The following is a 576,716-nucleotide window of genomic DNA, read 5'->3' on the forward strand; positions in this document are numbered from 1 at the left end:
TGTGACTGTGCCCTGGCCCTTCCCTCTTGAAGTAAAGTATTTAAGTTAATTTTGATTTTTTATGAGAGTTGACAGTAGAGAGATTTTGAACTTTTAAAAGGGATTTTGGATTTTTAGTGGGACTGGATATTTTAAAGAGACTGAATTTTTAGTATTTTTGGATTTGTAAAGACTGTGGGACTTTTAAAGCTATTTATGTTTTTTATGTGAGATCTTGAGGATGAATGGGAAAGGAAAGTTTTCAGCTTACTTATGATATCTTTGTGTGTCAAGTTGAAAAGAGGCTAATTTGTCCTGGATAGTCTATGTCAACTGGACAGAAGCTAAAGTCATCTCAGAGGAGGGGATTTCAATTAAGAAAATGCTTCCATCAGATCAGGTTGTAGTCAAGTCTGTGGAATATTTTCTTAATTAGTGATTGACCAGAGAGGTCCCACCCATTGTGGGTGGTTCCATCTCTGGGCTACTGGTCCTAGGTTCTATAAGAAAGCAGGCTGAGCAAGCTATGATGAGGAAGCCAGTAGGCAGCATCCCTCCATGGCCCCTGCATCAGCTCCTGCCTCCAGATTCCAACTCTGACTACAGTCCACAATGTGGAAGTGTAAGTCAGATAAGCCCTTTCCTCTGTAAGTTGCTTTTGGTCATGGTGTTTCATCACAGCAATAGTAGCCCTAGCTTAGACACGGTGTGAGAAGGGAATTAGGGAAAGATGCAGTGAGAGGATGAGAAATAAAGCTAAGTAGAGATATGAGAAAGGGCTTTGAGACAAGAGTGTGAGAAGATGTGGAAATAGGCTGTGTGGGGAAAACTTGAGAAAAAATACAGAGACGATATGAAGAGGAGAGGCTAAACGGATGTGAGAAGAGGTCATGAGGAGATATGAAGAGAATATGAGGAGAGGTCATAAGGGGAATGCATTAGGTGATGGCTGTTTAAAGTAGATCCAGTCATTCCATCATTCCTTGCTTTTGTACAGTAAAGTACTAACTGGTGTCCACATATGGATGTAATTTTTACTCATCATTGTATCTTAATAGAAATGAGAGGGGAAAATGGCAGCCTATAGTTCAGAGGAAAAGATAACATTTTCTAACATTCACTCTGCCTCCTTCATAGGGGCCTCTCTAAGGTAAGCATCATGTTCTTAGGCACTCTCTGTTGGCCTCCAGGTAACACTGACAAGATTTGTCGGGGAGACACAACACACATGTCTACTCATCCCCGATAGGGAACTGGTGACAGACCAAAGTCCAACCCAATAAACCAATGATTGTATTGGGGTTACTTTTAGGAACATGGGTGAAGAGTTAATTAGAGGAACAGAAGTGATTCAAAGACAGCTGCACCACCAAAGCTCATCCCAGCATGGATGACAGCTCATAAAACTGGGAACCTGGAGCACACTGCACAGCCTACAGGTATCTCAAATGAGGATGTCTTTTTCAGGTGCCTCAACTGATCTCGACCTCTTCTAGGCAGCTGGGCTGGTCTCAGTCTTCTTTGCATCTTGGCTTCTCTAAACAGGACTCAGCTTTTATTGTTTACACTGACCGGGAGGAGCCTAATGAATCTTTCCCATTTCAGTGATAGTGGGTTTGGAGACGTTGCTGGTGAGCTTGAAATGCATCCTGAGTGAGACACTTTAGTCACCCTTACAGACAGGGATGTAGTTTATCCACTTTACAGGGAGAAAGACTCTGGTACCTCAGGGATAAGCAGTAAGGTTCAGGTTGCCATTGCCACTGAGGACCAGCAGAACACACAATCCTGGGTGATTCATATCTTCTCTTTCATATGATACTTTTATGAATTCTATTTATTGTTTTATAACTTCTCATATGTATACATATGTGTTTTTACCAAAGTACCCCATTATCCTTTTTCCCATACCACTCCCCTCTAAATCTCCTCTTCCAAAGTCTGCCTCCTACTTTGTGTGCACGTGTGTGTATGTGTGTGGGGTGTGTGTGTGTCCCCAGTTGCATCAGCTCAGAAAAGTTTGAACGTTAAAGGGGTTGGGTTTTAGTAAGTTTCTTCATTCTCTGAATATCACACTTCTTTCTATGTCAGGTCACAAATTGTCCTCTATGATGTGGCACCTTCTTTCTGGCCAGCCAGGACACACAAGAACTTGGCAGAAACATGATGCTAAGCAAACATAGAATGGAGCCAACTCCAATTGGGAGCTTGAGTGGGCATCACAGCACAGAGTGCATTTATATGGAGGGTGACCAAGTCCCAGAAAACTAATCAAGGTTCACATTTCAGAAGACCACAAAGAAAGCACCCAACTGTGCACAACCTGCTTTCGCACCTGAAAAAGGAAAATGGCCAGGTTGTAAAACTTTTTATTTTCCACTTTTCTAAGAGAAATCTATTGTGAAATGTGTAAATAATGGGAGGTCATTATTGGGCTGTGTGGCAGACAGACAGCTTTTCCTAGCAAGGCCTGGCAGTACCTTGTTCCCATGACTTCAGCTCAGGTGTGTTGGGTCACTTATAGACCCTCATGCACTGTGATGTATTCCCCTTGGGATGTCCTGCTTAACAAAGTCAGGGGCTCAAAAACCAGAAAAACAAAGACTTAGAAAGTAGGTGTGGCCAATTGTGGATCTTCTGTTTCATCTGAAGTCACTTTATTATAATTTTCCCATTCTCTAGCCCCACATTTCCCATTAACAGGGCCATCTCTGACAAGCACTCCAGGCTGTATCTGCATCTTCTGGTTCTATGTTGTAGCATCCTACGGAGTGACAGCATTGGACTTGGGAAGGCCTGCCTGAGGAGAGGCTGGGGTATTTATGGTAGATTCCACAGCAGGATGCTGAATACCTGATTATCTCTCTGCCACTTCAGTTCCAGAATGAGAGCACTTAGAGCTATGGCGGTCACACTGGTGGTGATGGGAACTGGCGTTTTCCTCCCTTTCATCTTGAGAAGCAGAGAAGTCTTGTGGAGTAAGTAACAAACAACACATGATCCTTTTAGTCTTGTAAAGTTGTTTTTCACACTCGGCAAACTGAACATGTTACAGCAGTTGTTGAGAACTGGTTAAGAGCCTTTTGTGCTTTTCAAAGAGAATAGTGTAATTCTTCAGTTTAGAAGGATAAAAATGTAATTCATACTTTAAAAGAACTGATTTTTTTTCATGATTGCAGAATAAATCATTTCCATTTTTACCCATACATATATATCAGAAAGAAAACTTCTGAGTATTTTTGTTCCTTTGTTATAAAATCATCTTTCATTAAATGTCTCTGATATAGTTTCTGGAATTAGTCAGTTGTATGGGAAATTATGGTAAGAAAGCTACTGAGATGTCATGGTTAACATAATCATCTTTGCTATAGAGAAGAAAAAGGAAGGAAGGAGAGGAGGAAGGGGATGGGTAGGGGAGAGGAGAGGAGGGAAGTAAAGAAGAAAGGATTTGGAGTGGGAGAAAAGGATTAGCTATCAACTTGGACCAAGCTTCCTGGTGGCAGAATGCTGGAAGGGCACTTGCTGTCCTTCCCCCCTCCCCCCTCCATCTTTCAGCCCTTGGGCCTCAGCATCCTCATTTACACCCAAGACTGCTTCCTGCTAGGAGCTCTGTTCTGCCTATTTTTTTCCCTGAATGCCTGGACATTGTGACTGTGCTGAAGTTGCCTTGCTGCCTTCCCAGGCTTGGGAGATCTTGGAGAAAGCCTTCCTCTTCCCTTCCTTCTAGGTGTGTACGCTGGTTATACTGGGATCTTCAAAGCACACCTTCTGATAGGCTTGCCATTCCCCTTCCAAGTCTGGGTCTTCAACTGACCACCACAGGCATTCCTGGTCAGCCTTAACTTAGGAAGTGTGTTCCCACTGACAGCTAGAGAAAAAAAAAAGGGGGTACTCATTTTAGATCTTACTCCTCTATACCAACCCTTCTAACATCTGGAACATAACAGGTGTTCAGCACACAGACAGGGGGTAAATCACTTTATTCTTCTATTTAATAGTTATTAAGGCCCTAGAGGAATAAATCAAGACTGGAAAGGTGGAGGTAAAAAGGCTAGTTAAGAGCAAGCTGTTGTACCCATGAGCTGTTCATAAAAACATCTGCACACCATGGCTTTAAATTTTGGAAATTATATTATTTTCAAAAAACAGGATATGAGGTAAGTTTAACTCCACATACAGATTGTTTTGTTTCTTGAGACAGGGTTTCAGTATGTAGCCCCCATCAACCTGGAACTCACTATGTAGAACACACAGAGATCTGCCTGCCTCTACCTCTGCCTCCAGAATGCTGGTATGAGACATGATTTACAAATGTATTTCACTCTTTTGCTTACTTTTTTAATAATATATAAAACAACTTTTTATAATGATAGTGCACTTTCATTGTGACATTCTGAAGCTGGCTTATTAGCCATCTATTCTATAGATTTCTTATTTAGAAAATATGCCAGCAGTAATGCCACATGGTAACACCATGTGTAATGCCACTAAAAATGATGAAACAAGATAGACACAATGTTAAGGCCAGTGGGGAAATGTCCTTCTTATGCTGTGAATGTATGTTTCTCTTATTGGTTGATGAATAAATCTGTTTCAGACAATGGTCAGGCAGAATGTCTGCTGAGATGCTAATGTGATAAGGTGTGGCAGTGGCTTGCTCCTTCTCTCTGATCTCTGCATTTTCCTCCATATTTGACTCTGGGTTTTTTATTATTTAGACCAATTAAGAATTCCTTTTTGTAGGTCAGCTTTGGCTATACCTTTGGTCTGGTATATACCAGCAGAGGAGCACTTGTCTTAGCATGTATGAGGCCCTGGGATTGATATGAAATTTTAAAAATCATTAAAATCACTGATAGTGCTTTTAAGTTCTGCTTGGTGTGGCAGCACACCTGTAATTCCATCTGAGACAGACAGATCAAGAATTCAAGGCTAGCATCAGATATAGAGCATGTTTAAGTGAACCTGGCCTGGATTTCATAAGACCCTGTCACAGAAGAACAAAAAGGCAAGCAAAAAGTATTTGCTTCACATTGGTTCAACTTTACATTCTTTAAGGTATTCACATTATTTAGTTAGCTGAAAACAACACACACACACACACACACACACACACACACACACACACACACACACACACTATCACTGTACAGAGCCAAAGGCAGATGGGATGGCTCAAAGCACAGAGGAAAAGAAACCTCAACACCTAAAAATTCGGTAATAAAGTACTGAAAATAAAAAAAGGTTTTAGTTTTTCCTGAAGTATACCCAGGACTATTATAAAATCTAAGAAAACTGCTCAGAGCGTCTCTTGTCAGCCCTTGGTAGCACATGCTTCATGCAGACCTATGTATTTTCCTCTGTACAGACTGAGACTGGCTTCCAGTGTTGGTGTGAAATTAAAATCCATGTGAAATTATCTTTATGGTGAACTCAGCGCTAGTTGTGGCTGTGAAAAGAAAATAAGATACAAATGAACAGCGTGAGCAGGAAAGCAGCCTGCAAATCCTGAGACTGGGAAGCCAGCCTAGTGGGGGAGTTTCTTTAAAAGGGTAGCTGGCGAGCTCTGTTCCAGTTCACCAGATTTCTGAAAACAGAGATTGTCAAAACAGGATCCACACATGGCTCTGAGCAAAACTGAGTGATCTGAGTTAGCCAAGGGCAGCACTTGGGAGCCTGGGGTCTCTGTGGCTCTGGAGAGGAAAATATTGGCTTTCTTTGCTATTTCATTTCAGTCCGTTTTGCCTCATATTAGTGAACATGTTTGGAACAATGCAGCCTGTTTCCTTATCCCTTCTTGTATAATGGCTCCTTGCATTCCAGTTATGAATATGCATAAGTGTGGGATTCTAGAGGCCAGTGTGCCTCCCAGAGCAGACACTTACTTTCAGGAGGTACACCTGGAAATCCAGATCACACATGATATCTCCTGGACAGGGACTGAATCAAGTTACTTCCTAAAATTTGAATTTTTCTTATAGAAAAACAGAAGAGGCCAAGTTGAAATTCTCAGGGTCATTGACCTAGCCTCAACCACAAGTGAGAAGTAATCAGTGTACCTGCTGGGTGGATCCTGAAGTGCAGAGAAGGCCATGGGTCATAGAGAGGCACTCTGTCTCCCCCAGCTGGTGAGGAAATCCATTTGCAAAGGGTCTCACCCCTCCCTGCGGGGAAGAAAGGAAGGCTCCAGGTCTCCAGCCATGCACTGACATCCAGGAACCCACCATCACAAACCAGCTGCCTAGAGGCATTCCTCATTTACCTGCCTCCTCACAGCCACAGCTTGTTTCCTAACCACCTCTTCCCTGTTCCTCCCTCTCTCCATTTCTCTCTCATCCCTTCCCTTCCTCTTTTCTTCCCTCTTTCTTTTCTTTCTTTCCCTGAGAATGCCATCTAGACAACTTCCCAGCTCAGCTGTCAGTTAGCTCTGGCAATTCTCATGGGATGTCAGCACACAGACCAAGGCTTTCTGGCTGCCAGGTTTTTCTCTTGTTTATCTGTTTAATTTATGTGGCCCCAGAACGTTAACCTAAGATGGACAGAGGGGAAGATTTTCTCTTCTGTTATAGATGAATAAGACATTTCTGTTCATCCAAAACATGATTAACTTAAAATCCATCCAGTTCCATGGGGATTTTAGTAGACCACAGATGAGAAGTATTTCTGCAGAAAATTTTCCAATACAAAAATCTTTGGTTTAAATATAAAATTTGAAATAACAAACCTTTCTTTAAAATTTGGTAGATTTTTTTGCAATCTTTGATTTAAATATCATTTTAATAGGGGTAAATAACAGGAATGTCACTGGCAGCTACTATTCCCCCAGAATAGTAAGTACACACACACACACACACACACACACACACACACACACACACACACACACACCAAGCGCTTTTTCTTCATAGTTAATTCTTCTGTTTAATTATTTATGTCTCACACAGGACAAGTATCTACTAAGAAAAAGCTCCAGCTGGGTAGAGGCCATGTGACCTAGCCTAGCCCTCTTTGGTCACAGTATACAGGATACAAAGTGATGAACTGGTCATTTTCTTCTGCTGCATTCACTCAGAGGGTCAATATATTGTTAAGGAAGAGAAAATAAGTTGGATATTTTAATACCTGCGTATTTAGACAGGTATACAAAGGTATTTGTGCCCATGTGTATGTGTATAGAGGCCAGAAGAGGGCATCATGAGTCCTATCATTATTTTACCCTAAGGCAGTTTCTCTCACTGAAGTAGACCAGCAGCCAGCAAGCCTTGGTGATCTTCCTGTCCCTGTGTAGCATTTCAGTAAAATGTTCATGAAGTCATGCCAAACTCTTTCAATACAATTGAGATCTGAACTGAGGTCCTAATGCTGTGTAGTAAATGTTCTTATTCACTAAGCCATTTCTCTGTTACCAGAGGATGAAAGTAAGGGGAAAATCAGGCTATCACAGGCAGAGCTTTGAAACAGTAAACCTCATCCTTGTAGGTTGTGAGGGTCCTGAACTCCACAGAAAGCAGTCTGGATGTTACTCAGTGGACAGCCGGGTCTTTGTGCAGTCTAGCAGGTAGATATTCTAAAAGGCGCCCAACTGACAACAGGAACAAAAAAAAAAAAAAAAAAAGGGGGGGGAGATGTCTTAGCCATAACTTTCCCACTCAGTGACCGGTATGTAGGGGAAGACAGTTGTGAGGTACAGAACTTCCCAAAAGACATTGATGAAGTGAAAGGAGAAGAGACAAACTATCAGATGCTGTCTTGGTCAGTGTTCTGTTGCTGTGAAGATACTGTGACCAAGGCAATACTTATAAAAAGGAAAGCATTAAGTTGGGGTTTTAAAAGGGTTAAGTCCAACACCATGGTGAGGGAAGCAGACAGACATGGCACTGTCTAGAGGAAGAGAGCTTTTCCCAGCTAGTAAGCTCAGGACCATCGCTAACTTAAGAAATGGAAATGAGAATTGGGTAGAGCAAGGTAGATTTAGAAGGAAATGATGAGTTTGGACACTGTGGTCCAAACTGAGGACCAGTGTGATCTTGGCGACTTGTGATCACAAGCGTCTGAGATTCTCCAGAAGTTTCCCATCATATTGCTTCTTCTTGCAACAAATGTCAAAGGCAGATGCCATCATGTGCTGAATGCTACAAGGCTCTCTCATTCATGCAGTGTCTAAAATATAGTCACTTAGTTTACCTTTTCACAATGTGTTTCTTTTTTCTATAGATGCTAATTCTCAAGAACAGTTAAAGAGTCCCACTCATTTCCAGAGACCCCGTGACTGTCACCATCCATCTGTACTTGAGGAAGAAAGCTAAAGCTGGCAGAGTTGCTGCACTATAGATCTGTTTCATTGGTGACATGTTTTATATCCTAGGGAAGACTATGATGTCCCATGTTATGAGCGTTGTGGAAGCGAGCCAGCTCATGGTGGACAATGCAGTCTACAACACCATGAAAAGGTAAGGGACAGTGTTTACTGTTACCACCTCTTGAAATGAGGCACTGCAATTTATGTGAGACAGTTTATGTTCCAGTGTTGTTGGCAGCAATGAAGAAACAATGCTCCATCTCAAAACATTTTGGTCAAGAGCCCGGGATCTAATCATGGTTCAGGATGTCATGATGACAGAGCCTGAAACCTCGTCAGGAATAACATTAGGACACACGATGGAGGAAAGGGTGCTGTAGGCCTCAGGCTTGGTGCCTAGCCACTGTGGTGTCACAGTAACACTACCTCAAGCACAGAATCAAAGCTGCCCATCATTTTTTTTTCTGAAATAAATGACATCATACACTCTTTAACTTTTTAAAAAATGTTCTATAATCTTATTGTGTGGGGGTGTTTTGTTCACATGCGTATCTAAGTACCAAGTGTGTGCCTTGTGCCTGCAGTGGCCAGATGATGGCATCAGATCTACTGGAACTGAATTTACAGGCAATAATAAACCATAGTGTGCACTGTAGCTGGAGTTTCCAGCCTGGCCCCACAACCTCTTTGCCCCAAATAAACACACAAAGACTTATATTATAAGTATAAAATGTTTGGCTGATGGCTCAGGCTTCTTATTGGCTATCTCTATCTTAATTATTAACTCATTTCTATTAATCTATGTATTGCCATGAGGTTGTGGCTTACCTGTAAGCCAGCATGCTGCTCCTTAAGCAACATGGCACCTCTTCACATCCTCTCTCTGCCTCCCCCTCTCCAGCCTTCCCCTGGTCTCATAGCCCTGTCTATCCTTCCTGCCTGGTTATTGGCCAAACAGTGTTTTATTCATCAACTAGTAAGACAAACATATATTATACACAAGGACATCCCCCATCAGTGCATGCTGGGAATCCACCCTGTGTCCCCCAGCCCCTGACACCATGCTTTTAAAAATGTGACAGATGCCAGTGCCAATGGTATGGTATGTCATTAGTTGTTCAGAAAACATCAAAAAACATAATTAGCTTTTATCTTCACAAGCTTATCATTTTGTTGGAAGTTGGTGAAAAGTTATTCCCTCTCAAGGAACAAATTATTGCCTGACATCTGTTTGACTTCAAATTTCTATTATTCCAGGTAGACAATTTTAATTATCCCACATTGGCTACAGATTATCCCAATTGTTAATTGACTATTCCAAAAAAAAATGAAGGTGGAAAAAGGAGGAAACAATATTCTCTAGCAGGTGAACTAATGGGAATCATCAGGAAAGATAGGAAGTTTTGTATTGTGGGATGCTTTTGGGAATCTTAGAGCCAGAAGAGTTACCCACTGGAAGTGGGAAAGATAGCAGAGATTTCATAAATCTAAAAACGTTTCATGGTGTTGACCTCTGTGTAGGAACTGTAGCTGATGAGATAGGACCCCGTGGCTGCACCATTTGGGGAGGAAGGGGCATGAGGTTGTACTGGCAGTATGGCAGCTTCGGCTCTGATTGGCAGCCTGTGCTTATGCAGCAGGAAGTAGAGCCAGGTCTACAATCTAGCAAATTTAAAATCTTGCTGCCTGCAAGACCCACTCCTGGAGCAATAAACATGTTCCCTTTCAGCATTCAGAGTGAATTTCTGGCTCACAGCTGTCCATGAGCTCCAGGATACACTCAGCTGGATTATCTGGGCTCGGGTCAGTGACATCATCTTAGTCTGCTGATGCGGAAATATTCCAGGTTCTGCCCAGCAGCAGATTGAGAAGCAAAGGGCACAAGGTGGCTTAATGAGAACATCACTGTTGGGCAGCATTCTCCACTTCTCAAACACCCAGGGGACTAAAGAGAACATAAATCTAACACACGGCTGTCTTCAGCTTTTCACACAAGGAATGCTGAGCCAGCTAAACACTGAGTTCCCGAAATGTAAGTGTAAAATTAATATCATTCTGCAAATATAAGTACACACACCCATTGTTTAACATCCTCCCAGTCTCTGCAGCTGGAGTGTTAATGAGCCCTGCGCAATGGCCAGAGACCTGCACTATGATTGGAGGCTTAACACATGGTGCTGCCGATTTGGCACCTCCCCAGGGGGAGCAGCAGATGGACAGCTGACTGGGCAATTGATACAAACACTTCATCAAGTCCCCAAGATCAGAATGCAGAGCAGGCTGGGTATAGAAGGGAGGGAATCTACCAGAGAGGACCAGTCCTCTCAAAGGGATATGAAATAGCTAAGGGGACAAGCCAAAGGAATATGTAGGCTCCGGTACATGGTAATCATCAGCAAGCTGTGAGGACTAGAATGCCCAGCCCAGGGGTCAAGGTACCAGGAAAGCCTGTCTCCAGTGACTGTCTACCCCCAGCACAGGGCAGGGCACTGGCATCACCAATAAGCCAGTGGAGGGTTCTTTTGCTTTGCCTAGATAAGCATTCAAGACAGGCAAAGACAAGCTCCCCAAATGCTGACCTCTGATAGCTTTCATTTCCCTGTTTGGTAGCAGTGAGCAACACCAGTAGAAACATCAGCAAGTGGCCCCCTCCAGTGTCATCATGGTCCCTGTGAGTCTTGGGTATTAGGGTCCTTAACCTTACAAGTGTAACAGTACCCACCAGGCCTGTTAAAAAGAACCAAGATCATACAGATATGGATATTTTCTTTAAGAGAAAACATTGGCCATTTTCTTCAGCAGCCAATATTGACCCTCTATATTTACATTCTATCCCTTTTAGTGACTCCCAGCAATCCTGTGGTTCAGAACTATCTAGGCTTTTTCTTTATATACCCCATGGTGCATTGTCTGATGTGTGCAGTCACTCGATTAATATCCTGTTTATTGGGTGTATATGTGTTAGTGATAGGGGAACCTGTGTGCAGGTTGATATTCATACATGTCCATGAGGAGGCCAGAAGTCAGACTTGAGATGCTTATACATTATATTTTGATATCTGACCTCTCAATGGAATATGGGGCTCACCAGTTAGGCTAGGTTCCCCCAGCCCTGGGGTTACGGGTATGCATTACATTACTATGCCCAGATTTTTTTCATAGGTTCTGGAGATTGAATCTGAATACTCATAAGTTTGTTCATCACATGCTCTTGCCAGCTGAGCTGCCTCTCCAGCCCCAACTAATTTAAGTCTCTTTATGCTGTAGAAACCTCAAGAGAAGGGAAGTTCTTTCCCCAGCCCAGCTCCTTTCCTTCTCCAAGCTGCCAGAGTCCACCAGTGGGGCTATTTCCCGAGCAGCAGAGATCATGGAAACATCAATACAGGCCCTGAAACATAAGAAGTCACAGTTCTTCACAGGTAAGTGGCCTCTGCCTCTGCTTCTGCTTAAACCCACACACAATTTCTTATTTGTTATTCTGGGAAATACAGTTCCTCTGGTATTTGAATCTTATTTAGAGAAACAGGCCTTTTATGGTCTGACATAAATTGGGAATTGTCCTGGCACCTTCCCACCTAGTGAAACTCAGGGACCACATTCATTCCTGGGAACTGTCTGAGGAAGCGCTCATTCAGGTAGTATCTTGTCACAGCAAGCAGAGGGCTGGACAGGAGCTTCAGCTTCCCAGGTAGTAGCCAGGGCCTTCTGACTTAGTTACTCAGGGAATGTGATGGCTGCATGGGCTTTCCAAAATTGAGGTGAGTCTGCTGTCTCTGGCTGTTCACAGGGTGGCTGCACTGGCCCACACTGCAAGAAAGCATGAACCACCTCAGATCAAAACCTCATGGACCTGAGATACTGAAGCAAACATGGGCACAGCCCAGAGATGCCTCATAAGTTCTATGGTGCCATGCTCAAAAATCAGCTTTCTCTTAACAAACTCAGTGAGATTTATTTCCGATGCAATGTTATGAGCTACTTGATCTCTGATTTATGTTAATCTAGTGCTGATTTCCCTCATGAGATGAACTCATTTTAAACCAGGATTAACCACAATTCTCAGCTCCTACCCTGAATAGTTAAGTTTAATTGATTTTTATAGCAACCAAAAAGTCATCTTAAAAGGGTTTTGTTTCAGATCACATATTTGAAAAACCTTTTTAAGGACATTGGTCCCTATCCAGTAGTGACATCAGCTCAGACAGCAATAGAAGTGATATGGGTGACCTGCCCTGAGGATGAGAGTCTACTGGCTCCTGCTTCCTTTATGCAAGGCTCTCAGCCCAGGCAAGAGTGAGAGAATGTTGGGAAGATAGGCCATAATGTGAAATTGAATAATTCTATCCTAAAGGATATTGTAAAGTCACTTATGTTATAGACTCAGCCACTCCAGAACATTTAAGACATAATAAAGAAGGTGAACCAATCCAAATAGACTTCTTGCCACAAAAGCATAAATAAATAGTAAGTGCACTGGGTAGAGGGACCAGGTTGTTTCTGAAAATAGGATTGTTGACCAACAAAAGTTAGATCATGTGAGTCTTTTACCAAGACTGCATTTGCTGCCGTCTGTTAAATAGAGAATACATGACCCTCACAAAGCTCTAAGCAAACCTTCCTGTTCAGTTTGCTACTGTTCCTTGAGGCTTGGTATGGAATATTCACTGTTTAGATGCTTGCTCTGTTTCTCTTCTATTTGAAAATAGGGTGCATTCCTGTTGGATTTTCTTTCTAGTGCAGTGGTTCTCAGCCTTCCTGATGCTGCAACACTTTAACACACTTCTTCATGTTTTGGTGACCCCTAACCATAAAATTATTTTCATTGCTACTTCGAAACTGTAATTTTTCTACTGTTATGAATTGTAATGTAAGTATCTGATATACAGGATATCTGATATGTGACCCCTGTGAAAGGTATCGTGACCCACAAGTTGAGAACCACTGTTCAATTTCATTAGTATAGTCATCAAAATTTTGTAGGGTTGTTTTCAAGCTTTAAAGCCTTGATTTGTTGAATAACAAACAGTGACAGAATTGGTAAGAAAAACAGTTAAACATAAACAAAAAAGACTGCATTCAAAGACTCTAATTAGAGGAGTTTATAAGAGAAAAAATCAATAGGAGAAAAAATAAAGGCTTTTATAGAGGAAGGAATGAATACTATTAGCAAGCTAAACCAGGGCAGGTTTCTACAGGAAGATACACATCCAGTCTTAGTGCTCTCCTGAAGCATAGGATAATTGTGAGATAGGAATGTTTTGTTGTACAAATATAATGAATTGGCCCCACCAATATGTTTGTCCTAGGAAATGAGTGACAACTATAAGAAGTAGTCTACTGGCTTGTCTTCCTGGAGCCTCATAACTCCTAAATTGTATTTTCTGAATTTTCACAAAGCACAAAATTAGACAAAGCCCCCACACTCCTAGCAAAGAAAGTACTCAATGGGTGTATATGACAGAGAAGGTGTATGTGACAGAGAAAAAGATGGCAGGAAGTCTTGAAGCAGATGTTGAGACTGTGGCTGATACACCATTGGAAAGGTACTTTTTCTGGCACTGATGCCACCCACAGTCTGGTCTGTCTTGTTATGCAGATACCCTATCGGCAGACCTTGTAGGCACAATCGCCAACCTGTCAGGATGCTTGCCTTTCATGCTGCCACCAAGATGTCCTGATACCTGCCTGGCAAATAAGTACCGACTCATCACAGGGGCTTGCAACAACAGGTACTGTGTGAAGAACCTTTACCAGTCGTGGGTGCTTCAATGACAAGCCATGATGAAGAAGTAAGCTCTAAATCCATGAATTGTGACCATCTACCCATCTCTGTGCTCCATTCTCCCACACTCCAGCTACTTGGCACTGTCACCCTCATGCTGCCCTGCACTATGGATACAGACAGCAGAGGAGAGCTCTTTTTCTCTCTCATCCTTCTCTTTTAAAATCACAGAATGGACTACCCTCACCTAATGTCTCAAGCCAGATACTTAGACAGCATCCTTGACTTCTCCAAATCTCCTACCTGTCTCTAGTGTGTCACCAGGACTTTCTGCTTCCTCCCACCAACCTGGACTGAAGGAAGAGTTTGGCCATCTACCACAAGGCATCAGCTCCTGTGGAATGTAGCTCTTGCTTTCTTCAGTGATCCTACCAATGTCAGACACAAACCATCACAATGCCCTCCACCCCCGGCCCTCTTCTTGATCTCACTTGGCTTCAGATCAAGATCCCAGCTCAATATATTTTGGGGGGGCATCCCACCAATCCAGCCAGTCACTTGCTCACATCAATACTTTGATTATCATGTTCATCAAGTTTAACCCTTTCCTTTACTCTCATCTGGTCCTGCACCCCTATACTGTAGGGTCCATATTCCTGCCTTAATTCTACACAGTGCTGCATATCAGGAGAGCTAGATGAAAATCCAAGAAGTGTGTGGAGTGAATATGGGTAAAGAAAACTATCTGCAGGAAAACCCTTGAGGGAGACACTCCATACATCCTAACAAATCTTTTGGGTTGTTTCTGCACAACTGCCAGAAAACATCAGCCCTTTATTGGGTTCTCTCAACCCTCAGTATGGACTGATGTTGAGTAGTTTCCACTGGTTATTATTCCACATGGGCTGGATGATCTTGCTTCCCCAACTTGAATTTCTATGTCCAGGGTATTAATGTGACCACACCCCACACTATCACCTAACTTTTCAGCTGGGCAGGTTCCTCTTCCCCTGAGTCTAGCTGCCTCTGTTGGACTCCCTTTCTACAGTCACCATGTAGTTTCATATCAAGCCACTTCTCTTGTCCTGATTTTAGCACATCTACCCTGAGTTTTTCTTAGTTCCCTGATCACCACTTGCCCAGGCAATAGCAGAGTGTTTCCCTCTTGGACTGTTTCCACCAGATTCCCAGTGAGTCTCAGCCTCAGGCATATTTTAGCCTCTGTCTCCAGGGCCTGTGCTGATCTTATGTCTCTCTGCTATATATCCAGCCCTTGATCACATTTCTAGAGCCTGTTTTTTTTTTTTCAAGCTCAGAGCTCCACCATGTGTATAGCTGAAAGATTCCTCTGGAAATTGCCCCTAGATTGGCCCAAACTTCATGGTCCTGCCTCTGGAGAATTCACCTAGTATATCCTCTCATTTTTCAGCTCTTGTTAGAATAGACATGATTGCTTACTGTCCTTTTTCTTTCGGTGGGTCATAGGGAGTTTGTCTTACTTTTCTTTTCCTGTTGTTATGATAAATTACCCTGACAAAAACAATGGAAGGGGGAAATGGTTTATTCTGACTTACATTTCTGGGCTACAGCATTGTGGGGAAGTCAGTGTGTTGACTTGAAGCAGCTGCTCACAACATAACCACAGTCATGAAAGAGAGAACACTGATCATTTGCTGCTTGACTGGCTTTCTCTGCTTTATTTACTCCAGGATCCCTTGCCTAGGTAATGGTATCACACACTATTAAGATGGGACTTCCCACATCAGTAGAGTTTCCCACAGGCATGCTCAGAGGCTTGTCTACCAGATGATGCTAAATTCTGTCATGTTGATGATCAACAGTAACTATCAGAGGGGGCTTCTAATCCATTATCTTACCTGTAAGTCCCTCATTTGGCAAATTATATGATATTTGTATAGGGACAGAGGATAACTTTGTGTGTGTCAATATAAATGATGCTAAATATATTCTGAACATTATTGTTTACATGGTGAATTCCATTAGTGCCTTATCATGAACTAAGGAGCCTCATATATGAGAGCTTATTGCTGGACTCTGGTAAATAGGGGAAGAGGATACACACCTGATCACAGAGGTCTTACCTTTACTAGAAAAATGAACAGAATCCAACAGAAACAAAGATCTTAGTCACACAAGGAGCCAGTGTATCTCACCACAAAGAATAGCAGCCATGTGGACACTGGGTCTTTTAACTCAAGGAGCTAAGGTCAGGAGGCTGTGAGGAATGGGATGAAGCAAAACCCCTTCCCCAATCACTATTTACCAGTGAGCATGACTTTGTAGACTAATTTTGACTATGGGTAAGTTCTCACTGGTCTGACTGCTGCTGATCCTTAGAAAACTCCAGTTGCCTACCCCACTGCTAGAAGGTCAACACCTTCCATAACAGAGATGCCTCAGTTATAACCACTTGGCTGCAGCAGCATTTCCCCCTCTGTGGCCACTGTCCTCTTGCCTGAAAACGCAAGCCTTAGATGCTGCTTATAGGGGATCTTATACAACAGGCATGTATCCTAAGGAACTGAAAACTGTGCCTTGGCTGCAGGGATTCTAAGACACAAGGCTGGACCTACCCTCCAGCAACTTCCCTGTGGGTAGATGCCAGAGACCTAGAACTGCCTACTTAGAGGGTTCCTGAGTCTAAAGAAGGTAGTTAAACCCTCAACCCTTCAATCCAATGGTTACCTTACAGAATTGTTTCTCAGACCTGGGTGTGTTCTGCCCATCCATGTAGGCTTTACCTCTCACCCTTGCTGTCAATTTATTACTGAGCCTTTCCCTCTGCTAGGGTGCATTAGCAGGAGCCTTCAGCTTTATTCATGAAGCCCCAAGGAAGTGATGACTGTTCTTGATCCCTAGGATTCATAGAACCATATCTACTTTCTGCCCCTAACCCCATTCTGCTCAGAACCCATCAGAAACATGAATGGTTTTTCATCTTTTTAAAAACAGTCTCCAAGAGAGTATCTAGAAAAGGGAGAGCAAGCTACCTAAAATCTAGCCAAATACAGAAGCCTTTGATGTACTTCAATAGGCAAAGGGCTCACACTGAAGGGTAGAGAGAAGGAAGTATTCTTCCAGGCAGTAGCAGAACAGGCATAGATGCTGAATAGCCATTGGTCAACACAACCTGTTCATACATGTTGGGTGCTGCTGAGGGATCCCAAGCATAATACAGTTCAGAACCATGCCTCTGTCCTGATGACACAAATACCATGTTATAAGTATTGTGTTAAACAAGTGCCTCCCAGAATATAGAGAAAGGATAAGAGCCCCCAAAGAGTTGAAAGGAGACCAGCCAGCCCTTCTAGCAAAAATAGATTATATAACAATCCATGTTCATGGTAGCATGATGGCTTTCTCTGCTTTTGTAAAACATGATCCCCTGACTAGGAAATGATAGTTCCTTCTGAGTAGTCCCTGGGAATAGAGATGTCTATACCTACTTTGAGGTGCAGCCTTCGCCTTAAATTGGAAAGAAGGGACATGTGGAGCTCTAAGAGAAGTGAAGGCATGACAGGAGTTGGGCCTTCCCCTGCAGGTGGATGCAGATATGTGTAGCACTTCTTAAAGCACAGCCTGAGACCCAAAGCTTGGTCCTTGAGGAGACAATATAACCCATCCAACAAGGGTGGTACCAGATGAGGACAGGGCACAGCAGAGCATGAATCCAATCCTGTGATATTATGCCCAAAGCTTGGCCTCTGAAAAAAGACATGGATGAGAATGTGCCCCACTCTACCAATCATACATGTCCTCGGGATCCCAGTGACAATTACTATGACTGTCACCCTGAAGTGACTCTTTAGCATCTAACCTTCTTGGCCCCCAGGCTTGAACCTCAAATTGTCCCAGTGTAACTCAGCATGCTTTTCCAAGGAAAGCTGTCCTGGAAGGTTGCCACAGTAAGTGGTTGACTTCACTGACCTCAGGCTACTATGCCATCTTAGGATTTTAGCCTCTGGAAAGCACATGATGAGCCCTGATGACCTGGCCCCTTGTGGATTCATCACTCTTTCACCAGAGTTGACTTGAGGAGTTTAACCTTTGCATAGTTGGCAGGCTTGCCAACTGTGTCTTCTACTCAAAGACACATGCCATAGTCTACAGAACCCTACTGAGGGTCAGCATGTCAGCTTCCACACAGTGCTGATCTGTACTCCTCTTCGTGGGGGACATTTTCTGTTCAGTATAGCCCAAAGACTCAGAAATAGTTCTTGAGGGAAATAACAAACTCTGAAAAGAAAATTGGATTGATGGGTCTCTTACCAGAGAAACTCCCAACCCCACCTTCACATAGAAAGTAATTCATTGTACAACTTTCTATAATTCCCTAATAGTTAAATTAAACTTTGAGTTTGCTTTCCAGATACATTGTGAAATAACCTAACTCCTGATAACTGACAGCTTCAATTAGGGTCATTCCAGAAGGACTAGCTAGCAATAAGTGTGATGTTCTAGAGAGGCCTGATGACGTCTGTGTGTCTACATGCACAGTGAGTCCTTTCTCTAGATGTGTGTCTTGTGGGCACATGGTCACAAGCACCTTTAATTCTGACTTTGTTCATTTATGTTTTAATCTAACTCATGAAATTGTGATGCTTTTTAGAATTTCCTGGGAGGAATTAACACAATCAACCCCTCTTGGGAAAGTTTATGCATTGATAGTTAAGCTGCTTTAAGCAACAATTGCTATAAACTTGAGCCTGTGCAGAGTCTAAATCACATTTTAAAATTCAAAGAGGAAGATAACACTTAATAATGTGAACTAGATATTGGAATTCTAAGGGACTCCTCATGATGAGATGGGTGATACCAGTGTGCTGTAGGACTCTCAGAGCATCACATGGATACCAATGGCTACAGAAGATAGATTTCCAAAATTCTTGAAGAAGGTCACATTCATACTGGTTATAGAAAAGCACATTCCTCAATCTGAGAGATCCCAATGTGCTTCACTGACCATAGCAATGATAAGTCCACCCCAGGATGGTTTAACTGTTTCCAGTAAAGCAGCTTTTGACAGAGATCACCCTAATCTGAGTTTCCTCACTCCTTAAGACTAGCTTTCAAAGTGTAGTGAACTCCATGGACCACCCTAGGACTGCATGACTGCTAAGGTGTGCTGAATTACTTGGTGTGTACCTGACCCAGCAGTCACCATTCTTATTTCATGTCAATCCACCTTACATGTAACATGCATGTAGAAGTGAACAAAAAAACTAATCTCATATATGACCCAGGGCTATTTTGCTGCTTTCCCCTGTGTGTTGGGGCTGGGTAGGTGGCTAGAAAAGCAAACAAAATGGCGCTTGCCAGCATGTTCCCTGTTCAGCTGGAGGTATAGGGCTTCTTCCTTATTAGAATGTGGAACACTGAGAAGACTGCAGTGCCTGGGGCCTGAGCCTAAGCCCTAGTCACTGGAGCTATGAAGGAAGTAAGGCGCCACTCTCCTGAAAGCACTTTCAGAAACATTTCTGCTTCTTGCTGCTGTCAGCACGTTTGCACCGCCATCATTAGTCCAAGCTTCCTAAGGGAGAACTAAAGATAAATGCATTGTGATACATTGAATCCACTGTGGTTGGAGGTTCTTCCCACACCAGCTGACAGGTGTCTCTCTGTGGTCTCTCACTGCCCAAGGACTCCAGAGCAGCAAGAGGCACTCAGCACTGTCCATCCGGAGTCCTATTAAACAGCTGACCCCAATTGTACAGGTCCAGGGACACACTGTGTGTCCACAGCACCGACCCAGTGTTACTGAGCACCTAAGACCTCCTAGTGAACTGCTGAAACATAAAAGCTAACCGGGAAAGAAAGAAATCACAGTGAGGCTGTGTAAACAGGTTAGTTTTGACTGGGTGAAATAGGGCCTCCCTGAGAGCTGTACTTCATGGAGCTCTGGTAAGGAACAGCTGACTGTAACAAATCAGTGTGAAGGGCTGGCTTCCTTCATGTTGCTAATTAAAAGCACTACTCCAACACCCACCTTTGTAAATTGAGCCAGCGGGTGGGCTAGATGTCAATGAAGTATTAATAATAGAATGGTTTTCCACTTACTGTTTCTCAAGACAAATAAGTCATCAAGCGTCCTTGAAGCATCATGGTTTGTTGCTAACTAGTCCTTCTGGAATGAAGTGGGTAAAACAACAGACATGTAACTGATGATGCCTTTCCCCTCTAGGGGGTTATTTCAAGTAGTTCTTTGTAATACATAACTGCTACCCCCTCCTCTGCAGAGCATATCAGTCAGTCACACAAAGGAAAGGTTACAGTATCTATCTGCAAGCATGTACATAAGGAAAATCAGTATTGAAACATCCCAAAAGATTTTTAAATCACTTGCCTGGGGTAGGGAGATGGCTTAGCTTATGAGGTACTTGCCATACCTGATAATCCCCTTGGTCTGTAAATGCCAGATGAGTATGACAACTCATGTATAACCCCAAGCTCAAGGAGGCAGAGACAAGGGAATCTCTAGAGTGAACTGGCAAACTGGATAGTTGGCCAAACTACCCAAAATAGTGGAGCACTGGTTTGAAAAGAGTCCCTGCTAAACATATGAGATGGAGAGGAATGGAAGTGAATATCTGACAGAAACCTCTGTCCACACATGCATATGCATGTGTACCCACACACGAGCACATACTTACACATATGCAAAAAAATCACTCACCTCACTACAAATCTGTATTCTAAGATATAGATAGATAGATAGATATAGATAGATAGAACAATCACCCCATTTATTGAAAATAGATTCTTTGCTCATATAATATTACAGTTTCCCCTTCTTCTATTCCTCCAAGTCCCTCCCCACCTCCTCTCCTGTCTAGATCTACTCACTTTCCGGCTCTCATTAGAAAAGAACAGGCTTCTGAGAGATAACAACCAATCATAACAAAATAAAATATATGATAAAAAAATAACCATCACATCAAAGTTGGATAAGGCAAACCAACAAAAATAAAAGAGCAACAAGAGAAGGCACACGGATCCAGAGAGACCCACATGTTCACACACTCTAAGTCCTATAAAATACTACATTGAATGCTATAATATATATCCTGGTGCAGACTCATGTGGGCCCTGCTTGCGCTTGCTGCTCCAGTGTCTGTGTGTTCATTTGAGCTTTGCTCAGTGGATTTAGAGGGCTTTGTTCTCCTGGCATCCTCCATCCCTTGTGGCTCTGACACACTTTCCCTCTCCTCTCCTGTGGGGTTCCCCAATCTCTGAAGGGGATTTGGTAGAGACATCCCATTTAGATAGAAGTGTTCCAAGGTCCCTTTTGGCATAGTGTCTAGCTGTGGGTCTCTGTGTTTGTTCCCATCCTACTGCTGGAGGAAATTTCTCTGATGATGGCTCAAGGATATTGATGTATGACTATAGCAACTACTTTTTTTTTTTTTTTTTAAGACTAATGGTATTTGGTTTTACCCTAAAGCTCTATCTAGTATGTGGTTCCTGGTCACCAAAGCAGTGTCAGGTTTGGGTTCCATCTCTTGGCATGGGTCTTAAATCAAATCAGACATCAATTGGTTGGTTCCTCCCACAAGCTTTGTGCCACCAATGCCCTGGCATATTTTGCATCACACAGATTATAGATCAAAGGTTTTGTGCTGGGTTGGGTGTTTATTTTTCTCTTCTGATAGGCTACAGAGGTCCTTTTCACAGAAAAGACAGAAGAACTTTGGGGTGAAGGTTCTATGTAGACACCAGCTCGACCTCTCCATGTTCAGTGAGTTGTGTGTTGTCTTCAGCAAGAAGGTCTTGCTGTGAGTTTGTGGAGCTGAATCTATTGTCTTGGCAATAGCCTGGGTGTTTGGGGATTTCCATGGGACCCTTTGGCAAACAACTCAATTCGATATAACCTAGCCACCACACTAAAAGCTTTGTTTGAAGACAAGAGATGGCCAGTGTGGGATTCCATCCCCCTCATCATTTGGAGACTTCTTTAGGATCACCTTCATGCATTTTTAGGAAGTTTCCATTGCATTAGGTTTCCATACTTCCTCAAATGCCCCTCAATTCTAGCTGTCTCTGCCCACATTTCCTCCCTCAACTCAATCTCCCCTCTTCTTACCCCCCATTCTCCTGTTCCTAACCTCCCATTCCCCTGTTCCTAACCTCCCCACACCCATTCCATTCACAAAATTTTATTCATTTTCCTTTCTCAGGAAGATACATGTGTTCCCCCTACCCATCCCTTTCTCTATACCTTACCTCTGTGGTTCTACAGATTGTAGCTTATTTGTCATTTATTTAATGGCTAGTAGCCACTTACAAGTGAATAGATATAATTATCTTTCTGGGTCTGGTTTATCTTTCTCAAGATGACTTTTTTCCTCGTTCATCATTTTTCATTTTATATTTTATTTATTTTGGTTTGGTTTGTGTTTTTCGAGACAGGGTTTCTCTGTGGTTTTAGAGGCTGTTCTGGACCTAGCTCTTGTAGACCAGGCTTACAGAGATCCACCTACCTCTGCCTCCAGAGTGCTGGGATTAAAGGTTTGAGCCACTACCACCCAGCAATGATGTCATTTTTAACAACTGAATAATACTCCATTGTGTAAATGTACTGTATTTTCTTTAAGCATTCTTTTGTTGATGGGCACTTAGGTGGTTACCAATTTTTGCTATTATGCATGGAGCAGCAGAGAACATGACTGAACAAATGGCCTTGTGGTAGGATGAAGCATCATTTGGGTATATGTCCAAGAGTGGTATATCACAATCTTGAAATAGATATTCACATCTTTCTAAGGAACTGCCATACTGATTTCCTAGTGGTTGTTACAGGTGTGCACTACCACCAGCAATGGATGAGTGTTTGCTCTTGCTTCACATCCTTGCCAGGATTAGCTGTCACTTGTGTTAATGATTTTAGCCATTTTGACAGGTGTACGATGAAATCTCAAAGCAGTTTTATTTGCATCCCTGATGGCTAAGGATTTTGAACCTTCAAGTTTTTCTCTGAAATTTGAGTTTCCTCTATTGAGAGTTTTCTGTTTAGGTTTGGTATTTTTACTTGGATTATTTGGGGTTTTCTTATTTCATTTTCTTAAGTTCTTAATATAATTTGGGTATTAGTCCTTCATTGGATGTGAAGTTGGTAAAAAAAAAATTCTTTCCCATTCTGCTTTGTCTAAATGGAGGTGTCCTTTGTCTTACAGAAGTTTTTTCAGTTTCATGAATTCCCATTTATTAATTGTTGATCTTATTGTCTGGGATATAGGTGTTGTGTTCAGAAAATTTCCTATGTTAATGAATTCAAGGCTTTAATTATATCAGGTTCAGTGTATCTGGTTTACTTTGAAGTCTTTAACCATTTTGGAGTTTAGTTTTGTGCAGGATGATAAGTACAGATCTATTTTCATTCTCCTATGTATAGACATATAATTTGATCAGCACCATTTATTGAAGATGCTTTGTTTTTCCAGTGTATATTCCTCTGTAGCTTCTTTTTCAAAAATTAGGTATCTATAGCTAAGTGAATTTATGTTTGGGTATTCAGTTCTATTCCACTGGTCAATGTGTCTGTTTTTATGCAAATACCATGCTGGTTTTATTAGTATAGCTTTGTAGTACATCTTGAAATCCCAAATTGTGAAACCTCTACCAATTCTTTTATTATTCAGGATTGTTTTAGCTATCCTGTTGGGGAATATTACTTTCAGCTGTGTTGCATTGTTTTCTTACTGCTTTAGTTAAGGATTCAAAGATGTGATTAGTGAAATAAAATTAACCTGTGAGCAGGAGGCTGAGTCAGCAAGTAGCTAACAGGAAGTGATAAGGAGGAACCATGTAAAGTAGAGAGAAGGATGCTGGGTTGTTGGAAGACACCAGCAAAGGGAGACGATTAGTTACTTGTTATTCAGCATCTCTGAGTGAGCAGAATTCCACTTCTAACTTTGAATTGTGAGTTCTTTAGATTTAGTTTCTCTTAACTTTGAAAGAGTCAGAGCTTAAGGGAACATAATCCCCTCAGGCTACTGGACTTGCAGCCTAAACTGTTACTTAAGGGGCAGCCATTGTATGTAGTTAATATATCCACAATCCTGAGTTTTTGTGTCTCCATATGAAGCTGAGAATTATATCCTCTCAAGATCTGTGGGAAAATGTGTTAGAATTTTGATGGGGATTGCATTGATTCTGTGGATTGTTTTTGGTAGGATGGTCATTTTTACTATGTTAAACCTACCAATCCACAAGCATGGGATATCTACTTCGATTTCTTCAGGGACTTGAAGTTTTATCATACAAGTCATTCTATCTTTGAAAGTCTGGTAGAATTCTGCAGTAAAACCATCTGGCCTTAGGCTTCTTTGAGGGGCGAGAATTTTAATGACTGCTTCTATTTCACTAGGGCTTATAAGTCTGTTTAAATCATTTATCTGATCTTGATTTAATTTTGGCAAGTGGTGCATATCAAGACAATTATCCATTTCTTTCATATTTTCAAATTTGATGGACTTTCTGATTTTAAAATATGTCTTTATGATGCCCTCGATTTACTTGGTGTCTGTTGTTATTTTTTTTTTCCATTTCATTTCTGATTTTGTTAATTTGGATATATTCTCTGCCTTTTAGTTAATTTGGCTAAGGGTTTGTCATTCTTTGACTTTCTCAAAGAACCAGTTATTTGTTTCATTGATGCTTTGTATTGTTCTTTCTTTCTGCTTTATTGACTTTAGCCCTGAGTATGATTATTTCGTGAGATCTACTCCTTCTGGGTGTGCTTGCTTCTTTATGTTCTAGAGCTTTCAGGTGTGCTGTTAAGTTGCTAATATGTGATCTCTCCAGTTTTGTTATGTATAAACTTACCTCTTAGAACCATGTTCAGTGTATCCCATAGATTTTATATGTTGTACATAAATTTTCACTCGGTTGTAGAAAAGCTTCTTTCTGTCTTGACCTATTTTTCATTCAGTAGAGTGTTGTCTGGTTTCTATGAGTTTGTAGGCTTTCTGTTGCTTCTGTTGTTATCCAGCTTTAATCTGTGCTGACCTGGCCGGATGCGGGACTTATTTCAATTTTCTTCTATCTGTTGAGACTTGGCTTTGTGTCTGAGTATGTGGTCAATTCTGGAGAAAGTTTCATGAGGTGCAGAGAAAAAGTGATAGTCTCTAGTGTTTCGTTGAATGTTCTGTAAATATTTGTTATGTCCATTTGGTTTATAGTCTGTTCTTGCCAGCATTTCTGTTTACTTTTTGTCTGAATGATTTTCTATTAGCGAGATTGGGGTATTGAAGTATCCCAATATCAGTGCGTGAGGGTCAATACGTTATTGAAGCTGTGGTAGTGTTTTTTTGTTTTTTGTTTTTGTTTTGTTTTTTTTTTTTTACAAACTCAGGTACCCTTGTATTTATGGTATAAATGTTAACAATTGAAATATTATCTTGGTGGATTTTTCCTTTGAGTATGTAGTGTCCTTACCTACCTCTTCTGATTAGTTTTGGTTTGAAGTCTCACTTGATAGAAATTAAAATGGCTATACCATCTTGCTTTATAAGTCTATATGTTTGGAATATTTTCCCACCCTATCATTGATATTGACGTGTACTTTTTTTTGATATAGCAGAGGGACAGATCCTGTTTTCACATCTATTCTGTGTCTTTTTACTGGGGGATTGAATCCATGATATTGAGAGGTATCAATGACAATGAGTTTTGGTTCCTGGTATTTTGTTTTTGGTGGTGATTGTGGTGGTGGTGATACTGCTGCTGCATGTGTCCCTTCTTTTGATTTTACAGGTCTCAGATTATTTATTCCCGGTGTTTTCATAGTTGTAGGTAACCTCCTTAGAGTTTTCCTTCTAACATCATCTGTAGGGCTCATTCTATAAATAATTATTGCTTAAATTTGGCTTTACCAAGAAATGCCTTATTTTCTTCATCTATGGTGATTGAAAGTTTTGCTGGGTATATTAGCCTGGGCTAGCATCTGTGGTTTCTTAGAGTCTATAGCACATCTTACCAGGCTTTTCTGGCTTTTCAAGTCCCCATTGAGAAATCAGCTATAATTCCAGTAGGTCTACTTTTATACATTACATGGTCTTTTTCCACTGCAGCTTTTAATATTTCTTCTTTGGTCTTTATGCTTTGTGTTTTTATTATTATGTGCCAAGGGGACATTCTTTTCTGGTCCAATCTAGTTGGTGTTCTGTATGTTTCTTACACTTTTATAGGCTGGTGTGTTCCTGGGGAATGCCTGCTGGAGCTGGAGGCTTAGATAAAGCCATGATTGGAGAAAGGGAGATCAGGAGAGAAAGGCCTGTGGGATCCACAGGATATGTGGGCAGGGGGCAGGAAGAGCTGCAGCAGGTGTTCTGTTGCAGAGTTCAGGATTAGACTGAGAAGCTGGATTTGGAGCTGGGGAGGGAATAGTGAAGGTCTTCAGTTAGCTCACCTGTTCTGGCCTGCTCAGCTGCTGTGTTCCCAGGGAATGCCTGCTGGTGCTGGAGGCTGGGATAATGTGATGATTTGGGGAAAGGAGGAGAAGGTTTTCCTGATTTGTTGGGGATGGGATCAGAGAGGAAAGGGAGACTGCAGAAGGCATTCTGCTACAGAGCTGGTGGGGGGTGGTGAGACTGGGGGGGTTAGATCTGGCAGAGCAGAGGGAGAGGTGAAGTCTGGCTATCAGCCTCCCTGCTTCCCTGAAAGGAGTGCAGATAACACTTTTCAAAGTGACCTCATGGGCCCTGAACAATTGTCACCTACCCACCCCTCACTCTGAGATGTTGCTCATCCATACCTCTCTAATCTATGGCTTGCACTGAGTCACTGATCACATTCCCCTCTTATGGGGCATGAGGTGGACAGACAGTGACCACATTTTCCCTCTTCAATGAAGGGGGCTTGTTCACGTGAACTAGTCATCAACAGAAGTTTATTATGAAAATTGAATCTGGGTTTCAAAATTCTTTCTGAGATATGCAAGAAAAGGAACATACAAATGAGCTTTCATTAGAATGACTTATTGAGGCTGGGGAGGTAGCTGCAGAGTGCTTTTGTAGCATGTGCAAAGCCCTGGGTTCAAGTATCAACACCACATACATTATACACAGTAATACATGCATGTTATCCTAGCACTGGGCAGGAGGATCAGAAGTTTGGGGTCATCAAAGCCAGGCTGGGCTACATGATACAATCTCAAAACAAAAATATAAACAAAACAAAACATATATTGGTTTATCATAAATCAACAAGAACCAGGTGGTTGTTCTACTTAAACAAAACTTGGAAAGCATCTGTTTTTCACTAGGATTAGTAGCCAGTTATCAACATTTCAGTTTCTCAGCTTCTGGAGAAGGTACCAAAACGTGTCAATGTTTAATTACACCCTTTCCCCTTTGGCTTAGAGATGCTGTTCCTTGCCTACTCAGATGCAGCTTGGGAAATCAGTATTGATCAGCACACCTTTGCCTTACATGGACCTTAAATATATTTTTCCAAGCTTTGACCATAGAATAAAATCACAGATTAGTTTGGGTATAGAAAACATCCCCCTTTTCCCTGGGTGGTAGGGTTCATTCTTACTTTAAAGCAATTAACTCAGAAAAGGTCTGATTTTATTTTGATTCAAATGTACATTTTAATATATGTTCCCTAAGCAGCCCTCTCACTTCTGAATTTAGAATGCTGTGGTGATTTCCTGGGTACCTTTATTTCTAGTATAAATATCCTGATCAGCACAAGGGTCTTGGATATGTCTTGATTAAGGTGCTTAAATATGACAATGTTTCAAATAGTCCCTTTGAATGCCCCAAATATCTGTCCCATGGGTAGGAACCCATAGTAAATTCTGGAAAGATGAATGCCTATCTTTGGAGAGAAGCTGAGGGTGCCACCAGGGAAGGAGCAGTGTAAAGAGGCTACCAGTAGACAGAGATCCTCAAGGCAGGGTGACCAGTTAGGACTGTTATAGACTGAGGCCCTAGAAGTCAGGAAGACCATACGGAGGACATGCTGAAGGGTCTACCTGGAGACATAGAGATGCCATCTTGATGTATTATCTTGAGTGAGTTATGCTGTATTGAGACCCCAATGTTTCTTTATTCACTTCCATCTCAGATGCACCTCCTCATTTGTTTCCACAGAGATCACCCCAGATGGGGAGCCTCCAACACAGCCCTAGCAAGATGGCTGCCTCCTGTCTATGAAGATGGCTTCAGTCAGCCCAGAGGCTGGAACCCTGACTTCTTATACCATGGCTTCCCATTGCCTCCGGTTGGTACTCATTTTGAACCTATTTCAACATGACAGGAACAGGTTTCTATAATGCTAACATACTCACCACAGCTTTGAAGAGTGATAGGCAGCTACTGGGATGATTTAGTGTCCTTAGGGATTTACACAACCCCTTGAGTTCCCAAACTTCCTAAGAACTTGGAGCCCTGAGGTGTAGGACCTATCAATGAGGCTCTGAAGGTTAGCCATAGTCAGCTAGGGCAGAGAACAACTGAGATTTAAAGTTACCATCATCTAATTTGATACCTTTCCTGTTGATAAGCACTTTAATATTCTCAAAAAATTTCTGTTCATCAATAGAAGATAAGATTCAGCCAAAGACACACATTTGTTAATGAGTTCACTCATGTATACTATATATGTGCAGATGTTGGCTACTGGTTTACTATCAGAGGCACACTTGTTTAGGAAATATATCCATTTCCTACTGATCTTTTGATCTAGTATGTGCCATTGGGTCCATCAAAACATGGTCCACTTTGGCCCTAGTGTCATGTCAATGGATAAGTCAACATTTCATGATAAAATTCTCAAAATGTATGATAGAAAGTACTCAGCCCAGCATAGGGAAGATCAGTACCAGAAGGAAGAGGCTGGCCTGTCAGCTGTGGACTGACACCTGTACCATCATAAAGGTCTCCAAGGGGTTTTAAGTTTTTTCAGGTGTCCTTTTATTGAGAGGGCCAAGTGTTCCTAGCAGTTGGTGGGGGCCAGTAGATAGAATTGAGTACAAAGGTTCACTGAGAAAGCTTGGTATTATGTCTGCACTTGCCTATCATGTGTTTGGCATTGGACCAGTTCAAAATCCTGAGGTCTTCTAAGCTCTGTACTGATACTAAGATTCTACAAATCCATGTTTGTTTATATATATTATTATTATTATTTATAAGAATCATCACTCACATGTGTTTATGTATAGCCTGTTTGTTTCTTGGTTTTATTATAACAGAGTAATCCAAGTTTACTGACTCATACTAATACAATTTTAACTCCAGTTCTATAGGCCAAAAGCCTAAAGTTAAGGTGTTTTGTGACTGTGTCTTTTTAGAGATCCATGATGGATAATCCATGTCCTCGACTTTTCCAAATTTGTTTGTGGATGGGTTACTGAGGTTCAAGACCTACTGTTTGCACATACAAGGCTTTTACCAGGAAGCCATCTCTTGAGCCTCATCTTTTCTAACTTCTAAGGCTACACACGCTCTTACCTGTAATATAGTATCTGTACCATGTCTACCACACTGTAACATAGTATCTCTCCATGTCTTCAACTCCAAGTCACAACTCTTTGATAACAGACAAAAAAAACCCAAAACGTAAATACTCATGTGATCACATTGAATATTCTTGGAATCCTGGAATAATCTCTATATCCCAAGGTCTTTGATTTAATCACACATGAAGGTTATATGTAATAAAAACAGACATATTTGGATGTGTTATTCTGTCAATCATAATCTACATTCTGATCCCCAAAGATTCACATATATCCATTCATGTTCACTCACACCATAGGTCCCACTTCTGTCACAGCAATCAAGGTTTACTGTCCCACCCAAATCTTACCATTGTCACTGAAGGCATATCGGGAGAGGTGGCAAACTTGTTCACCTGGAGAAAGGGCTTGCCATGCAAACTTGAGTTTAGTTCCTTAGACCCACAGTGGAAGGAGAGAATCAACCTGTGAAATAAGGAAAGCTGCTTTCTGTTCCCAAACCACATCTTCCCAACAGTCCTGGTAATAGACGGCACTATCCTAAAACAGGGAGGAAGAAAAGGAACAAAGAGGGAGTGGCTGTTCCCAAACAGTGGGGAGATCAGTCAGAAGACTCTTTAGGTACCAAGACCTTGGTCAGAACCCTGAAATTCAGGACTGAGTCATGGACTATCCATGTTCTTCATGTACTTCCCACAATGACTTTGGGAACTGATAACTTTTGTCCACTGACAGCTTTTATGTGCATTTCCGAAGACTCTGAGAAGTGTCCTGAAAGGCCACAGACATCACAAGTCAAGGGCAGGTTTCCAAGCCCAAATGTGTCTATCTTCCATCTTGGCTCTTCCCATTGTGTCCACTGTGACAGGTCTTCCCAGGGCTCTTGAGATGGGAACAAGATCCTCACTGTGAATTTAAGACCCTACGGTCTCTATTTTTGGCCACAGTGCAGTCTATCTACATCATTGTAGTCTGTTCTCTTCATCCAGGTACGGGAGGTGACAAGGCACCTCATTCAAGTTTCAAATGAGGCTGTGACAGAAGACGACCAGTACTCTGATTTCCTGACAGTATGGGGACAGTACATCGATCATGACATTGCTCTCACACCACAGAGCACCAGCACAACAGCCTTCTGGGAAGGTGTCGACTGCCAGCTGACCTGTGAGAACCAAAATCCCTGCTTCCCCATACAGGTGATTTCCCTAAACTCTTTATTAATTTTGAAACAACATGTGTCTATTTAAAAATTAAACAGAAAAAAACAAAACCTGAAATGAAATGCAAAGTCTCCTTCCTATGTCCTTTCTCCAGGAAGTTCCTACAAATGCTCCTTGGATATTCAATGCACTCCTGTGTACAACACTCTTTTGTGTGTACAAATAATCCCACAATTCCTAGGCCATGCCCTGTGCATGTTCTGAATCAGGGATGGTCACTCAACAATAATTATTACCCCTTATCCATATCATTTAATCAACACAAAATTATTTTATGATTTATGATTCTAAAGGGGCCCAAGAGCCCTAGGTGATATCTAGTCTCCCCTTTGCCACAGCTTCCCTCAAATTCCTCAGGGACCACTACATGCCTGCCCTTCTACCGCTCCTTGGCTGCCTGTGGCAGTGGGGACCAGGGTGCTCTCTTTGGCAACTTGTCTGCTGCCAATCCGAGGCAGCAGATGAATAGCTTGACCTCCTTCCTCGATGCATCCACTGTGTATGGCAGCTCCCCTGGCACTGAGAAGCAGCTGCGTAACTGGAGCAGCCCAGCAGGGCTGTTGCGAGTCAACACTCACCACCTAGACACAGGTGGAGCCTATCTGCCTTTCGCATCCACTGCCTGCGCTCCAGAACCTGGTGCCCCACGTGCCACCCGCACGCCCTGCTTCCTGGCTGGTGATGGCCGCGCAAGTGAGGTCCCGGCCCTAGCAGCAGTGCACACCCTGTGGCTGCGAGAGCACAACCGCCTGGCTGCTACCTTCAAGGCCATCAACACGCATTGGAGTGCTGAAACTGCCTATCAGGAGGCTCGCAAGGTCGTGGGCGCACTGCACCAGGTGTGTGCCTCGGTATGGGCATGGGAGAGGGAGTGGTACAGACAGAACTAGTGGGTGCCCCTAAGGCGTGTCTACGAGGGTATTGTGAGCACTCTAGTGGTGTTGGGCAGGGTCACTGCAGGCTTATCAGTGGCTTCCGCAGGACCACCATGGTCTGTCAGTGTTTCTGGCAGGATCACCTTGGGATACTCAAGTAGGAACCTCTAAGGGACAAGTGTGTGCAAGCAAAATACTCCTAGTACCAGGGGACTCTTCTTGCCTCTGTTGTCCCAGCATTGGATGATCCAGAGTAACCGTAGGGCCACAACCTCCTACCACTGTGCCCAGCAGCAAGCCCCTTCATTGGCTGCTGCCTGGTGACTGTAACTCACGGAGCCCCAATAATCCTTATAGCATCCCTATGAGGTGGGTGCACAGTTGGAGTCTGGAATGTTTGTGTTTTAGTAGTAATGGAGATCCTAAACATTCTGTCAAGTTAAATTATGAATCAGTTTTTAATACTCTATTTTATGATTGTTTTTCAAAGTTAGGGGATGTTAAATGGAGATTATTTTTGGTCATTTATCAGTTGTGTGACAGAGAATATCATACTTTTAAAAAGAAAAAGAAGAAAAAAAAAGCAGTACTGACTGCACAATCTTCCTGGGTTGTTATGGAGGAATGAGTTGTTTTACTTTATACCAGTGTTCCTCAACCTGTACATCCTGACCCCTTAGGGAGCCATATATCAGCTATTTACATTATGATTCATAAGAGTAGCAAAGTAAGAGTTATAAAATAGCAATGAAATAATTTTATGGTTGGGGTTACCACATGAGGAACTGTACTAAAGGGTCAAAGTGTTAGGAAGTTTGCTCTATACTAACCTTCAAGTTAGAACACGCTTTGTTAGAACAGGCACTTTGTATCACCCATGTCCTCATAGAAGCCCTGTGGGGAAGTGTATGGGATGGTTTTGTGAGTCATCAGAAGAAGGAGCCTCAGCTGAGGAATTGCCTCCTTGAGATCTTAGCTGTGAGGCATTTTCTCAATTAGTGATCAATGAGGGAAGGCCCAGGTGTGGTGGATGGTGCCATTCCTGAGCTGTTGGCCCTGGGATCTATAGGAAAGCAGGCTGAGCAAGACATAGGAAGCAAGCCAGTAGGCGGCATACCTTCATGGCCTCTACATTAGGTCCTGTCTCCAGGATCCTGCCCTGTTTGAGTTCCTGTCCTGACTTTCTTCAGTGAAGTGTAAGCCAAAGAAACCCTTTCCTCCCCAGCTTCCTTTCTGGTTATGCTGTTTCATGGCAGAAATAGAAACCCTAACAAAGGCAGGAAGATAACCTCAATCTCACCTAACAAATAAGGAAGGGAGTTTGTCCTCCTGTGCATAGTTGCAAGGAGCAGTGGGGTGATGTCTTTCTTTCACAAATAAAGCTTGTCTGGGGGTCAGAGAGTGGAGCTTGCCACTAGCTAACCATAGAGGTCTGGAGATCTGTACAGACAGACAGGAGGTGACATCACTGGGTAGAAACAGGATCTGAGTAGGGAGAAATAGGAAACTGTTCTCTTCTCTGCTGAGATGCTTAGGAGGTAAGGTGTGCTGTGGCTTGGTCCTTCTCTCTGATCTCAGCATTTCCCTGTATATCTGACTCTGGCCTTTTACTATCTAGACCAATTAGGAACTCCATTTACAGGGCAGCCCAGGAGCAGATGTTCTACCATGGCCTCAGCCTCCCTCTATTATATCTCTTTTCTTGTTCTTTTCTATTCTTCCCCTGACTCAATTTTCCTGCTCCCTCATGTTCTTCCTTTCCCTCCTCTTCTACCCTTCTCTTTCTCCTAACTTCTGCCTGCTCCTTATTTGCTCAGGAGATCTTGTCCCTTTCCCCTTCTGTGAGGGACCATGTATTTTTCTTTTAGGGTCCTCCCTGTTTCCTAGCTTCTCTGGCAGTGTGAATTATAGACTAGTGATCCTTTAGTCTAGGTCTAAAATCCATATATGAGTGAGTACATACCACATTCATCTTTTTGTTACTGGGTTACCTCACTCAGGATGGTTTCTTCTAGTTCCATCCATTTGCCTGCAAATTTCAAGATTCCATTGCCCTCGCCCTCCCCCCTACTGAGTAGTACTCCATTGTGTAAATGTACCACAATTTCTTTATCCCTTCCTCAGTCAAGGGACATCTATGTTGCTTCCAGGTTCTGGCTATTACAAATAATGCTGATATGAACATAGTTGAACAGATGTCTTTGTTGCATGAATGTGCATCTTTTGAGTATATGCCTGAGAGTGGAATTGCTGGATCTTGTAGTAGACTGATTCCCATTTTCTTGAGGAACCACTATACTTATTTCCAAAGTGGCTGTACTCCCACCAGCACAATCTCTCCAGTATAAACTGACATTGGTGTTTTGGTTTTTTTTTTTTTTTTTTTTTTTTTGGACATTCTGACAGAAGTAAGATTATAATCTCACAGTTGTTTTGATTTGCATTTCTCTGATGGCTAAGGATGTTGAGCACTTTTTTAAGTGTCTTTCAGCCATTTTAGATTCCTCTATTGAGAATTCTCTGTTTAGTTTTGTACCCCACTTTTAATTGATTATTTGGTGTTTAGGTGATTGGCTTCTTGAGTTCTTTGTATATTTTGGAGCTCAGCCCTCTGTCAGATGTGGGTTTGGTGAATATTTTCCCATTCTGTGGGCTGTGCTTTTGTCTTCTTGATGGTGTCCTTTGCCTTAAAGAAGCTTCTCAGTTTCAGGAGGTTCCATTTGTTAATTGTTGATCTCAGTGTCTGTGCTACTGGAGTTATGTTCAGGAAGTGGTCTCCTGTGCCAGTTCATTCAAGGGTACCTCCCACTCTTCTCTTCTAAGAGACTCAGTGTGGTTGGATTTATGTTGAGGTCTTTGATCCATTTGGATTTAAGTTTTGTGCATGGTGGTAGATATGGATCTATCTGCAGCATTCTACACACCATCATCCAGTTATGCCAGCACCATTTGTTGAAGATGCTTCCTTTTTTTCTATTGTATAATTTTAGCTGCTTTGTTAAAACTCAGGAGTTCATAGGTGTGTGAATTAATATCAGGGTTTTCGATTAATTCCATTGGTCTACCTGTCTATCTTTGTGCCAATACCTAGCTGTTTTCAGGAGTGTAGCTCTATAGTAGAGCTTGAAGTGAGGGATGATGATGTCCTGAAGTTCCTTTATTATATAGGGTTGTTTTGGCAATCCTGGATCTTTGTTTTTCTATATAAAGTTGAGTATTGGTCTTTCAAAGTCTGTGAAGAATTGTGCTGGGATTTTGATAGGGATTGCATTGAATCTATAGATTGCCATTTTTACTATTTTTATCCTGTCTATCTATGACCATAGGAGATCTTTCCATTTTCTGGGATCTTCTTTAATTTCTTTCTGGAGAGACTCAAAGTTCTTGCTATACAGGTCTTTCACTTGTTTGGTTAGTGTTACCCCAAGATATTTTATGTGGCTATTATAAAGGGTGAAATTCTCTGATTTTTTTCGCAGCCCCTTTATCTTTCTATAGTAGGGCTACTGACTTTTTTTCTTTAAGTTAATCTTGTATTCCTGTATTCCACCTGAAGGTGTTTATCAGCTGTGGGAGTTCCTTGGTAGAGTTTTCCAGGTCACTGCCAATAGTGAAAGTTTGAGTTCTTACTTTCCAATTTATATCCCCTTGATCTCCTTTTGTTGTCTCATTGCTCTAGCTATAAATTCAAGTACAATATTGAAGAGATATGGAGAGAGTGGGCAGCCTTGTCTTGTTCCTGATTTTAGAGGAATTACATTGAGTTTCTCTCCATTTAGTTTGATGTTGGCTGTTGGTTTACTGTATAATGCTTTTATATTGTTTGGGCGTGTTCCTGTTATCCCTGATCTCTCCAGGACCTTTATCATGAAGGGGTGCTGGATTTTGGCAAAGGCTTTTTCAGGATCCAGTGGGATGATCATATGTTGGGGTGTTCTTTTTTCAGTTTGTTTATATGGTGGATTACATTGAAAGATTTTTGTATATTGAACCATCCCTGCATCCCTGTGATGAAGCCTACTTGGTCATGGTGGATGATTTCTCTGATGTATTCTTGGATTTGATTTGAGAGTATTTTATTGAGTATTTTTGCATCAATGTTCATGAGGGATATTGATCTGTAGTTCTCTTTCTTAGTTGTGTCTTTGTGTGGCATGGGTACCAAGGTAATTGTAGTCTCATAAAAAGAGTTTGGCAGTGAACCTTCTGCTTCAATTGTGTGAAACAATTTGAGGAGTATTGGTATTAGCTCTTCTTTGAATTTCTGGTAGAATTCTGCACTGAAGCCATCTGGCCCTGGGATTTTTTGCTTGGGAGGCTTTTTGATGACTACTTCTATTTCATTAGGGGTTATAAGTCTATTTAAGTTGCTTATCTGTTCTTGATTTAATTTTGGTTAGTGATATCTATCCAGAAATTTGTTCATTTTCTTTGAATTTTCGATTTTGTGAAGTACAGGTTTTCAAAGTATGGCCTGAAGAGTCTCTGGATTTCCTCAGTGTCCATTGTATGTCCCCCTTTTCATTTTTGATTTTGCTAATTTGCATGTTCTCGCTCTGCTTTTTGCTTAGTTTGATAAATGATTGTCTATCTTGTTGGATCTTCTCAAAGACCCAACTCTTTATTACATTGATTCCTTGTATTCTTTTCTTTGTTCCTATTTATTAATTTAACCCCTCAAAGTGATTACTTCCCAAGGTCTTCTTCTCCAGGGTAAGTTTGCTTCTTTTTGTTCTAGAGCTTTCAGTTGTGCTGTTAATTCTCTAATGTGACTATCCTCCATTTTCTTCATATGGCCACTCTTAGTACAATGAACTTTCCTCATAGCACTGCTTTCAAAGTGTCCCATGAGTTTAGGTATGTTTTGTCTTCATTCTCATTGAATTCTAGGAAGTCTTTAATTTCTTTATTTCTTCCTTGACCCAGAAATGGTGCAATTGCACACCTTTCAGTTTCTATGAGTTTGTAGGGTTTCTGCAATTTATGTTGTTGTTGAAGTCTTATTTTAAAGCATAGTGATCTGATAAGATACAGGGGCCTATTTCAATTTTTTTTTCTTTTTCTTTCTCTTTGTTTTTTTTTTGTTTGTTTGTTTATTTGTTTTGTTTGTTTTTGTATCTGTTGAGGTTTGTTATGTTACTGAGTATGTGGTTGACCTTAGAGAAGGTACTATGTGGAGCTGAGAAGAAGGTATAGTCTTTTGTGTTTGGATGGAATGTTCTATATATAGACATCTATCTATAGAACCCAATTGGATCATAACTTCTGTTAGATACTTTACTTCTTTGTTAAGTTACTTCTGCCTGGTTGTCCTGTTTAGAGGTGAGAGTGGGGTGTTGAAGTCTCCCACTATAAGTGTGTGAGGTTTTATATGAGATTTGAGTTTTAGTAATGTTTCTTTTACGAACGTGGGTGCCTTTGTATTGGGGCATAGATGTTCAGATTTGAGACTTTGTACTGATGGATTTCTTCTGTGATGAATATGAAATGACCTTCTTCATTTCTTTTGATTGATTTTACTTTGAAGTCTAATTTGTTAGATATTAGGATAGCTATATCCGCTTGTTTCTTGGGTCCATTTGATTGGAAAATCTTTTCCGAACCCTTTACTCTAAGGTAGTTTCTGTCATTGAAGTTGAGGTATATTTCTGGAATGCAGCAGAAGGATGTATTTTGTCTTTGTATCCATTCTGCTTACCTGTGTCTCTTTATTGTCCAGTTAAAACCATTAATACTGAAGGGAATTAAAGACCATTGATGGTTAATTCTTGTTTGTTTTGGATTTGTTGCTGGTGGTGTTATTGTAAGTAGATTTGTCCCACTTTTTCTTTTGGCTGTTGATAAAGTAGGATTATCTTTTACCTGTGTTTTTGTGAATGTAGTTAACATCCTTGGAGTTTTCCTTCCAGAACTTTCTGTAAGTCTGGATTTGTGGATATGTATTGTTTAAATCTGGTTTTGTCATGGACTATCTTGTTTTCTCTATATTGATTGAGAGTTTTGCTGGGTATAATAGTCTGGGCTGGCATCAGTGGTCTCTTAGTGGTTATAGAATATCTATCCAGGACCTTCTGGCTTTCAGAGTTTCCATGGAGAATTCAGGTGTAATTCTGATAGGTTTGCATTTATATGTTACCTGGACTTTTTTCTTTGCTGCTCTTAATATTCTTTCTTCATTCTGTATGTTTGGTATTTTGATTATTATGTGGCAAGGGGAATTTTTTTTTTTGGTCCAGTGTATTTGGTGTTTGGTACACTTCTTGTACTTTCATGGGTTCATGGGCATGTCCTCCTTCAGATTGGGAAAGTTTTCTTCAATGATTTTGTTGAATGTGTTTTCTGCATCTTTGAGCTGGGCCTCTTCACCTTCCTCTATGCCTATTATTCTTAAGTTTGGACTTTTACAGTGTTCCACATTTCCTGGATGTTTTGTGTTAAGGATTTGTTGGATTTACGATTTTCTAGTTTATCTTCAGTGCCTGAGATTGTCTTGTCTCTATTTCAGTTTTCAGGTCTTGAACTGTTTGAATTGTTTCCTTCATCTGTGTTTTTTTTTTTTTTTTTTTTTTTCTTGGCTTTCCTTGTTTTGTTTAAAAGATTTGTAGATTTCTTGCGAGTTTTTTTTTTTTTGGTTAGTCTTTTCTCTATTTCTTCCCATTTTTGTTTGTTTTTTCTTCCATTTCTTTAAAGGATTTTCTCATATTCTCTTTGAATAACTCTATCATTTTCATGAAGTTGGTTTTTAGGTCATTCTTTTCTCCTCCTCCTCTTCCTCTTTCCCCTCCTCCTCCTTCATCTTCATCTGCTTTGGTGTGTTCAGTTCTTGGTGTAGACACCCTAGATTCTGGTGGTGTCATACTGGTCTTTCTATTGTTGAATGTGTTCTTGTACTGCCATCTTCCCATGCCTTCTTCTAGTGGGTGCTGGTCAGGTCTCTCTCTCTCTCTCTCTCTCTCTCTCTCTCTCTCTCTCTCTCTCTCTCTCTCTCTCCTCTCATGGTGAGTGTAGGTGGCTTACGACTTCTATGTCAATAACTCTAGATGACCTGAGCTCTCTTAGAATTTTCTCAAGCGGAGAGTACAGCAGGGCCAAGGATGAGAGAGGGCAGGCTCCAGATAGTCTGGCATGCCCGGGCCACATGTGTCCAATTCTTTTTTTTTTTTTTTTTTCATATGTCTGTGTATGCCTGTGTTGTTCTGGCTTAGATAAGAAAGTAGACATGAGATATACAAAACATTTAAACTGAGGCTGATAATAAAGTGAGTGGAGCATTCTTCACTGAGTAGCTGTAACCTTGCTTGACAGGCATATGTAGACACTTCTTTATTAATCACTGTGGATACCCCCAGCAGAACCTCATACCAGTATCTGTGAGGACAGAAACAAACCAATTTTATATAGAAGCTTTAGGACAAGACAGTAGCTTCAAAGTCCTTCTGTTTTCAGGAAGATGGCCAGACATTATGACTTCTTTGTACAAAGTAGGTTGTCATTCAATTGGCAACAGGAGCCCCCACCCCCAAAGCTGGCTACCTACTCATTTTCCTGGGAGATAAATCTATGTTGATTCTCTCCCTGATTATGACTTCCAAGCCCAGCCAATGTGGATATCAGTTTGTAAACTTCACAGGGACAGGGGTTGAGGCCTGGTTGTTTTTATTTTTCTTTCCAAGCAGCTAGAATGTATTGGAAAGTGTAGGTGCCTCATGCATATGTATTGAGTTTCTACAGAGATGAAAGTCCCAGGAATAATCCCAGGAGGAGTCTCAACATAGAGGGCTTAGTTCTGCATATCTGAGAATCTTGGTATAGAAAGTGCAGTTCTGCATATCTGAGAATCTCAGCATAGAGGGTGTAGTTCTGCATATCTGAGGATCTCAGCTGACCTGAACATTAATCATCCAGTGACCTAATCTCAATAGGAAAGTGATAACTGTCTCCATGAACAGGAAAGATGCTCTCAGATTTCTGTATTACCCCCACCAATCTAATGTTTGTTCTCTACTTTTTTTTAAACATTCCTATGGGTTGTGCCTTTACCTGATGGGTATGTTCCCTCTCACACCTCTGCCTGAATTTGCGAGCCGTGTCCTCCTTTGGAAGCTCACCAGTCCTATAATATTCTGTCACAAGGATACCTAGGTAGTTTTTCTCCCCGTTGCTTTATTTTTAATCTCCAGTTGACCTGCAGGCATCCTTGGGCTTTGCTGAAAACCTTCCCTGCTCAGAGAACACCTGTCTCCCTCTCTATAGATCATCACCATGAGGGATTATATCCCCAAGATCCTTGGTCCTGATGCCTTCAGGCAGTATGTGGGTCCCTATGAAGGGTATGACCCCACTGTGAACCCTACTGTTTCCAACATCTTCTCTACTGCTGCCTTCCGCTTTGGCCATGCCACAGTCCATCCAATGGTGCGACGGCTAGATACTGACTTCCAGGACCACACAGACTTCCCCAGGCTGCATCTGCATGATGTCTTCTTCAGGCCCTGGAGGCTCATCCAGGAAGGTATGCACATCATCCTGACTTGATCCTATATCTAAGCACAGCCAGGGTAGCCCAGCATGCACCTTTACCTTCCATGCTGGTTGGTTAAGCTAATGCTATCTAATTTTTCAGTATTTAGAGGGCACAAATATATTCCAAGTCTTTTTTCACATATGTACCTATGAGGCATGTTTCTGTGTGTTCAGGTGCATGTGTGTGTTTAAATATAGGCTGGACAACAACCTCCAGTGTCATCCTTAGGAAAACAATCCACTTCCTTTGAGAAAGGATAATAGGGGATGTCCTTCTTTATATATGTTTCTCTTATTGGTTGATGAATAAAACACTAATTGGCCAGTAGAGGCAGAAAGGTAGGCAGGGCTAGGAGATGAGAAGAATGCTGGGGAGAGAGGCAGAGAGGCACAGCGAGGAGATGCCATGTAGAGATCAGGAAGATGGGACATGCCAGACATTCTCTGGTAAGTCCATATAGAAATACATAGATTAGTTGTTATGGGCTAATAATTAAGAGAAAGCTAGCCAGTAAAAAACCCTAGCCATCGGCCAACAGTTTATAAATTAATGTAAGTCTTTGTGTGTTTATTTGTGGCTAATCAGCTGGAAAGAAACTCCAGCAACAAAATGGTCTCTCATTGACCTGAAGTACACCAATTAAGCTAGACTAGCTGAACAGGAAGCCACGGGAATCACCCTGTCTCTGCCCCCACAACACCAGAATTACAAACACTCACCATCACACCCTAAAATTATTCCCCTGAGTTCTGAGAAGCAAATTGAGATTCTTGTGCTTGCCTTGCATCATGCTTTATTGACTGAGCCATTCCCCCAGTGCAGTGTTCAAAGTTTTTTAAAAGGTGAAATTTCCTGAGAAATGCCTTGACTCACATCTGGAACTCTTTAGTACTCAGGATAAATTATCCCGGTATAGCCCTCTCTCTCTCTCTCTCTCTCTCTCTCTCTCTCTCTCTCTCTCTCTCTCTCTCTCTCTCTCCCTCCATTATCTCTTGGCAGACAGATAAGTAGAAGTGTCCTGGAGGTGATGCCATTTCTTCATCATCAAGCACTGTACCTGTTCTCTGATGAGACCAGCACTGTGCACTGCAGGATGTTAGCATTTGAAACAAACAAACCTCAAGTTCTCTGACTGTACTTTGGAGGACTCTTTCCCTGCTTCACCACATTTTTTTCTTTCTACTCTTGTTCCCATGTTCTTTCTTTCCCTCTAATAATTTCCAAGCTGTCTCAAAGTAAGTGCAGGGTGCCGATGGCAGCTGACAGTATGTGTCTTCACTGATAGTCAAGTTGCTATCATGCAAAACATGAAGAGAGAGGTTTGGGGTCTTCCCAAGTCACCCTACCCAGTTCAAAATATATTATAAATTTGTCTTTGGTGGGCACCTAAAGTAACTGGCCTCTTAGTTGATGCTATTGTATGTAATTCTGGATTCATATAGCAAAAGGTGGACAAGATCTGGGAACTGGATGGTTTGTTTCCTTTGAGACCTGTGAGGATGATCCAGACTTTAGTGGGTAGCAGAGCAAGGTCCTTGAGAAACTGTGAGTTTGTGGAGTCCAGAGACCATTTCCCTGGACTCTAAATCAATGATTCTCAACCTGTGTATTGTGACCCCTTTGGGGATCAAAAGACAATTTCACCAGGGGTCTCACCTAAAACCTTTGGAAAACACAGATGTTATAATGCATAACAGTAGCAAAATTAAGTTACAAAGTGATAATGAAAATAAATTTATGGTTGGGGGGTCACCACAACACGAGCTGTATTACTAAAGGGTTGCAGCATATGAAGTGTTGAGAACCACTTCTCTCAACATTCTGCTGCTGAAAAGTAAGTAATGATGAATTTCAGTAAAGTGTCCTGACTATGTCTAGTCCCCTAGGTGTTGCAGGTGCATCCTCGGCACACAGTTGCCAATAACTGCAGTGTCCCAAGGAACCTGGAAAACATTTTGGGGTTGCAAAAGGTAATTCGGGGAAGCTGTACAGATGTTTGTTAAGAATAAACATGCTTTATAACTGAGAATCTACCCTTTGTCCCCAGAACTCAGCAGGGACCTAGGGACCTCTCTGACCTGTGTATGGTGTTTTTCAGGTGGTTTGGATCCAATAGTGAGAGGCCTCCTGGCAAGACCAGCCAAGCTGCAGGTACAGGAGCAGCTGATGAATGAGGAGCTGACTGAGAAGCTCTTTGTGTTGTCTAACGTGGGCACCTTGGATCTGGCATCGCTAAACTTACAGAGGGGCCGTGACCATGGCTTACCAGGTTTGTCAGGTGTCTAGATGGTATTCCTCCATATGGGCATTAAGAAAAGGTTAATAAGGCATTCTGCAATCTGTCTTTGGAGGTCTTAGCTCCTACCCTTTCAAAGTGGGATTAGATCTCTCAACAACTGCTTGTTCAGTAGGATAGTGTGGTATACCTGTAAAAATATTTTATGTTATAATATTTAAAAAACCATTTCATGTTACTAGAGTTGTATACTGGAACATCGTTAGTTTTAATTTGTGCAGGTATACCCATGACAGCCATTACTTCTAATATGTGTGTAATTGCACAATCAGTCCTTTCAGAGCTCAAAGTTGTTGCCCCTTGAAATCCTGAAAATGTGTCTATTGTATGGTGTACATATTTTAATTTTCCAAATTCTGAAAAATGAAACACATGCATTTGCCAAATTTTATTTCTTTGCATATCTTCAGGGTTACTTCCTGCAGGTAGAGGAGTTTGGTTATAGAAGGAACAAGTAGAACAATTTTTTTATGATTTCCTTGGCTTGCTGCCAAGTGATGGAGAAATCCTTTTTTAAACCTCTACTATTGAAATGGTGTTTTAAAATGAAATTCTGAGGCCTCCAGAACATTTTCTATTAATAGCCAATCAATTTCATCATTTCCTTGTGCTAGAGGGCCCAAGTAGCTCAGTCAGTAGAGCATGAGACTTTTAATCTCAGGACCATGGGCACCAAATGAGGATGTATCGAGGGAGTCCACAAGAGCCCTGAATAAAGGGAAGTCAGGTATTTATTGGGGAATCACTCAGACAATGAAGGTAAAGCCTCCAGCTCAGTCTTCTGCCCCTGGAGGTGCAGGAAACTGTGTCCTGATCCACAACTACTACCCAAGAGCCTGGGAAAGCTCACAGGTTGTTATCTGAGACCCATGCCCCAAAGGGGCAGGTATCTCAAAACCTATTGGTTGAATGAGTTCCCACAAAATGTGCTGAGGGAAGGAATATCTGATCCAGAGTCTGGTATGAAGTGAAATACACCACAAATTTCTTGCACTGCCAGCTTCAGTGGAATAGATTTGTGGGGTTTTTTGTTGTTGTTGTTGTTTGATTGATTGGTTGGTTGGTTGGTTGGTTGACTGGTTTTTGTGCTTAAGATGAGGTTTTGCTATGTTGCTCAGGCTAGCTTCAAACTCATGATCCTATGCTTCAGCCTCCTAAGTAATTGGAATTATAGGCATGTACCAGGCCTGTAAGTAACTACTTATCTGCATACAAACTGACTCCCCTGCACCCTTTGAGCTCCACAGAAGAGTCTGTGTCCCTTTCTGTGATTTGCACTTGAGATGTCTTTTCTGATAGGTTTCCTTGTATGCTCTGGGGACAAGTCCCAGTCTTCAAAGGGCATTCAACTACATAACTGCAGTCTCTTCCAGGACCCCGATGGAGTCCCTACCAGAGAAGTCTGAGCACCAGGGTTCCTCAGGAACCACTACATTGATGCTTTGTCTAACCCAATCACTCACAGGGCCAGTGCCTGGTATCCTCTACCCTATGTATACACAGCAGAAAAAGCCCTAGATGTAGGTGTTATTACTGTGGCTGCTATTCTGAAGCTGTGATTGCAGAGTAAAGTTGGTGCATCCTTCTGTATCATCCCTCACCACAGCCTTCAAAAGGATTGTAGCCACTTGGATGTGAAGAGCAAGTATATACTTGGAAGATATAGAAAAGGGTCCTTTCTGCTTGTGTTGGAAAACCACACACTTTCTGTGTTTCACCCTGAACTCTAGGTGCCCTTACTTCTCTTAGCTGTGGAAACATGTGTCTGCTGCTCATGACCCCTGAAAACTTTCTCTCCCAATTTCTGAGTATAATTCACTCACTCTTTGTGCTTCAATTATCCTGAATGTAATTGATCCTTCAGATTTAGTGAAGTAACTTCTATATTCCCAAACCTCTGTGGCAAGCAGTGGGAATATATGTTTTATATAAATCAAATTTACTGATTTTATTTTACTTGTCATGAGATTACAGAATCTGGGAGGTCTGTCCTAAAGCAGACTTTGATGAAGTGGGAATGTCATGGGAACTGGAGAGGCAGGAAAGGAGGAGGCTGTCATCTTGCCAGATGGCTGCTGAAAAAGATAACTGAGGTGACCCATCTGGAATTAGAGAACTAGGAGGGGACTTGCCAATTATTTATCACTCACCTGGTCCAGCTGTGTACAGCAGACTTTGAGTTGAGGTAGAACAGTCTTGTTGGCCAGGAAGCTCAGGAGTCATGGCTCTGAGAAAGGTAGTATGATGCTTATTTGCATCAAAGTGCACACACACACTTACACACATACACACAAACACACACACACACACACACACAGAGAGAGAGAGAGAGAGAGAGAGAGACTACATTAATCAGACACCAGCCTTACCTGAATCAGAATGGAGGCAGTGCTGCCATCATTGAGGATTGACTACCATTGGATGGCAGCATTCACAAACCAGCTTTTAAATTCTCACTGGTGATTTCTCTTAACTTTGTCTTTTATTACTGTAAACTGCTGCCTCCATGTTGCTCCCTGTAGCAGCTCCCAATACCCATTCCATAGCTCAGCAAGGCTCTTTTCCCTCTATTATCCCTTCTTAGACTACCCAGAAGATACAAGATCATTTCTTCAGATTCTACTTTATCCACACATGGGGTTCACTATGAGTTCCCAGAGTTTTTATCCCATTAATGACTTGGTTACCTCTGTCGAAACCTGGCCTGGTCCTTGGGGTATTTCTTGTGTGTGTTTATGCAATATCTGTTGAAGGTCAAGATGTGGAAGGCCGTGGAGATAAAACAAGGCAGACCCCAATGGGATGCAGATGACAGAATGGACAGGCAAAGGGAATGACAAGGAACTGCACTGCCTGCTGAGTCCCATCAGTGTCAGGAAAAAGAGAGACTTATGGAGGAAGTCCAGAAGAGGAATATCGCTGTTTAATAAGGATCAGGATAAACAATTAAGAACAGATGTTTATTCAGGGAGAAATAACTCACAACATAGACAGGTGAACACCAACAGGTTCCTGCTTCCAAGAATTCCTCTGGAAGTCCTCCTGCCCCCATGTGGCTGGCCAGAGAGCACTCTCCTGCACCTCCTCCAACCTAGTTCCCCAGGTCACTTCCGCCCCTGGCTCCACCCCCCCAATGTGTGTGGTCAGTGCCACAGAAGGAGACAAAGTAAATATCCCACTACAATTCCCCTTTTAGTCTAAAGAAAAGATTTAGGCTTTATACAAAACTATACAAAACAGTGAATAACAAGGGTGCTCTAAGGAAAGGAAAATCGAGAACAAAACGACCTACATATCTAGTCCTAGGGTGAAGGCAAAACGGAGTTTACAATAGAGTTGTCCTAAGCTGGAAAACTTAAGTCTAGTACCTAATATACCTAACTAGAAAGAGAGAATAATTGTTGTGATAGTTTAATCTCCAACCTCTTCAAGACCTGAGAAGGAAAATAACTATACTAGGGTAGACAGGAAGTGTGGCTAGGCAACTTCCAAAAGGTGCAGCGAGGAAAGAAACAGCAGGCTACCTGGACAGTCACCCAAGATCTCACAGCAACGCTGGTACATCCAGTTTTGGCTAAGGCCAAGAGTACTTGACCACAACAACAGCAGGGAAATAGAAAAGCTGTCTTACCCTGACTTGACAAGGTCCAGCAGTCTCCTATATTTGTCTCCTGCAAGCAAATAGGACTGCATGTTCAAATCCTTACTCTTTACAGAGGAAGATGAGGGCAAAGGTAGTATCCACAAGGAGGATATTGTAAGATCAGATGATGTGTCCACTGGATAAAGCAGCCCAGCACTGCCAGAGTGTGGCATCTAGACACAATGAGATAGTGAGACATGTTAGTGCCATGAGGCCAGGGCAGGGCTTTGCCATGGAAGAATCTACAATATTAGAAACAGTCAGACAAGGGAAGATAGGCATGTACATATACATATTCCATGTGTGTGGTGTATGTAAGAGAGTGTCTGAGTGTGTATAAGAGTGTCTATGTGTGTTCATGTATAAGTGTAAGAGAGTGTGTGTGTAAGAGTACATGTGTGTGAGTAAGAGTATGTGTGTGAGTGTAAGAGTATGTGTGTGCACATGTGTACTCTTGTTCTCCATGAGCTCTCAGTGTCCTTCTGGAGCATCAATAGCTCTGAAGAGGCTGTGATTTGTCACCTTAATTAACTAGAAGCCTAAGTCAGTAATAGTATGAATCCACTAAAGTTTCTTAATTTGATACCCTTTCTATCCTAATTCACCCCAAAATAAGGTCTTTATAAGAACTCCAAATCTATGCTTCATTGATGGGAGATGTCATTCTGTATATGTTTCTCATACTGGTTAATGAATAAAGCACTGTTGGCCAATAGGAAAGGAAGATAGGAGGGACTAGGAGACAAGGAGGAAAGAGGAAGTAGTAAGGAGGGTCAACATGGAGAGTCTGGAGAGACTAGAACCACCAGCTGCCTCTTGCTGGTAAGACCACGTGGAAATACATAGAAATGGGTTAATAATTAACACAGAGCTAGCCGATAAGAAACTAGTAACTGGCCAACAGGACTATATCATATACAGAGTCTCTGTTATGACTGCCATTCCTCCGCTCTCGGTAAGACCATGTGGAAATACATAGAAATGGGTTAATAATTAAGATAGAGCTAGCCGATAAGAAACAAGTAACTGGCCAACAGGATTATATCAAATACAGAGTCTCTGTGTGTTAATTGGGGCTGGTGTGGCTGTGGGACAAGACTGGCTGTGGGAGGAAAAGCCATACTCCTTACACTTCATGTTTTGTACTGTTGAATTCCACAATGACACAATGGTCACTCCTCAGCAGGGAATGACAGACAGGCCTGTATCTCTGCAGCTCCAGCTTCCAGGGGTCAGCAGACTGGTAAACATTAAGTCCCTGTAAAAACAGACCTATCCTCATTTTCTTGGGCAGGCTACAATGAATGGAGAGAGTTCTGTGACTTGTCACGCCTGGAAACACCAACTGAACTGAACAGGGCCATTACCAACAGAAGCGTGGTCAATAAGATAATGGACTTGTACAAGCACACAGACAACATTGACGTCTGGTTGGGAGGCCTAGCTGAAGACTTCCTACCAGGGGCCCGTACTGGTCCTCTGTTTGCATGCATCATTGGGAAACAAATGAAAGCCCTGAGGGATGGAGACAGGTAAGTACCTCTGGAAAGTCTCTCTGTGTTCTGCCCCGACCCGCGAGGCAGTCAACAATGAACCAGGGAACTCCTAGAAGAATATGGAATGTGAAGAATGGACAGCAAGACAATAATATGATCAAGCTGACAAATTTCCTCAGGGGAGGCTTATATAGGACTGTGGGCAGGATGTGAGTGGGGGCTTGCATGTAACCAGTGCATGGGCACTGGCACGTAGGCAGAATAAGAAGGTCAGTAGAAGGAATGCCCTAAGTTGTTTAGCTAACCTGTAATTGGCTGTTAATTGGGCAGGAGAGATAGCCCTAAGCTATTCTTTAGCTGGCTGTGAAACAGCAAGCCTGTGCCTTGGAATGTTCTGCTGAACATACTGTTTATTTCTTTAAGAGGAAGTAATCTTCTCTGTCAGATACCTGAGGTTGTGAGGATGGTGATGGTCCCCAACAGTGTTCTACATAAGGTTTCTATGGTTCAGCTGGATCTGGGCTTAAGTGCTTATGTGACCCTGGGCAGGTTGACTGTCAAACATAACATTCCTGACTCTAAAACAATGCTGACACCAAACAAAAGGATCATAAGACATACATAAGATTCTGTTCACTTAGAAATATTACTGTCATTTTCCCATATTTCTAGTCATGTGGATGAGAAGGCACATAACAAAATGCAAACTGTAACAAGCTATAGTTTCCATCTTTGGCCATTCGCTAACACGGTTGACACTGGACATGTATACCAGCCTTGATGTAAATGTGGGTCCTAGCTGATACCCAGCTGGCCTGTGGCTAAACAGACTCATTTCCAATACCCACTATGCCTCCACACAGTTATCTGAGGCTCCTGCCTGACCTTGCAAGTGCTCCTACTTCCATTTCCGTCTAGAATTTTGAACTCCCTCGAAGGGGTTAGAGAAGCAGGTGCATTATCTGTGCACCTCATGAGCTGACACCAGATAGTGATCAGAGAAATGTGAAGTGAAACATTAGAATTATGGAAACATGAAGAAAAAAAAAACAAGTAAGCATTTATTTTGTTTTGTTTTTTAATCTACCCATAGTAGATTCTCTTTCTGCCTGCCTCCATCCATCCCTCTCTCCCTATAAGATTGCTTTTCAAAGGTGCCTCAGCTTTTAGACACAGCCTTAGGATTCTCTCCTTACCTTTGCTAGAAATGTTGCCATTAATTTCAGGGACACAGCATTTCACAGAGATGAGACAACTGGAAGAAATCCTGGGGAATTTTTTTATCTCCCTTGAGATTATCTCTTTATAAAAAACCATGTGGCTTGACATAACGAGGGAATGAAAAGACACAAGCTTTGGAGGCAAGTCATTTCCTGTACTCCCTTGAGTATGACATGGTCTCGGACAGCAAAGTCCAAGACCCTGTGGCAGATGCTGGAGTGATGCAATGGTTCTTCACTCTAATGTTTATGACTGAATGTCTCCAACACTTCAGTCAGCCAACTGATATAGAGGAGACCCCTTCTTGTGCTGCCCAAGTCCTTTTGCAGATTTCAGTTCCTTCTCACAACCTAAGGAAATGTGTTCCCAAGTAGGAAGGGAGATGGTAAAGGGCTGTGGGAAATTGGGTCTTTGTCCATGATATGCATAATCTTGGAACAACTAACATCATTTTCCCTCTTTGCTGACCCTGGCCTGGAGGTAAGGACAACACTTGGACTGAATGGCACCTCTTCCTGTGGCTGACTTTGTGGTTGTACTGCCTGTACCACCCATAAAGGCACAGTGTAACCATTCCTCTACAAGTTGGTCAGCTCATGCTGCCCTGCAGATAGCCCATCCCACAGACTGGCTCCTCCTCCTCCTTTTCTCCTACAATACCTTATTCTCACAGGCCCTGGATGCTGTGGTCAACCTCAAACAGGTTTCTGCATGGTAATGTTGGGTGTATCAGGAAACAGAAGTAGCACTAGATCCTACTCATGTCCCTCTCCTATGCAGGTTTTGGTGGGAAAACAGCCATGTCTTCACGGATGCTCAGAGGCAGGAACTGGAAAAGCATTCACTACCACGGATCATCTGTGACAATACTGGCCTCACCAGGGTACCTGTGGATGCCTTCCGTACTGGAAAATTCCCTCAGGACTTTGAGTCCTGTGAAGATATCCCTAGCATGGACCTTGAAGTGTGGAAGGAGACCTTCCCACGAGGTAACTCTGAGCCTCTTGTCATTTTACCATGACACTCAAGTCAGTTCAACCTTTCAAAAAGGCAGAATTCAACCCTGTGTTCCTGAGAGAGTACTGGTGAGACTGAGCCTTGTCTTCTCTTGTGGTATGGTAGCACCCCAGGGAGAACTAAGAGTTGGACCAGAGGTCTGCAACAGTTGACAGACCTGCACTCCCTGCTGAGCCTTGGCACTGGCAACCCCAGATTATCCTTCTCTGTCATGGGCTCTGTACCCATGAGATTCCAACAGCACTATGGAGCTCTGGCCACCATAGGTGCTTACAGAGTCTCCTGGGATCCTGCTGACTCCATCCTCCTGGCTGACAAGCAGCAGACGAGCTCTCATTTAAGTAGTGATTGACACTTGACTGTGTAAAAGATGTAAGATTGATCAGGGACCTACAGCTTCCTGAGATTTAATTAGCAAGGTAAATGCTCTCACCTTGGCTTTAATCCTATACTTAGGACAGACTAAATAATACCTCATGAATTACCACTGACACAAAACATTCTTTTTGCATGTATGCACATTTATGTGTATGCATGCATTCATGCTTGCATGTATTTGGGCACACATTTGTGCACACATGTGTCTGGAGGCCTGAAGTTGACATTGAGTGTCCTTGATCTCTTCATACATTTTTGAGGCAGGGTCTCCCACTGATTCTAGAACTGGCTGGTCTGGCTAGCCAGGTTGCTCTAGGAATTCCTCGTTTTTGCCTCCTGTGTTCTGGTCAGAGTGCCATGCCCATTCAGCCTTTATGTGTGGGTTCTGGGCATCTAAATTCTGGTCCTCACAATTACATAGCAAGCAGTTTACCATCCGAGGAATTTTTTCAACTGCACAAAGTATTTATTCTTTCATCTATATGATATCAGCTTTGTGCCATGTATGTCTTGGCTTAAAGTAGGAGCTAAAGAATTAGCTCCATGGCAGGTACTTCTCCAGGGCCTGGACCCATTTGCCAGAAGAAACATAGGGACACATGTTGTACATGCTCACAGGGGCTCGGAGGTGATGGGAAGTAAAGATTTAATTGAAGGGTACAGCTCAACCCACAGCAGGACTGGTAATCTCAAGTCTTTATTGTGGCTTCGCTGAATTTTGACCTTCCAACATTCCACAGATGACAAGTGTGTCTTCCCAGACAAGGTGGACAATGGGAACTTTGTGCACTGTGAAGAATCCGGGAAGCTGGTACTGGTATATTCCTGTCTCCATGGATACAAGCTGCAAGGCAAGGAGCAGGTCACATGCACCCGGGATGGATGGGACTCTGAGCCTCCTGTCTGTAAAGGTCAGTGGTGCCACATAGTGTGGAGGTTAACAGCAATTACAAAACAATCTGTGTTTCCCCAAAGGGGATCAAATTCTTCACCAAAACATTTTTCTGAGCACAGGTGTATCCCTAGAGCTGTTCTGGCACAGCAGGAGAAGACACCCCCTCTGGTGGCCACAATCCATAGCTTTCTTCAGATGGCAAAACGTGGAGACAGTCCCTTCAAATCTGGCTTGTGGTGATTTTGGCAAGGTGAAAAGAAAAGGAGCAGTTAGTTCTAGACAAGGTTATGGGACTGAGAGAACCCATTTGCCGGTTCTAACTCCAGGCAGCCATAGAAAGACTCAGAACTGGGACCCCCTTTGAGCATCACCTTCTCAGCTGTGTTCTTAGTCTCCTCATGCTCAGGGAATCACTTCCCAATCCTTCCCACATCCAGTAATAGGAGAGCAGAAAGAAATGGACACTTTTAGGCCCTGCTGTAAGGACTCTCCTGGCTTCCACTTCCATCTTGTGACTGTGCAAAGCAGGTTATTTTGCCCAAGATGCTAGGAAAGTTAGCAAGAGTGTCTGGCTCTGGTGGAAGAGCCTGTGTTCTGGGTTTTACCTGCAAAGAGACAAGTCTGTGAGAAAGAATAAGACTGGGCTCTAGTCCCCCTGCTAATGAGACTTAGTGATACAGTAGCTATTTTACATAAAATCATCCTTCTGTAGGTAATTCTTCTGAAAGGGGCAGGGGGCAGTGGGAAAAGACCCAGGAGGCCTGCTTTTAGGAAGATGTGTTACTGGACTCAATATCCAGCGGTCACATGAATAATAGACTCCTGGATGAAAGACCTACCCTGCATACTAAGTAGTCCCAGAGCCAGCCATGGCCTCTTTGCTGTGGCATACATTTAGCAAAAGTCTGAATGCAGAGATGATGTCATGAAAAAACTTGACTGGTGTGCAAGCAGAGATAAAAATCCAAAGGTTTTTGTTTGATTGTGTTTTGAGCAGTGAAAAGGTGGTATGACTCTGTATAGCATTTTTAATCTGACAGACACCTCTGAGCTTCCCATGCCCAGTGTCAGAGGGTGACCTTTAGTTTTACATCTTCTTTGCCACAAGGATGAACATTTCATTTCAACATTGGAATCCAAAATGCTTCATTCTTCAAGGGTTGCAATGATCTATACTTCTAAACCCTGAGCAGTAAAGGGGCAGAAGGCCAAGTCTCAGCCATAGCCATGGCTGACTCCTGTCACATTGGGTCCACCCCATCCCCCTGTGCATAGCTGCAGCCTGAGACAGAAGAATAAGGAAGAGAACTAGGAAAATAGCTGGCAGCAAGTGAGCCACCCAGAATCAACAGGTGCAAAGGCTGCTACTGATGGAAGCGATGGAGGCTATTGTCATAAAACACCCACCTGGGCTGGAAACCTGGTTGTAAACCCACAGTCCCACTCTCCCAGACTAGTAGCAGTAGAAAGTGGGCTGTGAAGGCCCAGAGCCCAGGCTCCCCAGTTCTCTTCTGGGTCTAATCATGAGCAATAGTGTGCCAGGGAACAAGGCAAAGGACTTTCTTTGTCACTGATGAGTCCATCAGAGATTCTCTGCCACAAGATAGAATACCCACAGAATGAGTGACAGGAGCCCAGCTGTTCTATGAAGTGGCGACATAGATGTGCATGCATTGTTTCTGACAACTGCTACTTAGATCACTCTGAGCTATCACATCCTGTAGTTAATCTTCATTAACATTATGACAAATCCGGAAGCCTCCATGCTGTTAGGTTTAGAAATCAAACAAACAACAAATGCTTACTTCACCAGGGTTACTATTTCTCTCTCCTGGAGTGAGCCTTAGGTTCTGACACAATGGTGTTCCACAGCTGTCCAGCCCTGGTGTGGTGAGCTCTGAGCTTGTATACCTTACTTCGTGTAGTCTAAAAACCTAATCTTCTATATACATTCGGGCTGTTTGTTTTAGGATTTACAGCTGCAAAGGAAAGCTTTGCTAAGGGAAATTCTACATGTCCTCACTCTACTTGAGCTAATCACTGACTTAACAGGGCTCCTCTCCACCGAACTCTTGAGAGCAGCATGCCCCTTCTGCTTCCACTCGACAGTTTTATGTCATAGAAATCATTTTCCTGTCCCCAGACCACACCCTCCAGCTGTTTTTATCCTGACTTTCCACTTTAGCAGTCCCTGGCTCCCTAAAGGTAAGGAAATTGTAGGTACAGTGATAAACAGGTACCAAAGACTTAGTGGCCATCTGCTTAATTTCTGAGCTGCCCAGATATGGTAAGGACATCAAGTGGCATGGCCTCAACACACAGTGAGCTCATAATGTATACTCTATGACCACAAGAAATGACATCCTCTTTGCAGGCCAGCAGCCTTTTTAGGGCCAACAGCTCTGAAACTGACTTGGTACTGTCCATAAGACACTGCAAAGCCACATGTGTTAAGGGTGAGGCACCCACTGAGGGGCACTGACCATGTCCTCTTCCCTTGGTACAGTAACTCTGCAGCTTCATACCAGAATAGCTAATTGCTATGCCCGTTGAGGTCACTCAGCTTACTCCTGCCTCCAACCCTTCCAATGGACAGTGGGAATGGTCATGTGATGCAACTCATTGGCTGCCCATTTAAATAAATGAATGTACAACATTAAGAACAAGGCCTAGTACCCTTACAACAGTGAATGTAGGCACACCATGAAATACCATGCTGAATATATTAGGGAGCATTTGCTAGTACTATATAAAAGCAAGTCACCTAAGAAACACCACTGAACAACTGACAGGGTGGCATGCTTGATGAGAATCCATTCTAGTTGCATGTGTTACATAGATGAAAGTCTTCATGAGCTCGAAAAAAGTGTGGCAGGCCCGAGACTTCATAAATGCAGCTGTATCTGCAGAGCAAGATGCAAGAGGGAAGGGAGACTGCTCATTTGATGATTACAAATCCACTTTTTCTGCCTTGTTTTTATAATATTCTCATATGCAAATCATGAAGGTGCATCAAGGAAATCTAGGTACAGATGTGTTTATATATACAGATGTCTTCACTAACTCTTACCTCTAACTACAAAGAAGGAATCACAAGGAAACAAAATATATCTTCAAAGAATGATAGAGACTAAATATTTTTGTTGTAAATTGGCATGAATGTGTATCTAACTGAGCTCCAGCCAGTGTGCGTATTCAGGTGATTTCACCATAGAAGGAAGGACTACAAGCTTAACTATTTAACATAGGGAATCAAAGAGATGACTTTACCTTCTCTGTTCAAATCCCATTTAGTACCTAGAATCTATCTTGGGTACTGAGCGAGTTAAAACCTATACTCCCAGGCATTTGAGTATTTGGTCCCCAGTTGGCCGTGCCATTCAGGGAAAATTAGGAGATGTGGCTTTGGTGGAAGAATGTCAACAGGCACAAGCTTTTAGAGTTCCAAATCTTGTGACATTCCAAGTTTGCTCTCTGTTTGATGCTTGTGGCTCAAGATGTAAGCTCTCAGCTCTTCCAGCATCCATGTCTGCCTGCTGCTATGCCAGCCACCCTGCCATGATGAACTATTCCATCTGGAATCAATCCAACTAAACCCTTTTCTATAGGTTGCCTTGACTGATATTTTATTACAGTAGTATGAGTAATGAATATACATGTTAAAACTAGGAAGTGGGTTATTGCTGTGACAGACATGATCATGTTGGCTTTTGGAGGAATGCAGAAAATTCTGGAACTTTGGACTAGAAAAGTGTTTTAATACTGCAGTAGAGCCTAATGACCTTCCTAGTAGGCCATTGGAAGTTAATAGTGATGAAAGCTATGTGAACTTTGGGGGCCCATCTCAATAGATTCTAGATGAAAATGATATTGTTGTGAGATTTTGGCAAAATTGTGGCTGGGTTCTGCTGTTGTCTTACAAACTTGCCTCTGGCTAAATTTAAAAGCAATGGTTTAATTCATTTGTCGACAAATTTAAGACATCCTAGTACTGACTCTCTTAAATGATGATTAGTAATCACTCTCATGCATGTCTACAATGAAAATGAGAAAGTAAGACAAAGCAGAATGCAAAATAGTTTGAAGAGATAAAGAGCACCAGAAAACTTAATGTTGCAACCCAGACTCGTGATGAAAGGGACAGGAAGACAAGGAGAGGTCTTAAGGGAAGGACTGTGAAAGGAAGTGGCCTGGGAAGAAACAACAAACAAAAGCTGCTACATATGTGACTAAAGGTTCTAGGGTTCATCCCAGGTTGGTAGCCAGACTTGGCAGTGTCACCCACATGGTGCTAGATTTAGAGTAGTGAAAGGAGTAAATAGGTCATGGAACCTTCCTCCACAGTCTCAGAGCTGCTGAGCTCAGGCAATGTGTGGCAGAGGAGCCCCAGCAAGAAGGTCCCTGAGAAAGCAAGAGGCCCTGAGAGGTCATAGTATGAAGCTGTAAAGATGCAGCTTGTATTTCAGTGGTGGCACCAAGATGTTTCAGATGTCAGAGCCATGATGATTTGCCAAAGAGAGCTGCATTGAGGAAGTAGAAACAGCCGGGGTTGGGGGTGAAGCAAATTTTGCAGGCCCCAAAGTTGGAAGGACAAAGCTTCTTGACATCAAACATGGAGCTACAGGATTTGGTATTTTCCATGTTGGGTTTTTGTTTTGCTTTGGTCTATTATTTTCACACCACATTCCCATTCTTTCCATTTGCAATGGCAATGTATATTCTGTGCCAGCATGTGTTGGAAGCATGCAATTTGCATTTTGAGTTGGCAGGGGCTACAATCTTATTGCTTTGAGTCTCAGAAGAGACCCAAACATTTGACTTTTAAACCATGTTAAGACTCAAAGATTATGGAGACTTTTGGAGTTGGACTAAATCATTCTGTGTTATGATATGGGCATGACCCTATGGGAGCCATGGAGTGGAATGTACTGGTTTGAGTGAGATGTCTCCCATAGTATTAGGCATTTGAGGACTTGGTCTGCAGTTGGTTTCACTATTTGGGGAGGCCCATGAGATGTGGTCTTGTTGGAATATGTCACTGTGGGTGAGCTTTGAGAGTTCAAAGCCTCACACCATTCCAAGTTGTCGTCTGTTTGGTGGCTTGTGTTATGAGATGTGAGCTCTCAATTGTTCCAGCCATCATGCCTGTCTACTGCCATACTTCCCTACCACACTGGATGGTGATAGACTCTTATCCCTCTAGAATGATAAGATAATAAGCCCCCCCAAAGAAAACCTCCCTTCTTTAAGTAGCTTTGGTTACAGTGTTTCATCATGGCAATGGAAAAGTACTCAAACCCCATCCATGTAAAACAGATAGTGTGATGAGTAAAACAGTGTGTGTGATAAGTCTTGTTCAAGCTGTGGGTTCCAGAGGAGAGAAGCTGCCTGTCTGTGGCTTTTCATAATTGTTACACAGCATGTGTATAAGGGATGAGTGCATATATGTCTAGGTCTGCTTCCAGGGACAGACAGAGCAGTGGATGTGAGGACACAAGCTGCTACTCTTGACAAATATCAAAATCTTATCAGACATACAACAGCCTCGTCCTCCGTGCAGGCTGCACTGGAGTTCTAATGAGGTGGCCAACCTGAATATGTTTTTTCTTACGCTTTGTAGGAAGTACCAGTCTTCTCTCAGGTCACACACTCCTCAGGGTTAATCCTCTGCAGGGAAGCAAGCCCAGAGTGTACATGGGTCCCAAACTCACTGGTCCTCTAGTGTGACTTGTGTTTAGAACAAACTGATGATGTTGAGTCTGAGGTTGACTGTTGTTGTTCCAAAGAAAGATATATTCAAGTCCTAATCATCAGTATCTCAGGTTGTGGCCCTATGTAAAAACAATCTTGACAGATTGTTCTGGAAAGGGAAAAGGAAGAGCCTGTGGAGGGGCATTGTGTTCTGACACCTTCGTTATGCTTTTGGCCTCCAAAACAGAAAGGAAACTAGGTTCTATTCTGAGGTTCTTGGCTTGTGGTGATTCCTTGTGGCAGCTATGGAAAATGTATGTGGGAAAAGTAAGAGTAAGAACCCCAGGGTTCAATGAGAAGTAGAGAAGGGCATAGCATCTGTCATCCATTACCTTCCACAAGCACAGTTTGCCCTGCACACTGTGACAGAGCTGGGCCCATAGTAACAATGAGGCAGGAAAGGCTATGGCGGAGGCTAGGTAGAAGCATGAATGACAGAGTAAACAGGACATAGACAGCAAGAGCCAAAGGGATACAGCTGAACCCTGAGCCACAGGAGCTGGTGAGCTGGGCCTGGCCACAGAACCAGTGCTGGGGTGCTTTGGAGGGGACTTACAAGCACAGAGGAGGGGATAATACAGCTGGGAAGGCTGAACACAAGGGGTAGTTGTCCTGGAAAAGGAGAGTCTGCTGCATGGGGCTGGGGACATAGGCTCTTTTTCCCCTACTCCTGACTGCATTGTTCCTGCAGATGTTAATGAGTGTACAGATTTGACACACCCACCTTGCCACCCCTCTGCAAAGTGCAAGAACACCAAGGGAAGCTTCCAGTGTGTGTGCACAGACCCCTATGTGCTGGCTGAGGATGAGAGGACCTGCATAGGTGAGTGACTTTCTTGAAAGGTCTTTAGCCAGTTTCTTTAAAATAAGAAAAATACTGTATTTGAGGTTATCAAACGTTCATTATGTTCCTAGAGGGTGCTCTAGACCTTCCCAGGTGCCAAACCGAGGCTCACCCCACCTAGTGGTGAGTAGACAAGGAGAAACTCAGGGAATGGTACCCCGTCAGCTTTCAACAGTATGTCTGAAACACCTTTTAGATAAAAAGTGTGCTACAGAAATGTGTACAGCAGAATTTGCAGCTGCTTCTGTCTGCATTTTACCTTTATAAAGCCAAGATAGTTAATTCAGAAAGAAATCAACCACAGTGAACCATGAGACAGCTTCAAGGACCCAGAATACAACTCCTGATGCTGTCAGTCAGCTAAAGGGCACCTGTCCACAATTGTGATGTTTGTTTGGCCCAGGTTGTCTTCAGCATTCCCCTCTGAATGTTTAGCACTAAAGCCAGAATTTCTTCAATTGATATGTTAATACCAAAAAGCACACATTCCAGAAACATGCATGATGGACAATGGCCCTTGCAAGTTTGAAACCAGGGCTGAAAATGATCTTTATGTAATTCTGGAGTGGGAAATGTGTGGAGGTTTCACACCCTGCACAAAGGATTCATAGAGCTAAGCAGGGTGCACAACCCAAGTCTGATGTGCAGGCAGAGGCACAGTGGGTAGCCTAATGGGATGCCAACCAAGTCCAAGCTGGGGAAGGGTAGAGAGGGCTCGGTAAGGCAATTCCTAGGAAACAAACACAGAGGCTATCTAGATAGTTTTCGCTTGATAAACTGCCAAATGTAAACCCCAGTGGTCAGCTATAAAAAGTACCAATGCCTCTAGCTTTCAAGAAGGTCAAACCTTGAGAGATGTTTAAATCTCATATAGAGAGAACAGCTGGGGTGTAGGTCCCTGTTGTTTCCAGTACAAGATGTCAGGCCTCAATGGTTCTTCTCTTACCCAGAATTATCCCTAGCCAGCACTGGCCTAACCCTCCTGCAGCCTCTTGCTGGGACTAGTCCTCATAGCTCTAGAGGCATGGCACCTTTTACAGTGATAGACACAGTATGTGACATTTAAAACACAGTTCTCTGCTGGAGGATTTCTAACAGTTCCAGGGAGCTTGTGATAAGGGGCTGGCAGAAGAGTCAATAACAAGGCTGTGATACTGGAGACGTGAAGAAAAGGCCACTGGCCACAGACTGACAGCTCCTTGCAAGAAGTCAGTGGGTTCAGAACTTGGCAGGAACACAGAAGGTGTGAGAGCAGCACCTGCTCAGACTCCAGTACCAGATGTCTTTGGCCCCTGACTAGACTGGTCCAAGGGTTCTGCCCTTCACTCTCTAATTCCCAGTGAATGGTTCAATTTATCTCTATGTTGGAAAGATCACTGGGAAATTTGTCATCTGTCCCTAGATTCCCCCAAAAGTTCTAACTGCAGAGCTTCAGTCTGCCTCCCTAGACCTTAGCTGAGTCTCACTATCTTTGCAAATCCCAAATGCATATGAATACAGTTCTAGTGCTGTGCCATGTTCTTCAGGTGTACCCATTGTCCTGTCCCATCTGATTCCTTTAGGAACCTTAAGCAGCTCACTCAGAAAGCTCACAATGTCTGTCATCCAAGATGAGAAAGGAAGGACATCCCCAGAACTGTAGCAGTCACTAGACCTGAACTTCTCTCCCAGTTAAAGAACCAGGCCCCGCCAGCTCTCCCCACCTCTGATTCATCCAGGGAAGAACATATCTAAAAATCTTTCTTTCCCTCCATGAATTGTGCTAGGAGCCAGGCAGGTGGAGAGCTATAGCCATGCTAGCCAGATCTGCTGACTATGTCCTCCTCTACAGATTCTGGCAGACTACCTCGGGCATCCTGGATCTCAATTGCACTGGGTGCACTCCTCATTGGTGGTTTGGCCAGTCTCACATGGACTGTAATTTGCAGATGGTAAGTCCCTCCTGCTGCCCATTTCCTGTACAGGGCATTTCCTCTCCTCTGGGTGTGGCTCTTCCCAAAGCTCCATTATTATGAGGGCAGTTGAGAGCCCAATCCTACTTATCACAGACCACTATAAATCACACTAGACTACCAGGTGTGATTTAGGTAATAAAGGTGGGTCAGGCAATGCAGAGCCAGGAAAGAGCTGGCCTTATTCAGTGGGCAAGTCCCAGGCCACAGACATAAATGGTGTATGGCCAGCTGAGGAAGTTACTACCCACCAAATACTATGGAGTATCGTGGAAACCAGTCAGGAAGCAGCTGTGATGTCTGAGTAAGCAAGATTAGCACCCCCCAATAATAGGACAGGGTGGGGGACAGACACACACCCATACTGTGTAGAGCATCACATAAGTGTTCTCGGGAAACTAAGGCATTATGGAAAGATCCTTCACTAAGCAACTCACAAGTATCCCACCATGGTGCCCACCAGCTTTTCTATGTCCAGCTTGAATTAGATCAAGTGTCAGGTTTTCACTTCTGCTCTTCCATTCCCCATCCCCCTCCTCCCCTGCTGTCTCTACAAGAAAGACTTATAGCATTCTTTCCCAAGCACACATACTATTAACACATCCTGCTTCCCTCTGGTGACTTGGTACGGAGTCCAGGACTACTTCCTACTTTAATTTCTTTAAACCAGTCACTAGTCTCCCAGAAACCTATTATTTTCGTTGCAAGAGACCTAGAGGGATTGTGCACGTGACCAGATTTCTACTGGAAAGAGATGTACAAACAGAGGCATCCCAAGGTCCACGGGTAGAAGAAAACATGGCTTTCTTTCAAGCAGCACCTAACCAATTCATGCACATGGGAGTGGGGAGCCCTAGGGTGGATAAGCTGTGTGACAGTAATGTAGCCTTGCATGTCCACAGAACAGCTTATATGCAGCAAACATGGCAGGCCATTAAAAAGAGTGTGTACCAAATGTCTCCATACAGGCATTGCAATTTGATTAACACATTTTTTTAAATAATTAAAAGCATGAGCTGGGTGGTAGTGGAGCATGACTTCAATCCAGTCTGGACTACAGAGAGAGTTCCAGGACAGCCAGGTCCACACAGTAAAACCTGGTCTCAAAAAAAAAAAAATTAAAAGCATAATAAATTAAATGAGGCAGGTCAGGCATGGATGCCACTTTCACAAGCTATGAGGAATGCTTTTTTAGCCACTGTGCCCTGGGACGCCTCCTGACCCTGACTCCTGGAGCTGTATGCTACCGGTTAATGACTTCAGCCATGAAGACATTCTCTGTGGTCCCCTGAGTGATTTCCCTAACTTTAAGTCCAGAGACATGGTTACTGTTTCCACAACTGTTTGCAGTAGGATATACTCAGGCCCTGACTAGATATGTGCTTATCTACAGGACACATTCTGATAGGAAATCCACATTGCTGATCACAGAGGGAAATGCAAGAGTGACCACCCAGCCAGGATTAAAAAACAGTCAGGAGGAAGGGATTTCACCACACAAGCCTACAGCTGAAGACACCAGACAGGTAGTGTATGTTTGTCTCCCCAATCCCAGGGATGTCACTAAGGCGATGTCACTAAGGTTCTTGCAGCTGTGCACAGGTGCTTTCCACGCAGCTATTTAATGTGGACCTCTGTCTATTCCATACTTCCCTCATGCTGGGTTTCTTTCTTTCTGGAACTATTTATAAAAGACTGATAATTTACCAGAAGTTGAACCTAGTTTTTAAAAACAAATTGAGACAAGTGGCTAACTGTGATGCCTATTAACATACCAAAGTGCATGGTCCCCTCCATCATAGCAAGTATCCACTGCAGAGTCCATGCTGGCATCCTAGCTCTTCACAGCTCATGGGCTTCTCTTCCTCCCAGCTTCTCCTTCCTATATAACCCTGTCACTTCAGCCATGTGCCCTCTGGGTCTTCTCTCTCTTGGTCCTCCTCTCTTCCAGATGCCTCTATCTGTACCCTCCCTCTTATTTACAGTTAAGAAAAAGTCCCTCAACCATACCTGGGAGTGGTCATGTCCTCATGTTATACATCTCATGCTGAAACCCAGGAGAGAGACATAGATAAGCCCTTCCAAGTGGCTCAGCCACAATACCTTTTTGATTCTCCTAAAATATATGTGAATCACTTGTTTCTGCAGGTTTATGTCCCCCACCATATTTGACTCCAAATTCTAGAGTCTGCCTCTTCAGATGATTCTTCCCTCTACCTACTTTAACCATTTGTCTCTTCTTGCCCAATCAGTAAGTATCCTCGTGGTCCCTCTGGCTCCTGGAGCCTGCTTCACACTCTTGGGTGCCTTCCATGTGAGCATCTCTCTGCTAAGACAACTTACCCATCTCACTCAATTAGGAAGGTTGAACCTTCCTAAAGCTGTAATCCTTTAATATAGTTCCTTGTGTTGTGATGATGCTCCCCCCATAAAATTCATTATTATTTCGTAACTGTAATTTGCTATGATGAATTGTAAATATCTGATATGTGACCTCCAATGGGGTTACAATCGGGTTACAATCTAAAGGTTAAGAACTACTGCTCTACTGGAATCCTCCCTTTTCCTAAAAACTTGTCCTCTTCAGCTGTCTCCTCTTCTACCTGCTCTAACCACTAATCTCTCCTCTACTGGGTAAGTATCAGCCCAGAGCTGTCAGCTTTGTCTATATTATTGTGAAAACCATACCGATGCTCTTCTTGACTCACACTGAAACAAGTTTCAGTGTAACTTTTTATTACTGCTTTTAAAGAAAGTGGCTTTTGCAAGGACGGTTCTTAGTAATCAGCCACCTGCATCTCATGGTAAATGACTGGATGGAATGAAAAGGTTTGAAATTTACATAAGTTGTGAAGGTCTAAAGAAAGTGATTTTAGGGGATGTGAAAATTGAGAATGCTTTAAATTCTATTCCCTCTCTCTGTTATATGGCAGACTTACAATAAAAGTTCAGAGTTTTAACATTAATCATTTAAATTCTGATAAGCTGTTAATCTCGCTCTGGTAAATCACTGACCACTGTTATCAAAATTTCAAATTTCCCTTGGTTGTATAGACTTAAAGAAGCTTCTCATCATGCTAAACACAGCTCTATTGAATCTGTATGCCCTGTCCTATTGACAGAGGAGTGTTCATTACTTAAACCCCAAACCATAGCATCTGCTATGACTCAAAGACATGAGTCTATTCCAGCTGTTTACAGACACTTACAGTGTAGATTCAAACAATCATAATGATAATGTATCTAAAACTTTGACCTCTTTTGTAATCTCAATAGACTACAGGGAGTCTGCTTGACATGTGACCACAATGGGTAAGCTAGGCTTCCAACCTCCCTCTCCACTCCTCTCCACTCTTTCTCCTAACTCTCTACCTCCTCTTGTCATTTGCTCTCCTAACGCTCTCCACTCTGTTTCTCCCTGCATGTGGGGAATACTGTAAAGAAACCAAAGTATCCACTCAGTAAGAACAAGAGGGAAACTGCTCACCAAGTCTTCTCTCCAGCAGGAGCATGGCTATGGATCCCGGGTCCTCCTATAGAAGTCCTCGCTGCTTTGGAGCCAGGCATTGAGAAATGCAGGTCTCAAGCTGCATGGAAAAGACATGACACACGGTGGAGTCAGAGGCTTGAGGAAGCAGGATGGCCAGGATAACTTCTATTGCACATTTTTCCATGGAAGCAGGCCAGACCTTGCTAATTTCTCTCCTACACATCCAAGCTAATGGCTGAGTGGGCAGAAGGCTAAAGAGAATTCACACATGGCTGAAAGGCTGGATTGAAAGAAGCTGGTATAGACTCCAGATCCTTCAAGACAATTTTATGTTCATTCAGAATCACCAAGACTTGCCTCCAAATACATTCAGTTCTCTCATTAAGTTCCAGTCACCACAAAGCACAGATGAATAACTACTACAGCCTTATCCTGGTCTGGCACAGACATCTCCCTCCCCTAGGCTTGCATTAGAAACATTTATAGATTACATATATTTATAAGCCATGAGAACATTATTTCACCTTAACCATCTTGGCTTTTTCAGTAACACTCATTCTCCATCTGTCTTCTGTTAGTCTGCCATGCATTGATGTAACAGACACCTGGCATGATAAAGTCATAGAGAGAGAAGCTCTGTTTTTGCTCATGATTCTGGAGGTTTTGGCCCATGGCTGATAGAACACTACGATGAAGTCACATTGTATGGCAAAGCTAAAACAAAGGCAAGCGCTAAAGACCCACAGTCCACTTTAAGGGCCTGTCCCAATGATCTTCCCATTAGACCTCGCTCTTAAGGGTTCTACCACCTAACTATAAAGTGGGTGCAGCCTCTATTGATAGTACTCTCCAAAATCTACAACTAGAATTACATTATGACCCAGCCATACCACTCCTGAGCATGTATCTGAAGGACTCTTAAGTCAGAATACCCCAAAGACACCTGCACAGCCATGTGTATTGTTACTGTTGCCCGTTTCCCAAGAGCTCAGAAATGGAAACAGCCTACGCATCATTAGCAGACAAAGAAAATGTGGTACATGTACACAATAAAATTTTATCCAGACTTAAAGAAAACAAATTCTGACCTTTGTATATGAAAAGGGATAGAATTTGAAATTATTGCATTAACCAAAATAAGCCAGATTGAGCGACAGCAGATGTCTTCTCTCATAACTGTATGTATGGGGAGAGGGGGATTAGGTCCTGAAACTACAAAGGGAGTCATGGGGGGGAGATCTGTAGAGGAAGAGAAAGGGGCAGTAGGAGGGCAGAGGAGAGATTAGAAAACCTATGAAGCAAGCTGATGAAACCATTTTAATATCTAACAAAATGGACTTCAAACAAAAACTAATCAGAAGAGTCAAAGGAAAAATCCACCAAGATGACACTTCATTGTTAACATCTATGCCCCAAACACAAGGGAATGCAGTTTCATAAAAAGAAAAAAATTAAATCACATATTGATCCTCACACACTGATAGTAAGAGACTTCAATACCCCAACCTCATCAATAGACAGATCATTCACACAAAAACTAAACAGAAATGCTGGCACTAACTGGCATTTAAACTAAATGGACCTAATAGATATTTATACAACATTTCACCCAAACTCAAAATAGCATGCCACCTTCTATGTACCTTATCTACCTTTCTCAAAAATTGACCATATACTCAGACACAAACCAAGTCTCAATAGATGTAAGAAAATTGAGGTAACTTCCTATGTCCTAACAAACCACAACAGATTAAAGCTGGTTATCAACAACAGAACTGAACACTTCCCTACTGAATGAAAAATAGGTCAAGGTAGAAATTAAGGCCTTCTTAGAATTGCATGAAAATGAATATACAACATACAAAACAAAAACTTGAGGGATGCCCTGAAAGCTGTACAAGAAGCAAGTTCATAGCACTAAACACCAATATTAATTTAAAAATACTGGAGAGATCTTATATTAGCAACTTAACAGTACATCTAAAAGCTCTAGAACCAAAAGAAATAATCACAACCCAAAGGAGTAGATGGCTATAAAGAAACTCAGGACTGAAGTCAATAAAATAGAAACAGTTGGTTCTTTGAGAAAATCAACAAGATAGACAAACCCTTATCCAAACTTACTAAAAGGCACAAAGACTATCCAAATTAACAAAATCAGAAATGAGAAGGGGGACATAACAACAGACACAGAGGGAATATAGAGAATCATATGGATATACTTTAAAAGCATGTACTCCACCATTTTGGAAAATCTCAAAGAGATGGATAATTATCTTGATGGGTACCACTTGCCAAAGTTAAATCAAGATCAGATAAGCAACTTAAATAGAACTATAACCCCTAGAATAGCCAAGAAGCCATTAAAATTCTCCCATCCAAAAAATAGCCCAGGACCAGATGGTTTTAGTGTAGAATTCTACCAGACTTTGAAAGAAGAGTTAATACTAATACTCCTCAAATTATCTCACAAGAGGGGTTGAGATGCTCTCTTACCCTTTTCCCCTTACTGCCTATAATAGAAGAGAGAGCTGACCCTCTCCCTTACCAAGCTGCAGCCCTCAGGAAAGTGGCCAGCCCTGCCCTTTGCCTAGGCAGCACAGCAGAGCTGGCCTGGTGGTCTGCAGTGAGGGTGACCCAGCCCCTGTGTTGTGAGTTGTCTCTATTACTCATCGGGGCCAGAAGCAAGATGTGCCCCCATGCCCACCAATGCCTAAGACAGGTGGAGGAGCTGGCCCTGGGGCCATAAGAAAGGAAGGGCTGTCCCTGCCCCCTCACCTGGGCAACACAGTAGAGCTGGCCCTGATGGTGTAGGTGTGGGAGAGCTGACCCGAGGCCATGAAAGCAAGAGAACTGGCCCTGCTCCTTGTTCAAGTGCTGCAAGAGGTATATGAGCAGGGCAATGCTGGAAGAGTTCATCCTGGTAACAAGGACAGGGGAGAACTAGTGGGTGGACCAACCCTGCAGCTGCCCAGACTGCAGATCCAGGGTTATGACATGGCCTGACCCAACATCCACCTCACCTATGATCTGCTGGAGCACGTGAAGGGACTTGATCCACAAACCCAAAGCTTCAGGACCTCCAAAACACAGGGCAACAACAGACTATCCAAGGACAGTCCTAGTGAGGACACAGCATCACCAGTGCAGTAGAAACCAGAGGCCTCAAACTAGACCAATGAATGACTCCTGTGAAGAACACTTGCAAGTAAAGATACATGAATAAAGGGGTTTACTGGGTGACTCACTGTGTCATGTGTCACACTACAGCTTCCACAATGAGATTTTTAATTTTTTCCTTTTTTTTTTTCTCTTGAATTTTTATTTTGGGAGGGGAGTGGAGGATGAATGCAAAGGCATAGGGAAATGAATGGGATCGAATACAAGATGTAGAAAACATATAGAATAAATGAAAAGTGGAAAAAATTATCCCACAAAATAAAAACAGAAGGAACATTGCCCAGTTAATTTTATGAGACTACTGTTACATTGATACCCAAACCACATAAAGATTCAACAAGAGAACTACAGACTAATTTCTCTCATGAACACTGACACAAAAATACTTAATGAAACTCTTTAAAAATGAATCAAAGAACACATCAAAAAGATCATCAATCATGATCAAGTAGGCTCTATCCCAGAGATGCGGGAATGGTTCAATATACAAAAATCAATAAATGTAATCCACTATGTAAACAAACTGAAAGAAAAAAATCCCACATGATCATCTAATTAAATGCAGAAAAGACCTTTGACAAAAATCCAACACTTATTCAGATAAAAATCCTGGAGAGCTTAGGGATACAAGGGACATACTTCAATATAATAAAGTCAGTTTACAGCAAGCCCATAGCCAACATCAACTTAAATAGACAGAAACTCTAAACAATTCCACTAAAATCAGGAACAAGACAAGGCTGTCCACTCTCTCCATACCTGTTCAATATAGTACCTGAAGTCTTAGCTAGAGCAACAAGACAACTGAAGGAGATCAAGGGAATACAAAGTGGAAAGGAAGAAGTCAAAGTATTTTCATTTGCAGATGATATGATAGCATATTTACATGACCTTAAAAAAATCCACTGGGAAACTCCTACAGCTGATAAACACATTCAGCAAAGTAGCTGGATACAAGATTAACTCACAGAAATCGGAAGCCCTCTTATATACAAATAACAAAGACTGAGAAAGAATTCAGGAAAACGACACCTTTCATAATAAACCACAAATAATCCAAAATATTTTGGGGTAACTCTAACGAAGTACATGAAAGACTTGTATGATAAAACTTCAAGTCTTTGAATAAAGAAATGCAAGCTGTCTGAAGATGGAAAGATCTCCCACGCCCATGTTTCAGTAGGATTAATATAGTAAAAGTGGCCGTCCTACCAAAATGAATCTACAAATTCAATGCAAGTATCCTCAAAATCCCAACATAATTTTACACAGATCTTGAAAGGACAATTCTCAGCTTCATATGGGAAAACAAAACAGAACAGATAGCTAAAGCAGTCCTGAATAATAAAAAGAAATGCAAGAGATATCACTACACCAGATATCAAGTTGTACTACAAAGCTATAGTGATAAAAATATCATGGTATTGAAACAGGTACATTGATCAGTGAGATTCAACTGAAGACCCACACATAAATTCACATATCTATGAACACATGATCTTTGAAAAGGAAACAAATACACACTGGAAAAAAGAAAGCATCTTCAACAAATGGTGCTGGCCAAACTAGATGTCTGAATGCAGAGAATCCAAACAGATCCAAACAAATCATCTTGCATAAAAATCCAACTTGAAATGGATCAAAGACCTCAAAATAAAACCAGATACACTGAACCTGACAGAAGAGAAAGGGGTATGGCATTGAACTCACTGGTATAGGAGAAGATTTCCTGAACAGAAGACCATTAGTGCAGGCACTAAGATCAATAATTAATAAATGGATACTCATGAAACTGAAAAGTTTCTGTAAGGCAAAGGACACTGTCATTCAGACAAAGCAGGGGGCCATAATATGTGAAAACATTTTTTCCAACTCCAAAATACATAAAGAAATCGAGAAAGTAGATATAAAAAATAATGCAATTTTAAAATGGGGTACAGGTCTAAACAGAGAATTCCAAATAGAGGAAACTTAAATGTTCAACATCCTTAGCCATCAGGGAAATGCAAACTAAAACTACTTTGAGATGCCATCTTATGAGCTGGAGAGATGGCTCAGTGGTCAAAAGAGTCTATCTTACACCTGTTAGAGTGGCTAAGATCAGTAACACAAGTGACAGCTTATGCTCCCACATATGTGGAATAAGTGGAACACTCATCCATTGCTGGTGGGAGTGCACACTTGCACAGGCACTCTGTGATGGGAGATGTCATTCTGTATATGTTTCTCATACTGGTTAATAATAAAGTACTGTTGGCCAATAGGAAAGGAAGATAGGAGGGACTAGGAGACAAGGAGGAAATAGGAAGTAGTAAGGAGGAGTCAAGATGGAGAGTCTGGAGAGAGCTGGACACCAGCCGCCTCCCCGGTAAGAGAAGTCCATGTGAAAATACATAGATCAGCAGAAATGGGTTAATAATTAAAGACAGAGCTAGCCGATAAGAAAAAAGTAACCGGGCCAACAGTACTGTACCAAATACAGAGTCTCTGTGTATTTGGGGCTGGCGCGGTAGCAGGACAAGACCGGGCGGCGGGCGGAAAAACCATACTCGTTACAACTCTGAAAATCAGTATCGTGGTTCCTCAGAAAGATGGGAATCTATCTACCTCAAGATTTCAGCTATACCACTCTTGGGCATATACCCAAATGACAATTCATCCTACCACAAGGACATCTGCTCAACCATGTTCCCAGAAGCTCTATTCATAATAGCCAGAAATTGGAAATAACCTACATGTCCCTCAACAAAAGAAGGGATAAAGAAAATATGGAACATTTACACAATAGAGTGTTACTCAGTTGTTTAAAAAAAAAAATGACATCGTGAGATTTGCAGGCAAATGGAAGGGATTAGAAAAAAAAAATCATCCTGAGTGAAGTAACCCAAGACCCAGAAAGATAAATATGGTATGTATTTATTTATATGTGGATATTAGTCATTAAATGATAACCAACCTACAATCAGTAGATCCAGAGAAGTTAGGTACAAATGAAGGGACTGGGGGAGGGGCACAGGTATTTTCCTTGGAGGAGGAAGTAGAATAGATTAGAATATATTACAGTAGCAAGCACAGGGCCAACATAGGTTTGCACAAGGTTTTCAGCGTAGTATTTTATGGGACTCCTGAGTGTATGGATGAGTAGGTCTCTATCATGCTATCTCCAGGGCCTCTTTTCCTTCCGTTGGTTGCCTTGCCTAACACTGGTATAATGGTTTCTGTTTTATTTCATTGTTTTGTTTTTATCTCTTAGGAACCTGTTCTTTTCTAAAGGGAGAGCAAATGGGAGTGGATCCAAATGGGAAGGGAGGTGGTTATGAACGGGGAGGAAAAGGAGGAGGGGAAAGTGTAATCAGGACATATTGTATGGGAGACAATCTATTTTTAGTAAGAGGAGGACAAGTATTAGAAATGCACTTACGTTGTGAGCTGATTTCAAAACTCAGACAAGGCAGTGCTGCCTCCCTTTCACCTGGTCTTTGGGTACACATCCACTTCAGACAATGACACATTCCTTACCCACTGAGATTCGCCCAGTGGCCTCACTGTCATAGGTTGCTTTTAATTTCATCGCCTCATGCTGATGACACTACCAGGCTGCTCCTATCCCAACATGGGCATAGAACTCCTAGCTTCCTACAGGGTCAAAAGGTGAAGGATTGTGAATCTGGGGGAAAGGAACAAAAACGGTAAAGAAGTAGACCCCATCACCCGAGTTTTCAGTGGTGACTATTGCTCTATCCATTGTCCCACAGTGCCACCTTCTGGCATACATAGACAACTCTTACAGTTGCTGAATTTTCTTGCCTTTGCATTGGATCTGCTGGGAAATATTTACTTGGTCTGTTCAATTCCAATGTGTTGTTTGAGACTCACAGATAGAAGCCTATTCATTTCATCCATGTGGTTCTCTCTCTCCCTCTCTTCTCCCTCTCCTCTCCCTCTCCCCCTCTCCTGTCTCTCTCTCTTTCTTCTCTCTCTCCCCTCTCCTCTCCTCTCCCTTTCCTCTCCCTCTGTCCTCTGTCCTCTCTCTCCTCCCCTCTCCCTCCTCTCCCTCCTCCCCTTCTTCCCCTCTCCTCTCCCTCACCTCTCTCCTCTCTCTCTCTCTCCCTCTCTCCCTCTCTCCCTCTCTCCCTCTCTCTCCCTCTCTCCCTCTCTCCCTCTCTCCCTCTCTCCCTCCCTCCCTCCCTCCCCCCCCTCTCTCTCTCTCTCTCTCTCTCTGTATGTGTATGTTCCTTGGCTGAGAAGCTAAAGACCTTGGCTATCAGCAAACTCTTGAGTATGATATGCAGCCTAGTCTTAGCTGTACTGATGGTTTCCCCAGAGCCACATCCATACATGCTAAGAGCACACACCTGTCCATTCCTTCCTACTACATCACCTGCCATGCACCTCCAGGGGCAGACTAGCTGTAGGATTGACAAAAATGTTCTCTGTCATGGATGGCAGCTTCTTCCTCACACTAGACTCCAACCTCCAAAAAATATCCTAAAGTGTTTCTAGCCCAAAGCTGTAAGCTCTGGGCTTTCTTCCCTTGACTCCAGCACAGGTTTCCTAGTTCACTGTCCAAAGTGATTCTCCACTCACCTTCAGCAGTGACCTCATGGCTCCAGGAAGTCCCGCTTCCCTAGAATAGAAGCCCTTGATAAATGCATGGCCTTCCTGTGCATCGTAGAAGCTCAGGGGCCCTGGATGGGTTTCTACTATCCAATCAGATGGATGGAAATAAACTATTAAGAACTACAGGAAGAAAACCCAGCATGGAGTCAGAAAGTGTGTCAGCTCTGTTCAGGAAAATGCAAAGAAATCACATGATAGCAAGAAGAACCACCCTGGACTTTGTGGCCAAGAGGAAGGGAGGGAGTAAAATAAAAGGGGGCCAAGAACCCAAGACTGAAATCATTCTACCACACATCTGTGAAGCAGCTGCCTCAGGAGTAATGTCACATGCATTGTCATCACCACCTGTTCCTATGGGCTCAGTGCAGACCTCCAGTGTGTTCCACTTAACCTGTGAGTGTTGTGAGTTGCAGGGACCGGAGGACACAGTGCAGACTCTTTCCTCTTGTCTATTTCTCCCAGAGGCAGTCAAAGCAGCTTGAATCCTCAGTCTAGCCAGCCTTCGATCCTAGGAAATTTGCCCCTAACTTCCTCCCTCAAGGCTGCCCTGTGACAAGCATGTCCTCACCTTGTCTAACCATTAGCCTAGCCCATGCAGGTTCATCACCAGCAGTGTACCCCAGGCCTTCAGTCATGCTTCTCCACAATTCATTTCTTCCCTCGGGCTCAGCACAAAAGTGCGGCACTCCTGAATCTTCTATGCTCATTTTTTACAGTCTCTTATCTCCTGCCCACCCCTTACCCCATAGATGATTGCACTTTTTTTTTTTTAACTAACATGTCTCCAAGTATAAAATTGGCGGCAGTCATGAGTCTGGAAACATGGGAAGGAGAGGAATAAACAGTCCCCTTCTCCCCCACATGTCCAAACCCAATGCAGAGGGGGTTTCTTCTCCCTTTGCCCTTCCTTTCTTCCCCACAGAAGCAGCACAGGACCCAAAGGGGTTGAACTGGAGATGATCCCACTCCTTCTCTTGCCTGGCACCAACACCAGTGGCCAATGCTGCCTTTTATGTTCCAGAGCTAGAGCCTACAAGTGCCATTACACTCAGCTCAGTTAGGCCAGGTAGAGTCAATCTTCCCTTAGGAGCTAGAGGGCATCCCACACTGGAGCATAAAGGAACTAAGAAAGAGGTCTAGTTCCCAGGGAGGGTGAGGCCTCCCGTGGAGGATCATCAAAATCTGTCACATCATTTGGGTCAGGGACTAGGTGCTCCCTCATGTATCTAGACTGAGAGAGTATCCCTCCATAGGGAATGGGCTCCCAAAGATCCATGCACTAGGGATAAATACTGGTTCCACTGCCAGAGGCCCCATAGACTGTTCTGGCCTCCCAACTGACACCCACATTCAGGGGGCCTGGTTTGGCCTGGGATGGGGGTTGGCGGGGGGGCATGGGAGAATTGGGAGGGAGAGGGAACTGAGATTGCTATGTAAAATAAGATTGTTTTAAATAAAAAAATAAAAATAAATTCAGAAAGACAGAAGGAGAAGCTGCCCTTCCTGGAAAACATTAGCCATAGGCCCTTGGGCAGGAAAGGGACTGGATAGGCAAACCTGGGTGGAGCAGAATCCCTGAAGTTTCTAGGAGTAGGATCCTCAAGAAGGGATGTAGATGTCTTAATCCCAGAGCCCTGGTTTTTCTAAACAGTAATTCCAGTCAGAACAGGGCTGTCACGTTAACCTTGGGGTAGATGGGAAGACAAGGAGGTGGGACCCTTCCTTCTGATGACTCAGCAGAGTAGGACACACTCTTCTTAGCTCTCAGAAGTCCTTAGATATTTGGTTCCTGCAAGCTTGTATCAGCAATAGCAAAGAAGAACCATAGCATCACAGGGTGGAAAGAAAGCGCAGTTCCTGGCTTGGTGGGACAGCTTAGGAGCCAATGGCTGCCATTTATCTCAAGACACTGCAGAAGGCTCATCCCGTGACACCTGATTACTGCCCTTCCTAGATGGAAAACTGAGGACAAGAGCCAGCAGCATTCCCCGAGGCAAGCTCATAGCAACCTCAGAATAGGCAGCCCCTTACCTGGAAAGAACAACCTCGGCCAACTGTTGTGCTGGCTGGGGCTGAGCAGCCATCCATGAGGAAGGAGGATCCTGCCTGCACAAGCAGCTCCAGCCAACAAAACATTAGACATGGGGGAAAAAGAAAGGTCTCTGTCATTACTTGGCTTTAGAAAATTTTTGCTATATCTTACATGCTCTATAATTATTTTGAGATGCCACTTGGAACCTTAACTGCCACTTAGCTGCTGGATGTTACTGTAAATATTTTATATTTAAATGTTTTTGTTTTAATTTAGAGAAAGAACATTCTGTATCTGTCTATACAGTGACAAAAAGGGGCTCTGTTAAATTGTATGATTTACCACAACTGAATACATCTATTTTCTGTAAAGATTCACTTCATACAAAAGAGGAAAAGACACACACACACACACACACACACACACACACACTTCTGGGTTGACAAAGATGAGTCTCTATAGGTAACTGTTTCAACTGACTATGTAATTGTCATTGGTGTTATGCAAATGTCAGAGAAAGCAATAGGTGGACCCTGTGTCCACTTAGGCGCCACCTGAGCAGAAATCATGTAAGAGAACAACAGGCAAGACCACCCTTCCTCTAACTCAGTTTCCTGCAAAACACAAATACCCTACCCCCTTAGTCCATAGGCACATCAAACGGAAATTTGAAACACTCTCAGATGCCTGTATGGCTTTGACAAACCATCATGACAGTAATAACTCGTCAAGAAGTCCAGTGTAAGGGCCCCTCACACAGCAATAGCCACGAAGACTTCCTGGTTCTGGCTGAACCCCCCAGCCAGCTTCAAGAGCTTTCAGAGAGAATCTGCTTTGAGGTGGAAGTGTGCAGCCATCTGAGTTCATCTGAAGTGGCATAGAAAGGCAGCCAACTGTAGTCACAATGCAGGTACACATTATGCTTATTTTTTTTTTTCTCCTCTCTAGGAGAGTCCCCTCAAAACTGACTGCTGAAGCTGATAAAGTTTGTTCCTCATATGTCACTGAAAACAATGCAGACACACACTGTGGGCTCTTTAGACTCCCCAACCATTACTATGTCCACATGTGATCAAAGAGGTCAGGTGACGATAGGTATCTGTTGTAAAGTCATTCACTTCTACACCTCGGTGGCACTGGCACATTAGTGAGTTATACTTCAAAACTTCATCAAGTGGTGGACAGGAAAGGATACAGGCTTCAAACTATTTTCTGGAAGAAAAGTCTACCAACATTGTACCAGAAGGATGAATCTATGTCTGTCACTATGATGAGGAGGCCCAGGGTCAGCAAGGGGCATTGTGCCATGTGTGTGCTGAGGGCATGTGACTGAGTAGAGTATGAAACAGCTAGAAACTTGTACAACAGGAAGTGGTGAAAAATCAGAATTCAGTTCTCATCTGCATGACTGATGCCAGTGGGAGAAACTAAATGCAGTGACACATGGACTTGACTACATTAACTGCTTACAAACAGTGAATGTACTGAGTGGCCTGCACTGCCACAGGGGCCATTGTGACATCCAGGCTCAGGTTACAGCTGAGTGTCATATTTTGGTCCATGGCCCTACCACAGCCAGGGTCTGTGTTCGTATCTGTGGTTCCTGACACCATCGAAGAACATTTCCCCCAATAGAATCAGGCCAACATAGCCTCTACCACCACTACACTGAGATCTCTCCAGTATTAGCTGGTGGGAACTTCAACAGTGACTTGATCTCTTGGTCCTTACAGATTTATCTGTTTGCTGAGGGAGCCAAGCCCTAAAGCCCTAAAAGACATTTCATGTACAAAGTCAGAACCCTGTAGTTCTACAGCAAGCCTAGGGGCTCTAAACTCTTTAGCATCTTCATTCTTACAAATTTCTTCACTCCTAGGAATGTCTTCATTGTTAACAACACTGAAAACAGTTGGAGAGAGCCTTTCCCTGCCATCTCATCCATCTGCTCCCCTAGTTCCCAGAGGACCCATGGAGGCATCTGCTAACAACTCCTAAATGCTCATGGTTGGGCCTGAAGACCTCAAACCAAGAAGTTTTCAGGCTCACTTGTCACCATCAGTAAAGCTGTTAGCATGCAGGGATGAACATGTCTGCTCTGTGAGGTTGGAGACACTAACTCTTGTTAACGCAGGTGGTCTAGAAGTCACCACTGAAAAAGGGATAGACGTGGATGTGGTCATGGTCTAATCTGACCTTTCATGATAAACAAAAATTTTACTTGTGAACTGGGCTTTTTCTAAAACCTTCAGTATTAGCTGTGACTATAAATTTCTTTAGTGGCACTATGGAAACATTCTCTGCTTGGTCCTACTTAGCCTTTCTTCTTCTCTCCTACATTTCCTTCCTCCCCTCCATCTTTCCTGACTGTCATTCAGCTTCTTTCGTTACTGACATACAATGAGGAGCTGGGCAGAGGCCTCTGACCATACACTGTGGAGAGTTGAGGAAATAGACTTTGATTAAAGTCACCCAGCTAGTGGGCCTTGTGCTGAGTGAGGCCTGACTGGACAGTGGGGAGTCAGCCTGCACCTCCTCCCTGGAGCAGGGCCCTGGGGCATGGGGCATGGGGCACAGTGAGGCCATGACAACAGCACTGGGTACTCTGGAAGAGGAAGCAGGGAGGGGGGCTGTCTGGAGGACAGATGGTGATTGGTCAGAACATAATTCAAAACAGTGCCTTGGTCTGACCTGCTATCCCTCCTTAACTGAATTCTTCCCAGCTCAGAAAGCCATTGTTTCCCCCAAGGAGCAGGAAAAGGTGATTTGCTAAGTAACCATCACATGTCACAACTTCCTCTGCACACAACACCTCGCTGAGTGTCTTCCCTTATCTGAGGCATTCAACAAACACCTTGAGTTGTAGCCAGTATGCTGAATCTTCAGGTATGGTATGGAGACAGACAGACAGACACACACACACACACACACACACACACACACACACACACACACACACACACAGAGCCCAGGCTTGTATCATGATGAGCAAGTAAGGGTCTGTGGTGGCTAGAGCAGGGAGTAGACAGGCTACAAATGGACAAGGACAAGGGTTGCTCCTGGGACCATGAAAATATCAGCAAAAAGAGGAGAGAGGAAAAGGGAGAAGAGAGGAGGGTATGGGCCTCCTTCTTTCTTGGGGATCAATGGCCATGGGTCCATGAGGGAGGAAGGAGCAGAAATGGGGAACAGTTCAGATGGCTTTGAGTGTGATGGACATAGTTTCTGGGAGACAGTTTCAGTGTCACAGATCAGCTTTATTCCAGAATGAGGGGAAATATATAGGATGGAGACAGCGGCTGGGGCATCACCTAATTTGTTTTTGGCAGCACAGCATGGTCCTACCATATAGCTGAAGCAGAATACCTAATTATCATATGGACAGCAGAGGGGAGAGCATCTGCAGGAATCTGTGTCAAAAGTCATACTTGAGATAGGTTAGGCATCCACGCTCAGGAACAGCTTCCAAGATAAAGTCAGGAGGCAGAGAGAAGGAGAAAACAGAGAGCTTTCTGTAACACTTGTCACAGAATTCAGCTCAGCCTAACAGGTATATGCCTGAATGAGCTACAGCTGGCACAGCCATCATTGCCATAGAAGCACCACAGAGTAAGCTGACAGATAACGAGAGCCAAGAGCCCTGTGTAGAAATCAGCCATGGTGATCAGACAGAAACATATGCTGCTAGAGCTCTTTCTCCTTGAGGATACAGAGAATGCCACAAAAATTTCCCATAAACTCAAGGAAATCCTTTCTTTCCCATTTCTGGAAGTCATTTCAGGGCATGCCAGGAAACTGTGTGTCTTTTTCAGCAGCTCACTCGCTGGAGATGCAATGTGGACCAACTCAAGATGTGGTGTTGGTAGCTGTGTTGGTTGCCCCACACAGGCTGGATAGTAGGGAGGGGCTGTTTCTCAGAAGGGAAAGCTGAGCCAGAGCCAATTGATTGTGCTGAAAAGAAGTGAGGGTTTCTAGTCATTGGAGACAAGAGCCCTCCAACTTCTCCCTGATGCAGGCAAGGAGCATTCATGAACAAGTGCCTTTGGAAATCACTGTCCCTGCCTGTGAACTCTTCCAGACATGGTCCTTCTGAATACCACAGGGGGTCATCTTCACTATCACAAGCCAAGGGCTCGCACAGGGGCTCTGTCAGAAACCTACCTTTGTAGCCATCTTCCCTCACAGTAGTTTTCCCCTCTCCACATTAACCCATCTTGGAGTAAGGAGGCACCTCCCTCCCACAGGTGGTCTTTCCCAGGAGACATGCTCAAGTCAATGAATATATGAGTAGCTAATCATCAGAAAAATAACTGTGGAGGGAAAAATCTTCCTTAAAGACAGTTTCTAGTACAGACCTTTGAAATCAAGAGGGATTGCATGACTAAGTGAACATAGACAGCTAAACAACATCATCAACAACAAACAGCTCAGGCAAACTCGAGGACGGAAACCTTCAGTTTAGTGACAGTCCATGACAGTGACAGAAGCAATTGACAAAAAGGTATTATCATATGCACCAGCCAGAATTGAACATCTTTGGCAACGATGTTAGTCTTGTTTTATAGAACCATTAAGGGTTGAGTGGGTCAATTAAATTTTTCAGCGTTGTTACTTAATCTTATGAGGACAACTCTGGATTATGGCATTCTAGAATATTTCCCTTGGCACCACTGATCATTGAACACTCCTTAATTACCTGCGACCCTGTGCTTCCCACAGATACAGCCACTTGGTGCCTGAAGTGCCATAGGAGTGCCTGGGGTGTGTTGGCCTGTTATACATGCACTGAGGGGTCTGACTGGAAATGACACCAAAGGAAGAGAACTCTAAGTTACTTGTGGTGGTTTATGACTCTGTGGTAGCTCCAAGAGTTTGCTCCAAACCTACATTATGTCAGAATTGTGATTCTGTTGTCTAAATTTCCTGTGCCTCTTTGCTGATGCCCTGGCTCCTATTGTCCTGGAGCCCATGGGTTCTGTAAGAGCACCTATAAGCAGAGGTCCCCATCTGATCCACTGCTGGCTCCAGCCAGTTCCTCCTCAAGAGCTCCCACTAGTTTTCCCCCCCCCCCATATCCCCAGGTGCCACACCCAAGAAAGTATGGTAGTAAGAAGCTGGTTACAAACATGCCATAGCTGTCCACAATCATCCACAGCCTTCTCCTCAGAGTGAAAGCACAAAGGGGCAGGAGCAGGGGGGAGTAGTGGATGAGGAAGAAGTGCCCACATGGTTCCAAGGCTTCCTCCCTCCAACCTAAATAGATCTTTAGGACAATCTTCAAACTCTTCAGGGTGACAGCTGCAAGCCATTCTTTCCTTCTGACACTATGATGGTATGCTCTCTGGTTAAGTGAGTATGTGGCATTATTACAGATGTGGCCTCTGTTCAAATGAGGATGTGACATCACAGCAGGTACCCACTCTGAATGAATATGACATCATGATAGGTGTGCCTTCTGATTAAAGATATGATGTTATGATAGCCATTCCTTCTGGTTAATGGAGTATGTGGCATTATGATAGATCTATACTCTGGTTAAGTGAGTATGCACAGAGCAACACATTTTCTGATCACTGTGGGCTGAAGGGGACCCCATCTCATGCCAAGGACATGTGATACAGGCTAGCTACTCTCCAGCTCATGCATCTTCCCACATCTCCTCTGCAGGGATCATATACACCCACATGTTCTGGTTGGGCATAACATGTGCTAACACCAGGGTCAGCTCCCTCCATGTGACCTGGAAGGGGTCACAGTTTCAGGCAGATGGCATTGATAAAGAAAAAATGAAAATTGCAGGTAAGTGGATAGAACTCAAAATGACTATACTGAGCATATTAACCCAGACTAACATAGCTCTCTCATGGTTACTAGCTTCAAGTCTTCAGATGTGACTATATAATCTGGAGTAACTACAGAAACCACCAAAGTAAAAGTGAATAATGGTGGAGAGGAGCAATCAAGAGTGGACTAGCAGGGTACATGTGATTTGAAAGGAGGAAATAGAAAATCAGGTGATTAATTAGGGGGGGGGCAGATAAATACAGACAAAGGAGAGAGGGTAAATGACAGTAAAGTTGTCTGAAAAAGTCATAAGGAGTCATTATCTATCTATATAAAATTACATACACCTTATTATGAATTATTATTATTGGTAGTAGTAGTCAACATTGTCATTCACATCTGGGTTGACAATGCTCCCCACAAAGAGCCACATACTAAAACAACAACAAAAACAATAGACATGAGAAGCACCTACATAGATCTTTAGGACAATCCTGAATTCTTCAGGGTAACAGCTGTAAACCATTCTTTCCTTCTGGAACTTCTCAAGGTTTTCCATAGTTAATTCATCCAACAAACAAGAACACTTTCATTGGCTAAAAAATGGTGGGGGAGGAGTAGTATAATGTAAAATTAAAACCAGTCCATGTATCCTCAGAAAAACTAGCTTTGGCCCAGAGCATGGCCAGCTGTTCACGTTGTCTGTAATGATACTGTCTATTTCCATTCCACTATTTTGTTCTGCTCCTACTACTTGGTGGAAAACAGTGACTACTGGAATCTTCAGCGAAGAGTGTGGCTTCCTGTGGGAGAAACAAGTTTAGAGGCAAAACTTCAGGAAGACAAGGCTGTGGCTCTGAGAGCAGCCTTCCTGCCTTCCAGGCTAGTCTGGGAGTTCTCATCACAGAGAAACAGAACCTTTGAGAAGAGACTGGCCTCCTCAGCTTCACACGCAGGAGCAGCCCCTCCAATTTCCTTGAGACACCAGCCAGGTATTGTCTCCATGGTGAGATTCCTGCCATGCTGAGGCTCCTCCCTCCTTGGAGTCCAACACCCTTGTCTCCAAGGGGAAACTGAAGCATCTCAGCCAGTGTGTAAGCTGACATGAGTGTCAACTTGACATGAACATGTAATAAGAGCATTCCCAACATAAACACCCCTTTTCATGCTGTCCTCCTCTGGACCTTGGTATAAAGAAGCAAATTCCAGCACAGTGTTGGTGGTCGCCTATAAGGGTCAGGTGTGGCCTGGCAGGGTGCCTGACATTGTAATATCAAGTCACTCTATACAGAAGAGTTTCAGCCCTGCAGGAACAGTCTAAGATAGCTTTCTCAGTTCCTATGGCACAGCGTCAGATGCTCTGCTTGCAAAGGGTTCCTTGCTTCCAGCTAGCCGCCTGCTCTGTTCACTGTGTTCAGTGGCATACAGCAGGCATTCACTTAGGGTCTGTGAACAAACCAGGTCCTTTTTCCAGAGTTTGGCAGCTCAGGTCCAAGAGATCAAATTGCCAACTGGAGGGAAAGGGGAACCCTGGCACCTACAATGGAGCCTTGGTGCTCAGTAGAGCATTGACCTGAGTTCTGAGCAAGGACGGGTAAGAAGATGCCCCCCACCCCGAAGATACTCTTCTTAAGTTTTCCCTTTATTTCTAGTGTGTGTGTGTGTGTGTGTGTGTGTGTGTGTGTGTGTGTGTGTGTGTACATATATGCACATACATTTTACATGTATAAATGTTTTGCCTGCATGTATATCTGTGCACCATGTGCATGCCTGCTCAGGAAAGGGAGTCAGATTCCCTAGGACAGGAGTGACAGATGATTGTGAGTCCTCATGTAGGAGCTGACAATAGAACCTGGGACCTCTGGAAGAGTAGCTAGTGCTCTCAACCACTAAACCATATGGCCAGTCCCCCAAAATGGCTGCAACTGGAAATAATCATATAAAAATGAATCAAGTCAGTCTTAAGAAGAAAACTATTACATGTTTCCTCTCATTTGTGGGTTTTAGGCTTATAAATTCATAAAAACACATGTGTAAAGATGATGTAAAAATTATAGGGGATCAGAGGGAATTAATGGGGGAGGCTGATCAAGGAGTTTAGAAGAATGCCAGAGGGATATGCTCAAAGTACATTACACACTTGCCTTATGTAACCCAGTATCATAATAAAAATTAAAGGAACTCTTAGCAACTACATAGGGTATGCTCAGCATCCAACATGCCCTCACTCTTACAGTGCCCTCCCACAAAGCCAGGAGCTCATTCACAACCTTTGCTTCTTAGGGAGTCAGACTCCTAGCATAACACACTGGTATACCACAGAGCAACTCCCATGTCCATCCTGAGGACCACAAGTGGGCTCCAGAGGCCTTCATGCTGTGTTGAAGGCAACTTTCCCCATGAATTGGATCTTTCAGAAAGAAGATTCCTCTGACATGTGAGAAGGACATTTCTCACCCTCTGCTTTACAAGAATTGATCTGGAGAGGCTATGCATTCCAATGGTCCTGCCTGCAACACTAACCAAGCTTGAGATACTACAAAAGCCTTAAATGCTCATGAAAAGCAAATTGTACACAGACTTTATGTATCAAGGAGACCCTTATTTCCTTTTATCCATAACCTTAATAGAGGATACTAAAACCATGGCAGGTGGCCTCACCTCAATGCTGTGTATGACAGCCTTGCTGGTTTCTGCAGAGGAGGAGAGACAACTGTCTGGATCCTTGTAGCACATCTCTAGCTCTGGACTCTGACCACAACCACCTCCTACTATGTGCTGAGCATGTCTAGGATGGATGTCTTTGGGCATTTATTCAAAGGCCCTGTGTGATCCCTAGAGGGGTTCTGAACCAGCTGTAGGTTTAGGTACATCAGGCATATAGCAGCCAAAGACACAGCTGTGTTTAACCTGGTCCCTCCAAATGCCCACTTTATATGCTTAGCTGCTTCTCAAACCATATTTCCTTATCTCGATCCTTTTCATTTCTTTCCTATCTCTTTTTTAAACAACTTCTCCCAAGTCCCTCTGAGTTCCCATTTAGTGGGATAGGATAGCCCTGTTACTTCCCAAGAGAGCACTCCCCAGCTTAACTTCATCCAAACCCTATAAATCAAGAGGTCCATTTTGACAAAATGTTTTGCAGCTCATTGGAACACACTGAGAGATTCGTAACCTTACAAACTCAGCTCTTCTTTTAAATGGATCCTGGCCTGCTGCCACAGTTTGATGAGTCCAGACTTTATTCTAGAGTCATATACTCTTCTATTCCTGTTTATAAGGCTAGGCAGACCAGAATGCCTTCTGTCACAGTACACTCAGTTCTGGTAGACTTTCTTTCACTTTTAAGAGGATGTTGGCCTGCACATCAGAAATTCCCTACAGAAGAGGGTTTTCATGATTCCTCAGCTCTTCAGACACAGGAAGCATCACATTACTGCACAGTTTTCAGATCAGTTTTCCTTCCCAGGCCTGACTACTGAAATGCAGCTGTAAAATATCAGGGTTTCCTCCCACTGTTAGAGAAAACTCCAGGCTCTTCATCAGTGGCCAGCCCTCCAAGTCCCTCCTGCAACAGCAAGGCATGCTATGGTAGCACAGGAGTGGCACCATCTTACCAGGTAGGACCCTGGGAGCAGGCTCCAATCCTAGTAACAGAGATCTGTATAGGACAGAAATGACTGAATGTGTCAGCTCCCTCACACATGACTACAGCCAAGGTTTTCTCCAGCTGGGAGTCACCCTGTTGTTGGACCCCCTAGATCTGTATCCTGTCCCGCTCTACCCTGAGAGCTAGAGATAATTATTTGGGACTCTTGCCCTCTGTCAAGGGCTTCCTTGATGTTGGAACAGCGGGGGATGAAGTTAGGGAGAGACTGGGATTTCTTGTATCCTGATGTGAACATTGTTGAAGACCTCCCTGCTACCCTATCCCCATTGTCACCCTTCTTAGAATATCTACAATTTCATTAGCTCCTGGAGCTTTACCCACACAACTTCTTTCTGAGCCCAGGTAGCACATAGATGATCCTGACCAAGGCCAGGCCTGCTCAACTGTGCCCCTGACTTAGCTCTGCTGTCCCTCCACCCCTGTGTCTGTCCCACAGAACAACTATGAAAAGAAACCACTGGCTTCTTTTTGTCTCTTTTGAAAATGTCATCTTTTCCTCCCTCTTTTCCAGGTCTGTAGATGTAAACTCTGGTGCAGGTAATGGGCAGCAAATGTATGCTTAGAGAACATGGTTCCTCATGCTTCCAGGCCTATTTCACAGCTAGCGAGAAACACTTCAATAATCTTTCAGGGATAGGCTACCACTTTCTATACATCTCTGTCACAGCTCTGTTATTTCCTTGCCAACTTCCAAAGCTATACACCCTGGATACACGTCCTGGGGACTGCCCTAGCACCTGGGACAGACCCAAGTAACAAAGACATTGAAGAAACTGAGCCCCAGGACACTTGCTTCTGACAAACTGCAACCCAGGCTGAGAAAAAGAAAACCACTCTACAAATAGATTTCCTTGTTGGCCAGCCTCTGTCTTAGGATTACTATGACTACACCATGACCAAAGCAGGTTGGGATGGAAAGGGTTTGTTCAGCTTACACTGCCATATCATAGTTCATCATCAAAGGAAGTCAGAACAGGAACTCAAGCAGGAAAGGAATCTGGAGCCAGGAGCTGAAGCAGAGGATATGGAGGGGTGCTGCTCACTGACTTGCCCACCATGGCTTATTCATTCTGCTCTCTCACAGAACCCAGGACCACCAGCCCAGGGATGGCACCATCTCCAACAGCCTGGGCCTTGCCCCATCGATCACTAAGAAAAGTGCCTTAGAGGCTTCCTACAACCTAATCTAATGAGAAATTTTCTTAATTGAGGCTTCTTCCTCTTTGATGACTCTAGCTTGCACAAGTTGACATAAAACTACTCAGCACAGCTGTTTGACCTATAAAGTCTCTCTTTAGCGCAGATCTGGGGCTTGAGCCACCCATGGATGTCCTTGTAATCCTGTGGATTTGAGTAAACAATAGAAAATGTTTCTATTCTGGAACTCTGACCCTTGCTCTGCAGAGCTTCTGGTACCTCTTGACTTCAGCAGGCCTCTGGTTGTCTGGCCACGGCCACTCCTACTAACAGGAATCCCTGTGTCAACAGAAAGGTGCCTATTTGTTCCTGGGTGCAATAGCAAGTCTAGCAGAAAGAACCATGAAGCTGCCAGCCTGAGGGTTTCCATTCTTGGTAGGTACACTATGCATAGCCCAAAGCTGTGGCTAAGAAGCTATTTAGCATTCAGTTTTGGCCATGGGAGCTTTCCTCATGACTCTAAGGTTCAACAAGACAATACTGGGAACAACATTTCAAATCTTCAAGTAAATACACACTTCACACAAGAGGCAAATATTTTGAATCAATATGAAAACAACTTATCGAGTATCTTCAGCTAACCACCAAAAGGGCAGCATACCTCCCAGGACCAAGTAATAGGAGGAAATTACACCTAAAGTGTTGTGGAACAGACAGACCATCATGGCTTTTCTCCTCCCTGTCTCTCAGAATCTCTACCATACTAACCTCCATGGGAAAGCTGTGCTTGGGTGGCCAGGCTAGGAGGTTCCTGGACATCAAAACATGCGTGTGATGAGTGTAATGGAAACCACCATAGTGAGAAAGACATTCCTCTAGGTAAATTAGTACAGTCTTCAAGGCTTGAAGCAGCACTCATCCCAGGGATGCTCACTTCTTCTGGACCTGCACTCACTTTGGAGTTTCTATGTGTCTTTTGAATTTTCAAGAGGCCATTTCTCAGGGAGTGACCATCCCAGGCCTTGTTGCTGCAGAGACATGGAACATGCTCAGCCCTCCCTGGCTCCAGGCCCCGCTTAGTGGGCAAAAAAGGTGCTAGGTGCTTAAGTAATCCCAGCTAGCCCAGGAAACCAAGCATATAGATTGCCTTGGAAAGTGAAGACAGGCTATTGACACCTGTGAGGGGCTTGTTTCTGCCTCCCTGCCTTCAATGGGTGCAGGTGTTCTACTAAATGCCTCACATAACTCCACTAGCAAATTCGGAAAGGATCCTAGATCCTCCCAAATTAGCTGGGAGTCTCATTAATGCCCACCCCCATGCTTACTACCCCATTATTGTTCAGGGTTACCCACTTCATCTGTGGGACAGCTGTGACCACAGTATCCCAGCCTTCTTTGGTTCTTCTCCCTGGAAACTACCACAGCTGAGACTTTGGCCCTCTAGTCCCACATGGCTCAGGGGCTTGGAGAGGCAAACAAGAACCTTTTGTTGGAAGGAGGCTTTCGGAGATCAGGGACCTCCCTGGCTCTGTGTTCTGGCTGCCCTGCCAGGCCACCCTAAGCTGGCTGGTCACACACTTCCCACGCCTCATGGCCTCTGTGGATGCTGCACTTGGAAGAAGGGTGTTGAGGTTACCCCAAATCACTGAGTCATTCTCTAAAGATACATTTTCTGCCCAAACAGGGCTGCCCCCCCACTGTATACAGACCCAGAGAGACACATACTCATGTACACACACACAAAGCACATACACAAATTCACACAGAGACATAGGGCTGTCAGCCTATACACAGAGATGCATACATGCCCACTCACATACAAACATACTACATATACATATATACCATATGCATACAACTGAACACAGGCCCACTTACATATACACCACAAATCAAATTAACCCACACACCATACATATACAGATGCTCACAGACATTCATACACTCACAAATATATACCCAGAAACACAGTCATAAACATACAGGTCACATACACACACCCCACATACATTAAAACCTCTCTCTCTCTCTCTCTCACACACACACACACACACACACACACACACACACACACACACACACACACGACTAATGGAGATTTTCAATTTCTCTGACCTTAGGCCATCAAGGCTGTTTCACTGTATATATGGAGTTTCTCACAGGAACATACATTTCTATACAACAGGAGGCTCAACTCCAATTCTGGATCAGAGCAAAACCCCTTCTCTCAAGAGACAATTTATTCTTTTCCTAAGCCTCAGAGGCTCTAGCTGGTCCTAGGATGAATCAGGGACCCATGTTTTCCAGTATTCATGAGTCCCTGGGAAACATTCTCTCACCTACCTGGCTGCTATTAAAAGCCACTGAAGTCGCTGGACTGTGCCTTTGTACATAGAGTCATTTGGATACATCCACATGACCATCTAGACCACCTTGCTCATACCCAAACATACAAGTGGGGAAACTGAGGAAATCAAAGTCTGCCTGTCTTGTCTATCACCTTCTGTGACTCAGTAGAGGAAGACTATAAACCCACTCAAAGCTGGATGTCAGCATGGGAAGTCAGAAGGGTAAGAATGAAGCTAAGCCAGGGAGAGGCCAGGCCAGAGGTTGGCTAAGTCAGGGAAACATGGCTGGGCCACAATGATGGCTCAAGTGGGGAGGTTAGCTGGGAGTAGAGGGGAGGTTGGGCTGGTGAGCAGCTGAGCAAAGAGGTAGCAGGGTAAAGTTGCCAGAACTCAGTTCTAGATAGAATGCCCCTCTCTTGCTCCAGGTACAGACAACAAACTCAGTTCATCAGCTCCAGCCTTGCCAATGTTAAGGTCTGTATTGTGTCCCCGAATTCCTAAGTTGGGATCTCAGACCCAGGACCCAAGGGTGTAACTATCCTTGGAATTAGGAGTTTATAGATATGGTTATGTTGAAATGAGGTCATTGTGGCATCCAGGCACCAGGAAACTGGAGTTCTAAGAGATCAAGATACAAACACAGAGGGGCAACCTTGTGAGAACACAGGGAGAAGATGTCCTGCACAGGCCAGCAAGAGAGCCTCAGAAGACCAGAAGCTGCCAACATCTTTAGAACATCTGTGTTGTTTGAGCTGCCTGTCTGTGTTGCTTGGTTATGACAGTTTGTGCTGAGTTGGAGGGAGTTGTGTGGGTATCTCAAATCTTCCTGTGTTGAAATTAATCCCTCTGTGAGATGTAAAGAGTGAGAAAATCAACCCAACTATAGGGTTTAATAATTGGGCCTGTGGGAAGTGTTTGCAGTTTAATAAGGTCACCAGGATAGCTTAATAGGAAGAAGGAGAGTCCAGGGAACACACGGACACACACACACACACACACACACACCTGCACTGCCCTCCCTCCAGCACCTGATACCTTGTGACTTCCCATAACTGCCAGCAAGAAACGATCACCAGATGCAACCCCTCATTCTTGAGCCTAGGACCACGGGACAAAATAAAGCTTTTTTTTTTTTTTTTCCTTTGTAACTCACCCATCTGTGGTACTGTGTGACTGGAAATGGAAATCAGATGATTGCCCAGCCCACATGGTTGAATGCAAACGTCTTTTAAAATGCTAACATACTGTGAGGCTGGGGCACAGCCATACTTTGGTGAGAGGTCTGGGAAAATCTGGACAGTGAAGCTTTCTCTCCAGAACTCTCAGTGGCTGGTTGATCCCCATCTAGGCTTCGGGAAACCCTCTCCCACCACCTGCAAGCATCAGGTCAGTCTCCAGTGCTCAGAGATTAAAGGGGCCATTACCATGTCTCTAACTGGAGCTGCAATATGAGTAAGTGGAAATCGGAGCCCCTCATCTGCCCTGTGCACAGAAGACAATGAAACTAGGTCTGGATCCTGAGTGAGGGAAACCACAGAGGTGGACCAAAAACGAGACCCTAATAAAGGTTTCCTGGGAGTCAGTACTCAGGGCACAGGGCTCAGGGCCAAAAGTTCAGAACAGAACTAACTCAGACTTCCTTCTGAAAGCTTGCATTCAGACAGAAATGCAGACACATTTGTGGCAGCTTTCCCTTTTCTTTCTGGCAGAAACTGGATTTCCAGTCTCACAGGCAGCATCTGCAAACTTGTATTTCTTAGAGACAGCATAGATCTCTGTGCCTCAGATCTGGACAGAGATGAGAAAGAGAGGTTTTTGGTAGGATTGTGTATGGAGGTTGGTAACTCCATACCCAAGTAACTCCATCTTGCAACAAGCCACCATTTAACTATTCTAGTTTCCAGACTACAGGAGAACACACAGTCCTTCCTTCCATGACAGTGTGTCAACTTGACTATACCTGAAATCATCTAAAACCCAAGTAGTTGAACACACATGTCAGGGGGTTTTCTTGATTGGATCATTTGAGGTTTGAAGACCCACCCTAAATCTGGGCAACATGTTATAATGGTAGTCTGTATAAAAGGACTTCTTTTACTTTTTACCTGCTTGCCCTCACTCTTGCTGGCAAGTTAATCTATTACTGCTGCTGAGGCATTCCTTCAATGGTATTAGAATCCCCTTCTTTGGAGTTCCAATATATAGTAAAGACCAGCTGAGATATCTAGCCTCATAGACTGAACAACTATTGGATTTTTGAATTTTCTCTGCAACTGGAATTACAGTCAGTTGTGAGCTGTCATGTGAGTGCTGGGAATTGAAACTGGGTACTCTGGAAGAGCAACCAGTGCTCTTAACCTCTGAGCCATACCTCCAGTCCCCTGGATTCTTGAACTTTCTATTAGGAGACAGCCAAAATTTAACTAGCCAGACAACAACCTGTAAGCTGATAAATTCTGTGGTGTGTGTGTGTGTGTCTGTCTGTCTGTGTGTGTATTAATCCTATCAGTTCTGTTCCTCTAGGGAAGCTCCCTAGGACCAAACAATGTTTGCCAAGACAGCAGAAGAACAAGGAATCTGATTTAGTGTGTGCCTGGCTCTCTAAGACTACAGTTTCATGGCTACCTTCATTCTAGGTGGCTGGAAGGCTAGATTTGCCTCAGTTTTGCTATTATTAGGAGCCATAATCTCAGGCCATCCTAAGTAAGTAGTGGCCCTGTGCCTTAGATCCTCCCAGAAGTGAAGTGGGAGCTAGGTAGGAGTGCTGTGGACACGTGGAGTGAATGCAGTCATCTGTAGTCCTCCATCACTTGCAAGCAATAATCACCTAATAGACTGCATTTATTACATCAAGCTGGATAGCTGTGGGTTTTTTCTGGACGGTTAGTGTCTTACCACTTCAGAAACAGATGCTTCATTCACAATAGATTTCTACAGATCTCCTATATAGAAGGCAAACCCAGTAATCTCTACATTGTATTTGGCTCTTGTCTCTTCCTACTGTTTGAAACAAACAAATAATGGCAGGAGCCTCTGTAGCTGTCATAGCATGAGCAAGGGTCCACTGTTATGGTGATGGATCAGCTGCCATGTCATTCTAAAGCCCTGCTACTTGTGTCCAGATTCTTGAGGGAAAAGTGCATTCCTGTCTTACTACTCAGCTGAGACAACCCAGCCTTATGAGGGGACTTGGCAACCAAATGAAGTGAACACATCAATCAAAAGTAAAGGATTTCAGCATAGAGGCAATGTTGTAAACTACTGAGACCAGGTGACACACTGGAAGGAGGGTGCTCTTCTAGTGGTCTGTGAGGTCTTCAAAGGAAGCAAAGGCATAATGCCAGGGTCATGGATATGATGTGCACATTTTAACATATAATATAAAGAACTCACCAGCCCACCACAGGCCCTCTCAGTAAGGATAGCAAACCCAGAGTTGTTCATCTATTCAAAGAATGAGCCTCCCTTCCAGGGGATAGGGTTGTGAGACAAGGTTTTGAGTAGAACCATATGACATGTTGACTATATAAAATAACTCATTGTCGTCTAAGCGCAGGAGTACCAAAGGGCTTCAAGAGAGTCAGAAAATCTTGTTCTCCATTCTGTACACTAATACTCCTTGCATGGTACACATTTCAGCTCTGGTCTCCACCTCTTGCCCTGGAGGTGGTAATCACCATAAGTGACCCCAGGTATTTCAGTATTTCAATAACATCAACTCTAGGTGAGAAACACTGTACTGACTGTTACTCAGGAAGAGCCAGTGAGTGGTGGTCGTCCAGGTGAGAGGCAGGACCAGCTACATCAAAGCAGGCAATACCATAAGTGGACCCATGTTATATATTCTGAACAATAACCTTCCAGAACTGAATGGTCTATGAACGGTGGAGGATGGAGAGGAACAAGGAAACAGAGGCTTGGCTTATTGGTTCCACCAGTACATAGTCCCTGTATTCATAGATCACATCCTAGTGAAGGACATCCTTGTGCACAAAGAAACACAAAAGTGCTGCCATGTGAGAGCAGGAAGACAACCCTGGAGGCCACAGAGCCTCTGGTAGCAGCAAGGCTTTTTGTATATCAGGGAGCATAGCTCACTATCCTGCCTGGGATCTGATGATGGAAGGACCAACAGATGGCTGAGATGCGAAGTGTGGAAGGGGCAATGTGAGGAGAATACAGACATCTGTCCTGGATATAGTGAGCCAGACATTTAAGTGGAGGAAGCAGCTGGGCCACAGTGAATGGGACACTCACAGGATGCTGAGACTGGGCTGGGTAACACTTTAAAAAAAGAAAAAGTTTCCACCCTGCTGCAGCCAGGCACAGTGATACATACTTCATCTGCCTTTGGTCTCTCCTAACTCTATTGAGTTAGATGAATACAACCTAGCAGCATAAGGCCTAGAGCTCCTGTCATGGAGTCCACATTTTCTACACTGCCAGCGTAGCAGAAGGGGAACACGACCGAAGGATGGGCAGAAGTCAGTTATCCTGGTGCATGTAATGTGTGACGCCTCCTTCATGGATAGGAAGTGTGCTTAGGTGGGTCTCCCTTGTGGAAAAGCCATTTCAACCACAGTTACTAGGGGAGGGGAAAGCCCTCCAGGTTAAGAAACAGAAGCATTTGGAGGAAATAATACTCCAGCAGTGCCAGTGATTCAGCTTAATGTAGGTACAAATTGCTCACACTCCTAAGATCTCAGCTCCAGGGCATGCTAGGTCCTTTGAGAAAATGATGGGGTGTCCTTTTGTTTCCGTCCTATGTAAATTATGCACTTGATCGAACTCAGAACTTCACCCTTGCTACGCAAAAACACTACCACTGGGCTACACACACTTCTAGTTCCTTTTCCTGATTTTCATTTTGATGCAAGACCTTCCTAAGTTGCCTAGGATGGCCTTAAACTTGTGATCTGTCTGTCTCATCTTTTTTTCAGTAGCAGAGATGACAAATCTAGACCACGAGGCTCTGCTTTTATTCTTATTTAAAAAGAGTTATCACCAGTAGATTTATTCAGTGCCTCTCAAACCCCATTAAGCACTGGAATCATATCTGTTGCACACACACCCACAGCCTATGTCCAGAGTTTCTTTCCAGAGGTCAGTGTGACCTGGACCCTACATCTCAGACAAATGCTCAGGTGGTGCTGCTAGTTTTGGAAGGAGCCTTGAGAAGCCCTAGCCTAAACAGAGGCCTGTCTCAGTTACAAATAAACATTCCTAATGGGGACAATTAGCAGTATTTGTTGGTTAAACAATTGGGGGAAGAAAGCCCTTCTGAGCAGATTGGATTCACCCCAGATGGGCAGGGTGATGCCAGAGCACTTGTGTTCCAGAACCAGGCAACATTATTCACATCAAGCCAAACTGTAGATGATTCAATATGCTCCTTCTTTGCCATGCTTTCGGAGACAATGTGACCCCATACAAGAGCCAGTGCTACAAGAGCCAGGCTCAGACTTTGTTTACCAGATCTAAACACAGCACCGGGGAAACCAGTCAGTAATACAAGCACACTATCCTCCCACCCACCACCCTTCCTGTTCAACCATGCATTCAAACGTTCCTCAAGAATTCTCAGACACTGAACACAGCACAGCCCCACTCAGGGACCTTCATTATCAGTGGTGTATACCCACCTACCTCTTAACCTGCTTCTGCCTTGTTACAGTTTTGTCATGAGACATGGGAAAAAACTACAAAAACAGAGATGACTATGACACATAAATAAGCGCCTGTAAATATATACTATACACTGTTAGGGCTTATTGCATCACTGGCGGTTCATCCTCTCAGCACCCGTGTTGAGAGGAGGGAGCTTTAAGAGAATCTGTCATCAGTGATGGATCAAGATCTTATGAAGGAATATTAAGGACTCCCTCTTGCTTTCTCATGCGCTTTCTCTTCTACTCTTTGCTGAGATGGTGTAGTGAGAAGGCCCCTTCCCAGCTGGAGCTTTGGACTTCCCAGTCTCCAGAATGATCAGAAACAAATCTCTATGAGTAAAAATAGATCTTTGTAAATTTACTCAATCTCAATCCCTGTTATAGCTGCACAAATACAAATCAAAACTCTATGTAAACATATGGGCAAAATAACTACCTATGTGGGCGTTTATGTATCTAGCCAAAGTTTCACAAATGAGCATCCTCCATAGTACATAAACACATCTCTTTCCAACCCTCTGAAGAAAGATCGGTCTGTTTTGACCTCACAGAGCTTGTCTTCTCCAGACCAGGCAACAACGGGCATCCTGAAGAAATTGCGTTCTGCATGAAGACCAAGGTCTTGCCACATCTTTGTAATATGTAGCCCTCAGCATTTTTTCCCTTATATGACAGAACAGTTTGGCGACTTGATTAGCAGCTGCTAGACTCCCTGTGTACCTGTTTTTCCATAGCAGCTCCCATGGAAGAAACTCAACAGTTTCCTGTGATATAAAATTTGGTCAGGAGCCATTGTTGTCCTTCCAAAGTTTCCCACTGTGGGGCTGTGAAGGAAATTGCAGGGTTGGAGATAGCAAAAGCAGCTTGAGCCCTACCATTTTCAGAAACCTGGGGAGCTGTTAATCACATAGCCACTCCTTTAGTATTTGATGCCAGACAGAGCTGGACAAAGTGAGTCAGGGGCCTGAGTGTGGCACCTTCAGAAGCTTCCTGATCACAGACCAGTCTCATTATTATAAAGAAGACTGGCAGGCAATATAACTACTTATTAGAACATAGGAATGAGCATAGGAGCAATGCTAGGGAGGTTGGTCTCAGACTGCTGCCCAGAGAGTAAGTGGAACAATTTTTACAGTTCATAGTGTATATGTCCTGCCATGATGGGGGAGGAGCATCTCCAAAAGCACACTGAAGAATGTTATGATGAAGTCCAGAGCAGCTGTGCATGGAGTTTTATGAAGTGGCTGCAAGCGGGGTCATCTAAGGATCTTTTGGTCTGTCCCAGAAAGACTGAAGCTCCGCAATACAACAGCATGCAGGGATAGTGGCCATAATAGCTGCATTCATTCCCCTAACTTCAATGAACTTCCTTGGAGGTGTCTATAGCGGGCTGGAAGTCTCCTCAAGGTGTGGGTAGCTGGATCAGATTCTCCCTCGGAAACTAGGAATGTAGAAAGCAGCCAACTGACAGTTTAAAGAACTGCTAAGGAGTGGCCATATCACTGACAGCTGTCCTGGCATCTGGAAATGGGCTGAGGCTACCTTTGCTACCTACAACACAAGTGGTCTTGCAGCTCCATTCACAGCACCCCCCTGGCTTGGGAACTTTGGAATGACAGCAATGGCTCTTGACCAGTGTCCACATCTGAGAGTTGAGTTTTACCCCTTGGAAGCTACCCTGGGGGAAGAGTACTCAGGGAGTCTGACAGCTATTAATCAAGGAGCCAAACCATGCTGTCATATAAGAGGAAAATTACCGAGGGGTGTTTATCAGGACTTCTTATTGTTTTCAGTGATTTCTAATAATGCCCACCTCTAGCCAGGAGCATGGGGAGGGCTGGGTCCCTGAGACCTGTCTGAGGATCTTGAGGTGGGAGTCTTTGCTCTGTCACATGCTCCTAGGCCCAAAGCTACAGAGCAGTCAAGCCAGAAACTCAAAACCTGTGAGCCAAAATAAACCGTGTGTCTTTGTAAGCTGAGTACCTTGGGGATTTGCTGTAATGACAGAAAGCTGGCTGACACAGTCTAATTTCCTCGTGCTTCTATCACTTGGCTTTTATCTTCCTCTGACATTTTTCTCCTCCTAAGCTTCTCTAATGCTTACGTAGTTCTTTGGAGAAATTTTATGCAATCAAAAAACAAACCAACTACCACCAACACCACCAAAACCATAACCTTGTGGCTTATTTGGTAAAGCATTTGCTATGCAAACATGAGTACCTGAGGTAGACCTCTGGATTCCATATAGAAAAAAGATGGGCATGGTGGCACATGTTTGTCACAGAATTCAAACACTGAAGGGTGGACAAAGGCAGGGGAATTCATGGGACTTACTGGCTTGCCAGCCTACCCTATTTGGCAAGTTTCAGGTAAAAAGTGAGAGACCCTGCCTCAAGAAACAAGGTGGTGGGATGCCTACGAAAATGACACCCAATATGCCTACACACACACACACACACACACACACACACACACACACACACCTCACACCTCTCTTACATGTGCACTCATGTACACATAAACACATACACGCACATGCACAAAATGAGATTAGTAGGTAGCATGAATCACCTGCTCACTGATAAAGAAGAGAAATGGAAAAGTATGTCCATGACAAAATGATAGTGATGAAACAATAATTTACAGGCATTTTCATTATGTCCTGAAAATGATCCTCGACCTAGAGCCTAATTTTCATTATTTTACAGATCACCAAGGTTCAGAGATGTTGAGCAGCACACAAGTGTCACAGAACAGCTAAGAGGCAAGTGTGGCATCCACAACCTGGCTTTCCGGCCATTGGGAACCACGTGGCTGTGCAGCCTCAAGTGCCCTCCTCTTCTTGCCAGCCCCAGAGTCTCTGGTGGGTTTGTCTTTCCAAGTTTCCTCGCAATGACCTCACTTCCATCTTGAGGTTCTTCCTGAGGGTAATACTGTTGTTGATACAAAAAATGTAAACAAAAGATTGTTTTCAAAATTAGAACCAGATCTTAAGGAAGAGAGTGAATCTCTCACACCAAAGTCTAGTAGGATATAACTACATTTAGTGCAGCTGTTCTCTGTAGCTGCCGTGCTTCGGGAACCAAGGTTCCTTGCTGCAGAGAATCCAGGTGCTCCAGATTTGGTGCGAGGACTTCTTACACCTGGTATACATTGGGAAACTTTCACCTGCCTGGCTACATGTGCCTGGGGCCCGCTAAATGATCAACTAAATCCAAAGTATAGAACCTGGCCAAAGACACACTGTGGCAGCCTCTACGACTCCTGCACCTACTGACAATGCACCGGATATGCTTCCATTCATTCATTTATTCATCCATCCATCCATTCACTCATCAAAGAGAAGCTAAACTCAAGTGAGCACTTAAGATCAAGGCCAGCCTGGGCTACATAATAGTTCCAAGCCATCCTAGATTTCAAGCTTGAAACATTATCTCACAAAACAAACCATGAAAAATAGGATTCCATTAATGAAGATTCTGACCCATTTTCTTTTCACCTTCCACATGGACCCACCTCTCAAAGGTCCTACCAACTCTCGATATACACCTGTGACAGAGCTACTAGAACATGAAAGTTCAAGGGGGAAAAACATGTATCATTTACCTACCACAGATTTTGAATAAACATGGAATAGGGGGTCAATTGGACAACCCAAAGTCCCCCTAGGACTGCATATAGTGAGGCAGCGTTCATAACTGTTTAACAACCAGCTCTCGGGGAAAGCTCTGAGTTTACCACATAACAGTGTCAAGTTCAATTATTTCACAAGAAATCCATGCTACCAAGTTGTCACTAGTCAGAGCCCTAGAAATGTACAGGGTGTAGTGAGATATCCCCTTGAGCAGAAGCCCAGCTCAGCACCAAAGCCATTAGCAGTAAATTATGACTAGAATCCATCTGGCTTGTAGACAAGGAATGAGGGGTCACAGGGAAGTTTTGTTGAGGTTGTAGCTCACAATGCTTCTCCATACTCAACATGGAAGCAGAGCAGAGGGCTATGTCCTCACCAGGCCAAATGGAGCTGGGCATAGGCTCTAAGATCTCTATGAGCAGATTCCTTTGTTGGGAAGCTGTTCCAATTGTAGATAAATGATGAGACAATTGGTAGGAAGTACTAAGCAAGGTTTTTAGTAGGTACTTTGGAGGCCAGAGGGTTTTAACCACTCACCTACTCCCCCTCTTCTTAATGTAAATCAGATGCCCGAATAATGTATCAATTTTAGGATCCAGATGATTTCTAAGCACACTAAAGCATAAAAAGCTCTGATTTCAAATACCCACCTGAGTCACATCTGTTAGAAGCACAACGATGAGGGGCTGATTTGAAGCCATCTCCAGGAGGAATAAGGGAGCTTTCTTCCGAAGGGTGTAGGCTAAGTTTTTCTGTGTCCTTGTAGTTACTTCCAAATAACCACACAGAAACTTACTATTAATTATAAATGTTCAGCCATTAGCTTAGGATGGCTGAAGCCAGCTCTTAAAACTTAAATTAACCCATTTCTATTAATCTATGTGCTACCCTGAGGGCTCTTTATCTCATCTATGAACTTCCCAGGTTGCTTCTTTCGAGTAGCTCAGGACTCTTTAGACCCCACCTTCTTCTTCCCAGCATTCTCTCTGCCCAGAAAATCCCACCTAACTTTTGGCCAATCAGCTTTTTATTAACAACGAGAGCAACACATTTTCACAATGTATAGAAGGATTACTCCACAGCACAAGGGTATAGCATAACCCTGGAAGGTAATACTCAAGAGTGCACTGGCACATCTTACCTGCCTTTACCCTTGAGATACTGTCCCATTTCTTGGTACTCTTCAGCTGTGGGACTCCAGGTCAGAGTTTTACATCCTTCACAAGGATGCAGATGGATGCACGTATGCATGCATGCATGCCTCATCTGACCACTGAGAAGAGCAAAGCAACTCTGCCTAATGGCCCAGCTCATCCCAGCTGATTTCCTTTCCAGGAGAAGCAAATGTTCTCTCCCAACCCTCCCGAGAAATTACAAAGGCACCTGCTCACTCCCATCCTCACACCTGTCTGTTCTTTCTCCTTAACTGAATGACACACCTACCCTTGTCAAATGCCCATGTGCCCTTGAAGGCAATGCAGACTAAATAACTGTTGAGTGTGGTATTCTACAAGTAGCAATTGCTACTTGGAAATTGCTAGTGTTTGACAGTCTCTATTTTCTCCCCCTCCCCACGTCTATTAATGACAACAGGTGCGGAGTGTTAAAATGCCCTGCTTTGTGATAGTTCTATTTTTATATTTCACTCTCTCCATTTCTGTGCTGTATGGTGAAAAATGTATACTGTTAATTATGATAATTTCCTGAGAAACTTCTTACTATGGACTCTCTCTCTTTTGACACTGGCAGTGATTGTTGTTAAATTTATTTTATCTGGCACCAAAACAGACACTCCAGCTATCTATGTTCAGGGTTCATCACATCTTTTTTCATCCATTAACATTCCACCCATGTGGATCTGTGAAATGTGGGTCTGGGAAATGGCATATAGTTGAAACTTCTTCCTTGCCTATTCACCCAGGCTTCTAAATGGTGAATTTAAACCATTAATGTATAATATCATCACCAACTAGTTGGGTTTTTCCTATTTCCTACTGTCTCTTAGCTTTTAAAACTATAGTTAGCATTTCATTTCAAGTCATATGTTAGTATTTTCTATACCTCGTGGGGTTATTTTTCAACAGCTACTCCAATGCTCACAATAGAATATGCAACATTTCCCAGTCTGCATTGAAACAATAGGGTTCTATTCTGTATATACAAAGAAGTGTTGTTGCTGGACACTGTGGGTATGGATTTGCTTCCCACACTCAACACAAATATAGGTCCCCAGGATGAAAAAAAGCAGTATTTGATAATTGCCCAAGTATTTATCAGTTCTATTTTGCTTTTTACAATCCGGAAGGACAGTCTCCACCAGCATTCTCTTATGTCCTCAAGAACTATCAACATTGTAGTTGTGCCCAGTCTTCCGGTGACAAAGTCACTATAACTTTCCTTTTTACTTGGTCACTATTCCTGGTGGATAATTTTGCTTTTTTGGTTTTGTTCTTTTCTCTTATTCACTTTAAACTGTGCTGTTTTCTGGGAAAATTCTCGGGAAATACCTAATCATTTAAACATCTAGTGTGTTTTTCTCCAGCTTGTTTTCAGAACTACAGTTTAAAGGGTGACTTGAGTACAGAGTATTTTGATAACCACAGAACTTTCTCACTTCATACTTTCAATCTTGCTTGCCTTCCCTAACCTGTGAGAGGCAAGGGCTTCCATGTTTCACAGCTTCTCCACCTCACAATTGAAAACAACGAAATCCAAGGAGACTGGGGCTGTTTTGGGCTCTGGCTTAAAAACTGCATCAAGTAAATAAAAATCACATGTTGTGCTGTGAGAAAGGAGAACAATGAGGACCAGCAGTGACTCACCCCAATAGCTGCATTGGCTGAACAAGACCTACACAAGGGGCAGACAGTAAACCCCCAAGAGATCCCTGGAAAAGCCAAATAAAGACTAAAGGAGGCTGTGCTTAAAAAGCCATCTTGGCTGCAAATATCTCAACAAAGCTGGCCTATGGATAGCAATCTTGGCTCTGTAACCAAGGGAACCTTCAAATACATAGACTGCTCCATTCTAGGTCAGAAAGACTGAACTTGAGACTGAGGCCCTCATACCCAGGCGAGTTGAACACCCGTCACCCAAAAGCTCTTGCAAATGAAAATTGCCCAAAGGTATTTTTTGGCTGTGTATCTCAAATGATTATGTTTTAAAAGAAGTGTTTGTCCTCAGTATATTTCTTCTTTTATTTTTGAGATTACAATATAATTACACAATTTCCCCCTCCCTTTCCTTTGCTCCCATATACCCTCTTTACTGCTCTCTTTCAAATTCATGACCTCTTTTTCACTAAGTATTGATACATGCATATATGAATATACACAAATAAATATACATTCCTAATTACCACCTGTCAGTCTGTATGTTATTTTTATGTATGTTTTTAGGGCTGATCATTTGGATACTGGATAACTAATTGGTATGCTCTGCCCTAGGGAAGACAGTTTCTCAAGTTACTCCTTCATTGCTTGTAGTTCTTTGTTTAAAATTGGAGACTTGTGTTTGTTTCTCCATTTAGTATATTTTTGAAATGTCAAATTTATGCCCATCTTATAACATAGATCTTTGGAAAGAAGATTACTGACCTCAGACAATTTTAATAAAAGAAAATGTGTTTTCTGAAGCTTAGGAAGTATAAAAACATTTTTAACTACTCTTGAGGGAATGGTAAACAAAATAAAGCAAAAGCCTTGTATGTCCCAATTACCAGTGACATTAGTGCAATGGAATTTGAACTTTGACACAATGTGCCAAGGATTTCAGCCAAGGATTTTACCATGCCTTTCAGCTGTAATTAGTGTTGCCCTGCTGAGGACTGAGAAGAAGAAGAGGAGAAAAAAACAAAACAAAAACAAAAAACAAGGAGGGAGAGAGAGAGAGAAGATAGGAGGAAGGGAGGAAGTGAAAGACAGATCAATTTTAGGGATTAACTCAGTATGGAAAATCCTACTAAAGGCTCCCCTTTTCCTCCTGGAGCAGGGTACGGGTCCTCTGGGAAGCACATGTTTAACTTCCCAAGAAACTGCACTATTTCCATAAAAGACACTGGTTCTGCATTCTCACCAGCATGGATGAGATTCTCCTTCCTCTACCACACCTTTTGGCATCTATTGTGCCAATAGTTTTCCTTCTAACCATCAACTCAATTTACCTTCCCACTGGTTAATGGAGCTAACAATCTGTTGATATGATTATTGCCTTCCTTCTTTATAACTCTCAAAATGGGCTAGAGAACTGAACAGAGAATTCTTAGAAGATGGCTAATAAACACCATGAAATGTAAATAAATACCTTGAGACATTGTCAAATGACAACGAATGTTGGTGAGGATGTGTGGAAAGAATATTTACTCATGGTAGGAGAGAAAACTGGTGCATCAACTATGGAATTCAATGTGGAGACTAAAAAGAAAAACCAACCAAACACCACCAAACAAGAAATGGAGCTTCATATGACCTACCTACCTTTGTTAAATGCTCTTCGACATGTTAGAAGAGCTCGGTTAGAACAGCTAGGTTGTTTCCTGCTGTTGAGTTTTAACAGTTCTTATTCTAGTTGAAGGCTCACATTAAATGTGATTTACAGACATTTTCCATCCATTCTGTAGTTCACAGAGATCCTCCTCTCTCTTGCACACCAGTACTACTTCAGTGCTAGGATTAAAGGTGTGCACTACCATGCCTGGCCCACTCTGTTTTTTCCTACAGTCTCATGTCCTACACATAGATTTGTTCTCCCAAGATCATGTAAGAAGCCTATGCATGTGACTCTGCCTCTTTTGGGTCTAAGCACATAATCTCTGCCCTATTTGCTTGTTCCTGTCAAATAGATGGCAAGGCTGCTGTCTCAGTACAAGGACCTAATATACTCCCAGGAAGATAGACCATTGTGTAGATCCCCAACTGGATTCCAAATCTTCCATTCCTGTGTGTCACCATCCTCTACTGCTGCTCAACTCAGAAACAAAGACAATGTCAAGTATCTGGGTGATGGTTTCTGCAAGTGTTTCACTTGGGATGTTCTAGCCAAGGTGTACAGGTTCAGGGGCAAAGGCCATGGCTATTTCTCCCTCCTTTCTGCAAAGAAGCTATAGAACTGACTACACAGGACCAGACATGTATCTGCAAGTCAGGAAGCATCTCCAGGGGAGACCAGCTCTGAAGATTGCATGACCCTTACCTCAAATGCCCTACCTTTCACCCAACAGGGCATCTGTTCCCTCAACTGCTTTTGGCGCCTTCTCAGGGTTCCTTGATGTTCTGTGCTCCATCTGAACACAGAGATACATGCACCTGCCAAGGCACTCTCAGATCTCCATGCCAGAGAACATTGTTAACAGCTCTGTTCCTTGTCTGAATAGCTTAGAGCTATAGGTAACACACTTCTGCCACTGTTTCTTTTGCTGATGATGTCTTGCTCAGACAGTACTTCTCTCTATCCTTCGTCCTTCCTGGACTATACCAGACACTGCCATGTCATCCTAACTGCTCTTCTTGCTACCACAGTGGGCAGCATTGCATTATTTCCCTGAGGCAAGCCTTCTGAGGTGTCCACCAGGGACCCAGAACAGTCAACTCTTTGAGGAAACCTCAAACTGCCAACCTGCTGCTGGCCTACCTTGGGGCTCCCCGCCTGGGATGGAGATAACCACCTCTATTGCTACCACAGCCCTTCCTTCTGCTTTTCACTAGCAGGAAGTTCTTTGACTTCGAAGGTAAACTCCTAGGAGGTCCCACCCCTTGCCTCACAGTTCAGCTTCCATGGTTTGCTCTTCACCATCTTCATCCATGGTGCCAAGAGGGCAAACAAGTCAGTCAAGTCTTTTTTTCTAGTTTGTATCTGTTCTATAGTCAGTCTACACATAGGGTGTTTATATCAAACCCAGACTGGTAATCTGTCTAGCCTATATTCAGTCTGTGTGTTTCATCTTTACCTACAGTATGCCCAGTAATATCTATATAGAGCAGTCAATAGGTAATTCACATTCAGCCTCTAGACTGTTTCTAAAACATTTAGTTTATATGTGGTAGTTTTTCCTGGGACATGTCTATTTAGGTATATCTGCTCACATGTAGAGTCTAGCATGAACCCTTGGCTATGAGTGAGCAAGTAAAGGCCAGCCAGTCATTCCTAACTTAGAACATGCTTTCAGTCCATCTCCAAACTCTGCTTTCTGTTCATGCTGATAGTCCAAATCCAGGAGGAGCAGGTACATAGGTCCAGGATTCAGTTCCCTCTACAGAAGAACAAGGACACCTTTATCCAGAGTTCACAGGATGGAGAATTTTTATCTAAAGGACTAGATTTCTAATTAACATTACAGAGAGTACCACTTGACACTCAGAACCCCCAAAGCACACGGGATACAGACGACTACAGGGATATTTAAGACACTGTCTTTGGCAGTAAACATACTCACACTCCTTTATTTCCCACTAGATTTATCCTGCTTAATTAAAAGGAAATCTTACATGTTAGATAATTATAGATGAAGAAATTGAGGCTCCAGTTATAGTCTGAGCTCCAATGGAAATTAACAGAGATGGAACTCATCCAAACCTCAAGTCTTTAGACATGGGGGGGGGGGAGGAGAGAAAGGTCTCTGCTAAGATCAGCCCACAAGTGAAAGCACTGAGCTTTTAAAGTACACCTACTACAACCAGTAGATTCTTTTTCTTATTCTCTCATACAGTACAATCCAACTCCAGCCTCTGCTCCTTCCCTTTCTTCTAATCCCCTTCCCATCTCTCCTCTCCCCGAGATCCACCAATCCTCCATTTCCCTTCAGAAAAGAGCAGGCTTCCCAGTGATGTCAACTGGACAGGGCATAACAAGATGCAATAAAATGAGTGTTTTGGGAGACTATGGGATGTATCACACAAGAAGAGGGGAATCTGGTGAAGTATGCCTGGGCTTGGATTCAGGGTGTAGCCTCTGAGGAACAGTGCTGGCCTCTGTGGGACTTGGGACATCACAAGCTGCTCTGGGTGAGACAGGGTAGTTTTAGTTTTGTTTTTGTTGTTGTATTGTTTTTGTATGACTTCATAGCCTTTGAGCACTCGAGGGAACAGAGAGCATCAACATTCCCCAAGATCCCAGATTTGTCCTTTTACACCTGAAGCATGCCAGGCAAACTCTGCAAGTCCATCTGGACCCACAGTTTGCATAGCATGCACAAAGAACCAGTCTTTCTCAAACATGGATGTGCTATTTCTCTAAACCTGACGAAATGAAGTGGGAATTGGTTTCAGGGCCTGGAGGTAGACCCAAGTCTCCATTTCAGTACTCCTGACTTACAGAAGAGTTCTGCTCCACCAGGCAGCAGGAGAGGAGGCAGAGTCCTATGACAGCAGCACTGGGAATTCTGTGAAAACCTAATGGCCAGGCTGCACAGCACCCTTGGAGACCACAGGCACCACATCCTGTTCCCTCCTCCCCTGGTGAGCTCTGAGTCACAGTTACAAGCAATGATGACCAGCAGCTTCATCTGAGATGATTCCCGATGTGGTCATTTTTAAGGAACACAAACATGTTTTCCAGGGATCTCCTCTGAAACAGCTGCAGGCTTCTCCAGTTAATGTGCGTACTCTGCCTGGTTTGGTTAAGAACAGACAAAACAATAAAACACTAAGATGCAGACCGTTTAGAAGACACGCAACGATGATGTCAAAGGTTATTTCTCTTAGTGGGGGGAGGTCTTTTAACTGTGGGCTAGCTAAAATAATGTTGGCTTTATGTAAGGCACATGGAAAAATAAATCTTGCCATAGTACTTACATTCAACATCCTAGAGTAAGAAAATATGATGATATGACTTCTGTCCCTTACCTTCTCCCAACATCTGCAAGTCAATTTATAGTAGGCATTAAACAGTCATAATGGGATGAAGATGCTCAAAACCCACACCTCTCCTCAGCAACACAGCCACGGGTAATGCGGCTGTACCTGCCACATAGCTTCCTGCAGTCCTAGGGTATCACGGGGTGCAGTCAGAACAAAAGGGGAAAGCAGCTTCAGAGACTTTTGGGGTGTGATGGGGATAGATCATGGAAAGGATTCTGGGGCTTCCAACTTCAGTTTCCTTCTTCTGGAGTCCCACTTGTCTGAAGAAAGAAAGCCAGATATTACAGCAACAGATACACACAGAGTTGCTTTTAACAAATTGTCCAAACGGAAAACCAGCGATGATAGTGCTTTGGCAAACTTTGAATTCATGTCTGCTGCCCCCCCCCCCGCCCCAAAGTCTCTGGTCTGGGTCTAAGAAGTTAGTGGGTGTATGGGGTGGTAAAGGTGTCGGTCAGAGGACTTGTGAAAGTCAGTTCTCTCCTTCCATCATGTAGTTCCCAAGAGTCAATGATCAAACTCATCAGGATTGGAGGGAAGTGCCTTTACACCTTGAGTCATTGCACTAGGAAAATAACTATAATATAATGTGAACATAGATGATGGGATGCTTTTAGTCAAAAAGCAAAAAAAAAAAAAAAGTAGAAGTGGAGCAATTGTTCAGGGCCCCTGTTGGTCAGCAGGGTATTAAAGAAAAATTTGGGATTGGCTGGCCAGCCACCACATGGACCAGGTCTTCCTTTGCCCACAGACTCCGCTGGCACTAGGCTAAGATCTGTCTGCCTTGTTTGTAGTTCATCAGTCTTGGCAAAAAGATTAAGCAGAATGGAAGTCTAGTTGTACTGCGTCTGTCATTTCTAGTGGGGGAAAGGAGCAGCTTGAATTTTCATGTGATTTGGGGTGGCTACAAAAGCCAGTTTTAAGCTTATGGCTTCATGTGAAGAGTCTGTCACAGACTGTGGTTTAGGTGCGGGGAAGCTGTCTCACCTGAATAGTGCAGCAGAGAATCCCACACATCCTCTTCCATAGCAAGGCACATTTGTGGAAGTACTCAAGTTTCTATTTAATTTCTGAAATAATCTGCCAACTTAAGATGCTTAGTGCAAAGTGTTAGGAGATGGCTCAAAGTGCTTGCCACATGAAGCATGATAACCTGAGTTCTGATCTCCAGCACCCATGAAAAATCTAGAAGTAGTGTTATGTGGAGATAGGAGGATCCTGGAGCTTGTTGGCTGGCCAGTCTAGCCTAATTAGTGAGCTCTGTGCCCCATGAGAAAAACCCTGTATCAAAAAACAAGGCAGCTAGTGATCAAGGAAGACACCTTTCTTTGACATCTGGTCTCTATACATATGAATAAGCACACACACGCAAGCACACATACAAACACACACACACAATCATACACAAATTGAATGCATTTGAGTTCCCTTAATATCACATCTTCCTTTGTATGAGAGTTGCATGAATGCAAGAATCTTCTCCAGGCTAGATAAAAAGGATGTCAACTTTCTGCTTCTTTCAGAACAGTATCCTATCTGCCACCCAGGTCACCTTGGTTAGAATGAAGGCCACACACAAGCACAAACACAAAGATGGAAAAACATTCAACATTGATGGAACTTTATGACCACCTTGATCTTTATTCCTGTCCTGGGAAGAACAGAACTATCCACCCACCCTGTTCCCTCAGAGAGCTTAGAGCACTGGGTATTTCCTGAAAAAGGAACATACTGGTCCAGATGGAAACTCAGGCAGCTTGTGTCAGGGTCAGGACAATATGACATCAGCCTGGCTAAGGTGCCCTCCCTAACTCAGAAGGAAGAATCTCTCTCTTAACCATACCTCCCCACCCCCTTTCCTTTCCTTTTCGTGGTTCATAGCATAGTTCTGGGTTTTTTGTGTAGGACTGGGTCCCTTCCTCACACTTCCAAATCATTCAAAGTTATTGTTTGCATCAGAGTAAAAAAAACAGGTTCTCCTCTTGACAACGTGGCCCTTTTATTTGAACTGAAAGGGTGTCATTACAAAGTGCAACACCTCTTTGGTAATGCATTGAATACAAGGAACATAAAATGGCATTTGGCTGTCGGCAACAGTCAGAAAAGTAAATAAATATGTACACTGCTTTGTATTGCAGAAGCCCAGTGCAGTGGCTAATCAGAAAGGGTGTCTGGGCAGTGCCCACTGCCTGGCCAGTGACGCTGTAACATCAAAATGGAGATCTGAGACATCTTGGTTTGAATTCCAGAAATTAATGTAAATCATAGCCAGCTTCCTTCATGGGATTAGAGAACAAAATCCCCGTCTAAGCACCACATACATTTGTATCTCTTGGCATAAGACATACCCCCAGGGCTCATGTGAAATACCAGCTACCCAGGGTCTCCTGCATTGCTATGCCTGAGCAATCACACAGCCATCAGATTTCAGATGGCACGGTTATGTCTCCTACTTCACAGAAGTCTATTCTGAGATTGCATCACTAAGTTCAACTTAATATTTCACAAATGCCCACCCCTGCTGGACCACTGGCTTCTGAATACCATTAGCAATAGGAGAGTAAGGCACAGTGACCACGTTTACATACACAATGTGGTGAATCCACGGTGAACATGCCCATGCTGGGATGCTGTCTTTGCTCAGCAGCCTTACATGTATGGTTTTGTGTCTATCTCTGGGAAGGTATTCGTGTCAGCATAAGGATCACACATAGACTGTATCAAAATGGCCTTACTGTTCAACACAAGCCAGGGGCTGCAAGGAGCTGAACATCATTCTACCTGACCGTGGTCCCCCTAAAATGACACCTATTTTGCCCTTATCAAACTCACACTGACTCTTCTGTGCCCTTCAGGTCTTCCTCCCTAGATCTTGGGCAGGTGACACTCTTGATGTACCCAAATGGTTGGCATACAGTGCTGGGCACATCAGTGAATATAGAGTGAGACCTGCTTGTCCAGGGGAGAGTCCTCGGAACCTTGTGAGAATAGAATGGAACATTTTGGTTAATTAAAAACAAGAAACTATGAGGTATAATAGTTGCTTTTCACTGAATTAAAAAAAATCTTTTGCATAGTGGAAATAATTTTGCTAACATCTAAAATGGGAAAAATTTATAAAACATCATGCAATAAAAAAATGAGGTATAGGGATTTTTTTTCCTTTAAAGGATTCACACAATGTGATTTTAGACATTCAGGCTCTGCCTAGCTGTCACCTATTTCCTGTCACCTAGAAAATGAATCACTCTCCCTACACTATGGACAGGAACGAAGGCAGGTGGTGGCTGTGAGACCATCCTGCCAACGCGAGGGGCTGTTCAGGTCACTGGATGGCATGGGACCAAAGGATTTCTTTCACATTCAGTTTACAGAAAGGCAGTATTTACACACCTTCTAAATTGAAACAAGGTAATTTCTAAATGTGGCCTCATAATGTGACAGTAAAGAAGGGCTGACCTGGTCCCAGGATGCAGGGTTGTATGGGTATTGTATTCATATGTTGAAGAGCCAGCTCTAAAGGGGAAGGTGAAGATAGCAGACATGAAGGAGTGTTAGGAGGAAGCCCTAGTGTTCCTGTGGGGATTGTGGCCCAGGACATTATATAAAAGAAGAAGAAGAAAAAAAAAAAATACTGTTCTGTTTGCCAAATACTTCTGCATAAATGAGGCCTTGCCAAAGACCTCCTGCCTCATATAAACAGAAGTGGCATCATCGGGCAGAAGCAATTTAGGACCCCACATGTCTTAACTGTGTGATTCGATAGTAGCACCAATTTTTCATTTAAAAATAATTAAATAATAACCTGAGAAGTCTAACATGAAGTGAGGACCAGAGCCACTCCTGCACACTCAGTTTCCTTCTACAAACACAGCCAGGGCTGCATCAGTGACGACCCAGTGGAGGTCCTGAAATGTCTGGGATTCCAACTTGTCCTGTGATCTGAAGCGCCTCATGTTGCCATCTAAGCTCACAAGGATTCTGTGGAACAGCTTCGAGGTGCTCAGCTCAGGGACACTAAGGCTTTTCCTCTGCTGTGTCCCTTAAGCAGACGGGACAGCAAGCACCTTCCAGTTTCACAGGCTCTGGGCAGGCTGCAGGCTGGCAAGCTTCCACAAAGCAGGTGACCTGACCTTTCTGAAGGAGGAAGAAACATTCTTGTCATTTGGGGATCCTCTGCTGGGCATGATCCACACAACCTCTGCCCCAGTACGGTGTCTCATGTTTCTTGTCCTCACTCCCACCATGCTTGGCTCTGCTCTCCCGGGACTGTGACCCAAGACAACATTTGGAGCTTTTGAGCTATAAATACATCCCGTAGGGGATCCCATTGCACACCTCCTTGTCCTTTTCCCATTGTCCTCTAACCCACACCATGGGGCCCAGTATCAAAGAACTGAGCTGTCCCATCTCCAATCTCCCGCTACATCATGCCAGGAAGGAGAAAGAGACCAGGGAGAAATGGTCTTCTTTGCAAAGAATCCTCCCTCCCCAGCTTAGTCTTCACTAAGGCTAAGGGATGTTTGGAGTACCCTGCACTGTTCCTGCAAAGGGACAAACCCTGTCTGCTGCTAGACAAAAAGTGTTCTGGATTGGCCCTCATCCCTGCTGTCCTGCCTTCTGGCTCTGTCCCAAATGTACTCCTCCCAGGGCTGCAGGGGAACCTCTGTTTATAACAAAGGTACATCCTCTTCCCGAAAATGGACCATATCCCTTTAGTATTCTCTGTAACTAATATCCCAGGCTAGACCAGGACAGACACAGCGAGGATAAGGGAGTGAATGTTACAGCCAGCTCTGAAAGGAAGGGTCATGAGCTGTGGCATTTTCAGGTTCCCAGGTTTGTATATGCTTCCTGTACAACATTAGAAGCTAGGGTGGTTCACACAAATGTCCCCGTGTGTTCTCTCTACCATATGAAGGGAAAGCACGGCTGAGGATCAGGGCCAGCAGAACCTCACTCTGACACCTGGACCACCTGCTTCCCAGGCGTTATGTGCATGAGCACAGAACCCACCCCATACTCACTTTGCACTCACAAACTGTGCACGAGTCCTTTTTCCACTTTGTGTTGTTGCTGTGGGATTCCCCACTGTCATCCACACACTCTGTGGTGCTGAGCCGAGACTCCAGGCTGGTTATCTGCAGCAAGGCACAGAGCAGTGCAAGTTGATGGAATAAATCTCAACAACCATGCTGAGCTAATGAGAGGCTTCTAGCATTACAAGAGGTGATAGGAGGCACAGCATTTTAAATCAGTCTGCCTACTATGTGGGTTTCAACCACAGCCCCTGAATTTCCCTATCCTACATACTGAGCACAATGTGGTTCCCAGTTCACACTGGATCAGAGCACAGAACCTTGTGCAACTCTGTGAGGCCTTTGGCACCAAGATCACCCCGTTGTCTTTGTATTAGGATGACTTTACTCCCAACAGCCTAAATCCCAAGGAATTTAGTTAGCCAATAAGACATGTTTCAGCGTTTCCAAGAAAAAAACAAAGCAAACTCACTAGCATATCTTATGTTTTAGTTAACCTTCAACATTCCTACTTGAGCCATGAAGAAAACTAAAGGATGGACAAGTATCCTTAGGAATCAGAGAGTAACCTGGGCATCAATGGCTGACTCTGAGTTCCTCAAAACCCAGATAAGCAAAGGACAAAAGTGGCTACGATCTAGATGGCTGTCTACACCGATGAACTATAGACAGCTGCACAGATAGGTCATGCAGGGATGACAGGGAAGTGCCAAAGCTGCCTGAACTTTCTATGCAAAGGTCATTCTGCATTATCTGCTCTGCTGGCACCTCAAGCCAAAAATTCCTGCCCCTGTGACTACAGGTAGAATGTAAATGATGATACCATGGACACTAAGTCTATGTGGCCCACTTAGACCAACAACAGATCTGAAGGACACCTGCTCTCATTAGTATACCTGGGTCAGTCTCAGCTTCTCCTGAGCCAGGAGTCACAAGCACCACCCACTCTGGTGCTTTAGAACAGAACAAGTTGGGTGATGGAAAGCACAAAGAAGGAGCCTTATGCCTGGAGAGCCAGGATCAAGCAGGAGCAGATGCCACAGGAATGCCTTCCTTATCCAGAAAGGAATTTGGGTTACATGAATTTCCTCTGAGTCTGTCACCCGAGTAGCCTTGGAATAGGAACAGAGCCAGACTCAAAATACCACAAACCAGTCACCCATGTTAGACACACTCCACACACCCGGGACACTTTTCAACTATGTTCTTTACTATCGAGTGAACCTCTTGTGCCTAGCCTGAGGCTCCAGCCTCTACTCTCTTTGAAACAAGGCTTTTAATAACTGAACACAGAGCCTTGGAGAGGCAGAACAAAGCTCCTTACATAGAAGGAGAGGACGTTATTTATCTACAGATGCTCAGCCAGGGATGCAATGTAGCCCTGGTGCCCTGCCTTGCCGCCTTAGTGAGCCTACCATCACTGACTAGACTCCTAGAGCAGTCACTTCCAAACCGTTCCTGAAGATGTGGCCTACCAGCAGGAATTCAGGTTTGTCTTTTCCCACACCTCTTCCTCTGGCTATGCCTGAGTTCTCTGTTCTCTGGGATTTTGTGTTTATCTACTCCCGCTGTATCCTCTCACACACATTCCCTGGGAGGGAGCCCCAAATTTAGAGACATCAACTGTCGAGGGTTTGAATGAGATGTTCCCTAATAGTTTTGGGCATTTGGGAAATTGTTCCCTAATTGTGTGGGGAGGCTTAGGAGAAGAAGTATATTACTAGGGGTGGAGTTTGAGGTTTCAAAGCCTTGCACCATTGCTGGTTTCCTCTCTCTGATTCATGTTTTAGGTTCAAGATGTGAGCCCTCAGCTTTCTACTCCTACTGCCATGCCTTCACCCACAACCATGGACTCTAACTGTCTGAAGCTGTAAGCACAAAGAAACTCTTTTGTAAGTTGTCTTGGTCATGGTGTTTAATTACAGCAATAAAAAAAAGGGACCTAATAGAGAAACATAAGGACAAGAGTCCTGGTAAGAAGCAAGCTAGAGAAAAGCAAGCTACACAAATGGCCAGTCCCCAGCAGGTGAGGGCAAAGTCAACACTTTCACAATCATCCAGAAATGCAAGGCCTCTTGGAACTCAGCAGGGAGGAGCTATGCTAGCGAAAGGTCCAAGGATGTGAAGACAACAGTGGCTCAAACCAGCCTTACCTGTTTCCTGAGGTCTGTGATGACTGTTTGCATTTCCATAATAAACTTCTTTAAATCATTTGTTGCTGGTCCTTCCAAGTGCTTATGGGTGGGTGATGTGGCATTGCTAGGGTGTTTGCCATATTTCACACTAGGGGGTAAGGAGAAGACTCACAGTGTCAATGTGCAGGCTGAAGCCAACATTCCTAAGTGCATCTATCCCTTCTGTGGCATGCCCAGCACAGCACTCTACAGCCAGCACTGTCAAGCAGGACACAGGCCTTGTACACTCTACTCTGGGACACCTCTGCTTCAGCTGACCCAGGTTATAACTGAGCTCAATGACCTCAGACTGTATGGGAAACCCACAATAGCCAGGACACCTCCCAGATATCACCAAAACTCACTTTAGTGCCTTCTGCCGCCTTGCTCTCTTAGAGGGCTTGTCCTCCTCATAGCTGAATTCTAGAGACCGTCTGCCTCGGAAATGGTAGGAGAAGGCATTGAACTGTCCCCTGGTCCTGCAGTCTGGTGAAAAAGCAAAAAGGGGGCAATCAGTTACAGACGACGCTAGGATAAATTTACATCTTGCTGAGCAGTAGCTATTTTTAATCACACATCATCTCCCTCCCCTTGCCCCTTCAATTAGGACATATTTTATGCCAGGCAGTGCCTAAAAGACTCATGGAGCTAACAGTGAGTCTGTTAGTGCTCTGTGACTCCAGGTTCAATTCTTAAACCTGGCAACAGCTGCAGGAAGTCTCTGGACCAGAGCACTCCAGGTGACCACTGTGCCCTCCTGTAGCCCACACTTGGAGATTGTGAGCACTCTACCATCATGATCTAAGTCTGCACTAAGTCCTCCTACCCTTGTGAAGTGGTACCCTGCCCCCAAGACCACATGAGCAGCCCAAACCAACCTGCAATAAGTCCAGGTAATTTCCAAACATGTCCTTGCCCTGGTTGCATGCAGCCTCACCCCAAGCTCCAGATGTCGGGAGGAATCCTATTCTCACCTAAGTCCTCACTACATTATTCATTAAAGCCTCCCATTTTTACACATATCTTATGTCTCTTTTCTCCCCTAAGAATAGCCTGGCCCAGAAGAAAGCAAAGGCCAAAGACACTTTTTACTAAATTCTAAATTTCTGTGAGCCTACTGAAGCAGAGGCCATGTGGCTACCCACCTCTGGATAAGAGTATCTAGGCTAGGAATGGAAGAAAGTGTTCCAGCTGAATCAAGCCTTCAATTCTGACCACATAAATCCCTAAGTGGCCTGAACTTGTTTTATCACAGGTCATTATGTGACTTGAGTTAAGCTGGAAGTGTTAAATTTGCCCTGTCCACCAATCAGAATAGATAATGCGGCTTCTCAGATGGCCCCAAGGACATAAACCAGATTCACAGAAGCTTGGCTTTCCATAGCTATGTCTACTCCCTGTATTTCCCCATCTTCACTGGAGCCCCTTCCTTCAAGTTTTCCTGAAAACTGAAGCCAGGCCAGACAAGGCTGAATATTCTGGGAAAGGGCAAAGGTGATTCTCCCTCACAAAGTCTTGCCCTAGATTATTTGAGAACAGCAACAAGTCAAGATAGGCCTCATGTGAATGGGCTGTGCCCAGTGGCCCTGACTTGAGAACTACACATAGTTGGGTTATGGGAACCCAGGGCCACTGTATTTACCATGGATGTTCCATCTCTCCCTCAGGCACAGAGCAGAGCTGGGCTACACTTCTCTGTCTGGCCTGTGCCAGCTGCATGCACCTTGTTTCTACTGCAACCCCACACCCAGTGCTGCTGCTGCTATGGAAGTAGCCATGTTCACTGTGCACAGGTACCCAAACCACAGTGATACCTGGAAAGTTCTATGTGGACAGGAGACCCATGCTCCAAATCTGACCCTCACTGGAACACCTGTTTTACCTAGGAATGGTTCTTCACCCAGAGTTTTGCCCAAAAGGAGGAAGAGCTTGGTGCAGAGGAGAATTCTAATGGAAATCACACATTTGTAACCCTCCTCACACTCACCAAAGTGTCCAGCCAAATGCTTTAAATAAGTAACTTGGATCATTGTCACTGGTCACAGGACAAACTTATGCCCTGTGCTTCCTGCTATGGTGCACCAAGAGGAACACAGCCCTTCGTGCCTCCTCTATGCTGATGCTGCAGTGCTGTACTTAACCTTTAGTAAAAGGTCAGACAAACTCACATGGAGGGATACCTACCTAAAGGACCCAGATGGAGACCGACCTGCTAAGAACACTTCTTGGATACAGGAGTCAGGGAACATTCAGGTAAAATTAATTGAGGTGGAACCTGCCATGAACTAACATCTTTGGGAAAATAGAATTTAAACAGGATCTGAAAATTGGGGAAGAATTTTATTTATGCTAAACTTTCCAATTTTGATTATACTTAGGTAGATTATTTAGGAGTATGCTATCAGGAAAGCTGCAACTTCCCGGGCTCACTTAGAAAGACTTTTGTGTTTTATATATACAATACGTATTTGTATACTAATAAAAGTATAAATAAATATGTAGAAAATGTTAACACAGTTGGTGAATCTGGGTGAAATATTTGGATTCTTTTTAATATTTCAACCATGACTGCAGTATTTCAAATTGCATAGGTGGGGGTATACACATGTGTGCATTTGTGCAATCCCCTAATACTCAAGATGCTGCAATTCCTGCATTGAGTAAAAGGAAATGGACACTGCCCCGCCCCAGAAGCAGCTGCCTCAGGCTCTGGGGTGCATGAGTGCTGATCTTGTTGCTGTGAACCAGGTGCAACTCCCAGAAGTGATGTCATGAGCTTTCTTCGAAGCTGAGCTGAAAGAACAGGGTCTGGGGAGATGGTTCAGTAAGTTAGGCGGTTACTGAGCAAGTAAGAAGGAGTGGAGTTTGAGTCCCTAGAACACGCTGGCCAGCTAGACAAGCTGAATTGTCAAGCTGTGGATTTACTGAAAAACCCAAGACACTAGATGCCAATCTCTGCTCTCTACACGCCAACTGTATCCTTAGGCATGTGCACCTGAACACATGCAAACATATACATACTATGCAAGCACACACCACACATACACATAAAGAAAAGAAAGAAAGAAAAATGAGTTAACAGCAACCAGCATTTCTCCCCCTGTAGGATTGAGCTAAAACAGAAACCAGTAAATTTAGAATCTTGAAGCTCTTCTGGGGTTGAAGCAAGCCTGCTTTTTTAAGAGGCACAGTATCTGGAAGAAGCAGTGTCACCAAGAACTTTGGGCACTGAGCATCTGCAGCAGCTGGAACAATGGCACAGAATGGGGGCACATGCCAAGACAAGGCCTGCCTCAGACATGACCTCTTCCAGAACTATGGATATTTTTAAGCAAAACAGTGAAGGTTGGCTCTGCTCTGTAGCAGAAGGGGACCTGGTCCTGCTGCCAGAAAATAGAACCTCTGTATCTGCAAATAAGAATTGGCCTTGCACAGTATTTTCAAGACATGTTCCTACAAACAGAAAAGAATTCTCTGCCATCCCTGTAGGAAAGTATTTAAGCTGGAAAAACCTGTGAGCATTTAAAACAAAAAGAAGCAAAAACAGATGCAAGTTCCCACTGTATGATCACAAGAACATCAATAATTTAGGACTAGGTGCACAGCAAGCACAATGTCCTTTATGTGAATTCTTATAACTCTCTCTCACTTATACATGCACAAACGCACGCATGTATGCACACATGCACACACACACACACACACACACACACACACACAGAACATTGCTGTGGAATATACTTTTATACTGTGTGAATATATATCACTGCAATAAAGAAGCTGACTGGCCAATAGCTGAACAGATTAAGGTTGGGCAGGAGAGCCACTCTAGGAAAAAGGATGGGAGAAGGGTAGAGTCTGGAGTCACCATCCAGACAAGAGGGAGCAGGAGATGTTAATAAAGGTACTGCCTGCCACCTGGCAGAGCATTAACTTAAAATGTAAGAGATAGTAACAAGCCAGAGCTATTGGCTGAGCATTTGTAATTAATATATGCTTCAGTGTGTTTATTTAAGAGTGACTGTGGAATAGGAAAAGTGCCTACAGATCACGATATGTACATAAATACATGCATATATACATATATTAGGGAGAAGCACACACACAAAAATATCAGACTGGACAAACCACATGATCACACACATTTACATACGAATGTACCCCCACTACACATACTCTTAGACATTAATTGCAGCTTCAAAGGTCAACCTGATTTCAATACTTATTAAATATCTTAACCACTTTCAGAGGAAAATGAGAGAGATAACCATAGTCTTGAACTCTGTGTGCCTCTTTTTAAGCCTCATGTGGCCCACTTTCATCGGGGTCTCTAAGGAGGGGTAGGGCAGGGCCAAGGATCAAGTGTGCCACTCAGTGTGTGGCTGGAGCATCCATCCTCTTGAGCCCTGTTCTCACCACAAACATATGCCACTCAACTTAGGCTATAAATGTCCCCAGCTTTATATTTATGGGGTTCTGATCATAGTTTGAATAAAGCCAAAACTACACTCAAATTAGAAACTGGAAACTGAGGTTAACCAAGAAGAATGCACAGTGGGAAAGACACCACAGAACAGTCACCACAGGAAGCCAGTGGCTGCTAGTGCTGTGACGGCAGCCCTGTGTGAGGTGGACAGACACTGCAGTAAGTAGGCTGCCTCGGGCTGACTGGGATGTGCTACACAGACCTCATTATGAGGCTGTCCAGCCCTAACATCAAGATGTTTCACACCTGAAGGCTACTCTCTATCTCCTCAAGAATAGAGTTAAAACAGGTTATCAGCATAACATGATATGATTGTTATGTTTCCTGGAGGAAATATTTCTCATATTTGTAGCTGAGAGTTATAAGATGTCGCTGTACCATAGGTTAAATATTAGATATGCAATGGGATGCACTAAAGTTTTGTTACCTTTCACTTAGCATTTTGGTTATCAGAATATGGTGCAGTCTCAGATAATAATGAAGCTGCAAACTTCTAGTGACATCAACACAGGCATCTGTGGTGACAATGCCATCGATAAATGTAATGCATTTGCAGGAGGATGAAATATGACATTAAATGCATGCTATTTATGATCACACACAGCTGAGTGGCCAGTATGTGCATCTACTGAACCTTCATCGGCAGTTTAGTGTACGGCCATTTAAGGTTGGAAAGAGACTCTATCTAGCCTTGGGTGCTTCCTTGTCTTCTAAGTTTATGCAGAGGCAGTGTGGGTGGAGTTACTGCCTTCATACAGCCTGGGCTCAATGACATATTGTGCTTTAATGATAAGACTCCTTGATATTTATCTCTCAGACCACTCATTAAGCAAAGTAACCACAAATAATTACCATACCAAGGGCCAGAGGCTGCTCTCCTATTCCCACACAAAGCAGCAGCAACAGGGAGACAGTGAGGGCAGGGGCCTGGCACCACGTACCTTCACAGCAGTCCTGCCACACTCGCAGGTCCACTCTGGGGATGTCCTCACAGTTGCTATAGCCATGTGGGAACTCTGCCACCCTGAACACGTCCTGCTGCACACGGGTGATATTGTCTGAGTTGTCACATAGGATCCTAGCCAAGGATGTCTGCTTGAGCTGCGTCAGCTGGGCAGGGGAGAACACACCTGGGTTCTCATACCACAACCTGTACTCCAGAGATGACAACAACAGGGTCAGTGCTGGCAGAAAGAGACTGCTGGCCACAAGGACCTAAGGTGAGAATGTTATTCCAACAAGGAAATTCCTGGATTCCATGAACAGAACATTTTAAAAATTGACCCAGATGTTGTTCGAATTCTCACCCAATAAATGTGAGGAAAGCAAAAAGCCACAGCATATAAGAGATAGTGCAGTAGCCAATCTGAAAAAAGATGGATGGGTAAACGTCTGACTAAACTCTCAGCTATAGGTCTGCCCAACTTTTTCCACTCACTAAAGTAAACTAATATTGTTAGAATGAAAAGAACTCTTACTTAAAGCCCCAGGCTTCAATTAAGCATTGTGGTATACATCTGAGGCAGAAGGCTTGCCATGAGTGAGGCCAGACTGAGCTACACACTGATACCCTATCTCAAAAATGCAAACAAAACAAACAATGTTCTAGTCTTCTGTGTGCCAACATGAAGTCAAAAGGCTCCTGGAAACATTCATGTTCTTATTGGATTCAGAGACCACAGCACCTGGAACTCGGATGTACCAGCCCAGGCAGCCTACAGGAGGTACAGAGCTGTTGGAAGGGCAGTAAGCAGAGAGAGGTCCTCACTGGCATCTGTCCCTGGTCCAGAACCATGTAAGTACAGCAAGGTTCTCCAGCACCCACCTGTCACCATCCCGCAGTCGTCGGAACTGTGTGCTGAGCAGGCACATGAGTGTGGGCCCCAAGCGGCTGCCAGGGACCAGATCTTCCACCATGAGGGCCGGGAACAGATCAATGTTGAGAGTAGAGCCATACAGCCTGCAACAGACAAGGAGGAAGTCAGGTCTGCCCAGTATAGTGGCCTGGGATATGAAACACAGCAAGTATGAAAAAGGTCCTACACATTGTCCAGACTTTTGCTGAACAAAGAAAGCTTATCAGTATTTCTTTAAAGCATATTTACTCATATTTTAAAAGATTTTCCTCTTTTTTTTTGCTACACACATACACACACACACACACACACACACACACACACACACACACTTACAAATGATCTGAAAAGCCAAAAATAGGTAAGAAAATTAAAACATTCTTTCTTGTGCTCCAGGGAGAACCGTCTAAATCCACAAGGCATGCCCATCCATTTTCAACAAGTGTCTTCTTCCTTAAGTATGTGAACAATGAATAGTCGTATTTGAAAATAATGGAATTAGAACTTCCTATATATTGAAATGTTCTTGTCAATGGAAATGCTGGTTAATTAGATAGGGTAGATATCTAACATGAGGATTAAACATTTGAAAATGATTAACAAGCATTCTCATCAAGTCCTCCACGCTCCTACACATGCTCCTACACAAAGAAACAGCAATGTCTACAGATATTTCTTTCCTAACCCTGTTCCATTTCCCAAGAGCTTACAAGACAGCAGGTGCTCTTGGTTCCAACTGCTGCTGGAGACTCTGCTAGAGCGTGAAATAGCATCTTCCACACCCCTGGCTCCATTCCCCACCAGGCTTGGAATGACAGCAGAACACCCTATCATCTAGCTATGACATGTTATTGAAAAGACATTCATTCATCTTACGAGTGGAATATGTGTGCTCTCACTTAAGCTGGCACTCAGCCTTTCCAAGTACAAATGGTGCTCACTGTCCAATGTTTAGGGAAAAGCATGCTGGACTAAAGCCTCCAAAGCCTTACCAGAAGCCACCTGGCATGGGATCCTGGAGGGCTGCTGGTCTTGCTATACAGGCACCAGATGCCAGTGCCTCCCCAGGGTACCTACTCTTTGTACTCCACCCTCTCACTCATAAAGGGATGGCTGTTTGCTTCAGGCCTGCTGGGGATGGTCTCCATGACACTGTACAGTTTTCTGACTCAGGGGCCTGGAGACCCCGACAGTGCAGCTTACAGGGCACACACCAGGGAGAGAAGTCCAGATTCAGTTCAACTCTTCATCTCCAGGCTGCTCTGAAAAGCAAAACTTCAACAGGCTGCCAGGACAGTAGACGGCAGCTGTGTTCCCCAAGGCCTGCTGAAAATCCTGACAGCCCTGGATTTCATTGCCATTCAACTCTCCTCCTGTTTATGTCTCATTTTTCCTCTTGGTAATGTGTTCAAGAAAAACAAAAATCAAATGAGTAACTCTGTGTGTGTGTGTGGGGGGGGGTGGAGTGTAAGCATTGTCTTTGCCAGGGGTCTATTCCTTGCAGCCGGGCCAGGTTCACCATCTTCAGCAGCAGTGGCAGGATTACTAGAAACTAAGTAGTTCTGAAATATTTTGGCAATCAAAAGATGACTGGGAAAGTCATCGGTGGCCGTCTGGATAGGAACGCAGGGGGACACTGAAGCACATGAAGTACAGTCAGTGAGCATAAATCCCAATTAAGCATGACGGTGACAAAATAATGCACTGTTCCTGCAGAGAATTCATATGCTTCCCTTGCCAGTAAACGAATACTGTTATGTAAATGAACTGGAGCACAGGGCGCAGAGCAGCGCTCATGCAGAAACCCAGGATCTCACAGGAGAGGGTCCTGTGAGAGGTCTGCAGACCTTCAGGTCTAAATGGCTCCCCGGAGGCAGGTCTGAGAAGAAGCCTGGCCCTAGGTGAGATGACTCAATCCTGAGCATGCCTGGGCCTATCCTCTGAGGGGTGGGATATCCATCTCCCATGAAACCTGCCTGTTGGTTGTCTATCTCTCCTCTTCTATGAACAATGGCCACTCAAGTGTGACTCCACTATAGGTGAGGTCCAAGGCTTGAGTAAGCACAGGGGGCTACAGACCAAACCAGATCCAGGACTCTTATCTGTCCTAGCTAGTTAAGTACAAGTCTTTCCTCAACAGAAAACTTCTTGCAGCTTACAAAGTTCACCACCTGAGCATTGACAGGCTGGCAAACATGCCTCTATCCAACACTAGGCTCACTGCAGCATCCCAGACAGCACACCACTAGCTGTCTAATCTCAGCCTCCACAGATTTCTCTCACCTAATCTTGAGTCACCACAGAAACTTGAACCCAGAGACGGTAACACCACAGTTCACTGCCAAAATTAGCTGGCATCCACACAGCTTTAAAAGTGCCCCTGTGATGGTGGATGTCATATATATATGTCTCTCTTATTGGTTGATGAATAAAACATTGTTGGCCAATAGAGGCAGGAAAATAGGCAAGACAAGGAGGCAGAATTCTGGGAAAGGTAGACAGAGAGAGACCGCAGGGATACGCCATGTAGTCGAGGAAGGAGTAACAGGTCTGGACCCTTCTCTGGTAAGATAAGGCACATAGAAATACTTAGATTTATAGAAATGGGTTAATAATTAAGAGAGAGCTAGCCAGTAAGAAGCCCTAGCCATTGGCCAACAGCTTTATAATTAATATAATGTCTGTGTGTTTATTTGAGGCTAAAGGGTAGCAGGACCTGGCTGGGCAAGAAACTCCAGCAACACCCCCAGTTTACCAACTCACCTCTGTAGCTTCTCCCGGATCACGGGGCTCTTGATCTCATTTTTCAGGTCCTCAAAGGTGTAAGCAGCTGACAAGTTGCAGTAGACCCTGTAGTCATGGTAGGGTGGGATGCCATGGTCCCGGCCTCGCTGTATATTGATGGCAGCCAGGTCTAGGGCCACTGTGTGAGCCATGGAGAATAGCCTCTCTGTGAGCTCTGTGTTCAACAATTGGGAGGGAATGCGCATCTTGCCTGCCACTCCAAACAGCCCTCGGAGAAGTGGGTCGATGCCCCCCTCGTTGACAATCCGGAATGGTGAGAAGAAGGCCTTGTGGAGGGGCACATGGCCCTGGGGGATGGGCTCAAAGTTCTCATCCAGCCGGTAAAGCAGAGGATTGATCAGAGTATGGCCAAACCTGAAGGCCGCAGTGGCAAAGGCATTAAAGATGCCAGCATTGACACTGGGATCATATCCCCGGTACTCGCCGAGCATCTTCATGCCCACCTCCCCCAGGATCTTGGGTAGCCAGTGCCGGTAGGTGATGTGCTGTATCTCTGCCCCCACTATCTTACGAGTCTCATGGTAGACAGTGTCCCCATCCCAGTGTGGGTTTAGCTTCAGGAGCTCTGCTGCAATGCGATTGTGCTCCCGGAACCACAGTGTGTGCATGCTGGTCAGGCCCAGCTGCTCATTAGCACGGTGATCACCAGCCAGAAAGCACGGTATCGGGCTCTCATTCTCGTCCCGTGTGCACTCAGTGGGTGGCCCTGTGGCAAAGGGGAGCAGAGGCTTGCCAGACCTCTGCACGATGCCCTGGCGCAGCAGGCCTCTGTGGCTAGCCAGGTCCCGGATGCTGCGGGCTTCGTGGTCTGTGCTGCCATACACATTGGATGCATCAATGTAGGAGGTGAGCTGGTTGATCTGCTCTCGGGGGTACACAGAGTTCATGAGCAGGGATGTCATGCCGCTGCCACACACGGGGCTTGATCGCACAAAGAACATGCAGCGGGCCCCACTGCGTACACGGGGGTCGTTAGGGGGGATCATGACAGAGAAACAGGGAGGGTCATTGCTGCACACATTGCTACAATGCTGCCCATCAGAGAATCGAGCCTGGCTCAGGGCCACCACTGTGGAGTCCAGGTCATGGTCAAGGAACTGGCCCCACTGCATCAACATGTGTGTAAACTGTTCATCAGGGGTGATCACCTCTGTCCCAATCAGGGTGGTAGACACCAGGCGGGGCATGGGAAGCACGTGCCCATTGTACTGACGCTGGGAGTTGATGCCACGGGGAGTGTTGAAACCGTTCTCATACACAGCCTTCAGCAAGCGCTCAAAGGCAGTCAATGAGGCACCCCACATTGGGTGCTGCAGGTTGTTGCATGTGCCATCATGCGTCCTATACTTCTGGTGGAAGCACATGTCTGAGCAGTTGTTCACACGGCGGTGTGCAGTGCAGCCTGACAGGTTGGCGATAAGACTCAGGTACTGCGGGGACACCAGATCATTGTAGTGGTAACCTGCAATGCAAGCAGGGTGACAATGACTTCCACCGGCAATGGTGCCTTCAGTGTGTCAGCTGGTGCCTAAAAATGCTATGGCATCTCACCTGGTAGAGCGTGTCCTTCTTCCCAGCTCACTGTTGGCTAATAGTTTCAATACCCTAACATCAGGCCTATATACCACTGGCTCTGTAAGAAGCCTGTCATATTCACAGGTCCAAAACTGAGGACTGTCAGCCTCACCTCACAGTGCATCATGGAAGAGGCAAAGCATGTACCTCTACACCAGAGGTCCTGTGGAACAGCTTCCCTATACCCATCACTGTACACTGCACTGACTACTATATTCAAGCAGCTTTTTTTCAGGGTCCAAACGTATAGCTCACCTGCATTGATAAGGCCTCCTTCAGGTCTCTCAGACTACTGCCATCCTCTATACTTACCACCCCAGGACACTGTCCATGACATTGGTCTTGAATTTCACAAAATCCATCACAAAACAAACACTCCAACCTGTCTAGCCAAGGGTAGGCTCCTACCAGGTTGACTTTCTGATCAAGAACCTCAGACTGTCCACCAGCTACAGGAGAACTGCAGGCCTTGTTGGTCAACAGCATGCCTCTACGGTATGTACGTAACCTTCCTAAAGTCATCAAGCATAGCCACACAGTGACCCCAGGGTCCCATGCTCAGGGCTCAGTTTCATCAAAAGCTGCTGGTAGACATTAGCACAGCCAAGGTGCTGTGAATTGTACTAATGTTAATAAAACACTAATTGATAGCCAGGCAAAAGAATAGACGGGGCAATCAGACTGAGGGTGCTGGGGGGAAAAAAGAGCAGAGTGAAACAGAAATGCCAGCCAGCTACCCAGAAAGAAAGACATGGTAGAGGACAGGTAAAGCTGCAAGCCACATGACTCATGGATTAATAGAAATGGGATAATTTAAATGTAAGAACTAGTTAGTAATAAGCATGAGTTATCGGCAGAACATTTACAATTAATATAAGCCTATGTACGGTAATTTGGAAGTTACTCCCAGGATGAGAAAACTCTGCCTACACCAAGGCCTATACCTTCCTCACTATCCCTCCCCTACAGAATATTCTGGAGTCTTCTGAAAAGTCATCTGTACACATACACACACATATGAGGACATGGTCACACACCAACACTCATGTGTGCACTCATATGTGAACCCTCATAACTACACACATATGCACACACATACACTCACAATGCTGCCTGCACACTCATATGATGACATGCCTCTATGCAAGATATGCTCACAGGTGGCTGCTCACATATAAGCACATTCACACATGTGCACATATTAAGATACTTAAGACCTATACACATGCATGCACATTCTCTCTTTCCCTTTCTCTCTCTGCTGGTCAAATGAATCTTTTCATTAAAGTATATCTAGCCTATGTCTGGCCCTGGAGGCAAAGTCTGCACATATTAAAAGCTGTAAGAGAGACTCTTCTTACAGACAATAATCTTCATAATATCCATACAAAAATCCAAGAAAGCAAGTGGGCATAAAGAATTCAAGGCTGGGAGAAACAATCAAAAACATCAGCTACTTCGAGATTGTCCTATGAAGGTTTCCCTTCACCCAAGGACTAAACCTATAGGAAGGAGAACACACAGCAAGCTCAGCACAGACACAGATAAATAAGCCACAGCCTAGCTAATCAGGTCCTACATTGCCCAAAGTTCCCAGTTGACCCAAAGAGACACCAGGATCTAGCAAGGTCAGGAAGAAGTGGTTTCAGATACTAATGTAGGCATGGTCAGCGCCTCTCCCATAACACACACAAAATGAGTAAGAAGGTGGAAGAACATGGTACTGACTTGTTCCGTTCAAGTCTACCATCAAGCCATGCTGAACATGCTCCTGGATCAGCTGCAGGGTCCGCTCGAATATCTCTCCTGCTCGGGCTTGTCCCACTGTGTATGGGTCCCGTGGGTACCGGAACAGAGCCAGTAGGTCGTTTGGAGAATGAGGACGGCTGGCAGGAGGGAGGGAGGAAGGGAGAGAATCAATGAGATATATCACTGGGGACAAAATCCAGAAACTAAAAGTATTCTGATATTTCTAAATTTCTATCGCTACTTTCGACAACGTGGTGCACTGTACCTTACTCATCCCAGGTGGAAGGCGACAGAGCAACAAACAGACAAACAAGAACCAAAGACACTGAAAACAAACCATTAATAAGTCAAGAGAGAGAGTCACAGGCATTGCATTTCAGCTAAGGTGCAGAGAGTCTGTAGCAACTGCCAACATGGAGGGATTCCACTGGCCACCTCAGTAACATTTTGTTTTTGCCAATTTGTTTCTAATGAGCCAAAAGAATGAGGCAGGTCTTCTAAGAATGTTTTGATTGTGAATCACAGTCCAGAGCCTGTGAAGAAGGTACACCTTCTGCTAGCACTCTAACCCCAGAGAAGCCACAGTCAGCTGATGCTCCTTATGGCTTTCATATGAAAGGTCTTAGGACTTAAGTAAAGTTTGGGGAGTAAGTAATACAGGTAAAAGACCCATGCACTAGGAACATATGTATTCCACCCCACACCACCAGCTTCCCTATCCAAGGCCAGCACCACAGCCCTGCCCAACATACCTGTCAAATAAGTGTGACCGTGTAGAGTTGATGGCTCTATCAACGGTGGCAATGGCTTCAACGATAGAGGTAGCAACATATGGATCACCATTTCGACTTACATCAGGAACTAGGAAAACATGAATGCGCAATTAGTAGGAAAAAATAAACACTACATTCTTACTCATACAACGCTGTCTAGACACGACATCATTTAGACATAAGTCATGCTTTCATCCCAAAGATATTTATTTGCTGAACCAATGCTCAAGTTTAGTCATCAATTCTACTAGAAGCTGTTTTTAAACAGTATGGAAATCATGTACTCTTTAATCCTGAAAAATTACATGATATCCCTGTAAAAGTGGCAAAACTGTAACACAAAGCATGCAAGTGCTCACACCCAACATGGTGCCTGTGGAGAGCTGAGGCTCCTCAGGTCCATGTGGTGGACAGTAACAAAAGGGGAGGTGCCTTCATTCTAGAAGTCTCTGTTCTTCTAAAAGAACAGCCATCCCCAATGCTGAACTCTGCTGTCCTTACTTCCCCCTCTATTGCCAGTCTCTTACATAGTCATCATCAAAGCAGACAGACAGACAGACACACACACACAGAGGGAGACAGAGAGAGAAAATCAGCACTTAGATACCTAGATACCCAGATGGCCTGCACAAACCACATACAAATAATACTCATACCACAGTACACAGAATAAACATGCCACACAACACACTGTAGAACACACATCACACCGTGTTACACCATCATAGCACACAGAACAAGCCTACACCATAATACACATCACACAGATATACACACAATACACAGCAAATGTAACACAACACAACCTATAACAACAAAGCTTGATACTTTCTGTTTTTATTTTTTATTTTTGAGGCAAGTCTCTCTGTCTGTCTATCTATTTATCAATCATAGATAGTTAGACAGATAGATAGAAAGAATGAAAGAAAGAAAAATAGATAGATAGATAGATAGATAGATAGATAGATAGATAGATAGATAGGCCATACCCTGGCAGAAGGAGAACTCACTATGTAGAGCAAACTGACTTGAACTGAGAGCTCTACCAATTTCATCCAAATGCTGGCAATAAAGGCATGCACCACTAAGTCCAGTGTGACTCTCAATTCCTGTTCCTTTCTCACCTCCTAAGAACTGGTCAGTAATCATCTTTGCCAAGCACAAATAACCCATCATAACTAATCTTTCACCCTCAGCCAGGGAAGCAGCTCTTGCCTCACCACTTCCATCTCATGCCAATTTTCTTTTCCTTTATATCCTCATAGGCCTGGACCAGCCAAAGAGATCTTACTGAAATGATCCTTCACTTGGATGCTGTGGTGGGCCTACTTCCCCTGGGACAGAGAAGGTATGCTTGGGATAGACTCCTCTGCTCAGGCAGACCTCCACAGCCTGGGATACACTGGGAACTGCCCACTTGGACCAGTCTCTGGTGCATTTGTGCATATTGCCTTCTTGTTCACACTCACCATCTTTCTTTCTCTTCTCCCCTACTCTGACTCTTTCTCACACTGATTGGCAGGTGTAGAGTCTATTTTGCTCTCTGACCCCATCTCCTCACTGGTCATTTGGAGAATGTTCTTTTGTTGTTGTTGTTGTTGTTGACTTTTCCTTTTTTTTTTTAGCTGGTTTAAATGCTGGATACCTCAGGGCAGAATGGCAGAATGACCATTCTTGTTCTTAGACAGGTTCTCCTGGATGACCTCATCTAGTCCCCTGGCTCCTCCCTGGAGTTCCAGACCCAGACGCCCCTCATCAATTTCTCCCCTTTGCAGTGTCAGAGCAGAGTTCTTGGTTCTCTTCCCAAAAGCTGAGAGAGACAGGCAGAGAGCAGAATAAACATGGGGCGGGGATGGGAGGTGCAGAGATGAAGTCTTGACACTCTGGCTAATTATGGTCCATGCACATGAGGAACATCCCAGGCTACGTATAGCTTTAACTAACTAGAAGGCATGGGATGCCTCCAGGGGTCATTGTAAACTGTACCACTGGGTATGAAAAGAGCTGTTGAAGACTGTAAAAAACAAAACAAAACAAACAAACAAACAAAAAAACTACAGGAATGGGAAGATACTCCAGGGAAGCTCAGCCATTGGCCAAGGTAGGGCCAAACATTCTGTCTTCTGGATCATTCTAACACCATATTTTCATTTGATTTCTGGTGCTGTAACAAATATCCTGGCCAAGAGCAAACTGAGGAAGAAAAAGATATGTTTGCCTTACAGTTCACTATGGAGAAAGTCAGACAGGAACTTAAATGTACCAAGTCCAGTCAAAAGCAAAGAAATAATAAATATATCCTTCCTCCTCTCTTATGCTATTCAAGACCACTTGCCCAGGGGATGCTGCTGCTGACAGTGAGCTTAGCCTTTTTACATTAATTACCAACCAAGATATCCCACAGATACGTCAACAAGCCAACCCTATCTAGATAATTCCTAAATAACTTTTCCTAGGTGGCTCCAGATTATGTCACATTGACATTTAAAACTAAACCAGCACACACCCTAAATGGACACTCACAGGATGAAGACACAACCCTGATATTGTATCTCCCAAACCCTTTGAGACAATGCTTTGTGCTGGGCATATATATCTTACCATTCACACTGAGTACCATACTGACAGAGGCATATCCAATTGTGTTCCGAGCTACACACTCATAGCGACCTGCATCCGCAGTGCCAACATCGTTGATGGTCAAGAATCCTTCGGGGCTGATGTGAAATTTTCCACTTTCTGTTACCTGAACACCATCCTGGAAGAAAATGATATTGAGAAAATAGAAGTTGCTTCTCTGAGAGAAAAGAATGTCCATTCACTGTTAAAGACTCAAATGGAAATCAAATCTCTGAGGCTATGTTTATATCTGTCCTAATCTTCCCAGGAAAGGATACGTACTATTCTCCCAAGTCATCTTATCAATGAGATAAGCACTTCCATACACCTATCCTATGCTGAGAACAGAGCTACGTGCAAAAAATGAACCCCCCTATATTGGGAACTCCTCTGGTAACTCCTAGAGGCGGCCATGAGCTATGGTGGAAAGGGCTCCGAGAAAGAGGCCTCTATGAAAGAGGGCAATTCAGAGACAGAACTGGTAAGCCATATGCAGCCCACAGCTGTGCCACTCTGGAGAAGGTGTGCGGCAGCTGGAGAGCCTTGAGAACAGGCACTCTGTGAGAACCCTAGTGAGGTTCTATATCACCTCAGCAAGCTCCTCCGTGTACAGTGTGTGCAAACTGCCTAACAGTGGGCTAAATATGAAGAGCATCGAAACACAAAAGTGACAAAAATTTGACTTCAGTCCTTGAAGCTGTAGATCTACAGAGGACTTTTTTGCTTCTGAGATTGGAGTGTATTTATTTTTTCATTGTCTTTATGATTAAGGCTGCCTTCGCAGCACTTTAAACACATACTTCCTGCATCACACTTAACGGCATTAGAGAGAACCGGGGTGGAGGTGTCAGCTCTTACCTTGTTCCAGGTGATGGCTGGCTCCGGTTCCCCCTGGGAGCTACAGGGCAGCTGTACGTTGGTGCCCACCTCTACAGTCATGTCACTCGGAATGCTGGCAAACACCGGGGTGACTAGAAGGCAAGTGTGGAGAATGAGGCAGCGCCCGATTCAAACCACAAAGCTTCACAACAGCAGAGCCCACACAGGCTAACCCAGAGCCCTGCAAGTCAACTGCACCAAGGTCTTGTATGCTAAGTTGAAAAACTGTGGCTTAGTTGGCAAGCCAGGCTGCCTGCACTCTTCAACTCACACCTACTACCAGGAGGCAGCAGCATGCAGTATGGTGTGGCAAAACAATGATCTTGATATTCAAAAGACCCATCAGGCATGAGAGGGAGCTTGACAGGCACCACTGTGGGATCCCACCATGGGGAACTGCACCTGAGCACACCTAGTTTGCCCAGCAAGTGAGGAGGGGAAGTCCACAAACCCACAATGGATATTATGGGTCTAAGAGACAATACAAGGTTCATTCAGCTGCCTGCCCTAGTACGCTCACTAACAAAGTCAGTCTCTTTGACACCAGCATGAGATAAATAAATGCCTTTATAACAAAAGAAATAAAGATAGAAGTCCCTGTGAATCCTTCATGAACACAAATACCAAACCCTCATGAACGTTAAGTACCATGCTTCTAAACAGAGCACACTGGCCAGAAGAACTAGAACTAGAATATCGATGCTTATGTCACTGAAGACAGACATGCACAAATCTACCCAGTCAATTGCACCTACCTCTGGGCTGTACAGTCAAGTGGGCCACGACCTTCTGAGAGCCAATGATGTTGACAGCCTGGCACTCATACTGGCCCTGATCATGCAGGGCTACCCCAGAGATCCTGAGTGTGCCTGAGGACAGCACCAGGTGCCGCCTGTCCACTGAGAGCTGGCTCCCTACAAAATGGAGCAAGACATCAGTCACTCTGGATGCAGAGGATTTCCGGGTGATTTAGAGAGAATGATATTTCTGAAGATGGCAGGGTCACTGGGCTGAACTTCTTGCATCAGGTGCCAAATGCCTACTCCTGTTCCAATGAACAGGTAGATACATATTCAACATCTACACATGTGTGTTCCTACAGCGGCTGGTCATCCGTAAAGAAGGAGCCAAAGAATATCATATCCAAGGAATATCACATAAAGGGACAAAGAACAGAGCCTAAAGGAAAAATTAGGTGTGAGGACAAGACAAGGACTCAGGGTGCCTGTAGGGCCAACCCCAAGCTATTTCCAAGGAAACAAGACAGAAAAGGAGCCTGGGCCCAGACTGCACAGAAATCAAGGGGTTAGAGGGGAGAATACTGGCACAAGTTTTTGTGGATCAGCCTTTCCACCAGGTAGCTTTTCTAGCCATTCAAGAGGAAGTGTGCAGTTGGCTTCTACCATGAGCAGGGCTCTCCAGTGGAAGGATGCAGGAGCCTTTTGGTTGAAGCCAAAGTGGCAGGTCATCTCCAAGGTCCCTGCCTAGGCTGCAAGGCAGCAACACTGGAGATCTACAGAGATTTCCTCAGTGAACTTAGTACCTGCCTTTGCCATGATCTGATGAACTTTCTTCAGACCACAGGAGACATGAACTAAGCGACACCAAGTACAACAATGGGGGAATAACTTTGGGAATCAGGGGATAAACCTTGTTTTAGTGGGATCTAAGGGGACCCTGAAAAGTTTATCCCACATATTGTGAACCCACTGCATAGATGTACCAACAGATACCCGAGTCCCTCTGCAAAGACGGATTCAATCCCTGATGCCTACAGTGACCACCACACTGCACTGCAAGGCAGCCTCTATGTAATCCTCATCCTCTTCCAATGCCACAGCACACCCCTTTGGGAACAATATTGGTTCTGCCTGACCCAAGGACAACAGCTTGTGTCCTAGATGAATGAGAAAGCCCAGGGTAACTAACATCTTACCTCCCTTGGTCCAGGCGATGACTGGCTGAGGGTAGCCCTTAGCTTCACACTGGAAATCCACAGTCTGCCCTTCGATGACCACTCTGCTCTGAGGGGTCACAGTGAACTGAGGAAGGGCTGCAGGGAAAGAACATTTAAAATGTGACACTGAGAGACAAGACCCTGTCACGTGACTGTGTAAAATGGCAGCACTGCAAAAGGACTTTGCCAAGGGTATCGTGTATTTTAGCAGTTCCTTCCACCTTGAAGGGAAACTTAAGATATAAGATGTGGAAAGGAAGGTGAAACAGCAGGATGTTCTAAGGGGAAGGGAAATAATGGCAGGAAAGTTCGTTAAGGCAAAAGTAAATAACTCAAAAGCACTTCAGGAAGTCCCCCAAACTGCCCGGATCTCACTAGACCTCTTCCTTCTCAAGAGTATATAAACAATAACAATGCTAACCGAAGACTCTCAAGACAGTCCCAGCCACCTGGAAGAAGCAGACACCAGCCAAACAGCAGAGACCAGTCAAGCTGACAAGAAAAAACAAAAACAGTTGAGCTGCCTGGATCAGGCTTGGACCAGCTGAGCCAACTAAAAAGGATACCCTGCAACCTGCAGCTGTGCAGTGTGCTCCAGGTTCCCAGATTTTGTGAGCTGTTACCCATGCTTGGATGGGCATTAGGATACAGCTGAGTTTTGAGTCATTTATGCTCACCTATATTCCTGTAAATAACGGCAATAAAACTCATCGGTTTACTAAGTTGGACTTGGTATTATCTGTACTTTGGTCTGCCTTCACATCTATGTGCAAGGTGCACATGGCATGACAATCTAAGAAAAGTCACAGTACTCACACTGGCTCATGACCGCAGTGCCCTTGGTAGTTAATACTGTATACACACTACTGTAATGTCAGTACATTCAAAACTGTATGAAAGGTACACACACTGACTCACTACCACTGTGAACTCAGGGTGAACTTATAGCTGTCTGCATCATACACACACACATACACAGAGAGAGAGAGAGAGAGAGAGAGAGAGAGAGAGAGAGAGAGAGAGAGAGATTGATTGATTGATTGATTGATTGATTGATTCACTTTCAATGCCCAGGTATTCAATGTCCACATTCACAGATCCCAGTATCCCAGTACCTGGGTGATCTGGACATTGCAACCTCAAAGACCGATCCTCCTAGAGAAAGCTGTCTAAGCACAAAATCATGTGTAATAATTCAAATGGAATGGATGTTTATAGATCTTTAAAAGCAAGGCAGAGCTGGAAAAGTGGCTCGATCCCTAGAAGCCACATAAAACAAAGTTAGGCATAGGGCTAGGGAGGTGGGTCCATGAAGCTTCCCGGCCAGGCTAGGCTAACCTACTTGGTGATTTCCAGGACAGTGAGTGAGAAGCTCAATCTTAAACAAAATAACCCTAAACCTCAAAAACAAGGACCGTACCTGACATTGTCCTCTGGTTTATAGATGCATACCCACACACATACAAATATAAATATGCAAGTACATGTTCACACCAGGATACATCCATATACATATCAAAATAGCTAGGCATGGTGATTCACATCTTAATCCTAGCACTTGAGTGGAAAATCACAAGTTCAAGGCCAGGCTAGGCTAGAAAGACCTTGTCTCAAAAAACAAAGAAAAGCAAAAGAGTAAGTTGTGTGGCACAGACAGGGTGTGGTATTGTGCAGGTAGTGCAAATCCAAGGGGGCTGTTGGAGCTATGCAAAGACAAGAGTCTAATGGCACACAAGGATGCTCACCTTGTACAATGATGAAGGCTGTGGCATGGATGCTGTCCACACTGTTGGATGCAAAGCATGTGTACTCCCCACTGTCGCTCTGGTCTACGTTCTGTATATATAGTCCTCCAGAGGGAGTGATATTCACTCGAGGGTCAACTGGCAAGGGTGTCCGGTCACCTCTTGTCCAGGTGATCTGTGGCAGAGGGTGGCCTGTGGCACTGCACTCCAAAGTGACACTCTCGCCCACCAGTACTTCTGTGTTCTGCGGCTGGATTACAAAAGTGGGTCGGGCTGTCACAAACAGAAATTCTCAATTAATTTCTTACAGCTTTGCAAGATTTCTACTTGGTAGTTTTAACGTCCGTGCTGTCCATTCATCCTAGTGGCTTTCAAAATAAGCACAACCAACAACATTTAATTATGTAATTTCTTTTTGTCTCATCTTTCCAAATAAATGTGCAGATGGGGCTGAGGAAATGGCTCATGAGGCAATAAGGCACTTGCCAAGTGAACAAGGGGCCTCAGTTTAAATCCCCAGCACACTCAACCTCAGATGTGTTTAAATCTGTAATCCCAGCAGGCATAATTTGAGAGGGGAGACAGAACGAGGATCCTCAGAGATAGGTGACCAGCTAGTATGTTGTTCACAGTGGTAACCAACAAGAGACCCTATCTCACACAAGGTGCAAGGCCTGCGTGGATCAACAGCCAAAACTGCCCTCTGATCTCCACACTGTGGCACACACGTATCCACAATCACACATGAACACATGGATTAATGGGGGGAAATGCAGAAAATAAAATGGTGCCCACACTCAGATCAACTAAAGGCAGGTAACCTGTGGACCGAGACCGCTTTAGGAAGAGCTGTATTTCTTCCCCCAGACAGACTCTTAAGTTCTCTCAAGAACCTTTACTTTTGTTTATTATAAATGCACTGGCAATCTGGTTAAAACTCTGTGCTAGTCCCTATTGGCACAAGGAATCACGGGGTATATTTAAGCCATATAAAAATACCACTTTCATCCACAAAAAGGGAAACGCAAGTGAAAGAATAGTGTCAGCTTTAAATCTAGAGGGAGGAATCCACACATTTGCTAGTATGTTTCATGGGAAGGTTTTCACACACAGAGGAGCCACAGCAGACACACACAGCCTACCTGGAGAGAAGTAGCCATGGATATAAGGATGGAAGCTCCATGCACCCTTGTGTAGGAAATTACCCTCCTTGAAACTCAACTTACACATGATTTCTTAGTCTGTATACAACTTATGTACAGGATTTTTATTTAAACCCCTGTGTTGTTTCTTTTGTGTCCACAACCCTTATCCACAAACATGGAATCCAAAAAGCTCCAAAAAAAAACAAGATTAAAAAAAAATGTTTTACAAAATTTGACATAAGTAAGAAAGGTATTTCTAGTCTCCACTTAGACTCTACATACAGCTTTCCTTGTGGGCATTAGCACCTAGATTGTGCTATATCATCCTAGATTATAAGTTAGTAAATAGATTATGTTCTATGTTGCCTTTCTTAAAAAAAAAAAAATCCCCAAAGGAGTCATGACCCACAGGTTGAGAACTGGAGGGTTATGGTGTTCCATTGTCTGGAGCAACAGGAAACACAGGCCATGGACAGAGCATGGAGACCAGAACAGGGCTTGTGCCTATGTAGCAGAGGTATAAAAGCCACAGCTGTGTTTCCTCTGGTTTGTACAGACTTTTTGTACTTTCAATACTACATGCAAGCACCGTAAGCATAGATATGCTAAATAAAAATTAATATTTTAATTTTATTTAGAAATAATCAAAGCCCTTGACAAACAGAGACCTTAAGGCCAAGAAGCAGGCATTTGATGGGACTGTGCAGGTACCCTGCAGTGAGGCATGGCCAGTCTCTCCAGGTCCCATGACCATGTGGTAGTAACTCCAAGCTTCTGTGTATGCCCCTGCAGCAGGGGGCAGCCAAGGGCCTGAGGCAGGTTATAATAACCTATGACCCTATGCTTCAGAAATCTTGTGAGTCACTTGGCATGGAAACTTTACCATCTCAGACTTCACTGAATTGGATACAAAGAAAGAAGGAAGTGGGTGGTTAGCGTAACCCTCACATGCAATATCCTCCACTTACCTGGAGACCCCAAGTACCTGAGGGTCACTTCATGTGTTTTTGCCTCTCCAGCCACATTTTTTGCCATGCACTGGTAGACACCCTCATCTGCCTCCTGTGTGTTCTGGATCATCAGCGTGCCATCATCCAGCAAGTTTAAGCGTGAATCTGTCTTCATGCTCAGCTCATTACTACAGAGATAGAAACCAGTACACTCACAGATCAAGCAGATCTTGCACCCGTCCCAAGGGTCAGTCCTACAGTGGGCTTTAATGCTCTGGAATGCAGGCAACACATGCCAGGCTCAAATTCAAAAGCAAGAGCCTTCCAGATATGTCCCCTCAGCAACTATGACTTAGCAGCCATGTCTAGGAGAGTACAAATATGTGTTCACTATTACATACTCAATCTAAATGCTTTAATGTGGTCCTAATCCTAAACAAGAAAGACATTAAACTAATGAGAAATGCAAATAAAACTTTAAAATGTAGGAATGTAGTTTTTTATAATTAAAAGCAACAAGCTAGGTATGGTCCCCACACCTATAATCCTAGTACTTGAGAGGCAGAGGCAGAAGGATCAGAATTTCAAGGTCATCCCCTACTATGTAGCAAGTTAAGCCAAAATGGGATGTATGAAATCCCATCTCAAACAAACAAAACAACCTCTAGTCCCCCTCTCTTAGCTTCTTCATCTGTGCATGCTTCTCACTTCTTCTGGAAGGCAGCAACTCATGGGTGCATATGGGTCAGCAGCAGGAATGTCAGGGAACCTCAGTCAGTGACAAGCAGAACTGGCACCAGAGGGCAGGCCTCGGACTTTTATTCAAGGTCTGTCCTATTTATTTTTGTAGTTTTAACTTAGGCATCAACTCTTGCATTTATAAACTAAAGGTATGAAGGTCTTGAGCCATATAGATCTCCTTTACTGTGCAATACAACCTTCTAACACTTCAGAATACCTCTCATAGTCCGTCCTGGATTTTAACTCTCATCAGGCCCAGAGCAACTGGGACATGGAGGTTTTTAAAGGGTTGAATGCATCTCACATTTTTCCCCAAGGTCAATGTGACCAACTCAAGACCTGGCACAATCCTGAGCTCTTAATGACTCTGCTGCGTCTTTCCAATGTGCCCCTGAACTCTCTCAAACGTTGCGTGGTCACTTTCCTATTTGTTTAATCTATAAACAGAGCTTTACTTAAGAGAGGTTCCTGTTTGCTCTGGAATCTGAGTCTCTGCTGGAACAAGGCTAACTTGACAGTCAGTGTCTGAACCTTCTGTTCCTAAACTCAACTAGTGACTTTCTCAAGGAGGCCTCTCTGCTTCCCAAAGACTGGACACAGCCAGTGAGCTTGGCATGAGCACACTAGAAGCCAGACCATGAGTGCAATCCTTATTCTGGGCAGATGCCTCTTGGTACAAATGGATATAAGAAGCAATTATATAATGGCTTTGTGGTCAGGATTTTCCTCTAAGGATCCCACCTTCAAAATATAAGTTTAAAAATACTTCATGTCACCACAGACCAGGGTCCTATTCCAGGGCACCTTGACCTCATTCTAGACTAGGTCTTTGCATCCACGTTGTGGTCATCATTGCCTGCCCCAACCCTACCCATGTGTGTCCCTCTCCCCCACTCTCCATGTCTACTCCCTTCCCACACTACACCCAACACCCAGCTCTTCAGATCCAGCTGGAGGGATACTGCCACAGCTGGGCCAGGGTGCTAGCAAGCAGACAACCCCTTCTCCCATTCATGAACAACTGCTGTGAGGTATGAGGCAGTGACAACCACATTTGTGGAATGATCAGAAGACCATTTACTCAGAACAAAACTCCAGAAGCCAAAGGGGCCTGTGTACACTCATCATCTTCCCGACACTCAGGCCACAAAGAAGAAATGGACCAAATATGTCAGGGGGCTCCAACCCCAGGAAGTCCATCATCATGGCTCAGGCCCAAAACTTACTAACATCTTGTCAAATACCGGAGGCTCTGGCCAGAGAACACATGGGTAGAAGTAGACCTACAGCACTTCCCCAGCTCCCACTTGATGAGGCAACAAAGTTCCATAGTGCTGCCAGATCAGTGGCTGACCAGGGAAAAGGGACCTGTGGCCTAGGTGGAATGAGTCCCAGTGGGAAGAAAGCCCTTCTTCCAGTAACCGAGGCTCAAATGTGTCTCCCAGGCAGCTGCTATGTGGAAGAGGGAAGGTATTTCACTACATCGTAGGGGAAGATGTCTGTTAAGGCTAGAAAACCCTTTGGGAGTACATGGGGCTCCTGTTGTGGTCCCCAGGCTTCAGTGACATTTCTCCTCTACACACAACTCACTTGTTTCGAAGCCAGATGATCTCAGGTTTGGGGTTGCCCTCAGCCCTGCAGGTGAAGTACACTGTGTTCCCTGATGTGACATCTGCATCCTGTGGCTCTGATGTGATCCGGGGCCGTTCTACATGTAATGAGAAAACACCATGGAGAAATATGAGGCTCACATAGGTGGGAACCCAAATCAGAATCCTCATGGCTGGATGATACTGCAAAGTCCAAAGACACATCTCGGCACAGACACCCCCACAAAAATGACATACTGCCTTGCCAGCATTTCAGCTGTCCATGACAGAAAACAAGCCAGTCCCTCTGCAATGTTAACTGGGAATGATCCCAAACTCCTGAGGTCTCCAGGACACACTCACCACAGTTCAGCTCTTCTGGGGTGATGGTAGCCACTGAGCGTCCTTGGATGCGTCTAGGATACTCGCAGGTGGCTGCCGCCTGTGCATTCCCAGACTGTGCATAGGTCTTCAGAAGATCTGCCAACCACAGTATTTCACAGTCACAGTGAAGTGCATTTGAGTCCAATCGCCTATGGAAAGAAGGCATCAAGATATCCAGGAGTTAAGGAGACAATGACCCATCCTGGCTAGATCAGCCTCCAGGTTCTGGAGCCTCAAGGGATGACAAGGATGATGAGCATCCCAGGGACATTAATCATGTAAGGAATTAGCTTTTATAGGAAAGAATCTGAAGAGATGGTGGCAGTGGCTATCTACAGAAAACCTGAGAGTCTAAAGCCCTGAGAAGGCTCTGGGTAGAGAAATAAAGACAACCAATGACAAATACTTAGCTTTAAACCCAGGAATGGATATAATCCAATAGCAAAACATCTTTCTTGCATGCCAGAAGCCCTAGGTCCAATCCAAACACAGCAAAAACAAAACAAACAAACAACAAAAACATGACAAGTACAGGCTAGACAAGTCACAGACTTTGCTGAGAGTCAGGGACAGGTCATAACAGCACTCCACTCTGTGGCATTCCAGAGTAGCTCAATGTCCCCATGTCTGTGGGAGCATCAAACAGCAGAGTTGCATCTCATGACTGAGGCAGCTCCACGGTAATGGCACTGTGGGGACAAGCTCTGCCTCCATAGCAGAAAATCTTTCTGCACAAAAGTAAGGTCTTTGGGGTTCAGATGGCAACACTTGCCACATGATAGGACATGAGGGGCACAGCCTGAGGAGTATCAAACGTAAAGAGGTAAGCCATTCCCACTCAAAGAGTGACATAAATGGGGACAGAAACCTGCTGGGGAGCATGACCAATCGGGGATTAAATTCTGGATAACAACACTAACTAGGTACACACTCCACAACCAGGTACCCTGGGGGAAGACCAATATCTAATCCACATGTGTCCAGGGCATTTGTTCAGAGGAAACTGAGAACCAGAACTGGTACCATTACATAAATCAATATCCCCTGGCAGAAATATGGCAAACAAGATACAGCACTCCATAATCAAGTAAGAAATGGGTACTGGGTTGGATAAGAGCCATTGCTTACTGGGACACCTAGTCTGTAATCCACTTCTGAACAGCAAGGCCCTATAGTCAAAACAGGACAGGGGCAGTGGGTGAGCCTGGATGGGCAGTTCAGCATGACACACCTATGTAGTCCACTCCAGCCAGCTGAGTATGCGGGAAGAAGGCTACACACCATCTTGACTGCTCCTTAGAAGAGGGCATTTCAGTGAGGCCATTGAGGGGCAAGATCAATTCTGATGGGTTTAACCTTTATCTCCATATGTAGGGTGTTCATATTTGAGCAATGTAAAGCCAGCAGAAGAATGGTACTGGGTTAGAAGAACTGGCATTCCTCTGAAAGACAGTGTGTCCCTCTGAGACTAAAATAGGGAAATTCATCTGCAGGCTAGTCCACGAGTGGCCCCATCCTTCACCTTGGGCCCTCCTGACATTTACTGGCAATGTCTTCCTCCCCTATTATCCACCAAAGATAAGAGTTTTCATCCTATCTACCCACCCCAAATGTGGATTCACCTTGCCTGATAGCTTCTTTTCTGAAGAAAGAGTCTTTGTCTCATGGGACGATAAAGTACCAGCTTACTCAGAGATGAAGCAGGACCCATGAGCATTGGAGTCCATCATAGACACCACACATTGCTGTAACATCTTAACTGGGCAAGTGCTCTTGAGACCACAAGACAACATCCAAGGCTGTTAAATGACTCCATTAGCACTAAAATACCTTAATTCTGTTATAATAATAATTATGCAAAGACTATTTCAGGATGCAAAAAAAAAAAAAAAAAAAAAAAAAAAAAAGGCAGGCCTCAGTGTGCTTGTAAGGTAAACGGATTTAATGGAAAGGAACTGGAGACATACGTATGAAGATGGTTCCAGACTGGCTCTCATCTCACCAGTAAAATATGTACCTTTCAATTAAAACTTAATTGGGGGAATTTAAACATAATTTTAAAAACTGTCTCCAAATCCTTATTAAAACACCAGCCTGCTGCCACATGAGTCATCTGCTCGCCTCTGCACACTGAAATAGATTTGACAGGCCTGCCTTCCTGGCAAACAGATGTCTCTGCAGGCTTTTCTGAAGCTGGAGATTCTTGGCCAGTCCACAAAAGGTCCAGATGAAAGAGCTAGGAAAGAAGGTGTCCCACAGACACTGCAGGCAGCAGACCCCCGAATGCACACTTACAGTCGTTTCATGGACTCCAAATGGCTGAAAGTCCCAGGAACTAAGTGTGTGATACGGTTGTTATGTAAAAATCTGTGGAAAGAGAAAACAGAACAAAGCTGCATTTAAAAAAAAAGAAAAAGAAAAAACTCCAAAACAAAAAACAAAACAAACAAAAAAAAAAACTTCCCAACCATGTGAAAAAAAAAAAAAAAGGAGCCCAAGGGGGTCACACATCTTATAGATTGTGTTTATTTAATATGAGTTCATTTGATAACTATATGCTTCAGTTCAAGAAATACCTGGATTTCTTTCCTATTTTATTACCAGACATGAATTCAGAGCCCCACTTCTGATTATCAGTCAAGAGATGGATTTTGCACCAAAGCATCAGAGAAGTGTTAAGCAGATGTTGACCATTCATACAGTATGAGCTGAGACCTGACTACAAATGAAAGAAGGGAGCTGGACTCACAGTCTCTCCAGTTTTGGCAGGTGCTGGAAGGATTCTGGGTCCAGAGTTTCTATCTGATTGAAGTGCAGGTACCTAGGGGATTAGAAGGACAGCACAATGTGAATGACTTACCGACCCTTTCAACCCAGATTTTTGGCTCCAAAATTCATATCCATATGTCACTAGGTACTTCCCTGTGCTCTACACAGTGTGGAGACAAGAAGACACAAGTGAGAGCAGGCAGGCTATCTTGTAGTTGGTTGACCCAGAGACGACACCTCAGGACTTAGCAAGCCCTGGGTCTCCATGAACCCAAGTGGTTGTGATCATGACCCAGCCACTTTACATGAATTTATAAAATATCCAGCTATAGATAACAAGGAAGAACGAAAAGTAACCCAGCAGACAGGACCACTGTCCGTGTGCACATACAGGACCCCTGCACTCTAAACTGTCAATGTTCCCATGTGGCAGTAAGAACAGTGTAGTTCCAGAACTAGGCACCCAGACAGGAGATAATATGAGGTGGTGGATTTCCCCAAGGCCCCTGGCCATAATCAGTGTCCATCTTCCTTCCTACTTAAGATGTCTTCTTAGTTCAAACAATTTTGATTTAGGATATAACTAGCTTTGTTCTCCTGAATGCTAGTTTGCTCAATTTGAAAGATGGTTGGGCTTTTTTGCTCAATGAAACATCAGCCACCTTTCTTACCCAGACGTCATTGGACTAGGGAAATGCCTTCATGCAGGTAGCCATGGTAACAGACACTTCCGTTCAATGACGAGCCAGAGACAGAAACAAGCAGTTGGGCCAACATGCAGCCTTCTTCACCACAACTCCACATAAAGCCTTGTTCTCCAAACCCATTTCCAGTAGCTGTGAGATTGGTGTTACTTTGGGTCCCCAGACAGGCTTCTTTACCTATCGACTCCCCAGACAGAAATAATCCAGAGCCTTCTAAACTCTAAGGGCCACTGTCCACAGTTCACCTGTCCTTCTGTGGGCACAAGACACCATGGCTTCTCTGGCCCTCCTCAGGTACAGGCATCTACCCCTCGGTCCCCATATAACATATGTGTTGGCAAACAAGAAAGAGAAAGGATATCGGGGCCAGTGGTTGTTTCAACAGCATCTGATCCAAGCATAACAAAGGAGACAGGACCAAAGAGAAAGCCTCAGGTCCCATCATGTGAACCCGGTGTGTGCTAGGAAGCTGGGACCAATATGTACATAGTCCCCAAGCCCCTGCGGCTCACACAAACCACCAACACTGGGGAACTGGCTAAACCTATGAGTCCTGAAAGAACAAGGGGGGGGAAAAGCAAGGTATTCAAGACTCCCACAAGGGCAGATAGCATGGGTTGTGTTCAAAGTCCTTCAGCCTGCAGTGAAATGTGAACAGGAGGGCCTTAGACATCCTGCCCTAAGAAGCATCAAGGACAGCAGCTTTCAGAGTTTGCAAAACTCTGCACTGCTGGGACTCCAGGTAGATTCTGGGCACCATCCTTCTTTGGATGGCTAAGAAGATGGAGGACAGGGAGTGACTCCTCATGTAAACACAGCACCATTGTTGAATCAGCCAGCGATCAACTCTGGTCCAGTGAGTGTGGCCAGTGAGAGGATGACAAGGCCCCCTGAAGAGCTATCTGAAACTGCACAGCAGATCCCCTCCCAGGCTTTCACAGCTTCCCACTGTCCCTGCTGAGTGGCAAGGACCTGCACCTTCTGCAGGTGAGGGAAGCCAGTCTGAGTCTGAGGTAGAGAGAGGCAGGCACTCTCTTCCCAGTCACAGACTCTGCACAAACATCAGACAGAGCCTGAGGCCTGAATCCCTTCTGACACACCTGCCAGGGGTCCTTTGTCCCCCAATCTCATTACAGCATTCAGTTCTCAGAAAGAAAGCCATACCCCAGCAACAGCAACCTGTCTCCCCTAGTCTGGGATTTTCTAAAATCCCGGGTGACTCATGATGCTGCCCACCCCTCACCAGAAAGCCTCACTGGCTACATCATGGAAGCCACTCAAGTCCTCTTGCTTTTTATTCCCCCCTGGCTGGGCTCCTTCACTGGACTCACTGCTAGGTTCCCACCAGGATGACTTTGTGTAAACAGAATGTGTCCCTTTGTAAACTCCTACATCTGTAAAGTCTCTAGATACTTCCAAAAGTTTTTGCAGTAACATGGATTCCTTGTTTCATCTGTCTGGGAGCAATTTATGCAAGGCCTTACAAATAACCTCTTCTGAATATGCTTATGCCCCTGACTAGGCTCCTTCCTAGACCTGCCTACTGAATAATTGAGCTTTTATGTGGATATAGGTGTATCCTATATCCCTGCCTGTTGCTGCCCAGACCCAGCTGCACCAGCCCTCCAGTGTAAAAGGGCTAGAGTGCAAGTCTACTCCTGCAGTACATCCAACAGCTGTTTTCAGTCCATGGAATTACAAACCCAAGATAGCCTGAAATCCCACAAGGATTGCTTCAACTTACTGAGTAAAAAGTCACTAGCCAGACCCATAAACCAGAAAATCCTTCCTAACTGTTCTGCAAATTTATGCCGAGGAAAAAGAAATGACTGATATTATAACAATTTCAAGTTCATATATGGATAAAGAAACAGAGGGCACTTTGGCACACTCAATACCCACTAAGTAAAACTACAAAACGGTAAGACTTGTGTTCTCCAAAACACTGCCACCATGATTGAAACCCTACGTGGCCATGAACACAGATCCTGTGCCATGCTGGACACTCCTACCACAACAGCCAATCCAGCTCGGGCTTATTTGCATATCTGTGTGTCTACCACTGTGTGAACACCAAGTTTCTTACGGTTAGACAAGAAAGCCAGTTACGTTCCTGTCCCTGCAGTGGTGAAGGCAGGCAGGGCCAGGCTCTGAGGCACAGAAGAAACATGGCAATGTCTGCTCTCAGGTGGGCGCAAGGGAGCAAGGTGGGAGAGGTGGGTGAAAAACGCCCACTGCTGCTTCACCTCATGCACGTCCTCCCTGCACCCCGGGAAGTACAGACATGCATCATGCAATCAGTCATCTCTCCCTATGGGAGGCAATAAAGCAGATGGCATGAAGGACACTTACAGTTGCTCTAGAGAGGCAAGTCCCTTAAATGCTTGCCTGTCAATTGACTGGATCTCATTCTTGTACAAATAGCTGAAACAAGAAACACGGAGGAGTATTAGCATACACATGAGCTCTCAACTCCAGGTGGGAAGAACCGAGTTGACACATGGAGAACAGTTTAAAATCAATGACTGCATGAGGGTACAAACAAAACATTACACTGTAGGTAAAAGGCCACTCTCAATAGTCACCTCTCTTAAACGTCAAGGATCAAAAGCAAGTGGTACACAGATTCTCCTACTGTGTCTACTGAAGTCCTGACATCTGCTTCAAAGCCTGGGGGGGGGGGGAGGTAAAATGATTTCCCTACACATGTAAAAGAGGCATGACTGTCAGAGCATAACCAAAACATTCTACTAAATAGAACACCAGCACAGTTCTGGAAAAAACAGGGTGTCTGAAGGTAGCTTGAATTTCTGTCCCACCTAGAGTCCCATTATTATATAGCCAATGCAATCCTTCCCAAGAGCCATGTGTACTAAAGGGTCTGTTTTGGAATGGCCTACAATCTAAGGAAGGTCTCTACATTTTTAAATGGTCGAAATTAAAACAAATGATTATATTTTGTGACACAGGAACATTGCATGATGTTCCTAACTCAAGGTCCCTCAACAGTCTGTGGGGGCATAATATAACTATTCTTCCAAAGATCCCCTTGTCTGTCTTCGTGCTACATGAAGAGTGATCAAACACAAACCCTTGATCGTCTACAGGAAACCCAAACCTGACTCCGCATGGGTGAGGACTGCTTCTGTGAAGTGGCAGAAGGAGTCACCCAGCACATGTGACATCTCAACATGAGCACATGCCAGGCCTGCACTGCCTCTCATCACCCAATCCTCGGCAGCAACCTGGAGGCTCTGGAGAGTACGGTGAGTAAGAGATGTCTCCCTGTCTTCTGGGACTGGTGGGTCTGCCATGTCTTTCATTATAACTGGCTTGTCTTCATCATAACATAGGCAGAGGACACATCAAAGGCAAATTTCTCCCACATTTCCCTGTCAGGTGAAACTTACATTTCAAGTTGATGGCTCAGCATCTAGTATTACTACCTGTCTCCATGAACACATAGCAAGCATGTGTCTGTCTGTGTGTGTGTGTGTGTGTGTGTGTGTGTGTGTGTGTGTGTGTGTGTGTGTGGTATGATGAAACTGGAAAGGATATCATGAGGAGAGAATGACACCTTAAGGGAGGTGGAAGTACAGGGGGTAATGAATACAGGTAATAACAAATAATAACAATAATAACAATAAGTCAGGGTTGAGGGAAACAGCTGGAGAGGGGGCACACTGAGGGCAATGGTGTCTGGGAACAAGTGAGAATGTATAATGACTCATATGTATGAAGATGTCATAATAAAGCCCAGCCCTTTGTGTACTACCATTAATAAACATAAAAAAAATTAAAAATGAAAAACATGAATAGCAACTAAAAAAAAGAAACTTGAATAAAAAAAAAGAAACATGAATAGCAACTAAGAAAAAAGGAAGTAAAGTAAAATAAAATAAAAAGAACAGACAGCATTCTTTGCCTTAATTCTTGTGGTATGACATGTCCAGGATCAGATCAGTCACTGTATTCATTGTTATCTATGTAAGACCCCACTTCATGGGACTGGGCCTTCTTAAAAGGTCTCACATCTTCTCTCTGTGAAAATCACTAAAGTGGTCCCCAAAGAACCACAAACTAACAAAAACCATCCAGGATCTACCTGTCCCTATCAATATCCCAACACCCACATCAAAAGCCACATCAGGAATTGGTCCTCCAGGCTCTTTGAAACCATGTACCTATAATAAAGATTCAATCTTTCTGCATCCCAGTTTCTTAAATGGACAGAATGACTGAGTTAAATAATTATCTACCAGGTTTTTAGGAAATGCCTGGTACATGTCAACTTCTCAGGCCTGAGTTACCACTGTCTCCTGTATCCACTTTTAAAAGCAAAATACCAAAGGATATTGCCTTCTACTAATGTAGACAGACAGAGTCCTTCTGAAGAGTATATAAAATAATTAAATCCAACTAATATATATAAATGTGTCTTTATAAAGACACTGATGAGGCTGGAGAGATAGCTCTGAGGTTAAGAGTACTGACTGCTCTTCCAGAGGTCCTGAGTTCAATTCCCAGCAACTACATGGTGACTCACAACATTCTATCTGATGCCTTCTTCTGGCATGCAAGCAAATCTCAGGATTACCATGCCCAATATCACAAAACAAAGCATTTAAAAATAAAATTAAAGACACTGGAACAAAACAAATTTCTTTTCTTTAAGAATTAAAAAAAAAAAAAGACTGGTGTCCTAATAACTAGTTGAATATTAATTAATTGTAATTTCTTATTACACATGTCTGACCCTTGTACTGTGAACTCTGTCTCAAGCACCCATCTCATCATGGGGAAATAATGAAATGAAGTAGATGCCCAGTGCCTAAACAGAAGTAATGGAGGTCCAGGAAATAAGGACTATCCAAATTAAAGGGGAAAAATAAATGTTTTGAGCAAATATCCACAAGGCTGAAATAATTTTAAACATAGTCTTAGACACTTAAAATTAGTGATTATCAAAGTGCTCTCCCAGTGAGATCCCAGGAGGAAGGCAGTGGGGACCTGTACAAATCTGCAGCAAGCAGGCCTTAGGCTGCAGTCCTAGCTGCCTGTCTCCCGGTGTGACCCAAATGCCTACCGTCCTGACCCCTCCCCCACTAAGCTGTGGGAGGGAGAGGACAAGCCAGAGCATGGCTGCTTGGAAGGGAAGCAGTCAGAGGGTAAAGCCAGGGAGTGTGATTGTGAAAAAACCCAAACTTCCTGAGACTGAGTGTATCCTCAGAGGGAAAATAAAGATTAAAAAATCTAGATGCACACACGGCCATGCTGGCATCAGCTGATATCAGCCACTTTCCAGGAAATCAAACATCCCTGGTAGAACTTGGGTAGCAGCAGCAAGGAGGTCAATGACAAAGTTCAAGAGCAGAGGCCTGCCATCCTGGTTTCAAGAGTTGGTGCCCAAGTTGGTGTTCTTTGCCAAAGAAGCTGGAGGTGGAGGAGAGGGTGTGTACAGCACTTGTACTGAGGAAAATATATTTAAAAATATATTTAAATATATTTAAAAATATATTTAAAACCATTTGGTTTTTAAAATCAGCTCAAATAAAAGGTGTTTGCATGCAGCCAAATAAAAGGTATGGATTTCCCAGACAAAAATAACTGACAAAATGGCTCACAATTGGAAGTCATCTAAACCCTCCTACATTTGCATTTTGGGCACAACCCATAGGAACACCATGCTTTCCTCAAACCTTCCTTCCCATTTACAATAAGTGCCTGGGCAGGGTGCTAAGCTAGTGCAAGACAGGATATTCCCATGTGACCCCAGGCTACCCTTAAACTCCAGGTGGTCCTCTTGCCTCAACTTCTCAAATGCTAGAATCAGAAACACCACTCCTGGCTTTTTAACATTGATTTTTTAAAGAGTGATGATTTTCTAAACTTCAGAGCTGACTTCAACAAGAAAGAGATAATTCAAATTATAAAAGTAAATAGTCAAATATATAAAAACAAAACAAAAGGAAAACACTTAACTAGATAAAAATAAGACCAGGCAGAATCAGGAAGATAAAAACATTACCAGGGATTAGTAACACTCCGAAGAAATTAGTAATTCATGGTCATAACCCACCTACAGCTGGAAAAGCAGCTGAATCCTTATTATCTACAAATTGTACTTCTCTGTGCATATACTCCAAGAGGTTATGCCTGGCCCAAGCAAGCTGTGTGCACTGCCCCTCCCACCCTGGAAGTCATAGTGCCCAGACCACAGCTGCCAAAGGCAGGCCATTTGTGACCTTCCCTCCCTCCGCCCACTTCACCTATCCTTTATACGGATGACGACATGTTTTAGAATTTCTTTTTTTTGTTTGTTCTGTTTTGTTTTAGAATTTCACTCACCTAAAAATAAAACCCTTTGGGACACTGTTTTTATACTGACTCACAAACAGGACAAACCTCAGTCCTATGTTTAAATGCTCTAAAGACAGACAGTGTGTTTGTGTGGTAGAAAGCTGCCCCACAACTTACAGGTATTTTAGGTTCTCCAGGTCCTCAAATGCACTGCTGGGAATCCTCTTGATCTGGTTATTGTTGAGAAGCCTATGGGAGAAAACACCAACAGACATTTGTAAAACAAACAAAAATGCTTCCAAATTTACTAAGGAAAATCATTTCTGTACCCTTGGAAGGGTCAGAAAATGAAATACAGACCTTGCTGCCAGCAATAATTAAATTCCAGCTCTGGCACCAGCTCAAATTACTACGGCTACCAGATTATCTCTCTGGGCCACTGTCACATACATTCAAGAAGTAAATCCTCTCTCCTTGACATAAGAGTATTCGGTTTTAGCTAACTACCTTTCAGAAGTGCAAAACTAAGGGCCAGTTTAACACACTGAATGTATAGGATGTATATCTCTGAGATTTGCACTCTTCCATTCTTCCATGGGATGAAGAGCTCTCCACACCCCTAGCATCGATGCTCTGTGACATAACTCAGTGGTTCCAAAGCCATGTCTACAGCCAGTCCAAGCTCCGATGATTGCCTTCCTCAGCCATACAGGGGAATGGTAAAGGCAAGTATCCACTGAGGCCAACCCAGCCAGCAAAGGGAGGTGTGAAGCTAGAGTGAGTCCTACAGGAAGCCCAGGTGTACTGGTTAACTGTCAGAGGGCAGGTAGGTCTCTGCTATCCTGGCTTCTCTCAATCACCCTCTCCAACTGTGGCAATCATAAGATGGTCATAGCATTTGATATCTACCTATGGGTACATAGCACAACCGTCTTTCTTTTTCCTATCACTGGCTACCACCAACTAAGTGTTCTAACTTACAGTGTGTTCAAGTTCCTCAGCCTCCTGAATGCCCCAGGTTGGATCTCTCTGATTCTGTTGAACCGAAGATCCCTGCAAAGAGATGGAAAAATGCATTTTAATGATAGGAAATGCACAGTCACTCTCCTTAAATAAATTACTTCAAGATGAAAAAGCATTTTAAAAATTACATCACATAGGCCCCCATTTCTGGGTGAACTCTCTCATTGTAGGGATATTTTTCTGAGTGAAGAGACAACATTACACACAAGAAATCTGTTTAACCAGTTTGAGTGAGTAGGTAAAAAACAAAACAAAACAAAACAAAAAAAGCTTAAAAAAATGACAGGAATGAGTACCCTACACATTCCATGCTTGGCCAAGCCCTCTGAACTCTACTCCCAGAAAGTATCAGGATAACACACACAGGTAGATCTGTATAGATTCAAGATGTTGCACCCGGTGTGAACACAGAAACGCTTTAGCATTTACCAGCAAGGACATGGGCTAAAACACATACAACTGAGGGACAGTGTTATCTCCATGAATTTAACTGTGTTGTCCCAAAGCACAAAGTCATCTCAATGGTGCAACTGGGAAAGAGAGCCATCCTGTGCACAGACTGCAGATTGGCATTTCCAAACAAGTATAGAAGCAGAGTTCTGCTTAGAGGATTAAAACTGATTCTCATTCTCCCCGGGGAGAGGCACATGGGGACTAAAGAGCACTTTGGGATGGTCAAGCATAACAGGGGCTCTGAACCGGAAGGAGCTGAGCTCAGAACAAGTATGGGAAGATTCAGACCACTCACACAGTGTCACAAGCCCACAGACAGGACAGAGACAGGCTGAAGGCCTTTGGGTAGCTAGGTAGTGACAATATGTGGATATTTGTCTCACTCCTCTCAGGAAGCTCATCTCTAGCTTGAGCTGGAAAGTAAATGCATAGGCTAGTGAGATGGCTCAAGGGTAAAGACACTTACCACCAATCCTGACAACCAGGGTTTGTTCACTGGGACCCACATGGTTGAGGGTGAGAAGTGACTCCCACAAGCTGTCCTCTAACTTCCACAAATACAAGTGACACACACACACACACACACAGAGAGAGAGAGAGAGAGAGAGAGAGAGAGAGAGAGAGAGAGAGACCCACATCTGTAATAGGTCATCTTAGAAAATTAAAAATTACTCTTCCTCCTACTTCAATAGGGATTTTGTTGTAGGTCAAACTGTGTATTCCCAGAATTAATACATGTAAATCCTAACCCCAGTGCCTCAGGGTATGGCTGTGTATGAAGATGAGGACTTTCCATAGGAGATCAAATTAAAAGGTAGGTCCCAGCTTGACACAACTGGTGTCCTTGTAAGAAGGGATACAAGGATGAGGGGCAGTTAGTGAAGGTCACAAGTCTACTGGGAAGGAAGAGGTCAAGTGAGGGGAAGGGGGGGGCTCCCTGATTAGGGTTCTGACCTCCACCTGCAGCTGTGCACATCTGGTTAGGCCACCCAGTTATAGTATTCTGCTGTCCGCCCTGGGACAGACAGACAAGTCAAAGCCAGAGCAATGAGAGGTTGTTTCTCCTAGGATGTCCTCTGACTTGAAATGCTCACTGTCTCTTAAGGATCTAATTTCTTTGAGCAGATTCAACAGATGCCAGTTACCAAGAGAATCAGTTCCAGTTTGTGGTTCAAAAAGACTTTACAATGTGTCTCTGGGTCACTACAGTGAACTGTTTAGCTGAGGAGCCAGCAAAGGCATGCAGTCCTTATTGATATGGTCACATGTTCCAGGAGCTGAGGGGTAAGTCAAGGTTGCTTCCCTTTCTGCTCCCAGAGTAGCACAGCTTCATTCCAGTCTCCAAACCATGCCCTTCTCTAATTCACTTTCTCCTCTGTGATTTTACTGTGGGCGTTCTTGTCCTGGCTAGCCCTCCTTGGTGCTGACATAGATGTTTCCATTTAAGTGATATTTTGCTTCATGGTGCATCCAGTGGGACATGTGGACAGTTAAGTGAGGAGGGGCCACAGGTGAAAGATCTGTGAAAGGAATAGGGCCAAACGGACCAACTGTTGTTAAGAAATGAAATCTGGACAGGCAGGCTTAACATGATCTCAAACACAGGGCAGAAGCTCTGAGCTGACACAAGTGTCAGACACATGATATATCATGGAAGATGTGCTGCACATCACTACTTATAGTCAAGAAAACACACTCAGCTTGTGAAATCTGACACACACTATCTCAATAACTCATCACTATAACTTCAAAGGACAATGTGTATGAATCTCTTGGCAGCCAGAAAGAAACTAATGAGGGCCAGAGGGTTGGTCAGTTAAGATGAATTCTAAGCACGATAAAGAGAAAGCTACAAAAGGCATCCTTCCCAGCCTAGAGTTGGGGCCACCAATCCTCTGGTCCTAGGGACTGGCTCTGAGCACTCAATCCATAGGCAGCACTGTCTGTGGCGTAACCACACACCAGTGACCACATACTGAAATCTAAGAACTTGACAAGCAGAGTTGGATACATGCAATCCGAGTGGCTTCTTGTTTTTCAATGTGACTGCACCTTAGTCACAGTGCACTCCTACTAGACAAAGCTGGTGCAAGTTCAAAGGCTTTTTCACAAGTTGTACATAAGCAGCCCAGGGCTGCCAATCTCAGGCTGATGCTAACAGGGTCACAGGGTCCCCTCTGAAACCAAAAAGGGGGGTCCATAACTACCAAACTGAAACCTTGATGAACCAAAGTGAAACTCTAGAACTGGGAAAAGGTAGCTGAGATGAAAAGCTTACTCCGCATACCTTGCAACACACTTGATATTGCAGAAATGGGACCTTGAAAGCCAAGCTGGATATTGGAAAGCCAACTGGAAACTCCGATATTTATCCTTATACACTTGTATAGTTTTTCTGTCTGATGGCCACAGCACAAGAAGAGCTGAAATGGGCATGACCAAGGGGAGGGGGCATGCTGATAATTCAGTCTACATACCCTCTGTCATCTTTGTCACAGGCTGGGTACGATTCAGTTGACACTGTAATTCTTATTTTTAAAGTCATAATAAATAGTTCTACCAAAAACTCTGACCAGAGAGAGAGAGAGAGAGAGAGAGAGAGAGAGAGAGAGAGAGAGAGAGAGAGGGACAGAGAAAGGAAAAGAGAGAAAGGAAAGAGAGAGGGAGGGAGAGAAAGAGAGAGAGAGAGCACTTCAAAGTACTTCCTGGCTCTCAGTTCTCAGGAGTGGGGTTCAGGAGGGAGGGCCAGGAGGGAGAGGCCAGGAGTGGGATAAGTGTGCCAGTAGCCATGGAGTCACTGCTCCCCGCCCATTTGCTAATGATCAGGCCATCTGGCGCCCACCCTCGAGGTTTGGGGCAAAAAACCACTTCCCTGGCAAATGATGAATGTCTGAACTTCCCCCATGAAGTTGGCATGAAGTAGGAATGGAGGTGGACTCTAGAAAGTTCTGGAAAAGCCATAAACAGAATGACTACACTAAAAACATCCTTGAGTGTGAACCTCAGAGAGTAACTATGAGTGTTCTGCTGTTACCAGGACCCTAGAAAAATCCATACAGCAGCTCTTCATGATAAAGAATACCAATCTGTTTGTTTTTTCTAAACTTTGGACACTAGGTCATAAATACCAATAGAAGTGAGACCAAAGAGCGTGCCATGAAAGACACAGACCCCTTGTGAGCAGCCTTTTCAGACAGGAGTATCACCTGTACCCCACAGAGCTCAGGGATTTACCCAGTGACATCACAGACCAGATGTCAATCTCTCTGTTAGGGAGGTTTCATATTTGAGTCTCCCCAGAATGCATAGGCAATCACCCAAAGGCTCCCCAATGGTGATTTGGAGGCAAGATCATGGCTTGCCTCACAGCTGAACTGAATGCATGTATATATGATGTAGTTTTATTGCTACTTTCTCTACACCGTCTGGGGGTTTTAAAAGTGACTTTCCATATCTTTACATGTTATGGAAGGTGTCTGAGTTCACTGGTATCACAATGTCAAAAGTCACTGAGTACAAGGGCAGTGAATCTTGCTTTTCTGCTTCCTATGCACAGAACTTGAGTGTGGGTGCGACCTAGAGTTGTGGATGCTAACTTGATAAACACTCATCCAGGAATGTAGGCTCCATACCACCCACCTAAAGGATTTAATGTCTCCTACCCTAAAGGAGATGTGTCAAATACATTCTAGTTTTTAAAATCAGAATTATGACAGGACAGGTTCAAGCCCTCTCTCCTAGCATGACCCTGAGTACACTGTCACCAGTCCCAGACACACCTCATCATGAAATACTGAACAGCTACTTAGTGGCAACTGGAGGAGAGGTGAAACACAACCTAAAACTAGACCTATGTTTTCAGCAATATTTGGCTGCACTAAAAGAATTTTGAACCCTTGTCCTTGTGAATGAATACCTGTTAATGAAAAAGAAAAAGCTAAAATCTGGTGCTTGGAGGGTTAAAGACAGCGTCAATCCCCATAGTGGAATGAACAGGGAAATCAGTTTAGTGTCTGTTAGGATGTCTTCTGACACAGTCTTCCACTTATTTACTTTACCTTAGTCCCATACACAGTTTGCAGATGAGAGGAGAGCAGCATTTTCAAATGGACCACTGTAGGACAGCAGGGGTGAGAGAGCATACAGAAAGCAAGGGCCTGGGAACAAGGTGGTCTTCAGACTACTGATGGGAGGAGGAACCATAGGAGGGAACTACAGGGATGGTGGGTGCTTGCATATTAGGATGAGGAAAAGCAGGGTTACTGATGGAGAGCAGTGTGCTGAGGGAACTGTGGACACTCCTTTCTTTTCTCAACTACCGGGGATAGTTGAACCCTGCTGAGGATAGAGGTCCACAGCTTGAGATGTTAATAGCAAAAGGAGCTTTGGGGAGTTAAAGCATTACAAACCACTGAACCCATGTCTGCAGCCAATAGGAATTCTTGTGGTGTAAATTAGCAAACTGTTTACCCAAGGTTGGAATGACTCTTGTAGAAACTAATAAGAGGGGAGGGGCAGGGCAGGGCAAGGCTGAATATGTGCTACAGAAAATGCAAGTTCAAAAGGAGAACCCAGGGTCTGAGGGAAAGTGTGCTCCTGTCCTGCGTGAATGAAGGGTAGGAGACAAACACAGAATTCTGTAGGCTGGACCCAGCAGTTTCCTGAAAGTCTGGCTATTGCCACCTACCCATCTGTCCTTAAGGATGTGCTTAAACTTAATGGCCATGGCCATTCACAACCTTTCCACTATGAATATGTGCGTGCGTGCGTGCGTGTACACATGGAAAGGTCTGAGGACAACTTTGTGGATAGAGTAGGTTCTCTCCTACTTTTACCTGGGTTCCCAAGATCAAATTTGGGTCTGCTAGACAACTCCTGGAAGCTTTGAACATGTAGCTGTCAAATGTCTTTTCTGTACTCACTAAATTGTGTTTGAGGGTGACATGGGGCATTTTCTGCTTGAAATGATTCACCTTCAATGATCTGTGGAGGGGTAGCATAGGGAATACACAGTAGATTTTGCAGCTACACTCTGCCTGTGGGTCCCCCAACAGGAAAATGGGTCTTCAAGAGCGGGAGGATAAATGGCCTCAACCATAATGCTGAACTTCCTTGCTTCAGTAGTGTGGGTTGAAATCATGCATTTTGCTGAGGCCTGTAACACCCAACTCCAGCTTGCTTAAACACGCCCCTTCTTCTACTCAAAGGGTAAGAGCTCTTTGAGATAGAGTGTTCAGGAAAAAATCCTTTCAAATGATTTAAGAAGAATGTTTAATATTGTGGCTGACAATCCTCCCCACCCTCAAGATACATTCTGTCCTATTGGCTCAGCATGAGAAACTCAGAAGGAGCTGCTCTGGCCTTCCAACATCATTACAGGAAGGTGGAACTAGACTTCACATCTAATTCATCTCCTGCACCATACGTTCCCCCATCTCCAACTCCAACTACCATCCCCTAGTATGACTTCATTCCCAGGCCTAGTGAAGTCAGTATCACTGTTGCAATTAATGCATGACTTCCAGGACTATGGCTAAGAAGACAAACAACAAGGCCCTCCCACCTTCCTCTTTTCTCAGCCTCCACACCCAGCCTTAGCCCTCTCCATACTGCACATAGGTCTCCTCCATCCATCAATCACACATAATAACACCTGGTTCCAGGGCCTATCACATGATGCCCTCTTGACCCAGAAGCATTCCTCACTATGCACCCTGTGAACTCCTTGTAACCACATTAGTTCAGGAAAGCTGGATCCAGTCTGGAAGACCGTGACAAAACCCATGTAAAGCCTAGTGTGGTGTGGTGGTGCATGCTTTATTCCCAGCACCATGGAGTCAGGCAGGCAAAGGTAGACTGATCTCTGTAAACTGGCAGCTGTGGTGGTTTGAAAGAAAACACCCCCAAAGGGAGTGGTGCTATTAGGGGGTGTGGCCATGTTGGAGGAAATGGGTCACTGTGAGGATGGATTTTGAAGTCTCTTGTGCTCAAGCTTCCCTAAGTATGACACTGAGTGCACTTCCTGTTGCATTCAGATCAAGATGTTGCCAGTACCACGCTGCTATGCTCCCTGTCATGATGATAATGTAGTGAACCTGTGAAACTGTAAGCAAACCCCAATTTTCCTTATAAGTGTTGCCATGGTTATGGTGTCTCTTCACTAACTAAGGCAGCAACCATGTTGGTTTTGTATCAAGTTCCAGGCCAGCTAGAGTTATCATAGTAAAGCTCTCGATCTCAAATAAAAGAAGAAAAGGAAAAAGAAAAATCCTCTTAGGGTCCTGGATGGATCCCATTGTGACTTTACATATACTTCTGGGGTCCTGGAGCAGAGTGAGCCTGAGTTGGCTAGCTCCCCACAAGCCTAACAAAACTTCCATGTGAGCAAGCAATGTGAAGAGACCCTACCAATGTGTTCAGGCATGTTAAGAATTTGAAGCCACAAGGCGCAACTCTAAACTCTATGCTGAACAAGCTTCTTAAAAACACAAAGTCAGGCTAGTGAGAGGACGCAGCTGGTAAAACAGACAACCTAAGTTCAATCCCCCTTTCCACACAGTGACACACATATACACACAGACATACACATGTGTACACATACAGTAAATAACAAACAAACAATGGAATCAACATCTCTTCTTAAAAACAAAACAAAACTTAACAAAATTTTTAAAGGTTTAAAATCTGGACAAGCATGAAAGCAGCTTGTAGATCAAACCCTGCTTACACGAGCTATTTGTTTCTGGGTTTGGATCCCAGTGATGGCTTTTTAACAACCAACATTTTTTTGAATTGTATTTAAGCTCCCAGTGCCAACTGTCTCCAGGCAGGGGTTTCCATCCAAGCCTTCAACCCCAGGTTCTCAGCAGCCCCTGAGTCCAGTTAGGCTACAGTCCCAGCAATGCTAGCCTTCTATCTATCATGTCCTAGCAAGTCCTTCAGCAAACATGTTAAAGGGGAACTGTGCAAATCACAGCCCCTCAGGCACTGCCAAGTTACTCCTAACTTTTCTGATCCATTAAACAGATAAATCCAATTAAGGTGTCCTTTTTTTTTTTTTTTTTTCCTGATAGTAAACCATAAGATTTATTTTTTTTTTAAAAAAAAAATTATTTGGCATACATATAATGTTACTGTTTATTAAAGACAAAAGTAAAACTGCATGTGAATGAAACAAAGGTGTTTCTGTATTTTCATTATTTCATGTTATACAGTTACACAAGGGCATTGATACACATGAGTACAATGTACTTTGCACATATTTCCACTGTACTTCTCTACGAGTCCCCCTTTCCCTCTCCCTGCCCCATCAGTCCCTTTTGTCAACCTAAACAGTTCACTTCTCTTTTTGTGCCACCTGTACATTTTATAAATGAGAAAACATGCAATGGTCTTCCTGGGGCTGACTTAATTCACTCAATGACTAACTCCAGTTGTAGCCATTTCCCTGCAAAGGACAGAACTCCATTCCTTGGGGCTGAAATTTTTCCACAGATGCATTTTTTAAACAACACCACCTGTATTAGCCAAGTCTTTCAAAATTAAGTTGCCAAATATAAGCAACCAAAATGCAATTCTACTTTAACTGCAGGCTCCTCTGCCTTCTTTTGAGACAGCACATCACACACCCAGCTCTCTCCAGACTTTGTCTACTGACAGCAATGCCAGCCTTCCAGGGTGGAACAAGAGTAAGCTCCACACCCATAGAGAGCACCTCTGCATCAGACCAGGATACCTGCATATGGGAAGGGAAGGCTGTATCATACACAGCAGAGAAACCAGAGATTTGTGCCCTTGTCAAAATTCCAAGGAAGAGAATTGTGTCCATGTGCCCAAAGCAGCTATCTGTCAGTTCATCCCCAAGAATATCATAGGCAATTAATACAAAGAACAAGAAGCCCTCATTGCTTAAGAATAAGCAGTGCCTTTGTCTAAGTGCCAGAGACAATTCCTAGGACTGCTGAAGCGCCCACAAAGCCTGGGGATGGAAATGACCCAGGAACCCTAATCAGAACCCTGCCCCAACCAGAACAATGAGCCTTGTCCTGGGAACATAGGGGCACGCCCAGCCCTGCAGGCTGGGAAGAATGGCCCTTCTTAAATTATCTTCCCATCTCTGCTATGTGTAAACCCAGTAGCTAATATTTGCTTTGGATTCTCTGTCCTGCTGAGAACTTCCAAGGCCTGGACTATTTCACAAAAGTCTCATCCTCTGTCTCTACATGGTTCCAATCAGAGAGCTCAGTGGGAGAAAACTGTGTCTTGTTTCCTTACAAAGTGTAAGACTCACAAAGCTAGGGTGATGGGAGAGTTCCTCACCATCCTCTCAGCTGCATAGACCTCATCTCTGACTTGCCAGTCCATTGGAGGACTTCATCTCCAAGCTCCAATGACCTCTGCCCTCTCCCAATCCCACCAGGTGCCAAACCTCCCAACTATCTCTGTCTGCTGACTGAAGTGATAAAGTCCTTAGGATCCCAAAGGATCTTCAATCTACCTTTGCATGGGTAGGATGGACTTTACAAGGTTCCATTTCTCAGCTAGGATGGAGCAGGACACACATACTGAGATCAGGTTGTGTCCTGATCTAAAATGACTCCATATGTTGTAAGACAATGGCTGCAGGCAATGGGCTGCCTTGGGTGAGTGACTACTTCACAAAGTAGCAGTTAGCTCCATTTTGAAAGAAAATGCACAGGTCAGGTGAAGGCACTTGTGTGTGTAGACACCACTCATCACCACCCAGGAAGCAAAGATAAATAACTTTTTCAAGTAAAAAGCTACCAACCACCTGTAAGCTTTGATCAAAGTCGACTAAGAACATATAGACACGTGGGCATATCCAAAGTCTACTGTCATAAAAAAAAAAAAGTAGGCCCCCAAACCTACTACACACACAAGATATAACCTCTTCACCTTAAGACTACTAGAGGAGTAGCACACCAAGACTGAATCCCTAGTAGGACTACCCACCACCTGGTCAGTTGCCTTGAGTCTTATTCTGAGAAAGTATTAAAGCACCAGACATCTGCCTCTGTTTTTCCTGCCCATGATATTCAATCCACTTCAAGCTTGCTCTTGAATCAGTTGTTACCATGACCTGAATTTGACAACTGTGCACTTGCACTGTTGTGAGCCCTGAAGTTCCATTCATAAAAACCCCAAATCTGGTCCCTTATAGACTCCTCCTTGAGTCTGTGTTAGCTCTCCATCTCTGCCTTCAATGTAGCTTCTTTAACCTGTCTGTAGCCATCATGTAACTTAACTATAAAGGTGTGAAGTATAATGTGTGTTCAGAGAGTTAATTTGATTATAGTAATTAAGAATGGAATAAAAAAAATCTGGATTCTATGACTGACAATGGCACGATTATCAAGTGAAATCAGAATTACATGGTGAATTAATGAACACATATGCACATACATCCTCAGCTTCCATGCAACATGGGCCCCATGTGGGATTAGGGAGGAAGAACCCCAGAGTGCTTGCTTCTGCCTTCTACACCATGAAAGACACAGTAAAAAGTCTAGCTGCATGGTCCTGACAACAGCAAGTCCAGGGTTCCCACTCATCTGAGACATCCCTCTGAGCTGCACTTCCAATGTACAGCCCTGAGGGATGAGGCAGTATCATCTCCCTGCCCAAGAGCAGACTGTCTACCATTCTCCATGGAAATAGTGATGTCCCAAGTTTCCTCAGTGTTCCTCTCCCATAACCAGCTGTATCTGCCAGCATAACCACAAGAGATACAGGTAAGGGAACCAATGCTATGTGAGGCTAAGTGATGTTAAAAGACAGTAACACCCTGTGTCTCTAGCCCAGAGCTCTCACATCTCAGCCAGCATCCATGAGGTAAAAACAAAACAAACAAACAAACAAAAAGACATGCATTCACCTTGACCTGAAAATAGTTCTTTCCATAAATAATAGATAGCAACCAGGCCAAGCTTTGTGGCAGCCACAGCTGGTTATGCTAGGTTTGATTTAACAATACTCTTGACTTACCCATACGAATAGCTGTGAACCAACCCCCACAGTCTGACTCCCCAAAGCCTCACATTTTGGACACTTGTTCCTGGGATGATGGAGTTATTTTAGAAGGTCCTGGGACCTTAAAGAGTTGGAAGCAGTAGACTGCCAGAGACAAGAGCATAGAGCCCATTTCTGGTTCTAAAGCCTTTGCTGTTTTCTGGTCCACACAATGTGGGGAACCTCTGCAACATGGCCCTGCTGCCATGCCCTCCCTGCAATGATGGACTAAACTACTCTGAGACTGTGAGCCTAGTCCTCCTTGCCAGGGTGGCCTGCACCCTCTGAGACCACGATGTATGCCCTTCCTGGAATGATGGACTGCACCCTCTGACACCATGATCTAAGACCTCCTGCCATGAAGGACTGTTCCTTCTGACACCATGAACCAGGGATCCCTGCTATAATGGACCATACCCTCTTAGACACTGAGTCTAAATAATCCTTTCCTCTCTTGTGATGTTTGTTATACCATTTTGCCATATTTTGCCAAAACAACACAAAAGTAACTAATAAAACCCAACTTGGTAGGTATGTAACTTATATTAAAAGTATACAAAGCTGGGGAGATGGATCTATTATTGATAAAGAAATTGTGAAGACCCAAGTTCTAGCCTCAGAACCATGTAAAAAGCCAAGTACAAGGGAGGGGGCGGGGTAGTTATAATTCTAGTATACTTGGAAAAGTTCCAGATCACAGAGAGACCCTGTATTTAAACAAAAAGTGGAAGGCACCTGGGGACCAACACCTGAGGTTATCCTCTAGCGTGAAAAGAAAATGCACACAACATGTGTACCTACACACATACATACAGGTTTAAAAATACATGCATACACACAGGTTTAAAAATAAAACTACAGTGGTTTTATATATTATGTGAAAATGAAATTCATTATGACATATCCCAACTGCAATAATGAAAAAAGTGGAAAATAGAAGCTGTTCAGCACCCCAGCATCTTCTGGGCAGTTCTAAGGGAATAGCCATACTGATACTACACAATGGCTAGCACAGTCACATGGTGATTTCACAGCAGGCTGTACACTGATTAACACCCTTGTGTTTGAGATTCTCATGTTCCTTTCACAGATAATTAGGGCAGTATGCAGCATACACACAAAAGCCAGGCCACACTCATTGATGCAGAGGGTAGTCTTACCATGCTTGTCCCAGCAGGCAACACAGAAAGGGAACCTGCTCAAGGACAAAAACCGATGGATCCAGGGCAACACTGAACTAACTGTTTAGGAGAATTAAAATGCTGCTAAGATTGAGGTAACAGCAAAAACAATTTTCACATGAATCATAGATAACTTAGAAGATGAGCAGAATAACAGCAAGCTGTATTTGCTTCTCTGACCTCCCTGTAGCCCATGGCACAACTTTAATGCACTACTCAATAAGAACAATTAATGAACTTTACCCTACTTCTCTTAGTTCATGCTTTCAGTCTGCAGAGGCCTTTGTGGACCCTGCTCAGCATTCAAGTATCCACAGATCCTCTCAGGCACACGTTCCTTGCCATACACAGATACACTCTCCTTTATCAGAGTTTCTAAAATTAAAACAGGCACAGGTCAGTAAGAACAAAGGACAAACTCAGGAGAAGCATGAAGCTGTGGTCCTGGCCTGTGTCTACACTGGTTCCCTGTTGACAAACTAGCTCTGCACATGGACAGTTATAGAAACCCCACAAGTGCCATGAGATGGGTTCTCAGGCCTTGCTCGCTAGCTGCATGGGACTCCAAACAGGATTGTAATCTCAGAGAAGGACATTGGCCAGGGAAGAATGCACAAGACCAAGAGGGAAGCCTCTAGGCTCCTCTAAGCTGTCCCATGATGATCTCAAACTCTATTTTCTTGACCACAAAAGTCCCAAAAAGCCAGTTCAACTTCCAGTGATGTTAAATGGTTGCCAAGTGCCAGATAGGAATCTGTAGGCATCTTATCTGCACAAACAACTCTGTGAGATCTCATCAAATGTCATGAATGAATACTAGGCTCAGAGGGCTGGGGCTAAAGGTTCTCCCGGTGACCAAAAGGAAATAGTCTTGCCTACACTGAGCCTCAGGGAAGCTGAACAGAAGCTTAGCACTTACATGCATGCACACCATGAAATGTCACCCAGATAAGTCACCCTCATGCATGTTTTATTCTCAGATGGTTTTCCAATATAAACTATGATATAGGGTATGTATGGACTACATGATGTAGGTTCCTTGAGACTCTTTTTGTTTGTTTGTTTGGTTGGTTGGTTTTTTTTTCCATCAAATAGAAAGGCCTCCAGACCTCCCTCAAGTTCTCTGACTTCTTCATTCACAAAGATTGATGAGTCATCTCCACATGGTAGTAGAGAGAAGGGAATGGATTCAGGAAGTACCACAAAGGGATCTACTACAATTTAGGGCCTAAGAAGGAAGGCCCAAGAGAGTTGTGCACCACTATCTGTCTGTCTATCTCCTCCTCACTTAAAAAACAAAGAAAATGACAGGCACAAGGACAACTTGACTTATAATGATGGGGGTGGGAGATGGTTGAAGAAAAATAATTGTTTCAGAGTTTCAAAGGGCTATTTCCTGGGATGGTAACAGTGGCTTTTAACAAGCAAGAGATCCTTCCTATAGCACCAAACAGGAGGGGTGACAGACATCCCCATGTCCTATCCAATCTGCCCTTCCTGTGCAATCATGCGTGAATGTACTGAGTCAGCAGCTGAGCCCTGCTCATTACGGGAAAGAGTCAGTGTGCTAAGTTTGCTCAACCCTAACCTGTCTGGAGTCCGACACTTCTATAAAACACAGCACTGCCTGAACAACACACGTGTCAAGGTGCTATGTGCATTGCTTCTGGGAAAAGGTGACCAGGGTACAAGATGAAGAGGTACCCAACAGGAATTGTGCATGATAATGCTGCACTGATCACTGAAGAGGAAGAGAACATCATTGAAGCTGCAAAAACAGCCGTGTGGTGGGTGAGGCTCTCACATGACTGGTTAACTAAGCAACTCCCCCAAGAGATGGGTAACTAGATGAGAAAGGCTGTAGTCACAGTAGAAACCAGGCCTGTGAAAGCCAAGGCTGTAAGGAGAGAGCCGCAGAGAGCTTGCTTGCATGGTCCACAGAGAGGGCCCCTGGCCCACATGTGCTCCATAGGCAGAGAACTCGGGTTTGGATACTTAGGTTTAATTGTCTATTTGATACAACCTAAAATCACCTTCAAAGATGTGGAGCTGTCTATATCAGATTGTCCTGCAAGCATCTGGGGGAGGGGGAGGCGGTGTTGTGATTACATGAATTGTTATAGGAAACTCCAGACCAAAATGCAATGCATTATTCTATGTGCTGACTGTATAAAATAGCAAATGAGCCTAGCATGATCCCTTCTCTTTCTGCACTTGACTGTCCTGCTGCCTTGATTGCCCTGAAATTGTGGAAGAGCTTTAGGCTGTTGAGAGTCTTGTGGCCAGTGGCTGCACACTGTGTTGTTCTCTACCCGGGTCTGCAATTCACTAACCAATGGACTTAACACCCACCACAATGGATGTCAATTTCATAAAACTCTTGCCTAATTTTCAGTCACTTAAAAGTGTGAAATGCTTAGTTAGACAAAATCAGACTGTAACCATCCCTAGGTCCCAGAGACTTAGGAAGGATAGAATGCACAATTTGCATACTGAAGGCCCATCCAACTCCTGGGCCCCAGAAGTGCAGGAGCTTCTGGCATGTCTTTACTATAGCACTGTTCTTCAGGCCACTTGCAAACACAAGCAATCACTGTAAAGCCCCCCACTGTGCCTTATGAATAAACAATGCAAATGCCCTAGTCCATGCATACTGTTTCCCTGGGAATGAACCCCAAATATTTCCCATGGATGCTGATAAATGAAGTCAGGAATCTCCCAGTTTCCTAAGTAATTGGCAAGAACCCTATACTGTCAAGGGCATTTCATTATGTCCTAGAAAGCTCCTCATTTTGGGGTCAACAGTGAGAACAGCAACCCAATAAATAGAAGATCTCAAGCTCTTATTCTAAGCAAACAAGGAGATCGGAAAAAACAACAGCACAATAGAGCGTGACACTCATTATTTCCAAGCAAGTGTGTTGGTGAAAACATAACCAGACAGACATCTTTCTAATCAGAACCAGCCAAGAAAATAACAGTAGAGGAGCCATTCCCAGCAGTCACGCAGACACAGTTCCAGCACTGGGAAGGGGATCCTGAGCTGGTGCTGGAGGAGGACTGTATGAGTCTTCCTGTTATGAAAACAGGACACAGGTGCTGAGTGGCTGCATCTTCTAATTCAAAGAACAGGCCTTGGTGTGGGGCCTGTGTCTTCCCCTCCCGGGACATGGGGGTGACTCCCGCCTCACTGTTTGGGGTATGAGATTTCAGAGGACCCTGGTTCTCTAGTACTCTGTGGCAAGGCGGCTTTCCAGCTCTGGTCTGTGTGGCAGACATCTCACGTCTGTCCCACACAATCCTCAATGTTCAGAAACCCTGTCCCCCCTTTAGTTGCTTATGGATCTAGAAAGTAAGTCTAAATCAATGCTTCCCATGGGCTGTTATGGACTTTCCCAAGGCTCAACAAGATAACAGACACCCTCAGTTGAGCAAGAAAGAGGTTCATGGACCCCAAAGGGGTCCCCAAAGGGCTCCCTGGCTGACAACTAGACCTCTGTGCATTCACAGAGGCACACAGAGCAAAACATACATGTAGAAAGCACAGACACAAAGGAGCACACACACAGGCACACATGGTGTATACACACACACATACAGATATGCAGGGGAAAGAGTTCTCATTCCTTATGGATTAGAGGCCCCATGGTTATCAAGTGTTCTTAACTAAGGTGATTTTACAACCTTCTAGCAAGTGCCTTACTATATAATAAGAAAGAGCTCTCCTTCCTTCTTCTGTCCGTCCTTCCTTTTTCAATCAAGCAATCTGCCAGAAAGTCAACTCTTTGTACAACTCCTGGTGCTGAATAGGGACAGAGGAGGCTGCCAGTTGGCTCCTCTTAGGAAGCTCCCCAGCTGGCTAATCTTCTGGGGTCCCACCCTCCACTCCCAGGAGAACTTTCTTATTTGCCCTTCTGGACTCCACTGACACAACTTGGTCTTTGGATCTTGCTACAGGCTGCCATTTCCTCTTTCAAAAAATTAAATATAGGTTTTTTAATTATAGGTTTTGTTATAGCATCTTTATAATCTGTTGGTCCCATCTGCTGTCCCCTTTCTCTCCCCAAGCCCTCCTTCTGCTTTAGTGGTGTGTGTGTGTGTGTGTGTGTGTGTGTGTCCCGCCATCTTTGATGATTCTTTCCCTCTATACTTCCTGGTTGAAGTTCTGAGGAGACAGCATAGTTTATGATATGCTTGACAGTAAGTGATGAGTGCACTAGCTTAGAGTAGTTCTCAACCAGTCCAATCACCACTGATCTAGAAGAATTGTAGTAATGCAGCAGACAGCAGGGACAGTTAGTCAGGGATCTCAAGAGGATGTTATGGATGTAGAGGAGAAGGAATCCAAAAGTCTGAAGGTGGGCAAGCAGGTCAGCCCCAAAGAGAAGCTCTGTGAACATGAATTAAGCTCACACACTAGCAGTTGGCAGAAACCTTTCCTGCTCAGGGGAGAACTGTTTCTGCTCCATTAAGGAATTGATTACACAAAGCCCATACATTTTGGGGGGGGGGGAGGGCAAATATGCCTTAGTCACAGGATGCTGATTTAATCTCAGTCTCATCTAAACACCTTAAGAGAAATATTCTGAATATATGAGCACATGTTTGGGAACTGTGACCTAGATGCACTGACACACGACCCCCACCCCCCAATCATGAAGAGATAGGCTAGCAGAAAGGTGAAGGGTCACCCTTCCTCAAACACACTGGACATGGTAGACGTACCAAAAACATCATTATCTAAACAACTAAGCATGTGAATTAAAGTTGTTCTGCACAGAGACCAGAACACACTGAGTTCATCCAAACTGATGGATAAATCATGTTATCCCACTGGGCAGCCATCCAGGAGTCAGTCAGCCGCCTGGCCAGCAGAAGGCCACGGGCCAGCAAGCACCCTTGTCAAGGAGGACCTGACCCCAGGCTTCCTGATCCCAACTGATCTTTGCTGCTTTCCTAGGGTTCAATCACACTGATTGTGGAGGAAGCAATAGTAAAGCAGAATCCACAAACAACATACCAGGTAGAAGTGCTTAAGAGATTCTGTGTACCAAAGGGCCTACCTGTACCCTCAGCACTCACTCAGGAAGAAAAGGCAGCCTCAGACTGGTACCCAGTGAGACAGCATTTTAAAGGACTCAGTAGGCACTTCCATCAACTCCAAAGCACCACAGGATAAAGACAGTATTCAAAGCATGTGGGTAACTAGCCACCCCAGAGAAACTCATGAGGGACAAATGGGAGATGGCTTACAAAGAGACTCTGGGAGCACCAAATGAAATGGACCCTTGCTAAGAGAACAAGAGCAACTCTTAGCCAAGGAAGTCTCTCTGAAGTGTAATGAGGACTTCCTCATATCCCTTCCTGGGGTTCCCTTGCTGTCATCCTTAGTCACCCTCTACTGCCCTACCCCAGTATCATTCAGCATCCAGGTACAGGACTGCTCTTCCCTGAGCACCTGAAAAGTATCACCTTGGTGTGTGAGGAATTCTCTTTCCTCCAGATGGTGGCCAGAGATAATGGTGGGAAGCTAGGGGAATAATCATGGCCTATAGTGAACCTGGGCACAGAACTCTGGGGAGCCTCACAGCTCTCTAAGGCAGAGCAGAGGAGGGAAGGAGCCATCTGCTAGGCTCCTCCTGCAGCTTGCTCTTCTGTAACAAGGTGGCTGGGTGTCAGCCCTGTACTTAAACCAGGGGTTAGGTAGTAACTAGATAACACACCTACATCTTCCATTACTATTGGATATGCCTCATGCCTTGAGCCCTTACCCTACAGCAAGTGCCTGACCACAGGACATATACACATTACCACTTGACACACAAGGACTCACTCCATTTGTGAGTCACTATAGGATGGAGAGCTGATGAATGTTTCAACAGACAAACTGGTAGAAAGGCATATGGATGGATGGGAAGAGAAACACGTGGATGGGGGGGGTTAAATGGGTAAGTGTATGGATGGACAGGTGGGTAGGAGGCTAGATGAGGGTGTAAGTAGATGAGGCTGGATGAGTGAGTGACTAAGTAGCTGGACAGATAGGTGGATGGATAGATCAGTGGGTGACACCTTGGATTTGTAGATAGATAGGTGGATAGACAGGTGGTTAAGAGGATGGACAGATGAGTTGGTGGGACAGTGGATGGGTAAGTGGATGAGTAGATGAAGGGCACTGATTTTAGAAGAGTGTATAATGAAAAACATAAGAAAACAAATGTTTAAGGTTAATACTCATCAACTTGTTGCCATGCCAACTCAAACATCCTGCACATTTGAAAAAATAACAATGGTGACCATTAATCTACTTAATTGCTATTTTTAAAAGTTAAAAGTGTAGCTAAATGGTTATAGATCTTTAAAAACATTTGTTTCACTCCAGGAAGCAACAAACCTAATCTTACTCCCTAAAGGAAGGCCAGGGATGACTAGGAGGAGGCCATGACTTTAGTGACAAGGACTTCCGACATGATGGTGCTCTTGTTTTCCCCTGCAGAAACACAATACTGTCTCTCACATTATATCCAAAAGGCATGTTTCTTCCCTAAGATATGTTTTGTTTTGTGTTAAGATAGGGTCAAGGGTAACTCAGATTGGTCTTGAACTTTCAACACAGCCATGGATACACTTGATTGCCAGATCCTACTGAGTTCTGGGGTTACATTCATATAGCACCATGCCATTTTATACAGCACAGCTGGGGACTGAACTCGGGACTTCTTGCATTTAAGGTAGGTACTTTTCCCAACAGTGCTATATCCTCAACCCTCCTACATTTCTATGTAGGGAAAAAAAAACCTTCCTGAGTATTAGTGGTCTTATTTTTCCCCCTAAGAAAGAGACAATATTAGCCTGACCTCAAATCATTACTAGACTAAAAATATTCTACCTCTATTGACAGCCTTCTTCATAGAAAGTCTGAATTTCTATCTTTTGTTGTTCTCTCTCCTTAGTGAGTGACATCAGGTCTGTAGTGTCTTAGAAAAAATAAGTTGTTTCTGAACTTAAAGAAGTGGCTTTGATGACTACACCCACAATCTCAGAGTATTTCCATGTTCCACCCTCAAAGGAAAAAACTTGATGTTTCCTAAACATCTGTTTTGGCCCATTAGGGAAACTGGGGGAAGCATGCATGGAAAATTTACACTCACGCAACTTCCTGTCTGCATTAAAATCTGTGTCCACTAAAGTCAACATGTGAAACAGAGAGAAGAGGAGTGAGCCCTGCAAGCTCGTAGCCTATGCACCAACAGAATTGCCAGCACACTCTGATGGGGCCTCCTTGAACCTATAACCTTGTGAGTCTGGCTCCAATGTCCAGGTCTTCACCTCTCACATGATCTAGCCCTACCCCATAACATGAGTGTTACATGGAGGGGGTCTTTGCTCCCTGCCCAACCACTTTAACACCAACTCACCCTTGCACCCCACACTTCTTACAGTGCACTTCCCCTCTGTGTGTTCTCTGTAAGAGTTGGGAAACTGAACAACCTTGAGATGGTTGTATCCTCAAAGACTGAGATATGATCTTCCCTCAGAAACTGTTAAGCTAACTATTACTTTGCATAGGGCTGTCATGCCCTCAACTGATAGATTCCCAGGGTGTTCCCAGGATCATGCAGGCCTGTTGTGACTACTGGGAGTAACTGTAGGCAGAGCCACCTTCTGGACCAGCAGTCCTTGAGCTCCAGTAGCACCCCACTTTGGGCCAGTGTCTCACTTTAGGTCAGGAGCCCCTGAGTTTGGGACAATGTCCCTTCCTGGAATTCATGGAGATAGCTATTTGCAGATTCTATCTCTATGAAACATTACCCCAAAGCCAATATTTGGAGTTCAGCCATCAGCTGTAGACAGGTGCAGAATGGTGGAAAACTCTGAGGTACCAGACACATTTGTTTCAAGTGAGGATCATGGACAGGTGGCCTTCTTGCTCCAGCCCTTATGATATCAACAGGCCTCAGGCCCTTATGAGGCCTGTTTAGTGCCACACTTTGGTGGTTCTATACTCTCTGTTGTTGATTTTGCTATTAAAACATCTGCAGCTGAGCATGATGCTGGCACGTGCTTTAAACAGGCAGCAGCGATGGGTCTTGCAGACAAACAGTTGGGTCAGTACCACCAAGAATAGGTTGCAGGACTATTGGCACAAGTTCATTGTTAATAGACGAATTACATGCTCATACTAGGCATTTTCAAGCTGAAACACACAAAGAAGCAATGTTATCTGTGGATCTATTGGTGTGACAACATTGTGACTGGTGACTGCAGAAATTTCACCCTGTCTTTTATAGGATTATAGAACCACACCCTAGAAATTATCCAGACAGATACACACAGAAAATATACACTGTGCATTTTAGAACTATTGTTTAGGTTTGCTAAAAAGTAAAAACAAAGCAATAGTCTATAATAAGAATTTGGTTAAATAAACTTGGCAATTTAATAGAAATAAATACTGTCTGTGTTCATTAACAATGACAAGGCAGGACTGAGGGTGTGGTCTGGTGCAGCTTAAGGTCCTGGATTCCATTCCCAAATTATGCACACAAATGTGCGAGTACATTGCATATGTGTGTATATGTGCACATGTGTATTAGTTACTTTCCTGCTGCTGTGATAAACTACCATGTCCAAAACAATCCGTGAAAGAGTTTCATCGGGTTTGTGGTTCCATAGGGTTATAATCTATAAGGGAGGGCAACTGGAGCAGCAGCTGAGAGCTCAAGTCTTGGTCCACAAGCAGGAGCCAAAGAGCATCCTGGAAATGGCGGAGGTCTTTGAAGCCCTGAAACTTGCCCCTAGTGACACACTTCCAACACTCCTAATCCTTCCCAAGCAACTGTGAACCAAGTATTCAAATAAAAGCCAGTGGATGCCATTCTTATTTAAACCACAACTATTATCTATCTATCTATCTATCTATCTATCTATCTATCTATCATCTATCTGACTTCTGTCTACTTATATATCTACCTAACATCTATCTACCTACAAACAATAACTTTTGATTACCCAGTAAACTCACGATTAAAACAAGTATGTGGGGCTGGGAAGATGGGTCACTGGCTGAAGTACTTGGCATGTAAGCATGAAGACCTGCATTTGAATTTGCAGCAGCAGGCATCGCACTGGACATCATTAATTTCAGCAGCATTGGGAGACAGAGAAAGATGGATCCCTACAGCTCAAAGGCTAGCCAGCCTAACCAACCAGTGAGCTTAAGATTCAATGAAAGACCCTGTTTAAAAAGATACAAGGAAATCAACCAAGAAAGCACTTCACATCAATCTCTGGCCTTCATGCACACACCCATATAACATACAACACACAGACACACACACACATGCACTCACATATGCATGCGCACACAAAAGTAAGGTATGTGGTCAAATGCTAAAGTACACAAGTACATTGAAGAACAGAACATGTATCATGCCCCAGTTTTTGAAAAGACATGATAGGTATGTCAACATTGACATGTCTAGGCATACACACAGATGTTTGTATAAATGTGCACCTGATGTAATGATAGACTGTAAGCAATCTGTTTTGCTTTATCTATATTTAAAGTATTTTAACATAAACATGTATTATTTGCAATTTTTTTTCAAAAACATGTAAAAGAAAAACAAAATGGCCGATCAGTGGCTGAGGGGCAGGTTTCACAACTCCTAGTACAACCCGTGAATACTGCTGCTCAGAGCTCTCCAGCAGGAAAGAACAATCTAGCATGTTTGTTTATTGAACCAAACTCCTTGCAGAGATGAACAGTTCAGAGACCCTAAGGGAGACATCAAGGGGTGAATTCCCAAAGACCTTGCAAGTTTATGTGAAGGGTTAGAGCTCAGGAGATAACCAGGAAGAGCTGTGTGTCCTCCAGTCAGGGGACAGGAACCTGAATTGCGGCATCCCATCTTTGGAACACAGTGGGCAGATGCACAGTCATACCAGAAGCAAAACTTGTTAAGAAATGCAATTGGTTCCTGGTCCCAGAGGCTAATGGTCTGATCCTGATGATGAAAGATTTCCTGTGTTTCTCTCTTCTAATCCTTCACCATGTCCCCCATCATTTTAACTATCACCTGAAGCTTGAAGCTGTCAGGATGGGGACCCACTGGTATAATCACTTGGGAGAACTCCCATTATGCAAACGCCTGGGCAATCATCCTAGGAAGTACACATGACAATGATTTTCATGAGGAAATGGTCTTAAGACTACCTTGCTCTATAGTAGTATTTCCTACCCTCCTCTTGGGAGTGAAGGTAAAAGTAACACTAAGTACAGTACATGGAAATGTAGAGACACATAAACCATGACATCTAGTGAACCTCTCTTCCCTAAGTCACAGTACATGGAAACACAGGGACACATACACCCTGACATCTAGTGAACCTCTTTAAGAAGAGGCCAGTGTTCAGAACCCTTCTATTCAGCAAGGACACAGAACAGAAAAATCAGTCAGTGAAAGGAAATCTAAAGATGCCACAGATAGAGATGAACTGTTTGAAGCCACTTCCTTATAGGAATATATTTGATCCACTGTCCTGGATCCCCAAAGCAGGGTAAGACATGTGACCAGAACTAGCCAATACAGTGTGAGCAGTGGTGGAGCATCACTTCATGAAGCTCAGCACCACCCCCCTCTCTCTGCATCTATCAAGACAGACCGAAAACATCCTTGAGTCTACACCCAACAGGATGCAAGCAAAGAGGCCAGGTGGTAAATATTCTATTTGGTTTATATAAACATTGTCTGTTTGTATAAATACCTACCCCATCCTGTCTGTCTGTCTGTACAAATACCTACTCCATTCTGCCTTTGCGGTTAGCAGGCAACCACAGACAAAATGTGAATGAGCCCCCGTCCTGGCTTGTCCCAATACCTCATGCTTTAACAGGCAGGCTACCCACAGCTGTTGTTGTAACCCCTGGCTTTAAGCAGAACTTCCAACAGAAAGCTGTCCAGCCAAGAACATCTGTGTGGGAATTCATATGGTGTAACACACCCGGACCCTGCCACTGCTTGTCAGAATAGTTCATGCTAAATGGCCCAAAGACAAATGGAAACATCATGGTTATTTGAAATTTTTCTCAAGGTTCTGAACCTGAGAATGTTAACTCAGCATTTTATTCTGAGTATTACTTCTTTTTTACCACACCTTTCTGAAAAAGAATTTAAAGAAGGAAAAAAAAAATTAAGGCAAGTAGGGCTGTTCATTCTCAAATAAGATGGAGCCACAGGCAAGCCCCTCCCATCATAAATAACCCAAAACAGATAATGTATAGGCAACTATCTTCATGGATATTGTGCCTCAGTCAAAACTGGAGATGAACCCAGAGAGATGGAAAATGAACATAATGAACATACAGCTAGTCTAACAAACTGCCTGAGAGAGAAGATTACACCTGGAGTAGGGAGAGACTGAGATAGCCAAAACTCTCAGGAGAGATGCCAGAAACACCACCACACCCCAGGAAGAGAGGAAGAAGACTCCATGGAGCTATAAAGTGTGGAGTAGACCCTGACATCTCACATTCACCAACTGCAGGGAGCTGCAGTGTGTGTAGCACAGCCTGACATCTCACATCCACAACACAGACAGAAGCACCCACATGGCTCAAAGGCAACACTCACATTGGACCACGGTGAATAATGCCCATCTGCATCCATCACACAACAAAGGGCACTGCTGTGGTGTTGAAGAGTCTCACCCTGAAAGGTTAATAGTAACTGGTCTATGCAGGAGCCCTGCCTCTAGTCCCGCCTCAGCAATCTTAATAGTAAGACTTGGAGTTTGGCTAGGAGGGCACTGAATTTCTTGACTTCCTGTGGCCTCTCTAAAGCTGGGGTTGACTACCGTCCTCAAAAAGGTGAAGTTCAATATGTCTGGGATCTATTTAAAAACATACCATGGTGCTAGAGAGAAGCTCAGTTGATAAACTGCTGGCAAAGCATGAATGAGGACCTAAGTTCAGATCCCTAACACCCACATAAAAAGTCAGGCATAGCAGTCCACACCTGCAATCCCAGACGGAAATATCCTGGGGCTTTCTGGCCAGGCAATGTAGCTAATCAGTGAGCTCTAGGTTCAGTGGGAGAGTCTGCCTCAAAACATTAGATTGAGGAAGACTATTCAGCATAGACCTCCAGCATCCACAGGCACATACAAAAACACATACACACAAATAAACAAATAAGTAAACAAGAGTTTTCTAGATATTCAGAAAAGAATCATCAGCCGGGCTAATCGACAAGGAAATATCTCACAGCAGAAAAAATGTTGGAGTGGGAGTGCCTTGGAAGGGATGGAAATGGTTTTCTGCTTAATCAAACCTTCAAATGTGTTAATTAAGTGTGGTGGTATTTATAATTAATGAGAATTAATTATAAATTTATAATTATAAATATAAATATACTTTAAAATCCTAGAGAATTCTACCACAGAATTCAGGCTGGGAAAAAAAATGGAAGCAAACTTTTGTAAAGTTCTCATGTTATATGTTCGGTGGTACAATTTAAATATAAGTTGTAATAATACATAATATAGTATAATTACTAAAATAACAAATATATTCACAGTAAAAAAACCAATAAAACACAAAATGGAAAAATTGAAATGAATTAATTCTATTCAAAAGATAGAATTAACAAAAGATAGAAAGAACATACAGGGAAAATAACAAGATAATGTAATTTCACTCATGTCAATTATCACATTAAATATAATGGTCTAAATATCACAATGAAAATGCAAGGTCCACCTATGTACTGCCTACAAGAAACACGCTCTGAACATAACATTTTTAAGTAGGATAGAAACACACATAATCCTAAGTATCTTAGTTGCGGTTTCTATTACTGCATTAATAAAACTATCACAGCCAAAAGCAACTTGTGATAAAAAGGGTGCATTGCCCTTTTCAACTCTCTAGTCACATTTCATCACTGAGAAGCATTCGGGCAGGAATCTAGAGGCAGGACCTAGAGGCAGGAACCCAGAAGCAGAGGCCATGGAGGAATCCTGCTACCTGGCTTGTTCCTCGTGGCTTGCTCAGGAGCCTTCTTATACTACTCAGGACCACCAGCTCAGGGATGGCACTGCCCACAGTGATTGGACACTCCCACATCAATCATGGATCAAGAAAAATGCCCCACAGGCCAATCTAGTAGGGGCATTCTCTCAAATGAAGTTCCCAAATGGGGGTAATCTGTGTCAAGTTAACATAAAACTAGCCAGGATAGAAAGCTAGTTAAGCATAGCCTGCCTGCCATCTAGTAACCAACATCTCTGGTTCTTAGTGTACTTCTTTGCCCATGAAGTGAATTACCTAAGATAATGCTGTATGGAAGGAACAGCAAGGAGACCTATCATCCAACCCTAGAGTTTCTGCCTTGACTTTCCTCACAGAAGGCCTGTGGCCTGTAATTGTAAGCTGAATAAGCCACTTTGCCCTCAGAGTTGCTTTTGATCAGGGTATTTGTCAGGGGACCAGAAATGAAATTAGAACATCAAGAGATAAGGAGACAGGGGTTGGAAATGGTACAGGGCTTCTGGTTTTTGTTTGTTTTCAAAACAAACACCAAGACAAAGAAACCATAAAATAATGGAATTATCAACTTTGAAATATGTTAAGCCATCACCGGTGTCACTCCTAGCAATATAAAAGCATCCCCACACACTGTTGGAATAGCTGGTGTGTCAGGTGCGCATATGGTAGGTATATGGCATTCAGAGTTTGGTAAATAAAACAGCCCCATCCTGATGCCAAGGACTCTTGGCTCACTGACATGCACTGTCCCAAGAAAGAGTCAGCAGTGGTTTGACTAAAAAATGTCCCCTGTAAGCTCCAGTATTTGATTTCTTGGTCTACAGTTGGTAGAACTGTTGGGAGAAGTTTGGGAGGTGTGGCCTTGCAGGAAGTATGTCACTGAGTGTGGGCTTTGCCTACTTCCCGTTTTCTCTTTCAGCTTCCTGCTTCTGCTGTCTCCCTGACATGATAGATTCCTACCCTCTGGAGCCACGAGCCCAAATAAACTCTTTCATAAATCGCCTTGGTTATGATGTTTTACCAGAGCAACAGAAAAGTAATTAACACAGGGTCCCAGCTACTTAAGTACCACATTAAAGTTAAACAGCTCTTAAACTGAATTCATTAAACCAATGAAAATTTTTTAAATGTAATTTTCTTCTGCACCTCACAGCCCCACAAAGCCATCATTGTGAAAACAAGTGGTTGTGCTGGAAATTGTGAAGTCAAGTGCCCTATGTGGCACTAAAGGTCAGCGGCCTGCAGACGCCTCTTCATTTCCTTAATTTCCTGATTCCTAAGCAGTCTCCAGCTCCAGGCCTGGAGTCCTGACCTCCTAACTCCATAATAGCCTTAGCTTACTTTACCTGTTTGAATCTGTTTTCCTTTCTCCTTATTGCCAAGTGCAAAGGAAAAGGCCAATTTACACAGTGGCTCTCCAACTCTCAGTTTTAGAGTTATAGAGAGATGTACTTTGGGCATGTGCCCTAATGGTGTGCCTCTGATCTGTGCAGACAGCACCTCTTATCCAGCCTGTCCAACACCCCAAACTTCAGATAAAACTCCCTAGACTCCTCCTCCTCAACTTCTGGTCTTCGTTGTGAGGAACACAGACTCAGATGTGGAGTGAGTGAAATAGAGCTGGCCCAAGGCTCTTACCCCAACCCTGCTCCACACTCAAGCCCTGTCCTCCCAAGGGAAGGGTGGAACTCAGTTACCACCAACTGAGTCTATTAACATATGAGAAAGCAAGAAATACAGGAGAAAACTTCAGGAATGGCTTCATTAGAATCACCAACCTCCTAGTCAGACAGAGCTGCCTGGTCCAGGGTGCCAGGTGAATGGACTATCTTCATACCACAAGCATTCAGAGGCCAAGGTAGTGATGTCCCAGCAGAATAGACCCTTAGAGCACCTCAATATTCTCAATGCATGCCACCTTAGACACAGGTCCTACTGAGGCCTGGATGGATGCTCCTCTTTGGCAAGCACCCCAAGAACCCAGAATGAACATAGCAACCCCTTATCTTGGCTGAGGACTGGAACAAAATAGTGAGTTCATGCATCTGCTCATCCCTCAGCCCTGAGGCCAGGGACATGAACTCTCATGTTATGCTCACTTTGAAGAGAGCACATCTTAGTAGACCAGAGCCAAGGGTGTCCCCAGAGGACATGGGCAGGAGCCAGGGAACTTCCTGAGAACTCAACACACTACTGACAATTCCAAGAATGGAGAAGTCTGGTGAACACCACCCCTCAGGCCCTTCTCCCATCTTCTGGCAAGGATGATTGCGCTTCCTGTGGGAAGGTGACTGATTCTTCAAGGGCAGCTGTAGGAAGCTGTTCTCTCCTCCCTGCCTCATTTGGATGACAAGCTGTGAGTGAGCAGCTATGACAAATGGGACAAGCATGCAGAACAACAGAATCCAGCTCCATACCTAAGAGCCCAAGAGACTTCAGCATTTGGGAATTTTGCCCATGTGGACTAGCCAAGTGTGCATCCACTCCACCAGAGCCCTGCAGCCTCCTCTATCCCACACAGGCACAACTAACAGGTCATTATCCACCAGGAAAGCTGATATCCCTCAAGGCTGATTTACAGGGAATGTGCCTTCATTAAAGTAGCTAGTCTAGAATATATCACAAGTCCAAACACAGAAGAGGCAATCAGAAAACTAAGAACGAGCACCAGACTGACAGAGGCCAAAGGGGCCAGGCCATGACTGCTCATTGGCTGATGCATGTTACCCAGAGTTGTCCCAAACTGGTATCTTCTATCATTCTTGTACCAGGGCTTCTGCCACACCACCAGTTTGGAACAACTGCCTGGCACTGGAGTGGCCTGGAATGCCTGGTGGATGTTAAGTTTTCAGGCTCAGTTCCCACGACCTCAGCAGTGGAGACTTCAGGGGTCAGAAAAGGATATGAAAGGAGCAGGGTGTGAGGTAAGAGGCCCTATGCTTACAGGAACCAGTGCTGGGTTGTTTTTGTTGGTTTTGTTTGTTTGTTTGTTTTTCGTTTTCGAGACAGGGTTTCTCTGTATTGCTTTGAAGCCTGTCTTCAAACTAGCTCTACAAACCAGGCTGGCCTTGAACTCACAGAGATAACAGCTACCTCTGCCTCCCAAGAGGTATGTGCCACCAACTCCTGGCTCCCAGTGCTGGTTTTTAAAGGCCACTTCCCCAAGGCGGCCAGGGTGAATAGGTGCCCAAGATGGAACAGCTGTTATGGAGTGCTTTATTCAGTACACTATGCAAAAACCAGGCAGGCATTCCTACCAGTTTTCCAAGCCACACCGAGGCAGATACTTCTAAAGAGGCTCAAGGCATTGAGCACAGAGAGGTGCAGGGTACCCTTGAACATTCAAATGCCAGGAAGCAGAACCAGTCTCAACCTGTAGCATAAAGGGGCTTTGAGAAGATTTTGAAGCCCCCCAGAACCTGGCATTCTCCCTGGTCAACACATCAGGAAAGGAAAGAACCTGATTAATCTTTGGAAAATATGAGAGGGGATGGGGCTTTTAGGCAGCAAGCAGCAGGCAGTGTAACAATGGGATGGTTCCATTGACTTTGGAGGTGGGGTTTTCTGCAAGTTCATATCTTTTTATGTCCAATTTCTGCACAAACATGGTTCTTTTGTTTCATTTCTCAGCACTAGAGCTATAATTCTAGGCCTCACATGCTAAGGCAAGCTCTCTACCACTGAGCTATACCTCTGCCTCCAATGTAGAAAATTATAGAAAGCATCAGCATCTACATGAGGACAGGAATTGGGCAAAGAAGCTTTTATGTGTGACTATTCCATCAGGCCACTCACCCACATCAGCCTAGACCCAGACACAGAATGGGGCTAACTTAACATATGTTTTCTCAAGTACTTGCCTGGAAGAATCAATGGTACCTTGTTACATAATTTTCAGGAAACTTCAGACATCTATAAAAGTGCAAGGTTTGAATTTCTGCAAACATACCTTCAGGGGAAATCTTCCAAACACTGTCTCTAGTGTTTCTCTGGACACCTTACACACAACCTCTGCTACATTTAAACTGTTTTAATTGTTTAAAAAGTTCATTCCTTTAATAGGGGTGGTGGGCATGTGGCATGCACTTGATCAAAGGACAACTTGTAAGAGTCAGCTCTCTCTCCATCACATGGGTTCTGAGAATTCAATTCAGGTGGTCAAAGCTTGGCTGCAAAGGTCTTTAACCATTGAGCTACATTTTTGTGTAGCATGGTAGCATGCAAAACAGAGCGGAGGAGGGTTTCAGTTCTGTTCTACAACTCACTTTAGAACACTATTGAAAAAAGCAATTAAGATCTGGGAACACAGAGTCTTGAGTATCTGACTTTGCCCAGATGTGAAACATGGCTTCAGGGTCCAAGTTTTGGCCATTGACTCACTAGAGAAATTCTTTGCATTTGGAGACATTCCACCCCTGCCTGTTTTAAAAGTTGATTTCTTTACAGCATGATGTCTGTCCTCTCAGATACTGCCTTGGCTGACCATCCACATCCTCTGGAATGGAAGCCTTATTTAGCTCTTCAGAGGACTCTGCTAGGCACTCCCAGCCTAGCCTGGCCCTGCTGCCCGAACAATCTCCCCCAGAGGAAGCAGAACACCCATGCACTTTTAGAAGTGCGAACACTGACCGCCCACTCTTTGAATAATTCCCTCAGATTATTATAACTTTCACAGACTCCACGGAGATGCCAAAGTCCTCCAGCCCAGCCACAAAAAGTGAAAACTCTCCTTGGAATGCAAGAAGTGCAGCTGCAGGACCCTGAATTACAGTTGGCCCCTGAAGCGCATGCCTGCCTTCACAAAACCAAATCTCAGAGCACACAGAGGTCCGCAGCCAACTCTGGCCTCTCCCCGAGGACTGGGATTTCTTCTGATCTGAGGGCTTGTGAGAGGCAGAAGTGCACAGTTCCAGGTGAAAGGCAAGTGTCCAGGAAGTGGGGGACTTCTGCGAAACAGAGTAGAAACAACAGCAAGAGGAGTCCCATGGGCTACCCAGAACTTGTTCACCCTCACAGTGGTGGGCCCTCCATTGCAACTTGGTTGTCAGGCTCCCTTTGGACAAAAAAAAAAAAAAAAACCTACAAGTGTTGTGCCCTACAGGGTCCCCAGGACATCCAACAAACTTGAAAGCTCTGGCTCAGAAGCTGAGGGTAGTATAAACTTGGCGATGGTGATGAACTTGGCAATGGTGGCGCCGCGGGGCGCAGAATCTATGAGAGAGATTTCCTTGGCACAGGGTGGTTTGGGGTGGGCCTTGCTTCAGAAGGCGGGGGAAGGGGGGCAGGTAGACTGCTGGAGGAAGAGGTCGGAGGAGGGGCGAACCACCCCCAAGGCCTGAGATTCAGAAGAGAGGGAGATGGAAGGGGAGGGTGAAGAGGAAGAGAGAGGGGGAGAGGGAGAGAAAGAGGGGGGGAAAGGGAGAGTGGGAGAGGAAAGGGGGAGGGAGGAAAAAGAGAGGGGGAAAGGAAGGAGGAAAGGGGGAGGGAAGGAGGGAGAGCGATTGAGTGAAAGTTGAGAACACACCGGAGGGAGGCCAGTTGGGGAGACGCATGGGGCTTTCCCTGGAGACTCCCTACCACTTCCCGGTCCAGCGGGAGATTCTGAGTTTGAACAAAGGCAGCTCCTAAGGCCGCGCGCTCTGCGCTGAGGTCCGCCCCTGGCGTCCCAGTCAGGACGGACAAAGGCCCAGCACGCCCTGCACTGGACGCCGGGATTCCCCACTTCGCTAAACCAATAACTCTGTCCCCCAGGCTACTCACGCCCCTAGATCCCCCTGAATCACACGTCCGGCGCCCCTGAGATGCACTCACAGGATGGAAGTCTGGGGCGACACGGCGGGTACGGCCTCCAGCAACAGATGCATGCAGCGCACGGTGGTACGGAAACACAGGCAGCGGCTTGGACAGCCTGCTCCTGGCTTCGAGGCGACCACCGCCATAGCCCCCAAGGCAAACCATAGCACCAGCGCCTGTAGGCAGCGGCGCGTGGGGCGCGCGGCCATGGTAGATGGCGCGGATAGGCGCTGGGACGCGTGGACCGCAACGGAGACCTCGGCGGGCGCGTCCACCGCCGGCTCCCAACTGAGTCCTCAGGTCCCGGGCCCACGTCCCAGCTGTGCGCGGGGGGCGGGGGGCGCCAGCTGTGCACATGCGCGTGGCTCCTCCCCTCTCGGCCTCGCAGAAGGCGGGGGCTGGACCAGCACCAGGGCCTTGGTGAAGAATCCCCGCCACCCTTCCCGGGAGGGCATCTGGGCCTCCCTGTGGACAGCATGACCAGTGCTCACACACTCCACCGTGGGGGCGCCTGGAAAAGCAGAGGCGAGAGCTGGGACCCGGTTTGGATCGCTGATTCTTCTTTTAAAACTGCAGAGCCACAATTAAGACACCCCACATCCCAACCCACACTTTGTGCCTGTATGCAAGGGTTTTGTTGCTGGCGATGCCTTGTTTTGAACACTTAAAGGTCGTTGGGCATTCTAGGAAGTGAATTTTCACACTCTTTTCCCTCAGTGCCCCACCCTTGCTCCCACACAAAAGAATCTACCTCTGATTTAAGTTTTCTTCATTCCTAATGGAGAAACCGAGCGCCCCTACCCTACCCCACCCCACCCCCGTGGCGCATAGCTTGTAGGAAGGCTGTATTGCAGAATTAGAAGTTCCCTGGGGAGAGTTCCCCTAAGGAGGCTTCCAACACTTGCTACCTATGAAGAGCCCCTGCCCACCTGGTGCTTTCCCTCCTAGGAAAGATGGAGAACACCTGTGGCCACCTCAGACTGATTTCGCACGGACAGCATAAAACAATGGAAGCTCCGAGATTACCATGAGCTAGCTAGTGCTGTGAACGAGCGAATGCTGAGGCTTTATACACTTCTCCGAGTCTCCCTGGGGTTCCAGCCTCTCAATTCTTCAGGACTGGAGATCCAGCTTAGACCATACAGCCAAAGGAACTGAGTTCTTAGGCTTCAGATTTGGAAGTGGAGTACAGGTGTGACAACTGATCTTGATTCCCGACTTGACTGAACTGAGAACCCTTAAGAGACTGTAAAACTGGTTGTGTCTAAGAGAGATTTACAAAAAAGTTAACTAAAAAGGGAAGACTCACTAGGAAGCAGAGTGACACACAGAGGCTATAATAGCACAGATGTAAGAAATAAATCCATCTACCCAGGTGTTTTCTCTGTGATTTCTAGCTACTTGAAGGGAGCTGCCCAGCTCTGCCAGGTCCTTCTGGACAGACTGATATCTCTGAAACTTAAGTTGTTTTGCCACTTTGATGGAAAACCGACACACGGGATATGCTTGACCTGCAGACTACTCTGCTTCCACTGTTACCTGGAGGGGGAGGGGTGTTTCTGGGAGTACAGAGCATCAGGGAACTGCTGAGGGATGGGGGTCACACTCAGGCACTGTCACAAGGTTTCAGCTGCACTACTGGCAGGCTTTACCAGCAAGGAACTGAAGACTCTTGGAGGAGTCTCCAGTTCCCTAATCACTGGGACCTCTCCATGGCTGGCACACCGCCAACCATCTGCAGCTTGTATTCCAGGGGAAGAACAGGATAAAGGCCTTCCTGCTAAGCCTGAGCATGCCATGACTTTCCAGGACTCCTGCTGCACTTCCTTGAATAGCTCAGGAGAGTGAGAATGACTGAGCCACAAAGCCTCAAGTGAGGCTGCCCCACCCCAGGAGACATTCACTTTGCCCTGAGCTCCTGCAGAACCAGAGCTGAGTTCCCATGAATTTCCAGGTATGCATTGTAGTGGGGGTGGGCACCAGACAAGACAGGACAGTCTAGCCTGTATACTCTGGTAGAGACCAGACATAATCTCCTGTAGTTAGTACAAGTCAAGAGTCTGATGAACCATCCCCAGTACACACAGCCAGCCTTGCCTTCAACAGCAACTGCAAGTTCAGGATCCTTCAGCCACTTATGTCTCACCAGAAACCAAAAACATCTTTCTCCCACAAAACTGCATTTTCCCATTTAACACTTATTTGCCCGCCCCCCCCCACACACACAAACACCATGAATTTTTCTATAGGCAACAATCTGGAAATTGTCCTCACTGCAAGCACGTCCTCACCTCGTACTTATCTTAAGGTCTTAGCAGGCATAGCTGTCCATTTTCCCCCCAGCACCAATCAAAGGCAGTGGTCCAAGCCCTCACATAATAAACATGCCCAGCCCAGCCTTCCCAGCCTGTAGTACCCACAGCAGGTGTCACATTCCCATGTATCACAGAGCTATTACTCTTTCTTTTTAGTACAGCTGCCATTTCTTAAACCATCTGTAATATTTGGTTTTATGTATCCATTTGGCTAGATAAAAGCATCCTATGACTTTTTAAGAACAGATATTCTGGGCTGGAGAGATGGCTCAGAGGTTAAGATCACTGCCTGTTCTTCCAAAGGTCCTGAGTTCAATTCCCAGCAACCATATAGTGGCTCACAACTATCTGTAATGAGATCTGGTGCCCTCCTCTGCCCTGCAGGCATACATGCAGACAGAACACTGTACACATAATAAATAAATAAATCTTAAAAAAAACAAAAACAAAAACAAAAAACAGATATTCCCCTGGAGGTGCTCTCTAGATGTGGTTAAAATTCACTAGTAGACTTTGATAAGGGAGATCTCATTATTATGTTTGCTCTTACAAAATCACCTGAGAATCTTGGGAGTAAAAACGTGAATTTCCCAAAAAAGAAATTCTGCTACAAGGGAGACAGCTTGGTCAGGAAAATAGCTGATGTACAAGCAGAAGGATCTGAGTTTGGCCCTCAAACATTCATGTGTAAAAGCCTGGTATTGTGGCAGAAATCTGTAACATTAGCACGTGGGGTTTGGTTGGAGTGGAGGGAGTCAGGTGGCTCTCTGGAACTTGCTGGCTAGACTAGTCTAGCCAGTCTAATTGTTTGAAAAAAGTTAAGATGGAGAATGATAAAGACCAGACATCAACCTGTAGCCTCCACATGCTTACACAGGTACACAAATAGTGTGTGTGTGCGCACGCGCACACACACACACACACACACACACACACACACACACACAGAGAGAGAGAGAGAGAGAGAGAGAGAGAGAGAGAGAGAGGAAGCTCTTCTGCACAATCACTCTGCCTCCATGTTCAGCTTCTTACTTTTCCAGAGACCACACTAACCATTTTCTTAAAACAGTTCTGCCCATCCATCTATCCGTCCACCTATCTAGGCACCTTCCCTTCCTCTGTTCTTTCAATGTCCCCTTCTATCCACTTCTTCATCCACTCAGTCCATCCATCCACCTCTCTATCCACCCACACATTCTTACCCAATCCACTCGCCCATTTTTCTTTCCAATTCATTGAAGACCCATCCATACCACTCATCTTCCTATCCACTAATTCAACCATTGATCTGTCCGTTCGTCTGTCCGTCCATCCATCCATCCATCCATCCATCCATCCATCCATACTCCTGTTGTTGTTTCTGTGTCTCAGAGGATGCCTTATAGGCAGAGCAGCCATCTGTACTGCTCTTAAACAATGAAGTACAGTGGGGACTAGGAGCCAGAACCATGACTAAGGACTGAAAGAATGTGTGTTTTCCAGATGAAGTTATTACACTGAGCCAAATGTCCTTCCCATGTTGCTTGCTCATTGGGCCTCCCTCATGCGCCCTCTAGAGGCTCTTGGAAGACTCACACCTCCATACTGAGCTCTGGGTGAGTTTTCAAGTCCTTCCATCTGCTCTGTTTATTGTCCCACAGCAAACATTTCTTTCAGGTGCTAACTGTGCCCATACAAAGAGAAATACTCGGTAATGGTACTGAATGAGACAATGTGATGGTGGCTGTTCCACCACCTGCTTCCCTCGCAGCTATTCCTGGCCCATGGCATGCATTTATCTTGTGATTCCCCCAACTATACAGGTGTTTCCATTTTGGAGCCAACAAATGACAACCTCTGAGGCCAATGTTGTTGTCAGAGAGGTTGGGTCTTCAACCCTGGCAGCCCCAACAGGATAGGCTCAGCCATGGGTCCTCAATATGCCAATTAAATAGATGGGACTTCATTATATTAAATGGGAAAAGGAAAAAAAAAAAAAGTAAGTGGGCCCAGTTACCCCCCCCCACACACACACACACACACAAGTCCATCTTCATGGTCCTGATGAGAAGTTTAGGCTTAAATAGAGAATCAGAGGTAATATAACTAAGTGGTCCTAGTCAAAGTGTGGTGTCCCTGCCCCACCCCATCCCTGATCCAGCTCTGGTTTCTCTTGCAAACTGACAATTTGTCAGAACTGTGTGACATATCCTACCTGGAAACCAGCCCCCCTCCTCCCTGCTGGCAGGGAATGGGCTTTAGCTTTTCCCCTCCCTCAGCATGAGATTCCTGGGAAATTCCAAATCCTGGGGTCATTGTTTTAATAGTCTCAGTGCCAAAGGGAGGGACTCCCATCCCTCTCTGGATTACTGTGATCCACATTCGTCCTGTCCCTTTTGTGGAGGAGAGGACTAACGCTTAGAGCACCCCCTGTCCCCTACTGCACCATGCTCTAGTCTCTCACCTTCCCCTGGAGACTGCACCTTCAATTTCCAGCCTCAGTCTGGCACCACCATCCTTTCCTTAGCTCCTCCAAACTGAGCCTGGGCTCACAGGGATGCAGCCTTATTGCCACAGCTTCCAATGTGGTGACTCCTCAGCCTTCTTCCTTTCTCTAGGCTTCAGTCTCTCAGTGGGTATAAAGCAAGGTCAGCTGCTACCCACACTCAGTGAGGGCTGGGTGAGCAAATGTGAGGCTCTTGTCTAGATTATCCTGGGTCAGCGTGGGCTGCATGAGTAAGGCAGTGAGCCATGAACATGCTTTTCCTAGGAGTTTTCTGGTGTAGGCTGCACCTGGTGTGGGAACACTTGAGAATCTTCCCTAAGTCAGCCCCACCTCACCTGCTGCCCTGACTCCTCTGCTTGACTCCCAGGCTAAGTTAACCACCAACCATACACACATACAGTCCACTGGGAAAGCAGAGGTCACTTTAAGGTGCCCACGACTGAGATGCTAGAAGCTCAACTCTCAGCATCCAAGAAATTCAAACATCAGAAATGTTCCTTCCTGTAGTCCTAAGCCACAAGGAAGGCTGGTTCTCTCTTGAGATTACCCCTGGGGAAGTTCTACCTTCTATCCCACTCCTGGTATCCTGTGTCTGAACATGGCCACACATTCTCCTTGGTAAGGACAGTGTTCAGGCTGCACTCCAGGCCCAGCAGGAAGTGAGGTACAACAGGGAATCTAGACAAGGAAAGTTCTGCAGAGTCTCCATTGTCAGCAGAGACAGGAAGTACTCAAATCCTCCACTCCATAACCCTATCCCAGGGGTCATATTTAACCTGATCCTGGCCAGACTTACCTATGATGGAGTCCAATTGGGGTGTACCCATCAAATGGATATTCTGCTACTGCCCAATCCTGGTTTACAGGAAACGGGAAAGGGGAGGGGACACTGGATGGCACTGAACAAGCAGTCAGTTGATTATGGGCTCCGCCATGTCATGTTAGTCCCAAATACAGGACAGGCAAGGCAGGGAAGAAATTGGAACCAGATGGTAAAAGACTGCAGTCACTAAGAACCCTTTCAGCTTCCTAGGAGGTGAACTACAGCTAGCTCCAATGCCAAAGTCCTATCCCCTGAGGAACAACATAGTCCTAAAGATAAGCAGACTCAGCTAGCTGTTAGTCTTAGTGTGTGCCTATCTTCCCAGACACGCAGAAGGCTAAAGCAGAAAGATTGCTTGACACCAGGAGTTTGAGGCTAGCTAGACAGTACAGTAGGGCCTGGTTTTTAAGAGAAACAAAACACCACTTGAGTGCAAGGTGACCAGCAAGTAGGTGGACCCAGCCCGTGGCTGGCTCTGGCCCCTTTGCAGTCACAACAAGAAGCCTGTGCGTGAGCCCCAGTGTTGGTGTCAACACATGCCTAGCTGTAGGCTATGGCTTTGAAAAGCATCATCCATGCGTGCAGAGACATCAGGAAAAGACCAGGGGCCTCAGCGTTGAGTTTGCAACTTTCCGTGAATGTTATCATTATTCTAAAATAAAGCTTATTAGAACCTTGGAAATAGTAAATTATTAAGGATCATCGTCTCAATCTGAACTTTAAACTGTAAAAAGGAACTTTGTTTGTAGGTGAGAACCATACTGCATGGACAAAGTAGTCCCTGAGACAATGAAAATGGAATAAAATGGAATGGAAGCAGGATAGAAAGGGGAAAATTATGGAGATAAAGAGAGAGAGGCCTCTCACCCTGGAGTCTAGCTGAGACTTAAGAATTCCCACACAATTGGTAACATTTGCTGTGAAGGTTTCCTTATAGAGACACTATTTCATACAGAGCTATTTAAAATAATGTTAAAACAGCTGCAGACAGTACTCAATGGGTAAGTGTATAAGGGTTTGTCCTTTTCTGACCATAAACCTGAAATTTCCTAGGAATCATACCAGAAACCCCACTTGCAGTCAGTAAAAAGATATGCTCTAATTCCCTGGGTGGCCCATGGCTAATGATTTTATCCTATCAGGTTGTAATTGTATCCAAAGGACATACAGAGCCTCTGGATAATCTCATTTACCAAAAAGGCAAAAAAAAAAAAAAAAATCTTAGCAACCCAGCAAGATAAATAACTTAAGGCCAGGTGGTGGTGGCCCATGCACTTGGGAGTCAGGCAGGCTGATCTCTGTGAGTTCAAGGCCAGCCTGGTCTACAGAGTGAGTTCCAGGACAGCCAGATCAGATCTGAGTTTGGAGGGCATCCATCCACTTCAATTTTCAGGTTTTATGTCTTAGATAGAGACATGTGGATACTAACAGAAAGGTAACTAATTCATTAAAAAAGAGAACATTTCTAAGCTTGAAAACTGATAAAGCTTTGTACCTGAGTAGAGAAGGGAACTCCTCAGACTGCTAACACTGGGGCTGTCTCCTGCTACACCACTGCAGACATGTTCACAAGGTAAACTGAGGTCCTGAGAAACATTGAAAAGCCCACATCTCTGGATTAGTTATTTTCAGAAAATGAAAAAGGGCCTTGAGTAGACTGCTGGGCCAGCAGAGAGTGTTGTCCTAACAGTGAGGGACAAGCTAGAGTGCCCCACTTTCCATTCCCAGACAGGCTGACTCTCCAGCCAAAGTATTCAGAGTGTCACTAATGAACCTGTAATCTGCTGGCTGGCAAAGTACCCTACAGGAGTGGCAGCAGCCACTCCCTGCTGTAGCAAAGCCCTTATTGACTTGGGAGTGCCACGGGAACCCCTGGAGGCATGTTTCTAACTTGTCTTGAGCTTCTGTCAATGTGTCCCAAGCTACCTGGCAGCTTTTACCTCCCAGCTGACACCAAGCAGCCAAGGAATGCCAAGCTAAGCCAAGACTTCAGCTCAGATGCTGGTGCATCTTCCAGACAGAGAATGAATGAGGTTGTCTTATGAGAAAATTCTGGGACCCTTCTTTGTAAGTCAACACACATTCAGGGAGTATTCTTGATAGTCCCACAGCATATAGCAACTTAGGATTTTTGAGCACTAGGCTTCAAGGCTCTGCTCAGCTAGGAATAAAACCCAAGCTTCCTGCTCTGTGGCTACCAAAAGTCGTTGCACAGTGGTGGGTAAAAAATGAGGTCTACCTGAGTTTAGAACCAAAGACAGCTCCAGTATGGCCAGCCTCCTAGCTTTGGACAAACTGACCCCTAGAACTTCAGAATTATTTCGGATATGATAAAAGAAGAGTTTGCCTTGCGACTGATAAGAAACTGAGAACCAATTGGCAGGTATTTTGTTTGGAAATACAGGGAGAGTGAGCCTCTATATCAGTCTGCAGTTTTCTAAGATACCCACTCTCTTCATCAATAATGATACAAGGGATATAGACCATTTGGGAAAGGTTTTATTTCCCTTTCCCCTTTCTCCTCCCTCCCTTCCTTCCTTCCTCACTTCCTCCCTTCCTTTCTTTCATTTCCTTCCCTTCTCTTTCTACAGTCTTTGACAGGTCTCTTGGTCATACTGACCTCACATCCACATTGTAGCTAAGGATGATCTTAACTTCTCATCCTCTTGCACCAGCCAGTGCTGGGGGGAAGCTGGGGCTCAACTGGGTCAAGCCACTAGTTACCAAGTGGAGGAGCTTTACAGTCAAATGAGCTGCACTTGTTTATCCACGGCCCTGATGCAGCATGTTTGTCCCTTTCAGAATTGTCCCACCATGAGGTGGTACAGCACAGCTCCTTCTTTTCTTACAGATTAAAGGATCAGAGACATTATTCCCACCATGGACTTAGGCTGATAAGGTGAGAATCCAGTGAGTGCCTTCAACCTTCTAGGGACACTGTTTTCCTAGCAGAATGAAGATGGGCAGTGTCCAGCTACCCAGGTCTGGGATGACTTCTATGCCCAATGCAGTGTATGAAGCCAGAGACTATTGGACTGTAAAGAACTACTTTGAAATTATTTCAAAATACACTCTATCATCTAGCTAGCTAGCTAACTAGCTATCATCTATCTGTCTACAACACACACACACACACACACACACACACACACACACACACACATACACACACACCTTTGACTTCTACCCCCAACTTCCTTCATAGACTTGGTGTCACAATCTTCTGGATTCAATCCAGGCAATCCTCTGCCAGAACCAAGGTGTTACCTGCATCTTTGTCTTCCTGCAGTGTTGTATGTTGGCTTGGCCATGTGCCCTGAGGGCAGATCTGTGTACCTCTTTCCACTGACTGAAGGTCTCTGCTAGCTCCCCACTAGCGATGTGTCCACCCGTCTATAACCACCACTATTGCCCTAACCCAGGCTCCACTCTCACTAGCTGTCCACAATCTCCAGCTCATGGCTCCCATCCCTGCATCCTCTGGAGAGTATTTCTCAAACATGCACAGTGGTAAACAGTGATACTTACCTGATGTGCTGGTTAAAGTTACTTCCTCCCTGAAGAATGAGAGTCAACGGGTTTGGGGTAGATGAGAACCTTTGGTGTTAAACCGCCTCATACTCTCCCTCTTACCCATAGGACAATCACTGTCTCCCCTTTTCCAAAGCCAGACAAGACTCACTGCAGCTCAGAGTCCCAGCCAGTTCCCTGCTCACACTGCCTGCCTCCTAGCTTTGTTCCTATCTGTCTCCTCCAGCACCTTCTGCAGGCAGCTGTCAATTACAAGCACCTACTGTGCTTCAATGGCAGAGGCAGCTCCCTGCTGTCCCCTGGAGCAGCCCAAGGACTTCTTTCACACCAGATTTTTTTTCTTTTTTATTTCTGTTTTTTTTTTAATTTTATTTTTTGCTTTTACTTTTTCTTTTTAGAAAGAGCCAGCATGACATAGAATCAGAATTTATTAGGAAGATATTTTAACATATATTTAGCATAGGCATTAACAGAAAGAATGGTCCTTAGGGAGAAGATGAGACACACCCAAGTATGATGTACAATGGTGGGCTTCTTAAGAAAGCAACACTTAAGAGTCTTAGTAGTAGCCATAAGTGTAGTTTTGGTGTGTTCTACAGTTATACTATGGGCTTTAAGGCCCCAACTAACCTCTTCCCTTTTCTCTCTTCCTTGCCTCCCTTTCCCTCCCCTCCCTTTTCTCCCCTCCCTTTTCCATCCCTCCATCCAATCTCTAGCTCAAACTGGTCTTGAACTCACTATATACCTAAAGAACGACCTTTAACTAATGAACTTCTTCCCTCTAGGTCCTGAGTTCTGGGATTATAGGCATGCACCAGAACGTCTGGTTTATATATTGCTGGAGAAGGAACCCAGGGCCATTCCTAGCTTCCCTAGGCTAACAGGTCATCCAGCTCATCTGAAACCTTCCCTTCCTGAAAACATCTCCACTATTGACCTGCCTGGATCCTTCTGAAGCAGTGATGGTTGTCAGACCCAGGATCCGATTCTTCTGATCACGAAGCCTTTGATTGTTCCTATCCCAAGTCTTCACTAATTTCCACTTTGGAGCTTCTCAAATCACTTGGGAAAAATTACCTTCCCAATCCACCAGGGCTTGAAACCCTGAATGTGGTTTGTGTTCAGGACAGGGCTGGGAGCTGTTGAAGTACAGGGTCTCCTTTGGGTGCTGTTGGAAGCCCAAGTTTGAGCAATTGCTTTGGGTTTTTCCTGAATGAAGTGTGTTAGCTATTCTCCATGCTAAGGTGGACCTGGAGTAAGGCTGCCCTTACTCTTTGCTGAAAGGTAGGTCCTCGCCTGTGTTTAAGATGCATTTAGTTAGATTTCAGTATTTTGGGCTGTGTTTCTGTCAGAGGTCCTCCCAGTGGAGGAGGAAGTAAGGAAGCAGTAATTGCTTCACCCTGGCATAGGTAGACATCTGCTCTATTCTGTGAAAGTGTAGAAGGAGGAACATGGTCCCTTGCCCAGGGTTCTCTCTTGGGATATTTCCTAAGCTGCAGGCTGATATCTGATGGGCCTGTCCTAACCTGATATTTGGGGTAGCTGCTGCTCTGGGGTCTAGAGGACACTACTCTGAAGTGATTGGAAAGACCCAACTTAGGTTGTTGACTGGGGAAGTTAGTAAGGTCCTTTTTTTTTTTTTCAGACTACTCCCTACATGGTATTAGATATGGCTTTTGTACTCCCAGATGTTAGATGAAAAAATTATTTTAGCATCAATTGCCTCTATCTCACATATGACATGAAATGAAAAATTTATTCTGAACCCAAGACAAACAAACAGTTGCTGAAACTTCAGTTTGCTTCCTGGCTGTAGCTGTTATCAGCACCTGAAAGATCATCCTTGTTTCTCATGATTTCTGCTGACTACCCTGGGAGGGAAGACTGCCTCTTGGGGGAAACAATGTTGGGGCTCAACATGACAGATCACAGTAACATGATGTCAGGATGAACCCAGACCCTGCGTTAATTGTTTCTTTGTTGCTGTGATAAAACACCATGACCAAAGGCACCTCATGAAAAAAAGAATATATTTGGACTTACTGGTTCCAGAAGCAGAGTCCATCATGGCCAGGGTTTAGGGTTAGGTGAGCAGGCAGCAGGCAGCAAAAGTGAGAAACTCAGAGATCACATCTCCAACTGAAAACATGAAGCAGAGAGAACAAACTGGAAGTGGGGTGAGGCTACAAATACTCAAGTTCCACCTGAAGAAACGCACTTCCTCTGGCAATACTCCATCTGCCAAAGGTTTCACAGCCTCCCCAAACAGCTCCACCACCTGGAGCCACATGTTCAAGTACAGGAGCCTGTGCAGATACATCCCTCCTCACAACCACCGCAGGCCCCTAGCAGGATGAAGAAGACAGCTGTGACTTACCTGAGACTGTGTCACTTCTTATGCCTTGGGAAGTGACTGGTTTGTGATCCCATGCCCCATCTCCTCCCTCCTGTTTCTTTCCATCTACATATTTCCTCCATTGTTAAGCCTAGCCCGTGTAAGTATAATATGCTGGTTTTGTTGGTACTCATTTATTCTTTGTTTTCTTTTCTTGTCCTGCCTGAGAAAAATGACCCGAGGCAACATGTATGATAGAAGCAATATGAAAGTGGGAAGTGGATCCCTTATAGTATGGAGAAGAGAAGGGAGAAAACCTTTGAAGTAAGGATGGTTCAGAATCCAATGGGCCCAATGGCACTAGGTTTGTCCTTTTTGTGTCTACTATGTACTGGATGTACTTGATCTTTGCCCTTTCCCCACTTTGCTCAGAGTTGCCTTGGTGACTCTCTCTCTCTCCCTCTTCCCCCCCCTCTCTCTCGTGTGTATGTGTGTGTGTGTGTGTGTGTGTGTGTGTGTGTGTGTATGTGACAGCAATTGAAATGGAAAGACAAAGTGTACTGCTTAAATGTTTCCTTGGCACATAGTTAAATTACCTATTGGATAAGACCCTGGCTCCTCTGTGTAATCTTACTGGGTTCAAGTACACAGTGTCAGTCTGAACATCGACTGGGAAGAGGCAGCAAGAGGTGTGTATGCTTCCAGAGAATCAAGTCAATGTGTGTAGAAAAGAAGCCCAGTCCTGGTTGTGCTGTGGAAGGGCAGGGAGAGGGTGCTGCCCCTCCCAGTGATGAAACCAGCCAGGAGGTGTGGCTAAGCACTCAGCAGGAACCCCTGTGGATGGCTGGTCACTGTCTATTGCCCATGGCCTAAGGGCAGCTATGCCATTTTTTGCTGTCACCTGGTCTCCCCGGCCCTGCACCCTGTGTGCTTGCCAAGCTGTTTCATTGCCCATGGAGGAAGGGACACTACAAAGTTGTTCTTTTAAAGGTGCTCTAGGTATCTGCTGTCTTCTTCCCTCATCTGCCCCAGCTCTTGAACTTGGTTATTATGGTTATAAAAATCAAATTTTCAAGCTGAGTGGTGGTCGTGAATACCTTCAATCCCAACACTCCTGGGAGGTAGAGGCAGGTGGATCTTCCCGAGTTCAAGGCCAGTCCGATCTACAGAACAAGTTCCAGGGAAGTTAGAGCTATACAGGGAAACCCTGTCTCAAAAAAAAAAAAAAAAAAAAAAAAAAAAAAATCAATCAATCAATCAATCAATCAATCATCAAATTTTTTATCCATGGTGAGAAATATATGACCAGGCCCTTCTCCTTGAGACTGGTAAATCTGGGAAGACTGGAAAGTCTCAGACTAAGGTCTCTTGGACACAAGTATGGGATGTCACTCGGTCTATTGTTTGTCCTGTCTGTGCTGTCTTACACAGAGGTGCTGTTCTGGGAGCCATGATCCTCCAAGGGCCCCTCTTCCTCTGACTTTCTTGGGGCAGTGGCCTGGGAGTATTTTTCCTGTCCTATTTCTCCAGTTCTGTTCTTGCTGAACCTACACCAGTGCTGTGATTTGCCTCTGGGTTACATGTGAACACTGTGTGTACACAGCCTACTTTGACACTGGCCCCTGCGTTATGGCCACTTACTCTTGACTGAATGCCATCACAGTTCGTGGTAATTCTCTGATGCTCTGCAAAGCACACCTCTCAGATTTATTCACCCATTCCTCTATCATAAGATTTTGGGACTATTTATTTTGTATTTATTCTCAACTGTTTCTATATTTTCAGGACAAATGCTGGGAAGCAGCAGATTTATTTATGTATTTATTTTAAATTTCTAAGATTCTGAACATTATTTAAATTGCTTTAAATAATGACCTTACTTCTAGGGTTGCTCCTAGGCTGGCTGACCTGAGACACTGACAACTGCCCCTTCATTAGCTTTATTTGATCCAAAAGATGGGATTTAACAGAACCCCAAAGACAGGTCTGAGGCAGAAATGACGGCACCAGGGTAGAGTTGCCACTTACCTGCTGGAACCGAGAGAGCTGAACAGTGGCTCCAAGCACCTTCTTGCTGCTGCCAGCTCTCCAAGAAACAGTCTGCTAGAACTGGGTTTGAGGAGCTCACTTGACCCCAAGTGTTCAGCAGTAGAAGGTACCACTGGGAGTGAGGTTCCAGTTTAACCAACATTTCAGGGGCTGCTTCCTTAGCCTCTATGTATTAGGGGGACTGTGCATGCTAAAGGAGGATATTGCTGGGCTAAAGGAGGATATTGCTGGATTTTAAACTTTTACTAATAGGATGATCTGTTGTATTTGAGAGGCCATAGGTGACTTTGCCGCTCAGTTCCCTGCTCACAGCCTGGTGATGTTACATGCTCTGCTATGTACAAGAACAAAGCACCCCATTAAAATGAATCGGCCACAAGGTTGCAATCACAAAAGCCAATGTGGGACATTTTGTGAAGTAACCACATCGATCGTCCTTCTGGGAAGCACAGTGAGCAGGATGCATGAGGACTCATATTCATCCACAAATGCCCCAAGTTCCAGCCCAACCCCACAGTGCTATGCCAAAGGCAAGGGACCAGGGACATGGTTTCTAGGAGCCCAGATGGCACTCCAGGCTCCAGTGAAGACTCGGACCCAATAGAGATCCTTCGTGCTACAAACGTGGCAACACCTTTTTATTCAGAGTAAGATGTGTTCACATCAGCATGACAAAGTTTGTACAAAGTTCACAATTTAAAAATGAAGTATCACAGCAACTTGTGATTCCACACATTTATAGCAAAATTAAAGTGTCAACAAACCCATGCCGTGTAGTACAAAAATAAATCAAACTTCAGTTCCACAGAGAGCACAATAAATAGTTTATACAAAATTCTGTCTTAATAAATGATTACTTAAATTAACTTAGAAATGAATATGAACAATAAGTTATAATAAATATGCTCTGATGACTCACAATAACCCCATGTGGAAGGTCAGCATTCTAACATGTGACACTGTGTGATCCCTATATATAGTCACAGATAACTTTTGATTTGATATTATGTACCAACGTTACATGAGCAGCAGGTTTGTGCTTAGAACCCCTCTCCATTGTACATAGGTGATAACAATAAGAATCCAAACTGATACTACCTATTACTCTACTAAAAGCATTACTACATTGGCCAGGAAGCTGCAGACAAGACGCAGTGGGGAAATGCATGTGCCGCCGCTATGAACAGAGCCCCCCCTTCCCCCTCTAGGGTGGGGGCCTGGGACCATGTGTATGGCGTCAGGTGACAGTAAGCACCTTGCTTCAGCTCTCAAAAAGGCAATTAATTCTGAGCATGGCAGCTACAACTAATCGCACAACAGAAAGGGGGCGTCGGACAGAGAAGGTCCTGCAGTGCCCCAAGTAATTACATAATCTTTTCCCCAGCTAGGTATTAAAGTCCTTGTGGAAAACTGTAAGCTTTTGTACAGTGAACAGTATAAAGTGCAGCTGGGATATTCTTATATTTATACATATACATACATATATATATATACCGAGGTTGAGTATTGTATCAGAATATTTGTTGTGAGATCCCTGTAGTCTCCCTTAGTAACCGTATTGGGTCAGCCTTGAGGGCCTCCTCTATAACTCATCCACTTCAGTGTCACAAGGCGACTGACACAGGATTGCACACCTCCGTACGGATATATAGGACAAGGCGAGTGCAAAGAGCCGACTGGCACATTGTGGGGACAATGACCCTGTAAGTCCTGTTCTGCTAAAAATATTTTTTTTTATTTTTACAAAACCCATCTTTTTTTTTATTTCATAACAAAATTTTAAAGTACTTTTGTACTTCCTGCATAACATCAAGACATGGAAGAGAGAGATGCTACTAAAAGGAAATCAAGTCGACATTGGGGAACACAACACATCGTCAAAGACTACTCAGAAGGGGGCGCAGCAATCAAAAGTGGCCGTATGCATACATATAGTGCAGTCATTTGGGATGAAACCATCAAATTTCAAAGGTATCAACAAGTCTAAGATGATCTAGTTTAAAGCAAAAAAGTGCTGAAGTATATTTAGTAACTTTAAAATCTGATTGCATTCCTTTTCAGGTTACATCACCATAAACCAAACAAGGCTGTGCAGACGCTAGAGTCAGCTGGACCCAGCGAGGGCAGAACGTGAACATCCTTGGCCTTGGTGTCCAGAGTGTTCTGAATAGGACCAAGGCTTATTCAAAGTCAGAGTTGGGGCAGGTAGGGGGAGGGAAGGGTAGAGCTGCTTTCCCACCCTCCCAGCAGAGAATCCCATCCAGTAACTGGGGCAATCACGGCCGTTAGCCTTCATCCTCAGATGTGAAACAAGAATAACAAATGATGATGATTTTTGAGAGTGAAAAGGGGAGATAAATGCTTAAATTACCTTTGTTTTGTTCCTCAAATTGAAAGACAATCAACTTCTGCTAGGTAAGCTATATTGTGGTAACAGTTCAGAGGGGCATAGGGCTCTAGGAGAAATAAGAGAAGGGTGCTCCAAAGGTTACTGAAAATGCAAAGGAAATCTTCATGTTGTCCACCTCTGACAAGCTCCTGTGTTAACGGAGTTTCCACAGTCCCACCATGTAATGTCTAGGAGTTAATTAAAAGTGCTGTTTAAGCTGCTTTGAATCTTCTGCCAAGTTTCCATGGCTTGATGTTGTCTTACAATAAATTACTTATTTCATTTCTTATAGTTAATCCATATGCCATTTCCTTGGAATGCAAAAAACCTCATTTATTGCCCCCACCATACACCATCCTCCTAAAACAAACAAACAAAAAAGTCACATAATATTTCCAAGCATTGTTCAAAAATAAAGCATTTTTTTGCAACCAATTCTTGCTATGAAACAATATGCACACAAAATGTATTTCTTAAATTCCACAAAGTCCTCCAACCTGAGGCAAAACGATAGTGTCTAAAAGTGGCCATGAGGCCACAAAGTGATCATTCAAACCTGCTTTTTTTTTTTCCTTTTTCTTTTTTCCTTTTTGTCCATTTCAGTTCAAAATACTAAAACATTTAATCACTAAAGCATTAAAAAGAATTTACACTCTGTTTTGATCAGCTTACCTCTTCAGAAATATAGAGACCCCCAAATGTGCAGACAGCAGCAGCTATAAACATTACATGGCAAATCACACTATGTCAGCTTATATGAAAACGTACAAAATGTGAATGTATCCAAAACTAGTCTGCAGGTACTATCTCGAGAGCACACAAAACCGTTATGAAGTCTTGTAGCATAACACTGTTCCAACAGAAATAAATATATAACACTTTCTGGTAAGTTACAGCAGCAAGAAACAAGAGGCATCCTTTTTAAGCATGAGTCAGTACTAGAGCAGCTGTTCAGACCTGAATTCCTCTCACAGCCTGCTTTATATTTTCCAGTAGGGCTTTATTTTCTGGACTCTGATAACGATCTTGATTTGTATACATTTCCGTCAAAGTAGTCACGTAAGCATCAAAATTTTGTTCATTGATTGGATCCTACGAGATATTAAATAGTAGGTTCATATACAAATTTTATTTTCTGAATAGTATATTCACAAAAGCATAAAACAGCATCATAGCATAGAGCCACTGTTTCCATAATATTTAACAGGCCTACTCAGAGCACACTTAATGTTATACGATCAGCCCCACCAATGTTTCTAGCGGTTAACAGTATGGTTTCAGGGTGGTGACCAAAAAAACAACCAAAAGCTGAAGGACCATGGACAATGAAACAGACATCTACTCAGTGAGGTGGACTGTGGAGGCTCCGAGGTGCTCACCTGGGCTCAGTCACTTACCATGTGAGGCAGCTGGATGTTGGCGAGGCTGTGGATCAGGGACTGGCTCAGGTTGGCCAGCTCATGCAGGAGCGACTCGTTCTGCTGCTCGATGACTTTGTTCTCCTCTTCAATCGTCTTTAGGTTGCTCTCCATTGTGGTGATCTGAAATCACACATTTGGATGACATGTAACATAAGGCAGGCTGCAGAGAGTGTGCATGCTGGCTGTGAGGGACCAGGGTATAGGAGGACAGAAGCTTTCTGCTCAAGCACAGAGGCTGCATCTAGGGAACCTGGACTTGTGTCTTCAATTCTTGAACACAAAGTGCTGGTCACAGCAACCATGGAGGTGTCCTCACTGTCAACTTGCTCTCCCATCACTGATTGTTCTCACTGGGTCTTGCCTGCCCATCTGTCTCCGCTATCTTGTGGGAACTGCGTGAATCTATAGGATTGATGCTAATTTCCTTTTGTGGTATTACTGTCTGCTCTGATGGGTGCTCTGTGTCTATGTGGGTGGCTAGTGTGTGTATGCAGGTGGAGGTCTCTTGGTTTGGCCTCCTTCTTATAAGACAATGGTTCTCAACCTTCCTAATACCTTTAATACAATTCTTCATGTTGTGGTGACCCAAACAAAAATTTCATGCCTATTTCATAACTGTAATTTTGCTACTGTTATGAACCATAATGTAAATATCTGTGTCTTTCAATGATCTTAGGTGACCCCCAAAGGGGATGTGACCCACAGGTTGAGAATCACCATTTTAAGAGTTCTAAGAGAAATGGAGACTTGCCAAGGTCAAGGATTTGAGTGGTAGCATCAAGGGGGAATCCTCCTCCACCTCACATGGATGGGAAACTAAGATGTGCCATGCTCAGGGTTTGCCATGTGTTCCCCTACACCGAGGTCCTCCCTCATGAGTGTCTCTATCCCTCTTTCCCTTAGTTTTTCCTTTTTCCACTTTCTTGTCATCCTTTAACTGCACTTGGCTTAAGTTCTAGGCTCTCACCTATAGCCAGGGCCTACGAAATTCTGAGATACTCAGCATTATGTGAGAGACAGAGCAGCAGTGTTTATTAGCAGGACTTCTCCATGGAAGAAACACCTTCTCTTTCTCCTATGGAGTGGTGGGGGGACCCTTGAAGCCATATGCTTTTCTCCCCTGACACCCTGGTCAACTTTCTGGCATTTTTTCTGTCCATCTGTGGTGGTTTGAATAAGAATGCCCCCCTATCCACAGTAGGCTCATATATTTGAAAGCTTAATCCCCAGGGACTTGACAGGGATTAGGAGGTTTGGTCTTGTTGGAGTAGGTGTGGCCTTGTTGGAGGAAGTGTATCACTGAGAGTGAGCTTTGGGGTTTCAAAAACCTATACTAGGCCCAGCCCCTCCTTCCCCACCCCCTCTGCCTGTGTATCAGGATGTAGCTCTCAACTACTTCTCCAGCACGATGCCTGCCATATCTGATGCCGCTCCCCATCATGATGACAATGAACTTAAATCTCTAAAATTGTACACAAGCATCCAATTAAATGCTTTCCTTTAAAAGAGTTGCTGTGGTTATGGTGTCTCTTCATAGCAATAGAACAATTACTAAGACACCATTGCAGAGATACCTCCCAGGCCCAGAAATGGATGGATGAGCAGTCACTAGGAAGGAGGCGCTAGGGGCAGCTATCTTTGGGGCTATGGCTGAAAATGTGTTCTTCTAGACAGCTTGATTCTTTAGAGCCAGTGTTGGCTGGTGGGTTAGCACAGAGGACATCAATTTGTGCAGGGTCCTTTTGGGTGACTGCCTAGGCAGCCAGATATAGCTGTCATTTCTAGAGTTTTGGAAGTTGCTCATGATGCACTTCCCATTTACTTAGGCAATATTATATCCTCCTGGGGTCTTTGATGGAGTTGAAGACAGATAGTTTTCCTTAGTTATGATAAAAGATAAGCTAAATAAAAAAACTTTAAACTCACAAAGATAGGATAGATGATTGGAGTATTTCCTTTAATTTTGCCAAATACAAATAGACTAAATATTGTAACTGTAATTCTTGCTTATAACTGTTTGGGTATATATAATTTTATTACATTAAAGCTAAAACCTTCCTTTCTAATATATGGAAAAGGGAAGATGATGTGGGAGGTCCTTCTGTATGTTGTGCTCCTTTTATTTGTTGATGAATATAGATGTTTTGGCCAATGGCCAAGCAGAATATAGCTAGCAGGAAATTCAAAAAGAGTTATGGAGAGAAAGAAGGCAGGGTCAGGGAGACACCATCCATTCACCCAAGGAACAACATGTATGCAGACTGGTAAAAGCCATGACCCACATGTCAATACATAGATTAATAAAAAATGGGTTAATTTAAGTTGTAAGAGTAACGAGTAAGAAGCCTTGCCATGTAGCTGAGGACAACCTTGAACTTCTGATTTTCTTGCTTTCTGCTTCCAAGTGCTGCTACTATAATCAGATGTAGCTATACCCAGTTAATGTGGTGCTAGGTCTGGAATCCAAGACTTCCTGTGTTCTAGACAACTGGGATCAAAATACATTTCAAAGAGGTGGCAGGATGACCGGGGGGGGGGGGAGGAAGAGTGGGGACAGTAATCCTGGTAGCTCCTTGAATGAGTACCATCTTTTCTGTCAGCTTTAACTATTGGTCACATAGGTCCCCAGGATCCAACCCTTCCCATTTGTGAAGGGCCTTGTACCCTCCATGATCCTCCACCTCAGGAAACCTCTGCAGGGCTCTCACCCCACTTCTCTGTGTGTTAGCTTTCTGTTTGCTGTACCAATCAGCCTGAGTTCATGGGAATGAATGGTCAGAGCAACCTGAGTGGGTCAATTCTCAGGCTATGCGTTGATATATCCACCAGCATTCGTAGGGCTATTTCAGATAATTTCCCCTGTAACGCGCATTTCCCACTTATGTGTCTGAAGGAAGGCAAAGTGTAGACACCACACCATTTCCTAGAGCACCCCCACGAGAGGATAGAGACTTGAGCTGCATTGTTCTCAACATAAACAAATGTCATGTGTAGATGCCACCAAGCCATGGAGGAAACTTTGGAGACTGTGGGAATGACTAGTACAAGTCCCAATCAGAAAGGGAATTCAGGCTATAACTGTGGACTGTAAATTTCAAAAAAATTTCAATCTATATGAGTAGACTAACCCTGCCAGTCCCGGGTTGTTTAGATGTACACCAGCCCATGTGTGGGGTACCCGAACCATTCAGAATAGTGGGTGGGCCATTCAGATGGGTGTCTGGATACCCAGCAGAATTGTAGGCACCTCCAAGTGTCACAACCTGGCCTCCTTCCTCTCAACTATCTGGCTTCCCAACTTTCAAGTGGGTCTTGAACTCACTTTCTCTGTGGACTCAGATCTACATGGCTACAGCCTATGTTAAGTTACTGTGACCCTGGAGTCCACTCAGACTATTAATCCTGCCTTCCCTAGTTATTTTCCCCTTATTTTTCTCGTTTCCTTGTTCTTTGGATAAGCAGGAACCTCTATGTATACTGGCAGCAAGATATCTGTTTTCCTGGGGTGCTTAATTCCACCGAAGGTATCAAAGCTATGAAACACAGTGGTCACTCTCACAGTCAGAGTGCTATGGTAAGTGTATATGGGGGCATCTCTTTCCCCCACCCCAGGCTCTCCCAAAAGTACTGATCCCCCACAGTGGTATGTGAAGAGCCTGGTGAGATGAGGGCTGGGTTAGAATATGTGATTTGAACCTCAGGGAAGAACACCGACTCTTCACTCAGGTAGCATGTATGGATCTGATCTCTGGGACTCTTATGTCCTCTGTGATCATGACAGGAGGTTATGAGGATCAGGGTGTCTTTAAGCCAACATGGAAGCCTGCAAAGGGCAATCACACACTACAGATTTATTCCTCCTGAGCAAGTCCCATGTCTACCTGCCTTCCTGGTTCTATCTGCCTCTGGGCCTAAGTGTTTTCCAGAATGGCTCTGTCAGAAGGAGTTACTAGAGATGAAACACAGCTCAAGGCCCATTCTTGAGAGATGTATGAGCCTCTTTTGCTTCTTTCAGTGACTATTGTAAACCCAACAGAATGACATCATTTTGTGACGCATTCAGGTTGTTTTACTCATGCACTGTATAGAGCTGTATGGCAGCAGCCAGGAGCCTGAAACAGAACTATTATGACAAAGGCTGTGGGGTCCAGAAGCCAACACATTTGCTCTATGGTTCCTGGCTGGTAGGAACCAAGGCTAATGTGACATATTCCACAGACATGTGCAGAAGATGCACAGATCCATAGAGGTGTTTAAGGTTTAGGCTGGGACTGAAATGCACAGAGAATTTCAGATCACAGAGCAAACAAGCCACAATCTGAAGACCAGCCACAGAACTGACATTGGCCAACTTGGCACACAGCTAGAAAGGACAGAGCCAGATTTCTCATTAGCAATCTTGTCTGAGATACAATTTCTCTTTCATGTTCTAGCATCTCTTTCTCTTCTCCCTCCCCAATAAAACTGCTGAGCCGGACTGAGAACCACAGGGCACAGGCTCTTTACAGGCTTCCAATCTGAACTCTTTTCCTTCTGCTTATATTTTTTCTGTGCTAGAATGTTCCCTTCCTGCCACCCATGGCATACTCCCTTCCTCCTGGGCCATTTCGCAGCCCCCCAGGGGTAACTTACATCCCACCTTACTGCCCCTGCCCTGGCTTGTTTCATGAGTTTTAGTCTCCTCTTTCTTGTTCTTTATCAGGCATATATTCAATGTCTGTTTTTCTTGGTCCAGAGTGTGCTCAGCTTACTTTTGAGCTCTCTGGTTGAGCCCCTGTAAAATTTATATACAGTGGGTGAAAACTGAGTTGGGCTGGATGAGATGTGTTATACTTACCTTGTTGAATTGAGGTCTGGGAGTGCTCAGCTATGTGCCTAACACACCTTGAGTCCCATTACCCGTGCAACACTACTCGAGAAATCTTAGGAGAATCCACCATCACTGCTGATGGCATAAAATGATCAAATAATACTGAGGCCTAAAAGACCTTGAGATAAAACCCTCATCATTCATAGAGCAGGTCACACTCTAGGACTGGCTACTCACAAATGGATCTGGCTGAACAGAGAAGCACATACAGGTAGGTGGACAATAAATGGCCTCAGCATTACAAACAATATTGCCATGCAATGATTCTACAGAAGGTAAAGTTATCTGCTGGGGGAAAATTGAGAAGAAATGGGAAAGCAAAGAAACCTCACTTCTCCCAGGAGGTGCTTTCCCTCCTTCTATAAGCAACAGCATACATTACCACAGAACAGAGGCTTTCTGTCAAAACTGGCATTGAGGCTCCAGGCTAGACCTAGAGTTGAAGCTGAACTGCTAAAATCAGGACTGAGGTGTCAACACAGGACTAGAACTCAGGTTTGACATAGGTAAAAGGATCACAACTCTGAGAATTAGAATTAAAAGTTTCACATTACAGCTAGAAGTAGAGCCAGGGATGCTGGCATATGTCTCTAAGTCCAATGCTCTGAAAGTGGATGCAGGAGGGTCACAGGAGTTGTAGGCCAGCTTGGGCACATAGTAACACAAAGGAACAAGAAGCAGGGCTCCATGCTGGAGCTAGAATTGCGGCTTCACAAACTGTTACCTGAGTTCTGAGTTTGATCATGTCAGCCTCCATTTGGGAATTGGATTCGTTAAGCTCCTTTATCTCTTCATCTAACTGCTTGATTTCTTCATCGTTTTCTATACCTGGAATGGCAAAGTCATCATTTTAGGGCTATAGTGCTTGGAAACATTGCAGCAGAAGTACATTGTTTTCTCTGTTTTTTTTTTTTTTTTTTTTTTTTTTTTGTTTTGTTTTGTTTTTTGTTTTTTGTTTTTCAATTTGGAATTGAATTTTCTTGGGAAATTATCATTGAATTCACAGTGTGTATGACTTTATTTCCCCACCCCAGCCTGCCTTATGACCAAGGCACTTAGAGAGAATGAAGACCTTCTAGAAAGAACCTTGGTCCTGATAGGTAAGATTCCAGTTGAATGCCCAAAGTCTCAAGATCTGGGGCCCTTTGACTCTGGGCAGAAGTTGCTTTGCTGACCCTTGATTTTCCTAGATGTACTCCTCATCCATCACCTTTTATACTCAGCATCCATCCTGCCACGCTCAGTTTTGATTCAGTAATCCTGGGCACACCAAGCTTCCATAATGAGCCCTAAAAGAATCTGACCCCAGACTTTTTTATAAGTTGGGAAGGGTGTGAACCTAACTGTCTTGGGCTGAGCAGTCCAGTCCAGCAAATGCCAATGTGCAAGAGCCTAGGTATCTCCTTTGGCCAGTTCTGCAAACCCAGGCACATGACTAACTGCCTGTGCTTACAAATAGGTATTTTCAACATCTGGTCTGCTTTGTTCTGCTGCTGACAACTTTTCATCATCAGCATCAATATTACAGGGATTCTCTTGTTCAGGACATTGTGGTTTTACATGATTGAGGATATACAAAGTACAGAAGAATTACAGATGTCATTATCCTCAAACATGACAGTCCTGGGCTTGTGGTATCAATGGTCACCTGCCCCACCTGCAGACCAATGGGCAAGTACGCAATAAGGCTAGGCCATGTAGAATCTGTTTTTAAGATTTGCAACAGAAGGGCCCAGAATGGAGGCCAGAGAACCCCCAAAGCACTGTGAAGCCTGGCTGAAGGGAAGTAGTGTTTGTTCAAGAGCTCTAGCAAAGAAGAGAAAGAGACAAGTATGTGGTGCTTGAGCCTTAGGGGTTACTTTTAGAGGGTAGAAAACAAAACAAAACAAAAATGTTTTTACCATAAGATAGAGGGTTAAAAACAACAAACAAGTAAACAAAACAAAACAAACAAACAAACAAAAAACAGGGCTGATGACAAAGGAATGAAAGTTTGAAGCTGAGAGCTGGCTGCCCATGCTGTCTGGATAGGGTTGTTCAGTGTGAGCTGTCCCTCCTCTAGGACATGCATGCTGTCCCTCGAGCTTCTTCCTTCTCTTCTCCTTTGAAATGATCCTTGTCCAATGGCTACTTCCTTTACTGATGAGTATCAGTGGGCACAGACTTACAGCAGCAACTCCTATGAGATGTTTGCCTTAGCACCAGGGCTAGTCTGTAAGATGCAGTGTCTTGCCAGTGCCTGCTGCCTGGCTGGCGTTCAGTACTTTTTTTTTTTTTTTTTTTTTTTTTTTTTTGCTGGCAAAGAACTTGATTTCTTAGTGAGCGAGAGAGTGGTGGACATTGCCTGCAGGTGTCTCAATGCTGATTGTTTGGGGTTCTAAGGATATAGAGCATGCAGATGGGCCCCAGACCTTCTGGAAAGCAGAAATTTTAGTTAACCTCTATTTCCCTGGCCTTAGTGTTGGGCAGAAGGGACACTGGCTCACAGCACCTCAAGTCCCTAAGGTTGCACCACATATGTGGCTATGTCTCTGGAGAATGATGGCCTACATGTTGGTATTTACACCTGTCACTGGCAGAGAAAAGGTTTCTGTAGGCAGACATACTGCACTTTCTTTAGACATCAAATAATAAGAAACAACAGACAGAATGGGCATGACTTGAGCCCATGTACCTGCACACTACAATTGGCCTTCATCTGGGGCTAGGGAAGACAGCCATTGACCAGACACATAACATAAGGTCTAGGGTCTGAACTGGGATGTTTACTGTGGAACCAGCTTGATGTGAGGATGTCTCAGCCCTGGCTATTGTATTTGTAGTGCATACAGAGCTCTGAGTTAGACTGTGTCATGTAAAAGGGGCCAGGGTGGATTTTGCAGGTAATTCAAGACAATTAGTTATTGAATGTGCTGAGAAAGAGGAGAGGACCAGAAGGAGGCTGCTACTGTTTAGTGTCCTTGGTGCTCTAATGCTGCTCCTGGGTTACAGGCTCAGGAATGGGGGCCCAAGGAAAAAAGGAAAGGTGTGACCAGGCTGTTGGTGAGAAAGCTGACCTGGTGCTGGAGACACTGGGTCATGGCACGTAGGCAGAATCTAATGATCACTGCTTCTGTGGTCTAAGAACAGTGGGCTAAGTCACTGATGCAGAGATGCCATGCAGTGACATCCCACCTCTCTAAACAGCAGGAATGCTGGGGACCCCAGGGTATGGTTACCATTGCTGGCTCGCTGCTTAATAGTCAACATCTGTTCTCCAGACAGCTTTGCTTTCTTCATTGCTGATGTGGCTCTTGGACATCCTGACAAGCTGTTGATAAGACAAGAGATGGCTGTTAGCCATGGGCTTCAGCAAAGCCCAAGCCGTGCAGTGACAGGTGTAGTAACTCAGTGTTTCTTTATCAGGTCAAGTGCCATCACAGGGATGCTGAAACATACAGATCAATGGTGCTGTGTTCCAGCACATAAATAAAAGGGTAATATGGTCTCTATGTACATGAGCACGTTCGTTCATGGGCTAATTGTGGGTGCATGGTTAGTATGGCCTCTGGAGTGGATCTTCAGAAAAGGCATATGAGGTGATGGGACACATCTCCTCCCAATGTAACTCACAGAGCTTTGGCAGCTTCTGTGGGGTAGGGATTATATTCCTACCTTTAAAACTTGCTTCTTATGAATAGCATCAAACTTACATAACAACCAGATTCATCCCAATCTCAAACACATAAAAATGAAGTAGTGTAAGAATGTTCCACCCAGCTTTGGTTACCACAACCCACAGCAAGCTCTCTTCACCTCGTCCACCCAGAAACTGCTTGGGATGAAAGCAGGTGTGAAGTTGACTACAATATTGTCACAAGGTTTCTGAAACCAGACTTGTTATTCAGCCAGCTGTGCAGCCTGGTTTTCAGGTGGCCCCTGCTGTCATGGCTTTAATGGCATTGTCACTGCCATTAGATTTGGATTGCCTAGGAGTCACACCTCTGGCTGTGGAATACCTTCAAAGGAAGGCATTTCCAAAGAGGTTAACTGGGGAGGGAAGAGCCATCCCAGATATTGGTAATATCATTCCATGTACCAGGATTCTAGACTAAATAGAAAGGATTTTAAAAGGAAACAAGATGAATGCATTCCCCTTTCTCTGCACCATAATGTACCCAGATGTGAGCAGGTTCTCACCTCCACAGCCTTGAGCAGCTGCTCCCACCATGCCTTCCCTGCCATAATGGATTGCCTCCCCTGGACCATGAGCCAAAGTAAATCATTCCTTCCATCAGTTGCTTTTGGCCACAGTAATAAATATGTGGCTCTTTGGTGCTTCTTAAATTACCATGCCAAGTCCAATTCCACTCTAGCTTTCCAGTGCACCTCTGATGAACATGTCTGATAGGACCTTTGCATAGGGGCTCTCCTGGCTGAGTGTCTACTGGAGCCAGCATGTCCTTTATACAGAGTTCTTTTCCATGGATGGAGTATGTGGGCTTTCTTAAGCCCATCAAAGAACAGGCTCTTCCTTTGGCAGTGCAATAGGGAAAGGAGGACCCCATCAGGCAGTCACAGACCAACATCTATTCATGATTCCTTCAGAGGCCCCATATCCTTCACCATGTATAGACTTCAGTGCAGTTCTGAAGTCTGACAGCAGAAGGGTGCTGAAGTTTCCCAGTGTCTTGATAAACTACCTTTGAGCAGCAGAGACTTGTGAGATTCCCCCTAAAGTAAAATCTTCCCAGGTTGGCATGGGTATGGTGGCATATTCCAATGATTTTAGCACTTGGGAAGTGAATGCAGAAAGATTAGGAATTCAAGAACAGTCTCAGTTACAAGAAGAGTTCAAGGCCAGCCAAGGTTAGATGAGACCTCCCCACAAGCAAAACAAAGCACACTTCTTCCTCTCTGGAAGTGAACTCAGACTAAGTTCACTGCTCCGAGTCCTCCCCCTAGAGAGCCTGTCTGCAGGTACTAGGAGACTTAAAGGCAGGAGACTGCTTTTGGCATGTTTTGCTCCCGAAAAGCCAGGCTCACACAACTGATACTGCTGCTGCTGATTCACACAGAACAGACACAGTCAGATTCCCTTGGCCCCTTTGTGTGCTTTGATAAATGCAACACACAGGGTGATATGTACAAGCAAGTGTATCACTTGCAAACATGAGAAGTGTTGGATGGTCTACTGTCATGGGACACTACAACTGCTTTTATAGTCAAATTTCTCTGTACAATTAGAAGGACCTCACTCTGAAATAACAGAACTCTCCTATATGCAGCCAACCTCCACAAAAGCTGCTTTCTCACTGTACTTCATCAGCATCTTTTCTGTACATAATCATAAATGCTAGGTTCAGATATGACCAGTTTTGCTTGGGGTGGAACATTGTTTACAGCTTTGCTTACAACATACATGTAATGCCTGGGGTATGACCCTGTGATAGGTATGGCATCCCAAGGACAAGAGGCCTCAGTGTGATCTGTAGCATCTCTGTCAGCTGTTGGCTAGGATGCATCAAGGGCATGTGTTGCATAGATCTGTGTTGGCTCATTTATGAAAGGAGAATAAGGTCAGATTAGAATTGGGCATCGTGCTTAATGACTGCAGTAACTTCTGTGCATTGCCTGTGCTAGTCAGTTTCTGAAACAAAAGCTTCAAAGAGGGGTGTACCTAACCATCCCCAGTTCTGGGGCAAGTTGGGCATGAGTAGCTAGTAAAGCTTCCTGCAAATATACCCAGGACTGGGGTTATGGAAAAGGACAGCACCTTGCTCCAGCCTCAGGCCTGGCCCAGCCCCACAGAGTATGAATCTTCAAAATTACAGAAGTTATTGTCTCCTCCCAGGCAAGCCTTTGGCCATTCTTGCAAATTTTAAGAGGCTGGGAAGTTGGACAAAGAGCTTCAGAGTGTGGTGTGCTGAGTTCCAGAGGCCTGCCTCATTTCTTTACTGGATAACCAGGCTGCTGCCTCCGGGAGCAACCTAAGACTCCAGTCATTTTTTCACTGTTACCATTCCTGGGGTCCATGTATGTCCCTCAATGGAACTGCAGGACTGAATTCAACACACCACCCACATTCTGCGAAACGGTCTTGGAATCTCTGCTCATTTCTTCAGATCCTCAAGACCAGTGTTTCCTAAGTGTCCACATTGTCAGTTTGAGGGTCGACACACTGGTGACTCCTCTCTGCACTTCTACATAAACCCATGCTGCTGTCTGCTCTTATTTTCCTGCCTCAACATTGTGTATTGACCACCCAACTTTTAAAATCTAATTATTTATTAAGTAGGACCATGTTCTTCAGGAAGCCTCTGGCACAGTCTCCACCCAGGTCAAGTTGCCTCTCCCAATTCAGGAGCACCTGAAGCCTTCAGGGATCATATTCTCAGACATCATACATGTGCACCCCAGGCTGTTCTTAGACCAAGGGCACTTTACACCACGAATTTCAGGAGTACGTTTGCAGACTTAGGTAAAATTGCACGTAGTCAATGATGGGGAACAAAATGACACCAGATGACATTTCCCTCTCAAAATTCAGCTTTCATGGGGCATGATCGGGGTTCCACTTATTAGAATGTCTCTAGTTTTTTCTGTTTTATCTACAATGAGGATTACAAAACCCTTTTCCAGTGAGTCCCCAGAGCTGACCTGTATTGCTTTAGCTTGATAACAATAGACATTAAGTGCTTCCTAGTAGCTCTGCTCTATCAGCAGCTAGCTCAAGGTCTCCTGAAGTAGAGCTTCAGACTTAATTCAAGGCAACATTCCTTTCTTTGCCCTCTTCAGGAGAAAATCACATGGTTTCTGGGCTATTCTGCTTCAGTCTAGCTCTCAGGTATTTACTGCCCAGAATCTTCAAGTCTTCCCTTTTACATTGGTAAGAGTAAATAAAGGACAAACAAAATGACATCTCACATTGAACTAACTAACTGATCACAAAACCTAGAAATAGCAATCTTACATTGTTTCTCTGTCTCCAGTGAATGTATCTACCTGATGGGAATGGTAAATAAGTGTTTCATAAGGAGGATGAGGCCTGGGTGGGAGTTTTGGAAACTGAATCAGGAAACAAAGGCAGACCCAAAGAATGCTGCATCCTGCTCAAATATCACTTTCAGTTCCTGCCATTCCAATCCCTGAGTATATTTCCCCATGGTCAAATTTGGAAGTGAGCTTCTTAGCTCAGACTTACAGGTAGTGTCTGATTCCTTGCAGACATACTGCCACCTGCCGGTCACTCTGCATGGCAGTGGGTCAGGCTGATCCTAGAATAATGGAGGGTACTCTATATACCCACTTTCCCCCAAGAAGACATAGGCAGCCTCCCTATGTCACAGAAAGCTAGTTCCACGTGAAGGAGTTCAGTTTGTTGTGGAAACTCTTCTTAATAAAGACTAGTGGATTCTGAGGTTAGATTTGCAGTTTCGATGTTGAGAAATTCTGGGAACTCATAGTTAATGCTCATTTCCCCTATTTTCCTGTCTGGAGTCCCAGATATTTGACAACAAGAATTATTTTAGGACCCAGCAGCTTTAATGGCTGCGCAAGAAGGAGAAAAGGATCCAGAATTTATCAGGACATTAGTTTCCTGGAGAACCTTCACCTGCACCTAGGTAGGTAACTTCCAAGGGGGCATATATTCAAAGTGGGAAGGACATGATCATGAGAAACAAAAACGTGACCTGGAGGAAAGATTAGTCTGTGTGACTCAGACACAGGCTGGCTGACCATGTGAACTCTGTTCACTTTGCAGACAGGAGGTAACAACAGATGGGAGATTGTTAGGAATCATGTGTCCTGAGGAGCCCAAAGAAAGGTGCGTTGGAATGTGGCTCTTAGTCACAGCCCCAGGCACTTTGATCACTGTAGTGACTTCTGATTCCTCACTGAGTTGCCTTTCACATTCTTGAAATGTAGTTGTGCTTTCCACGGCATACAATATGCATCGTGCATGGCGTGCACTCATGGTCATGGTGCTTCTCCACGCCACAGCTCCATTCCTATCCATGACAAGCTAAGGGAAGCACAGTGAGGAAGGGGCGAGAAGATGGTGAGCACCACAGAGGTCCCACCTCTCTCTGTCTCTATTGGAGGAGAGCCCTGTGATCCCTCTTAATCCACAATTTGAAATATTTTAGGTTTCACTTCTGTGCCAAACAGGAATCTCCAGGGCTATTGGGGGAGAGAAATCTCAGGTACTTTTGTGCCAGGCAGGCAACTGGGATACATGGGGTGCCTGGATGCCAGTATGTGACACCAACCAAGCTCAGAGACCAAGAGGGCCTAGTTGGTGTCATTTGTTTCCCCTGGTTCTTGCACTGTGACTATACTGAGGGAGACCTGGGCTTTCTGGGAGCTCTTCAGGGTTTTCCTCTATGCTGACATCTGTTTGGGAGACCCTCTCTCCCCCATATTAGGAGACTTATGGGGTTTTCCCTCAGGTACTTTAGTAGGAGCTACGCTGTGTTTGAGAAAACACTCTGGGATAGCCACTTCCATTCATGACTCTAGACAGGGCCATGGCAAACACAGAAAGCCCACAGCTCACTGGTGATTCTGAGGATAGCTGCCCAACACAGCTATGAAAGGTAGCTGGGGCTGGAGGAGATGCAGATACATGATCCATTTTTACTTATTGAAATTTATAGAGCCCAGCCTGGGTATAAAGGGGTAGAATGGAAACTTTTAGAACTGAAGTGAAATTCAATGACTGACTATGCCTTATAAGACCCTAGATAAGATGCCTTTTGGAGAGTATTATCCCAGGGAAGCATGGAATCAGACAGTTCACGGGGGGGGGGGGGGGGAGGGTCTGCTCAACAAAACCAGGCAATGCTAGATTTAGACTTCTAGAGGCTTCTAGAGATGAGTGAGAGGTGGCATCCACTGCCTCTGTGTAGGCCATTTCACTTTCAGCAACCTTCACCATTTAGTATTACATGTGCTTGGGATTTGCTGGGTGACCAACCACACAGGCCCAAGCTCTTCCTATCCAAGTGGTTTAGCCTTTTCAGTTGATGGAATTCCTGCCAGCCTCCTCAATCTCATAAATAAATCCTTCTCTGAAAGGTAATGCTCTCCTGAGAGGTCAGTGTTGGAGTTACTGAGCAGTGGTGATCAGTGAAGCACTACAAGAGTGTTGAGAATCTTGACAGGAGCTGAGCATCATCATACATGAGGTAGGCAGATGGCCATCCAATTCAAGGTCAACTTGAGCTACAAAGAGAGGCCTAGTTTAAAGAAAAAAAAAAAAAAAAAAAAAAAAAAAAAAAAAAGGAAAAAGAAAAAAAAAAAAAAGAAAAGAAAAAGAAAAAGAAAGGGAAAAAATGAGGCCCTGTATGGTCACTGAATTTCATATCCTCAGCCATTCATTCAGCAGTGTTTGTGTAGTAGTCCCAGGTGCAGCGGCACTCACTGGACAAAAGGAGGCCCTGATAATAGCAACGAGAAGCTGTGCTACAGCAGCTGCCAAACACCAGCTTGAGTCCTCTGACCTCTGTGGTTTTCTGCATTTCCCCTGAGTGACAGATGATTTTGGCAGGGTTCCTAGGCGATCTGGTGTCCCTGGGCTGAGCCCTGTGAACCACTGTCTCCCTCACTTGGGATCTAATACTTTTGTCCAAACAGAGTTGGGAAGTCTGGGAGATATTTACCTTTGAGTGCTTAGCTGAATAAGGAGCAGCCACGGATGAGGATGAGATGGCGCAGGGTGACCTTGAGCTCAGGTTGGTCAATGTTAGAATGGCAGCTGTGGCTGCAGAGATAGGCAGAGGCTGGAGGCTGGTGACCTCACTGAGCTGCTGAGGGTGGTGGATTCAGGGACATTACCTTCAAGCTTCTGTTGCTGGCAGTGTCATGGAGAGTACCGCACAGGGCTATGGGAGAAGGCTAGAGACCAATGGGAGCTGGTGTGGGAATGTAGGCTGAGCTCTGAGCAGATGACTGGGGTGGTTCAGTGTGTGCAGGAGAGACCACCACCCTGCGGCATGATGGGGAAAGGACACTCCACTGTTTTCTAGCTTCCATGCTGTTGCTGAACTCTTCTTCTCTTTTCTCTTTCCCCTCATCCTGGACTTTGTTTGTGATGGTCAGTTCTGTGTCACCATGGAAAGTCTGCTGTTTCCAGCTGTTTACTGTTGAAGCCAACACTGAGTATTGTAGGGAGGATATTTGTAGCAAGCAAAACCCATCTCAGTTATTTCAGAAAAGAGGAGAGGGAAAAGTTGGCTGGCAGACTGAGAAGAGAAACGGTTCCCAGGAAGAGAAGTTAGCCCCAGGCTGAAGTGTCAGTGTTGCTCTGATGGATGTATCAAGCTTCCCAGCCCTGGCAGAGGAACCCCTTTCTTGCCAGGGTTCCTTCCATATCTCCTGTGAGAGCCATTTCTGGGAAAACCTGATTGAGAACTTTCCTCATTTCTTGGCTCCTCAGCAAGGTCTTTCCCCTCAAATGCTCAGGATCTTCAGCCTGGGAACTTTTCTTGCTTTATTTCTTTGGCAATATTTTTGCTTTCATTTCTTTCAGTTCTGTTTTTTGTTTGTTTCCCTCAGACACTTTTTAGTAGTTGGTTTCTTCTGAAATATATATTTCATGTTTTTGTTATCTCTTTGCAACTTATGGGAGATGTCATCAATTTCGCATCTGAACTTTCTAGACAATCCTTCCTTTGTACTTAGGTTTGTAAGATATATTTGTTCCCTTCCCCCATGGATTATAAATACAATACACTTTAATGTTCTTTCTATCTTTTTATGACTGATGACAAATGGGTTTTTTTTGCTTGTTTGTTTTGTTATTATTTTCTGTTTCTCCTCCTCTTTTTGGGTTGGTTTGCTTCAGTTTCTGTTGAGAAACGCAGCATTCTCCTTAACTGGCTGTGGTTGTTGGCTCTGGTTTCCTCTCTTAGGTGCCAGGGACCATCAACATTTCTTGCCTGTCTCCTGGCTCTAGTGGGGAGCCAGGCCCCCTTTCCAGAGAGCTGTACTTGTTAGGGACTGCAGGTTTGTAGGAGTGGTCAGTTGTCTCAGCTGGAATGTGAGGCCAAGGAGGTAGGGCCTCTCCACTGCACCTCTCGTTTCTGTTTTCTGTCGATCTGGCTGTTGTCAGCCTGCAGAGCACTTGTTACCAAGCTGCTCCTCTCTCCCTCCACTGGGGTGCAGGAGGCATGAGGCCCAGCATGCAAGAGCCCACCTGCCCTTGTAGAGTTTCAACTGTCCTCAACACCTTCAGAGGCTCGTGGATGTGGGAGTGTGTCAGCATGTGTTCCTGTCCTCCTCTTCACTGCTTTCCTTCCCCTTCTAGTTTTTACCTCCACATCCCCAGCCCAGCTGCTCAACAAGAGGCTGAGCCCTGAATGTGTCCAGTCCTTGCATGTGCCAGTGTCTGTGGGTGTGATATTTTCTCTTTCTTTGTATTTACGTTGAATGGTACTGTCGGGTTTTGTAGGTTCATGAAGAGAAGTGGTCATGTTATTGGGGACCATGAGATTCAGTGAGGACAAGTGTGAATCATTCTATGGGGTTTAAGCAGCATTCTCAATGGAGGTGATACAGAAACATTTTTGCTGGGGAACATGTTCCTGCAACTTCATACACTTGTCAAAGAGTTTGTATACCTCCTCTCTAGGTGACCATTTGCTGGCTCCCCTTCTTCAGGAGTTAGACTCAAAGTACTTAGTGGGGTACTGCTTGTATACCTTGGACTAAGTGTGGTCCTGCATGCTTGTTCAGTGAACTCAAAGAGTGAGGCTCAAAGTGCCAGAGGGTGTAGCAATAGGATTCAAAGTTTCCCAGGGAAGCTTCAATTGCTTGTGTTTACAGAACAAGACCTTGTCTCTGGTTAGATCTCCATCTGAGTCCTTCTAGGCGGCCCCTAACCCTGACTCTCACAGACAGAAAGGCCAGCTCCCTTTTGTTTTTCTCTTCATGTCCAGGGGGTTCAGGCAAGTCTTAGTGATTTTTGATTGCCAATCTTCAAATAGGAAAGGCTGACACTCCCAAGTTGTGAGCATTGTTTCAGTATAGCATTTGGAAATAGGGTCTTTAAGGATGAGATCAAGTTAGTTGTGGACCCTAAGGCAACTTTACCCATGTGAGACAACAGTACAAGGAGAGAAGGGCTTGTGAGGACAGAGGGAACCAAAGCTTGGGTGACAGAGTCCTTAGGATAAGAAAGTATTGCCTTCAAAGTTTCTGATACCTCCACTCCAGTCACAGAGTAACTCAACACTGTAACAGTTGCCACAACCATGGCCATTACGACTATAATAAGCACCACAATCACCATTACAAGCAACACAACACCACAAATACCACACAACCAAAACCACTGCCACCAAAAACAGCACAACCTAAACTATTGCCACCACCACCAATCTATACTGCAGATTAAAAACAACCCTTGCAAATTGTTTGGAGATATCAAAAAACCCACTCTCCTGTCTTTTTCTAGCCTGCTATTTGTAGAGAAAAATAAATGTTTTGCTGAGAACCTATTTTGTCATGGTTCTGGGAAGCCAGACAAGTACTTGAGAAAGACTGTGGAGGACTCACAGCCTCAGCGAAGGTCAGGAAGGTCTGAGTAATGTCTCCAAGAAAACATGGCTTACTTACAAAAACACTTGTTTTGGAATGTGAATCTATACTTCAATTTTGGAGACTTTCTGGTTTCCTTGTGGAATTAAAATTGAGGTGACAGTAAATGTAGATGCTTACTTAGCACACACTTATCTTTTAGTACTTGAGATTGCAGAGCCACAGTCAAATATCAACACTCACAAATACATTCATTTTATGAAATGGTGCAGTGTTCACATGAGACATCCCAAGCTCCTTTCCACTGCTTTTCCTGTGGTACTGAGAACTGAACCTCGGGCCTTGAGCATAAGGGCAAGTATCCCACAGTAGAGCTATGCCTTTCATCTTATGTCTCCTCTAGATCATTTATACTCATACAATGTAACTGCTTCAGAGAGGGTATGGGGGGGCAGAGAGATGGCTCAGTGGTTAAGCATTCACACTAGTCTTGCAGATGACCGGAGTTTGTTTCCCCAGAACCAATACTGTGATGCAACAACCTGTAACTCCAGCTCCGGAGACTCTGATGCCCTCTTCTGGACTCCTTGAACACCTGCATTCATACATGCACCACAGAATACCCCCCCCCCCAATACATACATACACATAAAAAATAAAAACAAATAAAAAATCCCAGCAAATATAGCTGCTGGGGAAACCAGTATTATACTGTGCTGCTTTGGGAAGAATGACAGGAAAAGTGTGCATACATTCAAAACACAGGCAACCTGCAGTGGGTTGATTCCTGGGATGGGAAGCTGCCTGTACTTACACATGGATAGTGAGTTCCAGATGTTATGAAGCTGCTGTATGCATATGCCTGGCTAACTCTGCTTCTGCTGAGATCTACTGAAGCTTTCCCAAAGGATGGAGGCTTGAGCCAGTTCAGACCTGGCAGAGGTCTTTCTTGCCCGCATTTGTCTCCTCCCTCCCATTCTTTTGCACCTATCTAGTGAAGCTCACCTGGCTACTAGTCTTCAGCTATGTTTGGTGGGAGGGGACACAGTGTCCTATCTTAAACAATATGAGCCCCATCCCTCATGGGGGGGCAGAACCACAATGCATGAAGGCTTTGTTCAGCCCTGAAACATGAGGATGGTATGAAGGAGATGGAATAACTCAGGATGCATCAAGGACACTAGGAACCCAACCCTTCCTCTCATTCTTCCTGAAGGAAATTCAGAACACCCTGGCTCCCTCTACACACAGTATACCCATGTCCTCTCGCTTGTGGTTTCCCCTGGCTAGGTGTTCCCTGGATCCTGTTATCAATTGCTCTCTCTTTTCCCTTTTGAAAACAAGTGCTTCCTCCTCCTGTCACTTTCTCCCTCTCCTTTTGATCTGGGCTACCTTGCCGCTGTTACTGATTCAATCTACCGCAATCTGGTTTTGGCCCCCAGCTCTCTTCCTAAGCCATTCATAGAATGATAGGGATACCCAGAATGAGATGTTTCTGGTTGGGAGTTTAAGCATCATTTAAAACTCTACCTTGAGGCCCTCTCAGCTATGTGGCCCTGGGATGATGATGATATTATTATTATTATTTATTTATTTATTTATTTATTTATTGGTGGGCCTGTCATAGAGCCTGGTCTCAATGTGTGTGTGACTTTGGTGTCTTGCCACTGACCTCACCAGTACACTAGCCAAGGGATGTTTCTCCAGAAGTTTCCTGAGTACTACTCTTCCCATGCTATTTCTGCCAGAAAAATCCCAAGACAACATGATTAAAGATGAATCTACCAGGCTGGAGAGATGGCTCAGCCATTAAAGACTAGGTTCACAACCAAAACTATACGATGAATCCACCATAGCTTTCTTCTATCATAGTCTCAATGTTTGTGTGCCTCAAAGTGCACATTTTAAAAACAAGATTTAGTTTTATTGTTTTATTTATTTATTTATTTATGTGTGTGTGTGTGTGTGTGTGTGTGTGTGTGTGTGTGTGTGTGTGTGTGTGTGTACATGAGGCCAGGTACCTATGGAGTCCAGAAGAGTGTATTGGATTCCAGCTGGAGTTACAGGCAGTAGTAAGTCACCAGATGTGATTTCTAGGAATAGAAATCAGTTCTCTGCAAGAGCAGAATGCACTATTAATCACCAATCTATCTCTTTGTCTCGGGTTACATAGTTTTAGGTACTGTTTTTGTTTGGGTTTCATGTATCCCAGGCTAGCCTTGAACTTGATATACAGCTGACAGTAACCTCAAACTTCATCTCCTTTCCCTCTTAGCCCTGTACCACCATACCAGGTTGATGTAGTGAATATTCCCAGCCTCCCCACCTATGAACCTACTCCATGGGGCTACATCAAGACACAGACTCCTTAATGAGGTCATTAAGGCTAATGAGGTGAGGTGGTGGGCTCTGATCTGATCAGATTAGTGTTCTTATAAAAAGAACTTATATATATATCTCCACCCTGTGAAGACAATGCAAATAAGGAAATGGTTCTCAGCAGCAACCCCCAAGGCAATGCCTCAATTTTAATTTCAAGCTTTGACTCCATCACATCGAGAAAGGTTTTAGTCTCTTAACATTTGGCAGTGCCCATTGATATGCCCAAAGTTAAAACCTAGTTCTTTTCTGTACCCAATGCTCCAGGTTTTCTTAGTCCTGCTGTGGCTGGGGCCATCTATCCTCTTGCTTAATATTCCCTCTCTCAGTTCCTCCTTCTGCCTCTTACCACCTTTCCTAGTCTTCTATGCCTTCTATAGAACTACAAAAGCTAGGCTTCATCTAAGACCCTCATCACAATACCCTCCATTGTCTATATTCATCTGGGCTCACTCATCCTGGGGATGAGACCCATCTCTTTGACGCTGCTGGTGCTGGGGTTACCCTGTTGCTGTATGACTCCCCTCCTCTTAGCACGGCCTCCTTTTCTCCAGAGAACACACTTTGAGATGCAGCTTTGCAGACCACACCTGAACTCCTTTAGCTCTTCTGAAGAAGTATCTCCACTTATGTCCCTGAGTAAAGTGAGTGGCTAATGCACCATTACATTAGCTGTTTGAGAGAGAGAGAGGTGGGGGGAGGCACAGGCTGACATTTCCATGAAGGAATTCTCAAGATGCCTTGGTTTTCCAGGGAGCTTCCACAGTTTTCACTCGAAGCTTCGCTGTGCTCTGTCCTTTATTTGCACGTGTCCCATTCTATTTGCCCTGAGTCTGAGGTCTTCATGGTGGCTCTGAGTTGAGTTCAAGTCTTACTGCTGTGCCCTGCATGGAACTTGGCCTCAATGAGCATCCAAATGCTGGTTTGGTGGCACTTTCTGATTATATGTACTGAACTGCACCCTGGTCATATGGCTGGGCTCTAAGGTTGTTAGGGAGAGTAAGAATCATTTTCCTGTACCACATCTTCTGGATCTCCACTTGCTCCTATACAAAGCCATGGTTTTTTTTTTTTTTCACCTATATCTGGTAATATCATTACATTATATCAATATCATTATAGAACTATCTACTAACTTCCTTTTGAGGGTTTCCACTTTGTCTCCAGGTGCTTCCCTCATTTGAAAGGAACTGAGAGGCTCATGTTAGTGGCTTTGACAGTGACTATCACAATGCAACACCCATTCAGATGTGACCATGATCAGCAGTCTGGACTAATTCTCAGGACACATATGGACCCCCTTGGCCCTGCCACTGGCATTTAGCTATAACATCCGGATATTCTGACCACACATGGACCACTGGGGACAAGCCCCCTGTGGAAAAGAGCAACAAGGAAAGTGAACATATTGCCAAGTATGTGATATGCACCATGCATGGTGTACACACCCGACCATGATGTACTACTTCACACCATAGGCCCATCTCTATCAATAACAACCCGAGAAAAGCGCCACGAGGAAGCGGCAAGAAACTGGTGAGCACCATGGAGTTCTCAGAGACACACACTTTTGAGGGGAAGGGTCTGAAGGGGTGGTGGATGAGCAGGAATTGGCCCCACAGCAAAGATGCTTGTGTATTTGGGGAGAAGTGGATAGGCTGTATCCCTGGCTGCTCCTCGTCACCGTGGTACCTGTGCTCCAGTGCGTCTCCTTGCTTAGGAGCCTTGAGGGCAGTGTGTGAACAGCTGATACTTTCTACACTCCGTTGTGCCAAGTAAACCGCAGCCTTAGAGGATGGAATAAACATCCACCCACCCATGCCTCAGCGTCTTTACTAAAATTAAAGTGTACAGACCTGAGATGGCACTTCTCAGGGCCTTACAGAATGTCCCACCTCTTCTGAGGCCTGTCTGCAACCTAGGCAGCCTGTAACCAAGCCTGCGTAGCTTCAATCAGGGTCTGAAACTTTATCTTTGCCATGCTAGCAAGCTCATGTCAGGCTTATTAACATCTTAAAATGTTAACATTAGCTGAAGTTATGGGATGAGGGATTCTGTGGAGGGCATTTTGGCACTATCTGTTAGAATTTGATAAACATATCTGTCCTGCAGACTGGGTCCTGCAGGGCTGCTGATACAACATCAGACAAATACGCACAGGTGTTTGAAGAGGGAAGTGTCTCCAACCTTCCTTGTGATAGTTGACCCTAAGGGTGGCAGGAAGTGACGCCTGATGGGAGAGGCTGGCCCTGGAATTGGGGTTTGTGGGGGGGGGAGCTGGGAACCACCAGAGTAATTGCCCTGCTATCTGCTGGTCCCAGGCACACTGTGAACAAGATGGGCCTTCTTGTGTCTATGCAAGGACCTGTTTGTATCAACTAACTGACCAGGCCTGGTGGTAGGTGTAATATATATAAAATTGTATAAGAGAAACTTCTGAGAGAAAACTGGAACCACTAACCTTGGAAGGTAGTTGGGAAAATGCATCATGGGAAAGACCTTCATTTTTCTTTTTACTAAGTATTTAGATCACTGGATTTTTCTACACAAATAGGACTATTTTCTTTCTTCCTTCCTTTTTTTGTGTATACTTATATGTGTGTGTAGCATATTAATATATAAATTAATATGAAGGGTGTGCACACCTGTGAGCACATGGAGGCAGAGGACACTGGATGTCCTCCGCTCTTACTCTCCACCTTGTTACTTTGGGGCAGGATCTCACAGGGGGTTTTGGTTAGGCTGGCAACCAGCAGGCCCTAGGAATCCCCTCAGTGCCAGCAATACCACACACAGAGGAGCAGGTCTCGATTGCCGCATGGGTGTTGTGATCTGAAGTCAGGTCTTCAGGCCTGCACAGCAAGTGCTCTTATCCTAGAGTTTCTTCAATAACTATAAACATTTCAAAATGTCCAGGCTCTGTGTCACAAACTCTTGAAGATAACATTACTCCTTTGGCCTGCTTATTACTTCCGGTATTTTTTTTTTTATATAGACCTAGGTACGTGTAAGCATACTTGCATGCATGAAGCATCATGGAGCGTCAGCAAGGGAACTCCTGTGTCTCCTCCACAACTAGCAGTCACTGATACTGTGCAAAGTGGGTCCCAGCACTCAGACACCCAGTCTGACAGGTCCTGCTGGCTTTCCTGTGAGACTGGCTACCACTGAGACCCATTCATTGCTTTCCAAAGGAGCCCAGGACACACAAGATATTGAATCATGTTTCTATTCAAATTAGGCAAATACAAATAAATGGTGTTTAGCTGAGTTTCCTGGGAGTTTTCTCATGTATCTGATAGAGACTTGCTACAAGGCCAGTATGACAAACACCAGCCTCTTTTCTCAGGATGGGGCTGCTTTGGAATTCCAAGTAAGACATGTTTCAGTCTACAGTCATCTATGTGTATGCTCTTGTGGGTTCATGAACAATTAAAATCTGCTTCTTATTGTAAATGAAGCCTGATTTAAAAAAAAATGCCTGAAAACCATGGTCCTGGTGGTTAGACGAAGTTGAAGTGGCTTGTGCTTTTGAGATAAATTTGCAGCTTTACACATCTTTTCCCAGATCTCCACAGTTTGTTACTTTGGTGGGAGTTTTTGGGCTTGGTTTTCTTAGTATGAATGATGAGGAAGAAGGCAAAGCCTGATCCCCTCAGCATCCACCACTATAGATGAAAAGTGTACCCACCAAATGCAGAAGGACTCACCTGCGGTGTGTTAGAAAGCTGCCGCTGACGTGTCCCGACCCATCGCAGCCAGGTGTAGGGCAGGACATGCCTTCAGTCTTGACTGACTTCCAGGAGAACTGGGAACCGTTGAGGTACCCATCTTTCTGCCTTTTGGCCGCCAATGGGCACCCAGAGGCGCTGCGGTGGGATGCATACTTCCCAGTGATGTGGCCCTGACCATCACAGCCAGGGACCGGACACCTGGACAACAGACAGGAGGCAAACTTCACCATGGGCATGGTGGACCATGTGACACAGTCACCCCATGTGATGGCAAACAAACAAACAAACTAGCATACACCTATGTTCTACTAGACAAGAGAAAGGGAAATAGGAAGAGCTAGATGTGGCTGCACATGCCTGTAATCTTAGAATTTGGCAAGTGGAGGCAGGAGGATCAGGACAAAGAAGATGATCTAGAAAGACACCACCTAGTGGGAATATGTGGAATTTACTCTTTTAGAAATGGACACTGGGGACAGACAGGCAGCTCAAGGGACTATGCCTGTGATTTGGGAGGTATGGTGACTCACACAGGAGCATTGGTGAGATGCAGGTGTCTGAAGAAAATGCTACTTTTGGACAGAATTCTGGTGATAAAATGCAAAGCCAATGGGTCAGTGTAGGAGTTCAATTAATATATGCTAATAAAAAGGCAGTTTCATCAACCAGCATTCTCTCAAGGCTTAGGAAACACTCTGTATGTGGTTGCACTCTCAGGGGACACAAAGTATCTGTTCAGTTAGAAGAGATGGCATACTTCTAACACTCTAGAGTGGAAGGTTCAGCGAGATGGAGGACCCATCCTGAAATTGTACTGCTGATTGCCTGCACAGTATAGGAGGAACACAGGCTCAGCCAAGAGTATCCCAGTGTGTCTCCGAGAAGGCTGAGGCTCACTCCACAACCTCTTTTGCTCAGGGCCATGTGTCTGCTTGCATTTTCTTTGCATTTTCCATTTTCTCCCTTCTCTCCCCTTCCCACCCTCTTTTCCCTCCTTTCCATCTCCTTTTCTTCCTTTCTCCTTTGTCCATCCGTCCGTCCATCCCTCCCTCCCTTCTGACAGACCTCATGTAGTCCAGGCTGGCCTGAAGAACTAGCTATGTCACTGAGGATGAACTTGAAGATTCATCTTAGAGGGTTGTACCACCCATGCTCATTTATGCAGTGCTGAGTTTTGAACAAGGACTGTATCAACTAAGCTGCATCTCTAACCCCACATTTCTTTCTTTATATACCATAGGTTCCTTATTTTTTTGTTTATTTTGATACATTTTTGTTTATCTTAATAATCTATGTCTTCATTGATTTTTGTGTGAGTTAAAACTTATCTCTTAAAGTACTAATACTGAAATTTAATGCAGACCCACCAAGTTTGTCTCGTGAGGTTTGGGGCCCTGGGAGTGAGGGGAAACAAGGAGAAATAGGAAACGAAAATGAAATGCAAGCAGGCACACCAGCCCTTTGGCCTTAAGAGGAAGGTTCAGTGCCACTGTCCTCCTAAGACCACCTCAGGAAAGGAAAGGCACTACTACTGGTTTTACCAAGCAAGTATGATGGCAGAGGTTTTATGTTTAAGCCTTCATAGCCTTTCATGAGCCTGCAGTCCTCAGTATATTCTGGGGAAGAGAACATTTCTCAGTGACACAGACTGTGTCCAGTTAGCAGATGTTCTTTGGTTTACCTTCATCTGGCCTAGTGGCTTAGCTATACCTTGGCAGATGCCTTCTGAAACCCACCGGCCCCCTTTCTCATGGCTATCCAATGGGTGTGAGCCTGGCTGGCCCCCATACCTGATCGGCTCCTGGTCCTCCTTGTCCTCTTTGCTCTGTGCTATCCGGATGCCACTCTTCTTTGCTCTTGGGCACCCAGAAAGGCTGAAGGAGAGACAGGTTTCAGAAACACTGAACACAGACTTGGGGAAGAACTTCCTCGAAGTGACCTGATTCTCTCTACAGCCTGGGATTTGGGGAATACATTAAAATCTTGGGGCGGGGAGTGCATTTTGGACATAGCCTCTATGTCCTCTCAGTTCCCTCTCAAGGAGGTTAAGAGCCTTGAATGAACTAGGTACTGCAGGCATGGTGAAAGTCCAGATTGAGAAACAGGGACAGTGAGGACTAACCAGAGAAGATATGCTGGAGAAGGTTCTGGGGGTAGATATGGAAGGAAGGGAGGGAGGGAGGAGGGAGGGAGGGAGAAGAAACAGAGGGCTGGTGAGGTAACGAGAAGAGAAGACAGGCCCGACTTGATGTAATCAAGAGCCCTGCAGTCCAAGAGCCCCAAGCTGGGAGCTATTCCATCTCACTGAAGTGTAGACACCTCGTTTTATCTATAGACGGAATGTTGAAGTCCGAATGTGTTTATTTATTTTCTAGGTTTTGGATAGAGAGGCATTGGAGACTTTTCTCAAGGAATCTTCATGTCCTAGGCCTCTTCTGAGTATCTCTCCCAATATCTAGACATCTCATTCTGGAACATGCAGGGTGGGATTTGGTCTTTGCATAACTTGTGAGGCTGTCCATTTCCTTGCTGCTCCAACTCATTCCTCTGCCACCTCTAGCTCAGTACCCCCTGATGGCTTTTCTACCTTGACCTTGACCTTCCTTTCAGCCTCATGCTGCCACTCTCCATGAGCTTAGCCTCCACAAGGAGGTCCTATCTACTATGAAGTTCTTGGCTTCCTCTTGCTCACCTTTCCCTCCTCCAAAGGGTCCTCTAAGAGGCTGGTTCTAAGGATGTGTGAGCCACCTTATATTCTCTGAATCTTTAAATATTACTCCAGGCCTTGCACAGAGCAAGTGACAGTTAAGTATCTGCTGAATGTATCAGGATGAACATAAGTGGGGAAGGATAGACTGAGGAAGCAGGCTTTTCTATGGACACTGTGAAGTCCAGTTTCCCTGTCCATTATGTTCTGTGGCTTACAAACCCTGGGCTATAGGGCCTCATTCTCACAGATCCCTCAGCATTTGACTGGAAAAGTTTTGTTCAACCCATCTTATTCTTCTTGACTGATGGAAGTACATGAATTTCTACCCCCAGCTGAGTCCCAGGGCCCCCAAGGCCACTGCCAAGGACTTTCAAGTGATCCAGTACTCTACTTTGTTGTTGTTTTTGTTTTGCTTGATGTAACACACACACACACACACATACACACACACACACACACACACACACACACACACACACACACGGCTGGCCTCAGTTCACTATGTAGCCCATAATGACCTTGAATTTGTGATCTTCCTGCCTCCACCTTGTCAGACTGTGATCCTGAGATTTCAGGCAGCATGCATGCATGCATCATGCCACCTGATTTTATGTATTTCAGGGAACTTATCTATGTATGGTAAGCAAGCACACTGTCAACGGAGCTACACTCAATACTGTCTACTTTTGCTATAAGCATGGGCATGAAATTCATTATTCTTCACAGATTCCAGAGATTCCCATGATGACTTTACTATAAATGAGCCTAGGAATGGGATCATGTAGGCTTCTGAAGTGTCTGCCCTGCACTTGGCCATGTCTCTGATCATGGTTCCTGTGACCTGGCTCTTACTGGAGCCCCCGTAGGAAGGAGAGAACAGGAGGCCAGGGATGATAGAGAGATTTCACAACATCTGTAGTCTTTCCTTAAGATCCAAATCGGCACTTACAAGAAGACAGCTACCATCTCTTTCTTGCTGAGTGACAATGAAAAATATTGCAGGTGTTTGACCTTTGAGGGAACCCTACAGTTTTATGCACCATGACTCATATCTAACACCAGAATTTGAACCCATATTTCCTCTCTTAAATCCTGCTTTGTTTTCTTTTCTTTCCTTTTTCCTTTTTTCTTTCCACTGACTCCTTTAGACTTCTCCTGCCCGGTCAGAGAAAGTTTTCCTTCTTCTCAAGACTGCCTTCTTAGCTGGCTTATTCTAAGAACCTCAAAAGTGATGTGTTTGAACAGAACCAGTCCCCATCCTATCTGGTGTCTATCACACCTCAGATCATGTTGTGGCCACTCACTTTTGCCCAACTGGCACCTTCCTATACCCTCGAGTTTCCTCTGTACTGAATATGGTATCCATGTATGTTCAAAAGGCACCATCATTCCCAGCTGACCTTATTCTGAAAAACCAAATCCCCTGCCCCCCTCATGGAACTGCCCAAAGCTCCACCCAGGCCTTTGCATCTCTTCCTTACTTAGTTTTACCTTGAGGACAGAACCTTCTTGGTTATCATTGTCACTTGACCTCTAGAATGTAGTATGTGCTCAATAAATATCTGTGGGAGTTTAGGTTTCTGGAATCTTGGGCTGAAATTTGAAATCGTGCTATAAACTACTAAAAATTTCCTAAGCAGAAACTGTGTTTCCCATAATTCACTTACCACTGACTCAGGGGCTCGTTGGACATTTACATTTTTGCTTGAAACTGTATATATCTGAAAGTGTGACAGTCACAGGAGGTTTTGGTGGCAGGCCCCAACATGCCACACTAATGTTCACATCTCTGTGCTAAACTTAAGCTGTTTGTCTGACTTTAAACCAGGGTTAGACAGATAACAGTCAACTTCTTAAGTAGGCTGGTTTTATCTTGCATGGCAACAACCTTCCCTGCCTGACCCCATGCCTAAGGAAAGAACCAGGAGCCTTGGGATTGATGTTGGTGTTGGTAAGGTGTCTATTGCTCTGTCTCTTGCTTTACTAAGAATGCAATCTTGATTTCCTCTGAATACCAACAGCTTCTTTTGTCTACATATTAGAGCAGTTGCTGCTTTGAGGAGTAAAGTGCTGTACGGTCCTAGAATTGAATGTAGCCAGTTTGGGTCTTCTACTGAATTTTTGTAGGAGATATATATATATATATAATTTTTTGAGAACTATAAACACTGTTGTAATACTTGATTACTTAGGACACAGGCTAGCGTGGGCCTTAGCCAGCTCAGGTGAAAAGAGAGATTTCATTGTAGCAGGTGAACAGCTTTTGTTCCTTAAATTGGAGGCACAGAATCCCTGTGAGACAAAGAGTAGGAGCCAAGGAGTCTTGGGTGTGTTTTGCTACTGTATGATCCTGTTGAAAGGCAAATGGGAGGGCTCAATCAGACAACAAGGGAACCCTGTGTGTAGTAGGAACCTTCAGAAGTTACTGCATCATTGTGCTAAAACAAAACAAACAAACAAACTACAGATGAAGAATACTCCAAGGAAGGATAGCAGAGCACAAAGAAGATCTCTGAGAAGCCAAGGAAATGATAAAGATTTCTGAGGAAAATTCAGCTGAAGATTGTAAACTCTGCAAGCTCTGCAGGCCCATGAGAGGACAGTGGGAGGAGGAGGTAATGGGACAACAGTTTTAGAAAACATCACAGTCCATAGATATTTGTTACAATTAATTTTGGGGGTTTCATGTGGCATTGTGACTACAGCTGCACCATTCAAAACTAAACCAAGCAACTTCCAGTTGCTCCCTGTCTAGCATGTCTCTTGGTGCATGTCTTCTCTCTGGGCTGCACTCCACCCAGTGGTCTTTCAGTACCATTCTGTTCTCATAGGTACATGGAGATATGGCACTTGAGCTAGAGACCATGGCTTTAATTCCAGCTGTAGTTCTTATCTTTAGAGCCTCAGTTTCCTCAGACCCAAAAGAGAACGGATTCCCTGTCTTTAGTGTGTAGGGAGCAGCAGGAGGAAGAACATAGCATTCTGGCAGTCTGAGTAAGAATGGTGCCCCCATAAGCTCATATGTTTGAGTGCTTAGTCATCAGGGAGTGCAACTAACTGGAAGGGATTAGGAAGTTAGGCCTTGTTGGAGTAGGTGTAGCATTGTTGGAGGGAGTGTGTCACTGGAGGCTGGGGGTGGGTTTTGAGGTTTCAAGGGCCTAAGCTAGGCCCAGTGTCTCTCTTTCTTCATGCTGCCTACAGATCTACGTGTAGCATACTTAGCTACTTCTCCAGTACCATGTCTGCCTGTGTGCCACCAAGCTCCCTGCCATGAAAATAGACTAAGCCTCTAAAACTATAAGCGGGCTCCAATTAAATGCTTTCTTTTATAAGAGTTGCTATGGTCATGCTGTCTCTTCACAGCAACAGCACACTGAGTAAGACAAGTCTTCAGTTTATTTCTATTCCAAAGAGGTCTGTGTGATCCTCTAGGGTCTCGCATCATAGAACAGAGGTACTCTATAACTCCAGACAAGGCAAAGTGTGTATCAATCTATGACCAGGAAGGGTAGACCCAAGGTTACTAGACACTACCCATGGGCCTCTGACCTTGGGCCTGCTTGGAATCCTTGCACTGAGACATCATTTACTACTGTAGCATGGAGATATTCTGTACTCAAAACTGAGTTGAATTGTGGCATATTTATGTGTGTGCGTTTGTGAGAACAGTGTATCCCTGTCTAGGTAAACTTTCCTCTCCGGTTTATCTTATGTATCTTATGACCTGTGTTTCTGGGAAGGGATTCAGGTACATAAAAGAGAAGAAAAATTTCTAATCATCCTGTGGCCAAGAACCAATGAACCTGAAGAAAGTACTCACCACTTGCTGGCTTTTGTCTTTACTCAACTTATACAGATCTTTGCTTATTTAGCTGTGATCTCAGTCTTTCCTTAGTGGAAAATTTACTTAAGAACTGTGAACTGAATGCAATGTTATTGCTTAATATGCTTGACTCTATTTCAACATCTACATAAATGAACTTGTTATTATATAACACTTCAATACACTTTATTTTCTGTTTGTTAAAACTGCTACAAGGCAGTATTTGCCCAAAGTTTTCGCCTCAAAATCAAATTTGCTTTGCAACTCTGTTGATAAAACCTGAATTTAATTCAGCATAGATCACAGCTTAAATATAAGCCTAACATACAACCACACACACACACACACACACACAGCCATGTACACCCATAAACATGGACACTGTCACATATGAATACAAAGACACATACCACATATACATGACCTGCACACATATATACACACTGCATGTACATACATGCCATATACCCACATACATACACAAGTGTACACACATACCATACATGTACACAAAGATACACAACACACATAATATGTATGCAAATGCATAACACAACATATATATCATATACATACATACATACATACATACATACATACATACTCATACACTAATTCTATGTTATTTTGAGACAAAAATCTAGGTAGCCTAGTCTGGCCTTAAACTCTTGGTGATCCTCCTGCTTCAACTTTCAAGTACTGGGATTAAAGATGTGAACCATAATGCCGTGTTCTAGATTACATTTTAATGACACATTTGTATCTTACTAATATAACATTCTAAATCAAAAGCCAAATGAGTAAACACGCTTATACTGCATTATGATCAAAGCTTACACTGCATTATGATGTGGAGTGATGAGGAAACTTCCATTTTCAATTGTACAGATTTACAAAATGATGAATGTTCTAGAGGCATTTATTTCCTAAGAAAAATTAATATAAAGACTAGAATAGAATGCACCTGACTATATATTTAATGAGTGCTTTTTAATTCTCATTAATATAAACCAACCATCTACTCTGGAAACCCTTCCAGAAGGATCTCCCTGCATTTTGCATACTTGATGATCCAAGTCAAGGGAGCAGACCTGTCTTGACCTGATGGGCCTAAGTCTGGAGACATCTTGATTGGCACCTGAGGATGGGGGTCATGGTACCATTCAGCAGCCTATAGTTTGAGGGAAACCCCAGAGCAACAGACTTTCAATTCACAAATGCTGCAGTTGAGAAAGCCTGGTGGGGACCATGTGCTTCTTTGTACTTTGGCAGCATGTGCTGTTCTGTTTCTACAAATAGGGATGGCCCCGTGCAATTCCCAAGTTCTGAGAATCTGACAAAGATCATCCTCTGTGACCGAAGCCTGAGAATCCTAACCTTGGATCACTACTCAGTCCTTGCATAGTAGAGTGTGACCAAGAACCCTTCCAACTTAGCTTAGTAAAATCCCAAGCTCTCAGTGCCTGCATAGTCATCTTATACTCTGCCTGCCCTTAGTGGTAATGTTATGGGGTCAGCCAGGAACCCTTAGTTCTGATAACAGTTTGCATTCTACTGACCACCTGCCCCCTAGCTGTAGATCCCCACTTGTCCTTACAGATGTCATCAGGAATCTGATGCAGGATTCCTGAACCTGTCAGTAAGCCTTTTGAGGAAAGCTGGCCTTGTTACCTTTAGCAAGTATCCCATCTAGTCTGATTCAGTGATGGTATAGGCCAAGATTTTCTTTCTGCTAACAGGACCTGTCATAAAGTGTGCACCCACTATGCTGATGGACAGGTAGTGGAGGCCTATTGTCAACTCCTGTGGGGGGGGGTTCTGTGTCATATTGTAGCTCATTGTGTGGAATGGAAACATAAAGTTAAACCTCTCTATGACAGTCAACTGTGCTTATAGTAACTGTGCAGCTTTATGCTTAATATGTTAACATTTTCTGAGAATATTCACCTACATGGGGCATTCTCAGAAATCTTACAACACATTTCAAGATGAATCTTTTTCCTTTGTTCTTCTAGAATGGAGGACTGGAAATGTTTTAGTGGCTTCTTGCTACTCTAGGGTGGTATACAGACCCAAAAGAGATGAACAATCTAACAGCTCCCAAGAGGATAGCCCTGGGACTCCAAGTCTACACCTCCTTATCTGAGTACTATCATATCCAGGCAGCACATCATTCATTCAGGAGGGCAACACTCCTGTCAATGTGGAGCTGCTGCTCTGGGGAGACAGGGTAGTTATGATGAGTCTACATACCTTCGATGAGAAGCATAATTGCCAGTGATGTGTCCAGAACCGTCACAGCCAGGGGTGGGACACCTACAAGTACAAATGCAAATGGAGTAATTTACTTGAAGGAAATCAACCCCCCTGGGTAGTTGACTTTATTTATCCAAAAGGCAAACTCTTTATTGTGTACCCTTGCTACTAAGAGAGACTAAATTGATCTGGGAGGTCCCTAGCTCACTTACGACCATTACCACGTACAAATCCATCTCTGCCTCCTAATTTCCCAGCACAAGGACATGCACAAAGGATCATGGGTTTTTGTGACCACTTAAGACTCATCAGTCTCCGAAGCACCTAGCATCCTCTGTCACTAGGCTTGTGGCCCCCAGATGGCCTTTCTGTCTCCTTACTGTCCATTTGAATTTAATTAGCCATGGCCAGTTATTGCAGGACTTGATATCACAACAACCTACACATGACAAGATACAAACATGGAAGATGTGTGCCATGGCTAAGGCATGACCTATTCTGAGCCAACCTTGAATAGGGATTCCCAGTCATGTCCTCACAATTCTGTCCAGACTGGGGGATCCTAGAGCCCACAAAAGGTGACAGCTGGTACCTGTGCTGGGGGGTGGCAGGAGGAATAGACCCACAATTCTCTAGTCACGCACCTTCTGCAGATCTGCTCTACCTTAAGCCTATTACTTCTCCATTTTGGGGTACAATGTAGGAGGTGCATCTGCATGCCCTGCCAGGGATCTCATATTAGCCATAGGCTCCTCTGCCAAGTCTGTTTAAACCCACAGAAACAAATTCATCTGGCATCTTAAGGCCAACTTGCATTATAGAAGGGCTTTGTAATTGTATCTCTAATAATAACTTGTGTATATGTGTGTATGTATGTGCCTGTGTGTGCATATGTTAGGGTAAGTGGATGTGGAGATCAATTGACATCATCAGCATCATTTCTTAGGCACTGCTTACCCATCTATCCATTTATTCATCTACCTACCTACTTTTCTTTGTTATCTATCTACTTATCAACCGATAATCTATTTAGAGACAGAGTTTCTGACTGTCCTGGAACATACCAAGTAGATTAGGCTAGCTAGAGTCCCTAGGGATGGACACACCTGCTTCTACTTCCTACTGATAGGTATATGAGCATGTGTCATCTGTCTAGCTTTAAATTTTTAATTTTATTTTTTACAGTGGGCTCTGGGGATAGCAATAAGACCTTAATGCTTGCAAAGCAAGCACTTTTAAAACATGGAACTATCTACCAGTATTCCATATAATTTCATAAATATACCATCCTAAGAACAAGCAGATAGTAATGCAAAAAACATGCTTCTCAAAGCAACTTCACTGGCTCTGTACCACTATGAAGGTAAAACTAAAGAACAGAAGGTAAGAAAAGATACATTTTCCATAAAATAACATAGATTCAGTGTCACATTGAACAAATTACCCTCTGTTAATCTCTGCACAGTGAAAGTCTAAAGCCAGGTCAAAAACAAAGCCACACATGTGAACAGTCAGCAGATGTGTTCTGTTCCCAAAGGTCTTGGTTTGCCTCTGCTTAGGAAGTGGTTCTGCTTAGCAATGCTGAGGGTGGGCCATCATGTTAGCCAAGAACAGTTAGTGAGACGGGCAGGCTACCTGGGCACAAAAATGAGGCTAATCCATAGCCTGGTACAGTGAGGCTGGCACACCAGTCACCATAGATGTGCCTTCTTCAGACATTGGACGACAGGGCCAAGGAGCAGGCGTGCACGTAGGAACTGGACAAGTTTCAAATGTGTAAATGGCAGATTGCCATGATTGGATCCATGAACAATTTCCAGGGTTTAGAAATTTTCTAATTTCCCTTTTGTCCTATGAAAGGGAATGTGTATCTATATCTCATGGTATAGAAGTCAGTATCTTCCATACAAAATGTAAGGACAGAGTGTAATTCATGGTTTGTGTTAGGCGAGGAGCAAGGCCAACTGAGTGGCAGGGTGGTAGAGAGTCTGTAGAGTGCTCTGGTACACACAGGAGATGGATCTTTGAGATAGGGATTGGTTACACAACAGGTCTGAGCTTGTTTTAATGAATTCTGCTTGTCAATAGCAGCCCCATTAATGATTGGAGACTTGGATTTGAACAGAATAACTGTGTTGGCCTTCACACCTCAGTGGACTTGTTGAGTGGCTGGTTTTCCTAGTGCTGAGGAACTTGCCTGAGAGAAAATCTTGGAAGCAGTGAACTCATCCTGAGATATACTGAACATCATAACAGTTCTATTTGGAGGTATATAAAGAGAGTCTGTGTTTCCTACCCACCAGTGACAAAGTTGGCCTTATTTTCTAATGAAGGGAGATTTTAAAGCTCTTCCTAATTAAAAACCTAGTGAAAGTTAATTTACAGTTTACTCGTTCATCTGTCTTTTTTGGGAACAGAAGTTGCCATATTCTACCTGAAATGGAAGTGAGGTATTATAACCATGGAAAAGCAATGATAATCGGATCTTACCACCTCCACCCACAAAAACCTTTGCAGCAACTTCTATGAGTTAGGCTGTCCTTTTTAGAGTTACAATTCATTACTTGGTAAGAAAGAGGTTCAAAATATACCCTTTTTACTATTACTACTATAGGAAAACCCCACAAACACACACACACACACACACACACACACACACACAAAGCTCACTTTCAGTGCTTTCATTGTTTTGCAGAGAAAACACCATGAGAATCAGGTTTTCTTTTTGGAACCTTGCCAGGTGAGGTCACCTGTTAGCCATGAGGCCATGGGGCTGCTGTAGTATCCTTGTAGATAAGATCCTGGTACCCTTGTGTAGACAAGACATCCTTATCTATAGCCAGAGGGTAGCTATGGGGCTAGAGGGCCTCTCTGTGTGAGGAGCAAAGGACAGGGGCTCTGCTCCTCCATCCCTACACCATTGAGGTCAGGATTGCCGAAGTGCCATTCTCCACCTGCAGGTGGCGCATTTGGGCTGAGAAAGGCTGTTGAGGCGGCTTTACCTGGCTCCCTCTGAAATGGCTCCAGGCATTCATTCCTGTCTGACTGTCAAGACTTCAAGGCTTTCTTAAAACTCATAGATTTACATACAAATTTTCCAGCCTTAAGAAATCTCAATATTCAAAACCACAATTTTCTGCAGCCTTGAGTGATGGAATGATGATTCCTCTAAAAAAGGAACCTGTTCTCAGGCCTGTCTGCTCTAGGGTCTTGGTGGTGGGAGGTGTGTGGAATCCACTTTTCCCTGTCATGCTGGCAACAGTCCCTCTAGGAGCACATCTTCCCAGGAAGGGAGCCCACGTGGGACAATCAGAAGCAGCCTGTGTGCACAGCTTGGGTTTTGAAACCACAGAAGAGATGGGCTGGGTTTCCATGGAAACGGCCCTCGGCTCCCTTGGGGGAGGCAATGGCTTGGCTGTCAGCACTGAAGTGCTTCTGGCAGGCCAAAGGAGGTTTTCAAAGGACACTGCTTGATGACCCTTCTTGCGCTCCTAATAGCTGCCATGAACAGTAGTACTGGGAATAGTTTAGGCTTTTATGGTTAAGGATGTGAAGTTTGCTAAACAAAATGCTTGGTTTTTATCAGTATATTCTTTTCTATTATAATAAGACTATGGATAAAAGCACTCAGAGAAAGGAAATGATGAATAAGGAATCTCATTCTATACTTGCTTCTTCTCAGACTGTGAGACAAAAACAACCTAATCTTGCTATAACTTGGTTTTGTGTTTAGGCTATTAAGAGAAAAAATTTCTGGTGGCACATATTGCTCTCTGGATGAGAACACTGGTTTTATATAGACACTAAAGAACAATGACATTAAAAAATAATAACAAGTCTTAAATAGTGCTTAATTAGACAAGCATGCAGAATCAGACAAAATACTTAAAATAGGAATCCAGAGGTTCTTATAGATGGTTCATTCTGACCATGGGCATGTCTTTTTCTGTAGGGAAAGCTGTTTGCTGCTTACTGGAGTCTGAAATCCTGGCCCCTCTGCCTCCTGCTTTTCTATCTTCAAGTAAACACAGGACCTCAAATAGCCACTGGCCACACCCACCCAGAGAGTATCAGATATGTCCTGCCCTCTAATGTAAGAGAACTGGATATCAGTGTACTGAAACATATCGTAGAGAACTTTACATTAACATTTGTCAAAAAAGATGGGGCAATAACCAGCACATCTCAATTCTGTCTTGAATCTGTCCTCAAGGGACTCAAGCCCCATTACACAGCCCAAAGTGGTGCCCTCTTTGCAGAACCACAACCTGGAGAGAGGGGGAGGGGGAGGGAGAGAGGGAGAGAGGAAGAGAGGGAGAGAGACAGAGAGAGGGAAAGGGAGAGGGGGAGAGAGGGGGAGAGGAGAAGGAGAGGAAGAGAGACAGGGAGAAAGGGAGAGAGGGGAAACAGTTACATCCACTGACGGCAGATGTCTTTCTGGTTAGTTATTCATACATGTCTTGAAAATGGTTCCTCCATACTGTCCCCACATTCTTTTAAAAAGACATATTACAAGGGTTAAATCAACACTTAGAATTATGTTAAGGAATGTAAAGTATGATGTCATAGTAGGCATGCCATCTGGTAAGGTGAACATGACACTATGATAGTTGTGTGCTCTGGTTAAGTGAATATGTGGCATTAAAACAGGTGTGGTCTCTGCTTAAATGAGGATGTGGCATCATGGTAGGTACCCACTCTGAGTGAGTATGACATCATGATAGGTGTGCCTTCTGGTTAAGGGTGTGATGTTATGATAGCCATTCCTTCTGGTTAATGGAGTATGTGACATTATGATAGATATACACTCTGGTTAAGTGAGTATGCACAGAGCAACACATTTTCTGATCACTGTGGGCGGAAGGGGACCCCATCTCATGCCAAGGATATGTGATGCAGGCTAGCTACTCTCCAGCTCATGTATCTTCCCACATTTCCTCTGCAGGGGTCACTTATGCCCACATGTTCTGGTTGGGCATAGCATGTGCTAACACCAGGGTCAGCTCCCTCCATGTGACCTGGAAGGGGTCACAGTTTCAGACAGATTGCAAGACACCCCCAAATACAGGGTCCCAGGATGGTGTAGACAATGTGTGACTGTTACTAAATCTAGCATTTCTGTTGGGTAAGACAGAGCCCCTAAACATTTAGTAAGACCCCAAATCAGTATAGGGAAGTATGTGTGAGAATCCATGAGTTCTCATGATAGAGGCAACTGCTCTTCAAAAAAAGGTGCCCAGTGCTGCCAACCTGGTGATGCCTGCTTGGACTCACTGTCCTCAGGGCTGACCACTTTAGGCTCAGCTGACCCGGAGGGCTGGCTTTTAGAAATGCTTGAATTCTGAGCCTGGTTCCAAACTTCAGAGATTAAAGGCTTGGAATGGTAACACACGAAGTGGGGCAGGTGCACTTTAATGGTTTCAAGAATTTCAAGAGATCCCCTTTACAGCATCTCTTTTGTTCCTATTTCATAGCAGTTCTATTTTAGTAAAACAGAAAACATGAAGAAAAAAATCATCAACAACAAAAAAACCTCTTTCCTTTCAATTTTAGAAGAAACAAGAATGCAAAAGTAAGCCCTGTCTCTGGGTGCTAACTGCAGTTACAAAGTGCAATGGTTCTGGCTACAAGCTTTTGCCCAGTTATGCAGAAATTTCAGTTAAGAACACTTTCTTCTCTAAATAAATTTGGCTGTAAAAGTATATTCCTTTTTATCCTTTCTGTCATATAAATGAGAACAATGAAGAAATGTAAAGAAAGAAATAATAAAGTCATTTTTAACTGGACAAATGTCATATGCTCACTCTTAGTTTACAAACTTACATTTTTTCCACCAATAGAAAGAAAACAGGTGATTTATCAGGAATATAGATGGCATCTGCCATTTCTTATACACATTACCTCAACTTCATGGGAAGGCAAACTCTTTAAGTAGCTTTTTCAGTTCATAAGGTATTTGATAACATTCTCTGTATGTGCAGTTCCAGCCTAGTTGTACATATTGGAATGCTGTCTAGAGCTAACATTGCTCAGGAGATCTGACACCAGACCTGGGTGGGCCATCTCTTAATGTTTCCTCCTTCAGAAACCTAGCTCTGTCCCAGAAGTCCTGTTCAACCCCTGATTCCCCACTGCCCTGTCCTGCCCTGCCCTGCCCTGCTTTGCTTACTCTAAGGTTTCCTTAGGAGGCCTGGGGGTAGGGTGGGGACTAGCTTGCTATTTGGAAATGCTGAGATTGCTGAGTGCTGCAAGCAAGTGCAAGCCTTGGACATGGGTCTGCACCTCTCTGATCTGTGTAGAGGAGCTCCCATGCTGTTCTGAGACTCCAGAGGCAGATGAGTATTTCCCACAGTGTGACACTCAGGATGCAGATGTATTGAAAAAAAAATCTGCATTGGATTATATTTGCTGATGTAGGTAACACACAAAAAACAAACACTTATTTGCTTGTTCCAAGTCATTTCTCTTGTAAGTACATTCAAAACTAAACCAATAAATGGGTAGTAATTGTTTAAATACCCTTCCCATGATGTTTTTCTGAAGTGTTGAAGAGCACTCTGGTGCTGATGCATCACCATCATTGTGTAAATGACACTGAGAGGCCTGGATACAGTGATTCGTGGCTGACAGATTCAAAGAGGCCTGCAGCTCCATGAAGGACATGAATACCCATATGATGGGTTGAGAAGCTTGTTAGTTCTATGAAGCCTAATATGATGGTCACTTAACCCTAGGAACATGTTCTCAGATGTATCAGTGGCAGTTTGTCACTACAACAACATCAGAGACAGACCTAAGTGGCTTTGCTTGCTATATGTCAAGGCTCTGCACGATATGCATGGTCTAACAGTTCCAGTTTTGTAAGACTGTATGGCAAGTTACTGCACTGAGAGCTACAGGCCTTTGTAGTACCATGCTCTAAACATGTCAAAGCATAATGTATGCTAAAAATATACCCAAGCTTCATGGTAGTCCTGTGGACCACCATCATGTACACTGTCTATCACTGACCCAGCCAGAGCTAAGCAGTGCACTGTCCCAGCCAGAACATATAAAAGATTCTGTAAAGTGCATATGGATCCCAGGCTTATGGTACAACTCATTTGGAATAGGGAATTTTTGAAGTCAGTCTAATGCTGATTAAGAGATCACAAGCTTGTTATAGGCATGGGGCTAATCTCTGACATGCACTGAGTTAATCCAGCCTTCAGCCATGGACACAACTCTGTTGGCCCCACAGTGCCCCTGGTGTTAGGGATAAGGGACCCATCTCAGACTTGACCAGCAGCCTGGCCATGTCTGATTCATTTCTGTGTGCCACAGGAGCTCAGGCTTGGCCCAAGAGCAGCACCTAGGCTATGTGGCAGCTGGACTCACATGCTGCATGCAGCTCTGTTCTTGTATATCCACCATGCAGCTACAAGTCTTAACTGGGAGGTCATCTATATGCATCATGCTGCCCTTGGAATCTATGGAAAGACACCTAACTCAGACCCCTGAGTGTCAACACGTGACCTACTGCACAGCTGGAGGATGTCCCAGGAACATCAGCAGTGGGCTCCTGTCAGGGCGGCAGAACGTACCTAGCACATCCTGACGTCCCATTCACTTAACGGGATGTGTCCATGGGAAACTGCTGCCAGAGCACATGCACGTCCAGCAGCAGGGGACCAGCTAAACAAGAGGCGGGGCAGCCGCAGTCAGAACCCATGCAAAAAAAAAAAAAAAAAAAAAAAAAAAAAAAGAAAGAAAGAAAAAAGAAAGAAATACAAAAGGTGACTAGTGCAACGGGCTCAAGGCAATAGAAACCACCATTCCTAACCTCTCACACTCTAAGGTGAGCAGAGAACATACCACACAGCTTAGCTTCCAAAGGGTGCTGGGGCTTCCACATCTGACATGCAGGGGAATTTCATTCAGTGCTGGAAAGTGGGGCTGGGCTAAGAGATACTCACCTTCTGTTTGTTACACTGACTCCTAAGTCAGTGTCACAGTTAAAGTTTTATGAAGGCTTTTGTAGGGAACTCTCTGGCCACAGCTGCAGGGTGGAAGTATGCAAACATGACTGCATCTACTCTACTCTACTCCACACATTATTTCATGGTCCAAAAGTGTTGTCACAGAATAAACAGGCACTAGTGAACACATCCAATCATCTTTAAGCAGAGCTGTCAAATAGCCATGATATCTTTCAGTTGAGGTGCATTAAGAAGGGACAGAGAGGAAGGGGTGGAGATCCATGCCAAAGTTTCACATGACAACACTCAAGTTCTGGACCATGGAGAACTGGGCCCCATTCCCGACACTCAATGGACGGGCTAACTCATCCATGGTGCTCTTCCACCTCAAACACGACCAGTAGCTTGTACTTGTTCACACATCAAATTCAGGGTGGAGGACATAACAGACATGTTTCCCAAGGACACTGAGGCTCAGAGAGACCTACCTATCTCACTGGCTCCCAGCCAGATTCTGGGAAGGACGGATGAGGGAATGCTGCGTGGCTGGCCACTGTTGAAGCCATCAGAGAACATGGAGGCACTGGAAGTTAGCTCCACTCCACTTCCCTGGCCACACATGGCTAAATGCCCCCTATCAGCTAAAGTGGGAGAGAGTTTGAGTCATTCAGAATTGGACCAATTTCTAAAGGCTTTTGTCACCAGCCTTTGGAAAACAGGTAGGTTTTCTGGGATAGGAAAGGGATGAATGAGCCACCTGTTAGGTGGTACACTTTGTTTTCCTTTGGAAATAAACTGTCACTTCTAACACTTAATCTTATGTTTATGTGTTATATTTTCTATGCTTGTGGGTCATTTATTTATTTACTTGGATTGTTACACAGGGTCTTACTATATTGCTGAGACTACCCTCAGACTTCACATCCTCTTGGTTCAGTCTAAGTGCTGGGATAGCCATGCATCACCACATCCAATCAGGATCTTTTATTTTCTTAAGTCTCTTTGTTGGCCTCACATAAAACCCCAGGGAGTTAACCATTTCCTACTGTCCTCAACTCTGGGCCAATTGATATCTTCTGCCTAGATCCTATCTCTCTGGTTGCTTCTTTCTGTCTTCATTTAAATCTTGTTTTTCAGTTTAGTTTCCACCTTTTAGTACCTTAGCATAAAACGTCCATTCTTCTATCAAAACACCTACATTTCTCCCTGGTCTTGAGATAATCTGCTTGTTCAAATCAATAAGGATTTCCACAGATTCTTCTTATAAGATATTTTAGAGATAAGTTAAACTCCTTATTTTACTGGGAAGGAAACAGATCCAAATGTAAGGATTCTACAGCAGTGTAGAAAACCTTCTTCTTATCTGGCAGTGTCTTTGATTATGATCTTTTTTTGTTTCTTTTGGTTTTTCTTTTTGAAACAAGGCCTTGTATCCTAGGCTGGCCTTGAACTTGTGATCTTTCTGCCTCAGCTTCCATGTTCTGGGATTACAGCCACATTCCCTTGCTAGATCATGAGCATATTTTCTAAACATCTGCATCCATCACTGCTTCATGTGTTCAGTCCTTATTGCAGGTGCTCATGTGTTACTATACTCGTACTTCATGCTCTGATTCCCAGACATCTCAGGGTTTATAGAATGGGGAGAGTGAGAGAGATTGTGATAACATAAAATGAGCTCCTATGGATAAGTGATCAAGAGCCATCAGTGATGTCTAACAGCCAAGCTCTACCCAATTATCACACCTTTCCTTTGAGTTCTAGGAGGGTTGGACAGAGAGCTGGAGTCAAGGGTCAGTGCAACTGTCATGGAGCCCATACAATAATTCTGGACTGGGTGAGGTATGCTCCACTGATGGGTGTACAATGGTAGGAGAAAGTCAAGAACAAGGATGCAGTGAGTATAGGAGGAAGCAGAGAGGAAGAGGAGATGGAAGGCAGCATCGAGAAGCTGTTGAGTGCTAAGAACACACAGGACTGCATGGTCTTCCTTGTGGTTGGGAGCTTTCCCTGCATGTTCAGAGAGCAGAGGCCAATTATGATTCTGCTTACTCTAGGGCTCAGCCCCTTTCCCCAGAGAGAAGCACAGGGGTCAATCTCAAAGCTTCAAACCCCTGGAGGTGCCTTGACCAAACATGGATGACTTAGGGGACCTGAGCATGGAAGAACAGCTATCCTCTTCCTAGGGACATTCAAGAAAGTTCTGTCCACTGTGGGACCTGGAGAGAATGGAAAGCTTCTTTCACCTGTGATTTGTTTGAAGAGAAGACAGAAAAAAAAAAAAGTGGATGAAGAATAGGTGAGTTTACATTGTCATAAAGAAAAGCAAGCCATGGCAGATGGAGTGGGAAGGAGGACTTGCTGAGACTCCGGACCCGAAGATCATGTCTGTGCCTAACACCTTCTCCCATGACTAGACTGTAAAAGACCACTGGAGTGACAGCAACTCAGGATTCCTGGCCCTTTTGTACCATGCCAGGGAGAGCAACAGGTTGGACCATGCTCCAAAAGTCCAGGAAGGTTCCTGGAATGCTGTTTGAACTGGAAGTACTATGGTGCATTCAGTTCAGAGGAAATGGGACTTGGGGGTAACAAAGGTACTATCACAAATATGTCTGAAAAGCAAGTCTCAAGAGGAGAAGGCAGACTTCCTGCCATTTGCTTGCAGGAGATAGGCCTTTCAAAAGACAGTTCTTACCTTGGCTGACTTAACATGGAGTTAGCTGACTAACACAGTTTCTCTCCTGGAGCCATAAGAGGGCACACTGGTGACTTCAAGGAAGCATGAGAACCCCACTAAGTGGTTTGGAGTGACACTTGCTGGTGACCTCAAAGACCCTATTGGCTGAGACTCCACAACACATGCTCATCTTTATCTATGGTCCACCTGAGAAAGCCCAGGGGGCTCTGGTGTCAAATTGTAGATGTATACAGGACCCCAGAGTTGGTGACTCTGCTCCTCTGATTTTCTCCTCTAGTAAGTGATCTTCCACAGCCCCTTAGGTAAAGACTGCCCTCTGGTATCTCTCTCTGGCTTCCAGTTGACTTCCAGATTCCCGTGTGGGAAGATGTGTCCATCTGTCCTCTACTTTCTACCATGTAGACCCTGAGTCCTGGTATGGCTTCTGGTATCTAAGTCAGGGGCTGGGCTGGGCTAGGCTGGAGGGCTCAGCTTCTGCTTTGAGGAAGTCTGGGAAAGCACAATCTACTCACACATTGTCATGTAGATGGTAAGCTGTGACACAGGTCTGTCCAGTCCGGGGCCTAGTCCCCTGCAGAAACCCTTTTAGGTCCATTGACCTTGTGGAGTTCACAATGCCATGGAAACACAGACACACCAGTGCAGGCACACTTCGTGTCTAAGCTACAAATTCTCACTGTGGAGTTTTTAATTTTTTTCTTTACAGTCATCATTACATGAATATCAGCATACAGGATGAATGCAAAGCAAAGCAAAACAAAACAAACCCCCCAAAACTCCACAGTAAGAATGTGAAGCATTTCAGTATATTGCAGGGTCTGTGTACAATAAAAATTTAGTGATTAAATATAGTCTCATTAATGCAAACATGTAGACTCAGGCCTTTGCTGTACACAGCCTTCATTGAATTCACTGTATCCCATTAATATGAGAATCTCAACTCTTCTAAATTAAAAAAAAATGTGGGTTGGCTGACACAGCAAGCACAGATATTAACCATATCTTTACTTACTGACCCTTTAATGCCTTTGGATTATACTCTTAAATTTTTTTCAAGATGTAGCTGCCCCAATATGAATATATTAACAGAAATGTCACCCACCTACCAAAATTATGTATATTGGAAAGATTATGATTTGTCTTTATGTAAGTCATACAGGAAGAATAGGAATGACAAAGTAGGGGGGAGAGGGAGGCAGGGAGAAAGGGAGTGAGGGAAGGAGGGAAACAGGGATGAAGGGAGAGAGGAAGGGGGGAGAGAGGGAGGGAAGAAGAGTCCTGTATGACTTGGAATTCACTCAGAAAATGAGGCTGTAGTGACATGGTCAGTGCCTGAGTGGAACAGGCTTCAGGTCCCACTTTCCTCTCAGGAGGCTGGCACGTGTAGCTAGCCGGAGAAGGCTCCGAAACCTCCTGCTGCAGTGTGTGTGGGGGTTCTGTGCACACTGTGCCAGGCTAGGCCTGCCCTGGGGCTGCAGTTGAAAGCAGAGAGAGGAGGAGGGTTGCTATGGCAACCTGGTTGCCAGGCTCCCAGTTTCCTCAGTCATCCCTGTGGTGCAGGCTGATTCTACAATGTGGAAGGTTTTTGTGTTTTCTTTTTAAAGGCTAGATCAGGTTCCTAGGTGCTGAGCAGCCAGCATTAAAGGGATGGGGGATGTACTCTGAGGGAAGGTGGCCTCAGGCCCTAAGGAAGGTGGAGAAATTCTAGTGAAGTGGTCTTATCTCACTGTGTGTTATAAGGAGACAGTATAGAACAGGGAAGATGCACAGACACAGAATCCTGGGCTCTGGGTCCTCTAGACAGGATGGCTGCCTTGTAGGCAGGGCAGTCTCTAGCACATGGCTAGGCTTGAGTCCATTCAAGTTCAGATTTGAACCCCAGCCCTCTTCCTCACAGGCTTCTACAGAATCTTGATACTCTGGGACTGCTAGACAGAGAGGCTGCTCTGCAGACAGGACAAACTGTGGCACAGGCCACCAGGGGAGTGTCTCAGTCCTTTGATTCAGAGATCAGGCAGTATTTTTTGTGTCAACTACAGGTTAAAATCTGCCATACTTATCTTTGCATATACTATTATGCCTTCTTTAAGGCATGTACACTGGAGCACTATGTATTTGGTAGCTCAAGACTGCCTGTGCTCACTTTACAAATGGTCCAGGGAACCAGTAAGCAGCATTCTGGAAAGTGCATTTGGAAGAGGGTCTCCTGGGGTCCTGGGGCCTCAGCCTCTCATCAACATGGTGAATTACTTCTGTGTTGACTTAGCGTGCCTGTGTGTGTGTGTGTGTGTGTGTGTGTGTGTGTGTGTGTGTGTGTGTATGCAAGTGTGAGTATGTATGTATCTACACATGCCATGTATTTATGCTGTGTGGTCACAAGTGTCTATGCCCTGAGGGTAAGACCATGTTGGGCTAGGCGCACTGCAGAATCTGAACTGTTTTACTCAAAAGGGACTAGAGAAGGAATACCATGTGTTCAGACAGATCAGCAGTGCCTACTGTAGATAAAGAAGGAGGAGGACAGCAATATTTCTTCCTCTGGATATGGTAGACTGAGTTAACATCACATCTTTGTGGAAAGCAGCATAACAAATTTATTAAAGTGCAATGTTTACCTTGGAAAGTCATGGCCTCAGATAAGTTACATTTCAGGGATAGTTTTCTCCTGTGAAATAGTGTGCACAGTGTAGTAACCACTGAAAACCAACTGTGTCATCTGGTATCCATGGAAGAGGAGATGGGCATCTGAAAGACCCACATGAGCCACCTGATATCAAGGATTTGTCTACCCACAGAACAAAACTTTAAGAATCTGTACTAACAGAAAATCAGATGATTTAAATGTTCAAGCTAAAAATTTCACTTTGCTCAGGGAACATGTTCAATACCAAAATGACCCTCAAGATGCCTGAAGAAATTGGAGCAACAGAGCATTTCTGGGCTGGCCACTAGTATAGTTACTCTAGACTGGCTGAAACATGTTCTCTGTGACTCCAAGGCCACAACTCTCCCACTGATGATCAAGATACAACCTCCAGCCTCTGCAGAGAAAGACAGAAACATGCACATCTGCTGGGCCCCACAAGAGCCTTGTAGAGCTGGGGGCAGATCTTATTCCTATTTTTCCTAGACAAGAAAACTGAAATCCAAAAAGCTTTGTTAATTTGCTGACATCCGTGTAGCCAGCGAAGATAGAGTCTGAGTCCAGAACCTCTGAACCCTTGGTTCTTTATTACAAAATGAGTTCCTGGGCCAGCTGGTCTGCTGGGCTATCATGCCCACAAATCCACTCTCTTAGTCACCTCTTTCCTCATGAGATCAAGCACAAAACAGACATGTATGTGACTATGGGTTGACTAGGTGTGTGGGTGAAGTACAAAGAACACTCTAAGGAAAGAAGAATTAGCAAGTATAAGATGCCTAGGTCATCTCCCCAGAAAATCCCAGACACTGCAGGGGCAGCACAGCTGAGACACATGGGGAGAGTTAAAGTGGGCGTTGCATGGGAATGCCACAATACCCTGTGCTATGAGTTAGTTACTAACAACAAACCAAGTCTGTAATGAGCTAGGCTCTGGAAGGTGCCAAAGGCAGGCTGAGAAACAAGTTAATCCACTGTCTAATAGACTAACCTTAAAGCCAGGCTGGCCTCATTTGGAATCTACACAGGTGGAAGCCAGACACAGGTTTTTCTCAATGACTATAACACTGGAAGAAGGGGCTCTGATCCACTCTAATCCACGGGGGAACAAAAAGTGCCTCAGTTTCTATTATGTTCTTATCCTAAAACACATGCTATCCAAAAAAGGAAGAGAAATGAAGCAAGAATTCAAAGTAGTTTGAGAAATAAAGATATGACAGAGAATAAAGATGATCAAAATATGCCAGTTGAGAAATGTTTCTGAATTTGGGGTGGGGTGGTGGTAAAATGAGGTTTAGATCTGAAGTGAGTTTGACGGGCTGATGGGCATTTTTATTTGATGATTTTAAACCTGATTTGCAAGTCTGATATAAGAGTCTTAAAATTGTACCATATTAGACAAGAGTGAGAAAAAGACATATTAGGAAATGGAATTCTTTTATCTTTGAAATATTTTGATCTTGGTTGTTGAAGTTTCAAATGTAAAAAGTTTTATTTTAGTCCTTGTTGGAACTGGGTTAAATCTTAGAGTGTTAATCATCTTGGTCATTTTGCCCTGATACCACTGTTCCTTCCCTCCAAATGATTTAAGGGCTTGTCCAGTTTGGCTCTTCTGTTACTCGGGGCTGGTTCTGGTCTCTCTGTGTGGCAACTTGAGGTCACTGAGCTAACACACACACAGCTCTTCTGGGCATGAAGTGCATTCCAAGTACTGTGCAGAAATCACTCATTTGATCTTTGTGATGGGACAGTATGCTGGCACTGCAGTCAGTTGGTCTGCAGTGGAATGGAAACGAGAAAGTGGAGCAGCTCAGGAGGACTACAGGCATAAGATAGCCAAGCTATGGTCTAACTTTGGAAGTCTGGATTTTGGCCTGTGCTGACCTTGGCTCTTCTTCCTGGCCCACTGCAGCCTTCAGCTGTAGGATTCAAGCCAAAAATGTTCTTGTCATGGATAGATGGGGATGTGATATTTCCCACATCTCTAGGCCTTTGAGGAGAACTTAATAATGCAATTTAAACAACTGGACTAAAATTTTAAAGGAAATACCCAGAGGAGAAAAAAAAGTAATGGAAACTATCTCTACTTGGCCTCAGCAGCTGCTCTCTTTGATGCCCATGTGGTCTGAAGTGGTTTCTGTGGCAACAACTGTGGTCATGAATAGAAGGAAGAAAAAGGAACATTTCCCCAGTGAGATGTCATAGACTCCAAGGCCACCCAAAGATAGGTATCAGGTACTCTAGCATCATCCTGGAAGTATTATTTAACAGAACTACAACTCAACCATAAACTTGGCACCATCATTTGTGTAGAGTTCCCTTGGGAAAAGTCAGAGTTAATCAACCAACTAGAAGTGGAAGTTTGCTCACCCACTAAAGTCCATGCAGTATCCAGTGTGGTTAAGTACCATGTGGGTTCTGGGTGTACAGCACTGGACAACAGAGCCAAGTACCTGAATCAGGAGTCCTACCTTCTACTGAGTTATCAGAGACCTTGCCCCATACAGGTGAACCTAAACTAAAAAAAAAAAAAAGTGTGTTTTAATCTAAAATGAAATGAGCAAACAGAAACAGAACAAGAACACCCAACGTACACACATTTTAGTGTTGGGTGACAGGCTCTGGGATGAAGTATACACTCAAAACTATTTAACTTTTAAGCAGAAAAGTTCTAACCTGCTTGCTTTTTAAGCATAATAAATGTGTGAATGATGGTGGAGAGTAGAGATCTACTGGATGAAGCTGAAGGAAGATAAGAGCCTGGAACTTTGAACTAGGATGCAGGGCTTGATGAGAGAGGACAGAGGGCAGAGCCAAGAGGTTATTCAACTCACCTCAGGGTAGAAGGAATGCTCAGAATACCTGAATTTCCATCACACTGCTCCCATAAATACCCCAGTTCTTGAGACTTGGTAAGCACACACGAGTTTCAATGTAAAGATGACAGAGGCTGATTCCAGGAAGTCTCAGCTTCCTGCTCTACAGAGCAGTTCAGGCCAGCTCCTCAGAGGAGAAGAGGAGTCATGCCGTATCGCTTCTTCACATGTTAAAGACTGCTTTCATTTTGGTAAGGAAGTCACTCTGCTGACTTCAGTTATCTTGTCTGTGCAGTGATACACTGTAGATGAAGACCTGGATATAATGCTGAAGGGCAAGTAGGTTTTCTTGTGGACAAGGACACTTGGACACAAGGAACTTCCATTCCAGTGTTTGATTTAGTAATCAACAATGTCTGTGCATCTCCACTCTTTTACTCAGTAGTTGTTGGTCTTGGTTCAGGGCTGAGATAGTTATGTGGCAGTAGAATGTGGTGTAGCATCATTCTGTATATGCCATCATTTTGTCATCTCCTTGTGACACTGCACCTCAGTTCCACTTGCATGCCACTATGACCAGTGATCTATCCTGTGTCCCTATACAGAAGGCAATATCATCATGATGACCATATCTTGAGTCTATTTCCACCCAGGCAACAAGATCTTGGTGAACCTCCTGGGTAATCTTTTCAAGCTTTATCATCTGGAAGTGGCTAGAATTCTCTAGACTGGCTAGTCTGTGTATTGACTCATCCATTGCTTTCAACAGTTTTTCAAAAATTCTCAGAAGTCTCTCAAAATTGAGTTGTACAGTAAGAATACTTTCATTTTGCTCATTAATGACTTATTAGTCCTTGGATGTATAACAATGGGATGAACATAGGGGAGAATGATGGCCACATGTATGTCTTAGGCCACAGATGACTACAGAGTAAGAGGACAAATGCTGTCTACTGGGAGAAGTAAGAAGTCATAGACTCCTCAGAGTCTATGAGTGCAAGATGATGAAGGATGCAGTTGATGGTAGAAATCATGCTGCTGTGTTTTTGTTGATGGGTGAGATGATGATAAAAAGAAAGCTGTGAAAATCATTTCAAGGAAATATGCCTGCATGGCAAGGGGACAGAGTATATCATACCATTTCTCAAGGATACATACAATTTAAATGGCTACTTGAAGAATTGAGGGGTATCTGCAATTCCTTACCATCCTTCAAGACTCAAGGTGAAATATTCTGAAAATGAGCATCTGCCTTTGTCTTTTGGGGAATCGCCACCACTTTCCCTTGTTCTTGTACCCTACATGTATCAGGTAGTAACAGACTTAACTCTGGTGGATATTAGTCACCACAAACGCTGAGGCTGCCAATGTTTGATCTACTATTCCAATAATAAATATCCACAAAGACATTCCTTTCTACTCTTTCTTTCCTATGGTTTTGATGGTAAAGTTTCAGTCTGAGAGAGAATCCACAAGGTAGACTAATAAGAGTACAGCTGGTTTCTTGGCCTGCTCATACTCACTCTTCCCTTGTGAATTAAAGAAAACATAGGGTTAAACAATACCCACACAATCCCCAGTAGTTTAGGGGCCTCAGAGAGTCAGCCAGAGGTCCAATTTTGATTTTTGGAACTTAGTTCTATCTACATATGTGCTGAGAAGAAGGAAGCTGGTGCTGCACCAATACCCACTGTCTCCTGGGCCTGTATTTCTGGGTCACATTCCCTCCCATTTGCTCTCCTCTGTTCCAATGCCTACTCCCTACCTCTATGGAAATCCTCTTCTTTTCTGCCACTAGAGGGATTTGGGAAAGCCACATCAGGCAATGTGATTTTTTTCCTGAAAGCTCTTCAATGAAGATTCACTAACTTTTAGTGAATTCAAATGCTGTATGTTCTGGGACCTTCTACTTGCCCCCTGCAATGACTTTGTTGGCATGCTCAAAGTATGCAGGGAGTGTCTACCTGGTGTCTACTTGTGGTCTTCCAGATGTCAGAAGTGAGGGATAAGAGTGTGTGTGTGTGGGGGAGTTGTTTATGCACTGTGACTGAGAATCTCCTAAAACCAGGTATGACACATAAATCACTACCTGTGGTACATGTCACAGTTTTTGTCAACTTGATTCAAGCTTAGACACCTGGGAGGAGGCAACCTCAACTGAGAACTGTTTCCATCATGTTGGCAATTTTCCTAATTGATAATTAGTTTAGGAGTGCTCAGCTCACTGTGGATGATGCCATTTCTGAAGAGAAGGCCTTGACATATAAAAATGATAGCTGATAAAGCCAGGGGAAAGCAATCCAGTAATAAGCATTCTTCTGTGTTCTTTGAGTCAGTTCCTGCCTCCGGGAGCCTGTTTGAGCTCCTGACTTCCTTCAAAGATAGGCTATAACTTCTAAGTTTTTTAAATAAACCCTTTCGCCCCCAAGTTGCTGTTAGTCAGCAATGGAAATGCTAACTAGGACACATGGCATGCCCTATAGCATACTTGTGGTTAGGATATACTTGAAGGAGAAGAGCATCACATTCCAGACAGGCAGATGAGGCAGGAGCCCTCACCAGTGACACTTGCAAAAGCAACATTGGGCACCAGTGTCTAGGTTTCTCGCAATGCTTTCTTAGCATGAAGCTTTGGAAATATGCCCCTATGTTATACAACTCCTAATATAAGGACATGAAAGGTACATTAGAAGATTCTGAGTAATCAAAACACTAACATTTGATTATTAATACTTTTTCTTGTCCTTGCTGTATCATTTTTAAATTTGTATTAGTTTTATACTCAAAGAGTAATTTGAAAATCCTTGATTAACAAATAGTGTGTTTTCTCCCTCAACTGTGATGCATGCCAGTAGTTGGTAGTTTTATACACTTAGTTAATTCTAGATTACTCACGCAAAACACCATGGCTAAAGAGACTTTAAAAAAAGAGTGTTTCTTTTGGGGTTTATGGTTCTGGAGGACTATGGCTGGGGAGCATAGCAGCAGGCAGGTAGACATTACATTGGAGCAGTAACTTAGAGCTTACATCTTGATCTACAAGCAAGGCCACACCTTCTAATCCTTCCCAAATAGTTCTACCAACTGGGGTTCGTGTATTTAAATATATGAGTCTACAGTTGATATTTTCATTCAAACCACTATATTCTATCCCTTTGCCCCCATAGGCTCATGGCCATATCTATTGCAAAATGCATTTAGTCCAACTTCAAAAGTCCCCAAAGTCTTTCACATACATTGTATATTTTAAAATCTTAATCAAGTTAACACTTAAGCATTACCAATACTTGATAATATGAAGACAACATGGAGGATGGAGATGAAATGAGAAGCAGCTATCCATGCTGTGATGGTGCTAGGGTTGGGGTAGAGTGGGATGGGGCCACATGAACATGCCTACCCAAGTGTCTTCACAGGCCAGCCAACTTGCATGTCCCCTTACTTCCTATGACACTGATAGTTATTTTAGGACCAAGGAAATGCTTCAGGGAGTAATTTGTTTGCTATTTGATCCCTGGAACTCACAGTGGAATGAGAGAACTGATTTTACATTGTGACCTCCACAAACATGTATACACACAAATACATACATACACATACATGTGCACACAGAAATAAAAACACAATAAAGAGAAAGCTTGATTAAAAGGCCATGTGTATTTGCATTCTAAACTCTACAGAAGCAGCATAACTTAAACATGAATGAAAAGTGGGCCATGAGCAGCATTGCCTTTTTCATGCAGAGCTGTGCTTAAACGAAGACTTATTTTATTACTGGCCAAAGCAAGCTCTGAAAGGGGATGTCCAAGATCTGAATGGAAGGGTGAGAAGATGCCTGACACAAGCAGCAGATGCATTTGACAACCTCACTAGAAAGATGCCCAAAGCCCTTTACCACAACTGGTTAGCTCAAAGCAGACTTTTGTACATGCCTGAAAATAATAAAGTGGGACAACAAAAACCAAAGCTAAAAGAACTGAGCCTACACTCTGAGTTATGAATTACTCTCTTACAGCTCCTAAGCAGTAAGTTTTCCATTTATTTTCCTATGTGGCATGCAAAGATTTCCTCTAATAAAAGTAATACCATGTAACTTAAGTCATCACCCTGGAACAACATACAAATAAACATTAATCTATTGCCATAAGTCACTGACAGTATAACAGAAACATGGAGGACTAAGGTGTTGAACAATGTAATTAGCTAGTAAGCTGCAGAAATAAAATACTCCCACATACATATTGATTAGAATATAAACTAAATAAGGAAATGTAGAAGAAGCAGAAGATGGATCTCACTTGATCTATGTGGGTATTTAGATTAATAAATTCATGCTATGTAGCTGAGAATGGCCTTGAACTCCTGACCCCTTCTGCTTCTATCTGCTGAATGCTGGGATTATAGGCATGGGCTACCATTACGCTTTATTAATGCATTGGTGAGGAAGGAACCCAGGACTTCATATATGCTAGGCAAGCACTCTACAAATGGAGTGAAATTCTCAGGCCCAGAGATTAATAAAAATTAAACACAACTAAGAATTTAGCCCTCAGGCACAGTAGCCTAATACAGGCGGTTTGTGTCTACTATGTGATTCGGGTGTACAATGAACCCTCTGTCATTCCAGAAAGTTCTGTTGGAGAGTATGTAGTTACTCATTTCATAGTCAAATTATATTTTCAACTATTAGAAGGCATTCGCATTGAATCCCCTCTCCACACACACACCACAAAGATCAAGTGGGCAGAGCATATCAAATCACTTTCTATGATTAGGATGTTCTTCTTTTCTCTTTACAGGGACTCAGGAGTTTATACATCTTAATTGTAAATACAGGAAATTTATGAACTTGTGGTACTCAGATAATGTCAGATGGAGTCAAATAAGATCAAGCAGTGAGAAGAATGATCTGTAAAAATGCAGCAAAGGACCAGAACACATTATAAGTGAGTATTGTCAGACTGTCACTCTGGGAGAGCACAGGCCATGGTTAAGAATAAGTGGTTAAGCATATCAGACATGCAGACAAGCTAACTCCAATGGTGATTCCCATTTCTCTCATGAATGCAAGCAGTCTCTGCCTTATCTGTCAAAAAGTTCCAATACAGAAAGAGCTGGAAGAGAATCATGGCTTCTCCTGAATAAGTTAGGAAAACAATTCTCCAAAATTCTTGTTAATAAATTCTCAAAGGGAACATCTACTTTATTTACAATTTTGCTCATTTTTCTCGAGAAAAACTATAGGTTAGTGGAGTCTCTACAAGATTAAAACCTCAGATTTACAATTTAAGTCCAGCATAACTGCCTAAGACCAATTATGCTCTCTGTCCCAGGGGCTTGCACCTCACTCTGCATGGGGCCTGGCATCTGGTATGGACCCAAAGTCCCAGAATTGTAAAGACTCTTGCTTCTCAGAATCATCACCCAAGAGGAGGCAAGCATGAGACAGACATAGGCTCCTTTCTAGTAAGTAAGAGAGGCAATGAAATACGAAGAGTACTCAGACAACTATGTTATGAGAGGAAAATGTCTAGCACAATAATCACAAACTGTGTATGTGTGTTTGTGTGTAAATTTATATAAGTAAATTTATACTTATAACAATAAAAGTTTAAATTTATTTAAAATACTTCTAAAAGTACACACCCAAAATTAAAAAGAATACCAAGTTTTCGTTTGGCTAGTTTATATCAAAAACATTATATAATTTCAAAACATTCTTTTCAAATAAGAAACAGGCAGCATTGTTCAGTAGTTTTTGGTATCTGAATTGAATGCTTCATAATTTCTATGTGAGGTGAGAAGTGTGCTCCCAATTTTACTCAGCATTTAAAGTATTCCCCGTTTGTCATGATGGAAACTTAACAACTACCAAGTTAGCTCTACATGAAGGATGGAGAGCAAGCTCTCTCCTGTGGAGGAAGAACCCCAAACTTCCCTCTCTGAGTCCAGGCTAGCAGGTGAATTGCTTCAGTGAAAAGATATTCACAGTGGGTATCCAGGAAATGCAGCCAATTAAAGGTGAGCGGGATGCCAGTGTCTGCTGGAGCCAGGCTCTCTTTCATGAACTTGCCTGGGAAGGTAGGTCCCACTGAGAATGCCAGGAATGGCTTAATTTTGCTTGACTTTTTTCACTGCTGTGTAAGTCTTGGGGAGATTTTGTCTGTGTTTGTTTATTTTTGTTTTGTTTTTAATAGATGGTGATGGAGTTAAAAAGATGGCTCAGCAGTTAAGAGCAGTTGCTCTTCCTTGTAACCCAGATTCTGTTCCCAGCATCCACATGGTGGCTCACAATGGCCTATAATTCTAGTTTCAGGGGCTCTTATACTCTCTTCTGGTTTCCTTGGGTATCAGGCACACACACACAGTACATACGCATAATAGGTGAAAAACACTCATACATATAAAATAAAAATTTTAAAAAAGATAAAATGCTAGTGAATATTTTAAGGACTTAATTTTATGTGTAAGATGGAGCTGAGGTTTGAAGGTGGGCCTTCTTAGGCTGGCTAAACCTGCTGCCCCTCCAAATGGTGCCAAGGCATCTCCCACAAGCACAAGCACAACAACAGTTCAACTCCCATCCTGTCTTGAAAAGCACCTTCCTGTCAAGGATGGTTGTTATTGGTTTCCTACGAGCAGTCATTGTTTCAACACTGGCCCACATTCTGATTCATGATGGTTACATATGCCCTGGCCATGTGGCTGCAGACCCAGGCATGGTAGAAGGAATGCTAGAAGGTAGGAGTTATCTTTCTAACACATGTTCCTTTTCCTTTCTGTGGGGAACCAGAACACAGGACAGCTACTGGATCCAAACTCTCAGGCTTGGCCAAGCCCAAGCCATCATTCGGCTTTCTCCAGGAGTCTCTTGTGGACACAGTCTCCTCAATCCTTCTGGTATAGTTCTGTCTCTGGGCATTACCGTTCCAGGATATTGCTTATGACTCTGACAGCTAGTGAATCTTAGTACTACATCTTTGCTGTCATCTCTAGTTGTCATTCCTAGCTGCATCCTCTTCCCTGGGTTGGTCAAATTATTTGTAGTAGAATAGAATTGTTGCTCATGACACACTTTTTGGTGGGAATGTACCCCCAACATTCATTATTTGCTAAGTGGCCTGGACTGTTCCCACGAATATAGCCCAAGTTTACCTGATTCTCTGGTACTTTTTTGGCTTTTCACAATAATCTAGCACTCCCTTTCTTGTCTAGCTTGTCCTTGATCCCTGGATTAGTGTAGTGATTCCCTTTGGTCTGCTGTAAGAACATGAACATGGCTTCCTGTGAATGGAGGGGTAGAAGTTATATCTTATCTCTAGGTACAAACTGAATTATTTTTAAATGGCTGAACAATTGCATGGATGAATGAATGAATGAATTTTACTCATTCTGAGTAATCCCTTAAAATACCTTCTCATGGTTGGCACTTCAGTATAGGAAGCCTATGAGCTCATGGGTTTCTAGACTGTCTTCATTTCCAAAGGGACCCTAGGATTTGAGGACATGGATGCCAGGGGGCCAAGGTGGCCAGGGGAGCTTTGGATATAAGAGTTAAATGAGGAACATATGAGAACTGTGATGATTCACACTGCAAAGAGCAAGCAGTCACAATAGAAACCCATGATAAAACATGCTTAGAGAACACACTGTGTGGACATGTTAGCTATAGCACATCAGAACATTCTACACAGGCTTTCAGATTTCATACTTCTTCACACTACCTAACTCTGTACCTGTACAGTGTCCTTTCTTTTCTATTCTCATCACCATCATCTTTTTCTTGACAGGGTCTCATTGTATAGCCCAGGGTAGCCTTGAATTTACCATCTTCCTGCTTCAACAGTCTGCTGAGATTATGGGTATGTGCTACCACATGTCTTAAAGAATATGATGTTATTTTTTCCCATAGATCTTTGAGTGAATGAAGTTCTTATTTCAGTGACTTTTCAAACAGGAAGGGATGTTGCCATTTCAAAATCATCAATTACCCTTGTTCATTTCCCATTTTTTGCTGGTGAATGTTGTCTAAAGACCCAGGGATTGCTGGACCTTGACACTGTTGGTTATATTGACATCAACCAAATGTCTACTGAGATATCCTAGTGATAGTCTAGGCTACAGATAAGTAAACTGAGGCACAGAAGAGATGACTTTCTGATAGGCTAGAGGCTCTGCATTTCATGTTACATGTTCATGTTCTTCATGAAAAGAACAGGTCTTGATCATGATGTTTACTTTCCTTATATTACCTGAATCTGAGTTCTTACTCTGGGAACTTTACTATAATCTGCATTGAAGGAAATAAGGCACAAACACACAAGAGAGCTAAGCTGTGTCTGGAGAACTCTGAGGTGTGTGTAACAGATCTCTACTCACTATTTATGTGGGTTGGGACATGTGTAGTTATAGGAGATTAAGATGGATGTTCCCACTTACTCATCCCACCCACCCACACGCCTGCAGAAGAGGGAATGGAAAGAAGAATCAGGGCAGGGAACTCCCAAGGATACTTGTCATGGTATAGCATTCAGGCTATGGTCTCTCCTGTGGCTTTATGCTGGATCCTAGCAGTTTATAATGGGGAGGGTTTTCCACATGGCATGAACATACATCAGAGGGGCAGAGAGGAAACAGGTCTTTTTGCTTCACCTCTTTCACAGGGACTCACACTTCAGTTTATTAGTTACTGATTTGTATATTCATTTGCATGTGTATGGTTAAAGCCAATTACATACACTCTAATTTTAGAATTCCACTATATCTGGCTGAAGTATAAATGGAAGCCTGTTTAGTTGGGGCTATGGTAAGCAAGTCCATGGCTCCTGACTGAAGCTGGTTTTCTCAGCTCAGACTGGTAACTGAGATGGCTAAAACCCCACATAGACCAGCATCTGCCAGTGTTTGACATTGAACATGACTCCCATTAGGAAAGGTCCTTGGACAGGAGGCTGAGGCTCTTCAAAGAGGCCACAATGCTATGGCTGCCTTTCATGTGTCACCCTTTGGAGAATTTTAGAAAATGACATTTCAAAATGAGAAAAGTAGCTTTAGCATCATGTTTTACATTAGGATAGCTCCTCCTCAAAAGTCACCCTACTTCTTACAGTTTGATTCTTTGCTACTTGTTGCCATAATCTCACAGCCAGGGTGGGTAGGGAAGTACTTGGTTGAACAGTTTTCTCCTCTCTGGCCCTCAAGTCTCCCTCCCTCCAGGGCATGTGATAGGCGTAACAGAGACACAAGGGGCCCAGTAGCCACTCCGGAGTGTTGGTAAGATTCATGTAACATTTTAATGCACCTTTAGTTTACACATTGTACATAATTAAGCACAAAATCATTGATTTATTCTTAAAACTATCCCATAGTGGCTGTTCTAGATAATGAGTAGAGTGTTGCCTATGAAGTCTGAGAGTTTTTTTGTCAATGGGTTTTTTAGACATCTTTCTTGTTCATGGCTAAGAATGTTCTTTTAAGGGTCACCTATAAAATTTAAGTATTGGAAATTATGAGAGGAAGTTTTCTTAAACAATCCATGTGGTAGCTGAGGTTTTTGGGACCCAGTCCTTAACATTATAATTGGTAAATAGAGAGTGTTAAAAAAAAAAAAAGAATAATAACCAGGGATTCAACTCAGTTTCTCATTCAGGTGAGATGCTACTGTATAAAACTGACCAAGACTTTCAGGAATATCAATACACTGAGATAATCATGATTACTCTAAGCTGCTGTACAACTTAAAGAGGAAAACTCCCCAGCAAACCTTCCTGACTTCTTCAAAGAAGTGATGGGCTGAGAGTCTTCAATGAAAAGGCTGAGAGAAAAGGCTATCATAATGGTCTATTTATTTATTTATTTAGTGTGCAGAGGAGATACTTTCAAGGGAAAAAAAACGGCTGTTTAAATTGCAGTCTCTTTAAAGAAGACACGAAATCTTTAGTTTTGAAGTTCCATTAACAGAAACAGATCATTTTAAGAAATTAGTAAAGCTTAGATTTCCCAGCAGGGGTCAAGCAGAAAGGGACTTTTTGCAAAGACAAACATAGAAAACGCATATAAATTCTAGACCAGGCAAAAGTATCTGTTCTCTGGATGGTACAGCTTCCTGGCAGGAAGGAAAAAGGAGGGTGCTGACCAAGACTACACTGTCGGGAGGAAGTGAGTGCAGCTCCTCCCCTGAGGTACTGATGAGAGGACCAGCCATCTTCCAAGATGAAATGAAGCCAGGGGAAACTGTGGGCTGCAGAAACAGCAGGTCTGCCTGAGATTTTAGATGGCTGAAAACACCAAGCTCAACACTAACAGATGTGAACTACACTGTCAGGAACATGTTCTGATCCCACGTCTCAAAACACTAAGTAGTCAGAGTGCGCCAGTAGAACAAAAGCTAGTTTCTTGTTTACAGGTGGCCGGTTGCAACTGGAGGTACACCAGGCCTTTGCAAAGAGTTCCTCATCAAGAGAGTCAAAAGAATGCTGCCACATCCTGATGTGCTGGCCAAGATCCAAGTGCAGTTGGTCACGTTCTGACCCTGAGGGAAATGTGGGTTGAAGTCATGACAAAAACATGCCTGAACAAAGCGTGCCAGATTGTTGCTCCTAAGGGCTGTTGCTTTGAGGTGCTAAAGCTATTTGTCCATCAGGCACTGATTTAAACGCTGCTAGACTGTCAGACAAGAGGAAGCCCTCCAGCTGCTTACAGTTAGTTCAGGAAGACAACGGCAAGGCAAGAGTCCTGCAATTGGCAGGAGGGCTAGTTCAGGAAGACAACGGCAAGGCAAGAGTCCTGCGTGCGACAGGAGGGCTAGTTCAGGAAGTCACTGAACATGAGCAGGTGGTCTATGGCACTAGGGCCCTGGACAGGGAGCCTGAAAAAAATGACATGGGCGTCAAACAGAAGGCTGCACTCAGGTCACCCCTGGACTATGGAAATGGGGGCGAGGGACAGGATGGTGGGGAGAGGGCAGTATCTTCCCAGCCAAGCATAGGGCACAATGGTAGGAAACAACAGGTAAGCAAAGGCTATAATTTGAGGGGCAGTTGCTGAGAGCATGCTGTGCTGTCCAGTTTGGCCTTTTATCTTTACAGACACCTCAAATTTCACACTGATGGGAGTGGGTAAGGTTTCCATGCTCGTGTCATACTTTCACTGGCTCCTTCTATGGTCTGCTTGGAACCGAGTTTGGTATACTTGACTGCAAAGGAAAACAGCTCCAGTCTGCTGGTGCTGGCACTGAACTCGGTATTACCAGATTTATATTTAAAAGTTACAGTGCAGAGGAGGGGAGGGCAGGGAAGGGGAGAGGAGTGGAGAAGAGGGAGCTATGGCTATCGTGTGTGCACGTGTGTGCGTGCATGTGTGTGTGTGTGCCAACACCAATCAGATCCTGAGCTGTACCACCACTGGCCTGGGCAGTGTTCATAATGAAGAATACAAGTTTACCAAACTGGCTGTTACCAGGTAGATTATTATCCTCAGCGTCTATTTGTTCAAAAATGTTATGCAGCAATTTTCTGAAAGTTTGAATAACTCTGAAACATTTTTCCCTGGAGTGCATGCATATCTGAAGGCAAGAAATTCCAGATATAAAGGCTACGACACAAAAGAATTAGAGACTATCCAACTAAATCAGGCACAAAGGAGACTCCTTCACAGACAACTCACTTTCAAACAGCACACTACTTTCTGTGAACTAACAGCAAAGGGATTTTTAAAGGAGAGTTAGTCTCAGGAATGCTTACTTGAGCTCTTGTGAACTGGTAGCCAGCATACTTCGAATGCTTTTGTCCGCCAGGGGGCAGCCAGACAGACTGTAAGACAGGCCAGGAGACACAGTAAGTGAACCCCTAGGCAGCAGCAGTGCTCAAACAACACAACACAAAGTTGAAAAAAAAAAAAAAAAAAAAAAAAAAATCAATGCAGAAGAGCAATGGGTCAAGTGCTGTGTACTGAATTTTTATATTATTAATGCATCAAGCATATGTTTAAGAAAGCATTTCTGTTTATAATCATTTTTTAAATCACAACAAAATATATGCTCCCTTTGGTTTAAATGTTTGGGAAGAACTTTGTAAATTTAGTGGTCTAACAGTCATTGTGTAACATGTAAATTAGCATGTTTTTGAAGGGCAGCATACAGCACTCAGAGGGTTGACACAGAATTCAACATTTGTACTTTGACAGCATTGTTGAGGTAAGCTGAAAACAATAAATTGAAGAGACAGAATCCACCATGAGAAAAATGAAGTCACACCTTCTGTGTGAGGTGTAATTACCAGTCACATGACTACTCCCATCACACCCTGGAGTTGGACATCTGCCACCAAACAAAAACAAAGACAGCCAGAATAGTAAGTATGTTTTGTTTTTTTTTTTTAAAAAAACTTTAAAAAAATTTCATTGTTTCCAGTTTAGCTGCAATGTCTGCAAGGGGAGTTAAGAACCCTGGAGAAAGCTGCAAAATGCATAGGGTTAAATGAAATGACAATTTCTCATGGTAGAGCGCCACTGAGAACAAGCAGGTGCAAGGTAGCCTCTGGCTCTGCTCAACTGCCATCTAGAGATTCCCGGGCCACCAACGTACATGCTCAAATGGCAAAGCATATATACGTATATATACATGTCTTTGCTTTGTAAGTAAGCCAGGGAGGGGAGGGTTAAGGGCCAGTGTGTCACCTTACGGTGTGCTTACGTTATTAAGTCCTTTTTGCTCTCCTTGCACTGTGGGTACTTGGGTTTGGGGCTTGGGATGGTCACCTCTCCTGGATACCTTCTTTCTTCCAGGGCCTCCTGGAATGGGTCCAAGTCTTCTGGCTGTAGACAGAACACAGCTTCAGAGCCACACACAGCAACAAAACTCACCAGCCCAAGGTTCACTGGCTGCAGGGTTTCCCTGTCTGCTCTTCTGCCTCTCTTATATTTAAAACCCAAATGGATCTTTGTTGTGAAACATAAGATGAACTGCCCACAGGCTGCTAAGATTTTACAGGGCTCTTGTTTAGGACCAGTGGGTGTTCTAAAAACCAGAGGAACCACTTCACCTTGTCTTTTTCTGCATCTAGTGTCCAGGGAAGAGCTGTATGTGCATGGCTGTTATAGAGGACATCTGTTATTAACAAGGACCAGTACATCTAATATTCTTCCTGAAAACATTTTAGAATGGACTTTTTGCCAGTCACTGGTTAGTGTTTCCCCTACATGTACTTTTCTATGTCAAGGCAATAGAAGATCAACTATGTTAATGGTGTAATTTAATTAAAAAAATAAAGTACCTACTTTGGATGAGTCAACACACAGTAACCTATTCTTTTTCTAGAGAGGACAATGTTCAGCATACATGTTTCCTAAGTCCATGCTACAGGCTAAAAGGCAAGCTTACTTCTGAGTCAATCTATGGTGAAGAGGCTTTTGTTACTGGAGGGAGGCTTAACTTTAATTTAAAAAATTCAGAGATTCAACTACCATTTCTTTCTTGATAGTTGTGGTTTAACTCTGGGGAAAAAAAGAGTAATTAAATTTAGCTTGCCATTCAAATTTGATCCCATTTTTACAATGCCTAAGTGCTTAGCTCAGTTTGAAGACTGATGGTAGGAGCTTGAAGTGGTTTAAATCTGAGTGGCCTCACAGGATCATACATTTGAATACTTGGCCACCAGTTGGGGGAACTGTTTAGGAAGATTAGTGTGGCCTTGTTGGAGGATGTGTGTTAGTAGGGGTGGGCTTTGAGGCTGGAAAAGCCTCCTGCCATCCTCAGTGTACTCTCTGACACCTACTTTGGGTTTGAGATGTGAGCTCTTAGCTGTTCCTGATGCCATACCTTCTCTCTGCCATCATGGACTCTAACTCTCTGAAACTGTAAGGCCAATTAAACACTTTCAATTATAAGTTGCCTTGGTCATGTTACCTTTTCACAGTAATAGAAAAGGAGCTAAGACAGAGCCTCAGCTGAGTGGGATAGTGCAGACATCTATCTCCAGCATTTAGTAGGAGAAGGCAGGGAGATCACCGTGACTTTGAGGCCAGTCAGGACTACACAGCACAAAAAAAAAAAAAAAAAAAAAAAAAAAAAAAAAAGGCTCAAAGGCAGACCTCTCCACCGGTTTGTTTCCACTGTCAGTGTTGGTTTGATAAGTGGGCTCCTTATCCTACTGATATATTTATTCTTTTTACAAAGTATACAGATGTAAAAAGCTGGAAATGGCTGTGAGTGCCAACAATTCCAGCACTGGAAAAGGAGAAAGAATCCCAAGAGATCACTGGCAAGTCATCCTAGTCAAACGTTGAGCTCCCCATTCAATGAGAAACCTTGTCTAAAGGCAGGAGGCAGAGATGACACAGGAAGACATCTGACTTCCTGCTCTGAGCCCTGCGTGTGTGTGCACCTGCATATGTAATACCTATAAGCACACACAAAAAAAGAAAATGGTTTATCTTTTGTCCATGTGGTGTTATACTACAGTAGTAAACTAATTTGAAAATCCAAACTACTTGAAAAAAATGTACTCTAACGTAGGTATCTTAAACATACTGCCATAAACAAGGAGTCAGATGACTGTACTAAGATACATCATGTAAGAAGTATAGCCTGAATGCTTGAGCTTATTTGTAGCACATAGTTAATAATTTTTTATTTTATTTGACTTTTAATTAACTTGGATTTCACTATATAGCTCAAGATGGCCTAGAACTCTTGATCCTCCTGCCTATACTGCCTCAGGAAAATGTAATATTTTTTTTTGTTTGAAAATAAAACAATATGCTCTTTTCTGTATTTTCCTAGGGAAGACATTTGTAATGATGCGCACTTATTAGAAAAAAAAGTATTTTAAAGATCTCATAGTCTGTTTCTCTCAAATCAGTATCAATTATATACTTCCTGGGTCAACCAAAAATGTTCTCCAGTTCTTAGTTAGCTAAAGAGCAAATTTAGCAAGAAACTACACTTTATCTTGAAGAGTGTGCAATTAACTTTTCTTCACCAAGGCCTCTAGCAAGGGCTCCTAGCAAATATAGGTAGGGTCAAGGAGAAGGACTTACAGTTATCTCTTTGGGGTCATCCTCATCTACCCTCCGAGGTTTCATTTTGGTGTAGTCTACTGGCAAGTCCCAGCAATCTCCCTCACTCAGCTGGAAGCATCGGCTGCTCATCACTGCCTGCTGCTGGGGGGACATGGGCTCCAGGGGTGTTAGGACTGGGCAGCAGCTGTCTCGAGGCCTCTGCTTGTTCATGCTCAGGTCCAGGGTGCCATTCTCATCTACTTCCATGTCTGGGTTCTGTTGAGAGAAAGATGTATTACCCAGAAGGTTCGACTGCTCTCTTCCTGCCTTTCCCAACTAAGGATGACCATTAGCTAAGACAGAGTTCATCAATATAACTCTCCATTGCCCCCACTTCCAGTAACACACAAGTGAACCACCATGGTCTGAGGGCATGCCTGCTACCACAGGCTTACCAGAGAAACTGTTCAGAAGAATCACCCATCATACCTACCATCCATCCATCCATCCATCCATCCATCCATCCATCCATCCATCCATCCATCCATCTATCCATCTATCATCCATCTATCTATTCACCCCTCTTCCCTCCCTCTATCCAGCATCCATTCATCCATATATTTGCCTTTGCTCATCTAACCATCCTACCACACATCCATATGAGTTTATTTTTCCCTTTTTTCATCAATGACAATAATTATAAAGTGAGTGAGAAGGAAAAGGAAAGGACTTAAGTGTTAATGAAAGGATAGAGAAGATCCAGAATTTTCCTTCTGACATGAAATCTGGTGCCAAGAGATTTCCATTTTAAAAAAGGTGGTATACACTATAGTTCCCAAGGCCTTATTATAGGAATTCTACTCTGAGCTGATCTGGATGTCTTCATATCTGCTACTGTGTCAAATGGGTAAAAAATGAAAAGTGAAACAACACACACACACACACACACACACACACACACACACACACACACACACTGATGCATTAAAATAGGCCAAGCTCTTCAAAGTCATCTTTGCTGGCAGAGGGTGAAGACATTTAGATGGCAGTGGACAAACACAGTTAAAATAACCCTCCATTTTCCCAGAGAGTTCACTCTCTCGAGGAAAAATGTGACTTCCAATTTGAGTGACTCCATGGCTGGCCTCTGATGTCTAGCCACTTCTTATGATCTGAGCAGGTAGAGGACACAGGGGACAAAGGTCCTATTGTTGGTACTTTGCTCTTCATATATTTTCAGTGTTGTTCTGCCAGAACTCTGTCAAAGCACCCCAGATCCCAAGCTTTGATACTAATTTAGATGCATCATATTGGAACCATTATCCCAACTGTGGCATTATTTTTTTTAAAGGACAAAACAAACAACCCCAGAGGAGGTTCCTATCTTTATTCTCACAGGGAGGAATGGCTTTGGCACAAGTCTTGCACTTCAGTAGCCCCAATGGCCATAAACAGTCCATGTTCCCTGACACTGTCCCACTACTATGGAGTAAAAAATATCAAAAGAATGAAAGCGAACCATAAAGTGATTGACCTTTCTCTATTCGTATAAATTACAATGATTTATGACAACTGCTGTCAGTGCCGGAGTCTGCTGATACATAGAGGCCAGGTGGTCAGTGCGCAGGGTCTACTTACTGCTACACTGCTTCCTGCCCAGAGCCCTGGGGAGGCAGCTCACTCTCTTCCCTGCCCATCCTAATGGCTTTCTCTTCTGCTTCAAGTGGCATCAGTGCTGCTGTGGGCCAGCTGTAAGTGACCACCACATGGTATAAGGAGAGAAATTCTGCTGGCTATCCTCTGACCTCCACGCATGAACCATGGTTCTTTCCATACTCACACATAAGGAAATTAATAGCTTAAAAGGGGGAAATTGGTGTAATTATAGTATGACCTCAAAATAGAAAATAATAAAAAGTAGTTTTTATGACAGAAGAGAAAAATTAAACAATAGAAACCTTTCTTGAATCTTGTAGCACCGAGAAGGCCATTGAGATAACAGTATTGGCTGAGACCACAGACATCAAGTGTGCAGTCAGATGTCACCTCTTTGCTTCCCTATCCTGGGTGACCCACTAGGCCTCACATTTACTGATCAATGGCACTACTAAGACTTCTTGTTTAAATGCCAAGCTGCATCTCTTTTTGGTTTTGTGTACCCTGAAGTTGAGACATCATAAAGGTCAGGGAGTCTATTAGATGGCTATCTAATGTCCCAGACACAAGCTAGAGTTGGAGGGGACCAAGACACCTGTCCACAGTTCTGAGGCACAGGGCTGTAGGGCTGGCAGTGGGCAAACTTATAGCCATCTCCCAAGAGACACAGCTGAGGCCCTAGGCATACCCGAGCGGTGCACAGGTCCTGGGGCTTGGTGGACAGGTTCTGTGGCATTTCACGGCAACGTGTGGACAGGTTGAGGATGGCTGTGGCTGCCATGTGTGCGGCCTCCATGTCATGTGTGTAGTCAAAGCTGCTCTTGCTACACGTGCTACTGGCGCTGCTGCCGCCACCACAGCTGAGGTTGCTGCTGCTGCTGGGTGCATAGCTGCTGGTGGTGCTGCTGCTGGGGCTGGCATTCTTGCAGTACCGTTTGGCTGCAGAGACAGAGGACAGTGTGGTTAGGCCCTGCACCCAGGATGCTGAACACACAACTGGTCCCAACCCACCTATCTTTACACACATAGATATGGGGATTATTCATGAAGAACCTAGATTCTTCCCATTCTACACTGTACATGCTTGAATGAACAGAGGACTGGGGTGACCCTGGGAGAGGACCACTCTTGTTTTGACAAGACTGCTCATGACTTCTGCAACATCTACACATTTGGGTAAGACAGGACTTGGCTACTGTATGTGACTGATTCCTCGGGTAGGTCCATTAAGAAGAGTCTGACCATTCTTTCTAGCCATATGTGGCTGTGGATTCCAACTGGGATTTAGTGTTCCCAGTGTAATTGGCCCAGATTCTCAGCATCCCCAAGATCCCCATCACTAAATTTGTGGGGACTACAGGCTTTGTGATAAAAGTTTCTGACAGGGCATGTGTACCAGCTATTGTGACCCAAACACCTCTATCCTGTAATTCTTATACAGGCTTCTAGACTTAGAGGGAAAAGTGAGGTTGGCATATGCCTAAGGACAGATATCTGTCTCTGGCAAATGTGGGACACCAGAGGGCAGCCAGGTCAGCTCTTCATCTGCCTACAGGGGGTCTTTCCTTGTAGATCCCTTGATAGGCATACTTTTATGCATGCACCTTCATAAACAGTCAACAAGTACTTGGGAGTGAGGGTTAATTTTTAGAGCTGCTTAACATGTTTCTCCTTCATGGACAATTTTCACTAACACAGAGGTACTACTAGTTGAGCTCACAGGATATTTATTTTCACCAAGACTAGATATTCCACACAGAGATACCATGTCTAACTTCTTCAGAGTGAGGAATTACCTAAACAGAACTGTTAAAGGGGCAGAGAATGGCACTAGGGGCCAGGAATGCGCATGGACCAACTTGGCTAGGCTAGGACAATGCTTAGGGCTGTCTTTCCCCACAGGCAATGGCTACCTTAGTCATTCTTATAGTAACTGTATCTGTGCCTGTGAAAAGCCTATGGATGGCTACTGCTCTCTGGACTTGTGACCTCAGGGTCATTAGCTGCTCTGTACCTAGAGCTTGATCTTGGCAATTGTCCTCCAAAGAGGACAAAATACACAAAGTAAACCATAAACCTTCTAAAAGAGCTAACACAATCTTTGAACCTCATACTATAAAATCTCCAAACACAAATGAACAACCATAGTGAAACAATCCTATCCAGTAATATGAGTCTCGATTAAATGTTGCCTGCTTAAGATTCAGGGAAGGTATGGTATTGGGAAAACATTTTAATAAATGTTTAATAAAAGTTTTAATAAAACTCAGGTTACTTCAGATGAGGCCAGGATGAGTAAGAGTGACCACCCCATCCTAGTCCCACCTACCTACCACCCCCCTCATCCTAGGAAACAAGTTTCATAAGTGGCTGTTTCATCCAGATTCCTTCCACGGGACCACAGTAAGTTTCCAATACTGCTCATGGAGGGCAAATAGCCACTTGGACACACTGCTAATTCTGCAGGGCTGGTCAGTCAATCAGCCTCAGAGTAGCACAGGAACAACTCCTGAACTGGGCAGGATGAGGGGTCAGGGACCACCTATTCATTCTCTTCTCCCTTTTTTGAAAATTCCATTAGTATGACTGTAGATTATGTGTATGAGAAGAGTGGATTGAGACCAAGTACAGCTTATACCAGGATCCCTGAGAGACTGAGCAAGAACAGTACAGGGGGCTCAGGCCCAGGCCCAGGCCCAGGCCCAGGCAGAGGACTACACATGGACACTGAGGGTTATACTTGCAATGCTTTGAAATGTTGTGGGTGTCAACTCAAGTTAATGAGTCTGCATCATTAAATATTTTGAAAAAAAAATAGGATATGAAAATGCTACAAAAATTCAGTACCACATATGAAGGTGCCTTTGGGATAAGGCTATCCACATAGTTCAGGCTGGTCTAGAACTGAAGAGCCTACTGCATTTACCCAACAAATCAAGTGCTGGTGCTATAGGCATTTACTACCACTTTCCAAGAGGGGTTTTAAACGGGAAAGGCTAGCCACCATTCTGGGAAAAAAATATGGTATCTTCTTGTTTCACTTTTGAGACAGGGTCTCATTATGTACGGGTATGTCAGAGCAGGAGGATGGCATTCCCATTCAGTTCTGTGGAGTGGCCCTATTTAGGTTTGTGGGCACAGAGCTAAGGGAGAGCTAGCAGATGTCCTGCAGCACCCTGTCCCATTGTAATTGTTTCCCAGGCCAAATATACCATATTCTCTAGCTTTCCACCTCCCTGTGGATTGATTCTGCTGCAGACAGATACAGACCTCACAGATACAGACACAGACACTGAGGCTATTCAGGGCAGCAGCAGACAAAGAAGCAACTGGGCTGCAGTCCAGAAGGCATGTATTCTTACTGCCACAGCATTTCATCTGCCCAAGACACTACATCTGTGGGCAACATTTTACTAAAATAAATCTTTAAAATGGTTGCATTTCTCTCATCTTACTTTGATCATTTTCCATTGTCTTGAAGTTGTAGGTATAAATATGGTGGTGTCTCTACTTTTCCAGGGCTTTAAGTCATGGAGATGATGCCTGCATTCTGACAATGGGCAGTGCAGAAGTTTAGCAGGTGATTGAATTATTGGTAACTTCTCTATGACCCATTTCCATCAGGCATACAACCAGAGTGTTAGTCACATCTGTATTGCTCCTTTTACAGAGACTAATAATTTTTGTTTTATGCAAAATGAAATTAACATGTACTTTAGTTTAAGAAAGCAATGTCTTTCATCCTGCTAACACAGCTGATATCCACAGACTGCCAGTCTGAGTCACTAAGGCCACACTCAGAAAGGCACTCATTCATGGTGCTGAGGCCGGAAGTACTGCATAGTGAGGGCATCGACCTGGATACTCCTGTCACTGTCTTCCTCCATGTCTGACCATAATAACAGTGACATAATGCATTTTATTTTTTCTTAGCAAAAAGGTATATTTCAGGTGAAACTATGTATGTATGATGGGAATGAGAATGTGAAGGGTTCTTCCTAGAGGCCACCAGTGGGTGATAGCCAGGCAGCCACAATGATTGTGACATCTGCTTACATTCTGTCCCTGACTAAAGATCATAGAATATCATCACCAGTACCCAGGGCTAAATATGGGCTGCTTTCAAAGACTAAAACACTATAGTGGTAAAACCAACACAACATCAGTCTACTCTGCTTATGAAAATTCTCATACTTCTTGGATGATATCTGTTTGTTTTGCATTTTCAGTTTCCTTCAGGGAATAGACACATGACCATACAATCATGAGTTTTCAAGAAAACCAGAATTATAAGAATATAGGGGCATTGATTACTAAGGTGGGTGCTTTCAGAAGGGGAAATGGCTTCCTTAGCCCTTAACTTCTATGTTGTATACTATAAACAGGAAGAGAATGGGATGCAGAATCTTCCATGGAAAACAGGATTCTCTTGGAGCATATGTTTGGGACAAAGGCTTACATAGGGCCTGATTACCACCTCTATCAGACCCACTGTCTTCCTAGCCCACCCCCATGGTAAGGCCTGAATACTGAGGCCCAGGCACTTTGCCCACTTGGATCTAATATTCCAGTATGCTCATTGATGATCTGACTTAGGGATGGGACACAGACTACACTTCAGACAGGTAGTGTGTTTGCAAAGGACACATGTGGTTGCTGTAATAGGCTGGAAGGCATCCATAAAACTAAGCATGGCATGGTATGCTGCATGAGGACTCAGGCAGAAAAGGCCCAAGAGAAAGTTTTTTTTTCAGGTAGCATAAAATAAACAAGTCTCAGGCATGGCTATGGCAGACAGAGAAATCCATGCTACAAAGAGTTAATATGAACTACCTAGGCTGATGGACCAGCTGCCTAATGCTGACATCTAGGATGCCCTGGAGTCTGGGCTAAGGTAAGAGGGCTGGTATAGAAAGTGTACAAGCATTTATGGTGACAAGGAAAAGGCTCATAGACAATCAATTTGAACTTGAAGACTTTGGAAGAGGGAACAGTCAAGGGGAAGGGGCGGGAGTGGGAGCTGTTTTGGCCCTGGGGTATAACTAGTTGCAGCAAACCTAAGGTTATGAGCTATGTCCAAAGATGCAACACCTAGAACAACAATTTGTCTTTGCAAATGGCCTGGTGGCAAAAATTGAGGCTATTAGGTCCTAGCAGATGTTGAGTCCTGGGCTGTGCTGCTAACCTAGACAACAACCTAGACCACAGACAAGATGGAAAGTGACCATGAGCTCATAACCACATATGGGGAATTTAAAATTTCATATAATCTCTGTATCATGAGACACCCTTCTTTTGATTTTCTTGTTAAAACTTAAAGACATAAGAGCCATTCTTAGTTCCCCATAGGGGAGGGAGATGTTAACGTCACACTCATGGACTGTGCTGTCCCTTCCCCTCCCATTCAATCTCACCCTGTACACATCCTCTTCCTATGGGAGGTGTCCAATTCCACACTGTGACAGAGACCATGAGGAGGATGTTTCCTCAGCCTCTACATCTGAACCTTGTTCTTCCTTCTGGCCTTCCCAGGTCACCTGTGTGCTCCCAAACCCATGGGTATCCCTCCATATCAAGCCTACTCCAGTTCTGGGCACAAGAGTACAATTTGCCATTTGGTGGCACTCATCCAGTCCTTTGGATAGAATGGACTATGCCTCTGTATGCGTGAATGCACCACACACTTGTATCTTTCATCTTACCTCTAAAACCTTTGCCTAGAATGACAGACCAAGTAGACTAAAAGTGGGTAGACAGAAACAGCTGGAAAGTTGTCTGGGAGAAGCAAGTGGTTGATGGAAGGTTTTCTGGCTACAGAGGAGGCCAGGTAGGTAAAGGGCTGATATCCAGGCCTAGGCCTTAGCTACACCACTCTGCACCTGCAGTGTTCCCAGTCCTTAAGGACTAAAAATTCTACATCAGGCCAGCATTTGTAGGGCAGAAATCCCTTATTTCTTATTTCTCCAAGAGTGGGAAATACATTCTTTTCATGCCTGAAAGAAGTCTGAGGCAAACAGGAAGTGCTGCAATAGGCAACTACATTGGAATCTACCTCATGGTGCCTGGACACAGGGATGGCTTCCCTAGGTGGGGTCTCCTACACAGTCTCATTATTCAGAAAATTTGTCCAGTCGGGACCCTTTTCAGATATAATCTCTGCCAGTGGAGATAGCAGGAGTGAACTAGAGCTTTTATTTGCTGTTGCCCTTCCTCTTTTCCCCTTGGTTTCCTGAGAATCCAATGCTGAGGTTTAATAGAGCATGCCTAATAGATTGGTCTTTTCTGGTAGACCAATGGAAAGTCTACCTCATCCCAAGTTTGCAAGACAGGTATCTGTCTGGACTTGACAGAATCAGGATCAATGAATATGCTCACTCCTGCCTTTATGGTGGGAAAAGAGCATCCACACACCACCTCATCTCCAATGTTCATCACAGCAGTCTGGAGCAGGGGACTCACAGTGTCTCAAGGAAGAGAATATACTAAGAAGGTTCTTTCATTCAGAACACTGTAGCTCACAATGTACAAAGCTGTAGTAGCCCAAGGTGATTCATACAGACCAGGAAAAGGTGTATGGCTCTTAAGACACCATGACTAGCTATAACTCTACCTGCCTGCCCAGGTTAAAGTCAGTAAGGCAAAAAGAGAAAGTCTTGTCAAGGTGTTTGACAAGGCACATCGGAATGTGCCTTGGAGTAGGAATGTGTAAATCAACATCTGATGAAAAGATTAACTGAATCACCATATGATGTCAACAGATTGGAAAGCCTATCAACTGAATTTATATCTGTGGGAACATAATTTCCTTTTGATCCTTCATTTGCAACTTAGTGAATGAATTTCAAGACTTGAAACCAGCAAGTAATTATTACCAAAGAGACAAAAGAACCAAAAAATACTTATTTCCATGATACCTGTTGCCCTACCTTTGTTCTTTGTGTATTTATCTGTCTGAATATTACAGAACTTATACACATGGATGATCAATATGTGATATGCCAAAGAAATATTAAATTTCATTTACAAAATAAATTACTTGTTATCTCTGTAAGAAAAACACAGCTTAGAAAGATATGCAGCAGCACATGTTGAACTGTTAAAAGGTTTCTGAATCCCCAGACTTTTAAATGCCTTTTCTGTGTGTATGACTTTAAGTATATTTTTCAGACAGGGGCCCTAACTCCCTAACCTCCCCCCCCCACTTCCTCCATCTGCAGGAAGGTATCAAGCAAAGGCTCTGACGTTATCAGATGACTTGTTGGTTATTTGTACCATCGGTTCTAAAAAGGCACTGATGCCAAGGTTCAGAGCCAGGGGTCCTACACTGAAGCTGGCCTTCCTCAACACCCAGACAGAGAAGGAACTCAGGCCTGGCTTGCTTGCAGAGCTGGCTGGGTGAAGTATCAGCTATGTCTGCATTAAGAGCCCTGTGTATCTTTTAAGAAATACTAGTACACAGAGGATCCCAGGGACTCTACCTTCTGTGGTCCAGGGTACAGCCTGTGCATAGACCTTGAGAAAGGCCCTCTCCTCAAAGGCTTCTAATGTGTACCCTTGAAGAGCACTGTCAATGTGGATCTTCTTAAAAGAGTCCAACCTGTTTCTTCCAGGTCTTGGGTACTTGCCTTAAAGAAAAGCTTATAAGGGTACCAGCTCAGCCACACCCCAAGCCTAGGCCTTGTTCTCTACATAGCCAGAGGCCAATGCCTTGGAGTCATTGCAGAAAACTGTGCCCCTCCTACCCATGGGTGTGTCCACCTGCCCTTCCTGGGCCCTCGGGGCTTTCAGCACAGGGCTCTGCCATGTGTGCTGTGCCTCTGGCACCCACTGGGTAATCATGAATAGTGGTTCATCTGTAGCACATGGATACACACAACAACAACATCATCAATGGCAACGTGTCTCTCATGTATAAGAGTGTGCACCTCCTACCATCGTCATATCCTTTGGGGGATATGTCCCTGGTTTGCACCTTGGGAGCTATGGCTCTTTTGCCATAAGTATGGTTGTCGTAACTGTTGTATTCAAACGAAGTCTTGGAATATTTCTCAAGCTCCTTGGCCAGGTTGGAGCGTGGCGTTGTTGTGGGGACATTGTTTCTGTAGCCATACTGAGGAATCTCAAGTTGCTTGACAAAGCACATTGGCCTGGAAATAAATAGACAACAAAGAACAGCTTGATATCTCATGTCTGTTCATGAAACACGATTCATGTTTATCCTAGTATATATTTCTTTCATGTATTGTGGATTCAGGACCTTTCACAAATTACAATGTTACTCCTTCCCCCAAAAGGCAGTCTTACTTAATTATACATCACAAAGTACTTGCCTAAGAGTCAATACTGGAAATAAATAGAAGGGAAAAAAATGCTTAAGATGTGTTTTATCATTTACTTTCACTTTCAGGAAGACTGGTGATAAAAAGAGGACATGAGGCTGAGGAACAATCCAATATACAGATGTTGCACTTGTGGAGGTTACAAAAGGTGATGGGATCACACAATGGCAGAGAAACATGAGAGAAAATAAAAACACTTAGGGCCATAGGATGGAACAAAACTGGATCACAATTTATCTAGCTGTGTATTAAAATGGGGTTGTAGGAAAACCTTTGATCAAATATTCATGATCCTTCAATGATTTTTTTTTAAATCTAGTAGTCCTTTATTTTAGACTTTAGGATAAAATATTTAAATGGAGGAATTTTTGCTTCTTATTCCTTCACTGATGTTCTGTACTGTGTGCCAGTGAAAATCACTTATGATATAAAAAGGAGTTAAACATGGGCACTTTATTCTCTTTCGACAACTTTTCTTCCACACGACAGATATGGACAGGTGTTTATGCTTGTCAATCTCAAGTCTTCTCACTCATTGATGAAACGTTTTCTAGGGTAAAATGTTGTTAAAAGGACTTGCAATTCATCTCCATATCAGCACTATTTTTGAATAGTGTATCTACTTAAAAACTTCTTTAGTTTCTGATTTATGTGAAACGAAAAAAATAAGGTCCCAAGAAAAATAGATGTTTTAGCAGGAAAAATAAAATATAGTGAATCCATGTGCAGGCGTTGGCTCACAGTCTAATGACAAAGGACGATCACTGATGGTGAGAAACTTTCTCTCACTCAGTGGATTCTCACAGGGATATACTGCACGTACCTCAGTGGGAAATACTGTCGGTTCGTCATCCTGAAACACTGCTGCTGTCGTGCGTAACTAGGAAACTCTACTGCCTGTTCCTACCGGATATACCGCCTTGCACCTTTACCAGATACACGGCCTGTTCCTGGGCCGGAAACACTGCCTATCAGCCGGAAACACTGCCTGTGCCTACCGGAAACACTGCCTGTTCTCAGCCGGCTGGAAACAGGAAAGACTGTTCTCAGCCCAGGATACTTGCTGCTGCACCTCCCTGGGAATCGCTTTCTGGACCTGGTGGGTGTTGGCTGCCGTGGCCAGAGGTGTGAGCGTTTGTGCGAGGCTGAGGCCAGGGCGGTGATCCCCGTGCCCAGCCCGCACCTTCATGCCTGCCTTCCAGTCTCTAGGCCATTTGCAAAATGTTTACAAAAATATAAAAACACCACCCAGAATTCTTTCAGACTTAAAACTGTTGAAATCTTGGTATACTTTTTTCTTTAAGTATTTAAAAGTCGACATGGTTTGCCCCTGATTTCACATGGCATTTGCCATTTCTTTTCGTTGCTTAGGGTTTAAAATCAGCTCTTACTGCGTGGTATTAGAATATGAATGTTATGTTACTCAACTATTTCATTTTTTTTTTTTGCTATTCTTACTTTAGACAGTATTTATCTGTTACATTACTAAACTATTTCTTTCCATTTTTTGCTATTATACATTTTGACAATATTTATCCATGAATATTTCTTAAATTTATATTTAATAGTAGTTACAAGAATATGAGTCCTCTTTTACTTATTTCATTTTACTTCTGTGGTACTTGGCTGAATCCAGAGAACTATGAATTATAGGCAGTCACTAAACCAGAACCATACCTACAGTCCCTTATTGGTGAGTTCTAGGCAGACAGTCTGCCAGGGTGCCATGCCTCTAGGTGACTGGCCTGTATGTTACTTCACAGTATGTCTAAGCCTCTTTTATGGTGGCACAGTATGGTTAAAATGCAGTCTCAAACTACCAACTTACTTGTCTTCAGTTTACCAATTCAGCCTGTTTACTTCTTGTTGAAGCACTAAAAAAAATATACCAACACATAGAAATATCAAAAATCAAAGAGGGATTATCTTGGACTAGACAGATTATTGTAGCAAGATATTCAGGCGTGGTCAGTGCCACATGTGTGGGCAGAGTGAATTATCTTACTACAGATTATAGCTATTTTTAGAAGTCTCATTTTTATTTAAATATTTAAAATGTTCTCTAAATATATTATGAAATATTCTATAAACTTTTACCAAAGGAGAAAGGAAATTAATTTCAAGAAAAAAAGTCTTGAAATATTAAATGAGGACACAAAGGTATTTCTACCTCTTGCCTAGTGATTTTCTCCAAATAACTTCTCCCCAAGAAATACCTTCAGCAGAAGCCAAATGTTGTACCTATGGGAAAGTATTCATCACCACTTTTTAGAGACAACCTGTTTGTCTTAGAGCTAGCTCTGAGTTTTAGCTGTGGTCTGGCATCCACTTAACCAGGTATATTCAAATGTGGTCATTAGAATGATAGCTAGTATTGGTGTGCAGAGACAAAGAATGAGACTGAATAAGAAGGCAAAAGTACATTGACTGTCACAGATTTCATGAGAAGTCTGTGAGGGATGTAGACGTCTTCCTCTACTGATAACCACCTTCACAAATTTGGAAAGTGGGGGTTCAGTTCCGCTCCTCAGGCCTTTTCCACTTTAACATGCAGTACTAAGTGACTTCAGGTAAGTCGTGAGCCCTTGCCTGTCAGATGGCAGCGATGCCACCTACTTCCACCCACATCTTAGGGTGTATGAGGATAAAAGGTGATGGCAACTTTGATGACTTTTCATACATAAAACTTCCAGGCATGGGTAATGTGATATCATTCTTGCATTTTCTAAAAGAGCAGTGCCACCTTAAGTAGGTGATGTTCCTTGCTCCAAACTGAGATAAAATTATACTGGGCTACTAGCATCACTGATTTTTAAAACATCTCTTTTATTCAGCATTCATAGAGTGATGAATTATCAGGGCTACAACTCATATAATTGTATCCAATTCTCAGTTCAAAAGTCACACTCAGCCACTGGAGACCTGAGTTATACTGATCTCCAGGCTTTCACAAAAGAAGGTACAAGGTTCAGTTTCTAATCTGGCATGTCTTTCCTCTACCCAGAGTACATCTACCCTGTCAAGTGTTCCAAACACTCCCCATGCTCTGTGTCTGGGATGGATTCTGATGGAATTCTATCAATGACACACTTCTGTTGAGTACCTGAGGACTCGGTCTGAGGCTTGGTTGGACTTGGACACATCACAGCTCTGGTGTTTCTCTTGGGCCTTTGCCAGTTTTTCTGCAGCAGCTATAGGGCATCCAGAGAGGCTACAATGATATAAAGAAGATTTACTTGATTAAGTGTAGGTCTTGCCATACATTGACGCACCCACTGTGTTCCATCCTTCAGTTAGCCGCAGTTCCAAGGTAGATGGAACTGAGTTTTCCAGCTTGCTTGGTGCTGTGCATTCCTGTGGCGTGGCGCACAGCTCTGGCCACACCAAATCCATCCAATGAGCACCCCAAATTCCAAGAAGCAAATATAATGCAAGCTGGTTAAAAGTTCTGGCAAAAACTCAGGAGTGTTGTCCATTTCTGGAGGCCAAGCAGTGGCAGCTAGAGAAAGTTTTTGACAAACCCAAAAGTGGCAGTTAGCCGCCTGTACCAGAAGGTGGCACTCTGAGCTGATGACACAGAGGTACCTGCATGCATGGCTTTAGTGATTTCTGACCTCAGCTCATGAAGGGAAGGAAAGGGAAAGGGAAGTGCAGTAGGAACACCCTCAGGACTGCATCTAAGCGTGTCTAGTAACTAGTTCAGGAAGTCAGTATGACACAGAAAGCAGTGAGACTTCTTTGTTTAAGCTGCTTCCCCAGGAAATCATGGTGTTTGCACGCTGCCTGTGTGCTCCCTTTAGATATGTGTGGGTGTCCATCCATGTACACATATGTACTGAATCCAAAAGAAGGAACTGACATTGAAGGCTCATTGCACATGACTATGCAGGCATCTCCTGCATCTCTGTCAGCTCCTGCAGATTTAGTACCAGAGAACCTCTACTGGGCACAGAGCTGTGATCTGTTTTATTATAAACTTAACACTAGTAACCAAGCTGCTTGCTGTGACTAACCAGTCACACAAAAATTAAGAGAAATTTTACAGCTTTATTTATCTCAGAAGAAGCCTAAGCCCATGGCAAGACAAACCTTAACAGAATCACATTCCGCTACTGCACAAAGGAAGTGATCTGTTACCACCTGGGTTTTCTGAAGAACTTGCCATCTCCAATAACATCTGAAAAGGATGGGGAAGAAATCTGGAGCTTGTTGCCATCCAGAGTATGTTTCTGACCAAGTATTCTTCAGCAGTAGGGCAGTTAAAGCCATTGACCTGGAGTACTATCACCAGTGGTGTACCCCTACCAGAGCTTCTGGACATCTGTTCATATTTTAATGATAACCATGCTGTTGACCAGGGGATTCATCAGAATTTCAAGAGCAGCCAAGTTACTCATCGGGATTAGCACTGCCTGGTTCTAGTCCACTGTTCTACATAAGTGGAAGACAGTCTCTCCTATGTGGGAAGATAATACAACCTTGCTGGACCCTTCTGGTCACTGTCATTGTAAGTGTCTAAGCTTCCATGTTGTACCAAGAAGGGTATCTTGTGAGGAACAGTGATCTTTTGTATTAAGGAACAACTGAAGAATTCCAATCTTCAAAACAGGGCAACCAAGCATTTGACCTTTCTATACATGGTGTGGCTGATTATTTAGGAGCAATGTGTGAGGTCCACCAGTCTCCCTGGAAAAGGAGGGATGCATAGAAGGAAAGAGCTCCCCTGGGGCAGGGTTGTGGATGGCACCCTCTAGCATACACCCCAGCAGAGTGTGACTTACCTTCTGTGAGAGTTCCTGTTGCTATTCACATGCCCTCGCCCTGTGCAGCCTGGAGTGGGACACTTGAGAACATTTTCATGCATGGCAAGAACTTGACAAAGGAGAGGCAAAGAAAATAGCCCAGCATTAAAAGAGAGAAGTGATGAGAATACAATATGCAATTGATTCTTAACAGGCTAGGTTAGTTTACAATAGACAGGCCTACAAACGTCTGTAATGTGCATGACCAGGAAATACACGTGGGAAGAGAAAGAAGGCTGTATGACTGTACTCAGGCATGCAAAGCAGGGTGCACTGGCAGGGAGCCATGGGGGTTAGAGAATGCCGAAACTGAGTAGTCCCTCATGGGACAGAAAAGCAAGGGCCATCATAGTGTATCCCATGGGTAAGCACTGGATGCTGATCAGCCGTGTAACAGCACATAGCCTGGGCGTTTTAAAACATGCCTGTGCTTTTGAAACACATGGGATCATCAAAGTCTGATGTGAGTAAGCAGAACCTTAAACCTTATTTTTTTTTTTAAATAAGCCATGTTTGCTTAGGAAATTAGTATTGTGTGTGTGTGTGTGTGTGTGTGTGTGTGTGTGTGCGTGCGCGTGTGCGCGCGCTCATGCGTTTTTAGTAGAATGAGTAGGAATAGTAGTAAGATCTCTGTATTTTCGCCACATGAAAGTAACAAATAGGAAGATGAAAGAGATGGCCCCCAGAGCACAAGGACACTGCCTGCTGGCATCCAGGAAGGCTGGTCTTTTTTGACAGCCCTATCCTCTGTGTCTGCTGAGGCTTTTGGAGTTAGGAGTTCTGGTGAAGTCAAGAAAACTGACTCCCAAGATGCCTGCAAACCCTAGTGGCCTTTGTGGCAGTCCTCCCTGCCTAGGATCAGTGGTCATGTGAGGTCTGCTCAGCACCACAACTGCTCATACCTGTCACTATTTCCCATGACTTTACTCTCCTGGAGCAGTCACTGTCTTGTTGGGCCCATGTACAGTTCCTAGATGCCTTTGTTGTACCTTTCCAAGTTTGATGTCTTTACTATTGGTGAAATCTTTAAAAATAGCCTGTTACAATTTTGTCCTTAAGTTCTTCTGCCTCTTCTTTAGATGTGGCTAATGCCCAATAAATACAAATCAAAGCAGAAAAGTCAGCATTCAGCTCATTTTCTGGAAGGAGGTTTTGGGGATACAGGGGGCTAGGAGATCTCTTTTCTGAGGAGTCCCTGTCTCAGAGGAGGATGTGCCTTTCTGAAGTCTGCAGTTTTGCTAATCTTCCCTCTATCCTATTGCCCTGTTAGAATGGCATGTATTTTTCTTTATGTTAATATGTGCCTTTCTTTCTCTTTATGCTAAATATTTCCATTATAAAGTCTTCCCTGGAGAGAGCAAACACCTTTCAGGCTTGGCTGTGTGGCAGAGTTCAAGTGACTGTTTCTGTATTCTGCTAAGTAGCGATCCATACAGTTTGTTCAGGCCACACCTCTAGTGGCACCTGCTTCTTCAGTCTGCAGGTTGCCTCTGGGGACTGTCTCAAACCTTTCTGCACTTTAGTTTATAGTGATACTCTCACTACTTTCCCCCCAGTCTTTCTCTGAAGCATCTGCAGTAGCTTTCGAACAGGAGGTCCAGTGACCTCTGTAGCCCTTCCTCCTAAGCTCCTTTGCCGCCTCAGTCATGAACATCACACCTGGAACTTTTGAGAAATGCTATTTTACCTGCTTTACTGACCCTACTGACCCCCCCATTTCCTCCTTCACCTCATCTTTCCACACAAGCCTATGTTTGGTTCCTTTCTTTCCATCCTTCATGCTTTTCCCTGGCAACTCACTCTTCTTTGTACTATTTGTAGTGCTCAAAAGGTGGCACAGGGTACCAGCTACTATACCTACTTCGGTTACCTTCCCACACTACCCAGCATACTGTAAATCTGTATTGCGGGTGGTGATAGCAACTTTATCTGGCTCAGCTGGGGTCTCCATGAGTAGAACTGTCCTCTGCCATTCATCTAGTTAGTATGTTGTAGCAGAAGAACCCTTCACTGGATTCACTTGGGTGGAAACAGGCACGGAAGACAGTCACAACAACAAAGGATGCTGCCTACTATGGAGTTATTTATTTATTCTTTATCTTTACATTCTATGGTATTATAAAGAACTACTCATGAAAAAGTAGTAGTACCCCCTTGCCACATATACCCTTATGAGACATTGTCTCATATAGACCAGGCTGATGTCCAACTCAGTCCTGCTTCTACTTCACAAGTTCTGGGATTACATTCATGTAGAAATGTTTTTTTTTTTTTTTTGCTTTTTTAGTTTATTTTATTTATTTTTTGTAGACACCTTGTTCTTAGGACCAGGTCAGACCGGAGCCCAACTTATTGCCTGCTAAGATGGGTCCACATGTGGTCAAACAGAGCAGGCCTATTCATTTCTAGCTCAGCAGAACATAACCCACACTTGAACCACATCTAGACATTTCCTGTGAAAATATAGTCAAGGAGAATTTTTATCCATTTAAAGGGATTAATCTTGAAGGCAAAAAAAAAAAAAAAAAAAAAAAAAAAAACACAAAACAAAACAAAACCCAACCAAAAAACTATGAAAAATAAAAAACAAAACAAAACAAAAAAAAAAAAAAACAAAAACAAAAAAACCCAACAACAACAAAACAAAACAAAAACCCTATGGCCTGGAAAAAAAATTCCTTAAAGAAACTTATTAAAGCATTAGCTCTCAGCTCTGGTGCCTCAATTTGTACTGAGAACCTGCAACATGATGCCAGGAAGCAGGTTAGAGTTGAAGCAGGAACACCAGGCCCAGGGTTTGGGTTGGTGATGGGTTTTAGAACTGGCATGGGTTTACAGCTGCATTCAGGCCCACTAAAAGTTGCTCAGATGAACTTTTAAGCACTGAGCACCACCTATTGCCAGCCAGTTTGCTTCCCTTGAAAGAGAAAGAAGATGGAGTTGGATTCCCATGTTCTTCATCTGGTAGATAGGGCAGGGCTCCCTGGGGGACGGGGGTTATGGCATTGAATGGGCCAGTGCTTGCATTTGCCAGCCAAGCACCTACCACAGTGCTCACATGTGGAAGCCGCTGTCGTCAACCATGCGTCTCCCTGTCATGTAACACACGGGATTGTAGACACACCTGGATTTGTTTATTTTTACAGCTTTTTCATAATCATTCTCAAGACAGATACAGGAAACATAAGCATGTCATTTTAATAGGCATTTGAGAACCTGAAGCCACAATACCATCTGAACACTTTTCACCAGAGAGTACTTAGCTTTCCCTGCTTCTCATGTTATACTGATACACAGAGAGCTGCCTGTCCTCTGACAGGTTTGTTTCTCAAGGATTTCAAGGGTGTCCCTGGTAACAGCATGGTCCTCAAAATGCCTTTGAGTATTCACCTGGTGGTCATCTAGCTACAGCTACAGCCACCTTCCCTACTGGAAGCTGAAGGAGGGCATTGCATGCTGTAGGTTCATACTAGGCGTGCATCTCGCCTTACTTGTCCCTGAAACTGGGTCTGTGCTTTGGACAATTGATTCTCATTGATTTTACACAGTTGGCATATTTCTTGCCAAGGGAAAGGTAAGCAAAAAATGATATATATCATTTTAGATCTAAAAGAAATACTGCTTTCACAGATTCATTTCATACCCTTGGAACCTATCTTTCAGAAAGAATGTGTAAAAGAAAAAACCCACCAGATCCAAACCTGTTCATTTGACATCTTTAGTGTGTGAATGCCAGGGCACCTGTGATATGAAATACACTACAAAACTGTTCTAAATGCTGACTGGACAATATATATTAGTTCAGGAATTTGAGCAAAATACCAAGGGCTCTTTTCCCTGGGATTTCTAAGATCAGTGTGCATGGATTATTTTAGAGGCTGGCTAGTTCAGGTCTGTAATATCTGAAACCAAGTAGAGAAATTACCTGACTAGGATAACAGAATAAGTAGTACTGAGGAACAGAGCTCAGGTGGGCCTGGGAGCCTATTCCAGGGAGATAACTGCAGGGTGAGCTACTCTTGGGAGCTGGTACCCGGAATATCCAGAGGGTATAGGAGGAAGCTTCCTGAGGTGCCCTCCAGGCTGAGGAAGGGTCAGTGACAGCTTCACTGAGGTGCCATGAAGATGAGGTTGGGGGGGATGATTGACAGAGCCAGAGTGCTTGCACGCCCCGGGGAGCGGCGAGACACGACTTACTTTCTGGAGGGACCCTATCTTTGTGCGGGCATCCAGACAGACTGCGGTGATGCGGGTAAAGCCCAGTTACGTGGCCGGTTCCATCACACCCGGGGGTTGGACACTTGCTCTCTCTCTTTTCTGTTCTTGAGGGATCTAAAAGCGACAACAGGTGTCAAGAAAATGAATGTTTACCAACTGCAGACTCATGCGGTTATCCAGCAACCTGAAGAGACCGTTGCTAAACAGAGAAATTAGGCAGTTGTCAGGGATAGGCTGGGACATCAGGCTTTTGCTTCTGTAGCTCTTTGGATGTGGGTAATATTTTCAACCTTATACATAAAGTATTTTGTTTTTTATCCAAAAGTTAAAAAAAAAAGCACCTATCTCTAATCTTAACTCTTGATCAATTGGTTTCCCGTGTGTTACATGATAAGCTGTGTTGCTCAAAGAAATCAATGTAAAATAGTGATGAGACAGTGACCTTCTTAGAGAACAAAACTCCATATTTCATTCAGCAGTTTCTCCATACAATTCAACCAGAGTAAGGTGCTGCTCAGAAACCCTTCACCTGATTCCCTCTTTGAAGTGCTCTGGTCTCATATGCCTTAGACTTTTTTTTTTTTTAAGCCACACTGTTTCTTAAAATAGCAATTCAGCACTTTTTTTTTTTTTTTTTAGTCAACTGAACTCTCAGAAGGCACTGTAAGCAAATGACGGAAAGGGTGGCAATCCCACCTGGCAGGGTGATGGACAATCAAAAAACGCTTCATAAGCCGCTGGAGCAACCATTTGTTTTGATTTCTTCGTCTGTACTTGGAATCAGAGGAAGGCTCTTGTAATGCTGTGCATGCATACACACAGTAGGAGGTCAGGCTGATCTAGAGCGCTGCCAGCTCCTCTGCAGCGCCAGCCAAGAGCCAATCAGAGCAGACGTTTGGTCCAGAATTGAATGCTGGATGCCAGAGATGTAACGATATCCTAATAGAGTTGTTTTTTTTTTTTTTTTCAACACCCAGATCAACCACAGTTCACCCTCATGCATTACAACAATTCTAGCAAGTGTTAATGAGGCCAGATCAGGCTGAATTCTAAATTGTAGATTGTGACACACTGTGTTTTGGAACAAGTATTTGAAAACCAGTTGCTCAGATCATCAATACTAACTATTATGTTTTGTCTCAATGACTGCTAGAGTTAAATTTTTAATAGGAGTTGAATTCTTTTATGTGAATATCTCATAATTGGACTAATCAAAGTTATTAGAAAATATTTGCTTTACTTTTGGTTAAGAATTAATTTATATCAAGAAAAAGTATCTTGAGTTTGAATTTTATTTGCTTTGGTTTTTTTGTGATAGAATGTCACTCTGTAATCCAGGTTGGCCTGAATCTCAACTGTGTAGCTCAGGTTGGCTTTAAACTCAGGGTGATACTCATGCCTAAATCTCTAAGTACTGGGATTACAAGCACGAAGCACTATCCCTGGCTTGATTTTGGAATGTTTGAACTCTTACAGGCTTTCTTTTGTGCTTATAAGCATGAAATAGACAACTCCCAAGATCTTACAAATGCTGTTATACTGAATGAAGGATATTCCTCATTCCTTTACTGCTAATATATCATCTACATAATGATCCTGTCAGATGCTAGAACCACTCCAGCCAGCACTGGTGTGGAAGAAAACACTGGGCACTGCTAACTGCTGTCCTGCCCCTACAATAACCTTATGGTCTTTGCCAATGAACCCAGGAATAAGTACTGGCATTTCAGTTTCTATAGGTTCAAAATAAAGCCTACCATTCTGGTGCCCTCTGAGCAACTTCATTATACTGAGAAAAGTTAATATACATCATTACAAAATAGTAACCACACAGTAACAGTTTCAGAGGATAGCACTGATAATTTAAAATAATAAATTTAAGAGATTTTAAAAACCTAGATACAAATGACTTGTACAGGATTAAAAAAATAATACCATACTATTCACTTTGATCACAAAGTAACTGTTTTATCAGGACCCCAATATCTACACAAATAACATGATTTCACAGATTTTAAAAGAGTTTTGAAATTAAATGATCTTTATATTTAAAAAAAGGTTCAAAACTCTCTCAGGGTACAGAGAACAGAAGAGCATGATCTGCTCTCTTTACATGGCAGAGATGGGGTCTGCCATTGCCCTTACTGTGCCTTGATTACTTGTTTCCTACAATCCCAATTCACCTTTCAAACAAACATAAAACAGTGAAGCAAACAAAAAGACCAGGCAACCTAACCAGAAACCTTGCAATAACTTAAAAAAAAAAGTGTGCTGAATTTAGCTTATTCCCCTTTTGCCCTAATGAAAGGGAAATGTGTGGAAGGCAAAAAAGTTATTTTATATTAACTTAATATTTTGAAATGCTCATTAGTAGTTTAATGAAGTATTTTCAGTTAAGATGTATGGTATGAGAGCATGCACTCTCTTTACAGAAGGAAGAAAAAAGCCACAACACAGCATGTTGATGTGATGGGCATTTTCAGGCATGTTGGGAAGATATGGTCCCAAAACTTTAGTTTTTTAAAAGAGGGCTTTAATCTCTGCTCCATTTTTTGTTGTGTTCATGCGTGTGTGTGTATGCAAATGTGCACATGTGCATGTGTGAGTACATGTGTGTGCATCTGCATGTGCAGATGTACACGTGTGTGTATGAGAATATGTGTGTGTGTGTATGTGTGTTAGCTTTGCTTTGGCTCAGAATGAAACTACAGCTATAGTCAAAGAAACATGGAAACTGTTGATGGAAAATACTGATAACTTTGGCCAGAAGTAAACCTGGGAAACTAGAGAAGTGGTGACCAGTACCTTCTTTCTCATGAGAAAATTCAGGCTCCCAACCTTCCCCTTCTCATGACAAAAATGTACCTGAGCATTCACTTCCCCTCCTCATGTAGGGGAAGCAGTCAGGGAAAATTCCATGTTTTTCATAAAAGTAAAGCAACATAACAACAAAGCAAAAGAGCTATGTGCTTGGCGGATTACACAAACCAAAGAAGCCATGGTGATGAGGACACTCTTTGATGCATAATTTGCCTCCACACATGGTCACTCACTATGCTTCTCAGCACCACAGCTCTGACCTGGGAACTACTACTTAGAATTCTAAAACATGAATCTAAATATATATATATATATATATATATATATATATATATATATATATATATATAAAATAGCAGTCATATGGAAAGGCATGAATTTTTGTCATTCTCAAAATCCAACTAAAAATGTCTTAATTGATTGGTTTATCACATCTTATTCTAATGTTAGCTCAATCATTTAAAACACATATGCTGTGTTCTATGTGTTTCAAGGAAAGCCTAAAGCTCAATGGCACCAGAATCTATGTTCTTTAGAAAGTAATACAGTCCTTGTATGTACTCATCTGGGGGTCTTGTGCTTGCCTTTGTAATTAAATGAAAAGCCCATATCCATCCAGGCACTAGTCAACCAGAAACACTCAGCGCTCTGGCTAGGGCTTCTGACAGCTTGTACCTGGTCATAGTAATGTCCAGCTGGCCATGGAGCTATGAGCACACATTGAGAGGAGAGTACACACCTGTGCCACAACAGGGATGATACAATTTTTGGATTGTTTTAAATTTGTTCAGCAACTGATTTTCAAACTAAATTTCTGAATCTCATGATCAGATCCATAGTGAGGAAACTGAGTATTCATAATGTACAGAATAAAATGAAAAGCAAAAAAGGAACATTTTTGGTGATAATACAGAAAGGATTTAAGGAACTACCAATTTCATTTTTGAGACAGTTTCTTTCATAGTTCTGAGTCTTGAGAGGAATCGACCAAACCGAAGTGAAGCTAAGTGAAGCTCAATCAAGACTTGCACCAACTGCAGATGGATACAGATGTTACTATGAACATGAAGTCGCTATATCAGGCTAGCTAAGTTGCACAAATAGATAGATGCAAATATGTGCTCATTTATTTCATAAAATAAAATTCAGTTAAACTATTGTAGGGTAGTTTTGAGATTTTTTTAAAAAAAATAATATATAGTATTTGACAAAAGAGCCACAACTTCTTCCACAATGTAATGGAGCCAGTAAGGGGAATTAATATTCTAGAGAAATTGCTATTGGTTTCAGCTGTGACTACTGTGTGCCTTGCATGGCAAGTAGTTTCCTAAGCAAACTATCACAGATAATTAATGTGCAGTCACTGTCCTTATCTTATGTCATCGTTCATTGTGTTGCTGTTCAATTCCTTTTGGGTATTTTCTATGGGGCCAGTTTCATCAATAACTGTCACTAGGTAATAATTTTATAAATCATGAAGCCATATACTCAATACAATTTATGAAGAAAGTGCCTCATCTCTGATTGACTGATTGATGCCTAAACCCTTGCCACTGTTCAGCATAGATCATGGTTCCTTTGTAACAGCATAGCCTGGTCCTGATGGTCTCAATCTAGGTGTGTTGGTGCACTCTTGCCTTGTCTTCTTCAGGTATGCACTTTCCCACTGTCATTCTATCCATTTGCTCTAATGGCAGCACACTTACTTGTTTTATGTATTTCTCAGACAAATATTTTATTTGTTCTATATAGAAAAGTTGTCACATGAGAGAGCTCTATAATAAACTCTAAAAATGTGCATTAGATGTAATATTTGTAGTGATTTATAGTATAACAAACTATCATAAGCATCTCTCACTTAGCTCACATTTGCCTGAAGCAACTTACGTTAGGTAGAAATATTACCTTTACCATAGTATGGCTTTTTGACATGGCTGTCACTGGATTTGGATTTTCTGTCTTCACCAGCCAGCTGTCTTGGAGACTGGTCCTCATAGGATCTCAGGTTATCCCTTCTCCCAGCATCCATGGCCATCTTCTCCCTCATGGCCTTGGCTCTCTCTGTCTCCAAGGCAATGGCTTTCTCTAGCAGAGTCAGGTTGCCCTTGGTCATGTCAAATACCTCCTCAGACCTGTCTGAGTTCACTGAGGTGGTGTCATCATCCCTCTCATGACACCCATCCTCCTTGGCACAGCTGGAGAACGTTCTAGACCTGGGGCTTAGCTGCTCCTCCAGCCGCATAAGGTTCATCATATCTGAGTAGCTCCTGTCTGGTGTCCTCCCAGGGAAGTCATCCTCTTGCCGGACATGTTGGCGCACACTCATGTTGGGTGGCTGACTCCTGTCCTGTGGGTTGGTCTCGCTGAGTTTCCTGGCCAGGTCAAAGCACTGGTTCCTCAGACACTCTAGACTACTGAGACAAACTTCCTCATCACTCTCCTCCACCATCTTCTCCATAAGTCCATTGTTCATGGGCTTCCCTAGCATGACATAGTTCATATTCCTACTGTCTTGCTGTGACATTCCCTCAGCATAACTTCTGTCACTGATGTTCTCTGATAGCACAACACCATGTCCTTGTGCCAATAGCTTAAGGGAGTCCACTGTTTCTCTAACAACATCACTGTCTAAATCTAGACTTAGTTCGCCTTTTCGACCGAGGTTTTCATTTTTGTCACTATCATCCTCCAAGCTATTGGAGGTATTGCTGTTCATTTCTGACTCAGTCCTGGCTCGGTATGCTGCATCCTCAGCAATTTTGCCAAGATTTAATAGTGACTTGGCTACCAGTTCATCATAGTTATCATACTCATCATTGTTGTTATCATCCTTTTCTGGGTCCTGCATTATTCGCGTACAACTCATTTGATGGTCTTCTGCAAAGAAACAGAGAAGACAAAAAGGAAAAAGAAGAAGTGGCTAGACTGTGAAGATCATTGCTACAGCATGAACAGTAAGCTCACAGCAAGTCAAATCCTGCTTGGCCTAGAAGGGAACCTTACAAGACATTTGCTGCTGTGTAGAAAATAAAACCATAAAGCAAACAAATTGTGTTAAAGAGCAGGAGGCCACTTAAGATATTCACAGAGAGATATAAATGCCTTTAGTTAATCCTAAAGTTAGCCACTAAATACAGTAACTATAATATGAAAACATACATTTTTGTTTTTAATGTTATAATTTACCACCTTCATTGGCTGTATTCACAGCTAACAATTGACCTACCAGTTATATCTCTCACATCACTGTGCTTTCTAAAAATTCCTGAACTTCCCTTTTTCCTAACACTTAGAGGTTCTCTATAATCCCCTTTAAGTGGTTTATTTCCCATCATATTTGTGCAAGATAGAAGACAACCTCAGATTTCTGAAGTCATACAGGAAGGATATCCTCTTAGGAAGGTCATAAGAATACTGAATTGAGAAGCATGAACGTGATAGCTTCTAGTCAGTGTATTGAGAGACTCACAGTGAAGTGGCAGGAGCTCCACAATGAGCATGAAGAAGGAAGAGGACAAATGCTTTGTATATGGGTAAGTTAGGCATGTACAGTGACCACATGTCACTGGGTCAAATGGGACTGGTTAACTATGACACTCATAATCTAATGTTTAATTTGACCTATGGTGATAATATATTCACCCATCTCACCAGCATGAAGAAACTTGAATAAGATGTACTCAACCTCAAAATATACTTAAAGGAAATCTTTTTAAAAGTCCATGTTAAGCATGACGTAAACCCCTCTATTTCATCAGACACCCATTTGGCTTTCACTTAGAGAGCAGCTTGGATTTGAATTTCTATTCACAACTTCTGCACAATTGCTGTCATCTGCATTGCGAAACACAGATAATAATAAATGAGTTTTCAAATGCATTCCCCTTTGGTTGGTTGGTTAACGGATGCCATTTCACATCTGTCCTTTGTTTTTATGATTCAAATGCCAGAGAACTTTCAGAGTTTGATAATGATTTGGAGGAATGAGGCATATCGACTAGCTGCAAACAGCAGCTGACTAAAACTGAGATACTGAACCTCTGGTGCTTTCAGTATGGATTTTATGCAGAAAAGGTTCATGTTAGCAAAAGGAGATTTGAAGCTCAATATAGCAGTAACTGAAAATAACTTCCCACCTGGAGTCAACAGATATTTAGGCTCTGACCCACTCTCCAAACATCAGCAACACTTGCTGTGTGAATCAGATTCTGTCTCTCTCAGGACACAAACCTCTTCATTTCACCATACTCTGCCTGAACCATTTCCCTTATTATAAGGATAAAATTGTTATCAAAGAGCAGCAAAAGGAAAGAAACTCGCACTGGCAAACATAATCACAAATGTGGCAAGACTAATCACAGATGTACACCTTGCTGTTGGCTGGCAGCTCAGCTTTTGAGTGCAAGTGCATCCTGTTCTCATGACTCTTTGGAAACTTGATTTTTAAAATATTTTCCTTTTGATTTATATACCTTGTTATGCTCATAAGTTATATAACTAGATCATCCTTGGGAATGACACAGCAACTATGATGGTTTGGGTAATTGTCCCCATCACTTATAGAGTATCATCCTGATGAATTTGTAAGCCATGATTTGGAAATGGACAATATGTGCCATGAGTTCAAAGATTAAAAAACTTAAAAATTACACTGTGTCTCGTATCTTTGACTACATGCATGTAGGTACTTATGCCACTGTGTGTGTGTGTGTGTGTGTGTGTGTGTGTGTGTGTGTGTATCTAAGGATAGTTTGAAGAAGTCTTTTCTTTCCCCAATGTGGAAATTCAACTGGTAAAGTGCTTACCATGCAAGTACAAGAATCTGAATTTGATTCCCAACCTCACATAAAGACCAAGTGTGGTGGCACATGCCTATCCCAGCATCTGGGGAAGTGGAGACAGGAGGGTCCCTGGGGCCTACTGGCTAGCCTGCCATCCTAGCCTAATCAGAGATCTCCTAGTTCAATGAGAAACCCTATCTTAAAAAATAAGGTAGAAAGTAGTAGAAGAAGATACCTATGTTGTCCTCTGGCTACCATATGTTCATGTACACCTGCACATACATGTGCATCCACACAGACCCACACAAAAGGGAAGTCACCTAATGTAATAACCAGGCCCTGTTTCTGTATCTAAGCTCAAAAATGAATTCTGCTGTGGAAAAGGACAAGGCTCTCAGGAGCCTTTCCCAGCAAATGTGGCAAATGTGATGCTGTTGCTTCTCCATTTACTAATCTCATGATTGTCCTTAGTTGTTTGTTTGTTTGTTTTGCCTGTCCTACTTTCCACATGACATGCTAAGGAGTACCCTTATGACCAATCTATGTCACCCTTTCCTAAGAAGATTAAAAAAAAGTGGATAAGCTTCTCCACACAGTATCCCAGTCATGCTGACCAATGAAACCAAGGAACTGAAAACAAGATTGGTCCCTTCCCTGCCTAAGTACCAGAAAACTGCCAGGCATTCTCCAGCAGGTGTGGCAGGCCTGCTCCTCACAGGAAAGTGTTCTGGGAGAACCCTGCAGATGTCCTGGTGGTCTTGTGAGGCAGATATGAAACTGGAAGTTATGCAACTGGCCCCATCATTCTCTTGTTACTCAGTGATGGTGCGAGGAGAGTGACCTTCCAAGAATCGTAATGAGCTCATCTATAAGGAAGGGATCATTATCTGTCTGGCCCATCTTGGCAAGTTCCTACAAACCCCACAGACTGAGCCACTCACACTATGTGTATTTTGAATGCCTTGCCTGGGTGGTATTGTTTTCCAATACTTTCTCCCCCCAAGTAGATGCCGGGAGAAACTCACCTATTCAAGGATGGTATCTAGAAATAGGTAGTGGGGAATGCATATGAAGTCAGAGCCTGATGATTTTTTTCCATTCTTCAAGTTATTAATGCTCAGTGTCATCTGAGGCCTCATGAGTTATAGCAGCAAATGTGGAAATGCCTGAGAAAATGATATTTAGGGCCCAAATCCTTACAGGTTCTTAGAATTCCTGGAGTGACCAGTGTTTAACCATTTCAAGGCATCCCCTATGGTCAGATCCTAATTATGTGGACTAATGGAAGGAAACAGGCTCCAAGTCATCAGCAAACAGGTTCTAAACACATGCTCTGACTCAGGATTCAGCCTTACCTAGAATGTCATGGTGAGCATTTAGAATTCAATGTCTGGTTTTTCCATATTCATACAATTTACCACCATGTTGTGCTTCTGCTGAGGCTAGCATTGAAAAGACTCCATCATAGTGATAGATTTTGGCAAATGGTGTAGAATTTTCTATGCTAGTCAGGGACCAGAAATACAAATATTCCAGATCACAAAACTTTCAGAAGTCACTATTACTTGCTTCTTTCCAGTGATTAATTTCTCTCAAAAAAAGAGGGATGTATTTATGATGAACAAAGCATTTTCCAGAAAATAAATGTACATTGTTTATGTTCTAAGTAAACAGTAGGAACATGAATACCAAGGTGTGTAGAGAGGATAGAATACTGTATTCCCTCTTTAGTACTGATCTCACAGAGACCCTAGCGCCAGGATGAGACCAGAGACCTCTCAACCTGTCCAGGCCCAGGTATTCCCTGCTGAATCCGATTTCATGTGAGAGTGGAAAGCATACAAGTTTGGGCTGATCTACTTCCAAAGGGTAGAAATGAGCCTAGAGTTAGATATGTTTTTTTTTTGTGGCTGAGCCCAGAAGATCTGCCATCCACCAGCTTCATTCCTAACTACTGTTACACATGTGATTTTTATTCCTGCAAAAACTTTATAAATTCTATTGCCACAATTCACTTCCTTTGAGTCTGACTACTAGGAAGATTTTATTCTACACAGACAGAATCATGTCGTTGGGAGGTTTTCCTAAAATGGCTGCAACTTCATATACTCTTTTTGCTGTAGTTTGTCTCTAAAAAGCCATGTCTGAGATACAACTTTTTCGAAATTTGGTACTGCTCAAGCCACATGCATATACATTATATGCACCCATATCATATCTCAAGGACAGTAAAGAGGAGTGTGTGTGTGTGTGTGTGTGTGTGTGTGTGTGTGTGTGTGTGTGTGTGTGTCTAGCCAATGGAATTCAGAATACAAAGCACAGTCTTACAGTGATAGAGGTTTGTTTGTGGCTACTACTTCTAAAAGACAACCACAGAAAGCCACAATTCACATGTGTCCAAGTGACAGAACTCAGAGACTATACTGGGGTGCTGTGCATGATTGTTTTACCAGTCTTCTGCACTGCTTGTTTCCATAGCAACCAGACGACAATCTTCTTGGATGAGGAACCCAGTAGGCTTGCAGACTAGTAGCTAGACACCCATATCCTTTTCAGATGAGACAGATCTCTGTTGTATACCCCCACCCCAGGTACTACTGTTATTCTCAGCATCTGCCTTCTGGCATTCTCTCCCTTTGATACTCCTCTCTAGCCTGTCATTAATTGAGGACATATTCAATTACCAGCCTTTGAACCTTGTGCTGGAATTGCCAGCTCAGCTAGCCTGACACCAGCCAATTTCATTGCTGTGACCAAATACTTGACAGAATCAAGGTAAGGGAAGGGTTTGTTTTGACTCATTGCTAAGATGATGCAGTCTTTTAGGCCACAGAAGGTGGGTAGACTCCATAGTGGTGAGAGAGTGCAGGTAGGGTCCTTCACAAAACAGGAGGCTAAGAACAGAGGGCGCTGTCACTCACTTGGCTTATTGTTTGTCTTACTTTTTACTTTGGTTAGTTTAGTCCAGGACGCTAGCCTATAGGATGTAGCCAACCACACATTCAGGGTCGGTCTTCCCTCCTTTTTTAAGCAACTCTAACAACTCTCTCAAAGACAGACCCAGAGTCAGTCTCCTAGGCCATTCTAAAATGAAAAACGAAGAGCAAGCATCACCAGAGATTAGAAAATTAGATAAGACCTATACTCTGGATGGATAGTCAAGACATCCCTGGGCTAACCAAGTGACATAGGAAAGCAGGTGAAAGGCACTTAAAAAGGATAAAAGAGGGCAGATCATGTGTGCCTATGATTTTGCTGACTATAATAACCCAGCTCAACATGCATACATGCACATGTGTGCGTGCGCGCGCGCGCACACACACACACACACACACACACACACACACACACACCCCTTCTTCAGACCAGGCTAGGATCACCATACCTCTCCACTGGCCTACTCTCTGCCACCTCAGGTACGCTGCAGCATGTGGGGCATCTCCTTGGATGGTAGGAGAGAAGCTCTCCTCTAGCCTACTGCATCTGTTCTCAAAACCCCAGACTCTGAGTTCAAGGGAACAGAGCCCACCCTCTTGACATTCCTGTAGTGGGGGCAGAATAGATTCTGGATACAGACCTTATCTTTACTCAGCCCCAGGATTTACCCAGCCCCAAGTGCCCCCCATCCTGGACAGATAGGTCTTCAGCTGAGCTAGACAACCCCTCAGGAGCTTTATTTCCCTTTTCATATAAAAGCCTTATAGATCAATAGGGAGGGTGGGCATGGGACAGAGAGTCATGAGAGCCAGATGGTACTAATGTGGGGACCACAGTCACAACTGTCCTGTTTCCTAACTATACATCACTTAACAGTGTGGCTGTTTGTTTTGCTACAGATGTTGTAAGAAGCATTTTATATTCATAGAAGGACTAACATCAAGCTACTAGAATCCTTCTTACTGCTAGAACATGGGGGAGTTCTCAAATCACATTTGGAGAAAGGCAGGCACCCTATTTGTCACCGGCATGCCCTAAGTGACAAAGTATCTCTGGCTTCCTCCTGATTTTTTCACACCATCACTAGCTTTTTCTTTATAGATATGTCTGTTACTTATCAGAACTTGTAGATAGCCTGAAGATTACAGAATAGGGTTATCTCAAACACACAAGCTTTCTTACCACAACTCTTTCTCCACTCCCCAAAGCCACAAGGGGTAGTTCCCATCTGAGCAATGTCGTAAGAGGGCCACAGAAGAGCTACAAACACTGTGGGATAATAGGAGGGGGACACCTGAGGCAGCGAATCTTGGAGGGGAAAGAGACATGGGAGTTTTGTTTTCAGATTGTACTAAAATGCATTCTCTCTTGTAAGTTGTTGAAAGTGAATGATTGATACTTGCATGTGATTTCCTATTGTCACTGAAGTTTATTTGTCTAGGTGGAACTTTTAAAAAGAAACATAAATAGGACCTTTTGGTAGTGATTCCTCCCCATAAATTAACTGTGTGGGTGAGGCATTTACAGACTCGGGGTTTTAGAAGTTGACAGCACAATCCATCCATGTCACTGAAGGGAAAGATGCTGGGTTCCACTCTTGAAGCCTTTGCCTCTCAAGACTAAAGGTTCTTCGGATACAGGTTGATCCCACCCAACAAGGACCACCTCCTGTCAGCTCAGGAATCTCCCTATCCCCAGATATAGGGAAAGAGGGGGTGCTGACATTGAAACAAACAGAAGGTATCTGGGGAGGTCAGCACTGGGGCAGCCAGGAAAATCCTGACCATAGGTGCACTTCCAGTCTCCAGAGCTCCTGCTCCCTTGTACCTTCTCTACAGCAGCTCCTCCCCGCGAGCTTCCGGTTTTGTTGCTGTTGAATATGGTGACATGGTTTTGATGTGTCATATAATCGTTACAAGTGAATTTCCAACCTCTTTACAGAAAGCTGTGTTGTTCTGACTTTATTCTCAATCCTACTAGTGTCTGCACATTGAAGACTTGAGCTCCTTGTCTGAAGATAAGTATGCTCAGTAGTTGGTTTTGTTTATCCCATGGCTGTGTGCACTTTACTGTCAATCCAACCTTATAAATCAATCTAATTTGTGGATGGGCAGTGCCCCTGTCACTCCTGAACAAAGTCTGACATTGCTTACCAAATCAGTACCAAGGGAACACAGACTGGTTCCCAACTGCCTATTTGTGATATCCTCCTTGGAGTGACACCACCCACTGGGTCATCTACTCAGAAATGCTCCTTTATATTTTCCCCTAAAAGGAAGTGAGCTAGATGCTCCCGATACTCTCCAAGATGCTAAGGTGCTAGCAGTTCATTTGGTCATTGGAACATACCTCTCACAGAAATAGTCTGACCCAGGAACCTAAGGTACAGACAGAATAATGGCTATCTAGGATAAAGAGATACCTGTGCAGTTCTAGCAGCTATTCATTAACTCTAACTAAATACTGGAACTTTAGGATTTCCCATTAAACAGAAACAGGTAGAGCCCATGGGAAGGGCATCAGCTCAGCCTTTTCACCAAATTGAAGATAAGTGTTATGGTTGTCACATTTTGCATAAGCCAATCCTGGTATACTGGATGGAGGATTACCCACATTATCATGTATCTATAGGTCACATTTAGAACTCAACAGTGAAACAAAAGGACAATATCCCTGTAGTCATGGGAGTTACAGTTGGTGAAAACAGAACAGGTAGAGTGTGAATATATACTGTGGTGTCAGTATGTTGCACTCTGTGAAGAATAACCAAGCTGAATGGGAATATAGGGAAGCCAGGAAGCCAGAGTGGGAGGATGAGGAAGGAGACCTTTGCCAGAGGCTAGGAGTTTGAGAAAGAGTAAGTGCCAGTTCATCAAGGCTCCAGGAAATCCAAGACCTCCATGGCCAAAGTAGTGTGTGAAGAAGTAGATACAGAGGATGGGGACATGGCCAGGGCTTGTCCATACTATGTCAATACACCAGTCTTAGATGCCTTCTCCTAACCCAAACCAAAGCTTCAGCTAGCCCAGTCAGGCATCCTGAGACCTTGTCCTGACAGCACTGTCCTCAATGCCTGTCTCTGTGGCACTCCCCTCCCACTTGGGAGTTAATAGGGATGATCTTGAGCAATGACTCGGCCCAGGACAGAGCAGGCTTGCAGCATGACTGGGTCAGTGTTCCAGGTAGGCCCAGCTATAGTCATAGAGTAATGCAGAACCTAGTAAATACAGGGTAGATCGTCATACAGTTATTTTTGATCATGGCTGCATAGTTGCAAACAGCTCAGACCTGTAAAGCTCTTTTGTGTTCTGTGCCTGCTTTATGTTGCAGACAGAGCAAGACAGGTAAAGGAGTCAAGGGGTGAGTCTTATTTCTTGAGAAGGCTGGATGACCTTTTTACGGTGAGTGGCGTGGGCAGAGCTGGGATCACCCTACCCCCACCCACAGGTGCCATGCTTCATTGTGATCACACAGCACTTAGGGTAAAAATTAAATGAACAAGACACACTAACTACATTGCTGATTCTCTGCAGTGGACTTTAAAACAAGCCGTGTGACATCCTGTTTTTACTACTGTAGAAAAAGCTAGCCTCTAGCACTTCACGCACGTGTTTGCATCTTAAGGGTATGAAGCGTTATATTTTCTAATTTGCCTCAAAATATTCAAACATTCATGAAATTTGATATAATTTATTTTATAATTAAGCAAAACCTAGTTGACATGGAGCAGGATTTTTTTTTTATATTATTATTATTATGGACAGTTACAAAGATCCTACTTGAGGCTAAATACTTTCTTATTCTCGTGCCACAGCACCATCTACCTCAGCACACTTGCATTCCCACAGAAGCCTTTTGTGTATGTTGGGAATGTTAATTTTAAGACGATAAAACCCACCATATTCATTCTCCCAACTGTGACCACAGCCTTCTTCAGGTGAAGCCTTGCATGCTAAACACATCGTCTCTGTGCTGTGCTGGTCTCAGAACTCATTGCTTTTTCTGCTGACTGCAGTAGAACACTGGCTGGCTAATTCTGATTTTCACAGTCTGTCTGCATTTCAGCTTGCTTCCCTCATCAGGGACCTGTCCCTGGGAAAGATACACAAGGATAATTGGCTAATCAATATGGAGAGCAGCACCCTGAGGGGAGACAGGGGAGTTGTGGGGCCTCAGTGCAGACCGCTCAGCACCTTTATCCTCTTCCCTCATGATCACACTAGCCACTACCTCACCCAGATCAGGACATGATTGCAGCTGAGGGCCTTACACCATCAGTCTGTTTGGAAGAAAACGCCCCAGGAAATCTTATTACAAAGATGCTTCTGTGAGGAGAAATTCACACAGTATAGCCTTTGAAATGGACTTCCTGAAGAGTGGGATCACCTCATTGAAGACAGTCTCATGGACAGCTCTCTTGTTTCATAGTAAGGACTGTAAGAACAGGGTCCCAAGTCAGAATCTATAGGTGTGGACTGCCAGTCCCCCAGTTACTTCAGGGACAGCAGAGGAGGTTGCAGTGATCTAACAAAAGCAGCTCCTCACACTTTGCCTCTCCACCATGTGTTTTCATTCTGGCTAGCCTTGAGCAACTGTCAGACATAGTAGAGAAGGTTCTTAATATCAGAATTCACAACAATCCACTCCTCATACAACCAAGGCTGCTAACTGATGTGAGATATGAAGGCCAGGTAACCCTAACTGAAGGGCCACCTGTACTGATTCACCCAGTGATTGTGGGGATAGTGATTAGGGCAGTCCTGAGATGGCAGAGGCAGATATCATTTTAGTAGTAGCTGCAGCAGAGCATTTAAAGATATGGAGGGTAGTAGTTTGGTCTTATTGAGTGTAGATCACAGAGTGGTAACTCACTTTGAGGGTGGGTAGTTGCTATTTAATAAACATGGAATTGGATAGTTACCATGCTTTTCACTATGTATTTTGAAAATAAGACTATACAAGAGGCTAGCCTGTGATTTATCCACTTTATAAAACATACAATTTTTTTTGTAAATATGTGTACTCAAAGGACATTCAGTGTCAGGCCCATTTGGTTTATGTGTAACTGCAATGCTCAAAGATCCAGGAAATGAAATACTTAATTCCTGTCCTATGTTCTAAATAATGTTTCTTCTACATGTGGTGAACTCATTTCATAGTAACTCAATGACTTGTGTAAATGTGTTTTTATCTGAAACAAGATCAACACATTTCAAATCATGGTCAAGAGAAAATGATTCCTGGGTGAACACAGTTGTCAGCACAGATAACCTGAGGTTTCTTGCCTGGTCCTCAGGAAGACACCAGTTCACATTGTCTCCCTGTGCCTACTTCACTTCCCTGTCTTCTCACACAAATGCTCCACTATGGCATTTGTCCAAGTTGTGTACAAACCATGGCTTAAACACGGGCTGCATCCTTGCTTCTCACTTGAGGTCCCAGTCTATACCTATATGGCAAAAACGAGGCACAACCAACAGTTGAGGAAACTGCTACAGCCTCAGCCTGTGTGGGGCTATGATTTCAACCAAGGATCATAAAGACAGAACCTCAGGGCAGTGACAAGCACTGAAAAAAGTGGCCTTTGTGCACTGCAGGAGTCTTGCATTCACTGTGCTTTCCAGATGTGTGGTATAGCTAACCTGTGACAAGACTGCATTTACTGATGGATACTCGGGCACTGACATCCACAGTATGGTTAAAAATAGGGTGTGCACAGTCAGGATATGAAAATGGGAGACTGATGGATCTCTGCCTCTCAAAGACTCATTTTAACAATGTAAACACCAAGAAGAGTCTGATCATGAAGAATAGCTGATTTAGCAACAAAGCTCTGGAGTGGCTTTGCTGAAGATTCCCTACCCTGGCAGGTTATGAAATCCTGTAATGAAAAGCACTGGGACATAACTATATGATGCTAGTTAAACCATGTCTTGGAACACCAGCCCACAGGCTTGTCAGGGGAGACTTCTCTCTACTACAGAAGCTTCTGAGGGATTCTCCAGGAACTGTGCTCAACAGAGCTGGGCACATACTGCAGTTCACTGATGGTCAAAGATCTGGGAAATCAAACAAGCCTTTGGCATCTCCTCCACACCAGCAGTGCTTGGGTCTGGGAAGCACATGGAGGGTGCCTGAAAGGGGACAAAGGGCTTCACTCTCTACCTAGGACGTTGGCAAGGGCAATGATGTTTCCTCACTGGGGTCACACAAGCTAGTCTCACAGCAGGTCATGTGCTGAGCTTCTCCTCAGTAGTTCAGTGGGTCTTGTAAATCACCTGATAGGTGACTGCAGAAGGTGCTTATCTGGGGAGCAGATGCTGTGGGCTCTGAAAAGAGCACCTCGGTGGCTGACTACATCTCTGAGATTGCCCTGTTCCCTTCTGACAGGGTTCTGCTTCCACACGCTGGTTATAAGCAGCATGTGCTGCATGCCTAGTAGGTGCCAGGCCAGGTAGGTGTGCTTGACACCTAAAAATCTGTGGCATGTGTAGTTATCATGGGGCTGCTTGTTTGGTGATGCTGTCCTATGTCTTCTGTTGATGTTCAGTTGCTTGAATCACTCCAGCTAAAATCTTCTGGTTCTGAATTGCTCCTGAGCTCATTATGCACCCAAGATCTAGGTGCCAAAGCCAGAACAGCTCAGGCCTGTGTGGCCAGATTGTTACCCATTTCAGTAAGACTTCTGAGTACTTCCAAACATTCCATTTTGTATATTTAAAAGGTAGATTATGCTCTTCCACTATAATGAGATTGACAACTACCTTATATGCCATCCTAGAGCCTTCATCTAGTAGGTGATGGACACCCACAGCTAAACACTAGCCAAACTCCTGGAATCCATGTACAGAGAGGGAGGAGTGATGAGCAAAGGGGTCAAGATGAGGCTGGAGAAACCCACAGAACTAGCTGACCTGAACAAGGGGGAGCTCATGTACCCCAGTCTGATAGCTGGGAAACCAGCATAGGACTGACCCAGACCCCCTGAATGTGGGTGTTAGTTAGGAGGACTGATTTAGTAATGGATCAGTATTTTTTCCTATTATACAAATGGACTTTGGGAGCCCATCTCACATAGAGGGATAATTTCTCAGCCTAGACACATGGAGGAGGGCCTAGGCCTTGCCCCAAATGATATGACAGACTTTGAAGACACCCCATAGAAGGCCTCACCCTCCCTGGGGAGCAGAAAGGTGATTTCTGAGGATTGGTAAGGGTGATAGGGTGGATAGGAGGGTGAGGGAACTGGAATTGACATGTAAAACAAGCTTGTTTCAAATGTAAATGGGGAAAAAAAAAAAAAAAAAAAAAAAGAAAGAAAGAAAGAAAGAAAAGAAAATACCTGTGGGCAAACCTAGGTGCTCAGGAGGAGTTGGGATTGGGACAATCTCTAGATAGATTCCAGCATTACATAGAAAATTTTAAGTAAGATATTCAGCTTCTTTTTTAATAAAAAAATATGAAAGAAGGTAGATTACCTCAATTCTGACCCCAAGCAAACCAAACTAAAGCATTTAAGCTTAAAAAGTGGAGCAGATTCTAAATTTGGACAAGACTCTGTGCATACTGAATGTTCATAACCCTGAACATTAATGTCTCCTGCTTCCCAAACATGATGAGAATATGCAAGAGTATTTATGATTGCAGTGACGACACACAGCGAAGATACAAATCACTGATCAGCACTGACAACTAAGATATCATTTAGAATTGCACACAGCTGATACTGTGTCCCTAAATATTTGCTTAACTAGTCTCCTCTACATCTTTCCACATATTTCATTACATGGAACTATGAGTTAATTCTTAGATCCTCATTAGTGACATTAGTACATTTGTTCACAGCACATTGGGCAGCATTTGCAGTAGTTACTGGCATGAGCTATGATGTAACTTGTTAAGGTTCTACTTGTGAAGTGTTCTGTAACACCATATGTAAGAACCTAGGAAAAATGTGAGTAGCAAATTGTTGATATAGTAACTATAAGTCTCTATTACAATGTAGGACTGGCCAATAAAGTTCATGCTTTCTAACACAAACAGCCATGACTTTGAAATGAGGTATGTTTGTTTATGCCTGTGCATAGGAGTAGTGATGCCTGGTTCATTTGCATGATCTAAACATGAGTATAACACACCAATGTGTGTTCTCTCCAATAAATGAGATAATGGCTTTATACCTGGCAGTTAGCTGTTTCAGAATTCATGTTCTTGAAGATGCTTTGAGCCCAATGGACAAGGGTAAAAAAAAAGTATTCTCATCGTGTTATCATATTTTAGCATTTCTATGAGGCAAACCATAAGACAATAAAAGCTATATCTAGGATCATGAGAAAACCAGCACTTCTTTTTGGAAGTGATTGTTAGGATAGGTTTCAAAAATCACAATTTTGAGTCTTGTGCTAACAGAAAACTGGACACAATAATGAAGCCTCTAGAATGTGTAGCTGGAGTTATTTTCCAGCCTGATCCCGTGGCCCCTTTGCCCCAAATAAACACAGAAAGACTTACATTAATTATAAAACTTTGGCCAATGGCCTCTTACTGGCCAGTGCTATTGTTATGATTAATCCATTTCTATTATTCTATGTATTGCCACATGGCTGTGGCTTATGCATAATCCAGCATAAATGCATTATGGAAGCAACCCATATACTGCACAATAAGATTGCACTTTGCTTGAACAACTCATGGTGTTCTGCCTCAGACCAGAAACATGGTTCTCAAGTATGAAGCACACATCCAATCCACCAACCACTTCCTTTAAGTAGTATCTGTTTTCATTCCAGCCACATGACAGTCACCAAAGGATGGCTTTGACAATCAACAGATAGAAACTACCCCTCCACACTGAAGGCATGGAGGCTAAGGCTGTGCAAAGCCATGCTCGAGTCAGTCATACCTCTTGGACAGAATAACTTACACCCCACACATGCCAGACTAGATTTTTTCCTACATCCTACTATAAATATTTCAGCAAATCGCCATGACAACCAATCTAAATAATAATTTAACAGAAATCTGAAGCCTAGATGATTACTTAAAGGAATTATTTGAGACAAGCTTTAAGTTCCCATAAGCAGTTTATCCATTTGGTGTTGAGAAACCTTAGTCCTGGAATTGTTAGGATGCCAAGGATATTAACACTAGAAAATTCACCCAGAAAACTCACTCCAAATCATGGCCTAAGCTTTGATAGCATTTAAAGATTACCATTTTCTTCTTCCTCTTCCTCCTCTTCTTCTTCCTCATCTTCCTCTTCTTCCTCTTCTACATCATCCCCATCATCTTCATCATCATCATCATCATCTTCTTCTTCTTCCTCAATCTCCTCCTCATCTTCCCGATCCACCTCCTCCTCATCATCATCCTCATCCCCTTGCTCATCATTGTCCTCAGAGAACTCCTCCTCATCATCTTCCTCCTTATCGTCCATGTCTTCAGTACCATCACTGTCAAAACATTCATCTACTGAGGAACTATCTGCTTTCACTGCAAATGGCTTTCGCTTGGGAGCAGGTTCTTGGGGCTGTTTATCTTGCGTTTTCCTTTTTTTAGCCAAGGGACAACCATATACACTAATAAAAAAAATAGAGAAAGGACAGAGAAAGAGATTTATGTTACTGCCTGAATATCAGAGCAACAGGATGCCTTGCAGATATTTGGGTTTGAGTATAAATGTCACCATGCAAATGCAAAAGGCCACTGTTCTGCTAATGAAAATGACATGGCATCAAAGTACTGCTTGCATTTGTCTAATTACCATTAGCATGTAATCAGAATCTTCTATCTCACTATTGCTATGATTCCAAACAGCATGAAGACTCTAGTTGAGGACGATGGTTGTGAAATCCTTCTGCCAGATGTTTCTCAGGCAGTTGGAAGTTCAGATTCAAATTACTAAATATTGTTCTGTATCTATATCACACATGATGTATATATACATGTGTATCTATATCACATGCACACAATATTAACATATACTGATTTATGGAAAATATAAGATGTGTATCCTCTAAAAGTACTTGGGTATTCTTGAGTCTGTATATTTTGAAGACACAATAATATCCTCAGATATGAAAATCTACTAGAAGGAGACAAACCAGAGACATTGATGACAGATACTGCCCCATTTAAAGGCTGGTCGCTGTCAGTCATGGACAATGCCAGTTCTATCCCCAGCTCATAGAGAAGTACTTTGGGATTACGGGCAGTGGCCATTAAATCAAAAAGAATTTGGGCCATACTCTCCCTACAAACTGAGTGTATGTTCTTTCCCTGAGAAAAGTACAATAAAAGATTCCTTCAGACTTAGCAGGCTCAGTATGGTTTGAAAGAAAATGGCTCCCATAGGGAGTGGTCCCCATTAGGAGATCTGGCTTTATTAGAGGAGTAGCCTTGTTGGAGGCAGTGTATCACTGTGGGGGTGGGCTTTGAGATCTCCTTTATGATACACAGTTGCTTCTGCTGCAACTGTAATCAACATTTAGAACTCTCAGCTCCTTCTCTAGCACCATGTCTGTCTACATGCCACCATTGCCACCTGCCATGACAATAATGGACTAAATCGCTAAACTGTAAGCTACCCCAATTAAATGTTTTCCTTTAGAAGAGTTCTGTGGTCATGGTGTCTCTTCACAGCATTAGAAACTTTAACAAAGACACTCACTTTGGGACCTAGGAATGGTGACATGATCACAGATCTTAGTCATCCAGTGTTATCCTATGGAAATCCTGTGCTGTTTAGCAGATGTTGATACAAATGGACAGAGCTTTTGTTCTAGGCTGAGGTCCAATAGTGACTTTTACATGTCAGTGGTATCATTTCTAATCCCTCACTCTTCAATACCATATACCACAAACACTTGGACACTGTGGCACTGAACCAATTTAGATCAAATGAATGAATGAAGGGTGGTGAATCCTCTCATACAATATGTGGAGGGCACCATATCCAAAGGGCAGGCAATCAAATGCCAGGAAGACCTCCAGAAAGAAATTATTCTGAGAAGAACTTTGAAGGTAGAAAAGTGCTATGTAGCAGAGAGAGAGAGACACACACACACACAGAGAGAGAGAAACCCACTTGAATACATATCAAAATAATCTGCAAACAAAATGAATATAAGAGAAAGCACAATGTAATTCAGAAACTGAAACATAAGCCTCGAAAGCTGAAAGAAGTTGGGGCAAGGGAGAAAGATAATGGGAACTGTGTGATGTGTCAGGCAGGGGCAGATCCACCTAGTGGGTGGACTGTGGGACTCTATCTGAGCTCTTGCAGGCAGCTGCCATTGGCTTTGTGTGTTGGAAAGGTCATGGTGAGCTGCTAGGATGATGAACTGAAGTAAGGTTGGGGATGGCTAGTAAAGGAATTCCTGTGTGGCATCCAGGCAGTGGAATAGACCAGGCACTGACTGAGGAGGATGACCGGATGGCTGGCTGCAGAGATACTGCACATTACAGTTCAAGGGAGCCTCCCCTACACTCTGAGACACCATGGTAGCAATAGACTCCAACCTCTTATGAAATGAACTAAGGGTGGGTGTTGAAGTCAGGCTGCATGACAGGGTATGCAGTGCTAGAACATGGTGAGCAGAGCTTGTCTGTGGGTAGGCCTTATGAGTTGACTAATTTTGTACAGATATTCAACTTTGCACCACAGAGTCACCAAAAATGTGTCCATTTCACACTGGTACCTTAATCATAAAATGTAAAAAATAAACAGGCAAGTTCAATGCCTGGCCCAGATTAGGTCCTCAGTTTGTGACAGTATTTGCTGGAAAATGATAGATAATGGCCTCTGCTCTCATTGACATGTGGTCAGATCTTGACAGTTATGTCTTCTGATGGTCAGATGGCCCTTGACACTACCCTCAATTTCTGCCTGATATATCAGAAACTTAAGGTATCAAGCATGTTCCCAGTTGCCATGTATGTACACTAAAGAAGGGTCTGCATCCTCTAAAGACTCAGGGTTTATTATAATACCATCTACATTGTTGTTTTCACATATTTGTGGGATTTTCAAGAGGACCATGGGAAGAAACAGCCTAAAAGGGAGATCTGTCCAGTTTATTATCTTGGAAGGAAAAAGAAAGCCATCTTACCTTCATAAATGTTATTATAATAAATAGTCCTAAAATCTCTTGCAAAAATAACAAATCCAGGCTCTTTCATCAGCCCAGCTGTCTGGAAGGTACTACTGTACTACCTCTGCTCCCCTCTGCTCCTTTATTTTTTATTTATTTATTTATTTGCTAAATTAACTGCTTAAACTATGCATATCTCTTGGCCGAATTCTTTCATTTGACAAGAATTGAGGATAACTCCAAACCAGTAATAGGACTCTCATGCATGTGTCTTAGTGCCAAGGCAATTGTGCTTCTTAAACATTACATTAGACACACACACTTGGGCTCTATGGCAGGGCCCACATTTACCCATCTACATGATGAATGGCTTTTACACTTCACAGCCCTAACTTTTGAGGCCATGTAGACTTCCTAGGGTGACCATTTTCCTTGTTGGCAGTACTATTTAAGTGTAGGCTTTAGCCTTCCAGCCTGCTTATTTTGAACTACTGTTTGGGAAATGTGGGTTCAGTGTGGTAACAATAAGATTCACTGATCTCAAACACTAACACTTCTTGCCAGTTCATTTCGTTTGCTGCTCTGGTGTTTCTCTATGTCCTTAAGGCACAGTGAGAATAGTCTCACCTCAGTCATATGGAAATTCATTGACATCTCTCACTGACTACCAGATCCTGATGTCATATGACAACAAATTCTAAGCCCAGACACATTTTACCCTATGTTAGAAGCTGACTCGAGAGCCTGCTCGAGTCATCAGACACCTAGAAAACTCTGGGTTTGTGTTTGGGGTGCGGATCCTGCCAAACTCATATTTTATGGGTGCTGCTTCTGCTGATGGGTGTCAGCTTGGGAGGAAGAGAAGTGTCACCCTCACCTATGCAGTTGGAGTACTGTGAACTACCACAGTTGGACTCCTGTCCATCAACACATGTTTTTCCAAATGACAACAAAATCACAGTTCTCATATGTCCTCAGATCAAAAAAAACCAAACTAAACTAAACCAAACCAAAACAAACAAACAAACAAAAAAAAAAAACACACCACAAAAAGCAAGCAAACAAACAAACAAAAAAAAAAAAAAGAGGCATCATCAGTGGCAAGGTGAAGCACCCGTGAAGCCATCCAGCTGAGGGCTACAGTTAACATCTATGGCTTCTCTCCTTGTATTCCACATGCAGAGGCCATCCAAGAGCAACTGCTACTTAGAGTAAAACTCATTGACTCATTCTTTAATCCTTTGGATCACATGGTGTAGCCTCAGCAGGTGTGTGCCTTCTCTGAGGGGCCAGTGGAACCTGTCTGGTGGTAGGTGGCCAGGGAACACTCAGGAACAATCCATTATGTCCTTGCTGGTGAAGGATGAGAGTGTATCATGCCATAATGGGGTTACAAGTCACATGATGTCTTTTTCGTTCTCCAGAGTGATGTGACAGGAGAATCTGTATTCTGATGACTCTTTAGTTTTTGTTTGCAGCATCTAACATAGTAGCCTCATAACTATGCAGGTGCTGAGTTAAAGATAATTGAAGTCCAATTTCTGTACTTCACTAGCCACATTTCAAGTATCCTGGGCTACACGGTGCTAATGGTTATCAAAAGGTCAAGGCAGAGATGTAATATCATGATCATACAAAGTGCCCCCAGACAGTCATTAGAGAGTCTAGCATCCTTTCTGGATTGTTCAGTGCATTCTAGGTAAGTGAAGAAATGAAGGATGTCATGGAGATGAAGGTGAGGATGGACCATGGTAGAGAGACCTGGAATTTGGAAGGCATCATAATGTTCTTGAAGGCAAAATTAGAAAGACCCACTGGTCCTGGATAGCATGTGAAGAGTATCCTACAGGCCAAACACCCACACCTGAGGGATGGAACAGTGTTGTGACTTGGTCTCAGGTATGTACTCAGGTGTGTTCCTTCCTGGTCTACAAGCACTGCACACCTGTGGTTTGAGTGTGTCCTTGGAGATCAAATTCATTTGTAAGGTGCTGGCTTGTTCTTCCTCTCCTCCAGTCCCATTGGTTCACATAAAATATAACGCAAACACTGCAATTCCACTGCATTTAAATTTCTTACACACAGTCAAAACATCAAATAATTAGCAAATAAGTTTACTACCAACATCATTGTAGTTCAATAGTATTTCTTTGACCAAAACAATTTTGTAATTTTTCTGTAGTGTCTCCTCTCCATAAAATGGTTCTTAATGCAGGCACCAGGCACTATCACAGTTGCAGCCTCACCCCAGAGTCAGGCTCTAGAGTCACCTCAAACTGACCTCAAAGTCTGTGTGACATCTCTGCCCACAGATAGAAGAGAAAAAGTAGAGAGAGAAGGGAAATAATGCTTAAACAGAAACAGTGTCTGGGCTCTTGTGTCTTAATCTTTGTAGCTACATGGAGACACCAATGATGGTTATCCCACTCTCTTCCAGCTCAGCCTCTGGGTCCCCCAGTGTATCTTTACTTTTTAAATACTGAGAAACCTTTGTTTGACTGGTTCTGTATGTTCCTAGTGGGCTATTTTGGAGGATGGGTTACTTTTGATGGTTAACCCTCCATGGATTTGAATATGTAAAACATTGGATTCTTCAAGGTAGGATTCTGGATTGTGCTTAGCTGGCTCTGCTTTGTTTTTGTTTTGTTTTAAACATGTGCTTCCTTTGCCCAGGGTCTCTGCCATAGTCCCTGATAGGAGAGGATGGCATGTAGGCATCTCCTGGGCTCTTTGGGAGCTGTGTTTAGTAGGTGTCCACTGGCTGCTAAATTATCTCAGAGCTCTCCATTGATTCTTTATGGCCAGGGGTAGCTGTTTCCTGTGTGGCTTATCATGTTTTCATTGTGTTAAGCAATAAGTAACACAATCCTGAAGTACTGAGTTCTAGCTGTGGGTATCTACAATGTCACTGGCAGAACATTTGCTTCATCCATAGATGGTGTTTTCTGTACCTCAGTCTAGAATGCCCATGCTGGAACACTCACTGCCTATGTGAATAGTGTTTTCTTCATTTTTATGGTCCTGTGAATAGAATTCAGGGCCTCACACATATTAGTACTCTACTGCACTACATTCCCAGTTAATTTTTATTTTTGAGACACAGATTTCATTAATAGGGCCTTGAACTTACTCTCTTCCTCTTTGTTTCTGTCTCCCAAGTAGCTGAGGTTATAGACCTTTATCACCATTAGACCCTCACAATGACCCTGTGAGGTAGGACTCTTGATTCCCTCTTGATGGGACAGAGGTTATTTAGGGCTATGCCTCTGGGTACCAGTGGGCAGGGTGTATAACTCCCTTCTGTCCATGCCAGAATTTCTGAATTCTAATGTCTGCTAATCCTGTACTGATTTCTTACTGGGTTATTATAAGGGCCATTAACAATGGTGCTTTCCCTATAAAGCCTTTTATGTAATAAGTAGGCATTCAGGAAGCATCTGCTGCATGAAGATTGAGAGAGTTTGTCTGCTTATTTATTCAGGAAGCGTTTTCCTGAGCACTGCACATGATCCTAATGTCATCAGACAGAAGAGATAGGCCCCTGGGGGAGGGAAGGAGAGTACTCCACAGGAAGACACTACAGGGAAGAGGACAGACAGAAACAGAGAGACAGAGAGAGACTAAGAGAAACAGAGGCAGATAGAACCAGAGAGGCAGAGACAGAGAGGGCCAAAGACAAATGCAGAAAAGACAAAGACATATGAAGAGAGATTAGAAAGCAGAGAGAGGTAGACACAGACAAAGAGACAGAGACAGAGCTAGAGACAGACAGAGGCAGAGGTAGACACAGAAAGGCAGAGACAGACACAGAAAGACAGGCAGAGAAACTCTGAGCTGCATTGTGAGTAATGAGATATTCAGGTGGAAGTGGTGCTCTGCCTAATCTTCCATGGTCAGGATAAAGTGGTGGGATCAGAGGAGGCCACAACAGAGTAAAAGTTAACAAACATGGCTAAGATTATACTGCAGTGATAGTATGGGGAGTATGGGGAGTATGTAGTATGGGGAGTGAACTAGCAGAGAACAAAAGAGGATCTAGGGTATGTAAAAGATATGTGAGGAGTGGTATCAATCATAGTTCACATTGCTTGGCCATGGAGTAAACAAGACCCATGCTCAATCGATCAGGAGAAGGGGCAATGGCAAGAACAACTTTTGGCCTTTTAGACAAGAACCTTGCCAGATAGGAGTGCCAAAAATGGATGGAGAGGACCCAGGAGGAAACTCATATCTTGTTTGTGGTTAGGAAGAACTGAAAAGACAACTAAGGCTTGTGCACTAAACTTGTAGATGTCCAGTGGTAGGTGGCCTCAGCAAGGGAGGCTGGAAATGAGGTTTGAGATGATCATCAGTGGATAGGATTCTGTCCAAGGCCCTCACTCAACTTTTCCCAGGAAAAATACCCCTGCAAAACTATGTGTCACCACCCACTGCTGCCCATCCCAACAGCATTTCTAGACAGACCTACTGCCTACCACCCTCCTGATAGAACAAAAAAGTACTGTGGATGTTGTATGGGGAGAAACTAGAAGAGGTTTTCAACAGAGACAGAGAGACAGGGCTTCTGAGATGCCCCAGTGGCCAAGAATAGAAGTTGGACATGAAAACACAAGCTCCCAAGGACACAATGCATACAGCTGCAAAGCATGCATAGAGAGAAGGAAAAGCACCAGGAGGACTATGCCTGTTACCTAGGAGTCCTATCCCACTTGCATCCCTGAGGGATGGTTGGTCACAGCATGACTGAGACCCAGGTAGCATCAAGAGCCCTGTGACTGAGGGAGGAATCAGGATTTAGGTTCACTGCTAAAGGACCAACACTGGTTGCCTAGCAGGTTAACTTAATCAGGAAATGTCCAACATTGACTTCTGAAGGAGTCACCAGTGCCAAGTATTCTAGGTTGTTCTTGAGATTCTCTGTAGAGTCCTGGAAAGTATTTAAACATTCTTTCAAAAGAATTTAAGCCACTGTATTATTCAATTAAAGAGCTAGAATTTTGAAGTTCTTCATAATATACTTAACCGCACACTAGTAACACTAATTCAGTTGTAACTATATACTGGTATATTTTCTTAGTTTGTCAACTGTCTTCTGTAAAGGGTGTTTAGCAGATGTCTAGTTTTTTTTTTTTGAAAACTTCATATCCACTTTTAGTTTAAACATGTCATAAATAATAAATATTCTAGACAATGAACATATTTAATAAAAATTACTCAAAATGTGTATTTGAGTCTTTCCTAAGGATTTTAAACGAGAACTTCTTAGCTTTAAAAGTGCATTTACGTGACATAGTCCAATATTAGATACATACTGCCTTTAACAGTAACTCAAAGAGTTAAAGTATAAAACAACCTACCTTTGACCTCCCCGCCCCCTCAACAGCTTTCAGTTCATGAAAACCAGCAGAAGCAGTTCTGCTGGTCACTGCAGAAACCCAGTTCAGAACTAGAGCCATTTCCCAAACCAGTTCTGGCTGAGATTTGGTTCCCATAGATTCTTATATACATAACTCCTCCAGTTTCTAAAACCCTACTTGTAATCAAGTACACTTTTCTAGAGTCACAACTTTGATCAGGCCCGTCAGATTTCTTCAATAGCCTTTTTCGAGCTATCTTATCTATACTCCATTGATTGCCTTTTACAATGTTATTTTATTTTATTTTTTTATTAGCACATAATTTAAAGAGCCAGCTTGAAAAACCAGTAATCCTCCACATCTTCTTTGCTTCTTTGACAATCCCTGAATAGGTGCTCATATCATACTTCCTGGCTTTCAGTTTAATCATTGCCTGTGGGGCTCCTTTGGGAGAGAAGAGCTCCACCTGAACTTCCACAGATGGACAGGAGCATGTCCAGGCCACAGATACTCTCAATGACCGCCATGAAACATGGGTATGTCCAGGCAGCAGTGCTGCCTATTGTACTATGGCATTTTCTTTCCTGCCTGCCTATTATCACCATATTGTAGATATTTCTATTTTTCCTACATGTGTCTTAATTGACTCTCCAACCCTCCTTCAGGTATCACACTCCTGTAAGTAAATTTCTGCCCTGATGACCCATGCAAGGTTAGCCTTCCTGCAGCCATCTCTGCCTGTGACTGCTCACCCCAGGCTCTGTGTCCACCCTGCTGGGGTCACTTCTACTCCTCTCTGGAGCCCATCTTCCAAATCCCGAATTCACTGAGGCAGGGTTCATGGAGGCATGTGCTATGAACCCTTGCCCATCTGAAATGTGTCTACTCTGCCCTTGCAAAGAAATTTCCCTCAACACTTCCTTTCTTTCTTGTATCCTGGTGTCTTGTGATGCTGCCTGTGCAGCTGTCAGTGAAGTTAGGATTTGACACTCTCTCAGATCCCTCCTCAACCCTAGGTGAGGACTGAGATTTCTCAGATTTTTCTCAATGGCATATATGGGTACCTATGTCATGTGGCTCTGCAGAGTGAGTTCTAGGAGACTGCAGTGACCTTCTGCACTGCCCACTGTTCCTTTCTGGAACAACCACTACTTGGAGGCCATGTTTCCTGGACTAGTTTCTCATTGCCCTTGCCTAGCATTCCTATTTTTTCTTCATAATTTCATCTAATGAGCTGTTTCTTCAAACTTGTTGTCACTCTTTTTAAGCTTTACTTCTTACACTTTCACTTTTGTGATTACTTGAAGTTAATTGCTTTCTAAATAAACTATATTTTCATTTTTTTGAGAATATCACCATCTTTTGGAAATCCTCTCTATACCTAACTCTGGTTTCATCAAGTTGCTCTCATGTTTGCCCTCTGTCCACTTCCAATTCACAGTAGGACTGTGAACTACGACATCAGGTACAATGACTGGAGGTGCTTCTGTGCCCAGCAGCCTGTTGTGGAAGGTTTACTCTTTCCTTTAGGAGCATTGGTTGGCTCTTCAGAAGCTGTGTTTTCAAGCTCCCACCAGCAGCCATCTTGGCAGATACAAAGCTCAAATTCCAGAACATAGGCTCAAGGCAGGTGCTGTGGTCTGTCTATTCTACCTGCTTTCAGTTTTCCATATGACACTTTGCTGAATAATGCTGGACTGAATGGAAGATAGTTCTCAGGCTGACCACTCATGGGATATGCACTGGTTCACTGGCCACATAGAGCACAGAAGATTCTTACACAAAAAGAACCACCCTCTGCTTGTATGCATTTCCATTCCTGTTTCAAGAACCTGCTACCATGTACACTCAAGCTTCAAGGCTTGCTCTAATAGGTGCCCATGCCCCCTTCTATGCCAGCAAAAGATCAAGCTCATAGCAGGGGCACTCAGCTGGGTTAGACAGGATTTTCCATCACTTCTGTAGCTCTTATAAATATGTGGTAGGCTTTCTTCACCTTGTTATTCTTCTCTCGTAATTTCTGCCTTTAGAAACAAGATTCACAGCTTCTATTCGAGTGAGGCCCATGCAGCAAGGGCTACTGAATTAAGAAATTTTAGCTTGTCCATATCTTCCCATTACATTTTAACTTCTGTTGTTGTCCAATCTGGTCCCAACCTTTATAAAGCATAGGCATCCGTCATTCATCTTTCCCATTCTAGAGTTCCCTGTTCATCCATGAACTGGCAGTTTCCTTATCATTATGGTCCATTTCAAGTTCCTGATTCTTTATCAAGTCAGTCCCAACCAGGCTAGAATTCAAGATGGGTTATTTTATATTCTGCACAGGAGATATTTATTATCTATTATAAACTACCTTGACTACATGTACAGGTATTGACTTATTATATTAATGTAACAGTTTTATTTGGGGTTAGGGATGTTGCCAAATATCAGTCATCCTGGGACCCCACAGTACATGGCAAGAGGCTTCAAAAGTTCTGTTTCTATTGGCTGACTGCACAAACACTTGGCACTGGCCTGCAAGCTTTTACACTTGATTCTACCTGCTCCTACCTTTCAGTAAAATGCATGCAGCTTCTTGTCTGCTCATAAAAAGTATTGATTGCCCATGACATTTGTGAGATTTAGAATGCTGAGGATATTAAAACTGTTCCAACAGCCAAGCCACTCATCAGTAGTATGATTGGCAGATTAATCTGGTCTTTCATGCCCTTAGACTACTGGGTTATGCTTTAGATGAGATTCTATTTTAACCAAAGAGCTCAGGTGGCTAAGAGGGCTTCCAAGTGTGTTCATTTCAATCTAGCCTAGTGGCCTATCACACCACTAACACACATAGGGGAGGAACCTTAAAAGCCATCTGTCTACCTTTGACCTAGAAAATTCAGTGGCACACCTAGGTTCTAACATTAAACCAGGTTCTCTGTTTCACAAACACCTCTTATATCCACCAAAAATGAAAACTGACATGTACATATTAAGAGAAAAAAATGTTTCCTCGGGACCTAGACACACTATACATTTCTAGTTCTCACTGTTGGATAATCTGGTTATATCAGCTCAAAGCGACACATCCAGACAGTTTCTGGGAATAGATTCCACTCACTCAGCGGGTCCATCATTTGGTATCATGGTATCATTTCCATCTTGTCTTACTGAGTGGATATACTCAAGTTGGCACTGATAAGCTTGATCAGAAAGGTTGAGCATGTATGTAACAATACAGCTCTGGGTCTATCTTCAGATCAGTGGAGAGATGTGTCTTTGGGTTCATGGTGGACAATGTGGCAGAATCCTTGGCAAAGCACTTTTCAACTCTGTATGCCATTGTACCCAATGCCACAGTCCCCATGGCCCAGAAGCCTTCAGGATTTTACCGGTGCTACTATCATGACCTCTAGCAGATAGAGCTGCAGGCCTGTCTCTAGCAAACTTGTAAAGAAATCAAGGATCTAAAATCTACCCTTCATGGAGGGTAGGGCTTATGAGATGCATGTATGAAAAGTCAGCATGTGTGAGGATTGTGTACATGTGTGGACAGTGTGTGTTTGCATGTGTGTGTGTGTATGTGTTTGCATGTGTGTGCAGTGTATTTGGAGGTAGTATGTATGTACAGTCGTATGTGAGAGCAGGGACCATATCTCACTTGATTGCTTAGGGCCCCTAATTCTTGAATTTCATGGTATCTCCTGTAACAGCATCTAGAGCCTTGGGTTCATTGCATTTTCTTAAAGACAGGTCAGCTTTATAAACTGAAAGATAAAGAAGGATATCAGGTACGAGGGAGAGATGAGTAAGTATAGAATGCACATAATTTTGGCCCCTTTGGATATGCTTGCTTTTCAGGGTTTGCTAGATGTTATTGTGGTGACTGCTGACATAAAAAAAAAAATTGTGGCATTGTGCCATCAATGGAGAAATTCAAACAAAACAGCAAAATCTGAACCTGAAATGCAAAGGCAGAGGCTATAATGAAGTGGACATCATTCTACCACCAGAGACAACCACCCAGTATGAGCTCTGGCAGGCTCTGAGCATACTCCCAAAGATGCAACCCAGAGGTAAGTCATCCTAGTAAAGGGAGAAAGCTCTGCTGGCTGATGTTGCCCACTCTGATCTTTGTATGTCTGTGGCTATACAGATTGCTCTGGGTGGGCATACACTGAGTTCTGACCTCTGCTGGGCTCAGGGATTAGCCTCACTGGGGATGCCATGGCTTATTTGTGTACTGACTAGCCGTGCAATGGCTTTCATGCTTCCTTCAGGAAGTTCACCCTAGGATGAAGATGCATAGCCTACTTTTAATTTGTTTTTCCTAAAGTGATGATCATGCAAACCTGTCTCTTGGATGGACAGAAACAATGGGCTAGGTTCTAAGCTAGCTGCATTCCTTCTTGGTGTTGGAATAAACTTCTGAGTGACAGCAGACAGATGACAAGATTTCTATATACATTGGCTGGAGTTCTCTACTTAATGTCAACCTGGGTGTCCTTGGGCCCCTTTCTTGGCCACTCCTTGTCAGTTTCTATGTCCAAGTCACCTCTCTAGCCCTCTGAGTCATTCCTTCCCCCTCTATTGCCCTGCCACCACCTCTGCTAAGACCAGAAGCTTTCACCGGAATCAGCTGCTGCTTCCTTTTACCTTATCCTCCTGGAATTCAGGGACAAGTGGACAGATGGCTTCTGTGAAATACCTGGTTCTTCTTGTCAGTCATCATCAGTCCTTTACCTAATCCCTCCCCTCCTGTTATCAGTCTGTACCCCAACTTACTACTTATCTCCTTTTCCTCCTGCCTGCACAACTTCCCTCCTGTTCCTTCCTGTTTCTTCTCCTACCCTCTTCTTTTGTGTCCCCCCTTTTTTTTGCTTCCCTGGCAAAGGTAGAGATCCAAACACCCCTGTTCCTATAATGCTCTTGCAAACTGGCCCCTGTGAGTTTCCATCCCCAGCCCTACATCCCAAGGACTGGATACCAGCAGTGTCTCCTTCTGACCTTGAGGCTCTCTGTACTACACTCTCCTAGCAGACACATGCTTAGTGCTGTCCTCTGCTCTGCAGTACCCTCTACTTTCTCTGTCTTCTTTCTCAGCACTAGTCTCATTCCAAACACTGCCATGCCTTGCAATGCCCTGCAGCTCTTCTGGCATGATGATTCTTTGGAGTGGGACTTCAGACAGGGAGGGATTAGTGCTTGGACTGTGTGATCTCTGCCCTATGCTATTCAAGGTCTGTTCCCAGGCTCTGGGAGAGCAATGTGTGACGGTTTGATTAAGAATGCTCCCTAGAGGTTCACAGATTCAAATGGTTGGTCATGGGGGAATGGCACTATTTGAAATGACTAGGAGGTGTGTGGCTTTGTTGGAGACAGTCACTGGTGGTATGCTTTGACTTTTCAAAAGCCCATGCCAAGCCCAGGGTCTTTCTTTCTCAACCAACAGTAGCCCTTCACTATTTCTCCAGCACCATTTCTGCCTGTGTGCCACCATACATCCTGCCATGCTGATAATAGCTCAAACCTCTGAAGCTGTAAGAATACCCTCAATTGAATGACTTCTATAAGAAATGCCTTGGTCTGTTGCATGGTTATTAGTGTTAACTTTGATGAAGATTCATAATGAAAAGGAGCAAGCTGAGCAAATGAAAATACGCAATGTATAGATTGAGAAAAGGAATGCTCATTTTCCAGAAAATTAAACTAATCAGAGCATGGACAGGGAGCTTATGCACAGGCTCCTCATAGGATCAGGCAAGTTCAAGACTGACCTACAGAAGATGGGCTTCCAGGGTTTGAATAGACTCTGAGTTTATCCCAAAGATTGGTCCGACAAGAGAAAGTGTCCAGGTGTAAGGGGATGCTGAGCCTGCAAGAGTGTATGTGTGTAGGGGGTACAAGATAGAGGGTTGTTTACTCCTCTTATGTCATCCTTCAGAAAGTGGCAGGAGATAGGGTGGGGGTAGTCCCTGCTCTTTGGGGTCTTTTCCCATTACATGTGAGTCTACCAAGACCTGGGTGGCTTTGTTTTATCACCTAGAGACAAAAACTAACCTTTATTCTGAAGTTAAACATGAAGGAGCCTGATAGAATGAGCATCCAATAGATATAAAATGCTCTGTTCACTACCTCTACATGACACAAGAGTGGCCCTATAGAAACCTTCAGGCCCTGTCCACATATTTGGCTCCATCCTATCCAATAGTCTAATTTCCCTTTGCACTGGGTCTGGTGAAGGGTAAAGGGAATTTTCTAGGTGGCTAACCTAGTGATTGGCTATGCTCCAACTTGACCACAACTGATACAAGATATCCAGAGGGCATGCCGATGGTCCATTTAATAGCTATGGTTTGAGGTGCCTATGAAAGGTGATTCCTCAGTTCCTCTCCTCAGTCCTAAGTCTAGGGCTCAAGGCTGAACAGGTGACTGCTGAGTTCTGGGAACCATGCTTGCTTGTATCCCAGTAGCCTGTTCATTGACTGAGCTATATAGAGACAGTCACACCTTGACCCAACCTGATAGTAAGACCCTGGGAGGCTAGCTCATTCTCAAAAGGGGAAAGACATTGCTTAGCATGCTAACTATTTTGTCTTCCAGAATGCTATTGCAAAGACATTACAAATAAATTGGTCAATCTTTTAAAAGGGTGGTTGTTCTCTGGATAAGCAAGAAGCATTTTAGACATGATTACACAGCATCCTCTTTCCAGGGAACAATAAGGGCTTCCCGATCTGATCTTCCCCTCTAGGAATATCGTATTGCCAGACCCCATCCTACAGGTAAGGAACGCTAATACTGATTTCCTATGTCCTTTACCCAGTGATGTAAGGCTATTCCATCCCCCAAGGGGAATCAAAGCCCTGAAGGTATTAGCAAAAATACTACTTCAAATACTTAGGCATTGTCAACAATAAGAGAGTCACATGAATTACAACACCGTCTCAGCATGCAATTTAGCATTATTAAAAGGGAAAAGGCTTATATTAAGTTTAAAAAATTAAAAGATAATTACTAAGTTATAGTTCTAGCATGAAACAAACTACATTAAATACCACAAACAAGAATGTGGAGGTGTGTCCTCACCTCTGAGCAGGTCAGGCAATAGAAACTGAATGCCAGGACTCTAACATGTGACAGTAATGGAAACCCCCACTCCCATGGGGCTGCAGTAATTGAGACTTGTCCTTATTTAAGAAGCATGGCCGGCCTTTATTTGAAATTCAGTCTTGAGCCTGAATTCAGTGTTTCTCTGGTTTGTCCTGACAGCTGTATCCCCTGGGAGCCCACGAAGGGCACTTACACAGTCCACTCTTCCTCGGCTTTCTCTTCCCAGTTTCCTGGAAGCTGTCCTGTGGTTGGGGTTTCTGCTGTCCTGGCAGTCCTTTGCATGCCTAGGTCTAAGACTAAGGATGCCCCAGAGACAGCTGACGCACAGACTCACTTCCAGGGTACTGAGGTAGTAGAAGACTCTGGGCTGGATTCCCTCAACCTACCTTTTCAAACTTGTTTGAATCAAGTTGGGTTGATGTAAGAAGTTTATCATTGTCCCGCTAGACTCAGGAAGGCTGGGTTCCTTTCTCGCTCCCTATAGGTACTGCCCTCCCACACACACAACCTTCTGGACACCTTTGGAGTAAGTAGGTAGGTAGGCGGCAGGAGGAAAGAAAAAAGATCATCTCTAGACTAGATAGAAAAAAAAAAAAAAAACATGGGGAAGGAAGACTGTGGCTAAAAGGATTGAGTCCCAGTGATAGGAGACTGGGCCTGCTGTGATATGCATCTCAGGAGGCCACTGCTTATTTCCAAGGGATTTTGAAGAGCCAGGAATCCTGAAACTGGCTACATTGGGGTGGGCTGGCTATGTTCTAGGATATGACTGATTAGGAGACTACATCTGCTATGTTGGCTTTGTTAACTCCTCGCAGCCCTTTTGTTTCCCACTGTCCCTGTCCTGACCACATTTGCTTATATGAGAGGTCAGGTGGACAATGAGGCCTGTATGGCCATTTCTGGGCCCTCACCACTATACTAGTTGTGACTCTAGAATTAATTATGGTAGCTATGGAGGCTGAGAGGAGGATGTATCCTAGCCATACTTAGGGGGCATAGCAATAGGCCAGCTCCTAGGTGTAAGTAGGTTCCCCCCACCCCCGTTGCTGCATGACCCTGTTGTACTTCATTTCCCAAACTATTGTGCTTGGTGAGATTAGTAGACACAGGACCCCTCTGCTTTTCTGAGGGAGAATGTGATACTCGGGCTCCCTTGCTCTCCTACTACCTTTCTCATGCTAGCAGGGAGCCAAGGTCTCATTCACAGTACAACAAGTCATCTGATTGGCTGGGTTGATAAGAAGTTGGCATGAGTGCAGCAAGATGAATTATTAATGGAAAGAATAGCATCCAGGAGGCTTGTGTGTTCCTGCTCTATCCTCCCTGGAGTCTCAGGAAATGAATCCTTTTGTACCCAGGCAGCATCCTTCTGTGTCATCTCATTCAGCATTAGCCGCTATGTACAGCCCTGCAGAGTGGCCACTGAAAGTCAGGAGCAGGTTGGAGAGCCTGAAATCACACAATGGCCCTGTGAGCTCTCCACAGGAGGAAGAGTGGCTTATCCCAATGTGTTCAGAGCAGCAGAAGCTCCAGGACCAACACAGGTCCTTTCTCAATGGGGAAAAAGAGAGTCTTGAAGGATTTTCATGGTCTCTAGCAGGCATCTGGATTATCTTCTAGTTTTGATGCCTTTCCTTTGTTATCTCCTGGGGCTCTGTAAAGGCAGTGGGGGTAGCTGTATAAAATGGGAAGTGTCCACAATACCTATCAGGTATCAGAGTATGCCCTGGCCCTCCAGGACCTGCAGGTGGCAAGGAGAGGCTTACCCTGGAAAAGTGGCTTATTCCATATCCTATACCGCCCTGGCAAGCAATGCAATTTTCTCCCCCAGAGGGAAGACACATCTTGTAGACTGTTACTCAGTGCTCTGGTACACAAATGCACCTTTGGTCTGAATCAAAGTGACATCTCAGTCACTGCCAGCCAGTCACCATCCTGATTACTAGTGTATGTGTGGGTTTCTCACTCTTGGGGTAGTGATACTGGGTGGGGGTGATGGGGCATGGTGAGGACATTGGGTGGACAACAGAACACAGGTGTTCACTCCATTTTGTGTAGGGTTGCTGTCTAGAGTTTGGATGTGAGTTCTTGTTGTACATGCTCTCTATATCAGGGAGTTAGGACTTGAATCCTCAGTCTCTGTTAAATCTCAGATGGGTGGATGCTCAGGTAGTCTAAGTTGGCCTTAGCTGCCTCCCCAGGCACCATGTCCTTTTCTAGAGAGACCTTTTGGTCAGAAATACTCTTCTTGGTGTCCTAATTAAACTCATAGCAATAGAGTCCTTGGGACACTGAAGTACTGATGGCTGAAGCCCACCCACAGTTTCTGATGCAGCAGATCTGGTTGGGGGCTCAGTGATTACCTTTCTAGAGAGTTTCTAGGTGGTGCTGAAGTTCTGGACTTCACAGCTGGGTTAGGTAGGTGTGGAGACTCTGCCCATCAGAAATGGCTCCAGAATAATTATGGAACCCTGTAGGGCCCTAGAGGTACGATGACAGTTGACACTATCCCAGAAGGGCTTCAGAGTCTGGAGCAGCTACAGCTGTTTTTCTACAGTATACATGAGGTGGGTACAGGAGAATGGATAGAGAGCTGGAAGCAGGAGTAGTGGCCCCTGGGTTCACCTCTGCTTCTGTGTCACCAAGTGGGAGGGTTAATGACAGAGCTCTTAAACTAATATGTGCCCCTGGCAATGTGTAAAGCTACACTGAATACTGAAATCTCATTGGATCAATGCCACGGTCAGAAAGGATGGTTGCTTCCTTTCAAGTCCCCTCCCCCCAACCCTAACTTTGAAGTTTGTTTTCTAACCATATTGTGTTACTGAACTTTGAGACACTGTTCTCTGGAAGGCAGGGGAGAGCACAGAGAAGAAATAACAGGTCTTTGAGAGTTAGAGTCTAGAAGGCTCCTCCAATTTTTCCTCCATCTTCTCACTGTGAATCTAAATGATGATAATCGCTTTACTGATGCATGGATGTCCCTAGATATGGGTGTGAAGAACAAGAATGCAGCACTGTTCCTAGTACAGGGTCCTCTGAAAGTCTCCAGAGTGTGTAAGGGTTGAGAAGTGGCTTTTCCTCCACGTGGGTGCACTGTGGTAGTGAGGCGTTGATGCCTTTAAGATGACTCATCTCATAGGAGAGGCATCAGTCAGGGGACACAGGCACTCAGGGTCAGAGAGCTGCTAAGCCACTACAGCCTCTGCTTTCCTGCCTAACGGCGTGACTGTCCTCTCACGGTCCCACATATAAGGCCAATCAGCAGAGAACCCTTCCTGTTTCAGAGTCCAACCCGGGGCATTCTGTAACAGCAGTGTGAAATGGGCTAGAAGCAGATTGAAGATGCTGGATCCACAAGCAGTGGAGCAGCTCTCGGAGCCATTTTAAATCCCTGCTCCCAGTCTCCATCCCTGTACCTCTCTGATAGGTAGGGACAACATACTCCCCCATCACAACAACTCTTTCAGCAGATACCACCTCTCAGGTGAGAGCTAGCTGGGGTCACAACACTGGGTCCCCGAAGGATATCGTTCCCAACTGTACAACTGGGTCAGATCCTCTGACACCCGCCTCTAAGCAACCTGCCGCCTTCTCAGAAGTCATCTCTGGCCATAGTGAGCAGCTGACATTCCTTATGATTCCTGCACAGATGAATTTGAGTGAACCATGGCCCTTTTGGTGTGTCAGCACCAGCACTAGCCACACTAGCCGCACTGCCTATCCACTTCTGTACATTTTGTTGATGTTCCAAAGCTGCTAAGGTCACAGGTGTGCGACCGTCAGGCGAGGTGTCAGGCTGAGATAATTGCTGAATCCAGACATAACCTGTTCAGATTACAGCCCTTAGATCCTCTGCCAGGACAGGAGGTCCTTGTTCTCTTTGAATGCAGAATTATTAATATATATATATATACATATGCATATATATATTAAGTTTTTCAAACATCAAGAATACGAGTAAACATATTAGGTTTGCTTTGTGTATCAAATCCACAGAGTCACAAAGAAGACAAGGGCCAGATGTGTGGCAGACAGCAGCAGGCTGACTGTTTTCTTAGGAAAATGGCCAAGAGACATTTTAAAATAAAGGATTTACTATGATAATAAAGGTTAACTGCCACCACGGTCCAAAATGACAGTGCCCAAATGTATCTGTGTAGATATAACTCCTAGTACAGCCCTAGAGTAGCAGTGGTCAGGGATAGCTAGCTACTTCATCCAAATATATCCCTGGGTATCACCATTTTTTCTCTTTGTGCTGCTGTGGTCTGCTCTCAAATTAATGTTAAAATATGTATGCCCTAACTTGTGATTTACAGAATCGGCGACAAACAGTAAAAAGGACAGGCATGCCATAAAGCTTATGGATGGGGTGACGGCAGGCACAATGATGCCTCATAAAGAATGGAGGGGAGTAAACACAGATAGGCTGGCTAGGTAGCTGTGTGCACTGAATCCCTTATAAACATCCCATGGCGAGCCCTGCTGCAAGGCAGCCCCGTCATTAATTAGAACATCCGCCAGACGCTGCAATGTATCCATGCACCCAAGTGGATCTTCATTTTTCACATGCGGGGCCTTACTAATTAAAATCAGCTTTGCAATTAAACGTGGAAAATTGTGTTAAACTTTCAAGCGTGGTTAGGAAAAAAATGCAATTATTTTTAGGGTGTTTTATTTCAATGCAAATGAAATTTCTATCTACATGAAGCCAGGGAAAGCAAAGAGGATGGCGTAGGGGCTCTCTCTGTTCTTCTGTTCCTTCTCACTTTTCTCTCTCTCTCTGTCTCTCTCTCTCTCTCTTTTGGATTATGGATGCTCCTCTCAGTTGCAAGCTGCAATGCTCCCCTATCTCTCAGCCAGTACCTGGCTGGGTTCCAAAGCTTTTAGTGAGTGCTCTCTGTCAAGGCATGAATAATATCACCCTAAGGCTGTTGGCAGAATCCAAATGAGGCATGCATACATCAGGAAGCCAGCCCTCCACTTTAGCTCCCTTGCAAGCAAGCTCCTGTGAAGACAGGCAATTATTCACCCACCGGCTGCCCTGGCAATCATGCTGGTGGGTGGAAAGGTGCGTGAAATGGAAGAGAATTTGAACAAGGAGTATGCACAACAAGCCAGAGAGGATCCAGTAATTTCCTAATAAAAAAAAGAAGAAGAAGAAGAAGAAGAAGAAGAAAAAGCTACCATTTGAAGCTTGTAAATTTAAAAATGTGAACTGAAAGATTTAACTTAGTGTTTTCTAAATTGGAGAGGGCTGAAATATAGCTGTTCTCATCTGCTAACTTCAGGGTGCTTGTGAAGTGCTCAGAGACTACAAGGCTAAGTTATGCTTAACGTATTAGTTAAGCAGGAATCCATGTTTAACTAATAAGTAACTAAAAAAAAAAATCTCAGTAAAGAGTTCAGTGTAAACAGAATCGCTTAACTGTCAACTCAGTCCAGAAGATCTCATGAAACACACAGGTAGTGAATGTGTCCAGGGTATGAGCCCCTTACTTCCCCCCTTTGGGTGTGTGGAAGGCTTTTACAGAAATCATTTATACACAAGCAAATCTAATTCACTTCACACACATACACCTAACAATTTTTGTGAGTAAAGTTAAAATTTCAATTCTTATACAGCATTTAGTATCACTTTAGTAAATACTAATGCCATTATTTTTGTTGGAAAAATTAATAAAATATTAATGAAAATAAAGTAGTAAGTAATTTGAGGACGAAAAACAGATTTCTGTAGAAATTTTTGACATCTGGCTTTATAGCTTGTATCTCAGGATCATTTCATAAAACACTGTAGATGAATGACAACACCTTTGATGAGGTACCTGGGCCACATTACACAACCCATGCTCAAACCCACACTAACCCCCAAACTCCCACAACCCAGACTGGAGTGGTTTCTTTCACTTATCAGCAACCCAAACACAGAGATTCAGCCTTTGGTTTAGGGGAGGACAGCAGCAATGCACAGAACCAGTCCCCACCTGTCCTCTGCTGGGGTCTTCAGAAGCTTATGCAGGGCCTTCTGCACTTTCAGAGTTGCTCACATTAAGCAACTGTTAAATCTCAGGTCCTCAACTATTCGGTAAGGCCAGGAGGAGGCCATATAGCAACTTGATGAATGTCATATGCCTGTTCCATTTCTCCCACCAAATCATAACTGCTGACATGCAAGAGAGCTCTAGTCTTTGGCACTTTGGATGTTCACAGGTCCTACAAGCCATCTTGGACATGTGGGGTAGAGAATACAGTGGCAGCCAGGCTTTGGGACCTAAGATGACACTTCAGGAACTCAAAAAGAATGAGATGTATATTTGGGTTCTCTGGCATCCTCTTAGCTCGAGGTAGGAAGTCTTAGAATAGTAGAGGAGCAGGGTAGCTGCACACACAGACCCATACACAGTATGACAGTGTAGGTGACCATATTCACTGTGTACAGAAGAGACCAGAAGGTTCATAATGTAAGAACTGTCTCCAATACTCAGGGTACACTTTGTCAGGTCCCATCCTTGCATGCATGTCTTCGATACATTCACAGACAGTGACACAAAACCACATAAGGGACAAAGGGCAGACCTGTGTCCACAGTCAGCTGCCAGGTCTGAAGGTCACCATGTGTCCTATCTATTAGTGGTCTGAGAAGCCAAGCCCAGATTAGCTGATGGGGGCACCAAACTGTCAGCTGAGCTTGGATCCCACTGTCAGCAATCCATTGAGATACTCTTATACTAGGTACCAAGAGGTTGTTGCTCCGAGGGGCCGATGCTATGCCTTTGTCAAATACTTGAGGCTCTATCTCCCATCTTTCTCATTGTTGCCCTGGTTGCCAGGAGACTCATACTGAACTGAGTACCGTCTGAACTTTGATATAGCCTGCATTTCTGTGCTTCTCTTTCCTTTACAGATTATACTAAGCTTAACTTTCAATTTACCATTTAATTGTGTAATTGGTTTACCAGAGACCATGAATTATTATGAGCTAGTAACACAAACAAATAAATACCTACAGTTTGTCTTTTGTTAAGGCACAATATAGAAATTGACACAAAACATTCCCAAATGCATGTTATAATCCTACTCTGACCCTAATACTTAAATCCAAACCTTAAATTGTGAAATATTCTGAACTGTCTCCTTTCCTAGGTTTTATCTAGTGGTTAGTTCTGGTGTATTCCCCATTTCTCTGAAATCTACACCCTGTCTCCATCACCCCAGGATTCCCAACATTTCCATCTACTGTGACAGAGTCAGTATCCACAAGGACCAACACATAGAGCCTTATCCTTTAAGCCTCAGAAGTACAGAGACAGCAAACTAAAAGGGTGATAAAGTATCGCTTTTCTTAATTAAAGGACTATATGATAGGCACCATTTTACCTTGGGTCCCCCCCCACCACTGATTTCTTTTTTCTTTACAACATGGACTGTCCACATCTGCCTCTAGTCATTTTGTGCATGCTCAAAGAGACATTTCAACATCTTAAAATAACACTATGGACTGAGGGGACATAGAAGCTAAGTGAAACTGCAGCCTTAAGGAGAATGCATTTGACAAGAAATACATGGCTAAAAGGATGAAAAAGGCAGGTAATTTCATCCATGCCAGGCTATGGCTCCCATGTACGTCTTACGTGTTAAGACAAGCCCCACGTCTAAGTCACATCAGATATCTCTTACAGGCACCACAACTGCCAGCAGTTACTTTGAAACCAGAGAAATCAAAGCTAGATACAACCAAAATCTTCTAACCCTGGCATAATGGCAGATGTTAAAATGCATTATCTATTGGCTTTGCTTGGCAGTTTTCACCAGTGTCCTGAGGACTCTGAAGGTCACAGCCAACTGGATCACTCTTGTCGTGTGGCCTCTGCTCATCAGTGGCACAGGAGAAACTGGAATCCAGGTCCCTAGACTGGAGTCATTGGTTTCTACACATACCACATTGCATGTGTACTTTCTGGTAAACATTTCAATGTAAACAGAGGGAATGAGTCAGGATATATTGTTATGATCATTTTTATCATTTTATTTGAACAGGCTTTTGGGGAACTTTTCTAGCTGGCATGGTTCTGTGTCTATCCTCAGAGTCCACCTGAGTGCTTCATACCAGGGTCAACCCTAAAATGGAATATGAGTCCAAACAGCCTTCAGGTCTCCCTCAGAAACCATGTATAAGCAGAGTACACAGTCATGGAAGAAGTGAATATACATCACTCATGGCAACATTGATCCACACATTCCAGGGATTCACCTTAGTGATGGATCTGACAGAGGTGGTAGGAGAAGAGAGTGAGCATACCTCGAAATACCACAACATAACCCCATATGGTACAGCAATTATTTGTTCACAGAATAAAGACCAAATGAGTGTAATTATTCTTTGACATTTCTTTCTTTTTCTTCTTTCCTTTGCACAACTGTGGCTATGGAATGATATCTAGCACAATCCCAGTTAAATTATGTTAACCAAATTTAATAATCTATTTTCATAGCTGTGATAAAGCCTATCAGCTAATGAAGAGATGATTAGGAGAAAATAGATGCCGCCTGCAGTTTGCCAACTATTTTCTATTGAGCTCACAATGCTGTCGTTAAGCACACAGACTAAGACCTTACATGTGTACTTCTCCACAGAGCAAAATTTATATTTTAGTTACCAGTCTCATTACCTGATTCAGCAATTTACAACTTTATATGGTATGTAATGATACAACACATTAAACTTAGTAATTTAAAACTAAAAGTTCCTAGAGAAAAGTTGCCCATGCCTCCTTTGGTATGTCATGGGGAAACCAGACAGCCATCTTGTGGTGGATGCTCATTGAGCAATCCCCATGTGTTCTTCTGTGTCATCATGGGGATCTGAGGAATGATTCATGAATTTCCCTTTGATTTCACAAAGTCACAGTCAAAATAATAGCTTGGCTTTACCCACAAATTACTGTTTCACTGGATAGAAAATAGAGAATGAGGAAAAGGAGAGGTCACCTTGAACATCTCTGGCAAAACCAACTCAAATGTCAGTCTGGCCTACAGATGGCTTGTAGAATAGGATGACCTTAGTCCTCACAAATTGACTTGGGAAAAATAAGTGAGAATAGCATCATCATAACTTGCGAGCACTTCTCACCTATCATGTATGGGCCATCGTACAGCAGGACCCACCCGTGTTTGCTGTCAGAGCAGATGTAAAGACAAAACATAGGTATGACAGCTGGCCACAGGTATGTGTAAGATGCTCTTGCCCTGGTGCATTTCTTTTTTAGCTATCTTTCTTCCAGATGTTCTCCACACCCCTCACCATTAGAGATGTGAGACCTAGTATTTGTAAGAGCAACAAGACCACCTGTCTTCAGGACTATGAGTGTGATCTTCCCCAACTCTCATCCCATTTGAGCATTCCCTGTAGCTGTCTGGATATCACCTCTGTCTGCTTCCCAGAACAAGATCTCTTAGATGATGAGACCAAAGTTACTTTATAAAGCTCAACGGGTCTTGTGTTAATCTACCCCCTGAGGTTTACTATCCCCCCTGAGGAGAGAGTGAAGGACTTAGCCTTCCTCATGGATCATGGAAAGCCCCAAGCCCTCTGCATGCTGATCATAGACTCACAGGTGAGAATGTGAGGCTCATCACAACTGGTGCCAATGTGTATACTGTTTTCAACATTCGTGACGTGGAGTGGCTTGTGCTTGGAGAACTGGGTAGCACATGGAGTTCATGGAGAAGTGAGAGCAAAGAAGACAATGGTGGCATGCACTATATCCCCAAACACCTACCCACATGTCTTCACTTGCACTGGGTCTTTAAACAAGCCATCTTAGACAGCACATTGTGAAAAAGGCAGGCATTACCTTCTGTGTCGTGCATATTTGCCACTGACGTGACCACTGCCATCGCAGCCTGGAGTGGGACAGCTGCAATAGGAAAGAGCTGATTATATAGCTGCATGGGCTTCTGTGGACACTGACGGCAGCAGACCTCTCAAAGAGAGAGAGACGGAGGGGGAGGGAGACAGAGAGCGATAGGGAGGATGGAAAGGTAGGGGGAGGAAGGGAGGGAAGGATGGACCAAAGGAGGAGGAGAGATGGGAAAGGCAATGACCAAGAGAGGAGGTACAGGAATGCTTTTTATCTGCAGTTTCAGAGGGATTAATTTCTTCACTGTAGCAGGCTATGAACAAGTTGCCATTGAGTTTGTAAGTACAGTGCACCCATTCAGAGGCATGAGTTTCTTAAACTGCTGCTGCGAACACCTCTCCCCCACAAAGCACTAACCTGAACAGCTCTTGTATGGCAGGCTCCACAGGAACTGCAGAAAGATGGAAAACATAAAAATTTATCATGTGTCACAGGGACTCTTCTCCCATGGAAAATTATCAAAAAGGTGGCAGTGCTGGGTGGTTAGAGCTAACTGACACAGCAGTTCTTTGGGATGAAGGTACCCAGCCAGACTCAGAGATATGGGGAAGTGCACTTACCTCGAACCCCTTTGGACCGTGTGCGATGGCGTTTCTCCTCAGCGTCCACGTCCATCTGGGAATAGATTTTTCATGTGGTCAGTGCCCTTGTCCTGTGAATGAAGACTGGCTGTCTCTAGCATGTTTGATTAGCCCTGGTTCTCTAGTCATAGGCCCTTCGTCCTATATAGTTCTATAAAGGAAGGTCACCACAGGGCACCACAGGTAAGCAAAGGCTGAATAGTCTTCAGTGTGTTCATCTAGAATGATAAGTGAACCAGATCTAGTAACCACTAAGCCTCTGCATTGTCCAGTCACAGACCTGGATGGCTTTCCAGGCATCCAGCTCTCCTCTTGAGGATTTGATTAGGACACCTTTGGTTGTCTGCTTTATAGTGTGTACCAAGACCATAATAGACACATATTATCTTTACAAGAAGATAAATAGTATCTAGATTTTCCTTGTAACTGACTAGGTTAATATGACAAAGACTTTAGAGAAAAGAGAAGTGAGCAGAATGAGACTTATATCATTGGAGGGTTTCTTTCCATATTGTTCAGTCTAAATCATCCAGGTTCTTTTAGGTACACAGATCTTTGTCTGTGGCAGAGGACACAGTATATACATGATATCTGACACAGAAAGGAATCTGACACAGAAAGGAAGCCCCAGATGACATCTTACTATCCTTTCTCCTCTCAAATAAACCCTTTGTTGTGTTAAGTGTTCAAGTTGCACTTCATTAGAACCTTGTATCACTCTTGTAAGGAAAATTTTTATGTTTCTTTCATCTATGAAAAACCTTACAGTTCTGAACTCATGGACAGGAAACACACATGTGCTGTAAATGTTCCCTTTAAGCCATAGGGACAAACAAGCATAAGGGGAATATTTACTAATACCTTTTACACCAATTATTTCCATAAATATTAATTTATTAGATATGAATATAAATTCATTCAGTAGGTATATATGTAACTCTAGTCAATATAACATAGGGGCTGATAAGAGACTAGTAGTGATATACAAACAGTAAAAAATTCTCTCAGATTCCTTGATGCTCATTTGTTAACTCCATGTGTGATTTCTTTGCCATGTCTGGGCACAAGATGGGGGACATTATAGCACATTCCCTGCCTTGTCTGGTGTACCATGTACCAAAGCCACTTACTCCTTGGGAAGAGACCCAAGAGATGGCCACGGCCTTGTTAGAGGCATATCTTAGTGGATGGACCTACTATCTGCTCTAACTTGGAGTGTCTGCATTTACTTTCCATGGATACAATGTGGCATCAGGGCACATCATACAATAAGGAAAATAAGCTCTTTCCATTAATTTAATATCTATTCATGGGACCTGTCTGCACCTGATTTAGTATATAAAAGACAGCTGCAGAAAAGAAAGAGCTCATGGGAAACACATGCCCATGGAATGCTATGGTACTTGAGAATCATATGTCCATGTATGGAAAGAGACTGCAATGTATCCCTGAACAAAGCCCTTAGTTGATGGATAGATGGATGGATGGATGGATAAATGGATGGGTGGGTGGAGGCATTTTCTGAGAAACTGCAGGCCTAGAGGTACCAGAGCAGAGGCAGTGTATTGAAAGGAACATCTCATGGATCAAAGAGGAAAAATGGCACTTGAAGGGAACACTGTGAGGCCAGTACTGACTAGAAAGAGGACAGTGGGCACAGATATACAGAGATTGGTGGCATGAGTGGGGTGAATCATAGAAATGTTATGGGAGAAGGAATGACTTAGCTGCAGTCTGAGAAGATGAGGAAGAAGACTGGGCTGAGAGGATTCACGTGGTTGCCCAGACAGGCTGGCTAGGATGCTGGTCAACTAATTTTGTGAGCTGGTCCCTCACTCCTAGAACATGACTATCTAGGGAAGAAGACATGAATGGAATAAAGGTACCTAAGAGACTGTTGGGGGTTTCTTGGGCATCTTTTGCATCTCATACTACTATGGTTTCCTATTACCCTCTGAATGCTTTCCTAGTGTGGGAGTGTAGTTTAAACAGTGCCCTCCCCCCAAAAAAATGGACACATAGAGGCTCTGAAATTGCTATTCAACAGGAGGTTTTTCAAAATAAAGCAAACTTTCAGCAAAGCTGTACAGGACCAAAGAAGCAAGAGAGCAAAGCCTATAGTGAGGGAACAGCTTGTGTTCTGTAGACACAGTGCATCTTCTCAGACCTCCGTAAAGTTATCCAGGGGGAGGGAACATTCAAAATGCTATTCTTTAAGGAACTTAAAATTGAATTAACAGTGTGAGGGTAAAATCTGTCTGTGGTGAAGGGTTGAGGGACTGATGTTTGAGCTGAGCATTGAAGTCAGTCAGATGTTTCAGGTTAAAATGGGACAGGAGAAAGATATTCAAGGCACAGGAATCAGAATATGGAAAAAACAAAGCAAAACAAACAAACAACAAAACAAAACAAAACCCAGGCCATACTGTGGTGCTCACCAAGGGCCACAGTCAACAAGGTCTGTACCTGATTTCAGAAGGGAACAGATGTCACTTTTCTGTCACATTTACTCAGAACCCTGTTCTTATGATGCTTCTGGCTTTATGTAGTTCAGGGAATAACGTCAAGTCCAAGCTATGGCAGATCCTGCTCTTCCCTATGGGTGTGGGATAGGAACACTGGCTTCCTCAGCTAATGGCTCAGGTGGCCAAAGAAGAACTATTTTATGATTTTGCATTTAAATTAATAGTCTTTTTCATTGTCGTTATTTATTGACAAGGTCATGTCAGTCTTGGCTGGCCTGGAACTCACTATGTAGACCCGACTTCCTCCACATGCTGGGATTAAAAGCACATGTCACCATGCCTGGCCCTTTATGTTTTTTATTTGTTTTGCGCATACAGGTCAATTCTGCCTTTGGAAATGGACAGCCATTTTCCCACTAATTGCTTATTATGTAATCACACTACTCCAGCCACACTGAAATGCTTCTCTTGCTCTGTGCTCTGTGCTAAATCCCTGTCACAGGCTCTATTTTTCCCTTCTGGTCCTGCTAGTTTATACAGCACTAACCCCGTTGGGATGTGTTTTGTTTTCTACCAAACAATGTTTCTTGCCATGATGATTAAATGATAGATATAGTTTTAAATGTCTAACCCAGCATACCATATACACACGACACTAAATAAGTGCTGACTCCCCCTTTCCTTTCAGCTGAGGAAATCACAGGGTGAAACATTTCAAATTTGTTTGCATTCTACCCTTACAGATGTTCAGCAAGTGCCAACAGTACAGGCCGCTTTCAGCATAACTGCATATACTGTGCAGTGGCATTTCCTAATGTCATACCTAATAGCATGTGGTCACAGGCCAGGTACTTCTGAAGGGTCCCTGCACACTTGTTTTCAGGAGTTCCATGCTCTTCACACCCCAAGATCTTAGAATGATGGCTGGTTTTTTTCTGGTGAGCCCTATCCTGGATACCATCAGTGGCAATCAAGAGCCTGGACTGTTTGTGACTCATGGGCTTTCAGTTCAAGAGCTGCAGGAGCTTCCTTAGCTGTACCAAGGATGACTCCATGATAGTTTCCAAAACCCAGCTTTGCCCTCCTTGCTACTGGAGATGCTAACTTCACTCCTTGCTTGGCTCTCTGAAGTCTCCTTCAGCAATTTACAGTAGGAAGCCCACACTAAAAGGACTACATTAGCATCCATCCTTTTTTTCCCATAAGCCTATTTATTTTCAAACTAATGATAGATGTTTCTAAAGAACTTTAAGTGGTTTTATACTTAAAGAAAAGTCTTGAGCTTAAGAATGGTTCTGTGCCAACAAGAGCTATCAGGAATGATGTATTGAAGGCAGAGTATGTGAATTGTTTCTTAGCATGCAAACTTCACGTTTGGAATCTGGATTTATCTTATACTTTGATCTTATTTCTCCCAATAAAACACACTTTCCTCAGGTTCAGCCCCAGTGAAAAGAGTATAATATTTTAAATGTATTGTATTCTCAAGGAGTCTGTGGAGTGTGTGGGAGCCCTTGGAGGTTGCTGTCTGTGCCAGATACCGGAAGGTAGGAGCTACATTTTGGGTACTGGGATTATATCTCCACACTGTGGACCTTCTTTTCCTCCGTGGTCCTCCTTGTAAGACAGGGACCAGAGGAGGTCCTAAATTGCAATCTGGGTATGAGCAGCTTTGAATTAGACCCCAGCACATGAGCTGATTCTTAACTCTGCCTTATCACCCTCTCCCCCCTTAGTTACTCAGGAAGCAGTTACCCATTGTGCCAATCAGCTGATCTGTCTTCAGTCCTCCCTACTCAAATCCATTTCACTGATGGTTGCCCACACTGAGAGGGAAGACTGGAGGAGCGGCAGAGGCCAAATTGTACGGAAAACATGGTGAAGAAGAAGCAGACACTGGAGAGAAGAGGTGTGAGAACACAGCTGCGTGTGTGGGCTGGTGTGCCCCACCAGCACCTGCTCAGGGAGCCACTGTCTCCTAGGCAACAGACACACCATGTTTCCAGCTCCACAGCAGAACATGTGCCCATACTCAGCTCAGGCTCATGTAAATTTGGACCACAGAAACCTGTCTGTGAAGGGCAACGAGTATGAGAAATCATGTACTCTGGTCATTCCTGCAAAGTGTTAAGGCAGAGTGCTGTGAGAACTAAACATGACTTTCCAAAGTATGACAACACCTTTATTTAGAGAATTTTGTGGTGTAAGCACATTTCTCTTTGGGATCTAGACCAGATATTCATGTGAAATAAGGGAGGACATAATTTTCAAGAGGTTATAGAAAAATTAGGAGAGATAAATGGGCTTCCAGTTCACAACACCAGTCAATGTAAAATTTCTCAATTTAACTTGTAGAAATTGTATAAGGAAAAGCAGCAGACACACAATGTGACAGCAAGATTCTGTGGGGTGGACTGATGGTTGCGGCTGTTAGTGGGACACTGTGGGATTGCCTTCTGTGGGATTGGTGAACACTTTGCAGATAGAGGTGATGAGTGAAACCTGGTTCATGCCCTCTCCCCTCCCTGCCTGACATACGGAATGTGAGGGTTAGGCTCCTAGTGAAGGCCCAGGAGGTAGTAGTTGCCTTTGAACTCAAAGGCAATGAAGTGTGCTGGCTGTGAGAGGGGTAGGGAGGCTGCGACAGGCACAAACAAGAGAAGAACTCTTGAAGGGTGGTGGAAGCATCCCCCCATTCATTTCTAACTTCCAGGACTGTGGCACTTTCCATCCGAAAGGAAAAAGGGTTAGACATGACGGGAAAGGTGACGACTAGAGTGAGGGCTTTAAAGAGGACAGTAGTGCTGCAGCAGGGACAACACGGTGGATACTCAGGAGACACGGAGTTACTGGGGCCCATCAAGGCTGAGGGTATTAACACTTGGGGAAGTCACATAAGGGCAATGGAGACCCAGAGCGGCCAGGATAGAGGGTCAGGTGCCCAGGCTGAATACATGAGGATGTCAATCATCACTGATCTGATCTGGAATGGAGAGTGCTACTCTAGCTCTGCACACAAACTATCCCTATTGAGCATGGAGGCAGGGTAATACACATCCTCTTACCTTGTAGAAAGCCTTCTCTCCTGAGGACGGAGGCAGGGTGACTCCGTGGGCAGGATGCAGGCCCAGAGCCAGCTCTCTCTAGGCTTTCCCTGGTCCTCCCCAGCTTGTAACTGTGGCCAAGTCACTTAATTTCTCTGTGCCTCCATTTCTCCATCTGTTAAAAAAAAAAAAAATGGAAAAGCATTAAGCACCTAAGGCTCTCACAAACATATTAGGAGATAATGTAAACAGATGACCTCTATGACTGATGACATTTTACCTTTTTCAGGAACCAGAATACCCCCGTGGGCTAGCCATGTATCCCTGTATTCAAGCCATTGTTCTTGCCCGGAGACAGGGTCTTCCCTGGCCCCTGCTTAGGCTGGCACATTCAGGAAACCATCAAAGCCCCTACCTTCCTACTAAGTCTGGGATAGATTCTACATTCCCAATGGCCTTTGGGCGAGTTCCACAGGAGGATTCATGTAAGCCTCATTTACTTGAGAAGTGCTGATCTATCTGTGCTTGAACTAGTGAGATGGAACTTGCAGCCAAGATTGATGATCTGGGTTCAGTTCCTGGATCCTACATGGTGGAAGAGGGCAGAACTGACTCTGTCAGTTGTTCTCTGACTTGTATACACATGTGTCACGTATACGTGCTAGAGAATGAAGGAAGGACAGGAGGGAGGGAGGGAGAGATAGGAGGAGGGAGGAAGGGGAGGAGGGAGAGAGAAATGAACCAGGCAGTCTCCTGGAGGTACGTACCTCCAGGGTTAGAACACTTTAAGGAACATTTTGATATTCTTTGTGTTCTCTGAACTTTATGCTAATTTTACGAGTGAAAAGAAAAAGCCTGGCACTTAGAGAACATATCCCATTGGCTCAAATTTCTCCTGTTAGTGGAGACAGTGACACCTGAAACCCAAGGCTCCCATCAACATGTCCAGCTGTTCAAATACTCCCATAAGAGTGGAAAAGGCAGAGGTCTGGGGTAAGGAGGCAGAGATTTCTGTAAACCTAGAGGGATCCCTGGTGGGTGTTACCTATGTCGGCACAATCTTCCATGATAGTCATTGCTGTATTTATCATGAGCATTTCAGTACCATTACTGTACAATTCCCTGGGATTGTAACCTCTGGGTTATCTTAAACCTTAACAGATCAACTGGTGGAGAAAGACTTCAAGGATGTCAAGCTGACTCTGTGGAAAGATGGCTAGAGATGTTTTTGGAACTTATAAATATCTACATTTTAGTTCCTCAGCTTGACATGGTCCACCTGCCCTAAAGTATCAACACCCTTCATTGGGAATTCTATGAGCAACAACAAACTCAGTGGAAAAGGAAATAAGAAACACAAAGATGGTTGACCCAAGTACTCAACATCCTTGCTTTGGCCTGGGAAGCTGCATTCAGCAATTATATGAGACACTAGGGTGTAGGGTATAGAGCCTTCCCTTCTAAACCTCATCCTCTAAGGATAATAATTTCATCTACATGGGCAGCAAATGAATGTTTGTGTACTACTGTCTCCCCAAGAATCTAATCACACTGGACACAGATTTGGAACAAAGGCAGGGATGGAGAAAGAAGAAAGAAAAGGGAAGGCAGAAAACTCCATCCTGTTTCCATTGACTATAGGAGAAGTCATCTAGTTTTAATTGAGGTTATAATTCTGCTACTCAACTAGTGTAATGTTGAGCTGTTAAATGATTAAGATCAGACAGAGTCAGATTTTTATATATCTTCACTTACTACCTCATGGTCTATGTATGCTGCCTTATAAGCATGAACTTCCTAGAGTTATCAATTGCTAAATTAAATAAGACACCAAAAGTATCCAGCTTATTGCTGAGTGTTCAGTGAATGGTAGAACCTCCATGCACTCTTTTATTGTGTAAGCAGCTCTGATTCTCTGTTGTTTGTGTACAAGTGTGACAATATAAATAAGCAGAAAACCCTTCCTAGCAGACTCCTGCTCTTGGGTCTGGAAGGGATGCTTCCAGTGATGAGAAAGAGAGCAGTTCAGCCTAGCAAGATAAGGTATAGCCACACACACCTATAGTAAAATTTAAAGGAATAGAGACTAAGGTTAGCACACTCACTGTCTTAAAATATGCAGAAAAATGGGGTATAAAGAAAAATAAGAAGTATGAAAGAAGGGAAAGGGGATATTCTTGAGTTAGAAGAAGAATCTATGGTCAGCATTAAGGTTACCACAAGCAATCAATAAATGCTTAAATCAATAAACAGCAACATAAAAAAGGAAAGCAAATTTATACATGGATGGTAGTTTATAACGTAACACCACCTTTTAGATTCTTCTAAAAAAAATGAAGTATTTTGCAACCAACTAACATTCATCTGAATGTTGAAACATCAAGAAACACACATGCTGATAGCTCATAATGTTTAAAATTAAACAATTAAATCATGTATTAATGAGTGACAAGCAAACCAATTGTGGTACAGTTCATTTTTGGCAGAAATGAAATTGGATCTGAAATTCCTGCTTGTTAAACTTGTCACATAAAGCATGCTCATTTGTGGGTTTTTATTTTGTTAACAAGCTATGTGGGATGACGCTTCAGAGGCACAGAAGAGTAGACAATGACATTGAGACAGACTAAGCTCCTGCCCGTGGGTTGTTAAGCTGACTCAGAAGAGCACACTGGTGAAGGCAGCCAATTGTACCTCAGGGGCAGGATCAGGGACAGTAGAGCTATAGCCACAGAGGAGCAGAAGGAGTCCTGCCTTGTGTGGCCAGATTAGAGCCTCCTCTTTCTTGGTCCTTAGTCCATTTTAAAAAATAGTATGCCAGTGGCAGAAATACCCCCTGGGAAATAAATTTCAGGAAAAATGAGGTCTCACACCTAATTTATTTCTGTTTATTTGCTGTTGGGATCCCTTGCTTTCCTGCATGTCTGGACAGGGCTCTTGGTTCGCTGGGGCTGGGTGGGTCCTGCCACAGTGAGAATCACACCCTATCTGGAAAACACATTAGTCACCCTGCCCGGGTAGCTGGAGGTTCCCTAAAGCTGGGTGAATCCAAGGCTCTGTGTCCAGCTGTCTCTTTTTTGGATTTCTTTTCTCATTGAGGAGACAGCTCTGCATCTCTCCTGAATAAGGACCCTAGTGATTGTTCAAGGCCTTGCATATTGGAAATGCTTCCTTCTCTCTCAATGACAGTCTTAGTGCGACACTGGTTTGTTCAAGAACGTGAGGGTGTGGCATTGTTCCTTTATTTATTTAAACGTTTGTTTTTTAAAATTTTACATTCCAACCACAGTTCCCCCACCCTCCCCTCCTTCCCCCTACCCAACCCTCATCCACTCCTCAAAAAGGATAAGGCCTCCCATGGGGAATCAACAAAGTCTGGCATATCAAGTTGAGGCAGGACCAATCCCCTCCCCAATGGATCAAGGCTGAGCAAGGTATCAATCCATAGGTAATCGGCTCCAAAAAGCCAGTTCATAGTTCTGTCCCCCAGCTGTCAGTCCAGAATCAGTGAGCTACCACTAGTTCTAGTCATCTGTCTCTGTGGGTTTCCCCAGCATGATCTTGACCCCTTTGCTCATATAATCTCTCCTCCCTCTCTTTGACTGGACTCCAGGAAGAGCTCAGCCCAGGGCTTAGATGTTAATTTCTGCGTCTGCTTCCTTCAGTTAGTGGATGAAGGTTCTATGATAACAATTAAGGTGGTCGCAACCTTATTTACAAGGGAAGGCCAGTTCTGGCACCCTCTTCACTATTGCTTGGAGTCTTACAGCCTCTGCTGGGGGGGGGGGTCAGTCTGGTTTGTGGCTACTCAGAAGCCTAAGGACCTGGTTCTCACTCTCTTCTGGCCCCCTGGAGTTGTATGTGACTCTCCTGCATTGATGCTCAACCTCAGCAGACTATGGAATCTGCAGTGATCTTCTCTCATGCAGGGTTGTCCTGGTCACCTGGGAAGCACTGGCCTGGGACACAGGAGCCTGCCATTAGAGTACATTCTGTATGACACTGTACCAGCCTATGTCACCAAACGTGCCCTCCTTTGCTATTGCATCCCACTCACGTCCTCCTTCCTCTGTGCCCTTGCTCTTCTTAGGCAGACAGCACAATATTGTGTGATGGTATGGCAGTTTGCTTAACCGTACATTTCCTCCATGCCATTTTAGTCTTTTATTATTGGTTTCTTTGAGAGAGGCTGTCTGGGTATGTGCTGTGTAGTTGTCCTTGAACTTGAGGCAACTCTCATGTTTATTCCTCTCAAGTGTTGACATTATAGGTGTAACTACCATGCTTGGCTACCCTGGCATTAAATCAATCTCTCTCTCTCTCTCTCTCTCTCTCTCTCTCTCTCTCTCTCTCTCTCTCTCTCTGTCACACACACACACACACACACCCCTTCTTTCACCTAGTTTACACTGGTCTCAAACCTGCTATTTACCAAGGATGACCTTGAATTCCTAATCCTTTTGCCTCTGCTTTACAACTACTGGGAATTCAGTGTTTGTATGAAGATTAAAGCCTAGGGCCTTGTACAAAGCTAGTCCAGTACTCTACCAACTGAGTTACAGCTTGAAGTTGTTCCAAATCAATCTGTCTTCATGTTTTGCTTATTTCAAATACAGAGTAAAGACTGGATCAACATAGTGTCAGATTCTGGGTGCTTAATGAGTCTCCCTGAGCAGAATGTGACACATGGTGGGCAGGATGGGTGAGGGGTGGGGTAAGACACAACTTTGGAGACAATATTTAAGTTCAGGGTATAGTCAGAGGGTGGTTGCACTTCAGAGGGCACCTCAACAGTTGGGGGCTGAAGGAAGCAGTTACAAAGGAGGTTCTCCACGAGTACAACACCTTGTGTATAACTTGCTGCTGAGTGTGGAGGTGAAACTGTTGTCTAGTTGTGGGAAAAGGGACTGCTGGCTGGGTAAGAGGAAGGGAAGCTGCCTGGGTACAGAGAAGAACCTTCGGTTTGGGTGCAGGGGAGTATCAGCTGTCTGCGTGTAGAGGAAAACTTACAGTGTGGGTATGAAGGTTTGTTCTCTGTGTATGGTGAAGGGTCTGCTGTGTATATAGACTCAGAAGAGGTCCTGATGCCTGTGTGTAGTGGAGAGCCAGCTGTGTGGGTGTGCAGGAAGGTCTGCTGTTTCAGCCTATGTTCCAAGGAGAGCCTGCTGTCTTGGTTTAGTGTAAGATCTACTATGTAAGTGGGCCTGGTGACTGGGTGTAGAGCAGAGCCTGCTGGCTGCAGAGAGAGGAAGGCTTGCTCTGTGTGTGTAGAAGAGGACCTATTCTTCCGATACAGAAAAAGGCTTGATATCTGGGTAGAACATAGTCTGCTATCTAGGTGTTTATAAGCACTCTCTGACAGGGGATAGATGTTGACCTACTGTCTGGGTATAGAGGATGGCTCACTTTCTAAATGTTGTAGAGGTTTTCTTTCTGGATGCAGAGGAGGGCCTGTTATATGCGTTATACAGGAAGTTCTGCTGTGTTTGTGGGCCTATTGTTTGGGTGTGGTGGAGTTTCTGGTCTCTGCGAACAGGGGAGAGTCTGCTGTCTAAGTGTGAAGGAAGGCTTGCCGTCTGGGTATAGAATCAAACTGTGTGGGTGTAGAAGAGGATCTGCCTTCTGGGCCAGTGGGAGTACCTGATGTCTGAATGTAGAGGGATGTATGTGTGTGCGCTGTGTGGGTATAGAGGAGGGTCTGTCGCTCATTGTGGCAGGGTGAGATACTCTAAGTAGTCCATTCTCCTGGTGTCTTACCTACCTTGCCATCTGTAAACCCACTTCTCTGAGTGGAGTTACTGCAGGCTAGATCTTCCATCATTGCAATTGTGTCACAATAGCCACCTTTATCACAAATGATGCTCTAGCAAAGGAAGTACAAGGTTGTAGTTGAGCTCAGCCCTTTTTTGATTTTGTAGCATTTAAGGTTTGAAGCCATATCCACAGCAGACAAAACAGAGGGAAGTTGTAGGACTCACACATGCAATTTTTAGGTCTTTTAGCAAAGCTAAAACAAGATGGGATGGTTCAAAGTGAGACATCAGGCCTAGGTCTTGGAGGAGGGCAAGGGGCTCTGCCAGGAGGGAACATCCTCATGGCTTTTGGGGTGCACTTGTGCACGGCCACAGCCTGTTTATGTCCTATACTTTTGTGTCAAGTAGCAGGAATTTCCTTTCCATACAGGCCATACAGGAGTCAGTGTAGTCCAGAAGCATCTGTTGGGCTCAGTGACATTCCTTTGATATGGCAGGATGTAGTTGCCCACTTCTTTTTTTCTCTATACCCAATTGCCTAGTAAATGGTAGCTAGCTGCTAAGAGGCTTATATCACCTCATTGCCCCCTCTAAATGAAAATGAACCTTTCTGAGAGGGAGTGAAGGGCATCATGTTTTGCATTTTTTTTTTTGGTTTGTTTAGCTCTGGGGCAGGATGTTCAAGGATCTTCCTGCCTTACCCCCAGCAGTTAGGAAATAGCAGAATGCAGACCTAATACTTTGATAATCAGCCTTATCCTTTGGAGCTACCTTTTAGGGGCAATCCCCATTTTCCTTCCCCAACAGAGGTTTAATTAAAGCTTACAACAGCCATGACTTTGAGTTAAAATGATTGTCTACCCTGCTAAAAGGCTCCTATTAAGTACTGGGGAAACTCCATTAACCTATCTACCATTGACCGAGATAGAGAAGGGGTGAACAGACTTCAGGGGCAGCAGGCAGTGTCTCACTGTTCTCCATGTCTCCTGGCCCAGATACTGGACTTTCTCTTATCCATAGCCTAAAGGTCTGGTGTATGGCTGCTCAGCCTGAAGCTCAGAGGTAGAGAAGAAGTATGCATGACCCTAGTACAGTCTAGTACAGCCCTGCCAAGGGAAAAGAAGGAAACTGAGGAGAATTAGAGCTCAGAACATAGGGTGCGAAGCTGCAATAGATGGAGCTCCCAGCACTGGAAGGCAATATACTTGGGATTTCCCTCAAAGGGGAAGGGGCGAAAGCACAGAGGAGGTCCTTCCCAACTGAGGAGCTCTAGGTGGACAGTGTAGCTTCAGGCATCTAGAACTCAGGAGATTAGAAGATAAGTAAGAAGTTGGACAAAGGGAAATTGGATAACTTGGAGATAGTAGCCTTAAAATCAGAAGTACTTTGGTCCTGATGCAAAAATAGCTCACCTCAGGGGCCTCCACTTCTAGGTATGTTTGTGTTCTATCAGAAAGGTGTATGTCACACTGGCAAGTGATATGGCAGTGAATGTTGGTTAACCAGGCATCATGGCTACATCTGATCCTCACAGGAAGCCTGTGGACTAGAAGGCTATTGTCACTTGATGTCATTGTGCTTTATAGCTATAAGCAAAGCTGAAGGAGGGTGGGGTACCCCAGGAGCTGATGACCTGGAGAGTCATGCTCTCTCTGATGTCTATGGAAATGGTCACAAACACACAAGTATGTGTTCATTAATCTAAAACACCATGATTTCTGTGTCTTTGGAATCCAGGTTTGTTCCTATCCAAAGACTAGCACCTATCACAGTTAGATTCCAGCTACAGACTCTAACTTGTGACTCCAAGGCTACAAAGCTCCCTGTCATCAGACAGAGGCAAAGCATAAAGATTCACAGATAACCATGGGATCTGGCAACATGGCCAGACTCACCACAAGCTGTTTACTTTAATAAAAACATCTACTTAGAAGGGAGATTGCCATTACTTTAGTTCAGCCTTATTGCCATGATGTACTTGGCAGCTTATGATATGAACTTGGCCCATGCCAGGCAGTTTGGGTTCTGTGGGACCAAACACTTCACTGTCCTCCTGGTCTCAGGTAGAGAAGACAACAGGACAGACATAGGGTTCTTCAGAGGTTCTGAGGGACATGATCCAAGGCAAAGAGAGAGAGAGAGAAAAAAAAAGAGGAGGATAGAATAATGAGAGATGGCATTGAGGTCCAAGGCACATGGGCAGAGACAGCTCCTGCCCTACCCTGAGCAAATATGGGCAGCATTTGGCATCGTACTCAAGGTTCTTAGGTCCTATGATTGTCAGGTTAGACAGTGTCCATACAGGATTCCCAGCAGCAAATAAATCAGTGTCTAGCCTAGCACTGCTGTGTGAGGTGGCTGGTCTATGAGGCAGATGCTGTGGAATCTGGGAGACATGCATGGAACAGTTAGCAGAAAATGATAGACAAAAACAGTTTTTACAATCAAGAGTCTGACAGAAACTGTCTACTGGAGGACAGAAACAATAAGGAAAAGGAAGAGGAGAAGAAAGAAAAAGGAGGAAAAGAAATAGAAATAATAATTATATATGCACACATATCTGTGCTTATTTAGATCCCGTGAAAAATGGGAGACAACTGAGGACCAAGTACTTCAGGATCTAAGAAGCCAGGACTCCATAGTCCTTATTACTATCAGAACCTCCTTCAGGTGTCTACTACAGTGGCCTATTAATCTCAGCTTACATAATTTAACTGCTCTTCTAATCCAAAGTCCCAAAGCCTTCCACAATCCTCTAATAAACAGCATGACCAGGTTCTTCACAGCAATCATCCTATTCTTGGTACCAACTTTGGTATTAGTTAATTTTGTTACTGTGATAAAACACCATGACCAAAGGCAACTTGCGGAAGAAATCATTTGTTCTGGTTCACATTTAGAAGAAGAGCCCATAATGGCAGGGAGGCATGGCAGTTAGGTGGTCAGAGAAGGAAATTGAGATATCACACCTTCAGCCACACAGAGAGAGTAGAGGAATGGGCAGGGGAATGGGCTGGAAGGTGGGTGTGGCTATGAACTCTCAAAGCCCACCCCCAGTGTGACACCCTTCCTCCAGCAAGGCTCCACCCCCTTAAAGCTTCATAACCTCCCCCAAAACAGCTCCACCAACTGGGGACCAAGTGTTCAAATGTGAGCCTATGGAGGACAATTCTTATTTCAATCACCACAAATACCCTCCTGCTAGACTGCTCAGTGAGTTAAATGAAGTGACAGAAAATACCCAATAAAAGGTCTGAATCCAATGCTGGGTTCTAAAACAGACCCAAACCCACCAATCACTGAGCTCTAAAACCCACCAATCCCTGAGCCCAAAAACCCACCATTCCGGTATATATCCCAAGAAATACTATATCCATATTTTTATAAATTAATACAGTAGTGTATAACACAATGGACTTGCTGCTTTCAGGCATGACATGACTATCCCCACAATGACACCATGCAATTATCATGGAAAGCTACAGAAGATGTTGGGACTTTTCAGTGGTACATATGTCTTTCTAAGTTACCTATATCACTGAAAAAAACCCAGTAGACTCACTGGTTCAACAATTTGGACTTGGATGGAGTCTTTTCTTTGGTCTGTTAAGTAGCCTTTCTATCTGGGATAAGTAAATACTTCTTTATGACTCCCCCTGAAAATCTTGCAACAGCAAATTATAAGTGCACACTATAAGGGAAAAGACTATTGGGGTATACAATTGTAACATGAATATAACCAACTCACAAGGCATAAATGAATAATTGCAGGAAAACAAATGTTGACAATATCTGTCACACCGAGGTCAAGTTTTAGAATATGCATTTGCTTTTAGCTTCCAAGCTTTCTTTAGATACTGTGTTAACAATGTTATTGCTTTTGAGGTGGCCTCAAATATTGAATACATAGTCTGAATGATATTAAATTCTGAGCATAAAAGGAGGCTAATTAACTGTGTCCCTCATCTTAATGTGTTGAATTTAGATTTGTGTACAATGTTGGAACTGTTAGGATTGGGGGCATTCTTGGAGATAGGCTAAATGCACTTGACATTTCAAAGTGTCCATGGATTTTTGGAAGCCAGGGGAGGAACTTATGCTTTTAGTATGAAATACCACCCCCAAGGGTTTATGCCCTGAATACCTGGAATCTTTGTATTACTCTATTTAACTATGACTCAAGTCTATCTGGAGACATAAATTAGAGCCATCTTCATGGAAATAGGTTGGATCCTATCAGTTGTTACTAACCTACTCATTCTTAGCTTCATGATCATTTTTTCTTTATTCTTAATCATTTCTTATTCTTACTCTCCACCTTTATCCCGCCCTCTCTCTCCCTCTCCACTCCCACCTCTCCTCTTTCTTAGGATCTTGCTATGTAACTTAGATGGCCCATTCACCTCAATCTGGAATTCACACTGCAGATCTAGCTGGCCTAGATTTCACAATTCTTCTGCCTCTACTTCCTGAATACCTGGATTATGGGTGTGTACCAAAATGCTGGCTGCATTTTTAATAATTGAAATATTTATTTTGCCTCATGGTCTCAGGGGTTATTGGGAATATGACAGTGGGGACAGAAGGAGATGGAGGAGGCTACTGACTGCATGGCTAACCAGAAATGAAAGAGGGCAGGGGGTAAGAGAGTGTTGGGAGACACAGAGACTAGAAGTCTCAGTATAACCTTTAAAGACACACACACACACACACACACACACACACACACACATGCATACATGCACACACACACACACCCTACTTTCTTTAGGTAGGCCTTGATACTCAAGGTTTCTAGAACCTCCCAAAATAGTTCTAATTACTAGGGACCAAGTGTCCAAGACGTAAGCCCAAGGGTGGCATTTCATATTCAAATCATACAAGTTCTTTCTTCTGGCTCCAAACACTCATGGGCATCTCAAAATGTCAAATGCATTTAGTTCATCTCCAAGAAGTTCCAATATTGTTCACAAGTCAAAATTTCAAGTCCCTTTTCAGACTCAAGGCAAACTTACAGCTGAGAGATCCTGTGAAAAAAAATTTAAATTAAATATTTATAATATGCAATGATTTGAAATAAATATCCCCATTCCAAAAATGATGGATTCAGGAACATGTTAAGAAAGAGTGAGAGTTGTTTGAAACAGAAATACTACATGACAAACACTAGATAAGTTAGCTTCATGACTAGGATAGAGGGCACAAAGTGTCATGATATGAGCTGTAGCAGGCTTGAACATGCTTGTCCCTAATGGCTTTGCCATTTGCTGACCATATGGTCCCTGTCTTGGGATAGCTCTACTCAGTACCTGTGAATTTTCTTGGCAGATGTTTTATGCTCCTGTGATGACTAGTATCCTGTGTCTCCACTTGTAGCTAAGGCTTTAAGCAACTGCATTACTCTCTGAAGTTTTACCTGAAGGGTCTCTGACCCTGTTGCACATTGCCTGGTCCTCCAGGCCTTCCTTTGTGATACAGTGGGACCTTCATGCCCTTGTCTCCAAAACTAGCTTCATATAGATGATGCAAATGTCTGTCATGGGCTCAAATGATATTTAGGCTCCCCTGCACCAGCAGTGTGAGAGTGTCTGGATGACTGGAGTCAAGACAATGTTTCTCTAAATGGCCTTGTGTGACCAGAATGTCCTGGCAGGTCACTTTTCTCTGTCTTTTGCACTCCTCATGAACCTGTAATGGGTGGGGTCTGGCCGATTCCTGAGATGCTTCTGAGGCATCTTTTGTACTGTTTCAAAGCAAAGTGCTAGATTATCTTGAACAGTGCTAGTCACTTGAATAACCAAACGGTCTTTGTCCAGTTTCTGGCTAGATTGTATGCTTTCCATATTCTTCTGTTAGATTTTTTTCAGCTCCTTATTCTCGCTATAAATATGGCTAAAGCAGCTAGACATAACCCACCATAATCTAAAGGTTGGGTTTTCTTGAAAAATTTTCTAGAAGATTTTAGGACATGGCAAAAACAAACTTTTGCCAAATTGAACCTTTCATAGCTGCTCACTAGATTTCTCAACATAGCCCTTGTTTTCAGCCGAAATATTCTGAGCACAATCTGGACTGGGCTGGTGTTACCAGCTTTCTTGTCTACCAAATATCCAGCACATTAGTCCATGAAGGTGCCTGTGGCATCCTAGTGTTTTTTTTCCGATTACATTTCCAATTGTTGAAAATTCTTCCTACCGGTTCCAAAGGTTTAAGAATTATGTGGCCAGGTATTGTCTGGTACTGATTTCTGTAGTGTTCTTGCCAGAAACAACTTACCAGGGAGAAGATTGGCTTTGGGTCAGGATTCCAGTGGACTTAGTACATGTGGGATGTTTGGCCCAATGTACCTTGGTAAATCATGATGGCAGAGCATGTGTGAGATGCCAAGCAGGAAGCAGAGAACCACTGTACATCTTTATACCCTTGATTTTGTTTTCATGTTGACATTCCTCTGTGAATGTGGCACACATCCCTCTGTCAGCTAGTGGATTTAGCTCCATCTCTGAGAAGTTAATGGAGGATGTTTCAGGAAATACCTGCTACTAGAAGGCAGAACTGGGATTTGGGCACAACTATTAGCCAGTTTATATTCTGGGTGAGTATCTTGGTTGTGCTCATGACTGAGGACTTCTCGGTAGCACATTATGTCTAAGCACCTCAAATCAGAACTCCTGAGCGTGCCTGCTTGCATGTTTTCATGACTGTCCTATGAAATGCTGGTATCACAGGATATTCTCAGGAAACTCAGTTTCACATTCAAATACAAATGCAAAAGACTTTACGTCACTCTCCTGGAAACGAACAGCATCCAGTGGAGTCTCCAAGACTGAAAAGCCCTCTGTTGAGGGTGGTGTTTGGGATAAGCTGCCAACTGCACTTTTTCTTTCTACACCACAATTCTAACACTTGGAACAAAGGTTCTGCAGAGCCCATTCTGGAAGCATGTTGGTCTTACATAAATAAAAGTTGCCCAAGGTTTCCTTGCTAACTCTGGGACATTGTGTTTCCTGTGGCCGAGAACAGGGCCTCATTCACAAGTGCTGGGGGAGCATGCTGAGCTCCTGAAGACCTTAATGACCAAGTTTCTTTTCTTTTTCTCCACCTAGTGTCCAACTGTGGCAGGGCAAGCAGGTCACTGGGTCAGGAGCTGGAGCTGGCAGGAGGCTGGCTGTGTCACTCAAAGTCTCAGGTAAAGGCATTACAAACACAAACCCAGCAGCACATCCTAGGCATCTGGAAGGATAGACTTGTGTTGTGTTCATTCACAATCCACTTGAGCTGGTATCGCACTCCTGAGGAGCAACAGTCATGATTAGGAAGCGAGAAGGACCATCTCTCAATGCTAACACCCAAGTGTTAGCTCTGAGCTGAGACTGGACATTTTGTGAGGTGCTTTTTTGGTACACTGGTGCAAAGACTGCTGTGTTTGGGCAGGTGCTGAGTGACAAAAGCCAGTTCAGGGGGCCTCACAGGAGACGCCATGTCTGTTAGTTAGCTGTGTGAGTGTTGGAGCTCCTGTGCTGAGGTCGTATACTTACACATTCTTCAAAGTTAAAGCGAGAATTTAAAGCACTATTTTCTGCAAGTGCCCACTTCTACAGAGAGTACTAAGAACATGTTAACCCAATTTATGACAGACGCCTGCTATTTGTACTTTACACCCATTCTCACAGGTAGATTGATGCACGTCTCTACCATATATACAAAAGCACACATGACAGTTTCTTTTTCATGCAGAGTCCACACATGCCAGTCCCTCATGGTATACAGTACCTTTGAGTTCACAAAGAGATTCTGTTTTCATATTTAAACTTGTTGTTCATTTCTCATATACCAATTAAACCTATGGTGGAACACACAGTTGGTTGTTTCCTAGGATTATAGGAAGAGGCTGGCACATAGTGGGTCTCTTTACTATCTTGATGGTACCCAGGAGGGAGAAGCAAACAGGGATGAAGACACATAAGCATGTGCAATAGAAGGACTACACACTGTGGCTTTAGCCCATGGATAGAACAATGTTTATATTCTTAATTTACTTTTATAAAGCTTTTAAAAGGTTTATTATGTTATTCATTTATATGTACATGTGTTTGCACATGCGCATGCATTTGTGTGTGTGTGTGTGTGTGTGTGTGTGTGTGTGTGTGTGAATTTGTGGAGTAAGAATTGCAGGTTGAGAGCTGCCTGATGTCAGTGCTGAGACATAAACTTGGTCCTCTGAGAGCAACAAGTACTGTTAACCCACAGATTTATTTTTAAATGGTAGATTGTTGTCATGTAAAATCTAAGGGTTACAGGTGGTGTTTGGACCTATACATACAATGTAGTATTGGGGATTTCCATACTAAATACAAAATGTTTTCATAAAATTCTTCCACTTTCTTTCTCTCTTCTCACTCTGTGTTTATGCTATTGGTAAGTTTGTGAACATATATGTGGGTGGTAGTACATATGTATGGGCATGCATACATATATGGAATCTGGGGGTCTATGTCAGGTGGCTTCCCTCAGTTGCACTTTGCTTTCTGTTCCTTCCTTCCCTCCCTCCCTCCTTCCCTTCTTCCTTCCTTCCTTCCTTCCTTCCTTCCTTCCTTCTTTCCTTCCTTCCTTCCTTCCTTCCTTCCTTCCTTCCTTCCTTCCTTCCTTCCTTCCTTCCTTCCTTCCTTTCAGCAGGATCTCTCACTGAATCTGAAACTCTCCATTTGATCCAGCCAGCTAGTGAACTTGAAGGCCTTGCCTGAGCTCCTCCTCTTAGCATTGAGATTACAGGCTTGTGCCTCCACACCTGGGTTTTTATGTGGATTCTGAGATGCAGACTCAGGTCCTTATGCCTGCATTGCAAGCACATATGTTACACACAGAGCCATCTCAAATAATTCTTTCTGTGTCACCTGTGCACATGGCCTTATACATTGCAGGGACAGAGTACACAATTTAACAGATGCTGAAGAGTTGCCTATCACATGTCGTAACTCACCAAAAGCATGAGAAATTCCATGTTTCCCAGCCCCCTTTCCAATACTTTGGTGTTATAGACTCCACTGCTGTTTTATGGACACACTCATCATTCTGGTTGCTTGTACCAGCATTGCTAGCATTTCTGTATTCTCCTCTGACCTCCCTGCTGGATCCCTACTTTCCTTTGTTGTTATATGCCATTGCAGATGTTTTTGAATTATCCATCAGGTCTTTCCTGAAATCTGTCAACAGTTCATGAACTTTTAAAATAAAGATTTCTCATACCAAAAATTTGAACTTTGACCTAATTACATTCATCACTGTTTTATTTTCTCATTAATTCAACCTCTTGTGCTGTAGCTAAGAAGATTATTTTTTCTTCTCTATGGTAAAAGACTCCAGGATTTCTCCTAATTTTTGTGTAATATATGAATTAAAAATGTGCATCTTTAATTAGCCAAAGTTTATTTGGGGTGGATATAAACTAGGAACTTCGCCAGTAGGCACAGTCCCAGTGAGCATAGCAGCACTGTCCTGGGATGGCCCTTTCACAAAAGGGAAGCCTTGGAATAACAGATACCGGTTCAGACTTCACTAGTCAGGAAACTAGGTTAATGCAGAGGCTGGATGGACAGCTGCCAGGATGGGATACTTTGGCTGGCAGGGCCTCCTGGGTGACAAACATCCTAAGGAAGAGAATTGTAACACTTGGGTAACCCTGGAAGGAAGTGACAGATAAGCCCAGTAAGAAACCAGCAAAGAAACGTCCAGACTGAGGAAACAGAAAATATACAGTCCAAGAGGAAGAGGTTCTGGGTACAGGATAAGAAAGTAAAGTGGTTAGCTTGGAGTTCTCAGAGTGCAGGACCCTGGTCAAGAAGAGGTTGAGGACAGGCAGCCACATCAACCTTGATTCTGACATCCCAGGACAAGCCTGGACTCATTCTGAGCATCACAGGGGCCTGATATAGGATTTTAAGCAGGAGAACGAGTGATATAATTTATTTTTAAGCAGACTCCCACTGCCTGGTCTGGAACATTCTGAAAAACAGTTGGTAAGTCGCAGAGTAGACTGGGACACAGTCCTTAGGAAACAGGTCATTTATTCACTTCACTGAGACCCCGCTGATCTGGAGTTGCCTAGATGGGGTAAGGCAGCATAGTTCTTATTGGCTTGCATTTACTGTTCTATAAGTATGTTGGATTCCTGCTTGGCCAGGACATAATGCTTGAAAGCAGGGGATGAACATTTAAATAACTTGTCATTCCAAAAACAATTGTGTGTGTGTGAGTGAGTGTGTGTGTGTGTGTGTGTGTGTGTGTGTGTGTGTGTGTGTGAGAGCAGGCACAGAACTGGCCAAACTCCGTGGGGTGGAGCATTTGCTCACAAGGCTGATCAGGCAGATGTCTTCATCTCACCCCGGCACATTGGCACCCTTGTTGGCTGCAGATGGAATAGCCTCAGAATGTTGGTTAAATATGCCCTGACTTTGCCCTGGCAACCCCACAGACACACAGCTACTAAAAGTGGGTAGGATTTCTTCCAAGATGAGAGAGGATCTCTGCCAGAGAACACTTGAGATTCTTTTCTGCATACAGAGAAAAACATGTATCCTGGTGGACCTGGAGACATCCTCAAAATGGCACTATGCAAACAGACTAATATTAGGTAGGTCAGCATCTACCCTACAGAAGTAAATGTCCTTTAGTTTACAGGGTAGTCCACCTTCTTTGACTAACCATCATAGTTCCTAGACACTAACTTTAAAGTTTTTAAATAAAAGGAAACAGAAACTCAATCATTAAGTGATATCAGAATAGCTATTGGTAGAGATTTCAATCTTTCCCCTTGTACATGTCAGACTGCCAGACCTTCAGGGCCAGACAGGCTTGCAGAATGCTACAACCGAATGTCAAACCTTTGTTCTGATTTTGCCCTCTGGAAATCACTGAGTTCCAGCCTGTAAGTAGATTTGGTCAGATGAGTCAAATGTGGCAGGAGGAAGTCACCTGCTGACCTGTGACCTAAAGCCAGCAGGAACATTTTTATCTTCTACTGCCCAAGAGCTGTCCACAGGACCCAGAGACCATGTGTGACTGATATAACTTAGAACTAGACATTTTTTTTCTCCATCATCTGGAAAAGAAAAGTTGGTTCTGAGAGATGCTGGGCTATTCTCCTACACTGCAAAAGGAAGACAGACAACATTCTATCAAGCCTTATTGTGATGGGCTCAGCTCTGTCCCTTGTTGAAGTTCTTCTCCCAGTATTTCAAAGTAGCCCTACTTGGGATTCAGTCTGCAATGGTTTGACTATTCATGTTAGAACCTGTGATGATTAATATTGTCAAATCACCTAAGTGACAAACCTCTGAACATGCCCATAGGGGATCATCTAGCTTAGGTTAACTGAAGTGGGAAGATCCACCCTAAGTGTGAGAGGCACCATCCCAGACCAAATAAAAGGGAGGAAGCTAGCAGGGTATTGGTATCATTATCTGTTTCCTGACTGTTGGTATCATGTGACCAGCGATTCCCTTCATTATGTCCCATCATGCCTTTCTAGCCATGATGGCTAATATCCTCAAACTGTAAGCCAAAATATCCACCACCACCCCTCGTTAAGTTTCTCCTTGTCAGGTATTGGGTCACAACATTGAAAAGGAAACTGATGCAGAAGCCAGACACAGAGATGATAATAAATAAGGTAGAGGGTCTTTGGGATATAACTGGCCATGACAGTGAGATTCCATTTGCTGTTGGCCTTCTGCTGCATGGAATTCCAGTAAGTCTTCTCTCATCAGATAAGCAGCCTACTGAGCCTCCGAATTTGAACTTCCCAGGTTCCAGAATGATGAGAAAGCACATTTCTTACAGTCTGTTCAGAACATGTTATTATGGCAGCATGGACTGAGTGAATTTAGATTTAATTAGTTAAGATGAGGCCACGAGGAACTGAGGCAGTTCCTAATCAGGTGCAGCACGTACTCTTATAAAAGGGATACTCAGGCAAATGCATGGTAAGAATAGCCAAGGATAGAGGTGGAGGTCAGAGGGTGCTTTTCCAAGCCAGAGGCTGAAGCCTGCTGGCTACTATCAGCTGCTGGGATGAGGCCTGGGACAGACAGTCCCTTCAGGTGGAGTCAGCCCTGAAGAGCTCTAGAATGGTTCCTACAGGATCCATGGACACAGGAGGGTTAAACTGCACACAATTGGTGACCATCAAGTCTGCTACAGGAGTTTCACTGAAGTCACTGATGTCACTCTCTATCCTCTCCCTCAAAGGCACTATACTGCCTGTGAAAACCCTTCTCTTTGTTTCAGGCTTATTTTCAGTCTGCTTTCAGGCAGCATTGAAGATGATTCTTTGTGTGTGTGTGTGGGGGGGGTTGTTGTTTAACTGGAGGTGCAAGTGGTCATGGCCACATGGTGACCATGAGCCTGATGGTGGTATGCTTATTGTTATGGCTGAAAGCTGAGGCTGATGTGAAATCTCCTTTTTCCCATAGAGGCTTCTCATCATGGGGTGTCTTCAGAGGCCAGTATGCACCTTCCCCTTGGCCTGAAGAATTAGTCAGAACTGAGTTGTTTGACCGCTCTACAAGTCCTAAGAGGGAGAAGGCATAGAGTCATCCACATCTATAGATGATAAGCTGATAGGAGCTGAGGGATGGCAATTGTGGCAGCTTGAATGTATTTGGCCCCCAAAAGATCATAGGGAGTGGCACTATTAGGAGGTGTGGCCTTGTTGGAGAGGCTTGGGCTGCATGACCCAGAGGCAGGAATGTGAACTACACCCCTGCTAACTTATCATTTCACCCCAAACCCCAACACCATTTCCAAATAAAGCATTTGAGAGGTGAGGGTAACTTTTGGGAGAAATGGACAGTATGGTAAGTTGCACCGTACTTATGGTATAAGGAACCTTTGTAAGTTGACTAATTTTAAAGACCCTTGATTAAAACAAAACTTGTGGGTAGAATTATTTTGTCAATATGTGTGTGTGTGATATATATATATATATGTATATATATGTATATATGTATATGTATATATATATGTATCTTGAAATCTTGGATTTTCTTTTGAGAAGATATTTTACATGTATTTTAAAATACTCCCCCCAAACAAATGCCAATTTCAAATAATTCTGAATTTTTTTACCATGACTGTAATCTAAAAATTATCATATTTTATCTACCTTCTGCCACAAGTCTTCCTAGCAACATTTTCTCAAAAGTAACCCTTCCATGGTGTCTGCTGGAATGGGTTGCCCTCTGTTCTTAAAGTCCCTTTCTGCTTTGGCTGAGGTAGTGTCCCCTTGGATAATCTTTAAGCTGTTCTCTCTACCCTTGTTCACAGATCAAAGTGATCCCAAAATTCTTGTCTTAAGTCTGCACTTTCAACTGTGGCAGCTTTATTTAATCCATTAATTCAACTTTTTTCTCTAATTAGATAACTCATGGAGCTTTCTCTCCATGCCTACTTAGCCCTCATCAAATTTTCTACCCTGGATTTCAAGGGTCAGTCCATAGACTTCACCTCTAGCCCAGGCCTCATCTCCCAACACCCACATGCACTGCTCTGTAGGCCTTACACCTCAGCCCTGCCCTCCAGGCTCTACCCTTAGATCCAGTCTAGGTGCTCACTGGGCTCCTGCCCAGGGTCTCTCATATCCTATCCACCAATCCTCTAGCCAAGTCTGAGTCACCCACATTTCCTCAGTCACCTTTTCTTGAAGCTGCATGAACTTGCAGAGAAGAGTCTTTCTGCTCATCCTTATACTCTACCTGCCTTCCAGTCTCTGTGGAGTCTACATCATGTAATGCCTGTCGTTTGTTTCAGGGTGGGCACATTTGATTCTAAATTAAATACAGACACCCAACATATAGAACAATTGACAGTTCTGATATCAGGCAGTGCAGGGAGGATGTGTCAAATAGTCTATGTAAGTTTTGCTTGTGCCTCCTTGAACTGGGTGAACTCAGGGCTGTGTCTGCCTGGACATACATAGTAGAACAGGGTGAACCAAGGGCTGTGCCTGCCTAGACATAGTAGAAAAGAATGAGCCCACGGCTGTGCCTCCCTGGACATAGTAGAACAAGGGGATCCCAGGGCTGTGTGTCTGCATTAGATTTTCTTCCATAAAGTCTCACAAGAGTCCCTCATGCTGACAGCCACCCACCATAGTCTTAGCCTGGGATGCAGGTTCCATTCATGGCATGGCTCTCAGGTTCAGTGGCTTTCTGTCCTCCAATGGAAGGGCTCCCTTGTGTTTGGTTAGCATGATGTACCCTTAGAACATCCAATACTATTTATTGAATGGAAACTGACTTCCAAATTAGTAGGCATAAATTTATAAGCTCACTTCCACATAGAAAAGACACAACAGTCACAAAAAGAGGAACATGGTATGTACTCGCTCATATATGGATTTTAGACCTAGAGCAAAGGATCACCAGACTATAATTCACACCACCAGAGGAACTAGGATACAAGGTGTATTCTAAGAGATTCATATAAAGTCCCTCACAGAAGGGGGAAGGGACAAGTCCCCCAGATCACATGGGAAGTGAGTGAGGGCAGTGAATGGAGAGAGAAGTAGGAGAAAGAGAAGGAGAGGAGAGGAAAGCACATGAGACTAGGAAGATTAAGTCAGGGTAGGAATAGAAGTCAGGAGAGAGAGGAGAGAGAGAGAGAGAGAGAGAGAGAGAGAGAGAGAGAGAGAGAGAGAGAGAGAACGAGAACATAAAAGAGGGAGCCATTATTGGTTTGAAGAGAAAATTGAACCCACAGAAAGGTCTAGAGACCTACAAGACTGTGGCCAACTAACAATTTGAGCAACATGGAAAGGCTACCATAAATGCCCTTCCGGATAGTGAGATCAACAACTAACTCATCCACCATCATGGAGTCCTCATCTAGTACCTGTTGGAAACAGAAGCAAACACCCATAACTAAACACTGAGTCGAACTAGAATCCAGATGCAGAGGAAGAGGACAAGACCAGGTTACAGAAACACATAGAGACAGCTGACCTGAACAAGGAGAAGTTGACGGGTCCCCAGACTGATAGCTGGGAATCCAGCATGGGTCTGACTCAGGCCCCCCTGAAGATGGGTCTCAGCCAGAAGGACTGAACAGTCTAAGGGACCTCAGACAGTGGAACTAAGATGTATTCCTGGTGCACAAAAGGACCTTGTGAACACATCCCCCATGGAGGGATACTACCTTAATCTAGGGATAGGAGAGAAGTCCTAGTCCCTATTTCAAATGACTTGACAGATCTACATGATCCCACCTGGATGGCATTGCCCTACATGTGGAATTGGGGTGGGGGGATGGGAGGGGAGGGTGGTCAGGGTGCATGTGAGGGGGCAGAGAGGGTAAGAGGGAGGAAGGGAGGGAGGAAGAGAGGGAGGGAGGGAGTGAGTGTGAGGGAACTGGGATCGACATGTAAAATAATAAATAAATAAATAAATAAACAACAATAAAAAAGAAAGAAAAGACACAACATGTTGGAAGACCACCAGTGAGATTTTTGTCATCCCCAGGAATGGTGTGGAAGATTTGGAGAATAATAATAATCAGGGAAGATACACCTAAATCATACTGAGCTTACAATACTGCACAAACTCTCTGGTGGACTGCCCTGTGACAGGGTGACAACCCTCACACTTACTGAAAGTATACTGTAATGGTGCAGGTTCATTAGCATGTTTATTTGCATAAATTTACATATAACATTCTTGTCACCCCGCTCTCAAACCTGCATACTTGATAAAAAATTTAAAAAGGTAGTCTGACCCATTGCAATTATATTCAAATTCAATACTCAGAACATGACATGTGAAGTAAAACAAAAATCTAAACTAGTCAATTATGTGCCTTATCAGATGCCAGATAGGACAGCCTCAGTAAGGGACAGAAAATGGAACATCCTGAGCTGGGTTTTGCATCATGGGTGCTGTGAAGTGACACCACCAACACCTGTCCAATCTTGGCTCACTCACATTTATTGAGTGATACTGTGTGTTGCATTCTACACTAAGGGATTGACACTTTAAAGTTTTGTTTAATCACAGTAGTAAAATTGTGGCATGGGCTTCACTGTCTCTACTGTACAAATGCTTTGTAAATTTGTTGTGTGTACTGCTAGAGTTCTGCTATACCCGCATGCATGGCATGCCCAGACAAGGTCTGCTGGGGCCTCCTGCATGTGACCTGGGTGTGCAGAGAAACGTGGGGATTACTTATCGCTGTCCCACCACTACCTGCTTCATAGATGTGAAGACTGTTGAGTATGACTGGGAAGAAATAGAGAAGGCCAGGTATATGGCAACAAAGGGAAGTGCAAGCATTCCCCAAGCCTATGAGTATCCCCAAAAGAGGAATTGTGCATGAGGGAGATCCAAGAGAGTGGTGTCTGGATTAAACTGCAGCAATAGCAGAATGCTCTTCATTTCTCTCTTCCCAGCTGGACACACTTGTAAGAACACAACTGTCAGGTCTTACCAGTTTCCCTTGGAAAGAACCATGCAGCCCCCTTCTTGGCTGTTCTAAAGATCAGGGTTGGGCCTCCACAAGCCTCCCAGAGGCCCAAGGAGGCAGAGAGACCCTCTCCATTCAAGGTGGTGGCTTCACCTTGTCAATACTGCCTTGAAGCACATGGGGTCTGTATCTTGATGACCTCTACTCTCCCAGAGGCTGTCCTCACAGTTGGGTGCTCTGGAATTGGAGTTATGGTCACATGTGTGTGCAGGTGTGTGAGCTTGTGTGTGCAGAAGCCAGAAGGGGATATTAGATATTCTGCCCTGTCACTCTGAGGCAGGATCTCTCACTGAATATTTAGTTCCTCATTTTGGCTAGACTGGCTGGCCAGTGAGTTCTGAAGGTCTGCCTGGCTCTATCTCTCTGTGCTGGAATTCTAGGCAGGTGTGGCCATGCCTGGCTTTTCACATGGGTACTGTTGATCTAAACTCAGCTCCTCATACATGTATAGCAAGCACCCTTACTCAGTGAGTTATCTCCCTATCTCCAGGAGCGGCATATCTCTTGTTTAAGGATACTGGATCAACAACAGGATGCACAACTCTGTGTGTTTTAAAGGACTGTGTTGCCTCTAAAGCTGTTACTCCATTCATTCATTCATTCATTCATTCTACATCTTGACTACTCACTTTTGCCAGCTATTGTTTTATGTGCTAAATCTTACAAAAATTAATATTAATGAGAAACCAGCAATCTTAACTATTATGTGAACAGAGTAATTCTAGTTTTATTTGTGAATGGGACACACAGCCTTAGAAACAATGCAAGAGTGACTAATTCACTTTTCTTCAATAGTGTCTTGAGACTAAATCTGGTTTGGGAAAACCTCTTTAAGGATAATGTAGACAATAGGAACATGTGACCTGGAACAGACAGGTATGATTCATAGCTGCTTCCTGTCACAGCCCGAAGGCCTGTTGAGATACAGTCTAACCAAGATGACTAAACCCTAAACCAGGTCTCCTGGATATGTAGTCTCTTGCTTTTCACTTTAAAAAATTAAATCAGATCCACAAAGTCTGTACTAAATTATGTGAAATACATGATTTTCTAGCATCCTACTTTTTAAGGACAGTCATCACTAGCTTGTGGGGATTTGTGTGTGTGTATACACACACGTGTGTATGTATGTGTGTGCATGTACATGAATGTATATGTGTATACATGTGTGCCTATGTACTTGCACAAACATGTATATCTATGTGTATAAATGTGTGCATGTGTGTGCATGTATATATACATGTATGAATGTGTATATGTATACCTGCATTTGTGCATCTATATGCATATGGAGGCCAGAGGTCAGTCTCATGGGTTGTTCTCCCAGTGTCCTCTACTCTGTTTTTATTCCAAAGCCTTATTTTTATTTATGTGTATGTGTGCCCGTGTAAGTTTATGTAAATCAGGCATATGCAGATGCCTGTGGAGGCTAGAGGGTATCATACACTCTGGCTACTGGCTAGATTTGCAAATTGTTGTGACTCATCTGATATGGTCTGGGAACTGACCCCAGGTCCTTTGCAAGAGCAATAAGGGCTCTTAACTCCTGAACAATCTATCCAGTCCCAACTCTACCTTGTTTATGAGACGGTCTCTCACCAGCTATGGGGCTTATGGAATAGCCAAAGCTGATTATCCAACAAGCCACAGGGATCAATCTGTTTCCACCCCCCAGTACTGGGATTATGAACATGTACTACCATGCCTGGCTTTTTGTTTGCTTGTTTGTTTGTTTGTTTTATGAATGATGGATATAGAACTCAGGTCCTCATTTTTGCATAGCAAGTACCTTACCACCAAGCTGTCCCCCAGGTTATGTAGCAGTTATTGACATATATGAAATAGTGGCCTGGGAGATACGCCAGACAAATTGCCATGTCAGAACTACTTAACCCCCATTTTCAAACTGCAATAACAAGACTAAGTCTGGGAAAGTCATGTGACTTACTCTACAGGGAAGCAGCTGGGCACAATTCTGTCTTCTCGTTCTAATAGGGACATTAGTAAGCAGCACTCATCTCTGAACCCAGTCCCTGGCTATCATGTCCCCTCTAGAAATGGTTAAGAGACACCATGCTTGGTCCGGTAGCCCAAGGGAGATGGGGTGGTGTTATGTGCTGGTGACAATCTGCTCAGGAGTTCTCCTGGAAAGGGTGTCATCTCACTGCTGACAGATAGCCACATTTACACTTTCAGACTAACTAGGGAAAACAGAACAGGCAGGGAGAGTGTCAGGAGTTCTGGTCTGGACTCATGGATCCTAAGAAGCTTCATAACAAAACTAACTGGTTGAATTTTTCTCAATGATCGTTAAATCTGTGAGCTTAGTAAGTCACAGGGTCTCTGATGAGGAAACTAACTCAGAAGAGAATGCTCCTGCCAACACTGTGTGCTGACAAGTCAGGTGCTTTGCTGTGCCCAAAAAGTTATGTTTAGTGACTTGGTATCTCATGAATATCCAGAGACATGAACTATTGTAGATTTACCAGAAGGAAACATGTCTTCTTTTATCACCTTAGCCACATTTGAGTTTGGAGATATAATTTAAACCTAAGTAAGATGAAGTTTGTATCCTGGATTCACATCTTTTGCCTGAATACTTTCTTATTCAGCTACTTTGCTGTCTCACTTTCCTGCCCATTTGTGAATGGCACCATCAGACCCAACTGCAAACCCAATTGCTTGATCTTCCTTTGATCTGCCTCTATCGCAACACCAGTCAGCCTCCTCCCACCATCTCCCAATGGTCTGTTGGTCTGTCATTACGGACTGTCTGGTATTTCTCAATGGCCCATTTCTACTGTCTTGCCTGCCACTCCTTGCCATGGACCCTGTTAGTCTGAGTTATGCCCTGGAATATATGACAATATTCTTCGTTGTCACCCTGCCAGCAGTCTGTCTCCTTCAATCACCATTTCATGCTGGACCATCAGTCCTAAGTGAGAGTATGTGGCTTGTTTGTTTAGCATTATTTCCATCTTATTCTTATAGCTTTTGGAGAGTCCTTTGAGCTTGGTAACAGTGAAGCCTTACTTTATCTCTCTGGCTTGTTCTCCTGCAGACCCTCTCTTCACACTGCACATCTACTCCCACACTCAGCCTGCAAGTGCACACTTCTCCATCTTTTCTCTTGATTAAACCCCTCTTAGCTTCAGGAAATTCCTCCTAGAGGCTTTCTTGATATCCTAGATCTTGACTGTATTAGGTGTTCCTTTAATCATGACCAGACACACTGGACCACAACAGCTTAGAACCTGTACACAATGTCCCACTGATAGTGTACTCAGTGGCCTCCCAAGTTCCTGTTTGACAAAGGTATTATTTTATTTTCAGCACTTGGGACAGTGGCATTATCCAGAGGACAGCCTGATAAAGGTTCACTGCTTGTCTCCCTGGATGCTAAGGATAATTAGGAACCACTTTGTGCTTCACGGTACTTTCTCCCATGAATTGTAGCATTTAAGCCTCAATCTCACAAAAAAGTTGCATGATAATTCTATGTATGATTTGTTGTGTTCTACGGATGTATCTTCAGCTTCAGTAAATTAGCCAACTAGCCAGAACCTTGACCTCTTTACTGTCACAAGATTGGAAGTTTGTCATTTGAAGGAATGTCCAAGGTTTAATTAAACATGGAAAAAATGTGAATAGTTCATAATGAATATGGTTGATAATGAATATGTGACCATGAATCTAGAGAGGGTCACAAGTCCTCTTCCCACCAAAATCAGACAGAAAGTTCTTAACTAAGACTGGGGCACTTTGGAGGAAATCGGGTGTGTTAATGCCGAAGTACCAAGCCATCCATCTCACTCTTTAAGCATTTAGAGTTTTACAGTAGAGAGTGCCCAGTGTCACAAGGGTTGAGGAGGAACAAGGAGGGTTGTTCCAGGTAGAATGGCTGCTACACATACCAGTGTGAATATAATTAATTCAGGTGATCATAGCTCAAGCCTGGCTATACAGAGAAATGGGTAAGATGATGCAGACACAAGAAATAAGAACTCTGCATATTTGCTCTGTGTGAGGACAGCTGTGGCCACATTCCCGTGGAGGGTGGTCTCTGCATGGAGGAACCTTTCGGCAGTGTGTTGGTTATGTTTGCGGTGTGTGTGTAGAGACAGACAGGGTGTTTACTCCCTGTGTGGACAGCTGCCACCAATCTTTTTAGAGGAACTCTTCTGCAGTGTGCTGCCTGCAGCCGCTGACAGGCCTGTACCACTGCTTTAATATAATTACTTTGACCCTGGCCTCCTGATTAGTCACTAATCCTGGATTGTATGTTTAGCAACAAAGGGTTAATCTTCATCAGTGGGCACTAGTCTGTGCATACATGAATCAGGGGTCTATCCTTAGCGTTTGTCAGTGGGTTGTGTGCATTGCAGCCAGGAGTGTCTCTCTTCTGGGTTCTTGATGGGTGGTAAAGAGTCACATGCATGCAGTACCTAACATGCACATAGCAAGCACATACAATAGGTCCATAACTGGCACTTCCCCCAGAGTGTTCCCCTGGCTATAAGATTGAAAGAGACCATAACTAGATGGAGGTCACAGTCTTCACCCCTTGGTGATCTAAGAATGATTCGTCTCCCTTGGAGCTGGTGCGTGGCCTTAACTGCTGCAGATGAGAACTTGAGGAAACTCAGGCATCCTCCTGATCCACAGGTTACCTGACAAAGGAGTGTGTACTTACAAATATGCACATGAACATTACTCAGACAGGAAAAGACAGGAAAGCCAATTAAAAGTGGCTTTCCACTCATAGTTCTCTTTCAAGTTAGAAATCTAACATTTTCTGGAGAATTGAATTTTGGTTTTATTTTTAAGAAGTCACTTGGCTTCTTTTACAGAATTAGAAATGTGATATTTTAGAAAAAGTGTTATGATACTTCATGTCAGTGAAATCCCAAGTTGTGGCTCTTTACTGCAGGCTGGTGATTTGGGGTCAATTACCTGAACATCTAAGTAGAGATAGTTGTTCTCAGGGACAGAGTGCCCCTCTGCCTCACCAATCATTACATCAATGTGTGGCTAAAATCTATCAATGAGTAACTGATTCCTGTTGCATTTATACAATGCCTCCTGCTGACACCATCACCATAGTAACCATTGTGCTTGGAAACAGAGAAGAATGAACACACAAGGGAGGCAAAAAGTCTCAGTGAAGAACAATGGGTTGTTTTAGGTTGCCATTTCTGGAAAGTTCTGCCCGTTTATAAACTATACATAGACAACTAAAAATATCTGGTTTGACCTTCCCATAGTCTCACATAGTAGGTGAACAGAAGTCATTTGATGGTGAATGGTTGAAGGGTATTTTACATTGAATTGGGTTTTGGAGAAATGTGGGAACCGAATTTACAGTTGGAAGATAGTGGAGATTGTAAAGTTGCTATGCTCTGCTGTTTTGTTTTTGTTTGTTTATTGTTTCTATCAGGGTCACCAGAAGGCAGCCCAAACTCCCTGGAAGCAGAAGGCCTCTCTTCCCTAAAAAAACACCCTCTGGAAGTTCAGCCGCAGGAGGGGAGGAGTAACATCAGGAGAGCTCCAGAGCATGGCTCAGTACATGGCAGGATGCCTTGGACCTGGATGTGAGCTGAACATTCCACTTAAAAAGATATCTCCTGTTTGTTATCAGGTGAGCAAACACCAGGAAAACCATCTAAGCCTGGGCATTGAGTGTTCAGGTATCTTACTGCTTCACTAGCACCTGTTTGCCCACCTGTTGACTGTGGTGCATCTTGGCTGTTCCATCTTTAGGTAGCCTGACATCCTTGGAGATTTAAAAAGGCGGAGGTTTCACCCTATCTCTGCTTTGTGGTTTAAGCAAATTTTCTTTTGTCTACAGAGTCTTGTTATCTTAGCTCAAACTGCAACAATATATTTCCTGCCTCAGCCTCCTGAGTTCTGGGATGTGAGTCATGCTTTTAGCACATCTGGCTTAGCAGGTGGCTAGGTTCAACTGTGTGTAGCCAACTCCTGGTTGTTTACCCAGCACACACAGGCCTCTGAACTCAAGGTGTTAAGTCTGTTAAAAAAAAAAAAAAAAAAAGCTTCTTTTTTCCTCCGATATTCTATCCTGGAGTTCTCGTGAAGAAATTGTGTGGTGCAGCTTCATCTCAACACTTGTGAAGCCAGTGTCATTGGTAGTTTAGTTTTTTTAGGTCAAGGATAGGCTTGCATCCTGGTACCAAGCTTGGGAAAATATTGAAAGCGGTACACACCTGAACCGAAAAAATAACCTGATTGAGGTCACATTTGAAGTGTTATTTCAGTACTTCAACCGGCAATGTCACACATTTTAAATTTTTTTCCATGCATTTCTTCCAGCAACACTGTTGATACACTACATTTAATGAAGGATAAATTACAACAGAAACATCCTGAAATTGCTCATTGTTTTCTTAGGAATGCTTGGCATAAATGAAGAAATAGCTTTGGAGCTCCACTTAGGGCCTGGCCCAGCCTCAGCGCTCCTGGCCTCACTCCATCCACTGTCCCATGCTGACGGCTTGCATTTCTCTGCCCAGCTCTCAACTGACACACCTGCATCGACAGCTGCTACCATGCTAGGCCCTGTGGCCTCAGATCAGCAGTTCCTGTCTTCTCTTGCCTCCATCCAACTGGCAGTTCTCACTCTTTCTTGAATTATCAGTGATACCTCTGCACTGCTTTTTGGGGTCCTCTCCTTGGCCTGCTGATCTCTCCATAACCCTTGGCAGGCCTGACACCCGGGCACAGCTGGAGGGGAATGTTGTTACTGAATCCAGACCACTATGTTCACTCGAACCTCATGGCTATTCTTTGTGTGCCCCCTGAAACCTCCCATGGGGGTTCCAGATCTTGGTTCATTGTGACTAATGCCAAACTGCCTTCTGCAGTAGTCCACAAGATCTCTATTTTCATTTCAGTGACCTCTCCAAAGTCCAGATTCCTTGACTCCTCTGATACTCATTCCTGCCCCTCCTGTCGCTGCAATGCCACACATCACCACAGACTTTGAGTGCTCTCCCAGGCCACCACCCTCCTAGTTTTTCTGCTTTCTCTCTCCCACACCCTCACCTCAACAAGCTTTTGAGTAATCACACAAGGGCCAATATCCTGTGATGACTGCTGCCTTCTTGCTGGCCCTCAGGCCCTCATTTTGGTCATGTTTGCTGAAAAGTTGTTATAATAGTCTGTGAACTACCTGGCTTGTCTTTGTTATCAGTTTTCTCCCAGGGAAAAGTACAAACCTCAGTTGTATTTTCTACTGCACCTTCACAAGACTGAGGCTAGAAGACACGAGAAGACCACACTTGGCTCATATGAGACTATGGTGCTTCCTGCCACCCAGGTGCCCGTTTGGACCCCTCTGCTGCTCTCCTGCTTGACTTTTCTCCCAGTCTTGTCTCTTTCCTCATTGTCTGAAGAGACTGGACCTACTGTTTCATCACAAGGAGAGAGAACGTGACAGCAAAATAACTTCTGCAGGGCTGGAAGTGAAGAGCTGATTTACAGGACATCTTTGTCAGAGATGAGGACCCATTCAGACTGAGAGGGCTTTCTATTGATTGGAGAGTCTTCTGGATTGTTACAATAACCATCGAGCCCAAAAGAACTTGGAAAGGAGTTGACTTATCAGTTAAAGCCCATCATGAAGATAAGCCAAGACAGAAACTCCAGGCAGGAACTGGAGGCTGGAAATGAAGAGACACAGAGAGGACCACTGCCTGCTGGCTTGCTTCCAGGATCACATCCAGCTAACTTTCTTATACATCCTAGGCTCTCCTGACAAGCTACTGTCACCACCCACAGTGTGCTTTACCCTCTCACACCAATCAACAATCAAGAAAATGTCATACAGATCTACGGCAACGGGCCAATCTGATAGAGGCAATCAATCCCTTGGTTGATGTTTCCTCTTTCCAGGTGACTCAAGGTGTGGTCAAGGTGACAGCTGAAGAGACTTATAACAGAGAACATGACAGGTACTAATCATTTTGGTGTCTGGAGACTGATTTTATATATATATATATTTTGATCACTTTAGAAAAAGAATGGATACTGGGTAACAAGAACACGTCAAGCCTGTTCCTCTTGAACCCAGAGAGGATAGAGACTGGGTAATGGATGCACCTAGCCTCTTCCTCCTGAACTCCCACTGGCTTCACAGGCTAGCTCACTCTTAAGAGAGGGCTGGTGTCTGTAGTCACTTTAAAAATACTTCAGCTCTCACTGAGGACTCTGTCTTCCTGGGCCTCTACCCCCTCCCTCTATTTTGGGACCAGGCCCCATTATCACTGAGCAGAGTGACATTCACAGCAGGTACAAGCAACACATGGGAATTCGTTGGATCAGTTGCACTAATTGGGTATCTGCGCCTGCCAGGCGGATGGCACAAGTAGGAGGTGTCTGAACACGTGAGCATAGAGCAGGGCTTACAGTCCATCTCCATGTAGCAAGGAGAGTTGGCAGTTCAAGTGCAAGGTACCCAGAACACACAGAGCCAGTTCCAGACTAGAGGAATGAAGCCCGTGGTAAGAAAACCAGTGAAGAATGAAAAGCGGCTTGCCTCCCACCTCCCCACCCTACAAAATTTATGTAAGAAGCTGCCATTAGCACTAATGAGAGCTAGGCATGTGACTCTCCCATGAAATGATGGGAGATGAGCCTCATCCGTCACTCTGTGGAGAGCGTGGGCTCTGAAGCAGGCTTCCAGCAGGCTGGGCTGCACTGCATGGGTGTAGCCTGCTCTCCAAGGTAGTAAAGAAGCAAGCCTTGGCCCCAGTAGCCTGCTGGGAGAGAGCCAGGGATAGGTTCCCACAGAGGGGTGCAAGGAAAATGCTGTGCATAAGCTGAATAGTTTACAGATCATCCTCAGAGCTACCCACTACCTCACAACACACCATGTGGGAAAGAGAATGAACAGACCCTGTTCTGTGTACCGAGTCCTCCTCTGTTGCCTCCTGAGTCCCTGGAAGGGTACATGTAACATTTTAAATCAGTCCTTGGGAATGGAATGTCCTACTTGCCCTGACCCCTCTGCTAGGACTGCCTCATGCATGCAATGAGACTCCATTGCTTCTTCCCAAACCTGTGCTGTAATTCTCATCAAGTGCCTTTGCTCATTCTGGGGGAACATCACACCTCCATGCTTCACCCCCACATGCATTTGAAATGTGTGGGTCTCTGTGAGAGCCCTGTTGTCTCAGAGGGCCAGCTACCTTTATGCTTTGTGTTGACAACACCATTCTACTATTGCATTCTCTCCTGGTGTGTCCTTGCCAATATGTCTGGGGAATACATCATTACCTGGGTGGGACTCTTTACTTCACAGGGCCACTATCAGCTATCTTCGGGGTATTTTCATTATGCTGGCCTGAAGTGTTTCTCTGTGATGGATATTAACCTGATTGTTACTTCTAAGGAGGAACACAGGTATATATAACACAATGGCCACAAATCTGAAGGTAGGCCACGCAAAGGAATCCCTTCCCTCTGAGGGAGCCTCTCCTATTCCCTTCCCCTATGGCCATGCTTCACTTGCAAGCCACTAACTGATAAAGTGGCACTACACACATAGTTCTATATCCTGAAGTGTCTTGTGTAATGTTGTATCTTGAAATGATTGGTTAGGTCTGTGTAATCGTGCTCATTAAAATCTCATGCTGTCCCATGAGACAAATGCAGCACAATTTCTTAGGCAGTCTCCCATGGATGAATATTTGTGCTATTTCCCAAACACTGCTCTTTTCCAGTAAAACGTCAATAAATGTCACAAACACAGCCTCACTCCTAGAAGGCTTACCATGTGACGAGTGCCACTTAAATTCATCCAACCCTTACCATAGCCCTCGGATGTATAAACGCAATGATTATGACTGTCATACAGAAGAGGGAGTTGAGTTACTGCAGTGAACATAGAGCAGCAAGATTGTTCCGGGTCCTCAGCATGTAGGCTGTATGCATGCAGCAGCTGAGGTGGAGTGGCTATCCAGCGAAGGCTAGCCTCAAGATGTGTGATATTTCAAGTCACTATGCCACACTCATACTCACAGCACCAGCACCTGTTTGGTAGTTGCCAGTGAAGAGGCAACCAAAGCTAGGATTCAAAGCCCCCTGTAGTAGCATGAGCATATTTTTTAATATGGAATTCAGAATGTCTTCTAAACTCTTTGCTCATTTCCAGTTAAGCTTCCTTTCAAATTTAATTATTTACTTGTTTTGTTTTGTTCGAGAGAATTGGCTTAATGTAGCCCAAGATAGCATCTAATTTGCTATATAGTTAAGGATGGCCTTGAACTCCTAATCTTTCTGCCTCCACTGGCTATGTGTTACGATTACTGCCACAACACTGAGCTCAGTATCTTACCACATCTGTCCACATCTGTGATATTCCAGCCTTGTTATTTTCTTATTTGGTTTTTCACAGGTACAGAGTTCATTAGAAACACATCCACCCCAGGACTTGGGCATTTTTAATTTAACTTGAAAGTGTTTCTGAAAGGGAAGATTCTGTCTTCTTTCTTCTATATTCTCTAAGTTCAAAAAGCAATGAATGACCCCTTTAGACTTACCCAGTGGTTAGTGAATAACAAGCAGAGTTTCTACCTGTGCGTTTTACGTGGGCCTCTGCATTTATGAAGACTTCTTATGAGGTATGGTTTTTATCCTGTACATTAGAGGATGCACAAAATGCTAAAGGAAACTAAACTGTGCATCTGGTCACTCATGTGCCTAACGAGGATGATTCTAGAAACTTCTGCCCAATATGGCTACATGGTAAGTCCTTCATATGTTCAAAGAGAAAGAGTATTATTTCCCTAACATTAGTATTCTTTAGCAGACTTGTTGTACAGTGCTTCTTATACTCAACCAAATCACACATTTCTATTTTTGGACAGAACTTTGAAAGTTCATTTGGTTGATTCCATATAAAGGGAACCATTGGTAACAGATAAGGAGGCTTAACTCAAAGCACCCAAAATGGAAAATGGTACTTGCTGCTTCAGCATGATGTACTTTAGAAGAACTATAATAATTGGTCCCTATTAGAAAGATTGTACTCAACCTTTCAGTCAAACAAAAATTAAAATCCAAGGGGATTGGTGTAAACTGTTGTTAGAGAGAGAATATAAAAATAGTACAAAACAAAACACACCAAAGTCAGCATTTAGCTTAGCCACTAGGCCACAATTTCTCAGCAGGGAAAGTTGTTCCCACCACAGATTTCAGGAATATGACTATTGCTCTTCTTTATATTGGTTCCTCTCCACACACATTAGTCTGATTTTGTTTATGCACGTTTTTCTTTATTAGGAAACTTTTTGGGGGAGGTTCCTGTTATTTTTATTTCTACTATACTTTTAGCAGTATCTTGACTTTATCTTATTTTTAAAATGCTTTTATTTATATGTGTATTTAATTTGGGATTTAACTGTATTTGGATTAGCACATTCAATTGTGGTGGCAGCTTACAGTTCAGAGGTTTCCTCTGTTACCATTATGGTGGGACAAGGCAGCATGCAGGCAGACATAGTGCTGGAGACGTAGCTGAGAATCCTACATCTTTCAGGCAACAGGAAGTGGACTGTGACACTAGGAATAGCTTGATCATAGGAAAACTCAAAGCCCATCCCCACAGTGACACACTTCCTCCATCAAGGGCACAGCTACTCCAACAAAGTCACACCTTCTAATAGTGCCATTCCCTTGGAGGCCGTTTTCTTTCATCCCACCACATTGGTTCTCTCTCTTCTTCCTCACTGTCCTGCCCAGTGATTTCTTCCCACCCGCCTTTTCTTCCATGTTACAAATACCGTGCCATCCTTTCCAGTCTTCTTCTCCCTTCAAATGGTCCCATTCCTAGTTTCGCATATATACCCAACTACCCCATGTGTATATGTAGATAAAAATTAAAATCTAGCATCTGTATATGAGAGAAAATACCTGGTGTCTATTATTCTGGACCTAGGATACTTTGGTTAAGATGATAATTTTCTGTTTCTTCTGTTTTCCCATAAATATCACAATTACATTTTTGTGGCTGAATCATTTTTAAAGGTCCTTTCTACATGTGGGGCTGTCCAGAGTGAAGCCCAGGGGCATCAGAGCTAACACTGTGGCAAAGGGTAAGCCTAGGCACTGTATATATCACACTCACTCAACCAGTATCCATTTTTGTAAAATTTGAATATCAATGCAATTAATATTAAAAAAAATAGTCGATACCCATGACCTCAGGGACAGTTTCAGCATTCCACCTATCAAACACAACAACTTAGAAAATTAATTCTGACAGTTAGGGGTGGAGGCTGCAGGGCACAGCAGCTCCTCTGTGGACATGTGGCTGCAGTGACTCTGGAGTTCTCTCCACAGCATCAGAGCAAGGACACACTTTAGTTCTACTCCAAGCAAAAATAGAGAAAGTGCTTTAAGCTCTACCATTACTGTGTGGGATAGCTGGGTCTACCTGGGCTGGACTCTCAGGTTCACAGTTCTCCCAAGGAAGCAGGTCATAGGCTGAATACCATAGGACACTCATGTTGGTGACCTTCATTCACTCAGCAAGACCCCACTCTGCTGGCCACTACCTCCTATCTTGTTATCTAAATCCCTTCACTCACCACCAATGAGAGATGGGTGGGAGTCACCTTGCCTACTTCTCAACTTTGCTTCCATTAAACCACCTACTGGTTGCAGCTTCATTGTCCTCAAGGGGAGGAAAAGAATATCCTAGAGGGCCATTTCTATCAATACCCAGGGAGGACAGGAATGGCAACATGGTGTTCTACCTTCCAGAATGCTGGTGGCCCATGACCTCAAAAATGCAAGCCCCTCCAGAGAAAGGCAAGTTTCTATGATTTTCCTAAGATAAATTCCAGACAAATCAAAGCTGAAACAAGTAACTCTCCATTATATTTATAACACAATATTGAAAGGGAGTCACCAGAATTATAGAGAATTACAAGTGAATCATGAGAAACAGTTGAAAAGGACTTAGAGGTATCCTGACAGTATAATTCAAAATTAGTAGGTTGTTTTCCTGGCAAAAATGTTTCAGAATTGTAAACTAGACATAATCTTTGTGTCCTGGAAGCTGAGGCTATAGGACTGCCATGAGTTCAAAGCCAGTTTGGGCTTCATAGTGAGTACCAGGACAGACTAATAAACTACAATGTGAAACTACAATAAAAAAATGTAATTCACAAAAAATAAACAAGCTCTTGTTGACAGTTTCATACCATAGAGTGAGACATCTTGGTTCAGCATCATCCTATCAGTTTTGTAAGCTCTTTGTGCATATACACAATATGCATGCACATATGTACATACCACAACACAGGACACCTGGCTCTGCATAGCTTGGCAGAGTAGTTCAGTAGTCAGAGAAATGGGTTCAAAGGTAAAACACCTACCTATATTTAATCCCTCCTGGGCCATTTCCTCATCTGTGATCTTTAAGTTTTCTGTCCACTACTTTGCTCCAATATGAAATGATTATGAATATGGGTAAGAAGCTATTACTTCAGATGTGAATTTGAGGATGAAGTAAGTTGTAAAGTACATTTAATACCAAGGTTGGTACACAGTGCTTAGCAGTTATCACCTTTTGCACACTCTCAACTAAGGCTTTGAATGGATGTATCTGAGCTCAAGTTTCCTGAAAGCACCAGGGCTAAAGCTAGAGACACCGCTTAACTTTGTAAGCACATGTTCTCAAAGGAGAGAAACACCAGTTTATAAATCTGGTCCTAAGTCAGCATTTTCTCCATCTGGACACGTGAGCCCTGTTAAAATTGTCACCATTCAGAATGCAATCCACATGTGTCTCCGGAAACAGATATTGATTTTATTTTCAGTCATATCTTTAGCATGGAAATGGGATGAGTTTTCTCCTCAGGCTCTGGAGCAGTGAATTGGATTTCTTCTGCACCAGCTGCAGGGCACCACAGGTGTTCATATCTCAGCCATCAAAGTGGTAATTGGGACACGAGGGGACAGAAAAATGCCCTTGTTCTACACGCCATTTCCATGGCATTGTTACAGGGTAGATGGCATGGCCAGCAGCTGAGAGACTGGAGTACCTGTCATTTCTAGGGTTGGGAGGACGCATACATTGTTGGAGAGACTGATATATTCTGTGCTCTATCTGGGAGGGATGAACATCCATGCCATTGTCATCATATGTCATCTAATACAAACTCTTGCTGACTTAGTATGATGTGCATGGGCTCCTAATTTTTGGGGTCTAAGCCAGAAATAGGTTGGGTCTCTCACATGCCTTTTCGGGGTTGCTCTGGAGCTATTTGAGGCAATGACCTCCTTTTACTTACTTTACATTTCATGTGAAAAGAAAGCTCCTAGAATATAAAAAGAGAGTTGCAGAGACCATGAGCACAGGCTTGCACCTAAGCACCTTCACAGAAGTAGCCAGAACCCAGCACAGGCCTCCAGTTAGCGCTTTTGTTTCTTTGTTTTTAGGTAAGATTTCATATAGCCCAGGCTGGTCTAAAAGTCACTAAAGAGCTCTGGTTGGCCTGAGTTCCCGGTCCTTCTGCCTCTATCTCCCAACTATGGGGACTGTAGGTGTGCACCACCCTGCCCAGTTTAAGGTTCACTTTTGAAAGCTTTTCTTAAACCATAAATGAACTTCAACTAATGTCTGAAATCTAAAGGACACCTATAGTTGGTGGTGGATGCTGAAACTTTATCTGCAACAGCCTTTTTTATTCTTTCATTCAGGCTGGTGTATGTACACCCTGGCTACTACCAACGATGCTATCCTAGGACCCTTGCTAAGTTGATGGAGATCCTGCACTTTGAGTGGGAATACCAGGTACTTTTCTTCAGTGAGACTGATGGTTGGGCAGTAGAAGTATGTGAAGGGTTATATAACTTCAGTATATGGAAACTGACAGGTGCATACAATTACTCCTTCACCTAAGCCTGTCTTCATGGTTAGGGTTGACTGTGACCTTAGATAATGCTCTATGATTTGGAAACACCTGTGTTTGCCAGTTCCTAGTCTATTATGATAAACACTATCTATGCCACTATCTATGCTGTGGAGAGTTCCAGCCACCATCAGCACCCACCCAATTACCACCAGCAAACAGAGTTACTCAAGAGTGAAACAATATCTTCAGGCCAGAATTTGAAGAGCTTATTGTTTACAGAAAAAAGTAGGTAATAAAATATAAATATTACTTTCTGGATTGAGAAAAAGAATTAAAGTCATAGTACAAATTGCATGCCGAAATTCATTACTAGAAAGAGTGAAAACAGTGTTTATAGCCAATTAAGAATCTTAGTCATGCAATTCATTTATTCAGTGTGATCCTTATCAAAGTCCCGAGGGTAGTTTTCAAAGAAATATTCTAAAATGCACATGGAATTCCAAAAGACTCTGAGTAGCCAAGATGAATTTACTGCCATATCACTATAACTGAAACAGTGTGGTATTGACAGGGGTGGAGTTGGGGGTGGGGTGGGTTATAAAGACTTATAGAAAACAGCTGGTCCCCATCCTTAAATACAAGGCCAAATGATATTTGACAGAGTACCAAGAGATGATGGAAAGGAGTATATTTTCAAGGAATAAAGCTGGGAAAACTGAATATTCAAACGCAGAAGAATAAAGTGGGGCCCTCACCTTAAGTCCATAATAAAACCAACTTCTGATGGATCATAACTTAAACATAAGCACTACAGCTGTAAAACCTTCAGGATAATATAGAGGAGCCACTTTATGACACAGACCTGATGATTCTTGAATACAAAGCAAAAACTACAGGGAACAAAGAATAAGTTGCACTGTAGCATTTTTTTTTTAAACACAGAACTTGGATGCTTTAAAGGACCATATCTATAGAGTGAAAGCTAACCATGAAATGAGAGAAAATTCTTGTAAATTCATTTACTGATAAAAGGTTAATATTTGCAATATATAAATAAATTTTAAAACTAAACAGAAAAACTGCCCCACTTAAAGAAAGTTTTTTATCTTTTCAAAGAAGGCATGTAATATTTTCCTCCTCCTTCTTGATTTTTTTTTAAAAAAATGTGGTCTTATTCTTTATCCAAAGCCTGCCTGGAACTCACTGTGTAATGTAAGCTAACATCAAACTCATGGTGGTCCTCCTGCTCTAGTCTCCCCAACTGCTAGGTTACTGCCATGAACCACTGTCATTGGTTAAGATAAAGCAATTTCCTAATACATGAAAATATATACAACATAACTAAGCTTTATAAAAATTGTAATTAAAAAACCACAGTGATACATTGTTTTGCACTTATTGGGACGGCTATGGGTGTGGGGAAATTGAAAACTGGAATGCTTTCACAGGAGTGTAAAATGGCATACCTACTACAAAAATCATGGGATTTCATCACGAATTTAAAACCACTGTATGATCCAGGTGACTCATGCTTCCACTTACAGACATATACCCAGAAGGGTTGAAAACAATGATCTGAACCTGTATTTCTCCACCCTGGGTTATGACAGCATCAGTCTTGATGGGTGAAGCACAAGTGTACCCAGTGGTAAGAGTATACTAAAATATCACTCAGCCTTAAAAAGGAAGCGAAGTCTAACATGGACAATCTACCAAAGACAATATACAAAGAAAAATAGAAATTTCTGATGGACTGATGCATTATGGACCTATGTATACAAAGGACTTGAGAGCCCCAAATCCAAAGAACAGGATGAGGCATGCTGGCTGCTTGGGAGGAAATGATGAGTTGATGCTTGGTGGGTGTCAAGCTGAGATTTGTAGATATGTGGAGCTCTGGAAATAGATGCTGTTGAAAACTATGCAGCTATGTGAATATTTTCAGGGTGACTGAGCTACATGCCTGGACACAGCTAAGATGAACTTTATGCAATGTATTATTTTACCACAGTTCATTTTTTTTTCCCACAGAAGAAGCTCAGCATAACATGGAATTCTGGAAAAAGGATAGCATGCAGGGTCTCATGGTGTTCAGAAAGATCCACCATCAGTGAATTGCTATGACATCTTTTCCATGCAGTGAGGTCCTAAATAAAAACACCCTACCTTAAACATGAAAGCTTTGAACTGAACTAAAAACATAAACATCTAGCTTCTCAAGAGTTAGTACCGAAGAGCTGCTGAGTATCTATGGGGAGTTGACAGACGAGTTAACAGCACAATGAAGCTTCCATTGAATGCCACAATTGAATCAGAGAGCATACCCAGGGCCTGGTCTGGCAACAGACAACATGCCACAACTTCACACTGAGTTTGCTCATTGAGATTAGAGTGTGCTTTGCTTAGCAAATCACAACTCCCTCCATTCACAAACACTTTTATGCTTGTTCAAATGGACAACATTTAAGGCAAGGGAGAACATTACCTTTACGTGGCTCCTAGAATCTCCATATGTCTGCGGGGCCAGCTGGAGCCTTTCCTTTGTTGACAATGTGAGAGACACAAAGACTGGACTGGACTCAGTAACTACATCTTCTCCTCTTCTACCAGATGTGGTCACTCTAGAGAAGAATAGAAAGACAGGGTAATGAGGCTGATAGTCACAATAAAACAACAATCCTACACGAGGGATGCCATTACTAGGATGAACTGCTGTTTGTATTGCATTTGTAATCAGTAGGGCAGTAATAACAGGCTAAGCACATATTTATCCTGTGGGGGGTGACACTGGCCCCCATATCACAACACATTTCTGATCAATCATTCTTTATATAAGAATCCCTTTGAACACTCATCCACTGCTGGTGGGGGTGCAAACTTGTATAGCCATTTTGGAGATCTGTATGGCGGTTCCTCAGGAAAATGGGACTCAGTCTACCACAAGACCCAGTAATTCTGCTCTTAGGCATATACCCAAATGATCCACATCCGTGAAACAAAGACATCTGTTCAACTATGTTCATAGCAGCATTATTTGTAACAGCAAGAACCTGGAAGCAACTAGATGCCCCTCAACTGAAGAATGGACAAAGAAGATGTGGCACATTTGCACAATGGAATACTACTCAGTGGGGGCAAAACAAAAGCAATGGAATCTTGAAATTCCTTGAATCCTGAATGAGGTAACCCAGTCACAAAAGGAGGAACATGGTATGTACTCACTCATCTATGGATTTTAGAGATAGATCAAAGGATCATCAGCCTATAATTCACACCACCAGAGAAACTAGGATACAAGGAAGAACCTAAGAGATGCATACAAGGTCCCTCACAGGTGAAAGGGACAAGATCTCCTAAGCATATTGGGAGTTGGGCAGGCAGTGAGTAGAGAAGAAGTCAGGAGAAAGAGAATGGGAGGAGAGGAGAACATGTGGAACCAGGAAGATTGAGTCGGGGGATGAATAGATGAGAGCAGAAAAAAAGAGATATCATAAAAAAAGGGAGCCATTATAGGTTTGAAGAGAAAACTGACTCTAGAGAAATGTCCAGAGAACTACAAGAATGACCCAACTAACAATCTGAGTAACAGTGGAAAGGCTACCTTATATGCCCTTCCCTGATAATGAGATTGATAACTAACTTATATGCCATCATAGACCCCTCAGTGAGTAGCTGATGGAAACAGAAGCAGCCACCCACAGCTAAACACTGAGCAGAACTCCTGGAATCCAGTTGCAGAGAGAGAGAGGAGTTATAAGAAAAGGAGTCAAGACTAAGCTACAGAAATCCACAGAGATAGCTGACCTGCACAAGGGGGAGCTCATGGACCCCCAGACTGATAGCTGGGAAACCAGCATTGTACCAACTCAGACTCCCTGAATGTGGGTCACAGTTAGAAGGCCTGGGCAGTCTAAGGGACCTCTGACAGTGAAACCAGGATTTATCCCTGGTGAATGAAAGGACTTTGGGAGCACATTCCCCATGGAGGGATACTCCCTTAGCCTAGCGACAGGAGGGAGGGCCTAGACCTTACCCCAAATGACTTGACAGATTTTGATGATCCTGATCCCTCCTGGAAGGTATCACCTGTGGAGTGTGGGGGGGATGTGATGAGAGGGGGGTTGGGTGGAATGGAAAGGAGAGAAGGAGGGTGGGAGCTGGGATTGATATGTAAAATAAGAAAAAATAATATATATATATATATATATATGAATCCTTTTTAATTTTGCAATGTAAAGATAGCATAAAATATCACCATTTCAATAAAAGTACCTAAAAGAATTATTTGTGATTGGCCTGAAAAGCATTGAGATAGCATGATGGATCATGAGGGTAGTTGGAGAAGCTCAGTTTATATTTTATTTTCCTTACTTCATAGGATAGTAAACCTAGCTGTGGTAACACCCACTAAAATATTTTGCAAGCATTCATTTGCTGTTTTAAAAGAAAAACAAAAAAGCAAGTGTCCTGGTTTAATTCCTCATGCTGTGATAAAATACTCCAGCCAAAGCAACATAGGGGCAGAAGGAGTTTATTTTAGATTGCAATCCCAGGTTACAGTCAATGGGTTCAGGGAGGTCAAGGCAGGGACTCAAGCAGCTAGCCATATCACATCAGCCAACAGCATAGAGAAATGTACATACCTTGGCTGCCTGCTTGCTAGCTGCTTCTTTTGTTTATTTAAAAACTATACTTTTCATTTTACATACTAACTCCAGTTCCCTCTTCCTCCTCTTCTCCTGCCTTCCCCCACTTTCTTCTCTTTCCACACCACCCCATCCATTCCTCAGAAAGGGTAAGACTTTTCTTGAGGAATCAACAAAGTCTGGCATACCAAGTTCAGGCAGGGTCAAGTGCCACTCTTTTGTATCAGCAAGGTATCTCACCATAAGGAATGGGCTTCAAAAAGCCAGTTCATGCACTTAGGATAGGTCCTGGTGCCAGGGGTCTCCCCAACAATCAAGTCACATAACCCACATTCAGAGGATCTAGTTCAGTCCCTTGCTTGTTCCCCTGCTGGCAGTCCATAGTCTGTAAGCTCCCACTAGCCTGGGGCAGCTTTCTCTGTGGTTTTTCCCATGCTAGCTACTTCTTATGTTCACACACACACACACACACACACACACACACACATACATATACATATGTATATACATACATACATACATACATACATATATACATACATATTACAGATCAGGGTCCAGTCCATGAAATGATACCACATTCAAGCTAGGTCTTCCTATGTTCATTAGTAATCAAGATGCCATTCCATAGATATACCTACAGGCCAACCTGATCTAGAAAATTCCTTGTTAGGACTTGCTTCCCAAGTGTCTCCAGGCTGTGGCATAGTGACAGTTAAAATGAAGGAACACAGTAATATTGTAAGGAATATTCTAAACCTTTTATTTGTTGAAACTATAAAACAGCTTCCAAGTATTTAGCTTGAAATGGATTTATTTTTTAACTCCTGCTCAATACTTATAAAATGGTCACAACTACTAATATAGGGAACATGAGCTATTACCAAAATGGATTTTAGATATTCAATGCTTCATGAAAGTAGATACTGACACTGTCATATAAAGAACACCAAGTAACAAATTTGAATATATTTTAAAGTAAACTTACATAGAACAAACAGGCAATTGAGTACACTTTGCAGGGAAGAGTGTTAGTGATCTGCTGTGATTGAATTCGTACTTGTTTTCATAAAATGTTATTAATATAAGTAGGCCTTACTTCTGGTGTTCCAAGGGCTCCAACTCTATCATACTTTACAGCCTGAAATCAGGGGAAGCTAAGGCAAGAACCTGGAGTCAAGAACTAAAGCAGAGACCATGGAGGATTGATACTTATTGGCCTGCCTTCCATAACTTGCTCACTTTGCTTTCTTATACAGTGTAGGACTATATCCCTAGGGGTGGCAACACCCATAGTGACCAGGGCCCTAATGCATTAATCAATAATCAAGAGAATGCCTCACAGACTTGAGTGTACATCAGTCTGACAAAATGAACTAACTGCCACAAGCACCTATGAGCTTTATTGGGCTATTTCACTCAGCATTCAGAGGGCATGGGTGACCCCAAAGCAGCTATAGTGGGAAACCCTTCACCCAGCATTGATAATGGCTTCCCCATAGCCACACAAATGGCATCCATCATCACTTCAGATGAACTTCCCCAGCAAGTACCTTCTAAGGCCCCAAGGCCATGTGGAATTATGGCAAAACTACATAAAAAGTCTGGAGGAGAGCCTGGAAAATCAAATGAAGGCTCAATGACATTCCCCAGCTCCTCCTTCTAATGAAGAAATGTCAGCAGTCAATAAATCAGATAGTGATGAGTGCTTGCTAGTAGGCACATTTGATCTGATGAAGATCGAGGCTGGTTTGCTCAGAAGACAGCATTCTTGTACAAGTAGACTGTAGGCTACTATAATGCTTTTTTCATGTGTGTTTGAGTTTGTGTGTGTACATATATCTGTGCATTTTCATACACATACCTACACATTATGCTTTGACTAATACCTTTCACTGTGTAAAAATCCACAGGGGAGTTGACAGGATCATATAAGATTCCACCTTTGCCCAGTTGCTTAGTATTGGTGAAGAGAGTACCCTCAGGGGTCTAGTTGCCCCATATGCTTACTTTTTGTGGATCCTGGATGAGCTCTAAGTGGAGTGAGTATTTAGAAGGCAGTAGAAACAATAAACACAGCCAGACTGTCCCCACTATTCTCCTTGCTCTATTCCATCACTTTCCAGAAGAGAATCTATGCAGTTACCTTGAAGACATTTGCTATTTTGGGGGGGGGTAACTATATTGTACATGTTTGTGTTTTAAATTGTTTTGAAGTAATTGAAGATTCAGATACAGTTGGAAGAGATGCTACAGGGATGCCACTTTCCTTTCTCTCTGTATCTCTTGCATCTTGAAAATTCAGAGGGCATCATTTACCCAGAGCAGCACTGGATTATCCTGCCCTTGCTCAGATCTTGAGGTTTTATATGCATATGTGCGTGTCTCTGTATGTGTCATAGTTTGACTGTTGAATATCTGCTAGAGGGTATGTGTGTGTTGTTGTTGTTGTTGTTGTTTTGTCTTCGGTGTGGCATTATTAAGAGATGCTGTTGACTTTGGGAATTGGGTCCTGGTGGATGACCTTGAAGGGAGCTAAGATGCCCTGGCTCTTTCCTTCCTACTTTGCTCCAGGATCTTGACAGAGCTTGCTCTGCCTCCTGTTCCTCCTGCTCCTCCTGCTCCTCTCCAGTGCATCTGGCACCCTGCCAAAGGCTTAAAGCAATGTTCTTCCTGGGCTTGAGGTGAACTTAAATCCAGGAGTCAAAAATCACCTTTCCTCTTTTAAGTTATTGATTCTGGGGATTTTGTTACAGAGGTGGAAAGCTGACAGACATCTGGCTAACACTGTGTATTCAACTTTACGACACTGTCATGTGTGTAGGTGGGCTGTCTACTGGCTCTGTCAGCATGCAGAACACCAGTCATTCAAGGACAATAGGCTACTTACTCTTTTATAGCAAGCTGCCTCTCTCAGCTCCCATCACCTCTGCCCCTTGGAATGATGGCATGACAAGAATGTGTTTTAAATGGAGTCTTACACTACATGATCTTAGAAATATATTTTCTTAATTAGCATTTTCCTCTGAAGACTCCCTGGTTTGCTTTGATCATTGACAGTTTTTTATTACCCATGGTTGACTAGCATTCCATGACAGATTGTCCCATGGTTAGACCTTCATTCTCTGAAGGACATCTGGGCAATTCCAGTTTTAGAGAAAACAAAGCTGCTTCAAACATGTAAGTATAAGTTAGTGGGGGATATTCCAGGTCTATAACTAAGAGGGTGTAGCAGGCTATTTACAAACTGCAAGTCCAGGTTTTAAGGGAATTACTAAAAAGGTTCTCCCCTTTGTCTGCGCCAAATCACATAACATCAGTGTATCAGTCTTTTTACCTCTGCCAAGTTTGGTGTTATGACCATTAATCTCATCAGTCATTCAAGGTACCTCCTTGAATTAATCCCCTCTTTCTTTGTAGATGTTGGGACGGAACATTGCAAGGTCTGTCATCATAAGTGGCATGTGGGTCCATGCCTTTGTCTATTTTCTTACTGAGTTTTTTTTTAACTGATGCTTTTAAAAAGCTGGTTGTGTGTTACATACTCAGTCCAAGTTAAGAACCAAGTTTGTCAGATATTGTACCAGTGTTTTGCTTCTCATTTCCATGTCTTGACAGGGTTCTTTGTTGAGGAAAAGCTGTAGCTTTTGATGAAATCTAACTTACCAACTTCTCATCTGTGTTTCAAGAGTTTTATTTTGATTTCAACTTTTGTCTGTATCATTTTAATATCTGCTGCCCAACTTGCTTCTAGTCACAACAGAAGAGCACAATTCCTGACTCTTCATGGGTACTCAGCCCACTCACTCTTGGTATTTTTTTAGACAGACTGAATAGTTTCCCCACTGGGCTAGAATGACAGCTCAGTTGGTAAAAATGCTTGCTTTGAAGCAAAAAGACCTGAGTCTGACCCCCAGAGCTCACATCAGGAATCTGCACATCATGGCTCATGTCTGTAGTCTCAGTGCTCAGAAAATGGAGACAAAGGGATTTCATCAGCTTGAGTTTAGTCAATCTAGGTAAATCATCGAGTTCCAGGATGTCTCAACAGACATGAAGTGGATAGCATTCTGGGGAATGATACCTGAGGTGAACCTCTGGTCTCCATATGTACGCATGTACTCCATTCCCCATACACTTAAAATACACATATGAACACAAACATGTACACATACACACAGCTTGTATTCCTAGCATTGGGGATTAGTAGTAGTAACAATAACACTTTTGTTTCTGTAAAATAACTTCAAATATGTTGTTACTTACTTTCCCCTGTAGGGAGGATGGGTCAGAACTCTGTTTTTTTTTTTTTTTTTTTTTTTTTTTTTTTTTCTGAAAAGGCTTTCCTGAAGCCTCCAGAGTGAAGGCCACATGGTCAAGAGAGTGGGGAACCTGTATTCACTGTTCTTTATGGATGCCCAAGAGTCCTTCAGCATATGAAGGTGACCAAGAATGCATCAAAGGAAATGCTGATACACAGAGAAGGACCAAAGCCATAGAACTCTTGTTGAAAGTACAGCAAATGTAACCACAGTTTTTATGTGCTTAGGGACAGTGGGGCCATGCTGGGTAACTATCACAAGGAGGATGCTGAGTGTTATAGGGAGGATGCTGGCTACTACATGGAGGATGCTGAATAACTCAGGGAGGATGCTGGTTATCTCTGGGATGATGCTGGGTATGTCAGGGAAGATACTGGGTATCTCAGGGAGGATGCTGGCTACTGGGAGTATATTAGGTACCTCAGGGAGGATGCTGGATATCTCAGGGAGGATAGTTGTGTATCTCAGCACTAGGGAGGCAGAGGCTGTGTATCTCAGCACTAGGGAGGCAGAGGCAGATGGATCTCTAAGTTTGAGGCTAGCCTGATCTACAGAGCTAGTTCCAGGATAGCCAGAGCTACACAGAGAAACCCTGTCTTGAAAAACAAACAAATCTATTGTTTTAACAGTGTCAGGTTCTATGATAAGGAAACACCTTCAGACTGACTTGAGGAATTCTCTGGCTCAGGAATAACCCACTGAGTGACTGAATGAGCACTGTAGTGTAGCTTTCATGGGTAGTCACAACCACAAGCAAACTACACAGCTCTAATAGAGGACCAAGTCAGTGCTGTTTGAGTGGGAGACATATCTAGGCTATTCAGTTTTAAGTGTCTTTGAAACAGCTATTTTAGCACCTTTGTTAGCATGGCAACAGTCAGGAAACTACCTCTTGCAACAACCCAAGCCAGGAACTCATCGCTCTTGCTGGCGGGCTCTGCTCCCAAGGAGCCAGCATGTATCAGCTGCCAAACATGATTATTCACAGATGGATAAGGCTGGAGGGAGGCTGCAGCCCTCCGCAGGCAGTCAGGGAAAAAAGCATGAGCTTCATTCTCCTTTCTTCCCACTCACCTGATGGACTTACCCTACCTGAGACCTAGGGACATACTCCTATGAGTCCCAGAACTTGAAATAGTCCAGCACCAGCTGCACCAATTGTGGCTGCTATTAGCACATTACAATGAATGACAGAACACACTGATTTTAGACAATGTATTCCCATTATTTTCAGGTTCCAGAAGGAAAGATTTTCATGTGTGCTAGCCATTCCTTTTGATTATTTTTTTTAGCTCCAAAGTCCTGAACAGATTAATGTGTCTCTGTGGATCTTCAAGGATGGAGTACCTAGTGTCAGCTTCCACTACAGAGAACAGAGGGCTCCTGCCAGCATATACCTTCTGAGCATGCCTCTTAACCCATGCCTTGCACAGTCCTATTAGACCGCATGCAGATGCTAGGGCACAGTCCTAATAGAAGGACACTGCTGGCAGATAATAATGAACTATATCTGTTTCCTCCACAGTCAGTAACTCACTTGCCTTACTGTGTCCTCAGGGTGAATTCAACACATGAAGTCTCTCAGAATTAAACAACTCTTTTGTATAACAAGCACACATTGCAGGCATCCATCTGAAAGTCATCTCAAGAGCCCTTTGTACCCCTTGATCTTTGGCTTGTGCTACACTGGAGATATAGCCTTTGACCAACACCCAGGATCCTTGCTCTGGGTCATGTGACTGCTACTTCCCAGTCTTCTTCTGTCTGTTTCACCTTCTTTTCTGTAGAAAACATCATTCCCTAGCTTCCGAAGGAAAGGGTCTTGGGGGATAATGTTTTCAAGTAATTTCTAAATATTTGACTACCTAAACAATAGAAAGGTAAATAAAAAGTCAGAATTGGCAAAAATAAAAGCAAACAAACAAAACAATGAAAACAAAACCAAAAAACAACCAACTCTCAGATATATGAAGCTCCCACACCGACTCATCTTCTTCCTGTAGATGCTCAATTCGGGGCTTTCTAAACACCCCATGTCCAGGACTATGAGAATCTTCTGTTTGTTTTTGGAGTCTTTCCCAAGTAGGGAATGGTGGCAATTCAATGGGCCCTTCATCACTAGGAGCAGCCTGCCATTGTGCAAGAACAAATTCTCTTAACCCCTGAACCCAGAACCTTGCCATTTCTACTGAAGACAGGATATTTGTAAATCTACCTGGCTTTCCATGTCCCATCATTTCTCCAGGTTTAAATTCAACTCCACTCTCCTCTGTAGAGTAAGAAACATGGGCTGTGCTTTTGCAGGAACCATGTCCAACATTTCAAATGCTTCATGACCAAAAGCTACTTAGGAGTAAAGGGGGTTATTTCACTTTACAGTTTACAGTTCATCATCCAGGGAAGTCAGGGCAGGAAACTGGAGGCAGGAGCTGTTGCTGGGACCATGGAGGAGTGCTGCTTACTGACTTGACCAGCCTGCTGTCTTTTACAACCTATGATTGCCTGCCCAGGGATGGTACCACCCACAACTGGCTGGGCCTTCTTATATCCATCACTAATTAAGAAAATGCCCTATAGAGTTGCTCATAGGCAAACATATAAATGTTTTTCTCAATTGAGAGTTTCCCTTCCAAAATGACTTTAGCATGTGTCAAATTGACAAAAATCTATCCAGGACAATTCTTTCCTTGTCAGCATTACATGTTGACATAATACTATTAAACAATAACCTTTTCTTTTTTGTTCATCTCCAAGATATCGTTTTAATATCACAATATGAACATAGTATAACTTTAAAAGCTTCTCAGTCTTTGAAATTGCAAATGCTTTAAAACTTTAGTCTTTTTTTTTTTTAAACATCCAAACTCTCTTTCAAAGTTCAAAGTCTCTCTGAAATATCCAGTCTTTCTAAAGTTCCAAAAAGTCTCTGAACTGTGGGCATGTAAATTCAAAAACAACTTTAATACTTTCTTAACTCCAAGAAGGAAGAATTGGGGACACAAATACAATCAAATAAAATCAATGCAAAAACCCAAATACAACAGTGCAAATAGTTAATTGTTTGACATCTGGGACCCACTCACGATCCTCCATGCTCCAAAGGGCCTTGGTAGTATCAATTATTTTTTAAAGATTTTATTTATTATATATACAGTGTTTTACCTGCATGTTTGCCTGCACTCCAGAATTGGGCACCAAATCTTATTTTAGATGGTTGTGAGCCATCATGTGGTTTCTAGGAATTGAACTCATGATCTCTAGAAGAGAAGCCAATCCTGGTAACCTCTGAGTCAAAAGAAACAAACCACATTGTAACAAAGAACCAATAACAGCAGGGCTGGGGGAGGGGAGGGGGATTTGTAGCAGAGTGGTTGTAAAATACTTTAAAAATCAGCAGAGACAAAAAGGAACAAAAGTGTGATGATGCTAACACAAAGAAAAAACAGGCAACAAAGAATTCTTTCTGGCAAGCCCACAGTTGAGATGTAGTAGTGTTATAACTGAACTCAGAGTCGCAAAGAGACTTTCATTTCATTTGGAGGCAAGACTTTTCTCTTGACCATGGGGGTATCTGCTGGCCAAAGGGGAGGAGGATGCACGCAGAAACAGAAAGTGCACTTGGTTTTTATTCTATGCCTTCTCTCGTTGTCTAGGGTCTGGCTTCAGGCTTTTCTCATTGACTAGTTATCCAAGAATGTAGCAGGGCCTTTATGCAAACAATGATTTTACTATGTTGAGTGGCATGGGGAGAAAAGTTTTTAAAAACATTTGCATGAAAGTTTTACAGTGTGGTAGAAGATTAAAAGACTTGAATTTCTTCTCATAAACATAAGTTTTATAGTATTTGATTGAACAGTCTCATAGTATTTCTTGCAATAGACAACACATTTAACTTGATTTAACTTTGATAAATATGATCAAAGAAATTTTTAAAAAGAGTAAAATTATCCAAGGGAATGATAGAAATGACATTTTACCACGTAATGAGGTCAATATAGAACAAATTATGTAGAAACACAAAAATCACAAATATAGTTTATGGAGTTAAGAAGTACCACTGAAATAAAACAGTCCTTAGGAGGGCTCAAGGGCTAAGTCTGAGAAGAAGAAAGAAAGAAAGAAAGGAAGAAAGAAAGAAAGAAAGAAAGAAAGAAAGGAAGGAAGGAAGAAAGAAAGGAGGGAGGGGGAGAAAGAGAGAAAGCTGTGTGTGTGTGTGTAGAGAGAGAGAGAGACAGAGAGAAAGAGAAGAAGGGAGGGGGTAGAGGGAAATGAGCCTTGAAATCTTTGAAACTTCACTAGGTTTATCATTGGATGTTCACTGGGAAACAAGAGGTGAAGAAAACAAGAAAAGGTCAGGAAAAAAATACCAGAAGAAATAGTAGCTGAAAACTTTAATTAAATCTTACATTAAAGAATATTAACAAAGCAAAATCAAAATATACACACATGGGTCCCACACCCAGATGTACCAGGGTTTACCTGATAGTTAAAGATTAAAAAAAAAAAAAAAAAAAAAAAAAAACCACACAGAGGAAAATGGCTGGCTCCCTAGAGGGAAGACCATGGGTCACAGCTGACCCCATGGAGGCTCTTGGGCCAAGGTCTTCAGAGTCTTCCTCAAATTCTCCTCAAACTCCTTAAAAATGAAGACTATGAGTAGGGGCTTGATCAGGGCTTCTTAATTTGTTTTCCCCCTCATACACCTTTCTTCCTCAAAAGATTTGCATGTCACTTTGGTTATACAGGTACATAAAATGAGTAAATAAATGATTCTTTGACACACATGTAACTCTACCATTTATTACAAACTAAAGCAGTTTTGCATGTCAGCAAGAGGGATGTTCTTGCTTATTTTCACATAAAGAATTAAATCCTAATATTTGATAGCACAAGAGACTGGGCATCTTCAGTATTTCCCAGAGTGCATAAGATATTTTGAATTTATCATTATCAATGCTGAGAATACCATTTCCCATGAATATGTAGTAAAACATTGGTAGACATATTTTAGGAAATTCTGTCCTAATCCCAAGCCAAAATTCATTTAGCAGATTTTGATGAAACACAAGTAAGAAATTTGTAAAAAATCTATCATTTCTACACAATATAATCCAATGTTATCTTAATTTGCTACTTATGGGCTAAGGAATGACAACAAATATCAAGTCATTGTTTTCTGTAATTAAGTTGTTGTTTCTGTAAGAGTAGAAAACCATGTATGTACAGTAAAAACATCACTGTTCACAACACATAATGATCTCAAATCTTAACCAGCTGTTCCAGGCAGCATTTGTTGGTATTGTGTGGCATGATGGTGTATAATGCAATGTACTGACATTGTGTGTGTGTTGTGTGTCAGCACAAAGGCTGTAGTGAAGTCATGTGACAAAATATGGATCAATATTGGAATGACCGTAATCTTTATGCATCAATTAACTTTGAATTTTTAAGCACTGGTCATTGTATATTCCGGAAAATTTTACCGTTACCAGTTCTTTTGTGATAACTACATTTAGCTAGGGGACCCCTTGCAGAGTTAAGACCCACAGTTTAAAAAGCTGTGGTATAGACTAGGGTCAGAGCCATTACCTGGAATGCAGAATTTTCAGAGCAGTTACATAGCATGCAGGAATGGCAGAGCAGTTGCTTGTATGCATGGAGCCCTGGATTTGACCCCTAACAACAACAAACACCTTGGCATATCCCAAGTAAACAAACACAGAGGATGACTTCCCAGAAGACCTTCCCTGTGAGAAACATGAGGGGATCTTTATGCTTTATTGGGAGGACATAAAAACACAAGGGTAAGATGAATCCACTGATACTAGGAAGGACAGCATAAACATATATTGTGGGTAATAAGGTGATATATTATTTAAGTTTTAATAAAGATTGCCTGAAGTATCAGAAAGCAAAGGCAGCCATGCTAGTTAGCCATAGAAGCTAGGCAGTGTTGGTGACACGCACCTTTAATCCCAGGTCACAGGAGACAGAGGTAAATGGGTCTCTCTGTGAGTACAAGGCCACCCAGATCTACACAAGATTAAATCAGTCTAAAAGCGAATTAGAGCTCATGCCTTTAATCTCAGCCTTAGAAAGGTATATAAAAGACATGAGCCCAGTATCTCAGGCTGCATTCTGAGATTTAGGATCTAGCCACATTAAAGAGAGACAGCAGTCTGAGGCTTGGAGGAGAGCTCATGGAGACAGGATCAACCTTTTCAGTCAGAGGTAGAGGTAAGAGCTAGTAGAAGGATGCTTTGCTTCTCTGATCTTCAGCTTGAAGCTTGAACCCCAATATCTGTTTCTGGTTCTTTTATTATTCATGCTACATGTAACAATCTCATTTTGCTATATGTTCAAAAGAAAGCAGCAAAAACACAATATGTTTTAAAAATCTGGGACCTGATTAGTATCTCAGTGGTTAAGAGTATTGATTTCAAGTCTTAGCATCCACATGGCTGCTCACAACTGTCCCTAACTCCAGTTCGATGGGATCTAACACCACCTTCTGATAACCCTCAGACACTCAGGTAAAACAGTCCTATAAATAAAATAAAGTAAAATAAAATTTTAAAATAATCTGAAATTGTGTTCAGGTACAAAGGTAACTTGTTGGGCAAATCATTATATTAATGTCATCTAAAAATAAACTTCAGATTGAAAGATAAAAATAATCTGAAGGTTAAAGCCTAGAAAAGGCACTTTTCACAAGCAGGAACCAACCAAGAGAGTCTTTTCTAGCAATGAAGAACAGACAGAAGAGGAAGTGTTTTATCATAGAGAAAGAAGACGTTTTGAAATTTTAAGTGATTCAGTGAGTCAGAAATACCTAATAATCATAAGCAATATCACACATAAAGCCTACAGTGGTGTCCAAAGTATACAAATGAAAACTAGACACAGCAAAAAGAAGATCCAGAGACAATGGCTGGAGTCATCACCTGCCCTCAATAATGCACAAACAAAATTAGAAGATGGCTTATACAATCATAAACCACACTGCAACACAACTAGGCACAGCAGACATTAAACACTGCTGAGTAATGGCTAAACCCAAATTCTCCACAAGCACCCATCAGGAATCATGCTGGGTAGACAACAACTCAAATCTCCATGAGCTTCTCCATGGGTTAGAATCACCCAGGTTGTGTTTTATGGAGATGAAATTGAATAGAAACCAGGAACAGAGTGGGGAGCAGTAAAGAAAATGTGTAAACGTGTGATAGCAAAGCGAAGCTCTCCTAAATAAGCCAAGAGAAAGAAAAAAAAGTCACAGAACAAATTAGAGAGTGTGAGAAACTGAAATGAAAATGCCATGAAAGTAAAGGCATCTGGGATGAAGACACGCTTAGATGGACATTTATAACGAGTTTTATAAAAAGCCAACCACCTCCCCTTTCAAAACTAAACAAATGAAGAGCCAGAACAAACTATCCAAGAGTGATAACAGCAACAAAAATACTACACAAAATGGATGAAATGAACCCAAACATAAAATGAAGGGAAAAGGCATCTAGGAGCATAAAGAAATTTTATCTTACTTTTCTCATAGTGGTGACAAAAATCTGGGAGAAACAACTTCATGGAAGAAGAATTTTCTTTAGCTCTCAGTTTCAAGGCATTTCCGCTCACCATGGTGGGGAGGGTGATGCAGCAGAACCATCATCTGTGCAGTAGAAGCTTCAAGCTGGGGCTTCATGTGTTCTCAGATCATGAAGCAGAGAGCTAGACTAGACCTGGACTGGATGACCTTTCGAAGTCCTGACCCTACTGACTTAACTCACAAGCACCACATCCCAAACTTTCCACAGTCTCCCAGTACCTCCAGTGCCTGGGGACCACGTGCTTACAGTATGAGCCTGTGGGGACACTCCAAATCAGAGGAGAAATGCCAGTAGCCATAAAACGAACAAACAAACAAAACAAAACCAGGATAGAGAGCATTAGCAAGCCAAATTTTCTGGAAATTATTTAAAAATTTTAAGCTAGACACTCAAGAGAAGAAAGGAAAGATGCTGAAAATTATCAAAACCATGGAGGAAAGAGAAGACATCACTATCTCTTTACTGAAAGAAAAAGGACCATAAGGGAATAACATGAGCCACTGTACATCAATAAATTAGATACCAGAGATGGGATAGAAAATTCTTAGAGCTCAAAAGCTACTAAAACCTACTCAATAAGAAAGAGGTAATTTCAATAATACTCAATATGCATGCAAAACAAAGATATTTGACTTATATTTAATAACATAATGACAAAAGACCTAGAAGTTGGTCTATATGCAACACATGCATATATGAAATAGTGACAATATTAAAAAAAAATTAAAGGCATGGGTCTTGTTCACTTCCCGGGTGATTTTCTTCCTAAAATTTGAATAAATAACAGTAATCCTTAACAAATCCTTCTAGAATTTTAGAGAAGAGGGAATATCTTTTTAATTTATTCTACGGATTAGTATCCTTTGATAACAAAACCATAAAAACATAACTAGAAAAAAAAAAACCAACAAATCACCCTGACACATAGTAAGATAACCCTCATGAATATTAATTACCCTTTAGATAGGATCTAAAACAATCATTAATAACATTAAAAGACATTCAAACAAATACTAACAACCAAATACAGCCATATACAGAAATGGTTACACACTATGACCAAATGGAATTTATCTCAAGAATGTAAGGGGAGTTCTCCATTCAAAAATGTAATTAATGCAGTACATCAAAGCAATAATATGAAGGCCATACAGACTCATGACCATCTCAGTAAAAGAGGGTGAACACTGTAGAAATGAACCTCCTCCCCACGAGAAGGAGTATATACAAAAACCCCACATCTTACACCATTGTCAATCACAAACAATAGATGCTTCCCCCAAGATCATGTATATATAAGGGTGGCTGCTCTCTTCACCTCTACACAGCCATTGTGCATGTAAACTAAATGAAGTGTGTCTGATTGAAGTAAAATGTATCTATTATCAGACGACATATTCTTATATAGAGAACCCTTATACTGGGACTCAAAGATTAGCAAATTTTGGGGATAAAAAGAACAATAAAATAAAACAAAGTGTATTTCTACTCACAGCCTCTATGATCTGAAATTGTGAATCTCCAAAACAGCATTATGTTGCAATTCTAAGCTGTAAGAGTGGTCTGAGAGCAGTGGAGCCAGGATGTATCCCTGGTGCACAAAAGGACCTTGCTAACACATCCCCCATGGAGGGATAACTGCTTTAATCTAGAGACAGGAGAGAAGCCCTAGTCCCTACTTCACATGACCTGTCAGACCTACATGACCCCTACTGGATGGCATTCTCCTACATATGGAATTGGGGTGGGGGGATGGGAGGGGAGGGTGTTTAGAGTGCATGTGAAAGGGCAGAGAGGGTAAAAGGGAGGGATGGAGGGAGGGATGAAGGGAGGGAAGGAGGAAGGGAGGGAGGGAGAAGGAACTGGGATCAACATGTAAAATAATAAATTAAATAAAAAATGCTTTGACTCCAAAATTTAAGTTCAAGGACAAGTTACTGGGGAAAAGGATTTCTATTTCTGTTTCCACAGAAAATGAAAAGCTGTGGATTCCTTCCAGACTAATGTGGTTTGATCAAGCCAGACCGCCTGAAACAGAGTACCTGGTGATCCTACATTCAAAACAGCCGGACAAAGCAGCCTTGCAGACTACAGCCAGGATTTCTGCATCTTCTTAGAATCCCCCATGACAGCGCCCCTTACCAGCAGGAAGTAGTTTGGAAAGAACGATGCCCAAATTCCCAAATATTGTCTATAAATGGTTGTTTTCATTTAAGTGGACTTGGTTATATAAAATAAATAAATTTAAAAAAAAAAGAGTGGTCTGAGAGAGGAGCTTCAGGAAGGTCATGAAGGAGGGACCCTATCGAGGGGCTTGAGTAAAGTTCCCTTAATTACCTTACTCCATGTGAAGACATGAGGAGAAAACAAGTATTCCTATGAATAAATAGGCCTTCACTAGACACTCAATATGTCAATGCCTTGATATTGAATTTCACATCCAAAGTGTAAAGAACAATTTATGTTGTTTACAAGCCATTAATTTAATGATATTTTTGATATAGTACCTGGAATGGGCTGATAAAAATAGAACTAAAAATAATCCAAGCCAAAAACTTGGGGGGGGGGAATCCTGTTCACACTACTAGTGTAGAGGATAAGGTAACTGAGGGAAAACTGAAGAAAAGAGATTTGAGTATTTATAATAAGACTATAAAACAGTTTTAATAAATAAAAGACATAAATGGAAAGGCATCTCATATTCATGGATGAAAAGACTTAATATTAAGACAGTCATACCCCTAGATTGATCTGAAGATTCTACATAGTCTGTCAAGAATGCATGATATATGTCCATGAGATTATTAAATCAATCCTAAAACTCACAGGTAATTCAAGGACATGGGCTAATCAAAACAATCTTGGAAAAGGCAGGAGTTGGATTCAGTCTTTGGTGTTTATAAACCTACTATTAAATATAAATAAGTATATACATAAGTAAAGCTACAGTAATTGAATGAATCCGGTGCTAGCAAAAAACAGGGATGCATGTAAGTGAAGTGAACCACTAAGAGCAATGAGATTCTGATGCACACCTTATCAGAAGGAATGTAGGAAAAACTAATGAGATAATGTGGTCACACACAGACAAAACCCTCAGTTGGTCTGTATTATGTAAAAGGCTTAGAACAGGCAAATTGACTGGGGTACAGGTCTTAGCATTTTGGGGTTTGCTGTGTGGGATATCCTTGGAGTCACTGAATTATGCTCTTGTAGTGGCTGGCTTTCAAAATATCCTGGCTAATCCTCAACAGAGGTTTAAAAATACATGTTTATATATGTTTCCACCACCACGTAAAGAGCAAGTGAAAAGTGGTTTCTTTCTTTCTTTCTTTCTTTTTTTTCTCTTGTGGTACCAACCCTGGTCCTTCTTGCTAGTCACTTCTCAGGGAGCCTGGTCGTGACACAAGGTGGCTGTTTGTGAGGATTAGTGCTAAATGACAACCTGACATATTCTATATTCACCTAGGCAATGGGCCTCTGGAAATGTCTATGAGAGATTATCTTGATTATATCGATTGAAGTGACAAGACTTGCACACTTCCCTATTCAATGAGTGTGGTATCTCCTGTGGAAAGTCTTCTGGAGAATTGTCATAAGACCAAATATCTAATCCCAAAGACTTTCAAAAGTTTCTCACCCTCTTTATCCTTGCACTATCCAAACGGATAGCTGGGCTAAGGACCAGAAAGACTGGCAGAAAGTTGCTAGTACTCCCCATTCTATATGATGTGCAGAGAGAACATACCTGTGTTTTGAGTAAGTTTCATCACCAACACTAGGCTAGTATACAGATAAAGAACCCTGACCTGCCCACCGGGTTCAAGTGACTCAAGCTTTCACAGGAAAATGTGATGCTGGGAGGGAGCTAAGCACTGTGTAATATCTTGGAGAACTCTAATAAGGGTTCAGTCAAATTCATTTGCTAATCTTTTTCAGAGTCATCTGATACATATTCCCATTTTTCCTGTGTTATAAGGGCACACAACAAGGCGCTGGCTAACAATATGACCATTATATGTAAATCAAGGCCACAATCAGGAATATTGATCAATACCTCACAGTATCCCATTAGCCAACTGAGCTTGTTGCTTTTATGCTAGCTTTTAATTACTTGAAGACAAAAGAATTTTGCTCCAAATGTTACATAAAATGTGGCAATACATTAAAAGGAACATTGTGTGAAAATGCTTTGCAGTACTTAAAAACAAAAAAGTGTGTGTGTGTGTGTGTGTGTGTGTGTGTGTGTGTGTGTGTGTGTGTAGTGAAGGCACAGTGTTCCATAAATAATGCATGATAATTTTGTCTTAAAAAGGGACATCGTTAATATTTTCAACTTGGAAGACTTTAGAATTACCTAGAAGACAACTCCTGGGCATGTCTGTGAGGAATTACTTATATTAGGTTAACTGAGGTAAGAAGAGTCATTATAAATGTGGGCCTGTACTACCGCATGGACTGAGGTCCCTGATTGAATAAAAGGGAGATAACAGCTTAAGTGTTTACTCTTCTCTGCTGTGGGCACAACACAACAAGCACCCTCAAGCTCTTGTTTCAGTGGCTTGAGGGACTGTGCCTTCAAACCATGAGCCACAATGAAATATTAAGTTCCTTTTGTCAGGTGTCTCATCAATCAGAAAAAGTAACAAATGCTTGCCACAAAGTGCAAGCTCATGATAGGGCTTTTTGTTTTGTTTTGTTTTTCTAATGTTTCAGAAAACATGGGAACCTCACCCAGTTCCTCAGGAGGGAAAGGACCTGTTTCACTACGAGGAAGAATAAAGCCAGTGACGGTCTTACATGCTGCACAGAAATCCATACCCCATATCCCTAGGCAACCTCACTGCCCAATACAGCCAGACAAGGGCAGAAGTACATTAGGATGAAGTTTTCCCATGGCAGCTGATAGTCCAGAATCATACCAGGAGCTGTGATCTTGCATGCCTAAAACAAGCCCCTTATTGCTGCAGGGGTAACACAGCAGGTATATTCATATGTCTTCACAAAACGCCTGCAAGGCAGTTGGAATTCTGCTCTGAAGCAATATCTGCCCTAGCTAAATGCTGCTGTTTTTCTCAAGCTGTCACTGTGTATGCCAGTCTCTGCTTAGCTCTTCCATGTATAGCAGCTGGCTGATGGATGAAGGTTCCAGCCATTCACACATCCTGATGCTTGTATCTTAGCAGCAGGATATCCCACAGTACAGGGAACCACACTGGTTGGGGGAGGTGGTGTCTGATAACCTGTTTCCAGCAATATCTCCTTTTTTCCTAGGGTATGACCCCTGGGAAACACAACGGCTTTGGGAAGATATGAGTTAATTATTCAAGCTAAACAGGCTCAAAATCTCACCTGCCACTGACAGTCATTCATCCTCAAGATGTACTCCTCTTTAGGAATGGCTTGGAGCAGAATGTGGAATCTCAGCCTTCTCAGAGTTGAGTGGCAAGACTCATACAGGGGAAATGCTATTAGAAGGGAGCAGGACTGGTCAGAAAAGACACCATCAGCTTTAGTGTCACAGGCAAGAACAGGACACTGGGTTGCAGGACGGAGGAAGCTGCACTAACAGGCAGGCTAAGGTAATGATCCCCCACCACTGTCATGTGTTCACACTAATTCAGAGAGCTGATCAGCTCATTATTCAGCCCCCCCCCCCTCCTAAGAAGAAGAAGGCAACCCCTACATAGCTCCGATGGCCCTACTTTCCTGTGTTTACATGCAATTGGAGGAAGTCACATGTTCATCAAGAGCAGAATGTGGCAAGAAATAGTGGGCCTCCCTTTCACCGTCACCAAAAGAAACCCATGAAATAACAACATATATTATACCTGGTGCAAATGATAGATAAGCCAGCATTGGTTATCAGCAGCTACATGTCCAACCCTGCTTGGCCAATAGGCACCCTCAGCTTTCCACACAGTGTCTGGGATGTTGGTCATTCTCCCTCACTGTGGTGGAAGATCTGCTGACTGAGTCATGGCTTCTGCCTAACTCAGCTCACACACTGAAGTTTCTCATCGGGGTCTACAGTTTCCGTTTTTGTTTTTAACTTTCTTTTCATTTATTCTTTGTGCCTTTCACATCATGCCTCCCGATACCACCCATCTCTCCCCCAAACCCCAAGAAAGTACAATAAAATTTAAGAGGAAAAAAAATGAAAAAAGAGGGAAAATCTCATCATGGACATTGCCGTGTGACACAGTGAGTCAGTCACGCAGTAAACCCCTTTATCCATACATGTACACATGCAGGGGTTCATCACAAAGAATCATTGATCTGGTTCAAGGCTCCTGGTCTCTGCTATACCATCTATACTGGGCCTTCACTGGGACTCTTCCTGGACATCCTGTTGTAGTTCTATGTTGTAGAGATCCTACAGCCTTGGGTCCACAGGACCTACCCACCCCCATGCTCCAGAAGATCACAGATGGGGTAGATGTTGGTGTGGGCCTGGTTCTGGGACTGGACAGTTGCAGGATTGGTCAGTTCACCAGCTCTGCCCTGACTTCACTACTAGGGTGAGCTCTCCAGCATTGCCTTAGCTACTTTCCTTGTAATAATGAGCAAGGGGTGAGGTCAGTTCTGCTTACACATCCTCAGGGTTGGTTCTCCAACACCTACACCTCCAGGGCCAACTCTACTGTGTTGTTCAGGTGAGGGGTAGGGGCCACTCTCCTGAGTGCAGCTGATGAGGGGCAGGGACAGCTTATGACCTCATGGCCAGCTCTTTCACCTGCCTCAGGTGTTGGTGAGAAGTGAAGTTGGGTGTGGGGGTGGATCTCTCCCCTGGCCATGCCACCACATGACAGATGAGTAATGAGGACAGTTCTGTCATGCTCACAATTTCAGGGCTGGCTTGCCCACACCTCTGCCAACAGGGTCAGCTCTTCTGTGTTGCCCAGGTGATGTGCTGAGTTCACTTTCATGAGTGTTGCAGGAGGAGGGTCAGCTTGCTAGTCTGCTGCAGGCAATAAGGGGTGAGGAGTAAGAAGGTGCATACCTACCCCACCCACACTGCCGCATGACAGATGAGTAGTGGGGACAGCTCTCTCATGCACACAACTTCAAGGCTGGCTCACCCACACCTCCACCAACAGGGTTGGTCCTATTGTACTGCCCAGGCAAGTTACAGGGCCTGCTCTCCCAAGGGTTGCAGCTGGCCAGGTCCACAGCTTTAAACCCCTGAAATGGAGCTCTTGGTATTCCTCTCTATCTGCCCTCCCACAGACTACTACTACAAAGGGACAAGTCTCACAGGAGTGTTATGACCTAGTTACATTCCTTAGCACTTCTGCCAGTAGGCTGACTGTCTAGAGGAACCAGCATTCTATTCCTAAGTGGCACCAGCCTTGGCTTGCTCACAGCTTGAGATGGTCTGGTGCTCCTTTATCTCATGAACACATATTCACAGTAAAATTTACCTCTGGTGCAACCTTCCCCAGGGCACTCATGTTCTTCTCCTGAGAATCAGGGTTTCATGATACTGTTTTCTACTTCTCTTGGTCCACATGTTACAGCCTGCCTTTGTTATGGTTACCTTCTTTAGTCCTACATTTCTCATGATTCCTGGCAGAATCAATCTTATTCATTACCGAGTCCCTGAGCCTCACTTGGGCTCAGAACAACATCAGTAAACATTAGCAGAATTGAATCTGATCCAGGTGGCCCAACTGTAATATGTCTGGGAGCCCAAACAGTATAACATCCAAACAGCTCAGCACATACCCCAGAACACTTACTTATCCCCATCCAAAAGATGTTTACCATTTTCCCATCTATCTGTCCTCCAGGTTCACACTTGGTGTGTCACCCTCAGAATGTGTTGGGGTTTCCTAGCTTTCCCTGTAGCTACACTGGCATGCCTGTCCCAGATAGTAATAGATGTCATATTAACCTGAAGCTATTTGCATGCATAATTGTTACTGTTTTTGCTGGATTCTTCTGCAGGTTTCTAAAAATAATTGGAAGATCATGTCAGCAAAACTATATGCCTTCAGGTCTTAACTGTTGACAAAAGACAGTTATGGGGGATAATCAATGACTCTATGATTGGATTTGAAGCCTACTTCACAGGAGGGAATCTATACCTGCTACTGTAAATACTATCAAAAGCTCATGGTGGTAAGATCATAGGTCCTAGGGATGAATCTTAATGTTGTTGTTCAGTTGAACTGACATAGTGTTGGATTGCCATATATATATGGTGTTCCCATAGATAATTACTACTCTCAGCTTCAATCAGAGCTGTGTACTTAATCAACTCTCTCCCCTTGTTGCTTAGCTCTTTCTCAAATTGACATAACCTAGATACATTGGGAAGAGGGAACCTCAACTGAGAAAATATCTCCATAAGATCTTGCTTATATAGGCAAATCTGTGTGACATTTTCTTCATTTGTGATTGATGTGTGAAGTCCCAGACCACTGTAGGTGATGTTACTCCTAGGCAGACTGTATAACAAAGCAGATCGAGCAAGCCATTAAGAACAAACCAGTAAGCAGTATTCCATTATGACTTCTGCTTCAGTTCCTGCCTCCATGTTCCTGGCCTGTTTGAGTTCCTGCTTTGACTTCCCTCAACGTAGTGTTGTCTTCAGAGATATATGATAAATAAACTTTCTTCTTCCTTTTCCAGGCTACTTTTGGTTATGATCTTTATCACAGCAATAGAACCTACCTAAGATACCCTCTTTTTGGTGAACTATAGTGACCACTGGCTATACAAGATCCTGATAATAAATGGCTAAGCCCTAAACAAAACAGTTATACCATCCTTTCCAAGGCCCAATAAACATGAAGAAGCGGTAGAAAGAATATGAGAGATGGAAGGCAGGAAAGAGCTATGAAATACCAACTTCTGTAAAACATACGATCATTGCAAATATGAACTTTCAACTAGTGCAGATGGTTTCACTGTGTCTCCCTGAGAATGGGCCCACCTGCAGTCAAGAAAGAATGGAAGAAGAACTCAGAGGGTCCCCAGCCCTCCCTGATGAACTATTTCCTATGGATAGGTTCAGAGAAAGAGGGGACGTTGCTTTTAGTTGTGTACTCACTGATAACCCAACCAGGCTCCAATGGATAGCCCTAATCTAATAGTCACCTGATGAAATGGTTCAGGTTAAACTAAATGGGTCATGAAACAAAATGGAAAGTCATGCATTTGGGAAAAGGTCAGGTTGAGATGAGGGATTGATAAAGATGGGAGGAATATAACAGAGTTGAGGGAGATCAACCAGAATGCATTATATCCATGTGTGAAATTGTCAAAGAACCAATTTAATATTTTTTTTAAGAAGACTTCTCCTGCCTTGATGAGGAAACAGACAGAAGATCAGGGAACAGCCTATGTGGGGTGCTTGTATGATTATGTGCTCAGCACACAAGCAGCACGGAGTGACAGGTGCAGGACAATGTGCAGATGGTATGTGTCAACAGAGCACTCAGCCACATCTGGGGAGTTCGTGCTATCTGCATATGTATTTGTATTGAGACTGGAAATCAAACCATAACTGTATTATCTTGATCATTATTACTTTCAATAGCATACACTTTATATTCAGACGTACAGTTAAAATCCAGACAAAGCTGAGAAAGACCAAGCAAAGTTAATAGCAGATCTCATAGCAGCAGCAGCAGCAGCAACTCATGTTGCCATTGTCCTACTTTCTTTGGGAAATTTTTCCATGCCTAGTGAAGAGCTGCTTGTAAACAGGTAAAGCCAAGTTGCCCTGGCTGGGCTTTGAAGTTAGAATTGTACGGGGCAGGACAAGAGCGACTTTTAAGTGGCCTTTGGTAACCAAGGGTATTAAAACAGCTTTTAATGAATTGGCAGCTCTGTCAATTAACAGAAAGCCCAAGTGTCTGAGGCAAGAGTGACTTTTCATAGTTGACAACGATGTGTGAAATGAGCACTTGATCCTAAGCAAGACATGATAAACAGTTCTGGTCATGGTGTAACCAACTACAGTGTGTGATGCCAACCAATAGCTGCTGGAGTCTTTGTGTTATAGAGACATATTCATCTCCACCAAGGTACTATAATCCAACCAAGTCAAAAGAGGAAAAAGAAGACTGCAAGTGTCACAAGGAAGCCACAGCAGTTTTAAACAGGAAGGTCTGCGGGCTTTTTACCCTATAGCATGCAGCTCTGCGACCATGGCAGAGTTCAACTTCTCTGAGCTTTCATTCCTTCCTCTAAAATATGTAGGAACAAATATCATTGGCTGACTATGAAATGGAAACAAAGCAGAAGGTAATATATCTAAAAGTGGTTAGCAGGTTGGTTGGCCTGGAGTAAGCAGTGAGTGGATGCCATCTGCTCCAAGTTCACAACATGTGAACTAAGAAGAGAGGTCCCTGGTCTGCAGGCTATGTGTGCAGAAGGCTTGCTTACTTCAGTTTGGGCAGCAAAGAAGGTGACATAAGAGAGCTGCAAAGTCATGAGTCAGTGATTTTCAGAAAGTGATTGTATCCAGTAGACCAAGTCGAGTGTGACAATGAGTTTCCTGTCTCACCATGAGTGCCACACTGATAACTGGACTCAGGGCAGGGGACTGACCAGAAGGCCTGAGCAGGCTAGCAGGTTCACCCTATCGCAGCAGGTACTGAATATAAAAATGTCCCCATCACAGGTGAGGACCACAGTAGCAGCTTTGCTGGCCTACATTTAGAGGGCTGGTCTGAAATGGGCTGAGTTGCTGATGCAAAGTGACACTAGATGCTAAGCCATTAATGCCAGAGTGCGCCTCTTCACTCTTTTAGTGTAGTACAGTTGCTGCAGCCCTGTGAGGCCACACTTTAAAGAGAACAGAGTCACAATGCGAGCTTCACCATGAGGATGGGTGCATGGGTGGGTATTTTATTAGAAGCAAAAGTAGAGGTCACAGGGCCTATGTCATTTCTTGATCAAAGTCCAAGAAAACAGCAACATACTACTCTAAAACACAGGTGGGATTATACCTGGAAGTCTTTCTACTTCCCCATGAAATGCTGGAGAAACAGATCTGCTACTTCTATGAAGCATTAAGAGATGTGCTGAGTAATGAAGATGACAGACAGCTGGGTGTTTGTTCTGCTGGATGCAGCAGCAGGATCAAATCACAGCGAACACATTTCTGCAAAAGGGAAGGGGTCCTCCACATCACACAAGGAGGCTTATACAAGCTGCCCACAAGGGTCATCTGCTGTTTCACAAATTAACAGGAAGTAGTGCTGGGAGCCCTGGTACAAATAATAGCTTTTCCAGTAGCACCAAATCAGGGAATCTGCACATACAGGACTGCACCTACTGTCCAGGCTAGAGGGTTGAGCAGCAACCACTTTCCTTCCAGACAGGAACCACATGGCCTATGGCTGCTTGTCTACATTGTGGATACTCCAGCATACCCATGACTCGCTTCCTTCCTTTCCCTTACTTCCCTGGATGTACAAGTGCAGCACGTAGGTACAAAAGTCCTTCTGATAAACACCATGAACTCAAGATGCCTCATCCACTGCTAAGACTTGCGTTTCTTGACACTCTTTCTCTATTTCCATGCCATTCCTCCTGTTGCTCTTGTGGGGTACACTCTGGAGAATGGCTACAGATCATGAGATGTTAGGAGGTAAAATCTGAGCTCACTATGGGCTTAACACCATGGCTCTGGTCAATATGAAGCTTCTTCTTGGAACTGGTGGTTAACCATCTTAAACATTCCATGGCTTGGTAGTGGAGCCCACTCAAGAGTGGAATATTGCGGTAAATAAGGATCAGGATAAACAAATAGGCCGAATAGCTGTTTATTCAGGGAGAAATAACTTACAACCTAGACAGATGAACACCAGGAAATTCAACCCGATCCTCTCCTGTCCGAGTCACGCCAGAAAGAGAGAGCGCCTTCCTGGCCCCCTCCGACCTCCTTCCACAGGTCACTACCGCCCATGGCTCCACCCCCCAATGGGCGTGGTCAGTGCTACAGACGGACTATCTCACTACAGTGGAATTTTTTTTTTAAATTAATACTGCCCAAGTTTGCCAGCTAGAGGTTCAAGAAATGTTCTTCCTAATAAACAACTTGTTAGGAGCAATGCTAGAAAGCCCATTTCAGAAGTGAAATTCTGCATTGATGAAGACTACTCTAAGTGATAGGCAGCAGAAGATAGATGGACATGGTTGTTCCAATAGAGGCTAAAACAGAGTGTGGCAGCCTCCCTTGCAGCACCTGCTACCTGGGACCCTTAACAGCCTATGCTGGAAATTATAGGTTGTAGTTGCTGAGCCCAAGGCAAAAGAAATAACTCCTTTGTGCACAGTCCACACATGGCTGGACAAACTGGTTTTGAAGCTCTTATATTCAAATATATCCCCAAGTTCCCTTTGTGTATGGCTCCCAAAGAGACCTCTGCACCCTGGAGGATGTGTGCTTGCAGGCTTCCCCACCCCTCCATGACATACTGTCCAGGTTTTTCCCACACTGGTCTTGGACCTTTGATGCTACTGCTTTGAGTAGTTAGCTTCCTTTAAGAGACCTCTGATCTACTGATGACAGACACTAGCTTCAGAATCTTGTAACTAGGGCTATTCCAGCAGAGAAAGTTACACATGACAGTCACTGCTTAGCAGAACCCTGACCTTCACAGAGGAGTCTCACATGATCCACAGCCTATCCTCATGGTGACTCAAAGAGGACATGAAGAGTCTTCCATGGATACTCCCATCTGTGCATGACTCTTAGGCTGATTTATGTTCACGCTCACAGAGGTGGTAGGGAGCTGAATCCTGGGCAGGCTTCCAATGACTAACCATTGGGAAAAGGTATCCACAGGTCTCTTTTTTTGTGGCCTTTAGGAGACAGAGTTAACTTTTTACCACCGCAGATGCTTTTATGATTTTTCAAACAATCTGGACATAAAAAAAAAAAATTCTGATAAAGCTGCAAACCAAGAGGTAGATTACTCAATGTTGGTTCTGACTGTCACACAAACAGCAAAGAAAGAGTTCAAATGAATGGTTGCAATAGATTATTCTGAACTGCCAGGCTTGCTTCATTCTAGTTGTTATCTCAGGGAATATTTAGTGATGTGTGGAAACACATTGGTGTCACAACTGTGGAGGAAAGAAAATTGCTTCTGATACCCAGGGGACAGAGACTGGGATCCTAGGACACCCTGGGAAGGACTGGCAGGTCATTTGACTATCAGCTTATGCATGGGTGGTCTTTGTAAAAACCATGATTTACCCTCTCAGTCTGCTGCAAGAGGGACATGTGGCCATGCCAAGCCACAGACAAAGCAGGGTCTGTAATGTTTTTTTCTTGCATCACTGCCTATCAGGACACGAAGAGATGCCAACAGCTGCTAAAGATAGATGGCTAGGCCTGAAGTGACCTCCTGGGAGCCAGGCAGCCTGCTGACAGCTGAGAGGTCTGTATCCTCCCACAGCAAGCCCAGCCCAGCAGGGACCTCAGAACTCCACACAAGCACCAGTGTGCCAAACAATGAAAGCATCGGTGACCTGGAAACAAAGCCAAGACTGGGCAGAGCAGACTCGGTGGCTTTCCCAAAGGTGGAAGCCCAGTTCCTTTGTTCACATTCCCCCACAGCAGTGGCATGATTTCTTTAGTGGCAGCGACCACTCCCTAGAGTAAGTTACTAAATCACAGGTACAGGTCTGGTTTTCTTGTCAGGTGGTGACCTTCCCTTGGGGGTAGACTCAGTCCCTGCTTCCCAGCAGACCATCTCCATTTGCAGCACCGTGAAAGGTCTAGATTTATCCCTTAAAAGGATGTGCAGTTTCCTTTTGACCTCTTTGCTTTTATTAAGTTTGAAAAAATATGAAAAGGAAGTCTGGAAGACCGAATATTAGAAATCCCTAAAAGCTTCTGAGAGGTCATGGTAAGGAGATCTTAAGTGGAATCTCGGGAGAAACCAGGGTTCTCACAGAAAATACTCCATGCCCACCTTTACAGTACTTGTCTATTAAATGTCACAAGGACTTATTCACAACTGGTCCTGTGTGTCATTCACCACTGAGACAAGGTGGCTAGGCTGCCACCTGCTTACCCAGACCAACTTTGTTTCATTTAAACTCTGATGGAAATGACAGACCATAATGGAGGCAGTATGGTTATTTATCTCTGAGCAGCTCTTGGTCTCTGCAGAACCAAGAGCTCATGATGCTAGGGGAGAAGGATTAGAGTCTGAGGAAATCTGAGACCTATGGATGATGACTCTCTCAGTCTGTGACAGGCCTGGGTGCCATAGTCAGCCAGGCCCAGGCCCTCTGCTACCCAGGAGAATAAGCACATGCTTACTTCTCCAGGAGACAGAACGAGAGGGCTGGGAGGTGGGAGGGAAGTGGGAAATGTTTCTTCCTCACCTCACCTCACCCCATCCTTAGCCCACTATCACCTTATCTTATTCTTACCTTTGCCTCACCTCCCTCTCACCTTTACCACATCTTCACACTACCCCTCCTTCACCTCACTCTCACTATTAACTCACCTTCATCTCCTTTACCTTCCCCTCATCTCCCTCATTGTCGCCCTCTTCACCTCACTCCATCTTCATCCCCATTCAACCCTCATATCACCCAACACTCACCCCATCTTCATCATCTTCGTCTCATCCTACCTCATCCTCAGCTCAGCCCACCCTTGTCTCTCTTTCTTCTCTCTCTGCTTCATTCTTGTTTTTACCTCACCCTTATCTCACCTGACCTTATCATCACCCCACCCTCACTTACCTCGCCTCACCCTTCACCTTCCCCTCCCCTCACCCCTCTACCTTTCCCTCAGCTCCACCTTTCCCTTTCCCTCCCCTCACCCCTTTACCCTTAACCTCTCCTCACCCCTTATCCTTCCCCTCCCCACACCCCTCCCCTTACCTTTAATGTCACCTTCACCCTGCCTCACTCTTACCTCGCCCTCACAAGCCCTCTCTCCTCTATCTCCTTTTCACCACCCTTAACAATTAATTGGTGTTGAGCTCCCAGCCCATCTGTACCCAATGGCTTCTTCACTAAGGTCCTGGCCGAACTCTCATGTCAGGGTCATGGACATACATAGTCTATGGCCTCCTACCTCCCTTAAACACATGGTCCCATTAAAGGTTGGCTTAATTTTATCTTTTTGCCATATCTGATAACTAGCAAGGGAATGAGCAATACAGGAGCACATTGGCTTAATAAGGAAGTCACCATCCAGAGCTCACATCACCCCCTGGATCCCAGAGTGCTTGCTGCCTGAGTATACAGCATTTTTCTAAACCTGAGAGGAAGTGAGGATTCCTCCAACTGGATACCCAGCAAGGTTTTTATGTGGACCATTAATGGAACATAACACAGAGTCACTGCAGTTTTAAAAAATACTGGTAAGATTCATTTGATGTTTTATATAATGTGTATGTGTTTCTGGAAAGGCTTTGAGAGCAGGTGAGTTCCATATTAAAAGTGTTTTTAGAACTCACACATTTGTAGTAATTATCCTTTTCACCCACTGGCAAGCACTACCACAGTGCACAGTATGCGATTACCAAGTGGCTGGCATGCTGGCTTCAGTGTCAAGGATCAGTCCCTCCTCTCATGTGTGATATTCCTGTGGCCACATGCTGGCTGTCTAAGCTCTCTGAGACCCATTTTTTAACACACATGGAATGAAATTTTAATACCGCAATAGCTGTGAGCTCTGCTAGGCAATAAATCCATCCATTCATCCACCCGTCCATCCTTCCTTCCATCTACTCATTGATAGGGTGTTTTTAAAGATTAACAGAGACAATGCATTTATAGCCCTTTGTGTAATCTGGTCTGTAAATCCTGGGGTGGCAGCTATTACTGCTGCTCCTCGTGTGTGAAGGGATCACCAGCCACCACCTTCTTGAAAGGCAGGATCTATGATTAGTTTCTCCCATTCCAAACACTTCAGTGGTTCTTGATTGCTGAGCAAATTAAGCACACGTTCGTCATCCTGCTGGCGTGCCCTTTCTTGGCTCGCATTATCTCTGAAGCTTTCCTTATCCCCCATAGCGGCTGTCATTTTCTTTCCAGAATCCCTTCAGCCCTGCACTTACACTGCTATGCAAATGCATTTCCTTGTTTTTGTGCCTGCTGCCTAAAGGCCTCTCCTTACATGCAATGTACACATTTTTGGCACAGATCCATGGGTGTACTCAGTGCCCAATAAATACTTGGACAATACCTTAGAACATTAAGGTTTATAGTTTACTCACAAATTTGAAGGTCATTGAGGAAATGCATATTTTATTTTCTTTGGAAGTTAAATTGTTATTGATTAGATGCCTGCATGGTTTTGGATTAGATAGTGTACTGGGATTTATTATGAAAAATCTTTTTCCTTGCTAATTGCTCATCTGCCTGATTCTCAGTCATTCTAAGTATGTATACATTGCTGGTTTCTTTGTAAACCCTTCTAGAGTCTTTGTGACTATGTAACAAAAGGATACCCAAGCTCCCTTTTTATCATGTAAGAGGCAGTCTGCCTGTCCTTTTCATTCCAGAGATACATAGATGAAGATAATTAGATCTCTATAGTATATAATGACTTCATAAGATATCTAATTAATTTAACCCCTAAATCTCTGACTCTGGATAGGAAGTCACTTTGACAAGGTTACCTCAGCACCAGGCCTTTGTCCTTACCCTGCTCGAATGATAGCTGGTACCCAGTTAACAATGTCCAGTCTCCAATGGAAAGTAGTCTGGTAGTCTGAAAGTCCCATGCATCATAGATGCAGGTCACTTAGAAGGGATGCAGTCCTATCACACGGTGCCATGGCACACCTTGAGCTCTGTGACAGTGACCACTCTGGCGGGGAAATCTGGCAAGCAGTGCTCCTGTATTTGGTGCTAATTGAGAATTCCTCTGCAGAACAGTCTCTGTTGCTATGGACACCATCCCCAAGAGGAGGCTTAGAAATTCTTCCACATGTCTGCATGTGCCAGAGAAAGCCTGCCTACTTCCTCTTTAATTCTCAAAGAAATCTCTGCATGTGGGTGGAAAAGAAATCACCTAACACTGTGATAATAATGCAACCAAACAAATATATTCACAATGGTATTTCCAAGGACCTAAATTTGAAAAAAAAATAACCACACCCAGTCACTTAAAACAAGGTCATCCCTGCTTCTGCCAGGGCTGCTGTGTGTGCTGGGTCCCAGAACTTGTCCTGAGAGCTGGGTGACATGGCTGCTATGACAGTATACATCAGAGAGTGACACCCCTCCCCATCCCACTCTTTAGAGGTACAGAACTTATCCAGGATGCAGGAACAACATTGGCAAAATGACTGAAGGAGAGAAAAGGGGTGGCCCCTGAGCAATCACATGGCCACCGTTATCAAGAGGACATGAGTAACACCTGATGTACTAAGTACTACATCTTAAGCTAAAAGGAGTATTAAAATAGTTCCCTATTGTCCTTTGTGCATCTTTCATTGTCCCCACTTTGCCACTTGGGTATTTCTGGCTTGTCCTGCAATGCAGCGCTATGTTGAGAGTCCTGCATCTCTGGCTCATTACCATGTGGCCTGTCTATCGGCACTGAGGCTCCTGAAATGGCCTACAATCTCCTTTGATTAAAGGGAACACAAGCAGAGGCTCAAGTGAGTTCTAATTGGGAAGGCATCATCTTGGATTCCAGTGAGGAAATGGAGCCACCTAAGGGACACCTTCACATTACATACAGTTAGGAAAGCAGAGCTATGAGCAGGAAAAGGTGTTTCTCCACAGCTTTATGCTTCTGGGCTCCCAAAGTACAGATGCCAAACCTCAGATAATAGGGTCGTACCTGGCCCATTTGGGAATCAGGTAATGTCAATACTCTGTGACAATTTCTTTAAGAGAGTGTGACTGTCACTAACAATGTATAACACTCTTGATTATACATACATACATACATACATACATACATACATACATACATACATAATATATATTGCTGTTCAAGTTACATTACGAGCATCTTACATCTTCATGATGGGTACCTGGCAGTCAAGACAAATGATTGATAAACTCAGAATGCATGAAATAATAAGTAAATAGTGATAATTAGAAAACAAATAAAACTGAAGCATTTCCCATGGGTATCTAGTCTCAGTTTGAAATTGGAAATGATTCTTCTCTGAATAATACCAAAGTACTAAATCCAACTACTATATTGAAGATAGATTCACCTTGTTAAAATGTAAAGGACAATGAATTAATGATTTTAACAAAAAAAAAAAAAACCCTAAAAGTAGGAACATTAAGGCTGGATTTTGAGGGTGAGTTCTGCAGTGGGGTGGATGAGGTATCCTAGGGAACCTGATAGCACAGTGGCCATCATCAGAAGGGTAGCAAAGAGCTGCCTATTGGGGCAGACTACACTGGCTAATTCTTGGCTTGTAGGACTTCCCTCTGCAATGTGTCAACAAAAATTCTGAACATAAGAGGCATTCCTCACAGCATCACCTTCTCTGACCCTGTGGACTCTGGGGTGTGCTGTAGCAGGAGGCTACTGGGACTGTCTAGGTCTGAATCTGCCCTTTGCCACAGACAGACAGGCTCCTTGTCCAATCCACAGCAGTCACATCACTCTGAAGGAGAAATCTTCCCACCCAGAGTGGGAGCCCAGGTCACTCAGCCCATTATAAACACTTCAATGGGAGACATTACCGTTATCATCCAGGATAATAGATTGGATCTTAGCTGCAACCCTTTTTATTACTGGGAAATGAGGCTCTCATCTTCTCATATTCTGTAATGACATCTACTTTTATTTATTGATGATTTTATTTTATACCTAAGACAAGAAATGGTCCAATCTTCAGAAAACGTAATTTAGCAGGGTAGTTTTTGCAAAAGCTCTCGTGAGGTGCTGTCTGAAGTGAGTAGTATTTTGACCTGGAACAGGAAAGATCTAGGCTGTCATGGAAGCTGGCACCTCTGTGAGCTGTGGCCACACAAGATGCACTGTACTATAGATTAGTGTCAGAGGTGTCCCAAAGAACATTCTCTTTCTACACTGGGCACAGCTGCTACTTCCTCAGGGAGAAGCAAATGCCAGCATGGGCCATGTCTGGTCCTCCCTATCCTGTCCCTAGGGACACTACAACTTTGTTATCACTCTGCTTTCTCTCCTCTCTGCATCTGTCTATGACACACACACACACATTTATTTTCTTTTGTGGTTCAATGTACTCTTAGGTTTGAAGTTTTGTTTTCATTTTTTCCTTATGGTAAAATGCCAATTAAACACACACACACACACACACACACACACACACACACACACACAGTATGAATAAGGGTGGCCTGATTGGTAGTGACTACTGACAATGTTTTCTTGATAGAGTTCAGAGATGTTTAAATAGGAAGGCAAGACACACTATAAGCCTCTCTTATAAGTATCTTTTTGTACTTTTTCATATTTGCAAACTGAATAGGTACTGAGGGAAGGGAACAGTTTGAGGCCCTTGCTAGATCTGAGCACCCCAACAAGTAGACTCTTGGAGAGGCATGATATAAAAATAGAGCTTGCCTGCATGCTGCCTGGGGTTCACACAGGAAAGGAGGAGTTGGACGTATTTCAGTTGTATTTCAATACAACAAACACCACAGTAAAGTTCACAATTCATCTTTATGTTGGAGGCATGATAAGGAAAAACAATTGTGTGGTAAACCAAAGTTAAACATCTTCCAATCAGGAGCTAATTCTGATGAGTATCAGACCTGGCCAGCCTACTGGAACCCAGCCTCTGAGGGAAGCATGCCACATGGCCTGGCTCACAGAGACAGGGGTTTCCACATTGAAATGATGGAAAGAGCCCAGAGGAGGGACAGCATATGTACCTGCTGTCTTGGATGCCTTTCAATTTCTAGAGAAAGTGCAAGGAGTGTTCGTTGTCACTGGCTGTACTCTTTAACTGGGCCATATGCTGAGTCTGCCTTCTATAAATAGGGATCTCACTGCAACCAAATTCATCTCCAAGTCTGAAGCCTGCTGTGTCCGTAAAGGCATGATTTAAACAGCTCCACCCACACATCAGGCAGCTCACCCAGTCTCTTGAAAAGCAAACCCCAAAGTACAAGCACTTGGTACACAAGACACTCCAGAGGCATTTCAAATTCAGTATGTCAAAAACTGGGTGTACTTGTGCCTTCAAGTCAGCCCCTGTGTCCTGTGGCTAATGGTACCAACTGCTACCCTATACCTCATGCCCTGGCAGTTTAGTGCAATAGCCAATAGTGAGTGAGGCCCTGAGAAGACAGATCAGGAATGACTATCATTGTGACTTGGTAGTGGTGATTTTTCTTAGGTTTGTGAATCACGCAGAGCCTGAGGAATGTTGTCCATAGGGAAGAGATTCTACCTCACACAGCTGTTGCAAGAACTGCCTTATATCAAGAGATGTACATGGAAACCATACCAGAATCTGCCACGTGGCTCAAGCAACAAATCAAGCAACTTACAAGCAGCCTTACAAAGTCTGAGGCTCGGTTCTGCATCTGGCACTGATGACAAACACCACACAGGACATGTTGCTGCAGTTGGGTTGTGACTGAACTCCAGTCACTTTTCAATCCATGGCACATAGTGCTTTTGCTTTCTGTTTGACAGCAGCCTGTCATACCTGCCATCATGGGTGCATGATAAGAACAATAGCCTGGGGGGACAGTGCAAATCAATCTGGTCTCAGTGCACTTTCCCCTCACTGCTATCTAAACTGCAGCACAGTGATTCATATCATAACCTGGAAATGTATGCGAAAGCAACTCCTGTGTGACACTTAAGCTGCCATGAGTATGAGGGAGCGAGGAACAGGCCTGTTGTGTCCACTCTCACAGCATCCCTATGGAGGGAGCATGTAAGTCTTTCTGGAAGTCACTAGCCCACCTAGACTATACACTTGCTGGGATCCCTGTCCCCGGATGGTTGACCTAGCCCTCTCCCCTGTTGCAGCCCCAACAACTCATAAAGAGTGAGATCCCCAGTGACAGACAAATTGGGACAGGGAGGGTCCAGGACAGATCTGAAGCTGAGACAAGATAATTATGTAGAAACTGTCATAGCACAAGTTTGCCAAAGCAGACTTTAATCATAAAAGGGCAAAATGAACAGTCTATGAAGTATACCCTCTCTTTAACATTTTCTGAAAAACAAAACAGAAATACTAGCAAAGAAAAATATGAAGTAATTTTAAGTCAAGTGCCAATCCCAGAACTTGAGATGTTCTTAGAGGATGGGAGGTCCCAAAACTTATAGGTACCGTTTAGAATGGGTATCTGTATTTCCTTAAATTTTTTAAATTAATAATTTATTAGAGGATGGCTATGTAAATAAAGAAATGTTTTTCAATTATTTTTTCTGCCTCTCTTTTTCTCATTCACAGAAAAACAAAATCAGTTATGTGTGGATATAATTTCAAGCAGGAAGAGTCACAAATATTACTCTCCCTCTCTCACACATGCACACACACACACTTATACTCACATATACATATGCACATATTCATACACACATACAAACACTCACACATAGGCACACACACAGAAACACACACACACCTTTCAGAATAAACTCATAGCTAAGACATTCTGAATCAATTCTTCACAGTGCCATAGTCATGGAAGTACACTAACAGATGTCATTTGCACATACATGTCCTTGATGGTGCCTACACCAGTAATCCAAACCAAATGAAGTCTGTTCTCTAGTATGAGGCAACCAGGGCCCAGGGTTGCCAGATTTCCAGTCAATAGAAACTACTGGCTAGAGGAGAGGCAGATTTTCTTGTCTTGTCCCAAGTACATGCAAATATGCTCTCTGATTCTTTACAGTAGAAACAATATCTACAAAGAAATCTTTCTTTGACCTCATTGTTTTTAGCTGTTTCTCTGCCTAAAGTTTACATTATGATCCCATTTGAAGCTATTTAGCTACTTTTTTCTTGTTTGTTTTAACCAGTTCATTGTAATTGATTTTACCAGAGTTACCAAGGACCCCAATGTATCTAAAACCCAGTGGCTGCTGTTCTGTTCTTATCCTCTAGGTCCTGGCACAGCCTCCCTCTTTCCTACCTGTTTCCTCTTTCCCTTTTCCTGTCTAGTCAATTTCCATCCTCTTCCCAGGCCCCTCTTCCAGTTTGTGCTTCATGCCCTGGGGCTGCCAAAGTTCTTGCTTTTATGCCGATTACCCTGCAAACAAGTGGGGTCTGGAAGCATGAAAGACATCCTAGTATTATTGGTAGGTCTCCTATTGGAATGGTCACTAGAGTGCCTCCACTTTGGGGAAGCACAGATCTTCAAAACTTCCCTTAGATGATGCAAGGATGCCCCTACCCACTTAATACACTCAGTTAACAGCTGTAAGGTCATTTCTCTTGGCCATAGACTGTTCTTCAGGATATGAGCATGGGCAGCTCATTCTGCTTATGGCTAGGAAATGGGGGAGTCAATAATACAGAGGAGTCCTGTGGAATACCTGGTATCTGCCACTGTCCAAAAAAATGACTCTCAACATTTTGTCACTAAGAACCCATAAGAGAAGTTGGCTTGCCTGTGGCTATTGTCTCCTCATCAGCCATTTATGTAAAATTTGTTTCAAAGTATTGAGAACAGAAGGTTGTGTTCAAAGTGTCCTGTAGTAATCTTGCTTTGATGCTGTAAGTCCTCACCTGTATTGTCTATGCACAGGCATACACACACATTGGGTGTCACTGCTGGGGTGAATGTGACCCTCTGGGAGCATGTCATTTATCCACTGTTGTCATGGCACTTATGGGTCACCAGGAGAGAGGAGTTCTGCATACTCCCACAAAGTGAGTTCTGGGTTATTCTTTGATGTGTGGAATATTGACCAGAGTTTTTTTCTTGGCTCCTCAAAAGGAGACATGTTGTTGTCAACACACATATGATGATCAAGCCAGATAAATTAATTACGGAAGTCTAGTGGGAAAATGGACATTTTGAATGGCATGGAGACAGATCATAATGATGGGCATCAAGGACTAGAGGCCTAATCAGATACCTCCTGACCTCCAAGCACACTCAAGTAATGCCAAATTTGAGCTTGGGTGTGGAACCAGCTCACTGTAGCAGACGTATAACAAAGCAAACAGCAGCCAGCTGGGGTCCCCTCTAGACATTGCCATACACTGTACATAGAGACAGAAAACTGCAGGAGTGATTTTATTCTCCCACAGTTCATGCCCAAGTCAGGGACTGAAAATGAACCAGTGCTCCTAGTGGCAGGAGCAAAAGTCAGCCTCCCTGCCTTCAGAACTTAATATTGACGGAGTCTTTCCCCAAAGCCAAAACTGTCCCACCCTAGGACACTGGGCCCCTCTGCCCAAGCCTAGGGCAAGCTTCCAGGGCCACTGCTCTAAATGAAGCAAGAATGACCATTGCTTTACATATAAGTTACAGCTCAAAGGTATTAGAAAACAAACAGGGCTTAAATTTGCTTCCCACAGTTTGCCAGTCAAAGGAAAATACTGTACATTTAACACATTTTTAAGTCTTCCCCAGCCATTCACCCAAAACTGATAACATTAACAGAAACAGAATGGTTTTAAGAGTCCCTTATGCAAATAAGTCACTCTGCAGAGTACATCATATGCAGGGAGTCAGAGCAAACAGGGGTACTTTCCATGGCTAGAAGTGTCACAGCTGTATTCAAATGCAGATCCCTGATGAGGTCTGAGTTTTGTATCCATAAACTTTAGGTCACACTGCCAACCAGAAGTACACATGGTGAGAAGGGCATCTCTGGCAGGATCCCCTCTTTCAGAAGCATCTTCATGCTGTTGACTACTATTGACTCACAAAAGAGTCTCTGTGTATCCTACGATTTTGCTTGTGACAGGAGATTTCATCATAAAATTTAGAGACCGTGGGTTCAAAATAGAAGCCCTGAACTGCATGCCCTATAGCAAGTCCATGAACCCAGCTTAGATGAAGCTTCTTCACCTTCTACAAAGTATGTGCAGTGACAATCAGTGATAAGGAGGGGTAATGACAAGAAAAGGATGAGTGACCAGTGAGTGTAATACAGCATCTGACTCTCATGGCATCTGAACTAAGTGTTGAGGGAATCTTGGTCTTGTTGATTCTGTGGTTACTATGGTCACAACCTGGGATACTGATTTCCCTGGGGGACAGTGCCTGTTGCCATTGCCCCTGTTGTGGTAACAACATCACCTCTAAGGTTGGAACCAAATGAAAAACAAGAGTGAAACAGGTTGATGGAGACCCACCACGGTTTCCTGTTGATAAAGCAGAATGGGAGGAGGCTCTCCAGTTCCTCTTGTTTAAGGTCTTGTCTGTGCTGCTTCCTTACCATCTGTTTTGTCTTTTTAGGTTTCCTGAAACCCCTCCAGAAGACAGCAAACCATAGCCAAGTATGATTCTGGGGCTGAGTGACCCACCTGATGTGAATCCCTAAGGGAAGGTGTTTGTCAACTATGCCTTGTTGAATTATCAGTGCCTAAGACACAACACATTGTAGAAGTTAAAATGTTTGTTTTTAATAAGTGGATTCAAGGAGTCTTCCCCCAGGGATGAAGATCCTCCAATGTGTTGATAAATCCCTAAGGCAGGAACATGGAGACAGGCTCACATTCCTGTGAGGCCATCTACATGTTGCAGAGAGCAAGCAGGCAGTACACAGGAAGCAACTTTGTCAGACACTTAAATGCTGTGGTGGTGTGTTTGGCATTAATTTGCAGATTACATATCAGGCATCTCTAAAGTGCCAAGCTGGGCTAAGGGCTGAATGGGGGAGGGGTGGAGGAACAGGCCTGCTACCATTTTCTGACTGAAGCTCTAGTCCACTTGTCTACTTGAGTGGATAAGAAGAAACCATGTAGCAATGTGCCAAAAGTATAGGCAACTGTAAGAGTGGTCATATGTATGCAAATGAGAGAGTCAGGCTTTGAGAGCTGGGTTGGAGGATCTTTGCTCTTGACCCTTGGGGAACTCAGCCACAGCAGACTTGAATTCTCAGGCTTATAATCCTTGAGATCACAGAAAGTCAAACGCTTGCCATCATTTATGACTGCAAAGTGTAAATGTGGTATTTGCTTTCAATCCCAGAGAAATTTGGTTTCTTTAATAAAGACAAAGTCTTCCTCGTCTCTCTTTCTTTCTACTGTGTGTGTGTGTGTGTGTGTGTGTGTGTGTGTGTGTGTGTAAAAACTCCCTGTCACACCCTTGCAAAGACCTTCAGGTAAGCCCTGGGGTCTCCCCTGAACCCAGACAATGGCCACCTGACCCCTTTCCCTTCCCTAACATTTTCTGCTGTGGCTCCAAAAGAGATTCAGCAAGTATCCTCTGAAAGCACAGGTAAGATCACCATACTACATTAGATTTTTTTTTAAATAAAATTCAGTGGTAAAAAAATCAAGCAAAAACAAAGCAGGTAAAATTGGTTGTAGTAGAGACAGATCAGACTGTGGAGTGAATGAATGTGGGTCTTAGGGACCGTTGCCCTTGGCTCAAATGGGCAGGTGGGCTGCAGAATAAAGCATGACTGGGAGTCAGACCAATATTCAGAGGATGCCAGGCCAAGTCCATACCCCCAGTTTGAAACAGAGTGACATTACTGCTGGGTGTTACATACTGCTGTTTGCACCTTCTCCTTAATACTATATCCCTGTGTGAATACAATGATGGAACTGAACAAGGAAAATGTGATCAGAGGCAGTGCATAAGGATAAACTGAGGTAATGAGGAACATAAGGCAAGGTATGCAATCACAAGGAAGCTGGCCATTTGAAGGAAATTGTGACAATTCTCAAAGTTAAAGAACTCATGCCAATTACAGGCAGAACCTGGGGAGTTTGAAATGAGGGCCAGAAAAATGGCTCAGCAAGAAATTGCACTTGCTGCCGAGCTTGATGCCCTGAGTTCAATTCCCAGGACCTACATGATAGAAGGAAAGAAATGATTCCTGCAAGTGCACTGTGGGATTCATGCATGCATGTGCGTGTGTGTGCCCTCATGCGTGCACACATACACACACACACACACACAAACACACACACTGAATAAATAAACATGAAATAAAAATAAACATGTGTTTTTTATGTTTTGTGCATCCTGTTGTTCTTTTGCTTATGTTTGGAGTATGCACTTGACTATTAAAATATAGTGACTTATACAAGCACATAGTCTCATGTATATGGTAGGGCTAAGTAGCTCCTTGTTGTTAGGTTCTTGTGTTTGTATTTAACTAAATAAATCATGTCATGATTTCCAACATAATATGGAAAATTACAATAGGAATTACAGGGGAAAAAATGTTCTCTTACGATAGTATGAGCCTATATGAAAGTGATAAATTTGGTGGGCATAGGGGCACATGTCTTTAATTCCAGTACTGTAGAGGCAAAGGCATGTGGATCTCTGAGTTTGAGACCATCATGGTCTACATAGTGAGTTCCAGGACAGCCAGAGATACATAGTGAGACCCTGTCTCAACAAAACAAAGCAAAAACAAACAAACAATACAACAAACTCAGAATACTGTGAGTAGTATACTTCAAATCACTTCAAGGTATTAACATGAAAAAAAATTAAATTCAAACACATATTGATACATATCAACCAGGAAATATACAAGCTAAACATACGGTAATGAAGTGCTAACTGGAGATGTGCAAAACAACAGGTGTGTGTAAATATTGAGATGAATGATTGCTTCAACAAAGTCATGAGGCTATAGTCAACATTTGGAAAGACATCAAAATCACTGGTCCCAGAAACTTTGGAAGAAACTGCTCATCTACCTGGAAGCCGTAAAGTCAATCATGATGATTCTCATTACAAATAAACAGGGCTGTGGTTGTACTTACCATGGGCTGCCACTCAAAAGAACTTGGAAGTTGATCAAAATTTAAAACTTATTCATGGACAGCCTTACCCTCCTCAGTACTGACCACCAGCCAGTATCAAATTGTTCCAGCTATTTGTTCAGCTTCTTTTTCAAAGGAAATAGTAATTCCTCTGATAATGGGTTAAAAATTAAATATAACAATTACTGTCAGCTCTCTGTCTCTTTCTCTCTCTAGCTTCCTCTATAACAACAGTTTGACTGAATCTGTAGCACTAAATATCTGTAACAAAGAGGGCATAGAGAGAGCCCTGCCAGGAGGAGTTAACCTGAGCAAGGTGCTCACAGCAGGCAAGAATCTCCACCAGGACACCCATTTGCCTCCCTGGCTGCAGCCACTCTGTTGCACACTGAAGGGAGACATTGAGGTGAGTCTGAGCTACTGACCTACCAGCTGAGAATACAATTGGATGAGATGGATGCTAACTTGGAATTCAAAACCAACAGGAAACATTCCATAAGTGTTTCCTCAATGATATGAAACAGATACACTGGCATGGTCATATACAAATGGTGTGGGGACAACTTGCTGGGCAATTTGATAGTAGCAAATACTAAGTGTAATAACACTTTTGATCTACATAAAGAGGCACTTAGAAACCTGTGTTTGTCATTTGTAAGTAGCTATCCAGGAGAGCATGGGGTAGGGTGGCAACTCATAAATATCTCATCGTATTTGGGAGTCATTACCAAGGAGCAATTAAGGGAAACTAAAAATTCAGGTTTTGTGTAATGAATGTATTAAAAATTTATCTCAATGTGGAACACTATATCAAATCTTTGAATTCTAAAATGTGTTTCAAAGATTAGATAGTCATTTCTCCATACTACAATAGAAATGGAATGGTCTGATCTGCCTCTAGGTAATACCCTTGCCTCAAGGGCAGGTTGGGTACTATCTCTGCTTATCACTCACTTGCCCTTTGCTAGTGAAGAGGCAGCATCCCAACGAGCACTGACACAAGGCACAACAACACTGTTTTCACTTATTCCGTGTTTGGGTAATATGGGTATGTGCACACGCTTGCATGCACATACCTTCACCCAATAGTGAAACACAACTTCAAGTGTCTATATTAAAATACACTCTTGTTTATACATACCAATGGCAAAAGCACAGGTGTGGTATTTTCCTTCAATCCCAGAGAAATATGCTTTTCATAATAAAGACAAAAATTCTCCCCACCCCTAATGTGTATGTGTACACATGAAATGGGTACATGCATGGATATACATATAAAAGAGATAGAAGAAACTTAGCTGGCTAAGTATCTAATATTTGCAGTTAAGGGAAATAAAGACCAGTCCTGGTTCATTACAGACCCTGAAGGATGGTCTGGGGGCTTCTCATGCCACTGGGTCAGGGGTTTGGATCCAGATGGCTTACATACATTTCCAGAGTAAGGCATGATGCTTTGTACTAATTGATTGCCAACTTCTCAGGATCTAGAACCATCAAGAGGACGAATTTCCAGGTGTGTGCATGGGGAGGGGGTTCTAGATTAGGTGAACTGAGGGAGAAAGAAGTGTCCTAAATATGGGCAACAACAATGCCTATACAGGGACACTGGGTTGCATGAAAAGGGAGAAAGTGAACTGGGCACTACCATTTATCTTTCTCTGCTTTGTGGTTCCAGATGTAATGCGATAATTTGTCTCATGCTTCTGATGCCACACCTCCCCCATCATGATGGACTTCTCCTCAAACTGTAAGTCAAAAAACCCTCCCTGTCTCAGGTCTCAGGTGGTTTTTTGTTTTTTTGGGTTTCTGTTGTTGTTGTTGTTTGTTTGTTTTTTGCTATGTATTTTACCATAGCAGTGAGAAAAGTAACCAACACATACTGCTTCTCAAAATTCAAACAGGTAAATACTCTCCTTTTGATGGGAAATGTGGGCTAACTATGAGGCTTTCTCCATCTTCCCCTCGTTCTTTACTTCTGCAGCCCCTGCTGACCACCCAAGCTTCTTCCACACCTCTTGGCTCCCCGTGTGGTTCATGTGACTGCTGGTCACCATCTGTTTGTGAGCCACTTGCTTCAGAAAACAGCCTGTTCTCATCTCTTCTTCATAATGTTAGGGATTTAAAAAATAACTATAAAGCCAGTGCACGCATGGTCTTTCTGCCTATTGAAACTTAGATTGTGATATCTAAAGGCAGGCTGTCCAGCATAAAGGAATAGGTGTGAGCTGAGAGGAACTTCCACCTCACAAAGCCAGAGTTACCAGAGGAAAAATCATGACCCCAATAAATGCTGGTATCCCTGGTTCAGGCCAATCAACTATGAATTTCAAAAGACTGCACCAGGCTAGACACTGGATAAAAATGTGCATCTTTTACACACATGTACATGTGCGTTATCCTCTCCTTTGGTAGAACAGAGAGCTATGGGATAGCAGGCACTAAATATTTATAACTACCTTTGCTGAGTGATCACCATGTGACTTGAGTTTTAATTTCATTATTCCAGCTAGAAAATTAAAATTCAAGCTAGCAATTCAGAGTGTTAGCTCCATAGCCTTCAGGTGACATTAGGTGTCACACATAAGCCAGGCTGTCTGACATGGCCACCTACAGGGTTTTTGTCTTCCTGGAGGTACAGGTATAGTCTATTAACAAGTCCATCTGATTTACCTGTGAAATTTTAATATTTTATAATTCAGCTTTAAGAACTACTTAATATCTAAGGTAATGGAGTTTAAAAGCCCTTATAGCAACTCCTTGTGTAATGCTCAGCAGTAGGTACAGTTTGTGATTTGATTGTGGTTTTCATAAAGCTGTCTGTTTCTTTCTTGAGCTTTAGGCCTTCTGGGTCTCAGACAAGGTCCTTGGTCAACTACCACTCTCTTCAAGCCCAGGAGAAGCAACATGGTGAAATGCAGGATCTTCCCCTGGAAATGTGACTAAAAACAAACCAACCTGTCTGGAGAGTCTGTCACTGAGGCTGATAATGCAGAATCTCCAGAATCCTTCCTTCCTTCCCTGGTTAGGACAAGGCAAGGGTTTCTACTTGTCCTCTCTTTAGTGTTTCTCCTTTGAACTGTTGTTGGGGCCTCCAACCTTGCAATGATTCCATCTGGATTTTTCCCATGATGCCTACACTATAGTATCATGTATCTATAGTACACTGTATAGTGTAAATGTATCAGGTGTCTCCCAAAGTCAGCCTTGCTCAAATCTCTTGGTGTTTCTTTCAGGCAGCCAGACTGGATCCAGCCCCATGCTGAAGACTCTTGAAGCTGAGCTCTGCATCTTCCTATAGGTGCCATCTAGGCTTTTTCCTGCCTCAGTGAACTCATCTGCAATGTTAGGATACTCATGGTTCATGGGGCTTGAAGGGATAATTCACCAGCTGACAGGAACTACAGCACAGGTCCTGGGACACCACACATGCCCCGAGCAAGGAGACTGCTATCACTCCAGAATGCCAATATACCCTACGAGCTTGCTAATGGCTAAAGAAAAGGACCCATTTGCCTCTGAATGGCTGGAGCACACACATACCATTCATATGACACATACTTTACATAGTAACTCATCCATGAGGGTTCACATTTGCAAAATATTCTGATCTTCTAGATGAAGAAATAGAAAAATAATAGGAATACTGACTAACTGCTAGCACTGGCTTCTGAGACACAAGCAACTGTTTTCCATTGTGTGAGGTTTCATACGCTTGTTCGCCCTCTCTGTCCTTGAAGAAGATTCTGGATTCACTACAATACATAGTGCTTCCCTGTCACCTGAAAGCTGTGTCTTAGTCAATTACCCCGGCCACTTTGCTCCTTATAGGTTCCACTTCTTACCTTCCTCTTGCCTGAATTTCCACAGAATGGAAAGCTTAAAAGACAAACTGTTGACATCAGTCGAAGTTTTCTTAATTGGACCATCGGGTTTGAAATCAGAACCTCACAGAAAAGTTTGTCCTCATTCTCCAGCCTAATGGTCTTCACACTAGCCAGGACAGAGAAAGCCTATGACTTTACTATCCCCATAACTTCCATTTGTTCTTATTTCTACCCTGTAAGAAGCACTACTTAGAATAAGCATTAGAGAAACCAGGACTGTCAATCACATGGCCCTGTTTTCTTCAATGGACGGGAATTAATGATGCCTAGTCACCTGAAATGCTTGGGTGAAAAGTGGTCAATTGACCTGGTGATATTTTTCCTGTTCTATAACCCGGCCTTCCTGAATCCCCCAATATCCCGAGTATTGTTTAGAACCTAATCCTGAGCTTTGTCTCTCCAGTGAATAGAACGCATCCCTATGGAAGAAATCCTTGTGCCTATCACAGCCTCCACCAATAGAATCTGTCCTTGGGCTTATCACAAATCCTTCTCTAGGCCCTAGCCCCGAGCTCTGTTATCAGCCAATAGAATTATCTTATTGTAAAGGTCACAGGTCACAAGTTCTACTATGTTTAAATGTATTAAAAAGTTAAACTGACATGGTCAGTCACTGGAAGTCCTGACCCAGTGTCCAGCGCCGCCCCCCCCCCCGCCACACCAATGGTACTACCTGGGTTTTCATTCTTACTTTCCTCAGTCCAATTTCCTGCCAGTGAAAACACCTGCTATAACCACTTGGTTAGGGGTGATTTGTGCCAGAGCTGATATTTCCTCCATTCCTGTGCAATCAATATAACCAAGCACAAAGAATAACTTTCTGAAATTACTTTCTATGCCTTCAGTGGTAATTTCTTGTGCTACTTTCTAAAAACTATGTCTGTTTATATCCTTCATGAACTCTGAGCTCCATGGAGCAGGAGATGTGAATGATTTGCTCTCTGGATGCTTTGGTGCAAGGAGCTGTGCCCAAGAACCTGGAAGATGTTCAACCAGTGTTGGTTGAATGTGTGAACACAGTAGTAGGGAGCCACTTTATGTGAGCACCCAAGCTTAACAAAAAAGGTGGAATGGGAAATAATTAAAAATGTAAATGGTTAGGGCTTTGAAATAAGTCATCAAGAATATTGTAAATAGGTTTTTTAGCACTTTTTTGAGTTGCAAATAATGAAAGGATAAAATGGGAAAGAAAGGTAAGGGGAACAGATGACATGGTTAATGGCATAAAACAATCTAAACAATGAAGACAGTGTAAAGCATAAAGAAGAGTACAATTGTATGTCCTTTGGCTTTTCAAAGAGTATCAAGAGATGTAGGCATTCTTGTCTCAGCATTGAAAATCTAGAGTCAGTTGCAGGAGTAACTGGTTGCCTTATTTAGGATTTCTACGCTGTGAAGATACATCATGACCACTGCAACTCTTATAAAGGAAAACATTTAATTAGGGCTGGCTTGCAGTTCAAAAGTTTAGTTCATTGCAATGGTGGGAAGCATAGCAGCATGCAGGCAGACAGGGTAGTGGAGAGGCAGCTGAGAGTTCTACAATTGGTGGTGCTGGTGGGCAGAGAGAACAAGTGAGAGGATAAATCTAGGATCAAGAGAGAAAAAGGAAGAACAAGAAGAAAGAAGAAGAGAGGAGAGAATGAAGAAGAAACAGGGGGATGCACAGGGCCAGCTAGGCAGCCTCCAGCCAGCTGACACAGAGTGAGACATTTAGGAAGAAAGGGGAAGAAAGCCCTGAGGCAAAACCTAGATGAAGAAGAACAAGTTAAGTTATAAGAGCTAGTGGGGTACACATAAGATAAGGCTGAGCATTCATAATAATAGGTCTAATAATTAGAAGTCCAAGACTTCATTAATAAGTACTCTCTATGTCACGACTTGGGAGCTAGTTGGTGGACCCCCAAAAAGCCTGGCACACATCGGCCCCAGGATATTGTTTGTTTGCTGAAGGCTCTTGGAACATGGAATATTTAGATAAGCAGTTCTTATTGACCACTAGAATTTTATTCCTTTTAGATTCATAGATTTATAGCCAGCAGACACCACTGTCTTTGTATCACATAATCAAAGATGTTTCTGTATATTTTAGAACAAGCAATACTTTCTCATACTGAGAATCTCCAGGGCTTCTCTATCTATCACACTTTCTGTGTTAATATATTTCTAAGTAAATGAATTGCCATGTGTCAGTAACCCAAAGCACCTTTAAATTCTCTGTGTGAGACAGGAATTGCTACCCACATGTGTAAGCACAAGACAGACATACCACATGGAAATCTCTTTTCTGAGCCCAGTTGTGTAGGGCTATTTAGCTCAGCTACTTAAGAGGCCCAGACAAATGGAGTACCTGGTCAAAGCCTGTCTGGTCTCAGAGAGTAAGTTCTAGGCCAGACTTAGAAATTTAGCAAGGCCCTGTCTCAAAACAAACTGCAAGAGTAAAGGAGTTGGGGGGGATAAAGCTCCCTTGTAAAAATTCTGGCCCAGCAGTTTCCTCTCCTACTACAACAATGCTCACACTTGCTCTCCTCTCTCTTGGGCAGAGTACTTTCTTACTGAAGACAATGCTCTCCACTTAAATGCAAGGGAAGTAATATCTGGAAATAGTTTGTCTTGATGTAACATCCATGTAATGAAGGCCATCAGGTGGCCTAATGCATGTCCAAGGGCTCTATGTAGTTGCATGTGTGCATATGCACAGTCACCATCCCAATCTAAGAACATTCCACCAAATGGAACATTCTCCAAGCTGAAGAGATGCCCCTTATAACAGCTGTCAGGAGTCATATTTTATATTCCCATCACCATTCAGATCTTTGCCTTGAATTTCATATACCTGGGATCATGTGACATATTTTTAACTTTTCATACAGGGTCTCATGTGGACCAGGCTAATCTAGAACTTTCTCTGTAGCTAAAGCTGTCTTTGACCTCCAAATCTTGCTACTACTTCCAAGTATAGTGTCACAGGCATGTCTCATGAACCTGGTTATGCCTGGGTTCCTTCTGCCTATACAACTTTTATGAGTGTGTGTTGTGCTATTTCCCAAGTGGATTATAGTGAACCACTAGACCCCTGAGCAATGCCCAAGGTGAAGTCAAATTCAGAGACCTCCTTTTCCTTATGTTTCTGACCAGAAGGTCCATCACATAGGTATACTTGCTCACGCACAGGGCAACTCATACTTGCTCAGTGTTGTATGCAGACACTTGAGACAATAGAGTCAACGATTAGCTCCATGCAATTAAGCAAATCACTAATAACATCCAAATCTCTCAGAAATGATTATATTAACAGCACTGCCCAACACATTTGCTGTGATGATTCAAGGAAGTAGCCCATGTGGGATTATTATTAACTGGAACATTCCAAAACAATCGCATACTTTCCTAAATAAAAGGGTAAAGAAAGCCACAGGGATCCTATATCCTGGTTAATTTCATGCCACTCACTATGGCACATCAGTAAAAGCTTTCACTTTTAAAACCTTAGCTCTACAATGGGAACTATGGTATTCACGACACCTAACTGGTTGGGTGCTATAATGGCTAGATCTACCATAACCTAACTATGTATGCTCATTTGTTCACTGCTGATGTAAATAAAATCAACATTAGTTATTATACCAAGAAACTAATGAAAAAAATAAGTATAGGTGATAGAAAAGCAGCAGACAATTCTACAGCCGTTTTAAACAAAGAGAGACACAAATATCTATCTACCTAATTCAGTAGCACAGGCTATATTAAATGTGAAATACTAATGGCTCTGCAGCAAGAAGAAGAGAGGTGTCCTTATCTCACTTTTATTCATGGGGCTCCAGTTAACACTGGGAGTTAATCACCCAACATATTCACATGAATATTGAAAGAGAATATGCTTTGTTTGCATATGAAATGATCTCATACCAGGAAAACAGAAGGAACTCTTCAAAAGAATATTAAAAGGGGTAAGGAACTCCACAAGGTGGCCAGACTAAAGAAAAAACACCTCACAGCTCATTGTTTTTGTCTTCGTCACATTGATATGAAAATGGCACACACAAGAAAACCCAGCTTCCATATGAAAACAGACAGGACACCACAGGCAGGGAGTGAGACTCCATAGAAGGTGAGACAAGATTCACCTGGGGGAGGAGGGGTAGGCGACTAAAGACCTTCATGCTTCAAGTACAAGGTTACTATCTATAGTCTACCTTTAGGTTAACTGGGGATATGGGTTTCTGATAGTACATCCTTTTTTGTTTGTTTGTTTGTTTTTGCTTTTGGTTTTTTGAGATAATGTTTCTCTGTAGCTTTGTTTGGAGCCTGTCCTGGAACTCTCTCTGTAGACAAGGCTGACCTGGAACTCACAGAGATCTGCCTGTCTCTGCCTCCAAAGTGCTGGGATTAAAGTCCTGGGCTACCACTAACCAGCTAGTTCACAACAAATAAGCTGGCATTGTTGTTACACAGAGGTTATGTGCTTGCTGATATTAGGGCACAAATAACTAAGAAGACCCAGTGCAAAGCCAGTCGCACTGGATCAGCATGGGATTGGCAGAAGCAAACAGGAAAAGATCACCTGGGAAGTTGAAATCTTAGAAACAGCCAATTCTATATGGGAAATACCATATTATACAGGTAAAGGGCACTGAGTGCATAGAGGCAGCTTTTCTCAAGGAAGTCTCCCATGAGAGATCTACAGAAAAGAAAATGGAATGACACACACAGATACACGCTTCATATCTGGTAAAGAGCCAATGTTTTAAGGAGCTGTAAATCCAACAGGAAGGTGTATGTGTGGTTATTATTGAGGACAAGGAAGAATTCCTCAGAGGCTGTGAGAAAGAAACAAGTCACATAGACTTGGCTTTTGAAAAGTAAGCATTGAATGTGAGAAACAGCCCCAGATGCTCAGATACTTTGGAAGCAGAGCAAGCGGTCAGAGAGGAAGCAACACTCGCAACAGGTAAACTACTGTTGTTCCCAAGGTAGAAAGCCTGACATTTGACAACACAAACATCATCCAGTAGGTCAAGAAAAGGTCACAGAAGTGGAAACAAAACAGAAGAATCTCATAAAGGATGCTCAAGCTTAGCAGCAGCCAGGTGACACATTAAAGCAATCTGACAATTTCACCCACAAACCTGGCAAGAAGTCAGAAGGTTGTGAACAGTCACAACCATGGGCTGGCAGGATACTGGACAGTGATGTCTGATATCACCAATTATAGTTATGAGTGGTACTCCCTTCCCCACAACCTTATACCCTAGTCTCTCCTACAGAAATGAAGGGCAGGTGTCCAGACATGGCAATCACAGTGCTGTATAGGCCAGTGCTTTTGGAGTGGCAATGTTCAGGAATCCATCTGCAGCAAACTAACAAGGGAATAGCATCACAAATCAAAGCTAAAATGCACTGTGTAATGTCCTGCGGCTCTTAAAAATTGAGATAGATTATGCCATTGTGAGCTAAAGAGGCACCTATGATACGTGATAGAGACAGAAGAGGAAGTTGCCCTGAACAACCTCATAACTTAATACCGTTGCTCAAGATACAAAAGCATTTTGTGTCAATGCAGGCAATTTGATGGGAAGGTGGAAGCAAACTTGAACTTCTGGACCAAAGAGTGAATGAGACGAGCTCTTGATGTGGATATGTCCTCTGCCTTGTTCCTTTGAATTCTGTTCTTGAAAACTCAAAGAGAAATCCAGGCAAAGTAATGCATGGCTCTGTTTTCATGACTCCCATTAGAAATGTCAGCCTCAGAAATGCTAACCGGTACAGTTGATGTATATATACACACACACATATATGTATACACACACACACACATATACACACGTATGTTTAACATTTATTGCATGCATCATATATGCTACTGTGTTAAATAGGAAGTTGCATGCAAACACGTGTTTTGAACACATCCCCCCCCCATACCTCCTTAGAATTTCCATTCTTCCCTCTCCTGCATCCTTTTTATTTCACTAGAAAGTTTGGCTTCTGTGTTCATGTCATATCATATACTTGAATTTATGTATCTATATAAAATCTAGGAACCACAAACAAGAGAGACCATTGCTTTTGTGTTTCTGAGATTGACTTAATTCACTTAATATGATTATGTCTAGTTACATCCATTTGTCTACAAATGACACAATTTCATTTTTTTTTCTTTAAGTCTGAAAAATTCCATTGTGCATGTATAACACATTTTCTTTATCCATTCCTCTGTTGTTGGACACCTAGGCTGGAAGAAAGTTACATTTTAAAGGGAGGTGTATTATTATCTTTAATTATTTTCTAAGTTTCATTTCAAGAGTTGTGATTCGTGTTGCAGCAGCTTTGAGGAAGCTTTTGACACAGGCTATGACTAGAGTGATGATATCTGAGCTTTCCCCCTTCCTAACCATCATGAACTTTTGTAGCCCCAAATAAATGGATCCATCATATTCCCTGTAGTCCACACAGAGCTCTGGAATAAAAATCCAAAACCCACAGAGACCAGTCTATTAGCGCCATGATGCAGGCTACTCAGAGGACTCTCTGAAAAGGCCACTGGGAGCACATAAAGAAAAGGAAGGAGTATGACTCTCAGAGTTTTGCATATTCATAATCCCGGCAGACATTGCCTCATCTCTGTAAAATGACTTTGTTATGAAAGATGACTTTTACTGATGAGAGGTCCATGAGAGTATTTATTTGCTCATGGATGAGGTCTGTAATGACACTTACTGTTAGCCTTTGGCTATATAGATACATGGATGGCAAATCATACTGGGAACTAAATGAGACGTTTGCAGTTTGGCTAATAGATCTGAGTTCAGCCCATGACGTAGGGGCGAGGGGGAGAATGGACACAATATATCCAGACAAACTGCCTTGCTGATCTTGAGGCAGTAGCAAGGACATGCCATGAGAAGTCACTATACTTCCTTGACTGAAGACTTTCTAACCCACTATTTAGGAAAAAGAATCTGCCATGTGCACCTAGGAATCCTTCCCTGAGAGCTGCTTTGTGTACCACGCCCCCTGCAGTATGCACAGGGCCTCCAGTTCTGCAGAGGACCCTAAGGAAGTCTGCTTTTGCCAGGGTCCCTGGCCTCTCAGGAGCCCATCTATGTGCACATTACCACTGAGGAGAGCAACATGGATTTGAGCCCAGCTTTGCAGGGCACCTGCTGCACTCCAAGTGCTCACTGCCCCCTGCTGGAGATCCCTAGGCTTTCATCATAACACAGACTTAAGAAAATTCCACCTTTCTCCTCCACTGTAATTTTTCTTCTTCATATTGACTGAGAATTAATAATTACTGGAAAATGTTAGAATGAGGAGGAGACATGCTCTTCTGCCTCATGTGTCCTCGTGGAAGCCTCCTGAGTCAGAGGATGCACACAGAAGGAACATGTCTTACGCTGACAGCAGTGGGCTAATGTCACCCACAGGAAGCACAACTCCTGTCAGGTTAGGAAGATCACAACCCCACAAGACAAGGTGCTGTCTTGTGCAAGGTTGCTGAGACAGGCTAACTCCTCACAGCTCCTGTCAGCCCAAAGAGCTACACTTGCAAAACTTAAGGAACTGTGGATCAAGTATCCAGTAACATGGTGGATTTAGCAAGAAAAACAAGACAAACTCAGTCAAGGAAATATAGTTACCCCTGCTCTTACTTATCTTTTTGTTTGTTTCTAAGTAGTTTTTCTTTGTGTGGATCAAAACCCAAGGGGATTAACCACTCCATGCTTGTCCAGTGGAAATTCAGTAACACAGCATAAGTGTCTTCTCTTGTAAAAGTGATGCAAAAGCAAGTGTGTATGTGTGGGCAGAGGTTGTGAAACTAGAAAGAAGGCCATGAAAAGGGAGAGAAAAGTCTTAAGAGAGGGTTTGGGGGAGAGAAAAAGATAAAAAAGACAGTGATAGATGCATGGGACAAGAAACCAGAGTGGGGATTAGTGTGGGGAGAGGCAGCAGCTAGGGAGAGCAGAGGTGGGGCAGAGGCAGGGGGTTACCAAAACAATGTAGTGTCAAAGTGCAGCAATAAAACTCACTGGTTTGCATGTTAATCAAAAAACTACTACAAAGTCAGTGTTGGTGGCACATGACTGTAATTCCAACACTTGGGAGGCAGAGACAGATGGATCTCTGTGAGTTTGAGGCCAGCCTGGTCTATAGAGCTAGTTCCAGGACAGGCTCCAAAGCCACAGAGAAATCCTGTCTCAAAAAAAAAAAAAAACCAAACCAAACCAAAACACCTACTGCAAAACCCAAAAAGGCCTTCAGTTCACATCTTCATGTGTGCTTAAGTTTAAAACAAAGCCAATAGTAAGCAAGTTTTTCAGAGGGTCCCCTTAGAACTGTGGTCCTCAACCTTTGGGTCATGATCTCTGTGGGAACCCTCTATCCCCCAAAATATGTACATTATGATTTATGACAGTAGAAGATTATAGTTATGAAGCAGCAATGAAAATAATCTTATTGTTGGGGACCACCACACCATGAGGAACTGTACTAAAGGGCCACAGCAGCATTGCATTAGGAAGGTGAAGAACTCCTGCCCTAGTTCTGCTTGTCACGCAGACAAGCCTGGATTTTAGGTACAGCCCCATGGTGGTATATGTCTCCAATCCTACATTTGGGAGGCAGAGGCAGGTGGGTTTCTGAGTTCAGCATGGTCTACAGAGCAAGTTCCAGAGATTTACAGAGAAACCCTATCTCTAAAAACAAAAACAAATCCAAAAATCTCCCAGCCTCTAGTATCCCCTAATTCAATAAATCTTGTCATTGTCCCTTCAGTTGCTATCAGCAGGATGGTCACTCTCTCTGATGTCTCAGCCCTAAGTAACCTGTCTCTCTTCATGTTTGTACCTCACCTAAGACCCTCCAAGTCTGTCCCTACTGCTGCAGACTTCTGAGGACCTTGGCCATAGTGTGGCCCACTTGAATCCACTTTCTCAGGTGAGATGTGACATTATGAGTATAACACAAATGTGGGGCTGGAGATGTAACCTGATAGTAGAGAGTAGCAGGTCCTGTTTAAATCCCCAGTATAAAACAAAACAAAACAAAACAAAACAAAACAAACCACCTGGTTGGGCCTAGTGGAACAGGCCTGGAATCCCAGCTACTGAGGACACTGAGGCAGGACGTCTGAAACCTCAAGGCCAATAAACACTACATAAGTGATTTGTAGGTCGGTGCTAGGTAACTCAGTGAGAGACTATCTCAAAAGAAACGCATTTAAAAGATCTGTGTAGAGCATGTTCCTAGCATGTGAGAGGTTTTTGTCTAATCCCAGACCACAAACCAAAACCAACCAAATAAACAAACATAAAGATAAAGAAAAGAAAACTAATAATCCATGCTTCTCCAAACCCCATCAACTGAAAGTTCCTTTGCAAAGCTCACAGGCTACAGAAGGTCAAGCTCCTGCACTGTCACTGGAAGATGATAATTTTGGGAGGTCACAATTATGGGCGTTTTGATGGAACTAACATCCTATCTAAGAAAAGAAAGAGACAGGAGCTCTCTCTACCACATGTGGGTACAAACAAGAAGGCTGAAAGTCAGGAAATGACCTCCCAAAAGACCCCCCAACTCTTGGGTTTCAGAGATCCATGACTGAGAAATGGTTGTCTACTCACATTTTTCACAGCTTCTTTGACCCACAGTGGAACTCCTTAACACGAACTGCAGATGAACAGGAACAATCCATGGCTACTAAGGTGAACCCATGGCACTTCCTCAAAGCTGCCTTCCCTGTCATCTTCAGTCTTGGCTGCCTCTGCTCCTGGACCACTCCTATACAGTATGTACCTTCCCACCTCCAGAGAGAGTTTGGCCCTTCTTGTAGTCCATTAAGTGTTCAGTTCCTTCAGAAAATAACTAAGTTGTCTCAGTGACACTGCAGGGAAAGAACAGCCTGTTTTGTAATCATCCCTGAATATGAACCACATATGTTGACTGAAGATGGGAATTAATGGAAGATTTAACACATATAGAAAATTAAAAGGAGATGAGTGGGTGACTAGAAGGATGGGTAGTGATGCATACTGGACATTTTGCCTTCAGACAAATCCTGGTCACCAAATGTTGATGAGCAAATAGAAAGAGCTGGACAGGTACAAGGTATTCAGAAAATGTGTCTGTCCTTCTGTTCCATCAGCTGTGTGTCTCCAGGAACACAGTCAGGAATTGAACACTGTACTCTCTGGGTTACCAGTCCTCTTTTTCCTTTAAAGCCCTCCAGCCTGTGGTTCTATTTGGAGAGACCACTGACCAGAAGTGGTAATGGGTTCATTTCAGAGCAGAGGTGGAAGGACCTTAGGCCACCTGCCTCTCTGGTTTCAAGGGGTTACTGTGTCACCAAAGAGTGAGGAATTTAAATTCTTCCACTGCTCACCAACAAAATTGTATCTGATATCCAGGTAACGGCTCAATTCTTCAAGCCAGAGCTGAGAATCTTCCTGACAGGCAAACTCATTCCCAATACTCAGCAGCAGTTGCAGAGAGATGGGGAAGACTGTTCTCCACTCCCCTCCCCAAGAGAATGGAGTAAGTCAATCACCAGAGCCCCAGCTTGGCATAACCCAATTACTTTGTTTGTTTAAAATCAATATTTTCTCTTTCTCTATTCATTTTTGATTATGAAACCCTCAATTTCAGCAAATCTATATAATTTTTTTTTTACTGCCTAGATGTCCTTCAGCAGCCAAAGCAATCAGCATTGCCTCACCCATGCTCAAGGTGGACTGTTATACTCATGGGCCTCCTCACTGGCATCTGGGTCAGCACAGGCACAGCCTTGTTACCAGTGAGGTGTGCACCATTTTCTTTTGCTTCTGTACCCAGGAGGAGCTCAGAGTCAGTGGGAACAGTGGCCTGCTGCGTAGGTGTAAGATGTGGGGTAAAATCATCAGAGTATGCAGAGACACCACGGCAGTCAAGGTCCACGACTTAGAGCTGTAGACCAGTCTGCAGTCCTGCAATGCCTTCTTCATTTCCAAACACGTCTAAACCTTTGTGACATTACTACATGATGTTTTCATCTACAGAGTTCATACTTGGGAACCTTTTAATTAAGTCACTCATACCATCATCCCCCACATCTTATGTATTAAGTATGTTTAGAGATTTTTCTTGGGCCAAATTCATAGCTGTACTGTGCACTAATCCTGTAGACTATAGGCTGGACATGTATGATTACACCATAGCCAGTAAGCCAAGACTAAAAGAGATGAGCTACAAACATAGCACGAATAGGGCCTGGGAGATACAGTAACTTGCGTGAGGGAGATTTCCTAATGAGGCTGAAGAGCAAGTAGAACAGAGAACACAGACAGAGATGCTCATCTTTCCATTTTGCTGGCTAATGGCATCATTTCACAGGAATAACAAGAGCTGTCCCCTGGGGCTCAGAAATTAGCTCAATGCAGGGCACTTGCTAAGAGTCTAGGTCCTTCCCTGACACAATCCTTGTGGCCATCCAGAAAGTTATTTTCTTGATTAAAGTCACTTGTAGTGTGAGGGAAGAAACAGATTTGGATGTCCCCAGGTTGCTGGTTTATTTTTGCTTTTTCTTTTTGTTCTATCATTTAAAAATTATAAACTTTATTACAAAAAAATCCTGTAACTAAATAAAAGAACCATGCACCAAATTAAACAGACCCAAAGTGTATATGACTCAATGGGACTCTCTATACAGTTAGGACAGGCACTGTAATAGATTGCCAGGGAGCTTCACATTAATTTAGACACTTTCAGTATTAAATATTTTACACACTCATCTACTACCAAAACCACAGAGTTCATGAAAAATTTGAACTAGGAAAACAATTAGCTTTAAGTGCTTTCATGACACACGTCTATTACCTGAGACCAGTCTTTCCTTAACCCCTTACATTAACCCTTTCTTGTTCTCTTTTCTTCATATTATACTGTACCCATGGGCATTTGTTTCCATATATACTACTGTTTTTAAAGATTACTTATCATTATTTTTAACACACACACACAGTGTGTGTGTGTGTGTGTGTGTGTGTGTGTGTGTGTGTGTGTGTGTTTGTATGTATGGGTGTGTACATGTGAATGCAGGTGCCTGCATACTCCAGATGACTGTGTTGTATATTCTTGGAGTTACAGATGATTGTGAACTGACCATGTGGTACTGGGAACCAACCCCATGTTTTCCACAAGGACAGTAGTACATGCTCTTAATCACTAAGCCCTTCCTATGCTGTCTTTAAGAGGAGCATTTCAGAACACAGATCTGTACTTAGCCCTAGCACATGCAGGGCAACATGGAAAGCTCAGGGAAAAATGCTTCAAAAACTAAACCAGAAAAGGGTCACTCACAATGCAAATCAAGAGTATGCTTACACCTCAGTAGCATTTAATCATCTCAGATGTGTGTTTGAAGGCTGTAATTCAAGACTTAAGAGACAGGGAAGTCACTGACATGTATTCAAGGGTGTTACAGTTAGGGGAAAATAGTCTCAACTTAAACAAAATGTTTTATGGCATGCTATCAGACAACCAAAGATTTGATAGAGGTTGCAAATCAGGCAACTATAGGTTGAAGAGACAGCCCAGTGTCTATAGTGCTTGCTGTGTAAATATGAGAACACAAATTCTAATACCCAACCCCAACATCAACACCTGAGTATGACAGCATGTACCTGAAAGCTCAGTGTATAGAGTGTACAGAAAAAAGAGGATTGCTGTATTTGCTGATCAGCATGGCTAGAACAAACAATAGACGTTCCAAATTCTTTGAGAGAGTTTGTGCTGCAGGGATAAGCAAAGGGGGGGATTAAGTGGGACATTGGACAGTCTCCCCTGGCTTCCCCATGTACACAGGTAGGTGCACACAACACACACCCAACACCAACAACACGATTGAGGAGTATGTGTTTGTTACCTTCTTTTTTTGAGAACTTTTGCTCCTTTCCTTCCTTCCTTCCTTCCTTCCTTGCTTAGTTTAAAGTGAGGTAATGTTTTTTTACTATTCTGAATTAATCTTATGTTGGCATCAGTAAGTAATCTCCTAAATAGTAAAATTTATGAATATACATTCAGAACCTTTGTCTCTTTAAAAATACTGCAAATCTCAGCAGAAACTGTTCTTAATTCTAATACTACTTGCTGCACTGTGACCATCTGACTGTGTAAGACTCCAGGACTGAGTGCTGTGGGAAAATGAGGGACAGTGTAAATCTGTGAAATCCCACCTCACAGAGGTAACAACTGCTATTGTCGCAGCATCCTCCCTTGTATTCCTTTCTATACAACACATGCATTTGTGCACATGCATGAAAATGCACAGCCTGTGGAACTGATTACACACAAGCTCAGCCTAGTCCTTCAGCTATACACTAAGTGTCGAGTTTTGCATGTCAACACCTTTTTTCACTGCCCCCCTTCTCCTCAGTGTCTGGTTGTGCACTGTGGTCCCAATGACATGCTCAGGATGCCCTGTCCCTACCTTTTAATAACAATATAAAGGACACATTTTCATTTTCCAATTTGTACACAGACCTCATTATGTAGGGCTCACTTCCAAAGTTAAAGGTTCTGGGTCTGGGATCTTCAGGAATATTCTGCTACTTGCTGCTGCCTATTGTTACTACAGTTTCCCAGTTCCTCCTCAGAAAAGGAGGTCAGTCCAATTCCCACCATTAGAGGAGAGATGGCCCACTTAGAATCTACTTAGTGTATCTCCAGGACCAATAATTTTTTGTGACAAATCACAAATATTCATTCATTGAGCTTGAATATAAATTTTTTCAAAAAACATCACTCCCATGGGTTATGTACTTGAGTAGGGTGAGTAACAGAGCCAAGCAGCAACATTCTCAGCCAGATGCCAAGACAATGGTGGACAGGGCAAACATGAGCCCAGAGATTTCTTCTGGAGGTCACGAGGAAACACTGCAGAGTTTTAGCCAAAGAAACTAAGTGAATCACGAGCATTAAAAACCAATAGTTAAGAGCAAAACAAACACAAACAACAATAACAAGAAAACCAAATTTAACCATGTCACAATTTGTGATTCCCACATTCTTCTCACTAAGAAATTTAATGGTTTCTTTGTATTTACTATAATAAAATAATTTACCATGAACATGATATTTTTAACTTTCTTGCAAGATCAAAGTTAGTATACTATAGTTTCCTTGCGCTTAAGATGATGTCACCACTATGCCTTTTTTTCCCCCTCTTTTCTGCATTGAGGAAGATTTTCACACTGTAGCCCAAGATTCCCTGAAACTCACTACATACCCCAAGATGGTATCATACTTAAAGCAATCCTCCAGCCTCAGTTTCTGGTTTCCTAGGATTACCAGTGTGAGTCACCATATTCTGCCTATGCTTAGTTCCTACCTATTGGCCTGTTGTTTTGGACTCCTATGGGTCTTTCCATTGTCTAGACCTTTAGCTGCTATTAATCCTTATAGCACAGTCTGTCCTGAGGACACAGAGCACTGACCTAATCAGGTGTCAACTGGTATCAGGAGGGTTTATCTGAGTGTACTAGGCACCACTGTGGGATTCTTCCTCCCACCCTCTTTCAATATGATCTCTCTACCCAGTTCTTAATTCATCAATGCCTTATTGAACATTGCTAATGTTGCAGATACTCTAACAGATATTTGCTCCGGGAGTGATCACATTTTTATGACTCAGGTGAAGTACCACACAGCCCTGTGTAGGGTTAAACAGGAGTCAGGGTCCAGAAGAATACTATCTCCAGGGAGTGGTGTATTTTCAAACCCACAGCATCACCCAATGCACTGCAGACTAAGCTCCCCTCTGCCCTTGGTCTTCTGCAGAGCTGTCCATCCAGGTTCCTGAGCCCTGAAGTCTAGCTCCCGCTGCACACTCACTTTAGATTCCCTAGTCTGTTGGCATTTCCCCCTAAGATCTCATGTCAGACTGAAGAACCTTGTGCTCACACCCATGTGACCCCTGGGAGACACTGACTACTCCTTGTATCTGTGGTTCACTAGGATGACATGAAAGAGAGGAAAAATCACTTGGGACAGGACGTTGTCAGGAGAGGAAACAAGGGGTAAAGTATAAACATCAAGGAGGTTGATGGGCCTGAGTGGGGCACTGGAGAGCAGCATCTATCTACACTTGCCTCTGGAGAGACTGTAAGAGTGAGGATGGCAGGAATTCCACTTAGGGAACTGTATAGAGGGTCACCCTTAGCCTCCTTGCTAGAGGCCCCCATGGCAGACACATCTTAAAGGAAGGCAACTTGTAGACAAGTCTTAATCAGTAGGCAGCACATTCTCTCCTTTTCATCTAATAATCAAACCAAACCTGCCAATCAGTCTGTGTGGCCAAGACACTTTGTCTTCCTGGAAAACTGACATATTAACCACCAATTCATTGTTCCTGTATCAGCTGCTCTGTTTATACAGTGAGTAGGAAGATGAGAGAATGGAAACTCAGATCTTGACCCCACCATCCTTTAATAGCATGATCCTGGGTAAAGTGGGAAATAACTTCACAGGCTGGCGTGGGAGTCTGAAGACAGCTTATGCTCTTGCCTCTGAAGGGAAACTCATTTTTGATCCCCAAACACCTGACTTTCAAAACAGCTTTTAGAATGCCACCTGCTCAGAAGTTGGAAATGGCCTGTGTGCATATGTTTACCTTTAGTGGAGAGCTTTCTCCAGGGCCAAAGCAGCTAGCAAGTTTCCAACGTACTTTACAAACTTAATTGTCAATGACAGTCTCAAGGTAGTCACTGTCTTGCTGCTCTAGCTGGCTCAAGATTTTCACAACTTCAATGCCATGCCTCACTTATTTTATTGTGCAAACTGGCAGAATATTGTAATGAATGACATCTCTCATTAAATCATCATGCCAGTAAGCCTCTCTTGGAAAAACAAGAAAATGGATTGGATAGAAAATGTCTGATCATGAGGATTAGTTGCCTTCATGTATTAGGTATATGGGTGTCTGTGTGTAAAATGTATATGTCTGTGTACAATGTGAGTGCATACGTATACATATATATTAGTGTGTGTTATCTCTCTCTCTCTCTCTCTCTCTCTCTCTCTCTCTCTCTCTCTCTGTGTGTGTGTGTGTTCACAAGTACAGAGTCTGGAAAAAAATCTTCTGAGGTGTTGGACAATAAAATCTCATGCCTAGAAAGCTCCCAGACCAGTTCTGAAAACCAGCATACAAGAAGACACCAAGGATATGTACTCAAAGACAGTATACTGCATAAATAAAACCACAATCCTAGTGACCACATGGGACCTGGAAAGTCTTAGGAACATATGAAATGGAGGTATATGGTTGTCTAGAGGCAGCTCTCCCTTGTCTGAGATGGAGGCCTGAAGGGCACTGTAGATAAAAGATGTGTCATTAACACAATCTGTCTTCACTGCTTTCTCCCTGTTGTTTCTGAACCTGGCTCCCCATGACACCCTGGTGGGATTAAAAGGGTCTCCATGGGCACGATGTGAATTGCAGTTAGGAAGGGTGTAACAGATATTAAAAATGAAAAGGATAGGAAATGATACAGGAAACAAGGGTAGAAATCCTCATTTTCTACTAGCAAAGGCAAAAAAAAAAAAAAAAGTGGGCATGCACTTCCCGACACACACACACTCACACACACACACACACACACACACACACACACACACACACACACAGACACTGTTAGATGAGCAGACACAATATTGTAGCTTCAAGCAAATTTCAAAAATAATTGCACACTCTATTATAAATGTATAGAATTTAATGTGAAATTTTGATAAATATGTAAATTACCTACTTAAACATCAAACTTAAAGCTGTTAATCATTTAAGAATGCTCAGATAGGCAGAGCATGGTGGCATTGCAAGATTTTTTTTTTAAACAATAATCACTTTAAAAAGAAAGAAACGTGACATCTGGATGGATGTGTCCTCTCTGGGAAATGAGGATCAAAGGTGACATGTACTGACCCTGCATGTGCGGATGCCTGGGATATCTGTAAGCACATGTTCAGATCTTAACAGGAATGCTCTGGCTCTACAGCCTAAGGGTCTGGTTCATCTCAGACTGGCTACCATAGTACTGTGTGGGTCACACAGACCCCCAAACCTGTCATAAACAAGCAAACAGGGATGCAGAGTTATGGTTTTCCGAGTATTTTTTATAAAACATCCTACAGTTTGGATTAGGCACAATGTGCTTTTGACTTTCAAGGATGCAGAAAAGAGGTGTATGTGGCAGGTGGCACCATAAGAGCATGTGTCCTCCACAAGAGACACAAGCACTTGCTGTTGGGCAGAGGTGTACTGGGGACAAAGGGACTGGGCTGGATAGAGCACAGCATCCCTTGCCTAGTGTTTATTTCTACTTCCCAGGTACCTGGAGACACACAAGGAATAACACAGCTTGTCTTCCGTGGCTACAGGAAATCCAGCTTCCTGACAAGCTACTTTGGGGATTTAAAATGGAAAAAAAAATCTGTAGTTAGTAGTGCTGCTTCACAGTGAGGATTTTTCTTGCTTTGTGCTTGTTCCTAATTTTCTTGCTGCAATGTTCCAGGCTCTTCCGTGAGCTGATGCCCCCATTTAAACGGGACCAGTTCCACATGTGATCACCCAGGGTTGCTTTTCCCTTGCTGCCTCTACAACAAAAACCCTGTGCAGTGCCTGGTGTGACCTTGAGCGTCCTCCACCAGCTCTGAATGTAAGTCACTTTGTCAGTGTGCTGTGCAAAGGAAAGGAGAAGTCTCTCAGAGCGTGAGCTGCTTCTCATCTGAAATCATCCCCTGGCCTTGTGATGGCTTCCGATGGCATTTTTCAGCACTAGGGCTCAGTGACAACTGGGCTGCTGTAGTGATTAGCATTCAAAGCCACCCAGAGCTGCAGCTGAGCTCCAGCGGCTGGCAGGCTTGAAAAGACCCGGTGCCTTGCAACCTGCTCAGACAGAGGCATTCTGGAGACCAGCATTCCATGACCAAATCCTCCTAATGCAGAGCTAATTTGCAGTGATGATGAATGCCACAATCAGACGGCCTTTCAGCCGGATGCTCTCTAGTCTGCATCTGAGAAAGCCTGGAGGGGATGGGATGCATTCACAGAGAAGCCACTGTGAGCGACAGAATGCCACTCGAGTCAGCACCTCACACAGACCTAGCCCACGCCCTGGAGACATATCTCAGGGTGCTGAGTTCTTGGAAGTGAAGAAGGGTAGAGGACAGATGTGTGTGAGGTAGGGCACTATCTCTATCTGAGGCCACCTCCATTGTGTCCCAAGCAGGACTTGTCCTTGTTGAAGGGTTACATAGTATTATTGGGCATTAGGGGAAAGAATGGAGTCCAATCCCTAGGAACTATGTGAAGAAAACCTGGGTGTGGTGGTGTGCATGTGTAATCCCAGTTTTTAGAAGGTAGATATGGGCAGATTCCTGAGATTCCTGACCATCCAGCCAAGGAAAATCAGGGAGCCCCAGGCCAGTGCAAGGTGGATGGCTCCTAGACAGGTTAATATCTGGCTTCCACACACATATACACAGATATAGATGTATACCCAAATACAACACTCTCTCCCCTCTCTCTCTCAGACATACATTCACACACACACACACACACACACACACACACACACACACACACTTTTCTCCTTTCTCTTTTTCTCTCTCAAACATACACACATACAGATTGAGTCACTAGAACCTAAAGCATGCTCTCTGTCAGGCTGGTCACATAGACCGACATTGAAATTCCAGAATTTGACCTGCAAAGCAGCTCCAAAGGGGTGTTAGACCTCCCCACCTGCAGGACCAGAGCAGCAAGGCTCTTGAGGGTGTCAGAGTGCCGACAAGCTGTCAACCTGCTTGTGATGGCTGAAACGGCAGCCAAAGGCACAGGAAGGCAGGATGTCTGCGTCCCAGACGAGGACAGCTGGGGCCCATGGCACACAGTCCATCCACCTGGGAGTCCCTGCACTAGACAGCAGCTCACTGTCACTCTGAGACACGGGTCCATCTGGTGCCACGTCTCCCGGTTACCAGGATTTCCAAGTTTGAATTTTAATACACGTTGCCTTTCTTTTTCCTTGATTCTAACTCCAGCTGAGCCTGTGGCTTTGTGAGTTACTCAAAGAAGTTTCTAGAGACAGACAGTAGTGGCCTTTGACTGGGCAAAGACAGCAATCATGCCTTGCCCTCCAGGGATGCCCTATGCTGAGTTAGTCAAAGAAGTTTCTAGAGACAGAGAGCAGTGGCCTCTGACTGGGCAAAGACAGCAATCATGCCTTGCCCTCCAGGGATGCCCTGCGCCACCTCAGCTACACCTGAGCATATTATCTGGACTGCTGAGGTAGGTGAAGTAACAGCACAGGAGGAAGAGGCCAGGGCATAGCAGGTGGCTCTTTAGGTCCTACAAAGTGGGGAGATAGGATGGTGCTTGAGGCTTAGAGAGCCTGCAGGACACTGGTTGCTTACAGATGTCACATAGGAAGGGTTGTAGGCAAAGAAAAGGTTGATAACACTGGGGAAGACAATGCTAAGCTGGTTTTCTCATAAAAGCACTGTGTGCATGTGTGGTATGCTTGTGGGGTACACGCTCATGAGTACACATGTGGGTATAAGTGTACATGACCTACATGTGGTAGTCAGAGAAGGCCTCCATTGTCAGTCCACTGGTGCTTTTCTTATTTTTTTTTGACTCAGGGTCTCTCAATGGCCTGGAATTTTGCCAAGCAGGCTATTTGGCCAGCAAGCTTCCAGGAATCTGCCCATCTCATCCTTTCCTGTCATCTCTGGGGTTTCCAGGCCCCTGCAACCACACTCAGGTTTATTTACTTATTTTTTAATGTGGATCCTGGTTACCTAAACTCAGGTCCCCACACTTGCAAGGCAAACACTATCAACTGAGCTCTCTCTATATCCCATCTGTGCTGGTTAGCTTTTTGTTTTTATTTATTTATTTATTTTATTAACTTGAAACAGATAGGGTCATGTGAGAAGATGGAACCCCAACTGAGAAAATGCCTCCATAAGATTGGGATATAGAGCATTTTCTCAATTAGCGATTGTGGGTGGTGCCATCACTGGGCTGGTGGTCCTGGGTTATATAAAGGCTGAGCAAGCCATAAGAAACAAACCAATAAGGAGAATTCCTCCAGTCTCTGCTTCAATTCTTGCCTTTAGATTTCTGTTCCAACTTTCCGACATAATGGTCTGTAATCTGTAAACCAAATGAACCCTTCCTCCAATGAGCTGCTTCTAGTCATGGTCTTTACTGCAGCAATAGAAAGTAGCCTATGACACACTTAAACCTATAAGGTGTTACAGTGTGTGATTCTCTAGGGCGACCTTTGCTTATGGTGCAGCACTGAACATGTCACCATGTCTCCTTACCGTTGTCATGCTGTCCCTGGATGTTTGCTGTCTTCTGATTGCTAAAGCTGGAATGGCTGAGGAAACACTACCCCTCGCTTTGATGAGAGTTTGGCCAGGCTCTAAAAGCCTCACAGAGCAAAGAGAATGAGCTGCTCCAGTCCCTTTAGTGCGAGTGGGTAAGGCTTATTTCAACTTTGAGTCCACCTCCCATGGAAGTAGCTGGATTCACCACTCCATTTACTTCCTCTAAGTCTGGTGGTGAAAGCGGGGAGGGGACAGCATGCCCTGCATGCTGGTGTTACTGGTCCTTAAATTCTCCACAGTGGGCTGGGAGGGATGAACACAGGACGGTGACTATCTGGCCATTCTTAACAGAATTGAGAGCCAAGTCCCAATTATCTGGACACCTATTTGTCTACCCTTTAAACTCCATCTGTGTTCCCTACTCTACACCCATGGATTCCCCAGATCTCTGGATCTTTCTCTCTCATCCTGCACCATTGATTCAATGTTTGCATATCAACAAGCATCAAGGATTCAGAGACGCATCCCAAGATCTGACAAAAAAAATGGGCCTCTCCTCTCCTCTCTCATCTCATTTTCCTGTCTGATTTGCCATCTCATGCTCCTTCATGTCTGTAGCATGGGTCATCTGAAAATAAGGCCTAAGGGGACAAAGGAGGAGCCAACATTCAACCACATGGTTGCCTTGAGAGATAGCCTGAAGGATCAGTTGATAGGACAGGATGGGGTTCAGAGTACTCAGCTCATTATCCCCCACTACCCCATCTTCATACATAGTGAGAACATGTTCCATCTTAAGTCTCTGAGACAGTTTTGAACTCAGCAAAGGCAATCACGGCTAATGTCAGTAAGAAAATAGAATTTATATTTTAGCTTCCTATCTACTATAGAAAATTAGGTAATTTGGAAGCCAATTGCAAAGCCTGTCTTAGAGGCTCTATTAGCCTCCCATCCAAAAGAACCCAGACTACCATAAACTTTAACAAAATTAAAATCACCTTAGAAATTACACTACAGATCATGATGTTGCTTATACATTTTGAACACAAATCTAATAGCATGAAGAAACCTCCTCACCCTGGATCCCCATGCCATCATCCCTTGCACTCATTCTTCTAGTCTCTTTATTCTTCAAAGGCTCTAGACATACAGCTGATGTGAAGGAGGGAAGGGGATGAAGGGGATGAAGGAAGAGAGAGGAAGAAGGGTAATGGGGGTGGAATGGGGAGAGTGATGGGGAGGGAGGGGAAAGAAGGGAGAATTTCAGATTAAAGGAAGGAAGGAGAAAGGAAAGAAGGAAAGAGAGAGGGTTGGGGAGGGAATCTGGGAACTTGAAATACGTAAGGCAGGGTAGCCAAGGTGTAAACAGAAGGCAATACCCATTACTCAGAAAGTGGGCTATTAGAACCCATTCTTAGAAGATGCTACATGGAAAAGACTTCTAACTTTTCCAGCTTTCACGTCTTTATTAAACACAGTACCTAAAGTACCATAGCTTAAAAGTGAAGCTGTCTCCAGAGCAGTGAACCAATGAGAGGGAATGCGGCTTTTGTGAATATTGAACTCTAAAAGATCTCTACGAAGCAGGAAGAAGGGGGAAACAAAACACCAGCCATTCAGTTGTAAACAATTCAGAAAGAAATAGTGAATTAAGAATTCTTAATAGCAGCAACCAACAATGTGGAGTGTCCTGCAGACTTCAGAAGCAAAAGCTAAACAAGAAAAAAAAAAGGATTTCGTCCATGTCCCAAAGAAGACTTTGGTCTCATATTAAAAAGAAGAAACAGAATGTACTATAGGGAATATGATATAATACTTGAAATCAGGGCAGAGAACATTAAGACCATGAGAGTCAGGCCATGGAGGAGCCGGGACTGACTGGATATGAGGATGGTGCTCAGATCACAAATGTGAGAAGAGAAAATGCAAAAGTGTCAACACAGGCAGAAGACAGACAGCACAGCAGAAGCCTTTATGAGACACAGCAGGGTCTGTGGAGGCATCACAAGTAGCTGTGCACAGATGTCAGGAGCTGCAGCCAAGTTGTAGGTGGAGAGGTACTGAGAAAACACCTTCACAAAGACGGGGTCCTTGAGGAACTGGGGGACCTCACCGAATGCTAACAAAAAGGACAGAGCAGGGTGGATGCATTCAGAGTTTAGGTGGTGTATTAGAAAAGAGTGGACAGCAGGGAAGGAGAACTAGAACCTAAGAATGCTGAATGAATCCCCAGGAAGTGTTCTGGTGGGAGATGACAAAACTCTGAGCTTTGTGAGCAGCAGGGCTGGAAAGGATACAGACAGAGTTGGTCTGGAGCTGACATTGGGGTCTGTGTGTCTGCTGAAGGAAGACAGGGACCCTGCTGCAAGTCCAGGAGTGCAGCCACAGAGGTACCAGCCTTGAAGACTAAACACTGCAGGGCTTCAGTGACTGGGGGAAGGGTCAGACTTCGTACTGAGTTGGGGTGAATCTGTGCAGAGAACCACCAAGTCTGAAGCTAGGATGAGGTGGGTGGAGCTGCAGCATGGCGCAGAGTTCTCCCTAGGAGTGGAAGTTCAATGCAGAATGCAAGAGGCACAAGGAAAGGACCAACAGGCAGGTAAGAAGCATCTATTGTTAAAGGCAGAAATACCACAGAGGAAATGTGCAGGCCCTGTAAAAGATTGTGAGCAATGGTCAAGCCACACAGGGATGAATCTAGACCAATGGAAAGGGTTGGAACACAGACGCAAGCTCTGGAGCCTGGTGCTTCTGTATTATATTTGAAAGTGGGTGAGGTAGGCAGCTTGGGGCTGGTTATTGAACAGGAAGGAAGAGGGCTGCCTTTGGCTGGATTGGGGTGAAGAGGAGCTGGTATGTAGAATCTCCCTCAGCTTGTTTTCATTTAGGTTCAGGTCTGAGGAGGAAGTATCAGGGAGAGGGCAATAAGAGACAAGGCATGGGAGAACATAGAGGTGCAGGGCATGCAAAGAAGCTGAAAATTGGTGCTTGGCAAGGGAGGCTGCAGCTGCAGTGTTAGTGAGGGCCAAAGCCAACCAAGGTCACAGCCTGTTGGGAAAGAGGGATCAGCGGTACTCTGAGTGCCACCAATCGCAAGAACTTCAGGCAACAAGCTCGAAGTAGAGGTTGCAATCCTGCCCTTGCTAAGGGTTTTCCCTAGTAGGGCCACAGCTTCACTGGACTGAGAAAGGGAAGAAGAAACCTTTCCAATCGTGTGCTCCTGGGCCCCCAGGTTCCAAACTCATTCACCCCTATGTTGGATAAGCAGCTTTGCCTAAGTAACATTTAAATTAAGATTTACTAACTCAGTGGAATCTTAGCTATTAAAAGTAGCCCTTTTTGACACATGAAGTCAATGAGGTATTGACTGTTGACCTGGAGAGTTAGCCCAGCTCAAAAATGGACAAAGATAGCTTTTGCTTCTTGGTGTGTGGGTGGCAAAGGCCATGGACACTGAACATGTCCACGTCAGAGGAAGACAGCATCTCACTGGAGGGAGTTCAACATCCACAGGACAACAAAGGCCCCTATGTGATGCATTTGGCTCTCTGGCTACGGGAGAACCTCCCTGTCTTCAAAATTCTTAGTGTGGAACAGAAATCCCTTCAGAAGTTCTTTCAAGATGTGAGATGTATAAGATATAAAAACGACCATCTGTAGTAAGTACTTTCTTTTTCTGCAGGGCTCTTCTGTGTTAGCCACCTCATTGGAGCTGCTGGGTATGGGCCTCATGTAACCCCAGGGCAGAGCCTGAGTTTGGCAAGACATTAAAATTACCCAAACTGATGTGTCTTGGAATCAGGGCTTGAAGCTGGTCTGGAGGTTCTAAAACATAGAATTTTCCTCTGTGACATTACATTTTTGAACTCTGTTGAACATTAGACATTAGATGAGTGTGCTGGACACAGCATGACCCTCTGTTAATAGCCTCATACCTACCATGTGCAGCGTCAGCCATGGTACATCCTAGAATGGCTGAGAGCCATTTGTGTCAGCTTATCTCTGTCATATTTCCCCATGGAGCTGAGGGCACTATTTTTCAATCCCAATCAGAGGGCTGTTTCTAGGGATTGGGTGTCTGTGCAGCCCAGCTTAGTACTTTGCCCTCTGCTCCTCACTTTGCTTGTGGGTAGATCGGAGATGATGTGTAAGCCTTCCCAGTGATCAAAGGAGGCAAACCCTACTCCAGACCAGTGTCTGGTGCAGGAAAAATGGACAGACAGACAGACAGACAGGTAAGGCATAACAAACTCTTACCCCTTCAAATGAGATACTTTTTTAGAATTAAGTCAAATTCTAAAGTGCACAACAAACCCATTTATTATAAAAAATAAAATCAAATTTGGAATTGCTGAGTTGGGATGTCCTCATAGGACATGACTGCAATTTGGCTCAAGGATCCAGGGACAGGCTTTCTGGAATGGGTTTGTATTTTGGGGGCCGCCCACATTCTCAAGCTCCATCTGGAGGTGCCTGCTGAGAGCTTGTGCCCTCCTTCAGGAGCTGAATGATGTGACAGGGTAACCTATCCCGCAAGGCAGGGAAAGGGTATGCAGGAATCATTAAGACAACAGTTAGATCTTCAGAGGACAAGGGAAGGTGGGAGGTGAGAGTGATTGAATGTATTATGTGCATGTATGAGATGACAAAAGAGAAATTTAATTAATAAGAAAGAGAACTCTTTCTTCCTGCTGCAAGTGAGGAAAATAAACATCAGATTTAGAAAACCGAATGTAGATTAGATGTTCATTGTGTTCCATTCATGGGAGCCATCAAAGCCTTCACATCTGTCACAAAGGAGAGGGAGAGGTAGCATTTCCCACCCAGATACTAGGACCTTAGAGGCAGCAGCCCCCCCACCCCAGCTATAGACGGATGGACTGAGGTCTGCAGAAGGTGGAGATCCTAGGCTGAGGCATCATGAGGGGTAAACCTGCTGAGGAAGTCGGGTTCTGGGCAGGTCTTAGGAAACATTGAGGAAGAAGGGGATGGGGGAATGGTATTTTAATTGGACTTAGTCAAGCATTTTATCGAAAATAAAAACTTAAAAAAAAATCCGTTCTGGAGTCTGGGGAGATGGAACAGTTGGTGAAGAGCTTGTCTCACAAGTGTAAGGAAGGACCCAAGTTCAGATCTATAAAACCCATTTGAAAACCTGGGCACAATGACATGTGACATGTGCCTGTCATCCCAGGGATGGCAAGATAGGAGGTGGAGACAGGCAGAATCCTGGAAGCTAACCTGGCCTACTTGGCAGGTTCCTGGCCAATGAGAGCACTGTGTCTAACAAAGGAAGGCACTTGAGGATTAACAGCTAAGACTGTCCTCTGACTTCTACGCTTCTACCCACACACATACAATACACAGACAGACAGACAGACATATACATATACATACTCCGCATACACATGCAGACAGACAACACACACACACACCCACACACCACATACACATGCAGACAGAGACAGACAAATACACACACAAGAGAAGTAGACAGGCAGGTATACTTTTTCTTTTATTTTTCAATGATCTGAAAGTACCAAGATTTCATTCAAGCTTATTTGGACACAATAACACTTTGATCAAGTTACAATTAGCTTGGCAAAATACATATTCTGTGGGGAAACCAGGATGTGAAAGTTGGTTTACGCAACTGTGGCACTTTGCTCATCAGAATCCAAGGCAGGCACTTCCAGAGCATACAACACAAGCAGGCCAGTGCACCCATCTCCTAACCAAGCAAGCATAGTTCTACACCTTTAAAAACATATCCTGGAATCGGAAGACACATATGTAAGCCATTTCAAAAGGAAAATGGTGGGTCCCTATGTCAGGCTTAGTTCACAGCAGGGTTTTATCAGTTTCACAGGGAGATATCACTCCACACTTTTAACAAGCCATTTTGATTTTAACAATCAAATGTCTGAGGACTAGACTTTGGCCCAGCAACCATTTTTGTGACATCACCCTTATTATTCTTAAGTTTTTCTGCCAATTTGGGGATACAGGCAGCGGGAAGGAGGGGCCTCCAGCACTAGGTCGGTGTTACTGCTTTAATTCACTGTTGATGAAGAACAGAAGTTTATCTTATCTCTGGGCTTGTCCACTGGCATCGGCTGCCCACAAGAAATTTGGATGATGTATGAGCACATGAGAAAGGACACCAGATGAAGAGGGGGGAATGCATGCCTTCATGAATATTTTGTAGAGCCACACAGCACTGTTTCTCTCCTGACACCGCTGCCTGCTTCATTACAAGGCACAGACACTTTGCTTTTATCTCATTTAATTTAAAAGAAAATATATCTGTTGCTATAGAAATATGTTTTCACGCTGACATTGCTATCACAGCAGCTAGTCTGTAGGTTTCACAAGCGGCAGCTAGTGCCTTTCTAACGAAGAGATGTGGTTTATCTCCCTAACCGCCTACAGATAGTAGGTCCCCCGTGCTAGCCTCTCTAGAGGCTCAACATCACAGACAAGAGAAGCAAACACTGAATGTGAATGTGAGGACTCTACAGACAGCTTCTAACCTCACGCCTGGTCCTAAGCCCTTGACTCTATCCACTCTAGCCCATCTCCTAATGTCCATTTCTCCTACAGGAGAAGAGCTTACCTTCTTCCCACCTCACAGCCATAAGCACCATCTGGGGATCCCATTGCCCCCAGGAAGGGCCTTTGAGTATAATCATGGAGATAAACCCCACAATATGCCCTTGAGAGGCAGACTGAAAGAGAAAGGACCGTCTGATTCCTTGCCATTGTTTCCTGTCTGCACAAGGAAAAGGTTTGGCAGATTCACAGGGAGCTGAGAAACAGAGTGTTTGGCACAAAGTCACCCCGACAGTAATTTGCATGTTCCAGGCTGTCATCCCCAGTCTGTGGCTGACAAGGCTTGCTGGGGTCTATTGGAAATGTGCACAGCCGTATAACGCCTTTCTTCTCAGTTCTTCCTGTCCGAAAGCAGAAGGCTTGAGCTAGAGCTGCTCAACATTCTTCGTCAAGCTGGAATTCATATCAGCACCCTGCTGTTTCCTCAGTGTGGCTCTGTGCTCAGCACACAAGTAGTCATGCATGTGTATGCGCACATGCATGCACATGTGCACACATGAATATATGTGCACACACAGGTACAATAAACATGTGCAAAGTTACACACTTGCTTGAAGCTAAGCACACAGCCGTTGCTACCTACATGCAGAATCAGGTGAATAATAATTGGGAACATCATGTCCTTCATTAGCAGGTGAAAACAGCAGGTGGATCTGGGTCTTTGCATACTGGAAGAGCCTATGTTCATTGTTGAAGGACACCAGGGTATAATAGCATTTGTGCCTCTACTTGGAGGGTGTCCTCTAAGGTGTACTCCTATGTACCACTTTCTCAAGCCTGCTGTATGATCCTTGAGACAAAGACAAGACTAGACATTAAGTCTTCAAAATGTTTTTCTCAGACGGTTGCTATGCCAAGTGTGCACCAAGGTGAGCTGGGGCTGGAACGTCCAGGTCAGTGACCTCCATGTACACTGGCAATGGGCAAGCTACACTAATCAAAAAGAGGACCTATCTCACCATACACCAGGTTCCTAAGAATGCGGGTTTACAGTGCAAACTGTTGACTAACCCATAAATCCCTATCTCTACCATGACCTATAGAGAGAAGCCCTGGGTATAGTAAGGGCTGCCAGTCCAGCACATAACACTGGGGCCTCTATAAAAACCACTGGGTTTTCCACCTTAGAGAGTTCTAATAACCTTACATCTCACATTCAGTCACAGCATATGCTTTCCTGACCCTTGGTGACCAAGCACCCTGCCCACAAATGGCTGGGCTGTTGCTATGACAACTGGTGTTACAGAAACTAAAGTAGTAACTTTACATATGAACAAACGACAAACTGCCACAACAATCTACATGTTGCTCTTGGAATTTGCAGGCCAGGGCTATGCAGAACCTGGAGGGCTTCCCACTGAAGCCACAGGACTATTAGGAAGGTGGTCATAAATCAGAGGGAAGATACACTGTGATTTGAATAAGAGATGCCATCCATAGGCTCATGTGTTTAAACAACACCCTTTTCATCTCTTAGTGCTATCTGGGGAGGTTTTGGAACCTGGGGTTGGTAGCCCAACTAGCAGAATGATTCTAGCCTGAGCTCTCTGGCTTCCAGACACACTAATATATACAAAGCTGGTACCTCTCTCTATGCTCACCACAGGGAATGGACTCAACCACCAAGCCTTCCTCATCATGGTAGACTGTGGGATCTTAAACCCTGAGCCAAAATAAGACCTCCCTTCTGGCAGGTTTTGGTCACAGCAGTGAGAAAAATGACCAACTTAAAAATTGATACTGAGAAGTGGTGGTGTTGCTGTGAAAACCTGACCGTGTGATTCTTGGGGTTTTGTGGAGGGTTATGGTTTTAGGGTCTGTGGGAGGATTAGCACAGCAAACTTAGCAGCCTTCGAATGCTGTAATTAGGGCTCTCTGGGCCATTCTAGTGTGAATTCAGATCAGAATAGAAATGTAGACAGAAAACTGCTTTGCTCGGGTTTCAGATGGCAACAAGGAGGCTGCTGGGAACTAGAGTAGAGGCCATTCATGTTGTAGTCTGGCTAATATTTTGTCTGCTTTCTGTCCATGCCCTGAAAATTTGAGTGGGACACAACTTAAAAGGACTGAACTAAATTATCTGGGAGAGGAAATTTCCAGATAGCATTATGCCTAGGCTGTGGCATGGTTGGTTTTTTTTTTTTTTTTTTTTTTTTTTTTTTTTTTTTTTTTTTGCCAGATTTGTAGAGAGAGTTAGTAAAGAGTAGAACAGAATGATGTAAAAGATGTGCTGAATTGTTTCTAGTTAAGTTATACAACAACCTGGATGACTTCAAGGCAACCTGCAATTGGGGCAGGAGGAGGCAGAAAAGGGCTGGCTCCTTCTGCAGTGTGGAGAACCCTGGGGCTCTCCACCACAGATGTATGTGGGCCTTCCCATGATACAACAGTAAAGAGTTTTAAAATAAATCAAAAGGCTTGAAGGTTTGTGTAGGCTTCACTATACCGACATAAAGAGGTTCACAGGAAGATGTCAGAAGGAATGAAAGCGGAGCATGGACTGTATTCGTAGAGTCCCATGTGGTCAAACTCAATAAACCATGGCTGTAGGCTGGCTTGCTGGGTCCTTGGTAACCAGGTAGGGTAGAGATAGCAGGCAGGAGCCTCTGAGAGGTAGAGCTCAGTGCAACTGTCTTCACTGCTATACATCAGAACTTGTGGGTCACTGATTAAAAATACTCATGCCCAGGACCTTATCCTGAGAATCACAGTATTATGGGTGTTGCATGAGGGCACACAACACTACTACAGAGAAGAAAGCTCCACTGGGGTACTAGTGTTCGTGGTTACAAAACCTCTCCAGAAAGGGCAAGTCTAGGGCCAGCAGTCCTGGCCTGGCTAGCAGAAACAGGCATCTTGGGTGGCTTACTCCCCCAGGACACAGGCACATGGGCCCAACTCCAAGTGCGTGGACTAGGGCTCAAGAACAGAAGGTGACATTTGGACCCAAAGCTTGGTCAGCAATCTCTGAGGCCCTGCCTGGTGTCAGATCTGTGGGCCACCAGGTTATCTTAATGTCATTTGTTTGGGGCAATAGTGTTGAGTCAGCATAAGGAGAGCAGGATAAGAACACTCATGTGACAGATGGATTTGTGTGGTCACGACCTTGTCAATCTTCCATGGGACAAACAATAGAGCCACAGTTCTGTGTACTGCCCATTCTATATTCTCTTCCTGAGCACAATTTTTCCTGTAATGGCTTGGGATCTGACATCTGAGGAAGACAGTGCTAAAGTCCTAAGAAACCTACACCATCCTCACAGTGCCCCAACATCCTATACTATCACCATACCCCCAATATAACCTGCACCAGCCATAGACTCCCACAATCCTGCACCATCCTGCAGCCCCATAAGCATCCTATACCATCCCACAGCCTTTTGCCATACTGCACCATCTTACAGAACAAACAGAATGAGTAGAAGTTGCACTTTATTTCTTACAAGTGTACTGTAAGAACAGCTCCCCAAACATCCTGCACTATTCTCGTGGCCTCTCAAACATCCTTCATCATTCCCATAGGCCCTGACATGCTGCAACTTCCCATGCTCCCCAGTCACCTTGCACTATTCCATATAGCACCCTCTTTGCATTCTACAAGGCCACAGATTCCAGATGGCAGAGCCACAAAGAGAGTGGTGTCTGGTTTGAAATACCTAAGAAATAATTGTGCATCATGATGCATGTGGCTGCCTAAGTGAGGGTTACTTTTCAACATGGCTAATTCAGATTTGTATAAACTTTATAGATGCTTGGAACACCTTCTTTCAGGATGCTTGATTCATTTGCATCTTTGTAGATGCTTGGGATAACTTTGTACCTCTACAAATTCTTGAGAAGGAATCCTATCCACGCTCTGCTTGGTGTGTGTGTGTGTGTGTGTGTGTGTGTGTGTGTGTGTGTGTGTGTGTGTGTGTGTGTGTGTGTTTGGGCAAGTCACCCTTCTTGCCTGAGTTGCATTAGTCGCTAGCCTGCCTTCCTTCCTTCCTTACTTCGTCCCTTTCTTTCTTTTCCTTCTTTTGTCTCTCTTCCTCTCTTTCTTTCTATTATTAATAACATGATTTATTTTACGTGCTTTGGTTCATGTTTTGACTGCATGTATGTCTATGTGAGGGTGTCAGATCCCCTGAGATTGGAACTATAGATAGTTGTGAGCTGCTACATGGATGCTGGGAATTGGACCTGGGCCCTGTGGAAGGGCAGCTTGTGCTCTTAACCACTGAGTCATCTCTCCAGCCTCCATGCGCCTATTTTCTGTAAGGGCAAATCAGCCACAAATCTGTGATAAAGAATTGTAAAGATTTATTTTTAAAATGCTTCATTATATATTCATATTGATTTCTCTCTCTCTTTCTCTCTGTGTGTGTGTGTGTGTCTGTGTATGTGTGTGTGTGTGTGCGTGTGCACAAATGCATGAATATGTAGCATTGTGTACGTCTGGCGATCAGAAGACTGCTTACAAGAGTCGTTATCTTCTTTAACCTTGTGAATTTCAGATATTGAACTCAGGTCCTCAGGCTTGGTGGCAAGAGTGTTTACCCATTGAGCAATCTTGTTGGTCTACATTGTAAAGGTTTATAACTGAAAAAAATTGATATAAACCCTATGCAGTAATAAAGTTTAGGTAAGATAGAATAACATGCCTTTACCATGCTATGTTGTCCTGAGGTCTTCCTCTTCCATCGGCTCAGTCTGTCAAGGAAGCTTGGAGCTACCACATAGCAAAGCCAATGTAGCCTAGGAATTTTATGGAATTAACAAGAACAAAAGCAATGTACTGCCTACCATTTTCATTGAAGGAATTAATGTTGTTTTCTTCAGGGGCTGTTATTCATATAGGATGGTATTTAATGTATACAACTGTGGGGGTTTGAATGAGGAATGTGTTGCAAAGGTCCATGTATTTGAACACTTGGTTCCTGATTGGTGACAATGGGGAGGGTATGAACCCTCAGGAGGTACAATCTTGGAGGAAGTATTTTACTGGCAACAGGCTTCAAGGGATTTTGTTTTTTTCTCTTCCTGCTTCTTGCATGTGGATGAACATGTGACCAACCAGCTTTCTGCCCAGACTGTTGCCATGCCTTCCCACTATGCCTCCCCACCATCCATCCCTCTGTAACCATAAGCTAAAATAAACCCTTTCCTTTTTAAGTCACTTTAGATCATGGTATTTTATCATAGCATTAGAACATAACTAAGGCACCAGTATAACCACAATGCTCCCTAGCACCAGAGGAACACTTGCAAGATTTGCCCACAACAGTAACATGACTGTGCCCTGGGAAGGTGGCTCACTGGGCTCAGTGATGCCTCCATGGCTTTTAAGAGCTAACACCTTCAGCTAAACAAGTGTTGACGACATTACCTCCTCAAATAAACAGCTCCATGGTCTCTGTGCTCCTCCTCCACCTGTCCTTATGTCTCCTCTATGTGGTTTGTGAGTTCAATGCTTCCCCCCGCCCCCCTTGGCTGTCACTGACAGCGCTGTGCATTCCCTCCTGGTCACCTTCTAAGGCTGTACCTGTTCTGCCAGGGAAGCTGGCTTGAGAACTACCTGGTGGAAGGAGGAGACAGGGAATTTCCAGAACTATACACCACTTCAAGGCAGAGCACTGTTCATGACCCCTGGGGAGCACATTCCTGTCCACACTCTTCACACCAGAACCATACAGTTTATCCCCATTCACCAGGCACCAGTACATACATGCAGCACGGTAGCTGAGGAGAAGCTTGTGCTGGCAACTCATCTGTGGCTCATCACATGTACCAGTTGCCATGGCCTCAGACGCCTATCCATCCTGCAAGCTGCTTTAGTCATCTGTTAATGAGGGGAGGGAAGCTTGCTGGTGTTTCCACATGGAGCCTCTGGGAGGAAGGTACGTATGTCTCCAGGGAAATTAGGAGCAGAGCTAGCAAGACTGTACCCGCAGAAGACTCAGCATGACACAGTAACAAAGAAAGGGTGAAACATCCTCTCCATCAGTGATACACACATGAATATTTAAGAAACATTTTATGGGAAAAAGCCATGTATTAGGGTTAACTTCTCATTTTATGGTCTATATTATGATACTGTTAAAGCGCAGTACATGAATCACACATGTATGCACATATATAAAGCAGAGATGTGGCCACTTAGACATGCACAAACATGCATGCTGCAGATGTACCTCATACCACACACATGCACAATTCACGCAGACATGAAAGCAGATGTACATACTTGTACATGCATGTTCACATGATGTATGACATACACACAACAATAATGTCCATCACACACACCTCCCACAAATATATAACACATATCATAATGTCTCCATATACAGTGTTCACATGTATATTAAATTCAAATACACCCATAAACTAGTTTTTGAATCTTTTGAAAGCAGGCTTCCCAAACCATGACAACTTATAACTAGGTACTTCAATATTTGTTCTTTAAGGAGAATAAACCTATTACTTCCATACATAATCTATGTGTTACCTTAACAAAAAGAAAGTTAATACACACATACATAAAATTCATGGTCGATGTCTGTACCACTCTGTCTTCCACAGCAATTTTATTATGTAAAGCATAACTAAGATACAAGGCACTTTCCCCTTTAGCGTCCTAAGGAATTTCTGCTAATGCTGTTGCTGCTTTCCCATCCCACAGCTATTTCTTGAGTGCAATATTTAAAACCGCGTTATTTCAATAAGTTGAGACTCTGTCCTTAGATTATCACTCAATTATTCAGAAAGCAGATAACGTAATAAGCAAGCTCTTCATGAAGATTTTGTAAATTGAGTAGCAAGTTAGAGTTTTAGGGACCAGAGCCATTTGTGAGATGCGGGAGCTACAATGAAGGCAACCATGCTCACTCAGACATGTTGTCAGCCAAGATGATGTCCCCGTCCTGTTATTTACTCCCCTTTCCCCCCTTCCTTTCTTACTGCCATCCATCCATCTTCCTCCCTACCTCCCTCCGGCCCTCCCTCCCTTCCTGTTCTCCTCCCTCCCTCCTCTTTCCCTCCCCCTCTCCTCCCTCCCTCCTTTCCACCTCCAAAGGCTCCTCCCACTCTCCCCCTTTCCTTTCACACATTCCCCTGTCCTTCTCATACCATGTGGCCATCACCACCATGCTTTAATTTATTCTTCACTTCTTCACTCCAACTTCAGCCATTCAGAGAAATCTGACAATTAACAATCCCTGTGGCCTGATGATGAGGGAACCACTGAGGCTCCTGCTTTAGGGTCAGAGATCAAGTTCAGACTCAGCATCCAGAAGCTCTGCTGGTTTCTTACAGATAAAGTTGAGCTGCTCACATCAGTCAACCCAGAGGGTCTAAGGGGCATGTTAGGGGACTTGCCTGAAAACACTTCTGGGTCTCTTATCAAGTTTGTTTTGACTAAGAATTAACATTTGCATGTTTCAAACATTAAAAAAGCAAGTGATGAATGAACGAAGAAAAACAATAAGAAATTGCCTTCTGGATCCTGAATCGTCTGCAGAAACACACACAAACATTTCTGCTTGCTCCTTGTCATTCCTAGATACTTTATGCAAATATAAGCAAATATACACATGTGTGCAGCCATAGCCTTACTTCTCTTCTGCATCTTGCATTTTTCTTTGACAAAATGTCCTTGAAATCCTCCTGCCGTGGCTCACAGAGCACCACTTCATTTCTGACACAGCTGCGAAGTAAGTGAAGGCACTTTGATTGGAAAAGCTAAGCACACAGCACGGATATAAATCAGCGTGGCTCTGCCTCGGTCTTTTATGGTAAAGCCTGTGTGTCTTGGTCCTTCATGAATAGTAATGAGAGGGCCTGGGCTGTGTGCAGTCACAGAGCTACATGGTTCAGGCACTGCTGGGTGGAATGCTAACATTCCTGTGATGTGATGCCTTCCCATTATTTCAACATAAAACCGATGTGGTGAGAGGTGAGTGCAAGCTCCTCCCACCCTCAGAATGGTGGGAGCTGTAAACTTCTTTATTCTAGGTCTTCCCAGCTCACAGCTCCATCTTTATTGCACCTTCAATGCCCTCTCTGAGAGTGCTGATTTACCTGGATTCTGTCCAGTTTTTTTGGATTTTCTCTCATCCCTCTCTCTCATGCTGTAGCTCAGCTACAACCCCTCCTGTTATACAACCACATCTGGACTCATGGTAGCACCTTTGCTTAGCTCCCTGCTTGTGCACTGCACTCTACCTGTCACTTCAGACACCACTGTTTTTCCATGCTGTGGTTAGCTTTTTAATATATACATTAAAACAATCTCTCCCATTCAATGATTTAGCATCGGCAACTCTTCAGCAGAATTTTGGTTCCATTTTCCTGCCTAGTATTTAGTGCTAGCTTGAAGACACCAAACAAATGCCTGACTATACATTTGTGTGTGAGAGAGACTTTTGGAATAACTTTATCTAAAGAGGTTTTATTGTAAATAAAAGAGACCCATCTATTTAATTCAGTCACAGACAGCCCTCCCTTTCTTCATGTACTGCTACAAGAAGCAATGAGTCAAGAAACTTGAGAAATAGGGGACCTATAGTCAGTAGGATCAGCATGCATGAATCTCAGGATCTGGACTCTGTAGGGGCTCAAGGCCATGATTAGAAAGTAATGATGGTTCCAGGAGGAACCAGGTGAGGGGAGAAAGTCATTAAGGTGTGCCCTGTGCTTCAATGGAATTAAGAACTCAGGGACAAGTGAGGAAGACACTGCAGAGAAGGGAGAGAGTAAGCAGCATGGCTCTTTTGACCTTTGACTACACAGACATCTATTGAAGAGACAGTCCGAGGATCTGCATCCTACTATTCATTTATCAGTACTGACATTTATCAGTAGTCATCCTACCAGTTCCTCTTAGTGACGAATTCATAGTAGCAGCTATCTCACTGTAAAATCATTCATTCATTGCCAAGATCAACCACCCACAATGCATAGGGAGTGAGCCACAAACTAAAGGCTGGACCACAGAGAAGCCACGTCTCCCCCTGCAGGAGCTCCAAACATTGCACAGGTCTTCTTGTCCTGGGAATGCTGGGAAACAGGAGCAAGACATTGTGTGAGGTCTGGTACACACTCCATAAGCAGGCTTCCCCTAAGATATTTCTTTATAAAAGCTGTGGTGACCAGATCCACCTCCCTAACAGCCTTCCAAAAGCTCTGGGCACCAGGTGGTGACTGACTCGTTGGTTTCTCCTCCACCCACCCTCATCTCAAACACAGCACAAAGGCTGGGACTGTCTACTACATTCTGTATTTCATGAGTGTGCTCTGTATGCAGACTTTCGGCTGCTTGTTAACAGTAAATGACTATTATCCTTTACTGGATGGGGGAAACCGAGGCTCAAATTATATGAGGCAAAAATAGAAGCCAGTTTACAGTCTGTCTGACTTATCAGAATACACTACCCAAATGTCTGCAAGGTGTTTTGCTGCCCTGTGTGTGAAAGGCCCTTCTTCCTGTGAAGAAGCCCTATGCCCCAGGGAGTTGTTTCCCCTCCTCAGGGGCCACATGGGGTTGTTCTGAAATGATCTAGGATGTGTTGTATGCAGAGCCCTCAATGGGGATGTCAGCTGGTGATCCATGTTTTCATGAAAAACTGTGCTTCAATTTCTTATCCTCAAAACAGCCTTTGAAAAACAGTCTAGGTTATCATATAAAGTCTTTCCTGAAATTGACCCTTTTATGAAGCTTGTGATACATGAGAATTTGAAATAACTCCCTTTTGTGTCTGCTATTTTCTGTTTGTTTTCTTATTGCCTAGCATTTGAGGGAAACAGGCTGAATGAATTGTATTGTATCAAGGCTTCATATTGTCTTGCACAGTAGCCAGGCTTCTCTACTGCCCCAGGGCCACTTGCACAGGTATTGCTAACTTTTCCATGCGGGTGCTCTTCTCCAGTGCATCTAGTGTGTGCTTCATGTGGTCACTCTCCTCTGTGGGTTCCAGAATCACTGGGTCTAGCTTCACTTTTATGAGTGTTAATCCTCATTGTCACTTGAGAAGATTTGGAGTCACTAGGAGGCACACCCCTGGGCATGTCTGAGAGGAAGTTTCCATAGATGTTTAACAGTGGAAGGAACTATACCAGGGTCTCAGCATGAATAACAAGGGGAAAAGAGAAAGCCAACTGAATTCCTTCTTCTCTGCTTCCTGGCTACAGACAGAATGAGACTTCCGCCTTCATGCATTCACCCTTCACACATAACCTGTGTTCCTCTAAACCGTGAACAAAATAAACAGCTTCCTTGCTTTTGTCAGCCATTGTCATAGCAGTGCGACATATACCTGGGGGATCTCATAGTGGTCAGCAGAGTGGGGTTGCCATGGAAATATTAGGAACTCCTCTCTGAATGTTGTAGGATTCTTGGAAATCACTTGGTCTCCACAGACTGTGGAATTTATAGCAGCTACTGGCTCATGGGGAGTCCTGACTCACAGGCCTTACAACAAGAAAGAGCCTGTGATGGACATACTCTCACCACACAGTACTGTGAAGGGTAGCATGAGGCACCCTCCTCAGAAACCAACAGAATTAACCAGTTCTGATGTTCCATCCTTGCCATCCAGACACATTCGTCATCATTTTGAAAATAGAGCTGTCTTGTGATCAGCCCTATCTGGTTGGTCTAGTATTGTCTATGGCTCTTTTTGTACTTTGACAGTGACCACTGGCCTCAGAGACTCTGCAGATACAACCCCTAAAATGTTTAGTCTTTGCCTGTGTTATTTTATTCTCCATCATGATAGCAAACACTGGAGGCCCTATAGTGAGGTGGCTTGTCACGATGGGAGCAAATGGAAGAGACTGTCCATTTACCACAGTCAGGACAAGATAAAGGGAAAGGTGGGTTTGGGTTCTTCCCTCCCCATAAGGGCATACACCTGTAGTATCAAGTATCATGTTTTTTGGAGTACATGAAAGACACACACACACACACACACACACACACACACACACAGCACGTGTAAATGCCACCTGCACACACATGATGGGGAATACCTTCTGTATATATGTTTCTCTTATTGGTTGATGAATAAAACACTGGCTGATTGGCCAGGCAGGAAGTATAGTCAGGGCTAGGCAATGAGGAGAATTCTGAGAAATGTAGGCAGACAGATTTGTTATGTAGAGCCCAAGAAGTAAGGACGTGCCAGGTGTTCTCTGGTAAGCCAAGACCAAGTGGAAATATATAGATTAATAGAAATGGGTTAATAATTAAGACAGAGCTAGCCAATATGAAGCCTAAGCCACTGGCCAACAGTTTTATAACTAATATAGAGTCCATGTGTTTATTTGGGGCTCAAGGGTGGTGGGACCCTACCACCAGGCCAGAAACATTCATACAACACACACACTTTCATAAAAGTGAAAATGGTACATATACGCTATCTCTGCAAGGTCAACACATACTTGTAGCCATTGGGCATCTTTATAGCACACACTCTCAGTGACCCAGTTTTTGAAAGTTCCTCCTGTACATGGGCTGGGGGTTCCAACACACAGGCCTTTGGGACATATTTAAGATCTGAGCCAAGGCACTGGTGCCTAAACAAGCCCCTGCCACCCTGAGCTGTGCCACAATTACCTTCATGACCATATGAACACTGATATTTTGTTTGTGAACCAGATTGTGGGTTATTATAAACCTAAGACCAGTATGACTACAGGAGAAGAAGACCTTCTCAAAAGACCAGGCTAACCAAATAATCCCACTCCACAATTCCTGAAGTCACAGTGTAACTGGCCCTATCTTCTGCACTTTCTGAGATTCCATACATGAACTTCACCTTCAGGCACCACCAAAGCCAGCAGGAGAAGCAATTCACAGGTTCTGAGTACCGGAAGGCATCACCCTTGTGAAATACAGGTTCCTGTGCTTCTGGACTGGGTCTGGAAACCAGGAGCCCCACAACCAGGACAGTCTGCTGACCCAGCGCCTGCTTAGCTAGTCACATGAAGTCACAGGAAGGTTGTGAGAACAAGGCAGGGAGAGTTTGGAGGCATTAAAGACCTCAGGGACATTTTCTTCTCTGAGAAGGTCCAACTTGCTCTACCTACCTAAGATCTACCTTGCAGAATCAAAAAGATTCTGCCTGAGAGCATGTAGAAGGCCAAGTTCACTAGCAGATCCATGGATTGCTCTTTCAAAACTAGCTTCTATCTCCTCATTTTCTATGCTTTGTTTACTTTCAGATGAGGCTTGTATTGGACATTTTTAATTAAACTACATTGATAATCTTCATTTAAATGGGAACATCTATTCAATGTTAAAGATACCAATTCAGTAAAGACTCATTAAAATATTACTCTGATATAAAGTAGTCCATCAAGCTGTCGCATCACTAAAACTCAATGAGATCTGACAGAACCAGGAAGCTTGCAGGTATGAAACCTAAAATTCAGAAATGTGACTGTTTTTAAAGCCAAGTATGAGTTAACACTCAGCCTGAACAGGGTTATGTTGTTGTGCCCCTCCATTTTAACTGCAAGAAAATGTACAATTAAACCTAATGTTTTTCCCAAGCTGAACCAATGAACACACTGGGTTTCTTCAGGGGAAATGAGTGGGGTGTAGAAGGGAAAAATAATGGGAATGACTGTGACCTATTACTGCAGTTCACAAAGCTCTTAAAGGCAGCAGCCCCACCAGGCTGTAGCATATGGGAGTCAATCGCAGCCTCTCATTTCCACAGAGTGGGATGGTGTTCCATTACCAGACAGGCAAATGGGGTAGTTGGCAGACAAACAAATTACTACTGCACTGTGAACCTGAACATGTAGACTAGAGTTTTCCACACACAGCATCCTGAACAACTGCCGACTAACTGGCGTTCTCTTTTCTCCAACGGAGACACATAAACACAGGAGGAGAGTACCAGAGGCTTTGAAGAGAGGGTGCTGTGCCTGCCTAGAGTCAGAGGCTTGGCTGGTTCTGAGGTCTGGGTCCCGCTACGGTCACCCTCACCTCTGGCTCTGACACCTGGCAGAGATCCCCTGGCAGCGTTTCTCACTGCCATCCCACCTAATCTGACCCTGTAGACAGAATTTGTGAACTCAAAGCACGGCCTCTTCTGCTTGAGTGTGGAACCTGTTGGCAATGATTTTTAAAGGAAACACAGTCTCATTCTCACGCCACTGTGGCATGAGGACACCTGTAGGCTGCTATGTTTTCCTGTCATGTCACCCACGTGTAACATCGGTATCAAGAACAACAACGCACCATCCAATTTAACAGCAAACGCTCTGTAAGTGTGAAATGGCTGTGTTGGGAAAGGGGTGATACAATTTCTTCCCCCACAGGCTTTGAGGGGCAACCCACAGCATCAACTGGGAAAGCACTTGGTACCTGAGTTCACTTTCTGGGTCCTCTTCAGACCAGTGCTGTTGGCTCCTGCCACAGGACTCAGACGTGATAGCTGGATATTTTCACCAATCTGTCATAGTGCTCATTTCCTAAGGGACAGAACAACAACAAAGGGCACAGTTACTGACAAAGGCAGGCCCTGACACTTAAACTGACACTTAAAACAACACTGACAGGCACCACAGGTAAAGAAGGTGTGTAGCATCCTTGACTTTAAACCATTTTTAAACTTTTAAGTCCAGGGAGATGGTTCCACGTGTAAAAGGCACTTATCACTGAGCCTGAACAGCCAGAGTTAGATTCTCCAGAGAGAACTGATTTCTACAAGTTCACTGTGGCAATCCTGCCCCAACAAATACATGTAAAAATGATGTAATTTATTCACTTTGAAATCTAAGCTGTTTGCCATCTTTAAAGACAGACCCCTGTTTGAGGCTAAAACTAAATGCACATAATACTTTGACCAAGCAACCTGCCCAATTATTGCCCTTCCTCACTACTTTGATACAATTAGGAAACCATGAAAGAGTTGAAAAATATTTTATATGTTAATTTCTCAGAAACTAGGTGGTTTTTTTTTTTATATAACAAAATATAGTCTGTTGATGCCCCAGGAGACTTCCACATGTCACCATGCTTTATCTTTAGCACAACAACAAAAGAGATTACCTGCATGAGTAGAAATTTAGAATATATTTTATTAATTTTCTGCAATATTGTCCTGGTTATGATTTTTAAATACCTAGATTATTACAAAGAACACCATCAAAGGCAAACAGAGAGAGGGAGAGAGAGAGAGAGAGAGAGAGAGAGAGAGAGAGAGAGAGAGAATCAGAGGGAAAATGCTAGAGAACTAGGTGCCTGGTTGTTCAAGCCATTGTTTCTGATGCTAAGCTCCAATTCAGAGGCCTCATTAAATCCAGTCTATGGCAATAACAACCGAGGTGTTAATGGGCGGCAGTGAAGTGTGTCAGGGAATGAAGAGACCCTCAGGGCTCTCCAGTTTACATCAGCCACACACAGCAGCGTTACCATAAATCCTCTAAAAGACACTACGCTCCACTTCTCACAGGCTACCTGGAGATAAGTCAGCATTCAGAGCACTCAGCCTCGGGACTAAGAAGCCAGCACCCATCTCTCACATAATACACACTGGTCCACAAAGCATTGCTGGAACAAAGTCTCCTGATTTCCCTAACGAGAGTACAGGAAGCCAACAGGCAGAGGACAGAATGTGGAAATACCATGTGGAGCTCAGATTACCCACCACCCCAATCCGGCTGAAAACTGGAAGGATAAATGGTATTGGTATTCTAAGTCTTAAACTGTTAGTATGCAAAGGTTCAGTGACATGCCTAAACATGTTAAAGTTTTAGTACTTTTTAGTATGGATTTCTCTTATCTATAGTACTCTATACTGTAACACATGCACACAAGCACAGATGTATACACACTCACAAGCATACCTACACACTCATGTATACACAGCTATATGCATATCTCACACATATGCATACTAATATACCCATACACATACAGAGGTACATATATTCTAACATGCATACTCAAATATAGATATGCTTGAATATGCACAACACAATGCCCCATTCACACATATACTCATATGGGCATACACATATGCACACATACATGCACACATATGCAAACATTATATCTATATCTATATAGATATAGATATGCACATACCAACATGCATATACCCACAGGTATATCACACATACATTCACAAACACAAACACACACAGGCACACACATGCACACACATACTCTAATATGTGTATATACACATGTACATATTACAAATGCACACAATACTTTTATTTCCTCAACAATGGCTGTTCCTTTATTTACAGTGCACCTGCACATGTAACTTTTACACAGCAGTGGTGGCAAACATCCAAACTGCTGTCAATCAGTTCCCTCTAGGAGTCAGTTGTTACTCAGGCATTCCTCCAGAATAATCAACACCTTCTCCAAACTCAGTCTTGGACACTGACCTCTGCAACTCAGAATCCAGAGCCTCCCCATCCATGCTGCCAGCTCTTAACAACTGAGGGGCTATCTCTACAATCTGGATTCTGGATCTTTTGTGCAACTGATGTCTGTTGTAGTTTTAAAAAGCAATGCAAGAGAGAAAGACACCATGGGGCAGAGCTCACATGGAAGAGTTTTTTTATTGGGGGAAAGTGAATGGGAAAAGGGGGAGGGGAGACTGGCTTCTGATGAGAAGAGTGGCAGGAGGAAGAGGGGAAGGAAGAGGGAGAGGGATAAGGAGGGAAGGAGGAGAGGGAGAGAGAGAGAGAGACAGAGAGAGAGAGAGAGAGAGAGAGAGAGAGAGAGAGAGAGAGAGAGAGAGAGATGGGAGGTGGGCAGGCCCCTTTTAAAAGGGAACACAATGAAAGCGCACAGGTGATGCTCTTATTGGCTGTAGCTGAGGGTGTATGGTGTGAGGACCCCAAGGGCAGGCCAGTACAGATGCCTGAATACTAAAAGTATCTGTTCCCAAGGTCAGATATGGGAAGGTACTTAGCATACACACTCGAGGTTTCTGATTTTTAAGTGATGTAACTGTTCTTTTCAAGAATGCTATGGGGTCACAGAACCTGGCTGAATCAGCAGTGCTGGGGAGCCTTTTGATTGGCAGAAGTACTGAAGTTCACAGTCCACCCAACACACATGGCACTGGGCTAAATTTAAGATTTATCCTTTAGTTTTGGTCTCAGTTGGGGTCACTATGGCTGTGATGAAACACCATGAGTAAAGCAACTTGGTGAGGAAAGGGTTTATTCAGCTTACACTTCCACACCACTGTTCATACCATCAAAGGAAGTGACAACAGAACTCAAGCAGGGCAGGATCCTGAGGTAGGAGGAGCTGATGCAGAGCCATGGAGGGTGCTGCTCACAGGCGTGTTCCTCATGGCTTGCTCAGCCTTCATTCTTATAGAACCCAGGACCACCAGCCCAAAAATAGCAAAACCCATGAGTTGGGCTCTCCTTATCAGTCACTAATTAAGAAAACACCCTACAGGCTTGCCTACAGCTGGATATTATGAGGGCCTTTTCTCAATTGAGGCTCCCTACTTTTTGATGCTCTAGCTTGTATCAAATTGGCATAAAACTAGCCAGCACAGTACCTCAGACTTTTTCTTTTCAAGAATCCACAATACCCTGTTGTGTACTTGGCATGAACGGCTGGCCAAGAGGCCGAATCCTGCAGGAAGCTGTGTTGCTGGTTCGAGGCATTTTCTATTATTTAGTTGGCTTGGGCACATTTGATGCTCTGAGTATTGGTTGAATGGAATTGGGAATTGCTCTAAAATGCTTCCGGCCTCACAGTGCTCTAAAGGGGCCCTGTTAATGACAGGAATGATGAGCCCCTCCCATCGTCATGTCTGGGAGGTGTCCCCTGCTCTGTCGTAGCTCCCAGAACCCTTCAGCAGGTGCCAGAACCTGACTTTGTGCACACTCAGCCCCACAGGTCTGCCTCGCCTGAGGTTTCCCATGACACAAATGCCTTTTGTATAAGAAGCTTCAGCTAGGATGAAATGTGTGTGAGCCTACCATCACAGCATCACTTCCACTTCAGTGGAAACGATTTTAGCTTTTTAAATTTTCCTTCTGCAAAGTTCTGCATGAGCTAGGTTAAAGCACGAGGGACATGTTTTGACAGTACATCTTCCTCAGGCTTGCAACACTGAACAATAAGAGCCAGACAACTGCCTGCCAGCCCTCGTGCAGCAGAGCGATGAGTAGACTCCTCAGTAGACTGAGGTGGAGTTAATGATGAGACCTCATAAGATACAGCCCAAGGACTCTGTCCTCAGCATGGTTTGCTTTCCTAGACTGGTGTCTCAGCACCATCTGGACCTGAAAGGCAATTTCCAGCAGGACTTCCTTATAGTTTAGTGGTCACGTCTGGAGTCCAGATGGTGGAGAGGAAGCAATGCATCCCAGCTGCCTATGGTGGGCAGCTCTGGCTGAATGCATATCCCTATGACTTTCATGCACATTTCTGCCTCCTCTCTCTGTGCTTCTACTGATAGAAGGACCATACTCTTGGGCAGGATGAAGGAGCTATGCAAAAAACTTATGTGAACTCTCTAGCTCACCATGCTCCCTGCAGGAATAAGGTTGCGTTTCCCTTCATGCCAAGTTACCCATATGTTAGGAGCCCCACTCCTATGCTTACTTATACTCTGTGTTTTAGAACAGCTTGTGAGAAGATAATTCATTTCTCTTATGTCTATGAAATTCAAAGCATGTCCACTTCCAGACTTTTTAAAAGGGAAGGGAAGGAACCTTTATGGAAAATAAAGACTATAATAAGCCTGGAAGGTTCATTACAATAGAAGCAATAGATGATGCATCTTAAAGAGAAAAAACAGGGCATCAGAAAAAAGCAGGGCAACATCAAAACTTTCCTTACACTTTTTAAATGTCATACCTTTGTGCATGTGATTAGAGTCCAAATCAATTTGGACTCCCAGATTTGCTCATAGAGAGTCCAAGCCTCATTGCCACACACAACACCAGTTTTGTTCTTATTGCTGTGACAAAATACCCAACAAACACTACTTAGGGGAAGAAAAGGCTTAGTTTGGTGCAGACAGCCATTACAGCAAGGAACTCACAGTGGCAAGAAGCCCTGAGTCACATCCATGGCTGAGAACAGAGAGAATGAGCTCATGCATGCTTGTCTGTCTGCACTTTGCTTTCTCTTTGTTCAGCCTGGGTCTTAGTCCACTGTCAGAACACAGTTCAGGAATGGAGTTCTGTGATGAGAACTCAGAGCGCTTGTGAGGACACCCCAAAATCCAAAACAAGAGTCTTGTGACCTGGGTTTCTTCAAAACCGGTAATTGTTCCTGGAATGTGTTTTCATACTCCTCCCAGGTATAGCAGATAGGAGTGAATTTACTTCAGATCAACCATTACTTCCTGCTACTGTCATTCAATTAAATATTTAAAGTAGGCCTTATATGTCTCTATGGAAAAACATGTTTTGCCATGTGCAGCTTGTCCCTGTGATTGTGTTCAGTTTGAATTCATGTGGACTTTAGTCATGTGATTTCTCTTCACCTTCAGAGTACAAATTGTCTGAGGCGCTGAATAAAGTCGGCTATTACATGAGACTTATTGGCTCCATTCTCCCAGGTCCAACTGCCTCTAAAGTGGTGGGAGTTGTGAGCTGGTGCTACCCACATTCTGGGTAGATCTTTCTAACTCAGTTAATCCAATTAAGAAAATCCCTCACCGACATGCCCTCAGGACAACCTAATCTAGACAATTCCTTACCTGGACTTTCTTTGTAGGTGATTCTAGATTGTGTCAAGTTAACAAAACAGCATATTACAATACCCTCCTAGGCCCTGGGTAGGATTGGTACTGATAGTGAAACCCTGATTTAGTGAAGGGCCCTTGTTACAACTGATAATGTTAAAGACACCAGTACTCAAAAGTTTGTGATGGAAAGGTATCTATAGATACAGACATTCCATGTATAGCTTGACCTCTAGGTTAAGATGTCTCTCAGACCTATAGTCACAGCCTCCATGTCGTGGAAACCTCAATACTGATGCAGACAAGGACCTCTGAGCCCACAAGGGTGTGGCCAGAGTAACCAGGTCCTTTAGTGCCTACGATGGAATACCAGAGGCTTTATCCTATCTACTGGGTATGGTGGAGGCAAGACAAATGAACTCTCAAGTAGGTTTAAGGGGGTCTAAATGGAATACCCTTGTCAGGAATTTGGTAGCACGTATGCTAATTTTGAATATGCATATGCTGATTTAACAATTTTAGCTCCTGGTGTCTACCAAATATGTTTTAGTCACACGTGTGCATAAATGCATGTTAAAATTGCCATTGCAGTATTGCATATAATCAAAAGTCTTAAGTGCTGAACTGATTGAATGATTCTAGCTGAAACATGATTCTAGAATTGATCCTTGTGTATGACAAGCAAGATAACAAGGCTAATGCAGCATTATACATAGCCTAACGCTGTTGAGACACAGCACACAAACCAAGGTCCAGTGCTGTTCCCCGTGCTTCCATGAGTAAAACACACATGCACAGCGTGCTGATGAGTGTGGACATAAACCCACTGGTCAACACAGGTCATCCTCAGGAAGAAAAAGTGAGATTATAGGCATGAGTATCTAGATACTCTATTTAAAATTTTATTATAAAAGTAAATTCAAGCATTTATATAACAGAATAAAATGATAATATCATATATCCATTCATCATCATTGACCTTAGGTTAAGAATTTATACTTCCAATGTTACATGATAATTACACGACACCCAAACCATTCACTGCTTCAAGATGTAGTTTAAGATTGGTCCTAGGGTCTATTGTTGTGTCCATACCAGGAGACATCACACCACGGAAATCATGGTGAGGCTGAGCTACAGCATTGTGGTCTATTCTTCCAGATTAATCAAAATGATACAGGCAATTTAAAATAGAGTTAATTAAAGCCAAGAATGATCAGTTCTGGGAAGCACCCCAATCCTCTGCTCTGGGTACTGCAGCCATGGGAGGACACTTGGCTTTTCATGTCCTAATGGAAATCATACATGGAGAGTAAGGATTTACCTCCAAGAGCCTGTGTTAGCAATGGACATGCTCAAGAACACAACAACTCTTCTTGAGAAGGTGAAACGTAAAAATAGTAGAAACCGAAAAGGACTATATTGGGTCCTTTTAATTGCTCACCGGATTCCCACATGTCTCAAAGAGTCACTGGACAGAAAAGTTGTTTGCCATGACAAAACCTCTCCTAAAATCTAGATAAATCACCCATTCTTATGGATGGTGTCTGGTTGTGTAAAAAATGTAGAGGGGATGAATCTTCACACACAGGATGCTGACTGGCTGCTCCGGCATTTGACCCTAGAAGTGATACATCCATTTGCTAACCTGTTCCCTTACTAGTGCCCTTTGGTAACTGAGGAACCAAATGGTTGTCCCTCTCCCTGAATCTACAGTTTCACAGGAAGGAATTACCGAAACAAACCCAAACTGGGGGACTCTAGCATTGTTTGCCTTCCTTTCTTTTCTCAGAAGCCCTTTGCTTCACACCATGATGCCCCCTTTGTTTGAGCTTTCATCACCTCCATGCCTGTTCATTAACTGTCTCTTGTTCTTCCATACCCTTAGAAAGATCTCAGTGTCATTGTGCCATGTCACGCACCTGCCATAAGTACATGATTACTATAATGACTATTGTCACACTGCAACTCTTACACTTGTATCACAATTTAAAATGTAAAGTGATTTTTCACAAACTTGTGGATAGAACCTTGCCAATTAACACATGTGAGGAAAGTGCACCCATGAAGATAGGCAAGACAGAAGCAGAGCTGGGACAGGAAAAAAAAATGCTTAGCCTGGCCTTGAGGTCTTCTAAAGCTTGGTTTCCCTCTCCCTTTTGGTTTCTCTTGAGGGCTGAATAGATCTTCATGTCTACATATCACACCTCCCCCCTCTATGTAAACCTCAAAGAGTCACATCCCAGCATTTCTTTAACCAGACCCTCTCAAGGTCATTCCAGCTTCTAGCAGGGTACAACCGTCTCCTGACCATTCCCTCATACAGTCATGAACCATGCATGCAGATGAGTGCCAACTGCTTTCTTATCCCCCCTTCTGCTGTTGTCATCAAAGATGATGAGTTTTGGGGAGTATCCAGAAGAGAAGGATTTTGTTACAAATGTGAATTAGAACCAGTAAACTTGATTCTGTGGATCCTCTATAGCATCTAGCTCTTAGAACACATTACTCTTGGAAATATTTACTAATCAATTGTAAAAAGACAAGTATCTTTTCAAAAGAAACCGAAGGACCTATTACCAAAGAAGAAGACAGAGCCCAGGGCTATCTGGATCAGATATGATATCCTAGGTGTGAGTATATGTGTCAGGGAATACCTCATGAAGTGGGTATCAGGTATACAAAAGGGGATTGTGCATGTGTGCAGGGTTGTTCCACGCACAAGGGCATGATTAACTGTTGTTTCTGAGACACAGCAAGATCCAGAATGGTGTTACTAATTGCTCACCAGATTCCCACATGCCTCAAAAAGTCACTGGACAGAAGAGTTGTTTGCCATGACAAAACCTCTCTCAAAATCTAAATAAATCATTGTCTTTTGTGGGCTGTGATTGCAGAGCATGACTTATATACACAACTAATTCAGCTTAAACAATTGAGTAGAAACAATAAGGACAGAGTACATGTATGACTCTTGCTGTAAACATGCCCTGCTGTATGGAAGCAGGACCTTGGACAATTATAACCACTGTTCTTTCAAAGAAGTTGCAGAAGGGTATACGTAGGACAATGAGATTCGCTGCACGGATGTACCTGCAGCATTTTGCTTCCCCTGTGATAAAGTACTTTCAAAGATAGGATTTCTATGCCAGTTCCTTATCTGATCATCAAAATAATCCTGGGCAGGGGATAAAGAATTCAGTTAGCTTTGTCTTTAGAGAAACTGATCTCCAAGGAAGGTGACTTTCCTGAGATCACAGAGCTAGTGTGGACCTGAAGCTTCCTAGCACAACATGACCATGTTTCCAACCTACCAATGGCTCCAGGACTGTGTGCAAGTCTGGGAGCAAGAATTCACTCCAGGTTTGACTCTTATCTCCTGGGAGCCTGGGCTAAAGAGAAAGGGGTTTTTACCTGTAGGATCTGCCTTGAAGTGGGGGAAGGGGTGATCTTCAGAATGTTAAACCAGCCTCTATGTCAACTACTAAAACCACACACCAGAAGCCCATTCATATCAGTGTCGCTTTAAATAATTTATCTTCTTAAAGTTCCTCAAGTATAATCAGTTCAGGGACAGCTAAAATGTAGAGTCATCATAAGGACGATAGTTAAATTATTGTTGGCTAATTAGTTAAGATATTGTGAACTAGTTGTTGATCTTTGTGTCTCTTCTAAATTCTTCTCATAAAGGGAGAGAGAGAGAGAAGAGACAGAGAGGAGAGAGAATTCAATGAATTAAGGGAGAGTAGAATAAGGAAGAGGTATACTCTGCTTCCCATTTGGTGATTTCCCTCTGGTTCTCAGGGAAGGAGCTGTGTTTTGGTAATCACTGGATCCTAACAAAGCATAGTGGAAGAACAGGGGAGTCAAGTTCAGCCACACTGACCTGCCTGAGAGAATCACAGGATACAGGATAAAGAATGTACAACCCAGGGGCTGGAGAATTGGCTTGATGGTTAAGAACACAAGCTGGTCTTCTAGAGGTCCTGAGTTCAATTTCCAGCAACCACATGATGGCTCACAACCATCTGCAATGAGATATGATGCTCTCTTCTGGCCAGCAGGGATACTGTTTATATAATAAATAAATAAATAAATCTTTAGAGAGAGAGAGAGAAAGAGAGAGAGAGAGAGTGAGAGAGAGAGAGAGAGAGAGAGAGAGAAAAGAACATACAGCCTATCCCTCTGAAGGCTCAGCTATGAGGGACCAAGAGAGGCTACTATGTTCTTTGTTGGAAATACTGTGGCAGGGTCACGCTTAATGCCATGGTCACATCACCCAGAGGTGAACAAATTCTCCCTGGATTGCAAATAAGTGAGGGATAGAACTTTTGAGGAGTCAGGCCATCAGCAAATGCCTTAAGAGAGGAAGCATGTAAGTAGCATGGTATACTATAGAGTAAGCCTTCGGGAAAGTACATTTTATCCTGGGGCCAAAGGGTCCATCCAGAGTAGGGAGTGCCAAGCCAGGCTGTTGTTCTAGCAAAGGAAATGCCTTGAACAATGACTTCTAACCTGCAGAGAGGGGTGGGTGGGTAAGATGCTGTGTATGCATGAGGCCCTAAGCTTGATGCCCAGAACCCATTGTGAAAATACCAGCTTATGGTAGCATATACTTGTAGCCTCTGGGGGCTGGAGATGGAGTGACCCTGGCAGCTCACAGAATATCCAGCCTAGCCTAATGGTCCAGGCCAGTAAGAGACTGTCTCAAAATACAAGGCACCCAAGGACTGACACCCAAGGTTAACTTCTGGCTTCCACATAGATGACACACAAATGCACGTGCACCTGTGTATACACATGTTCCTACCTCCACCCCTAATATGAATATCAAATGGCAACAGACTGAATATGAGCAGGGACTAGAGACCTTTTTTTTTTTTAAACATATTGAGTTCATCAAGTATTCTAGCCCCCAGGATGAAGTGCTTTTTATTAAAATAAAGCTTGTTTGCATTCTAGCAGTGCTGCTCAATCCAACGTGACTCAGATAAACTGCACTGCACATGCAGAGAACCCATTCTTTGGACTGGTACCCAACTGTGAGCTGGATTGAACCCACCCTTCCTGAAACCCTCATTGCTCAGTGGCAGATTCAGAGCGGAGTCAGATTATTCACCATATCTTCCAGCCAGGTTTGTGTGTATATCATCCAGAGAGACTGGACTCTGACAAACAGGATCTGCAGTTATGATCTGGTGAGCCCCAACTTGTTAGCACAGGGTTTTAGCTCACTGGCCCATCATAACCCCACGTACTCCCCTTCAGTCTAGGAAATAAAAATCGCTGGGTTTTTCCTGCCTTCACAACCTGTTCACTTTTCACACTTTTTTTTTTTTGCAAAGCATCACAGAATAAAAAAAAAATCTATACTTACCAGGTTGCTATGAAAGGATCTGATAAACAAGCTCTTATATTTGAATTAAAAAATGCTGCCAGATTATAAATTAACTTCAGTGTCAATAGCAAGCACCACTTTAAAACGAGACCTGATCTTCAGTTTGCTCTTTATTAACACTGGCTGACAGGATATGTAGCTTAGAACATGCAAAGTCAACCTATAGCTACACTATTTCCACCAAAGTAGACTTAGAAAAACTGGCCATTATATCTGCAGGTGTCCTCGATTTGAGTGGTTAGACTGTTTGGTTAAAATAATTGGAAACTGCTCTTGAGGGAGGTGGAAGAGGCAGGCACTTGAGAAATAATTTTCCTCATTGTTTTTTCAATTTAGGTAAACATAATAGAAAGTAAAATCCAACCCCACAAAAGTTTCCAACCTCTCTAAGTTTATTGGACAAGCACATAAATGCCTACATCATCATAAGGCACATGGCCACCAAGTTCTTCTATGGTAAAGTTAATTGCTTAGGCCTCCTATGGAAGTCCTGTCATAGACTTCAACTTCACTGCTGCTGGTACCGGACATTCTATTCAGTGTCTTGGGGACAAAAGATGTGGGAGGAATTGGCATTAAAAAATGGCTGAGTGAACATACTCTTCCAGGTCCTTCTAAGAGAGTCTTCTCTGAACAGAACTTGGGGACCCTACCTCCCAACAGCTTCCTCTACATGAGCATATGCTCCAAAGACATGTTGCTCCCACACATTGGTCTTGGCTTGAAGATGGATGCAGTCCGAAGTCATGTTGACCTGTGAACATTCTTGTCCTGTACTGTCAGGGAATTATTGTTACACTTGATGCAAGTTTTAAAAAAAATGAAGATATTTTGAGAAATTTTATATGCAAACATGAAGATAACAATAACAAAGTAGCCAGGCATTGGTGGTGCACACCTTTAATCCCAGCATTTGGGAGGCAGAGACAGGCAGATCACTGTGAGTTTGAGGCCAGCCTGGTCTACAGAGTTAGTTCCAGGACAGGCTTCAAAGCAATACAGAGAAACCCCCATCTTGGAAAAACCAATAACAAAGTAATGATTCGTTCCCCTGTTTTTGTTTTTGTTTCCTTGAGGTATCACAGGACAATCTCTAACTCACTACATAGCCATGGTAGACATTAGACTCCTAATTCTCCTATCCCTCCCTCCCAAATGTTGAGGTTACAGGCATCCACCATAACAGATGGTTTAAATTTTCTTTTTTAAGGCAGAACTGTTGAGAATGGAAGCAGGAGATAAACATGCCCAAAGTCTCAGCATGGGCCAACCCTCACATCTGCACTACAGTCCTTCCCACAGAATGTCCTATCCAGCAAGTGAGTGGCATAATAGATAAACATGGAGTCAGCCACCAAGTGACAGGAAAGGATGTTTGGTGATTTTCCTCTGTGCATGATCACTGCAATAGCCAGAGAGTATGAACTGAGATTCTCTGAGTAAACATGATGTTTATGGGAGAGAAGCCTACCCTGAGACAATGCCGGCAGTGTGGGAGGGCCCATGTGATACCCTGTAGAAGCTGGTCTAGTTTGGGCTAGCTACTCTTTTTTATTACGTGTTATCAGACATATGCCCCAGTCATGGGCATCTCTTGTCAATTACAAATACCCAAGGGTGCAAACCCAGAATTCTCTAGAGACAGAATTGACAGGATGAATATATATTAAAGGGGGATCTATGAGAGTGACCTACAGGCTATTGTTGGGCTAGTTAAACAATGGCTGTCTCCCAGTGGAAAGGTGAAGGATCCAGTAGTTGATCCCTCCACAAGGTTAGATGTCTTAGCTAGTCATTGGTCTATGTAGGAGTTCCAAAGAAGTAGGTTCTAATACTAGTGAAGGAATACTTCAGTGGAATAGATGAGCTTGCTGGTAAGAGTGAGAGCAAGCATGCAAAGAGCAAAAGCTTTCTTCTTTTAGGCCATTTGATGTGGACTGCCACCAGAAGCCTTGGCCCAGATTTGGAGTGGGTCTTCTGAACCCAAATGACTTAGGGTAGGTCTTCTCACCTCAGATGAGCCAATCATGGAAAATTCCCTCTGAGGTGTACCCAGCTGCTTGGGTTTTAGTTGAATTCAGATGTGGTCAAGTTGACAACCAAGATTAAACTAGCTTTAGGAGACCAGTAGCTTACTTATATGCTGTGGATGTCTACAAATGTCTTCTCTGGCATTTCGTTCAGTCTTATGAATGAAAAGAATCAATGAACAACTGCTGCAAGCTGCAGATACATTCTAGCAATGCACTTTACAGAAAAGACGAGGAATACCTGGACAGTTCTATGAACTATGCTTTTACCGAAATGTTAAATTATACACACACACACACACACACACACACACACACACACACACACACACACACACACGCTTCTGGTCATCTTCTTGAGACATAGCTAGAGGAATTTCCATATATACATATGCATATATATGTGTGTGTGCGCATGAGTGTGTATGTGAGAGTATATGTGTGTGTGAGAGAGTGAATGTGTGTATGTATGTGAGAGTGTCTGTGTGTGTTTGTGAGATAGAGAGAGAGTGTGTGTGTGTGTGTGTGTCTGTGATGTGTGAATGAGAGCGAGCACGTGTGTATGAGGGGACAGAGATCAACATCTTGTGTCTTTCTCAATTACTGGACACCTGTTTTGAGACACGGTCTCCCATTGAACCTGAATCTTCTAAAGTAGCTGGCCAAATAGCCCTGGGATTCTCTTCTACCTAATTCCTATGCACTAAGGTATTAGGTGCAAGCTGCCATCTGACTTTTTACAGAAATGCTGGGAATCTGAGATGAGGTCTTTGTCATCACCCCAGTTTGTTTATTTTTATTTTGTGTGCATGGGTAAGCCTCTGTGTATGTATTTACATGTCTGGTACCTGTGGAGGCCAGGAGAGGAGGTCAGAGTTCCAGGAACTGGAGTTACAGGGAGTTGTAAACTGCCATGTGGGTGCTGGGAACCAAATCCAGGTCCTCTACAAGAATAGCAAATACTCTTAACTCCTGATCCATCTCTTCAGCCCTAAAAAGCATTCATAGGTGTGACTCCCATCCGCTTACTGAACTTCATCAATAGTGTCTGTACTCAGTCTGTCTCTTGGGACTGCAGGCAGAAGGTGAGGCAGGCTGCGGCCATACACCTCTATATAGAGTAAATGTCGGAGGAGAGTGCCAATGTTTGTTCATGGCTTCACTTCCACACAGGAATTTCCTAAATCTACCCTTGAGGAGTTTCCCTAGGCACAGCTCCATCAGTTCCCCTTGGAACTGCACAGACTGTACCTCCTGAAAATGTCATCTGCTGGGACTGCAATTATGGTCCTCCAGCAATCACAGGCACAATGCAGAATGGGTGGGATTCAGGTGAGCGAGAGAACCCGCAATCAAGCCAGGGAAGAGAGAACAAAGCCATTTTCTTTCATTTGCCGTCAACACAACCATCAGGCCTTAATTACAAGGCAAGTGTGGGGCTGGTGTTGAAAGGCTTATTATTATACAGTTCAGCTCCAAATCAGTCCCACATTGATGAGAGGCACCCAGAGGAAGGCAGTGCAGCCCTGGTGAAAAAGAGCAGGCCCCAAGTGTGGTGCTTAGTGGCAGGGAGCATGCTCTGGGGAGTCAAAAATAATTCTGCAAGGATGGGAGGGCAGTATACCTCAGAGCCATCTAAAAATACACCATGGAAGTCCTGCTTCCGTGTTTGCTGCATTCATCGTCAAACTCAATACAGACAGACTCACTGTATCAAGAACTGCTTTTCGCAGCACTGTAGCTCAACTTGAAGCTGGCCTTCTTTTTTGATGTCCCCAAAGATACTCCAAATGTGTACATGCAGACTGTGTGCCTGGCTGCTATTCTGTGTGTGTGTTGTGTGTTTATGTGTGTCTGCATGCATGCATGAGCACATGTGCACACCTCTTCATGTCATGTTTCTGTGCATGTAACATGTATACACATGTATGTCAAGGCTAGAGGTCAAATTGTGCAGCTGTTTCTCAGACACCATTCTTACTGTTTTGAGACAAAGTTTCTCCTTGGCCTGGGATGGGACTCACCAAACAGATTAGGTTATTGGGATCCAGGGATCCACCTGTCTCTGACTCTCCAGAACTGATATTATAAGCATGGGATGCCAATACCTGGGTATTTATTTATACAGATCCTGAGGGACTGAACTCACATCCTCATACTTGCAAGGCAAACACTTTACTCACCCAGCTATCATCCTAATCTTATTTCAAATTCTTTATGAGAAATCCAAGAGTATCCTTAAAACGTCCTTAGATCCTTCCTCATGTATTTAGCAATATGTCTATGTTAATTATTTATAATTTACTATACTAAATGAATAATGTATGCAGTACATTTGCTTATGTCCATATTGAAACGTCAAATTTGAGTTTAGAATATCCTTTAGAGAACTGTTAATGTTTACACGCAAACCTAACTATCTTTGAATATAGCCTGTTTATTAAAAATCAAGACTGGGTATGTAGCTCAGAGTTAGAGAGTTTGGCTAGCATACTCAAGCCTGAGTTCATGCCTCCGCACTATAAATAAGTAAGTAAGTAAATAAATAAATAAATAAATATCCATTTACTGGTAGCAATCACACATATAGATGGCTTCCTTCATGCATCTAAACATCTGTATTCATGTCTCAAAAACACTTAGTCTTCAGGTACTAAGGCACTTATGATGGAAGCCAAGTTCCCAACTGTTTTGTTTACACTTCAGGATGTGAACTCTGCTGTGGTCCTGGAGGTAGAGTTAGAGATGCTTGCTGCCTGTGGGGTAGGGATTGCCACATTGTTCCCTTTCAGGATAGACTCTGAGTGGTCATGGTTTTACGGCACAGGTTTGCCCTCAGGCAGCTGAGATTGATGTACAGTGTTTACACTGTTGACATACCACCAGTGGCATTTCCAGACATCACCAGATCACATAACCATCTTACTTATTTAAATAGCATAGAAAATCAGCCTGGTATGCTGGGCCAGTTCTACTGGGAGCCATATGCTGCACATCTATAACCAGGGGTCAGACCAGACTTCAGAGGAAGCCTTCATTCTTAGTATTCCCTCTCTGTCCTATGTTGTCCTGATCTTTCGTGGTCCCATAATGGGGATATGCCTTTCAGATGATGATGTTTCCTGAGCCTAGTGTTTGTTTATGGACTCAGAGTGCTGAGAGAAAAAGCTGCCTTCCTCCTTCAGGCTGGCCAGATGCAGGGGTTGAGCTGTGAACATCTCCAACCCGTGTCTGGGAAACCCTCAATCCTCTGTTTTATTTTTCCCTACTTCCCCTCCTACGTGCTAGTACTGCAAACAGATTCCAACATTCCTGACCTCTCTGGATCATTTACACTTGACTGCAGGGCACTGCCCACAGCCAAAGTGTAGATCATTGTCCCTCAGCCTTCCAGAAGGCAATGTCCAGGATGCTTTTCCTTGAGCCCTCCTGCTGTGTTGTGCATGCTCCACTGGGCGAAACGATGACCTTGGCAAAGCCAGATTGCACAGAGCTGTCATGAATGTTCTCATTAGAGAACTTGGGCAGCTTCCCTTGTCCCCATGGAACTGCTGTGACCTTGCTTCCACCAAAACTGCAGATGGCTCTGAACATTCCTCTCCCACTCTTGATGCAAGAACAGTCTCCAGAGTGTGGTTCCAGGTCTTTGAACTGCCTTACACCTTTGAGGGGTGGCAAGGGCTTCCCTGCCCACCGACATGGTCTTCACATTTGTAAGCTAAAGCCACTTCTGTAACATGGTAAGGCAGAGCAGAAGCATTCAACATGATAGAGCTTCCTCAAAGTGAAACACTGACTTTCCCTGGTAATTGTAGAATATGTGGTTATTTTTCCCAAATACGTATCACTTCCATCAACACACAATGGGTTTTTAATTCTTTTTAATGAATAAATAAGTCAATAAATGACGTTTAATAATATTTCCCTCTAGATTTTTTTAATGGACTTCAGCCATCATAAAGAAAGTGTTCTGAGGGCCTCAGAGCAAGAAGACCATGAATGGGCCTGAGATCTGAACCTCTTGTAGCTATAACTATAGGTCAGTTTGCAGTTCCTCTATATCAGCACACACCTGAATTGTGTGCCCCAGGACCCTTGCACAGGCTGCTGCTTCTGACAGTGACAGCCCATTCACGTCTAAAGAGTATTTCTCCCTGTTATAAGGTTTGATGATATTCTCTATATCTGTGACTTTTCCTTATTCATGATACCAATATTTAAATTTAAAATATTTCTTTAACCTTACCCCCATTTTTCTTATGATGAGAAAGTTCTCTGAAATTCAGAACTCATCTACCTTGTATCCTGTGGCATCTCCACCATGGCCTGGCACACACAAAGCCCTCGTTGTCTGATAGCAAACAGAGAGATGGATGAATGATTAAGGGTTACCCTATCTCTGAACAGACCTTTCCTTATATATGCTAATGCTATCTTTTCCATATTCACATGCCCAGCAGGCTCCTTTGTCAGAGCTCTAAGGGAATTCTTGTGTGGTGCCTAGATGCTGTACATGGTCACCATAGACACTTTTGGAAACTGTGGAGTAGATAGGGAGTCTGTGGGGATGGCTCATGACTGGCCTGGGGGGGGGGTGGAGAGTGATATTAGAACCCTTAAGTGGCCTTCTTGTAGGATCCCACTCTGCCAGCCAACTAAGAGCCAGGTCACAGGACATAATGAAATGGTCTCTGATTTTGTGAAGCACAGCAACTCCTGTGAAGGTTGGACAGCTTCCTGCCAGGCAGTTTTTAATCTAACTAAGCAAATAGAGCAGCAAATGAAGCGCCAACCAACCGACCAGCCAGAGGCTGCTCATTGTTGTGTAGAAGTGCAGCATCTGCAGAAGGTATGACTTTCACTCTCCCAAGAGAGGAGACCCCCCCCTAGGAGAGGGGAGGTGTTAGCCATGGGAGTCTGGCTGGGTCCAGGGCAGAGAGAGGCAGGCTGTAGCTGCAACGGGGCACAGCATGCATTTCTGGAAAGAAAGCTGGCTGCATGCTCATGCAGGTAGGAATGCCAAGGGCAGACAATGTAGACACTAAGTCACCCCTCTCCATCTCCTTCAGCAGAAGACAGCAGGGAAGGACATGGGGGTTTCATAAGTTTGGGGTCAACATGGTGACAGCACTTCTACAGCTATCTAACTTGTTTGTAAGAGTAATTACTAAAAAGCCCCTATGCCTTTGCAATATATTACATATATATATATATATATATATATATATATATATATATATATATACACACACACATACACATATGTCCCTGGGGACATTCTAGCTTTATTCTCTGCCCTATCTTTCCCATGGGTGTTAAATCTCTAGAATCAAAGGGTTGACCTGAATTGTCATATAGTCTAGGTTTCAGGGGTAACAGGTTCTATGCAGGCACGATTGAGGTATGGTCTAAGAACACTGCCTGAAGTAAATCCCTCACTCAGTACTTTAAAAAAATAAAACAATGCAAGAGCAGGAAAGCAGCATCTCACAGGGGCAAGCCCCACAGTTGCCCAGTGATTCTCAGGCCAGTTTTTATCACTGCTGCATGGTAGTTCAGTGTTTGCTACACACTACTGCTGCTTGCTACCTCACTCCTCAGATAAAGCCTCACCATTAGAACAAACAGCAGAGACCTGAACCTAATCCTGGGTGCCCACCATACAGGGAGCACCTGCTGGAACTGGCAGCGGGTGGGCGCCGTCAAGCGCTCAGTTTGCATTCAACAGCTATGTTTGCAGTTTTTTTTCAAATGTCTGACTGTCCTGCCTTTCAAACTTTGAACCGATACAGTGGAGTGCAAGCCTGGACAGATGCCTCCAGAGCTCTCTTGTGAAGAAAGGCTCCTCCTGGAACCAGGGTCTGGAATCCAGACAGGTTGCCTTTGCTGCCATATGAGAGCTGAGTGCTATCAGCTGGGCAAAGTCATGGCAAGGCTTCAAGCCATGTCTGCCAAAGCCGGTGTGCTGGCAAAGCCTGCCTCTAGAGCTCCCAGTGCAGTGCTAAGGGTTGCCTACTTCCTGGACCTTCGGGCATTTTTTCAAGGTCTAGGTTAGAAAGCCTTTTTGTCTCTATGGACCTTGAAGTGGAAGGCATCACCTTAGCTAGATGGCATTTCTAAGTATGAAACATGAAATGCTTGACTATTTTGAGAGATCACAGAGAGGTCACAGGTTCTAATGTTTGAAGTGTCATATATGGCTTCCTGCAGACATTGTACAAGATCAGCCAAAGTGCCAATATTCTGGCATTTTTAGTTCTGTTACTTGAGGCACACATGCACACTGGTCTCTACATCCACATCTGTGTGGTGTGGAACAGGCAATTGGGCCAGTGAATATTGGGTAGATCTTTTACTTTTTGACCTTATGAGGGCCAAATGCACCCCATAGCAAGAAGTTCATAAGGCAGAGATGACAAGCATTGCCTCCTTGATACTTACAGTCCCTGCAAAAGATCCAGAACTACTCATCAGATGGTTGGAAAGGACCCACCACACCCAGCTGAAGGAGGCTACAGAAGCTGTCCCTACAGTGTTCAGGATGCTAGAAAGAGTATATCAGTTCTCTTAGCCATTCCCAGCCAGGCATAGGTCAGCACTGCTGTCTGTGCCTGGGCCCCAAGCCCCCATATTATGTTGGGATTAGACCTCATGAGATTTAAGCTCTAGTTCCAACATTGATAGCCATAAATGGGAACAACAAAAGCTCACTTTTGGGGACCTCCAAGAGAAGATGCCTGCTTAATAATGTCACCTTGATAGTTCCCCCATGCAGATTCCTGTAGCCACACACAGCAGGTTAAGTCCAGGAATGGCAATGGAATGTATTTCCAGGCCCCAGAAGCTAACTGGCTCGCTTGCACGAAGTGTTCATCTTCTGAATTGCTAAAGGAGACCCCACTCCTTTGCATCCTTATGTATGTTATACCACAAATGTTCATCTATAATGGAGAAGAAGGCAGGGCCCATTTTAAATCCAGATTCTGGGCTTCCCTGTGCACAATGAGCCATCCATGTTCTTACTCCCCTGTTGGTGGCAGCAGGAAAGGCAGGCTCCACTGATGTTGGAACTTCTGCCCTAGTTATGGGGAATAAAAACTTTAAGGAACTCAGTGCTCAGGCAGACATAGGGCCAAGCCACCTAGAAGACTCTGCTTCTTGTCTGGAAGCCCAGTCACATTTCTTAGCCAAGATGGTTCTTCAGAATCAAAGAGGACTGCACTCCTTTTTTATGAGCCAAGGAGGTCACTAGAATGACACTAGAAAGAACTGATTGCTTCTATACTAATCAACCAAGGATAATTAGAACAAGTTTAGCTATGGTTAGGAATAACCTTCAAAAGAGAGAAAGGAGATGCTGATGGTCATCCTGGTTAATTATTCTGCTTAACTGCCATTAATCCTTTTGCTCCCAGCTCTCACTATAGGACCTGCTTATTCAACTGCCTACTTAGCTATGTAAAGCAGAGAATAAATTCTGTTAAACTACTAGTGGTAAGGATACAATATAACAATATACCCCCCTGCTCCCAGATGAGTTCAGTCCTCAATTTGACTCATGCTCAAAGATGCTGGTAGAATCAGTGAGGTATGTAGCAGGCGCCTAGACCTTAGGAAGCCTCAGATCTTAGCACAACTGACACCATGATGGAACTATCCTTAAAACCTTGGAACCCAGCACAGAGGCAGCAACACCAGCCAAAATGAGAAGAAAGATGTAACCTAATTTACCAAAGTCATAGCTTTGGGAAAGCCCCTAAATGTACTAACCTTGTTTTTTGGCCTCTGTAGTTCTGTCTCTGGCTAATTGTTCTTGCTAAATGGTGTGTGCTGTCCCACAATATGGTATTTGTGCTTAAAACACACCCTGAGAAAGACTTGGGACTTCTCTTGGGTCCTGAACACCCAGTGTAGTGACTGACCAGCTAATAAAGGCTTTCCACTGGCTTGAACCTGTGTCTGAGTGGTTTTCTCTGAGGGATATCTCAAGGGTATAAGCCTGGGTGTGCTACTTGTACCTCATAAATTCTAAAAAGACAAAAGAATAAGAATTAAAAACAAGTTCTCAGCATTCTGCTGCCTCAATACTTAATTCTGTGATTTTTATCAGGTTTGGAATGTTTCAGGTTTGAGTAGATCAATAGTGTGTCAGCATACCTTGAACCCTGGGATATGTGGATGTGGTTTTTAGATATGTGAGTCAGAACACATTCCCTCTGGATCATATTTGAGCTCAGAGTTTCTCAGAATACAAAACAGTTCAAGGTTGTACTTCATAGTCAAGGCTAGAAATACTTAATGTCCTCTATATACAGAACACGTCTAGTAGTAATTGTGTTTTTCTTCTTTAAGTCAGTGCAGTGATATTAGCTGTGATTTTGCTGCTTTACATATTAATTCTGCTCTCAGGGATAAGACTGTTCATGCAGTGGTTGTCATTTTGTAGTTACTGTTCATTGTCTTCTTTTAGAACATGCCAGAAGCTTTTTGATGCCATAATTCTATCATCCTGGGAGTGAGAATTGGGGGTGTCTCCCTTTGAAGCACTGTGGACAGGAGTGGGGGAAGGGGAAGGATCTTTCCCCTGGTCCGTTGGCTGCTCTCCAGAAGACTGGAACTGTGTCAACAATGACCACTTTTGAGAGGTCAGTGGAGAGCATCCTCCAAGCCTATGATGGGGGGAGGCACAGAGAAGCAATTGTTTGCCTACACATGCCCCTATTCCAAAGCTAGACAGCCACGAGGACCACTTAGCCTCATAAGACGCAAGCACTCTGAGAACCAAGTAAATGGATTCATTGTGGTCATATGTCTGTTATACTATAGAATATCATCACCCTCAAACATGTGATGCTGCAGAGTTAGTTGTAGAAGAGTCGAGTTGTTTTGGTTTGGTTTTTTGTTTGGTTGGTTGATTTTTGTTTGTTTGTTTTTCCAGTGAACAGTCTTCAGACCTGGTTGACACAACCACCCCCAGCAGATGGACAGGCAACAGCATATGGTCTTACTGGAGACGAGCCCTCAGACAAGATGAAAGGGGAGGATCATACTCCATATCACCTATCTGATGGCTTCAGAATGCAGCCATGGCTTGAACAGCCAAGACTCAAGGGAGGGAGAAGCCCTGGGTGATGGCTCTGTTCTTAGCAGTAGCTTCCTACTTGAGAAAATTGTTACAAAGAATCTAAACAGAGAGTTGTGCAAAGGTACCTGACTGCATGCCAGCAGTCAGAGCTCAGAGCCCACTAGGAAGGAACTGCAAGGAAATGGGAGAGGATTTCAGTTAGTGTTGTTCTTTGGTAGGAAAAGGTGACAGGAAAGTGTGGTTCCCATGGTAACTGAACCAAAGCTTTGATTACAAGAGGAATGGAGGTGTTCAGAGTGAGTCCTTAATCCTGACATTCAAGAGAAGTGTGAAGGCACACATATGCCCAGATAAGGTCACGCACACCAACCTCAGAAAAAGGTGAAAATATATCCTTTATTGTGTTCATCGTTCAAGCAAAGTAAAATAGGGCAGGCATATAGCCAGGGAGATTTGAACAACACTCCTCAAGTGACAGCCAACAGAACAGATCTACAGAATCAAGTAATTAAGAAAACACTTAATCTAACAAAATGATAAATTTGAAGAGATAAATAAAATGGATGACAGGTATTGTGGCACCTGAATGTAATCTTAGTACTTAAAAAACAGAGGCAGAAGGATAACACATTGAAGCCCAGCCTGGGCTACATAGTATGTTTCAGGCCAGCCTGGGCTACACATTCATATCTCATATTAAATAAATGAGTAAAAAAGTAAGTAAGTAAATGCAAACACTACAATTGAAAGCAACAAATTTGGAAGGTGGTTGATAGGATTAATAGCAATATTCTTATGAACTAAAGAGAAAATTAGTTCATTGGAGATGGGTAAAAAATAAAAGTCAGTGATTGGTATATAGATAGGACCCACCGAGATGGCTCAGCAAGTAAAAGAATATACCACTGAGTATGAGGAGCTGGGTTGAAAACCCAGACCAACAAGGTGGAAGGAGAGAGCTGACTCCTACCATTGTCCTATAACCTCCACATGTACCTGTGGCAAATGTGCACCCATACTCACACCACCCCACATACCAAAAGGAATAAATATAGATAGATTTAGTGATATAGAACATACAAATGAGTATTAGGTAGTGATGAAGCAAGCACACACAAGGACCCCAGCAGACAGTAGAGGCAAAGCAGTCTTGGGAAGCTCCAGGCTAAGAATATTCCAAATGGGATAAAAGATACCCATCCACAGGCTCAATATTCCAGAATTCGAATTGGGATAGTCACAAAGGAGATAACTAATGGAAACCAAATGCCAAGAAGAAAGCTTTTATAAACATTAGAACCACTGTAGTTAGTTTCTCAGCAAAACTGGAATTCAGAAGACAATGACATTTTATATTAAAGATGTTACAGAGAGGCTTGATAGTAAGTTCTTCCAAAATGAAAGCAAAAGAAAGGAATCTTCAGATTCAAGAATAATGAAGAACTGGCACCAACAAGTCTGAACTAAGAGTGATCATCAAAGATTTTCTAATAAGAAGGAAAATTAGGGGTGTAACTCAGAGAAGTGTGAAGGAATAGAGTACCTTCCAAACTGAACAGGAAGATAATATGAACATCTCATGAGATTTACTTTATGGCAGGGAGATAACCAGGTGTAATAAATGATTATCTGTGCTCTCAAATGCATTCCATACCTCAGAGTCACACAAAGATGAGAGTGGCTGTAGGCAAAGTCTTGCAAAGCTTCTGTTTCTGGGAAGCAACTGGGCTACTCTTAATGTCAAGTGTTAATCAGTCTAGAGTGTGGGTTATTAACCTATCAAGCCAGGTAAACATGGTGAAAGAATGAGTAGTCAAATTGACACATACAATCTAACAAATAAACTAAAGATAAAAGTCATAGTAGGAGAGAGGTGACAGACAACAAGATTATCAGCCAAGTAAATGCTGACATTCAAGTCCCACAGCTGAGGAGATTGCATTATAAGTCTGATGATTTGAGTTTGCTTCCTAGAACACACACACACACACACACACACACACACACACACACACACACACACACACGGTGGCTAATGCTTGCAGTCCCAGCACTAGGGACACCTAGCCTAGTCTACTTGATGAGTTCCAGGCCAATGAGAGTCTCTGTCTCAATAAAACAGAGTGGTTGGTATCTAAGGAATAAAAGTGAAGGTTGTCTTCTGGCCTCTACATGTGCATCCATACACATAAATGCACTTTCATATACATACATACTGCTCACACCTGACATTGGAGAGCACAAAGAGATGTAAAAGTTGAAAAAATAAACACAGTGTATAGAACTATTAGAAATACTGCTGCCCAAGCCTGACAGTACAGGTGTGAGTTGTGAGACTTGTTTAGGTCCAGGCAATAGGTCATCAAAGTTGAGCTGGCAATTATAATGGACACTATTGAGAATCAATGATGTAGGCTGAATTGCCCTTCTATGGAGGAGAAAACTGAAGCCACTATTTACTCAATACTTGAATGAGAACTCCTACCAGATAAGTGGTGAATGAAGTTGTAAGTCAGTATTGTTCATGGGTGGAAATATCTGCAATGAAAGAAATAGTTGGAAAAGGTCTTATAAATACACAAGATAAAATACTGTAGGTCACAGAAGTGAAAGATCAGCTTGAAGAGAAAGGTAGGTTTGGTCTTCATAGAACTATAGCCTATTTGATTAACTTACTGAGGAAAGAGTAAGCTTACAAAGGTTAAGCAGTAGGAGGGGAGGAGGACAATGAGATGTTGACAACGCTCTCCCTGATGAGTAGGTAGTGTGGATCTGCTTTATCATAACATGCTTAACTTCCCTTGGGAAAGCAAATACACTTTTTGATAGGAAATATTTACAAATGTCAATTTCTAAAGGTAAGAGTTTAAAAAGACTATGTCCACCACAAGACCAGGACAGGGACTTCCTCTTGCCCTGTCTAGTTTGTGAAGCTAAGCTCTGAAACCTCCCTTGCAGTAATGGTGAACTACTGACTGCAACCAGGCTACCAAATGCAAATAATCTGTCTAGCTCAGGAACACCACTGGTCCATGAGCCTTCATCACCTTCCATTCACTGAGGCAGAGGAAGATGGAGCCCATGACAGAATCTCAGAAAGGTTGGGCAGGACAGTACTTTCTCTTGTCCTACAAGTCCTAGGATCCAAGGAAAGAAGTGCTTTGCTTTAGTGTGTTGAACAACAGATGCTCTTGGTTCAGCAGTTACCTACTATAAGTGGGTGGGGCAGAATCTTACTTATACCTTGGCCTTGTTTACATACAGTATCCATTGTGTTCTCTGATTCACTGACCCTTCTTTCCCTAAAGCACCTCACTGTGTTCTCTTGCAGGAACTAGCTGGTAGAGCCAGTTGCCTACCTGCAACTTGGTTGAGTGCAGAAGGAGGGAATGTGTAAACAAGCTTCTGGCTTCTTCTAGAGAGGGGGAAACATACCAAGGCCCATTAGGAGGGTCTTCAGGAAAACAAACAAACAAACAACAACAAAAAAAAAAAAAAAACAAGGACAAAAAGCTCAGTGTGGTCCTAATCTTCATTTACAACTCAAATATACAGCTTGGGGGAGTTGAGAGAGGGAAGTGCCTAGCCAGGAATCCATAGCATGGTACTTACCGCCCCCTTCCTGGGTGTATATGTCTTCATTTAGATAATGCTCTGACATCCATGCTGATCTTAACTGTTCACAGGGCATTTCTACACATGTGATATTTGATTGTGGAGGTGTTATGAGCTAGCTTTATCACCAGTTTAAACAAATGGTACAGCTGGGTAGTGGCAATGCATGCCTTTAATCCCAGCATGGGAGAAGCAGGCAGATCTCTGTGAGTTCGAGGCCAGCCTTGTCTACAGAGCTAGTTCCAGGGCAACTAGAGCTGTTACACAGAGAAACCCTGTTTCAAAAAACAAAAACAAAGAAACAAAAATAAATAAATAAACAGACAAAATAAACACAAGGTACAGGCTGATCCTGGATGTACATGGCTTCCTAAGACCATAGAGTTCCTATAACTAACTAGTTTAGTGGTTGAAACCAAGAAGCTTTTATTATCTGACATCTCTAGAGGACAAAAGTCCAAAGAATTGAAGTGTTGGCAAGGCTGCCTTCCTGTAAAAGCTCAGGAGAGAGTCTCTACCCTTGCCTTTCCACACTGTGCAGGCCACTAGTATCCTTGGCTCCTGGCCCACTTGGCACACCACTTCAACTTGTTTCCATGACTACAGATCTCCTTCTTTGAGAATGCCCTTCTGCCTCTATTGTACGAGGACTCCTGTGCTTCCACTGTGTCTCCTGTACAATCTAAGACATCATCCCCATCACTGCATTCTTAACTTTATCACACCCACAAATTCCTCTATCATGTAGCTGGCATGATTTCCTACTCAGGAACTCCAGCATGGACCACACTCTATTCACAAGACCATAGAACCGAGTCATGGAATGAAGTGATCCTTCCCAGGCTAGCTCTTCCTACTATTCAATGACATTTCTTCAGAATAGGGAGTTTCCCAAATTCCAAAATGTTCCAGAAAGTACATATCTAGACAGTTATTTAGCAAACCTGAAGGAAGGAAAAGTTTGCCGAACACATCTATGTGAGGCCACAGCTGAATGTGGCAGGTTAGACCAAGAGGAACATGATCTATAAGTAATGACCTAAAGTGAAGTAGTTTGTATAGTACCTGACCACTATCACACCAGCTAAGAAAGAGACAAAATGAACTGAAATTCTGCAAACTTCTGACTTAGAAATAGAGGGGTAAGGGGTTGGATTTAACAGTTACAAAACACCACTGCAAAAGGACTCACAAGTTATCAGAGAGTCTGCCCATCCCACAGTTCCCAGGAACCTGGGTGAAGTTGCCGGCTGACAAACTCAGTTTTTCTACCTATTATTGAAGCTGTCGTTTTACTACTTCAAAGTTCTATTGATTCCATTTTGTGATTAGAAATTAACTTATTTTTTATTTCTTGTGGTGGTAGAAATTGAACCTATAACCTATGTTAGGCAAGAGCTCTACCAATGAACTAATTCCCAGCCTGTAGTTAGATTTTTCAAGTCTGTTTTTAAATGGCATTTTGGGCTAAATTCCTTACATTAAAATTTATCACCAATCACAAAAATGTCCCTAAGTTGTCCTTCCAACTTTATATTCAGTGGTATCTAGAGATTACTACAACAGTAAAACCCACAGTTTTTCCATTGGAAACTAAAGATGAAGTAAAATTTCTATAAAGAAACACAGAGAGAGCACCAAAGGACAGCTGATTTTCTTGTTAGGTTAGTGTTTACACTCCTTTCACCATGTGAAAAAATAATTACTTCCCAGCTAAGCATCCTTTCGGGAACAACACAGGTTTCCAAGTTTGTCCTTTCTGTTTACCTCATGAAGTCTCAATCATCTTTCAACATCCAGCCCAGTAGAAACTCCTTGCATGGCTTGTATACACTAAATGAATGTTCCTGTAGGGAGCCAGGTTTAAATAAGTCCACACTCTGGCCTCATTTGTAATTCACTCAAGGGTGACACTTTGTGGATCTTTCTATCCTTATATCTAGTACCCTGTCTAGAATAAGGCACCATCCCTTTAATCAAATTCACATAACTACATTGGAGGTGGGGGGAGAGCAGAAAACATCTTAGTTTTTTTCACCTTTAATGCAAACTCTAGATAAATAATTTGCAATATGGCTTTTCTCCAGTCTACCCTCCTTCAGACCATCCACATAATCGTCTGTAGGGTGTACATTTCCATAGTTCAGGTTTGTTATCTAGTGTTTGTGTGACAGACAAGTGTCCATCTTACAGTTTCTATAAGGAACAAGTTCATATTGCTATCCTTCTTGTTGTTTAGATTTAAAATGAAGATATGTTTGGTATTCCTAAAAGGAGAAGGCTGTGTTGTGTGTCAAGGTAAAATCAGGGTATTAGGAACACCTCCTTCAATGACTTGAAGAAAGAGCTGGTGGTAGTGAATTCAGTGTCAAAGAATCAACAACATGTATTGTATGGGGTGTTGTTAGGCAGAAACACGCACAGCACTAGGGATGCTGTAGCTAGTTTATGAAATGCAGTGAACAGACTCTTACAGCGAGGAAACCTTGCATTTCCCTAAGGAGCAGTGGCTCTCAGTGTATTACATACACAGAGCCACTCGTGAAGCACATTTACCATAGATTGTATGTTGTTACGAACCTAAGTAACATTTATAAACCCACATAAAATGAAGTCTGCTCTTGCCACAACACAAGACATGGATTAGAAGGAGTTTTGATCCTTCACTGTTCTTTATGAGAAGGAAAACATTTTGAAATGTTATATTAAATTGGCTAAGTATATCTAGGACCTTTATTTTTTCTTTTAGTGCTGGGCATGGAATCCATGGAGCTATACCATGGGCACAGACTTTTACGTTAATTCTTCAGTGTCAAATACTATGCAATGTGATATCTTAAAACATCTATTCCAAGTTCATGAGGAGCTAATCAATTAATTTGTTGACTTTATATATTTTGCAAAGAAGACTGGAACACAAGCTCTGCGTGTGCTTAAATGTGAGCCCAGGACTGATCAATGCTCCTGTGGCTGGAGATATAGCTAAGTTCAGTACACTTTCTTAGTATGTGTGAGGCCCCGAGTTCAAGTTCCAGCACACACACACACACACACACACACACACACACACACACACAGAGAGAGAGAGAGAGAGAGAGAGAGAGAGAGAGAGAGAGAGAGAGAGAGATAGAAACGTGTTTATTCTGTTTTGGGTGGGGTGTAAGCAGGGAAAGTGCCTGCCCTAGCCCAAGCATGCAGTGGGCTTCCTGTCCTGTCCTCACTCCACACAAAGAGATGTTGTGTTATCACAGCAGCTATGAGTTCAGCTTCCCCCTAAAAGGAAACAAAGTCACTGAGCCCCAAATTTATCCCCACAAAGTTTATGAATACACCAGATCTTTTCTCTTTCAAAGTATAGGAAGAAAGTTTCTAAAATGAGAGCACTATCTTCAAATATGACATTATTTTTCAAAAAGTGTGTCTGAAATTCTATGAAAGAAGAATTTCAATCTTTAAGAACAATTTATGTTGACACTTGATTTTGAGACCTGTCACAGTTGGAGAGACACCACACAAAGACACATTCTTCTGAAATGGGTGTAAATCTCCACTCTGGTTACTGTAACTAAGCCAAGGATCTTGCTTTTCAAGTCCATCATGCTGTCCTCAGTTTTATTGAAATTTAGCTAGCCAGAGTCTACCCTTCGGAAATGCCATGGTAAATTACTCATAAATAAGATTTGTGTGTGTGTGTGTGTGTGTGTGTGTGTGTGTGTGTGTAACAATCAATTTAACCAGTCACCTATATGTATGTAACAAGTGGAATCATAGGCTTTGGCTTAACTTTTAATAATTTTAAATTTCCATACTAATTTTTGTTAGCAAATTTTTAAAATGTGTACATGTGAGCATTTAAAATGCTTTACATATCACTCATCAAAAACATTTAAAAATTTTAAAGGTCACAAAATAGTATTCTTTTTCAAAATGTTCCTTTTAAGATGTGTCTTCCTCATTAATTATTACTACTTAAGTTTTACTTTGATGCAACAATAAATTTTTTTTCAAAAATATCTGCTGTTTCTGTATTTTACTGCTGCCATTGATTAACAGCAATTTTGGGGCACATATCTTTTTGAAAAAGAAAACACACAGTTCAGCTTAAAAGCTGACAGCTCTGTGGCATTCTTACTGTGTTATAATGATCAGACCTTTGGGTGGCACTGGTGATTTCTACAGTTGTATACTCTTTTGTTACAAGGTATAAAACATTGCAGGAGAGCCCACACAGCCAAGAGGCCTGGTAATTATCCAGAACAGACCAACAGTAAAACCAGCAGAAGAAAGAAGATTCCCTGGTCATGCTCTCCTTTTGTTTATTTTTTGTTTTGTTCTCCCCACCCCCCACAAACACCAGACTCTTGGATGACATTGAAAAAGAAGAGGCATTTATACCTATGTATACATTTTATTCTAGAAAAACAACAGATTTGCTGGTTTTGATACAAATAATCTTTCTTAGACACCCTGTGTCCAAGTCCTGGAGTGCTGCACTGATGATCATACCCTGGGGACTTACTCTTTAACAGACCAGCTGGCCATTTTCGAGCATGTGGGATGCCAAAAAAAACATACATGGTTTGTGATCTCTTCTGGTGTTCATCTTGTGAACAAGAAGCATGAAGAATAATTAAATCTATATGATTTTACAATCCTAAATTTCATATGAACAAGTACATATAATTTACCAACTGATTGCACATCTCTCTTGTCTAGTTCAGTGTCCATAGACTTAGATTTTAACTCCATACTTACTGTGTTACACACACACACACAGGATATTAGCATTGATTAGATGTACTGTTGCATCATTAATTCAGATATCTGCCTTTTCCCTCCTCAATTCTTGCTCTAATCAGCCTTAGTGGTCACAGATCGCTGGTGTTACAAACAGTGCTCTCCTAGTTATGGTTCAGCTATCTATACTGGGTCTCACAGTGTGGCCATTATTATGCCCTGAGCAGTACATTTAAAACACTCTGATCTTGGATTTGGCAGTGTTTTTTTCTTCAAGCCTCTGCAGTCTGGTCACCCCAGTTTCAGACCTTTCCAGAACTGTTCCATGTGCTTGCTATGCCCAAGGCTAGGCACTGTGTGATCTGAGGATACAGAGATCCCTTGCAGATGTCCCTGTATATTTCCTATGTGGGTTAGCTCATCTGAGCTTGTCTCCTTTATGAAGGGTTAGGCATAGGTAATGGTTGGGGTTAGGGTTAGATGTAGCAAAATGGTCTAGATGTCTTGTACAGCACAGTAGATCACCCTGTATAGGGCTTCCTTCCAGTACAACACAACAGAACTTTCTGTATTACATTGTGAAACTGCCGAGATAACCATAGGACTTCCTGAATAACACTGCAACACTTCCTAGATAGCTAGATAGCTGTAGAATCTCCTGTACAGCAATGTAGAACTTCCTAGATAACCACAGAACTTCCTGTACAATACTACAAGACTTCATAGATATCTGTAGAACGTCCTATACAACAATGTAGAACTTTCTATATGACTGCAGAATTTTCTGGACAACAATGTAGAACTATCAAAACTTTAGAACTTCCTGTACAATACTGGAGAACTCCCTAGATCATTGTAGAACTTCCTGTATAAAAACGAGGAACTACCTAAATAGCTTTGAAGATTTCTGTACAGTACTATAAAATGTTACACTGTTACAGAACTTCCTAGATAACTGTAGAACTTCCTGTATAGCAATGCAGAACTTCCTAGATAGTTGCAGAACTTTCTGTGCAACACTGGAGAACTTCCTAGATAACTGCAGAACTTCCTGTACAACACTGCAGAACTTCACAGATAATTGGTAGAACTTCCTGCAGAATTTCCTTTACAACACCAGAGAACTTCCTACATAGCTGTATAACTTCCTACACAACAATATAGAACTACGGAGGTAGCTTTAGACGTTTCTATATAGCACTGAAAAATGTTCATACACTGTTACAGGAAGAACATGATGGAATAGAGCTAGTACTCAACTGAAAACTCTGCCTCTCCTGACTGGTACTGATAATACTGGAATTGGTTCTACATACTACTGGAGGAGGAAAATAATTATTAATCCCACTCAACTACGAACCCTGTGAGCTACAATATAGGCCTGCTGACAGATATGCCCATAGTTCAATAGTGGCATGAAAGGAAGGAGAATAACTAACCAATTTTAAAAATTAGATTTAATGCTTATGCCATGAGATCAAGCCAATACCTGACACTATTAACAAGGCCAAGAGTCTGAGACTAGATAGGAGCCCTTGGGGGGAATCTACTACTATCACTCTACTAAGTGGACACAGCAGCAAAATACCTCTTAATGATGTATTGTTAAACCCATAGACTGGAGCACTGCTTAACCCCTGTAAGATACGCTTCTTCTTGCAGTAGATGGTAGCTAACACAGAGACCCACACCTGAAGACTGTGTAGAAAGTGAGAGACTTGAGTGCTCTGTCATAAATGGGGTGTCTGTATAATGGTTTGGAGTCTTCTCAAAGCCCAGGGTCCACGTGGAAGAGGGAACAGACATTGTAAGAGCCAGAGGTGATGGATGACCTCAAGGAAACTGTCTTCAAGAAAAATCAAGGCAGATGGACATATGCATTCACAGAGACTGTGACAGCATGAACAAGATCTGTACAAGGTCAAGCCAGACAGAATCTCAGCAGGATGAAGTGGAAGTGGACATAAAAATCTCACCCCTAACCAAGAAGTGATGCACAATTGATAATTTCAGGGAGAAGAAATATAAGTTTTATTCAGCAGTATCATTGAGTAATACATCAACCCCACACTGCAGAGAAGACCCCATGCTTAGGAACTCCATGGTTTGAGCTCTCTCTCTCTCTCTCTCTCTCTCTCTCTCTCTCTCTCTCTCTGTGTGTGTGTGTGTGTGTGTGTGTGTGTGTGTTTTAGAACATGAAGTTGGATAGTTAAGGAGTGAGGAAAGATCTGAGAGTATTTCATGATATGATCAAATATATTGTATGAAATTCTCAAAGAACAAATGCAGATATAAAACAAAAATACAGAGACAGACTTTGAGAAAACCAGAAAAAAGAAAGTGGATTTATTTCTCATACATATATATTACTAAGCTTGTTCTTTCCTACTGTCCTCTGATCTCCTCTCAACCTCCTGGTAGCAGCCCCTCCTCAGAGTAGTTTTATTTTCTTTTTCATAATATATATGACATAACTCTTGTTTTGCCCTCCTTCCTCCTTAGTCCACTTCTTTCCTCCTGACCCTCTTTCTATTTTCATGCCCCCCCATATTTCTTTATAAGGACTGTGATAGCATTTTATAGATATTCTAGGGTGTGTTTCCTAATCTCTTAGAGGAATGTAGAATATTTCCAGTTCCTACTGAATATCTTAAATAATGAAGGACAGTATCTACTCAGTATATCACAGAACACATACTTTGCTGTGGGGTGATGTCTAAATGAGAGGTGATGCTGTGCTTGTCCTACTTTATCTGTCAGATCATTTGGATTCTGAAGACCGCTTGCTGTACTTGAGACAAGCTCTTCTCTTGATTCCTGGTTGCTGCTTTCCTGTTCTCCTTCCACTGCTGGTGTGCCTTTTTCTGATTTTTCAGCTGCCTCCCCTGTGACCTGGTTGCCGAGGCTACAGAGCTCAGCCTTTAGACTGTATGCCCTATGCACTCCATGTTTGTTTCTGATTACACCTCTACATAGATGACACATGAAAGCATCTCTACAGTCCTAATTTCACCCCTGAACTTTGACTCCTATGTCTACTCTCTGCTTAGCATGTATACTGGGATTCTTAAGAATTTAAGCTAGCTTTGACCTTAATAGAGTACCACATGCTTCCTAGAAATGGTACAATTGCCATGTCTGGTGGATGGTGAGCTGTGAGAGTCCAGGCAAGGTGGGGTTTACGGAATGGTGCCTGATGAGGTCTTCCATGGGAGCCATTTCCTCACCTCTTTCCAAACTTTACTATCAGTTCCACACAACTGATTATAGTCTATGTTGTAATTACAAAGAAAGGCAATTGTCTCTTTTTAAAAAATCCCTGTCCTCTTATTTGTTTCAAGTGAGTACAAGACTCCTCTGAAGACCAGGCTTAATTTATTTCACACCATTGTTTTGAAACAAAGTTTGCAGTGTCACTGATAAAGTGAAAAGTCATCATGTATTTTTTTAAATAATTTTTTTCTAGGTTATCAAAATAACTTTAGTTTAATTATTATTAAAACTAATTTACAATATTCAGAATAAAATGGAAAGGAGATCAATGTGTTGACTACTACTGCCTATCAAACTCTGTGCTGTGGGTTTACACATCAATTCTTTTTATGCCAGATACACAAGGAGGTGCATCCTATCAACTCATCTTGCAGATCTGTAGTTTGGGCACACAAGTATTCATAATCTGATTAGGGAGTGGGCTTTTAAAATATTTGATATTATTTAGAGGTGATACCTGTTCATTTTATGGTCAGTTTCTTTGCTACTTGGCTGTGTTTGAAATTGCGCTCTAGAGAAATAAATTATTATAAATCTATTCTATGAGTTTTTTAAAATTAATTTAATTTTACATTCCAACCACAGTTCTCCCTCTCGCCCTTTCTTCTGCCATTCCTCATATATCCCCATCTCACCCCCATCCACTCCTCCCAATAGGTAAGGACTCCCATGGGGTGTCAACAAAATCTGGCACATGAAGTTGGGGCAGGACCAAGACCCTCCCCTCTGCTTAAGGCTAAGCATGGCATCCCTCCATAGGGAATGCGCTCCAACAAGTTAGCTCATGTACCAGGCATAGATCTTGGTCCTACTGCCATGGGCCCTTCAGCTAGTTCAGGCTTCACAACTGTTTCCCATATATGGAGGGCCTAGCTTGGTCCCAGGAAATCTCCAAAGCTGTTGGTCTAGAGTTCACCTTTTACAGGTTGAAATTTATATGGCAGACTCTTGAATAGTTGTAGTTTCAAGTGGTGCTAAAGCTAAATTCCTTAGTTGGATATTCATACCAGATATGGAATGTGTGCACTGGCTTGGACTTTCAGAGAGACGGTTGCTTCCACCAATAATACTGGCAAAGGGTATGTTGTTCCTGATCTGTATGTAGATCTATCCTTGGTGTGAGCATCAAGAAACCTGGGCACCAATTAATTGCTGTTGACTTTCTCATGTACAAGATAGAGACAATTTTAGAATAAGTATAGACTAATAGTGAGAAAAGGAGGTAGTGTGGAAGGATGGGGTCAAATGATTCTGACTTTTCCTATGCCAGTGAGAACCTTTGTTCCCATCCTGCTGAGAGAGGACTCTTCAGGAAACATGTAAGGGTATATCAGAGGCCCTTACCAACATGCCTGTGTGTACTCAAGTGAGCATAAACGAATAGGCACAGACATATCTGTATTTGAACTTGGCTCTTCATATGCCTGTACATACAGAAATATTTAAAATGGATGTTTATATAAATAAATTAGTGTTATTAAATAAGTTTGCAGGAATTGTTTGAATATATATATAATCTATATTGTATGTTTATTATATATATATATAATCTATATCGTATCTTTATTACCTTTTCTAGATCTGCTTCCTACTTTCTTTGAAAATACAGAGTCTGACTAATGTGTAGAGATATCTGTACTCATCTTTCCATATTACTTGAAACTTGAAGTTTCCCATGGTGTTATTAGAATATATTACATAAACTACAAGATATGTATGTCTTTGCACAATTTTGAAGATGCTCCTGGAAGATGAGCCCCTTCCAAGGAAGTCACTGGGGCAAAGGGTGTTCTCCTCACCTTGGCTGGCCTGAATTTCCTTGAGAAGTAGAAATAGCTGGTTTGAGATGCTTAAAATTATCTGTGGTTGATAAAGGAGCAGTGGCAATACAGTGGACATCATCAGTTCAACATGCACACACTCTAGGCAAGGCACTGTGTTCAGTGAGGATCTGTCTCTATATGAGTCTGTAACAGTTATACAAAATTCTCCAAACCTCACACATGCACAGGAGGTATACCACCTCAGATAGCTCTGACAATACACAGTAAAAAGGAATCTGAACCCTTGTGTGTCTACTCCACAGTGTTCATCCTCCTGTCACATGTGAAGACTTACCTAGATGACCAGTAGAGAAATTGTGAAAATAAATGTAGGTATGGTAAGGTAAACAGGAGCAAAGCACCATATGTATGATATCACACGCACACATGCACGCACGCACGTACACACACACACACACACACACACACGGGGGGGGAGGTGATGTATGCATGTGTATGAAAATGTCATAAAGAAGCCTGCAGGTCTATATAATTAATATACACTAATAAAAAATACAATAAAGCCATGTGTGGTGATTTATAATGTATAAATCCCTCTGGAGAAAAAAACAACTTGTTCTAAGTCCCTGCTTTGATTAAGCAGGGGACTGTAGGGAATTTTCACAGCCCTGTTTAAACGTTCATTTACATACAAGTGCTGACTGCAAACCAATTCCTTCACTTTTCACTCATGACACTTAGCATCTTCCCTGACTTGTCAGTAGATGGTACTTCGTGTTTCATTTGGCTATCCTTCTCCACTGTCATGGGTGAGTGTTCAGTTGAAAAATAAGCTGCTAGTCAACTTTCTTTTATGAGCAAACTAGTTGTAGAGGTGGTGAATATATCCAGAAGTTCAGTGGGCTAACCCTAACCCATCAGGCTGCTGCTTTTTCTGTCCTTGGCATTTCAAAGGTGCTAGCAGGGATTTACCTCACAGTCTGATTCCTAAGACTAAGTCATGACCAAGTGTGTTATACAATCTGTATGGCCCTTCCTGGAGGATTTCCTGAGAAGCTGAGTCCAGAAGCATAGCTCTAGTATGTGAGCAAAGTCCCTTCATTGGGTGACTATTTATGTGTCTTGATGAATTGTGATGGTAATGCTAGAAACTTCTTAGTGCATCCATGGGCCAGCTGCATGCCTGAGAAGTCACATATGACAGAAACAGCCAGCTGCTACCTGACAGCAAGCTATGGAAAGTTCCCTTCTAGCAGTAGCCACAGGAAGGAGGACTCCACAGGTAGCAAATCTGACATCCTGAAATGGCCTGTGGCTGTCACTCAGCAGGCTGCTCACTGTGCTGAGGGACTCTCCACCATGAAAGCCATCGTCCCTGACTGACCTTTGAGTCATAGCTATTTGCATAATGTCAAGACTCATGGAAGAAGGGAACCTGGCAAACTCCTCCTGGGATCTTCCTGTGTGCAGAAATGACAGTCATGGCTAGAGGGGAGTCAGGTTTCACTGAACATTATCATAAAATAAACTTTCTATGCACAGACATGTCCCAGGGTTCTGGACACCCACCGAGGGGGCTTGGGGAAGTTACTCCATGCCAGTGGAGACAGAACACAGTGAAGTGCTCTCAAATACACAGAGAATGTGAGAGGGAACTGAGCCTACATCCCTGCAAGTCTTCCCACAGAAGCCCAGCTTTGTTATTTCCTCTGCCTTCTGTTTTGGTTCTTCCAGAGCTAGTGAGTCAGATGGGAAGAGAAATAGAACAGCTAAGTGTTCAAGCATGAGAGAAAATGCCACACCACACCACAAGAGAGGACATGAGAGATCTTCACTGTCACCTATATATTCTTCCACACATTTGTTTTTTTGTTTCCATCTGTCTGTCTGCCTGTCTGTCTACCATTTACTAATTTATAAGACTTACAAGGCTGAGTGAGTCATGGCTTACACTATCCCAGGTTTGTTGTGAAAATGATACACACAAAAATAGACAATGACTCCCTTTTTTTAAATTTTGATACAGGATTTCATTATATAGTCCAGGCTGGGCTTAAACTCACTCTTGATTTTTCTGCCTTAGCCTCTCAGATGCTGGGATTGGAAGTATATGCCACCATGCCCAGAGAGTGACAACTGTTTTCAGGAGAACTGAGTTTCTACATACATGCTCTGACCACTCGCTGCTACTCATCATAGTTGCAGTCTGCCTGCTTTGTTTGGCTCTGATCCTGATTTTGTTAGATCTGAAAAGTTAGTAGAAGAAGCCACTGGTCTCAGCAGTCCTCAGAGTGACACACATCTTTTGCCTGAGCCAGAAATAGTGAAAATTGATTCTATAAACCTTCCACAGTTTTGAAAATGTTCCTATAATAGAGAATACAGTGTTGAACATTCAGTAAGACTCACTCTTCTATGGGTTGTCTTTGTGAAAGTGAAAGGAAGAACGTATTCAGCTCAGAACATACTGTATTTGGGATGGAATGTCTTCAGCCTGGGACCTATTGGGTGTGAGATGGGGATATTCCAGGATGCAGATAGATTGTATTTAGAAAGAAGCAGCTATAACAGCTAGAAAGGGAGAGATGGAATTTATGGAGGACTATAAGGGCGGAGAGCATCCCCACTCTTGATCAGCAGGCTCCTGTCCCCCCAGTGTTAGTGTGGGAACACAGAAGAAGCAGGGCAGCCTCCCTAAGCATATGAGCCTCTGCCAGCACTACACTGTGCTCCTGATGTCAGGGCTCCATGGAAGCACACTGGGCTTGGAATCAAAGCAGTCACCCGCTCTTCAGTTTACCCAAGTGCATGCAGCTGCAAAAGGGGTACAATGGCTGCCGAGGGCTGTTATGAATACATGAACACCACATGGGCTTAGCCTATCATGACTATATCCAGAGCCAGGCAGTGCACCTTTGTGGGAAGGACATACTGAGTGTTTCATGTGACTTTATGTCCAGTGGTTTTCCCTGGGCACCGTGACAGGCTTTCAGGCCCTTTGCCTGAAAGGACATGGCTATGAAGGTGAAGTAGGAAGGGTATGGTCAGTGATGGTGAGGGGAGAGGTCAACTCAAGGAGAATCATGGTCAGCAGAGGGGGGCGTGGTCAGTGATAAAGAGACACATAGCTAGTGGTGGTGATGAAGGATGTGACCAACATTGTAGAGAGCTGTAAACAGAGTTAGGCCAGGGCATGGTCAGTGATGATAAGCCAGCCACATGGTCAGGATGAAGAGGAGCATAGCCAGTGGTTGCCTATTACTATGAAGAGAGAAGAGACACCATTGACCACAGCAATTCTTATTTGAAAAAGAAACATTAAATTGGGTGGCTTACTGTTCAGTCCATTAGCATCATGCATACGGGCAAACATGGTACTGGAGAGGTAACTGACACTTTTACATCTTGCATAGGCTGAGTGTGACTTGAGTACATGAGACCTCAAAGCCAACCTCTACAGTGATACTCTTCCTCCATGCTTAGGGCTTAGGAAGGGCATCGTTAGTGGTAATAAGAGGCATAGTCAATACTGATGAGGAACATGGTCAGGGCAGAGGAAAATAGACAGACATAAATTAAGAGTTCCCAGTTACTACTGCTACTCATGATTATGGTTCAGTTTGAGTTTGGCCATCTTTCTATCATCTCTACTCTACCTCTTTAATCTCTGTTTGCTATCGCTGCTGGCCCTGTAGAGTACCTCTGTTTGACAAGGAGTAGGTTGGATACAGCATGAAACAGCCCTGGGTCGATAGGTGTGGAAGGTTGGCAGGCCCCATCATGGTGACCAGGAAGTGAAGTGAGAATGTCTGCACTCAATATGGTCCCTCCTGCTGAAGTGACTGTGTCCCCCACATTCAGGGCAAGTCGGACTGTTACTCAAATCTCAAACCCCTTATGCACAGCCAGAGGTGCTTCGCTAATGTTCTAGGCACTTCTCAAGTTTAACAATAAACATTCACCACCACAAAGCCCAGGGCCCATCCTTGTCAAGTTGACATTTAGTGACATTTTTGACATTTCTGAGTGAGTTAGTAAAGCAAGTTCTTTTTTGCTTTCACAGTTTATACGTGGGGAGCCTTTGAGAAAGTCCATGTTCCCCAGAGCTAGGCCATCTCAGGGTCCTATGAACAGCTAGTAGGTCAAAATTTGACTTAATCCTAACTCTAGGTTCAGTTTCTTCCCCTGGGTATCTCTTTCTTTCTCATTGGTTCACAAAGTCAGTAGCACCTATACATTCTAGGTTTGGGTTAGGTGGGTGTGAGTTCCCCTAGGGTGCATATGTTGGGTCAATACTGTTGACCTGCTGGTACCTTTATCTTAAGTAGGTTGTAGAAGGAATGATGTTTGCATCATTCGGAATATAAGTCTCAGAAAAAATTAATGCAGATCCTGTGCAGTGGATTTTTATAGAAAAAGTAAGTCATATCACAAGCCTCTCATGATTTCTGTCTGATGGCCCTGGGAATGAACACTGATAAGAGCTTTATACATTTCAATACTGCTGAAAAACTGATGTTTAATATTCTCATCATAAAAAAGCTAAATACTCAACATGACATTAGCTAGCTTTATTCCGTCGTCCTACATCCTTAAGGTCATTAGACCACCAGTCACCTCATCAATATATACAACTACAGTTTGTCGATATAAACACATTTTGAAACAAACCAGACAAGAAAGCGTGGCTGCCTCACCACTCTGATGTATTTTCTTTTCTACTTAAGACCCCACTCGTCAGTTCTCACCATTGTCTCCTGAGCTCTCGGAGTTCTTCTCAGAAAGTCCTTGCCTACTTCTCAGAAGATAAAATACAAATGGCCAACAAAAAAAAAAAAATGCAAATCAAAACTATAACTACACTCCCGCCCCTTTTTTTGCAGCCACAATGAACAAATAAGCCTATTTTCTTTGGGAAAATATCTAGACTCTTCTTCTGTTACAGCAACAAAAATGGACTCCAGTTAATACCCAGCAACAAATGCTGGTGAGAACTGGGGCAGGGTGGGGGACAAGGGGCCAACTCTTTCACACCCACATTGGAAGGGTTTCCTGGTGCCCTCACTGTGGAAATCAGTATGGAGGTTCCTCACATAACAGAAAGAAGCACTTTGTGGTCTAGCTGTACTGTCTCCAGAGGACTCTGAGTCAACACAGCACAGAAATGGCAGCACAGCCATGACTACTGCATCACCATTCCCATCACCTAAGGTACAGCACCAGCCTGGTGCTGTCAACGAGGTGGTGGATAAAGAAAGCACAGTATATGCACAGTGGATTTTTACTCCACAGAAACAAAAAGGACATTATGTCATCGACTCCTGGATGGCGTCAGAGGTCATTCATTGTGTTAAGACTCACCCCCACAAAACAAAAACAAAAACCAGACTCAGGGAAATGCTATATTGTCTTCTACTGAACCTAGCTTTTTACACGTGTGTGTACATGTGCACACATGCATATGTCCACATGCATGTGCATGTCAAAAAATTAGAGAATGGAGAGAATGAAAGGATAGGAAAGGGGCTAGCAGGAAATGGGATAGGAGAAGATAATGGATGATGAATATGATCAAAGTGTGTATCTATTTGAATAAAAAATGCCACAGTAGAATCCATTACTTTGTATAATATATGCATTGATAAAACGTGGCTAAAACAATACAAAGGAAAGATGAAGTTGTTGGGGTGGAGTCATGCTAAGCACAAGAGCAGATGCCTCCTACCACCTCGTCCTAAAGACAAACAAGACAGGGACAGAGGGGATGCAAGGTAGGGGTGGCTCCCTCACTGAGGACAGTACCAGTTGAACTACAGGAGATGGGGCCTGCTTATCTGCCACAGTCCTACAGATGGAGGAACACAGATTGTAGTGAGATAGTCCTTCTGTGGCACTGACCACGCCCATTGGGGGGGTGGAGCCATGGGCAGAAGTGACCTGAGGAAGGAGGTCGGAGGGGGCCAGGAAAGGCTCTCTCTTTCTGGCGTGACTCGGACAGAAGAGGATCGGGTTGAATTTCCTGGTGTTCATCTGTCTAGGTTGTAAGTTATTTCCCCCTGAATAAACATCTATTCGGCCTATTTGTTTATCCTGATCCTTATTTACCGCGATAACAGATTATGAACTCATAGGTCTCAACAGCTCTGTAGTCCTTCCTTGTACCTCTAAGTTGCTTGTTGTGGCTCCTGAAAGTTTTCTATGTCCCAAGGTCCTGGAGTGAACTGGGAAGACTTCAGAGCCTGAACACATTGAGTCACTCATGATACAGAAAGAGAAAAGTGATGGTCTCAGGTAGGCATAGGTGAACTAGAAGAATCCAACTTGCTTTGTGTGGTGATTTCAGAGGAGAGCAGGACCATCCATGCAGGTACATAGAAGGTACACAGGAAGAATGGCATCCTGTGGAATAGAAGACCTGCAAAGAGGACCTAGGACTCACAGGCCTTTGGTGCACCAATGAAATGGCATTTTGTCCAATTGTGAAGTATTTGTGTGGCTGGGGAGATAGTTCAGTGTTTGAGAGCACTGACTGTTCTTCCAGAGGACCCAGGTTCATTTCCCAGCACCCATGTTACTTACAATTGCATGTAACTACAGTTACAGTGGATCCAAAGCCTTCTTTTAGCTTTATCGGGCATGTATGCAAGCAAAACACAGATATGCATAAAAATAAAATTTTTGAAAAAAAGTATTAGAAACAAGAGGAATGACAGTCTATGCTAAAAATAAAAACATTCTCAGTATGCTGTGTGTGTGTGTGTGTGTGTGTGTGTGTGAGAGAGAGAGAGAGAGAGAGAGAGAGAGAGAGAGAGAGAGAGAGAGAGAGTGTTTCCTTTACACGACACCATGTCAGGGCTGGAGGGACAGGGAACACAAACTCAGAAGCAGGCTTGCTGCTCCTGCCTGAGCCTGTGCCTATTTTATGTGATAGAATGTGAACTGGAATTGCTATGAAAATCTCTCCTGTAAGTTTTAAATAGCAACTTGATATATATATCAGGTCAAAAGCTGCATTTGTGACATATCTGTCTCCTCAATGCTCACTTGTCTCTCTATTCCCTGCAAATGAGAATTGCATGTGTAGAAAGTAAAGGGAACATAACTCACACATGTGGCTGCTTCCTAGGCCATTTCAATTAAAAATAATAGTGTTGGATGGGTTTGCAATTTCACAGTTGTCTTGGCTTTCCTGCTCTGAAGAAATAAAAGGAAGAGGCACCACTGAGGGTCTGCAGATCAAAGCAGTAAAGACAGAGTCTCATGTCCTGAATTCCTAGATGGCTGTCAAATGGGTGTCTTGGGTGATATGTTTACAGTGGGGACAGACATTGAGAAGCTTCAGAGATCATTTTTAGGTTTACCACATGTGATTCTGCTGGTCATTGTGCTTGGGATGAGATTATAGATGAAAAGGAATGAAGAGATTGGGGGGAGGAATTTGTATTGCTCCCATACACACTCCTGGGACCTCACCCCTCAAGAGTCTGCTTTGTATGAGTTGCACTGCTTCTGTGTGGTCCTTTACAGGAAGCAGTGTGTGTGTGTGGGGGGGGGAGACCAGGGTTGTAGAATACCCTTTCTAGACACTTCAGATCCAAACCACCACACAGATTTTAAAGTGCTTGTCTTGACATGGCAATGCAGTGAACGGTTCCCTCTGAGGCTTGCTTCTCAAACTCTGGCCTCAGGCTCTGGCTCCCTCTGTCTGCAGCCCTGACCATTTGCCTAGCTTTCTATTGACTTCATCCTCTCTGTATTTCCCTCATCTCTCTGTCTCTTCATTGACCAAGGTCTGTCTATTCACATATTTGTTAGAATCTACCAACTCTCTTTTTTTCCTGCTTGGTCCTAGTAACTTGTCTCTCCACCTTGGTTTATGTCAACCCTCTTTAGGGGTATCCCCATCCTTGGCCTTGACCTCACTGGCATTGTCTCCACATTAACTAACTTCTTAGGTCCTCTTTCCAGTTCACTGCTTTTATCTTATAGCATAGCCTTCTGCTGTTCTCTCAATGGGTTAGTGTGTCTACCTAGATCCCCATCCCTACACTAGACCCACTGAAGCCCTACCAATAGACTTAAACCTCAGGTGCTTGGCTTGTTCCCATGGTGACATTATGCACCAATATCTCTTACCCTCACCATTTTGATAATGAGCACCCCTCACTCTCTTGTCATCCTTTCTTTTCTAAAATGTTGATTTATTAGTTGGTATTCATTGTACAAAGCAATATATTTCCTCAAGGCATCTTTGCCTGAGTGTGCCATTGCTTTAGCTACACTCTACCCTATGATCATCCTTACAACTTTTTCACTAGTCTCCTTCAACAGTCCCCTTCTGCTTTCTGTGTGAGTGTGTATGTGTGTGTAAAATAGTAAAATACAGGTACCACATGTGAGAGAAAACATTACTTTTTGTCTTTCTGTGTCTGACTTATTTTACTTAGCATAATAATGTATAGTTCCAGCATCTTGCTGCAAATGAAATAATTTTATTATTTATTACTTCCATAGTCACATTCAATATTTATATAGTTCTAATTAATATTCACCATGCTATGCCTTTCTCTTCATCCTAGTCTTGGGGGATCTGGAATTACAGTAAGCATCAGGGTGGGTGGGGCATTGTGAGACCACCCCTGTGTGACCATGACCACACCTCACTGCCACATTGAGCCTGATGATTTGCCACCCAAAATGAGTGGTAAATATGTGTTTTCTACTTGGATGTTAGTTTACTTGTTAATGCATGACAGAGAAAAGTCAGTTCAGTACCAAGAAGAGAAAGAATGGCACTTGGTATTTCCATGGTACAGCCATACCAGCTCTTCACTGTGGCATTCAGAACCACCTGAAGGTAGCATATGCCATGTAGAAAGCCTGTCAAATTCATGCATAAGTCTGCATATATTCAGAGGGGGAAAGGGAGGCAGTACTTTTCCTAGGATGCCACTATTTATTACTTTGTGAACATTTTTTTTCCTTCAGAATTATATTCTTTTGTATCACTGGTTCTTGCTGTAACATATATCAATAGCAGGTAAGATAATTTCAATTCCCCAGTGAAGAAGTTAAGAAACATTAAAGAAATTTTAAAGGAACTGAGTGTTAAAAATCTTTGTGGAGTGCCTGCAGTCACTGAAAAACAAGATGAGAGCATTTAGACAGGAATGCCTTCATCCTAGGTGGGGAAGGTGAACAGTGACCTTGTGGTGTTGTTCACTTTGAGGCATCTGAGGATGCAGTAGCGAGACAGAGGATGGAGGGGGTCTTGTCTGTTCCCATTGCCAATTACATCCTTCCTATGGGATGGCTTGGCAGTCCGAACTAAAGCTATATCCCCCACCAAAAAGAGAGACGCAACCTCAATGAGGGAGTAGCCAAGTGACTGCATTAGCTGTTTTGTGTATGGAATCCAGGAGGGGAAGCTATCAAGCAAAGACAAGGCAAGGGCTTGTAGGTCTGTTCCCTTTCCATGGGCTTGAGATAACCTTATGTGGTGGTTTGAAAAGATATCCCCACCCCACCGCCTAGACTCACGTGTTTGAATGCTTGGCCCACAGGGAGTGACAATATTAGGAGGTGAAGCCTTGCTGGAGTAGGTGTGGCCTTGCTGGAGGAAGTGTGTTACTGTGTGGGTGGGCTTTGAAGTCTTATACTCAAGCCACACCCTATTACAAGCAGTTTTCCCACCAGCCTGGTCCCAGAGCCACGTCAACCTCAAATATCACACAAAGACACTGTATAAGATATAAAGTTGTTGGCTGTTACTAGCATTTCTTATTGGCTAGTTCTGTCTTAAATATTAACCCATTTCTATTAATCTAAATGTTTTTATGTGGTCTTATCTTACCAAAGAGAGGGTTCGGATCTTCTTCTCTCTCAAGTCTCTAAATCTTGAATCCTTACTACTACATCTCCCAGAATCATCCTTGTCTCCTAGTCCTGCCTATCTTGCCTTCCTATTTGCCAACAGTGCTTTATTCATTAACCAATAAGAGAAACATATTTACAGAATGACATCTCCCATCAACACTCATTGTGGCACACAGTTTCCTTCTGCTGCCTATGGATCAAAATGTAAACTCTCTCAGCTTCTTCTCTGGTATCCTGTCTGCCTGTCATGCCATGCTGTCATTTTCTAGCTATGATGGTAATGGAGTAAACCTCTGATATTGTAAGTTAGCCCCAATTAAGTGTTTTTCTTTATAAGTGTTACTCTGGTCATGGTGTCTCTTCACGGCAATAGAAATCCTAACTAAAGGCCAGGTGGTGGTGGCACAGGCTTTAATTGCAGCACTCAGGAGACAGAAACAGGCAGATTTCTGTGAGTCGACGAGGTCAGCCTGGTCTACAAACAGGTTGAGTTCATGAGTTCACGGACAGTCAAGGTCAGACTCCAAAGCTACAGAGAAACCCTATCTCCAAAAAAAAAAAAAAAAAAAAAAAAAAAAAAAGGAACCCCAACTAAGACACCTAATCTTTATGCTTTCAGCTGTGGATTTTCTGCTGCTGCGAAGGTGAAGGGGTGGGGCAGAGGGGGGGATGGCATTCCTATCACAAAACAGTCATCTAAAAGTGGGGCAGAGACAGAGGGGGAAACAAGGAATAGCATTTCCCAAAAATAAGGTGGGATCTATTTCTCTTTGCTGTTCAGTGGTATAATAATGTTACTTACAGTAATATCGCATATAATAATATCACACAGAGGGCTTTTAGGTGGTACCTGAGTTTTACAAACTAAAGCAAGGCACTTCTATATCTATTCCAGAACTTCTCAGCAGACCTCATTTCAATTTATTTCTCCTTTTCTACCATATCAAGGGGATAAAAACAAACAACAACAAAAACCAAACCCATGTTAGATTACAAAGGACTTTTAAATACATATTGGCTTCTAGTCCAATACGTTTATTTAGTAACATACAAGTAAATAGCAAAGGAAGAGAAGGAGCAGGTGTGCTCCCACTCACAGCTACCTCAGGACTGCCCACATTGTCTCATGTTGCTATGGCAAGGCAGGCACTTATGTAAAGGTACTTTGACCATTTCTCCCCTATAGCTACTGAAGGGCTGAGTGTGTACTGACTAATGGTTGGGTGGATAGACAGATGGATGGGTAGAGGAAGGGAGAAAGGAAACGATAACAGGGAGATGGGAAGAATAATATTTGTAGTCTTTTGCCCCAATGTTTTAACTTTTAACACTTTATTTATTTGCATGTGTGTCCATGCTTATATGTTCACATGTGTCTGTGTGCACACATACACATGTCACAATGTGCATGTGGATGTTGAAACACAATTTGTTTGAGTTGTTTGTCTCATTTAATCTCTGGGATTGAACTCAGGTCATCAGACTTGGTGGCAAGCAACCTTACCCATCCCATTGGCCCTTTATCACTTAGGCAGCAGTTTGACAAGAGCACAACTTTCCTAAAAATAACTCTCAATACAGAGATCAGGTTTATCTCCATACCCTTGCAAATCCTTACTGACCACATAGTCACCAAAAAAGTGAGCCCACCACTTATCTCCCAAATGGATGAGCAAACAAGATGATCAGGCTATGTAGACCACTCTTATCAACAATACAACAAGAGAAGTTCAGGAGTGGCCCATGCCACCTCAAAAGATGCCATGAGCTGGTATCAAAGGAAACTACACATCTTCACTTTGTGTGACATAAAAACCTTGGTAATCAATCTAGAGACAATGTCCTGGATTAGCTTTATCTCCCTCACTTGCTGTTTTACTTAAACTTTGCCTTCATAAAAACCACACAACATCTGTATATCCTGTACACTCTGCACAGAAACACTGGAAGAATAAACTTCTTCTGTGTCCGTGTGTGACTGCCATGCATTAATCAGAAAGTTCCAGACTTTCTAAGCCTTAAGGAACATACAATATAGTACACAGTTGTACTTCTTCTTTATTAATGTGGTCCTAATATCTTCCATGTCTACAGATAGGTGTGCACAGGAAAAGGCAATGTGTAGGATTTGATGCCATCTATAGTTTCAGACAGTCTTGTAGGGTCTTGGGCCCTCATGGAAGTTCAGCATGGGAAAAGGCTCACTGAGGAGGAAAGCCAATATATACACAAGTATTTGCATCATAGAGTAATATAGAAAAATATGATCAAAATAGGGCACCTGCACAGCTGGTACCTAGATTCCTGAAACAAGAGGAGAGGGGCCTGGGCTATTCAAGAAGGTGAGCAGCTCTGTAGGCCTAGAAGAGCATGGCTAAGGAAAAAACGAACAAGACCAGAGAGGAGACCCAAGCCAAGAAGGAGCATGAATAGAGAGGCTCCCAGATTTGGAAGACAGAACAGAAAGGACAAGCAAGTAGAGGATGACAAACTGATATTGTCTTAAGCAAAAATTATATGCTTTTCCAGTTTCCTGAATGTGAGTGTTAGGAGCCAAGCATTTTGGGAAGTCTAATCCTATTTAAAAGCCCTAAGAGAGTTCACCATCCAAAGACATTCTCAGTGAGTTCTTTTGCAAACAGAATAATTCTTATGTGAAATAAGTAATCTTCTATACAAACTTATCTCCATAAGGCTTAAGTCAAACTCCAGCCTCACATGGCATATATCTTAATATAGATTCACAGACACCTCCTAAATGCACATTTTAACAGACTTAATACAATTTTAAAATGTAGATGTGAACAAGCACCATATAAACTAACAACTTTCCTAGGGAACAAGGTACATGCACTAACTAAGAGGAAAAAGAAAGGGGGGGGGCTCAGATAATGGCTTTGTCTCACCTAATTGCAAATAAGCATAAAGTCCGGATTGGGTTAGTTTATGGGGATACATGAGAATTGCTTGTATAACTTCCTTGGATTATGATGCATGTTTTGTTTTGGATTTAAGAAGGAAATGCAAGTGGCCCAGGGGAGTATGTGTTGGATTCTATACACCCTGTGATGCACTACAGCATACCAAATAATGATTATTGGTAAATCATGTCCAGTGTAGAAAATTTACATACCTCAAAAACTATCCATTCAGATGGCCAGCCTTGCCAGCACAGCTTCTCTCCAGCAAGGTTTACACAAGGACAAGGCAACCCATGAACCCATAGACTCCAATTTCTTTGTTTTTTTTTTGTTGTTGTTTGCTTTGTTTTGTTTTGTTTTTTGAATAGCTGAATTTCAGATATACCCAAAATATGATTAAATACAAAGTCCACAACAAGCAGCCACACAATATGGGTATGATCATTTTGAATATGTTTTTGCTTCAGTGAAGTGCTCTCAGGATGCAGGTAGGAAAATGTTGATGCTTGTCAAAAGATGTTATGTTAATGATTATTAGTTGCAGCAGCACATGCATCATATCCCAACATGCTCCTACCAGGAGAAGGTATGGTGAGATAGAATCACCAGAAGCTTGTGGGTTAGTTTACCCAGTAAATACAACAGTAAATGAGAGAGACCCTGACTCAAACAAGGTGGAAGGTGATAAGAGTCAATCAAGGTTTTCATCCAACTGGTATGTGAATACAAAACTATAATATCATCTCTCTCTCTCTCTCTCATCTATCTATCTATCCATCTATCTATCTATCTGTTATCTATGTACCTATCATCTATCTGTGTATCTATCATCTATCATGTATCTATATATCCTGTATCTATCATCTATCTTCTATTTATCTATCATCTATTTAAAGAGAGACAGACAGACACAGACACAGACACAGACACACACACAACAACAACAACAACAACAACAACAACAACAACAACAACAACAACTTGTCCAAGCCTACACGCAAGAGAAGAATTTTGAAAAACACCGTCTGTCTCTGCTAGAGAAGAGACTTCCCAAAGACTAGCCAATATTCTGGTTAGTGTGTCATTTGAAAGTTTAGATAATAGACTTTTGAGAGGTTCTTGGTTGACAGACATAAAAGAAAGCATAAATTGAAATCTACCCTTCCTCAGTGATGTATGGAGAACAGAATCCCTATCCCTCCCTTCCCTTCCAGTCTCCTCTTTGTTCTCACAACACCATGCAGTAGGCAGAACAGATCCCACCCCCACATCCTATGTGAGGGTACCGATGCCAGAGCAACAGCTGGAAAGCAGGGTTGTGTTGGGGGGGGGGAGGAAAGAAGATGAAGAAGATGAGGGGAGGAGTGAAAGGGGAAGGGGAGAGAGAAGAGAGGGGAGGGGAGGAGAGGAGGAGAAAATTGCTAATAAGAAGCCATATTTCTCAGACCACAGCTCTGTTCCCTGAGCCAGCTCACCAGAGGCAGGATAGCCAAAGGGAGATGGGCATCAGAAACAAAGAACAACCTATGAAGATGATGTGCTTGGCAAGCCTGTGCAGCCATGAGTGGGCCTTTCCTGGAACTCTGCTATGGCCTGCAGCCCAGGCTTGCCAGAAAACAGAACTCATAATTCTGAATTTTTCCCCCTTCAGCCCACCAAGTTACCTGGAGGAGTTGTGATACACCCACCTGTGTTACTCTCCAATGACTGTTAGAAGAGAGATGAAAAATTAAAGAAGACAACTTTGCCTTTAGCAGCTGTGTGCAAAATTGCATCTGACCATCCAATCTGAAAAATGATGGTAAGAGGATAGGAGCTGAGGGGTCCAGTGGGCCACAGATTCTGTGGTAGGGGATGCACTTGGGTTACAGGCATAACCCTGCTACTGAGATCTGTGAGTCCTGAAGGGAGATAGCCTTGATCTCATACCTACTTGCTCTGACATTTTTACGAATTCTCTGTTCCCAGGAACCATGTACTTGTTCAGAAGAAAATCCTGGAGATCAGTTGATTAAACAGTAGTCCAGTGATCTATTAATATTATTGTATACGTTTTAACAGACTTTGACATATATTTATTTTATACACATGTGCCTGAGTGTTTGAATGTGCACCACATATATGCATGTGTATACTGAGGACAGAAGAGGGCACTGGATCCTCTAGAACGGAATTATGGACAGTTGTGAGCCACCTGATGTGGGTACTGGGAATTGAATCTGTTCTTTTGCAAGAGCAGTCGACGTGCTTAGCTACTGAATCATCTCTACAGCACTTTCTAACTAATCCTAAAACTAACTGAAGGTATGATATCAGGACCACCTTCAGATCTTGGGCTCTTCTGTTAGGGAGGCCCTCTCCCATGTGGCTGAGATGTCTTCAACTTGAAGAAGTAGAGACTGACTTAGTTGTGGGATCTTGTGAAGCACTTTGGCTTCTGCATGCCTCGGTTTCCCTATTACAAAATTTTGTGAACCTTATATAAAGTGACAAAACATTTTTTTTTGAGACAGGGTTTCTCTGTGTGGCTTTGGAGCCTATCCTGGAACTACCTCTGATAGACCAGGCTGGCATCTAACTCACAAAGAGCCACCTGCCTTTGCCTCCCGAGTGATGGGATTAAAATCATGTACCACCACCACCCAGCATGATAACACATTTTTATCTTAAGATCTGGAACACAATACTGTACAAGTTTCATCTGTTGTGATTATTATGATGTCAAGAAGCTGTCCCAAGTGATCAAATGTGTCAACTAAATCTCCTAAGATTCAGTTATCTTTAGTTGATTGTCCATAGATACTTGAAACCAGTTTTAATCATAGCAGTAGTGACAGTGAAGAAACCACAGATCCAGTCTTATAAGGTTGTCCTTCATACAGCTTCAGCCTGCCTAGTGTGAGCAGGGAAAGAAACCAGTGGGAAGACTCCATTCTGTACACTGAGAATCCAAGTGACTTTAGGAACAACAACTAAACCAGTTCCCATCTAAGGATGGAATTTTCAAAAGGTTGTTTTTGTTTGTTTGTTTGTTTGTTTGTTTGTTTTTAACCAAGAATCCCATTATCTATAATTATGGATCTTTGGAACATAATGGATTCACAGCACTCAGGCCAATTCAATGTTCTAGCTTCCAGCTGCTTCTCCCCTGTGAACCTGTGGAATGCATAGTGCCACAATGTGTTGTCATCCCCAAGGGTCACGGTTGAAAAGCAAGCACAAGGGTACCACAGCACATTTGCCATGTCAAAGATATGGGTGTTTATCTGGCTGTGTATTCATGACCTCTACCCTTCCTGTGTGAAGCACCTGTTTCCTGGTGCTTATCTACAGCTACTCAGAATCAGAAGCTCGGGAGACATTGCAGGGTTTCCATAAAGGAAGCTAGCTCTCTCTGTTTCCACAGTAGGAGCACTGTTTGTCATCTTTTCAACTATCCCTATAACCTCAGCTCACAGACTGTAGTTGTAAATTGTAAATTGCAAGAGAGGACCACACAGTCTGAACTTTGAAAATATTTGCTAAAAACAGCTCTCAGCTCTAATTTTCAGCCATTACCCTGGAAATAGGTCAAAAGAGGCTAAAATCTTGAGAAGATTGAGCAATAGAAGATGGAAACTGAGTCCAGAATAATAAGCAGCATTCTTTAACACCATGAAGACAGTGTGTGTGTGTGTATGTGTGTGTGTGTGTGTTCTTTACGTAACAAGGAACAACTGACTATGACTAAAAGCTGCTAATGGGTAGCTAAAGCTATGATTAGAGGCAAAGGCATAGCAATGTTTGTGTCAGCAGTAACAGATGAGGGAAAGCTGGCATACAGAGTTGCAGAGTAGTTGCTGATGTTCACATCTCTTTACTTGTGTGAGTGGGCAAGTGTATGCAAATACCTCCTACATGTCCAAACAGACACATGCACAAGTAGGGCTGAACATGGGATCCTACATGTGTAGATGTGGTCTGCCTCCTACCACTACAGGACAGGGAGTTTCATACTTTGGCTTGATTCACCTTGACAGCTTACAAATGTAGGCTGCATGCCTCTGCTTTCTGTTCTGTAACTTGAGGTGGGTGTAATACTTTGCTTTTCAGATTGGCTCCCAGGTGTCACTCCTGACTGATGACAGGACATCATGGAGAACATCACATAAGGGAAGTAACAGGCTATCCTTTAGCACTGTAACTAAACTCACAGCCCCCATATTTTCTACACAGTAGGGTTTATTCATGTGCAAGGTAGCTCCTGCGTTTTGTTTTTTCATGTTGAATTTAGTATTTGCAGCATGTATGATTTCCTTGCCCACCTCTTGGGACTGAAGCACAAGAATCTTTGCTTTCTGCTACTTCTACCACTCTAGAGGGTGACAGTGACCTTAAAGCCACTGAAAGTGATGTGTGCAGCACATACTGTTATGCCAGAAAGGAGTAAAAATAGTATCCAGTCAAATGGGGAATGTGAAAAACAAAGCTTCACAAAAGGTGATCAAGGGGTTTTGGTGATCACTGAAACAACTATGACACCAAGAAACACAGTTTTGTTATATTTGTTGTATGTAAAAATATAATAAAAGTCTATTTTAAAACATGTCATTTGGGCTAGCGAGATGGTTTGCCAGGTCAAGGGGCCTGCTGCCAAGCCTGAGGACCTGAGTTCCATTCTCAGGACCCACATTGTCCTGTGACCTCCACACATGTAGCATACATATCCGATATCCTCCTCAACAGAGTAACAAAAAAGAAAGTTTAGGAAACATATCTATTTTTCACATTCAAGACCACTGTGGAAAATCCAGAACGTTCTCCTGAAGGCCTTCTTTTTCAAAATAGAGAACCAGATGTCACAACAGACTCTCTACCTCAGGAGGACCACCTGGGCTGCTGTCCTGCCCAAGCACTGAGACTGCTCCTCTCAGCTCATTTTCTGCTAGGCCAAGGAACACCACTTCCTGAGCACAAGGATAACTCTCCCATCTGAGAGTACATTCATGAGAAAAATAAGAAAATTATTGGGAAAGCAAAGATGTAGTAATTCTTGGATAGAAATAAGAGCCAGATACCAGAAGTCATTTTAGCTGAAGGCCAATATGTTTTAAAATATGCAATCTTAGTACCTAATGGTCCCAAAGTGTTATATTTAAGAGGTTGTATGTATAATGTGGCACCATGCGACAACTGAGTGAGTCAACAATGGACTGGTGAAGAGCAATGGAGCACACACACCATATAAAATGTCACTGGCTTTAGCACAGGGATACTGCCATGGCAGGTGGCAGGAAGACCCAGAGGACAGTATGTAAAAGGGAAGAAGCCAGCTACCAAGAATCAAATGCTTCAGGATCTCAAGTTTGGAAGCTCAGTGAGTTTGACCCATAGAAATAGGAAGCAGGGCTGGTTGCCAGGTGCATGCTGGGTAAAAGGTCTGAGATGAGGAGCTGTCACTTAGGACACAGAATTCTAGTTAGAGACCAGATTCTGTAGACAAAGTTAATAATACCATGGTATACCCTTGACACTTGCTGAGGCAATGATTTCACGGAGCACATCTGTGAGAAATCATGACACTGGACACTGTGAGTACAAACAATTCCTGTTTGTACTGAGGAACACATAGAACATATGTCTATTACCAAAGGGAAAATTGTGAACGGGAAATCTCCAAATTGGTAGGATCAGTGACACAGACCACTTGGTAAATAGCAAATGTGGCTAGTACTGTCTCTCTCTGATGCAGAGTCAATAATGCTAACTGGTAAGGATGAGACATCCTTGAAGGATGGGCTTGACTCCCATTGTGACCTCATTGGCTTGGTAATACAGCCATGTTCTTTGTACTTTCTGAGCCATCTGTCTTCCATAAGAAAAAAAGGTGTTTGCAACTCTGATTGAGATGCCATGAAGATAACCTACTTCACCTGAGTGGAGATGCCTGCAACAGTCTGTCAGTCACATGACTTCCAACTGAGCTCTCCTCAGTGGCTGCAGAGCAGGAGGTACCCTCCCCACCTAAGATGGTGTCCTTGGCTCCCTTGCTTTCCTCAATCTCAATATAACCACACTGGCCCACTGCTTCTCTAGTGTTCCCAAATCTGCTGAATAGGAAAGCACAGGGAGTACATCAGAAAGAACAGGACTTACCATGGGTCATTGTTTTGCAGCTGGACCCTCCTTAACGTAGTGGTCCCTGAAATGATCATCATGTTCAGTCTGGGCCTCCTTGACCTCATCCTTGAAATGGGCAAATTTTCTGAAGTTCAGGAAACATTTAAATGTAGCTCATCTCCAAGATCACTACTCTGTCTCAAATGGAGACAGGAGTGTTTGAATCTTGGCGTATCTAACCAGATTTGAAATTTTTGGTTATGGTTTCTCACTAGCTTGAGTCAATAATGCTTCCAGTTTCAAGTGACCAAGCACACATGTTCTATTTTGTGCTCTGGGCAAACCTCTCTGAGACAGCAACCTGTACACACCTTCTTTTCTATCACACAGAATCTACTATCTAGCAGAAGTGATTTTACTATTGTATGAGCAGATGGGTTTATCTAAATGTTCCCAAACAAGTGCCCATGGGGATCCTTTCTCTTTCATCTCTTATTTATAGTAGGGTGTGTTTCCCTGGCTACGCAGAACCACAGCTGAGTCTTCAGAGTCACATGGAGATAACTTCCAGGCTGGGTTGGGCTCCTATGAAGAAGGGTGGCTATTTGCTCTGTTCTTCCATTTGTATAAACTCTGGGACAACATTTCAACAGTCTCTTATGAAATTATGCAAAAACTTCAAACATGTCCCTCTTGGGAGCCCTTTCTTGTTATTTGATTTAAATGCTCTCTTCTGAAATTTTAGCTTAGCACACAAAGCTAGCTTTTTTGCATGGGTCCTTTTCTGTGGGCCACTCAGACACCCCAATCACCTTGTCCTCAACAGCCTCATTTGTCCCTATCTGGATTTACCACCCTTCTCCCAGCTCTGTGCATGTGTGCTGTGTGTGTGTATGCATGAGTGTGTATGTATTTCTAAAACATGTTTATATAATGTTCTCCAGCCTTTTCTTCTGACATTTTCTTTTGTTGTTCTTGGAAACATCACAGCAAAGCAGAAGACTGCATTTCCATTGTGCTTGCACACATACGTCCTTTGATATTCTTGCTCATTTGCATCATAAATCTGATTACAGTCTTTTAGACAAATCGGAAATGAAGAAGGCCTATTACAAATTAGGGACATAACTATATCATCTCCTAATGTTAAATAGAAACAGAATCATTGGAATGGAACTAAGAAAATGATTACCCAGCCCCTCCCCACCCCCAGGAGAGAGCTACCCATTAGTCCTCCCTCTCCAGTAGGTAAAAAAATAAAATTATATCTCCCAAGTCTTTGAAACTTGTATCAGTGGGGAGTTGGCTGAGGAGGGTTTTCAGATTTGGCCAATTAGATGGATATCAGAATTTGATATGCCACACATTTGTGCCAGAGTACACCAACAATAAGCATTACACATGGTGACACTTTCAGAATTTAGTGAGTTAATACATTTCTCTTCAACCATTAAACTTTCTAACTAGAGGCTTGATAGTTGTCCTTCTGGTGAGAGTAGACAAAATAAACCCACCATGGGTCATTTTATGCTACATTATGTAATGTCTTAGAACCACTCAAAACAGAGACTGTCTCCATCTCTTAGAAGAATAAAGATTAATTTTTTAAACCCACAGGGAAACAAATCAGTGAAGTGAGATAAAGCTTTAATACTTCATGAGTCCATACTGCATGATTTTGACTAAAAATATAGCACAATAAAATGGGATTGACTTAAAGCAGAGTCCTGGGAATTTTACCATCTGCTCATGGAGCTAGATCTTCCCTCAACTAGAGTTCTACCAGACTGGGACTCTGCATAGGCTGTGTTTTCACTTCTAGAGGGTGTCTTCTCTATAGGAAGCCCTGCATCAGCTCTGGAACAAAAGGATGAATGAATGGTACTGATGTTTCCCCATCTCTCCACTTCGGAGAATTTCAGACTTTCCAATCATTTTTACTCTCAATTATGGGAGCCATGACAAATCTTGATCTGACCATCTTTGTTGCCCAGTTGAGGCTCTCTACCAATCAAACCCAAATAAATTCTGTGCTAAGGATATTTATATTTCATTTCTGTTTTTTTATTTTTTTAAAGGTACCATATAAAGCAGTGAGTTCAATCGTGGCTTTTGCATGCATCATTTGTTCTTACTTATTCGTGTCCCCTACAGTGAGCCCCATCCATTTCACTTCTTGCTAGTTGTCTTCCTCTCCATCCTCACTTCCTTGTTGATACACTGCATCCCTCTTTCTTTTTCTTTCCTTCCTCTTTTCACTTCCTCGAGATATCTTCTTCCCCTCTCACAGACCCCTTTGCAGTTTCAAAACCTACACCGCACACACACACACATACACATATGCACTCATACACTCACCTCTACACACACACACACACACACACACACACACACACACACACACACACACACAAAATCCACATATGAGAGAAAACATCACTCCGAATCTGGTTTCACTTTTCTCTTTGTGGTTACATAAAACAATACTCTGTATGTGTACCACGTCATTCATTCATTCATTCATTCATTCATTCATTTATTGATGGGCATCTATGCTGACCCATTTCCTGGCTATTGTGAATAGTACATGTACACCATGGATGTTCTAGTACGTCAGTGGCACACTGATTTGTGGGGTCTATCTAACACTGATATAACCGGGTCAGTCGTATTGTAGTTCTGTTTTCCATGTTATGGGGAATGTCCATTCTGATATCCATGGATTAGTTCACATTCCCACTATCAGTGAATGAGGGGTCCCCTTTCCTCATTAGCATTTGTTGTCATTGTTTAACTCTTGTGCTGACTAGGGTTAGATGGAATCTCTAAGTATTTTTTCCCCATATGGCTAAGGATGTTGGACAATTTTCCAAAAATTTGCTGGCCATTATTGTTTATTTTGAAAACTACCAATTTGGTTTACTAGTCCATTTATTGAATGGAAGCTTTGGGAGAGGAGTTCTGTGTTTAATTTTTAAGGTTCTTTATATATTTCCCTGTGCAATATATAATTGGCAAAGGCTTTCTCCCACCCTATAGTCCATCTCTTCATTCTGGTGATATTATTCCCTTTGCTTTGCAAATTTTTAATTTAATATAACCCCATTCATCAATTATTGGTACTATATCCTATACATTTGAAGTGTTTTTTCAGAGATTCCTAGTCTATTCCTGTATCTTGACTAATTTGCCTATGTTTTTCTGTGGTGGCTTCTAAGTGTTGGATCATATGTCAAGGTCTTACATGCATTTTGAATTGGTTATCACAGGATGTGGTTTAGTTTAATTTCTTTCTTCTACATGTACATATTTACTTTTCCAAGTACCAATTGTTGAAAAGTTTTGATGTGTTTTTGACATCATTTTAAAAAAATTAGGTGACTGTAGCTGTGTGGTTTTCTTATGGAGCCATCAGTCTATAACTATTAGTTTCTGTTTCTGTTTCTGCATCAGTCTTATTCTGACCTTGTCACGATGGCTCTAGTAATATCACACAAGCCCACATACTGTGATACCTACAGTATTCTTCTTTGGGTTGATGACTGAGTTCACTATTCAAGGTCTTTGGCACCTTTTTATGGAATTTAGGGTTATGGAATTTAGTGATGAATGCCACTGGAATTTTACACAAATTTACATTGGAATTTTCAGTAAGGCAGCCATTTTCACAACATTAATTCTGTTGACCCATAAGCATGGGAAGCAAATACCCTTTCTTGCAGCAGTTTATTGGTTTTTTTCCCCCTTTAATATGGGCAGAATTCTTGTTTATGTCAGTGCACCATAAAGAACTTTAAGCTCTACCATGGTAGGATACAAACATTCCAAATAGTTAAAATATTTTCATATATGTTCCTGTGGGAATTTACATACACCACATGCATGCAGAGGCCCATAGAAGACAGAGAGTGTCAAGATTCCCTGAAACTGGAGTTCCAAGTAGTTGGCAGTTACCTAATATTGGTTCTTGGAATAAAGCCTAGGTCCATCTAAAAGAAGGGGATTGCCCTTAACCAGTGAGCCATCTCTTCAGCCTATACTCTCTATCTTATGGATATCACCATGTCTTTGAGCTGTCCTTTTTCATAACCTAAGAACACTGCAAGTTTACAACCATGTGAAAGTTGAAGGAAGCTGAGATTTATTTTAGGTCAAGGCTCTTGGAATACAACTCAACTCTCATCTTTAGCCTTCAAGTTGCATTTTGTGCCCATCAAAGCGAGTGGAAGATGCCCTGCCAGATGAGCCACTGAACAAGGGTATGACTTAAGTGGAAAGGAAGCCCATTTCACAGAGTCAGGAGCAAAGTTCAGGAGTAAAGTCACCTGGGCTTTGAGGCAAAGCTGTCTCCACCCGCCCTTAACAGCGGCCATGTTAACTAACACAGCTCACAGTCCAATATTCCATTCTCCTCCTTAGCTTACCAGATACATGCAATTACCTTAGCTGTCATGCTTACAGATGATGGTTTGGAGCTCCTGGCTGCTGCTGGCACCCAGGAGGTGAGGTGTTGAGCATCAGACATGTGCATGTTCTCTGTGTCAAGACCGATGGCATCATTGTGTGCACCCAATGAGATTTCATCATTGAGAGATTTTATGAAGTGAGTCTGTCTAAATGTGTTTCTCTCTTGAAAGACTTGGACTTACCAGAGTTAAAGTGTGGACAGACAAAGGTCCCATGGAATGAGGCCAGAACCTGAATGCAGACTCAAACTGAGCTTGAGCTTGACTACAAAGGCAACCTTCATGTAGAACTGAATGTGGACTATTGCCAGGATCTAGTCATTTTTCTGTTGTGTGCTTATGTATCTCAGAACATGATAGCCTGCCAGGAACAACTGTGTCCTCCTAGGACCTAACATTTCTGCTTCCTTGGAGTTCTATTTTGCCTACAGCCTTCAAATGCCTGGGTCTTATATCTTCATTTATTCCCATCTAGGTGATGCTTCATGACATCAGTAGAAATGTCTCACCCAAAAATTCCACTTTGACACCTGTGTGCACAAAAACTATACTGTGAGTCATTTAATATTGGAATGGAAGTTGCAAGCAAAGCTGAGGTCAACTATGAACAAACAAACTCATTCTGATTCTGACTCAGCAGAATCCCAGCAGTGACACAATGATCCTGGCATGGCCAACCTCAACAGGCTCCCTACAACATGAGCCCAGACCCAGAGGCCTCATTGAGTGCCCCTCATAAGGACCAACCACTTGTGTGTGCATTAACACTGCACCTAGCCTGATGACTGGACAGCACAGGCAATAGAGTAGAGGGAGCCAGAACTTGCCTGGAAGGTCATTATGCAACCAGCAATGCCTGAGACAGCTCAGTATTGCTCAAGGTCTGGGAGGACAGACACAGAACAGCAAGGCTGATGGGTCCCAATCAATTAGCAAGTCATAAAAACAAACAGAACACTTCTCCAAGACAGCAGAACATGGGCTACAGAAGACACAAAGACTAGAAAAATATAAAAATGAAATCTGGGTACAGCCAGACCTGAGCACTCTACAAAATGCTGGGTAATTACATTTCAGTATTTTTATTGTTGTTGTTGTTAATTTCTGTTTTGTGTTTGGGGAGAAGAATGGTGTCTACCTTCTAACATTGTCATCAGAGCCAAATGAAATTATATGTGATATATTTAGTTCAGTGTACTGTACACACACAAAGAAAATTAGTGAATGGCACTATTGCAGACTAGAATCCTTGAGCTCAAGGTGAGGCATCTGGTAGTGTCCAAGAAGAGCACAGGAGGATCCAGGCAGTAGGAACCACAGCCTCCAGGGAGGTCACCTTGCTGTGAACTGCCTAGGTTGTGGTGACCTGAGGTGCTATGAGCGTAGTGTTTGGAAACCACCCTCCCATTCAGCCCCCCACCCCCACTGAAGGACCTGGGTTCTGACTTGGGGCTTTATGTCTAAGCACCAAGGTTGTAGCACTGGTTGGGAGATTGGGTAAGACCCTACAAGTTAGTTTCAGTGGCTGAGACCCAGCATAATATCTAGGATAGTTTAATAGTAGTTGTGGTACAAGTGGGGTTGGTGCAAGGAGGGAGGGAGGTCACAGATGGACAATCACAGTGGTAATGAAGAGAAATAAAGAGGAATATCTCAATGTAATCATAATACAACACTGGATCTGGCAGGAGAAGAGGTATTCCAATAAATGGGGGGCATACCCTTTCTTTGTCAAGTCTAAATCTACTGAAGTTGGCAACAAATATTAACCTGGTAAGGCAGCTTTGTAAAAAAAAAATGATGTTGGAAAGAGTCTGAGGTGTGTGTATGTGTGTGTGGGGGGTGCATTAGAGTGACACTCTCTGCCAGGTATAGTTTAGTGGCTCTTGATGAGAGAATGCATAGTACATGATCCTCACTCATACATAGCCTTAGTCATCTCTACAGGGGACTGTTTGGCCTGTCCATCATTTCAGATGGTAAAACTATGTCAACAGTGGGTAGAAGAGTTTCCAAGGCCTCCAAAACAGATGGAAATCAGAGCTAGGCTACAATTCAATTAAGGTTGTGCTAGACTTCTGATCAAGAGAATTAGCATGGATGGATCCTGTCACCAGAAGGAAGGAGATGGTGATTTACAAAGGTATCAATGATAAACCCATCAGGCACAAGAGCTGTGATTACACAGATACTGATGGCTGGGGAAGGACATAGGGATAGTAAAGACAGAGCTCTGTGCTGGGCAGTGGGAGGAGCAAGGACAACACAGGAGGTAGGATCTCCCCCTGAAGAAGAGGTTGGGATTAGGCTCATCTAGGTAGGCATATCCTGTAATAGGAAGCTACAGTTAGAAATGTGCATCTAGCTGAAAAGATGAGAGAGTTTGAAGTTGTGAAGGGACCCCATCCATAAATCATGTATGTGAAATGATAAGAGGACCAAGGGCAGAGGCATCATAAATATCACATGGACACAGCCCCGTAAGTATATGATTCTAGTACTGTTTCTGCCCATCTATTTTAAAAGTCACTTAAGAGGGGAGGAGAGAATGGGAGTGGGGGGGGAGGTATAACAATAAAAAAATAAAATAAGTAAAAAAATAAAATAAAACACTACCATCTAGGAGCAATTGGCTCAGGAAAAAAAGTCACTTAAGATTTGTCTTGTAGTGATGGGGAGGAGGTAAGGGGTCACAGGTGAAAATTCTTAAATGGAAGAAATACACATAAAAAAGAACACAAGGTTTAAAACACACAAGGTCATTAATGTCCAAAATATCCACGTAGATTTTATTGACACACATTGACTTTCAGAGGAAACATTTTATCTTCTCAATTTCAAGTAGGAAACTGTGTTCTGCTCAAGTATGAGTGTAAAAAAGCATAGGTAACACAACAAGTTCTAAAGTACAGAAATTTATTCCCCATACACGCTTATGAAGTTTACAGTTGGCTAGGCTTACAGTACCAACCACCCATGGTTGGTGTACCAATGGATCTTAGAGAAGAACCCATTGGTGTCATGTTCTTAAACCAGTATAATTACTAACTTCACTCTAAATACTTACCCTTGTACCTACAGATAAATGTGGCCTTTTGCACCAGAGAAACACATCACAGAAAATCATAACTAGTCAGAATACAGAGAGCAACTGAGCTTTGTGTGCTCAGCTCTGATTTATACACCTATAACACAACCCCTATGCTTAAGACTTTGGGAACATGAAGAATGCGTAGAAAGATTGTAGTAAACATAGGATAAGGACCAGGATGTCTGCTAAGGGATGTGTCTCCTATATAGGCTGCAACCATGAAATCTTAACAGTAGAGTTTCATAAACAAGACCTGAACAATTCTAACAACAGCTGATATGCCAGCATGGAGAAAGAACCACAGGCAATTAGTGACTTCTGAGAAAGCAAGAATTAGTCTTCCCTAAGGATAAGCCTCATATTTGGTCATTTCCATAGCTAGTTGACCATAGTTGGTCAACACCAAGTCGTCATTTCTACAAACATAAACATATGAATAATACTAAAGTGACTCATCAGGTTGTATGCTTATATTTGTGTGTGTGTGTGTGTGTGTGTGTGTGTGTGTGTGTGTAAAACAATAATGCTTCAGGCAGAAGAAAACAATAGAGATAATATATGAAAATAGAAAAATAGAAGGAGGGCTTAGAGGTAGAGAAAGGGGAACAGGAGTGAGGAGCAAGATATGACAATGGGGATCAAAGATCAAAATATGTCTACATGTGTGAAAAATAAAATGAAACACAAGTTTGTACAATGAATAAATGGTAATAAAAATGAAAAAGTATAGTAAGTTGGGAGGGAAAAAGGATCAGAGCAATGGGTATAATCACTATTAACCTTAAGACACATGACCCGGAAACTTCTTATGGAGGTTTTATCAGATAAGGAAAAAGTAGGGAAGATGAGCTATGAATACATTTTATTGAAATATAAACTGTAATATTATCAAGTAAGAGATTCCATCTTAATTCTGTATAAGCAAGTCTTTTACCTAGTGTAGGAGAATCATGCTTTTTCCTTTGTGTGACAAGTTGTAAAGTATGCTGATTTGTGTGTGTGTGTGCATTGTATACTTTTTATTATTTTAAAGCCAAAATGTATAGCCTGAGAATAAACTACAACTTATAAAAGTTACTCACAAATTTCTTAGGAGAACTAGCTACTACCAGAACCAAAATCACCTCTCAACATTAATGACAAACAACTAGGAGCGAGTGTGTGTTTGCCTTCATGGTGCAAGGAAATTGACAAATGCAAATATTCTCAGCATGTTCACTTGGGAAAAATCTACCGGAAAACACTAGTGATCCATAGGTAACAATCAGCTCGTGTGGATGTATCTGCTGTTTTGAAGGTAACCCGAGTGGGTTGTTAATCCTGGCTGGCTTCCTTTCACAGTGACTTAACAACACCCTTGCCCCAAATCAAGCATTATATGCTCAGGGAATTCAGACTCATTTAATTATTAGCCTAAGTAAAATATAATTGCGCAATAAATCTGCAGGGAAGTGAGATAAAGCAAACAGTCATTTTCAAGGCAGAGAGAAATGATATTTGGATCAACTCCTGCCTTGGTTCATCTCATAGGAGTCTCTCTTCATTGGTATTTTTCCTCAAGGTGCTTAGATGTTAGGGAGGATGGGAGGATGGGAGGATGTTTGTTTACTAGGTGAGCTCTTCCATATGACATGTACTGGACTATTCTCTAGACCAATCTCCTCAAGGATACCATTATGTGCTGAAGGATAATACACCTTTCCATTAATCCAGTATTAAGGGGCTGAAGCAATAACTCAGTTGCTAAAGTGCTTGCCTTACAAACAGGAGGACCTGAATTTGGCCCCCCAGAACCTTTTCAAAATGCTGGAAATTAAGTATATTTATAATCCCAGAGCTGGGAAGGCAGAGACAGGAGAATCTCTGGAACTTGCTGGTCAACCAATCTGACCTAGCTGGAGAACTTCAAGCCAATGAAAGACCCTTCTCAAAGGAAGTGGATGGAGTTCCTAAGGTTAACACCCAATGCTGTCCTCTGGTCTCCACATACCACATGGCCATCCCCACACATGGATAGGCACCCTCCATTCACCAGTACACACTTCAGAAGTCCAGTGGAGGTGTTTTAGATCACATATTTGCTAAATCAAAATAGATGCCACTCATAGCAGTAGCATAGTTTCTCCCATCCTCCAAACAAGGAAAGTGTTCATCATCTCTTATCAGATTGAAAATAAATAACAAGACAATGGAAACTAGCATATACTAGTGGATCTAATTTCTCCTTGGCTCCATGTCCATACCACCCTGAATATACTTAATTTTGTCGAATTTTCTGTGAAGATTATCATTAGCTGTTTTACCTCTGCACTGCCTTAGAGTCACTGCTGAGGCAGACAGCACTATCGTCCAGATCTCTGTTAACCCTGGCCATGCTCACCACTTTTCAGTGGAGGCAGCATTCATGGCTCCTCAGCACCCTGGCTACATATTCACCATCCTGTCTTTGTGTCTTTCCCAAATCCCAGGAGATTGAGTTATACCTGTGGCTTCTGCTTTGATTTGGGGATAAAGGATCCTTGTATTACCCTCTGCCTAGAAGGCCTTGCTCTAATAAAAAAGGCAGGATTGCATCGAGCCCACTTTCATCAACTTAGTCTTTTGTGGGGTCTCTTAGCCTAAATTATCTCTTGCTATGCCAAAATCATAATCCTCCCCTTCTCCATATCACAGGCATTTAGAACTCTCAATATAATATCATAAATCATTCATCCTGTGACATACACTTCTTTACCCTGTAAACATAGATATGCATGTACTTAGAAATCTCTCTCTCTCTCTCTCTCTCTGTGTGTGTGTGTGCGCACGCGTGCGCACACACACGCACATCCCCTTGAGTCATAGGCTGAGGGTTCGAGTTGTATTTGTTCTTCCAAAATTCCCAGTTTGCAGCCCCTGTGCCATGACACTTCGATGCCAACAAATAAGTCCTGGTTGGAGAGTAACTACCTTTTAGGAGGAGAGCTAGCTCTCTGTCTGCTGGTGAACACACAAGAAAGTAGGTACCTGAAACCAACACAGACCCTTATCCAGACATAAGAACTTTTCTTGAGTTTGGTCTCCAGAAACGTGAGAGTGAAGTAGTCCTGAGATATAGTACCCTCTGGAGCCTAGTGAGCAGACCAGCTTAACAGACAATATCTGCATCTAGTGTCAATCATGGCATCCTGGTCAGTCAGTCACACAACACCATAGGGCTTTTTACAACCTTCTTTTGAGTCTCTACCCCATGTCAGAAAAAGGAATGAACAGAGAGGAAAGGGAAGAAAGGATGCCAGTAAGTCATAGATTTGAGTGAAACTTGAAATTTGCCCAAGAAATGACAAGCAGACACAGAAAATTATGGCCAATCTTCTTAATTGATACTTAACTCAGCCAGGTGATCTGCTCACATAGTCCCAGAAGGACACAGAGGACAATAAGCAATTACACAAAAGCTCTTAATAAAGAAAATGCAAGCTGGCCCTGAACACCCTGGCTTCCCCACCCCAAAGAAAGGGAATCTTGGCCCCAAGCTCCTTGGAAACACTAAGCCAGTTTTGTCTGACACCACATGCGTCTGGGCCAGTGGGAGGTTGCAGATGTTCCCGAGAGTAGGCCTAGCAACCTTGTCCTGTCTATCACCCCTTCACTCCCGTCAGAGTAACACCTGCCCTTGTTCAAGCCTCACCCTTCCTGGTGGGCTGGTTAACATGGAAATGTCAGAGTATATAAGTTTCTGGCTGGCATGGTGCTCATGGCTGTTTCAGGCCCTTTCTGGTTCATGAGGTAACTCTTGTGGTCTGGTCAGATGGAAAGGCTTCTTGGGCCTCACAGGTCCCTCTCTGCAAGAGTGTGTGAGAGGATGTGTATGTGCTGGCATCTCTTCCCTTACAAACTGACATGTGCATGTAAATCCACTTTTGTGGATCCTTGTCCTCAATGCATGATGCCTCATATGTAGTGTTCTGATGTGTAGTAAGCCATTCATACGTGACTTTCTATACTTTGCTTCAACAGTTTACACCAGGTCACAAGTGAATACAGTGCCAAGAATTCAGGGTTTTAAATTAGCATTTTAAGGAAGCACTGAGTAAAACTGTCGAACACCCAGACAGAGCACACTGAGCCTGATTCCATGGAGCTCTCCATCTGCTCATCATAGTCATCAAAGGCAATTACTGCATGTGTGAGGGGAAGTTCATGAGCGGTGGTGCCCATGGGACAAGCTGAAAAGCTCCATCTCTTTCCGATACCAGGAAGTTGTTCTCTTATTCAAATGTTACTTAGTTTCAAATATTTTATTAAATTTATTTGTCGTATGTGTGTGTGTGAGATAGAGACAGACAGAGAGACAGACAGAGACAAAGGCAGAGAGAGGGAGAGACAGAAAAATAGAGAGGAAGAGAGACACACAGAGAAACAGAGAGACCAACAGACAAAGAAACAGAGAGGAAGAGAGAAAAAGAGAAAGGAAGAGAGACAGAGGCAGAGAGAGGAAGACAAACAAGGAGAAAGAGAAAGAAAGAGGGAGACAGACAAAAAGGGAGGAAGAAAAGCAGAGAGATCAGATAGAGAAAGAGAGGAAAGGGAGAGAGAAAGAGAGAGAGTGAGAGAATGTATGCACTTATACCATCTAGAAGTTGGTTCCCTTTCCTCCTTTTCATGGACCCCAAGGATTGAATTTAGGTTGCCAGTGAGTGGATAAGTACCATTATCCTGCTGGCTCCTAAATTCTTCAGGCCTCAGTTTGCTCCCAAGCTGTGTCTATCTGAACTTCTCCTGCAGAGTTCCAGGAAGCTACATGATATAACCACCCTGACCCACACCACCAGGGCCTTGAGTTTTGTCTTGCCTTCTGGAGCTCATATAGTAAAAACTAAAGCTGGGGTTTGGGACTGGAAATTTACCCCCTCCCAGGGGGTAAGAGGCCAAGACCCTGACATCAGGTGATCAGAACCTTGGTGAGTGTCATGCCTGGCTGGTAGAAGCCACCTTCCTTGTGTCCTCACCTTCAGGGAGAGCCCTGTTGGGCCAGGTTCATTTCAAGTGCAGCCACATGGAGTGTGACAGCTTCTACACAGGGAAAGACAATTCAGGCTGCAACCATGGAGTTTTTCCCCACTGGTATGCGTGGACAGCTCTGACAAAGGTGGTGTCAAATACCAAAGAAATTCTAAGAATGCAAAAAGCTTCTGTGACACATGGGGACACAGGTGTGTGCAGCGAATTCTGCAAAGTCGTGGGTGTGAATTACTTTCCTCCTTGCTGTGACGAAAGGACTTTTAGCCCCATCACAGAAGACAGGAAGTAGAACAAAGCTGTAACAGAACAGGGCTTGGCAAGACAAAACCCTCAAGGGCAAATCTCCAAGCGGCCGGCCCACTTCCTCCATTTGGGCTCTGCCTCCCAGTTTCCACCACATCTCAATCACCCGCATGTAGGAGAGTCACCTTACTGATCTCCTAGTTTATCTCTCAATCCAGCCAAGGTGGCAATCACGAGTAACCTGGCTTGGCCGGTTTCTGGTGCCACACATGCCCATGTGCCCCAGCAAAGCTAGACCTGAACTCTCATTGCAAGGTGTTCCTCTGCTATGACCCTGCCACCCACCTGCTCTGACATGGCCTAATCTCCCCTACCTCTGAGACCCTGGAACCATTAACAGCAACATGTTCACACACTTTGCTGGCTGGCCCACCCTGAAGTAATGGCTGCCTTCTGGGAACACTGCCTATATTAGGGCTTTCTCCTTCTGGCTACCTTGGGTTTGGCTATATACACCAAAAGCTTAAGACTCTGCTCCCCTGCACTCCAAGCCAGCAGGCACCCTGACTCTTGGCCTCCTTTTTTAGGTTTCTGTGTCCAAGGCTCTGAAACACATCTGTGTCTGGATGTTCTAGGACCTATGTTTCTCCTGTGCCTATTCTCCACATGGCCAAGATCATACTTCAAACATGTCACTACTAGTAACTGTCTGCTTGTCACGATCTCAAGTCTATGTACACCATTCCCTTCAGTCACATTTCCTCCCTCCATCTTGGCCTCCAGATCTGAGTTTCCTTCTCTTCAGGACCCTAGTTCATCATCTTCACCCCCTACATGGGAAGAAGGAATCTTAACTGAGAAAATGCTTCTGTAAGATTAGCCAACAGACAGACTACTGGACATGTTCTTGATTAATGATTGATGTGGGGAGAGCTGGCCTACTGTGGTACCACCCCTATGAAGGTAGCCCTGGATGGCATGAGAAAGCACGATGCATAAGCAGTGGAGAGCAAGCCAGTAAGCAATGTTCCCCCATGGTTTCTACTTCAGTCCTTTCTTTAAGTTCATGCTTTTAGCCCTTTCCCTGGACTTCTCTTAGTGAAGGAGTGTGACCTGAAAGTTATATGCTAAAATAAACCCTTTCTTCCCCAAATTGCTTTTGCTCATGGTGTTTTATCACAGCTATAGAAACTCTAAGACACAGAAAGAAAGCTGGTGCACTGCCTGAGGCCAACCCAAATATGCCCTTCTGTCATTCAGGCTATTCCCATAGTAGTCCCCACAGTCACTACTGTGGGCAATACCAGTTTTACCCCAGGCACAACCAACCATATCAGGCTAGGCACTCTGTTGGTATCTGATCCTACCCCATGAAATATTAATAGGATCACACCTTTGACCCCTGTCTGATGACCCTCTATCCGTCTCTGCCACCTTGCTGTCTCCTGCGGACCTCCATCATCTCTGAGAACTCAGCACTGAGCTGTTACTTGGTTGCTCGGATATCCTAGTCTGTAGCACCAATATTTCTAGACTGTCACCTTCAGGGGGGTCTCCAGCATCTCTGTCAACTACATTGGACTTTCTTGCTTCATGTGCCTTCTGCACTGTTCCCCCTCCACCTCTTACCAGTGCCCTCCTTTTCTTTTTGACTCCTCAACCACTGGGAGGGCAAACCAGTAAAACCACCACCATCTGGAGTGTTCCCACCACATCTGTCCCTATCTACTTCTACCCTTGTCTGGAATCTCACTGTCTCCGTGGCTATGGTCCTGTCCATCTCCCTCTACTTCTTACTACATATCCACTCCTTCCCTACCTGTAGCTGTGGGAGCCTCTTGAAGAGCCCATTCCACAGATCACTGCAGGCTCTATGCCTTCCAGGGCTTGCCTCTCATTTAACAAGAAGGGAAGCCATTTTCCTCCTACTGCTAGCAACCTACATCCCCCCCCCCTTTTGAGGACACTGGGGAACCTGCTCCAGCTGCTGCTCCGTTGCATTGTTTATTCATCTCCTGCAGCTCTCTTCCATTCTGCTCCTTTGTTTCTGGAATATTACAGATGCAGTCTTGCCTGGGGACCTTTGCCTGACTTTTTTCCCACTTGGACTTACCTTCTCAAATCTCTACAAAGCTGTCTGGGACGCTTGGCCATCCCCAGACCTCAAAGGTTCTTTTTTTATTATTATTATCTCCTGGACTCTGTCAGTTAGGCTTTGTCCCAGGGAACCTCTCCCACCTGACCTCCACAGCACACTCCCTCTGGCCTACTTCATTCTGCACAGTCTTATCTCATATAGCATGTATTAATTAATGAGTTCACTTAATGTGCCCTCTCAAAGATGCACCTGCTGTCTTCCTTGGAGGCAAGTACCGGGTTCTCTTTTCTATTCCTAGAGTTTGGGATACAAGCTTTATGATTATTTTTATTTTGTTTTTTGAGCAAAGGAATTAAAAAGACTGATAATGTTTAGCCATTAAGAAAGAATTCAATAGGGCTGGAGAGATGGCTCAGTGGTTAAGAAAGAGTTCAAAAGAGAATTAAAAAAAAAAAAAACAGGAACAAAAACTATTGACAAATAAACTTCGTATCCAGGAAGCAAGGCATGAAATGGATGGTACAGCTCTGTGGAACCCTCTGGTCCCTTATATTCATACAGAATCTAGAGATGTAATTTTGCAGCTTTTCAAAATATATGTATGTGCTCCTCTCCTGGACAGCAAAGTAGACCTGATCCTGCTGGCAGAGGTGTGGGTGGGTAGCCCTGAAGGTGTGAGAGTGGGAGAGCTGGACACACCTCCATTATCTGCCATGTAGTTGTGAGGATGAGGGAAAGATGCCCTTCCTTTCCTTGCCTTGCCACCTGTGGTGGGTGAGAGAGCTGACCCTCCCCCTTACCAGCTGCAGCACTGGGGACAGTGAACCCTGCACCCCACCTGGGAAGAACACTAGAGTTGACCCTATTGACTGGGGCAGGGAGGGGGAGTAAGCACAGGAGATCTGACCCCATCCCTCATCTGCCATATGGTGGTGTGGGTAGGAGAGAGATGCTCTCCTTGCCCCTCACCGCCTGTAGCATGTGGGAAAGCTGGCCCTGAGGTCATAAAAGTGGGAGAGCTATTCCTGTCCCTCACTAACCACAGCAGTTGGGAGAGTGGTCCCTATACCTTGCCTGGGCAACATGGTAGATAGCTATTCTGAAGGTGAAGGTGTAGGTGTGGAGAATAAACACTAAAGGTGTGAAAGCAGGAGAACTAGCCCCTCCTTTTGCTCAGTCAGGAGGACAAGCCAACCCTGCAACTACTCAGGCCCAGAACTAAGGTTATGATTTGGCCCGCCCCAACATCCATCTCATGTATGATCTACTGGAGCATGTGAAGGGGCAGACCCAGAAGCTACAGGATTTCCACAAAGCAAGGCAACAACAGGATATAAAAGAGGAGCTCCAGTGAGGGTCCAGTATGGACAATATATCAGAAACCAGAGGCCTCAAACCAAACCAATGATGTTTTGCAATGAAACCTTGCACATAAAGATATATGGATTAAAAAAACATATGTATGAGAAGGATTACAACATTCCTCCTCCCTAGAAAGTGGTCCCCCAAGGATCAGGCCTTGAACACACACTGGCACAGAGTACATTTCTAAAGGAGGCAGAAACACCAAGCATCAGTGCTCAGAGCAACACAGGGATGCTCCAGATGCATCCACCCAAGGCACAGGTCATAGGAATCTACAGAGCTGCAGAGCAAGCAGTACCAAGCACTAAGACTAGCCTGCTGAAAGTTTGCAGATCACTAGGGAGGGAATCTGGGTTATTCACAGGAAAAACAAACCTGGAAAAGACAATGTCACTGCTCTGTAAGCACCAGGAGGTGAGAATTATATAACAAAACATTCCATCCACCCACTCCTGTGGTTGAAAATCAGAAGTCACTCTTTATGGTGGTTTAAATATTTTAAATATTTTGCCTCTTAAAGTTCATTCTCTCTCTCACTCTCTTCCTTTCTTCCTTTCTTTAATGAAGCTGACATGATGGCTCAGAGGATAAAGGCACTTGCAGCCAATGATCCTGCAGGATGATCCTGGCATCCATATGGTAGAAGGAGATAGTTGATCCCTGCTACCTGACCTCCAACCTCCACAGGCATGCCATGGTATGCATGTACACACACACACACACACACACACACACACACTGAATGTAACAACAACAAAAAAAACTTAAATAGTATCAAGACGTACTAGAACACTAACCATGTGATTATGGAATGAATACAAAGAAATGGGACTCAAATATAGATCTTTCTCTGTGTAAAAGAAAAGGAAAAAGGCAAGCCTGAGGTAAGGCTAAGAAAGGAAACGGGGGATTGGGGAGGAGGCAGGATGAGGAACTGAGAGGGACCTACTGAATTTTAACTATTCACATGTCATTGGGATTTATCTGCAATATGAATTCATTTTTCTTCTAAAACCTTAGAACAGGGAAAGGGGCCACCCTTAATTACCGTGTGAAAGGTTTTCTATTTTCAGACTTGGATGCATTGCATTTTGTTCCAAGAGAGTTGGGATTTTTTTTTTTTTTTTCCTTTCCGAAAGTAATTTCTTTGACTAGGGGGAATAGCCTGGGAAAGGAGGGCTCATGTAATTAAAGCATTTTTTCTATAGGAAACAGTCAATATTAGCACCACCAGCACAGGTGTGTACACACTGTGTGCACTCTAAGGATGCTACAGCACTGGTCCATCATATGTGTAGATCTTGTGGAAGCCTCCTCTTCTGCAAGCTCTCACATTACTCCTGCACATACCACTGAAGTTGGAACACACAAATACATGGGAGTGCCCCAGAAGAGCTCCTCCAGCTATGGGTGGATCCAGGGGTCACGCTCCAGAAACCCTCCCCCTCCTACACACACACCACCAAGAAACAACTGGCAAGCATAGGCCCAGGAACAGAAACACCAATGACAACATGTGAAAATAGGTGTGCTACTCCACTAGGAGGACTGCAATTTTGGATAAGAGCAGTGGGGGCATTGTGCACATGCAAGCGTGTGCATTATTGCAGATAGGAACAATTGAACTCGAGTCAGGTCTACACAGTGCGTTAGTGGAGCCTGGGCTGAAAGAAGCCTTATCACACCCTCTGGCTTCAGCACTGTGGTTGCTTCCACTGATAGTCTACTAACAGGATACATCAAAACCCAGAACCCTGGTGAGGGGCTATGGAGGGGAAGTAGCTCTCTTGAGGTCATAGTAGAGACCAAGCTACTTTAGCCAACATGAGGCTGATAGGATTCAAATGTCAGATTCTATCTGAGAGTTCCTCTTCGCTTTCCAGTGCCTTCTCTTTGCTTCCATCTCCACTTCATGTGCTTTCCCAATGCCTGTTAGACAAATTTCAGCAAATCTGACACAGACATGCTCCTCATGACCTCATATAAATCTGTATCTTTCTGCAGGAGTCTTCACATAACAGCAAATTCCCTTTCAGTTTCATTATCCCTGCTTCCAAGTCAAGGGAAAGTCTGGGCTACCCCACTCTGCCTGCACTCCCAGCATCTTGTCCTTCAAAGCCAGGCTTCATTATCCCATTCCCACTGACCAACGGCTGTTTCAGATTGTGCTTGACTCAATGGTTGCATTTCCTGTTCAGAGGGGTTTTCCACAGCACAGAACACTGTGATAACGGGGAATGCAGCCTAAAAGGAATCAAAACAACGATTCCTGTTCATCAGGGTCTGTCTATAACCACTGCCTGTAAGGCATGAAGAATACAGGGCACATGACTTGCCTCCCCACACACCTCCTCTGAGAGCACCTGCCCAGCCCATCTGTCATACATTTCCCACGTAGCACCACTGTGGCTGAGTGAGGTCCAGGTTACAAGTACTCACACTAGGTTCCTTGTTCTCCCTATCAGAGTCATTCAGCTGCCATGACACAGACAAGGCAGCATTTGAATTTTACAGAATGGCAGCTACTAATTAATAAGTCTTTTTTACAACAATGGAGAGATGATTTGACAAATTCAAGAATGGGAGCTCCCATGGACAATCAAGTCAAGGTAAGACACCACTGCCTGCAATGTCTACCTCTCCCTGGTCACCTTGTCATCCCCGTGGTCCTCGTGCCCCTAGGATTGCTGTATAGCATCCGCTGCTATCCTGAGAACCAGAACTTTGAAGAGATGGAATTTCACCTCCAAACTCACTCAGCGTGGACTGAGATTTGGTTCCTCTCCCCTTCTGCACATAGAGCATGGCTTCAAGTTCATACTCTGCTTTCATTCTTTCCCCCCTTCCCTCCCACTGACTGCTTCTTTTTACCATTTCAAGAGACAAAGCTTGTTTAACCAACACCCTTCTAGGAAGCCCTCCCTGGACTGTCCATCAAGATCAACATGCCTCCCCAGAGTTCCAGTTAGCTAGGCACACGCCACTCACTATTTGTGTTTGCCTTTATCCCATATGCTAAATTCTGATTCATTTGCCAGTATCCTTAATCTCTACTCATCCATTTGCCCTTCATACCTGATAATGATTTCAGCAAAGCAGTTCTCAAAGGTAAACCTTGTGAAAACTGTCCGCTTCTATTGTTTGTCTGTTTTTTGCAGCAGAAAGTATAGCTGCTTCGAAGGCTGTAAAAGTGACCTCACATCTGAAAGGGAGAAGAGCCATAAACAGGATAGTTAGAGATGCCACTCCTATACGCACTTGCAGCTTCTCTAACCTTCACTTTGCTGATCAGTGAACAGGCCATTCATTTCTTGGGGGCTATAACTGGCAAATTCCTAACTCTGGGTCCATTCACAGAATAGCTGAGATAATTTAAATAGAGTATAAAAGACTAATAAATAATTATGATGATAATGAGGATAAGGAATGGCCAAATTACTGCCCTTCTTGGATTAAAAAAAAAAAGTCAGAATGAGTCCACAGCACAATTAAAGCACTGCTGTGGCTGATCGTTCAATCTAAATATCTTGATTTGAGGAGAAAATCCCTAATTTATCCACAATAAGTTATTTTACAAATACCAAATAGAAAAATGAGTTTTCAAAATACCCCTAAGAAGTCTATCCAACATAACACATGACAGCAAGCTCTTTACTAATTTAATTCTTCATTTGGCTTTAAAATGTAAACTGATCAGTCTTAAGTGAGAGAAAGTGAACACACAAGTCCCCACCTCTATCAGAGGCAAGATAGCAGGCATAGTTCATCTGTGGCTTGTATGTAATATGAACCTACAGGGTGTAGACACAACGTGTTACACAAATCAACTCCTGCATGATCCATACAACTTGCAGTCTCCAGGTTCATTTGATCAACAGGGAAACTGAGTCTCAGAGAGGGCACTGACTCCCAGGTTCCAATATTGGAAACTAGGTTTTCCTCTATCAGCCAGTTGCCAACAGATGTTTCTGTTACTGTCACGTGATTTCTCATTCACTGAAATATTTTCATATGAAAAATTTTGAGCAAACACACTTATAGACAGAAAAACAATAAGCTCCATACACACACTGACTAGCTCCAGCAGAATCAGCTGGTCAGTGTCACATGTATTTATAAATATTTCTGGAACCACATCTACATGGAAGTAAATTACAGAAATCATGTCATTGTATCCTGAAGTGCTACAATGGAAACTCCAAGCATATGGACTTTGTCCTTAAACATAAACATAGTAAGTGCTATGAAAAGTCCCCCAAAATCTACACCATTATTCTGTAATATAGTGAAGATATCGTAAATAGTTGATGCTTTACATTTAAGGATAAATAAGATGCTTTTTTTCTCTTGGGGGGAGGGGGTACCATGCAGCTCCCAAATGAATCACAGAGGCTTATTCTTAGGAGTGCCCGGCCTTAGCTTAGCTTGTTGCTAGTCAGCTTTTCGTAACATAAATTATCCCATCTACATTTTCCCTCTGAGCATTTATCTTTCTCTTATTTCTGTAATCTTATTTTCCTTTTTACTCTGTGGCTGTGTGGCTGTATGGCTGTGTGGCTGGGTGGTTGGGTGACTGTGTGGCTGTGTGGCTGGGTGGTTGGGTGGCTGTGTTGCTGGATGGCTGCATGACAGCGTGGCTAGATGGCTGGGTGGCTGGGTGGTTGGGTGGTTTGGGGGCTTTGTGGCTGTGTGGCTGTGTGGTTGGGTGGCTAGGTGGCTGGGTGGTTGGGTGGCTGGTCCCTGATGCCTTCCTCTCCTTGCTCTCTTGCTGTTCCGTCTTTCCTTAATCCTTCCATTTATTCTCTCTGCCTGCCAGCCCTGCCTATCCTTGCTCCTGCCTCACTACTGGCCATTCAGCTCTTTATTTGTCCATCAGGTGTTTTAGACAAGCAAACAATCACAGCTTCACAGAGTTAAACAAATGTAGCATAAACAAAAATCATATACCTTAAAATAATATTTCACCAAAAACAAGCTAATTTGTTTTTTGTGGCTATCTTTTAGTATATGTGTTCCTTATGAAGGAAATCAAGAAGACATAGGAAGTTAAAGATGAAGTGTCCTTTTAAGAACAGTGTCAAAGAAAGGTAAGACAGACAGGACACCAGGCAGCTGCTTCAGGAAGCCAATAGACCTTCCTCTTTTCTAAACATTAGGCCTTCCTCATCACAGACCTCTCTGCCTATAATGTCCACAAGATTGCTTCTTACCTATCTCTGAAGTATTCCTCAGGACATCTGTGTCCCTCTCTCTTCCTGAAAGTCAATGTCCCTATGATGGGCATCACTGGATCATTTCATCTCATCCTTACTTCAAGTCATAGTGGCACAGGAGGTACCATGAATATCTACCTTTCTCTCCCTTAACCATTTATTTTTGTTGGTACTGTAACAACCATGATGCTGTAGGACTATTGCAAGCTCTGGTACAGACACCTGAGCTCCTTGTTTCATGATCTGAAATCCATGGTGGCATTTACTTGCCCTGTATTCCAGGGCTGCTCCTGGATGTGACTGTTACATGGAGTCCACAGGGAAGCACCTGATCATAAGTACAGAGAACTGCCATGATTCGATCACTGAACATGAGCAACCAGGAAGAAGAAGAGGATTGCTTACATGGGTATTTGAGAGGGATGGATCTACTATGCAAAACAGAGAAGGGAACAGATAGCAAGACATTTGTCTTGTTTTGTTTGAGAAAGGTCATAGAGCAAAACTTTATGGAGTCCCAGAATGAATACCATACACCATGGAAAACGAGGCTTTTAGAAATGCATGTATTAATAGGAAAGATGTGGACAGTAAAGAAGAAAATGTATAGCATGATTTAGCTTGATTCAAAATCATACATGTAATCACAAGGAATTCTAAATCAGTATTAATGACAATTACAACTGAACCGAGTTTCTCATTGCTTTATTGCTTAAGTAATTTTAATATCTAATTTTTCTACAGTGTGTATATGCTAATTGTGTAAAGAAAACCAATTTTTAAAATACTGTCTCTCTAGCAATTTGGTATCAATGTAAATGACAGCATTCAAAGGAAAACTGTGGATAACAGAGGTCTCTAAAGCAAAGAAAAGATGTCTTTCTGAACAAGTATGATTTTTGAAAAATTGAAAGCTAATTGTGCAGTAAATAGGAAGAACCAAGCCTGAAAGAGTGAAATATTTATTCCTTTCTCACAGCCTTGGTGAGAATTCAATTAGTCTTACTGATAAGAATAGTGCTGTTCACTTCCCCCCACTCAGGCTTAGTGAAGAGAGTAGAACCCCAGAGGCCTCAGGTATCCACCACAGTGTCACCACGACATGGGCAGGACCACAGGAGAATTTCACATGCCTCCTGCCTGACAGGCCAGACAACCAGCATGCATCCATCTCAAGATGGATCAAGTCAGACACATGACTGTCAAAGATGTAACCTTGTGGAAACAGAGATCCATGGAACCAAACAGGGCCATAGGTGTGGCTAGATATAGTAAATCTTATTGTATAGATATGAATACTTTGTTTTGGAATGGATTTTCATTTATTGATACAAATTTAAGGTCAATTTTGTGATATGTATATTTCTCCTCTTGTTTAGGTATTGTGTTTATATAGCTCAGTTAGAAATGTAATATATAATTTAGTGCAGATTATAGATAGTTACCTATAATACCCAAAACTTATAGTTAGGGAGTTAGGATTTCTAAATATATAGAGATGTATTTGAAATGAATAGACATTCTTCAAACCTTTCAAAGACCTACAGATTATGGCATTTAAAATAGTTTAGGATTTTTCTTGACAGTGAGGCACAACTGCTCCTGGCAACACCACCGTAGGTCAGAAAGGAAGATCAACATCGAAGAAACTTGTTATGGAGTTTGCTTTCAATATGGCAAGACTAGCCATTTGGGCAAGATACTGCTCTTGTCGGACTGTTTGACTTCATGCTGTATAAACTGGGCATGCAGGACCCCAGGAATGTGACTGCTGATACATGATGGACATTGCTACAGGGTTCCTGCTTCATGGAAGAGTCTTCCAGACAGTCTGCAGGACACAGGGAAAAGTGACTGACAAACTGCCAATACAAGAAGACAGTTTAAAGTTTCCTGCTTTGCTGAAGAGTCTGCCAGACACACTATGGCCTATGGGCTGAGGATGAAACATTACAGAGGAACTTCAGGTGCCTGACCAGTGAGATGTCTCTGTCATTTCTAGAGTTTATACATTATCCTTCTGTGGTCTTTGAAGTAGTTGAAGACAGATAGTTAGGTTATAGTTTTCCTTAGTTAGGATTAAAGATAAGTTATAGATACATATAAGACTTTAGACTCACAAAGATAGGAATGATGATAGAATATTGTCTTTAAATCTTGCATTTATTGTTAATGGACTAAATATTGCTAACTGTGATTCTCATTTGACAACTGTTGTGTGATATATTTTGCTATGATAAGGTTAAAACCCTTCCTTTTATTTAGACAGAAAAGAGGAGATGATGAGAGATGTCATTCTATAAATATGTTTCTCATACTGGTTAATGAATAAAGCACTGCTGGCCAATAGAAAAGCAAGATAGGCAGGACTAGGAGACAAGGAAGAGAGAGGAAGTAGTAAGGAGGAGTCAGCATGTAGAGACTAGAGAGAGCAGAGGCCGGCCACACTCTCCGGTAAAATGAGACCACATGAAAATACTTAGATTAATAGAAATTGGTTAATATTTAAGACAGAGCTAGACGATAAGAAACTAGTAACTGGCCAACAGCATTATATCTAATACAGAGTCTCTGTGTATTGGGGCTGGCGCCGAAGTGGGTCCAGGCCAGCAGGAAAACCTTACTCGTAACAAAATCTGGTGTTTGGAGAGGGTATTGATACAGTTTCTGCAGGACAGACACTTGGGTTGAGGAAACAGAAGGTATGAGAATGAGGGTGGTTCTAAGTTAGAAGACCTAGTATGCATGTAAGAGGAGAAAATCCAAATAGTAGTTAAAAATAATGATAATAATAATAATAATAATAATAATAATAATAATAACTGTACTTCATGGACAGCATTATTTCCTGATACAGACAATGCTTTTATCATTGTAGATATATAAGAAAAAGGTCAATAAGTGTGTTTAGTTGACTAAACATTGACATAAGCATCTAAGTATTAAACACAAAGACCACTGTTGAAAGAAGTTGACTCAACCAGCCTCTTCTGAACACGGCCATTGCTATACCCTACTTTCTGCAGGTAATATCTAGCACATTCCTAATGAAACCACAATTTTCTATCAGAATGAACTTACTGCACTCTGTGAATCCCCAGTTGTCAATGCCGGTCGGGCAAAGCCCAGCTGAGAACTGAACACCTGGTCCTCAGCTGCAGCCTCTCTGTGACCCCTGTAAGTGAGAAAAGAAGAGAGCATGGTTACTGGAAGTCTTGTCTAAGAGTCACTGAGCATGACCAGCTTCCTGGCAACTTGGCCTATCTCAGTGAGTGACTGTAGGCTCTCTAGCTCCACAGCTGCCTGACACAGCTCAACCAAGGCACAGTCTCAGTGACAGGCTTTCCAGCTCCAGTCGTTGAAGGAGTGATGCTTTCAAAAATAGGTCATGGCTTGGGTCTCTGGCCTCCTTGTGAGGCCACCAACAAAGGGACTGGAGACAGAGGCTCAGGGCTCGAGTGCTGGCCACAGGTCGGGAGGTGACCATGTCAAGACAGCCATTGCCCCTGCTGCAGAGGCCCTAGGACCCCAGAATCAGCTTGTGTATCTAAGACCATGCCAAGACCATCTCTTTGAGAAGACAAAAGACAATTGAAAAAATAAAAGCAAAGCAACCTGGAAGGAGGGAGGAAGTTTCTAGGATGTCCTGTGTTCTAGACATACTTGAAACACCAGACTATGTGAAGAAAGGACACTTCCTGTGGAACATTAATTCAACTTTTTCCAACCATTAGCTAGATTCTTTCCAAATTTAACTGCTTCATGGGAAGAAAAAGAAATGTGGTGTTTTTTCATATTTTCAACTTTGTGCGCAACCCTTGCATCCATCATCTTACCCTATATTCTGAGTACGTGTGTGTGTATGTGTGTGTATGTGTGCGTGTGCCTGTGTGTGTATACTCACACATGTGTGTATGTGTGTGAATGCAAGGCCAGAGGTCAACCTCCAGTGTCCTTTTTTGCAATAAGTTTTCTCATTGACCCGGAATTTGTCAAGTAGGCTACTCTGGCTGGTCAGTAGCCCCACACATCGTCTTGTCTCTGCCTACTTCTGGGCTAGCATGCAACCATACTCCTGGATCTTTTATATGGCTTCTAGGGAATTAAACTCAGGCCCTCATGTCTTCAAGGCCAGCACTTTACTGCCTGACCCATCTTCCCAATCAACTCCATGTCTCCCTATATATGCCTGACAGTTCTATCTCAAGGTCATGCTCTCTCATTGTGTGCTGTTTCTGAGAACATCTACTTCATAAGTTACCAATCACTTCTTTTTCATATACAGTTGCTCATTTGTTCATTCCTTAACTGTTCTTACTATGCTTGGATGACTCAGTGGGCTAAAGGTGTTTGCTGCCAAGTCTGAAGACCTGACCTTAATTTCAATCCCCAGAACCCAGTCATAAGGTGGAAAAAAGGAAAGGAGCCTATGCCCATTAATTGCCCTCTGGCCTCACACCAGTGTCATTACATGTGTGTCTCAAGGCACACCAAGATAAAAAAAAACAAATACATGCAATAAAATAAATTCAACTGTGAAGACTTTAAGACATTTTAGATGTTGTAAACATTGACTAAAGTCCATTACTGAGTCAACTATGGTGAGCTTTGCAGTTGCCACTGAGTTCTTGGAGAGTGTGTGTGTGTGTATGTGTGTGTGAGTGTGTGTGTGTGTGTGTGAGAGAGAGAGAGAGAGAGAGAGAGAGAGAGAGAGAGAGAGAGAGAATGCAGTGTGTGAGCGTTGAGTGTGCAGAGTGTAGTGTGTGGATGATGACGATGAATTAAAGAAACCCCAGTAAACAGGGGTCAGTCCCAGTACTTTTTTTTTTTAATTATTTATTGTATACAGTGTTCTGCCTGAATGTATGCTTGCACTGCAGGCCAGAAGAGGGCACTAGAATGCATTACAGATGGTTGTGAGCCACCAGGTAGTTGCTGAGAATTGAACTCAGGACCTCTGGAATAACAGTCAGTGTTCTTAACCTCTGAGCCATCTCTCCAGCCCCAGTCCCAGTCTTTCTTAAAAACAGGCATAAAACTACAAATATTTAGCGAAGATGGAGAATGGCAGTATGGGTACCAACATGCCAAACACTGCAAATGACAGAAGTAAGGCCCTGAGATCCCAAGGAACTGGCTGCCATCACTTAGCTTGTCAGTGTAAACATTGGTTCCAATCCTGATGGTTTGACTTCTGGGTATAACATTTTGCTTTTCTATACCACCACCACCACCCCTAACCCAGTACTCCACTCAACTTGGAAAGAACTGAGCAAATGTGCTTAGTTGTCTGGGTCACCTACACCTGTGCTGATAAGGTGGACACAGAAGAGAAAAAATAAAGACCCCATTCCTCACCTCAAATCAATGATCTGAAGCTGTTTTAGTAGGTTGAGTGAGTGTTATAGTAAGCACAGTTTCATCTTGTTTTTGTCACTGTTAGTATTTACTGCTGGGTGTAACATTACACATGGAACCCTACAGTGTACTTTATTTCCGCTGTACCTTGCTGCTCTACAGTTTTATTTAAAAAGGTTCATGTTGGCCAGGCATTGATGGCACATGCCTTTAATCCCAGCACTTGGGAGGCAGATCCAGGTGGATCTCTCTTAGTTCAAGGCCAGCCTGCTCTACAGAACTAGTTCCAGAAAGCCAAGGCTGATACAGAAAAATGCCCTGTCTTGAAAATCAAGTAACAACAAAAGGTTCACATTACATACAGTGAGCTAGATTCAGATTCCCACAGAGCTACATGTAGATGCCCAGCCTGAAGACATCCCTGTTCCATCAGTGATGCAACCAACCACTCTAGCCAGGCCCAGCAGTGTGGAGCATATATCCCTCTTAAAGCTAATAGCTTCTTCATTAAAAATTAGATAATGTCATTTTTTTTCTCCTAGAAAAATCACTTTTATAGACTTTCTGCCCATTGATATAAGTTACTGTCTAGTTTATTAATTTGTTTTTCTGTATTGTTCTTTGACCCAATGTTCTTGGTCCCAAAAGGAGACCAGAAAGAGACTGTGGCTCCTGATATGAGGTCTGGCAGGCAGCCATAGTATATCCAACTTAGGCTGGCACACAAGGTCCCACCTCTGTATTGGAGCCCGGATGCTCACTCTTTGCAAATTTATTTATTTATTTATTTATTTATTTATTTATTTATTTATTTTTCACACTTTCCCATGCTATTCTACCATCTTCCCCCCGCATGTCAAATATGGTGGTTTGGTAGTGGCTCATAACATTTTTTTTTTCTTAAATGTCGCATTTACTGATTTTGACTTCTTTTTTGATAGTTTTATAGGAGTGAGCCAATTTCACACACACACACACATACACACACATCTATGAAAAATTTGGGTTCTGAGAAGTAAATACAAAATATCTGCCAATATATGAATACAGACAAGCTGCCGATGGCAACACCATAAAGCCTTGCTAAATGGTTCCACTTGCAGACTCCAACAGCCGTCCTTCTGCATGATGGTCCATTGGTTCCACCCAGAGAATGTTAGTAGCCAAGTGGGATGACCACAGATCCTCTCAGGAATTTGAGGGGGGTGGGCGTGATATTTTGCAACATTTGATCTTGGGTGGCTGTGTGACTTTCTTAGTATTGCCTACGGGCATGGAAAGGGAAATACTTTAGATGTGGATCCCATTATGAGTTTATAGAGTCAGGAACGACAGCTCCAGTCCTCCTACCTTGCACCAAACTCTAAATGAACTCCACTCAAATCTGCTCTAAGTGCAGATGGTGTGGAGAGGTCATTTGTCCCCTAGGGAAGACATTTCTCAGATGAATTTCAGATCCCATAGGAGTCAGGACCCATGTTCTGACACCCTTCAAGTGGCCCTGACAAATTCACCATCACCACAAGACCAGGTACAGAGTCACAAGTGACAGTACATGACCTGAGTGCATAGGGAAAATCAGGAATTTCTGATCAATCTGCAAAAAATTCAAGCCAAATTCCTCACCATTATCCACACCAACACCAAGCAGAGGACCTGCCAGCTAAAGTAAAGCCCCTTCTGTGAATGTATGTGCACACACACACACACACACACACACACACACACACACACACGATTGGGGGGGTAGACAGTCACCTGAGATGGTGTAGAACAGTCACCTGCCTGGGGAATCCATGAAACTACCCAATAACCAATTTCAGGCATTTTTATTTGACTGGGCAAGGTGAGGCCTATGTATGTTTTAAGAGTTCCCTAGAGACTGGAGAGATAATTCAGTTGGCCAAGTGTTTGCCACACAAGCATGAAGATCCTCAACAGGGGCAGAAACCTTGGGTTTGTCAGTAAACACCTATAATATCAGTGCCTGAAAGGCAGAGACAGGAGGATCCCTGGTCAGCCAATCCATACTAATAAGTGATCTCCAGGTTCACTGGGAGATGATGTCTCAAAATATCAAGTAGAGAGAAATTGAGAAGGATACCAGATGCCTGTGTCTGTTTTCCATGTGCACAGTGCACAATGCAGAGTACACACACACACACACACACACACACACACACACGCTCAAACACACCACTTGGTTCATGAACACACATGTTCACACAAGCTCCCCAGGTTGTGTCAGTGTATGGAACGGGCTGAGAGCCACTGTCCTGCAGCTTTCACTGAGAGAGCTCTGTAACAAGCAAAGTGTCTTCCACCACAAGAAAAGAAAAGCCCAATGACAGTTACACTCTGTGCTCACATCTGTGACCCTGTGGTATCACTATAAACCTCTCAGTGACACTACAACGGACTCGATTATGGAAAAACTCAAAGAAGCAAACTTTAGAGCATGTACAAGACTTCTAAACAACATGAGAAGCACTGTAGCCCAGGCTGTCAGTGAACTCATGGTAACCCTCCTGTCTCAGCCTCACAATTATTGGACTGGCTGTTCTTAGGTTTTACTTACAAAGCTATATATAGTACAGTTCTTTCTCCTGAGTAGCATACCAGTGATGTTGTTGGTTTGAGCTTAAATTCCTTTATGATATGAAAATAACGTGTACTGGGCTCACAACAGTGAAATGCTAAACCTGTGATTGTGCATTCAGTGGCAACAATGTAAAATCTCCATACCCACCACTCTAAAGGACTTAAGCCAGCACCACCTTGTTCTTGTAAAAAGTCAGAGCAGGTAATGCTGGCTGCTGAGAGGCAAGAGCTCAGCCCAGAAGAAGGTGGTAGCTCCATTGCAGACATCAGAATGGTGGTATACTTACTTGTATATTAAATGGAAGGAAGCCACTCTCTTTTGATGAGAAAGGTCTACATGGCTGAATGAATGTGTGTGTTCTGCTGTGGCAAAGTTTTGGCAGCAGGCTACCAGCAGAACCAGGAGGATGGCTTCTTCCCAAGTATGCTCACACACTATCTATTTTGCGGTCCCAGTGTTAACTCCTGCCTAGGAAGAGGGGCCTGCACCCCAGGTATCCAATATCATTCTCACCTTCAGTATAAGGAGTTGACTGCATTTATCAGGAGCACCTCCCAAAATGAGTAAAACTGTGATTCTAAGACTGCATAGTTGATGCCAACACCCCAGTAAGCCCAAGTCCTTTGTGTGGCTGACACATGTGGGGGCATTAGAGGCCCTATCTTTGGTGACCAGACCCATCCTGCCCCTACTGCCTTGCTCTCTGCTTCCTCCTGTTGGTGTAGAGTGGAAAGTAGGAGCTGAGTTGAAAATGAGCAAGGAGACAATGTGTCCAGAGAAGTGAAGGCTCTGCTGCTGGCCTCAGGCAGGAAAGGGGTAGAAATAGGTACAGAGACAGACTGCAGCTGAAGGCACTACCTTATAAAGTTTTGCGCATAATTTAAGTCCCAGAAGGACATGCTTACATTAATACTAAAAGTATAGAGTATTCCTGCATTCCAGTATCATAAAATCTGTTTTTATCCTGATATGGCGGCTCACACCTGTCATCCAAGCACTTGAGGGACCAATGCGAATGTAAGAGAGAGAAGGCGGCGCTGGGGTACATTACTGTCACTGAAACCTGTTCTCCGTGAGAACATTGGCGAAGCCTGCTCTCCGGAAAAGCTTAAGGCTGTCTGGTGACAGAAAACCAAGGAACCAGGAGGCATACTCACAGCTGAGAAATCACCCAGAGACTGTGGGTGCAAAGGACACAAGCTCTGCTCAGAGCTGCAGCTCCAGAGTTGCAGCTGAGATTAGATGCAACGGGTCTTGCTCCATGCTTGCTGTGGCAGCTGTGGCATCTCATGATCCAAAGGGATAAGATGGGGAATAAGGATAGGAGGACAAAATGTTACTCACATGCGTTTTTAGGGGCATCTCACCAAGAGACCTTGGAAAAGAAAGGGAGTTCAGAACAGTGCCCCTAGAGCCTGGCTGTCAGAGAAATGAGCTTTCCTTTCTGACATGCCCACAGATCCTGTGCGATGACATGCACTGTCATTCCAAGATGCAGAAGCGAGAGGGCCAAGGGAGCTGGATGTGAGCATTGCTACTTTCATGTGGCTCAGGCTACTTAGACAAAGAATGGAGGTAAGGGTAGGCAGGGACAAAGCACATTGATATTGAGAAGGTGCTCTTATTTATCACCTGTGACAAAGCCAGCCTCAGCCCTGAGGCTAACCCAACCATCATGGGAGTCCATGGATGCCTCTGCACTCAGCCTGGGGGCAGGCAAGAAAGTCAGCCCACAGGTGCTTGACTGGCCCCAATGCCTCCTCCTGGCTAACCTTATGTCAGACAATTTCTTTTGCCTTTTAATGCATAAACCCAGAGGGGAAAGTGAAGGACAAGGTTATTAGAAGGAACTTAGGCTCCTTAAAGCTTGGGCCTAAGAATTCCATCCAGCATGCTGAGGCCACATCTAGGCAGAGCTGTCAGCCTCAGGACCCCTGCTGGGAATCAGATCTTCAAAGAGCAGTGAGATAAACATGGGTGGAGAAAGGGGGAAGGGAGGAAACCAAGCTTCATTCCCTCTCGGTATCTGCATTTCCAGTGTAAAATAGAAAATCAATGACACATCTCAGGCCAGGAGGGGTTAGGAAACTGGGAACTCTCTCAGAGACAGAAGAGGCATATTGGGGGGCCACAGATGCTTGAACGCAACCAGCTGCTGTTTTGGTCATGTGACTCTGCTTCTGAAGTTCTTTATTATCCAAGCATGTCCAGGGATTACATGAGTTCCTATCATGTTCACAGACTCACTCAGGCACCAGTAACAGCCTGGTTGTCCTTGTTGAATATTTTAGACAGGTTTCGATTTAGAAAGAATGGGGGAAGCCAGTTGGCAAGAAGAGCCTATGAATTTTGACTTGAGCAAAATAAACCCTCATCCAGAATTCTAACTTGATAACCATTCTTCCATCAGTTCAGCTGAGGGCAGGAAAGCCTCCTCTCAAACCTCAGCTCAAGACAGTGAAGCAGGGATAAAGAATAGGAAAGGGAAGAAGACATCCTTCCAAATAGGATTATCTCTGTGTTAGGAATGAGAACAAAACTGGTTTTAAATATGCTTTCATATGTCATCACCATATCTCTTCTTATCAACAAGGGTGACAACATCCAAGTCACAAGGAAACATGAACAGAGATGCAATGACACTGCCTGGCCCTATGGTATCATTTACCTTGTAAACAAAGCAATTGCAAAGTCCTTGTTGGAAACTGTGGCATGTGCATACATAGCATTCTGCTGGGTATCACAGGGCATAGGATATCATCATATCACACCAATCATATCATATCGTATCATATCATATCATATATTCCAGTCCTGAAGAAGCTAATTTTACAAATGAGAAGCAATCTGTGAAGGAACTAGCTAAATAGGGTACAATGGGAACAATATCCTTCCCTGGGCATGGTCTCCTGGTGCATGGCCACGTAAAGCTATGCTACCTCTCCATTCATCAGAACATCTGAGGTCTCTGATGTAGCCACAGATGAACGCTGGAAGGAGAAGGACTGAGTAGGGCTTGGCAAGAGCAGTGTTCTCAGGGTCGACTTCTGTGTCAAGTGAGAAAAGAAATACATGCTTGTTTATACTGCAGGATCAATGGTGGCATACCATGAATCCTAAGGCACTCTGGGAAATGTATTTTTTATTTACTTGTTTGTTTTGTTTTTTCAAGACAGGGTTTCTTTGTGTAGCCCAGGCTGCCCTGGAATTCACTTTGTAGACCAGGCTGATCTCTAACTCAGAGATCCACTTCCCTCAGCCTCCAGAGTACTGAGATTAAAGGTGAACATCATCACCACTGGGCTGGGAACTGCATATTGTAACTTAATAAGTTGCATGCTGTGAGACAACCAAGCTAGATGATGTCTTTCATCATTAGCTGTTGGCGCATCCTATTTAGCTGCAAAGCATCAAGGGGGAGGGAAACAGTCTCCTAAGGAAGAGAGAAAGGCAGTACAAAAAGATGCTGTCCCATTATTTTCAAAAGGTGGAAACTCAAATACCCTGAGGCAAGAAATTAGAAATTGAGCAAGGTGTGCAAAAGTCCAGTAGGAGGCAGAAAACACAGAGATGTCTGTTCCAGTTTCAGAGGCTCAGTTAAGTCACAGCCAGTTGATACCCTGGGTGGTCAGGGTCTGGAAGCCTCAATCTCTAGCCTTCTGGAGCAGGGAGCACCTGATATCCTGGGAATGCCCACTCAAAACAAATGGGAGAAACATGTGGCCTGCTCATTGACCTCACTCCGAGGGTTTGGTTTCATTTTAAGAGAAGGAATGGAATGAAAGTCATGTTAACAGCTATTTCCATTTTTAGTCCCCTTCCTCCGCATTACTCTTTTCAAGAAATTAAAAAAAAAAATCTTTGTGATTTGTATTGGGATGTTTGTCTGAACTGGGTTGTACATATTTTCCTCTTTCAAGAAGCACTGTCTGGATAATGTCATGAGGGCTGTCTGGCTGGAAAGGGGGGATGCAGAGTGAGAGGGAGGAGGCTTGCTTGATGTAGTCACTGATGAGCTCTGGGGTGCCAGACAGAGGGAGACACATAGCCCTGTTGTTGCTGCCTGTGGTGTGGTGCTGTGGCTATCCTGGGGAACCCCTTTGGTGGAGCACAGCTTGTGGTTGCTTTGTTCTGTGGAAACTCTACACTCAGCAGCATTAGAGAGGTTTTGTTTCTTCAATGGCGGGTTAGGCAATGCCAGAGTATCCTCATACCTGATCCACTATGGGCAGGAACATGAACAGCCTCATGACATCTCAGGGAAAAGAATACCCATCAATTTGGTCAGAAGTGGTACCAACAGTGGGGGGCCTGAATACTCCAATTCATGTGCTCCTCAGGAATCTTAATTCTTCTAGAGCAACTGTGGTATCCAGGCTTTATGGATGACGGGCAGGAGGTTGTCAGAAATAATGCTACAGTCATGTTACCTCAGCTTTTACTAAACAAAGTTTGCCCTTACCCCAAGCACAATGATCCAGGGACCTTTGCTCCTCTGCTTCCAAGAACCATATCACCAGTGGTTAGTATCCTGGATTCAACATGTCAAGTCCTGGTCTCCTGCCTGCCACAGTTAGGAGCATCATTTAGTCATATCTTAATGTCCCTAGCAATGGTGTGATAACACAGAAGAGAATTGCTTGAGATAGATGTCCAAGATGATGGGTAACATAAAGACAGGTGCAAGATAAGATACTTCCAGGTACCCTATGGGGAGCTGAGCCCACTGCTAAAGTCACCATGGTATTCTCATACATGTGGTACCTTCAGCAGACAGCCAAAGCTTCTGAAATAATTCCCCCATGCAGGTTTTCAAATCCCTAACCTTCAGCACAGGCATTCCCCCCACAAAGCCAGCAGCTGCGTACCATTCAGAATGCTCTAATGTCTCAGCTCCAGAAGGTTCCAGGGATTGCTCAAGGAAGAACAAATGTGTTGTCTTGCATAGCAGGAACTATCGCCCCCTTCCTCCTTTCTGCTACCATATGAGTGGTTTCCCAGGGAGGGTGGGAGGCTAAAAGGAATGTGGCTGTCTTTAGGAACCTTCTAAGCAAAGAAAATGATCCCTGAGTTTGGGTAAAGCATAACATCTCAGGACTCTCTGCCTGGGTTCCCATGTCCAGAGTGGTGCTCAGCATTTGCAGGCCCTTTCTTCTTCTTCCACCTCAATCACGATGTCCACACCACTTGATGGGCAAGAGGCTATGAGAAGAAAGTGAGCTGTTTGAGTTAACTCCACAGGGAAGCACATAGCAACAAAGGCCACAGGCCACTCTTAACATGCTCCCAAGTATTCAAACTAACCACCATGCCTGTGGACTAAATACAAACCAGGTCACAACAAAACCAGAGACACTCTATTTCCCAGACAGTGGTGCACACACACACACACACACACACACACACACACACACACACACACACACACACTTTTCAGTACCCTTCTGCTGAGTCCGTGTGATGAGATGGAAGTGTGAGAGACTTTGGATCCAAAGCTAAAGGTCTCCCTCCCCTAGAAAAAGTGGCATAGGAGCAGAAAGACAGTGAAAACCTAGGCGATAAACAACTCCATTCAAAACCATTCCATGAATCCCAAGTAGCTGTACTCCTCTGTCACACATCTGCTAGAATAATCTTTGAGAACAGGGCATCCTTCCATTCATAAGGACCTGCCTTTGTCAGCTGCCATGGGGGGAAAGGCGATGATGATATGAGACTTTACAAGCTTTCATATGAAGTAAATTCTTAAGGAAATAACTTAGATTCTGTATTTTAAAAATAATTACCTTGCATCCCTCCCATCATGGCCTTAATTCCAGGGTAGTACAAGAAGGGGACCATGCCCAAGGAAGCAAAAATGTAGAGGAGGGAGCAGGTGGGTTTTCCTACCCACACAGCCTCACAATTATGAAATTTAAACCTGGACTTTCATAGGATGTAAAGCTTTGTCAGCACTTGCAATGAGCTTAGCCAGTTAGGGGTGCCATCATCTCACTCCATCATCAACAGTCCTGGGTTTGCTGCAATGGGCCATGGCCTGTCTGTTCAGGGGCAAGGAGTGCATTCTTCCCCGTGGAGGCACCAAGAATCTTACTGAGGTAAAACAGCCACCAACTGTAGGAAGTCCTGGCATTGCTAAGCACACACATGCCCACAGTCTCCCTGAAGCATGCCTCTGCTCAGTGATTCACAAAGGCTTGCTGTGGGTGGGTCCCTGTGGGAGCAAGCCTTGAGCTCAGCTGGAGCTATAGAAAGGGAGGCCCCTCATGATTGACAAGTGAATGTGTCATAGGTATAGGCAGGATCTTGGGCCTCTGCGTGCATAGAGGGTGTAGTGCACTGGGTCTGTGTGGGGAGTGAGGTCTGCTGTTTCAGTCTAAGGCAGAACCTCAGAGCTTTCACCCCTCAACACATACCCCTTACACAGCAACCAACACATTTTTGGGCTTCAAGTGAAGTAACCATCATCAATGAAGTTAAAAGCTCAAAATCTCAAGTTGATAGCTATCTATTTTTTCTCAGCTTTACCTAGAACTGATTGACATCTCCCTTAAAAATGACAGTAGGAGGCTCCTGAACATAGAGGCTATGGGATACTGCCTTTTCAGGCAATTTTTTTTTCAAACATCTAACCCCACTCACAACCCAATGAATGTCATTACAATCTTTGCTAGTCCTAGTCCTATGTTATGTTCTGGCTCTAGATTTTTTTTTTCTTTTACTAGCTTACTGATGTACTTTGTCCTTTTAATTGAGTTTAAAGAAAAGTGTGTGTAACGTTATTTGGTACAACAATGTCTTTGGAGACTCTTGAGCCATTTAACCTGGCCTGAAGTCAGTTTTCCATTAGGATGTGAGATGCTGAGACAGGCAGCATACTGTCAGACCAGGGAACACAGCAAAACAAGATTTGTACAAATCAGAAATTCAAAATACATTTTTATGGAAATGTTTTCCATCTGTATAGCAGCTACTTAGAAGCTGTGGAAAGTCAAAGTATATTTTTTAACCTGGAGATGTTTAAACATGTGTCTAGAAGACATGTGGAAGTGTAGCCAGTGTTTTATTTCTTGAACAGTTCAGTTATTGGACCTCACAAGAGTGTTATTTCTAACAGCTAACTCTCAGACTTGTATAATCAATTTTAGGTAATATGAAATTGTCTATAGACCAATCTTGCTCAAGTCAACAAAGGGTAAATGCTACAAGATCTTTCTTCTTATTTCTTATGAATGACAGCACACCTTCCTTCTTTTGTGTGAGTGTAGCCACATCCTCCCAGTTTGAACAATATACCATAAATAAAACAGATATCTCCAAATATTAATAAAACATTAATTTCCTTAGTATGACGAGTTTTAGAGAAGTTTGTTCCACGTCTGGTAGCATGGGATGGGTGACTCTCTTTGATGTCAACAGCTTCAAACTTGCCTTGACCTGCATATAAAAAAGTCAGAGGTGCCCTAATCACTGTAGGCTTCAGGAACCATCAGGACTAGGATTGCCATAATATATGTCCTCTGTCACAGCAGGGCTGATTGTGCCCTTCTTATTGGCTGTTCTTGGATGCATAGCCCACCTAAAGGGACCTAAGCATGTCATCTTTCTCCTACTCAGAGGAATTCTTGAGCTCCCATTATATTCATCAGCTGGTATCCATGAGACAAGCCTGGTCCTGGCCCCCGTTTCCACTTCCCCGTCTTTTCTTCTTACCGACTTCTCTCTTTCCTTTGTCTTCTGGTCTCTTTGCCTGCCTCTGTCTTCCTTCCTTTCTTCCCTCCTTCTTTCCCTCCTTCTTGTTCTCCTCCCTCCCTCCCTTCTTTCTTTTCTTCTGCTCTCATTTTTATTCCCTATAAAGAAACTTCATTTGATGCAGTCATGTTGGAAATCCCCCACTGGTCTCCTGGATACCCCATGTCACATATATGGGTGGACAGATTACTTTTTATCACTTTATTAGCAAGTCTTCACCTCACACTTGAGCCTTACGGGGTGCTGCAAGAGACACACTGCTCTCAGCACTTCTTTTTGTTTTGGGGGGGGTTGTTTTGCTTTGTTTTTTGATGAAGAATAAAATGAGATTTGAAGGTTATGGAAATCTAAACACTCTAAAAGTTTTTCTTAACTGGGAGGTTAAACAAAGAAACATCACAGAGATCTAAACGATGTCCAAATATCATGTGTATTTAACCAAGCAAAAGCATTTGAACCTTTATCAGGCACTAAGTTAAATCCCCTTGATACCATTATAGGAAGGTGTGGTTTGGTCTTCTCTGAATGAGGTATGGGTACAAGTACATGGGTTCCTTTTGTACTCCAAAGTGTATGTCTACATGGGGTACCACTACCTTCCTTGGTTGCTCTAGCAGCATGCATGTGCTTTACTAGCACTGCAGAACATCCCCTCATGGAAAAGAAATAGACTACAGCATTCTCCTCACAAATCAGAAACATAGACCCGACACAGTGAAATAGAAAGTCACTCTGCAAGCAGGTAGCCAAACTGGAGGTCCAATGGTAAAAATAAGAGAGGAATTAGCTATCCAATCAGCCAGTAACTGTTGTCTAAATATCCATAATGTTTTGAACCAATAGATGGAAATCTGCACAGAAACAATGCTGTCTGTTCTCCACTGTGAGTCTGGGTATCTGTGTGCAATGAGCTTGGAAGCGTGGGACCACTTTCCTTAGAAATGATGAGGAGGAGGGGCTGCCAGACTTCAAGACAAACTTGACTGAGATGTCAAATTGCAGAGACTGTGCCTGCCACTAAATATGCTGATATATGCACATCCCCGTGGCTGATGTCTGCTCACAATGAACAATGAGTTCTTTCCATCCTGGAGAGATCAACAGCTTTATGTGTTCAAATGTCTGGGGTGGAACAGAAAGTAGAAAAGGATGCTTGAACTCTTAAGGAATCAAAATGGGAGCTTTGTCTCACCTAAAACTTTGCTAAAATCAAGGTTGAAAATTGGATTACAGACACGGCAAAATTCAAGCATGGTCTGATGTATAAACCAAGCCCTTGAGAGGCCAGTTGATGACTCAAGGCTGCTTGCAAAGTCCCTCAGTCATCGTCAAATTAAATCCCTTTATTTCCATCCATTCAGCAAGCCATACAAATTACATTTCCTGGATATCTGCTATTACATGGGTAACCAGGCTCACTGTCAGGCACATGTTTAAAACAATATAAAACAATATCACAAATGACTGCCTTTCGTACTAGAGTTTCCAGAATTTCTTTTGTGTTCTGTGATCTCTCATCCTTGCAGCCACCTTGATAAGGCAATTCTTCATATTCACATATTCACAGGTGTCCCACAAACCACAAATTCAGCTTAATCCCAGGACAGTCTGATAATGGCTTAGCACACCTAAGCTAGAAACCTTCCTTCTCATTGGGCACCTGTACTTACTCACTGAGCCCAGTCTCCTCTCTCCCTTCATCAACAAGAGTACCTTTTAGTGTTATCCTTCATAGGGAACGATGTTCCCAGATACTGAAAATTAGATGTTACTGGCTCCCGAGGAGAATCACGACTCTCAGTCCGAATGGGCTAATGTTACCTTCCTTGGTTGCTGTGTCATCACACTGGAAAGAGGGACTTCAGTGCTTGAGTCTATTTTATCTCAGCTGAAGAGATGCACTCAGGTAAGGAGGGGAAAACACAGCACACAAAGACAGCGCTCATCAAGTTATCCTGGATAAACCTCCTGGGAAGAGTCATGTGCTCATAAGAGGCCACCAACTATCCTAGCAACAGCAACAAGCCAAATACAGCAGGTGTGAAACAGACACAGGTCCTGATGGTGACAGTAACAGAAGCCACTGACAATAAAAGTGGTAGATGCTACCTTGTGTCCTAGAGCCATGTGTCAAAGACCATGTTCTCTTCCTGGAACCAATGTTCATCAAGTATCTGTGGTCACCAAGGGCAGCATCATTCACCCTGTGGCATCACTGTGGCTTGACTTGCCCACAGTCACCCTAGGAACAGGGGCAAAGATGCCATAGTTTCTATCTATCTCTTGAGCAGTGCTTTGTTCCAGTACAAACATTTGAACTGGAGTTACTGAGAGATGAACAAAGAAGATGCTGGACAGGAAATATGTCACAGCTGTGCTGGGTTCAGTGGGCTTATGAATAAGGAGCTACCATCATACCTGAATGAGAAGAGCATGAACCACATGGACTATTGAAGCTTGAGAGCAACCTAATCTAGGATAGCCCCTCTGTAGGTATGAAGACAGGAGATCTGTGCTGTGACGGTGAGTGTACCTGTCATAACACTGTGCCCCAGTGCAAATGTGGCCAAGTTCAGCAGCCCAAGAGATTGAGGGACTGGACAGCTAGAGAGCAGAGCTGAGGAGACCTGCTACTGGAATGGGAAGAGGGGGAGTCCTAAGGTTGGTCACAGTCCCAGGAAAAGAACAACACTAGCTAAGCTGTAAGGAGAAGGCATCCTCTGTGCCCCAGGCTCATCCACTCTGCCGTGTTACTGCACTTTCTACACTATATCTTCTACATCCTCTTCCCTTGATTTCAGTGTCACTGTCCTTTTTCCTACAGCTTTTGGCTTTTCCCCAGCTAGCTCCTGGTGACTAAGGTCCAGGAGAGTGGGCGTCTCCCTGATTCTATCACTGCTGGCCAAAAAGACTGATCACACTCATGCTATGGCCTGAACAGTACAGCAGTACACAAATGGACAACATGGCAATGTCCCAATAAAACTTTATTTACGAAGACAAGTGGTGGGTAGGAGCTGGTGAATACCTATAATCTTCTCTAGTTCAGGGTCTCAAATCACAGGCATGGCATTTGGAGGAAGTGATTGGTCTCTGAGGATGCCATGTGCATTGAAGAGTTGATGTGGTTGTTGTAACCTGAAGTATCTTGGGAATGGAGTAAAAACTAGCTTCTGGTATTTTGAAACAGGGTCTTGTGTGATGTAGACTGTATGTGGCCGAAGATGACCTTGAACTTCTGACTCACCCACCTCTATCTCTGGAGTACTATGGTTATTGGCATGCTCCATCATGCTAATGAACAAACCCAGACTGTGCATACTTCCTCAGTGGGACAACATACCACTTCCCACAAAGTTTATCCTGTGACTTCTGGAGCTTGGACCAACCTTGGAAACGTGAGGGCTTCATATATATGTCATAAAATTCTCTGCACATCCATCTAAACTCATCCCCTTTTAGCAGAGTCAGACAAGGCGAGAAGGGTACCATGGGTTAGATTCCCAGGAAGTATTTAAGGCAAGTAGCTGAAGAAGTTCCCACCTTGTGTACTTCACTATCCCACTAAGAAGCTTATTCCTTTTATGCTCAATAGCTGAAATGAGGCCATCAAAGCAACTGTTGGTTTAAATACACAGATATGGAGGATCTATTTTCCAGATATAGATATCTAAAGATCTATTTCTCAAAAAAATTTAATCCAGCTGAGCCCAACTATTGAAATTATTAAAGCAGTTCTTAGGTGGTTTTTTTTGTTTGTTTGTTTTTGTTTCTGTTTTTTTAATCCACAAAATAGGAGATATTTTTTATGTCTCAGAGACAGGGGCATTGCTCAGGCTGTGCTCTCTCAGAACCTCTGTGGTAGGAAAAACAAGTGGAAATGTCAATCTAGGGTGGGGATCAGGGTGTGGGTGGGAGTCCAGGCCTAGCATTATTGTACAATCACTCCACACTGAGCTAAATCCAGCCATGACAAGTCAAGTAGATGGTTGCTTCTAGATAATGGAATCGCCATACTCAATTTCCTGAAGGTGACATTAATAAATCTGGAGCAATAATACTTGAGGTTTCTTTCTCTGTGTGATCCTGAGCCTGACTCTGGAACAGAAGGATCTGTCACTTCATACATTTTTGCCTAATCCTGGGTCTCTGTCATCTGAATTCTGCATCTGTCCTTGATTTCCACATTTTAGTTTTGGCCCTGGTCAGAGGAAATGCTGAGGACAGAGATGACTTTCCCCTTTTATAGTTTTTCAACATTAATTGCTATGCTCCTGCCCAAGGTCCTCTAAGTGTTTGTGTGTGTGTGTGGAGGGGTTGGTCTCCCAAGACAGACATGCAAGTTTTTATCTTCTGAATGGTATCAAAGGGTCAGAATGAGGCAGAACATACTTCTCTCACAGTAGATAAAGTCCCACACAGGAAGTTTGAGGCTGTTATACTTTAGGTATAAATGGTCCCTAGAGTCATGTATTGGAGTTCTGACCACTGATGGTGATGCTAGCCACAGGGGGTTGGGTGATGAGGAAGATGACATCATCAATGGGTCAATTCATAGATCCATGACTAAATGGACTGCCATGAGATGAGGCCTGTCTGAAGAAAGTAGGTCACTGGGATGGGGGGGGGGAACTGTCACTCTCTGAAAGGTATATCTTATCTTTAGCTCCTTTCTGTCACTCATTTTGCTAACTGACTGGCAGGGGGCGAGCAAATTGAATCCACAATTGCCTCTGCCAAATTTTTCTGCTCTACCATAAACCTAAAAGCAATGGGGCCAGCCACAGACTGATACCTGTGAAACCATGAGCTTACACCAGCCAGCCACAGACAAACTGACAGAGATGAGGGAGCCATGGACTGACACCCTGTGAAACCATATGACAAAATAAATCTTTCCTTGATTCCTTAGGTATTTTGTCACAGCAATAAGAAACTAACATAATCTTCAAGTTTATTTCAAACAACTCAAAGTAGGCAGTTACAGGGGGCTCTGTGCGTTGTGACTTGTGATGGCTCTCTCCATGGTAACACCGTGCCTCTTTCTAAACACTAGGGGGTGCACAGTGGAAAAGAGATCAACACAAGAAGCTCTCTGCTGAGAGGAAAAATCGCTTCCTTCCTCATCAGCACGGTTGTAAATATCTACAATTGAATGACAGTCACCCTCCCCCCATAGGCTCATGTGTTTGGATACTTGGTTCCCAGCTTTTGGGGGGTGAGTTAGGAGGCTTGGCCTTATTGGAGGAGGGAGGTGTCATGAAGTTGGGGAGGGTCTGAGGTTTCAAAAGCCAGCATCATTCTCAGTTAGTTACTTCTGCCTTGGAGTTATGTAGAAGATCTAAGCTCTCAGCTACCACTCCAGAAGCATGCCTGCAGCCATGCTCCCCGCCATGATGGCCCTGCATTTGGCCCTTTGGAGCCGTACACCCCCCAGTTAACCTTTTCTCCTACAGGTTGCCTTGGTTGTGGTGCTTTAGCATGAAACAGAAAATGGAACAGTGAGATAGATGCCTACCAACCATCCCAGCATGGATACTGAGGATACTGAGGATACTACATCTTTTACCAGTAAAATACAGTGAATCGGGAGCACAAACCAAGTCACCATCTACCACGGCACACAGACCCACAGAACTGGTAAACTGTGTCCTGATCTCTGGGAAGGTAATATCATCATATATAGAGCTATAAATACAAGTCAATCTTCCTTGTGAATACTTAGGGGGGAAAGGATGGATACCACAGAGAAGGGACAGGTAGGTTTTGTGGAAACACATTCTCAGAAGGGTGATAGGATGTGGATGAGGAGGAGGAACCAGGAGTAGAAGGAACAATAGGAGTGTTCAGCACACAGACCCTGGGCAGAGGGATCTGGCTCTCAGTGCTCTCTGATGAGCACTGACTATAGCTTGTCTGGGAGTCTCCCACACCACAGGGTACAGATGATTGGCAAGTTGTGTGATAGGGTAGCATGAGTGGATAAGTGACAGTCCCAAAGAAAGCGTGGAAGGGGTGGAGGGGATGCAGCAGTTGGGAGAGCTATTTTAGAGATGCAATTGGCAGGAAGTAGCCACTGACTGGCTGCCAGATTAATTATCCCAGAGAAAAGCTCTGGCCTTGTCATTCAGCCACACAAAAGCTTTCTGTAATTTCCCGTTATCAGTAGAGTGAAGTCATGGGCTCATCAACAGAGACTGTTCTAAGGTGGCTTCTGACCCCCAATAGCCTACCCTACCTGTGCTCCAGGTGGCCCTCTGGTGTCCCCCATATAGAAATTGCCTTCTCACCCAGAAGGTTGTGTAAGTTACTCCTAGAGAATCATCCACTTTGCCTGATCAGATTTCTTCCCATGTCTTTATCTATAGACATCCTCCCTTTTCCTCTGGGATTGTGGCAAATACCACCTCTTGTTATCCCTATCACTGTCTTATCTGGCAAAATTTCTTGTGAGAAAACCAGAGTGACCTCTTGGCAACCCCTCACTACCTTTATCACCATGCTCCAAACTGTGCTAGGGTCATTCACAGAAGCACCTTTCTCCCACAGAGTACAAGAACTTCCGTGATAAAAGGACATCACTCCCTGGTTTTCTCCTCACACAGTGTTTCCCCCGAAGACAATCTTGTCTACGCAATGATTTCATCACAGTCATTTAGATGAGAGGGGTTGCAGCAGGAATGCCCCGAATACACAGCCAGCCAGAAAAACCAACATAGCAGAACCAGAAAACACAGACATTTAACTACTCCCTCCATCCAGATACATGGTATCTGTTAAGTTCTGCCCTAAAATGCTGGAATTTGGTTTGTCTGACCTTGACCTTCTGACAACTCACAGTCTCAGCTGTGGCTTTGGGTATGAACAGACAAAGATCTAATTTCAAAATTACTCATGACAAATGAAGAACTTGAGATTTGGGTAACACGATCATATAGGGCATCAGAAAGGGAAGCTAATGCCAGATCTGAAACCTAAGGAAGTAAGATACCAGCCACACTACAGCTCTCCTATAGCATTTCCCCCAAGGCAGAAAGCACCCCTAGAGCTTGACACACACATCTCTACCCAGCCTGTGACTTCTGTACTGGTATAGCTAGGCATCTGTGTCCTGGATGAGGCTGCTGCTCGGCCTCATCTCATAAACATCCCCAAGCTCTCCTTATCTAGTATGGAAAGAGGTTGCAAGATGCAAGATGCACAGTAAATCCAATCTCAATGGCTGTCTCAGCTGAGAGCCTTAGACCAGCATTTCTATTATGAAGCACATACTACATGATACCCTCTGATGAAAATATAACTCCAGGGTTTGGGAGAAAGGAGGTAGTGGGCATGATCTCTTACATTGTGTAAACCAACCCTCAGGTACTATGCATGATGGGTGACAAGGCTAGGTCTCCAGAGTCTCATTTCTTTGACTAGAACTGGCTTTTAGACGTGCATATTGCAGAGAAAGGGTAGTTTAGCCTTTAGGGACACAGAAAAGCCTCTGCCAGGCACACGATTCATGCAGTTCAGTTAAACCTGTGCTATGCCCTGATTGCATCAGGCTTGATGGACAGATGCCAATAGTGAAGTATTTTCTATCAGCCACACTTTATCAGAAAAGTCTGAATCTTCCATCCAGTTCCAATCAGTTCTGCAACACCTTGGGCCATCAGTGAAGAAGTGTGCCTCTTCTCCAGGTATTAGTGGGCATGTCCAAGCAGATGAGATTCCTTATAGTAGTAAGGCCCTCCCATTAGCTCCTGCAATATGTATGAGCTTTACTAGCCAGTTCCAAGGACTGAGGATCTGTGCACACGACAGTGTTTCTGGGGGGAGAGGGGAACATCTGACCTTAAGGAGGGCAGTGGAAAAGAGCCTGCAGCCTTGGTTTGGAGAGGGAGCTGTCCAAAGAAAAGGCTAATGGGAACAAAGGGGTCGAAGTCATCGGGAAGGCTGGTGTAGCTCCCTGTCACTTTCCTACATTCTTCCACTTTGGGTCTGGTCCCTGTCACACACCTTCATGTGAGACTATGGCAGGCACACAGGGATTAGTGAGAATTATCACTGCCCACAGTTCTCTCTCTCTCTTATTCCCTTGTTCTCTCTCTCTCTCTCTCTCTCTGTGTGTGTGTGTGTGTGTGTGCGCGCGCGCGCGTATGTGTGCACATGCACACACATGTGCGTGCGTGCATATATCTCTATTACATACTTTATCAGACATTTCATCTGAAGGCATGGGACAGAAAGGTAGACAGAGGGATATTAATATATGGGAATAAGGGAAGGCTCTGGCCAGAAGTAGGTAGAGAAGAGGAGGAAGATGGGAAAGAAAACAGGTTATACAGAAAAGTGCATGTCTTTGTTGCTGAGTCAGCCAGTAGATAAGTGGCTGCTATTTGCAAATAGTAAATGAAGCCCAAGAAGTTTGACTTGGGGGTGGATCAAGCTCTGAGGAACAGGGTAGAGGAATGGGAGCAGCAATGAGCTTGGAGCCTGAAGAGAATGCATATGCATGTATACATACTCGGCTTATGCACACCCTCCCCACACACAAATAACATGGATACACAGAATCTATGCTTATAAATTTTTTTACCCCACTTTCTGGACATCTTGGCTGATGTAAAATCAAAGACTCCAACACATCCTTCCATCCTATATGTCTGAACCATACGAACTGGTGCATAGCAGCAGCTTACTTAGGAGCTCCTGAAGAGGGCCCAATGCCTGGTCTAGGGGATGCCTGGTTACAATAAGCAGGATCTGAAAGCAGATAATTCTGTCCTTTTAATGAAGGTTTTGGCTGACATGATTAAGATCCTTGATTTTTGTGTGTGGTACTGAGACTGATCCACGGGTATCCCACAGGTCAGACAGATATTCCCCCTTTGAACTACACCTCCATTTTCTTGCTGACATTTTAAGACCAGGTCTTGCTAAGTTGCTACGTTGGACTCAACATGTGATGCTTTGGTGTTGGCCTCCCCATTTGAGTATCTGGGATGACATGCCTGCACCAACATGCTTAGCTAAATAAGTATTATTTTAAGAAGTTATGAGTGTGTAAACAGGAAGGAAGAAAGCCTGTCTGATGCTTCACTGAGAGATGTGAGGAGGATGTGCCCAATGACAAAGGAGTGGGGAAGCTGCTTCATATTACTGTTGTGGAACAACTCTGAAAATACTGAACAAGTATATGTTAATACCATTTTTTATGGTATATATTCTGCAAGCCATGGATAAAGTCAGTCTCACTTTGAAATCGGGAGTTCATTCTAAGCTGGAAGTTGTTTTGAAACCCACACTGAACAGTTCACCTACCTCAGTGTTTCAGTAGGCAAGCAGTTCTGGGACTCTGCCCTTGCCCTACTATTAGGATTATATATATATATATATATATATATATATATATATATATATATATATATGCCTCTAGGAAGAAAGTCCCAGATGCAAATAGAGATTTGCAGAGCAAAGAAAAAAGTACCTATTTCCATTACTTTATCTCATTTTTATAGAGTGTGTGTGTGTGTGTGTGTGTGTGTGTGTGTGTGTGTGTGCATGCTTCTATGTGCACACATTAGTGAGCGGGCATGTGGAAGCCAGAGATTGATGTCAAGCATCTTCCTCAGTTGCTTTCCACCTTAGTTTTTGATACAAGGTCTCTCACTGGATTCAGTGTTCACTGACTGACTAGAATGGCTGACTGGTGAGTTCCGGTGGTTCTTCTGTCTCACAGATGCATGCCACCATGCTCAGCTTTTTGTGTGAGTGTTGGGGAAATCCAAGTTCAGATCCTCACACTTGCAGGTACTTAACTGATTGAGCCATCTCCTCACCCCTATTTCCATTATTTTCTTAAATTTTTGCAGCTCAGGAGTTGGAGGGGTGCCTCAGTTATTAGAAACATGGCTCAGCAGTCAAGAGGATTTGCGGCTTTCAAAGAGAACCCAGGATCAGCTTCCAGCACCTGCATGGTGGCTCACAACCATCTCATCTCCAGGCTGAGAGGATTTGATGCCCTCATCTGACCTTCAAAAGCACTAGGCAAGTCTGTGGTGCACACACCTACATGCAGACACTCACACATACTCATAAAATAAAAATAAATCTCCAAAAGTAGAACCTGCTCATGGAGACTGCAAGGTTGAGATGTAATCATTTGGTTCAATACATAGTTAATAAGCAATAAAGTTAACATATGTTTAGGTAGAAGTTACAGCATTTCTGAAGACTTTTTGAAAAGAGGCAGGTAGCAAGAATGCCTACAGTTGTTGCATTCTGAACCTGACAGGATTCAGATGTCCTATAGATTCTTGCAGCCTTTGCATAGTACCTAAGAAGATTTCAGTGTGATGGATTTGGTAAAGATGCTGTGATTGTATTCCTTTTGTCCACAGCTGATTTCCTGAGAGTCCACTTTCACTAGATTCTTACTGTAATATGTGTCTGGCTTGGACTTGAATCATAGAGTATAAATCCTGGTCACTCAAGAGTTCTAAACTTTTGATCCTAGTTGACCCTACTTTAAACCAAAACTGAAACATGAGTAGAAATTATCTTAGGCATATCTTTATGGCCAGCAAATTTTAGCTGTGCTTTCTAATCTCAAAAAGAGAGTAAATTCTGAGTGTTTAGTCTTTTCTTACTACCCCTCCTGTACATACAGAGTAACTCTCCCCTTGTTGGACCTTCTCACCCCTTCTAGTATGAGATTTATCTCCTAGTATTCAGAGAGAGGTTCCCTGTGCCACACTTTGACTTTTTTTTTTTTTTTTGGAAGGTTAGATGATTTTATTAAAGTGGATGTGGATCCTTAAAACCATCCAATTTAAAATTTATGCATAACCCATACACATACTTTAGGGGTAATATGCAACATTGATGGGCAGGTGTTCACTGAGTAGAGCTAGTTTACATGGGAGCAGGTCCTTTCATGTCAAATCCCTCTTCCTGACAGAAACATTCAAACTCCTTTCTTCACGTGAAATATACAGTAATGTATTCCTATCTAGTAGCCCTTACCTAGTCATGTGGAGTTTTCCCCCACCCACTCTTTCAGCTTATTTAAAAAGCCACCAGTACCAGACCCTAGTCATGGTCAGGGATGATGTGAGGTCTTTCTTCCCTGCCTGGGGCCTGGATCCCTTATGCTGTGCCCTTCCCTGCCATAGGCAACATGCTCTATGTTTCACTGGGATAGTCTGCAGACATGCCATGGCCCACATGAGGTGCTTCTGAACATGACACGGGCTGCAGGGGTAAACAGTGGTGTTAGGTTCTTGTGTGTGTGTGTGTGTGTGTGTGTGTGTGTGTGTGTGTGTGTGTGTTGTATACTTTAGGCTATCAGAATTAGGATGTGACTTGTGTAATTGATTTTAGTTACTAAAAATGTGTTCTCATTAACCCTTGAATACCCTAAATGCTGCCTCTGAGGGGAATGGTAAGCCACAAAGATGATGGGCTGCTTCGCTAAGTCCAAGTCAGTCACTTTACTTGCCTGCTTACAAGAAGAGAGCCCCATGGGAGTGATGGAACTGAGAGAAACCAGGAGGCAACCCCAAAGCCATCCCAATATGGCACCTGTACTTTCTGTCAGAAGGCCTGTCTATCTACAGTTGTCATAAAGGAATGTTTGTCTAATGTGTGACTTGTATTTGGTTCCAGGCTTACAACAGATAAAAATTTTCAAAGAAAGGACCGTAAGAGAAAGCTAATGTGCAGGCACATTGTTGTTTCATGGAGGTGATTTTTTTTTTCTACATGACCAAATGACACTTGGTTATATGGAAGCATGGCATTTCCTTGGCCTCTGTGAATCTGCACTGGGCCATCTCCCACAAGAATCTCTGATGGGAGTACTCCAGGCTTCTGCTTTCCTTCCAGCAGTGGGGATTGGAAAGAGATTTGGGAAGTAGTGGACTCCATTCCCTCCTCTGAAACAATACACAAAGAGATGGTTGCTGAGCTGATATGGTCAAAGTCACCCCCAAGTCTTGTGGGAAGCCAGAATACAACACACTGCCTTCAGCCAGCACCTTCCAAATGGGCTCCAGGTCATGCCAAAGTGAACTAATGATGGAAATTTCACTATGAAAGTGAAAGGGACATGGAACCAAATACAATTAGAAAGGAAGGCTAGCTACCTGTCTGGTACTTGGTAAAAATGTCTTCTGGTAAAACTCATAGAAAAATAATCAATGCTAAGGTCGGGTCATATATGACACACTGAAGAATTAGCTGGAAACTTATAGTACACACACAATCCAGCTGATTGAATCAAGCCAGGCATGGGTGATGTTCTGACTCTTGGTAAGGACCAGGGAATTCAGTCCTACCTGACCTTTGATAAACAAAACCTAGGTGCAGAAACAAGTAGGACTGCAAACAAAAGTCAAAAGGATAGAGATGACCACAACAACATGTGGACCCAACTGGATGTTTCCTAGTCACAAGAGGAAGTGAAAGACAAGTCGCTGGAGATTGGCAGACTGTGCAAGGCTGCAAGGATATTAGGGCATTTTTGTCTGTTTTACTAGAGACCTTTGGGGGTGGGGAAGAACATTTTAAATTAAAATATAATTATATCACTTCACTTCCCTTTCTTTCCTCTAGCCCTTCACTAGCCTCCCCCTTAAAGGGATAGCCTCTTTCCCTTTATTATTACCACACAATACTATAAATACAATAATAATACAATAAATAAGTACATACAACTTTCTGAGTCTGTTTTTGTTGCTTGTATGTATATGATTTAGACCTGACTACTCTGCATTGGACAATCAATAAGGGGGGCTCATTCCTGGGAGAGGCTGATTCTCCATCTACGAGCAGTCATTAGCTGCTGCTCTAGTTATTTGCCTAAAGATGGGACCCCATGGACATTTCTCCTTTCATATTAATGTATCTATTGATATTGCCATTTTCTGGTGCTTACGGCCTAAACAGCCTTCACCTTAGCAAAATCTTCACAGCAAACAGAAATTTTCATCTGTGTCTGCTTCATTTTAAAAATGCAAATTATAAAATGATCAGATTCCATTGGCTGAACCAATTCTGACACACACTCCACAGCCAGTCTCTGGATCGCTGATGTTTGTAATTCAGGCTATGATTACAGGCCTAGTATATATCCCAACTTACTCAAAGTTGACTAGACAGTTATTGACATTGCTTGTTAGAAGGTACCTGTTGTCTTACAATGGATGTCTACCACTCACATGATCCTGGTGATCAGCCCCTTTTTTCTGATCATTAACTCTGACGATGAAGGAACAGGTGGCCCAGCCCGTTTGTAAACAGGTGTGCCAACATGTCTCTGGGGGACTGACATGACACAGCTTGGCGAGCACTGTGGGTCTCTGAGGGAGAAGGGTTGTTTTGGAGCTAACAATATCCCAGTAACAACAAATTAGCCAAAGAATATTTGGGCAGTGAGACATCTATAATTTCTCTTAGAATCAAAGAAAAGGGCTACGAGGTTCTGAAGAGCTCAATGGAGAATGTCATGAATTTTAATTTAGAGTCAAACATTCCATGGAAGACAAAGGACAAATAAAAGCAAGGCTAGAATCTACCTAAGCACTTGGCTAGGATTTCTGTTTTGTCATATATGAGCAGCCAGCAGCCACCCAAACCTCTTGCTTCATGCAATATGATTCTGTCCTTAAGAAAAGATGTGTGACTTTGCAATGCCTGCAGCGCTTGTTTTTTCTATACTTCAAGAGAGTATGAAAATCTAACTCTAGCCGTACTTGTCTGTTAGAGGAGTTAATGGCAGGATTTTAACCCTGATTCATTCACTGGAGTCTGCTGGATGGCAAGGTGGCAGCCCCTGTCAGAGAGTCGAAATGCTTGACCAGCTTATTTGAATTCTCCTCCTCCTGCTGCCAGAGGCCTCTGCAGCCAATGGCTCTTCAGCAGGCTGCACAATGGCAGGGAAGCTCACATTGTACATTCACCATGGATGGTGACATCCTGGAGGTCTGTCTGTCTGCTGGAAGGCTGGGTCTCAGTTAGCAATGGATGCTTTAACCCCACCCAATCCAAAGCTGTTGTTGATCCCTGCTACCCACAGCTTTAACATGTCCAGAAACCGAGAAGTAGACATCTGACATTTACCCGTATTCCTTCTTCAAAACACCACTCTGTTTACTGTCTCGTATTCTCAAATGAGAAAACACTTGTCACCTTGACTCTCTGCCCCATGTGAGTGGAACCATGGGAAAGGAGACCAGCTATCCAGAACCCACAAAAACACTTTCAGTTCTAGCCCTTATAAGAAGGGGGTTCACTCCAATATGTAACTAATAGAGAAATAAAGTTACACAATGCTATGCAATTATGCAAATATTCAGGAAGACCACCAAAGTATTCACCACCAAGGAAGAAGAAACAAGAGTTCAGCTCAGTCTGCTTAGGTCACAGGCATAAATATCTATTTCCAAATCTATTCAGGGGAAAGCTGCCCTATAGGCTTTATCATCCCATTTTGTCAGGATCTGAGCAGACAGATAAACAGATACTGAGGTCCTGGCTCTGCACACAGTAGGAGTATAAGGTGTGTGCACTGCATAGGTTTTACCATCAGTGACATGAGTATGGAGGGAGAAACTGACTTTAAGAAGCCATACTCTGTGTTATGTTGCTAGGAGAAGCAGCTGAAATTAAGAAGGTTGCCCATCATGGCTGCTGATGGCTGGTGATCTATCACTGAACTTTCTTAAAACATAGAATCTAAAAATAATTAGCAAACTTGCCCTGAGTTTCATGGGGGTGGGGGAAGAGAACAAAAGGCAGGCTGGCTGCCAATCAGCTGATCAGTCCCACTGGAGTGAAGACATCTCCCTGTGTCCCCTGACTTGAGCCTTGAGCAGTTCCCTGGAGGTCATATGAAAGCCCCAGGGTCCCTCCCTCAGCTTGGGGGTCCCCATATCAGTCTAAGCTGCTAATCTCTTTCTACTTTCTTGGGCACACTTGATCTCAGGAAGTGTTCAAACAATGAGAAGGATGGACAGGGTTAAATTCATAACAGGGTACTTGTTCACACCACATTAGCCATGGGAACACTACAAGTAGGCATAAAATTTTATTCCTGTGATAATACACTTCAAGCTCTAAAAAGATCCTGTAAAGAATTCCCTTTAAAAGAAAGAAAAGAAAAAAAAAAAAACCACAAAACTGCACGCACGCGCGCACACACACACACACACACACACACACACACACACACACACACACACACAAACATCCAAAAAATAGCCCAAACAAAACCAGTTACTATTGAGGTTAACAGTGCTGCATAGTAGAGATTAGAAGAGCTAACGCTGCTGGTGGCAACCTATAGGAAATGTGGTCAAAAAGATGTCCATCCAGAAAATACAAACAACTGTGACTTTTCCTATTGACTACTGGCTGGAAAGCCAGAAGCCCAGACTTCCTCAGTGTAATACACAGAACTGCCCAGCGTTCCCAGGTATCTGCAAAGTGCACGTGACCTAGGTCATGGAGGAAGCCAGCAAATCTGTCTGTAGGAAGGCTTTGCACAGAGGAAGCCACATCAACTGCCTTCAGAACACAGTGCAGGGCTGTCCCATTCTTACCACCACTCTGCCCTGTAACAATCCCGACTCTCTTTCCTGAAATGGGTGATGAGCAATGCCTTCCACCATTCCATCAACAAACAGCTGGATGAATGCCAAACGACCATACATCCTGGTCTGCCATGCCCTTTTTAATCAACTTCCTAATTAAAAAATGCCATGCTGGCATAAGGTATGAAGGGACGTAGGCTTGGAATATTTCACAAAATAGCATCCTCTCACCCTGGAGTTACCGAGGTTCTGTAACCTTACAGATGTTTACGAGTGTTCCTGCTGCAGAGATAGAATCAATTTGCTTGCGCCTGGCCCTCAAGACGTATTAAATTTATCCTGAAGGAAGCTGGCTTCTGAAAGCTCTTGCCCAGATGCATTAGGCAGGTGGGGGTTTCAGGGAACCGGAGGGTCCACCAGCAGATGCAGCATTGATTTCTGAATGTTCACACTCTCATAGACAGCTCCAGAGCAGACTCGGTTTGATGGCTCTCTATGGGGTGCCCTGCAGACTGGATTATTTCCACCACCAGTCTGGCTAGCATTGTTTCATGGCGACAGTGTGCTGTACATTCAGCTTCTGCTCGGATGGCACAGGCTAGGGGAACATGTGGACCAGGGAGAGGAGATGGCACCGATTTAAAGTCCCCTGCCTTAGGAGCCCCCAGAACTGAGGAGCAGTGCTGACTTTTTATGAGTGCAGATTAGAACGCACTACGGTTCCATTTAGACAATGGCTGAGGTGCTACTCAAGGCCATGTTGGAGCTAGAAATCCTGCATTGAAAATCCTTGCTGGTACACCAAAAGAAGCGCCTCCCCAATAAATTATTCATCCCTGAGTTGTTTGATTTAGAGTCCCAAGCCTGACACTCTACCTGAAAACATCTGAAGCAAATGCTGGACTGGGGTAATTTTCTCAAGGCATTCTGAGGGAGTGTGCTGCCTAAACCACCGGACTTTATTAAGAGGCAGACAGCATACAGTATAGAGTCAGGAAGTTCTTACAACTGTATTAATGAGTACACACATATATCTAAGGCAGGTTTACATGAGACAGGTATTAACCCAAGGAATCAAATGTTATAGCTTACACACAACACTTTTACCCCAGCAACCTTAAAAATATACGTCTTACACTTTAAAAACCACGGAAGGGCTGTCATCACATTCTCTTTAGTGTGAGGAAACATCACAGCACAGAATTTTAAAGAAAATAAGGTCAAGTGACATGTTGAAAGAAAACTATTGGCTTTCTTTTTCCTGTTAGTAAGCAGTAGGAGCCCTACTGGCGCAACGCATGTGGCACAGGGCAGGGCTCCTGAGATGCAGATACCCCCAGTACGACCACTGCCCACAGAGCAGCTAAGGCAGGCTCCTGACATTCGGAATCTCATGGATGAATTATGTGATTTAGCTGTGGGAGGTCGTAATCTCTCCCAAAGTTGATATTCAACCTCAGAGGAAAAGTTAAAAATAAATAAAAAATAAAAAGTCCCCTTAGAAATCACGTTTTCAGGCTGGCTCACATGAACATATTTCTAGCTCTTGGGGACATTTCATTGTCTTTGGATCAAGCCCTTAACAACTGCAAGGAGCCTTGAGAACTGACAGGACTGCAAGCAAGCGGCAAAAGTAACTCCCTCAAGTGGAAACTCCTGTGACATAATTGTTGCCCAAAAAAAAAAAAAAGGACTTCACCTGTGAGAAGCAGCCAGGCACAAAGGAAGCCTCGTGGAAGTGACATTCAAACATTCAAACATCCAAGGGCTTCCCTGCTTCCCTGCTTCTAAATGGCCAACAAGAGGTTAAAAAAAGAAAGGCTGATGTGTGCTCCAAGAAAGTTATAACCAGAAAACAAAAGAGTTATTTTACCCACAGAGATGGGCTCAGCTCTGAAGGGAAGCTAGCATGGGAGAAGGGAGTAGAGTGCAGCCTCCCTCTAGATAGGAGTTCATGAAAAGGAGAACTCTTGGGTATTCATTACTTTGGGCTACACATTAAACCTGAGGTCCCCCTACCTCATTCTAGCTAACTAGCTAATTTTAAAGATGCAATAGGAAAAAAAAAAAAACCCACACATCTGTATATCCATATGCACTCATAGAAAAATAGAGAAGTTTCCTATTATGCAAAACAATAATACATCTTAATGCTAATATCCAGAAACTTGCAATTTGCCTATCACACCTGAGACTTGGGTTCACTGAAGGTATTTGTGGTTTTCATTTTTATCAAGGCATACTTTTTGAAACAGGACAAATCACACCCACCCACCTCCCTCCAAAAGTTGTATTTTCTGTCGCACATTCACTGTCAAGTGTAAAGTATAGCAAACACTCAGGGAAAACTATTTAAAAATCAAAACAAAAGCATGACATGCACCAAAATATCCACAAAACTATAGAAATGCAGTGAAAAGATCATGGTTTCTACTGAAGTTTGACTTTAGAAACAAACTAAATAATTGGGTCAGTTAAAATGCAAACCTTTCCCTCTAAAGAGGCTAACTAAGAATCTTTACCACAGGAAAGGACTCCTCATCAGTGTCTTCCCACCCCCCCCACCCCACCACCTGCCACCCCACTCCACCCCCTGCCACCCCAGAAGCATCTTGAACTGAATTTTGAAACACCCATGCTCCAGCATGGCAATCCCAGAATTATATAAGAAATCTGTGCCACTGTTGACAATAAAAACTCAGGGCTCCAGAAAGCTTCATTATTACTTATGAACTCAGAAAACTGATTTGGAAAAAAAAATCATTATTTTTCTGAAAAAAAAAAAAAACAACTCAGTATCAAAGGTTGTACTCATTTAAAATCCCCCCCCCCTTGCATTCTACAGACCTACAAGAACATCAGTTCAGTTTCCACTGTCCCCAATAAGTAACTGGTTAAATAAGACTAAAATCTCCTTCCAGCTAGGAAAAATATATACTAGTCAAAACTAATTACATCTGGGCTTTCATCGAAACAACATTTGCTAATTCTGCTGGTCTGCATACACTGTCCTAGAAAAATATTAATTAAACACGTTGAATAATGGCTGCTGTAAATTTCTGAAAACACTAATCTCTAAACAGTTAATTTCCACTTCACACTTATGCACGTAAGATGGATGAAGAGGCCACCCCATGCACCAGCAAAAGACTATTCTTTTGTTACTGCCCTTAAGAGTTGAACTTTGCTCCACTTTGGGAAGCGCAGTCCATGGCTCCAGAAACAACAGGACACATTTACCTGGAGGGGATTTCAAAGAGAAACCTGAAGAATGGATTCTCTGCGCCTGCAGTCCCTTTCCGCACCTTCAGCTAAGCCAGCCTCTGACTGGCAGTCGTTCCCACGGCAGCCACCCCTGCCTTCCATCTTAGGGACTCACCCAGAAAATTCTCCAGCCTGCTCCGCGACTACAAAACTCTTCTAATGGTTTTGAACGCCCACCATTTGTTCTCCATTCATCCAATCAACTTCGAACCGCACATCTTCTCTCTATCGGCGCGCAGACACGGGGCCACTTCTCATCTGTATGCTAATTATTTTGCCACATGGACAAAAGTAATAATGCTTTCAGACAGGAAACTAACAGGCCTGAAGTCGAAGATGGAAATTAATAAGTTGACACCACTAAACGCCGGGGAAGACGGGCATGCGTGCAGAGCCCTGCCTGGTGGATGCGGCGCAGCCTCCATCAGCAGGCAGCAGATAGACGGCCCTGGGCCGCCAGCACTGCCCAGGCTGCGAGCATCAGGCACAGGTTTCCTTAGAGACCACATCGCTGCCGCAGAGGCACACCGGGAGCATCCTGCTGACTTACCCAGCTCGGGCTGCAGTCCTTTAAGCAATACAAAACGCAGCCATTTCCTCAAACCCTAACTTCATCGCTGATGTAGATTCTTCTCAACCTAACAGCTGTGAGTTAAAACCAGTAATTTCTAGCCTTCCTGTTTACTAGGCTTTCAGCAGTCATGCAAGATTGGGATGTGTGCTGTGTGCTTCCTACACTGTACCCACAGGCCTCTAAATCTCTAGAGCAGAGTGTATGATGTGCAGTGCTGTATTTAATGTAATAGATGAGAACTGTAAATATGCAGGCTTGCTGTTGGCCACTACCCGCTAGGTGATGTATCTCAGAAAATCTCCCCTATCTTTGACGTTATGGTAAATGCATATTGTGATCCAAGAAACCCCACCAAAGTCAGCAGAACCTTGGTGTTTTCACTGGAACTACGGCTTCACATCAAAACAAAAACAGAAAAGCACCCAGGCCTCCCTGCCACTTCTTAAGACAGGATAACGGGCACCAGAGAGTTAACGAAGGGGTTCCTACAGAGTCCCTGGCTTGCCAGCCACATTACATTATCCCATTGGGGCTCCTTTCTATCCTTTTCCTTTAAAACAGGAGGCAGAACTATTCTCTGAGTAACTTTCAGCATTGTCAGCTCATGATATCAGCATTAGTGTCATTTGAAGAAAACAGAAAAAGTTTATTCCAAAAAAGAACAGACCCAGTAAGATGTCAAAAACACAAAAGAGAACACAGCTATATGACTTTCTGTAGCATTTGTTCTTTTTATTTTTTTTTCTAAGTGATGATTTTATAAATGGCTACTTAGGCAAGCAACAAATGCTCTTCTGTGGTAGTAGTTGCCCCCCCCCAGCTCGCCAGCCTCTCAGCACACTGTAAAGGCACACTAAATCATAAAGGCTGCTTAGTACCACCTTCCTCTCCCCTGGAAGCTACCTTGAACATCCAGAGTCTTAGTGAGAATAACTCTAGGAAGATTTCAGACCAGCAACCCACAGGCATGTTTACCTGAGGGGCAGCTGTGGCCAAGAGAGTCTATTGTTGGCCCTTTGTACCCCAAACCATGCCATTTCTGCCATAGTGTGCAACCAAACAAGAGTGGAAGGTATCCAGGCAGCTGGAGAAATGGCTGTGGAAAGTACTTAAGGACTATCAGAAATTACTCCGAGAGTTGGAAGCTGCAGCAGCCAGGCAAATAAGCAACCACATGTCACCTTTAAATGAAAGGGAAGAGGTACCTCTCTGCAGAAGAGTTGGTGGCCATCAGCAAGTCCTCCTCAGCAGTCTGTCTCACTCATGCAGCTCCTCAGCTGCCATGGAGAGCCCCAGGCACGTGTGGTCACAGATCCCTCTGTGTTTGCATTCCCTCCACCCCTCCCATCAGCCCTGTGCACAGGAGTGCAAGGCAAAGCCCACAGATCAGCCACTGGGGGCCTCCATAGGCACAGTGCAGTCTGGTTTCTGAGGGAGACTGACAGCAGTCCCAGGGTCCCAGGAACACCCTCTTCTTGCTCTCAGAGGTAATTCCTCTGAAGAGCATGTGCCTGGCGTGTGGTTACTACACAGGGTACCATTTGCTCCCTTTCCAGTGCTCTCCACAAGGAGGCTTACTGGGGATACCCAGTGCTCCTCCATTTTCCCACAGACAATGCACTGTCCATTGCCACATGAGTACCTTCCTTACCTTCCCTACTGCCCAATATACCCACATGGGCCTTTCTCTTTCATAGAGAGAGCTATAGCATTCACAACATTCCCTTCCTGCCCAGCAGCCACAGGAAGCAAGGTTGCTCAGGCTCAGTGTCTTTTTCATACAATAAATAAGCATGTATGCATTCTCTCTAGTTTTCTAACACCTGAATTACATTTTCTGTCATCTCTGATTACTTCTGCAGATACCCCGAGGGCTCATTAGAATGTCAATGCTTAAAAAACAAAACAAAACAAGAAAACACTTTCATTGTCAATGTGTATGCTGGAACAATGCAAGTGTGGAGGAAACTGAGACAGCAGAGAGGGGCTGAGAGATAAACAGGGGCAGAGTTAAAGAGAGGCCAGGAGGCCAGAAGAGAGGGGGAGAGAGGGCTGGAAGAAAGAGGAGAGAACACAAAGATACTTCAAACTGAACCACACAGCATTGAAACATAGCCTACTAATGGGAAAATGTATAATTGTTTCTCCCAAATCATCTGATGTCAGAAACACACACACACACACACACACACACACACACACACACACACACACACACACACTAAATGACAAGAATTGGAATCCTTAATATTACTCCAAGTGCCAATGATGACCATTTGAGGCAATATTAATATTGCCAACTTAAAATACTTGTTAAAAATACTAGCCATATATGTTATTTAGATAACACACACACACACACACACACACCAAACAAAACACATGTATACATTCTTTAAGTTTGTGTTATCAGCTATGTTTAGTCTGGAATATGTATCGATGGGTGCCATTTGAGACATTGTATCATGCAGTGGGATGAAATTTAGCTTTGTGAAACACACATTAATGTTTCCCAAGTTTTTTGTTCAAGTTTACCTCCAATTACTCTTGTCAAGGAATGCTACCCAATTTTAAAAGCAAAGAGATAGAGGTTCTTAAAAACATGAAAAGGAAATGAGCTCAGCCATGGAGTGATCTGCTTGACAGCAGAGCAGCCTGGGACTGTTTCACTTTCCACTCGCTTGCTTCCTGGACAGGATTCTGGGGGACTCTGCAGAATTTTTGAACAAATATTAGATGCATTTGAAAAACTAATTATGGACTAGAAAACATGGCCCCTGATGCAAGTGGCATCCAGTTGAGCTCAAGTTCAAGCTCAGGGCAGATTACTTCCTACTAAGGTAACCTCATTATTTTCTCTTGTTCCATAAAGTGGGGTTTATTCTTTTAACACAAGAGTTAATAAAACTTGAAGTTGTTTGGAATTTAAACTGTAGCCAATGAAATGCACAATAAGTAAGCAGTGTGTTAGACGGGATGTGTTTTTTAAAACAACAGGTCTCCGTCAAAGTAGATTGGCTTTCATGTACACATGGGATGTCTGGTTTAGACATGTGACATTTAAAATATTTTTTTAGCAAAATTTCCCTCATAGGTAATCACCTTTTTAAAGTTGTGCATGTGATGTGTTTCTAAATAGAGCTAACAAAGCAAACGGATACTCAGATTACATATTCACTGTTTTAAAATTCTATGTGTAATAGTAACAATTAGGAAAAAAACTTTAAAAAAATTTTAATATTGGAAAATAACTTTTATTTACATTTATTTTTGAAAGTTGGTAAAGAAAATGAACAGGTATCATGGACGAGGGAGATAGTTTGTAACAATGAATAAAAATCAAAAATTTTAAAAGAGTAAAAAATTAAATTTAATTGGATATAAATCATGGCAGACATAATAAAGTTGCCACATCAATGAGAAATTACCCCTTCAATCATAACTACAAGCTTTTAAACCGAGTCCATACAGCTATATATCCCAAAAGAAAACTGGAGGCTCATATTCCTTTAAGAAATTTTGTGTATCAGACATAAGTGTTCCCAAGTTATTGGGCCTCTACCCTGGCATCAACTTCAAACACAGATCCATGAAGCTGGCATTGGTCGTGGCTCTGGGTGCAACTGTCACTGCATAGAATGTTCCTATTAAGTTTACTTCCTTCCCTAGTGTACCAGGTAAACCTGGCTCATCTTTTCAAAAAATTAAATTGTATTAATAACCAGACACATTGAGGTAAACAGTGTCTACTTCCAAAGTAGTAATGTTTGTGGTTTTAGAGCTCAAAATCACATGAGTTATTTTTGGCAGATTCATGTGTCTGATATTTATAAATATGTACATGCAATAGCAGCAGCAATATCTTTACAACATAATATAATAATAATAATAGTATAGTAATAATAAAAACCCATTAGCTACAGATCTGGGCTGCCACCATCTTCAAAACATCCAATTGTTACCATAAACACCACTCGACTTGTACCTCAGTGAGCACCGTCATTAAGGTGATGAAAGTGAGAGCCATTTTCACATCGGCAGTGAACCTGTAGGAAGTCGCTGCTGAATGCAATTGCTATCTGCCATGGACAGCTCCCGGTGCTGAAAGGAGGCCAGGAAGCCCTATCACAATGGCTCCCTCCACCAGCCTTTGAAAAATCACAGCAAACTGAATGGGGTGGAAAGTGCTCAGCCTGAATAGCACTGTCTACAGAACAATGGCGGCCAGCTCCAAATCCTGCTATAATCACATTAATGAGATTAATCAGTGAATTAGCAGCAGTCAAATGTCAGGGAGGCAAGGAGGAAGCCAACCAAGATGGTGATTAACTTTGGGAGGGGGGAGGGGGGAAATCAACTGTGTTCTGTCCGAGGATTTGCAGAACTTGACAGATCTGATTCACAAATCTGAAGGCTGAAGGTAGAAATCAAAAGGCGGTCACACACAGCCCTTCAGAGCACACTGTGGATCCAGCCACCACCCTGCTGCTAGTCTGCTGAGGAAAACACGATTGCAGGAATCTGTACAAACTGCTCAGATTTTGCAATTTGAGGCTTTCAACTGTGAAACTAACATTTAATATTAATTTATTTTCCCCAAACTCAAGTTAAATGTATTTTAAATGTTTGCTTAGGAGGAGGGGTCATGGCAAGAGTTTTAAAAAGTGTACCAAGTATTGCTCCACCATGCAAATACTTTTGCAGTGGCCTATTATAAACAAATACTACAATAGATAAAATTCGGTACTGAAGTGCAACTTTAAGGAGAGTTTTAACCAATGACTTCTGCACTAAGGCAATTTATGCATTTATGTTCAATCCAGGAAGGAAAAACAATAAAGTTCTTTGAGGGGGGATGGATGTTGCACAGTTGTATTTAAAATGTATCATCAATACTGTAGGCTCGGAGTTTGGGGGGTGTTAAAACTTACAGGAATCCTATGATACTGTTTTCAGAAGGGATTTTTTAATAAAACACTTGCATTTTTAAAGTAAGAGTGTATCTTTCTATTTGTAAAACACACCTTTCTTTCTTCATTTCAAAAGAGACATCACTTTTATGAACTTGAACTTTTAGGAAGACTATTTTATGCTAATGAAGGTGTTATGCGTGCTTTTGTCTGTGGTGTTAGTGAAAAGTATAAACATTTGAACAAAAGAGTTGTTATACAAACTACTTTATCCTAATCAAGTAAACAACATAATACTCTATAACATATATAGCCTCAATTGTCTAAGAAATGTGTCATGACTAAATTAATACTAAATTCAAACTCCACTCTACATTTTGTATCTTTCACACTCATGTGAATATTTATACTGTTTATTGTTTATTCAGAGCTATCTGGAAGCAAGAGTGTGAAGATTCAACTTTTGTTTATGAGGCAGTTTTTAAAAAAACACATTTTTGTTATAAATTAAGTGCTGTTTTGTTATTATGAACTTCAAACATTGAGGTTATTGTTAAAAGTCTTTATTTGATTTTACCAGATTAATGAACATCAATCAACTTTTCTTTTTATAATTAGACAAACACAACAGTGCTTTAGGAGCAGCTAATATCCCCATAGCCCTTGCATAAAATCCTTCCTTGTTTGTAAAGTGAAGTTACCCACTCTCACGAAGTTACTTCAGCTCAAATCACCGATCTCCACACATGCAGCAAGTTTTTCGTTTTTCTCATTTTTATTTCTTTTTATAAACAAAATCAATGTTTAGGCATGCAATCTATTACCCACTTTTGCTCTACAGACAGGCTTCTGAGGAATGAAAACCTCAGGAACCTTCCAGCTACCAGCCATGCTATAAAAATAACTTTAAAAAAGAGCAAACAATAGGACTGCAGCAGAAGCCTTGAGCTACAGCAAAACAGATCCTGACCCCTGAGTCCAAAGAATTAACCTAATGAGCATCACGTACCTCACACCATGACCACACCGCTCACAAGTGACGGCAAGTTCAATTTTGGTAACTGTGCTGGCTCAAAACACACAGAAAGAGAAAACCCTTTCCCCCACAAGTGGGAGGCCGAGGAGGACCACGCATAGCACCGAGAGGCAGGGAAGGCTGCTTTTGTCTTCAGCGAGCATTGATTTCATAACCCACAGTCCAGGGAATCAAAAAATTGAAATACACCCACCAACAATGGGTGAGAAACCAGGGGGCCTTCAAGAAGACTGCAGAGAGAAGCTCTCTCACTCTGTTTTGTGTGCAGTAGCTTAGGGGGAAAAAATGTCGTCTGGGCAGGAATGACACATGCAGTAGGAGAGGCTAGCGGGCCTAAGAGATCTGCTTTACCTCCACATCCAGCCCCTAATGCACACAGCCCTACTCATCCTCTCCCAGGCTTTTTTTTTTTTTTTTTTCCACTTTTTTTTTTTTTTTCACGAGCTCCAAATCCCCGGCATATGACCTTCTGTTAAATAGATAAAAAAAAAATTGCTTATCAGTCATGCAAATGAGGCTGAATTCATTTTCCACAACAGATGGCCTCATAGATAATGATGATGGAAGAGAGAAAATTGAATGTCTCTCACAAGGTGGCCATGGCAACCGAGAGCAGAATAATATCAATAATAAGCTCACTGCATAATAAGGTTGTCAGTCCTACAAATCAAAGTCTGCAGCTAAATCAGGTATACCACCCCAGCTAGTTACCAGGTAATATATATATGTGTGTACATATATATATGTATACATATATATATATTAATATATTATATATTATATGGATGTATGTATATGCTGACCAGGAGAAGAGATAGCGTTCCAAGCCATTCAATGTCAGGGTGGGGGTGGAGGGGGCAGTTGCTGGATAATGAAATGACGATCCCACGATCTGACAATTTTTTTTTCTTTCCTCTTTCTTTCATTATATTTTCTGCAGTAGCCTGGGTTTCATGAAGCACTGGCTAACTAGCCATATTGAACTGCGGAGGGAGCCTGTGGATGAGCTCCCCACCCGTTAGCCTCCTCCTCACTCTCCCCTCTGTGTGCCCTGCTGCATCCTGCCTAGATGCAAGAGCAGCTCGCCGGAGGCTTCCACCTCGGCTCCCAGGGGGACATCCTGCAAAATGAATCAGCAGCCATCCTGAGCAGGCTGATTAAAATGAAAATGGCAAGGCACATGTCTGGGCGGAACTGGAGCTCAGCTTTGTTGCCTGTCTGACAAGCAAGCTCAATATAGCTCTTGCTAATAATGGCTTACTGCCTTTCGGTTTTTAAAAAGGTATCACCCTTTCCCCTTAACCGACTGCTCTCTCTCTCTCTCTCTCTCTCTCTCTCTCTCTCTCTCTCTCTCTCTCTGTGTGTGTGTGTGTGTGTGTGTGTGTGTTTGCTCACATGTGTGTGACATGGGGGTTGTATGGAGGACAGAATGCTCGATTCTAATCTTCCACTGCTCACATGCAGACAGCCCGCCTGACAACGCTGTTATTTTAAAACTGAACTTAGTTGTATTTCTGCTGAGGAGAGTGATGGTTAGTCTCAATGTGGTGGTTGCCTGAAAACCAAGACCAGGAACAGGGATTTCTAGCCCAAGTCTTAGCCACAGAGTTTGGGGGAGGGGGTCACCTAGTGCTTTGCCTCTCTGGCTCCAAGCCCAGTGCTAGAAGCAGCCCAGGTGGAAGCCTGCTCCTGCTTGAAGCTTTTCTACCAAACTGTCTCTGTCCCCTGGATCTCATGCAACATACAGGCTGAAAGTTGGAAATGAAAGCCACCAAATGAAATTAATGGACAAAATGTATTGAAAATAAATCCCATTTCTTTTCAGAATTCACAGGTATAGCTTTAAGATTCCTTTTAATAAACCATATTTTTAAATATCTTTATCAAAAATTTCAGCCATTTTTAAAGGCATCATTACAATCCTCTCTCAAAAAAATTAAAAAGACAGAAAGAAAAAAAAAAACCTACACACATATAAAACAAAAGCTGCTGGAAAAGGGAAACCAGGAATTTTTCTGAACTAATTTGTACTGTACATTTTCTATCCATTGTATGACCACTCAGTGTTGTTCTCTCCACTGCTCTCTTGGTAACAGATAAATGATTCTGAGGGGGAGCCGCCAGCACCATTCTTCCTTTTCCTTCTGTAATCCCTGCTTCTGAGATACGGTTTTTCCTCGTGCTTGGTAGCCTTGATGCTACAGTGTGAGTCAGAAATCGATAGAACTGCCCTGGTGGGGACTCCACTCCACAAGGGGCAAGCTGCTGCAGCCTTCTCTCTCTCTCTCTCTCTCTCTCTCTCTCTCTCTCTCTCTCTCTCTCTCTCCCTACTCCTCCTACCTCCCCTCCCCACACCCAGAACTAATGACGTCTGTGCAGCTTTTTCAGCTGATTGGGCACCATATCGGATGTTCTGTGAAGCAAAGAATGGGAATCATTTACAGTCAGGAGGAAAAAAAATGGGAGCATGTATTCTCCTGTGTCCCCAATACTGGTCCCAAGCTTTCCACATAGTCATTCACACTTCCTACGGGAGATAGGACCATCCACAGGTTGTGTGGTCACTATGGAGTGGCTTTAGAACTGAAATTTGAGTAGAATGAGAATTTGTTTTCCTTTCTATGAAAGACAAAGCATCTCTCAACAAAACATAAAAAAGTCTCAGGGAGTGTTACATGGCCAGGTGGCATGGGGGTAACCACCTCAGGGCTCAAATGAATACTATCTTAGGTGGCGAAATAAATACCCAAATACTGAGCTTTCATATTTTAGATCATAGGTTTATCTGTGTATGTTTTCTCACACATATGTACATATCTATATAGACACAAGTGTGTTAGAGGGAAGACACTGCTTCTGTATACCTACGTGTGTGTGTGTGAGAGAGAGAGAGAGAGACAGAGAGAGAGACACAGAGAGAGAGAGAGACAGAGAGAGAGAGAGAGCAAGAGAGAGCATGTGTTGTGTTATGTTTCCTAATAATTGTTCTGGTTTCTCTCTGATAGGGCAGGCTGATGCACTGATGTGTGGTCCTTAAGATAAGTTGTCCCTGGAATCTGCTGCAACAGCACTCTGCTCTCAACACACCACTACTGCATTGACTTCAACCTCATTTGATCAACAGTAACTACCCTGAAGCACTGATACCACTCCCACCCACTTCTGCATATCTAAGAGTTGGAGAGCCAGCACACACATGGCTCAAAAGAAAGAAAAAAGATGAATGAAGCATGAAGTCATGGAGCAAGAGCACAAAGCCACTCCAGCCTGTGTTCAGCAATCGTGACGTGGATGCACTTGATAAATTATGATACTTTTAAAAAAGTAAAATCAAGTACTCTTCAGTAAGGCACAGTTAAACCTTTCAGGGTGCATGAGGGCGGGAGGGGGGGCACTCAAAAGGCCATTTCAATTAAAACCTACCCATAGTCTACAGTTACACTACACAATAAAACTATTTGCATACAAATACAAGTTTTTCCTTAAATTACTTAAAATGTTATTCTCTATTAGGAAATAAAAAGCTTACCTCTTTCACTTGTTCTTATTTATTTGTAAAAGAAAATATGTTTAAACATACAGTCCCTTCTAATAGATAAGTCCTCCAATTTAAGACAAAGAAAATTAAGTCCTAGATACTGTTTATATTTTAAAGTATGAGAAACATGTAAGCCACATGTCGTATTTCTAACTTTTGGGTAAGTGTTTTTACTACATCGATTAATAATGAAGTATGTGCCTTGATGTGTAGAAAGGACATCCCCCCTATTCTCTATACTTTTGAATAGACTCTGGTCTCTACATATACACAGACAGGGCCCTTCATGTTGCCTCAGATAGTTTGCTCAAGGATGAGAACACAGGAAGAGGGCAGGCTTCCATATAAATCTAGAAGCTGGATTATCTAAGTTTTGCTACAGTAAGTTCGTGAGTCATTTATGTTTACTCATAATTGTATAGGTCATATAGTGGTTAATAATTGTCAATTTGACAGGCTCTAGCATCACTTAGGAGACAGACCTCTGGGCCTGTCTGTGAGGGGTTTCTGCAATGAACAATGAATAGTAAAATTGACCTGAGGGTAACACCTCACCAGGGGAGAGCCCAAAGCTATGAACAAACAAATTCATTTGAATGGAGATAGTACAGTAGGAATGCTGCTGAAGAGATTCTCTGCTCAAAAGTAAATACCTTGATATATATGTATGTATGTATATGTATATATATGTGTGTGTATACACACACACATACACACACACATACACACACATACACACATACATACACACAAACACACACACACACAAATTTTAAAGGGAGAAAGGGAGGTATAGGAAGGGTTGGAGCCAGGAAATAGAAAGGAAGAAATGATATAATTATATTTTAATTAAAATTTTAAAAGTATTATTAATAAAACCTTGGGAAATGTTTCCCAAGGGTCAGCACACAGCAGTTACTACAACTGCTGTTCAAGGGAGTCCAGGCTGCTGCATCTTGAGCTACCAGCAGAATTTGGCATGGAAGATGCAAGGCAGACTATTACAGAAACTTTTATCTTATTTCTAGAGAGACACTAAGGCCAGATTTGTGCCCAAGCAAGAATCCATGCAAAAAGGCAGTAAAAATCCTTTGTAAAAATATGTGAATGAAAAAAAAACATAACTTTTCATGACCCCCAGCATCTTGGAGACATCAGAAGCATGGTATATTAGCCAAAGAAGTTGCAGGCACAGAGTAGATCTGGCTCAAGTGAGAGGTTGCATGTGGGAAAGCTGGAAGGGTGGGGCTATCCAATGTTGTTGGAAATTGGATGACTCCTTTACAAGCTCCAAAAACTGGACATAGAGCTCTAGGATGTAGTGCTTGATCTGTTGGGTTTCAGTCATGCTTTGCTATGATCTTTCTTTGCCATGTAATCATTCTCCCTTTTGAAATGGGAATGTTTATTGTGTGCCACTGTATACTGGAAGTATGTGACTTGTTTTTAGATAATACAGGGCTCGCAGTTGAGGGACTGCATGAGTCTCAGAACAGACTATGCACTATCCTAATGTTGGAAACTGTTGAAGTCCATGGAGACTTCCAAAAAGGGAATAGATGCATGTTTCATTGTGAGAAGGTTATGAACTCATGGTGGCAAAGAGTTATGACTTAAACGTGATGTTTCTGTTTCTGGGTGTCAACTTGACAAGGGTTGGATTTTATGATGATTAAAATTAATTGTCAATTTGACATGTTCTAAAATCACTTAGGAAATAAACTTCTGGGCATGCCTTTGATAGAATTTCTAGGTTTGGTTAACTGAGATAGGAAGGCCCACACTAAATATGAGGGTCATGGTTTCAAGGGCTGTAGTCCTGAGCTAAACAAAATGGGAAAAAAGTGGGTACAGCTCTAGCATTCAATTTCTAAGTTTCTCAGCTATGAGCACAATGGAACTAGCTACTTCACAGTGGTACCACCATGCATCCCCTGCCACAACAGGCTTTAAGTGTAGACCTAAATAAATAGTTCCCTGAGTTTCATTAGTCAGATATTTTGTCACCGCAAGAAAAAAATGCAGTTGACATGGGTGATCAGGGACTGTTACATCTAAAGGCAACACTGATTAGCAGAGTACAGCCTTATTATAGTTGGGAAATAAATGGTTAACATCTGGGCTCCAGATGCAACCACATCAGATGTGCACTGTGCAAAAACAGACACAGCACAGTCTCTGCTGTGGGACCCTCAAAGGAAATAACTTCCCAGGTTAGGAACATATGAGATAAGCACTATTTTATTAATACAGGGCAAATGATAGAGATGGAAGCCCCATTTTCATCACAAGGAATTAATCCCAACTGGAATGCTTTCAGAAAATGTCAGCAGCAGAGCAAAAGGAAAAGGTAAAAAGAGCTAACTTGCAAAATCAATAAAGGCCAACTTTGGGGAAATAAGGTTTATTTTAGCTCACAGTTCCAGGTGACAGTCCACCTGTTGGGGACATCAGGGTGGCTGGAGATTGAAACAACTGGTCACATGACATCCACAGTCACAAACAGAGAACAATGCACGTGTGTTGCTAGTGCTCATGCTCTCCACTCTTATACAGTACAGGATGTCCTGCCTAGGGAATGGTACTACCCACAGTGGATGGTCTTCCATCTCTACTAACACAATCCATGTAATACCCCACATATATTCTCAGAGGTCCATCTTCCATGTGGTTGGGTTTTTTGTTTGTTTGCTTGCTTTTTGGGGGTCCTGCAATCCAGTTCCCAAATAAATACACAGAGACTTATTCTTATTTATGAATGTCTGGCCTTTATTTGCCTTGTTTCTAGCCAGTGTTTCTAACCTAAATTATCCCATTTCACTTTAACTACATTTTATCTCTAGTCTTTTTATCTTGCTTTATTCTATATAGCTTTCTTTCCTTCTTCCTCTGTGGCTGGCCTAATATTAAATATCCCAATTGTTCAGCAGTTCTTCCCAAACATGTTTCTAGGTGATGTTTTAGTGGACGAGGCACCAAGTTTGTCAGTCACCTTGATAATACCACTCAAGCCAGCCAACATATCCCCCATCCATACCCATTAAGTGATACACATGAATTCTGCCAATGCATAATATGGGGATTCATTCCATAGAGGAGGGAAAGAAGTTCAAATTTCAATAGGTAGACAAGACTAAGGTTTTCACTTGGTAGACCCCAGGGAGATAGAACTCACTCATGGCATTTGGTGGTAAATCAATTATTTTGTCCATGATATCTAGGTAGACGGAAATTCTAGCCTAGATTAAGAGAGTGGTCTATAATTTTGGGAGCTAAATAAACTTGGTATCTATGAACATGGGTCTGACTGGGCAGTGATTCAAGTTTCTACTGCAATGAATTGGTCTTTAAACTGGAGAATCCAGTTGAAGGAAGACCTTCCAAGAACATCAGGAAAAAAGATGATCTTATCCCACATGGGTCTACAGCTATGTATCAGGAAGATATACTACAGGGAAGGTCCCCAGTCCTGTGGATATCAGACATGAGCTCATCTAGATTCTGGGAACATTATACCATATAGCCTATTATTATGTAGTAGAAATTTATGAAAAGACAAGTAGGTGATACAACAACTGTCAAAATCTATTCCTTGAACCTCTAGTTCTGAACTACTGGATTACAAGTCAGAGGCCAGCTTTATTTTAGGAGAATTCACAGATGCTATGTCATCATGTATTAGGCAGAAGGTAAGCCTCTCATTACCTCTTGGTTGATGGTCTGGATGAAGCAAAAGACAATGCTAGGCAGGGGCATGATGTGATATGTGGCTGACCCAATGTCTTAGTTAGGGTTTCTATTGCTGTGAAGAGACATCATGAACACGGCAACTCTTATAAAAGAAAAACATTTCATTGTGGTGACTCACATTTACAGACATGTAGTTCATTATCATCATGGTGTGACATGGGGGCATGCAGGTAGACATGGTGCTGGAGAAGGAGCCCAGTGCCCTACATCTTGACTTGTTGTGACCACTATGTCACTGCCATTCTGATGCTCTCTGTGACCCAAGAGAGAGTGTACTTGCTGCTCCTCTACCTTAAAGGGGTCA

The 576,716-nt window shown here is 43.3% G+C and overlaps 3 protein-coding genes and 1 long non-coding RNA gene across 12 annotated transcripts; 2 read left to right on the forward strand and 2 right to left on the reverse strand.

Moving 5' to 3' along the window:
- The first annotated feature begins 2,858 nt into the window (after window positions 1-2,858).
- Tpo (thyroid peroxidase) lies at window positions 2,859-62,208 on the forward strand. The gene is made up of 16 exons (XM_051201272.1): window positions 2,859-2,957; window positions 8,345-8,429; window positions 11,546-11,697; window positions 13,875-14,007; window positions 28,118-28,247; window positions 30,474-30,680; window positions 31,043-31,543; window positions 39,833-40,091; window positions 42,202-42,372; window positions 47,337-47,574; window positions 49,540-49,748; window positions 50,895-51,065; window positions 57,492-57,623; window positions 59,476-59,575; window positions 60,990-61,127; window positions 62,184-62,208. The coding sequence occupies exons 1-16, from the start codon at window positions 2,864-2,866 to the stop codon at window positions 62,206-62,208; spliced, it is 2,745 nt and encodes a 914-aa protein (XP_051057229.1). The 5' UTR covers window positions 2,859-2,863.
- A 42,776-nt stretch (window positions 62,209-104,984) lies between these two features.
- On the reverse strand, window positions 104,985-177,096 carry Pxdn (peroxidasin). Of its 2 annotated transcripts, XM_051201278.1 has the most exons (23): window positions 176,795-177,096; window positions 146,231-146,302; window positions 145,427-145,498; window positions 141,302-141,373; window positions 138,226-138,297; window positions 137,772-137,843; window positions 135,456-135,625; window positions 135,094-135,211; window positions 132,781-132,950; window positions 130,668-130,940; window positions 128,902-129,018; window positions 127,721-127,879; window positions 126,945-127,057; window positions 126,069-126,225; window positions 123,447-123,555; window positions 122,674-122,831; window positions 119,329-120,832; window positions 116,535-116,669; window positions 115,651-115,859; window positions 110,589-110,709; window positions 110,203-110,332; window positions 108,038-108,151; window positions 104,985-107,147 (listed from the first exon to the last, which is right to left on the reverse strand). In XM_051201278.1, the coding sequence occupies exons 1-23, from the start codon at window positions 176,983-176,985 to the stop codon at window positions 107,028-107,030; spliced, it is 4,428 nt and encodes a 1,475-aa protein (XP_051057235.1). In that variant the 5' UTR covers window positions 176,986-177,096; the 3' UTR covers window positions 104,985-107,027. The 2 variants fall into 2 exon arrangements, with proteins under 2 accessions (XP_051057235.1, XP_051057236.1); XM_051201279.1 differs by lacking the exon at window positions 141,302-141,373.
- A 15,675-nt stretch (window positions 177,097-192,771) lies between these two features.
- Myt1l (myelin transcription factor 1 like) lies at window positions 192,772-452,537 on the reverse strand. 8 transcript variants are annotated; one of them, XM_051201288.1, is made up of 23 exons: window positions 452,430-452,537; window positions 367,286-367,421; window positions 327,675-327,828; window positions 322,124-322,178; window positions 321,921-321,954; window positions 321,498-321,560; window positions 296,298-296,662; window positions 281,272-282,243; window positions 276,526-276,660; window positions 272,308-272,398; window positions 270,630-270,737; window positions 267,120-267,334; window positions 259,876-260,126; window positions 257,571-257,807; window positions 255,226-255,347; window positions 254,276-254,344; window positions 226,416-226,478; window positions 219,420-219,503; window positions 217,606-217,827; window positions 202,213-202,304; window positions 199,719-199,822; window positions 194,101-194,244; window positions 192,772-193,795 (listed from the first exon to the last, which is right to left on the reverse strand). In XM_051201288.1, the coding sequence occupies exons 4-23, from the start codon at window positions 322,176-322,178 to the stop codon at window positions 193,655-193,657; spliced, it is 3,567 nt and encodes a 1,188-aa protein (XP_051057245.1). In that variant the 5' UTR covers window positions 327,675-327,828; window positions 367,286-367,421; window positions 452,430-452,537; the 3' UTR covers window positions 192,772-193,654. The 8 variants fall into 8 exon arrangements, with proteins under 8 accessions (XP_051057245.1, XP_051057241.1, XP_051057243.1 ...); XM_051201284.1 differs by lacking the exons at window positions 296,298-296,662; window positions 321,498-321,560; window positions 321,921-321,954; ... (2 more) ...; window positions 367,286-367,421; window positions 452,430-452,537 and having other exon boundaries at window positions 192,772-193,063; window positions 199,713-199,822; window positions 281,272-282,275; XM_051201286.1 differs by lacking the exons at window positions 296,298-296,662; window positions 321,498-321,560; window positions 321,921-321,954; ... (2 more) ...; window positions 367,286-367,421; window positions 452,430-452,537 and having other exon boundaries at window positions 192,772-193,063; window positions 281,278-282,274.
- A 110,564-nt stretch (window positions 452,538-563,101) lies between these two features.
- Window positions 563,102-572,237, forward strand: LOC127234372 (uncharacterized). Its single transcript, XR_007835582.1, has 3 exons — window positions 563,102-563,251; window positions 570,065-570,406; window positions 572,130-572,237. It is a non-coding gene; the product is annotated as an uncharacterized LOC127234372 (long non-coding RNA).
- The last annotated feature ends 4,479 nt before the right edge of the window (window positions 572,238-576,716 follow it).

Source organism: Phodopus roborovskii, unplaced genomic scaffold (genome assembly GCF_943737965.1).
Source record: "Phodopus roborovskii unplaced genomic scaffold, PHOROB, whole genome shotgun sequence".
Taxonomy (NCBI): Eukaryota; Metazoa; Chordata; class Mammalia; order Rodentia; family Cricetidae; genus Phodopus; species Phodopus roborovskii.

Coding starts and splice junctions, on each gene's coding strand:
- Tpo (XM_051201272.1), top strand. CDS start 2,864: ATGAGAGCACTTAGAGCTATGGCGGTCACACTGGTGGTGATGGGAACT. Junction 28,248..30,473: donor ATGGCTTCCCATTGCCTCCG/GTTGGTACTCAT, acceptor CTCTTCATCCAG/GTACGGGAGGTGACAAGGCA. Junction 61,128..62,183: donor GAAGACACCAGACAGGTAGT/GTATGTTTGTCT, acceptor TGTCCTCTTCAG/CTGTCTCCTCTTCTACCTGC.
- Pxdn (XM_051201278.1), bottom strand. CDS start 176,985: ATGGCCGCGCGCCCCACGCGCCGCTGCCTACAGGCGCTGGTGCTATGG. Junction 127,880..128,901: donor CATCGCCTGGACCAAGGGAG/GTAAGATGTTAG, acceptor TCCATTTTGTAG/GGAGCCAGCTCTCAGTGGAC. Junction 116,670..119,328: donor ATCCGGGAGAAGCTACAGAG/GTGAGTTGGTAA, acceptor TGTCTGTTGCAG/GCTGTATGGCTCTACTCTCA.
- Myt1l (XM_051201288.1), bottom strand. CDS start 322,178: ATGGACGTGGACGCTGAGGAGAAACGCCATCGCACACGGTCCAAAGGG. Junction 272,399..276,525: donor AGATAGGGTCCCTCCAGAAA/GTAAGTCGTGTC, acceptor TCCTTTGTCAAG/TTCTTGCCATGCATGAAAAT. Junction 217,828..219,419: donor GAGGACCAGGAGCCGATCAG/GTATGGGGGCCA, acceptor TCTGTTGTCCAG/GTGTCCGGTCCCTGGCTGTG.